We start from the raw sequence: 532302 nt of genomic DNA, 5'->3' as shown, positions 1-532302 counted from the left end.
ATGCAGGTATCACTCGTGACTTTTGAAACACGTATGATAAACACTGAATGAATTCTGCAATTTTCTTCATCTTTTCAGCAAGGTATTTCATGTTATTTACTCATCAGGAAAGACTGAAACTCACCAGAGAGAAGGTATCTCACCTAAATCCTTAGCACTCTCTTTGCTCTATGAATGTGTCCTTTCCTCCTCAGTCACTAGTAGAGGGAGCCTGCACGACTTGCTCAGCATTGTGCCTTGGGCAGCACAAGGCTTTCTTCAGAAGACACTCTCAGCAGCTTCTTTCCTTCCTTATGTCAATGGAAGAAGAGATGACATGTAACAGTAGTCAACTTTTTAAAACACCAACATAGAAAGAGAGAGAGTTACACATTGGGTCTATTTTATGACTAAATTAATGAGATCCAAACCTACTTTGTAGAAGAGAGTCCAGGACAGGGTGGGAGACGAGATCTGGTCCCTCCCCTCATGACTGATCCCATATTTTATCCACAAGCAAGCCACACAAAATACATAAAAGGGGGATCATAGCCTAATTTTTAGGTATCTGGGTCTCTTGTTAGATTTTGACTTGAGATCCAGAGGAGACTTTTTCAGGCAATCATGCAATTACCATTTACTTGTCTAAATTTAATCTAGACTTCCAGGTCAACTAGGCTACTTCTGTGATCAGTGTATGATCAAACTATGGTGTAGCCAACTACTCATCCTACTTATTTCACCTCCTTCTCTGAAGGGAGTGAGCAGCCTGAAAGCCTATCAACAGGGTGAATTGCCCTCTGGGGGAGTCCCATCTTTTTCCATTAATCAAAAAAGCAGCTGAGGTGTTTAATTCTGAATGTAAGTGATCAGTGGAGAAATCTAAAGCTCAGTGAAATCTATCCCACAGAGATTGTACCCATTTTTATGTGCAATGTTTGGTCTTACAGTTGAAACTACCTGACCATCCTGCTGACCTTAAAATTAACAACTTACACAAAGCAAACAAACAAGAAAAGTTTTTTTGAGCTCTCTGGATGTGCAATACAGAGAGCAATATTGCTTTATTGCTTTTCCCAGTCTTTCTTGTGCATTCAGATGCTGAATTTTTAAAGGAGTCTCTCGTCATGTGTTTGTCAAATACTCAGAGCATGGGACCTGTCAAGGTCCGTCTGGCAGGTCAGTGCTAAAACTGTCAAGGACATACCTGGTTTTTGAGGCTCAGACACACTTCTTGAATCTTGAACTTCCAAACACTCTAGCACTGCAGGAGTCTGGATTTAACTCTCAAGGATGCCATCACAACCTAGGTTTGTCCCTATAAAGGTATCTTCATGTCTAGCTTTCAGCTCTTTCATGATCTTCCCTAAGTGATATCTGCAATACGTAATTTCTCCTTAGAGAAGATATGCAACCAAAGGAAATGTATGTGACCAGCTCACTGCATTGGCACGGTAGTGAGAGGTGTCTGCAGACATCTGGGAAGAGAAAAAATAACCCTTGTCCCTCCACAGAAAAGAAACATTATTGTTCCACACTTGCATGTGGCACAGAAAAGCCACTCATCCCTCAGACCTGAGAGGTCATGTCAGGACCTGCTACTGCAAACATTTGCTACTTTGACTATTAGGAACTGAACAAACAACTGAGTCTTCAGCTAATATTTTTCAGATTGAACACAAAGGACATAATTAAAGTGTCCTCGTGGGAGGCTTTAAATAGGCAAACAGAGGTCTGGTCTCCCACAGCAACATGCATGAAATGAGTATGCTTACAGTCCTTTATGGCCCCATTTATGGCAAATCCTGTCTGCTTTATTAAGACAAAGGAAAAGAGAAAGGAGACTTGGGGATATTCTGTGTCTGTAGGACACTGGAAAGATCATTGTTGAACTTCAGTCTAAAAGGAACACAGATATCAAACTGCTTGTAGTCATTTTTGAGTCAGTCCCCTCTCTCATCCCATCATTCATGCAGTTGTATATAATGTAGGGCATGGGCAGGGCGGACACAGTCCTGGTCTTTCTGGCTGACATGTCCATTGGGCGGACACAAAGTTTGCTGATACCAGCAACCCATGTTAGATAGCCTGAAATGCAGGGGCTCATTGCTCTGGTTAGTTGTTTTTCAGAAGTTGTTTCATGGTTGGGTGGCTGAAAGAGAATGCATGACTTTTTAATACCCAGTCATGAAACTCCACCCATCCTAAATTAAAGTCTTTAACTGATGGAGAATCTATCAGAATTGAAGTAGAATTTTATATTTGGTTGTTTATATATGCTGATGAAACAAAATTAAAAAAAGTAAAATTTTAGTAGTCCCTGTTTTCCTGGCTGACCACATAACAGACAAGGTGTCCTCTTTTGGAAAATAACAAATAGGAGACTAAGAATATTGTAATGATGGCTCTTTATCTAGTTGAAAAGAAAGGGATCATGTGAAAGATCAAGAAAAAGAATTTATAAAGTATTTCAGTAATTATCTTTCTGTTTTTTTCTTAATCAGTTTTGAGTGATCACAAACATTTTGTTCTGCTTGGTTGTGCATGAAATTGCTACATGCAGTGTTTGAGGAGAAGGAGGGAATGGCTTGTGGAAGTGTCTTTTAATTTGTAGGGTTCCAGTGGCGGGGTAGTGATGAGGGCTCTCACTGTCAGGTCTGTGAGACCTCATGGATACGTGCTGGAATGCTTGGTTTATTCTGTACCTAGAAAGTACATCAAGGATTAAACTTTTATACAAACCCTGTTGTGTTGGAAGACATTGCAGGCAAAAGGCAGATACATTTCTCATAGTTTACTGCTCCTATAAGTAGATGTCATCTACCTAGAGCAACTCCTGCAACACCTTTAACTCCTGCAACACCTTTAGTCCTACTTCTGTGAATTGAGCTGGTTAAGATTCAGTCTTCGAGACTTTCACCAGTCCAAGGTTGTTTATTTTCCTCACTGAAGATCTGATGTGTATTTGAAAAAGAAATCATAACAGTGGTTCTCAAAGCATGCACACTTGGAGCAAAATGACACACAATTGTACAAACCACTTCCTGGAGGATTTCTATTGATACTATTACCAATGGCACATGCTTACAAGACAAGTTTCACAGAATCACAGAATTTCTAGGTTGGAAGAGACCTCCAAGATCACCGAGTCCAACTTCTGACCTAACGCTAACAGTCCCCACTAAACCATATCCCTAAGCTCTACATCTAAACGTCTTTTAAAGACCTCCCGGGATGGTGACTCCATCACTTCCCTGGGCAGCCTGTTCCAATGTCTAACAACCCTTTCGGTAAAGAAGTTCTTCCTAACATCCAGCGTAAAACTCCCCTGGCACAACTTTAGCCCATTCCCCCTCGTCAAGTCAACAGGCATGTGGGAGAACAGACCAACCCCCAACTCGCTACAGCCTCCTTTAAGGTATCTGTAAAGAGCAATAAGGTCGCCCCTGAGCCTCCTCTTCTCCAGGCTGAACAAGCCCAGCTCCCTCAGACGCTCCTCGTAGGACTTGTTCTCCAGACCCCTCACCAGCTTTGTCGCCCTTCTCTGGGCCCGCTCAAGCACCTCGATGTCCTTCTTGTAGCGAGGGGCCCAAAACTGAACACAGTACTCGAGGTGCGGCCTCACCAGAGCCGAGTACAGGAGGACGATCACTTCCCTAGCCCTGCTGGCCACACTGTTTCTTATGCAAGCCAGGATGCCGTTGGCTTTCTTGGCCACCTGAGCACACTGCTGGCTCATATTCAGCCAACTATCAACCATCACTCCCAGGTCCTTCTCCACCAGGCAGCTCTCCAACCACTCATCTCCCAGCCTGTAGCTCTGCTTGGGGTTATTGCACCCCAGGTGCAGGACCCGGCACTTGGCCTTGTTAAACTTCATGCAGTTGACCTCAGCCCATCGGTGCAGCCTATCCAGATCCTCCTGCAGAGCCTTCCTACCCTCAAGCAGATCAACACACACGCATAGCTTGGTGTCATCTGTGAACTTACTGAGGGTGCACCCAATGCCCTCATCCAGATCATCGATGAAGATATTAAAGAGGACCGGCCCCAGCACCGAGCCCTGGGGAATGCCACTAGTGACTGGCCTCCAACTGGACTTGGCTCCATTCACCACGACTCTTTGGGCCCAGCTATACAGCCAGTTTCTAACCCAACGAAGCGTGCACCAGTCCAAGTCAAGAGCAGCCAGTTTCTTGAGGAGAATGCTGTGGGAGACGGTGTCAAAAGCCTTGCTGAAGTCAAGGTAGACCACATCCACAGCCTTTCCCTCATCTACCCAGCGTGTCACTTTGTCACAGAAGGAGATCAGGTTTGTCAAGCAGGACCTGCCTTTCATAAACCCATGCTGACTGGGCCCGATCGCCTGCTTGCCCTGCAAGTGCTGCGTGATGACTCTCAAGAGGATCTGCTCCATGAGCTTCCCTGGCACTGAGGTCAAACTGACAGGCCTGTAGTTTCCCAGGTCTGCCCTCCGGCCCTTCTTGTAGATGGGCGTCATTTGCTAGCCGCCAGTCAACTGGGACCTCTCCCAATAGCCAGGACTGCTGATAAATGATGGATAGTGGCTTGGCCAGCTCCTCTGCCAGTTCTCTCAGTACTCTTGGGTGGATCCCATCCGGCCCCATCGACTTGCGCACATCCAAGTGCCATAGCAGGTCACCAACCAGTTCTTCATGGATAGTGAGGGCCATATCCTGCTCCCCATCCCCTTCCGCCAGCTCAGGGTACAGGGTATCCAGAGAACAACCGGTATTGCCGCTAAAGACTGAGGCAAAGAAGGCATTAAGCACCTCTGCCTTTTCCTCATCTCTTTTAACTAAGTTTCCCCCCGCATCCAGTAAAGGATGGAGATTCTCCTTAGTCCTCCTTTTTGTGTTGATGTATTTATAAAAATGTTTTTTTGTTATCTTTAACAGCAGTAGCCAGATTGAGCTCTAGATGAGCTTTGGCCTTCCTAATTTTGTCCCTGCACAGCCTCGCTACATCCTTATAGTCCTCCCTAGTGGCCTGCCCACTTTTCCAAAGATTATAAACCCTCTTTTTTCTCCTAAGCTCAAGCCACAATTCTCTGTTGAGCTAGACTGGTCTTCTTCCCCGCCAGCTCGTCTTTGGGCCCGTGGGGACAGACCGTTCCTGCGCCATTAAGATTTCCCTCTTGAAGAGCGCCCAGCCTTCCTGGACTCCTCTGCCCTTCAGAACTGCCTTCTCTCCTTCTTTATTTTCTTACTAGACAACTTCAAAGTCACCTTTCAGATTGCCTGGTTGCTATGTTTTTCAGAACATGCACAAATATTTTGAATCTTACAATGCCGCTATTAACACTTCCTTTGCATTTATCCTAGGGACAACAGCTGATAATAACAGTAATCACAAGGAATAGTTAAAGCCTTGAGGTAAGATTTTGGTACCTAAACTTGGGCAGATGAAAATTCAAAAATGTTGACCTTGGCTGGTCATGTTAGATCTTTCCATAGTCCACAGAGAAAACAGGCAGCTTTGGTGGCTTTACCCAGCTGGGCAGCTGAACTCCACCACAACTGCTCTCTCTCACTTTCCCTCCTCAAAAGGAAAGGGTGAGAAAATATGATGGAAAGGGCTCAAGTGTTGAGGTAAGGACAGGGAGATCACTCAGCAATTATATTCATGGGCAAAACAGACTCAGCATAGCGAGATTAATGAAATTTATTACCTATTACTAACAAGCTAGAGCAGTGAGAACAACAAAAATAAAAATAAAAACAAACTAAAAACACTTTTCCCCATCCACCCTCTTCTACGTCCTCCCCCTGAGTAGAGCAGGGGAATGGGAACTGTGTTCAGTCCTAACACTTAGTCTCCGCCCCTTCTTCATGGTCGCTCTCTGCCCCTGCTCCATGTGGGGTCCCTCTCACGAGATGTCCCAAACTGAGCCTGCGGGGACTGCCCACAGGCAGCAGCTCTTCAAGCACTGCTCCCACACAGCTCCATCCCAGGGGGTCCATCTATCAGGAGCAAACTGCACCAACACGGGTCCCCTGTGGGCGGCAGCTCCCCCCAGGCCTCCTGCTCCTGCATGGGCTCCTCTCCATGGGCCACAGATCTGGCCTGGGGCCTGCTCCTGCAGTGTCCTTCAGGCCAACATCCACCTGCTCCACCAGGGGCTCCTCCACAGGCTGCAGCGTGGAGATCTGCTCCATGTGGGACCCATGGGCTGCAGGGGGACAGCCTGCTCCACCAGGGGCCTCTCCACAGGCTGCAGGGGAACTGCTGCTGCATGCCTGGAGCACCTCCTGCCCTCCTGCTACCCTCACCTTGGGGGCTGCAGGGCTGGTTCTCACTTCTTGCTCTCACAGCTGCTATTGCACAGCAGTTTTTTTTCCCTTTCTTAAAACTGCTCTCACAGAGGCACAAACAACATCGGTATCCAAAGACTTCAGAGAACTTGCAGGTGACTTAAAACCTCTGTAATGCAGTGCCGTTGTGTTATACTGACTTGGAGTTTGCTGAAATAAAGCTTTAGTAAGAGGATTTATCTGTCTTTCCATATTGCACATCCTTCAATTAGCAATCTTAGAATTATAGAATCATTTAGGTTGGAAAAGACCTCTAAGGTCACCAAGTCCAACCGTTAACCTAGCACTGCCAAGTCCACCACTAAACTGTGTCCCTAAGTACTGCATCTATGCCTCTTTTAAATACTTGCAGGGATGGTGACTCAACTACTTTCCTGGGCAGCCTTTTCCAATGCTTTACAATACCTTCAGTAAAGAAATTTTCCCTAATATCCAACCTAAGCCTCCCTTGGCACAACTTGAGGTCATTTTCTCTTGTTCTATTCGTTGTTGTTTGGGAGAGGAGACCAATCCGCCACCTCACTACAACCTCCTCTGAGGTAGCTGTAGAGAGCAATAAGGTCTCCCTTGAGCCTCCTTTTCTCTGGGTTAAATTACCCAGCTTCCCTCAGCCGCTCTTCATAGGCCTTGTTCTCTAGACCCTTCACCATCCTTGTTGTCTTTCTTCGGACACACTCCAGCACCTTGATATGACTGGCCTCCAACTGGATTTAGCTCCGTTAAATCTGGATTTAACACTGCAACTGTTTGGGCCTGGCCACTCAGCCAGTTTTTTACCCAGCAAAGCGTACACCTGTCCAAACCGTGAGCAGCCAGTTTCTCCAGGAGAGGGCTGTGGGACACAGTGTCAAAAGCTTTACGAAAGTCTAGGCAGACAACATCCACAGCCTTTGCCTCATGCACTAAGTGCATCACCTTGACATAGAAGGTGATCAGGTTAGTCAGGCAGGACTTACCTTTCATAAACCCACGCTGAGTGGGTCTGATCACCTGGGTGTCCTGTATATGTTGCATGGTGGCATTTAAGAAGATGGCACTATGCTCCATAACCTTTCCCAGCACCAAAGTCAGACTGACAGGCCTGCAGTTCCTTGGGTCCTCCTTCTGGCCCTTCTTGCAGATGAGTGCCGCATTTGTTAGCCTCCGGTCAACTGTGACCTCATAATCCACATCCAAAACAATGGGGGTTTTGTACAGATTCACCCCAGATGCCACTGTGGAAGGCTTTCAACACATTAAGACTTTCCTCTTCAGCAGTTTCCTTGCAGCACATTTCACGCCATTGTTTCTCAAGCTGTATATTAAGGGGTTGAGCAGAGGAATGCCCACCGTATAGAGCACAGAAACAGTTTTATCAGTGCTCAGCAAGTGGCTGGAGCTGGGGAAGAAATACATGAACAGGATTGTGCCATGAAATGTGAAAACAGCTGTAAGGTGGGAGGCACATGTGGAGAAAGTTTTTTGCCTGCCCTTGGCAGAACGGATCTTCAGCACCGTGACAACGATGAAAAAGTAAGAAATGATGGTGATTGTAAAAGTGGTTGCCTCAAACAAGGAACCAAATACAGTAACAAGGACCTTGTTGAGATGGGTGTCACTGCAGCAGAGTTTTAGGAGAGGGAGGAGGTCACAGAAAAAGTGATCAATGACATTTGAGCCGCAAAAGGACAATTTTAGCAAGCCATGGGTGTGTATCAGTGAATTTACAATACCCCCAAAATAGGATCCAGCTATTAACAGTACACAAACCTTTTTGGTCACGGTGACAGTGTAGAGCAGAGGGTTACAAATGACCACATAGCGGTCATATGCCATTGCAGCCAAGAGAAACATTTCTGTGGTGGCAAAAAGTGCAAAGAAGCCATACTGTATAAGGCATCCACTATATGACATTCCTCTTGACACTTTTAAAAAGTTGAGCAGCATATTGGGAGTAATAGTGGAAGAATAACAGACATCTAAGAAGGACAGGTTGCTGAGGAAAAAGTACATAGGGGTATGCAGGTATGGGTCAAACCTAATGATCAGTATCATTCCTAGATTGCCCAACAAGGTCATCCCATAAATCAAAGAAAAGACAGCAAACAGTGGAAGTTGCAGGTCTGGTCTATCAGTTAATCCTGTGAAAATGAAGCTAGCCACAGTGGTATGATTCTCTTGCACCATCATTTTCATTTAAGTGTTGCCTGCTGGAGTAGAAAAGGAAAGCCACATATCAGAGCATAGGATGGATTGTCAGCATCCCTCACCACCGTCCCTGTGCCACTCATCCCCTCCAGTTTTGGCTTTTACACCTAAAATTATAACCAGTTATCTCATTTCTTTCTAGGTTCCATTGGTCCCCTTTCTTCTCTTTTATTTTCCATAATTACCTTTCTCCGACATAAGATTGAACAATCCCTGCTATTCAAGAAGACACATAGACCAGACCCATCAAAATCCATGGAGCTGAATTTTGGAGGAAGTGAAGGGAGCTCAAGAAATTTTTTAGCCTACCTCCACGCTCCATGGTAGAGTTCCACTATGCCAGTGGTATTCCTGAATTTGAAGCAGTCCTTGATGCCCCATACCAATGGAGAATTCACAGCTTCTGCAAGCGTGCCTTTTCCCCTAATGCACTTTTGAATGAGTATTTCAAAACATAATGACTAACATTTTCTAAAGTGGTTGATATTTTGAGGTGATTTTACTGGTTTGTGAAATAACTAACAGTCTGTTGGCAGACTGAATTTTAGAAGGCATCAAGCACTCACTGTTGCCCATTTCTTGGAATAACTTTGAAGAAATGGTCCCAAATTAGGGGCTTGTAAGCACACTGTTTTCATCACACACATTTGATGCATGTGACTATCTCATTTGTATAAGCTGCAGTAGCAGAAACCCAGGAACAAATGTACAGGAAAAGAAGATTAAAACAAGCAGTAAGACCTAAACCATTTTCACCAGCAAAGCAGAAAAAACTCTGAGAGACAATGAAAACTCCTAGGTACTTCTTAGCTCAGAGTGGAGAATATTGTCCTCATAAAGAGCCCAAACCATCAATAAATAAGGCTGTAAGCTGGCATCATAGCTTTCATACAATCACAGAATGGCTTGGTTTGGAAGGGACCTTAAAGACCACCTAGTTCCAAACCCCTGCCATGAGCAGGGATGCCACCCACTAGATCAGGTTGCCCAGGGCCTCATCCAACCTGGTCTTGAACACCTCCAGGGATGGGGCATCCAAAACTTTGCAGGGCAAAATCCATAGCTTTAAGTCTCTTTCATGCTTGCTCAGTATCTTTGAGACATCATATCTAAGTCAAAGCATCTTTTAAAAATCTTAATAAGTCATAATATCTTTTTAAAATGTTCTTAAAAGCTACGAAGTCATATTTTTTTCTTATTTCCAAAGCAACAGATGAAGAAGCCTCATTCATGTTGTTTATGCTTTACTCCTTAAGCAGTCATTTCCAAATTTGTGATGCTGTTTTGAGAGATTCCAGTTTAGGAAGGTACTTACGTTTGAGTGAGGTGCCTCTCTCCTGATTTCAGCTATCTGAAAGGAATGCTTCTAGTGTTAGCACTTTCCTAGGTTAGGATACGATGGTCACTTCTGTTGTAAGATAGTTGCCTAGGACAGGTGACTTGAAACAAACTTGAAGATGATCATTTCTTCTCATGGAGTACCACTGTAGCAGAGACTAAGGTGAGGTGAGAGTGCCCAGACAGATTAGCTTAGATCATTAAATGTTAGAAGATACAGACCTTACTTTATGCACCTGGAAGACCAAAATGCTCTTCCATCCATTGAGCTAGATTCATGCACAGGAAAAATTATCTTACATTAGGTGTTTATGACACAACCTAGACATCTGTAACTAGCATTATTAATAAAGAGTAAGTCTTAAATGTTTTATAGCATATCTGAAAAGTACCAGTGTTTATGTTGAAAGAATCATGGTGTGATTTACCATTGTGATGCATTTACCATGTGAGGCATTTTCATTATTTGGATATTGACAAATTCAGTCCTAAGAACCTTTTACTTCCTGCCTTTGATTCATTATGTCATTATCTGCTATGTTACCAGTCTTACATGATGGAAAACAGAAAGAAGACCATGAAAAGTTTTATAATTTCCTAAAGAAGGCTTACCACTCTGTTCCTCTCATTAAAGGTTCAAGAGAAGATTGATCTTCCAGATGCTTTTCTTAGAACAAAATACCCTGTAAGGTAAACATATTTCATGTTAGAAACAAACATTGGCATATTGTAGCAGAAAAAAAAAATCACAGAAAATAATTGTATTTTCTTTTACCTGCTTCATTTCATTCTAGGACTGGTTCTATATCTGTGTTAGAGAAAAGTTTATTGGAAAAAATACACGTATTGGAAGAGTTTGGTGTAATTTTTCTGTGGAGACACTCAGCATGAATAGGAGGAAAACAATTTTGAGAGACAGGGAGAGAGAAATGACTGATAGCATTGAAGTTTGATGCTTATTTTGGTTTTGCAAAGATAACACCTCTTGCTTCTATTCCGTCCAGTTCAGGATAAGGAATATCAGTAAACTCCAAATTATTTAATTCCATGGTCATCTGCAATTTATACTTACTGCTATAATACTTCCCTGTGTGAGAAGGGAACCAGCCCCATTGTACATGCAGAGAATCCCTCTCTCAGATGAAAAAACTTGTTGAGATGGAAATGAACTCATACTTGCATTTATATTTTTTCCATCCAGACACCTGGAACAACTAACCAGTACAAATTAATACTACTATTTCAAAACAAGCTTTCAGTATAGAGTAATTGCTCTCAGTTGAATTGTCCCATGAGAAAAGCAATTTATGTTTACAACTGCTTCTATTATTATCAAGTGACTTAAGAGTATTTCTACAGGCTGGAACTAATCAGTGCAGCCAAAGCCACTCAGAGATTGATACAACTCATTTATGAGCTACCATCATTATGTCGGCTAGTTGTCCAGTGAGTATACTGGGATCCTATACATCCTAGTCACTTATAGACACCTATATATCCCTCTCTAAATGTTTATTCTGTGAGCTGAGTCACAACAAAAAGCATGACTGTATCCTGAACAGGCATCTGCTCTGATATTCTGGCATTGCAAGTGCAACACTATTTTAGCAGAAATAGATTAATATATCTATGCAAATCTATTCCCCTTCTCTCCTTGCTTTGCTCTGTATCTCAAGCATGAGGTCTCAGCTTCTCATCTCTAATTATAGACAAGCTATTTTTTGTTTTGTTTTTGTGGATATACTCACCTCTCTTCTGCAATGCTATGCTGAGATATTTGTTTCAGATCCGACTGCCCCTAACTGTCTTTGCACTAGGGATGTACAAAGGGTAGGGTCTGGTTTTGTGTTGCATAAAGCAGGAAAGTGGACTCACCAATAACAGTATCTCCATGAAGACTTACTTTGGACAAAGTAGGGAACTGGTAGCAGAAAATTCTTACCTGGCACTCCAGTAGAAAGGTGGGCACATGCATTTCTACATGTTTAAGAAACAGTCAACCTAAAGCTTTAAAATAAAAAGAATGCCTCAAGTTGTGTCTGAAGGCAAGCATGGCATGATGGTGAGGAATATTCATTTCATGACTGATAATGCTCCTCACTGATCTTCAAGGCAACCTTATGTAGGGCTGTGATATTAATCTAGTTTGAGGGTAACTGCATGGACAAAAGCAAACACAGAGGTGTGGAAAAGCTCTGGTAAGAAGAGCTTAAGATATCTTAAGCTCTTATATATCTTAATATCTTAATATTAATATCTTAAGATTTCAAAACTCTAAAGCATTTAAACTTAAGTCATTCAGGATGGAAATCCCTGGCTTATACATGGCTTAGAACATCCTTTCTTCTTCTTTTCAAAACAGACTTTTATTATTTTCCTATTATTTCATGCTTCTGCAAAAGGAAAGTATTAGCAATGCCTCTGAAGTCCCATGTGATGGGATCAGCCCAAATGGGCCTCCACACTCACCTCGGAACTAAGTCCCGTCTCAGTTACACTCTTACACACACAGGCAACTAGATCCCACTGAACGGTATACTCCTTAAACACTTACAACTCCGACGTCTTCATTTGGATCTTCGCACGCAGAATTACAGGCAAAATACAGTGCTACAGCTTGCAAGGGAGCTCATAAAAAAAGCAAAATCTTTGCTTACCTTTATTCAGGTTCAAGATATCATTAGTCCTGACCTGACTCAAACAGGAGCCACCAAATGGTGGGGCGCCTCTCCTAGATCAAACCAGAATTCAGGAATCAAAGCCATCCCAGAAGAGCCCCCAGTTGTTATAAATGGCTCAGTCTTCAAAACAGGACTATAATCAAAGTTTAAATTTATTAAAGGAATAGAGGTAAGCAAACAGCGCTGGGTGTGCCGGGAATCTCTGCTCCACTAAGACGCACACCAGTTACATCAAGCAGCTGATTTTTATGCTCCTAGGCTAACACACATTCATTACTGCTTCTAAAACAACCAGGGTTATTACAATTAGTTTCCGGAATCCAAACCCTCCTACTGGAGCATGCGTAACAGTCTCCGGTGGTCCCTCTGGGGGGGTCTCTCATGCTGAAGGCTCATAGTCTTCCTCCCTCTTGTCCTTCTCCTTTGTCCAACTTGGCTGTATGTCAGAGACTTGTGCAGCGTCCCCTGCAAGCTTTGTCTTTTAGTCGATCTTCAGCTTTCCCCATCTCCTTAACCTCCTGGCTAGATACCAGAGACTTGCGTCGTGTCCCATGCAATAGTCATAATAGTTAGCAGCTATTCTGAACCCCCTCCAGGTATCAGAGACTTCAAGGAAAAGCCTACAAACACATTTCCCTTCAAGCTCTCTGTTGACATGAATTGCTAAAACATTCCTTTGCAAGGTACAAGAACTATGTACATTAACCACTCTGTTTTTCTGAGACTTGTGCTTATACAAGGGTCTGTAGGTCAGAAGGTCACATTCATCATACCACGTGGCCCTAGCATTGTTCCATATTGACATGAATCAGATGAACACGTTTCACAATCCCCTATCTCCTTTTTCATGGCATTGATTCGTGTTTTCCTTTCCAATCAAGTCAATACTTGCCGAATTGATACCTTGATACCAATTTTGGATCTTTTTATTATTATTATTATCATCAGGGAATGGGTTTTCTCCTTCCCTGGTTCTGTGTCAACAGGTACCGCAGATATTTGCATTCCTTGTATAACCAAGTGTATTAGTCAGGTAATACAAGGTATTAAACATGGAATTATTAACAATCCTCCACATATCCCCAATACAACCATCCTTATTTTAGCAAGCCAATCACCACCCATAAAGTCCCCTCCCATCATCCTCTTAGATCGATTCCATTTGAAAGCTGAACTGGGACATGTGCAATTTTCTTCATTTCTTTTACAGCTTTTCTTTCTGTTGTTGTTTAATCCAGCGGGCAGCTAAACAACACACGGCTGTTTGCTCACCTCCCCCCCTCCTTCTCTGGGATGGGAGGGAGAAATGGGAAAGTGAAGCTCGTGAGTTGAGATAAAGACAAAAAGATAATAATAATAATGACAATAGTGAAGATAATAGTACTACTAGTAATAATGTGTACGAAACAAGTGATGCACAATGCAATTGCTCACCACCCACTGTCCGATGCCCAGCCTAACCCTGAACATTCTGGCCCTCCTCCCAGCTCTTGCACCCCCAGCCTGCCCACTGGCAGGAGAGAGTGAGAAGCTGAAACGTCCTTGGCTTGGTGTAAGCACTGCTCTGCAACAATTAAAACATCAGCATATTATCAACACTCTTCTCATCCTAAGCCAGAACATAGCATTCTACCAGCTACTAGGAAGAAACACCCTCATCATCAATCTCTAAACAGCAATTACTAAGGTTAAATTTTCCACAGACTTCTCCTTCTCTAGTAAATAATCCAAATCTAAGCGATTTTGATACAAAGCAGTTCTCATCTTCGTATTTTGCTTTGCAATTAATCCGAGCACATCTCCAGTTTTATTTACAACTATTTCTATTACAGCTTGTAACCTAATTATTCTATTAAGTATATATATTGGGGTTCTACAGCCCCAGGATCCATCTTCTGCCCATGTAGCTGGATCATAATAAGCAAACGCCTTCAATCAAGGGGTTGGGCCCACTTTCAGGGTCGATTTGGGTTTGTGTTCCCATTCAGCCTGTCAGGGTGATCCAGCTCCTGGAAAACGAATCACAGATTTATATGGGTTTAAAAAAAAAAAGGTTCTTATGTTATTTTCTCAGGACAACCTGACCTTAGTGTGGGAGAAGTCCAGTCGAGGCCCTTTCACTCGGCAGTCGATACCCATAGGGGTTGCCATCCTTGGTAGACCATACATACCGCAGTGGAGGGTCCTGCCCTGGCCTTGCCTTCTCCCTTTCCTCCCTTTATGCTTGTCCCCTTTATTTGGCATCCTTAATTCATGCAGAGCCTCGTTGCCAGAATATTAGTTCTTCTGTAGCTTGAGTTTCAGTTCCCCAGGAGCGGACTCAACCCTCCAAGTTTCAGTAGTTACTGGTCCTTTTATTCTGGATGCGTGAGTCCAACCCCTTTCTGCTGTGAGGTAGTAAGTAAAACAAGGTACGATCCCTCCTGTCGGGGGTTCAATGATTCTTCCCTCCAGGTGTTTATTAAGACCTTGTCTCCTGGTTGTATTTTACGAATAGCAAATCCTAAAGGTGGTGTTTGAGCCATCATTCCAATTTCTCAGCTCTTGTAATCTCCTTCCAATAATAATTATACATTTCTGGATGCTATGATCCTCAACTACATTGTTCCCTAGAGGCATCCCTTGAGAAGAAGGCATACCATATAACATTTCATATGGTGATAATCCAGTCTCACTGTGTGGTTTAGTCCTTATGTTTAAAAGTGCCAATGGTAAGCATCTCGTCCACGACATTTGTGTCTCGATCATTAATTTAGCCAATTGTTGTTTTATTGTTTGATTCAGTCTTTCTGCTTTCCCTGAGCTTTGTGGGTGCCACGGAATATGGTATTCCCACTGAATACCTAATGATTGACATAATCATTTTATTATTTTAGAAGTAAAGTGTGTGCCCTGATCAGAATCAATGTACTGGATTATCCCATATCTAGGTATCAGGTATTCTAATAGAATTTTTACCACCATTTGTGCCGTAGCTCATGCTACGGAATAGGCTTCTACCCATTGTCTTAAATGATCTGCTATTACCAATAGATATTTTATCCTCCCTACTTTAGGCAATTCAGTTAAATCAACTTGTACTTTCTCAAAAGGCCTATAAGCTGTTTTTCCTCCCTCCCGTGGCTGCTTGTCGAAACACTTTCTTATTTATCTTCTGACAAGTTAAGCAACTTTGTACAATTTGCTTTGCTATTTCAAAAATCCCAATGCAACCAAATTGTTTAAGTAAATGATCACCTAACGCCTTTGTACCCCAATGTGTTTGTGCATGCAAACGTCCCAATATTTGCTTCGCATAAGCTTTTGGAGGAGTTGTAGACTCAGGTGAGGGTGGAAAGGCCTTGCAGAGAGATCTGGACAGGTTGGAGAGCTGGGCGATCACCAACTGCATGAAGTTCTATAAGAGCAAGTGCCGGGTCCTGCACCTGGGACGGGGAAACCCTGGCTGCACGTACAGACTGGGTGACAAGATGCTGGAGAGCAGCCTAGAAGAGAGGGATCTGGGGGTCGTGGTAGACAGCAAGTTGAATATGAGCCAGCAGTGTGCCCTGGCAGCCAGGAGGGCCAACCGTGTCCTGGGGTGCATCAAGCACGGCATCGCTAGTAGGTCAAGGGAGGTGATTGTCCCGCTCTACTCTGCACAGGTGCGGCCTCACCTCGAGTACTGTGTGCAGTTCTGGGCACCACAGTATAAAAAGGACATGAAACTGTTGGAGAGTGTCCAGAGGAGGGCTACGAAGATGGTGAAAGGCCTGGAGGGGAAGACGTACGAAGAACGGCTGAGGTCACTGGGCCTGTTCAGCCTGAAGAAGAGGAGGCTGAGGGGAGACCTCATCACAGTCTACAACTTCCTCGTAAGGGGGTGTCGAGAGGCAGGAGACCTTTTCTCCATTAACACCAGTGACAGGACCCGCGGGAACGGGGTTAAGCTGAGGCAGGGGAAATTTAGGCTTGACATCAGGAGGGGGTTCTTCACAGAGAGGGTGGTTGCACACTGGAACAGGCTCCCCAGGGAAGTGGTCACTGCACCAAGCCTGTCTGAATTTAAGAAGAGATTGGATTGTGCACTTAGTCACATGGTCTGAACTTTTGGGTAGACCTGTGCGGTGTCAAGAGTTGGACTTGATGATCCTTAAGGGTCCCTTCCAACTCAGGATATTCTATGATTCTATGATTCTAAGTATTTGGAAGATTGAAAAACGGGCTGTGTGAAAAAGGTGCCTCAATGTGAATGCAGATTTTGCCTTGTGGTAAGTAGAAACAGGTTGGGATGGATACTGGTGGAAAGATTGCTACTTTGACTAAGTGGAAATCGTGAGAATGTGCTGTTGTTCATCAAAGAAATACTGTTTTCACAATATGCAGGTCAAAAGCAGTATGAAGAAAGTCTGTCATATTCCCTTCAGGCCTGGGTCTCAGCTGGGGACTGCTTCCTGAACAGGTCCAGCAACTTGAAGAGAATTGAACTTCCTCCCAAGCTCTATGAAGCAGAGTCTCAGCTCTCAGGGGTAAGCGTCTTTCTGTGCAAGAAAGATGACAAACATAGAGGCGCAGCATAGAGGCGCAGCATAGAGGCGCAGCATAATTATATGTATGTTACATATGTCCTGCTAATATCAAGTATTACAGAAAATTGATGCCAAGCAGACAAAACAGAGCTCTAAAAATAACATTTTTGTCCTGAGATAATTGCATTTCTTTCTTGTTATCAGCCATTTGTGGAAAAGTACTAAATTTAGTTTATTATAAGGTGCTAAACCATGAATGCTTGTAAGGAGGGTATTGAACAAGTCCGTGTCAGCACAGAATAGAAGAACCTTATTCTCTCCAATGTCTTTCATTTTTCTGTCAATGACACTTGAGAATTCACATAAAAACTTGTGACTATGAGAAATTATTTGTACATAATGACCTTTAACTATCGCATGCATCAATTCAACAGATGAATTCAGCTAAGTGTAAAAATAAAATTGTGTTTCCCTTGGGTATAGCAATCATGCTTGCCTTGCAGGGATTCATCTATCTGTAATACCACTCTGTTCAAAGCTGCACACTGGTATTCTAAAAAGACCGTAACTCCCTTGATGATTGCTACTTCTTGTGGAAAAATAGCAGGGTGCCTGATCAAGCCAATTGAAGACATAAATTATTGGGTGAGTGGGAATCAATATTTTATTAGAAGCACAAGGTTTACTAAGATGAACCTTGCAGACATATGCCTTTCTGTTTATAGGTAAATCATTAGATTTCCTAAAATAGACAAGTCTGCTAGACAGCTGATTTTTTCAGCTTGAGGCTATGGGAACCATCATGTAGGCATAAAGGGAGAAGGTACAGAATGCAGAATGTAGCTATAAAAATCCTCCTGAAAGGAAAGGAGATGGAGGAATATACAAAATGTGACTATCAACCTATACAACCAACATGCCATTCCATGGCATCTGCTCCTTGCTTTCAGAACTTCTCTTGAACCTTACATTACTGTTGGCAGTGTGCAAAGTATTAAATCTAACATATTTTACAAGGTTGTTTTTCATGACAAGCTGATTCTGGGTGAGTCTGAGCATTCAGGTGAAGTGTGTTTGTCCAGATCCTACAAGGTATTCAAAATCCTCTTATACTTTATCCAGAAGCTTTGAAGACCAGGACCCAAGACAACATGGGGCTAACAGGAACTGAAGCTCCTGGGCTCCCAACAACAGACTTCTGAGACCTCACAGAAGTGGCCTTTTACTTTCTGCACTGAGGAAAGCAGGACATACAAGGTCTTTCTGTGAATGTTAGGAAGATTGCTGCTAAACTTGCACAAGCCCCATGGAAAACTTAACGTGTCTTGAGTCATAGTGTACTCTTCGGCCACAACACTGGTCTCTGCAGACATCCTTTAGGTGCAAATGTATTTTTGGCATATTTCCAATATATTTATCTTTCCTCAAGTCATCTACACAGGTAGGTGTGGTTATGAAGAATAACCTCACATGGCTCCAGGAGACCGTCAAGATGACCAGTCACATATTTGTACTACTAAACCCCACTATTCACTAAAATACAGCTGATGAACTCTGGTAGTTCCCATCTGCAAAAAAAATATTTAAAATAAAATGTAGTCTTAAGTGGGATGCCACAGTTAAGTGAACGTACTAGAAATTTACACCCTTACACAGAACTGAATTTTCCCTGAAATCCTCTGCAAAGGGTACATCAGGATTATTCCCTTCTCAAACCTAGTATCAACTATTACTGTAATTTGTAAGTTGAACAGAAATAAGACTAGAGAATTGATTAATGATGCCTGTAATCAGGTATGTGACTTATTTCTCTCTCTCTCATCATCTTGTCTCAGCTTGTAAAGTTTTTGCTGTTGTTTCATGGAACAGACTTCCTTCCTGAAATCAATATCAGTGTACAAAAGGCATAATCTAACTCCCATTCTGGCATGCATGTACTTATCACTGTTACAGACAAGATACGGTACCCCACATCCTGCTGCTAATGTGCGTATCACCTCACTGACTTCAGAATGACTTTTTTGGCCAGTACCTGTGGGCACTGGGAAGCCCTGTGAGTCAATCCAAAATAAATCTAGACATAGTCAGCAGTTTCATATCTGAACAGTTTGCATCATTTGTCACTCAGGCATACTATTCTGAAAGTAAAATAGCTTTGGGCCACTCCTGTGCTGCATGGCTGCTGCTTGGGCCAGGATATGCAGTGCTGTGAGCACTTCTGCCTCCTCAGCTGAATTATTTTGGTATTTGCTGGTGATTGTGGAGATACTAATTTACATGCTGCTCCTTCTGGAAAGAAATTAGCCCTGGTGTTGTGCCCTACTGTACATCCATATGTGCAACATTAACTGCACCCAGATCCATCTGCTCAGACCCATCTTCCTCCATCTGCCACCATGCTCCATGTTATCCATAGGACATTGCATCAGAATTATGAATCTTCCTCTCTAGGCTCTTGATATCTTATTGTAACAGATGGGAATAACATATATTCCATAATAATGATCCTGGATATATCTGTCCTTTGTTATATTAATGATTCAATAAGAAAAGAGCCAACTAGATGACATTACTAAATTACTGACCTTTCAGGCAAAAAGAGCTAAAGTCTAAGTCCGTGTCAGTAGCACAAGAGAAAGTATACCTCTGAAATAATGTATTTGCTTCTGGTTTGACTGGAAATCAATACGTGAGGTACAATCCAAATTCTTGTTAGTATTACTAACAGAGTAATTCCTAGAGTGCAAATCTGAAGAGCAACACTAAGGACAAAGAAATGGGATGTTCAACAGCTATGACATTTTGGTGATTCACCAGTGAGCAGAGAGATTTTAATTTATTAGTAGCAAAGAACAGGTGATCCCATAATAGAAAAGAAGCATCTCTCTGCCGCTTATTTGATATGATGAAATCTTCACTCCATGTCAATTTTTAAAGGAAGTGAATTGCTTTGTGCTGTACTGTCTGAATACTGCAGAGTACAAAGCTCCACAAAAATTATCCAGGTGCTGCACTTAACAAGGATTCTGGAACTCAGTACACTTGGTTACCCTAAAAGAAAGCTGAGAAGTTAGTTGGTCATTTTCTTGGGCATTAAGTATGTGACAGCAAGCAGCAAGGAGGCATCACAGGAGCAGGTGACTAGAAGGTGAAGTTTGACAGTCACATCTGAAAGAGGCCGGGTTTCCTTTTGACAAAGGTGTTTAAATATTGGTGAGTTCCCTACACAGCAGCACCATCACATGGAGTCTCTAAAAGGATGAAAAACAGCTTCAGAAGTCTATAATCTTTTTTTTTCCAAGAGAATATTGTGTTCAAGTCTGCTAAGTAGATGACCAGGGTAGTCTGTGCTGGCCCTTGAATCCATGAAACCTTTTTGCTTGTCTTGAATGCAAGGATTTTCCAGAGTAGCTGTGGGACCTAGGGCTACCCCTCTGCAACAGAAGTAGCACAGCAGCCTGCTATCTGCTCTGTGCCATATGAAGGGGAGAACAGCTTGTGCCTTGGAGAATTTTCATTCCTGCTGCTCCTTCAACATTGCTACTACTGCCACTACTGCAGAAATTCAGCAACCCAACACCAAGGCCAGAAACAAAATCAAAAAGAACATGAGGCTGGGTACACGCAGTGAGTGATCTGTAACTATGACTATTCATAATAGGAGATAAAAGGAGAAAGACTATTTTAAAGCTGCATGGTGTTTTTTTTTCTCATACATTATAGGCTAGCATCCAAGGACTAAGGCATCAATGCACAGGGGTCTCCAGGCCTCTCACTTCTCTGAGCTTCCATTTATCTGGCAGCTGCTGCTTGCCCTTGGGCTATCAAGGCTTGGCTTAGACTGTTTCCACTGGATGACTAGTGGTGTGTTCTGGTATCCAGATACGCACACTGAATATAGCAAATGATTCTCAGTTGTGTTGAGAAGGAACATTTCTTCAGTCACTTTGCTGATCTCTTCATTATTCATGGGATTTTCACATCAACATCCCAAAACTTTCAAAACAACCACTTACTGTATGTTTAGTTGGTTTATATAACATTTCAGTGCTGAAAGTGGCAAAGCCAAGCTGCATTTCACATAAGCAAATGATTTTTGCAGATGCTTACCCATCTACCTTTAGAGGAGTTGGACATTGGCAGATCCTCAGCATTGATCCCATATATCTATCGACGGCATCTCCATATGAATTTACATTCTTAGGTCCTTGCTTCCATGCAAATAAAAAACAGCTTGGGATGAAGTTGGTTTTGAAAACAAGTGTTAAAATATGCTTTTGCACTAAGGCTATGGTAAAAGATCAGTTAATTTATTAGTCTTCAGAAGTAACCAAAGTCATTCTAACAATTTAACAGATTTTCTTTAAAAGCTTATACTTTTTTTTCCTGTAATCTCTTATTTGCACAATTCCACAGTGGCTAATTAAGATTTACAAGAAAATCCAGAAATGAGACAAATTCTGCAGAATTAACTGATATAGCAACCATAATCCATATTTTTGCAATGAGGCTTTCTAGTAATGAATATCCATTAGACTTTTTAATTCAAAAATGTGCTTGCCATGCATTTATTTAGAGTTGTAATAATGGCTCTAAGCACTATATCATCATTAATAACTGTTATAAATGGCTCAGGATTCAAATTAGGATTAAATAAAAAAATAGGATTTATTGAAAGAATATAAAGGAATAGAGGTAAGCAAACAGCGCTGGGTGCACCAGGAGTCTCCGCTCCACCAGGACGCACACCAGTTACATCAAGCAGCTGATTTTTATGCTCCTAGACTAATACATATTCATTACTACTTCTAAAAAAAATAGATTATTAAAATTAGCTTCCGGGGTGCAGTCCCTCCTACTGGAGCATGCGCAGTCTCCTCTGGGGTCTCTTCTGGGGGTCTCTAGGGGTCTTTCATGCTGAAGGCTCATAGTCTTCCTCTCCACCTTTGTACTTACTGGGCACCATACCAAGTTTACGGAACATCTTCTTCAAGTCTTGTCTCCCAGCCGCCCTTCAGCTTCTTTCTCCTTCCTCTTTATCTCTTGGCCCCCCCTAACCAGATACCAAAGATCCACATAGCATCCCATAACAGTCACTAGTTGTTATCAGTTGTTCTGAAACTCCCAGACACACGAGTAATTAAAACATTCTTCCCCAGCCATTCACAGACACATCTATAGCAGTGTTAGAAATAGAAGTCTGGAATAACAAAAGCAAACAGGTTCATAAATTTAAGAAGTGATAAATTGACTAGAATGAGGGGGAGACTGGGACACACTGCATCTGTGGTTCAAGAATTAAATTGCCAGTGCAGGGCCCAGAGGCAGACAGGATTCAAACAGAATTGTTCTTTATGGACACGAATTGTTAAAACATTCCTCACAATAACAATAACAATTAAGTCCAGGAATCATTACAGGAATCACTTCTGCAGTAGTTCATGCAGCTCTCTCACCTGTCAAGAAATTCTTCTACCCTTACAGTGTGGCAGGTAGGGCTCTGAATGTCCCCAGGCTTTGCTATTGCTGACAACTAGCAGCATTTGCTGATTAAGCAAACCCAAGACACAGCTTTGGCTGTCCCATCACAGAAAGTGCTCAGTAGTAGGAGCCTTGGCTAGGGGGAGACTTTTTTGAGATTGCTCTGGACATTGCACAATCATGAAGATCTACCTTTTGTAAAGATACTTTCTCACCCTATAGCAAAAAGACATACATGTATGCTAGCAAGATGACATTTCTCCTGGTATTCAATATCATAATTCATCAGATAGGACACAGAAAGAACAAGACAATTTCTATGACTGATATACTAATGCAGGAAAAAAAAAAAAAGCCTTCTTTGTCACTATGTTTCCATTACATGCAGTCACTATTGTTTAAATGTATTGCACGTGTGCAGGTGGTAGGAGATAATTGATCTTCATTGAGTTCCTAGGTAATAGCTTTCAAAGTTTCCCTGGAGACAGCGCTATCATGATGGATTCATTCATTGAACAACCATGAGACACCTAAAATCCTAAAATATTTCAATAAAAAAAAAAAAAAAAGAGAGAGAGAGAGAAAAGAAAAGAAAAGAAAAGAAAAGAAAAGAAAAGAAAAGAAAAGAAAAGAAAAGAAAAGAAAAGAAAAGAAAAGAAAAGAAAAGAAAAGAAGCCTGCAGTTCTTCAGTTCTCTTGAAAAATTAAGTATCTTTTGATAGAAACAATTTTGTTATACTTACTTTATTTAGGCTTATAGTAGCAATTAAATATAGTTGATATTAACATTAAAAACATCCAAAGGGACATAATGTTGTGATGCGGAGACCAGAAAAAGTATTACCAGAGTGAAAAGTGGATAAAAAGTAGGTAATTCAAAGGGAGCTGAGGATAAAGTCACCCTGTCAGCACGTGTGAAATTCAGCTGCAGTCTGAAGACTCTCACAGCAGCAAGCACTACAAAACACTGCTACAAGTTAAAAAAAAAAAAAAAAAAAAAAAAAAAAAAAAAAAACAGTCTAAGAAAAAAAAAGAAGTAACTGTCTCCATAGATCCACATAGGCAGACATGAGATACATTCAATTATATATATATATTTTTTGCTTTTTTATAGACCCCAGCACAAATGGATCAGAATGCTGTGTGGAAAAAAATTAAACTATGGTTTCCATGAAATAGAGTTTATGCACTACAGACAGACAGATTAAGACTTCAGGACTAGAAAGACAGAAATAGAGTCATCTAGGAACCTCATTCCTTATCCACATAATGTGAGAGGCCTGCCCTGATGCTCTCAGGCAGTAGGGAGTGGAGACATCCGCCCAGGCTCGGAACTTCCATCACCATCACACTGCACTGCTGTCTCCCTGTTCCCTTGAAGAAGCAGTGAGCTGGTGACATGGTTATGGATCTATTGAAAAATTTGTGCAAAATCTGTAAACAGACCAAAGCTAACTATTCTGAAAAGGAAATAATTGCTAGATTGAATTGGAAAACAGATTGTTATAATTAATTCACTTGGATGACACTTCAGTCTGTATAAGCATTACACAATGACTCTTCATTCAGGAACACGGGTGTGTCTTTGTCTTCCAATTCTTTATCTATTCCACCATAATTAAGCATGAATAATGTGCACTCAAAGCCACATGTCACCCAAACTAATGTCATTCTGAATCAACAAACATCTATCTGCGTAGCTGAACTATTGTTGAACCTACAGACTTATGCAATTCTTGTCACTAAGAAGCCCATCAGAAGTGTATAATGACATGCAAATGAGTAAGAATTGTTCTGAACGAGAAACAGTAGACAAAAAAAAAGTGCCACAGATCAAAATATATATCTAGAAAGCTCTTCTACTTCTGATGGGGGTTCTCAGCCAGATTATTATGCAAGTCACGTCACTTACCTGTGCCTCTCTCCTTATTCCCTTCTATTTCTGTTTAGGCAGATATTTCTGACCTGTAACTTCACCAAATACATACACTTAGTGTATGTTTTGATAATGGTTAGATAATAATGCATGCAAAGGTGAACAGCACTGACTTAATAACAAGAGACTTGGTCAAAATTAATTTTACATATCTATACCAACATAAGACAGTAACAGCAGCTACAAGTCTCCCTGTCTCAGTCTGTCCCACAGCGCATGGAACAAAAATTTAAACTTCTCAGAGTGTTCCACAAAATGAATTCATCATTCCCATTTTGAAGAAGGAAAAACTACGAGAAACCAGCCAATTCACAAAAAGTCACATGGTAAATCATTTGTTTCAATAATTTTGTTCAAGCATCATATGCTTTTTAATTCCCAAGTCCCAGCTGTGTGCACAGCCCAGTGGTTTACACTGCCTTTTAATTCACGTGGTGCTTGAGCACACTCCCTCTCATATCCATACAATTTTTTTATACATCATTTTCTGTCTGTGCAGTGTGTGGATATAGATAATACTTAAGATTGGCCAGAAAACTACCATTTCATTACATGAAACATTTTGAACTTTAAAATATGTAGACAGAAAATAATTCATAACCCTAAAACCTCCTGACTATTTGTAATAAAGTAATAAATTTAGATTTATAGTAATGTTACCATACCCTCTAGCCAACAGGAAAACTAGGAAAAATAATTCCAAACTCTTTTAAACCATTTCTACTTATTGTCCTTACTAATAGGTGTTGATTATGAATTAATTATAACTAAAGCAGTACAAGGGAAAGTGCAGAGAGACAAGGCAGCCTGCTGTCAGCTTCTCTACACTAATGGCTTGGAAGATACTGTTAGTATGCTCTTACCCCTTTGCGGAAGAATCAAATTATTTCAGCTTTCATACAGACACCATTGAAGTAAATTACTGGAGGTGCCCTTTACCACTTGGTGCATTGCCAATTACCAAATGCCATTACTTTCACATACAATGAAATGTTTTGGTACCACAAGGTTAAAGAGAATACCTATTTGGAATGAATGAAAGGGCAGAAAATGTCACGTACAGAATCAGAAAGACAGATTGAATAGTTACAGCAGGAGTCAGAGGTCCAAAATGTAGATGAGCTGGTTTCCCCAATAAGATAGCTGGCTGTGAATTAAATTGAATATTCACCTGAGATTCAGGAGAATCTGCACAGTAAAGGATTTTAAAGCATATGCTACATGTTTTATGCAGGCTCCTATGAAACAAACAAAAGGTTAAGTTTTTCTTTTGGGTGACATTGTGTTTAAAACATATCAGAGGAAAAACCCTTAGTAGAATATCCTACACTGTGTCAGGTCAGCCTTTCTGCATCTAAATAATACTCTTTAAAGGTAAGGATTACTTTTTTTCTTTGTGAAGCTGCTATGGTATGTTAGATTTACAGATTTCCATTCAAATACTGCAGTTTATAAGTAAGACTTGTATTTGAGGAGAAGTCTGCCTTCCGTTAATTCATGTTTCTTATCCTAAAAGATATTTTGCAATCAAAACTCTAATTATTAGAGTAGAAGCACTCAGAAAGGCTGGAGTCAAGTTTCCATGACAAAGAATGTCCCAGGTCGAAGTGTAAATGTAAGTCGGGAGCTCAATACAACTGAGCCTGCTACAAAATGGCCACTAACTTCAACAGAATAAAATTAATACACATATGGAAAATATCAGTGGTTATGCAGGTATACATATTGCCTAAGGAACATGTATAGAAAAGGTTCCTAAATCTAAGGAGCACCAGTGACATCAGAAGAGGCTTCCCATATATGTTTTCCATGATTTCTGCGTAACTGTGAATAATTGCTAGCAAAATAGAAGTAGCAAGCATATATGTTTTATTTCTCTCGACCCACAAAAATTGTCTCTGTAGAACAGTTATGGATTTTATCTTTTTGTTATTGTCATCAGTTCAGCTGTACTAGTGACTAGTCCCCAGCACTCTCACCCTTTTGTCATTTAATCTCCCTTCAGCTAGTGATTTATTCTATTCCTTTAGGGTAATACTGTCTGATTTCAATTACTTCACTTCCTTGGAAGTCCAGTTCCTACAATGAATTGAGAATCTGTCATTTTCTTTTTCACCCTGGGTGAAATGGTGAAATAAGCACCCTGGGTGCTTATTTTAACACAAGCACCCCCTGTACCAGGACATCTCAAAAATCATCTTAATTGTACACTTTGCTCTTCTCATTCCTTTTTCTGTTTATTTTCTCCATTTTGTTTTCCTCAAGCCCCTTTAAAATTCTACTTTCCAAAGTAGCTTTTTGTGACACATAAACATATGAAAACCTTTCTATGTCAATTAAAAAGATGTTGGGACAGTAGAAATGCAGGACGTACAAACTTCACTGCACAGTGGGAGGCCCAGAAAAATACGCAGAATCACAGCATCACTAAGGTTGGAAAAGACCTCCAAGATCATCTGGTCCAACTGTCCCCATACCACTGATATTACCTAATGCCTAACCTTGTACATGGATAAGTATTCCTTACTCTTCCACACCATAAAATGTTTCCCCAAGCCCTTCCAACATCATCAGTCCTTGAATAAAATATCCACGGGCACAACTCCAACAGCAGATGGAGAAAGCAGCTGACCTTTGGGACCTTGTTAATGCTCCATGTCTTTTCACTAACAGGGAAACTGTTAGACAAAAGAAATCCAAGAGAGCAACCCCATCCTATGCAGATGTGGAGCACACCATGATGACATGGAGCACAGATTACCCAGATCCTGCCGCTTTGATCCTGAACACTAACCAAGTCTGCCATAAATGCCATAATCTGAGCTAACTTACAGCTCTCAGTTGTCAACCTGCCAAGCTATGGAGAGACTGGAACAAAAGTGCTGCCTTGTATAAAACCATCAGACATACAGGTAAAAAGGGGTTAAAACAAGAATGTACATTTCAAATGCCCACAGATTTGTGCCTTTAAATCTGGTATATGTTTTTGACAATCTCCCCCCAAAGTCTTTCCACATTTCTAGAAGCAAAACAGATTTACGCACATCTACAGCTTTGATAAATCTTTTAAGTGTGTGGGAGCAGCAAATATTTTGGAAGTGGAATTGAAGAAAAAAAACAAAATATGAAATAAGATGATTAACATCATCCCTGCCTTTATAGAGGAGAGAAAGCCAGTGAAATGTAAATGTGCATGTCAGAATTTCTTTCTACCCATGCACTGTAACCAAAGCTCTTTGTGCAAGAAGCTGGGCTTTGTCCCTCTCATACACAAATTGGTGTTGGCTGTCATAAGTGACACACTAAAGAAAGGTCTATGTGTTGAGGATCAAAGTGCAGAATGAAGCAGAAAGCAAAGGCTGCCAGTGAGATGCAGGGCTGTTGGTAAGGGCTTCGGAGCTGCTGGCCATGCCTCTGATGCCCTGCTGTCATTTCCAGCCACTCCTCCTTCCACAGGGATGTCAGTCAGGAATACTGTCCTGAAATCAGAGAAGCAGCAAGAGTCTGAAGGCTAACGTAAGGGCACGAAGAATCAGACTTGCCTTTCAAAGAGCTGTTCTGGAGAGACAGCAACCCTGAACTGCAGCAGGTAAGCTAATGAAGTACAAAACCTTCAACAACTGCACAGGGAACAAAGGAAACTACAGACAAAGCACGTTTCTCTCTTTAAAATCACCAATTTTTTAAACTTTCTTTTATATGAAAGAGATCTCCTTTTGAAGTTTGATTTTTTATATATATATATATATATTTTTTTTAAGTGAAAAGAGAACATTTTCTGCTTCTCTTTTACCAAAACCAGTTATTTGCTCCAATTGGATGTTAGCTAGTTTCAAAGTCTCCTCTACAAAAAGATTCAGAAAGGATGTGGAAAGCACCTCTAAGGGAACAAGAGCTTTGAACCAAAAATCAAAAACAGAAAATAAAACTTTTTTCCTAACAAATACAGCAATAATTAAGGGGGAAAGAGAGTTTGATTACAAGAGGACAGTTGATTTTGTTTTTACTCAAAGTTAATTTTTTCAAAGAATAAGAACTTGTCCTGCTTGCTAGATCAAAACAGACACATCCTATAATTCATCTTTTTTTTTTTTTTTTTTTTTTTTTTTTTTTTGTAGCTATTCAACACCTGAAATCCATTGGAAACAGTGCGAATTCAAGAAGAAAGGAATATAGTATAAATCCCTGAGTCTTCCTGTACTCCCTGTTGATGTCGATGGTCATTACAAATATAATAATTCTCACTAATCTTTATATAGTTTTTAAACATTTTCAGAGGGGTATCTCTTTCTATATTTTAATAGGAGAAAGATCATCATGCATGAGGAGATGTCTCTTTAGGTCACCAGGAAAGCAAATGCACGGAACTATCCATCAATCAATTGATGGAAATATGCTCTGTAAATGTTGCACAAAAAAAAAAAAAATAATAATTTCCCTTGTTTCTTTCCACCCTTAATGAGAAGGGCAGCTGAACCACCTGGAAAGCCCTTAGCTGATTCCCTTGGAAGCCCAAGCACCTAATGGTTGGTTCAGAGAGCTAGGACCATTAGGCCTTACTTTTTTTCTATGCTACATAAACCTGCAGTGCTCCTATTGCCAGATCACTTCAGCTCCCTGTGTACTATTTATTTATAGATTAATTATGAGATTAGAATGGGTGTAAAGTATCTCACAAGGGTGCATTGTAACTTAATTCATCAGTGTTTATAAAACCATCTGAGACATGCAGATGAAAGCTTATGCATTAAAAGTACAAATAATTATTATTTTCATAACCATTTGCAAGGACTGGTTTCCCACAGACCTTTTATTATGTTTGAATTTCAGCTGCTTTGCTAATGGTCCTCGGCAGATGTACTTTCAGCCTAGTTCCCATCTGTGCCAGGAGATACACTTTAATACTGGACATTTTTCCACGGCCACTAGGAGCAGTCCTTTCCTTGATGCAGCACATTACCACCATGGAGCTAGATGTTTAATGCTATTATTGCAATCTTTCTGCCAACCACTGATTGACAGTAACAAGGCTTGGGTTCAAATTTAGAGGGATCACTAACAAAACGCCAGCTGGAGCATCTGCTTAGAAATCCGGGGAATCAAAACTCAATTTTCAATTTTCTGCTTTGACTTTCTCTTTGACAAATGAATCATTTGGCTTAGTGGTATTTTATTTAAGGGAGGAAAGAAAGAAAAAAAAGGAGATAAAGACAGCACTACACAATATCTGATCCCTAAAGTACAACAATGTCAGGCAAACCTTCCCTCCTAGGTACAGGTGTTAGCCCAGCCCAGGGCTTTGCCCCTGCAGCGACACCACAATTCCATCCAGCTGTATTCACAGCTGTTCTCTTTCTGCAGCCCCAGTAAGTGTTGAGAGCTCAAGGTAAAGGCATTTTGGGGGTCATGTTTTAGGACTTCGATCTAGTTTGCCATCTTCCAGGACAAGCATAGCCTCAGGACAACTTTAACTTACTATAAAGGAGAGCCTTCTCTCTGTATCCTATTATTTTCACAACCTTTCTGCTAAGACAGACAATAAAAGTTCTAAATCTATTCCCAGTCAGTAAAATGGCACAATTCACAGGGGGAGAATTTGGTATATATTTCTCTAATGATGAGTTGAATATTGCCCTATGCCCCAAGTAATAAATATATTCATTTAAGCGCCAGGTGACAAAAAATGATGGACAGAGATATGTATACGTAATACTTGACCAGATATTTTTATTTACCCTAACTTGATTTTGATCCTGTTTAGTTTAGGTAAGCTCCTGTAGGTTGTTGACTCTTCTCTCATTCTGCCCATAAGGTGCTACAGCATCCATATTAGTATGACCAAGTTTTTTCCATATAGTACCCCAAGAATTAATTGGCCCTGATTGCTGGTCCATCCTGGCTCAAGCTGCATTTGAACCAGTGAACAAGAAGTCCATATCTTGTTTTCTAGGCATTACTAGAAACTTTTTTGAGTCATCCACCTCCTAGTTTATCATGGAAACTTTATTCATTATCAATGGAAACTGATTATTCATTATCACTACAATTGTTCTGATACAAAAACAAGGAAAAGCAATCCTAGCAGATGGTATGGGACTGTCTAGGTACAGATAAACACCACACAAAATAATGAAATTCCATGTGCTGTAACCTTTAATGCTATGAAAGAATTATTCAAAACTGTGTAATAGTCCAATAAAGAAAATGGGACTCACCTAAGTATTAATTCTGGCAGAATGAATGCATTAATAATATTGGAGAGATTCTGAAATTAATGAGAAATATTACATCTTTCTGGACTAGTATTCTTCATTATAAAAAAGCTCAGAAACCATTTCTTAACACAGCAAAAACACGTCAAGAAAAAAGATACTCTTAACAAAGGCTATCTGATGCTAATAGAAGACTTCTTAGTGCTTACAATTGCATTTTGAGCATGTTACCACTTCTTAGGGGTCTTATTTGCCTTTCTCAAGAATGACCAGGAGATATTTGCTCAAGCTTAACTACACTCATCCTAAACTTATGTATCAAGCAGAAAACCAACATAAAAATAAGAAAAGTCCAGAATTTATTAAAAGAAAAATCTCTTCAGTTGCTGAAATTCCAACCTATTTTCTTCATTTCTCTGCATAGCAGTATTGGCATCTAATACCCACAACTATGGTTTGTGGTTTATCTTTAGGCATAAAAAGCCTAATTTTCAGGAGTGCCCAGGAATCCAGCTGGATCCAACAGAGGTGCAGTATTCTTCTTTCTTACAAAGCAAGCACTCATTTGAATGAATTATGTATCATTACGTTTTGCACTTTCTGCTTTCCAAATAACCTAACCTTCATGGTTAAAGCCTGGCACCCTGAAGGTTGCACCCATATGTTACTAGAAAGGTAATTTACCCTAGTTTAGGAAAAAAAAAAGGTCTCTCATTTCACCTGTGACCCTTCTGTCAGAACATGTTAGTGTCGGCTGAGCAGGGTAGGTAATTGCACCAAGCTGCAGGCTGAGCAGGTGACTTGCAGCTGTGCTCCAGACCCTGGCCCCTGTCAACCAGCAGGGACATGGCTGGTTTCACATCAGCAAAGGAGCCTCAGCACGTTTAGCATTTTGGCTTTTTCCCTGCCATTGTGCTAAAATCTCTATCCTTAATTTCCTTTGCTTCAATCTGAATAGCTATAAAGTAGGCAGTTGAAACAGATGGGAAATCAGATACCCTTTTAACACACTCCAGTGGAAACTTGCAGGCTAGTGTTTCAGGTCTGAGTTGCATAATGAAATTAAACCGTGAGAGAAAAATAACAGCCTTAAACCCAGCCAAATATGAATAAAATTATGTCTAAGTGACCATTTCTTTTCTGCACAGTGCTACTCTTGCTTGACTGGAAGGTGGAAAATGTGCTGAAATACTTCTGATGAAAGTGAGGGGAAACCTATAAAACATGGAAGAAGGAACCACAGAGCTCTCAAGAATGTTCATGCAACTCTCAGTGCAATAAAGAGTTTTATTTACTATGGGAGACAAGTGAGGAGATGTCTGTTCACCTTTTAGGAGACCAAATATCCTCATGACAGGGCCTTCAGCATCTTTCAGAACTATTAGGTACAAGGTGAAAGAATGAACTTTTCATTACTGTAAGTATTTATCCTGCTTCAAGAGTAAGGCCAGGGTAAAAAAGCAAGTGTCTGTGTTACTTGCCATGTTTACCTGTACCTGTGCTGCCCATACCACAGGCAGCCAGTGATAGATACAGAATTAGATATCAGATCTGTTGACTTTGGTGTCACCTCCCCCCCCCCCCCAAAAAAAAAAAAAGACACCTCAGAGGTTTTCCAGTGATTTCTAACTTAATCTACTTTTCATTTCACATATGTTCTAGTTTTTCATTTCACATATGTTGTTCTTTGCAAAAGAGAGATCATGAGGAGCTTTCAAGTGTTTTAAAAAGCACACATATGAGGTTGTAAAAAAAATATAGAACTATTAAAATAATTTGAGCTACATTAATTTAACATATCTGTTTAGGCCAAACTATAAATTTCACTATTCAGTTTCACCCATGCCTAAGAACTGTTTTCAAATTCAATAAACATGAAATTGATACTATTTTACAAAAGTATTATGAAGTGGGAAGATGGAATTTCATCTAAAAACTACTTTCATGGTGAATGTTTCACCCAGCTCTCCTTTCAGAAAGCAAATGTATTGTTAAAAAGGTGTCTAAGGGGACCCAGGAAAGTGAAGGATTTTCTCTCATCTCAAAATTAGAAAATAAAAAAACAACACTATAAAATGTTGATACTTCTGCATTCAGGCATTTTTGACAAAATCATTCTTACTGCTTTAGATGCACCCCAGTGCATTATGGTGCTTTCCCACATCTCTTATCTTCATTTTCATTTTATGCAATATGCGAATATTAATGTTGCTTTTACTGATAATGCCACGAACACAGTTACTAGTTTGGTAATCTATATAAGCATCTGCAAACCTGATTATCTAACAAAAAATCATTTTACAAAGTCACCTGCTAACTTTTTCAAATTTAACATAAAACTACATCTTTTTGTCTTGTACGAAAACTTTAAACACTTTTCCTCTTTTATTCTAAAGTGATATCTTTAAAAGGTTCTTAGCTGTTACCTTGTACCATTAAAACATGATCTCATGCCTACTAAAGTTAATATATCTTACTATAGATTTCAATGAGATTTATAACTATTTATAATCATTGTTACTAGTTAAACTTCTACCAGCTCATTTAAAAGCATGAAGCACAACAAAATGATACTAAAAACTATAATTAAATGCAAAATAAACTTGATTTCCCCACTACTGCCATCAAAAAGCTCCCTGTAAACTAGCAGTCATTGCATGCAAATAATTCAGATATTCCTCTCTATCACATTCATTACCCTTAAACAGAGAAAGCAATGTCTATGATGAACTTAAGGCTTTCTACAACCCCACTGTTCCATCTGTTACACAACTGAGCTTTGTATTCTAGGCCTCCTGAAAATCCGCTGTCAAGGTCTGCTAGATATTTTGCCATGGACATGAAATGTTATCTGGAACTACATGGCTGTAGGTGGGGATGTTGTTGATGGATGCTGTCTTCAATGGAGCCCAGAAGCACTGAAGTCACGGGGAATTTGCAATCAAATTTGAGGCGGACAGCTGGGTCCTCAATGGTTTCACAGACATGCTTGCAAAAGAAGGACCTATTACAGCTTAACAAGCATAATTTACATGAAACTAATTTGTAATCATGTCACGAAATATCTTACAGTCTACTAGGCACTTCCTCCCTTACCAGGATTTTGTTGTTAATTTAAATAGGGGCAAATAGAATATTTCATTAGTTTTTTTTGGTGGTGGAGGCAGTGTTTTGTTGTTGATGATCTTTTTATTGTTGTTTGGTTTAGAGGTGGGTTTTTTTGTTTTGTTTTTAAGATGTGCTGTTTTTAGGCAAAGAAAACTGAATTTCAGACTCAGAAAATGGAGCCCTGAAAATTGAGTCATCTGACAGTTTCAGGAGAAAAAATGCTAAGCTAATGTTATGCAGCAGATTATTTGATTGACTGCTTATGTATTTGCAAGTTCCAGCCCCAGAGTAGGTATAGCGCGGCACACAGATTTAAGGATTATTCTCTTTAGAACATTGTTTTAAGAGTTCCTGTTATGTACTGCCAGGAAGTCTGCTTACGAGTAGTGCTAATTTTCACCTTCCTTCAAACCTGTTTTTCTGGCTCCTTGCATTGTTTGAAGACAAATATATTCAGAACTTGAATGAAGAAGAGGGCAGAAAAAATACAGAGTAGTGAGGGGAATTTTCATAGGAAAAAAAATTACTTGCATGTATCTATGAAAAATATATACCTGCTCTTGCTTACATTACTCAATTCCATGTCACTTGAGCTTTAAATTAAAAACATTCCAGCTTTGCCTGATGAATTTCACCATAAACAAACACTCAGTCACCATGACAACCATGTTGCTTATTGCAATGCTTTTAACTTTTAGTGATGGACACAGAAAGCTTCCATTTACCTTCTACAAGTGATTTGATCCCTCTGCTATTTGGTTTTGCAGCCAGCGAATCACATCTCTGGAGCTGTTTTCATTTTAGTCCATCTCTGCCATAATGACCCAAGTTCTAGCAGCAATTAAATTCCATCTTTTATTTTCAATGTGCAAAAACAAAGTAAAAGTGTTAGTAAGCAGGAGAAATACAGTAGGTGCATTTAGCTACTGCATACTGCTTCTGTTTTTCCGTGCTCGTAGCCTCAACGCCACAGCTTTAAGCAGTATTCCAGTACTATGGCTATGATTCAGTGGCAGCTTGCGTGGTGAGCAGCACTGGGATGGGTCACTCTTTGATGGAGCTCCAAAAACCACCTACATTCTGAAGGAAAGAGTGAGTCAGACGTCAGCAGCTTCCCCACTAAAACACTGCAAAACAAATGCCTTAGTATGATACAAGGGTGATGGACTAAAAATTAAGTAAAAACTTGAGCTAGATGATTTTGGATTACACAAGCCTATTGTGAGAGTGTAACCTGCCTACACTATAGTGTTTGGCTTGGTAGGAGGTTACTTCCAGCTAGGGATGTCCCTAAAGCCTTTTGGCCTGTTGGGATCCTCTCTGGAGGCTATTGTGTGGGCATAGTGTGCTTGGTTGTCTCACTGTGATGCAGGTGCTACTACCTGCGTGCCATCACCACATAGCACAGGGAGGAAATAAAACCTGAGGATTTTAAACTTAGTCCTAGTGGCAAATAGGTCCTAGTGGCAAATAGGCCATACCATTCCCAAGGAATAAGGTGACATTGAGTTATGAAAGCCTTGTTTTTAATCAAAGATCGTTTCACCTAATATCTCTTGCATTTCTACACAGACATGTGCCATGTGGCTGTTCATCCTAACCTCAAACCATCTGAAAACGGGTGCAGCATGTCAGTGCAAGATGTTGAGAGACAACATTTCACAGTATCCTGTGCAATTACAGATGTAGCAGAGTCATCCAACTGGACACCACTGACTCCAAAAGTGAGTGTGGTGAGAAATAATATTCATCCATTTGAAATGGTGGCTCTGATTTCAAGGGCCTTTGTGGCTAAGCATCTAGGAGGATCTGGGCCCCCTCATTCACACATTTCTGCTCACACATCATGCACACTATCGCTGTGTTTACCATAATGATTTTCTTGTGATCACTGAGGCAGAACATTTTCCCTCTCTACAGCAGTTAGTAAGAGAAAAAAAAAAGAAGAGAGAAGATCACATTTAAGAGTTTGTATCAAATAATCCAATTCTGGTTTAATGTGCTGCTTTACCTATATTTACTACTGACTAGAGACTTTTTGGTGACTTCGGACAGGCTGCATTCTTGACCCCTCCTGGCATTTTCTAACCTGTGAAAAGGTCACTGTCAGCCCACATATTCTCAAGTGAAATACTTCATATGTTGCTGCTTTTGCTTGCACTCTGTGGCAAGCTACCGTATAACTTTCATTCTACACATGGAAGGTGTAATTGGGAGAACAGGCCATGACTCCACAACTAACCTCACAGACACAGCTGTTTATTTATTGCGTTGCATATGAGCTGCAGCTTGAGAATTACCCAGTAATGAAGCTCTGTCACAGAACTGACTTGGGATGCTCTATGACCAAAGAAGAAACAGGACCCTAGGGTAGATGTATAAACATTTCACTGAAGTTTAAACACCATAGGTTACTTCCTCCATTAGGGAAATGGGAGGTCACCACAAAAATTTGCAGCAGCCTACCTACAGTTTACAACAAAACAGTATGCAAACATATCTAATCACAGTGACACCAGCTCTGACTCCACCATCCTCTCTCATTTCCATGCAAATCGAGGCTTCCAGCATGGGGCAGGTGCAAGCCTTTGGTTGGCACCAGTCCTCTGTGTCTTCCTCAGACTTTGCTCTTCTCCAGGGTTGAGGTTCTCTCAGAACAGGATTTAGGGTGTTTTTATCACCTAATCTGCTTGTTGCTCCTAACATGTCCTGCAAAGGTGCCCAGGCAGGTATTTACAGCTTTTGGTAGAGACAAAGCAACCAGTTCTTAGCTTCTAGGCAGAACAACTATCTCTTTTGTTTCAGAGAAGTTGATCCTTTTGTTACAACTCACAAACCTAATCATTAATCGATCCAAGACTGCAATCTGTTAATCAACATTTCAGGAACATAAGAAAAGTGGAATTCCTCACATTATTATTCTATTAAAACTCTGTTCCCTCCATTAAGTACAGGAACTTTTCAGTGTCATGCATGTGTATAGATAGAATCATAGAATCATAGAATCATAGAATATCCTGAGTTGGAAGGGACCCTTAAGGATCATCAAGTCCAACTCTTGACACCGCACAGGTCTACCCAAAAGTTCAGACCATGTGACTAAGTGCACAGTCCAATCTCTTCTTAAGTTCAGACAGGCTTGGTGCAGTGACCACTTCCCTGGGGAGCCTGTTCCAGTGTGCAACCACCCTCTCTGTGAAGAACCCCCTCCTGATGTCAAGCCTAAATTTCCCCTGCCTCAGCTTAACCCCGTTCCCGCGGGTCCTGTCACTGGTGTTAATGGAGAAAAGGTCTCCTGCCTCTCGACACCCCCTTACGAGGAAGTTGTAGACTGTGATGAGGTCTCCCCTCAGCCTCCTCTTCTCCAGGCTGAACAGGCCCAGTGACCTCAGCCGTTCTTCGTACGTCTTCCCCTCCAGGCCTTTCACCATCTTCGTAGCCCTCCTCTGGACACTCTCCAACAGTTTCATGTCCTTTTTATACTGTGGTGCCCAGAACTGCACACAGTACTCGAGGTGAGGCCGCACCAGTGCAGAGTAGAGCGGGACAATCACCTCCCTTGACCTACTAGCGATGCCGTGCTTGATGCACCCCAGGACACGGTTGGCCCTCCTGGCTGCCAGGGCACACTGCTGGCTCATATTCAACTTGCTGTCTACCACGACCCCCAGATCCCTCTCTTCTAGGCTGCTCTCCAGCGTCTCATCGCCCAGTCTGTACGTGCAGCCAGGGTTTCCCCGTCCCAGGTGCAGGACCCGGCACTTGCTCTTATAGAACTTCATGCAGTTGGTGATCGCCCAGCTCTCCAACCTGTCCAGATCCCTCTGCAAGGCCTTTACGCCCTCATTTGAGTCTACAACTCCTCCAAGTTTGGTGTCATCAGCAAACTTGCTCAAAATACCTTCTATTCCTACATCCAGATCGTTTATAAAAATATTGAAAAGTACCAGCCCTAAAATGGAGCCTTGAGGGACCCCACTGGTGACCGCCCGCCAGCCTGACGCAGCCCCATTTACCATAACCCTTTGGGCCCTGCCCGTTAGCCAATTGCTTCACATACATCGCCACCCCACCACCTCGCCTACCCTGCCTGTCCCTCCTGAAGAGCCTGTAACCATCTATCGCAACACCCCAGTCACAGGACTCATCCCACCAAGTTTCGCTTATGCCGATAGATCATTTTCACTGCTGGTCATCCCGTTACACTGCCTCTTCCCACATTCTCATTCACTAGTTACCACTGTAAGTCAGTCTTAAAATGGCTGCAGGGAAAATGTTTCTTCAATATCAATGTTTTTGCTGTAAGACTGTACAAAATTGATTTGGACGTGACAGTGGGAGGAGTGGATCAGAGCTAAAATGGAAAAAGCTGCACAGAAAAAAAAAAAAAGAAAAAAAAAAAAGAAAAGAAAAAAAAAAGATATCAAGTGCCTAATCTTTGTTAACAGAAATTATTAGAGTAATTCTTTTTCTACCAGTCTCTTCCATCAAGAAAAGAGGTTTAATAAAAAGACCTATACCCAAAAGAAAAGCTGCTGTGGGATCACTTAGCCACTGGTTGTGCTTTGTTTTCTGTGGTGAGAACACGCATGAACAGCTTAATGTGCCTGTCACAGACAGTTTGTGTTTAATGTACCTTTGAAACACATAGCACAATTCATTCATAAAGTCAACAAATTCGTGTGGACTTTCTTTCGGGTCTTTCATTATCTGGATCTGGTACATCTTGTCTAAACACAAATGTTGTGTGACACTTCCATTTAGAACTGAAGGTGAAACTTGTTTGCTGCGCCAAACTCACCTTGCAGTGCTGCCTCAAAAATAAACGCAGCTTTTAGTTCACTGTCTTTTGAGTTCAGGAAGTCTGCTTCATGATTTCAAAATACTGGACTCAGTTTTGGTCTTGCTGTCCACAGAATACCTTCCTATATCTGGTTGTAAAGTGGCTGACATTAAAGAGATTTCCTGTGCTTACTTTTCTCAATGATCTTTAATTCTCTTAAAGTTAATTCCTACTAGAATACTGCTCTGTCTCACAGACCATGCCATTAGGACTGTTCATCTTAATCATTCTGTCCACAGTTCAGCCTCTAAATATCGAGAGAGTACCAAACCTGTAAAGTATCATGTAAAAATGCAGAAAGAGAAAATCACCTCACACTATTATTGAGATAATAATAATAATAATAATAATAATAATAATAATAATAATAATAAAAATGGAAGCCAGAATTCAGGTTTGACAAATTAAGCAAGGGACAAACTGCTTTTTCATTGCAACCATTTGTAGATCAAAGAAAGATTCAAAGTTTCTATTGGGTTGAGTTTCCAAATCTCCATTTGCCCAGCACCCAGCAGGTACTCAAGTAACCACCTTCAAGCTGGCAGAAGCAGGATGTAAAGGCTGACTATTTCCACAAGGGACTTTTATTCTCAAAGAATTTCTTGTGTTAAGCTTCCTTTTCATCAGAATTTCTTTATCTCAGAAGTCATACAGAATTGTCATTGGTTTAGATACCAGACTGATTACTGATGACAAGGGATATGAGTGGGCTGAATGGGGACAAAACAGCCAGAATAAAACAGAATGAACTTTGCATGCCAGACTTACTTGGCAACTGTACATGTGTGCTTTTAATATTTGTTAGGAACACAGTTCAGCCTTCCACTAAATGTTGGCAGTTTGGTATGTGGAGTATCATAACAGCTTTAGTCACGACCCAGCTGCTTTAGTCATACAACAAGTTTAGATTCATGACTTCTGTTGCTCATTTTGCTTTCCTCGGACAGCAGTATAAAGAAGGTATAGAGCCCCCAAGGTATCCTTCTCCTCTTACTATCTCTACAGTTTCCTTTGTCAGGAAAGCTGCCCTCCTGTTAAAATTAAATTTAAAGGATATGTTTACATGCCCAAGAATTGTTGTTTTTCATTTGGTGTTCAATCCGCCTGCAAGAAGATGTTACTTAAAATACAGAGCTTTTTAAATTTAGGTAGTGAGGAGCCCATCATACATTGTTGTGTGTGTCCTTCAAATCAGTATTACTTTTACATGTGTCAGGGGATTAGGTGGTACAAGGTTGGCCATAAGTATTATGTCTTCTTATGTTTCAAGAATTATTGTTGCTACTAGTAGTTTACCTCTGTAAAACATAAAAAAATGTCAATTAATTGTCATATATTTTTGCACCTTAGGACATCATTAATGTGATTCCAGTTCTCTCTATGAAAGTACAAGCAAGAAAACCAAGTCTGAACAGGCAACGAAAGGCAGACAAGCATTCCACTAAAGCAAAGATGCCACCACTGTATGATGCTGAAAAGAAGACACAAGATAACTATGATTATTTATTAAAAAATCATTAATGATAATGACTTACGGCATCACACAGCCTTCAGACCAGAATAGAGTAGTTAAACTTTCACTTAGTAAAGAGGCAGCTTGATTTATAAACAAAATATTTGGTTACACCTCTTACCAATTTTTTATTTTATTTATTTATTTATTTTTTTGGGGGGGTTGGGGGGGAAACCTAAAACAGAGGCAACTGTGACAGATACATGAAATGCTGTAACTACAAGACAGGTAACAGCTCCTGGCACTGCGTATGACCTACCTCATCCAGAAGTGGCTGCATGTTAAAGGGGAAAAGAGGGTACTTTCAGTGGGTGCTAATAGGCCTCCAAATCCACAGCTTCCTGGAGAAGACACTGAACTCAGAGTTCAGGCAGTCACTGGTGGTTTAAACAAATTGCCTCCCAATAATATTTTCTCATCATGAGGCCTTCTGGTTCACACAGGCCCATGAGATGGACCCTCCATCCCTGGGGGCCTGTACCCAGTCCTCAGCAGCAGCTGCAGTGCAGCAGGGAGGTGAGCTCAGAGTGCATGTGACTGATGGTCCTTTTATTGTCTCTGTTGGAGGGAGACAGACAGCAAGATACTTCATTCAAAACAGGCAAATGAGGCATAAGCAAGTCCCAAGAAGAGCACATGATGAGAAATGTAGGGTTGGGTGAAACAGGCAGCACTAGAATGAACAGTTTTGCACCACCTGTAATCTCAAGTCCAGGTACAGGCAGTGCTTGCTAAGGCAATGTAGTTATAGCTTCCAACACCATCTAGAGTTCACTGAGTACGGAACCCAAGCTATTTTTATTCTACACTACTTTCATTCTACATTGGCATTACGTTTTTTTGGAGCTGCAATTCCATGAATCATCTAGGTTGAATGTTATAATAGCAAATCTTTTAAATTAGCACAGTTTGTTTGCACTGAAGAAGTGGGAACAGTCATGTGAAGGAAGCTACCAGCACAGTATGGGATTTTTCTTACATTCATGCCAATTTAAACAGATGTATCAGTCCTGTGCTACCTATTAACATTTTAAGTGACATAAGATGTCATTTGCTGACATACAGAGAATACATAATTAAACAGCTGACTAGTAAAAGAAACCATTTGCTGAAGAACGTGTTGAAAGTAAAGTGCTAATAAATATATTTGAAAGCATACAGCAGTATATTAACTCATTTATATGATCCTGAGGGAAGTATGATTTGCAATAATGAGATACCTTTGGGGTTTTTTTGTTTGTTTGTTTTAATTTATCTAGCATACTTTTGCAATCAGCTGGTATTAAGGAGGATTTTGATGTATAAACCAATTAAATGATGTTTAAATCATGAACTTAATCACACTTTTTTTAAAGTTCTGTCTGAAGTGCCCCAATACTGCAAGCTGGTAAGACAAAAACTTATTCCATTTCACATGGTTCCTGTTGGAAGACTTTGAATATGATAATTTGGTCTGCGGGGAGTCATGAGAATGAATTCTGAAGTTAAATCCACCCATTTATTATGAGCAGGGAAATGCAGATCATTTGTTAAGTTTGTTGGTTTTTTTTATATACAGAAGAATAACCTCATGGAAATAGCTGTACAATTTGCAGGATACCCTGTTAGAAAATCAGTGTTTTATCAGATATTTTGCTACACCTATAGGAGCTGCTGTCAAACTCTGTAAGGGCAGAGGAGCATATGATATAGGTAAGCTTTTTTTTTTTTTTATGTTCTGGAAAACTGGAAAAAAATGCTGTAGTATTTAATTCTGCAAAATATTAAGAACCTATGCTTACATTTAAAATTTGCAAACATGAAAAAAAAACCTCTGTTCAGCAATGTACTGATCTGTAAGTACTTTTGAAAGACTTTCACACATAGCTGCTTTCCTACTTCGAACACCATGTGTGTTAAACAGTAAATCAGACACCAGCTTACTGAAAAAGGAGATACACCCTGTCAATACAAAACAACTTTGGTACTGAAGAGGAAAGATCTCACCAGACAATGGAATCTAAACTTTATGTCCTGTTACAAATGCAGAATACTCATTAAAATCATAGTTGAGTACTGCTGTAATTCATAGGCAGTCAGAGCAGAAGAGTTCCACATACCTTGCATAGCCAGAGGAGTGAGATTGTGGGCACTTCCTACTTCTCATACAAATTTCACTAATATTTTTTTTGTGTGTGTGTGTGTTCAGTCTGTGTTTAAGAGTTTGCCTATGTCCGATGGTATTTTTATATCTTAGTGACATTTTATAACACAGTTCAATTCACAACTATTAATTGCAAGATATCTTATAAGCATGTTACAAGCACGAGTAGTAAGTTAAAGGTTAGAGACAGGTATTTAGAAAGTATTACAAATAATAAAGAATGTATTGGATTTCATAAGTTATCTCAATATAAAATGAGACTGAAATCTTCTTGCCTTTTTTTTTTTTTTTCTTCCTCCTTACCTCTGCTAGATATAGATGTTTTGGAATATATTCCTCTTTCCTTCATTTCTTCATTTCCTTCTAACTGTCACAGAATGAAATCCTTCAAAGAAATACAACAGGCCTGATAAAACAATGATTACTTTTCCCAAGAACATTGTCCATTCACACAGTGTGTATCCATTTTTTGTTGTATGAATTCTGAGGTTTGCGCATCGCTGCAGAAAGACAGCAAACCTAAATGTCTCTAAATGTGCTGCCTGCGTATCCAAATTCTCTGCAACTTTGCCCAATACAGGAATATTTGCAAGGACTCAAAATGAAAGCAAACCTATCAAACCAGGATTCCCCAGTGCTCTCCAGGTAGAGCTTTGAAGGGTGAGGTAGCAAATAGCCACAATTTACATGTCTATCACGTCAATAACATGGTCTGATGAAACACCAGTGTTTTGACAGGGTTAGATGAAGGATGCCTGAACAAGTCAGGGAAGATGAAATGTAGGAGAAAGTGTCAGAAGTCTTCACTGAAAAGTGAAACCCAGAGAAGACCCAATGTAAAAATGGTACTAATAAAAAATGAGGTTCAAATACATTCAGCACCACAGAACATTTGCAATCACTGCTGGGCTATAAAGTGCATGGCTCAGGTTCATCTTGTTTTGAAACCTAGTTTATCTTGTGTTTCCTGCCATTGCTGCAAATTTTATTGCTAATGCAGCAGATTGTGTTGATCTGAAGAAACCTTAAAGCATCTTGGAGTAAGTGGTCATAGCAAAGAAAGCTGTCACATGGAAGCAGATACCAAAAAAAGATTTTAAGATACGTTTTCTTCCTTCCTGTACAATCTCAGCTAATATTACCGTCATGAAAAGAAAGCAGGGGAAAAAGCTAGCACTGCTTGTTTTCAAAAAGCCTGCTGTCTGCAGATCTGGAATCCTTTGTTCAGAGAAAGAGAAAATTTAGGAACAATCTAAGCACCACCATAGTATTTATTATCAAACCAGTTCATCCATTTGAAACCTGAAGCTCTATTAAAGTACTGCAGAGAAAGGGGATTACTGAGAAAAGAACAGTGGCCAAACTATCACTGTTCAGTGATAGATGGGGAATGCAGCTCAAGAATCTGACAAGGAGCCAGCTATTGCCATAGACCACTACTTGCTTCTTTTACCTGACAGTTGAATTATTTTTAAGAAAGAAATTAAATCAGAAAGGGGCCTTCAAATACATACTTCACATTGGTTTAAGCTGTTACTTTTACCTGATTCTAGGTTTGCTTTTATCAACAGAACAAAGTTGATTTAGGACTACGACTGAAACAGCCTGGTAAAATACATCTCTGTTATGCACAAAGACCAATGGTTAATACGGCTGAGAAGCTTCATTTTTCATCTGCTGCTTCTGTCTAGGAGAAAAGTCAGGCAAGAAACTTCATAATCTTCCTTTATATCAATGTTCCATTAAAGTCACTGTTGCCTGCTAGCAGATATTCAGGACTGTTACACTGACATTTATCTTTAATGCTTTCTACATTTCTGACATTGTTCCTGCCCTTCTTTTTGTTCAGAAAAACTCAGAGCTCTGAGCTGAAAACTGCTGACTACTTATGTGAGCAACATCAGAGGAGAATGTAGCTTAAATAAATTCATATCTAATCATGTTCACAAAAACTGTAAGACTTACACATTTTAAGATCAGTATATATGGGCACACAGAATCAGGCAACCCAATAAGCACTGTGCTTTGAAGAGTAGAAAGTCTTATATTTCCAGTGTACAGGAGAGAGTGAGAATTCTCAGTTTCTACTTCTGATACAGATGAAGAATGCAGCTCACCGAAGAGTGTTTAAACTTTTACCATCAAAGTTTTTCAACAGAAAATCTGAGCTGTGGAAAAATGCAACGTGTTCGCACCATATTTACCCTTTAATTTCACAGGTTTTTAAAATATTTGCCATAAGTCAGTAACATTCTCTATTGACCTTAAGGGTGATTTTTTAGCCTCTTTAGATGTTGACTTAGATGCATCTGAAATTGTTTGCAGAAAACTAAAAATGATGAGGACTCACTAAACAGCCTCTGATTTTTCAGACCTATTTGAACAACTTTGCCTGCTATAGGTATGATTAATTTGGGACCTTTGTGACAGAAAGACAGCAAGTAATCATAGAATCGTTTAGGTTGGAAAAGACCTCTAAAATCATCTAGTCTAACCTTTAACCTAGCACTGCTAAGTCCACCATTAAACCATGTTCCTAAGCACTACACCTCATGTCCTTAAGCATTATATCTACACGTGTTTTTTTTGAAGACCTCCAGGGATGCTGATTCAACTGCTACTCCAGGCAGCCTGTTCCAATGCTTTACAGCCCAGTCCAGTTGAAGTTGTATCCTTCCCTGCAACTACATGCCAAAACTCTTAGGAAAGGAAGCAACAGACCCTGATCACAGAAATAAAAGCAATTTGTGAACTCAGCAAGTCAATACTAGAGGGTATTTCACTACCCTTTATGGTAGTTTTTGGCTCTCTCATTCTCTGCTTCCTGTTCAGGAAAAATTATCTATAGTTGCCATTGTACCCTTTAAAATTAACCTTGTGTTGGCACACTGGCTATCCAGAGCTGAGCTGGGATTAATGTTTCTTCTCCATTTTGCAATGACATCCCCCTGTTCCATGGGAGGGGAGACACAAGCCATTTCTTCTGGGTAGTGAACAGCATAACATCATAAGAAAGAGGGGGGAAAAGAGAAGAGTTTATGTAAAGAGTAGTGTGGTACAATCACCACTACTTTTTTAAGGGAAAAAAAAGAAACCATACAAGCAACATTCCTTTCAAAAGCAAGCAAAATAGAAAAAAACAAAACAAAACAAAAGAAAACAAACTAACAAAAACAAAAACAGACAAACAAACAAACAAACAAACAAAAAACTACATTTACCCATAGTTTACCCATAGAAACTACACAAAATTCAGAGGCAATTTTATTATGGTGCTTTTGACATAGCTAAAACACCATGAATGGCACAGAGCAAGAAAGATCATTGGAGGACTGCCTGTATAGTGCAGATCCTGTTGGCTGAGTTAAACAAGTGTAACCTGTATGTGATCTCTTACATCACACCACAGCTGGCTGTACCTGCTTGCTGTAAGCTTGTAAATTTATGAAAATATTATAATAACACATAATAACAAATATATGGCTTTGAAGGTATGCCACAAACACGTGCTTGTAACAGGACTTTTCAAATGAATCTTTAGAATGCAGTTCAGCTGGACTTGACCTAAGGGTAGCATATTCCTACAGTCACTCTTGTTGAATTACATTTCCCAAAGTCATTTTCATTTAAATTTTATATGACTACTGTTTAAGTACTAGGGATCCACTTCCTGAGAAATAATTACCAGCTTAGATGGACTGATGAATCATTATCTCTGCATAATAATTAATTCCCCCCAAAATCTCCTTTTTCATTATTAAATGCAGAATACATTCTCATCAAAGTAAATACAGAAATTAATAACCATTCAGGAAAGCCTTGAGGATTGGTTTTCTATCGGATTGTTTATTAACCGTAATCTTTCAACCTGATTTTTTTAATCAGAATTTGGTGAAAATTGTTGTTAATTGCTGTCATTTATGCTATGCTGTAATTTGATGAGCCCGGGAGGAAGTGATACCAAGGCCTGATTTTGGACACATTAATCCACAAAAGTATCATAAATTTTCTTTATTGTAATTTATTGTATAGATAAGAAGTGTTAATTCTGCATATATCTATTCCTGCTAGGCAGTTCAACCCCTATTTGTGTTGAAGAGTAGTTTGGAAAAAGGATGGGCAGGAGTAGGCTGCTTCTATCAAGGAAAATATCTTCTACCCACTTCCTCAGGGGCTCCTCAGATCTGGTTTATACATCAGTTTCACTGAAAGCACAGTACTATGAATCATACCCATACTGACATCCTCTTGGACAACCATGTGTTACACAAACCTCTACTTGAGGAGAGTCAAGGGGAAGTCTACTACATTTTTCACTTCATAGTGCCAGCCCCTTCCTAATACGTCCAAGAAAATTAAGACCTGTGGTAAATAAGAAATAAAATGAAAAAATCATAGCTACATTAGGCCACAGGAAATGATAAGGAGACATCAAAGCCACAGATGATGTTACAAGTCTCTAATTAAGTTGTTGTTATTATTAGCCAAGCTGTATCCTGAAGTCCCTATGCACCAAGAGATACTAAGCACATGAATGGTTCTCAGGTCAGAAAGACCTGCTCTGGGAGAAGTTCACACAAAGGAACAGACACTTGACAATAACTATCTTCATATATTTTTTCCCCACAGTCAAATTAAATCTCCTATGGCAGCACAACTTTTTTTTTTTTTTTTTTTTTTTTTTGTCTTAAACAATTATTCTCTTTCCATGATGTTTACTTCTTCATGTTCCTGAAATATACTTATGACAGCTCATTCTAACCCTCCCTCTGTCTAATTAGGCAAACAAATCAAGGTTTGCTTCAAATATCATATTCCCCAAATCATCCTAGTGTACTTCTCTGAATCTATTCCAATTTAAATCTGTTTTTTGACAGCAATATGCAATATTCTAAATCAAAGTTTACTGAATGGTAAAAGCAGGTTAACATCAGCTAAAGTGCCTTTTCAAAGATGAACCAGCTGAACATTTCTCAAGCATTGTCCAGTCAAGCCATCCACACAGACTTTTTTCCTATTCTTCTAATTGACAAGTCCACAGTTTACAGCAAAAATTGTTCTTGGTGCACTAAGTGCATGAACTGACATTTTACATTGCTCTCCAGTTGGAACTCCATCTAATTCTGCTTGTACAGGAATTTGTTCCTCCTTTTGTGGCAACAACCTCCTTACTTCATTTCATTCCTCCATTGACCAACATTGCTCTACATAAATCATATAACCACAGATTTCTCATTCTTAGTCTACTAAGAATGTTTTTGTTTGTTTGTTTGTTGATTGTTTGCCTTTTGAGAAATCTTTCTCTAGGTCTAAGAATCTCTTTTATGAAAATTCCATCCATATGGCTCTGGAAAGCCAAAGGCTATTGGGATGTAGTCTTTCATTCTAGGGAAATGGATTTCAGGGCTTTATGAGAAAAAGTGATAGTCATTGAGTTTCTGTAAGTTCAGTGTTCCTTCCAAAGAGGAAGCACTGTGGGCATCTCATGTTAGCTGTGTTCTTCCTCTCAAGAAACATTGCCAGCAAGCCTAGCATGAGTCAATCCTTCCTCTCCCTTCACCTTAGGCTAACTACTGCAGTGTTAGTCACGTGTTTTTACTGTGCCTTCAGTGCAATTTTTCATGTGCTTTGGTTTCAGGGGGCTGGCAGTTTATATGCACTATTGAGACTCCGTAGTTGAGACTGAAGCTGAGTAAACTTCATCTTCAATTCTACCCTGTTAATTCTCCATTCCAGAGAATAATGAGGCTGAATTTGCTGCAGAAAGTCTCTCAGGCAAATGTAAGGAATAACAATGTAAATTAAAAATGATTCCATACCAACAGGCTTGGGAGGGTACTTAGTTCCCTGCTTCTTGATTTTTTAACCTCTTAAGGTTTGAGAGCAATGTGGAAGGGAGCAAAGTCTCTCCAGCCCCCAACTGAGCCAGCCTTGGCAGCAGCAGATGAAATGCAAAACAAGGGAGAGACAAATATTGCAACACTTTACATATTAATAAAACATAGAACAGCCTTATTCTCCAAATTCTTGGTGACAAAGTTGAGGCTTGGGAATTATCAGAGATTTGGTAGATCTCAGTAATTTTTTCTTTCAAACTAGGATTACTAAATCCTAGTTTGGTAAATTTCAGATGACAGAGGCAAAAACATCCTTGCATTGGCATGACTTAATATCAAAACATGTTGAGGAATGGTTAAGTGAGGTGGGACATGTGAATGTGGGGCAATTGGCAGGCAATAAGCTAATAAAGTACCGTACTCAGCTTACATGGATCTGGGCAGGTACGCAGGTGGCTGAGAGCCAATCAGGATCAAGAACACGATGCCCTTAGGCGATTGGATAGACCCCCTGGGGCAGGACGGTAGCAACTGCATAGCGCGGGAAAGTGTTAGCCAATCCTAAGTTTAGTTTAAGAATGTTTACGAGTTTCGGAATAGATAAAAGGCGACTGAGCTATCCATTAAAGTTGAAGTTCACTGTTCACTCATATTGAGCGTCTGTGTCTTCCTCCCGTCGACAACAAAAACATGAAGAAAAACAGTAATTCCAGGAGACTTCATATCTATTATGAACAACTTCTTATGAGAAGACTTGGGTTGGTTTATTTGCTTTTCCTGCATCATGACATATATTTACAGGTCTCACAACTTATGAAATTTGTTTCCAAGCATAGACCCAGCTTGGTATAGATCAGCTACTTTCTATCCTAAACAGGCGGGGACACCCTGGGGAGGAAATGGGCATTGGTTCCTTTCATTTTTGTCCAGCCCATATCTGGGATCAGCACAAGCATTTCACCCTTGACAAGTAGATGTTTGGAAGTGAGTTAAGAACCATCTGGAGACTGGGAAAAACAAATCAAGATCCTTTAAAGAAGGTATTTAGTAATCAAGAGACAAAACAAACAAACAAAAATAAACCAAACTGAATGCCACAGCTACAAGTGTCCATCTGAAACAATAGGCGCATAAATTCCTTTAAACAAGTAATATGAAGAAAATGGCTGTTATTTATAGCTAACTTCAAGCATAAAAAGTGAAAACAAATACACATTGCATTTCCTTGCTTGTAATCATCATATTCAATTATAATTCATTTGCTCTCAACTAAATTTTTAAGAAAGATTGTTTCAGTACTCAAATTTCCTCCCTAATGGTTCCACAGTTCTCTTGGGAGGAGGTTGTTGTTGTTGTTTGGTTGGTTTTTACACAATTCAGCTGTACCTACTTCTAATGACATGCAAAACAGCCAAAATCTAGCTCCACTTAAGTCACATGAATTTCCCCAAATTGTGTTTCTGGCTCTTCTGGGAGTAGTCTGAAATAAATTTATTCCAAATAACCAGTAGTTTCTGTGAATTTCTATATTTCAGAAGAGGAAAAAAAATATCATTTCTATTGGTGCAAAAATTCCACTTATTTGAAAAATGTGGAGATAAAGAGTGCTTAGTAATCTGATCACTCACTGTTTTCCTTGAAGGTATCTACATTCCTAACTGTATTTTGAAACATACAAAATTAAATGTGATTTTTCTCTTCCAGATCCAAACATTCATCTTGTTTCAAAGAGCCCATTTAGTATATTGGGAGTGACTGCAATTCAGCCAATAGCTCTGTCTAGACTCCAGTTATAGTATTACCTCAATTTTCAAAACATGATCAAACATGAACATGCCAGTATTTACCATTTCAAAGAGACTGGCCTTTTTCTCTGCCTACAGCACTGAGGCTCAATCCTTCATGATTTCTAAACTCTAGTACATGGGTCATTGCAGAACAGTTATATACCATCCCCTCCAGAAAATATACACACTCAATCAAAGCCACCCACACCTTCTCTTCAAGCCTTTTGTACTGTAACTTCTCAGATATACTTTATCTGATTACAAACATCTCACACTCTTACCAACTTTATCCCTCCCCACTTATGTCCTGTGGCACACTAACCCACATACAAGGTGACCTTCCCACCACAGACACGTCACAGGCTTATCATAGTTAATGTGTGTCCTTTACATTCCACACCACTTAGCTGCAAAAAAAAAAAAAAAGGCAATGAGTTAACCCTGCCCTTCCCCTCTTTCCTTAGCTCTTTCCTTCCCCTGCACCAGCAGGCAGCCCCGTGCAATTTTGCAGAGGATGAAAGGAGGGTAGCCAGTGTTGGCAGAGCTAAATGCTGTGTAAGCGAACAAAGGTTTCCTCCTGTGTGTCTCAGAGGAAGTGCCATTGTGGTGTGCTTACAGCCGAGATGGGAGGTGCATGGATTGTGGAGGAAGCATAGCTAGGCCTTGCCCTTCTCAGCCCAACGCAAGTGCAGCAAGTCTTCATTTGCACATGTGAGCAGCATAGTGGTGATAGAAAGGTGTGCTCCAGCCTACCACGGCCATCCCTTAGTGGGCCTGGCAGCACATCCCAGCTTTGAAGAGCGTGTGCAGGAGCTGCCTGGGGCAAAGCTTTTGCCACAGCCAGTGAGGGGCCACCTAACGAGACAACCTCCCTGGATGTTTTGCTTCAGGCAGTGAGTGCTGATAAGGACACCTAGCTTTCCATGACTCCTGAAGCACTAAGCATAATAAGATCCTGTTATGGACAGTGGACACCTAGTTAGCTCAAGCAATAAGGCAATTCAGGACACTGAGATATAAGTAGGTACCTACTGACTTCTCACCTCAGGAATCATCCATAGCATGGACGTGAGCTGGTGCCCAAGCACTGACCTAAATGAAGGCTTCTAATCATAGATGTCTCAAGCCTCAAACTCAAAATGAATCTTCCTCCTTACTTTCCCTACCTTTTGGCTATTTTTATGCTCGTATACCATCTCACTCCACCCTGATGGAAATCAGAAGCATAAAAAAGCAAAGCAAAGAACGTTGCAGCAAGGCAAGGATTTGCGCCCAGATTTACCCAGTGACATGCTTAATGAGCAGCTCTGAGAATTGCCATTCTGCCGCCACAGGCTTTCCAGACTGGATTTGTAACAAAATAACCATCAGTTTTAGATATTCATGATATTCCTGTAATAGAAGTTGAAATTTCAAGTGCATTTTATTGTTTTGATATTATCTGGCTTCAAATGAGTTCACAGATAGAGAGAGCTTCTCACAGGCAAGACAATTTCCACAGAACAGCATATTTAACTACTCTCATCATTTGTTTCACTTCCCAAAGAACAAGCTGTATCTAACCGTGACAGAATTTTGAATGAAGTAAAAAAAAATAAATATATATATATGTGTGTGTGTATGTACGTATTAAAATAGATTGGGTAGGTCATTATAAAAGCGAACAAGGGAGCACGGCTTCATAATGAGTTTGTGCAAGACCCATGGAAATTTAGCCCTGCCCAAGCACGTCTATACAGACATCAAGTATGTGGCAGCTGGCTTGTGCGTTCTGCAACTCTCACCTTGAGGCACAGGTAACAAAAGCAGGGAACAACACAGCTGTGCGTACTGTGTGGACAGCTTTGCAAGCAAAGCACAGTTAAGATTTCCAGGGCCAAAGATGTTCTCCTTCTTAGCACCAATCAGTAGGTATATATAGCCCTTTTACTCTGTAGCAGCCCCCTCACCCTCATTTTGTAGGTCAGGTCCTATTTTGACTGTACTATCTGTTATGAAGCTGCCTGAGGGATGTCTACCTACCCTGAAACTGCTTCTTCCATTGCCGTATATTTATATTTAGCACTAGAAGGTTCATCATTCTTGTGTTACTTTCTGAAGTTCCAGCTCTTGCTATTTTTGGCATCAGAGTCAAAATCTTTCTTTGTTAAATCTATCAGGGAGCTCATTTATTTTAAAATGTTTACTATTATGTTTTACACTGTTGCCTTGAGCCATCTGGATGATAAGTAGTAATATAAATGATTGCTTCAATTATTAACACTGGTGACCTTTGCAGCAAGGAGGAAAAAAGCATAGTCAAGGTGTTTGCTAAAAATCAGTGAGGAGGTCTTTGTGGGAAAGGGAAGACTTGGAACTGTGCTGTCTGGTGGTCTGAACAGAGAGGTGAAGGAGAAATAGCAATCAGGAGAAAGAGGGGGATAGTTTGGTACATGTTCCACTCCTACTTCTGTATCCTATGGTACTCATGTAAAATGTGGTCACAATTACCAGGGAGTTTAGTAAGACATAAATCCATCTGGCCCAGCACAACAGTATTCATACTTGGTATGGAGAGCTAAAGCATGTTTCTAAAATGCTCCAGGTTCCTCATATAGACAACTAACTTCTCAGTAGTGTTCTGCAGGATTTATTTCCTTGAAGTCAACTTCTGGAGCCTGCACACCATTGCTAACTATTTGGGTCTTACCAAGCTTATTTCAAGGATTTGTATTGATCATGATGCTGAGGTAAGGTGCTGAGTAGGTGAGCAACCTTCTGCCCATGAGGAAGATGGCTTCAGCTTGCACAACACTCCCTCTTTTTATCTTTGCTAGCAAACTCCATGCCAAGTGGCAGGCAGGGGCACTAGTGCAGAGGAGAGAACAGCAGGCTTCCCTCCTATATTCACCTACATTCACCCACTTTGGGGGTGAATGCTATAGCTCCATCTTTAGTCTCACTCAGGAAACAGCCTGTAAAGCACCAGGGAGTGAATATTAGCAAAACAAGAGCCCATTATGGCAGGCTGTTCAGGTGGAGAAACTGCTCAGCTCCCTGGAGAACCTTGTAATTTACTATCTAGTTTTTCTCCAGTCCTTCATCAGCTTCAACCACATGGTTTTCCCAGGGGCTGCCACAGTGATTGATACTGATTTTCTCAAGTGGAGATATTGTCCTAGTGCTCAAACTGAGTGAATGAAGTCCTAAGTGCTGGTTGGAGAAAGAATGGCTTGGGTAACTCCATGTGCCCTTTAGGGAAAGCTTTGCTTCCTTGTACGTGGAGTCTTGGTAGCTCAAACACACCAGGATTTTCAACCTCTTCCTGAAGATTACTAGTACAGGATTTAGGTGCCAGATGAGCAGAGTACTGGGTGCAATACAGCAAAGAGGTTAATTGGTTTTTGACTAAAATGTGAACAACCTCTGTTCTCCTGTTGAGATGCACTGATTTTGATGCTAAGTGACGTTGCCGCTGTAAACAGCTGTGCTGGAAGCAGTTGCTTAGCCCAGGGCACTTGAGCCTCTTGCCAACCATAGTTAGTTCCCTCTCACATGCTCAGTTCCTTCCCCTGGCTCATCCCCTCTACTAGCACACAGCTCTGCCTAACCCAGAGGATACAGAGAGACACTCCATGGCCACCTGCCCCATCCTCTCCAAACTGGATGAGATGGACCTGGGCTACGCTGTATCAGACCAACTAGCCAAGCTGACAGAGTACAGTGGCTTCAGGGAGTGCAAATAGAATAGCACACCCACAGCTGGCATAGATGCCATGTGCCACTGCAGTGGGTTTGAGACACTTGATAGTAGTTGGATCTACTCTGCTGAATGTTGTGGGGCAGATTTTCAAGAAGATAGCTTTTAGGAATTCATTCTTTCTGCCTTTTAGCAGTGTAGTGGGTTTACGTGGCAAGGTTTTGGTAGCAGGGGGCCATAGGGGTGGTTTCTGTGAGAAAGATCTAGAAGCTGCCCCGTGTTTGGGAAGGGCCCCATTGTTTTCCAGAGCTGAGCCAATAAGCGATGTTGTTTTGCGCCTCTGTGAGAGCATATTTAAGACAGGGGAAAAAATGCTGCGCCACACAGCAGCTGGGAGAGTGAAGGGAGTGAGGAACAGCCTTGCAGGTGCCAAGGTCAGTGTAGAAGGAGGGGGAGAGGTGCTCCAGGCGCTGGAGCAGAAGTCCCCTGCGGCCTGTGGTGAGGACCATGGTGAAGCAGGATGTCCCCCTGCAGCCCATGGAGTACCACAGTGGAGCAGGGTTCCATGCTGCAGCCCGTGGAGGAGACCACGGTGGAGCAGGTGGCCCTGCACTGACGGAGGCTTCCGCCTGTGGAAGACCCCTGCCGGAGCAGATTCCGGGCCGGACCTGTAGCCCATGGAGAGGAGCCCACGCAGCAGCAGGTGACCTGGCAGGAGCTGCTGCCCATAGGGGAGCCAGGTTGGAGCAGTTTTCTCCTGAGGGATGGACCCCGTGGTACGGACCCATATCTGGAGCAGCTCTGGAAGAGCTGCTGCCTGTGGGAAGCCCACGCCAGATCAGTTCATCAAGGACTGCATCCTGTGGGTAGGACCCCACAGCACAGGGGACGAGAGTGACCGAGAAGGAGAGGCAGAGAAGAAGTGCCGTAGACTGACCATAACCCCCATTCCCCCATTCCCCTGCGCCACTCGGGGGGAGGAGGTGGAAGAGGGTGGATGGAGGAGGAAGGTGCTTTTGGTTTCTTTCCTTTGTTTCTCACTTCTCTGGCTTGTTAGTAATGAGCAATAAATCTTACTATCTTCTTATGCTGAGTCTGTTTTGCCCGTTACAATAATTATTGCGTGATTTTCTCGTCCTTATCTCAATCCTTGAGCCCTTTTCACATATTTTCTCCCCATTCCTCTTTGAGGAGGGGGAGTGAGAGAGTGGCTGTGGTGGAGCTCGGCTGCCCACTCGAGCGGAACCATGACAAGCAGGAAAAAGTGTGCAACCTGATTTGAAGGGCATAACCTGCTCCCTTGGTATTAGTAGTCTTTTTAACAGAACAGTTTAGGCTGTACCAGTCCCTTTGTGGGCAAATACTTGATAGACACTTGTCACTGGCAAGTCAGTCGGCTCTGAAGGATTCTGCTGAATGCCAGTAGTGCCTTGTGACACTTAGGATTTGCCTGTCAGTTTCCATGGGCTTGTGAATTAAAGGGATGATGACTGTCAGCAGCACAATGCTTTTTATTCACCAGGATGCCCACGAGTGCAGCAGGGCAGTACTCCCTCTGCTTCTAACCCCAGCAGGGTCTCTATCAGCACACAAAAAGCCCTCAACCTCCATGAGTCTGGTGATCGGTGACCTTCCCTAGGAGCAGGTGGCAGCTCTCCCTGGCCACACTTCATGCAGCACCAGGCACTGCAATTAGCTGTGTAATTAGAAGCCAGGAGCAGAACATAGGTTGTGGAGATGGTTTGGAAGCCTGAGGCAAAAGGCTTGCTGGTGGGCTAAATCATTTAGAAATCCCTAAATAAGTGATGCTGAGCTCTAGCTGGGCTTCAGATGATCAGAGAAGGAATTTCATCTCTGTCTCACCCAAGAAAACAAACAATAAAGAAAAGAGAGGTAATAAGTTCCCAGTGGCTTCTTTTAGGAGGAGTATATCATGAATAACATTAAGTAACATCAAAAGCTTGTGTATAAAAATCCACATAAACTGAAATGTGTTGAGTAGAGATTCTCCTCTGATAACAGGGGAGTGGAAGAGCTATATTAAAAGGAGATAAGTACTGTAAAAGGTAAGACCCGAGGAACAATGTCTTTGTTGATGCATTTCTGATTAGACAATGGCTGCAGCTTTCCCTGCACTGAAAAGAGACGTGCTTTTTACTGATCAGAAGAGCGTCCAATATCCTCTTCCTCCTCATCATGGGAGTCATGAGGACATGGCTTGGAAAGGGCAGGAGAGGGTCTGCAGTGGAAAGGAGCTGCCCCGGCAGGAAGAGGAAGAGCAGAAATATGGAGCAGGCATGGCATGGCTGGAGGCATAGCAGCCACCCAGGAGGCATAGCAGCCGCCCAGGGCCGCCCTCGCCAAAGGCTGGCAATAAAGCCCAGAGCCACCCCAGCACATGCAAGGGCGTATTCATGCAGAAATGATCATCTCAACTTGGTGAGCAGATTCTCCTTCCCTGCCATCTGCTAGTTGTGTATTTACTGTACAGTGAAGACTGAAACATATCAGAATAAGCAAAAGCTCAAACCATATGGTTTCCAATGGCTCTCTGAATTATCTGCAGGCTCATCAGGAATCACTCAACCATTAGCTGATCACTGAGACCTCAAGGAGGCAGTGACACTTCTGGAGGGCTGATTTCATCTCTATCCTCTTCTTGTGGGTCCCCCGAGCTTAGAAAGAAGCCAGCATTTATTCCTTCAGCATAGAGGAGTCTCACGCTTCAGAGCCACAGCTAATCACTGCCATGGAGCAGAGGGAGTACGAGCCAGCCACTTACACCACTAGGCAATGAAAAGCAGGGCAGCCACGTCATTTCATTGCTTGCCTAAAACTACTTTACCACACATGCTTTACCACACAGCATCCAGCATGTACTACAGCATTACCACAAAGGACAGCTGGTCCCAGTTGGAATGGTAAAGTCTGTGTTCACATGCGCAAGCTCATCCTATCCCCTCCCTTCTGGCTTCTTACTACCTTCAGACTTCATTTTCTGGATACTTTGGGCCCCATGACAGACAGTCAGCACCAGCCAGGCACTGTGACAGTACATCCCTCAGGAGAAAACAGCGCAAGCCCTTTTTGAAGTTAAACTTCAGTAAAAATGTATGAAGTCTCAAGAAGAGAGCGAGACAGGAAGCCTCATGGGTGTAGCTGAAAGAGACAGATGTGAATACCTTTAGCTACATATTGGAGTTTGGCTCCTCTCATTAGCCAAAGGTCTTTGCTGCCTTTATACCTGCTTTGGAGACTATAGAAATGAGTTATTGTTGTCAACTGCTCTGTAGCTGGCAGGAATCCACATTAATCACCGTACAGTGCCCGCTGATGATCTCAGAAGAAAGGGCAATGAAGAGACATCACACTTTGAACTAGTGTGACAGTTAGCAGCCATCTGTAAATTGATGCAGATAACTTCAGAAGACTATGGGTGGCTAACACGAACGTGGTAAGCAACACATAAAATGGGGGGGAAAAAAATGTAATCAATAATTCAGGAGATTTTCTGAATGAGATATTATATGATGCAGTGTTCTCCAGGCCCTCACATATCACCTATTCTCTTTCTGCTCACAGCTCACTGAAGCAAGTTAAATATCCTTTGCTCTCCTTTGTTGCGTATACAAACAGAATCTCATTGTAGCAGCATGGCAGAATAACATTTATTGATGATACTGAACATGAATAGCCTTATTTTATTTATCTATTGCCGTTGGAAAGGGTCCTCAGAGACACATTGCCACATTGAAATGAAGCCCCCGTTGTTATGAAACAACACTGTAAGTTAAGAAACAACACTGTGTAATTTTACTGGTATGTAAATCCAGTGGTGTCATTTTGGATTTATAATGTAAGAGTACAGGAGATAATTTTTACACACTACTCCAGGACCTCACTTCCTGAAAAAGAAGAAAATTCCTTTCAAATATTTCACTCTAAAAGTAGCAATGCCTATCAGTTGCCTTACTTCTTCCCCAGTCTTTATCTGTTAACCCCATTGGAATATTTTGGGAAACAGTTAAAAATCCATATTTAATTTCCAGTCCAATGACTGCAGGACATGTTCTAGCCTATGCTATGCAATAACATTCCCTCTTCCCAATTTTAATTAATCTGACTCTGACATCTGCTGTGGTTCTCCTTTAGCCTTGATGCCCATCTTTTTCTCTGCATGTTTCAGCTCATTGGCAGTAAAATGTGTTGAGTCAAAAGACACTGCAGCTGGAGTCCTGTCAAGAGCAGCAGAGATAATGCACAGATACTAGAAGTCCCAGCTTCCCTGCCAAATCCCTGTAGGTTTGGTGAGCTGTTAGTCACACCAAGCACGAAAAAGTGTCTGAAAAATCCTGTCTCTTCCGATGTTTAGATATCCTGTTTTGGGTTTCCCAGGGAGACCTCACTGCACTAGTAGATATGAAGATATAGAGATGAAGATTCATCTAGAATCAGATGCCTCTGACACTATTTTCACCCCAAAAAGTGTTGGATATGTATTGAGGACATCACTGATTACAGAGCTAATCTCAGTTGTGGGATATACCTGGAAGAAATTTTATCTATTTCCCAGAAAAGAAATATCCTTGTCTCCAGACTCAGTTTTCTAGAATGCAGCTTTTTCAGCTGCTGTTTTTGTATGATATAAATTAAATTTTTTATGAGTCAGCAAGTGAGAGCATAACCCTTTGACCTAAGAAGAGAATCTGTATTAGTTAGGAAGGAGATATAGGTCTCCACTCCAGACCAGTCCCATTCCTGCCAAGTGTCACACTTCTGCCATGCTCAGTCTTCAGCTGAGCATAGAAATGCAGCACATGTCTTTGAATATGCTGCCTCCATGTCTTTACAACTTACGGATCTACTAAATCAGAATATTTTCAGATGGAATTGAAGAATGAATTCCCATTTCTCAGTTCCTCTTTGCTCATACAGGTCCACAAATCCCTAAATTAAACTTAAGAAACTTACACAAGTAAAATTCCAAAGAGATTTACTCTTGTGCTTCTTTTGCATTGTTCATAAATGATTGCTATGCCCTGTGGTAATAGTATGCCAAAACCATTTCCTCAGTTTGAAATTGAACCAAACATATACTGTATATATATTTTGAACTGGAACATAAATCAGAACTCTTCTGTAGAGCCTTCTGTTCCATGATTAATAGTCTACTGGATACAGAAATAAAGGTTTTTCAAAATACAGCCTGTCAGAGCTGGGTGAAAATGAGATTCTCTTTCCATTTCAAATCCTTAAGTTACAATACCTGTAACAGACATTAAAAAGTTACATGACAAGTCTTCAATTTTTCTCCTGGAAATTTTACATGTGATACGTGACATATTCTATCCTCTTCATTTTAAAGAACAAGATTTTTGCACCTAGAAAGGAAGGACTGAATTGATGCATACATGACTTGTTCTCAAATGTAGCTGATAGTGTGGTACTACTCTGACAAGTTGCTCTGTAAGACTGGTAGTGGAAGTTGACCACTTTTTGTGTGTTACAAAACCATAAGAAAGCAATGTTGAAAGTAAATGTATTCTGCTACTTATTCCTGTTAAACTAGTATAATCAGTGTGGCCAAGTAAGAGGGAACTTTTTTTTTTTCCCTCTGTATTTTCCTAGAACCTCACTGAAGTCAATGGAGTGGCTCAACCATCACAGGAGTTCTGTCTGGAAGAGGTCACAACCTCCTTGAAAGTTGAAAGAGCTTTAAAAAAACAGACATTCACGTCAGCTATTGAAGTAAGAATGTCAAAGGACTCCAAGTAGTGTTCAAGATCAAGGACCTTAGAATCATAGCATGCAGGAGCCATGTAAACACAGAAGCTTTGACATAGTCAGAGAATGAATTGAGGCAGCTTTTTGGTGATTAAAAAAAAATAAACTACAAGAAAAGCACACAAAAGCAACAGAAAATGGAAAAAACAAACAAACAACAAAAAAAAACAGTAAGTTAATCAACACCCGTAAAGCACAAGATGCAGTGAAGAAAAACAAAAACAAACAAACAAACAAACAAACAAAAAAAAAACAGATTGTCTCTGTTTAGAAAAAAAAAAAAAAAAGTACAAATAGAAGGAAATAAAATGAAGTATAAGTAAGTGTGGCCATGAAGTACATTTCCAGACTCAAGAGAAAACATTGCTGCATTACTTTAAGTTTTTACTGCAGATTGCATAAGTGCAAACCAAATCCAGCTCTCATTGAGATCATAGATCTGTGATTGGAATTTATTTGGAGGAGAAAGATGCCTTCTACAGGACCTCAGTGCAATTTTTTCTTCCTTTGTAAAACAAAACAGCACATTAAGTCTATCTGAGCTTATTAAGTAACTACAATAAAGCTAGAATAAGAAAAGGAGACTGCTGCTTAAAGTTAAGTTAATGCCATAAGGGCGTGTGTTCATAAAGGACTTCTCTAGGACAGATGGATACAGCTAGGTTTAGCTGATAGGAGGGGGCTTCAGGAGAGAGAAAAACAGCTGTGAATATCAAGCTTAGAGGGAGCTGTACTGCCCAGAGAACTCTAAAATTCTCATATAGGTCCATCAGAACATCAAACATCAGAATCCCCCCTTCCTGCAGGATTTTTCCATGAGCATTTGCTCAGTGCAGGAGAGCAGCAGCAGAAGAGATGATGGAGTGCACCAAAGTGCCCCCTTCCCAGCTCCACCAATTACTGGCCAGACTGACTGGGGAGAGCACTTCTCATTCCATGCTGTAATTCTCTCTCCTGCCAGGAGCTCATGTTCTTTCCCACTTGCCAGGACAACTGTCCATCAGAATCAAGGAGAAAAGCCCCTCCGTTTTGTACCAAAACCAAGAAATCACTCAGCTTCTAGGCATCATGTTCACTAGATGGCACAAGGTGAAGAGAATTTTCACTCTCTTGGTAACATATGATATGTGAAAAAATATACATATAAAAAATAATAATAACAAAAAGTACTGCAAAATGTATTGCCCTTGGCATGGAGACAAAGTGCTGGCAAAAATAAATACATAAATAAACAAATTATCAAAGAAACTGGAAAGTCATGTAGTAGAACTCTCCGGAGTAGTTTCCTATTTCAGGATCTCTCTGGCCATCTGCTCGGTTCACCTACTCAGTTGCTTCTGTTACCTCATCAGTTCTACTGGCCCTTGTGGGACACAAAAGGATAGATATGAAAAGATGGAAGTTGTAACAGAGGTGAAGGCAGAATTTAAAGAAATGTGAGAGCTAAGTGCATTGACCATGTGGAAGGGAGTTCAACAAGTAGGCCCAAAACTGAGACATGATTTCCACCCTTGATCAAAGAGTAACTCAAAAATCTGTGAGCAGCTGTGGAACACTTTGGGAAAAAAAAAAAATAATAATAAAATAAATAAAGAAAAAAATGGCACTTTTTAATTGCAAGGTCAAAAATAAAGCTCTTTCAAAAGTTATTTCAAAAATAAAGTTGAAGAGAAAGGAACACAGACTGTGCAATTCCTTAAGCCAATCATCATATCTTTAATGTAGATGCTCGCTTTAATGTCCTTCTGAAAATATGAAACTTCATGACTTCCCGAATACTTCAGCTGGAAAGTTGCCCTTTATTTTCTTTCACCAAGCTTTTGATTAACTAGCAAACATGGTGGGTCTGTGTAGCATTTTGCATTCTATGAACACACTAGCTACTGCATATGACATCTAAAATACTGTATATGGATTTAAATTGAACTGCATGTAGGCAGCATTTTCTGAGACATCCATGGTCTTATCTATGCATGTTTCACTTTTCCCAACCCCAAAAGAAATCATCAGTGTACAATACAGCCAGGGCACTGAAAGGTTGGATATTCAGAACACATCGCTTAAAGTTCAATGTCATTCAAGGGAAATATTTGCATTGTGCTACAGTTTTTATGCTGCCTTTCCTTCTTGCAGATGGATTGCTGTCTTCAGAACTAGTGTTCTCCTTGTCCCACTGCTCCAGCATGCACAGGCATTTTTTGCCTGAAGTTCTGGGAACATGGGAAAAAGAACTTTAGGACAAATGCAATTAACTTGCTTTGGCACATAAGAGGGTGGTGTTATAATATTTTACATTTTTGGTGCCTGACCCTAAACTTAACTTCTGTTATAGAATGAAGGAAAAGGTAAGTCTCAAGTCTTATCCCTCGATCATTTTGCTCAGAATTTCATGAAAACACTTGTGCACTTTCAGGATGAGATATGGAGACCTTTCTCCTTCCTTCCTGATGAAAGCTGCCCAGATTCAAGCAACAGAAAAAAACTTACTCTTAGAAGCTGGAAAAGATTGTATTGGAATTATTCTTCCTCTCCTTAAGGAGGAGAGAGAGCTACTCCAAGGAGGTGCAGGACTTCAGGTGAATTCCCTCTTCTGACAGCAACACCCAGCTTAACAGCATAAACAGTTCCAGTGAATACAAGAGCATGCTTCCCCACATGCCCTTCTCTAGCTCAAATATGCTTTGAGTTATTTTTGTATAGGGAAGTACCACTTCTAAGAAAACAAAGCATGTGAGCCCCTCAGCTGCCAGACTGCCAGAAAGCCTATTGCCCCAGCCACTCTCCCGAGACACACGAGATAACCACCTGCAAGCAGAGAGAATGACTGAACCTGGATCACCCACTTCCAGAGGGAATCTTGTTATGCTACTATATGAAAAACATAGTGAGAAAATGGAAAAGAAAGGAACATGGCTCAATCTTTACCAAATAAATTTTGAAGAGAGATGAATATTATTTGGTCTGCAGTATGGTCTGAGGAATGAACTGAGCCACGGCTGTGCAATAAAGAGGACTGCTGCTTTCAAAAGTTGCAGAAGGTACAAGAGGTGTCTTAGCTTAGGGAATTGAATGCCATGATAGAAAACTGGATTCTTTCTTTTATGTCCACTAGGAAATGCTGAACAAGTTACAAAACCAGGATTATCAAAGGCAATGAGAATCTGTTTCACCCTCATTTTCTGAGCATTTACCTCTAGAGCTGATCAGCTGGATCCTCATAATTAATATAAGCTATGATCTCAAAGTTTGAAGTGCACTTGGAGTAAAAACTCTAAGTTCCTGACTTCTCAGACTGAACCCATAGCATTAATGGAGAGATGCTCTTTCTGCTGCATCCTTCCCTCTGTTAGAGTGGAGTACCACCACTGCCTTACCTCCTTGTAGCACCACAAAAGAGCAGTTCATACTTGTAAATCATTCCAGATATACTTGTGATTAGTGATATCAAGAAGTCCATGAGAAAACAGCAATCTGCACAGCATGGCTGGGACAGTTTGTAGTAAATAAGGCCAGGGTTTATACAGTGAACAAGAAGGAAAAGGTAAAAATACACCACTGAGCACAGTACAGAACAGATTAAATAAGACAGAAAACCCATGACAAATAAGTGGTGACATGATTTAAAGACCGTCTCATAAAGCAGGCACAAAAACGATTAAGGTGTATGGACAATCTTAATTCTGGCATTTCCTAGTGTTGTGACTGCCTGACAATAAACGTTATAAAGATTTAAAAAGCAAGAACAGTATGTGGCATGCTATCAAAGTTTAATCTAGCAGTTCACATGTGCGAAACGTTGCGTCAGTAAGAAAGTCATGGTTTAATCAAAAAGGGAAGACCAGCCTGCTATTAGAACACATAGTAAGCAATCAGAGTTGAAATCCTGATTCTGACACAGGTTTCTCTCTAATCTCAGACAGTTCGTTCCCCATGTTACGAAGTAGGAGCAATGATATTTCCTAGGTACTTGTGACAAGGATTCAATTTTTACTTTCTGGCACATGAAAGCTGGCAATGAAGTTCTCCACTGAAAGAAATAAATATTTTAAGATTAGATAAAACTTAATTATCATGTCACATACAGTTACATTTTGTCTTATACTTCCCATTTTCCAGTCTTCACAGTGTTTCATAGAAATTCTGTAACTATTGAAATGCAATCCAATACATTAAATATGAGACTGAAAAATAGTACTCAAGGAAGAAAACACCCTCTGCCCAGAACTGAAGTTAATAATCAACTAGAATTTTCTATGCTACAAAAGTAATTTAAATTATTAAGATTTAACATGTTCTCAGTTTAGTGTTGACTGCTTGGATAAAGATTGGTGCACTACATTAAACTCCTGTTGTGAAATGACTAAGTTTCCCAAACGCTAGCTTGGCCTTTTCAGTGATTTTGTCAAATGCAAAGCAGGCTTCAGTACTGCTGGGATTTGGGTGTACAAAAGGAATATATGTCTCCTCATTGAACCATACGTGCCTCCTACTGGCTGATCTTTGACTCTCATTTCAGTTGACAAACCAAATTCAGTTGAATTATACATTGGCTTATTTCACCTGGAAGTAAAAAGAAGGAACTATGTTGTTTCACTTCATAAGCCAAAATATTTTGTTAGAAGCAAGAAATGACCTCTACCCCAGAGGCAGAGTTTTCACTTTCAAGTTCATTTTAAATCGAAATGTGACATTTTCACAGAATCACAGAATCACAGAATTTCTAGGTTGGAAGAGACCTCAAGATCATTGAGTCCAACCTTTGACCTAACACTAACAAGTCCTCCACTAAACCATATCGCTAAGCTCTACATCTAAATGTCTTTCAAATACCTCCAGGGATGGTGACACAACCACTTCCCTGGGCAGCCCATTCCAATGCCTAATAACCCTTTTGGTAAAGAAGTTCTTCCTAACATCCAACCTAAAACTCCCCTGGCAAGTTTTCTCCCCTTGCTCTACATCAAAAAGATATTTCATTTAAATGTGGTTCTAGTTTTTTGTTGTTGTTGTTGTTGCTGTTTTTTAATTTCACCAAGAAGAAAACATTTTGTTTTGGCTTGACCCCCAAATTACTTCTTTGACTTCCAGGTTTTACCTTTGAACTGAAAGATCAATAATTCTAGTTTTACCAAGGTTTCATCTCTTTTCCAGCCTGTTGTTAGCCCAGTGACTGAGGCTTCCCACAGTATTTTGCTAGCCTTACACAATTTTTGTAACTAATGCTTCACTGAAAACCATATTTAAAGTCTGGTCCAAGCATGGTACACCTTAACCTAATCCATTCCCATTATCCTTTCCTAAAATGAAGAAAAACAAAGTGTCCTTATTCTTTAGCAGAGTTGTCTCTCTGTAAAATTATTCCTAGTAACTGTCAAGAAATAATGGAATTATTGTTATAATGAGAATGAACTCCTAAGACTTCGGTCTTTAAAATCCTCAGAAACAAAGCGACTATTAATGGCCTCTAAATGGAACAGACGCCAATGAAGAAGGTCTGATAACACAGTACAAGAAGAAACCCCACATGTCTACATTGCAGTGTTTCTTATTTAATGGTTAGCATTGCAATATCCCAACATCCACCTGTTTCAACACAAATAGCATGTTCAGTCTTTGCCTAGCCAAGGACGCTGACCGACCTGAGTTTATTGCTTAAAAGGGTGACATTTCAACCAATGTTTTCTGACCTTCATGGATACACTCAGTATACATATTGATTGTGACACAAGCTGTTAATGATCTTGTTAATGGACATGAAAGCCTTCTCCAAAGAGCGTGCAGCTTCTCTCTACACGCTTGTTTTACTTTCCAAAGCTCTCAGGGCTGTCAAAGCTCCCTTTCTGTTTCCATAAGCACCTGCAGAGCTTCTTTAATTTCTTAGTACAAACTGACCAGTAAACTGATGAAGTAACTAAGAAATACCAGCATATACATGTACACCCTTCTTATCAAGCTTTTCTAGTTTATCTAGCTAACACACAACACTGTTTCTTTAAAACTTCTTTCAGCACCTGAGGGAAATTCCAACATACTAATTTTCCTGTAATCTGAATGCTTGCTGGAAATTTACTGTACACATTAATAACAAATAAGTCTATCTAGATCCCTGCAGTGGCTGACACGGTCATTGCTCAAAATTAAACAGCCTCAGTATTGTGAATACAATGGCCATCGTCATATTTATAGAAAATACCTCAATTCTCTTGGCCTTCATAGCTTCCTTTCATACACACCAAAATCTTACTTCAGCAGTTGCAGTGCAGAGAGCTGAGATTAAGTTTTCTACAGGAGGACCCCTTGCTAAGGGTGTTAATGAGGAGCAGATGAGCAGGAGTAGAAAACCAATGATAGGAAAGAGAAATTGCCAAGTATAGTCTGAACCTATTTCACTGTTGCAGTAACTTGGCTTGTTCGGGAACTGCCAAATAAAAGTTAGTGAGATCAGACTGCTTCATGCAGAACTTGCAAGTGTGTATGGCTAAGTTATTAGCACTCAGTGTTAGTAAACCGTTCGTTTACATCTCTCATAAAGCTGTGAAAGGTTAAACAACTTTGTGCTATGTGTATGCATGGAATGTGTATCTGCATGGCCAGAAAGTAAAAGGTTTATTTGCCAGTTCATTTTGAAACAAGTCTAGACTTCAGGGGATTTTTCTTCTTTTCTTCCCCATGAAAAATCCAGTTGTATCCCCTCCTTCAAACAAGACAGTGCTGTTTGCTACAAGTCTTTCTCAGCAGGCAGAAGGGATTCAAGGGAAAAGGGTGACAACTGCAGCCAAGAGAATGGTTTTTGTTATTGTTTTAATCCAAAAATGTATGTTTCTTTTGTCAAAGATAGTTACATCAGAATGAGAATTGGAAATAAAACAGTGTAATTGACTTCCCAGCACAGCATGCATCCCCCTCAAGGTGGACCTGCTCTAAGAGTGAGTCTAGGCTGAAGAGCTGAGTAGACTGGTGTCTTTGAGACCCCTGGAATTGGAGGATTAAACACTTCAGTTTAAATAAGACAGCACAACATGCACATTTCTGCAGCTACTGCTCACTGTAAATCTTGTTGTTACTCAGGTAGTGTTTACTTCACTTGTAAGAAAGCACGCTGACATCATTCGCTTGTGCTTAATCCCTCAAAAGCCTGCTGCTGTACTCACGCTGTGGATGAGCATTGCTGAGCCTGCCTCCAACCTCTGGCTCTCTTCAACAAATGTGGCAACAGTTCCAGGACCTCTTGTTTTCCCTGCTGTGACATCAAGTCACCCCCAGGTCTGTAATGTGACATCACAAAACACAACCTCGTGATGTTCCTGTCGATCTTTAGTGATTCTTTGCAAAATAGGCCCAGTTTACATGTTGTGTTTTTATTATTATTATTATTTCTTTTTCAGGCTTTGCATGCCCAGCTTGTGCTCTAGAGCAGGCTGGGTACTCCCTGTCCCACAAACCCATGTAGAAAGATGAGTTTTACAGGCCAAGGTCAGCCCCCTTGGGGAATTTTCTTTCTCTGTTTCTGCAATATTCACGCAATGGGAAGCAATTAATTTGCCATTGTTAAATCTGTGTGTAGTGACACAAGAGATTAATAGCAGCTGACTTTCTCCTTGCCGGATTAGCTTTGAAAGGTTAACAGGAGCAAAATGTAGTGTGCATGTCTTCATTTTCATCAGTGCTATCTGCATAAGCATGAACACAGAAGTCCAGATTTATTCACTGGAACAGTGACTTAAGGAAGGGGATTTGGTCTTTGGTTTTGTCATTGTTTTTGTTTGTTTGCTTTTAGGAATTACAATACTCATGTTTTTCCTGCTTTTCATTAAAAGTGGAAGTTTTGGGGCCACATCAAGAACTATTCAGATTTCTGCCATAAAATCAGATTAAATTGCTCATTTAACATTGTTTTTGGTTGGTTGGGTTATTTTTTACATTGACTCTCATGATGCCATCAAGACAACATCATCAAGAAAAACACCAGCACACTGTGCCAGAAGGAAAGGAAGGGACGACTCAGGGGCACTCCTAAAGGGAGGAAGTCTACAGTGTCCTCTGTAGAAATGATCTAAAGCTTTGTCAGAAAGCAACTTGACACCTGCCAGTCCAGGCACTGTGCTGTGCAATCTGTGAGGGATCTTCCTCTGTGCACTGTTCAGATTTAGTATGTTACCTCTAAATTAATAATTTTAATATAACTGTAATGTAATATTTTTGCCAGAAGGTAACAGTTCATTTCAAAATAGCTGGTGTTATGCAAAACACCAGACTGCACTGAGAAAATCATGTTTCAGCAAGGATATTAGTGCTACACTCAGCATCCCGCATCCAGATTTTGAAGTGGGAAAAAGATGTATTTCACAACAGGTCACACATCCACCCACCCTATTGTTTTTTTCTCATTATCTTTCCCAGTCACCTCTAGGAACAATTAGTAGGTCAGCTAGATAGATCAGCTTGCTGTCCAATTCTAAAAATGAAGCAGCCTTTTGCATATCCCAGGCAGTAGGTCACCAAGTCAGAGCAAACAGCTACTGCTAGATAAGGTCATGCCCTGAAAATGGGAAATCAAGTGAACAAGCAGGTGCATAAATTAGAAAATGCAAATAATCACTTTTACAAGAGTGATATAGAGTAGCTAAAGTAGACCCAGTTAGCAGACACGTGCTCATAAGGGGAGAAATAGTATAGAAATAGGGGTGTGAGTTTTGGAGAAATATATGTTGAGTTACACGACAAATGCTCAAATAACTAGAACCAGTAAAGACTGCGTAGCATAGCAAGTATATAAAGAATAGCAAAATAATTAAAACAACAACAACACAGGGGTGTTATGTCAAGGGAAGGCTCAGCCATGAGGGGTCTCTACAGACTTTATACAGTGGTATCAACCATGCTTGCAGGAATCTTTTGTCACCCATGTTTGCTGACAACAGACCCATAGTTCAACAGGTTGCAGCATCTGTTGGTGCAAACTGCATCTGTTGGGAAACTGCAGAAGGTAAGATTAATTACAGTTCCCCCGCTCTTGCTGGATGATAGGGAAAAAAACAAAAACAAAACACAAAAACAAACAAACAAACAAACAAAAACAGGAGAAGTGTTTTCATCATTTAGAAGGTCTTTGTTGCTTTTTTTCCATCTTAGTAAAACATTACATCATATAATAAAGACAATAGCAGCAAAACTTATCAAGACGGTACAAGCACATTCTGCTTTGTACCCTGATAATGACATTTATGAAACTGTCCCTTTTCTGAAAATGCCATTCTAAAGCACCATAAAATCTTACAGAGAACGGAAGAGAAAGAGAGGCAGAGACAAGAGAGTAGATAGAATAGCTTTGTAAGTAGGTTTCTGATTGCTTATACTATGATTTGAAGTTGATCAGGAAAAAATAAATAGACCACCATCCCACCAAAATGTTTCCCCAAATTTTAGAGAAAAAGAAAATCATGGTTTATAGGCCCAGTCCACAAGGTCTAGATCAATTTGTACTAGAAAAAATGAGCCTAAAACTGCATTGGAACATTTGCCTAAACAAATTCAAATTTTTGCAAAGCTGTTATCCGGATACAAATCCTGCCTTTTTCTTATAATAGTTACTACATGACTCCAGGATCTGGAAAACTGCTAAATGGCAGTTGCTATGTTTGGCTTACATCTCACAATAGGCACTATAAACTTTCCTCTTTAAGCACCCAGTTCTCACAAGGAAAAAGAGAGTGTGGGTGAAACATATTTGGGAAACTAAAATATTCTCTTACACGCCACATATCACCTGCCTGTGATTTGCTCTCAACTTGCTCAGCCAAGAAAAGCACATCCTAATTGTCTCAAAGGGGCACTTGCTAGAGAAATGCCCTCTTTCCCCTAAAGCAGTGTAGGTATTAGTGGCAAGATTTGGCTGAGACATGACCTGTCTGCAGATATGAGGGGGCACAGAAACTGATGCCTACCTGCATGGAGTGGCAGGCACCACCACTGAATCTGTGTGCAAGAACTGGTTGCATGGGCTGCGTGAAGGCACATGCACATGTTCGCATAGCGCCTTTTTTCAGTCGGTTCCTGAGTACTCACCAGCGCTGTGGATGAGACCTGCCCTTAGATTGGGTGGTCCTGTGTGGAGCCAGGAGTTGGACTCGATGATCCTTGTGGGTCTTTTCCAACTCAGGATACTCTGTGCTTCTAGACTGACCTATTCAACCCAGCATGATCCAGCTCCCAGAGTATGTGCTGGCTTCATCAGGACAACCCCAAATTAGTTTTTGCAAACTGTTTCTTTAGAGTGTTTGATTTCATCAGTGTGAGTCAACATGGTCTAACATCATTATGTACTTGAGTTGTGCTGGCAGGCAGGAACAATTATGCTTCAAATCAGCAATGGTATTAACGAGACAACTGCTACTGGTAGGGAACAAGATGGGGACCTTGGGAAAAATTAGGCAACCTACAGGAACTTCCAAATCTGCATTTCTGTGATGATATATTTCAGGCAACTAGTTTCATACATTAATCTACAAGCTTCTATTTGAGTTCCACAGATTTGTGTTGAATTGCATTTGTGTTTTAATTGATATTTTATTGCCTAGGGAACCATTTCTGAAGCTGGGCTTATTTGTATTTAGTATTGACGTAACGCCATCTCGGTAAGTGCAAATAGCACTTCAATGCCCAAACAGCAAACCTTTACCTTAAAAAGCTTAAAAATAAGAAACTAGCTCCTCTTTACTGCACTGACTTTGATGGGAGCAGATTTTGGTCTTAGATTAAAGAAAGCATAGTTCAGAACAAACGGAGGTATGGAAAGGACTGAAGCAGTTCCCAGTCACCCTTTACGTTTGTATCTGTTTAGCAGAAGACTTCTTTTTCCAGTTTAATATACAACATTACATAAAGCTTGGTCTTTGCCTGTTATTTATTTTTAGTGGATGATGGGAAAAGTGAGACTAGCAGACATCATGCTACCTGACAACACAAGTAAGCCCCTGAGAAAACCAAAGCCGGCAAACAAACAAACAGCCCATGTACAGCATAAACACACATTCTTCAGGAAAATACAGGTTTCTTAAGGACAGGATTTTTAACACCCTGAACTCACAGACATAGTTTTGTTTATCGTGGATTACAGAGAATTTTGCAGAAAGTCTCTGGCATTGCCCATTAATGGCTTTGGAAGAAGCAGACTTCTACTAGAGACATCATAAAGCCAGACAGCAAAAGCTCAGATGGTTTATAATTTCACAGCAACAACAAAAATCAGATTTCGTTAATATAAATCACTGCTTTTTTATTTACTATTATTTCTAATAAGGTGTTTATTAGAAATAATGTTCCCTGTAAAAAAAAAGACAAAGAAATTCACAGACTGCCACATGGATGAAGTTACAAACCTTTTCAAAACCACTCATGCAAAATCTGCACAAGTTCAGTGATCATTAATGGTTCAGGAGGATCCCCAAAGGAGCATGCCAGACGTCTCCTGCACAAGACAGAAGAGAGTGGGATTGCAGAGCTGAAAGCTGTAGGAAAACAGATAGCTGAGTCTTCCTCTATGTGTGAGGGCTGTGGCTACAGAAAATCCATGTTTCCTTTGTTCTTTCAGGTCCCAATTCCCATGTCAAGTCATGTTGTGCTCAGTGCGGGATCTGAGATTTAAAGTCAGTAAGTCGCCATTTTGTCTGACTTTATTTTTTGGCTGCTGTGAAAGGTTGTAATTAAGTGCAAGGAGATTTGGATATACTTTAGACTATCTTTTGCCAAAAGTTGCAATAATGGTTGAACAGCCTCACTAGAAATAGCATCACAATTTATTTTTTTTCTAAGTAATCTAAATTCCAAAGGGTGAGAATTTTAACCACCAAAACACTTCATGTTTGAACTGAGATCCTCTCTCAAACTGCTACATAGAAGTAAAACCCAGAGATGGCCTTTGCCAGGGAGAAGCAATGTAGGACAATAAAATGTCATTTTAGTTTTCAGACATTACTGGCTGCCACCCTACACAATACACCCTTTGCACTTCCCACATTGTAATACAAATTGATGTGTATTGAGGAATTTAACAGGCAATCATATGGGAGGAAATATTTACTCCACTAGCAGACTGGCAGCTTTCTTAGCAAGATTCACAGACACACAAATGAGGGTGAAGCGGGGCAGAATGAAAAAAAAAAAAAATTTGCTTTCATGTAAAAGGTCATCCAATGCTCTGTTCTGTATCTCACTGGGAGTTTATTCAGCATCACCCTTTGGCCCTGAAACAATCATATTCCAAACCAGAAGCGGGTGAAGACACAGCTTGGTAAAATGTCAGCCATGGACTCCTGCATGGGATGGGCAGGCAGAAACCAAAGCTGGCCACAGATGCCATCAGCTAGATGCAGACAGAACTCAGAAAATTTAGAGATGAAAAATATGCCAGGACTACGTTGTCCTTCTATCACATCACAGCAAGCAGTTCTGAATTTGGCCAGCAAATATTACTTCCTCAGCCACTTTGTCCATGCTGATGTGTTTTCCATGACTTGCCCACTAACTCCTTGCTCTCACAGACAAGGCCTACAAGACAATGAGTCCAGCTTTCCCTGCAGAAATGCACTGGCTATGACTAAGCCTTATTTTTCACAGAGAGGTAACATATCTCATATATTCTTACAGCCGTCTGTGCATCTGTGCAGGACTTTTCCATTACAGGCAAGCATTTCTTGTGATGACAACTCAGTTGAGGAGCAAATAAAACTGCATGTGTGATGTTGTTTTTGGCATTTGGTAACCATGGAGAATTGTTAGCACAATCTGTATGTACTGCAGGCTTTCAGGCTCAGGTGACTTGCTTTTGTGTGCCTGATCCTTAATACAAGCAAAGTGCAGTACGGTGTAACCAGGCAGTACTTTAATTCATGGGACCCGAATCACATGTCTGAGCACTTCTGAACCTTGTCTGCAATTCAAATGCATACTCGAATTGTAGCTTTTGCTCCTAACTTTCTACTAGTCTACAGTAAAGCCCCAGATCTAAACAACAGAAAGCCTCACTATATCCAAGTGTACTTTATCCATCCTGAGTCTACTGAATGAGCACAAAAGGCTTCACTGAATTTCCAAGACTTCAGAGGACTTGCTCATGTGTGGCACTGGAGGCCCTACTTCATCCCATGCCTCCCAAAACCAGGACTGTCAGGAGGGCTTGAGGACTCCTACGTTGAACAGACCTGCTTCTCCCTGGCCTCTGCCTGCAGCCTGAGCAGGATGGGTCTGAGGCTGGCTGCAAGCTGCTGTCCATGTCATGGTGTGGCCCCCAAAGCCTCCAGCAGCAAGGGCAGCTATGGAATCAGCAGGAACCCTCCCTGGGGATGAGGCTCACTGTCCTGCCTCCAGTACACCAAAGCCAGCAGACAGCCCTGTGCCTTTAGAGATTCATTGGTGACCTAAGCAGAATGCAATTTCTGTAGGACCTTATTGAGTTAAAGTAATCCCAAATGACCTGAAATTTTTCAAACATTGTTTTTTCATCCTTAATTTTCAAATAGATAAAGGAATTAGAAAGATGATGTGATATTTCAAGTGAAGTGAATCAGCAGACAGAACATACCAAGAACTTTTCCTCTTTTGGACTAGTGATATTTGGCTTGCTCCTGCAAATGGTGCAGAGTCAATTAGATATGCAAATATGGATACTCAAAATTTGCATTTTCATTGCCATGTTTCTATTCATAGCCTTGGCAATCATATTCTGGTGACCAGTTAGATTTTGAATTGGTTCGTTGTGCATGAAATCTAAGAAGCTATCACAGAAAATGGAGCATGCATTTCTGTGTATGCAGATATGGACATGCAATTCCAGAAGTTTGTGCCCATATGGTCTGTACGTTTGACTAGCTTATGGGACTCGGTATGTCTCTGCCATCTACATCCATGCTTACTTTACCTATACGCCTACAGCTTGAATTGCAAGACTATTTAAGTTGGAGAAGGCGCAGGGGAGGCATTGCTGGTGCAATCATGTATTTCATTTCTGACATGCAAAATCTTCTATCTGCAATGGCAAACAGTAGCCTGCAGGCTGAGACTACCAAAACTAAGTGTTTTTCGTAATTCCTATTAATTATTTTGCAGCCTTTTCTTTGAATATTTACTATGAAGTCTAGGGACATTTGTGTGTCTTGTATCTATATGTGTCCAGACACCACAAATGATTTTTTAAAAATACCTACAATTTGGTAACACTTCACTTTAACCTGGAAATGCAGAGAGCTCGTGTTTAGATTTAACAAGAAAAGAGATAGCAAATGCCAAACAAAGATAATACCTGAAAAGGAAATTAAAACAAATAATTCCAAATACTTGTTTAAAAAGTTACAAAATATGACAGCATTAATGGCACTTAAAGCTATAAGCACTTAAAAGATTACCACCATATTTTTCTCAACTTCTTTTCCTAAATTTCTTTTTTTTTCTCTCTCTCTTTTTTTCTTTTTTTTTTTTAAATTTGAGATTATGACTGCAGCTCTTGTCTAAACCCAAACCCAGCAAAAGGGGCAGAGAGCCCTGAGATTCTATGGTTGCCCTGGCCCTCATTTGAATAATGTATATGCTCTTATTTCTATTTTTAAAAATTCAAATTCAGCTACAGAGAACAGCAGTATGCTGACATGCATAAGCTATAGCTTTCCTTCTGCCTTCATAGTCTTACAGCATTAAAATTGAAAGGTTTTTCAGTGGTAGAAAGTGTGAATGAGAAATTCTTTTAAAAAACAGTTGGCCCACTGTTTCATACACCTAGTCAAATACCATTAAATTAATGTTTCTCTTCTTTTAAACAACATAGCACTAGATGTTGCATTTTCTTCATAAGCGCTTTCTTGCTGTGAGTTTACATTGATGTTTCCTACAAGAGAATAAAATCCATTCGTTTCTTTTCTTTTCTTTTTTCTTTTTTTTTTTTTCTTTTTTTTTTTTTTTTCCACTGGTTAAGATAAATACCCACAGAGTTTTTTTCTTTCTTTTTTTTTTTTTTTTTAATGAAAAGAGCAATCCGACCCTTAAATATGTCTCTGTTGATTTTTCAAACCAGCATCCAGCTGGTGGCTGTGTCCATTGACATTCGTTTGGAGTTTAGAAAGATAATGCATCTGGTTCAAAAATGGAAAAAAAAAAATCCAGCTTGGATCACGTGCCAAAACATAAACTAAGCCTTACTGAATGTTTCTAGTTCACTCCAATAATTTCTCCTCTTTTTAATCACCAGGGGAAGGCTTAATGAATACATACTCCATTACAAAGATATACTCCTTTTTATCGCTTTCAAAGGCTCCTCTTACATAGCTGCCTTTTGTCTAATGTTATGCCATGGTCATATCACTCTGCTGGTATCGCTGTGGTTCAGCCTCTTCCTTTGCGTCTTGCCCTGGTAATCTTATACAGGCTGAAATTTCCATGTGCGTAGTTTTCTGTTGCCATTCTGCAGTGCTGTGTTCCTGACTTGTTTTGGCAGAGCAAGCTTGAGTCTTTATGGCACAGTGAAATATTCTTCGATGCTATATAATTCAGACTGAATAAGGAGTCTGTATAAGGCACGTGTCTCAATATATATATGTATATAAAACACTAACATTGTTAATTCAAGTCAAGCATCTTTTACATTTAATTTCTGTCTTCAAGTAATGCTTTGTTTTCATGTTCCCTTTCTTTGGTTTCAGTGGGGAGCACTCCATTCTCCAGGTCCGAGTGCTGCTGGATGCAGTTGGTCAGGACTGCAGTGCTAGAAGAGTTCTCAGAATTACACATCTTCTCTGTCTCCTCTTCCTTTTTTTCTTCATCCAAGGAGTAGTTTCGGAAGGTCTCATAAATTTTACGCACATCCTCAGGGATGGTCTTTTTGAGGTCTTTGTTTTTCCTTTTGGTCATCTTAGCAGATGATCCAAACTTGTTAATGATGTTGTCCTCAGATGCCCCTTGCCCGTGCTTGTTGAGCTGATCCGGCCCTTTAAGGCGCAGGTTGTTAGGCCTGTTGTTGATGCTTTCCTGAGATGAAGCCTTGAAGCGTCCTGTTTCCAAGGCCGTAAAGACAGACCGCTTCTCTGGAGACAGCATGTCTAAGGAGTGGGCTCTCTGGTCCAGGCCCAGGCGCCTACGCTCCATGCTCCGGATGGTGGCAGCCCTCTGAAGTTTGTCGTGGATCTCCACGCTGAGCCGCCGCCGTGTCTCTCTGAACTCAGCTGTCACATTGGCTTTCCACTCAGCTGCGTGGGCTTTTATTTCTCCAACCTTTACAACAAGAAAAATAAATTAATAAAAATAAATAAAGAAAGAACACACTCACACAAAATGAAGTGACATTCATTCCTACGAATCGTTCCCAGTAGCATAACCACCTTTTTGTCTGGCATAGATTCAGAGACCAGTCCCAGGTCCAAAGCATACATCCAGGCCAAACTTCAGCAGCAAAGTGTTTATACTCAGGAAAGGTCTAAAGATACCAACACATGACTAGTAAATAACTTATGTGGCATATCACTGGGCTACCAGTTTCACTTCTTGCCACTCCACAGATTTTATAAGCTGTGTTCCATGGCAGGAGGTCTCCATGCTAATCCTTCCATGATTAAGAATAAAATTAATGACTTAAAATATCAGCAGTAGACAGCCAGGAGTGGGCAAAATTATTTACATATATTTATACTAATTTGCCTCAGAACAGCACAGCAACCAGTGTGTAGCAATACAGCAATGTATTTTTCTGTATTGCTCATGGGCAGAGCTGTTCACTCCCATTGAACGTTGTGCTCAGTGACACAAAGCAATTAATGTTGGGAATACCTATTAGGTAACTTCAAATACTCCAAAAATCTGCTGATGCATCCAGTCTAGTGTTCCTTCTCCAGGACAGCTCTAGCTGTCTTTAATGGAGGTGCCCATTGCATAACTGTCCAAATAACACCCCCTCAAGCCAGCAATAAGCAAGCTGCTTCCTGAAGGAGGAGCTTTCAAAACACATCAACATTCTGTGTGGGCACCACAAGGATGTCCTTAAATGTCTCACTGTTCTGTTCTCTTTTACTCCTTTGCACCTGAGAGAACAATAACAACAAAGAATAAAGCACTGAAATGGCTGCTGAACAAATACTTCTTCTTGAGAGACACACAAAAAAAGACATGACCAAGCAATATCTTAGTCAACACAGGCCTTTTCTAAAGCTCATTTAAAGGAGAACAGATTCAGGAGTACAATGTTTGCAGCAGCTCACTAAGGTCAACAGTTTCCTTGGGCTGCTGGGGCCAGAACTCCATTTCTGCATCCAGTGGTCCAGGTGAACAGATGTCCTCTTAGAACTGGACTACCTGTAGTAGCAGTTATCTCACATCCACCATGAGAGCTCAAATTCCCACCTCTGGGTGCTACAGCCAAGCGCTGTCTTGCTACTGAGCAGCCTGACAGCTGATATTCTCCCCTTTCATTCGTGGAGCTGCACTGGGCCTCAGGTGGGTCAGCTGCCTTCATAAATGATAAACAGCACTGCCTCTGTCAAATTTTGGTTATTCCTGCTCTTTAGTTGACCCTGCCAGGTTAGCTTTGCTAGAAATGCAGGAGGAGATTGCATTAAAAATTGAAATTATATTAACCTCCCCCACAGCAGGCTTCAGCTTCAGAGCTACAGCAATTACCTTTCATTTTCCACTCTTATTCTGAGCACTAGCAATATTGTCTTTGAACCATGGAGGGCATGTTCTGAGTGTATTTAATCATGTTTTCCCTGATGCCACCTACTCAATTGCTTCAAGTTTTAAAAACACGGGGGCCTGAATCTAAACCCTTACTCAGAACCATATTCTTTGACACAGGGAAAAGTGGGAAAACTCAGTGTTGAAGACTGGTTTAAAGGCAAATTATTGTTTAATAAGGAACAGATCCAACTAATGTCTTAAAAATCCATGCACTTCTCATTTTGAAGAAAGAGCACTTGAAATTTTTATGACAGTTTTCAAACTTGCTTCAGAGTGAAGGCCAGTCTTGCTTATTTCATAATTGCAATCCTACTGGTGTGTTCTGTGTATTCAATAGTACTGATAGAGGTGTAACAACATAGGTTTGCTTCAGTTGCTTTTTTCCACCCTTTGTGAAAAAGGTAAAGATCAGAGCTAACAGGATAGCAAAGATAGCCAGTAGAGTAAACCATAGGCAATACTGTACATTGGTCAAGCAGAGGAGCATCCTTCATTAGACAAGCAGGAATCAGGCACTTAAAGCTCTCTTATAAAATGAAAAACCAATGAGATATTATGTCATACCTCTTCTTTTGTCTTCTTGGACAGGACTCTTAACCAGTCTCCAATCATACTCAGGACAGCAGCAAAATAGGCAAGGCCAACAAGGATCCAGAACCACACTAAGGGTTTATACCACTCCCGGTAATGAATGTCAGCATTTCCTCCTGCAATAAGCATATAATTATGCTTAGGAAGCATGAGATGCCAAAATTGATGCCAAAATATTTGAAATTCTGAGAAATTCCTTAAAATATTTTTGACTCTTGCCAACACCATTGTAGTTCTAATAAAAGATGAGAGGCTTGTCAGATGGGAGGAACAGTCTGTTCTTGATTTAAGATTCTTCAAAATTGCATATTGTTCTGCTGTTATATGACCTGCCAGAGCACCTGGTAAACTTTTTTCTTCAAATTGCTGATAGTCTGAAGCAATTCTGAAATTCCTGCTTCAATAGTACTTGCAACAGCACGAACACATTTTCAAGAAAAAAAAATATAATACAGCTAGTCTCCCTTATCCTGAACTGCCTGCAGCCTGGTAATTTGGATACTTCACAGTTCAACCCCCTCAGGTGATAGTGTTTCCAGATTCTTTGTTTTTAAATACAGGATTCAGAGACCTCTGTGTATAAGACAGAAAAATAACTTTGCCTTCCCCTCCAAATCAGAGTATCTGACAGAAAGTCAATGCTGTACAAATTCTGATAATAAGAATATACTGTCTGCTTGGATATCAGTTATATGATGCATTCTCTGGCCAATGACTTTAGAGGAGATATGGGTCAAATGAAGCAACAAATATCACAGAAACACAGAATGGCGATTCAGGCTGGAAGAGACCTCTGGTGGTCATCTGGTCCAATCACCCTGCTCAAGCAGGGTCACCCAGAGCAGGTTCCCCAGGCTTTTGAATATCTCCAAGGAGGGAGACTCCACAACATCTCCAAGCAACCTGTACCAGTGCTCAGACAAGCAGGAATCTAAGATGCTTTTCATGCAAGTCTCAGGAAGAGCTAGTAAAACAAATATGTGAGCATTTGGCAACTCCAGTGAAGGGCCTAAAACAAATACAGTAGCACCTAGGCTGCTACCTACCACAGAACAAGATAAACCTTTGTAAAAGAAAGCAGCTACAACCTCACTTTTGAGACTTCTAGACCTATCACAGTGCTACATGCACTGCAAGAAAGACTAAGTCCCCTGCCTGGGACATAGGAATGCGTATTTTCTAATCTTGGTTGTTTGAGAGCTGGACACCAACCTGTACCTCCTTATCACAACAGAGAGCTTTTAGGATTTTCCTATATTAAATTCCCCAGATGACATGGCTCAGTGTCTCCCCCTGAGAATTTTGCAATCTGAGATATTTTATAACTCTTTAATTTTACCCAGACTGAGCCTGAGTGTGCATACAGTCACTGAACATCCCCATGAAAGCTCAGACATTTGAGCACTGGCAGGAACCCAAATACTGTTTTTGATGTTAATCTCTCCCCATACACTGCATGAATCACTCTCTTTTTCCAGTCTTCAAGAGTGCAAAACAATGGTAGGTGGGGACAGCTGTTGCTATGGTACAATGAGGCTGTTCTGATCACACGCATCCCTGCATAAGTTCGCTATAAAGCAGATTGTCTAGGTCTGTCTTAAGTAGAAATCAGGCGATTGATTTCTGAAAAAGTATGAAAACATTTATTTTTTTCAGCCTATCAAATATTCGGTGATTGTTTGTTTGTTTTTCCAGAATACATCCTTAATTGTATTTCCAACAGTACTACAAAAACTCTCCCAATTTGGCAAGAGTTGGGACGCATTCTAGGTGGAATAAATCAACATCGCTCCACTGATGCTGCTTTATGACACAGCATTTTCTCTTTGATGTTGAAGGGATAGAGATACAGAGAGAATAAAGTGACAGGAAATAAAAGTGACAGACAATCTTTCTCAAAACCAGCAATAAAATCAAAATCTCCTGGTGATCACTTGCCTTAAGCTCTTAATCATGAGACCATCTTTGAAGTGTTCTTATTCAGGGTCCCCATTTGATTTTTGAAAAATCTTGGCCACTAGTAGCAACCCAGCTGTGTATTACATTCTCCCAATCATGTTGAATATAGAACAACTTAATTTATTTTTTTCAAAATATATTATTAAAGAAAACATTACCAAAGTGCCACATGCTTAAGAAGAATATTGTTAATTATTTTTACTTCATACTGTGATACCACAAAGCCAGAATAGCAGTGAGCTTCTTACTTAACACTTAAGTGGTTAAAGTGGATTTTTTCCTCAATGTTTCACTTCTTCTATACCACTATGTCAGAAAAAAAAAGGAGGATGAGAGTCTTGTCTACAAAAGACTTGTCTACAGCTCTTCAGCAAAGAAAACTTTACATATCTCTGTAGTTTCATTTGATGTTTTTAACTCATTCATATTCCACTGATGTTATAGGAAATAACAAAACAGTAGCATAATATGGCTCTTTGTAACATAGGCATCTTAATGCCTTTAACTAGGACCACTAACAGGAATGAGGAGTAGAGGTCATGCTCGAATGGGAAAAGAAATTCCACTTATTTTAACCAGCTTTTCCTTAGCAAGGCAGTAGAATGAAAAGACTGAAAAAAATTCTCTCATCTCGCTAGCCAACAATCCTGATTTCTTCTTTGGTAATTCATAAGGATGGATATTTATAGCTCCAGCTAGTACTGTATTCATCACAGAGAGCAGCCTTCCAGCACTGAGATGCATACATACCCTATTAGTCTTTCCTTTCCTTTCCTACATGAGTTCTTCTTAACAGGGTAGCTGCAATGTAGAAATTGTTGCCAAGGCTGGAGAACAAGATCCAGCCTCTGAAATGCTGCAGTTTCTGCAACAGTTTTTAGCAGCCTAGTACTGCATCAAACCAGACATTTCTCCAGCCTTATAGCTCAACCCTAACTTGTAAGAGCTTTGTCCGTTCATCATTTTGGCTACTTGCTTCAGCAATCAGCCTCATATTGAGACCTAATGGACTAATACAAATCCTGAATTCAATAGGAAAGTCATTTGACTTGTGCATAATTCATTGCACGATAAGGGATAATCAGGACTTCCCAGACTCCTGTTATCTACCCTGCTGAAAGCTTGCACTCTGCAGATGGAAAGGTACCTGGGTCTTAAATCAGCCTGGAGTTCTGCATGTTATTGCACATTAACCTCAACTGAAACACCTAGTTTAATTTCATTGGATATAATATATTGTGAAATGTCCCTTCTCCACACCAGAAAACAAATTCTAAGAGCCAAGGACCTCATGCATAGCACCTAGGCTCAATGCTGCTCACCTGCTACAAAGTCACCAAAGCCAACTGTAGTCAGAGTGACAACCACAAAGTAGATGGACTCCAAGGCTGTCCATCCCTCGATGTGTTTGAAGATAACTGCAGGAATGGTCACAAAGACAATGCAGCCAGCCAGGATGAAGAGGATGGTAGAGATCACACGGATCTTTGTTTGGCTCACCTGTTTTTTCTAGAAAATGGAAATAACAAAAGAAAAGAAAAAATGATTATCTTACTGGGACTGTATACCTTATGAGTGGCAGACAAATCATGCTGGTGTAATCTGGTATTTCTGTTCCATCCATTTGTGAGCTTATTAGGTAGAACACAATGCTCCCTCTCACTAAGTGAGAATCCTCCCTGGGAAATAGTCAACTTCTATGACTGGTCACAGAAAAATGGTGATTCCCATTTTCCATTCACTAGACAGTTACTAACCTACAAGAAATACATCCTGGAAAACCAGTATTGAGCTTCAGAAAGGCTCAGTACACTCCAGTTTGGGTTCAATATATAAGAAAAGGTGTATGTTCACAGCCCCATACATATATGTAATATGTAGTATAGGTATGTAAAGGTGTATGTACACACTGCCTTACATGTATGTAAGGCCATATTGCCTCACCAGCCCAAGCATTCAGCAGGAAGACTGAGACTAAAACAAAAATAAACCTTTCCTTAAAAAAAAAAAAAAAAAAAAAGGAGAAAGAGAGAGAGATTTTATTTACTAATAACCCATGTTGTGGGGTTTTCTAGACTTTCCTTTGACCCAGGATTTCCAGCTTTCATTCACAAAATATGAAGGTTAAATCTTCTTTTCAGAAATTGATAGCTATACTATCAGTTCACTCCAGAAATACAGGTTTTATGTCAAATTCCACATAAGCTGAGATAAAATTACATATGTAAATACATGCTGAAAAGCTCTTGAACAAATAGTACATTCATTACTGGCTGCTATAAACCAAATACAAATATAAGCAGTGTAATTGCAACATTTTACACTCCTAGATCATATAAACTCTCTATTTAGTATAAACTTGGATTTTGTTTCCAGTGATACTGTGATACTGGGTTTTGTGTCCAGTAATACTGATACAAGCCTGGATATGCACAACTGACTCTGACAGATTTATTTCAGATTTCTATGCTGTACTCAGATGAACTTGCAATTCAACAGTTTCACAAGAAGCCTGGAAACTACTGGAAATGTTACTGTGCATTAATTGCACTGACAGTGTAAATTCTGTATTTTTCCTTGAAAATGAATGCGGAGGTCACTGTAAGTCACATATTACCAAATTAGTTTTCCAAATCAAGCATCTTCCTTAATTCAGAAATGAGATTTCATTCCAGATTAGGACACTGCCTAGATAGGAAATAAGAGGCTTCAGAAGTGATCTTTATAATATATAGAAGGGATATTGTCTGAACTAGTTAATATCCAATAATTTTGTGAGCAGTATTGTTTCCACTAAATCATTTCTTTTAAAGGTACAATGTCAGATTACAGATCTGTCAGATTATTAGACACGCAGCTGGCTTTGGATGCTCTGTGCTTAGAATCCAGGTAGTAGCATAAATATATGGTATTTCAGAAAGTTTTAGTTTTGGAACTGTTTGAGATTGCCTCTACTCTTAATTTTTTATTTTCTGTATATGTGCATTGTTTTCTGTGTCTGGCTGCATGGAAATAGTTAAATAGGATTAGTAATGCAATGTTATATATAAGATTAATTAAATACAAGGCACAGAAAAAAATTGTGTTGAAGTACCAAGGAGTTAAACAACCCAAGAACATACAAACTGACTTGATTTCTTATTTCCTCTTTTCCTAGGGAGTCATTCTGAGCAGTTTTCTAAAATGCAATGAATTATCTAGCTTTTTTTAGAGTTATGGATGCACATTAACACTGGTAGGATTTCAGGCTTACTGTATATGTAGAGAAAGGAAAGTAACCGATCATAAAGATGTTATATGGTATCTTAGGTTGGTAAACTTGCTTTTTTTTCATGGAGGACAAGGATTTAACTAGGTTGTTTATTTACTTGTTTGACCACAGTGACTTGTTCACTGCTAACTGCTTCAGTTTCCCAATACGTAAAAATGAAATGGCCGACACCTAGCTACAATGTAGGTAGGTACATGCAGTGCTGCACAGTACTGGAAATGCTTCAATAAAAAGCACTTCAGACCTGCCAAACACTACTAATAAAGCAAATTGTACATAATAACCCTTCCTCTAATCCCTATGTAGCAACAATAAAGCGCATTTGAACATATATCAAGATTGTCTTGTCTCAAGATAGAAAAAAAGTGGAAGGAATGATACACAAATCAGTACCAAAGGTTCAGGATATCTGCTTGTTCATGAGTGATGAATGCAGCCAAAGGTGTCTTTTTGAATGTTATTTCATTATTATTATTTTTTTTAGTTTTGGGGGGAAAGGGGAGGTTTTTTTTTTTTGTTTTAAGTAAAAATGGTAACACTGTTAAATAGAGAATCTGCAGAAGGCCTGACTCATTGTTATTGTGCACCTCAGCCACACACACAAAAGCGAAGCAGCTGAGGATCTTTTATTTTCTTATTCTTCCACTGGTAGAACTGAATTGAGAAAGCAATGGTGAAGAAGGAATAGCATTTTTAGAGCTAATGAAAAGAGCACAAATGTAAGACTCAGAAGCATAATTACTTGCTGGACAATAACGTGATATTCAGAGTATAGATGTGTGATCTGGAGACATTCTGAGTATAAATGGTACAGATCTAAAAAACGCTAAAGCACAAATGTTATTATTCATGGAATATGTACATTGTAGTAACCACATATAAAAAAGGGTTGGTTTGCATGTTTCTCCTGTGTATGGAACTGACCTAGCTATTTCCCCACAAAGAACATTGTGCTGTGCTGCACGTTTACTCAAAAATAAGGAAACAGCTTTTCCATTCCATAGATAGTTATATCAATTTAGACAAGATTAGTCTAAGCCACTGCAGTATTACACTGTACCAACTCATTATTAAAAGAAATATATATTTTATATAAAAAGCCACTAAAGGGTGAGAAATCAGAAGAGGTTCATACCTCAGACCTTTGAATTACTGAGTCTAAAAAATTAGGCTGGTACATTCACTAGAAGAGAAGAAAAAAAAAGTTCAAAATAAGATCAGTTCTGCTAAAGAAGCTTTTTTTTTTTTTTCTTTTTTTTTTTTTCTTTTTTCCTTCAGGGCAGTATATTTCATAGGTACAACCATCTTACACCTTTTTGATACATTTGTTGTTTTTCCAGTCTGATGCTTTAATCACCATGGTATAGAAACATTTTCCCACTTGCTTGATGTTCTCATGAACTCACAACTGTATTGTTTAATATCTTCATCGATGATCTGGACGAGGGCATCGAGTGCACCCTCAGTAAGTTCGCAGATGACACCCAGTTAGGTGCGTGTGTCGATCTGCTTGAGGGTAGGAAAGCTCTGCAGGAGGATCTGGATAGGCTGCACCGATGGGCTGAGGTCAACTGCATGAAGTTTAACAAGGCCAAGTGCCGGGTCCTGCACCTGGGGCGCAATAACCCCAAGCAGAGCTACAGGCTGGGAGAGGAATGGTTGGAAAGCTGCCAGGCAGAGAAGGACCTGGGAGTGATGGTGGATAGTCGGCTGAATATGAGCCAGCAGTGTGCTCAGGTGGCCAAGAAGGCCAACGGCATCCTGGCTTGTATCAGGAACAGCGTGACCAGCAGGGCTAGGGAGGTGATCGTCCCCCTGTACTCAGCTCTGGTGAGGCCGCACCTCGAGTACTGTGTTCAGTTTTGGGCCCCTCGCTACAAGAAGGACATCGAGGTGCTTGAGCGGGTGCAGAGAAGGGCGACGAAGCTGGTGAGGGGCCTGGAGAACAAGTCCTACGAGGAGCGGCTGAGGGAGCTGGGCTTGTTCAGCCTGGAGAAGAGGAGGCTCAGGGGTGACCTTATCGCTCTCTATAGGTACCTCAAGGGAGGCTGTAGCGAGGTGGGGGTTGGCCTGTTCTCCCACGTGCCTGGTGACAGGACGAGGGGGAATGGGTTTAAGTTGAGCCAGGGGAGTTTTAGGTTAGATGTTAGGAAGAACTTCTTCACTGAAAGGGTTGTGAGGCATTGGAACAGGCTGCCCAGGGAAGTGGTGGAGTCACCATCCCTGGAAGTCTTCAAAAGACGCTTAGATGTAGAGCTTAGGGATATGGTTTAGTGGAGGGCTGTTAGCGTTAGGTTGGAGGTTGGACTCGATGACCTTGAGGTCTCTTCCAACCTAGAAAAATTCTGTGATTCTGTGATTCTGTGACTAAATAGTGATCCAACCTTAACATAAGGGAAAAGAACAGTTTGGCTCAGCATGGCCTAAAATGTACTAAAACAGGGCACTCTACAGAAATGGCATTCCTGCTTTCTTATGGCTGACCATAAGAAAAGGGGGCTATCATTATGAAAACGTCTGTCCTCCTGAACAACAGCTACATGTATTAAGGCCCTGCTTCCCAAGGTATGGCCAAACACTGCTCATTAAGGGGAAGTAGAGAATAATTGTTTTCTATGTTTCTTTGCTCCCACATAGCCCTTCCTTATTTTTTTTTTTTTTTTAATTTTTTCCCCCTTTAATTAGATTACCCTTATCTCAACCCATGAGCCTTTTTCTTTCTCACCATACTTCCCCCCTCTCTCCCTTTGAGGAGGGGAAGTGAGAGAGCAGTTGTGGAGCAGGGTGAAACCACCACACACCTGCAGATCAGGGTCAAACAACATGCTTATCTTGCACAGTCTAAGTGGGGAAAAAAAAATGTTCAGTCACTTAATCCTAGTTTCTTAAATCCAGTTTCTCAGCAGGATCTGCCTCAAGCACCAATACAGATAGTTACTTCCAGGTACAGGATTGCATGTCATACACACCCAAACTTTTGAAAGGGATGTTTTCTATTTTTTTGTTGCTATTTTATCAACCAGGTTCTCTCTACATTTATGAAACAGATGATTTGTGAGCCATTCATCAACTATAAACAAATTAGTGCTTGCTAATGAGAGAATCTTCAATTAAAATCTAACTAGAGCAAATCTGAAAAAAAATGCCTAAGAAAGAAATCTAAGAAAAGAATGAAGAGTTTTCTATGATATAACAACCTATGAGGAGTCATCTCCATTTACTGATGAAGGTGCTGATTTTACTCTTCAGGTGATTAAGTGCTAAACAGGCAGCATCACAGAATCATAGGATATCCCAAGCTGGACGGGATCCACAAGGATCATGAGTCCAACTCCTGGCTCAACCACCCCTAAATCACTGGAAAGCCTGACCCTGTGCCCAACCACCCTCTGGGTGCAGAACTTTTCCCTACACCCAGCCTGACCCTCCCCTGTCCCAGCTCCATGCCATGCCCTCGGTTCTTGTCACTGTCCCCAGAGAGCAGAGCTCAGCGCCTGCCCCTCCGCTCCCCTCGTGAGGGAGCTGCAGGCCTCCCCTCAGTCTCCAGTTCTCTAAGCTGCACGAACCTGGTAATCTCAGCCACATTTCATAGGACTCCAGACCCTTCATTATCTTTGTTGCCCTCCTTTGGACACACCCTAATACTTCTATATCCTTCTTACATTTTGGCACCCAAAACCGCACACAGTGCTTGAGGTGAGGACACACCAGTGGAGAGTAGAGTGGGATAATCACTGTGCAGGACATCATATTGTTCATATTAATTCAAAAAACTACTGTCAGCCTGCTTTAATGTCAAGAGGGGTGAGGACGGATATTCTCATAGATAGATGCTTATTAGTTCTTCAGCATTTTTTCCATCAACAATTGTTATCTCGTCTTTTCCTTGTTTTCTTTTACATACAGTGGGGTCTTATCCAATAACTTCAGAAGTTTAGAGAAAAAAGAATTAGGTTCTTAAGTTCCCAAGCTGAGGCCGCTGAGATGACACAAATTCCTTCAAAAAGGAGTAGATTTTTTTCCAAGTAGAAAACATTAATCATGGGATCAAAAGATACTACAGTCAGTTTTCAGACCAGACTAAATGCTAAATATATGGAACATTATACCATATTTCCAACATGTTTGTTCCAAGATTTTGTAGTGTCACCTCTCATTTTATAGAAACTAGACCAATATACAGCACTACTCAAGCAAAAATATCTCTGGAACATTTGCTGCCTCACAGGGAGTTCATATGGTTCCTCTGTCTTCCAAAGATTTTATTTTCTGAATTCCTGACAAATATCCCCAGGACTTCAAGCAAGTTGTTTACCTTTTTGGCTAGTTGACCAGTGTCATATTTTTAGTACTAATACACTGTGCCTTCATGGAACATGCTGTCCTCATCTCTCCACAAGGCTCTGCATTTTGGAGCACTACTCCAAAGAAAACACATTTCTTTAACATGTCTTTTGTCCTCTTTGCCTACTCCTAACTTTATGCCTTCTCCCATGCTGCCAGCTATTCTTGGAACAGATTCTCCCTTCCTGTGCTCAAATTAAGCAGCTCATCTTCTAAATCACTTCCTCCAGATCAAAATATTTTAACAAAAGGAAAACAAGTCTTTGTACTCAAAGCATAAAAGAGAATATCAGAAATATCAATCTTATTTTTTCCTCTGCCACAAACAGAGGAATACCTAAGTATGTCCATAGTAAAAACATTTTTTGGTAGGATAGCATAGACAGCACCTATAGTTCACACAGTTTGCCTTTCAGATCAGTAAAATGTAAGCCGGCCTGGGTCCAGAACCTGGTACAAACCTCAGTAAGGTGAGTAGCCCAACTCAGCAGGATATTCTGAAAGACTGGAACAATACTGGACTCACAGAGCTCCTCTGTGGTGAGCAGAGAAGCCTTATCAACATCACTGCTGCCTATACCTGTTGTTGTGTATTTCTCTCTAACTTGTCCTAGGTCCTTCACATGACATAATTTTGTGGCAAGGTTACTCTTGCAGTGCGTGACAACATTGGATCATAGAATCATAGAATGGTTTGTGTTGAAAGTGACCTTAAAGGTCATCCAGTTCCAACACCTTATTCGTCCATCGTTCCTCCCTCCCCATCATGGGCAGGGACACCCTACACTAGACCAGGTTGCTCAAAGTCCCATCCAATCTGGCCTTGAAAGAATACTTTTCTCTGGCAACCTGTTCTAGCACCTCACTACCCTCCTAGTAAAGAATTTGTTCTAAATACCTAATCTAAATCTACCATCTTTTAGCTTAAAGACACTACTCCTTGGCCTATCACTGCACCCCCCAATAAAGAGACCCTCTCCAGATTTCTTGTAGGCCTCCTTTAAGTGCTGCAAGGCCACAATGAGTTCTCTCTGGAGCTTTCTCTTCTCCAGGCTGAACAACTCCAACTCTCTCAGCGTTTATGAAGATAGGAGAGGTGTTCCAGCCCTCTGATCACCCTCACAGCCTCAACTTAGTAATTATTTATGTTATTTGGCAATAAATTAACTTAAATTTCTCAAGTTGAATATGTTTTGCCTGTGACAATACTTGGTAAGTTATTTGTCTGTCTTTATTTTAATTCATTTTTTTCCCTCTTGTTTTGCCTGTTTTCTCTGGAGGGTGAGGGGGGTAGGGTGGGGAGCAAGGGAGCGAGCAGCTGTGCAAGCAGCCAGGGCCAACTCACCACATCAAAGAAGGCAACACCCTCTGAAAGCCTAGAAGCAGAATTCCAGTAAGATATCTGAAATATATATATGACATTTCAGACACCTCCATGTGCTAAGAACAGTGGTTTGAGCCATTCCAATAGAGACAGGCTTCCCTCACTCTGCCAAAGCAGCTCTCTTGGTGTCTCTGAGCTATTTAAATTCTTGTTTTTTTTACAAAGAACACTGCTATTGCTGCAAAATAAGATGCAAAATCCATCTCCTATTTCTTAAGTGTAGTATGTAACATGGGGCAGATGGATATAAAAAGCTGTAAGCACTGCCATTTGTTACTAAGCTTGGTAGAGACAATCCTGAATACGTGCAGGGCACAGGTCAGGGAAAAGAAGGATTTATTTTTTACATATCTGTTTTTCCCCATAAAACCACACTTGTGCAGGGTGTTTGCCTGGACCCAGATGGAATATGCATCAAGCTTCTCACAAGGCAACAGCTTTCTCAAATGTTATTTTTATAAACTGCTAGGCATGGTTCCTACTGTAATCATAATGTGAGTACTGATATTGTGTTATGAAAATAACAAAACACTGGTATGGAAATTTTCAAGGCTTGATATATCCCTTTTCAATCTTCAAGCACAGATAGGACTTCCTGATATGAACCAACTAATTTCATCCAGTTGCTCATTATGCTCCTGAAGAAACAAAAATAACAATATTAAGCCCAAACTTCTGTTCTGGCTGAGCTGTATTCAGGCCAAAAAAATAAAAATAAAATAAAATAAAATAAAATAAAATAAAATAAAATAAAATAAAATAAAATAAAATAAAATAAAATAAAATAAAATAAAATAAAATAAAATAAAATAAAATAAAATAAAATAAAATAAAATAAAATAAAATAAAATAAATAAAAAGGAAAAAGAGGGATCCACTCTCTACACTTTCTATATACTTTTCCCAGACACTGGAGCAGACAGAGTACAACAGAGACTCATGGCATAGACTTATGCAAATTCAAAGGATGCATTCAGAGGTCAAATTGGGAATATTTTGCTCCTTTCCTCCTTCATTCCTTAAACTCTCTTCTGAGTCATGCCTATATTCTCCTCTTCCAGGGAGGAAGAATGGGTTAATAATGGTTGCTGTGTATCACTTCCCTTTACCTGAAAGGATTCTACCTTGCCAGTCCTGGCAACCCTTCGTTTTGATCATTGCTGAGTCAACACTTGTGTCTTATTCATCATTTCCATTCAGAGGAAAAACTTAAAAGGCAGTTATGATGAAGCAAAGAAAAGTGCCACATAACAGTAAAGATACATTTATTAGTATATGCCAAGTCTAATCAAGAAATGCCCTGAGACAAACAATTACTGTAGCTGGATCAATGAGAGATCTAGTTATCTATAGCATGATGTGGCCAAATGCAAAGACTTAGCAAGAAACTGAATATTGATGTCAGAATTATCTCTTCTTTGCAGGATGAAGACATTCAATATTTTCTTGCTAGCTCTGCTTGGACTTTGACTTTTTGCTGTGTCATGTTTTGGTATTATTCTCTTCCCCTCTAGTGGAACAAAACATCCAGATTCCTTCATACTGTTGAGTATTCAGAACATTGTCTCCATGCCACAACTCTCTCCCTGTCCCTCCCAGCTGCTACTGCTCCTGCTTAGAGTTCATATTCAAAGGTAAAAGGAGGACAGAGAGCACTGTTGAAAGGAAAGGGTTGGCACGGAGAGAAGAATGCATCAAATACTTTGTCCCATGGCTCAAAACATTTCCTATTGCCACAGGGACATATGCATATGCCAAAGGAATATATGGGCATGTAAATTACATTAGAGCAGTTAATATGATTGCCTGACAGTCCTGAAAGACAAAGACAGAATACATAAAGCAACGTCACACTACATTTGCCATCTTCATCCAGCCTGTATGTTCCTTGAAGAAGCATCTCAAGTGAGAAAGTAGCACAGCCCTCATGCCTTAGATGAGTTACTATGTAAAGGAACCCACACAAAATAAATCCTACCAATTGCTCTTCAAGAGCCATCACCACTCTCACATTCAGTCTTTGATACTTCCCCCAGGGTTACCCATTGGAGTTTTGGAGGATATTCTGAAGAATACTAACTAGAATGCTCTTCTATGTATATGTCAGTGTGGGATCAACAATCACTGTATTATCAGTGATTTTGAGCTTGCATTTCTATCTTTCTTTTCCTTTACTCCCTATCCTGCAGGATCTTTTAAGATCTTGAGCCAGAAGAGGATTTTCCTTTAGACATAAGTCAGATTTTCAGAGATGTCAAAACCAGCATCAAAACCCTAGAACATAGGATTTGGCACTTTTGCACTGTGCTGTTAACACAGAGAAGTTTCCCCCAGCAATATGACCAAAACTTGAAGCAAACAACAAAGGGAGGATATTCACCAGTAGTGCTTAGGAAACACTATAACTTTCAAGTCATTGTTTGAAAAGTTCACGTTTATTTGGCATTAACCAGCAGCTTCTATTGCAGTATCTCATTTTTTTAAGCCTAACACAGCTTATTAAAGAAACCCCAGCTGCTCAGTATACTCTTAATCATTCTTTCAGCTCCTGTTTGTCTTGTGTTTCATGAAGGAGAATTGTTTGAGACTAATGGGGTTTATTTAAAGTGCTCTTCACTGGAATTAAAAGTTATGTGACTAATACTAATTTTAGCAGGAGGCAGGCATGTGTGATTTTACCCTTTAGAATAGTGGTTCCTAGGTATTTCAAACCATAAAGGATTATTTAACTCCCTTCCTAAAGAAGAAATCAGTGATTCAGGCTCTGTATGGAAATGCATCTCCTTGCTACTGCTTATCCTTAGGTCACTCTGAATACTGACCTGGTTTCAAACCAAATGAGAGCTGGCAAGCACGAGGTTTTGATACAGAGAAAGTAATTGTGCTAATCTTTTTTTTTCACTGAAAAACAAAAACAATACAAACAAACAAGTAAAAGAAGTATACAGAGGGAACAATAGGTGGCAGAAAGACAGAAATCATATTCTGGGGAAAATCTTTGATGTATGTGATAATTAGCCTGAGTACATAAAAATTATCAGTAGGGAAAAAAAAATCTGAAAACTTAACTTTGACAATACTCTACCATGTTTATGCTCTTCTTTAAGGATGATAAAACATCATCCATATGTTTGGAAACCTTTCTACTCAGGCACACTATCATCAATTGCTAAATAACTCTCTTATCTTGCACTTACATCAGTTTTCTAGCCATTAATTGCCAACCATACTTGTCTTTGGTTTATTAATGTATTCTCTGTAAACATTCAAAAATGTGCTAAAACACAAGGCTCCACAGAAAGGTAAAATAAAGAAAGGATCTTCAGTTCATTTAGGGCCACAAAGATGATACGAGGCCTGGAGCATCTTCCCTGTGAAGAAAGGCTGAGAGACCTGGGTCCGTTCAGCCTGGAGAAGAGAAGACTGAGAGGGGACCTCCTCAATGTATATAAATATCTGAGGAGTGGGGGACAGAAGGATGTAGCCAACCTCTTCTCAGTGGTTTGTGGGGATAGGACAAGGGGCAATGGCTGCAAGTTAGAGCACAGGAGGTTACGCACTGACATGCGAAAGAACTTCACGGTGAGGGTGACGGAGCATTGGAACAGGCTGTCTAGGGAGGTTGTGGAGTCTCCTTCTCTGGAGATATTCAAGGCCTGTCTGGATGCCTACCTGGGCAGCCTGCTCTGAGAAACCTGCTTTGGCAGGGGGGTTGGACCCGATGATCTTTCGAGGTCCCTTCCAACCCCTACAGTTTGTGATTCTGTGATTCATTTACTACAGTAGTTTCAGTCTATCCACAACCAGAAACCAATGTAATGAAAATTGCTTCCCAAATGAAAAATGTGTTATTACAATTTATTGTAATACAGACAAATACGCAACAGCAACAAATAAAAGCTTTGTATTAATCATGGATTCCTCATTTGTTTTTGTAGAAGATATTGTTTTAAGAGATGTAAAATATTAGGGGCATTGCAATTTGGTGACAAAAGCATGTCTTCAGTAAGAAGAAATGTTGAAAGTTTGAACCTCTAATCATTTTAAATAATAAAGAAAAATGAAAAAGATATGTGAAATGAAAAGATATTAAAAGGCCTTAAGTAAGCAGGCAAAGCAGTACAAGATCTCTGGAGTGCCCTGTATTCACTGATCTGTATCTCTAAAGATACATTGCTCTGTGTTTAGCACTTAGAGAAAGAAGTGTTACAGTAATACCAGTGATAACTACTTTGGGGAATAAACTTCAATGCATATTGGGTTTCAGTTTTGGTGCATTGAGCTGGGTTGAGTTTCCCAGATAACGTTATACTCTAGATTTAAGCTAGTTATAAAGCCTTATTTTAGAATAGTCTTTCCTCCATTTATACTATCACCTATTCAGAGAGACTGATTTGACTCAGAAATCAGAACATATAATATATCTTCCTGAGAGATAATAAGCATAATAATCAATAAATAACATGTTCTTCCTTCTTAAAGCTTCTGCCTCTCTCTCTAGAAGCCCAGATATGTCCTTTTAACTACCACCAGGTTCAGCATCTCCTGGGGCTCTCCTCAGAGGTAGATTTACTTCAAGACCTTCATGATCCTCTCTTTGAAGTTACCTCAGGCTGATGTATTTTTCTCAAGCCCTATAGGCCTAGCAGACCAAAAGGTAGTCAAATACGTTTAAAAGGCATTCCAGAGATGTCAAGATCTACACCTAACTGTTCAGTTTTATGTTAACCCTTAAACTGGATTAATTTTGCAAGAGGTTATTGACTTGCAGGATTAAATTAAGATGTGCTCCACGGTCAGCCCCAGTAAGCTTTAGGCTCTAAACTTGGCAAAGAAATGATCTGGATAAGAACAAACCAGCAAAAGGTTTGCTTCACTTATTTTATTTTCCCTGAAGCAGATTAGCTATAAGCATCACTAACTGAATTAAATACCCAATTCGAGGAGATAAAATATCAAAAGCTGCTACTCCAAATCTTGGATCCACAGATTTTGTCATGAATTTTTGTTTCCTAGCATACTTTATCAGCACTGTGCAGAAAAGATACATATAGCAGAGTGGGAAAGTGAACTAAAGAGTAAAAACAACATATTAAAGGTTATACCACAAGTCAATGACTGAACCTAAAATAGAATCCAGAGACAAATATAGCTCTGGCGAATGAAGAGTCATTGAATGAAGAAGTCACAGTCTGCACCATTTCACCCATAGTATTATTGTTTGGCAATATCTTGTATTAAATGTACAGTCCTTGTATCAGGGACTACTAAAGCAGGTAATTTTCAAAAGCAAAATTAAAACTTCCTGCTATCTTTCCATACCCATAATTAAAGCACCAGTTAGAAACATAAAAGATGTGGCCTGCACGTTCTCAAGGGGAAAGGTATTTCAGAGACAGACATTGTAAATTTGCCACTCCTGCCTTTCATCCCCCAGTTCAACATTGTGAGAGTCAACAGTCACACTTCTGCCATTGCTGGGCATACTACAGTGAAGTGTCCAGATGGCCCTGGGTCTGGATTGCTTCACAAACTAATTAGAAGAACAACTCTTTTTAAGAAGAGCATTGAAGGAATCCAGGCAGGAAGGAGCATAAAGAGAAATACATTTGTCGAGTACAGAGAGACTAACAGTCTTCTGTATAACAAGTTACTGATGAACTAGAAGTGAATGTACCCAGAGTGTGTTCCAAACTAGAGCACTCATCTTGACAATGAAGTCCTGGATTTCAGAAGAGCTCATGCATTTTAACTGAAACAGTCGTCAGGCTATTTACTAAAAGAAGGCTTGAAACATGCCTCCTCAACATGTTCTATTGTTTTCTGCACAGTGAAACTCCTTTTCAAGAGAAAGGAGTGAAGAGTACATCCATAAAAGTGGTACACAATCCAGTGTGGTGGAAGATAGACTGTTTGAATTTTCATAGGCTGAAAAAGTCATTGTGCTGAATTCTCATTTCCCTGAGGACAGCATATAAGACATAAGTTGTTACAGACAAAAGATTCCAAAGAGCAACTTCTCTTCCTTAAAGTTTTTGTTACCAAGTTCATATGAAACGTTATTCTTGCCAGTGAAAGGGAATTAAAATGGAAGCCTACCATGCACTCCCTACATTGCTGGACTAAACACATGGTTTGAGGTAGTTGCTTTCAGAGCACTCGTCTGCTGAGGATGGCTGCAAAGTCAGTCTCAACATATGGCAAGATAAAAGAGCCAGAGCCTGTCCATCTTGTATATCAGCATCCAGCAAGGTCACCATATTATAGGAGTCCATAACAGGGACTCTTGCTTTAAAGTGGTGAAGAAACTAAAGTAGCCTCAGCCCTCATTTTATCCTATTACCTTGATGGTCACAGGACTATGCTGAGGAAGGGGTCTCTTATGAGGAAATGGTGCTTCCTTCCTACTCTCTGCCCATCCCAAGGTAAAAACTGCAGGGAAGAGCCTAACAGCAGCGCCAGGCTAGGAGGAGCAGAAAGATTAATAGAGCAGAAACAGATGGATAGTCAAAGTACACCTGGAATTATGAGGGAAACTTCCCTCTGTCATGTAGCAATTGGTTGTTTGCTTCTACTTCCCCATTCTTCTAGCAGTATCTTCACATCAGCTTTGCTGAATTCCTATCATCCCTAAACACTTCTTCAAACTCCTCAGCCTCACTTCTTTTTTAATTGCCACCTAGCTTCTTCCCTCTACAACTTTCCATCTCACAGCCAACCTGTCATTTGCTATCACATTTCCTCTGCCTATATATTTTCCTGTCCATTTAAAAACACCTTTTATAATTCACTGTTACCTCAGAGTCTTTGTACAGAGGCCCTGTTCTTGGCTGGCTTCTATGGTATCAAAGTAGTAATAACCAATAATAGAATGTAATTAGATCTACTGTATTTATTGTAACAATGATAAATTCTAACTAAATTATGAAAACATAGAGTCTGGTGGCTGATTTTTGAATTCAGACATTTTGGTTTGTGGGAAATGACCCAGGAAACTGTTAGATTTAACTCTGAACACCAGAATTTCTGCTTATACATCTTGTGCCATCCTGGAATAAGATTGCGTATGTGCACCACTAGGCTGACCTTCATGTCCCCTCCCGACAGTTCTGTCCACATACAGAATACCAGCAGATGGCAGATTGATCATTGCTCTGGCCGTTTCCCTTGTGGAAGTTCTTGAGTGTGATAAGAACAAAATAAAATAAAAAGTAGACTTTTTCCTTACAGAAAATAACAGTAAATAGCACTATATTAAAAACAAAAAGATAAAAAGATGTTAATATCCCTGGTGGGTTTTTAGCAGCTGTAGTAAAAACACACTGATGTTGGCTAGTAAGGAAATGAAATAAAACTTAAAATAAAAGAGATTATGTTGATTTCCAGTATAATATCATCAAATATCAGGAAGTAGAGATGAAACTTTTCCATCATTTTTCTATTAACTTAGTCTGCTCTGAAATGCAGGTGTCAGGTTTTAGGGACCGAGTCAGAGTGCAGGTCATTCAGCATAATGTATTCATAACTATGAACAGGCTTTTACTAGCGAACGTATCACCAAGTTTACAACACATGTAGCTATTAACTATGTGCCAAATTCAGTGACAACAATCACAAATCCAGAGTGATTTCCCCTTTTTCCTGGGGGAAGCTGTGATCTGGATTTGAATTTCTGGCTTTGAGAACAGTACCATCTGAAAGTTTGACATAGCTGCTGAAAAATGGTAAGAACTAACGCTGGTATGGGGCTTCAAGACACAGAGCACAGGGTGGTTGCTGCCTCACAGGGAGCACACAGGGGCTCTGGACTACAGCATTATGCTAGTGGAGAAGTTGAGGTGGTACTTCAAGGAAACCTCTTAGATTCATTGGACCAGCAAGCTTTACTGAGACCTCACTCACCAGTCTCACATTGATATTAGGTATAACACTACAAGTTTAATGTGAGTCAAGGGAAAGAACGGGAGGGAAGAGAGGAGAGTGAAACAAGCAAGGGTACAGATAATAGAGAAAATGGATGGGCAGAGAATCACAGAATCTCTAGGTTGGAAGAGACCTCAAGATCATCGAGTCCAACCTCTGACCTAACACTAACGAGTCCTCCACTAAACCATATCACTAAGCTCTACATCTAAACGTCTTTTAAAGACCTCCAGGGATGGTGACTCAACCACTTCCCTGGGCAGCCCGTTCCAATGCCTAACAACCCTTTCAGTAAAGTTTGAGACAAAGAAAAAAAGAATATTTGTAAATTTTCCTCCTCTGCACAGTTACTATCCTGTGCAAAGTTTCTTTCCCTAGACATTTCCCTAGACATATTTCCTCTTTAATATCTTCATCGATGATCTGGACGAGGGCATCGAGTGCACCCTCAGTAAGTTCGCAGATGACACCCAGTTAGGTGCGTGTGTCGATCTGCTTGAGGGTAGGAAAGCTCTGCAGGAGGATCTGGATAGGCTGCACCGATGGGCTGAGGTCAACTGCATGAAGTTTAACAAGGCCAAGTGCCGGGTCCTGCACCTGGGGCGCAATAACCCCAAGCAGAGCTACAGGCTGGGAGAGGAATGGTTGGAAAGCTGCCAGGCAGAGAAGGACCTGGGAGTGATGGTGGATAGTCGGCTGAATATGAGCCAGCAGTGTGCTCAGGTGGCCAAGAAGGCCAACGGCATCCTGGCTTGTATCAGGAACAGCGTGACCAGCAGGGCTAGGGAGGTGATCGTCCCCCTGTACTCAGCTCTGGTGAGGCCGCACCTCGAGTACTGTGTTCAGTTTTGGGCCCCTCGCTACAAGAAGGACATCGAGGTGCTTGAGCGGGTGCAGAGAAGGGCGACGAAGCTGGTGAGGGGTCTGGAGAACAAGTCCTACGAGGAGCGGCTGAGGGAGCTGGGCTTGTTCAGCCTGGAGAAGAGGAGGCTCAGGGGTGACCTTATCGCTCTCTATAGGTACCTCAAGGGAGGCTGTAGCGAGGTGGGGGTTGGCCTGTTCTCCCACGTGCCTGGTGACAGGACGAGGGGGAATGGGTTTAAGTTGAGCCAGGGGAGTTTTAGGTTAGATGTTAGGAAGAACTTCTTCACTGAAAGGGTTGTGAGGCACTGGAACAGGCTGCCCAGGGAAGTGGTGGAGTCACCATCCCTGGAAGTCTTCAAAAGACGCTTAGATGTAGAGCTTAGGGATATGGTTTAGTGGAGGGCTGTTAGTGTTAGGTTGGAGGTTGGACTCGATGACCTTGAGGTCTCTTCCAACCTAGGAAATTCTGTGATTCTGTGATTCTGTGATTCTGTGACATGTTTTGCATTCATTCTCAGATGAGGAATTTGTAAAAAAAATAATCCTGTCACTGTCACAGTAACAAAAGAGATCACAGCAGCCAAAAATCTCTAAAAATAATTTGAACTTCTAAAGGAAAGAGTAGCTAGGATCTATCCAAAAAGGCAAACAAAGTTTTGGGTTTTGAAAAGATAGAGCTTTAGAAGTTGCTAAAAGGCAGCTTTCCACCAGCTCAGTAGGACTCCTCTTATTCCTGTCCTGCTTCCAGCCCATCTTCTAACTATTTTTTCCTATTGTTCTTTCAAGGTTAAGATAATGCGTATTGCTATCTTTCAAGAAAAAATAAAATATCATTTTCATAAGACTTACAGGTGTCTTAAATCAAGAGCACACCGTTTGTCAGGAGGTCAACAGACAAGCAGGTTCTCTAAGCTGAAAACTGGAAAGACAGGTGACAGAAGTATGACAATTCTTATCCAGTGAAACATGATTTGTTTATAGGGGAATTGCATTTCTGAATGAAGTAGTGTATTTTCTCGATATACAAGCTTCATTGGTGAAGCCTTGCCACTATCCATGTTCTGGCTGCTTGCTCACATCCCTGTATTCCAATCCATGCCCTGCAAGCTGCGTTGCCAGACCTACTCTCAGCATCATTGCAAAGCCACAGCAGTGAAAGGAGTGATCAAGTCTAAGAACTGCTCACGGTGGTTTCACCTCAGAAGCCAGAAAATCCTGGAGTCCTCTCAGAAGCATGATGTGCCCACACTCAAAGTCTGCATCTGTACCAAATTGCAAGATGAGGGAAGATCTGTCTGGTTATGCTCATCTCATCTACTTATATCTAGAATCTAAATACTCATTACAGGGCTTGAATAAAGACTATCTGAATAGCCTATATTTAACTCATGATAATGACAGGTGCTACATTCTGTAACTGTGCACTCTGCCTATGGAGTGCTTTCCTTTCTATCTTTAGATGCTTGCAGCCTCTGTGTGTACAGGTCAAGTCAAAGCAATGGAGCTTGTTCTGCTGTTTATTATAGAAACAGTCTCAGGTCATTCATAAGCAAGATAATAGTACTGCTTTTATGGTTTTATGCCACCTTGGATAGTATATTTCATTTCTGTAGTGTCTGGAAAGCTTTGCCAGCTGAAAACTACTACAAAAATTATCATGTTTTTAATACATTTTGAGTTTTTACTTTATTTTGTCAGATGAGAGAACTGATTCATCACTGAACCCAAACACTGAAAGACCAGTGCACATACAGTGAGTCTGGTGACCCTGTACATACCCATTTTTTGGAGAATCATATTTGAATGTATGTGAAAACAGATTAGTGTTTAGTTTCTGCCCCCGATTACCGAAGATAGGATGTATAGGAATAATCAGTAGCTGAGTAGGTAGGGCTTTAACTTGTGTCTCTGACCTGGTTGATTTACATGTATGAAACAAGATAATTCCAATAGGAAAGACAGCATAAATTAGCCAGTATGTGATGTTTGGGATACCTCCTTGTAGCCCAGGCAGTGTCACTCTGCCAGTGCCTCCATTTCCCAAAGAAGGTACATGAAGTATTTTGCAATAAAATACTTCCAGCCCTGCCTAGTCACAGAGAAGAGGAAATTTGTTTTTCTGGTTATCTACACACTGAAATAGTGGCAACATTGTTTTGATCATCAACAAGATGAGCAGTGGCATGTATCCAGCTCCAGTGCTGAAATACTCTGTCAATACTGTGGAGGTAGTGTGTATTTGATAAAAGCAGACCTCTTCCCCCCTTTATGAAGTTCAAACCATTCTTAAAATCACACAGAATATGTGGGCTGATCACTGCAATAGCTAAATGTGGCATTCTTAGCTTCTAATTTGTGCTGCTACTTAACGTAGGTTTGGAGGGCTCCAGACAGGTCACGTCAGATGCAGCAGACGTGTACCAGTACAACTCCTCTGAAAGAAATCCTCCCTTTGTCTGTCTGTCTAGGCAGGGGCACGCTGTCCCTTCCACTGCGTGGGCTCCATGCTCACAGTTATACTATGGCATGGAGCAAGAGACCTGTTAAAGAAATGCATTGGGTAAAAAGGCTGCTGTGCTGACACAGAAACCTTCCACTCCTTCACAGCTGCCTGTGTATCTATACTGCCCCTATTTAGCTTTAAAAAGTATCCTAACCACAGTGCAAGACCAAGTTTTACTTTAAATGCCATCCATCTCTACAGATGATGACAAAGTTGCAAGGATTTCAGAAACTCTTGGCTGCCCCAACATCAGCCGTGTAGCATCTGTGTGGGTGTGTGGGATAAACTGAGGTGACTGAAGACCGGCAGAAGCAACGTGTTGAGGCAATGCACATGGAAACTTGATAAAGTACCCAGGACACATGCAGTTCCTTCCCATTTCCTTCCACAAGGGCACAAGCAGGATTGTCCCAAATCACCCATGAGGGACCCACTAGAGAGGTGAGGAATCACTTTAAAGCAAGTTATATGGGTAGCTAGTGACTTCCAACTTAGAGACTCAGCTATAGGGCCTGTGGGTGCAGACACTAGCGCTGTTTTTCATTTCTCTGAATTGCTTTTTGAACTGAGATGATTAGAACTGAGTGTGATGCTCATGGTGCAAGTGTACCATGGATTTGTGTAGTGGCAGAACGGTCTTTTCCATTTGGTTCTGAATCCCTTTGCTGACATTCGTCCCCTTTTTAACTGCAGGTAAATTTTGCAGTGTTATCTTCAAAGGGACATCCATAGTAATCCCAGGTCCCTTCTGGAGTAGTGAAATGAGATGCCATCCCTGTCTGAATATATTAGGATTTCTTTCCTCAAACTGAAGAAATATACATTATTTTGTATTGCCAACACTGGATTTCATTTATCGTCTTATCATCCTTTTGCAGCTTTCATTTTAGCTATTTTGAAATATCTAGAGATGTAATTTGCACACACTGTCACCTGCATATTCATCCTCTTGTCTGAATCACTTCAGACCACTTCTGTCAAAACAATAAGATTCCAACAAGGACTCCAGCTGAATCACTCCAATAATGCTAACATCTACTCCTAATCTCCATTTCTCCTTCAGAGACTTACTGATGTATGAGACCTCCTCTCTTACCTCATCACAGCTTGATTTTCTTATAGGTTTTGATGAGAAAACTCAAAAGCTTTCAGAAATTTAATACATTAAATCACTAGATAGTTATTGATACACAATCAGTGACCCTTCAGCTAACTCCAAAAGATTTATGAGGCACACCACCCAACATTTTCTTAGCTCTAATGTCTCCTTGGCCTACATTTGTTTCTCTTAGTCTCAGATTCTAACTATTCTGCTAATTTTATGTCCTCTCTTTAAAGGTTGTTGAAGGTTGCTTTACACCCACAAATATCTTGAACTTGAGTTCCACAGAGACAAAGTAGGAAACAAGATTTGCACGTTGAACCAATGAGACACAAAAGTTACGCATAGATCTAAATTTTGTTCACTGCCCAGGATTAAATCAAGAACTGTTACTCCACTTCTGGATTCTCCGATTAGATTCAAACATATTTGTGTCTGACAATGTAAGCACAATGTAATAATTTACATTAATACTAAATTTATAATGGTTATAATTTACATTAGCTAACAATATATATACATTGTGTATAACATATTAATGCTAATACATAATGACAGGTGTTATGTCATTATGTAATCATATAAAGTTAAACCACTGATAATAATACTAGCTATTAAGATGCACGCAAACTGTAGACTACATCAAGACTATTTCAAATAGCTGAACCCTATTACCAGGAATATTGAAGGAAATGATATGTAACCCTGTACATCAAATCACTAAAGAACTGAGTGAATATATCTTAGCTAAACAAGGGGACCACAGATCCCCAAATTGCTTTGGAAGCTGACAGACTACCAAGGAAGAAAAGGAATAGTTTGAATGGTTATATAAAGCAAGCAACTGCATTAACTCAAGAAAAGGAAGGAATACTTCAAGTACCAAAAGAACTCATACTATGTGCCAAAGGACTATATTCTGTATGAAATATTAATATTGGCATTCATTTGTGAATCTTAAAATGCTTCAAACAGAGCACGTATTATTTTTCTTTGTAAACCACCATGCTGATAGTTTAATATTTTCTTTTTCTTTTTTTTTTTTTTGTCCAAATCATCAAGAAAGGCAATAGTACAGCTGAGAATTAATAAAAGATTTTCCAACTCTCAGTTCATATCATAACTAAGAGGCCTGTAGTCTGCTTCTTGCGCAGAAGCAGGCTGCCAGCTTCAAAGATTCCTTTGAGGTGAAATAGGTATAATAAAAAGCTAGTTTATACCAAAATTAGTGATCTTGGATTCTTCTGTTTTCACAGGCCCAGCCTGAGCCACCTTTCAATAACCTTATTTTCAGATCGTGAAAATGTAGGCAGGCCATTTTCAAGTGTTCTCCAGTCAGGCATGTGAAAGCTTACTCACCCCTAATCACCAGTCACCTTTTCCACATGTAGTCTGAGAGACACTCCTTATGGCTAGCCTGGGACACTTCACAGTAACTTAATCAAAAGGGAAATTGCTCATACTCCAGTTTAATTCTCGATTATTTCCTTTAAAAAAACAGTTACAAGTCATTTGCCCTCATCTGTGGGAATGTTTTAAAAATAGGTGCCTATTAAACTAACCAGTTTGTACAGCTTTTCATCCACTCCATCCCTGGAAAGACTTACCTCCAGTTACGCCGCCTCCAAGGGAACCATCACACAGGTCACTTCTAGAAGTTCTGCTTCAAAGAGAGAATCCCTGAAGTGAACCATCGGCAAATTAGCAAAGTAGCATTTGCCAGGTCTGCAGCAGTGCTTGTGAAAGAATTCCTTATGGTGATACAGACCCAAAAATAGATGGTACCAGCTTCACAAAGGGAAATTACATGAGCTCCTCAACTCTAGAAAATCAATATAGAAGTCTAGTGCAGGACATTCCCATTGTACAAAGGCTGGGTAAACACCTTGAAGATAATGCCAGACATTGGTATTATGCCAGTTCTTGCAGTTGTAGATATACACCAATGCATCTGTCCCCCTGCAGTGGAAGTAACTCACTACTCAACCACCTCTCTTCCCAAGTTCATATTTACTCCAGGTGACCCTGCTTTCCAAGTCTTTTATGCTTTAGTAATACAGTCAGAACCTGCTCTGCATCCCTGTTCCTCCAGAAGTTGTACTACCTTCTTATTTTCAGTGAAGAAATGTACCTGTCAAAAGTAACCTGTGGTGTTTGTTTTTAAGGCTGTTCTAAACCAGTCCTTGTAAGGAAACTAGCTTAGTAGATACCTTCCTCAGAGATAGCCTACAATCAATGAAAAATGTTGGGTCCTCAAAAAGGAAATTCAGAGCCTAATCTATAACCCCTGCATCACCACCTAGACAAGTCTATTTCTCTCCACTGGCTACAAAGGCTCTTAAGCATCATCTCAGTTTGGTATGTAAATACTTCAGGGTGCCTAACATGTAAAAAGGACTGCGGATAACAGCAACAGAATTAAAAGCACGTTATGCAATGCAAGCAAAAAAAAATGACAGAGCTTACTCTGAACACTTTTTCCACCCTTGCAATACCCTTCCCGAAGATGGTTCCAAGTTGGTCTCCAATCCCAGCCAGCAAGAAGCCAAACAGTGGAATTCCAAAGATGGCATACAAGATGCAGAAAATCTTGCCTCCAACTGTGCTTGGGGCAATGTTTCCATACCCTGTAGAGAAAAACAATTACCAGAAACTCAGAACTTATACACACCTTTTTAGAAAAACTAATGCAGAGATGCCTTTGTTCCAAATCTAATTCCTATTTACCGGTTTCCCATGGCATGATGTCACTTCCCAGACAAGCTACCCACTGAGATTTCATTCTTTGTTTGTAGCCTCAGTTACCCGTATTTTCTATAGATTCAGATCCTACCTAAATTTGTTTTTTGATTAATTAATCTACTTTGACTTATCGTGGCACAAAAATCACTCAGTGCTGGCCTGGTGCCTGCACTCTGCTGCTCCTCTGGGGCTCTGCCAATTATGTCCTGACAAGAATGTGATTTACCTGACAACACTCATTTTCAGTGGTTAGTTCATAATTTCCTCACCCATTCTCACCCTGATTAGTGTAAAGCAAACGTGCTTGTACTGCCTCTTAAAGCCACAGGAAAGCATTTGTCAGAAAGACTGTGCAACATATAGGAAGGCAGGAGAATGCACTTAAGAACAGGAATACGGGGAATACATAGTATAGTCCTGTTTAACTTCAGGCCAGAGATGGTTTGATCTGAAGGTGATCCAGAGACAACATGATTGTAATAACCAGCTCTGTAACACTGACACTGGATACATCCCTCTATCATGGGATGGAGAAAAGGCTACACTGACACCTTCCCTCCACCCACAGTGCCTTTCATGGCTGCACCTGTGATCCCAGATTTCATCTAAAAGCCCAAGAAAATACAGGCACCACCAGCCAGTGGACTGAGGTTGACCAAGTAGTCTGCTGAGTGTCTGCACAAGAAGAACTCTAACAGGGCTCTGGTGGATAAAATAAAATCATTTTCATGCCCAGACACAATATGTAGACTTTATGCAGCCTATAAAAATCTCATTCATTGAGAACTTAAAGCAAATATGGGCAAAAATCCAAGCTCTTTTCAATAAGTTATTTAAATAGCAGATGTCAATGAATATGCCTACATAAACTATGCCTACACAGTGGCATTTATTTTAATAAGTAATTTTAAAGCTTGTCACTTGGGTCTATTGAGTAAACAAATATTTAGGGAAGGTTTCTTAAACATTTGATTCAGAAACGTTTCCTTTATCTCCACCCCCTGGTTTTATGATACCATTAAAAATACGTGGTAATGTAGCTTAGCATATCGAGGAACACACAAAGGAGTACAGTCTGTATGATCATTCTTTCACCCTCATTCTGACAACAAAGTAAAGGCACAAGACTCCACTGTTTGGGCTGATCACCACAGCAAGTCTTGCAACAGCAACAGGACATTTTGTTGTATTAGCTGTGTAAAGAACTTGAAGAATTCAGTCAGATTCTCACAATTTAATGGAGGGTTATGTCAGATAATTTGTCCATACTGTCACCAGTGTGTGCATCACAGTCAAAATACAGAAAAGCACTTTATCCTATATTTAAATCAGAAGAATACTCAAAAGCAATACAAATAAAAATCAAAAATTAGCTCATGATTTCTGAATAATGAGATCTCTTGACCTTTAACCAAGACAGCACTGAAATACTGAAATCCAGCTTAAAATTATCAAACCACTATAAAATTATCAGGAGGTTAACCTTCCCATCAATGTTATCAGTTTATCTTTTCTTTTTTTTTTTTTTTTTTTTTTTTTTTCCCTTCAGACCATCTTCTGAAATCCAAGCTCTTAAATAACCTTCAGGAGAGGAACTGCTACACAGAGGACAGGACAGAAGCCATAGCACATCTAAACTGAGCATTCAGAGATCAAGAGGCTAAGTACATTGGACACAACGTATAGGGGACACAGATGACAAGGGCCTGAATAATGAATTTACTAAAATGAGTGGCTCAAGAAAAGTAAATGGAGTTTGTCAGAACACCTTTCATGTAATAGAGACAAATGTAAAAATATTTCAAGGCCAGAAATTCTTTCAAAAAAAAAAAAAAAAATTCTACGATTCATGGAATTCTTTCCATTAAGGTATTATTAGTATGAAAGCTAGGTAGGATTTTAAAAAAGGATATGATACTTCTGTGATTACAGTTTCACTTACAATAAGTAAGGTATAAGAAGAATTGCTTATAATAAACCAGAGCATAAGCATAATTGATTTACTTAGGAAGAAGGTTACTCCTATGGGTAAATTATAATATTAGACGTCAAATTCCCAACAAGCATATACCAGTTATTTCATCTAGTGCTAATTCTTGATCTTTTCAGTGAAACTTAAGACCATCTGCATTAGCATTAAGAAAAGGGTTATAAAACCTTAGCTACATCAGTGCTACTTGTGTTCAGTTCAGCATTGCTATTCTATCCTAATTATGGAAACAGCTTCTAATATATACCCAGAGGCTCAATGCCTCTAATACACACCAGAGGCACACCTTCTGAGAACTGAGAGAAATATAGATTTAGTACAGAAATAAAGAAATCACTTTGTTTCTTTGTGATGTCTTCCTCCAATTTATTTCACCATAAATCTCTCCGTGTGACCATGTGTTTTAAAAGACAAACATAAACATACCTATTGTTGTGATGACCGTTCCAGCAAAGAAAAAGGCACTTCCAAGGTCCCAGTGACTGCTGTTGTTAGAAGAATTTCCTATGGGACTGACTCCCGCATTATCTGCATCAATAGCATGCTGCAAAGAAAAAACAACAAATCAGCCTTATACATGCCTTACCATATCCTATGCAAGTCAGTATAGGCTCCAAAAATAAAGTTATAGGACAGCTTAGATTTACTTTTTAACACGTGCTTGGAGTAATAGTAGCATCCTCTGTATGCAACATCTGAATATATGACTGAACTAAATAGATATTAAGGTGGAAGAAAGACACAATTTTTAGATAAATCACAAAAAGATACAAAGCAGTTGAGAAGCAGAAGTCCAAAACCACAAAGAGATACATAAATACTGTTCTTGCAGCAGTAACTGCAAAAGGAAAAAATTTCCCCAGTGGGAACAGCTGACGTTTGAAGCAGAAAGAAGGGTGGCAAATACAAATAATGTTCATGAAGTCAACTGAAGCTAGTTAGCCAAGGATTTTAATCCCCAGATAATTAATAATTGATGAAGTTATTTATATTTTATGCTAACTAAAGTAATATATATATATATACATATAGGCCATTTAAAATGAACAAATAGGATAGCTATGGAAACATCATGAAAAAACTTTGTGATTAGGGATTGTGGGGTGGAGAATGGAGATGAAGGGAATAGGGGACTTTTGCCAGTATGCTATGGCTGATGAGAAGGGGTCACTCATGCCCCTTCTAGCAGTGAGTTAATGTGAATTTCAAAGTCAGCTTAAACCAACATGAATCTACACCATGAAGACACAACTACACCAGCTGAAAAATACTATTTCCTTGGGCTAGGATCAGCTAATCTGCTTTGCAGTTTATTCATCACATTGCCCCACAAACACTAGTGCCATCATAGGGAAAGGAGTTGGAGAAGAGGCACATGGACAAGAACAGAGGCTAGGTGTTTGTAGGGAGATCAATACAGGATAGCCCTTTTCCACAGTCATGCTGCTACATGTCAGGCTAAGCTGATTGTGAAATTACAGCACGAGCAAACTCCAAACTGGACTGGTTACATTTCATGTGGGCAGGAAGCCAGGGCTCCTCAGTGCCTATCCATACTTCTAAGAAATATGGATATAGGGAAAGGAAGTGTTTAGGACCAAACCCTTTGAAAGGTTTTCTGTATTAGTTGCTGACATACTGCAGGCGCTGTGAAAGCAAAGATCATTTATTTGTTTACCCAGAAGAGCGTAAATCAGCATAACAGTCAGGTTGCCTGTTTAAATAGGCCATGACACGCTGTCAGCTACCCTGTCACCTTACTTCTGCCAAGGAATGCTGGTTGCCTTCCCCTTTGAGTGTGTGAATGTCATCGAGCTAATTACAACACTTTAAGCACATTTGAGTTTACACAGTTTAGCAAGTCTTTTAGGGCCAAGCACTAACTGCTCAAGTTAAGAAGTGTCCTATTGTCTTAGGTAGCTTTGAGCTTCTCAGGCTCCCTTCATCGTCCAGAACAAAACAATTTTTTCTTTAAAGCTTGACATCATTTATTTATAAATATCTAACTAAGCTAGGCACTGGCACAGGCTCTCCAGGGCAGTGGTCACAGCACTGAGCCTGCCGGGGTTCAAGAAGCTTTTGGCCAATGTCCTCAGACATACGGTCTGATTTTGGGGTGGTCCTGTGTGAAGCCAGGAGTGGAAGTCGATGATCCTTCTGGGTGACTTCCAACTTGGGATATTCTACTCCAATGCATCTGTTAAACGCGTGGTATTTTGTATATAGTGCAGGATATACTAGGAGGACAGGAAATAGGCAATAATAGCAGACTAGCCCTGCAGTTGCCAGCCCTTAAATATGCAATATGGGGTCATGTGATGATTAAAGACTGCCTTACCACCACCACCACGAGTTCACCTACACAGATGTATCCTGCTAGATGAAGAGTCACACAAAACTCAAAGACTTTCCCACTTCACATAGACCATGACATTTTACAAGTTTCCCATCTGTGGAAATTCAGACTGGTTTTGCAGCATAACCTGAAGAGCCACCTTATCCTGGAGTAGGGGAAGAACCAATTTCCAGAGTACTAACAGCTCTGTTAGCAAGCTCTCCACATTCAAGACATTTCAAACTACTTGTTTCAGGTATTTTTATAGTTTCACTATAAACTCCTAACTACAAAGAGTTTCACTCTTACTCCTTTTCTGATCCTTTCTTCCTTCTCCAGTGGAGTTACATACACAGTGCACAACATTTAAAATACTTTTTATGAATCCTTCTTTAATGAACATTTATTAGTCAGTGGTAACTTTTCTTATGAAATGCCTAGGGAATCTAGGGAAGGCATTGACATGAAATATCTAAAAGGGATGAAATTGTCTTTCTTGCTCCTTGAGTAATGGATGTGTTCTAAACCCAATTCACAGATACGAGTGAGGGAAATGACAAAATTTCCAAACAAAATCCAAGTGTTCAATTTTTATTTAAAATAATGTGTATTTTACTCTTGGCCCCTTAGGCATCAGCACACTGCAGTCCCTCAGTAACTGAAAAGGCCTGGTCTGATTAATTTACATGGGACTGAAGGCAGACCCCACAGCAAAAGCCCAGCGTAGGTGGCGATACTGAGATGACCAAGTCCTGTATTCCTAAAGAGAATTCAGTCCAGATTCCATCTCCATCTGGAACAATCAGTTCCACCTGTCAATTCAGGCAGTAATGTTTAAAGGATATGAGGCATGGGCCCACACTAGGCTGTCTAGTTCTTAATATACAGGACTCCGAGTCCAGTGAAGTTCATAGTGAACATGGTCTTTCCTCATCAATTGTCCTGAGTTCCTCCTCTGAACAGAAGATTGAAATAGTATTTCTTGTATATGGATAAATTCAAGAATATTCTCCTCATATTAACAGAAACTGCCAGGGTTTCACTGTGTCAGTCCCTGCCCTAGCAATGCTATATGAGTGCTGGGCTCCAGCCCCCCGTGGACAGGCCTGTGCCCTGCCCTGCCACAGGCTCCTCTGAGCTAGTGCTTGATCCACAGGCTGATGTGACCGCCTGGCCTGACCTCAACCACCCCCATCCCCTGGGAGGTGTCTGACAGCCTGGGCTGGGTGCTATTCCTGGCCACCCCCAGCCTGCCGCGCCTCTGGCTGGCAGTGGTGGGGTCCACGTCTACTGCCTCCTAGGGTGCAGGTGGCCCTCACTGTGCCACAATTCCCTCAGCCTCTTTGGCATGAGTGAATACATGCCAGCCTTCATTAAAGTATTAGATACCTTGATCAGTAATTAAGACAATTAACTCAAGAAAAAATCTAGAGTCATGCCCATAGGCAACAAGATAGCTGGGAGCTACTGCAGTTGATGAGGAGACAGGAATCATGCAGGCTGTTTCTGGCTTCTCTGGGAAGAAACGCTTTTATCTGGTTCATTTGTTCATGTTTCTTTAATTTCTCCAGTACACACCAAGCATGAAGAAGACAAATCTTTTCCAAATACGAGCACAAAACTATTATACTATTCTTGAGTGCTGAGCTACTCAAAAGATGCACCCCAAGTGTATCCAAGGGTAGGAATTGGGTAAGAACAGAAAAGAAAATTTGTCATCTTTTTTTTCTAGTGACATTAATTTGTCTCCACAGAGATCAGGCTAATCCAATAATGATTATATCCCTCCACAATTCTTTTCCAAGCAGATTCCTATCATGCATACAAAAGGTTGTGCCAATTGCCTTTCATGCTCAGATGTTCCTCTATTATGATTATAAAGATGCTTCTCATTACTAAACAGCTTTTAAAGACTGATTCCTTAATAACTTTTCTTTATACTCCCTACATCTCTCAGTCATCTTTCTCACTAGACCTTATACAGTGATTAAGGGATCCTCATTATAAACTCCCACACTTTTCCACAACAGAATTGTCCAAGGACTAAGGCCAGCAAATTTTTACAGGTATAATAAAAAGTAATAGGTTTTAAGAGTCCATCCCTTATATATTTCTGCCTATACTATAAAGGTCTTTAGGTAACAATCAGCCAGATAGTGATCTACATACATTTATAAAGTGATTTAATTGTCATGCATGCACTGTTCCAGAACAGTGCCAAGGATCAGTCTGAATAGCAGACCTACAGCATTCAACAAGGGACATGCACAGAGACCTAAGTTCAGAGGACTTAGCTCCCTGCAAACGCCTTAGCTAATTTCGGGAAGCAATGCAGCTACATAACAGCTACAGTGTTCTGCAGCATCCTAGGCTCAGTCTGTCTCCTATACAAGCACTACAATCTCTGGACTGAAGTCACAAACTAGGATGCCTGCACCTACTTAGACATGATGCAAGAGATCTGGATTATTTCTTTACATCACTTTAGGGTGAATGATATATAACAAAGATTAGGGTCAGAAGGGAAGTTGGGACATAGAGAAGACAGCCTCCAGAGGCAGAGGGAAAAGGTTCAATAATTCAATAATCAGATATTTACCATTGTTTTTCTTCACAGCACAGTCTTTTCCTGTCTTCAGCAATACGCAAATCTTCCCCACAGTTATCTCAAAACACTTTTTTTTTTTTTCTGCTCCATCTAGAGCTTTCTTCTAGCACATGAAATGCATTCAAATTTTCTTCATTTTACAATGCAGCAGACATTGAAGACTGAGAAGACAAGCAGGTTTATAACTCTAGTGAACCTGCTGAGCAGCTGAAAACTGCAATATCTTTGCAGGATGTTTTCTCTCTTGCTTACCTTCAGGGGAAAAGTAGTTCAGAACGCTAATCAAAAGTGCCTGCCCAAGACACAAACTCTTACTAATATAATTAGCCAGTAAAGTCTGACTCACTTATTTCCAACTCCACTTCCTTTTCAGCTTACAGACTAACTCATTGGAGTTGCTGTAGTCATTAGTGGACATGGATAATGTGACTTAGTTCCCAGGTGGGTTATTTAAAAAAAAAATAAAATAACTACAATCACTCATACTCCTAAATGAAACCCTTGAAGGAAGAAGAAAACAGGCCACCAATAACCTAACTTCTTACAGCAGCAAGTCACCCTCTCTTACATCAAGGTGAAGGGCTCATAATGAAAGTATGGCTCATTACAAAAGCTTTTACCCATACACAGTGCACAGGCTACACAGAAAAAGAATGTGAATACCCTTGTCAGGTCCATAGGAATTACTTTGCCAAAACATGTTAGTAGTCTTTCTGCATGCCTCTCCTAGTTAGAGATGACATATTATCTTACTGAGAACACATCAAACCTCCAAGTGGGCGTTATTACAAAGGCAAGGTGACTTTTTTGACCCCAGCTTGTCATAAGCATATGCCATGCCATGAGAACAAAAAAGTTTCACGGTATCATGTTAGCACCTGTAATAGTAATGTTTGTTTGTTTCTTCCAACTGTATGACCAGTCACTTGAGTCTTGCTGCCTTCAGTTATTTTTCCATATGGGTACAATACAGATACAGCTAAATTCAGTTGATGCAACTGAAGTTTCATTCTCTTTTAGCATGTTCTAGATCTCCCTTCTCTCTCACTCTTCAGAAAACTCATCTTCAAAAGTACCGAGATAAAGTACCTAATTTTATCATTTGCTTATTCTGGCATTCACCATTGTACCAAATAGTAGATCACATAAGGCATTAAATAATTAATTTGTTCCACCACAACAAAGGTCTTCAGGAGCAGAAATTAGGTTTAAAAGTGCACAGTGTAAGAACTTCCACTTCAGGTGGCTTGAGACAATGTAGACTGCACTTTATAGGCAGAGAAAAAATCTGTCATTGTGTTAACATTAGAGAGAGACCTGGACTAAGCCCAAGAGATAAATACAAATTTAAAATACCTTTGATCTAGATTTGCATCTTCCTTGGCATTTACACTGCTTTTATCCCCATATTACTTATTAAGTCTATGAATGAACTTCATTCAGACATTCATATGTCTGGACATAGCATTATCATTAGGGCTATTCACATTTGTGCAACCTGTGCCAGTATTTGCAATTGGCTATTGGAGATCAGTTTAGAAAGCAAGTCTTATCCACAATGAATTTTTCACAGCTTCATCATACACTGCCATACATCTTCCTTACAGGTTTTCCAAAGGAAAATACTTTGAAAGATTTAAATTTGGGCAAAGGGGTAAATTTTTCCTTCACTAGCCTTGCAAAGACAGTCCTTTCCTCTTCTCCTTAAAATATTCTTCCAGTCACGTCCATAATAAAGGATATAAAACAATTATAAAGTCTCCTTTTTTGCAATTTTTCCTTATTCTCCAAAGCAGAGCGCTCAATGAGCATAGTCATTCTTCTGAGTGCTATCTGTGTTCATCTAAAGGCTGTCAGGTAGTCAGATGACATTAATAACAAATAGGTCTCAGTCAGGTAATGAGTGCACACAGCACAGCAGCCAGGACCCACAGAGGTTGCCACATCTGTCTGAAATCACAGCTGTAAAGGCAGATGTCACATTTGGTGCAATGAGGTAATCTATTCTGCCAGCTAGGGAGATGTCACTTTTGAGATCTTTGACATGAAGGCATGAAAGCACAACGTTAACACCCTGACATTACCTTTGAAGGGTGGTTCACTCTTCTTCTGTGCAAATCAGTAACAATCAGAGTGTTCTGTACCAGCAAACCCAAATACATCCCTAGAGCCAGGTTCACCCCAGACCCACAGAAAAAAATCCAAAGAAAGTTGTTCTTTATTGACAAATGAAGACAAAATCACATCACTTGGCCTTAAGACATTCACATGTTAAGCTGCTGAACACATTTAATTTACCTTTGCAAAAGATTTCCAGTTACCCAGTGTAATGCCTGAGGACATAGTGAAATCTCAAGAGATGATAAGATTTGTTCAGAATACGTGCCTTCTAAAGACACAGCATGCCTGTTTATTATTTTAATATCATCACTTCTGAGGTGAAAGAAAGGAAAGATATTGTGTAAAATAAAAACTAAAAAGTGCAAACTGGTACATAGCCTAGCTTAGAGAAGAGGGGCTATTTAGAAATCTTTGTACTGCTGTCTGTTTTCAGGAGTCTATCCTCATGTTGAGGTGCTTTGCTTGCCATACCTAATGTGCATTCTGCTTTCTGCTATAAAAAGGAAGCATATTGCATATCTTTGAATAGTGACATTTCCATCAAGGAAATACAAACTTCTTCCTTTCCATATTAACAAACAACCTGTAATCAGCCAGCATACATCATACCTAAGGAGGTGAGGGAAATGCTGATCTCTGCAGAACTGCCATGAGAAATGCATGTGAGCCGATACCCCAGAAGAATTCACACTGCAAACCAAGCATGTTCACCTGTCTTTTGCAGACAGATGAAGGGTGTGATCCAAGCCAGCCCTGATTCAAAAGCTGTATAGGCACATCCGTACAATACCACTTCCTGTTGAAGCAGGTTTGGCTCAAGTACTAGACTGAACATACACAGCTTCTGCCTCAGAACTGACCTGACTTCTGTGAACACAGAGCACAAGCAGGGAGAACCCACATTTATCTGCAAAGAAACAGAAAGATTTTGTTTTGCTTAGGAGAAGCAGAAAGGCATTATTGTCTGCACACAAGGGTGAGGGAGAGGAATCAATTAAGCAACAGGGGGTTGGCTGTGGAAGACCAACTACAATGAAACAGAATTAGTATAGGCTGAAAACTAGGAGAATGTTTTTGCCATCACAGCAATGAGATACTAGAACAGCTTCCTAACAGAAATACTATGCTTATAACACCTTTTAAAATGAAGTTTGATTCACATCTAGAAAGTGTTATATAGTATGGCTGGGTGGACAGACAAAACACTCCAGGGGACAGCTCTGTGTTCTTCAAAACAGAAGCTGAAATCACAATGGAGCCCTGGTACAACACCCCAAACCGAAACAGACTGTGCTGTTGGAACCCTTGGATACAAATTCAGGTCTGAAATATGAGGCTGAAGTTCAGCTTTGGTGTTGGAAACTGTTGGAATACATTCCTTCAGTATCTCACATTTCTTATCTAATCTCCATTTTCTCCATGCTAACTGATAGGTTTCCATATGGGAACCTACTATACTGAAGACTCATGAGTGAGATCCATATTTTCCTTGTCTAGAGTTTTAATCAATGAAAGGTAACTTTATCTTTGGCAGACCTGTCTTGCATGATATTCTATCCTTCATTATCCCTACATATTGGGTATTTACTTCCTACAAAATTTATTTAAAACTTTTCATATTAAGCCAGATCTAAAAATCTGTAGTTCTTACATGCAGATTGTTTTATATTTTTAATTGTATGCATTCATCATCATTACCTAAAATTTTTAATAGAAAACCTGTAAATTAATGTTCTAGTAATTCCAAAATTCTTGGCTGAATATTTATTTCAAAAGTCTCAACTACCATTTTCTGTTGCCTCTCCTGGTTGCTGTGTTTCATCTTGGAGGAAGAATTGGACTTGATATTGTTTGGAAATGTATGGAGATAGGCAAATGTTTTGAAAATGTGTCATGTCTCACAAAAATATATTCCAGATATTAAGTTCTGATTTTCTTTGCACATGTTTTTCATTATTCTAGTGAAGACATTTAATTTCTATTTACAATATTCTGGAGACAACATTTCTGTTTCCAGTGCTTTAAAATGACTGAGAAAGGGACTGCTCTTCACTGTGCCCATTATGTGTTTTTTTCCCACTGCACTAGGCAAGGCCTGTGAACGATGTCATTTCCCTCCAACTCAGCTGCTCAACAATCTCCCCAGATGTTCACCCTAATGTCCAAGAAATACTGCCATCTCCACATCCCTACCTGGATCAGTGTCTCCAGCTCTAGCTGGGTTACACAGACGTGTTCCCGAAGAAAGTCAGCCTTCTCCAGCGCGATGGTATTCTTCTGCCTGCTCTCGAAGGGCTGCTCCAGGGCACGAAAAACGAGTCCTCCAGCCACCAGGTAAACTACAACCACGACAAAGATTGCCACCACCGTTTTCCACTTCATGACCGTCTGCAGGCCCTGCGAAGGCGCTTCCATGGTAGCGACAACTGTTGCTCGGGAGGAAACAGAGAGACGCGGGGCTGCGTAGTGCCCGTTTGGTTTGGGCTCGGGCTCACAAGCTGGCACTGGCGAGGGAACAGTCACTGAAACACAAAGCGAAAGCTTTTACTCAGAACCAAATCCCTAAGGGCATGGATTTGATCTCCATACACATTTTTCCTAAATACCATTTTCAAGTTGCATCAACCATGATATTTGCATAGATAAGACTGTTCTCACCTGAAAGGCTCCACATGCATTTTGCCCATTCATACACAAGTAACTTCATGGGGTTTTCCACCCATGGTTACCTCTAGAATGGGACAGGCCAACTGCATAAGCAAAAGCTTCAGAAAGGTGCAGAAAATGATACAACAAGAATATGAAAATTTTTACTAGTTAGGATATATGTTACACGAGGTAATGTTTGCTGGGAGACCCTGGCAAGTATTTGTGTTCCTAAATCATTCTAATAACAGTACTGATGGGCTAGGAAACAAGCCTTGATGACAGGTGATCTCTACCTAACCTGGTACTGAGAGAAACAGAAAATGCCTTGCAAATCAAACAGCTGTTTGACACACTAGAAAAAGCAGGCCTGTATTATTCACAAGGATCCACAAAAACACTACTTCTAAAAATCTCCTTAAAGCCTCAGTGCAAAACAGAGAATGGTGTACAGTGAAACAAGCACAGCAAGATGGATGGTGGAGCCACCAGCTCGGGACTTGGACACTATGTCCATGTGACCCTAGCACTATATCGGAGCTAATGAGCCCCAACCTTCAGCCACACTTATTAGCTTGACCACTGTGCCAAGCTACCAAGGCATCCAAATCAAAGCTGTCTTGCCTCCAAATAACGCAGGGGTCTCAGCATCACACTTCCATATTCTCTGTTGCCAGTGTTAGCAAAGGCAGGATAAGGCCCAGTTCCCAAGCATCCACGGGTATAATGGTACCAAACACAGGCTTTAAAGATGCTGCATTCATTTTAAACCCAATCCTTTCTATAACCTTACCACAGTGCAGATGTCACTGACCTATAATTTATTTGAAACCATGTATTTGATTTATTTCATTTCAGACCTAAATCAGATTACAGTTAAAATATAGTCACCATAGCTTCGTTCTCTGGACTTATTCCCAGAATGTCTTTGCTGTTTTGCTCAGAAATTAAAGCAAAAGGGTTTAGAGCATCTGAGCAGATTCTATATAATCTGAATATACAATGTGATTACACCTTGAGTTTGCAGCAAGCTACAACTCCTTCCCAGTAGAAATCATTTTATGGCACTTAATAATTTAAAGAACTCAGCTGTTTACTACAGTCACATTTTCCTAGAACTGATACATCTCTTAAGCATCACATTGAGGACAGAGCTTCCAGCTGAGCTGCTAACCAATAAACTGCATAAATCTATAGTTGATTTACACGTACAGCGAATATTTCTCTTCATATGTAACTTGGAGGCTTCAGATGCTAAGTGGATTAAAAAGGACCCAGGATCACAAGAAAGCCTCTGTGGTTGATCCACATTCTGTGTTACCTCAGTTTTGCAACACCTAGAATCATAGAATCGTTAAGGCTGGAAAAGATCTCCAAGATCATCTGGTCCAACCATCCCCCAAGCACCTGTTGCCACAGCTGCTCAGTTTGACTATCATGAGATTAATGGTTCCCAACACGTATCAGCCAGGATGGAGCGACATCAAACTTAAAAGGATACTTTCTCTTAGATCCACATATATCTCACATAAATTCTACAGATTTGAAGTGACAGTGAGAATGACAGTATTAGAAAGATCTTTTTTTTTTTTTTTTTTTTTGGTAAAAGAGATCAAATATTTCATTCTAGACCTCATGAAAGGAAAGGATAATTTTAATTGCTGCAACGAGCTTCAGCAGGAAATATCAGAAAATAATTCAGAAGAAAGGTAAAATGGAGAGGTTGCGTGAAGAAGAGCAGGAAATCTCCCTTCTCTATAGACAAATACCTTAAATCTGAGTTACAACATCTCCTTATGGAACTAAGATAAATTTGAATATTCCCAGAAGTGGCTTAGCTGATGTAAATCAGTGTAACACAACTTCCACTAATTCAATGGAATTAAATCAATTTACATTAGTTAAAGCTTACTACTAGTGTGTATTATTGTGACTTAACACAAAATGCCCAGATCTGAGGACTGACTTTGCACACTTGAGATTACATGGCAAAATAGTTTCAGGAACCAAGGCTTATGTGGTAAAATGAGGAAAGAATTCATATGACAGAAACAGCATGCTACAGTTTTTTGACACAGCTACCTACCTTACCATGACTGGGATAGTCTGGTGTAGGCTGGGGGCCCCTCCAGTGTGGAGAGAGGCCTGACTTTGATATCCCACAAATACTTTGTCTTTACTCATATGAAGTCAAAAGATTTTCCTTTACTTGGGAAGTCAAGAGAGTTGAAACTGCTTTTGTGAGTAGTTTTTTTTTTTTTTTCTCTCTACTAATATAAACGCTGTTTCTGATTCAAGTCATAATTCTGGCAAACTGTTAATAACAGCTTTACAGTAAAATCATGGCTTGTTTGATTCTCTCTTTAAAGGAAAATATATTGTACTTATTTAAGAAAAAGATGGGAAGTTCAGGGTAGGGAAGATAAAATGTTCTTATAAATATTATTGCATTTAAACAGCTCAATGGATTGCTGCGCTTGGCTTGCTTACCTCTAAAATAAAAGTTAACTCTTTTCAGAAGAACTGTGTTAAGGCCTTTCATTTTCTGCTATTAGTAATAGCTACCCTAAGTGTATGTAGAAATATTGATCCTAAAATATATTATCTTACATAAATTAAAACACAGGAAGACTCTATCAAAGCAGCTAGTTGAGCAACTGATGTGCAAAAAAAAAAAATGGTGTTTTTACTATGCTGACACAAAGCGCAATTGCAGTCAGCACCCCAGAGATGTTTCAGGATAGATTTAAAGCAGCAGTTAGTACTTTAAAGGAAAACCAGTGTAGATACTCTATCTAGCAGTTATCTCACTCTCTACTACAAGAGAGTGAGGTTAGCAACTTGAGCTTGTGGAAAGTCAGTTCTGAGCATCCCAAAAAGCCATAGACAGGAAAACTGCACTTAAAAGTTCAGAGTGACAGAGTATCATAAAATCACATCCTGCTAGAAATATAGCGTCATAACAAAAGGGTCAGAAATGCTTAACAGAGCTCCTCTATCTGTAATAGGTTTGGTTCACTGCTTGGAAGTAAACGAATTCATTTCCTGCATTTTGCACATTTCTCTAGCATTATGTGATTTGATTACAGGACAAACCAAGAGCACGAGAGAAGAGGATATGTTTACAATAAATGCAGAGCAATGTCTGTTTTACTAATCCATGTTTTTTTCAGAATAAGCTGTTGTCAGACAGGCTTTTCCCAGAACAGAGTCTTTTCCATGTCCATATGTTAAAATATATCAAAGGAGACTTAATCTGCCTCATTAAAACCAATGATGAATCTCCATGCATATGCACTCCCTACATTGGTAGACAGGTAGCCTCAAAGAACAGGTACCCTCACAGCAGCACACCACTGTTTTGACACAGGCCTTAACCCTGCAAGAGAAATTTTTGGGTAAGCTTCAAAATAAACCAACTGAAGATACCGTCATTACATGTCAAAAAAAAAAAAAAAAAAAAAAAAAAAAAGAGAGAGAGAGAGAGAGAAAAGAGAGAGAGAAAAAGGTTAGAATCTTTACAGTTGTTCATCTCTAAGAAGACAACACTACCTGTATTTTGTATGTGTTCTGAACAGCACAGCCAGGCTTCCCATTGGTAATATGAGGGGCTTAAATGACTGAGATTTCTGCTAATACTGACAAGAATTAAGGAATCAAAGCTCTCACTCACTGACCATCAAGAAAACTGTGGAAAAATAAAATTCTGTAGTGTAAAACATCATTGCTATTATAACAATACTCCATAAGACATTATTACAAGTTAGAAATTGCCCTTTGTTACTGCATGTACATTTCACTTTAGTCATTTCTGTGTGGCTGAGAATTAAACTTTTAAGAACCTGATTGCATGAAATAGTAGATTTTCTCATTGCACAAACAGAAACATGATACCACCAGGACACGTCATGTCTAGAAAAGAAAAAAAAATATATTATTCCCTAGGGTATATTCTGCATATTTTACAGAGATAAATCCTGTTCTAGCCTATTAGGAAATGACTCATTGATCAAGAAAGGTTTTTCTATTTCCTGAGCTGTCAATTTGCACAATTTATCAGAGGACAGTGCTAATCTGATGTTTTTTTCAAACCACAACCTTGGAAATGCCACGTAAATCCCAGCTTTCTTAGCACAGTTGAGGAGAAATACTTGTAAGTAATAATCAGAAGCTGGATGGAGGAAAAGGACTCAAGATGTATTTCTTTATAACTTACGGTGTGAATTTAAGAACTTTCCTCATGATATCTGAACAATTGCATTTGTGATTTAAAGTCATTTCTAATGTAACCAACATTCAAATGTTGCTCATACTGATGCAAGAGAGTTTGAGGTTGGCATTGCCAAGGAAGTCTCTAAATAGTGGTTTTAAAACTCTGGAATACATTGAATAAGGGGACTGATGTTTCTAAGAAAAGGTTAGACAAACGTCTGTCAGAAATAGTTAGAAGTAACTGGCCCTGCTATGCAGAGTGAGATAGATAACCTGCTACAAGTCCGCAAAAATAGTTCTAATTTAAAGGGAACATCTCCAGACAGAGAGAGTCAAAGTACAGCTGCCTCAAAAGGACAGCTTCAAACAGAAACCATGCTGCTGAGAGGATGTCCAGCTGGCTTCTGAGCATGAAAATTTACGTGTGGCTTTGCCACACTGACCAATATACATGTATATTCAGGCAACTCTATCCAATATACCAAGAATATACTAGATACTGATAAAACCTGGTTGTAAAGCTTTCTCAAGTGCTTTAAACAAAACATATTTTTTTTTATAACATACAGACCCGCTTCTGTGGTGTTCTTGTTACAATTTGTATCTATGAAAAAATGCAAGTCAGGTTTAATGGAGTGTCTTACTTAATGCTTTTGTTTTCTTCCATGTTTCTGTGTTGCATGAGCACACAGGAATGCATGTATACTTTTATGATAGCATAATGGAGTATTTTTGACACATCTGATGCAAATGTTGCCTTCATAGGATTCAGAACAGAATTAGATTGAGGCCATATGTACTTAGGCATTCATAAACCCAGCAGCTGGCTTTGAGTTTACTACATGAGTTGATCCAAAATGAAATGAGTAGAAAGCCTGCACGTTTCCAGCAGACCAGGAGGTGCACTCAGTGAACTAAAAGCAGACCCATAGCTCACAATACTTCTCTGCAGGCGGCTAACATTTCTGAGATGTACCACTGGACATTTCATTTCCCTTTTTAGTGGGTCCATCCAAGGGAGAAGAGAACAACATACTTTCAGCTCAAGTAAAAACATTTTTGATGTGCATCTTAAGGTTTCTTCAAACAACATTTACATAGTCAAGCAAATAAAATTTCCCATTAAGTCTTCCTTATCTTTGTCTTAAAACTAGAAGTTTAGTCAATCACAAAGGAATCTAATAATGTAGCCTGGTTTCAGAGAAAATTCATGAGCAAATCATCCTCCCAACAGATTTCATAAGATCCTACACCAGGTTATCAACACGTGTACATCCTTCCTTTAGCACTACTTAGTAAGCTATTATATTATATTACTCCTGAAGTAATATAGAAATATGATATTTTGCTAAGTGTATGAAGTTGCAGAACAGAGACCTTGAGCACCAAGGCTCAGAAACGTCTGTGAGGTGCTATCCAAGGGCAGTTCTGTTCCTGTGAATCAGTCACTAAAAATAGGGGGAGCTACCTTTTCTAAAATGGATTGTAAAGGACTGGGGGATGAAGGGACTCTGCTGGACATATTTATTGCAGTGTCTTAGCAGGAGCCTCATTTATTTCATTTGCAGTGGCCAGAGTATTCTGGCTGTTTGGGTTCTCCTCACTCCTCTTCTGAAATGGCCACAGGCTGACGTTGACATCAAAAACTTCCTGATGAACCTGTGTGGAGAGGCAAGAAAAAGCACAGCCCACCAGTGGATGTCATATGATCTCGTTCTCTAAGCCTCTGGCTCACCTCCAGACAGAAGTTCCTGGGGGAAAGGGGTGTCTAAGCATCAGCTTCCAATCTCACAACCTCCCCACAGTCTCCCCAAAGTGATTTCAGCTACTGGCTGATTGGATTAAGATAGCAGGGCTGTGCTTGGAAGCAAGAGCAAGAATAAGAGGTGTGCTAGAGGAAGAGCTGAGGCAATCAATGTATTAAGCTATCATCCATATGCACTTCTTATGAATGTGTTGCAAACAGAAAATGCAGGAGGGTCTATGGATAATGGGAATTTGTGTGTCAGACGGGAAATGGGTGGTTGTTATATGCATGAGTAGCAGAAGTAATGAAATGTACAAGTTTCTGGCCATGTGTAAGAAAAAAATCATTAAGCCATTACAATTTTGCATTATGAGGACATGGCTAATCATTTCCAGGCCACCTGCTTTGCTTGCTGTTTCAGCCCCTCGTCTGCCCTCCATTTCTGTCTGTTGTGTTTTTTAGCTTTTTTTTTTAAAAGTAGATAGCATCCATTCAACCAACACATGTGTAGATTTTTACACACCAGCAACTAGAAAATCTGACTCTAGTTTAGAAAATCTGGCTTTTAGAGCAAAAATCCCAGTAGACAATGATCGTGTCTGCATTTGTGTCTGTGCGGCATCTTTGCATGATGTGGGCTAATTAACAGGTGATATTCCAGCTGTGATCAAGGAATGGGAGACAAAATCCTGCCTGCAGGCTACGATTACATAGGGGGCAGAACATTAGTATCCCTGTGGCTGTTGTTCTGGACTGGGGCATAGTAATAAGCACTGCTGTCTGGGGACCACTGCATCCATACAGTCACAAGAAAACTGCTCTCTGTCAACATATTTGAAGCCAGTTTGGCCCTAGTTCCTTTGCACATCCCCAAGGATCTCAACCACAAGGCCTGAGCAGTAAGAGTCATGTCGAGCCTGCCACACAAGGGGAATTTCACCCTCCTGTTTGTACAGCATTTTGCTGAATGCTGCCATTGAAGTGAGAATTACTATTACATTTTACTGCTCATGAAAGCAAAGCTTGACATATTGTTTGCTTAGAAAATGCACAGAGTGCCTCCAAGCACATAGCTTTTCACTGCGGCGGTACCCCACTGGTTAAATTTAACATTGTTTTCCCTGAAGTGGGCTCTCTAATGCAGGATTAGAGCTGCTGACTTCAGCAACATCTCAGCAGTGTGCTGCAAATGCAGTCATCAGTGGCAAGGCATTCAACTAAGTATGGAAAGAGAGACAGGTAAAGGCAGAAAGGGCAACTGACATTAAACCGGAGAGTTTAAATGTGCTGTTAGAAATAAAGTAGCACTCATTGCTCCCGATTGCTCTTGTCCTGCAGTGGGGTAGGGAGAAGGCAGGAGGAGTACAATAGGTTATAAAACTATGTAAGTCATAAAGTTGGTGTTTCCTTCCTGATACAGTATAACACTATTAAAATACAGGGAAAGTTCTTATATTGAGTTCTCTCTGCTGGTAGGGAGAGAAATGTCAGTAATATGTACCAGAGGGAATCATGTCTAACCACTGCTTTGCCACCCCTGGCGGCAGCTTTGGGAAAATGTTATATGAAAAGGCTTCTGCAGTGTTTGTGTCATTTGTCATATAATGCCAGCCAGTGCTTGAGATCATGATTCTCAGAAGGTTTCCAAAAAAAATAAAAAATAAATAAAAATAAAAATAATAAAAAATAAAAATCTACATAATTCTGCTGTATCAGTTATAACTGAGACATGCTAATTAATAGCTGTTGGAATAGCCCAACTGCTTAATTGATTTGGAATGCAATTTTTACGAGAAACAATCACCGCTGCTTTATAATGTGGCTTGTGCTGTTCTTCTTTAGAAAACTATAGATCAGACAAAAATAATAAAAAAAAATTAAACAGCCAAAATTGTAACATGGTTGAAACTAAGTGTCTGAGTTAAGGTGTCTCTGTAGTAACAGCTTCCCAACAACCAAAGGAGTCCTCACAGAGTACTGATGCTGCTGCACGGGATTTTAAGTGTCTTCTCTCTTCCTGAGGAGTTTCTTTAGTGGCAGATGTGAAACTTAGTTATGCAGCAAGTCATCAAAATGAATCTATCACTAAAAGATGCTGTCACACCTATCTGACAGCAGTTTTATCTTGAAGAGGAGGTGGAGTGAGAGAGCGGCTGGGTGGGTGTCTGGCAGCCAGCCGAGGTCAGCCCACCATGACAGCTTGCACAAGTGCCAAGAGAGCGGAGAACAACATTCAGTCTGTATCACTCAGCTTTTTTCTCTCTAAGTCCCCTCAGTCATGGTGTGCATATGGGCTATGGTGAAAAAGTCACCAGTCCATTACCATCATGCTCCAAGAATATCAACGCATAGATCACAACTTAAACTACAGTGATGAGCAGGAGATAGTTACATAGAGAGCAAGCAGCCTTCCAACAGCAATGCCTTTATGTCATTAACTACTGGAGCTGGGTCAATACAGAACAAAAACATTCATTTGTCTTATTGACTGGATTTGATTTTTTCACTTCTTATCACCTTTCATTCTCATTTTTCCTTCCCCCACATAGGCATTATATTTTACTCATTTTCTATACACATTTAAGGAAATGGCTGTTAGCAGCACACATTTTCACGTAAAGCTAAATATCAAATTCATTAAATATTTCATGATGGCAGGAGTTGTGTACACTCCTAACTAATCTAGGAAAAGTAGCAATACAATGTGAGATCTCAGACAATTAAAAAAAAAAAATCACTATCTTTGCAGATATTAAATGACTAGAAAATGGGTGCTATGTAAACTTGACCAGCTGCAGTGTTTATTAGTCTGGCTGTGATTAGTTTAACAAGTGTGTAAAAGATTAAAGAATCTATTCAATTACTATTCCCCTGAGCTCTGCCATGTCCCTTTTTGTTGATTTCAACACATTTTGTGAGGGTGTTGGAAGACTTTCTGGTATTCTATCATTTCACTTTAGCTATTCCAAACCCAGCCTTTCTATAAAGAGATAGAAAAGAAGAATGTAAAAGCTAATTTAATTTTAGTCAAGAAAGTACAGTGTGAGAAAGGAAGGTCTGAATATCATTTTTATGCCTATTGTATTTCTGAAAGGTGCTCCTACTTCTAATTGTAATTTCTTTAAAGCACAGGAGAATGGCAGTTCAAGCACCCAGATCTCATGGACCTTTCAAAGCAGGGAAAAAAAAAAAACTCACAATGGTTGCTTAGGAAAAGAAAAAGTCTGTAGGATGAAGATCTCAGTGCCCTTAATATTTTATTTTATTTTTTTTTTAAAAAAGAAAAGAACGTCACTAAGTCAACAAATCCAATACCAAATCATTTTTGTATAGGTCCTGATTAATAATTATGTATTATAATTCTTTATTTCATAAAGAATAAACTCTTCAAAGCAGGGAACAACAGCAGTATTTAAAACCGGAGTGCCATTGTGTTGAATCTGTTCCAAATAGTAACAAGTATTACCACATACCTCTGTCTTTCAGATCATTCTGGAAAAATCATGATGCTAGACAACAGTCATTTTCCTTGATCTTACATGTGAGGAATTCAGAAGTATTTCTAGGCTCCTTCTTGTGGAGTGATTCAATTTTCATTAAGATTTGCACAGAAAACAGGATTAAGCCCAGAAAAGTCAGGTAGCTTTTTAAACATAGCACTCTGCTTCTGTTTATATGCCTATCAAGATAAAAAAAGTCTACTTAAGACCTACCAAAAAAAAAAAAAAAGGCAAACATTTGTGCTTGAATTCTTTAGCTTCATGTCCTTACACTCACAGAATCACAGAATATCCCAAGTTGGAAGGGGCCAACAAGGATAATCGAGTCCAACTCCTGGCTCCACACAGGTCTACCCAAAATTCAAACCATGTGACTAAGAACACAGTCCAAATACTTCTTAAACTCTGACAGGCTTGGTGCCATGACTACATCCCTAGGGAGCCTCTTCCTTTTTTGTCTTCAACATAAACTTTCGCAATCACGTATAATTAGCAACCAATGAAGTTGAAGATATGCTTTTCTTTCTTCAGAAAAGGGGACCAAACTTTGAATGGCAGAGAAAGGGCTTCTGTAGTCAGCATCTTTCTCTACTCTACTTATCAACAAAATATTGAACAGTGACTAAATATCAGCATGCTTCATTGTAATTGAGTGTTAAGAGTACTGGAAAATAAAAGGAAAGAATGAGTTTGCAAAGTACAGGAGGCAAACACCTCTCCACGTTTTAAGGATGGAAGAAGTATCATTGTCTTCCTTCAACCAGTATTGAATGATCTTGTATCTTGGTTTGAACAGTAAATCAAACTCCACTGCATATTCAAATATCATTTTTCCATGCAAAATGATAATCAGGCATTTTTTTCAACATCCCACTTAGATTTTCATTGCAATATTCCAAAGTATCATAGGATCATAGAATGGCCTGGGTTGAAACTGACCTTAAAGATCACGTAGTTTCAACCCCCCTGCTCTGGTCAGGGATGCCAACCACCAGAGCAGACTGCCCAGAGCTGCATCCAGCCTGGCCTTGAATGCCTCCATGGATGGGGCATCCACAACCTCTCTGGGCAACCTGTTCCAGTGCCTCACCACCCTCTGAGTGAAAAACTTTCTCCTAATTTCTAAACTAAATCTCCCCTGTCCTAGTTTAAAACCATTCCCCCTTGTCCTATCACTATCAACACATGTAAACAGGCATTCCCCCTCCTATTTATACGCTCCCTTCAAGTACTGAAAGGCAGCAATGAGGTCTCCCCCGATCATTTTAATCATCCCCCGGATCATCTTAATGTAAACGAAAATGCTGTTGAGACCGAGTGCAAAAATGTGAACTGTAGTTCACAAACAAAAATAAGATATTGACCCAACAAAAATGGTGATAAATTCTTACCTAGATCCTTTAAGAATAGGGCAACAAATAACTGATTAATCTGTTTCAATTAAGTAGGGGATTGTATACTAGGGTTGTATACTAGATGCCCATCTACAAGGATAACTAAGCACGGGAACACCTACTGAAATACCAAAATCTCCTTCACTGGGAAGTTTCTAACTTAACATTCAATCATCTGCCAAAAGTCATTTAGGTGTCTGAACGTGCCCTGCATACCCGTAGGGACTAAGAAGAAAAGCAACCAGTGAAGGGTAAATAAGAAAAACAGCCTAATGCTGTAGGCTGTATTCATCATCCAGGACATGTAAACAAACCAGTAAAATGTTAAAGATATTAAAAATAATAATAATAAAATAAAATAAAAATAATTCATCTCAATATTCTAGTCCTGACTCACACCAGGAAAAATGCTGTTGAAATTCTTTCTCTCCCCTTCTGTGTAAGATAGTCAAATGCATCTCAGATAAGATAGTCAAAATGCATCTTTTTTGTACCAGTCCTGCCAAAAGTCTCTAATAATCTTTCACGATTATATAAATATCTCAAAGCATTTTACAAATAATAGACAAATCCCTGTGACACCGGGGAAAACTGATACTGTATATATTCACAGTTTGTCTTATCTAAACACTGACACAGCTTTTAGCAAATGAATTAAATGATTTAAAGATTAATTTCAGATGTTGATTAAAACAAGGTCTTTGTTTTATATGCATCAAGCAGGTACAATTATTTGTCATCCATGTATTAGCAAGTCTTCAAGTTCTTTTAGGGGACATGTCCTTTTCCACTACACATGACACAACGATGGTCTGTCTGTTACAAGATTAATAAATTAATAATAAACAAATGAAACTCCCTTCTTTTGTTGGTCATAAAAAAAGAAAATAATAATACAATAGCCATAAGTAAGCTGCTCTTGTTGATTATTTACAAGAACTTCCAGGTGGATTCTAAGCCAGCCTGCCTACCATCAGAACTGCAGTCAGAGCCTGCCCATGAACCTAAAATGGAATGTCCAAGACTTACTCTATTGCAAACACAGCCCTAGCGCTTCTGCGTACTGAGGCTATGCAAATTGCAGGGAAATAACAGGAAGCCCAAGCATGGCTTGCACGAGTATCAGCCAGAACCTATGCACTGATATTAAAAAAAATCTCAGCAAAAGTCACAGTCATGGGATGCTGGGATACCTTCCCCTCCCTCACCCCTCTCCCAGGCACTGCACTTTTCTGAGGCATAGGTGACAGCTCACTGTTCGGAAGGGTGGGTGTACAGTGCAGGGCGTGAACTCCAGGAACAGCTGAAAGCGTCTTCTGTTTTTAATTTCTGGCTTCACTTCAGGACAACAATCCTCAGGGGGTTTCTAGCTAACACTTATTGGCATTACCATGAAGATGCACTGCTACTGACACCATTTGTAGCGCTACTTACAGAGCTGCCAAGTCCAGACGAATACGTGAGGGAGATTTGCCTTGTGCTGGAGTGAGATTGCACACTGCTGGAGAGCAGTTCGAATTTTGTTTCCCCTGCTTTGCTTTCTCTCTGTCCTGACCTCCTTTCCACCCTGCCCTCCTCCAAATCCACCCATCTGCTCTTGTCCCTCATTTCTCTCCAGTCGTGCTGGCAGTGTGGGAGGCAGCATACCTGCATCTTGCTGCTCAGCTCCTCTTCTTGGCGCCCTGTACTCATCTGCACTCTCCATTGCCTCTGACACTTGAGCCCAGAGCAAGGGGCCAAGCACATGCCCACATGTGACGGGACTCATCAATGAACTCCCTGGCAAGGTACTACAGGTATTGGAAAACAGAGTAGAAGAGCATTACAGGAGGTTTAGGAAGAGCGGAGGGGAGGCTGGAAGTGATTGGCAGGGGCAAGTCCCAAATAGGGAGCCCCTCCTGCTTCAAGAGCGGTGTTTGTTCCAGCACGCTCACTGGCAGCAGTGCTATCAGCAGGTTTATGAAGCTATTTATAGAGAAACTGAATACAGAGAAACCCATGAAAAATTCTCACCATCCCCTTTCTGACATAAGATTAAAACTAATAGATCACTGCCAAAACCTCTTTCCCTTGCATTAGATCAGTATTTCTTGGGAGCTAGTTGATGCAGATCTCTGCTCTGTCAAGAGCCAAATCGGAAGCACGTGCTTTCGGCTCAAGATTTTTGGGTATAGTGATGACTTTGTGGAAATGAGTTCCTCTCAGAAGAGATGAGCACACCGTTGTTTTTCCTTCTTAGGCAGTATTTAGAAAATGCGCTTTCTTGTCAGGATGTCACAAGCCTCAAGTACAAACACCAAGGAATAAGCAGCTGCTCGCTGGTTCTTGGCAGGCTTCATCTTTAGAGGAACAAGGCTGGTTGAAGCTGCTTATCCATGGTCTTCTCTTTAAAGACTAATCTTAAAAAATGACATTGAACTACGACATGCGATTGGTTGAAATGGGTCAACTGCATTTTCAGGGTGACAGAGCACTGGAACAGACTGCCCAGGGAGCTTGTGGAGTCTCTTTCTCGGGAGGTGCTCCTCTGGACGCCTACCTTGGCAGCGTGCTCTAGGGAACCTGCTTTGGCTGGGGGATTGGACCCTATGATCTCTGGAGGTCCCTTCCAACCCCTACAATTCTGTGATTTTCCTCTCCAGAATTCCAGTAACATTTAGGAGGATTCAGGATGTCCCACCACAAGATTTCAAGGTTTTCTCTTTCAAAGTGCTTAGGATAATGCAGGGCCAGGGTTTTAGCTGGTGTCCTGCTGCTGGAGCAGCCAGACTGGGATCTTTCAAATGTCCTGTCTCAAGGATTCACCAAAGAAATTCAGCTAATGGTCTTAAGGCCAGACCAACCAGTGAACCTAGTCTTGCAACAGTTTAACATAAGAAAGCCTGTGTGCAAAGGGAAGAACGTTCTTAGAAACCTCTGGCAAGAGAAGCAAGTGGGGGAAACAAACAACAAAACAAAGATTCAAGCTGTCCTTCCTAGGAAACTATCTAATCTGCATTTGAAATGTGATTGATGACAGCTGTCTGCCAGGGGTACAGCATCACAGCAGCGTGAAGGAATCTCTTGATCACCTCATGGTCACGTGAAGGGGAACTTTAGTGGCAACACATATACCCTATAAACTGGAACTGTAAGATAAGATGCCACTACATCACCCAGCCAGGGCAGTACAACATTTGCTGTAGAACTCCCTCAGGTTAATGGAAAGGGAACAGACCTTAGACCTTTCACGTATAAATGAGGTTAGAAAAATACATGCACAAAAAGAACAGTGTGAGCACCTTCAGAGATTTCTTGGTGCATCCTTAGGGGTGTATCAACACATTACTGACCACACCTAAGGAGCTCACACTGATGCTCCTCTGTAAAAACAAATAAAAATTCCTGCGTTTCTGCTGGTGTTTTCCTCAGTCTAGCAAATTATTTGAATTTACAGAAAAAATACTGTGAATTCATGTAAAACTTAGTAATGATGTATTACTTCAATTAAGTAAGGTTTTCTCAATTTTTCTGGGCAACAGCAATAAAAGTGAATATTTCAGCATGTGGTAATGGTCAGAAATCTTGTAAGAAGCACATCAGTTGGGCTATTTTTTAACTCACTGGAGATACACTTTTTACATATACTGAGGATCCATTCTGTTTAGACAGTCATAAGGTCCTGACACAGTAACAGGCTCTTAGCTGAAATGAATGAAGGCTTTACTGTGCTTTGAAAACCTATTCTGGAACAGGAAAAGAATACATATAAGCTAGCTATTACAGAATGGCTCTGTGCAGAAAAGACTTTTCGTAAGTGAGAGGAAGTTGCTGTTTGAAATGCACTTGTTCAGTATAGCCATTTTTATAGCCATTTTTATAGCCATTTTTCTCTATCATTCTTTATAACACACACATTTTTCTTTTCCGCTTTTGGTGTGTAAGATGCTCCAGTGAAGATGCCGCAGTCAGAATGATTTACCTGTCCCGTCTTCATGCAGGACAATTATTAGAAAATGAGAGTCAGAGAGCTCAGGTAAGCAAAAGGAAGTAGGTCAAAGAGACACCAGACTCATTATGCTGAGCACGGCAGTAAATCACAAATAGAACAGATGAGCAGTGTCACCAGTCGGGCACACAGAGCCCCAGGTCAGTGCCAGCCCCACGCTGGCTGCACAAAGCTGGCTTCAAAGCTGCTATATATTCTACACTTCAGGGTATCTTTAGGTATATTTAGGTATATTGATAAGGAGACCAGTAAAACAAATAAATTATGCAATACTTTTCTTGTCTTACACTCAATTTCTGTTCAGACAATAGCATAGAAACACAGTTGCAGTTTGAACTATGATAAAACTCCACAGCCACGTAAGAACGGCATCTGCTGATATGGTGCGGCAAGTATCTAGCATCTCATAGCACTTCACAGTGTTGCCATACTGCACCACTGACACACAGCTACATGCATTCAGAGATCAAACTTAAAAGAGACAGCTGTGGCACCCTAGTCACCTTTGCCCACAATGAAGCTTCATCTAGGCAAAAGTATGCCTGCAAAGTGTATGGCAGGTGCATACAAACTCATTCTGCACTCGGAGCTGGTGAAAACAAGTGAAATCACTACCAATAATGCCAAGCTCAGAGTAGCAACTTACAGCTTTTGGCAGAGCTGCAATAAAGTTGACTGTGTAACTCCTTGCAACCCCAAAGCCCTGACAAATTGAGAATGAATCCACCAAGAAAGAGTGGTGTCCTCTAAACCCTACCAGTAAGGAAGTACCCAAGGCCATTTGGTCTAAAGTTCAAAACATTAGCACGACTAACTTGTCAACTCTTTCACTTGCTGTGACTGAGAATACATCCCATTAGAGTCAATATGCTCAAACTAAGTCACACCCAGGTGGTATAATTCAGTTGCCCATACATACATACAATCTAGTACCAAGTGAGAGGTCCTAGGGTATTCTACTTAGCCTTAATCTGCTGCTCCAGAAGGACAGAGGTCTCCCTTAGGTCAATTAGCATATGTAGCTGTCCTATATAAACATCTCAGCTTCCTTACTGCCACTTTAATGGAAGCCAATGCTTTTTAGAAATCAAATTTTTAGAAAACCAAATCAACAAATAACATCCACTGGTGATGAGAAATCCAAGTCTCAAGTCTACATATCAGTATATCATTGCAACAAAGTAATGACCTCTGTTTCCTCAAGAAGGCAAATCAGTATGGTGGTTCTATCATCATAAAGAGGTGGCTCCGGTGTTGTTTTTTTGGCTGTCATGATTGCTGCTACCCAAGGTCTCTCTGCATGACCCTTTACTGTGCAATCCAAACTCAGCAGTCTTAACCACTAAGAAATCAGTGATGGATCTGAGTTAACCTAGAGGAATGTCTTTGAGATGTGTTAACTGCTTCTTTCATCTCAGCTAGGAGTTTCCGCAGTACCATTTCTTTTATCATTCTGTCATCACTGAGTTATTCACCTTAGTAGCTAGCGATTTCCTTTTTTCTTTAAAATGAAACACTGATATTTGAAAGTCTAAAAAACCTGGGCAAGCTGTCAGTATGTATTTGCTGTTTTCAAATCATGCTGGTTCTTTATATTACAGCATTGGATAAGAGAAGAATAATCCAAGCACCTTTTAACAACATACTGCATCTTAAGAATCTCAGTGGTACAAGTTTACAGTGCCAAAATCCCAAATACTTATCTATTAAACTCAGTAACTTGTTTCTCTCTCCTAGGGAAGAAAAGATGAGTCAGTCCTGCTGAGATATGAACATATGGCTGTAACAAATCTAGGTACTCATAGCCTGATGCTTTAAACACTGATGATCCTGTAGGATAGTGGTACCAAAATAACTTGCATTGCTTTATAAGATGTTTTTTTAGGATAGGATATTAACTTTTGTTAACTCCTAGTAGTTAAACTGTCTGTTATCTGTACATATTTTGACAACAGATTCAATCTTTCATTTAAAGACAGATTCTGGCTTTCAGTTTCACCTCTAAGATTTATCCAAACTGAAATTTGCACCATAAGCTCAAAATCTTACCAGTGAACTCCTATGCTTTTATTTTGGGACATCTGAATAACACATAGTAATACAGGTATGTGGGACAGTGCTCGCAACATTTGTCAACAATATCTTGCATAATAACATGGGAATATGTTATTAGCAGTTAAAGATTAAATCTGAATTCTTGGTCTCAGCATTCACAGGCCAAGGAAATATCCCCTAAACTCTGTGATTCATTAACACTTTAAAAAAAAATCATATAACTCTTTTGAAATATCATTTTGTTTAAATGATCCAAACTGATGTTTGATTTTAACTGTGAAAAGCAGCCCAGAAAATATGATGGGGGAATAACAGTGGACCATGGAACAAAAAGAGTTTGGTATATGATGTGTTCCATTCTCACCTGTTGCTTTATTTCCCTGGGTTATCTAGTTAAAGCTGCATGGCAGGTTATTTGTAAAAGTCAGTGGGTTCATCTTAGAGCACATTTTCCATTATAGTTAAAGTGTTTTTTATATACAAGCTGCATAGACAAATCAATGTCTCAGGAACTTGAATATGAGCAGCTGAGCAGCCTCTGAGAAAGACCAGGTTCCAGGATGTTTTCAATTTCTTACAGAAAACAAAAACCAGATGCACTCCAATAAAGTGGTCTCCAAAAGGTAGTATTTAGTATTTTCTTGAATGTCACTTTTTTTCCATACAAATGCTAAAACAAACAAACAAACCAACCAACCAAACAAAAAACTTCTCAGAAATTATGTCATTTAACTTTATTTTTTTTTTCCTATTATACTGAAATTATTACAAAAGAAAGGTTAGGCATACTGATCACACTGAACTCTATAGTATTCTGTAATATTACCCCTTTCTTTTCTTGACTTCCTCATTTCCTTCTTGTTTCACTCCACACACTTACCTGACTTACAATATAACGTCTAGGGCCCTTGTTCACCCAGTGATTCCAAGTAGTCTTTTACTTTTAACTCATAGGTACAACACAATTCTAGTACATTTAAAATGAACTAGCAGTCATTTAAAATGACAAAGCAGTCATTGGTCCCAGCCAGCATGGGTTTGTGAAGGGTAGGTCCTGCCTAACTAACCTGATTTCCTTTTATGATAAGATCACCCGTATGGTGAACCAAGGGAAACCAGCTGATGTGATTTTTTTGGACTTCAGCAAGGCTTTTGACACGGTTTCCCATACGATCCTACTGGACAAAATGTCCACCATACAGCTAAATAAAAACATCATACGATGGGTGAGCAATTGGCTAACGGGCAGGGCCCAAAGGGTTATGGTAAATGGGGCTGCGTCAGGCTGGTGGGCGGTCACCAGTGGGGTCCCTCAAGGCTCCATTTTAGGGCCGGTACTTTTCAATATTTTTATAAACGATCTGGATGTAGGAATAGAAGGTATTTTGAGCAAGTTTGCTGATGACACCAAGCTTGGAGGAGTTGTGGACTCGAATGAGGGTGGAAAGGCCTTGCAGAGGGATCTGGATAGGTTGGAGAGCTGGGCGATCACCAACCACATGAAGTTCAATAAGAGCAAGTGCCGGGTCCTGCACCTGGGACGGGGAAACCCTGGCTGCACGTACAGACTGGGCGATGAGACGCTGGAGAGCAGCCTAGAAGAGAGGGATCTGGGGGTCGTGGTAGACAGCAAGTTGAATATGAGCCAGCAGTGTGCCCTGGCAGCCAGGAGGGCCAATCGTGTCCTGGGGTGCATCAAGCACGGCATCGCTAGTAGGTCAAGGGAGGTGATTGTCCCGCTCTACACTGCGCTGGTGCGGCCTCACCTCGAGTACTGTGTGCAGTTCTGGGCACCACAGTATAAAAAGGACATGAAACTGTTGGAGAGTGTCCAGAGGAGGGCTACGAAGATGGTGAAAGGCCTGGAGGGGAAGACGTACGAAGAACAGCTGAGGTCACTGGGCCTGTTCAGCCTGGAGAAGAGGAGGCTGAGGGGAGACCTCATCACAGTCTACAACTTCCTCGTAAGGGGGTGTTGAGAGGCAGGAGACCTTTTCTCCATTAACACCAGTGACAGGACCCGCGGGAACGGGGTTAAGCTGAGGCAGGGGAAATTTAGGCTTGACATCAGGAGGGGGTTCTTTGCAGAGAGGGTGGTTGCACACTGGAACAGGCTCCCCAGGGAAGTGGTCACTGCACCGAGCCTGTCTGAATTTAAGAAGAGATTGGACTGTGCACTTAGTCACATGGTCTGAACTTTTGGGTAGACCTGTGCGGTGTCAAGAGTTGGACTTGATGATCCTTAAGGGTCCCTTCCAACTCAGGATATTCTATGATTCTATGATTCTATGAAGAATTTCATGTTGCATGCACTGAAGTGAGTAAAATTCCTAGCTCTGGGTCAAATCAAGAGAGTAAGATTTAAATTGTATCACTATATACAGTATATACACTGCTCTGTCTGAAGCTGATATAGTCTGCACTATATAGATATGAATGTCATATGAATGCTAAAAGCTAAACCAAAAAACTACTCAATTACAACTGATATCCTTTATCTTTGTCCCAAAATCAAACTCTAATTCTTCAGGTAACATCAGTTTTCAAGAGCTGCCCAAGAGACTTTTCAGTCCAAAAGCCTATTAATGGGTTACTGCTGTACATATGTGGTAAAAACAGCATAGGTGAAATTGACTCCTGAAATTGACTCCATCTTAACTTCTACAACTTCTGACAACTCCACTGCTCTCCCTGCCTGAGACTCAGAGCATTATGCTGCCTTTGGTTCTTTTAATTCCCTTTTTCTCACAGTGTAGACGGTATCTTAATAACACCCTACCATTCATCTCTCTTACCTTGACTAGAGTTGAACCTTTCCTTACTGTTACTACTATAAGAAAGTTGCTGTCCAATCTTCTACTTTGCTCCCTTTTTATTACTAATTTGACTGTTTCTACATCCTTATTTTTTCTATTTCCAGGACAACCTAGAGACAAAATTGATGAAACTAATAGTTCTCTGCTTTCTTCCTCTCCTGCTAGTTTAGTCAAATCTTCCAACTACTTAGCAGGTTCAAAGTCCACAGTATTCATCTGCCTTTACCTGCAAACTGCATAGGCTTTAGCAAAGTACAGATTTCTGCATTCTCTTATATGCCTCCCAAACTCTTCGGTTTTTTTTGTTTGTTTGTTTGTTTGTTTGTTTTCCTACCTTACTGTATTTTGCACTGTTGCACTGTGCAATACCAGGAGTGTCCTCCCGTTTGTCCAATTTCTATCCTCCTCCAAATCTCTCTTTAAAATCAACTACTTAAAGGTGTTCTGCAACCCATGCTTACACTAGGCACAGTAGAGTACTGAACATCAGAGGGGACAGTAACAAATATGATTTTGTGATGCAAATAACACGTGGTCATTACCCTGCCTTCATTTGCTAGGATCAGAGCTACCTTTTTTACACATCATAGCTTTCCAAAGCAAAGTCTTCTTACACTAAACTAAAAAGAAATGACTTATCAGTGCAGAATGAAATTAAGTAGCCTAGCCCACAGCTGCACTTCATGGTATAAACCACACCTCTTTATATAACTTGAAAAGAAAGGACAGAAATGAACACCCTCATTCTATTCATCTGTGTCTTTATAATGAAGTTTGCCTTTTGCATTGGTCTCTTTGACATTAAATGACAGAAAAAGCAGAAACTGCAGTAGTTTGTAACACTCTGTAGCCAGCATCAGTTTAACTTACAATGAGTCGTCAAAGCTGAAGATTTCTTCTAATGGCCATCAAGAGATGATCCAATCCTGCCATCTGAGATTTGAAATGAAAGACATTTGAGACTTGGCTCAGTTGCCTCACACATAGGTGCCCAGTGCCTCTTGAGGCATCTCAGGTGAGGTGAGAAATCCCATGGAAGTTGACACAAAACCCATGGAAGATTTGTGCCCCTCCAGAGTGGCAGCTGGGGAGTATCAAATGGCTCTACATACCTCTAATGGGAAATTCAATTGAGTCTTCAGTGTTTGTAAAGATGTGTAAGTATTACTAGTTTCCTCTAGTTGCAAAGTGAAGAGATAACCTTACTTCTTAAATGATGTGATCTGTGTATAAATACAGGCTGTTTTGCTCCCTCCCAGTGTCTTTAACATTTGATTGCAATGCATATATCATTTTTTTAATAGCGGATATTTGATAGCTCTAAACAAGTTAATTATATTTCTCAACAACTTTGTGTGTTAGACCAGTATTAATATTCCTATTTTGCATTTAGGGGAAAAGGGAGAGAAGGGTAAGTAACTTATTGAAGGTTAAACGGTAAGTCATTGGCAGGATCTGAAAACTCCAGACTCTCAACCACAGCTTGAATTCCTCACAGACCACTAACTCCCACACAAAATGTAAGGATGATAATAAATGCATGATTTTAGGGTTCCAAACTGTAGAGAGACACTCTATACAAAATGTGTTTGTGAAAGGACACAGCAACTTATATCAAAATTTCCAAGTTCCAAAAGGTCAGCACAGATGTAAACATCTACCTGGAAATTCAAACAGCTTTGGTAATCCATATTACTGCAATGATGGCAAAAAGCTGTAGGCACAAAGGATGGATCAAGATAGAACACCATTTTCTGCTTACTAAGAGTGTCACCAAGACAGACATCCTTCCCTTGGAAAGGACATAAACCATCACCCAGTAATACACTCATGCTTAGGGATAATTTCTGAGCATATTGGAAATGGTCTCATCTTCCTTCTTCTCTTCTACAAAGAAGTAGCAATTTTAGGCAGATGAATAATAAAAAAATATCATTGCTGTAATACCCAGATGTTTCAGTCAGGATGAGGGATGTACTTTGTATTAGGTACTGCATAAAAATACATGTCCAAAGAGTTTATAAACTAATTTCAGCACAGAAAACAGCAAGAGGAGTGTGGGAAAGATGAAGGAGAAGAGCAATTATAAGAACTAGAGCCTTCATATGCTGCTATGAACGCAATGTTACATTCTGAAATGTCTAGATGGGAAATTTGTGAGACATATGAAACCAGAAACATGATCTTTCACTAATTTCAGAGAGGATTGCATTGCTTGAATTGCACCAAATGGAAGAAGCAAAAAATCAGTGATAGGTAGAACAAATGATGATTGTCTAAATCCAGTTTGATTCCACCAGTAATACGTATGGCAGGCTTTTTTTTTTTTTCTTCTTAGTATGAGATCAGATATTGTGAGATGCTGTATCCCTACTCAGTGTGTCCAACTCTCCTTAAAATGTATATATTCTTCAGGTGCCTGCTTGGGATTTTAATCTTCTGTTACCCAATTCACTCACTGTGTATGAATACTATATAAATTCTGTTACGAGATTCTAGGACAGCTTTCACATTGGAATGTTAGGGACAAGTCCTAATGACTTTTGGGATGAAGTTTGATCTGCTTATGAATGTAATTATATAGTCTGATTGTCTGGAATAGAAAAGAACTTGACTAGGGGAACCTGTATCATATATGCTTCCAGGTTTATGAAATATTTGGTTTATCTAGAAAACACATTTACAGGAACTGCAGAAATACACCTGAGATGAGGGAAGATCATAGAATCATAGAAACATGAGGTTGGAAATGACTTACTAGATCATCTAGTCCAACCATCTTCCTATCACCAATACTGCCCACTAAGCTACCAAATCAAAGATACTATACAACAGGATAAAAGCACAGTCCAGTTGCCTCCATTCCGTATTCATTCCAGTCTAACAACTGAGAAATCAGTCCCCAGTTAGTTGTCTACAAGATACAATCCCTCATGTCAAGTCTATTCCTTTAAATCTATTCTCTCCACATAGTCTTTCTATGGGATATTGATCTTCCTTGATGTGAATTCAGAATACCAGGTTTAAGCCAGATGAAATCTACCAGCAGACTCTGTTCGTCTATCTAAATACTTTCAGTACAGTCATCATTATGGAGTCTGACCATTAATTCGTTTCAGTGACTATTATTCTGACCTGGGTTCAAACCAGCAACATAACCAGTCCCAAGCCAGCTATATTCCCACAACAAGGGCCTTGGCCTTTAGAAATACTGATAGGGAAAAAAAAATGTTTCTAGAAAATATTGCTTGGATTAATCTGATTTAAGCAAGCTTAGAGATACCACAGCTCTCACACACATCTTCAGACTGCTAGCCTGCTTGCCAGGAACATCAGTTGATATATTTCAAGCAGCTAACTGGTAGCACAAGTTAGCACAATTCATGCTAGACAGAACTGTGGAAACTGCTTGTTCTCAGTCTGACCAGAACAGAGCATTATCATACAATGCACTCTGAAATGAGCTGGGTACTTGAGTGTGAAGGTTAACTGTTCTGCTTCTAATAGTCAGGACTCTTTGTATCCGTTCACTGCAAGATTTCTCTACCTTGATCTTTGTATCTAAAAAAACGGTAATTAAAACGTAACATCATTCTTCACATGTACATGCAGAGAACAGACTACATAGGTAACATTGGACTATCCTGCACTGATTAAAGGATTGGACCTTAGACAACTTTTCCTTAGCAATTTGTTTTTGTTTTTCCATTCCACTGATTTTTATCTATTTCCTGAGTCCCTTGGAGAATTAGAAATTAACATTTTTTGCTTCCTTCCTGAGTATACATTAGCATCCTTGCTGCCTGGCTAATGAAGTCAATACACTGAGGGGAAATAACAGGTAGCATTCTGCAGCCCTTACCAGGGATTCAGCTTGGCAGAGAGGAAACCTGCTGGCTCTGAGGTCTTCAACCTGTCACAATACCAGTAGTTCTGGGCACATTAGTAGGTTGTGACCAACCACCTGTTGGATCCATATGCTTTAAAACTGATTGCCAAGCAAGGGGGCTGTATGCAGAATGCCAGCAGCACAGCTTCCTCTGTGCCTTGTCAGGGGAGAGGAGGAAAGAGCTTTTCACAGTAAAAGGCATTTTGCAATGCATAAAATGACATAAAATGAAACAACAGCAAACACAGATTCAGAAATGCACCTGGGAAGAGCAAGTTTTCACCTCAGGATAAGGAATATACTGTCACTAAAATAACCAGATCTCTGTTAGCATTACTGCCCATGTGTTCCTTGTGAAGCTGAGGGCGGAGGATGCTGATGAGTTCATTCCAGCCTTCACCTAATTAAAGATGTAGTAAGGCTTAAACTAAAGCTTAATTGTATAAAGTGTATACTATTCAAATAGCACATCAGATCTTCTCAGCAGAAAGACATCTGTTCTGCTGTATTCTTCTACACCAGGAGAAACTGTTTCTAACGTTTCATTTTGTAGACATGAGGGCACAGAGGATGACAGGCAAATTGACCACTAAAACCAAACCTGTGGAATAAAGATGAATAAAGATGAATAGCCAACACCCATGCTATCACTTCAGACTTCCAGCAAGCACTGCTGTACAGCGCCTGGCTGCCAGCAGTTCTGCTGCAAACCTAAGCATATGGCTTCAAGTTGCTTTGCTCCTGTACCAATGCACAGAAATATGACACACCAGTATACACATCACCAGTAGCTTTTTTACAGTCACTTCTTCTGTAGGATGCATATAAGCCTCCTCCCATGTCAGAAAGGGAGAGCATTTCATTACAGTTTATTTTAAAACACAACTTAGATCATTTTATTGAAAACCACTGCACTGGCGTAAATCTCCTGCCACCATCACACAAACACACTGGCCAAGACAGAGTCCAAACCTAACTATAGAGTTAATCAAACTATCCACTTGGGCTGATCAATTGTTAACATAACAGTGTAAAAAGTCAAGGGGTCCCTTTGGGCTCCACTATTTAATGTCTTTTTATATTGTCCACACTATGGGTTACACTGCAGCAGCATTTTGCTCCAGTTGCTTGCCAACAAACATTTACCATCGAGGAGCTCTGAGCAAGCTGCCACATCTGTGTCCACTCCTGTACCACCCATTTAGCAGAGACAATGATCACTAGAAACAACAAAGGAGCCACAGATAAAACAAACAATGCTCTGAGCCAGGGATCACAGCCATCCCAGGCAAGTTTGCCAGGGAAATACTCAAGAAAAAGGGAGGGAAGGAAAGGGTGACATCAAATATAGAACTGCAAAACTTACACTGAAAAGAGGCTTTACCCACGTACCCACCCAACCCCACATCTGAGGAGTGTTCCCCAGCACAGTGCTAAGACTGAGCAAGAAAGCCTGTGCAGTGCACATGGGAGGCAGACGAGCATCCAGCGTCTCCTCCCATTTGGAGTCAAATAGCCCCCTTCGAGTCACTCGACAGAAGGAGTAACAATAATAATTGTTATTATTGTAGTAACGGTAGTAAGAGAGATTCACCAACCTTGAGGATCCCAGTTCACCTGTTTTCTTGGAGTCTCGATTGGAAATTTCATCGCTTCCTTTTTGCACAGGGAGGAAAAAGAATTAAATAAATTCCCAACCTTCCTGTCTCGATGCTGCAGTCAAACAAATTAATTTCAAATTATAGGGAGCCTGCGCCGTTTGACTGAGGGGAACTGGTGGTTGCCAAGGCAAGAAATACACAAATAAATCAAAGGAGGTGGGGAAGGGCGGGGAGGGGAGGGCAGTGCTGGGGCTTGCACCGGCGAGGTGAGGAGGGGTGCGGGCACCCCGGCACAGGGAGGGGACCTGGGAGAGGGAGAGGAGCGGGATAGGGTGGGCAGGGGGTCGGGCTGCCGCTGCCTCCCGGGGATGCTGCCGGCAGCCCCCTGCAGGGGTCGGGGTGGCGGGTCCCCGCTGCAGCCCGGCCCCTTTGCTGCGCCCACCTGAGGGGGGCACGGCGCTGGGGAGCCCAGCCCAGCCCTGGGGACACCTCCCTGAGGCAGACACCCACGACCCCCGGTCGGAGCCACCCCAAAACCGAGCCCACCTCGGCTCAGCCTCGGGCAGGGTACCCACAGCCAGCCAGCGGGGCGAGCCGCAGCCGCATGGCCGGGGGAGGCTGGGCACCCCCGGCTGGGTGCAGGAGGAGGAGGAGGAGGAAGGAGCCACCCTATAGCTTTGGAGGGAATTCACCGAGCCCCTCTGTGCACTGGCTTAGGGAGGGGGTGGGCAGAGGCTGCCGGTCCCTTTGTAAGAGGCGGCGGGGGATGGAGGGGGGCTCCCGGGTGGGGATGCTCCCGCTGGTACTTACGGGGTCCCCTTCCCCGGAGGAGGATGCAGGCTTGTTTGGCGGAGTTTGCAGCCGGAGCCACGCTCGGCTAGCTACTAGCAGCAGCAGCAGCACATGGCAGGAGTACGGCAGCAGCCAGAGGCTCCTCCGCAGCGCCGGGGGAGGGGAAGGGCAGGGATGCTCGCAGCCCGCTCACACCCTGATGGGGCGGCCAGGCCCGGCCAGCCCCGCACCGTGGGGGTTCCTTTCCCCCGGCCCACCCCGCACTCTGGGCACGGACAGGCGGCTGGCAGAGCGGGGAGATGCAGCCAGGCTGCGGGGAAGGGGTGGGAGGGATGGGAGGCAGGCACAGGGGGGGCTTCGGGCCCTCCCAGGCTCTCAGGGGGCTTTGGCAAAATGGAGGATGCTTGGGTGTACCTCGTGCAATGACCAGGCGCTCGCCACTTGGCCAAGCTGCATTTTTCCACCTCTCCCACTACTCCAGGCTTAACCTCGAACCCAAAAGAAGCTGTGAACTGTCCACACCAGGAAGGTCTCTGGTTCGAGTTACAATATATGCTTCGGCCTCCCTCCCTCAGCCAGGATAAAAAAAAAACAGCCCCTCTGGGGACCTGAAGGAAGAGTGTGCAGGGTTAACCCTGTCCTGCCTCCTCTCCTTCACTGCAAAGATGAACTCATCGAGAGAAGGGGATCACTCATGGGTGATGGTTAGGGGGAGAAATCCACCTATTCACATGGGCCATAGGTCAGAGACCCGTATCAGAATCAGCGGTGAAGTCCATAGCTAGGATCTTCTGAATTTTCAGGACACAAGGCTGTAATTTAAACTTGGTGCCTAGGACACATGCTTTTTGCCCCATAATTCGTTTTACCCAGTTGACCTCTCTGTCTTGCTTTCTTATCTCTTGATTAGATGTTAGTTTACCTTGTAAGATGGAAAAGAGAAATCTACCTCGGTGAAAAATAAGACAGTCTGAAGCATGTGGCTCTCTTCAGGAAACTCTTTTTGTGGAGGTTGGCACACTCTTTTCACTTCCACATTCAGAAACTAAATAGATAGCACACATTCCTGTCTGTTCCCAGTCTTTGTTCAACCTTGACCAGGAAGGGAAAATCTGTATTTGTGAATCCACAACCAAATGAAGGTGTGCAAGGTCCTGTGAAGCAGTAGGTAGTTTGAAGGAACTAGATGCAGTAGTGAAAGTTTTCCTGGGGGGAGGTGCTGGAAGTCTGTTCTTTCTTAATCCAAGCACCCCTGCGGCTCTTGTTTTGTGTTGTACAGGAGGAGGCGGGAGAGGCTGCTCTAAGGGAGGACATGGTGAGAATTATAATGAGTCTGCGCTCAGTCAGACTTGAATTTGAGATGATTGCAATGATGACACCAGGAAAACAAGGTATTTCCTTTGCAAGCACACCACAATGCATTCTGAAGAGGCTTTGGGAATCCTGTTGATGTTACCTCTGCAAACTGAATGGGAAAAAAAAAGAGAATAGGCTTTGTTAATTGTGCATTATGATCGCTTGAGTCATGATTGGGTAATATTTTAATTATTCTAGTAACCAAGAAAGACTTCAAACAAGACTTCTGAGCCCCTAGTTCTGACGAACTACTAATGTGTAGTTCTTTATGAGTATAATATCTATATGTACACATACACATATATAATATATATATGCATGTATATAACTTTTCTTCAGCATTCAGAACAGTTACTATTTTACTGGTATCTTGTACGTTACTGAGAAAAATTGATGTTTGGACATACATTACTCAGTTGTCATTAGGAGGTCTGTCACCCTAACCCAAGCAATACTTTGTCTTTGTGCCATAACTACTAGAAGTTAACTGATGAGGTGGGTATTGTCCTGCAGACATTTGTCCACTGAGAACTCAACAGGCTCCTGCAAGGCCAACAACATTTAATACCTGCTAACATAAGCAGGAAATAAACCTATAGCCTGAAGGGGAAATCTTCAGGCAGTTTCATTACCAAAAGCTTTTGAAAAAAAAAAAAAAACAGATCCTGATTGTTACTGTCTAAAGAAGAATTTTCATATGGCCACGAGAATCTTTTAGTATTAAACTAAAACAATATCTCATTTGTTTGACTTACAGTATCATGAAAACACCAAGTTCCTAATAATGACAAAATACCATATTCCTGTCTCTTGTATCTTTTTAATGTTCCCATATTCCCCAAAAGTATCTGTAAGCTCTACACAAACATCTGCCTGGTTCCAGCTATATGGTTTAAAAATCTTGTGGCAAATAAATTGTGATCTGTCAAGTACAGAAATACACAATGTCATATAATTGTTTTGCAATTTTTTGCCGTGTTATGATCATGGAAATCTTGCTCAACTATTTCAATACCTCAGACCTGCAGTTTTATCTATTGGGCCAATTTATTTCCAAAGTAACTCATTGAAAATCAATGGGGTTACTCCAGAGATGGATTTGGCACAATAAGCGCATCTTTCACTGACAGCACAGCTGTTGCATAGAAACGTAACTATTATCTTATGCAAATAAAAGGCCTTTCACCCCTCAGTGATGTTGAATTCTCATGATAGGGAGAACTGGTGCCTTGAAGCTATAGTGTTTCAAGCTGTTACTCTGTCAACTTTTATAAGCTAAGTGGATTCAGTAATGTTTAATATTTAAATGGGAGACCACTAGGAAAAAAAAAAAAAACAAAAAAAAAACTAAATATAGCACAATCAATCTACTTTAGTACTTGCATAAAAATTTTCAGAACTTGACTTTTTATCAGTAATTTATCAAATTGGTCTGCTTAAATTCTTCCTTTTCTTTTAGGGCTCCTTGTTCAGACCTTATGGCCTCAGAGTTAGCTGAGTGTCTTAGAGGAGTGGGCCTGTGACCATCACAACACAACAGACAAGAGACTTTCTATTACAAGCAACCCCACTGGCAGAAGAATAAAATGCTAAATGCTGTTTTACTGGTCATTAGTAATATGCCATGAGTGATTAAGAAGCTGTTCTGATGCAACTGAAAGAAACCCACAGCAGAACTGATGAGTAAGTAGATCTTATACCTACTTAAATCCAGTGAACGAGAACTGAAAAATGCATTTATAGTAGATAGAAATCACCTGTAACTTGTATGTTTCCTTTCTTGGGTGCACTGAAGGGATAAGACATGGTTAGATGGAAGTCTATGGCAGTCTTTGTGTCATCACTTTGCAGTATGCACATTTGTGCATCTAACTATTCAGTTTCTGGTTAACTATATGGTTGTTTGAAATCTGGTATTTCTGACTGTGAAGATTATTCTTTGTCTGGTTTATTGTCTGAAGACTGCTGATATTTACACTCAGACCAAGAAAGCCAGAGAATAACCCAAGTGAAGTGCATTCCGTTCTTTAAGTTCTATTGACCCATCCTTCCGTACTATGAATTTGGACAGGATCCAGTGCAGGATCCTTTTATAGTTCTTTATTGTCTAGGAAGCCTTCTGTCTAGGAAGACCTTTAAAAGCCTTCTCTATAGGATGACCTTAAGACCTTTCTTCAAAAGGTTTTTAGAAGCTTTAGTGTAGGTAGGAATCACAAAGGTAACTAATTATCAGGACTACTACAAACTGTGCAAAGAAAACCAACTTGCTATTGTCTTCTACTTCATGCAGTTTCTTAGAAAGCGTTAAGTCTTAGCATGCAGTGTTGTGTCTTCATTCAGGAATGAACCCTTAGAACTGTATATTTACTTCTTATTGGCAGAAATGGTTTCAATGAAATCAGTGAGTCTACTTGAGGCTACTACACCACAGTAATAGCCTTTGCCAGAATAGGATCTGTTCAGATAGGATCTGAGTTACCACAGCTTGTATGCAAGTTCCTTTGGCCAGTGACACTAAACAGAATACTCTATGGATCCCACCTCTCATATCCTAACATATAATTCATATTTCCAGCCTCACTGTAAGCATCTACCCCTGAAATGCCTGAACTGGAGAGGGGGTATCTGGTTTGAAGTTTGTCATTATCTTCTTCATCCTCAGTTCTTTCCTGGTAACCATTTTTCATTAGCCAGACTCAAGGTTTCAGGCAACTGTTATATCAATCCCTTTGTATTGCCAGCAGGAACTCAAGTGGAATAGAATAAAAATGTGAGGTAGCTATCTGAAAAAGTGCAGTACGTGCACATTTTAGTATAATAATATAATGTAGCAATTTGTGCAGGAAAAGTTCTGCCATGTAGAAAAGCATTAACTCAAGCTGCATAGTACTGAGTCTCTGTCTGAACCCACTTACATCTGTTTCACATTAGTTTAATTTGACTTCAGTACAATTACTCCTGAATCATAGTCATGGGAGAATTACAATCTGGCCTTTAGTTTTTCCATGATGTCTCCAAAAAATCCTCATAAGATCAAAGTCTGATATGTGACAAAAATAGAAAGCTTGATTAATAAAAACAAGCCACCAAATTCATTTTAGAGCAGTACTGTTCTCTCTTGTCATTTTTCTTTAAGATTTCTTACTAGATAGCTACATGAAGCTTTACCTTAGCAGGTTGATAACTTTCCTCTATATTAAACAGGAAATTTGGGGTTAGCCTTCAGAGATACCTATGTTCCTTTGCCATTCACACCACTAGCAGAGTCACGAAGGGGAGGGTGGGTGCAGAAGACCATCAAGCCTGGCGGTGGCTTTCAGCACCCTGGACAGTTGAAGCTCCCCAGCAGCTCCTGGCCAAGGGATGGAGGCAAGAGGGAGCTGAGCGGCTCCCAGCTCCCTGCTGCATGAGCTGCCTGGCCCTGGGCGCTGATTTTCATGTCCCAGGTGACAGTCTGGCCTGCCAAGACAATGCAGTGCCAATGCAGAGGCAATGCAGATTTTCTAATGCAATGCAGGCACAGAAGAGTTGCACACAAAATATCTGGACAGGGAAAGTGGGGACTATGGATGAAGGGAAGTGCATATCGGAAAAATACTAACAGGATTTGGCATAAGTAGAAAGAGAATGGAAAAACCCAAAAGCTTGTCATGTGATTGAAGGACTGGAGAATAAGTGACATGAAAATGGCAAGGAATAGTGGGTGGGACACAGAGTCCTCAGCTTTAAAGGAGAATGGTGGATAAGTGAGAGGATGTGTTTAATGTGCCACTGAAATATATTAAATCACATCTGTGCACATAGGAGTCATTCAAGGGATAGTCTACAATTGCACTACAATTGGAGTAGATCAAGGAAAATAAAACCAAATAACATGATTTTGCATATATGCTTGTTCCTCTAATATTTATTTGTTTAATGCCTACAGATATAAGAAATACACTTATAAAGCTTTGTACTTAGATCTTGTGGGGATCTTGGGCAAGGCTTCATAATAGTCCTTACTGCTGTATAGCCTGACTATTTCCTCCCTAACCTGCAGGACTAGTAGAACTAATCCAGCCACTTGCATATACTTTGATCCACCTTCCAGTAGATATGACAGCAACCTTATCAACCAGTAGGGCAGGGGCCATACACACCAAAGAAGTTAATGCCGGTCAGAAGCGTTGTCTTACCACCCATTTTAACAAAAATTTTCACCATTTCTTAGAATCAAGCATGCCAGTAACCACAGCTGTTCCTTTCAGTGTTTTTCAATGAAGTGCATCATCCTACCAGCCTATTAAATGTGGGGATTAACGCAGCTACAGAACAGTTAAAATAGGGAGGAACAGTCTGCACAGACACCATTCATTGTGACCAGTCCTCCTACAGCTTTTGGTTGTGCCTATTTCTTTTCTACTCTGAACAGCAGGGAAAAAAAGAACCTATACTGAGCATTTAAAGAGCTGACTACAACTCTTGCATTAATTATCATCACTTTTACAGTACTCAGAAGAGCTTTACTACTTTCTAAATTAAGTAACATATTTTTCACATGGCTCATGTAGTAAGAAGCTGTTCCCAAAATATGCAAGTGATGGTATTTAGCATGGAACTGTGGAAAAGGGAATGAAATCAGGCTTTCTTTTCTGTTTCATTCCCAGAACTCTCCCCTACATTCCCCCAGCTTTGTAGCTGAGCACGTGTCATAGCCGAGCCACACCACACAGATGTAGAACTTTTGCAGTCAGTAGTTTAGCCCTTGTATGAAGGGTAACACTCAAAATTCCCTAGGGCTCTCTCTCTGCACACCACTGGCACCTTTAGTGCTGGGTCTCTTGGGAAAAAAAGACTTTGAAATAGGATGATATTTCAAGCAAAATCAAATCAATAAGTTATTATTCTGTTGTAGGAAGAGTGGGGGCTATGTTGTGAGTGCAAATTAGAAATTACTAATATTTATTACAGAAACAGTATGCCAGGCACTGTAATAATAAAGAGAAAAAATGTTTCCTGATGGAATATCTTAATATACTAGCAAGGAAAAAGATCTATTCCCACATTTCTGAAGATGCATCACCTAGCAGTAATTTGAGTTTTGAGGCATCCCAATTTGAGCGTCTCCACAAATCATACACATCTATATAGCCATGAATAAGAAGTACAAACACAAACTCATGAGTGGAATCTAGTGAACTTGGTAAAAAAAGAAAGTAATGAAACGACAAGATTCATCTGAGTATATAATGTCACTACTTACAAAAACTACCCTGATGATCATATTCGCCATTTCATTAACTCTTTCATAGTATATTGTGAGATACGATATAGTGGGATTACAACAGTTTAGATGTAACATGGCAAGAGACTGCAGTGCTATTCACACATGGCATACTCTCACCAAAGTGAGAAGCTCACTGTGAATCAACCCATAGGCAGTGGCTTCTCACAGTTAGCAGATCTGCTACAGCCCACAGACCAACAGGTGACATGCATTTCATTTTGCTACCCATGAAAAGAAATGTGTCACCCTATATAATTACAGTAAGCTTCTGGACTATGTGTGTAGTCTGGGGATATAAAGGTATGATGAGGTTATGTAAATTGGGAATTGTACTGAGGTAACATGTCTATGCTAAAGAATAGAAAAATGTATAAACTTCCTAAACTAACAACTGCAGGTTTGCTACAAGCAGCCTCTTTTGTACATTGAGATTTTGAATGCATATATTATTTACACGTTTCATGGAGTAATTCAGGAATGCATTGCTATGGCTCTAAAGCAGGTGCAGTAACTTCTGTATGTAAAATATAGAAAAAAAATCTTTGGATCTTCTTTTTAAAAGGAGACATAAACCATTACTTTTTTTTTTTTTTTTTTTTTTTTTTTTTTCATCTTTACATTGTATTTGTCCCATTTAGTAGTTCTAATTTGCTTCATTGCTATACAAACAACACAATGTGGGTAAGCTCTAGTTCAGAGATTTAACATGGTTGTTGAACAGACAGATCAAAATTACTTGTACTAAAAAATGCATGTACAACTCAGATAAGCACTCTTTCTCTTTTATTGTCACAAAGAAATAGTTTCACAAGGCTGTCTATTAAAGGAAAGATCTCCCCCTCATTTAGAACACTTCTTTGAAATACTAAAGAGTATTGGGGATTGGTGACTGCTTTATTACAGCAGCTGTCAACCAAAGCTTTCAAAAGTGACAAGTGATTTTCTATCCCCTGATGCAGATACCTTAAAAAAAAAAAAAAAAAGTTTTCATAGTGTGCTGAGTACTTATTCTGAGACAAAGATGCCCCTTTAAATCATCTCCAGTTGACCTCTCAAACTCAGGAATCCAAAACAATTATTCCTGATCCATACTTATAAATTACTAGAGCCCAGGTTGCCAGAGTTACTTAAGCAACCAACTCCAAGAGTCAATGGCAGTTGGGCACCTGAATATCTTGTGAATCTCATTTTATCTTGTGAATCTCATTTTAAGCACATAACACCTAATCCCTCAGTACTGTAAACATGCTAATGGAACTATGTTGGCAAGCATTTTGAGTAAAGAAAGAAGATGGAGCAAATGTAGACTCTGTCATCATCTTAATTAGTTATCTATAAAGACAGTGGTAAAAATTGACCCCATTGTAGAGTTCAAAAGTAGTGTAAAACTGTACATTTATGGTGCAAGCTTTCTGAATGCCAAGCCGGAACTCAGTGCAGCTATGATATAAATGTTAACAGAAATTTGATGCTACTAATATTAGATGCCGCTAAATATATAAACAGGCGTGGAAGTTTGCCATTACAGATCCCTGCTAGACAGATCAATAACTCACCTTTGCCAATACCTATACTTGATTCTTCAATGAGAAACATAATACAGCTAATTCTGTTTTCATTAGCATCTTCACACTGGTTATCTGAAAACACATCTCTAGCAAAAGTGAATCATGGAAACCTTTTAGAATAAACATTATTGTGACCATTTACAGATGAAGATATTGGTATATAGAATGTTCTAGCATCTCATTTAATTTCATTAGAATCTTGAATAGAGTGAAAAATGAAAATGAGATTTTCCAAAGCCCAAACACTTAGTCAGAAAAAGAAAGTAAATTTATGATGTAAGAACCCCAATTGGTATATTGAAAACTACTGCTAAAAACATAATATATGAATCAAGACATAATATATGACATAATATAATATATGACATGATATAAGACATAATATATCAAAATATAATATATGAATCGGTTGTTCTCTGGATACCCAGTACCCTGAGCTGGTGGAAGGGGATGGGGAGCAGGATGTGGCCCTCACTATCTACGAAGAACTGTTTGGTGACCTGCTACGGCACTTGGATGTGCACAAATCAATGGGGCCACATGGGATCCACCCAAGGGTACTGAGAGAACTGGCAGAGGAGCTGGCCAAGCCACTATCATTTATCAGCAGTCCTGGCTATTGGGGGAGGTCCCAGTCAACTGGCAGCTAGCAAATGTGAAGCCCGTCTACAAGAAGGGCCGGAGGGCAGACCCGGGAAACTACAGGTCTGTCAGTTTGACCTCAGTGCCAGGGAAGCTCATGGAGCAGATCCTCTTGAGAGTCATCACACAGCACTTGCAGGGCAAGCAGGCGATCAGGCCAAGTCAGCATGGCTTTATGAAAGGCAGATCCTGCTTGACGAACCTGATCTCCTTCTATGACAAAGTGACACGCTTGGTGGATGAGGGAAAGGCTGTGGATGTGGTCTACCTTGACTTCAGCAAGGCTTTTGACACCGTCTCCCACAGCATTCTCCTCAAGAAACTGGCTGCTCTTGACTTGGACTGGTGCACGCTTTGTTGGGTTAGAAACTGGCTGGATAGCCGGGCCCAAAGAGTCGTGGTGAATGGAGTCAAATCCAGTTGGAGGCCAGTCACTAGTGGCGTTCCCCAGGGCTCGGTGCTGGGGCCGGTCCTCTTTAATATCTTCATCGATGATCTGGATGAGGGCATTGAGTACACCCTCAGTAAGTTCACAGATGACACCAAGCTATGCACGTGTGTCGATCTGCTTGAGGGTAGGAAGGCTCTGCAGGAGGATCTGGATAGGCTGCACCGATGGGCTGAGGCCAACTGCATGAAGTTTAACAAGGCCAAGTGCCGGGTCCTGCACCTGGGGCGCAATAACCCCAAGCAGAGCTACAGGCTGGGAGAGGAATGGTTGGAGAGCTGCCAGGCAGAGAAGGACCTGGGAGTGATGGTGGATAGTCGGCTGAATATGAGCCAGCAGTGTGCTCAGGTGGCCAAGAAGGCCAACGGCATCCTGGCTTGTATCAGAAACAGTGTGACCAGCAGGGCTAGGGAGGTGATCGTCCCCCTGTACTCAGCTCTGGTGAGGCCGCACCTCGAGTACTGTGTTCAGTTTTGGGCCCCTCGCTACAAGAAGGACATCGAGGTGCTTGAGCAGGTGCAGAGAAGGGCGACGAAGCTGGTGAGGGGTCTGGAGAACAAGTCCTACGAGGAGCGGCTGAGGGAGCTGGGCTTGTTCAGCCTGGAGAAGAGGAGGCTCAGGGGCGACCTTATTGCTCTCTATAGGTACCTCAAGGGAGGCTGTAGCGAGGTGGGGGTTGGTCTGTTCTCCCACGTGCCTGGTGACAGGACAAGGGGGAATGGGCTTAAGTTGAGCCAGGGGAGTTTTAGGTTAGATGTTAGGAAGAACTTCTTTACTGAAAGGGTTGTGAGGCATTGGAACAGGCTGCCCAGGGAAGTGGTGGAGTCACCATCCCTGGAAGTCTTTAAAAGACGTTTAGATGTAGAGCTTAGGGATATGGTTTAGTGGGGACTGTTAGCGTTAGGTCAGAGGTTGGACTTGATGATCTTGAGGTCTCTTCCAACCTAGAAATTCTGTGATTATGTGAAGACATACACGTATACGTTACTAGATTTTATTTGGTAAAATACACACCCCTTCCAGCAGTTCATCTCTTGCAAAATACGCTATGCATAAAACTACCTTCTCTCTCAATTACCACAAATATCAATAAATTATGCACGCTGGCTACTTGAGCTATAAATCAGAACTCTATATTATTTTCTGGCAACATAGCATCATCCTTTAATTATAATTAATATCTCATGCTTGATTTTGTAACAGTCTAAAAGGAACAAATCATAAAAGCTCTTTAATTTTTCATATTATGTAATCACAGAAATCTATACCTGTCAATTTATCCTTGTATGTCAACTTCATTTTTCTCACTCCCATAGTTCTCTTTGTCTTTTCAATCTTTATTTCACCATCTTGAAGAGCTGTAGCCAAAACTGAAACACAGACATGCTCATTAAAAATCTACTACAACTTTTACTGCTTTCCCTTGCTTTTTCACACAGTAACATATTTGTTTCTCTCCTAACTGGTTAAAGACATGTATTCAAGGCAAACTGCAGAAAATCTGGGATCTTGTTGTCTACCCATTACTTACAGGAAACTCACTGAAGCAGTGAAATAAGTATTCAAGCACTGACAAACCCTGAAATGAAAGAAATGGTATTTGACTCCTGAATATCTTTTTTTCTGCTTCAGAGGTGTGACATCTTTATGGAAGATAGGATTTGGTTTGGCTCTGTTGCATTCTGATTTTCGATAGATATTTAAACAAGTTTGTTTTTTCTTAAAAAAAAATATTAATAAATTACAAAACAACAACCTTTAAGATGCAGCAAATATGTGCCTTCATGAAATTTTCAAAAATGAATAATATTTAAGGTTTGGCTTGAGCAATCATGTTGCTAAAGCACAGATCTATTTTTGGGCTATTTTATCCTCTACCATCACATTCATTATTCATTAATCAGGGGTTAGTAATAAAAGGCAGTCAACTTGTTTTTGTTAGCAGTTGTTTCTGATTCACACATTGCAGTAGGAGGAAATCCAGCTGTTGCAAAAAATCGGACACACAACAGTCTGACAGCCCATAGCATCTTCAGAGCTGCAGAGGCTGCCATGGGAACTGACTCACTTTTTCAGACAAAAGTAAACTGATATAGCTACATGTTTCATTATTTTGGAGAATCAAGTTTTCAGATCAGTATCACTGCAGCAGCCACAACACAAAAACACAAAAAACATGAACTCTTTACCAGTAGAGTGATCCACACAAACTTATTGAAATCCAAAAGAAATAGCCACTGAGATCTGCAAATGAAAATTACAGAAAAATAAATAAACAAAACACTCTGGTTCTATTTTCAGTAAATGAAATGGCAATCATTTTCTTTTTACACACACCCCCCAAAAAATATGAAAGGGCTGAATTATTCTCAACCCCACTTCTGATTTTTTAAATCAAAGATTTTGCTATTGCCTCAAAATTACTGAAAGGACCATCTTTTCTTCAGACAATTCCAGAGCAACAAGGAAAACATCTCCACGCTTGCTAGTCTAAAGACAACAGTCTTACACAGTCTTGTGTTCACCTCCATTTTGTTTTCAGGAGGAGTGCTTTACTTTATGTGTGTCATCTTCTTTTCTCAGGTATTTTATTCCACCTTAAAAAGTGCTGATGTTGTTAAGGCCAGGAACAACTAAGGCTATATAAAACTCGCATTAAATTTTAACAAATCAAATAACTAGTGCCTTAAACTGCTACCTCCTCAATCCCTAGACTTAGAAGAGTGATTAACAATACCACGCCTCCAGTAAATTCAATAGAAATTCCCTCTTTGTAACTTCTGCCAGAGTGAAAAGAACCTGCTAATATTTTCCAGCTTGTGTTATTTATTCATGTTATACTTACTGGGTACTTACTGAAGAGTGTGTTGTTCTGTGGCTGGCAGGTGTCTCAGATCTTTACAGATGAAGGACATTGGTCCTTGTCAATGAGACAGAAAGAGCTTAGTCCACAACAGTTTCTCCAGAAATCCTTCCAGAGTTCCAATAAAACTGAAAGATGAAAAAGAGAATTGCATGGGGAAGAGGAATATGACCAAGCTCAAGGTGAAACCAAACAACCAGAAAACTGTTAACATAGAAAAGAGGAAAACAATCCAAGTAGTGACAGGTCTGTTAGTTTGACCTCAAAGTTATTCAGGGATATACTTTAAAGAAAACAGAAACCCAGGACGCGTGGAAGTAATTAGTAAGTGAAATACGACCCAACTGGGTTTTATTAATAGTTGATCATGTCACACTACTTGAACACCTTGAAACAAATTTAATACAGTGGGCCTAATCTACCTATGTTTCAACATTATAGAGTATTATGGGAAATTGTTGCTTAAGGTGCAGAACATGAGAACGAATACAAGTACTGACAGGTTTTATTAATAGGTAAACTACAGGGATTAGAGAGAGGTTACTGGTGCTGGTCCTTGAAGACCAGCCTGGGAACATTTCTGGTATTTGCACAGTATGTTTTTTAAAAGCTAACTGTGCATATTTATAATGTATAGAATATGGGAATGACAGAAGTTGGAAAGTATTGCCAATGTTGAGAAAGAACAGATCACAATTTAGAAGGTACTCATTAGTACTGCAAACTTGTGTGGTACAAATTAGCATAAAATGTATTAGTAGCACCAACTGGAAAGGCATACATTGGAGGACAAGTATCGTTATTATGAACAGTAGATAATAAAGGAGGAAGAGATATGGGAATATTAACTGAACATGGGAAGTCTTGGAAAAGAAAATTCAGATGAATCAGATAAAGGTTTCTAGAACAGACCTTACTAGAACAGATTAGGAAAACAACATGAATTGGGGGAAGGGGAAGTCTAACTCTAGCCACTTCTCAGTGAATAGAAGAACATGAAAAATTATTTAGCATTGAGACTAATACTGGTACAAAATTAACATGCACACATAATGGATTTAAATATTTCTAGTCATCTAAGAAATTAAATATTTGAGCAAACTTTTAAATACGGCTGCAAGACTAAAAGCATAAAACTGTTCAGGCAGAGCTTGAGCAGTTTATGGAAGAGATTTATATGATGTTATTGCCTGTCATTACAGAAAACATCATAGCACATAAGACCTCTCCCTACCCTAGTCATATTTTCCTTTATTTCTATATTCTGCAACTGGTTTGCTTACTGAGAGTAATTTCAACCCCTTCTAGTCTTGTGTGGAATTGCTATACTCCATTATGATATCATTTTAACAGCCGTTGATATTCACATTTAATATTAAAAGTCATCCTTTCCTAACTGGTTTCTGTGACAGTACATTAAAAATATGTTTAATTCTATGTTTAGCACTCATACATATCATGTAATCTGCAGTTTTGATATTTGTTACTCAAAGGATAAGTGTCATTTCTGTTTCTATTGATAAAAAAGCACAGTGCAAAAAGACTCATCCCAAATATGCAGACGAGTGGGCTAACTCTTAAGCATCTCCATTTTTACTACAAGCTATGAATCACTTTAAGGTGACTTAGACTGCAACCTACTCAGGCACCCGAATCAGTGTGTACACAAGGTCACACGAGTCACTGACAGGCTGTAAACAGGCTCTGAGCATCCTGACTCTTGGGTCTGTGAAACATCCATCAAACTGAACTCCCCTTTTCTTTTTGATGCACATAACATGTTTATGGGGATGGGGACGTGTTCTTATACCAAATTCAGGTTCTGTCTCAATTGGAACATGGATATTCCTGAAGTCTTATGATGTCAGTATCAACTCACAAATTTAGTAAATAGCAGATTTTTTTCTTGGAACATAAATTTTAGTTGAAGGAAAGTCATAGACATAGACAATGTAACAGAACGTACATACTGTACTTCTTCCTAAGTTGTTTTGTTTTACTGTTAATGAAATGATTCTACAAAAAATTTACTCTTAGATGATTTCATTGCAAGAGTTAAACTTCATACCCTCCATTTTGATTCTTGCCATTTCCTTGCCCATTGCTTTCTTTCACACATAGTTACAAGCGGTTAAGGTGACAGAAACTGCTATTACTTATGAAACATGGCATGCAAGATATTTTCTCAGTCTGTCATTTTCATCTTCCAGTATGCGTAAACACACAGGCAATGTCATTACAGTGCCTTTTTAATTCAAAATAAAAAAATAAATAATAATAATTTAAAAAAAAAAAAAATTCAATTGGGAATTTCAGCCTCTTACTAGTAAAATTCTATTTCACATTCACACACAAAGTCATGTAGATACTGAAAATGTAGGAGTCCACTGTGGAAAATTAGAGTACATATGTATTGTGTTCTGTAGGCAATTCTAAAGCTACCCTTGAGAATCCCTCCTCTTGACTTTGTCAAAGCTAAAGGAACTCTCTTGAGTGCACAGGACCCCATTTGTTCAAGCACTTGCATGGATTCACATGCTGCTAGGTGAGTGCGAGCACACTGTAATGGCTGTGTAGAAGGTAGATGGGCCACACCAGATGCCACACTGACATTCATCTGTCTGCCGGCTGTAGGCTGCGTAGACATAAACAACCCATCTTGGCCTAAGCAGGAACACATCCATCAAGTTTAATACAGCTGTGTCATTTATATATGTCAAATTTGAGTCTTATTACTCTGTTATTGAGTGAAATATGAAAATAAGTTTTCATCCTTTTTCTCTTTAATTACTATGAGTAAGCATTTCCATGCGACACAATAGGTATATCTATTAGAGAATAAAACATATCTTATGGTCTAGACAACTGGGTTATGACATTTACATATTTTTTTCCCCTTAAAATTCCAATTACACTGTTAGTTACTGTAGTCTGTATTCTTTAATACCCAATGGTTCAAATAAAGTAATAAGAAAAGAGCAGCTCTCAGGCAGTCAGTACTAAAAAAGGACAGTTTTTCACGTACAAGCCTCCTGTCTGTAAACTTTCATGGGAACAACAGATAAACAGAAAATGACAGTGTAAGAATAAATATAAGCAGATCTTGAGTCACCCCTGCTACTGGTTTTTACATTACAGCCAAGAATAACATCTTCTACAATTTATATGTTTCTTCCCTGCCACATATAAAAAATATTGTTGTATCACAGGGGTAGATGCATGATAAGACTCTGTATAGAACTGAAGAGAAAGAATTGATGTACAGAGTACTTCTGCACAGCAGCTTCCTGAAGGGGCTTTGGTGGTATTGCAGGGGAGACCTTTTTTTCCAAGGTGACAAGTAGTATGGTGCTTTAACACTGCTCATAAAAACCTTAATACACCCCTCTAGTTCCTCTCATCTTCTTTGTCACATTCCCTCTTAGTTTAAGCTAGCTCCCTTATTGCATTCTAAATAACAGCATATTAAAATCTGCAGTTTTTAAGACATGGACCATCTCCTCTTAATTGTTTCAGTATCTTCATTCCCAGTAGGGCCCTAGCCTTTACAGAAATCTCTGACTACTGTTGTCATACAAGCAATAACAAAACAACTAAGTGTGATGCCATGAAGAAAGGGAGTCTCCAGCCCTGTCAGAAAATGTAATTTTTGTATTTGTATTATTTTGAAAGTAGCAAAGATACTTCAAGACTACGTGGTTTTATAATGATTTATAATGATTTAAATACCTCTAAGGACCAAGTGACCAAAACACATGCAGCACAATGGCAAACATGAGGCCAAAAAGCATTTTATTTCTTTTCAAGACATTTCATTTTTGCATTCACACCAACTGTGTGAGAGCTACTCCATTTGCCTGACACATGAATTTCCTAAGTAGGTAGCAAAAAAATCTGCTCAGACAGCCTGTTTAAAAGCATTCAGAAAGCACTGCTTCCTCTGATGTTTCAGGGAAACGTTTTCCTTTCTAGACAGTTGTAGAACCGATTGCGAGGGTAATGGTCTGAATGTGCCGGCTGGGGATTGCTGCAAATCAGCAGCTGCCTGCTGCGAGCAGCAGCCAGTGTTTTGGAAGGCTGACACACTGAGGCACAGGCGGGTGACGAAGCTGCACAGATACAGGGCACTGATGCCAAAACTAAGGATCATGGATCTAAATAAAAATTCAAGGAAACCCAGGAGACTTATTTCCATCATAAAGTACACAGTGTGATGAATTTAGGGCTTTTCTACAGGAATTTGGTATGCAGATCTGTTTTGGGGATGTCTTCTGCCTACATATGTAGGGTTACTTTGATAGACAGCTGTAAGGAAAACAGAGCATGAAAGAAAATCAGTGGTTTGAAACAAGTAAAGATTCTCCAAAAAAACTGCGGAATTCAATTCTCCAGTGTACATACAAACTATTTCTTCCAAGAAGGTCAAATCCCAGAAATGTGGAGTTCTGATGTTATGAATTGCTCTCTGTCCCAAATGAGACAGTAACTGTTTGAGGTTCTGCCTGACACACACTTTTTCAGGGGAAACCAGGCCTGTGTCTGTGCTAAATGTGCAAAATGAAGTAAGCATCATATGGACTGTTTTCTGTTTTTGACATCCTTTTCTCTAACAACTTTATTTCTTCCACAAAAATACACACTACTCTGATCTTAAGAATGCTGTTTTGTTGCTAAATACTGTTAACTGTAAATTTACTGAACAGTAGGTGTCTGTGTCAGATAATGCACTGGGTTGAGGTAGTATACAAGTAGGTAATGTTACCTATGAGGGTGACAGAGCACTGGAACAGGTTGCCCAGAAATGTTGTGGAGTTTCCTCTGAAGATATTCAAAACCTGCCTGGGTGCCATCCTGCATAATGTGCTCTGGGTGATCCTGTTCAGCAGGGGGGTTGGACTAGATGATCTTCAGAGGTCCCTTCCAACCTCAGCCATTCAGTGATTCTGTAATAGCTCTGTAAGCCCATGTCAGGATAGGGACAGGTACCCATCTATGCTTGCCAGTGTGACTCACATAACTTATTCCTGCTGCTTTCATCCTCGCCCACTTCAAAACCATGTTCTGTTGTAATGCATTCCAAGGAAAAGGGAAAATGCCCGCCTGAAAAAGACAGCCAACATCATTCAATGCTGTGTTTCCTCTTTCCAAATTAGGAAAGGACAATTTTTACAGGTTTTGTCATGCTATTTCTTTGACAATGGTTGGCTCTCTGCAGCAATTAATTTTATTTATTTCTGAACTTATTTTGATGGATCAAAGTCCATGACTGATTCCATTTCTTTTAGGGTTTATTTTTATTTAGTACACGTTGCAGGACTTAATGTGTGAAAACACAGCTATATAGCTGGGTTACCTTTTAATTACACTTACAGTATGTAAGGACTGCGAGTAAGACCAGTTACAGACACATAAAGCTCTCATATGTGTTGCCATAGGAGGTCAAAAATTTCAGAGCTGGGACATTTCTAGGATGCTGCTGATTGAGAGGGAACTAGTGGGAAATGCTACATTCCCTCAGCGTTGCCTAGAAACCAGGGGAACAGTTGTGACATGTTTCTAAAAACGCTCACATTTGGGTGTTTTAATTATCTACATGGTGGAAAGTATAGGAACAATAGGAGGGACAGTGTGAGAAATACATTATTAGGCTCAGAGAGAACAGACTACTTACTGTGTGTTGGGTACGATACACTGAGAATTCAGGAAACTGAAATTAAGAATTCAGACAGTAAAACAAAAAAAATATTAAATATAAAAATATTACTATGAGCAACTCATTTGGAGAGAGAGATGGAGAGACATGTTTTCAGTAGAAGGATCTCTGCAGCCAGTACAGCACATTAAAACTAATGGTCAGGATACCACAGAGAGGTGACCTCTCATGCACCTAACATTCTCTGTTGTATCTATCATCAGTTATCTCAACTGGAAACTGTTTTAGGACTGTCTCTACCTCCACAATCTAATGGTTTAACTATGTAAATTATTTCAAAGAAGTCTAAGCCAGAGGCACTGAAAGATGAGAACTAAGGGAACTGATTTCCAAAAACCCTTTCCCCTAATTTTACATGCAATCTGAAATCTACTTTGGGTAGGGTGGAGAGAGAGAGCAAAAATGAGAGAGCTGTTTGACTCAGGGCCTTTTGGATTTGCAGTTTGTGCACAGAGGAGTTGACAGATCAGATACTCTACATGATACTACTGCCCTACATCCAAAAGAGACATAAGAGAAAAAAAAAAAAAAAGCTATCAAAAGAATTGGTTTTGACAAAAAGGTAAGGTATTTGTGGCCTAATGGCTGACAGAAGCCGAAACACCATGAGAACAGACACCTTATGAAAAACAGTTAAGAGGGAATGGGGACCATGAGGCTTTGAAGGCATGTATTTCCTCTCCTGTCCTCTCAGATAAATTTTAAACCTACTAACTTTAGAGCTGATTATACAGAAAGTGGTATTAGATTGTCAAAATAATCACTATAATGTGGAGCACAAGAACTAAGGCCACATCCAAAGAGTACCTCACACGGCTAGCAGGAATATCTAAAATTATCACAGACAAAGTAACGAAACCTTGAAGTGAAGCCACAGGCTGCCCACCAACTGTTAGGTATTAGCAAGAAACTTCAGCTATGCACACAACATTCAAAAGTTGGCTACTGGAAAGTTTTCTAAAATATTTGGTAGAAGGTAGTGTCACACAGAAAGTATTGGGCTAGATAAACCCCAGGTTTCGTCCAGCATGAATACGTTTGCCTCCATGACTTCCTGGGAGATTTGAATAAGACAAAAATAAGGAATAAACTGTTTTAAAATGTCCTCTTCCTGTTTTTGCCATGATTGTGAACTACATTAAAACTATTTTCCTGGAGCATAAGAATGGGTAGCAAATCGCATAAACACCTGTATTTAATCTCTAATTCATAGAATATCTGAGATGGAAGGGCCCAGTTAATGATTGTAAGGGAACAATTAATAATTGTTTCCAGATCACGAAGGGGAATGACCTACAGGTATAATGCCTGTACTGTAATTAAAATGCCTTTCCTTTCAACATCTCTTCAACAACTCACATTGAAGTGTGAACAGTTAAATGAAGCACCTTCCTACTGGCAAGAAGAAAAACCTCTTAGCAGCGTTTCTTTCATCACAGCAACTTTGCGATTCTCTTTGGATAGGACTAATTACTGAGTGACAACTTCCTAGAATTACTTGTTAATTACAAAACTAAAGAGCTAAAATATCTGTAATTCCTTCGAAATGCATTCATCAGCTAATGCATGGACATTGGTTTTCCACATCTGAAAGAAATGCATAGTTCTAATTTTGTTATTAATGAAAGGCGTCACTTTCCTAAGAAACTGACACAAGTACAAAGCTTTTCTTCCTAGACCTCCTCCCTCCAGCTGGAACTAATACCTAGCCTTTTTTGTGGTGCCTGGCTGTGGAGGTGACTCTGTCTGGTCAGGGAGCTTAACTCAAAATGAAGGATTTTCTTGCAAAAACGCTCAGGAGGTTTCATGTTGGGTAAAATAGCACCCTACTTGACAAAAAATACAAACTTATCACTTCGTCAAAAATTAAAACAAACACAGCAGCATTGATACTTTCATCAGCGGTAGGATCGAATGCTACTTTCTGAAAGTTGCTGTTTATTTTGAAATTCCGTGCACCACACTAGAAATGCTGTAGGCTCTGTATTTGCCATTCTGTCCTCTAAAATATGAGTGATTTTGAGTAGCTTGGCTTAAGTCGCTCGATGACAGAGAATATTCTTTGACTTCCAGTCAAGCTGCACACAAAACAACCCGCACACCTTTCACTGAGGTGGCAAAACTTCCGCTAGACAGCAGCGTATTGCTCCAAGAGGCTTCTGGCGCTCGGGCACTCCCCTTTATCCAGAGCTAGTGCACTGCCGTACACCCACACGGCGGGGCCGGACCGGGCCGCAGCCCACGCCGGGTGAGCGCCCCCCGCCCCGGGGCCCGCCCCACGCAATGCCGGTGCTGCGCGGCCCCCGGAGGCCGCGGGCTGGGCGCCGCGCCCCTGCCGTGGCCATGGCAACCCCCGCCCCGCCCGCCCGCCCGCCGCGGGGGCAGAGCCGCGGCCGCCGCCATCGGGCCGGGGGCTGGGCCCGGCCGCGGCCATGGGCGTCGGGATGGAGAGCGGCGGCGGCAGCAGGCGGAGCCGAGGTGCGGGGCTCGGCGGCGGGGCGGGGGGCGAGGGAACGGGCGGCGGGCGGGGCCTGCCCGATCCGGGGGGCCGCGGCCTGCCCCGGGGCTGCGGGGAGTCGGGGTTTGCCCTGCCGCCGGAGGGCTCCGCTCCGGTGGCTGCCGCGGGCATATTGAAGCCGTGGGCGGCTTCAGGGGGGCTCCGTGAAGGGCGCTGTATTTCGGCACCCTGGGGGGCCACCGTGTCCCTCCTCTGAGTTGGTGCGGGTCTGAAGCCCAAACGCTGGTTTTCTGTGGGTTCTGTGTGCGCGGTACCCCTGAGGTGGCTTTCGGGTGTGGGTCCGAGGGTTGTGGCCTGGTGGGGTGTTGGAACAAACGTAGCGGAGAGATAAAGGCTTGGAAGCTGGTAGAAAGTAATTCCTTCCCCAGACTGAGCGGCTTGGCTCTTCCTGGGAATAGTCATAGGGGCATTCACCATACACGATACAACGGACATAAACGTGAGAATATATCTGTACAAGCTCTTGGAAAATACCTGAAATATTTTTAGATGGGAGCTCGATGGCACGAACGGTATAAAACTATGGGCGGAATTACTCAGCGCTGTGCAGTAATGTCAAAAGTATACACAGCTGCTGCATAAGGCCAGATCTAGAGAGATAACGCTGCTTTCAGATTGCGTCTTTGTGGTGGCAGATCAGGTCTTGAGTTAGTGACAGATGTTGCTCCAAAAGATGTCTGATAACAGACTTTTAACACGAGGTCTAATACTACATAGAACTAGGAACTCCTGGGTGAAAACTAGGATCTTGTACGTCCATATATATACATATATATAAAGTGCTATTTCAGTCCCCACAGTAGATGTTTTTTTACACAGTGTGAAAGCAATTTATTACAAATCTATCCTTTCTTTGACTTGGATTCATAGTCCTTCATATTCTTGTTTCTCAAAACATTTTTATGGACAATCAGAAAGGATGCTGATTGTCTATAAACCATAAAATCACATTAAATAGGATAAAAGATCTAAATTTTATTCAGGTTGCAGCAAGCAAACAAGAAATAATTTAGATTAGTTCAAAATAGGAAGTAACGTTTATTGGTTTAAATGGGAATCTATTGCTTGTGTGCATAGAAAGTTGCACAAAGTATTTGGCAAGTGGACAGCTTGATGTCTAGTTTCACAGCCACACATCCATACAGACAGCAGGGATAAGCACAGGCAGAGGTGTTAATTCCTTAATGTGTTAACCTAGAAATATGTGGGCCTGTGCAAAATTGGCAGGAAAGCCATTGAATTGCTTACACAGTTTATGAAAGAGGTGGCATGCATCATATTTGTGAATAACATGTGAGATAGTTGTGTCCATGCAATGTCTGTCCAGAATTAGTACAGAATAGGTGGGATATCTTATTTCTTGTACTGTTGTACTTCTTGCAGAGTTTCTTGCTCACGCCTGGGTTTGTCTTTGTAAAGGAAGAACCAAAGTTTTGTACTTGTTTTATATTGGGGATTATCTAGTGAGGCTGCTAGAGAAAAACAAAAATATTATAAGTTTATCAACAAAAATAAAAAATCATTATTAACTGTACTACTTAAGATTTGCATGTAGATCTGGTAAAAGTTCAAATAAGTTTAAGATTTTTCTCCATAAAAATATTGAAGAATTAACCCTGTTTCCCTTACTCTCGGTATAAACCTCCAAGTTATTTACTGTAGTAATTTTAGGAGTTCGTAAATGTAGTCACAGATTTGTAGTATGACCTCAAATAATCTGAATACTCTAATTCTAAACAAGCATTGTTTTTCTAATCCAGTCTTCTGCATCAGGCTGTTTAACTCCCACAACCAGTGATTGGCACATATCTGAACAGCAATGAAATCATTGCTTATTGTTAATCAGTTATGCACATTTCTGTCACTTTTACGTTATGGCGCTGGGAAAGTCATCATCATTGCTGTATGGGGGCTACTGGTATGTTTAGGCAGTTTGTGCTGGCTTCAAAGATTCCAAAACACTGTAAAAATGCTTCATATATTTACAGACACCACCATTTGATTTAGATTTTTCCTGCATTTCAGAAAATCCTTGTGCTAATCTGAATGCTCATAACACACCTGTGCCTTCTGTTTTTGGTTTGTTTTCTTTCATTTTGTTTTTGCTGTTTTTGGTTTGTTTTCTTTCATTTTGTTTTCCCCTCTGTATTCCTTTCTTTGCTATTCCAGCAAACAAATTCTTAGTCAAGCATTAGTTTGGTAATGCTATTTTGATTATTCAGAAGCTGAAGTTGCCTTTGACTAGCAAAGTAGAAAAATAATATTTATTCAAAGAAGGAAGAACATTTGGAAATTAAATTTGAACCATAACCATATATTTTAACGGAAACTGGGTAATGTTAATCACTGTCCTTAACTTTTTTCCAAACTAAAATCTCTGCTCAGCAAATCACTTAAATGTATCCTTAATTTGACTCTTGGTCAAACAGTCTACCAAGTGAGTTTTAGTCCCATATTGACTAATCCCACCTTCATTCAGCAAATAATTTAAATTGCACTAGAATTTAAGTACCTGATCAGTCCCATTTCATTGCAGATTTCTTGCATGCTTCAAAAGAAATATGTGCTGAAATAAACAGGATTCAAATCATTAAACCTACGTGCTGTTTGGTCCAGACTGTGCTCTGCAACATCCTCTGCAGCAGTGGATCAAGGTTTCCCTGATCTGCATTCTGCATGGGGCTGGCTGTGTCCTTTCAGTTAGAAATATGAGAAGGTGGAAAATGTAATGCTGATGGAAACATGGGGAGGATTCTATGTAGGCACAAATTAAAGTAACAGAAGAGATCTTTTCAATCTGTACAATACAAACTAAATAGTATAGTGTGTGTGCGTCTTTCTTTGTGTGTATATATAGATGATGTCTGCTGGTTGGTTTGGCACTAAGTCTTGAAACACCTTCAAAATGCAGGTTCGTGGGACTATATAATGTTGAGTTTCTTGAAGCAGTAGAAGCCAGTGCAAGTTCATTAAGCAGGCCTGAGTTTTGTGCAGCTCTCCTTGCTCATGCCTGAGAGTTCTGGGCAAAGCTGTGCCCGTGAGCTGGTGCTCTGCTCACCTGAGTCATGGTGCCATGACCACAGGGACATCTGTACAATACACAGTAGTGTATGCTCCTGGATTACTCCGTGACATCTTGCACAAGTGCAACTATCCAGTGAATTTTTCTCATTAGTAACTTTTCAAGTCAGACCCAAGCAAATTCTGGTGGGATTAATTTAATGGAATTTGCTTTTGCCTGCAGTTTTTATCACAAAATGTGCTGCTGACAGACGCAGCCATTTGTTTGTGCTTTGGGAGTAAAAATAGAGGAGTAACTTTCATCCAAAACTTCATTTATTGGTCAAATGAAGCCTATAGTTAGGGAAATTGTAACATTTTTCAAGAATTACTTCATCAAATAACTAATGCTCGATTGGCCTATTTTAAGTCTACTGTACACTGCTATTTCACTAGATTTCTTAAACTAGTCAGAGTTCTTGAAACTTAAATATAACTTTGGTTGAATAGTAGTTGTATTCTGCATAAATGAAAACATTATTAGTCATAAAGGACTGAGAGACCTAACTCTTGCATATTAAGAGCAGATTTAAGGAAGAGCTTTTGTGTAATCCAGCATAGGCACTATTTATACACTTACTATCTAATTAATGGCTTAGAAGATTATGTGTAGTGCGCATGTCAGGGAATGATTCATTGTATTACTTTCATAATATTTTGCCTCTCATGCAAACGATCCCATGCAAAATTCAAATGGAACATTTGGGACTTTCAAAATTTCAAAATCTGGCTGTTGTAGCTTCTTGGGACTTCATTCATCACGTTTTGGTTCCGAAAATTTAGAAGATAATGACTATATTTTCTCCTCTGGTTGGTATTCCCTCAAATCTTAATAAATCTTAAAGTTCTGTTGAAGGCAGCTTCACGTCTAAGACTTTGTACTCTCAAAATTGATGGGAGTTTTTCTGTTACTGAAACCAGAAATGGGTTTAAGAGGCTTCTGTTTAGCTTTCATGAACATGCACACAAAAATACAAATGTCATTATGAAGTTCTCAGTTCTGCCCCGTGTAATTTTTTTTCCAATAAAATGGAACCCTATCGGTATATTCAGTAACCTGCTCAATCTCAAGCTGTGTGTGAAGTTACCTCTCGTGACTGCATAGATACTGCAGAAAAGCAGCAGAGGCTTGCCATGTTTTTAGCTGTTTTCCTGAAAAAGGAGTCTGTGGGTGGGTCCCTGCTGTCTGCCAGCCTTTTCCTCTTTCCAGTCCTGAATCTGTTAGCCAGTTTCACCCGGCTGTGAGTAAGGAGTAGGAGACACAGTGGTATGAACCGCAGTGGTGGAGCGGGGAGGGCGGGGGGAGGAAAAAGAGAGCAAAAAAAAAAAACAACAACACATTAACATATATTTTTAGAGAAAGGCATTCTGTTCTGTGGCAATTCCCAGATGAGCAACTAGTCAGCCAAGGATAAGCAACTCGGTAAGTTAAACTAGGCGACCAACTGTAACATATGTAATCAGACATAAACAGAGATAAACTAGCTGACAAATTATAACATGGACAGCACTTCAACAGCCACAGCTAAGTATGTAGAGGATGATAGGGTGACGGGGAAATGACTGCAGGTAAGGAAAATAAATAAAGGAAATTGAACGGGGTTTACAGGGGAAGATATAAGCCACACTGATAGGAAATCAGGCCTTTTTATTTTTTTTTTCTAAATAATATAATTCTAATAGCATATCATTATTCTAATATTAAAGAAAAATAGAACTTTCTTATTTAAATAAATTTAAATCCAGTGTGGATTTTCCTAACAAGGTTAATCTCTTAACATATATACAGCAGTGTTTGCTCTGTATATTTGTGGTTTATTTGCATGCACAACAATTTCCTTAGCAAAAAGAGAAAATTGATACTTTGATTTAGAAATCCTCATAGTACCAAAAAGAGAGGAACCTATTTTTCAAGTCCTAATGTCATTCCTTTAAATGTGACCTTTTCAGAAGCGTTAGATTAGACGGTTGAAGGAGGTTTTATCATTACTCCTAACTTATTTAGGAGTTCACACTTCTGTTCACTCCTCTGCGTGTGTACAGTGTTATTGCTGCAGTGTACTGTAAGTGTCTACAGAGTCAGAAGTGAATTTGTAGCAGGAATCACACTGAAAAGATCTCCAGACTAGTCAGAGAAAGGGCAATAGAGCATCCTTGACTTCTGTTAAATTCCCAACACAAACCCCTCTGATTGGAGCTCCCGAATTACCCCCTTGGACAGAGATGTCTCCCTGCTCTTGATTGAGAGCATCAAGGGTTGGGAAGGAAGAGAAAAGGAGCTGGTGATGGAAGAGGCAGCACAAACCCTTTGGAAATCAGTGTAGCAGCTGGAGTACTTGCAGAGCATTTGTCTGTTTGGGTTGAATGTCTTCACTGGCCTGTGGGAGATAAATCCCTGCATGTCATAAAAACGCTGCAATTTTAATCTACCGATTTTAATACCACAGAGGCACTCCTGCAGCTCCAGCTGAGAGGCCACTCTCAGCTGGGAATGCCGGGATGCTGGGGCCCTGGAAAAATCCATCTCATGAAAGGGTTGGTGGCCATGGCCTAGTGCTTGGCAAGTTCCTCTGGGACAGCAGGGGAGACCGGACTTCTAAATCCACCAAGGGCTAGGGGCTGTTTGAGCCTCAGCTGAGAGCTATAAGGAGCTCTTAGGAAAATGCAGTGCTCACACGAATCCACGCAGCTGAGTGGAGGTTTTGTGGCTTGTAGTGCTGCGTTTAGGTCCTTGAACCCGGTATCTCACCTTAAGTACCTGTATTTTTTATGCTTTATCTTTGAAATAACAAGGCTTGGTTACAAGGGTAGCCTGATTGAAGTTTTCCAGTGTTTTTGATTTGCGGTATCTGAAGTATAAATATAGCAAGTCTAATAGTCGTGTTTAAACTCCTTCCTATGAGAGCGTTATAATGAAAGCCTGGGCTTCTCTCCAGTACAAATTAATGTTCCAAATCTGAAATGGCTTTGTAGAAACATAACTTCCATGAATTCTGCCTATCTACTAACAATTAGGCAACAAAGTAACAGAAACCACCACTTTCCATCCTTTTTAGGACTGTAAAATTATAAATAAAGATAGAATGCATATTAAATGAAAATATAATTTGGACAATATATATCATCAGTCTCTTTAGAATAATGTAATTATTACTTATCTTAGATACCAGCTGGAAAAAAAATATTCACAAAACTGTGTTTTGTTGTTTTGTTTTGGTTTGTTTTTTTCCCTTCATTGTATAGTACCACACTTGCAGGGAAAGCCTACAAGAAAAGCAAATAGAAGCACTAACAAGGAATTAATTAGGACTTTATAATAAGGTCCTAATAATACTAAGGAACCAAACAAAAAACAACAATTTTTTACTATTTTTTTTTCTCTCAGTACTTAGGCAAACACGCAGCATAAGAACTCTGGTGTTATATTTCCTCAGTTAAACCTATGAGGAAATGTATGTTTAGATGCGTGGTATATTGAAGGCACAAGTCCATTATACTTCTCAGTTTCTCAGGAATAAATCTCAGAAAATAATTTCTTGAACTGGAAATGATCTTAAAGAGTTTCCATTCCAGTTCTGGAAATCTATTTATGTAGATTCCCACTTTGTGACTGGAAATTTTATTATTATTATTATTTTAAGAAGTAGAAAATGTGCATTTCAGTCAGGAAACTATTATTGCAAAAGCTGCTGTAGTACTTACTGCAAGTACTGGGTTCAGTTCTGCTAAGCCTGCTGCAGACACTTCCCACAGAAGTTATTATTTTAGAAATAAATTCCCTCAAAAGCAGTAGAAGAGTTTTCACTGAAAAAAATCTCACATGCACAAATAGGTTTGGAAGAAAAGGAGGTGAAGTAGACAAAATGCATACTGCTTTCACTCTGTTCTCGGTCCAGGTCCTCATTATAATGTTTTGCTGTTTTTTTATCAGGTTTATATTTGGTAACTATGCAATTTGCTGAAAATCCCACCTTCTCCTTCAAAATTCTCTTCTTTAAGCCTTCGGTTTAGGTTTAGTTGTTGCAATTGTGCAAATAACATTGAAAACACAAATTGAATCTAAACAAATACCTGCTCAAGTCAGCAGGCAGCCTGAAAATATATCAGTGAAACATTTGAATGCTGACGCCTTCTATCTCACTTGTACTGTTTCAAACAAACAGTAAAATAAAGCAGGTCTCCCCCATGTACCAAGTCCTCCAGTTTCTCCTCTGCCATTAGCAACTTACATTTTCAATGAGAATATATAAAAAGGTGTTTTGAGTTTCAGACTGCAGACTTAGGGTGTATCATGTCAGTGGGATATAATGTAGAAATGATAAATTTGATGAAATATCTACATGAAACAGCCTCGGCCCTAAGAAAACAAAGGCTTACGTAGTAATCTTCACTCCTTTTTCCAATAGCACTAAGCATTATTTCAGCGAAATTGTTATCTTTGTGGCCTTTGTGATAAGTTGAGTACCAGTTTTGTGGAAACAGGTGGTTCACAGAGAAGGGAGCCTCCAAAGCCCACACTGATGCAAAGGTTACAGAAATATCTCAGCGGCACAAGGGACAGAGTGTGGAACAAGGCCCACAGGATACCATGCAGGGACTACAGGAAGCCTTTTTCACAAATTCTGCTGTTTATGGAAATGTTTTAAAATGCAAGATTTGTCTGTTCTATTTGAAGCTTTAATAAAATATACGGTTTGCCAGGTTTGCGAGAGGACCCAGAATCCAGCTGGATATTTTCAAAAGTTGTTCAGCGTCAGCTGTTGCCCAGTAAGGCAGGGTTCTAAACTGGAAGAAAACATCCGTTGTTACTGGTGCTAATGGCTGTCAGCGTGTCCAGGTGCTAGCAGGGCCGTGAGCTGTGCGTTTCAGGGACACTTTTACTCCAGGACCTGCAATAAATGGGTCAGTGCCCAGCTAGTTCTTAGTGGGTTTCAGAGATACCTTTAAAAGGACCTCTTTAGCAGTGGTGGCTTGTTTCTTCTGGCTTTGGGGCTTCTGCAAACTGGGGATTTGGGAGTGATCTCTGCTCTTCCCAAGCATCCATAATCAAAAAACGTGGAGGAATCTGTAGAATATTTCTCCCTTCTGACCCTTTCCAAGAGCTTTTCTTGCCTATGAAGTAATGATGGAGAATGGTGGGGGAGGAGAGAATTTTTGTTTTATATGCTTTCCCCCCAAGTCTGATACAGATTAATTGCAAAGGGCAAAAAGAGCAGATGCAATAGTTCTTTCAATACGGTTTATCCGTGTGCCATCTGCTGGTGATGCAAAGCAAGTGAACGTTTCAGAATCGCCTGATTTTTCTTGTAGTGCTGAAGAGAGAGACCTCCAGCTGAAGACAATACAGGCAACAGCTTTCTGAGCCCCTCCGATGATCTTCAGCTGAGGGCCAAGGCATTTAGCTTACCTGGAGACAATCAACTGTAGTTATAAGAATGTCTCTGCACTTTTTTCAGATGCCCCTGCTTACCCCTCCATGTTTATTTCACATAAAAATTAGTTGGAGTTGCTTTTATAACTGTTTATCCAATAGTATTAGGTCTCCTTCTAGAATTATGATTCTGAAATATGAGCTCTGAAATATGGAAAATTTAGGTTACTTTGAGCATCTGTGAATGAAAACCTTCATATTCTTTGATGTCCACTATAATGTAGAGTATTGGCTTATTTCTGGTTTACACATTTATTTATTTTTTTATCATTAGGATAAATTTTTATATATTAAAATGTTATATTTTAACAGTTTAGTTAACATTAGTCATCCCAAAGACTTACGTTCTTTAGAAATGAGGGTGTTGTAACTTCAGACATCATGATTTTCAGGATGGTTTTCCAGCTGCACTATGTACCATTTCAGTAGTATTATGGTAGAGAAATACAATACTAAAACAAGGAAGCAAGCCATTAGTGACAAAGGTTTGCAATCATTACAGAGGCAATCATTCTAAATCTAATAAATTCTTGATGTATGTTTGGGATTTTATTACTTTTTTTAAAAAATAGTATTGGTTGTCCTTATGCATGTTCAAATTACAAATGGGGATGAGAAGGAATTGTGCCACAAGGGGCATTTAAAAAGAGCCATTGTAAGGGACAGAGAAGAGCAGGAATGTTGTCCTTTGGCTTTAAAGAAAAGGTCATAAAGAAAAAACAGTTGCAGGGTAGGGCTGAAAAAACCTATGGTAGTGCTTTTCCTTTCTGATCCCCTCACTATTGCTGGTCTGGCACCCTCCCAGCTATGAGAGATGGGGGAATAATTCTTGCAGACACGGCCCCTACCATGCAAAGCCTTAGAAGCCCCTGCTGTATAAAGGCAGTTTTTTCTAAGTGCAAAGTCCTCAGGCTAATTCAAAAATGCCTTGATATTTGTTGTGCCTCGTAAGAGTGGGGATCGAGCGTATCGATCCAGACTTAGCGTTATTTCACAACACAGTCCCAGTAAAATACTCTGCAAATTTCCACATACGCTAAGCATTTTCACTTTGTTTATTTTCTCAAGGTACTTTTTGTTGCTTTCCAAACAAATCCTAGTCCTAGGCCTTTGAGGGAATTATATAAATAAATAAAACATTATTATATAAACATACTGTAAGTAAACGTTATGTAAATAAGTCACTGTTAAAGAAACCATTTATTTTGACACAATCTCTGCTAACAGTCTGGCACCATGTTAACCATCACGTGCAACATGCTGTTGCCCTTAAGGTATAGAGCTGCAGAACGTAGTAGTCACATCTGCAGGTGTAACAGTACCACAATAGTTATTATATAATGGTAGGAAATTTGGAGGGGAGACGGATGTTGGACATGCAAAAAGTAAAACACCTGGAGAAGTGGAATTAAGGGTTTTTTCAGGCGCATGTGGTGTAAGCATGGCTCTGTCCTTTGGTGTTAGTTGCACTGGTCAGTTTGTAAGAGTGTGCCTTTGCTGAGCCAGCTGGAGGCCGCAGTGAAGAGATCCCCCACACTTTTTGGGTGGGTGCAAGCTGCTGCTTCATGTGAGGAAGGGCACTCGGGGCTTTGCCTCCAGCAGTGGGAGGCTGAAGGTGGCCAGCGAGCGGAGCGCCGTGGTGCCTCCCCTTCCCAGCATGTGCGGACGTGGCGGCTGTGGCCTACCAAATCAACAGAGGAGAAGTAGGAAGGGAAGGGAAAGATCATCATCATAGTAATGTATTCATTGGAATTGCTTGTACAGTTCTACAGTTGGTTTTATGCATGTGTGGTATATTTATTCTCTTAAAGAAATCTTGTTTTGCTTGATATTTTGAGCATGGCTTTGAACACCTTAAAGGAATGCTTTGTGTGCGCTAGTATTTGAAATAATAATATACCCCCTGTTAAAATTTGTTCCAGTAATGCTGTAGATTCTTAATAAAATTGGCTGTGGATTGGTAAATCAAAGGTCACATCACAGACAGTAGTTGTGAGCCTAACAGTACCATGCTTTTTTTCCAGGAAGGAGATAGGACTTTTAGCTCACATCTTTCATTTCTCAGAACAACGGAATGTTTGGGTTTAGTCAGCTTCTGCACTAGTCTGCAGAGTTACAACTCTGCAAACTTACAGAAGATCAAATGGCAAGTGAAATTATTCTTAAATTAACAATAGTTTTTTAAGATTGTGTGTTCTCACTGGTAGGATGATTTCTCAAACAAGCATAATTTATTTCTTTCAATCTATTAAACTCCTTAGTATGGTTCTAACCACAATCATTCCCTACACACAGAATATTTTTCACATTAGTCATTTGATGTCATGATAAAATTCCATCAGTAAACCTTTAAAATAAATTGGAGTTTAGCATAGGTACAATAATTTGACCATGTCTCTGTGCAGTTTAATGAGCATCGTAAAGTTCAGATTAATCTAGTGATCTCTTCTGCTGTTTAAGCCCCTGAACCAATAAAAGTACTACCATCATCTGTTACATTTAGATTTAGTTGCTTAACTAAACTGTTATGTTTTAGTAGTAGTATAACATTAAATAGCACTTCTCCTCTATGAAAAATGTACACTACAATCATTGAAGAGTTCTTTGAAGAAACATATATTTATATATTATTATTATTATTTGCTTTATCTTGTCTTTCAAAATATGTATTTTCTCTGTTCTGTTTGACATTTCGTTAAAGTGGATGAATACCCAGCTGTGGTCATTCCCAGATGTGGTCCAGCAAGTCCATTTAAAGGACAGTTAAGCACTAAGAGTAATGGTGAGTAACGCACTTGCTTTCACTAGAAAGTTGGCATGGTTCCTTCTATGTGAATTAATTGTTTTCATTATTAAAATATTTATATAATAAAAATCTTTGCATTGTTCTATATTGGTGAAGTTTAATAGTACTTTCATTTAGTATGCATTACTGAAAATAGTTTTGGGGAGTGAGTTTTGCTTTGTCTGTTATGCTAGCTAACAGCTGTTAGCAAGGTATCTATATATATGTGGAAAGAGATGTTTTATCTATATTAACTGGAATATATGAGTTTCTGCTTTAAGAAACCCTTGAAGTTAAAGCTATTCCTCTACAGTCAGTAGTTGAAATAGGCAAGTATATGGCTCTGTGCCTTAGTGCCACCTCCGACACTTCTTTCAGAAGAATATAGAATGGAGAAACAAGAAGTTTCCATGCTGACATTTTCATAGTCCAACTTCAGCTACGTCCATAACTATTTTTTGAGCTAATGTAATGGTTCAGTGGGGATTAAAAATAAATAAATAAATAACAAGTAGATAAAATGATACCATGTGATAGTAGCTGAAATAAAAAGAAAAATCATTTCCATTGAGCAAAGAAGCACGTTAATTCTAAGTTTGTGGTTTCCTTGGAGTTAGATAGTGAGATTGCACAAGGCAGAAGCTATGTGTCCCAGAAACAAAGCTAGATTTAAACTGGTGCCACAGGTTTGAAATCGTGCATTTTTGCACACATGAAAATGTTTCAGAGGCATGATGTTGGAACTGGGTCTCATGAAAGCAGAGTGTTATTTTAGTACTTGTTATATTCACTGCTGGCAGGATAAATGTTAAGAGCAAAACCATTTTCAGGTTCTTTTGGCTTTCATTTTTCTATTAGTGACTGACATCTGTACAGCTATTATTTGGAAATAGTGAATTTTAGATTTGAATTGCAGTTAATAGCTATTTAAAATTTTAATATTGTGCCTTTATAATGTTCAAATATGTTTTGATCTTACAGCTTTCTGTATTGATTCCACACGAAGTCTTACTAACCAGTACCTGATCAGAGATCACATGATGTTTCATTATAACAGAATCCTTTCAGCCAAAGGTAAAAATGTTCATATAGGAATGAACTTTGTACTAGGTTTAGCTATTTTATTTTTTTTTTTTCAGAATAGGCACATACCAAGAGGGAGTGAATTGGATTGTTAGAAGCCTAATTTCCTTCCTGTTTCATGCTTGGACCAATGTCAGCAAGGAGATACAGCTGTTACTTAAGACTTTTGTATTATTGGGTTTGAAAGTTTTGTATGAAAACGTTTTGCTTCAAGTGCTACCAAAATTATGACTTTAATTTTAGGGTACTTTGTGCTGTATTGTTTTCATTCTGCTGTAGAGCTGCTGTGAAATAATATGGTGAGATAAAAAACATGGAGCAAATATACAGAATTTATTTAAGGAATGATTCCAGAACATTTTCAGTTAAACCCAGACCACTGTGCCATTATTTTAATTTTCAGAAATGTTGTTTATATTTTGTTCATATTAAACTCAGTGGCATTAATGAGTTTTAAGGACTTAGAAAATTGCTTCATGTTTGCAAATGAGAAAATCACGTTACTAATCTATGTTATTGAGCGCTAAAAATGCATATGAATTTTTGCATATATTTTAATGTTAGAAGGTGCGTATATTTGTCAAAAGGCAAATGTGAAAACTGGAACTTAGGACCCTGTTGAACTAGCATATGTTTGTATGTTTCTTAATTAGGATGAGATCCCAATCAATTTTTTTTTTTCAGATATAGAAATGTGTGGTTATTCCCTTCTAAAATGACAATACCCCATTGTCAGTGCTACAGCTGTAAACAGTTATAGCTGAAGTTGGTATTTTTTTAAGGTCATATAAGAAGTAAGAATTACTGTTCAAGTTAATATCATGCACAGGCCTAACAAAAGTCTGTAGATAGCTGTTAATATTGTTTACAGTACACAGCCTATTTTCACTTTTCATTGCATAAACTTCTCTTGGGGATTTCAGTCCTAGAGGTATAAATGCTAAGGCTTGGCAGGGTGTCCTGAGTATCTAAATTAAATGCTTAGAAGGTTGCAGGGTCTGGATTATGAGATAAATGATTTTTAAATGCCTCCCAAAGCATTATATGCTCTCTTTCTAGTTATTTTCAGAAATAGTGTTTTGGAGGTGGTTATATTGGTTTTCCTCATCATCCCTCCCTTTCTTAAATTTGCTTTAAAGAGAAGTACATTGAGGCTTTCGATTCTGCCAAAGTCCATGCTCAGAACAAAAGTACTGTCATTTCTCTACCATGTAACATACTCAGTATGTTTGCAGTTAAATGCAGTCAGCACAAAATGTACAGAAACATTTTGTAAAGAACCTTCATTTAAATGATGATTCTTCCTTCAAATATGTATTTTGTTCAACATTGTTATCTCTAAAATTATCTGACTGTATCAATTTCAATTTAAATACACAGTAACTTTAAATACACAGCAACTAACATTTTAAAGTAGTGGGGAGAAAAAGTCTGTGTTCTAATTAATTAGTGTGTGTTTTGTTGTTTTATTAATGCATTTTTTTCTAGCCATGACAAATATTAAGTAAACACTCAACTGCTCACATCTATTTTTCCTTGTTTTCAGCAGCTGTAGACTGTTCAGCACCCAGAAGTAGGCTGACCAGCATCAAACGTAAGTATCTGCAATGCATTAATTCTGCAAAAGGTTCTGTAAAACTAATTCAACAAAAAAGCCAGAGGAATAGAAGAGTAACAACAAATTATGACCCTTAATCAAGCATATGTGTGTCTGCTTGCTTCTCAGCTTTTCTTATCCTGCTTCAGCTATTTGTAAGAATCTGCAGTGAATGTAATGCTAGTGAGATGGACCTAGTTTGTCAGTGATTAATTGTGCTTAGGATCACAATTAATTTTGCTTAGAATCTTTTTCATCAACATGGTGAAAGGAACAGAAAATGAGAATTTTAAGCATTATTCTCTCTATTTTCTTGTGATACGATGTGAGCTTGAACTGTCAAGAAGAGAGCTTAACTAGTGCAAGGTTAAGACAAATTTTAGGAATGTGGGCACCTGGGAAGCAGGACTGAAACTTACTGTTTCATTTCACAGAAAGCATAGCCAGTCATAAATGCACAGCCCCACAGCCTGGATTAACCTGCAGTTACTTCTCCTGGGAGTTGTCTCATTTCTTAACACTGTTTAGAGGTGTCAGTACTGTAGCCTTTCTTTATAATGGTAGCTGAAGAAAAATACTTTCACATCATTGACTTAAGGAATACTAAATGAATTATTAATCAAAGGGGATAAATAGCAGCTGTTTGTTAAAACAACAAACATATTTCTGTTATTTGATGTCTTTAATTCAGTTACAGAAAGTTCTTTATCTCGAATTCAATGTTCAGTTAGAACTGCTGAGATACTGGAAATACTTAAGGCATTCATTTAGATAAATCTTCTGAGTACAGAATGCTTTGTGGTTAGTCTCATATCCAGTCAAACAGGAGTGATACTGTATTGTAAAATGATTAGAGTAACTAGAGTTGATGCAGGAAATCACTCATCCATTACACAGAAAGACGTCAGCATTTTGTTACAGTTTTTTTCAGAGCTTGTGCATAATGGATTGTGAGTGAATTAAGGCAACAAGGTGCACCAGGATCAAAGATACTTTATGCAGACATGTCTTTTGCTTTCAAAAGGTATAGCACAATTAGGAACAGTATTGCAAAGATTTCTGTAGTCTGCAGATGGAGGTTTGGATTTTCAGATCACCTGTTCTACAGACGCATCTGAAAAAAATCTTCCTTTCTGTAATTTGGCTGTACAAGATTTGCTTTGAAACAAGCATGAAAACACAAAGTTGATATAAGAAGAAAATGTACACCTACATATTTGTGTAATAAAAGCCTCCTGTAGTTTGTTTTTTTTTTTTTTTTTCTTTCTCCACCTGCTGGAATCTTTCCTAGAATCTCTAATGAACAATTATTTTCCCATATGTTTTCAGGTCTTTCCAAACACCAGCAAATGCCCATTCATTTTAGTTTTCTGTTTTTACAGATAAAATTCTCCTGAGCTCAGAGCTTGCGTGTTTCACACGAGAATGAGTTTCCCTGAATAATATGTTCATTTTGAAAGACATCTACGCTGCCTTGGCCCTCACAGATAATTGTCATGACACTAGCAGGTGTGCTCTGTAGTGAGGAATTTTTCATTTTAGATAGCAGGTCTTTGTGCAATCTGTTTCTCTTTCAGTTCATCTTACTCAAACCAGTGTCTGACTATGTAACTCTGGCCTAATCACAGACAGACATTAATCTCCTATACAGAGTGTGACAGAAACATTTCACCTTTGTATCTGCTCTTGCTTTAACCCATCTCTTTGATTAAATTTGTACACTAAATCTCGCTAAATTGCTCTTTCACCTATTTTCAGGCTGGACTGGAAAAAGCTGCTGCTTTTTTTTATCTTGTTAGAACATGTATATAACCAACTCAGTGCTAGTAGTCTCCTTTTTACAAATGAAAACAACTTAAAGCTAGGGAAAAAAAAAAGACCCTCAATATTTCAAGTTTCCTACTGTTGTTCTATCCTAAGACTTGAGAGTGCTAATTGTTAATGAGTTGAAATTTTCTGTATTCTCCTGAAGTAGAGCTAGACCATAAAGTGAAGCTGAGAATCATAGTTCAGGTATTGGGATCCTAGTCAGTAACACAGGATTCATTTGGAATAAATTTCTCCATCTCCTTGATCTGAGTATCCAGTGTGGTTACAGCTTTTTATCCTTAAATTTAGCTTAGTTCTTCTAACATATGTTTTGTTTGCTTGATGTTTCTCATCGACAGGAGTTGTGCAATTAGAAGGTGACAATGAATTTGCCATTTTTTATAATCTGTTTAACAAATCAATAAATACTGTATTTTCACCTGAGACTGGCTTCTAAAGACAATGTTACATCTCTACCCTAGTTTTCAGGTTTTATTTGTGAGGTGCTTTGTGTTCTCTAATAAAAATGAGAGTGGCAAGTGAAAGACAGAAAGCAACGTAATAAAGAAAACTTAAGTATACAGTATCTTTTAATCAGAATATTCATTTAGTCAGTATTTTTACTATACAATGCTGAAAAAGGTTCCCAATTACATTTTCTTCTTAAGTACTCTGGATAAAATCCTATAACCACTTATTTGTCTTGTTCAAGGAGATTTTTTTTCTTTCCTGTGAGAGGAAGAGAGTATTTTACCATCTGATTTCACTGGAGTTTAGAGCTCTTACCACTTGCCGGACACAAGACTAAAAGTTGTATAGCTTCCTTGCTGGTTTTGTTAGCATTTCAAAAGAAGATCTTTCACCAGATAGAGATGAACACAGGTTCTTAGATTTACTCTCTATACTCAACCAGTATGCATTGTAATCTCTCCTAATGTTTCAGAGGTTTAACTTCTGTCCTATACCTGCTTTCATAGAATCAAAGATATGCTGGTTGTAAGGGACCTGAGGGGCTCATTTAGTCCTTATTGACCAACCTGTTCAAAATGGGACTTTGGTTAACAGGTGATCAGTCAGCCAAGTCTTCAAAACCTCCAGAGATGGAAATTCTGCAACCCTAGTAACTTATTTACTTAGCAAAAAGACTTTTTCATGATGTCCAGTTTGGACAGTCAGGTTTAGAACTGAATTTACTGGAAACCGTTTATCCTGGGAATTCCAGTTTTAAAAAGCAAATTTTAGATGGTGGAATATAAGGTTTTCAGGTGCCATAGATGAAATTGTTGCTTCATAATGGTCAATGCAAAACTGTCTCAACCTGAAGTACAGGATGCATTTGTACGAGATACTCAAGATTATCCCTTCCTAATAAAGATGTTTGAGGATTAATGTCTTAAATATGTGAATGTAATGGACATTTTTTCTGACCTGCTTTTTAAATGTTTTGTCACCTGACTGTGATCATTTTATAAACAGATAAGAAACTACCACACAGGTTTAAATTTGTGTGGACTTAGCAAAGGGATAATTCTGTGGGGCACATGTACTTTCAACTTCTTTATTACTGTTCTCATAGCCTTCAAGGTATTTAAGGTTAAGATACTCAGATCTCCCTTGTCCAGTGTCTACCCTGCACTTACACACTCTTAGAATGCTTAGGTGCTCAGAATGAAACTGAAAATTATTTAAATTAGTTTCAAACCTAAAAATAGAGTAGTTGTAGTGTTTTTTTTCCTACTGTTCTAAGTGTTATTTACAAAGAACTATAGACTTCAATACTGCAATAATAGTTCAACGAAGTATTACATATTCAAATACTAAGCTCAATGCTAGATATCATTTGTGTCAGGTAATCCACCAAAAAGTTTTATTTATTTGTCTTTTGTAAAACAGAATATGTGTAGATGACAGCTAGTAGCTCAGGCAGTAAGAACATTGAAAATGTGCTCAGAAATAAAGTAGTAAAAAGAATTTTTGGAATATTTTCAAACCAGTTTCTTTTATCTTGCTAGAGGTGGGAAACACAATGTTTAAAGGCACAGGTGCAACATCAGTATGACTGAATGTCAAGGAATTTCTACGGTGTCGCTGAGGTCAAGGAGTTTAGAGCTTTCTTCTTTCAGTAGTTCTGTGCCTGTCATTTCCTCGAGCGAAGCATATTGCTGCTTTTCATGTTCAAAAACCAGATTTGTAAAGGGGGTTAAATTTTCAGTTTGAAACCCTGAGATTTATTAATAACATAGAGTTACAAAACAAAATTCCTGAAGATAGTGTTAAAAAACATACCCTAAATATCTGCTTCATGTACAGCTAAAATAGCAGGTGAGTATTTCCCTTTGGGGTTGTTGCCATGAATCAGTCATTAGTGTTTAAGAACTAAACATGATACTGTAGTTGGCATGCTCCCTGGACAACTGAATGTGTTCTGTCCTTAAAGTGGATTTAGTTTCCACTGTTCTTTTCCTGGTATCTTAGCTGGCAGCAAAGTAGGCAAGCTGCCATGCCACTGGGCTAGCAGTGAACATGTTCCTGTGTATTAGATCAGCCTTGCTGACTTAAAATAGTTGTTAAAATGTGAAACTTCTTGAAATGTGAAACTTCTATGTTCAGAATTAGTCCAAGCATGTTGATTGATACCGGTGGCCATTAGAAGTCTGTGGTTGTGGAATTTGTGCCAGAAAACTTGACAAAAGCTGTGCCAAGTAAGACAGCTGCTGCTACACATGCCTGGTTTCTAACAGTACTAACTTTTCAACCCATATGTTTAGAGGTTTTTCCACAGAGCATATTGATAGTACAGCCTGAACCCAGTGATTAGTGTGCTTTGGAATGCAGGTCTCTTTGATACTGAAGGAAAAAAAAAAAAAAAAAGGAAAAGTATTCTGAGAAGGTACCCACCAGAAACCTATTTTAGCACTGACAGAACCTGACTACTTGCAGGGAGCAGGGGGTGAGAAAACAGTTCTGTCAGATCAGTAATGTTGGTTGTTGTTTTACTTTTTGGGGGGTCAGGGATTACGTTCAAGTAGAAAGATCAAGAAATGTATATTCTTATATAATTCTATATTAAACTTTAAATTTTCATGTGATCACATACATATTTTGCATCATCTTTGTCTACTGTTTATGTTATAGAAAGCCTGCATCTATGGAAAGCTCAGTATCCTGTTACTGTTTTACAGAAAGCTTTCACTAAAATTCTCACTTTTCTGTTAAGTTTTGTCCTTATGAACACATTTCTGAAAATGAAAGTTACAAGCAACTAAAATAAGTCCTTTAAAATGAAACAATTCTAACACTTAAGTTTTCAGAGTTCATATGTGTCTTTAGGAAGGTATCTTAGCATATTTATCAAGTCTAAATTCTGAGGGGAGCAGGAAAACCCACCATGTATAAGTATTTAGCAATTTATACTTTCAACTGTAATACTTTTAATTTATTTTTACAAAAGTTATTTAGTTGTTTACTTTTGTTTCTTCTACTGATTTTTTTTTAATGAGTGCTAATTCATTTTAAGATGTATAGTCATTACATCAAAAATACACTTTTCTCATAGTTTGTGGTTGCAAAATGACATGACATTGGTCTGACATCATGAGTTAAGCAAACTAAAAACTTTATCCAGCTGTGCTAATATTGAACTCAGCAACCATAATGAATATAGTTAATAAAGCACACAAACAAGAGAGGCCTGCAGACTTGACCTGTAAAAGCCAATAAATAGGTAAAATATCATTTCCTTTTGTAGTTGTTTCAGTCATTAATCATCATCATTATTTTTGAAAATGTGTTCCTGATTTTTAACAGAATTTACCTGGCTTGAATACCTATCTGTTGTTAGGAGGTGAGGAGAGATGGAGGGCTTGTTGTTGTTAGACTTTTTTCTGCTATTAAAGAGGAACACAAATAGTCATGGCATGCCAGAAAGCTAGAATAAAATTATGATTTGCACCTATGCACCACATTAGCTTGGTACAATATGTCTAAAATGTTTTTTGGGGGCTGCACCATTGGTATTCTGAGACAAATCTATTGCCCAAGCCCATGTGGAAGCAAGTTGGACCTCTCTCTAGAGTACATGAATGGAGGTTTACCTTAGCAGGCTCAGAAGTTGGCTTCAGGCTTCAGTGTTGGTGCAGCAGTTTCACAATTTCAGTGTAGTAGGCTGTGCGCAGTCTGCTGTATTATTCATACTGCTGGCAGAAACGTCTATGAGATGCCATATGAGGACCCCATATGGATCAGAGGTGGATGGATTTGGGACAATGCTGTGCTTCTAGCCTCTCCTGAAATTCCTTTGAAGGATTCACGTCTCACTGTTAGGCTTTACTTCCAATCTTTAGCAATGGCCAAATTCTGCCATTGGTAGCTTTGCTAAGCAGTATCACTTTTCTTAAGTAGATGCCCTGATACAAACATTACTTCTCTGGGTAACATTCCATTTGATACAAGCAAGGCTGGGGGTATTAAGCCCTTAATAAATCCTTTGCCACCTTTCCTCATCGTGATTTCTCCTTTATTTGACAAAACATTGTTACTGATCTTGGATATGAAGTACTGCAGAATCATGTCTTACAGTTATGAAAACTAAACTCTGTGTTTAAAAAATTTAAAAGCATACTTATGAGAAATTAGAACATCATACCAATAGCAAAGTGCAATTTGAATTTGATGAGAGCTCACCCCAGCTGCTTAAATCATAGTGCACTGGAGATTTGTGCTGAGCTAGGAGCTGATAGTGAAAGCTGTTACGGAAGGAAGAGCTCTTACGGAAGGAAGAGCTTGCTTGCAGTAGTAATACCACCTACTGCTATGCTGTACATTTTAATTACGGTCACTTCAAGCTCAGCAGAACTGAGGTTGATGCAAATTTGCACTGGTAATCAGGGAAAATTCATAAGGGAAAATATTAACCAGAAGTGTGTTAATGTAAAAATAATTAATATAAAAACACATTAGAGAAATGCACAGTGCTGGGTAATTCTTTTTAGTTACGTTGTTCTACAAGCTGAACTCGATTTAAATCTAACATATTTCGTTGTGTGCCATGGCTTATTTACATCAATAATGAAATGGCTTGAAGGTTAAATCTGCCAAGTGTGCTGTAATGTGGCATATGATAAATTTAGAGATCAGAGATTCAGAACAAAGGACAACCACTGTCATTCTGAACCATACTGTCCTTTAGCACAGAGCTTGCAAGCTGCTTAGGAGTGTGATAGGTATGATTATTTTGTTTTCTGCCAGGTTTATGACATGGTTTTATAATTCGAAGTGTGTCTTAATAACACTGCTGCAGTCTAGTCTTAAGGAAAAAAGAATCGAGCCTGTAGAGGGAGTATTCTAACAAAGAAATGTAACAACACAATCTCCGCCTCAGAATTGGGGTGTAAACTTTGTGAAAAGGGTATTTTGCCCCCGCAAAAGTGTTACTTCTGTGAGAGACTGATCAGTGGTTTGTATTTAGCTCTCTATGGAGAATGCTACAGTTTAACCTCTTAAAATTTATGGGTTTTCTTATGCTTCCTCTCATTGCTAACAGATTTAAGAGAACAGATTTAAGAGAACAGATTCATGGAGTGGGTGGAATAAATTAGGGAATTTACTTAGTTTCACAGACTGAATATATCTGATATACAAAAATTACTGCTTTGTTTATGATGTAATACACTGTTGCTTGGCTGTAAATTTTTGTTGTGGCTTTGAGCAGAACAGTTAATGAGATACGTTACTCTCAAAGTCTATACTAAGGCTAAAAAAGAGACATTATTTGGATCTAGCAACTGTATTTTTTTTTATTTAGTTTATCCTTTTTAAATAGATGAAAACACTCCATTTTTCTTTTATTTGTTACAAGATACTTACTGTCTTGAACTTTTTCCATATTTACAAATATTACACCTTTCTGGTGCCAATGTACAGTAAATTATATTTGCAGTGAAACTATTAAGTACGTAATAACAAATTTCAGTTAACAAATGACTAAATCAAAATTTGACAAGAGTGCCCTTGGCATACTGTGGTGGACTAGTAGGAAGAAAACATCAACTGAATTTGTTAACAGGTACTCAATACCTCACTGAAAACTAAAGAAGCTTTATCTTTAGTTAATTTGAAGCAGCAGATATCTGGAACAGAGTGGAATCTTTTCAATTAAGAGATAAATCTCCCTTTCAAAACTGCATGTTTCTTGCTGAATGCTCTTCTCATTCTTTCTGTGAGAATGCCCAGAAGTAAATGCACAGCTGCAGGACAAGCGATTGTATATGGCTGCCCTGAGGATCTTCAGCTCCCATCAGTTGTAATGTTATTTGCAATTAGTGCTTCAAAGGCTCAGGCCATTTTTAGGATGCCATTTTCTGTCTGGCTGAAGCCAAACAGAAAGACTGGATTCTCCAGTCCCTGCTTGAGGAAACGATGTGTGAAGTAAGAGTAAATTAGCAGCATGCTTTTTTTGTGTCTATACCCTTGTCTTTGTTGCTTGCTGACTGCCTCAGGGCTGTCCTAATTTACATCTAGTTGTCTGTTTATGTCTACATTAATTCTATTCAAGAGGGATTTCTTTATCTCTGAATCTGCTGGTTTTACAGTTCCTAGCTTTTACAGCAGATCTAGCCTGAGAGTTCCCTAAGGTGGGGACAAGGCAGGTACACCGCAAGGATTTTCTGCCATTCTGTTTTGCATGTGTCTGCTCTGCCTTGTGGTATGCATGAATGACTTTATAGCTTTTGGAACACACTTAATGGATTATCTGAGCTAAGCTCAATATATCATTGATGTGAGGCAAGGGCTTTACATTTCCCATGTAGGTGACAGTAGTCCTGATGGGTCATTCTAACAACCTAAAATAGCCTTAGCATCCTGGCGTGCTTAATGTTACTTTCTTTCTTTACTCTTTACTTGGGCATAGGCCATATTTTGGCAGAGAAGAGTCATAGCACACAGTCCTGGAGGAGATCTGTGGAAGTTGGCTTATTTTTTGAACTCCAGTTGTAAAGACCAAGTCATTTAAAAATGCATGTTAAATCTCAAATTTCATCTGGTAAAGAGTGGAATAGGGACAACAGAAGTACTAATTTTTTCATTAATATTCACACTGCTTTACACTTTGCTCAGAAACTCCTGGTAAGCAATGTTGTGAAGGCTGAACAAGGAGTAAGGGGTTTGCCTCTGTTTTCAGAGATGAACTCACTTTCTACCAAAGCATTTGAGTATAAGGACATTTCTCTTTCAGCCACGTACTCCTGCTTACAAAATAAGACACCTCTAATTCTGTATGATTTGCATTCTTGATTTCACACAGAATCACAGAATTGTCTAGGTTGGAAGAGACCTCACGATCATCGAGTCCAACCTCTACCTAATGCTAACAATCCCCACTAAACCATATCCCTAAGCTCTACGTCTAAACGTCTTTTAAAGACTTCCAGGGATGGTGACTCCACCACTTCCCTGGGCAGCCTGTTCCAATGCCTCACAACCCTTTCGGTAAAGAAGTTCTTCCTAACATCTAACCTAAAACTCCCCTGGCGCAACTTAAGCCCATTCCCCCTCGTCCTGTCACCAGGCACGTGGGAGAACAGACCAACCCCCACCTCGCTAAAGCCTCCTTTAAGGTACCTGTAGAGAGCAATAAGGTCGCCCCTGAGCGTCCTTTTCTCCAGGAAAGAGCTTTGTAGAGCTCTATCACTCATTCATTGTTTCCTTAGGTACTTATTCAATACTCATACAGCATTTTACCTGAGCAGTTAGGCAAGACTTGAATTTTTGCAGCTTCCATTCATGTCCACACACAGCCACACTCTGTTGAACCACCATAATTATTTAATTCAAGCATATAAAACTTGTGACTTGTAGCTAATTTTTGAGTACCCTTCTGTAACTTTTTAGTCAAACATAATTAGAAATAAAAAATAATTTAGAATAACCACATAATAATTCAGAGTAGAAAGACAAATACTGAGTTTTAATTATTTAATGGTATGGTATATTTTTTCCTCCTTTTATAAGTCATATTTTAATTCAGTTTTGTAGAATTTAGTATATATTAACTTCAGCTAATGCCTTTCCAGGAGTAAAATCAACTTTATATTGTAAGTACTCTAATGGAATATACTGAATAAATCAGCAGCTGTAAAAGAAATTACTTTGTATTTTACATATCAATTATAAGAAGTGAAAGACAGAAAGGGATTTCTCTGAGGAATGAGAGCAGGGATTTTGCATCTGAAGGAATTGCTTCTAGTTTAAAAGAGGACTAAAATGTTCAATAAAATTAATACACATGCTTAATTGAGTCCTAGAGATTATCATGTCTCTTGATTCTGGTAGACACAGTTGCGTGTATGCTAGAGGTTGATTAAATGTCCCCAGATTGCTGTAGTTCTCAGCTGTCTAGAAGAATGTACCACATCAATCCACAAAGTTATTTACATTTCCATGCATTAAGTATTATAAGCTGTGTGAAGGTTGGGGTCTACCAGAGCATGATATAAATACATTTTGAAACTGAAGAAGGAACTTGTGAAGGCCTTTCTGTCTGTGTGTGTGTCTCAAACTATTCGTACGCTAGAGTCTGTGAATTAGGTGAATGAGAATTGTAATCAAGAGTTAAATGTTTCATTGTGTATAGACTTCAAAAGTATGCATGCTTACATGAAGCCTCTTCATTTCTGTTTGGAAATTATTAACGTTTTTGATCAGTCTTATTTGGATTTTTCAACTTTGTCTACTTTTTAACTTTTTTTCAATTTTTTTCAACTTTGTCTATCTGTGGAACCTGGGTGTTCGTAATATACAAAGACTTACTGTGTTCTATGCAAGATACTGGATAAACGTGACTGACAGCAAACATGGGCACAGAAAACTTACCTGTATTTCTTTTGGGCTTCTCTTTATCTGGTGGCATCTGACTCATCTGTGTTACAGGGACACTGTGAATGAGGTCTTACACTGCAGACCAGTGCAGACTGATAAAAATTTTCCCTCCTGATCTGGCAGGGGCCCTTTCACAGAGTTTGCCTGCATCGTTTATGTTCTTGGCTTGAACATGCTGTTTCACAACGGATTTCTGTACATAGGAGACTATTTTTACATGGTTTGAGCAGATTTTGCATATGACAAATTTACTAACAATAAACATGTTGTTTCTTGGTAACACATTGGATGAGAGTACAGTTAGAGGAATTCTGTCCATAAAGTTTGAGAATGAACTTGTTAGTTTTCAGTCAAGGTGCTCCGTTAGCATTACTGATCTTGGAATTTCCACACAGTACTGTATTGCTTGTGGGATCTGAGAATACCTAAAGGAAACTAAGGTACAGCTTCAGCTACCAAGATATTCTGACATTTTCTTCAAAAAAGTAGACATAATTTTTCATAATTGCCAAGTGAAGTAGAACCATCTCTGTGGTCTCACTTCTGCTGAGTGACTGGAACCCCTGTGACATTTTCAAATCACTTAGGACAAAATAAGAGTAAAATTTCAGATTGGATCTGACAAACTTTATCTCTTTCCTAAGTTGCTGACCAGCAGAGAAGAGAGAGACTGAGAAAGAAGATAGCCAGGTGTGAAAAAGAAATGAGTGTGGGCAAAAATGCCTCACGATCCAGCTCAAGAGAGAGTGGAAGGCTGCTGTCAACCTCTTTTGGACAGGTAGATATTTTAATTTTGCTTAGTAGATTTCATAGTCTGCTTGCCTACCCTGATAACAGCTGATCACCAATGTGGCATTAGTTCTAGAGGGAGGGCTAGCATATTTCAAACAACAGAAAATAGACAATGGTCTCCCTGACATGTGCCCAACACTGTGTCAACCTTCTGATGGAGATGGCAGGTATGAAGAGTGCCTGTGGGAAAGACAAATTCTAGTTACTCTGAAGTTCTCTCTCTCATCTCAGCTTGAATCCCCATGTTTCTCTCTCTTCGTTGAAAGTAGAAATTAGTGTTTAAGCCATCAAAATGAGTGGAGATTGTGCTTTTCTGTCTATATGTATAAGTTCACTCATTTTGACTGGCATTTCATCCAGATATATGACATACATTTCCAAATAGTATATAAATAGCTTAATAAAATACAGAATCATTTTAATCACTGTAGAGGATCAATTCAAAACTTAAAAAAGAATGCTATCTTAACTTTGATTTTAATACCAAATGCTTCATATATTGTTTTAAGCATATGTAGAGCTTGAGTAAATTTCCAAGTAGATCAGAAAACTCATCAGTGGTTTTTCTCTTTTATTGCAGTAAGCAATCTGAGTATGACCTTATTGTAATGTGGGGAAATAATGCTTTGAAATTCACTTCATGGCTCATAGTTAGGGATGAAATCACAGGCATGCATTAGAAAAAGTAGAAAATGTCATATTTAAAATCCAAATTTTGTTTTTCACAATGAAACCAACTAAAGTGTGCTTAAAATCTTTAATTACTGTATAAATTCTCAGTTCTACAATGAAGGGCTGTAAGTGTGGTATTTAATATAGCATTATAAGAGATTGTCATTCTTCTTTGTTTTAATCCCTCCCAAAACAAGGTCCTTCTAAAATAATATCTCCAGTTCTTTTAATGATTTATAGATGCCTTCCATCAAAAGATGTCCTGAAAGTATAGTTTTTATCATGGCAAGAGAAATTGCAGTTTTCCTGATGTTTGTTTCCTTATGCCTCAGAGTGTAACTGTAGTTACATAAACTGTAGTTTTTGGATGTAATGCCTTTTATGCTTTTACAAGTTTTAGTTGTTATTGTTTTTGTTTTCACTTTACATATTCAAAGAGTAATCTTTGCCACTTGCCGAGGCGATTGGCTCCGGGGCAGACACGTTCTGCAGCGGAGCAGGGGATCAGACAGGCAGGGCTAATTTTTCCGGCACTGAGGGAACCGCCAGGACCCAGCAGACGTCACGAGGGAGGTGAACGAGGCAGGAAGGAGGTGTAGGCAGAGCCAGCAGCGCCCTGCCCTCTCCCCAGCCGTTCAAAAGCTGCCCCTAGAGGCGAGCAGGAGTGTGGCGAAGAGGGAGTGGCGCGGCAGTTAGGGCGTGGCGTGGCGTGGCAGTTAGGGTGTGGCGCAGCAGTTGGCGCAGCAGTTCACGCAGGCAGGGTGAGCAGGAAGGGCAGAGCGCTCCCCCCCGCCCATACGAACACCTCCTCTAACGACGGTCTACCGCTAGCTCAGCTGCAATGGTGTACACCAGGCACAGCGCTCTCTCCAGGAAGTATGTTCACACCCAGACCGACTGCCCGATCAAAACTGCGGCAGTTCAGGTCTCCAGGTGCAGTGAGTGCCTGAGCCTGTTGCTACCACCTGCAGGGGGCAGAGAGACTGTGTGCGTGAGGTGCGAGCAGGTGGATGACCTGGTCCGCCTCGTGGCAGAACTCGAGGAGGTCGAGAGGTCGAGGGATATCAGGGAGTGTGAACGGGAGATAGACTTGTGGAGCGACTCCCTGCACAGCCTGAAGGGCAGGCACCAGGGTGAGACACCCCAAATGGGGGTGGAGCCCCTGCCCTGTTGCTGTCGGGCAGAGGCAGGAGACCTGGGAGTTGAGGAGGAATGGAGACAGGTCTCTGCTCGGCATCGTAGGCGATGCCCCACCTCCCACCAGCCCCACCTTCCCAGGTGCCCTTACGCAACAGGTCTGAGGCCCTGGAGCTTGAGAGACAGGTAGCTGATGAGGAGACGGATGAGGAGTTCTATAGGCAGCTGACAAAAGTTGTGAAATCATCAGTGCTTGTTCTTGTGGGGGACTTCAACTTCTCAGATACCTCCTGGAAGCACAACACAGCCCAGTTAAAGCAGTCTAGGAGGTTTCTGGAGAGCGTGGAAGATAGCTTCCTGACACAGTTGGTTAGTGAGCCTACCAGGGGAGGTGCCCCGCTAGACCTTCTTTCACAAACAGAGAAGGACTGGTGGGAGATGTGGTGGTTGGAAACTGTCTCGGGCAGAGTGACCATGAAATGGTAGAGTTCCCCATTCTTGGCAAAGCCAGGAAGGGGACCAGTAAAACCGCTTTATTAGACTTCCAGAGGGCCAACTTTGAACTGTTCAGGACACTGGTTGGCAGGGTCCCTTGGCAGGCGGTTCTGAAGCGCAGAGGAGTCCAGGAAGGCTGGGTGCTCTTCAAGAAGGAAATCTTAATGGCGCAGGAGCGGTCTGTCCCCACGTGCCCAAAGACGAGCCGGTGGGGAAGAAGACTGGCCTGGCTGAACAGAAAGTTGTGGCTTGAGCTTAGGAGAAAAAAGAGGGTTTACAATCTTTGGAAAAGAGGGTGGGCCACTCGGGAGAACTAGAAGGATGTTGCGAGGCAGTGCAGGGACAAAATTAGAAAGGCCAAAGCTCATCTGGAGCTCAGTCTGGCTACTGCCATCAAAGACAACAAAAATGTTTTTACAAATACATTAATGCAAAACGGAGGACTAAGGAGAATCTCCAGCCTTTACTGGATGCAGGGGGGGGAACTTAGTTACGAAAGATGAGGAAAAGGCAGAGGTGCTTAATGCCTTCTTTGCCTCACTCCTTAGCGGCAAAACCAGTTGCTCTCTGGATACCCAGTACCCTGAACTGGTGGAAGGGGATGGGGAGCAGAATGTGCCCTCACTATCCATGAGGAAATGGTTGGCAACCTGCTACAGCACTTGGATGTACGCAAGTCAGTGGGGCCAGATTGGATCCACCTGAGGATACTGAGAGACCTGGCAGAGGAGCTGGCCAAGCCGCTCTCCATCATTGTCGTGGTTCCGCTCGAGTGGGCAGCCGAGCTCCACCACAGCCGCTCTCTCACTCCCCCTCCTCAAAGAGGAGTAGGGAGAAAATATGTGAAAAGGGCTCAAGGATTGAGATAAGGACGAGAAAATCACGCAATAATTATTGTAACGGGCAAAACAGACTCGGCATAAGGAGATAGTAAGATTTATTGCCTACAACTAACAAGCGAGAGAAGTGAGAAAACAAAGGAAAAAGCAAACCAAAAGCACCTTCCCCCTCATCCACCCTCTTCCACCTCCTCCCCCCGAGCGGCGCAGGGGAATGGGGGAATGGGGGTTATGGTCAGTCTACAGCGCTTTTTCTCTGCCGCTCCTTCTCGGTCACTCTCGTCCCCTGTGCTGTGGGGTCCCACCCATGGGATGCAGTCCTTGATGAACTGATCTGGCGTGAGCTTCCCACAGGCAGCAGCTCTTCCAGAACTGCTCCACATATGGGTCCGTACCACACGGTCCATCCCTCAGGAGAAAACTGCTCCAACCTGGCTCCCCTACGGGCAGCAGCTCCTGCCAGGTCACCTGCTCCTGCGTGGGCTCCTCTCCACGGGCTACAGGTCCGGCCCGGAATCTGCTCCGGCAGGGGTCTTCCACAGGCGGCAGCCTCCGTCGGTGCAGGGCCACCTGCTCCACCGTGGTCTCCTCCATGGGCTGCAGCATGGAACCCTGCTCCACCGTGGTACTCCATGGGCTGCAGGGGGACATCCTGCTTCACCATGGTCCTCACCACAGGCCACAGGGGACTTCTGCTCCGGCGCCTGGAGCACCTCTCCCCCTCCTTCTACACTGACCTTGGCACCTGCAGGCTGTTCCTCACTCCCGGCTGCTGTGTGGCGCAGCATTTTTTCCCTGTCTTAAATACGCTCTCACAGAGGCGCAAACAACATCGCTTATTGGCTCAGATCTGGAAAACAATGGGGCCCTTCCCAAACATGGGGCAGCTTCTAGATCTTTCTCACAGAAACCACCCCTATAGCCCCCTGCTACCAAAACCTTGCCACGTAAACCCGCTACAGGCTTACAGGTCTCCATCATTTATCGACAGTCCTGACTATTGGGGGAGGTCCCAGTCGACTGGCAGCTAGCAAATGTGAAGCCCGTCTACAAGAAGGGCCGGAGGGCAGACCCGGGAAACTATAGGCCTGTCAGTTTGACCTCAGTGCCAGGGAAGCTCATGGAGCAGATTATCCTGAGTGTCATCATGCAGCACTTACAGGGCAACCAGGTGATCAGGCCCAGTCAGCATGGGCTTATGAACGGCAGGTCCTGCTTGACAAACCTGATCTCCTTCTATGACAAAGTGACACGCTTGGTGGATGAGGGAAAGGCTGTGGATGTGGTCTACCTTGACTTCAGCAAGGCTTTTGACACCGTCTCCCACAGCATTCTCCTCAAGAAACTGCCTGCTCGTGGCTTGGACTGGCGTACACTTCATTGGGTTAGAAACTGGCTGGATAGCCGGGCCCAAAGAGTCATGGTGAATGGAGTCAAATCCAGCTGGAGGCCAGTCACTAGTGGCGTTCCCCAGGGCTCGGTGCTGGGGCCGGTCCTCTTTAATATCTTCATCGATGATCTGGATGAGGGCATTGAGTGCACCCTCAGTAAGTTCACAGATGACACCAAGCTATGCACGTGTGTCGATCTGCTTGAGGATAGGAAGGCTCTGCAGGAGGATCTGGATAGGCTGCACCAATGGGCTGAGGTCAACTGCATGAAGTTTAACAAGGCCAAGTGCCGGGTCCTGCACCTGGGGTGCAATAACCCCAAGCAGAGCTACAGACTGGGAGATGAGCGGTTGGACAGCTGCCTGGTGGAGAAGGACCTGAGAGTATTGGTGGATAGTCGGCTGAATATGAGCCAGCAGTGTGCTCAGGTGGCCAAGAAGGCCAACGGCATCCTGGCTTGTATAAGAAGCAGTGTGGCCAGCAGGGCTAGGGAAGTGATTGTCCCCCTGTACTTGGCTCTGGTGAGGCCACACCTTGAGTGCTATGTTCAGTTTTGGGCCCCTCTCTACAAGAAGGACATCGAGGTGCTCAGGCAAGTCTAGGGAAGGGAGACGAAGCTGGTGAGGGGTCTGGAGAACAAGTCCTACGAGGAGCGGCTGAGGGAGTTGGGTTTGTTCAGTCTGAAGAAAAGGACGCTCAGGGGCGACCTTATCACTCTATAAGTATATTAAAGGAGGCTGTAGCGAGGTGGGGGTTGGTCTATTCTCCCATGTGCCTGGTGACAGGACGAGGGGGAATGGGCTAAAGTTGCGCCAGGGGAGTTTTAGGTTGGATCTTAGGAAGAACTTCTTTACTGAGAGGGTTGTGAGGCATTGGAATGGGCTGCCCAGGGAAGTGGTGGAGTCACCATCCCTGGAGGTCTTTAAAAGACGTTTAGATGTTGAACTTAGTGTTATGGTTTAGTGGAGGACTTGTTAGTGTTAGGTCAGAGGTTGCACTCGATGATCTTGAGGTCTCTTCCAACCTAGACAATTCTGTGATTCTGTGATCTTCAGTAAAGTACAATTTGGCACTTTGTTAGTCAAATCATTGATGGTTATATTGCTGGTTTTACAAGATGTTTTTCACTGGAGTATAAATCAGAGCACCTGCAAGTTAATAAAGTTCTACAAATGAGCCTTCTGGCAGAAGGGTGAGCAGTGGAAGTAATTGGAGGTAGTGACAAAAGTAGAATGTGGTCCTGTTCTTCATAAGCATCTTATAACAGGAGGATTATAAGAATAAAAGACAAGTAGAGTTCTGCTCGCTTTGCCAACACTAAATTTAGATATAAGAATACTAAAGCTAAAGACATGACTTTCATAATGCATAATTTCTTGAGTAATAAGATGTTGCTCTTGTAATATGTATATCAAGAGTAACATATACAGTAATAACCATTGTAATTCTGACAAGGTCAATGTCTGAATAGATTATAGGCTAAATATGTGCTAACCAGCTTTGATTTATGCACCTGACTTTTTATTTTTAAAAGGCTTAATTCATTAGCATTCACTTTTTATGCTATCTCATAAGTCTGGTGCTTTTATTTCATCATTCTTCATTTTTTCATCTTCATTTTTTCAACAGCCGCTTTTATTATTATTTAATGCTGCAACAGAGCACAGAAACTGTTTTCCATTGAGCCTGTGCTTTGTGCATCATAAAAACAAAAAGAACTAAAAATAATTCTTCTGAAAGATATAATTATGTTACATATTTCTTATAATCTCTGTCATTTAGTCAACATATTTTATTATACAGTGAGCTGAGTATGAAACTATAATGTCTTGAACATGACTAGCCTCCTCTTTCACTGTTTTGTGTGAGGCTTTGAATGCACAAGAACCATAAATTATTCATGTGTAATATCTATTTATAAATATAAAGTTACTGTAATGTAAGAATCTACTATGATATGAAGCGAACCGAGAAAGCTATTTCTGTTGTGGCTACCTAGATTTCATAACAGATTTTCATTAAAAGGAGAGTGTTTTCATCACTAAGATGTAAGTATTCCACATTAACGTGTGGGTGAAGATGCAATAGATGTTTATTGTGCATCGTGCATGAGAAGACCTAAGTGTGAAAAGCTAAGGAGCAGCCTGATTTTCAATGGGTGCAATGGAGCAGTCTTCTGATGGGATCACTAGCAACTAAATTACTTCAGGGACAGCAGTTTCTGTCAGTGTCAACCAGAGGGGCAGGGACTGTGTAAGATGTGCAGTGGACAGCTTTACTACTTTTTCCACGCAACATAATGATGATGATTGACACCATGTGTGAAGGTTTATCAAAATGGGGTGATGAACTACAGATACGGATGCTGAAAGGGCTGCTAACTTGAGTGTGTCTTTACTAATAGGTAATTTTAAGTGAGTATTTAGTCTTACTTAGACTGAAAAGCGTGAGGGTGAATAAGCAGCACGTCTGTGAGTATCCAATCATTTATCTATCACCAAATTAAGTGTACGTACTCTGTCTTAAATCAATTACTTGAAGGCATTTTCTTACAACAGAAGGGCTGTTTGATGCAGCCTGGAAAATACTGTGTCATTTATGCAAAGAATACCACCTACCATATAGTCTTTCTAACTATTGTAGTTATATCCCTAGACTTTATCTTTTTTATTTTTCTGTACAAAGCTGATCTGTGTTTTTAAACACTCTTCTGAGTGAAGCTTGGTGAGTGAAACTGCATAAAGCTCAATATGACTTAATTATGAAGCAAGGAAATCTGAACAGAGCTGGCCATGAGTAAAATCTCTGATTTGAGTAAGACTTGCTATTTCATATCTCCTGCTCAGGTAATCCTATTGACAGGCATTTCTGACAGCTGAAGATTTTTTTTAAAAGAAATAAATCTGTGCCAAAAGTCAGTTGAAAGGATCTAAGCCATTTTAAGCATAATTGTCATTGCTTTTGGAGTGCAAAGAACTGCTTCGTATTTCAAGATCTGTTTCAGTCTGATTTTTGAGACATTTGGATTTCTTAAGGATAGTTATGACCTTTCTTATGCTTGCACTTATGAAATACAGATTAGGAAACACCATTAACTGTTTCTAATCTGTTGTTAATTCTGTATGCGGTGCACACGTATGGCTATGTGAAATACCTACTCAAACACTTTGTGTTTAAAGATTTATTATACGGTTAAGATATTAAGAGTCTGAAGATGTATTATGCTTGAATTAGTTTTGTCAGAATGAGATATGTGAACAACTGAAAGAGAACAGAAGAACCTTCAGAACACCAAAGAAATCTGTTTTCATCAGGAATGCTCTGTACAGATTTCCTTGCTGGCTTCATAACAACAGTCATCTCTCATGCTGGTTGTTTTAATACATTTCTTCATGCACATTCAGTAATATCCTTCTTAATAGTATCAGGCTCCTTGATGAAACTAGGGATGTATCACGTTATACAACAGAATAACACACACATTATTGTTGACAGTATGCGAACTGATTATATTCATTCAGGTCTTACTTGTTCACAGGTTTGTGTGAATAGTCTGTCTCACGTTTCTCAATTTTTAAGTAAATATCAAAGTATATAACAAAATGAACATGTGACATACAAAGGGTTGTGGGATCAGCAAATGTAAAGCCCAATTGCTTACCAAATTAGACCTCTGCTCTGTCCAAGCAGCAGAGGGCAGGAATTCAGTTGACTTACAGCAACATTAGTGGCTTTTTAATTGAGCTATGTTGAGTTAAAAGAATGAGATGTTCATTTATTACAAAATCACAGCTTCTGCATCTTGGCAGTATGGTTCATAAAGTGTCTCTATGAGCTTGTTTTACAATGGTAAATGAAGTATTATGAAGTATATATAACGTCAAGACCTAAACTCATCAGTGGCCCCAGTGAGAGGTGCATTTGGACTTTTTACATGGAGATAGATTTAGCAAGCTTTCCTTTGTAACTTTTTTTTTTTTTTTTAAATGTTTTGTTAGCAGTTGATACATCAGTGTCTTTTGAGCTAAGAAAGTAAACCTTTCTTAGGAAGTAAAAGTAACTTAAAGAAAAATCTGGATTCTTGCTTTCTGTTATTTCTCTTGCCCATCACACCAGAGCCTTATGCTTTGATTTGTTTTGACTGAACTTCCACAGACTCCGTGAAAATTCAGGGTTCCTCTCAATACGAGCTTGCTGCAAGTAATATTACATTTACCACAGAGTTGTGATAATAAATAGATAAATAAGTATTTAATTTAGTAAATCTTTACTAAGATTTAAGTAAGGGGTAATTATTGCCGAAATATATCATTGGGCAATTTTTTTGTCTTTCAAAACAAATTACAGTTGGTTGAATCAACAGAATAGGAATATACATTGGAAAGTAAGAGAAGTGTCACTGTAAGTCACGTAATTTGGAGTCACAAACATAATTTGGAGTCACAAACAGTTTGTGCTAGTGCTAATGTCCAAATCTATGGTACCATCACTGGATAAATTTTTTTGAATTGTGTCAGAAGAATAGAGTGAAAAATCCAGTTAGTGTGTTACTGCATATTTGTAGGTCTGTTTCGTCTCTTTTTTCCAGGTAAAAATCTGATGCTTTTACAGATATAGATTAGAGAAGAAAATTGACATACTAGCTTACAGTTGATTTGCCTATACCAAAAGAGACATGCAAGTAATTTTCTGAAACATCAATGACAAATTGCAAACAAACATTATCTTGCATTCCTTAAAGTCTTCTTTGAAATCAGCAAGATAGTTCCTTGTTCCTGATACTGTTTGTATATCCAAAGGCTTTACTCCCTGCCTGTTTCTGTTTGGGCATTAAAGGTTTAGCCTAGGAAAAGGGGTTCAAAGACATCCTTCTCAGTACTCGAATGAATGCATCTCAAGGTTGACACAAATCTGGCTGTGGTTTGTGGTTCTACCAGCTAGTCAATACCTTGGGTACTGTTCTACTTATAATGTGTTTGAGAAGAAAAAAAATTAATGTCCTAAGCTTCCTCAAAAATGAGGAAAGCTTTAATTTAGAATATTGTCATTTTTACCATATCCTTTTGTTTTGTTTTAGAATCAGCTCAACTGAATCCAAGAAACAGAACATGTGGCTTTCATGAGTAGTTGGCACATTAACATCTCTTGGTTTATTTTCTTTGTTGTTGTTTGTATATTGTGAGGCACCAGTCATCATCCTATGTTTGATGCTTCTACAATCTGATTTATTTTGCAGCACCGCAAACTATTTTAATCACTGAGAGTAAAAAGTACACAACAAAAACTAAGCTGTTTATAATACCTACTGAAGAGTGTGGAATTAGCTTTTGAAAACACCTATCTAGGTAGATTCTGAAACTTTCCAGTCTTATCTGTTTTCTGTAGTGTTGAGCTGCCACTGCAACTATTTTATATGCAAACAATCACACTGGTAAGCCTTATTACGCTGCTTGCTAACACAGGCATTTGTTTGGCATTGTTGCTGCATGTTATCAGTTCAGCATTTAATTGTGCTGTAGTAGTAAAATTAAGTTTGCTAATGTGAGACACCATCAAGAAAGGCTTATTTTGGCTCAGCTAACTAAAAAAAGATTGCCTCTTTGCATCAGCAGCTGTGCACATTTTGGGGTACTGGAACAGCACGGATAGATAATAACGATTTGGGAGGAAATTGTGTGGAATTGTGAAGGAAATATACAGCATGACAGCAGTGTGTTCTGTGATTTCATTTTGATGGTAAACTAACTGCATTTTTTAATATTCCTCTTAAACAGCATTTACTGCATACTGCAAAATGGATATTATTTATTTTGAGTTTTAATTTAAAATCCAAGCAGTTCTGAAAGGAGAAAAAATAGAATAGTGTAGATTCAAAGCAATAGCAGTTGCAGTTTATGAGATGATGCAACATTTACACAGTGAAAATCGTTGCTCAGAACTTTTAACACATTGTTTAGAAATTGAATGGTAGAATAGAAGATCTGTGCGTATTTACAAGCTATACTATGTATTACATAGTTTAATATATATTACCAGCTTACTAGTAATATATAATTATACTACACTGTATATTATTAGGCTACAGTGTCATGAATTTTCAACAAATGTACAAGGACTTCCAAGTGTCTCTACTTTTCCTGCAGCACACCTACGTCCCCCAAGTGGGAGGCTTCAGAAGTCTCACAGAGCTATTGATTACCTTGCAAAGTTCTTATTATTTGCTGAGATGGTGGAGGCATATCTACAAGTTAATTTCTGTGGTAGAAGTTGAATTTTCTTATGAAACACCTCTATTTGTATACATCCATTCAAATCTTACAGCATTTGGTGAAGCAGTTGCCCTGGAGCTATGTGAACTGAATGTAAGGAACAGTAAAATCATTGTTTTAAGAGGTCTGACTATTTAATTAGACATGAACTGATTTGATTTGGGTTTGTAGCTGTTGATTTTGAATTGGGCTATGTCAGATGTTATTTTATTTTAGCTGTTATTTAGTCTTGTGTTATACTGCTTGCATGGTGTGGCCATGAGATTTGTCCCACTCTCCTCTGCACTGATGTGGCCTCACCTTGAGTACTGTGTGCAGTTTTGGGCATCACAATATAAGAAGGACATAAAATTGTTAGAGAACATCCAAAGGAGGACTACAAAGATGGTGAATGGTTTAGAGATGTATGAGCAAGACGTATGAGGAGCAGCTGAGGTTCCTTGGTTTGCTCAGCTCAGAGCAGAGCAGGCTGAGGGGAGGCCTCATGGTGGCCTGCAGCTCCCTCACAAGGGTAGTGGAGGGGCAGACGCTGAGCTCTGCTCTCTGGGGACAGTGACAGGACCCAAGGGAACGGCATGGAGCTGGGACAGGGGAGGGTCAGGCTGGGTGTTAGGGAAAGGTTCTGCACCCAGAGGGAGGGTGGGCACTGGGACAGGCTCCCCAGGGAAGTGATCATGGCACTGAACCTGCTGGAGTTAAGAAACATCTGGACAACACTCTTGGGTGTATGGTTTAATGTTTTCTTGCTTTTAGGCTTCTGGTTTAATTTCCTAACTCTGCAATATGGCCATCCTTGGAGGTCATAAAATATCATGCATAACCTTCACTGATAACATTTTCAATGCATGGTTTTATGTTAGGTAGGAAAAGTATACACAACAGTTGTATTGCTAAGATGTTTCCTAACTGTTCAGACACATTGTAAAGCACATTTACTAGCACACATACACTGCCCATGTATTTAAATTTTTAACGTGGAAATTTTTCAAAATTCTCTTAGGATAGAAATCAAATTTCTTTCTATTGAATTGTTCCTTCTCATCTTACCAAAAAAAAAAAGTCTTCAAATCCCAGTTAGATTTAGCTATGTTTCTGTCTTAGCTTTGGCACAGTGTCATAATACAGTACAGGAATATTGATGAATTTTTAAGCATTAAGATTTTCTTTTTTTTTCAGAAAGCAGAAAGAAGTAATACGATCTTTCCAAATAATTCATTCTTTAACACTTCTCAATGACCTACTTAGTTTTCAAATTTTGATTTCAGGTTATTAGTTCTTTTCTTATCACTGTCGTTAGCATGGTGTTACTCAATGCTTAGCCTTACTAAAATTGAAATAATTGGAAAAAAATTTACAGCCCTACCAAAGATGTGAATCTTCCACCTATAGGCAAAATAAGAGAGTTACATGAGGAACAAACAGCTAGCTACAAATTTTCTCACTCTGTGTCTTAAGCCACATTACAGTAGTTTCCATGTTGGTCTAAGATGAGTCGGTGAGTGGTGCCCCTTACCAAATGTACATCTTATAAAGATAGCTGGCATTTGATAAAGTTAATAGGATTTGGAGAGAAAGGCAACAACTCCACACTTGAAGAAAATCTAGATAATATGAACGAGTCAGCAGGATAATTGTGGATAATGTCTATTTACCTTCCTTTGCCCAGGCAGTGCAAACAGAGCATACCCATATAAAATAACGTGCCTCAATTCAACAATTATTAGTTCCTTGACTTTTAAAAATGTATTGTGCTTTTGGACTAAAATGATTGAACCTCCTGGTTTGATGTAGCCATTGCTATTCTATAAGAAAGCACCAATCTTTCCACATAAAGGTGTTAAGACTTGTTAGCACTGGAGCTGCTCAGAAACCAGTTGGATTTTAGAAAACTGGATTTTTTTTTTTTCACAGAAAATGCCTCCAAGTTGGTAGCAATAATAATTGCAAGTGCCAACATGAACAAAGCTGGTAAGTTGCAAACCAATCAAATCATGTTTTATTTTTCCTAGAGTCCTTTGGAAGCAGAAGACAAAGACAGTCTGTTCCCCTCTGTTCGGCATGCACAGTACCTGTCAAGAGCACTGTCACCTTATGGAGAGCATGGCTTGGTTCACTCCAGTCCAGTAAAACATACCAGAAAACACTCTCAGAATACATCTAACACGTCTAACTCAAACTCAAGTGTCAGTACGTCAAGTACACCAAGAAAACACTCTGGAGTTTCAAGCAGTTGCTCTTTTAATAGTTCTGTGAGCATCGGTCATTCCCAGAGGCATCAGGATAGGAACCCCAAAGTATACAGTGGGGATCTTCTAGACAGGCACTCTGAATTATTTACTGGAAGCCGAAAACCTTTTACTCCACGCACGTTAATATCAGATGCTAAATCCGTCCTGTCAGGTTACAGGTATTACACTCCTGCTCGAAGGAAAAAGAAAAATCGCTGCAAGCGGCATGTGGAAGCTGAAACACAGACTGATGCGATCAGGTACAGAACTTAAGTCTTTATTTTGAAACCATGGCATTTAGCTGTTATAACTGTATAATAAAAGCAACCAATTCTGTTCTCATTTACATATGTATAGAGGCAGAATAATTACTCTGATATTATTTTAGATACATTATCTAACATATCTCTAAATTTTGTAGCTTTCCAACTACAGACGAAGCATCTGGGAGAAAAGTTATGACTGAACAGCAGAAGATGACAGTTAAGGTAATGAAATCATCTATCTATCAGTCAGGATACTTTTCCAACACCCTTCACCATCATTTTGGGGTATATACTTCATCTCTGACATACAATTGAATTAAGTTTCATTTTCTTTATTGTCATGAGATGAATTAGTTATGTGGAGGTAAGTGAGAGTTTCAGAAGAATGAGCAGAAACAGCAGGAAAGAAATATTTAGATGTGTCAGGAGAGTGTAGAACATTACAAAATTTTTGAAAGGTACCCTGTCCCCCCAGTTTTACAAGTGCACCAGTGTGCTTAATTATCTGTTAAGGACATAGATAATTGGTACATAATTTTTCAGCAGAATAAAGTGTGTCTGTTACAACAAGTTTTTTCTCTATTTTTACATTGGATAACATATACATAAAGCCTTTGATGAAAGAATTGGAACCAAGGAATCCCTTCCTCTGAGTAAAGAACCAAACCAGTAAGCGAGGATATTTTCCTTGCTATTGCTTGCTTTCTGTGTTGCTTAATATGTCTGAATTTTGTAATGAGCAATCATACCACTTCAAATTCTACCTGCTTGTAGTATTTTGTATTACAGTCAAAGATACGTTTGGACTTTCTTCTGGAATAAGGGCTACAAGATCAGACTCTGTGTCTCTGCCTTAATAAGACAATTAATTATGGATGAGATGAGAGAAAATGTTTTTATAGCTTTACTGAAAATGGAAGAGTAGCTACACCTGAATTGATCTACATCTGCAGTTGACCTCATTGAGAAACACAAATGATTATTCAGAAGGCTTCACACCAGTTCCATGAAGAACTTTTGATTTACTTTCCAAACTGTTACATCTGCTTTTTTTCTTTGGCCATTGTAAGTCACAGCAGTAAGTCCTGGAGCTTTACAGTAGCTTTTTCAGAGTACTATAATTTAAAATGCATGCAGTCAGCAACTTCACTTTCCATCAATTTTGTGCATGCAGCTCAAGGGATGTGATCTAGACTGCCATTTCCTGCTTTTGCGTACTGTATTTTTGTTACTCTACTTTTTTCAGAGGATTCATTTTTGCCATTTCAAGGGAGAAATCTCTTACATCCCCTGACTAAAATTTTAGATGTCAAAGCTGATGACTCATTGCTGCCATGTGTTTCAGTTTACACAAAGTTTCTTAGAAAAGACATAAAATTTGGAGGACTGCTTGGTCACTGATATTTATTAGGTTCATTTTAGTGGTAGAATTTGCTGTGTATTTACATTGATAAGAAAGATTTTATTTCTGTGTTGTAGGCTGGAGATAACAAATACGATGTGGATGAGCCTGAGAGAGGAACAGCTGCTTTTCCATACTCCTTTCTAAGGTGTGTGATTTACAGAAGGAATAAATATTTGAAGCATTTCTTCTTTTTTTTTATTGGTTTTTTGTTTGTTTGTTTGTTTTTATACAGCTTCTTAAGGCAGTGAGCCACTCCAATCATTTCTAAGTTTCTTCTCACAGAACTTGTTTGTTGGTTTGTTTTAGATCAGTGGCCTTTCCCAACTTTAGAATTGTTTTCTTATGAAGTTCCACTGCAAAGCCAATTAAGAAAGAGAGCTCTGAAATACAGGATTTTTTTTATCATTATTATTATTTTGGTTGGGAGTGAGACTGATAAGAAGTTAATACAGCTGTTAGATATGAACGTAAATCTGAGCTTACAGCCTATATATGTCATATACAGTGCTACACCTAAATATGGTTTTGGTATACCTTTCAGGAAAAAGGGTCTGCAGACATCCAGACTTCTGGATCTAAGGTATGCCAGAGTTGCAGACCAGAGGCCTTTACCACATCTTTTTCTGAAGCTGTAACACTGAGCATTAGAACATTCTCTAAAATACAAGAACAGTGTTGAAAATCAGGTCTGAACCTTATTGCTGGCCTCAGAATCACACTTCACTTGCTGCTTAGCTCTCCATGGAAGTTCTCCTTTCCATGGGAACCTGTAGAGCATGCTTGGAGGTAAATGACTTGGGCATTCTCCTGCAGTCTCCTGGAACTTCCATGTTGAAGAAGAGAATTGAATTTGAGGAGCCAGCAAAATCTTGGTTCCTAAAGGAACAATATAAATATATAAGAGAAGGAAGGTGCATCAAGAGATATCCCAGGTTCATGGAGGTGCATTAGTGCAGTCCCAAATTAAGGAAGTCCTAACTCCAGATATCTGCTTTCAGGCATAAACCTGTACCTGGCATTCCTCAGGGTTTAGGTTTCTCACTATCAGTGTAACAGCAGCTATTTTAAAAATAATAATAAAAATCTCCGGTGCTTTTAATCCTTTGTTCTGTGAGGCACTCAGGTGCTAAGTTACTTAGATCTATAAGCTGCATTCTTTCAGTTGCAGACCTGCAAACTCCATATGGTGTATTTAAGATAGATTTGTCACAGTTCCTCTATAGACCTGGTCCCAAGATTAGCACTTGGGCTTTCATCCTCCCTTTTTCTGCTTTGTACAGACCTGTCTTCTTCATTTGTACATCAGCACCCTGTGATACTGTTTTTATCCAGTACAATTTGTATGTTACGAGCTCTATCCCTTTGTGTACTTGTGTTTGATATTTTGTACAGTAGAGCAGTAGTCACAAGCTACTCCTGAAAATCTGTTGTGTGTCAAAGAACATAGGGAGTCTTATCTGATTAAGTATCAAATCATGTTACACTAAAATCACTTTTTATGGGTAATGGACTTCTATATAGCATCTGAAGTAACACAGGTCTTTCTGAGTTACCAGCACACTGCATATAGTGAGGTATCAAAATACTCTTGAACTATTGTCTTCAGACTTCAATGTAGGCAGTGGATTTTACTATTGGAGTAGGATTTAGCAGCTTTTTCGTTTTTTTTTTTTTTTTTTTTTTTTTTTTTTTTTTTTTTTTTTTCTTCCAAGAAGTATAGTGGGGATAATGGCACAAGATGGCTCCAGAAGAGAGTCATATGCAAAGTACTACAAAGGGTTTACATAATGTTGCTTTCTGCTATTTCTTATCCTTTGATTTTCTGATTAGAGAGACATTGCTGTATTCTGAGCAGCCATCAGCAAGGACAAATATCGAGGCTGAGTAAGTATACTTGCACCATTCTCCTGCTAGTTTGCAACAATAAACTAGAAACCCTTCCTCAAAACTGTTGAACTTGAAACAGTGAATAAGCACTCAGAATAAGCTGTTTTTCGCAATATACAGTAACACTGATGTGGATATGAATTGCTATAAAATAGTTAATGAAAGATCTAGACTGTTATTATCCAGTGGCTACACTGTAAATGTTTCCAGTTCTTTTTTGGACTAAAAGCTGTCTGAAGCGGATGTTAGTAAGATAAAAAGTCAACTTGAGGGGCATTCTTACTAAATTTCTGCTCTGAAACTTGATGACAATTTGAAGAGGTTTGAGTTGTATTCAGAAACTGCCAATGCTTTCTCACTTTGACCTTGGGAAAGGTGTTTAATTTCTTTATGCTTTATATAGGCTTGTTCTTGCCTATCTTTAAGGATGTATTACAGGTCATCTATAGTTACATTTCTTCTTTGACTATAGAAGGGACCAAAATTACAATCTTCAGACTAGATGACAGCTTTTGCCTAATCATGTATCCCATTTTTATAGTTTCTGTTTATTAAGTCTGGTTCTGTTTATTAAGAATGATTCTGTAGAGCTTGTTTGGACAGATATGTCAGGATATTTAGAAAGATGCTATGAAAGAGAAACAATATTGAAATCTTTTATTTTCCTTTTTTTTCTGAGGGGGAGGAAAAGGGAGTGGATTGTTTTCTAAACAGAACTTAAAAGTTTTGAAGTGTCCCATTCAGATCGGTTGATTAAAAAAAAAAAAAAAAAAAGAAATACAATCACAGTGGTGAAAGCCACCTCTAACAAGGATTTGGAACATCAAAGAATTGTTGTTTGAAAGGACTGGAGGCTGTCAATAAGCACCTATTTTTCTGAGCTCCCACTGAGTACTAGACATTTTAAGTTGCAGTTAGATTCTCTAGAAGCTCCTTTGGAAGCCTTTTACTTAGATCACCAGGCTGCCATATTACACTTTCTTCCTCGTTTGTGTGCCTTTCTTCTTGAGTGCAAAGCAGATTGTAAATACTTTCCAAGATTTGGCTGTTTCCTCACTGAAGCTCCCATTACTAGTTTATACCACAACAGGAAGATAACAGAAACGTGAAACACTGCAGTGATCTTTCCACTATTGTGACATTGTACATGTTTCTGTTTAAATTATTTTTAAAAGTAAATGAAGGGCTAAGTTTGTCTGGGTAGAATGATCTTTTTGAAAAATGACTGTTGGTGCTAAGATCTATATGATGTTCTTAATAATATTGCCTATAAAGGTAATCATATGTACTGCATCGTCTGATAGGTGTCTGTATATTTAAACATTTAACATTGTTTCTTTTCTGTTCGTCCTCCAGAGAAGATGACCTTTTATATTTAACTTTCATTGAAGATGTAACAAATGAAATTCTTAACCTCGGACTGTTTTCTAACAGGTAGGTTATGGTTGTTTTCAAGTTTATGTCAGGAATATGTGGAACTCTGTAAGAAAGGGAAGTAGTCTTTAGTAATCATTGAGTTGCCTTTAAGAATATATAAATACCCAGCTACCCTTTGCTCTTTCTTTATTTCCTTTTCTTTTTTGCTTTGTTAAAAGAGGACTGGGAAAGTTCTGTGGGTTATTTCCTTCAGTCTGCTGTGATGTACCATAAATTGCAGACTCTATTAGAAACTAACCTGAAAGCCTATGTATAATAATGCTAAGAAGAAATAATTTTACTCTGCAAGATGTAAAATAAACCAAATTACTAATCTGTCACACAATATATCCTCCATTCCCTTCTGTCCTTGTTCCTGTACCAGTATGAATCCAACCTTCAACATAGGTTGTACGGATTACATACTGTTCCAGACAAGGGTTCACCAGTTACTAAATGATGATATTTTTTTTTTTAAATAATTAAACAGTAAGCTGTTATACAATTCGTGGATTTGAGTAGTAGTCACAAATTCTTTACTTAATCTGTTGGTTCTGATAAAGAAGCCTCTATCAAATTCTGAGAAATTACAAGAGCATCCTCTCTCTGGTTTTCTTTTTACAGTAATGTCTTCTCTTAAAATTATTTTTACATTTACTCCTTTTTTTTTTTTTTTAAATAATTTCTAATGTAAGCTAGATTAAATTCACCTGACCTTCTAGAAATCTGTTCCTGTGACTGTGTACCTTAGTTGCCACAGGACACTTCCTTCTTGTTGAAATTTTCTCTTATCCTGTCACCATTTCATAAGCAATGGAAGAAGGTTCTCAGGGCTGAGGACTTGTCTCTGGATTTTTTCTGAATCTGGATTTTATTCCTTCCCTTTACTTACATTTCTATCAGCCACTGTGGGTGCTTCAGCATGACAGCAGAACCTCCACTGGACTATTGGTTTCTCCCACTGTGTAGTTTCAACAGAGCAAAACTACCCAGAGCTGTGCTACCAGTTGCCCCATGGTTAGTGTCAGCTGTCCAAAGGCTCCAGGTAGCCCTCTTTGTGGCAGAGCATAATTGAAACAATCTTATTGGTTCCACTCAGTTAAGAAATGAAAATCAAGAACTAGGGTCATTAGTTCATATAGACTTCTGAAAAGATGCTTTCTTTCCTGTTAAGCGGTTTAATTTTTATTTGTAGAGTTCTGGAACAATTGTTTGAGTGTTATATAGAAGAAAACAAGAGCCGGTTGGATGAGGTAGGTACTGCCTCTGTAACATTCTCACTTTCTGTATGTGACTTTAGTGATGCTTACAAAACACAAAGAAAAGCTGCTAGTACATGTAACCAGAATGCTCAGTGGGGAGCATCTTTCTCTGTCAATGAGAGATTTGCAGACTCCTGATCTACCACGACCCATGAGTCAGGCACAGTCACAAAACAGTGACAACAGTCAACCCCATTTAGTGCCTGTTGCTGTATAACCATTTGCAAGCAGCTTCCATCTCTTTATGTTAGAATGGAGCCCTGAGTTCTGGGCAGATGGAGAGGAGTCACCCCTTGTTCCTTCACACCCTAGAACAAGATGCGGCACCTGTTGGATGTGCTTAAAGCAGACCTCAGTTGCAGCACTGAGGAAAGCCACACGGACTGGGAAGCTGTGGACTCACTGGACCTGGAAGAGTTTAATATGGCAGAAGAGCCTGAGTTGACTAGTAAAAGTCAGAGGCAAAAGAAAGCTACAAAAAGTGAAGAATTCCTTACGACCATGGATTTATTATTAAAGGAACCAAGCACATGTGAATCACCAGTTTGCAGTGAAAACTCAAAGGAGACACAGAGTAAAGATGACTTTTCAGAAGATGTTGCTGAAATGAAGAACACTGAGGCAGAGTCTCACTCTTACGTGAAATCTGAAGACCCAGACACTTCACCCTCATGTGAGGCAACTTTAAACTTGACTTGTGACAGTGATTTGGAAGCCACCAAGGTACTTGATGATCTTGAGGAGAACTTTGCAGAGGTCCTTCAGATCTCACGTGACTACTCATAACAGTAGCCAAAATTTAGCTGTTAAATAGGGATAAAGCTAGTTTTGTAGAGAACTGCCATTTGTTAGAGTAAATTGGTTATCTTCAGTATTTCTGTTAAAACACAGATAAAGTCTCTCTAGCAGAGTATCAGTTACTAATTAATGAGCATTAGTCTCTGTACTAATGTAGACTGTAAAGGGTAAAAAGTGTCAGCTACAAAAATTTTGTATATTTTGCCTATAATTGTACAACCCAGAACTAACTTTTGAGAATGTTGAGATGAGATGTATATTTTTAGAAAGCTGTAAGAGTAAGTTATGAAATATTTATTGTTTTTATTTATAACAAATAAATTAACTGATGATAGTTCTATTGCAAGTGTGGTCCATTCTATAAGGATCCAAAATTTTTGCAGTTTGCAAGAATTCAATTTACCCACATCAAAAAATGGCAATACTACGTACCTGCGGGGCAGAGAGAGAACTGTTAGTCCATGCTGGAAGAAGGCAGCATTTTTCTTCTCTTAGTGCTCAGCCCATTGTTTAATGAAAATCCCACTGGTACATGAAATTCTTATACTTTTTTTTTCCTTTTACAATACCTGTAGAACATGAGAAACATGCTATTTCCTTGTATTACCTGGGGTGAAATAAGGCATGAGTGTGAGTAGGCAGTGTCCCAAACAAGGATTTCTTTCCGATGCTGCTGGATGATGATTCCTTCTTCCTCCGTCCACTATGAGCTGAATTGCCTTATTTCTTGTACTAACCAGCATGTAGAAAAAAACACTTTGCAGTATTAGCTGCTGTCATTGTTTGCTTAACCCCCTGTCAGATTTCCTGCCAGAAAAGGACATTTATGTCTAGCTACTGCATATGGCAGCTTTTAAGCCATTTAATATGCAGCTTGCTTGTTTGTGTTACACACAGCTCTTGAGCTACTTAATCCTCATCCCTGATTCAGCTCGTATTTCTCGAAAATGAAGATTTAACCATTGTGACACTGCAGAGAACTAAAATGCACAGTTAAATTTTGTGCATTGATGGCAACCTTGGCATAGCATTCTGCAGTGAGCTTTTGAAAAAAGATGGAGTTGGACTTTGACAACTAGGATTATCTAGTAGAAGAGGCCTATCAGGCATCTTGTACAGCAAACAGAGGAAAATTGAAATTAACACATGCATTGCACAACATTAGCTGAGAGTTCTTTGTCTAACCAGAGTGCAGTTATTACCTGGCACTCACATTACTGCAGAATGAGCTCAGTAAGTCCTGAGGAGGGGCCAGGAAATAAACTGTCTTGCTGCATTTCAGGAACTGTAAGAAGCCTTAGGAACTGGATAAAGCCTCTCCCCAAATATGTCTTAATCGTGGTCTTAATCTGCTCTTCCAAGGACAAACCCAAATGGTCAGAGTTCGTCCACTTATACGTACAGCTGTTACCACCTGCCTCTCTTGTGGCTCAAGAGGGTCTCAAAAAGACAAGTAATCTAAGTCACTGATTGCTGTGTGCTGCAGCACACTGTTAAGTAGCTCCAATAATCATAAAACACTGATTTACGTTTGAAGCACAAACTTTTGAGGAAAAAAAAAACAACTCCTAAGAACCTTCAACAAAAGCCTATCAAACAAAAGCTTCTGCCACTGGCACCAGCCTTGCAGTACAGTGCATGATTTAAAAAAAAATGAAAATACACTTTCCTGGCTGTCTTGGCCATGATAATAAATTACAGTTGTTGACAATGACAGCAGAGTGTGTTTTAGTTCAGCCATGTACTTGTGGCTGAGCAGATGGGCACTAGCCTTTCATCTGCCGCGCTCAGCTGGCTATCTTGTAAATCTGGCCTGCAGCTTGAGTGCCCCAGCTCCCTGAAAAGTGGGAAAAATACTGTGAGGATTTTGCATCCGTCCATCACAGCTTGTCTCATTGAAAATATTTGCAGCCAGAGGACTGACTCAGTATAGTGCAGGGAGGGTTTCTCCCTCATCACAAGTGACTGAAACCCTTCTGCTATCCCCAGGGCAGCTCCTGTCATCTTGCCCCACAGAACTGAAGGGGGGATGCACATAGGGAACTGCTGTTTGTACTGGAGAGAAAAAAAAAATAACACAGGGTGACTGGCTAGGTCTGGCAGCTGTACATACAAACAACTACAGAACTAAAGAGTGCAGTTAGACATCTCCAAATATAAAGCCTCTTTGCTCCTCTGCCACAACTTCACTGGCTCCTTGGGCCCTCCATTCTTAGCATTGCTCAATAATGGAATTAATTTTTTTCCTATCACTCAGCAAACTTTGGCTTGTGGTCAACATAAGTCTGATTAAAGATTAATAAGATTTTCACATTACAAGTCTGAAAATTAAAAAACAAACAACACAGCAGTGAAAGCGCTGATGACTTCAACATACAAAAAGGCGCGAATAAGGACAGTTATTTCCTGGAGTATGAGTAACATGAATATAAAAACAGTTCCTTGACCACGTTTTCCTGTGATGAGATGTCTGTCTGAATGCCAGTGATGTTTTATCTGGGTAGGTGGTAGGTAAAAGAGTAAATAAATTCATTAAAACTGAACTTTTACGAAGAAAGCATCTGCCTGCACCAACCATAAGGATGGACATGTCTCAGATACCGTGTGGAGACCCACAAAGAGCCCCAAGGTCGCACACCCGACACCCTGGCAGCTGGCGCAGTCAGCACAGGAAGGGACAGAGTTTGTGGTTGTACAGCCACTCCCACCAGTTAGCAGGGAAAAACATTCTAGATAAGTGTTATCAATACAAAATCAATTAGCTTATCTAGCCCATAGAGCCAGAAGTAAATCAGGCTACCCAGGGCTTAAAACCTTCTCCTTTTTATACACATTTACTTTAGGTGGTGCTTCAAACATAAGCTGTTTAAGCAATTTGATACGCGAGCCAGACCCACATCAGTAAGATTAATCAACAGTGCGAGCTTTGTTTTCTATCTGAGATTTTGGGTTAGTTAAAAAAACAATTGGGGACTGGGGGAAAATTTTTTTGTTGTTTTAGTCTCATCACCTTGAGTTTCCTTTCACTTGATGCTACACTCAGGTCTTGGCACAAGCCCTAGCAGAACAAGGCAGTGGCACCACCACTACAGTCTGTTAGTAGCAGTCAGTGGCTGTGATCTACTTAGTTCTGCCCAGACATATGTGGGCGATAAACACCTGCATAACATCAAAGTTTTCTTCAGATGACCAAAAGCTCACTATTGTTACTCTGCTCTTTCACACAACAGTCTCTTATCTGTAAAGCCCACAGTTTTGTCATCAGTGTGCTTGTTTTCAAAGGTAGGATTCTGCTTATTTACAAAGCAAAGCGGCGCTTTGGTCATCTGAAATAAAGATTGATGAAAGAAAAAGGTGCTTAGATGTCTTAGTGTTTTCTACAAAACAAAAAAAAAAAAACACGCTGCAAGCAAAACCCAAATGGAAATGAAGCTTTAGTTAAACTATCTTTAATGAAAATGGTAAGAACTATCGATCAGGTAGAAGTGGATGAAATATACAAAGTTGGAGAACTCACTAACACCGACCACTCAAACACATTTTAGAGCTACCACAATTTTTCCTCCTCTGTATTGTTGCATTTGTCCACTGCAGCAAAAGCATTTGAGACCTAAACAATATAATGAATAAAGGGAACAAACACACGACTGTAACCCAGGGTGTACTTCAGGAAGCATCTGGCTATGGGAAGCTGGAGTCCCCCTTTAGTTTCCGACCATCAAAGGCAGGAGTGTCTGCTGATAAGCAAGCACTGCAGTTACATGCTGGCTCTAGAGCCAAACTGTGCTTCCTGGCCCTTCCCCAGCACTTAACCTGCTCCTCCTATGGACAGGCCTGCTGTCAGGAGCTGCCACCTGGTATTGATGCAGATCACGAGGTACAGAACAGCAACCAGTGATTTAAATAACAATTTCTCACTCCAAAACAACCGTGCTAAATACTCACTGGCAGTCTAACCTTCCTGTTTTCTTTGTCAATAGTGAAACCTGCTTCATTCAGAAACAATCCACGGTTTCCATTCCAAGCAGCAAAGCAATTGATATGCAAACAGGTGAGTGGTAAATTAATCCACTGCAGCAGCAGCCCTTGCACTCTGCATGGGTCACAACCAGTCAGGGGATCCAGTTTCAAAGCTTGTAAGTGGGTCCTGGGCCAGCGGAAGCTGAACATGTCCTGGGGAGAATGCATCAGGAAGGGAAAGCAGCAGCAACAGCTCTCACTTCCATGGCAATTCATCACTCGAGCCACAGAGGGGTTGTAGCTCATCTCCACCTTGGCCACCTGGATGAAAACCTATGAGGACTTCAGGATGTCAGGCAGCCCATGAGCAGCAACAAGATAAGTTAATTCAAGTGAAGGGAACTAAAATTAAGAATGCCATGTCCACTGGGCACAGGATTGTTCTCTGTAGAAAGCTTCCAAAGTGGCTGGGCTCTCTCTTCATGCCTCATAAAAGAACTCCTCTCTTTAACCCACCCACCTCACTAATTTTGGCAGAGAGCAAAGGGCAGGAGGTGTGTGGGACACCAAGGAGAGCACACACACAAGTTTCAGTTGTTCTCATCTTTTAGCCTGTTAGACTGACCTGCAAAAGCTGAGGGATGCTGGAGAGACAGGACACACAGCCCCTCTGGGAGTGAGCACAGGTTACTTCATGCAGTTGTTTGTGATGCAGGCTGTAGTACACACAGCCTCCCGCACGGTCCTTCCAGCCCTATTGCACTGGTGGCATGAAATTAGACCTTGAGAAGGGCAAGTAAAGGCTACATAAATGGAGCAGGGAGGCATCTGAAACTTGAGAAACTCACACACCACCTCGGCCTGGCAGGCCGCAGAGCTATGCTGCCCCATTCTCACAGGGGACAGGCAGCGTGATCTGTAGCACGAGGTGCAGAGCTCTTCGCAGTTATCCCAAGAATTCGGCGAGCCTGTAGGACTCCCCTTACAGTATCTGTGCGAGGGCTGCAGCATACCTTACATCTCGCAGCAGCCAGCAGCCAATTCCAGGAGATGAATAACAGAACTATGAGGTGACCCCCAACTCTTCCCAGCTATCTGTTTCTCTCATGAGAATGTTCGCATGCCAAACAAGAAACTAAGCAATGTGTCAAAGGCCATCAGCTCTCCTGTCAGCCTAGGAATTCCTCACAGGACCTCCAAGGAGTAGCCTCTACAACCAGAAATTCAGCTTGGAGGCATTTGGCACCCTGCATTTTCCTGATGTTTAGCACAAGCAAGACCAGAGACGACACAGGCAGCTTAGGTTTGGGAGCTGACTATGGGGCTTCCCAAGCGCTGGACACAACCATCTCAGGCAAGAATTATAAAAGAAAGATTGCAGAACTAATCAAGCTCTGATCTGCTTTCCTTTCCTCAGAAACAAATGTGGATGGTGTGTCCTCCCCTCCCAACTTTACAATCTCCCAGCCTTGCACAAGGGCTTTCAACTCACATGTAGCCTTCTGATGGTCCCCACTGTGACTTTCTATGGCATGCATTTTCTTCAGGACTCTTCAATATTTGAACTCCTCAGAGCCTGTTTTGTTCACCTCATAGCACAATCAGATCTCCCCAAAGGGTTCTTGGGCACATCCCCTTCACGTCCAGCTCCCTGTGGTCAGAGCCTTTACCCAAAGAAGAATCAGACAGGTGAGAGACCAGCCCCTGCCACAATGAAGCACCCCCAGACACCATGCTCCAGTCACAAAGCTATGGGACGGGTCAGAAACAGGCCAGGCTATCTCACAGTCAAAGTCACCTTCACAGGGATTGAGGCAATTCACCTGGTAATATTGGTGCAGTATTTCCAGTTTCCTTCAACAATGTAAATTAGCCTCAGTTCTGCTTATTTGACATTATTCAAATACCACCGTCATGCAGAGGGATAAGGCTGACCTTTTGTCCTGAAAACACGCTCAAACGAAGCACCTTACTTCCAGCTTGATGGCATAAATGCACTGAAAGTGCTAAAATCACCTTGGCAGCCCTCCTAACACCAGGGCACTAAGGATAAATTTTGCTCCCAGTGCAGGGAGAGCACAGTCAGCAATGCTCCTCATCTTGGGCAGATTGCTTCTTAGCAGTGCACCAGAGCTACCCCCTCATACCTGCTGCTTGCCCTCCTATAGCTCTTCTGATTAGGGTGGCTGTGCACCAGCTCCTTCTGTCCTTTAAAGCTGAAGAGCAACTTGGGAAGAAGGCAAACCCTTCATCAACCATCTAAGTTTGTTTCTATTTTTGATGAACAACTATTTTCTTCCTCTTTCCTAATTACATTTTGATTTTGGCTGCTAATGCAGTGTTTCCCTTCTTCTTATGAAGAAGAAAACAGACATCTCATTTTGGTCAGGGCGCTGCTACTTCTCTTTTTCAAGCCAGAAGTAATCCCCAAAGAAATAATGCTCAAATTTGCTGATTATTGTAGCTGGCCTACCTCTTCAAGAGAGCTTTCAGGACTACTCAAATCAGGAAATAAAAATAACCTTGTATTTATAGTATGTCAGTGAAAGGATGGGTCGTCCTTAAACAGGAAAACTGAAGCAGTACAATTCCCTAAGATTTATAGTTTCAAATTAAATTGCCTCCCAAAATTCAGGGAGAGAAGTGAATATTTGGTGACTGATTGAACGTAAAGTGATGGAGACCTACAGCTCCTGGCTTTCCAGAGACAACCCATATTTTTGAAATACAGGGTTAGCACCAGCTACTTACAAAGACTCAGAGATGGTCAACTGAGAGCAAATGAAATTATTTTTATATTGTTATGGTGCAGGAAACTCAGATAAATCCTGATAAATCTGTTATAATAATATCTTAAACATTATCAAACAAAAAACAAACTGTCTTCAACCTTCCTGAAGTTTTTTGCTAAAGGTTTTGACAATGGAAAGACATTTTCAGCTTCAGTCAGTCATGAATAGCATGGTATGTAGGCAGAAGACATCAGATACACATATGCACACACTGAAGTATGCAGTTCCCTCAAATCACTGATTATCAGCATTAACCAGGCTTGACAGGGGCTTTCTTCATAGGTACTTAACACCAGTGAAAATTCTTCATCTGCCTCTGGGTATGACAATTCCAGGTCTGTTCGTGGAAGGATTTGATGTCCTTCTAAATTTACGTAAGGCACATGATTGTCATTTTAGAAATGGCTAATAATAATAATATTAATAAACTGAACTAACGATCTTAAATTAAGAAACCTCATCTGCAAGCCCTCCAAATCTTTTCTGGTTATTTCATTTATTACAGCGGATACCTAAAATCCACAGAAAAAGTAAGGCAGTATTGGTTGGTATGTTGGGGATGGCAAATGTTTGGCTAAAATGTAGGTATCTGTCTGCAGGACTGTCACACAGATCTTCAGATCACTGCTACGAGGCTGTAAAAGCAAAAGGGGTTTTGTGATAAAACAGTCCCAGGGCCACCTATTTCCTACTTACTCTTGGTTTTTCTTTGAATTAACAAGGCTACTTCAAAGCAATTGCAGTAGTGACAGAACTAGCCTTTCACTATCACAACAAGCATTTCCCTAAGCACTACGTTCCCCTGAAACCACAGCACTGCCATCATGTACATGCAAGTGTTGACCACAGAAGGTTCACCTTGCCCAAGAGCCAAGAGAAATTACAGCAACACAGGGTACCTGCTTCGTTCAGAGCTGATGAACATCCATCCTTCATCCAGGTCTCACTCACCTCCAACTCTCCTGCAACAGCTTCCCCTTTGGTACCTGTGTCAGTGACATCATACTTGTGAATTGTGACCCTCTGCCAGCAGTTCCCTGGCTGCTGGAGGTAAACTGGCAACAACTTTGTGGTGCTGTGCAGCTTCTGTCTTCATGAAGAATCCAGCCTTCCGGGGATGATCGTGGCAATATTGGAAGAGAGAAAACACAAATTTATATGTTGTCATTGACAACTCAGGGAAAAGGAATGCATTTAAAAAACAAACCAAAGCCATATCCTGTCACACACAGAACTTCCAGCTAGTACCTAGCACTGCTGAGTTTCACACAAACTGCATCTATCTACAGCCATGCTACATTTAAACAGCCCTAACAGCAGAATGAGAGCTACTTCAGCTCTCCTGAGTCTCACCTGGTTGAGGAACTTCTCCTATTAGCTCCCTGTAGTTCCTCTTGTACCAAGTCCTCGAGCTCCCACCCAAGAAACATGCCAGCTGCTTGTGCCAGACCCCAGAATTGCTATCAGCCAGCTCTGGCCACCACGAGGCTCCACTGGCAATTTTACAGTGGCTGGAAAATAACAGCTGCAGCCCAAAAGATTAGAGTAATTTTAGGGGAAATTTTGGTTTCTGAGAGACCTTTCCCTCACGTCCAAAACCAGTACAAATAATAGCTTTGATCAGAATGGCTGAGTGTTTTTACCATATGCCTAGGACCCTGAGAAGTCACACTTTCCTCTTGATTTTGAATTCATGCCAAATAAGAGCATTTTGCACATGCTGAACATTGCACAGGACATTCCCCAGGACTTGGGAATTGATCAGACAAGTACACAGATGGTTGGTAAGTTATTATCTTACCTTTAGTAGGTTAATGCCATCAAATTGAGCATGCCTGGAAGACAAAGTTTTATTAACATACTAGTAGTTCCTGAAATAGGTAAGTAGGCAGCATATTTGAAGTTTAGCAAAGACAATGGGTATACAATTGTCCAGTGTGCAATTGCAGTGTCCAGTATACAATTCACCCATCATATTGTGCCTTTTGTATCGCCTCCCTTTTTGACTAAATATCAATAACAAAATGAAGAAAACTTCACTATTAAGTATTGCTAGGAGCTCCAATGATACTTAGTATGCAGTAGATTATTTCTTTTGTCACCTACTTTTAGAATGAGTTTTTCAACTTCTGAAACATTTTTATCCTTCCTCTGCTTAAAGGTAAAAGAGAAATTAATGTTTAGTACTAAAAAAGTCCCTGAAAATGCAAAAATATCTAAAATGATGATAGGGTGTCAGTCACAAAACTTTCCTGCTGTAAAGATGAGAACCATTAGTATCTGACAGTGTAAGTTTTATCTTCATATTAAAACACAGGACAGCACTTGCAAAGCTTTGACAGAGGGATGACATCTTTGTGCATGGAAGGTGAAGTCCCAGGCTAAGGTTGCACATTAAAATTAAGTTCACTGATTTTTCTTTTAATAATGGAACAATAAAAACTCATAGTTGCTTCAAATATTTATTTTCATGGCAAAAATAGACTATTATATATTCATTTCACATATATTACATTCAGTAATACAAGCTTTTCTGTCTATGAAACACAATTTGTACACTGTTTTACAAACCAATTTCAGTTTTACAAGAATTAAAGCTGTTTTGATTATACATTTTTACAGTATTGGTGGCAAGACAGCAAAAATAGATGTGTTAACCACTAGCTTAGTACTAGAAAATAATACTTGAAAATTCATGTTGTTACTTTTAAATAAAGTTCCATTTAAATCCTTGCATATTGACTCGAACAAAAATGGAAGAAAACAGAGCCAGATCCTGTATTGCTCTGATAGCAAGGACTCAGTCCTACACAGCTGCTGAAAGGACTTCAAACACAGCTTGCTTTAGGTGAAAGAAGAGATTTCAGCAATGTGCAGGAGTGTACATACTGATCTGCAAGTTCAAGTTTCTAAAATTTCCACCTAAGTCTCCCCAGATCATCCATAAAGAGGACACAGGGATCTGGGGTATTTCAAAGCAACTTCAGGAAGTATTTTTGCAAAGAGACAGCATGTACACCTTGTCTGCCAGAATTATTCAGGATTAGCAATGTGACAGACTGGAGGATTTTACATGTTATTTTCCTATCAAGCCTCCTATCATTTTACAAATGAACAGCGTTTGCGAAGTCTTTAAATACTTCAAAATCCCCTATTTTTTTTTCTTAAATATTTCCATATGGAAAAACAGCGTTTAAATTCCCTTTTTAAAGGTGAGGCGCCTTCTGAAACTGTGCTTGTAAAAGTAACAATTTGGTAGTACTGATTGCCACCTATCTGAAACAAAACAACATTACGGTGTCTACAGACTTGCTCTCTAACTTGCCACACGCTGGATCTGTTGTAAACTCTGTTAAATCTTTGCACTTTATTTCTGCCTTCGTTCCCCAGTTAGAGCTGAAGAATGGACTTCTAAAGAGCAAATACACTGGAGGTTATTCTTAACCACTAAATGCAGCATCATGTGGAAAACAGCAAAGAACAGAATCAAAGGTCATTTAGCAACTGTTTTTTGAAATGCTCATAGAAATTAAGATTTATTTTTTTTACAGTCCTTGTAGACCTTAAGGTAACGTATGTGATGCCAGCAAAACACACCAAGTTAGCTGGTCCCCAATAGGATCTTATTAAGAATCTTTTTTACAGACATATTTGCAAAAGCTGTTGAAAGTTTAAGATATTTTCCCATATCCTAGCACAATATTAGAGATTCTCTGAAGTTTTCATATCAGTGTATGGCAAACACTGCACTGCAACATATTTGTAAGCACATGTTAAAATTCCACATTTCAAGGATCTGATTCTCAACCCAACCATAACCTGGTGTAATTCACACCTGCAGTAAACATCTAGCTGCATTCACAAAATTACTTAAGCTTCCAGTCTAACCTGTATCCATTAGAAGTTATTGGTGCAAATTTGCATGTATGCTTATTCACCCTGCAGTTTGCACATGGAAAACCAGAGACCACAGTTCGAAAATCTGACCTTTAATGAGTAAACAGAAACTGAGCTGACAGATTGCATTGCATCCATTTGGAAAAGAATATGTTTAAAAATAACACAGCTTCTGAAAAAAAATATTTGGAGTTTCAAAAATCACATTTTAAAAAGCCTGTAAAAATAACACCTATGACTACATGCTCACTTACCCTACTATGCCATGAAAAACATACCATATGAATCAAACCCTTCTAGCAGTTCTGCTGTGGATACATGTTCCAAATCCTCCTCCAAATGCCTTCAGTCATTCCTCAGATCCATGCTCTCTGGTTCCAACATTTTGTACTTTCAAAAGAGAATTTCTTCCAAGCTATCTCAGCTACTTTTCCTTTTAATGCTCTAGTTTCATGTATGCACATTCCTGCTGCATTCTTTTGGTTAATTCTTGTAATCTGTATTTAAATTTAAAGTAGACGTGAATATTCATGATTTAAAGGCTCAAACTTTCACTGGCAATAAGCATTTTTTAATTCCCACAGTATCAGGAAGAACTTAGGGAATTTTGTGTCTTGCAGGACTGAGCTCTGTCTTTGCATGAGTTTTAAATATTGGGGAAAAAAAAAACAACAAAACAACTACCTAAAGCATGGAATTATTAGCAATTGAACTGTTGTTCCTTTTAAATTAGTAATTTGAGCTAACTATTGCAGTATAGTAATGAGTTCACTATTTTAATTCCAGGGTTTTAGTAACACTACTGGTATTAAAACCGAGGTCCCATTACACAGCTAACTTGTATGATAAACAACCCTGCAGTTCCCGAGTTTGGTCCAAAGGCCATTGAAATCTATGAGCCACTCAACTTTAACAGCTGCTCCAACAAGAAAAATGTACCAGCAGCCTCTGGTAGCCTTAGTTATTGGATTTAAGAAGCTATTTTTGGAGAAAAGTGCTCCAAATGTCATTCACTTAAAAAAAAAAAAAAAAAAAAAGATAAAAAGATGCACAAGATTACAAGAGGAGCCAAAAAATACATACTTTCTCAAAATGCCAAGAATTTTTCCATTTTAACACTCATTTTACTCTTATTTATTATTAATTTACTTTTATATATATATATATATATATAAACATTCATGATAATTTAGAGCAACTTTTCATCATCCACAGAAGTTACAGGAATTCTGCCTTGCTCACCTGCTTTTAGTTACATTTACAAATCTAAACCATAGTGGCCTGCAGTTGTAGTTTTCACCATTCAGTTGTGCACAATGAGAGTAATGCTAAGGCATAAAAGTTGTGCTGCTCATGGGGACCACATTCCTACGTGCAGCAGAAAAAGGACAGCACTGTTCTGCAGGCTGCAGCAACACTATGCAGAACTCCAACATGCTGCTCCAACTCTGTCACAGGACGAGTGAGACGTGCTTTGCAGCCTACAGCAAAGCCTGCTAAGTCAGCGTCACCTTCGCAGTCAACAGGGCTTTGAATTTTGTTTTTAGAGAAGAGCTGCGAGCCCAAGAATACAAAGATTCATTGGCCAAACAATCTCTCCTCATTGCAAACAAGGCAGAAATCAAAGGTCAGAAGCCCTTACTACAATTCGTAGCTTCTTCTCTTGACTCTTCATAGAATTTGATTCTAAAAAGCATTTTCCACCTAGCACACAAGACAGTCAACTCTGTCTCCTGGCAGTACTATAGCACCTGTATTTATCCCTGAGAACTTTGGCTTTCCTAGAGACCTACATCTTGCTCTTCATCATGTACCTCAGGAATAGCTTCACGCAATTTTTCCACTAAAAAAAGTCAACTCAAATCTCACGTGATAATTATCTGGTTTCTTCCCCATCCAAACAGAAGCACGTTTGGCAAAAATGGATAGGTGTATAGGGGAATTTTAAGCTTTTGACAGACAGATCCACATGCAGTTCAGGCTGTGACTAGGTTTGGGCAATTAATTTTCTTAGAAAGTCCAACACTTTACAATGTATCCAGCGCAACTAGGTGTAAAAAGCATCCCTTTCAAGGCTCAGAACAGCTAAAAACTGAATGTTCTTTTAGAAGTTATCTAAGAATCTAAACAATGCTTTTAAATTAATTTTGTTACAGGAGGTTGTGGAGTTTCATTTCTTTTGGTGTCTTCAGAAGAAAAACTGCTCATTTTTAAAGCTCACTTGGAGACATATGCTTATATATAAAAACAATCCTGCTATCTTCAGTAGGAAAATTCACATGAAGTCAAGTCTATTGATGCAGAAATGCACTGCTGATGGAAAGATCTGAAAGCTGAAGTGGAGGAGGTAGCAGTGTTATTGCTTAAAAATATCAAGACTGACTACCAGATTAGAGAGTGACCACCTCTAAAAGAGAACTCAGTTCCTATCAGCAAGACAAAAAAGGTAACCAAAACAAAAGACTTACTCCCTCACCCACCTCAGAAGCCACCACAGAAGTTTGGAATTAAATTGCTTATTTTGATTGCTCTTTTTAATGCTTTATATCTGATGTAACTTCTGAATTGATAAAAAGTGTCGCTTGAAGTTGTGGCCATATATAATTTCATAGAAAGCTGCAGGTATCGTGTTATGATCACAGTTCAAACTTCAGAAATGGTACCAGCTACATTCTAGAGTATACCTTTCCACTCACAAATATTTCTGAAGACTTAGGTGAACTGTGGTAAAAAAGTAAAGAAAAAAACACAGTGTTTTTAAACACAGGGCACAGTACAAACATCTTTGTTTCTTTCACTGATACTTAACACAGATGCATCAAATTGGTTTGCTTGCAAGACTATATATAAGAATCAGTCTTCAGTAGCTGGTGTTCTCTGGTATAAGGCAGTGTTCCTTCCAGTTTTACATCTGGTAGTTAATACTTGCTAGGCACTTCATAGTTACAGAAAGAATATTTTCCCCCATCTACAATATTCAATCTTACTGCTACTGAAAGTAGAACAATTTGGACTGTCCAAAAGACGACTAAATGCACTAGCTGAATGCTACAGTGTATTTTAAACCAGTATATTTCTATAGAACAACATATTAGCACAAAGTCATTTGAACCTTGTGCTTATCTATATACATGTAGCTTATTACAAAGGAAATTGAGGCAACCTATTTATGACTATTTTAATTATTACTTTGAGAGGACAATCATTGTTTTGAAGGGGGGGGTGTGGTGGGGTAATTATTCATGATAGTTTCCAAGCCCTTGAGGCAGGTCAGAGAAAAATAACATCACTTCACCGGTGAAAAAAATCACTATCGGTCTCATTTCGTTTCGTTAAGCAGGTATCATGAGAAATAAATATTTAAACACACCTGTAGACTGGTCTGCTATAAGTTTTTTTGCAGTTGTACCAGATATCTAAGAACAAATAGCTCACTTTTGTATAGGGATTTTCAACTCAGCATCTCAAAACACTTGAAAAGGCAGGTAAAACCACACTGTCCCCATTTTAAAAACACAGACAAAAGAGTATTCAGGGATACCATCATTAGACCAGACCTGCACTAGTCAGGGACAATATAACCAGCAGAGGCAGGACATCTTCAGATCCACACCACAAGCACTGACTGCCAGCTGTACAGTTACCAAAATACCCACATCTCCAGTGTTACCTCAAAGAGTTCTTACATTCTGCAGGCATTCTCAAACAGCTCCTGTGAACATTCTTCATTGCAACACTGCCCACCACTAGCAAAACCTGTTCTAGCACTAACAAAATAGGCTGAAGGATTCTACAGAAACTTCCAGTGCTTTAAAGGCTCTCCTGACTGGGAACATGAACATTTTGAATGGTCATCTTTGCACTGTGCAAACCAGCAATCACAGCTGCCACGCCTCCTCCATTATGTGTTACACGATCATTCCCACTGCGCCACTATGCACCTTCTTACTCCAATTTTGGTTCTCTCACTTCATGAACTTTAAAGGCTCTTCCTAAAATAACAGGTTAGTAATGGCATATTACCATATGAAACAATACATGATTATAGTTTCTATGTTTAACTACATAAATAACAGAGCAAAAAAAGTGCTTAAAACATTTGCATCCACTTTGATTTCAGCCAGTAAAATCAAACTGTCCTCTAAATATATGAATAATACTGAATATGTACTTTCTCTCATCCATTTCCTTCCAGGACATTTGTAGATAATTACAGTATTTTTCCCCTGCTTGTTGCCTACAATCCCATAGGTAAACTTGCTTCTACTCAAATGGAAATTCTCAACAGTTAACTTGATCGTTCACCTGTAAGTTCTATTACACAGCACTCTACAACTACCTATTACCCTAGTACTTTCTGCACAATTTTTCAGTTCAAGCATTGTCAATCCTCTCCTCTGAAAATAATATATTGTTTAAAAAGTTGGTTTAAAAAAAATACAAAAATAACTGCCCTTAAAGCAACCACTTAAAGTATGTAAGAACTGCTAATTCTGCAAAGTAAACCAGAGGAAACCAAAAGTTCATTTTAAAAAATACAGGTGCTCTAAATATAAAACTGAAAGCAGAATGAAACTGTGTAAGACCTTGACATTCCCAAGGAGCAGGTTTCTCTCCCCATGTGCATCCACAGATTTTAGCTTTTGCACAGTTAATTACATTAAAAAAAAAAAAAAAAAAAAAAAAGTTAGTACAATTGTGCCATGTACTTCCATTCTGTAAGATATTTATTTTGCCCAATGTAACACCACTCTAAAAAAGTTTCCAAGTACTCCAGACCAGTACAAGTAAAATCATTCCCTAATATGGCTGCAGCTGAACATGGGAAGAATTTAGTCCAGCGAAGATCCTGCTTTGCAAGGACTGTTACATTGACTTGCATTTAACAGTCACATACCAGCCCTAAAAGGTAACTGTGTGATTCATCATACAAAGAAAAAAACAGTGAGAGCAGGTCTGCCTGGACAACTGTAATTTTCTTTCTGTAAACTCTTGCAGTGTCCCTTAGGAAGTGGGAGGGATTATATAAGTCTTGAGCTTTTGAGAAATTGAATGAGAACTCCATAGACAAAAGTGTACTGAGAAAGAGTCTGCACCATCATCATTCTCTGCTGCCTCAACATGTCCAGCACTCGTGGGATGTCCAGCATCTGGAGGAAGAGAACAAATGATTACAAGTAACTGGTAAGCAAGGAGACTCACTTGTCCTTTCTCAGCAGATGATTCAAGACAGTACCAGTGATCTGGGGACTGAATCAGCTGCTCTAATTTCAGCTCTGATAATTCAGCCCATACCTACAGTATGGGCGTCATTACACTGCTGACCATGCCTACCTCAGCTTCCTCATCTGTGAAATATTTGCCTATCTTATGGGCTATGTGAGTCCTCACAAATCTAATAGCTGCAAAAGTCTGTTGCACTGTTAGGATAAGGAAACAATAGATGGAACAATCAATTTGTTGAGTTTCAGGCAGCACATAATGTTACCAATTGCTTTACAACTGCTCACTTCTAGCTAAAGGCTGATAGGACTAGGTTTTATTTTATTAAACTACCACTTTGTCCTCCACTGAGACTTGTACTGCAAGTACTATTACACTAAGGAAGAAAAACATTTAATAACAAGCACAAGAGACTGACTACAAACATGTTCTTGAACATTAATTATTAAAACTAAGGCATGAAGTGGTAAAGCCAAGGCAACATCCTGAAACGTGCTCAGTAGCCCAGAGCATACCTTGTTCCACTCAGTGATTCAACATCCTAACTGAGCGTTCCAAGTGTGTAAGTAGGCAACCATAGAAGATTATTAACTTCTGTTAAATTGCCAAGAGCGCTTTCAACCATAATTGTAAGGGCTCTTCCAAAGACCATGTCTTAGGAAAGCTCAGATGAACAGCCATAAAATACTTATTAGGCAGATTACTTACTCTTCCACTACCTAACATTATTGAAAACATGAGGAAAAAAAGGAGATCACCTCATTGTGTTCCAAGCAGGCAATCATGATCTCTGACAGTATGACCACTCCTGTTCGTCCTACACCTGCACTGCAATGCACCAGCACAGGAGGATTAGAGTTCTTAGGATCTGCAGTGCTGTTTGTATGGCGCCGCACTGACTGGATCTCTTCCAAGTATGCTATTGAGTTGAACAACATAAGAATGACAAATTTAGGAAATAAAAATTCCATAAGCCGTGCTATTACACTGCACAACCACTGGAAAAGCAGTAATTTAACAAACGACATCCCACAGAAAAATTATACGTTATATACATCACAAATCATAACCCAACCAGAGCAATACAGATATACAAAAATCATCCAACTTTTCTATGGATTCCCTTGTTTTCCTACCCCCCACCAAAACCAGCTTGTGGCCATCTTGCTATTGCTGGCACATATTCAAATATGTGACATTTAGTATAATTATGTTTTAACCTAGATGAATTTTAGTAAATTATGTATTTTGCTTTAGATTGAAATAGTTACTTAAACAAACTGGCAGGTGTACTCCTATCAGAAACACAATTCAGCATATCTTACTAGTGTAAAGACACCTTTTGCAGTAGAGTGCTTGGCATAGCTATCAAAAGCTAATTAATGTTTAGCAGACATATTAGGTGGTATAAAAACAACAACAACAAGCTATTAAATAAAACTTACAGAGAAATCCCTTTAAATCCTCTGGACAGCCATGTTCTGGCCAGTCAGTGTACTGCAAATGCCAAACTGTTCTCTCCTGTCCTGTGAGAAGATGTTTGATCTTCAAACCCGTAGTTGCATAGCAGCCTGAATCAGTACGGAATCGTGTGGTAATCTTAAATCTTCCATATGTTACAGTGTTGTGCCTTGAGCCAAGACGTGGCCAATATCTGAAGCTTTTTTCTCTCCCACTTTCCTTAAAAGCAAAACAATTCCTTTACAATAAACATGAAAACATTCATACAACAAACATTCCTTTAACTGTATTTCCCCTCTATTAAGTGCTACTGCAGTGTACTGGCTTTTCACTGAATAAACCAATTTTCCATAGGAAAGAGTTTGCAAGTGTAGAGCTTTCTGCCAAGAAAAACAATACAGAGTGGCAAAGGGGTCACCAGAAAATTATCTTTAATCTATTTGTTGGAGGAAAGATCCTTTTACTCTAATGGATCAGAACAAAATCATTGCATAAGTTTCAGGAATAGACCTGACTGGGTCTGTACTCACTTCCTCTGCTGTCACCATAGCTATGATGGCAATTCCTTGTTCCCAGATCATCTGCCAGAAATCCTGACATGTATTCTGCAAAGGGCCCTGTGTAGCAATGTAATCCCACTCCATGCCACCAACCGAAATCTGTAAAAAGAGATAAATTTGATTACTAATTATGTAAAACCCTTTCCCAGTTCCTACGCCAGCCATTTCAAGATGCACAAACTGAAACAAACAGCAACAGTGCAGAAGTAAGACACTGTGATTTATACCTTCCTCCAATTTTTTACTTGCACCTTGCCACATCAGATCAAGAGAAACAATGTTTAAAATTATGTAAGCACATAGCTAAATAAATGTATTTTACATTATAAGCATAAATTATCTTTACTTATTTGTACATTATATTTCTTTTTTTGTGAATTCAAGGTATTCTGGCCAATTCAGGTTTAAAGAAGCTTTCATACTCTGATAAGGCAAATGCTATTATGCGCACCAGAAGAAGTCAGTATTAGTTGATGTTTCCTCAAAATATTATTTAATTCAGAAAGGTCAGAAGAGTTACTCCAAATTTGGAAATGAGTTGAAATATAGAAACTATGGTACTACACCAGGAAAGAATCAGATTTAAAATAAGACAATAAAACAACTGCAACAACTACTCAAGTAATAAAAACTCTCTAAGTTGCACTTTAGTAAGTAGATTGAAAATGAATGAACTGCCTCAAAGGTTCTTGAGGTCACCCTGCAAACTTTTTTTTCTGCAAACTGTTTTTAATAGAGTTTAAAGAACTAAGTCTGGGGAAAAGGGTCATCCAAAAATTATGAAAAAGCGGAATTCCCTCTAGCACCATCCGTTTCCCTCTAACCATCAAAAAAAAAAAAACATACTTAAGCAGGGAGCCAGACTACTACCTGTTGTGGACCTGTGGACCTAGCCTGAGAGTGCAGAAGAGGATGAAATAATTAGTATTGTCACTGCAGTTCTAAAATTTCATTATTGCAAAGAATCCCAATTTATTTAAAAGTTACCTTCCTTCTTAACTATGGGAAGAATGGACATGCCTTCTGTTAGTACCAATCAGGAGAGAGATCGAAGAGATGGGAGAGACATGATCAATAAAAAAGACCTCTCCAGTATAGAAATGAAAGCCAAAAGACCTCTCCAGTAATTAATTAACCCTTTACTATTCTTCTAAGCAGTGGGGAAAAACAGGTTCCCTCTTTCCCCCCAGAAACCTCTGGAGAGGGAGGGAAGGATTCTTAGCCATCTGACAAAACCAAAATTAATATCCACATCCATTTTTATTCACCATATAAACTGGAAAAAAAAAAGCTCCAACAGTCTTTCTCTTACCTTGATATGAGATGCATTGATGTAACCCGTGTTATTTTCTTTGGTTGGGACTAGTTCTACTCTGGTATCATCATAAGGAAGGACGTCCTGGAAGCGGTTTCTCTCAGCATTTTCAGGAAGCCGAGCTATTGAGCACTCACCATCTATAAGCCTTTTCTTCTGAATGCGCTCATATTCAGTAAACACCATTCCCTGTTCTAACCGTTGTTCCAGAACTTTACACTAAAAGACAGAACAAAGATAACTACATGAAGTCACGTTCTGATACAAGTCTATTTTAACACAGAATTCACGAAGGATAAAGTGTATGTGTTTTCCTCTCCTATATACTTTTGTAATGCTTTTCAAGCTACTATGTTTGTACAAACATACCAGAACAAATTAGAAGCAATTTTAACTAGCAGGATTTTTTTTTTTCAAGTGAAAACAGTATAAGTACCCTGTTATCCTTCACTAAGTCACAAAGACTACGGATATTAATAGTATAAAACAAAAACTACTTAGTTTCTATAAAGACAACCTAGCTGGAAAATAAATATTGGATCAAACCAGGTGGTTTATGCTACAGTACAAACTGCCTCAAATACTTTTGAGCAAGACATACTCATTAATCATCCTTCTCAATATAGCACATTGGATTAAATCATTTGAAAAATCTCATTTAACCATATAGTCCAAAAAAAAAAAAAAAAAAGTCACATTTATTGTTCAGATGGAGAAAGAACTCCATAAATGTAAAACAAAATGTTTGCCTCATTCAATGAATTTATCATTCACCTCTAGTATTCCACATTTTCTTAGGCTGAAGATATTAAAAGTTGAAGACAGCAGTAAATCCTTCTTAGAACCTCCTGCTGCAGCTCAGATATAAAACAAGGATTTTTTTCTACTAGTACAATTCAATCTGTTTTATTTAATTAGCCCACCAAAAGATTTATTCTTTCAAAACCAAGTTCTTTCTAAATCATAAGACACTTCTGGAATTTCAACATCTCTTTGCCAACAATAATTAGAGGAAAAATATGTAAGATTTCAGCCAGAAAATTTCATCTATGTCACATGTCCCCAGCCTCTCTCAGCAACTGCTCTGCGGTATCAGATCAGAAAAGTATCCTGTATCAAATAACTCTGATGCCAAATGCTGCAGAGGAAGGTGTAAAATCTCCATCATATGCAATTTACACTTCAGTACATTAATTGTCCGAACTCCTTTAAATCTTTAGGCTAGGTTTCCTCATTTAAACTAATAGCAACATGAAGCTGAGCAATGAAAGAGGCATCGAAACAACTATAAAGTCTTTGTCTTCTAAAAATATCTGTAGTCTGGACTTTCTTTCATGTCACGTCTAATTTGTATTGCCTCTTCTCCACAGCTTTAGGAATCACTCCCATTTCATGACATCTATTCTTCCTGTACATGACTGCCTGAAGCAAAGGTGTAGTGACTTCCATTCTCCTCATAACTTCAATTTACAGTTTCTGCTTTTCCCTTAGCACTTTGGGAAAAACTAGCTGAATAGTAACATGGCTGAATTAAATGAAGGTAAATCAAGGAAGTGATGATAGATACAAGCAAGAGGAAATAACTAACATAAGTACTAAATGTAGAAGAGTATTTGAATAACACAACGTTAACTTCTGTCCTCCCCTACCATCTTTAAGGAGTATATGTAGTTCAAAAAGTCGTTTCAACATAGCTGAAGTTAACAGTCAAATCTCTCTCCTATAGACCTAAGTTCAAGCCTTCAAAACCCAAGACTGAATTTCTACTATGTAATTTGAAACTAATTTTCTTGGCCTGTTCCTTAAACTGCAGCTGGTGAGAGCGTGACCATTCCCTTCAGGTTCTAATCTTGCTCCGTGAATGTCAGCAAATTGAGGTAGATGGAGGTCTGCAGCTGAGGATGCCCGACCATGTTCAGAACCAGATTCCAGAGAGACCACTGGCTGCAATATATATACAATAATCATCGCAGACCTCGGTGTCTCTAGTTGCTCCCCAGTTTGATGTGTGATGACAGCATTATTCTGAATAGCCCTTCACAGACTGGATATTGACCATGTTTCACACTTTTCTGCATCCATTTATTGGTATATGAGGCAGGCTGAAGTATGCTTATTGACATTGGTTACCCTGACACAAGAAAATGAAGTCTTGTATTTCTGAAAGTATGATCCTGTTCTAGAACCTGATGTCCTCTCAGTGATCTGAGATAATTTAGTGGATTTAAAATTTCAGCAGATCACACAAGTTCCATCTATACTTTCAGGAAGTCACCTGAGGAAAACATAAATGCAATCTGTGCAGGCTGTACCCTGGGAATGCAATATAACCGCACAATTTGTTGTAAAAACTGTATAAATAACTAGTCATTACAATCGAGTTCATGCTCACACTCATAATTTTAAGTTTAATCTGTTTTCATTCTGGCAAACAACCCAAAAATTAAAAGAGAAAACAGAAAGATTTGGCATAAAGACGTGTCAGTAGATGTTAGTTGATCTGCTCTGCGTGCAAAGGGTGAACTCTAACTAGAATCACTGTCATCTTAAATCTTAAAGAAAAATCTGAGTTATACCCAATACTTCTGGCAATGACTTAGCAAGCAAAAGTTTGTCTGTTTTGTTTCTATTCTCACTATTTGAGTTACTCTGAATCAGTTTGAAGTTGACATAAAGCACCATTCATATGCAATTCATTTTGAAAAATTACATGTGTTAAAGAGAAATCAAGCATGAAAATCTTCACCATACCCTTTCATCATTCGTTCCTCTTGTTGATTCTTCCTTCCCCTCATCTGGTAGAGGCATTCTAGTCAAAGTTAGTCCATTCAGGGCAGCTAGCTTTAGAGGCCCTATTTTTTTTGCATCAGTTTTATTCTTTTTCATACCCTGCAAAAGAAAAGCTAGAACTTACAAATATTCTTAAACAACTGATGAAGTTACCAAGCAGAACCCTGATGAGTTCCATTTAGCAAAGGATACTTCTTTGACCCCTTCTGCAAACAGCTCTGACCCTTCTTTTGATAAGCACTGCAGTGAGAGATTAGGGTGGTGGGACTACATTCCTCCAAGGACACAACACAAGTCTGTCTTCATTCCACACAGGTTAATGAAACTGCATGAGAATGACAAATATTGTTCTCTACAAAGCTCACAACTGAGGGTGTGAGGCAGCTACTCTGGATAAGTAACATTCTTGGACAGAACTAGAATCACTATCCAACCAATAAATACACTAATGGTTCTTTACTGGACTACACAATTTGCAGACACTCTTCTTCCCTACGAGTGGACACTAAAGTGAGACTAAACCTTTAAGATATCTGGATATAATAAAATGTTTCACTACATTTACAACAAGTTGTACATACAAAACATGAACACAGGACTACAGGCAGATCTGAACCCTGAAGCAGACTATGAATCTAAACTACTGTAGTGACCACTCTTTATTTGAGAGAAATATAAATGGGAGATTTCTATGAAATAATAAATTCAGATGATTCTTTTAGAAAGCATAAGTGGAAAAAAAATATCATTCTTGCAGTTGCTTAGTTTGGTTGTTAAAAAAAAAAAAAAAAAAAAGAAAAAGAAAACACAACACTGAATATATGGGTGAATATGCTGCCTGAACAGTGATAAATGCTTCTGAAAGCCGAATGGAGTAAGGAATACAAAGACAAAGCTAAGAGGATGAGACTGCATTTTAAAGTGAACACAAACACAACACTAAGAGTTCATTGGAAAGCAAAATGCATAAAGAGTGGTAGGAGACACTTTTTTTTTTTTTTTTACCAGGTAATTCATCTCAATAGTGAATACAAAATGGCAATTTTCTATCCTGCAAGAGTACTCTTAAACATTACTGAAATAGAAAGTGATTTACTGAACAATTACAGTGAAAAAGTTTTAATATCAACTTTGTATCAAAAGATGTATATTTACATAGCTATCAGAAGGAAAAGGCAGGGTATGATTTTGGTAGACTCAGTGTCTGAAAATAAATCTTTTAGAGAAAAAAAATACAGAGTATATCTAAATGTGAATACAAGAAGCCATCACCTCTTTTTTCCCTATATCCACATAACACAGGAGGAAGGAGATTTAAGAAAACATAAATAAATTTTAAATGAATCAAAGCTGATGAATGTTAATTTCACAGTGTTTAGCTCCATATATATAAGAAGTCTGACACACACAAAAAATGAAAGTACAGTAACTATTGATATACATAATTTACGTTAGCATTTGAAGCATCAGCTCTGGCCTTTACTACAGCAGCACACATTGTATAGTAGGTCCACTGCAGTCCAATTTGTGCAGAAAACTATTTGACACTCTCAGGCAGGCAAAGTTAGCAACAATTAAATTTTTACAAAGGCAAAATAATAATAAAAATGGTCTTTCTCTATTAGGGTGTGAAATATGAGAGGGTCTGCATAAAACTAAGGAAAGTGAGTAGTAAAGACTGAGTGAAATCATACAGTCCCAAAGAAGCCTTGGGGTTCCTACAAAGTAGGAATTATAGAAAAAGTAAAACTTGCAGTTGTCCGATTTATTTCTTTTAATGTATTCATAAGGTTGTAGTAGAATAAAGGGGCATTGCAAGCAAGAAGTAACTTCAGTGAGATAAAACCAGCTTAAGGGCAAGGCAAAAGGGAAAGGATATGAAAAGAGGAAGGAATGAAGGAAAGAAAAGAAGAGAGTATCAGGGAAGAATTTACTGCCTAATGTGTCAGATTACACTCTTAGGTCAGAATAAGAGGGTAAACGAATCAAAAATGTAAACACTGAGCTACATCTGATTTTTCAGTTCTAATATTAGAAAGCTGGTAGCAGAATGCAAACAGTTGGTTTTGTTCCAGATAAGCATAGGTAGGGCAGAATTTGGGATCTAGAACTGACTTTAAAATAGCTAATTCTCCAGTTGCTAGATAGTTTAAGTGTGTCAGATTAAGGGAGGCTGCACAGTTGGATTTGTGTGGGAGGACTCTACCAAACAGAATTCAGACATGGCAGAGAAGGAGAAAGAGAAAAGATAACTAAACAAAGTTAATGAGAGAAAATAGAAAAATAAAGTAGCTTTAATTCACACATTTTAAAAGCATCTCTCAGATTGATTAAAAAACAACAACAAAAACACTTAAACAAAAACCCCACACAACTCTGGTCACAGAACAATCTGAAACAACACAAACCAAGAGAAATAATATCCACTTACACCTAGTGGGGGAAGGCCTTCCACAATATTCTTCTTCCCAGACAAAAGATCAGACACAGGTCTCTTCTTTATCGAATCCTTCCTTACTCTGTATCTCCCTGACATTGTAAGGTCAGATTCTGACATAGATGGCATAAGCAGTCCTTCTCCTCTTCTCTGTACCTGGCTTTCTACTAATAAATGAACCGGGCTCATATCTTTTATTCTCTTTTCTGTCTCTGTAATATGTAATTTAGGCTCAAGAATATGCAGAGGGCCAGCAGATGAAGCAACAGAGCTATAGGGGTAGTTGAGTACAGGATCATGAGAATAACCACCCATTATGGATGAAAGTTGGGTTCGATCTTCAGGGAGAGGAGAGAGACTAGTACTAGCTTTGTTTTCTTCTTCAAATTCTTCTTCTTCTTCACTACTGTGAATTAGCATAGTGGCATCTGAAAGGGTTTTCTTATGATCACAGCTCACACCTTCATCTTGTTCATTTTCTTTTTGTTTGGTTCTCTCCATCAGAATGTTGGGCTGTGACCCTTCCGAGATAACTCTTGGAAGAGCCACATCTGCTGCAGATGCTGACATGGTCCTCTCTTTTATTCTTATTCCTTCAAAGCTGGGAGTCAAGCCTGCTATTTCAATACTGTTCCTTTTCTGCAGCTGAGCATGGCGTGCCGATGTTAGAGGTTCACTGACTTCCTGTAGAGAATGTGCCACAGGCAGGCTGTCTTCCTGAAATGTCTGGACAGAATGATGCACTCGCCTCGTGATAAGATCCGGGTTGCTGCTGCTAATGTAGATATGTCGGGAAAGGTCCGGAGTACTATTTGCAGGTCTTGGATATGGGTATGGGGGAGGAGGTCGATAGACTTGGGTCTTCATTATATTTGGTGCTGGATAATCCTGAGCCTGGAGCTGCACATTTGTCAGCTCAGGCACACTGACTGCCCCGACAACCGGGCGCTTTTCAGCGGGATAGGGGTAGGGGGACTGACTATGGAAACTGTAGTTCAGGTTAAATGGGTAATGGTTAGACTGAGGGGAAGTGAAGTGTGCATGTTCTCTTATTTCAGGTTGACTGTAAACCAAGGCATCAGGCCGGCTGTAGGCATACGTATTGCTGATGTTGAGATTTCTCATTGAATGACTCTGCCTATCTGTGTGTACCATTCCCCTTTTGAGCTGTCTCATCACAGTTTCATAGTCTGGTGTGGGCCGATAAGAAGGTGGTATTAGCGCGCTGTGTCTGTGTGATGGGACATAATCAGTCCTGAGGACATCGCTTCCAGTAATGCTTGGGTTAGAGGACATTGGGGATGGCTGCAAGTAATGCTGTGGATTATTCAGGGAGTTTGTGCTATGTGCACTATAGACACTACCATTGCGGATTCGACCACCGTAGTCATGAGGGGCTCTATCCAAGCTAGTCTGAGAGTGACAGTAGTATCCATTCTGATTGCTCACAAAGAGGTTATCTGAAAGTAAAGTTTAAGAACAAGCTTTATGTTCAAGACCTTGAACAACAAAGATATTCTCTATTAAGATGTAGCTAACTGAAGCTTGAGACTTTCAAAATCTCAGTTGTTCTTAACTATGTCTTGAATTGGGAAAAGAAAAAAGCAGAGTTTTTGGTGTTGTTGACACCTGAGGTATACACAACAGAATGACCTGGTATGTTCATTTAGATGATGCAACCTCCTACTGGAAAGCATTATCTCAGTTTACGAATGGCTTTCTTCAGTTTAGGATAGGAGTGTTAAGTTTAATTCTAAGTTAAACAAATCTATATCAAATTGTAAACCATTCTATTTGAAAGAAAGAACAGACGTTTACACCAAGGTTTGTACTAACCTAATGAGATCAGCTTAGATTGCAAGAAAACAAACACACAAACAAACACACAAACACCCCCTCTTCTCTTCAAAACACTCTCAGGTCTTAAGTAGATATAGACCTTTAGTATTTATTAGCCCAAGACCTTTAAAAAAATCAATTTAACATTTCTGCAGAAAATTTGGACACAGTTTAAACAACAACTATGTATTGTTTGCACGTTAACATATACCCACTCTGGTGGGTAAAGAAAATGTTTTAATAGTTTATGCACAATATACATTTAATAGTTCAACAACTACTTCATTGGATGTACAATTTGCCAAGCTTCATAAAAGAACAATTAAGTCATTTTTTAGATGCCTCTCATGATCTAACACCAAGTTCATCATTGCACACTTATGTTACTAAATTGCATAACAACCAAAAACTCTTCTCTTTGTTAAAAATAACATTCAAAAGTAGCACGATATAAAGTGCGATAGCATTCACTGTGTCCAGCAATGATTCCAATGCCTTATTGGAAATAATTCAGGTCCATTATGAATCTACATATCTGTACCTTTATGAATATTCATGCAACTATTTACATTGAAAATGTGCTCATTCCCTTACCAATGAGTTATTATGAGTATTTTTTTGATTTAGCTGACTTGTAGGACTGGAAGGTCCCAATCAAAACTGAGGACTCTTTGCAAAAGATCAGATTAACCTCTCTAGGGAAGCAGCTTTGTAAATTAGACATTATTTGTAACCATCAAAAAAGCAGAGAAAGCAGCCATGACTCCACACTGAAACTGCTTAGGAGTGTGCATTCCTTGATACTTTTTTTTTTCCTTTTTTTTTAAACAAATGTTTACAGTTCTCAGCCTTTCAATTCCCGACCACTATGTAGTCTAGCAAACTCAGAGAGAAACTCAACTCATCCTACATCCTGTTTTTACGCAGCTATTAAGATCAATATTGACAAGGATCTCAGAATGCCATACCATACCAGCTTGGTACATAAACCAAAAAAACTGGTCAGTTAAATTCATGCAAGGGACCACAATCAACAGTTGCTGTATTTGCTGTCATAACTACTTTTTCTCATATCCCACTTTTCATGTCAGCCCACACGCAGCCTAGCAGCAAGCACTTCAATGAGAGTTGCCATGCAAACCTAACCCATGGTCAGCCTGTAAATTTTGTCCAGCTCTAGCTAAATAGCTAAAACTACAAATTACAGCATTCACCCTCTAAAGTGGTGGGCTTCATGAAATTTAAATCACAAGATCTGTCTGTTTTCCACCTTGTTTAAAATTATTCAAGAATTGGAAATTTTCAAATCTGCTACAAATTACCTTGGGAGGATGCATATGGTTCAGTATAATGACCGTTGTAATGCAGCTGAGGTGGTGGAGGCATCATGTAAGCTTGAGGCTTGGGCTAAGAGAGAATTTTATTATTATTTAAAGAATTCATGATTTATTTTAAATATGGAATTCTTGAAATTTACATGCATGCACAGAAACAGAGTCTAAGACTTAAAACATTTCTCTAAATCTGCAAGTAAGTTTCTCCTGAGAGGCCAAACAAGAAATGTATTTGAAAAAAACACAAAACCAAACAACCCAAGATTATACCTTGCTATCTGAGATATAGGAGAGTCCCTAAAAGACAGAGCAGTCACACTAAAAATAGAATTGTTTAAAATATTTTTTACTGTAATTATTTTAATTCCATTATTCAGATGTTTTATAGCAGCTTTTTCTACAAGTCAGAAAGAGTTATTCACATAGTAGATACTCGTCTTTTTCACTGCTCATCTTACTTCACTGAAGGAAAGTAATATCTGTTTCATAGTCAATTTAAATCACTAAAAATGTGAATATGAAACTATTTGCTTTCCTTACCATGGACATCCTGGAAGAAGATCGCCTTCTAACAGGATTCACTGTAACGGGCTGGGTTTGCCTACAGAAGAAATATTATGGTGAGAAATCATTCTTACAACACCAAGACTTATTTCAAACCTTGGGAAGTGCTTGCAACGTCAGTTAAAATCACCCTGCATTTCTTGGAGCTTTGTTAAACAGTCCTTCCTACAGCCTGAAAAGGGAAGAGCTTGGTGCATAAACCACCATTGCTACTAGCAGAATCCTTTATATGAAGCATACAAAGAAGGTGGCCCTGAAGCTGTGCAACAGGGCCGAAGGGGATGCGTTGCAAATTTGAATCCCATAGAAAATCTCATACTAAAAGTTCCCTGTTCTACAAGACAATACATAAAGTCATTTACAAGTGGTCCTTAATATTTGCAACATTAGAGGAACTAAAAAACATGACTACAGTGCAATTTTTATGCTCTAGTTTAGCTAATGTTAATAACTTTTCATAATTTTTGTAGTGCCTTCATGATGGACTGTTCCGAAACCGTAAGCTCCTTTTTCCTCACCCTATAATGCATCCTGCAGCAAGACAGAGGTCAAAAAAATGGCAGAGAACAAATGCAGGAACTGACAGATTTCAGAAAGAAATGATTTTTCAGCTCACCCTTTGGGAAGTGAAGGACGAGAAAGGATTGGAAAGCGTGGAAGGGAAAGAATGAGGGAAGATTTCTGAGAGCCCTCCTCAGGTGGAGAGTCCAGGGAATCTCTAAAGACAAGGTACATACAGATAAAGAAAAAAAAAAAGCCTGAACTTAATACAGGTATGCATAAGACAGTTTTCAGCAGCAGGACCAGATGATAGGAAGTAATAGAACAGAGATTATCAGAAAGGTTTTTTTTTGAGGACTTTTCCTATTAATAAAACCATGTTGTGGTTAAAGTGTCAAAAGTAGAGAGTCATCCTAAAGATTGACATTCAATACAGAACTCTATGGAACTGACATTCAGAATGCAACACACAAGTCCCACAAATGCACTACTTCTACCAACACTTCTCAATCCTCTCAAAAGGTAGCCAAGCTTACAAGTTTAGAGATACAGAGGCTATTTTACTCGAAATTAATCTTCTTCTTCTAAGATGAGCTAACATGAACATGCTAGGGAGTCATCTGTTGTGGAAAATATTCCATTATCTTTCCAGTGGCCACAGAAAATTTTGCATCAGCACCTCTATAGATAGGTTGTTGGAGGTATATGTACAAGGAGGAGGAATGGTACATTTGGAAAATACTTTTTTCTTTTTATGTTAAGCTGTTCAGTGGATCTAATTCTCTATTTTTGGCTGAAGTAACTTAACTGAGGGAAATCTGTACCAGTGGAGAGGAGTAGCTCAAATTCCACCCCTTGATTTACAAGTTGGAGACCAGCCCATTTAAATTTAATTTGATGAATTGTATTAAATTTACTTTGCACTAGTGCTACTTGAGCTATACAAATTCCATGGATATCCAAAGGACCACATACCTCTCAGCTGTCAATCCAGCACATTTCAGGAGTGCTTCACATACACTTCCCGCCCTTTTAAAGGCCTTCAGAGTGTCCTTTCAGAGCAGTTCACCCAAACACAGGTTAAACCCAATCCCAGTGATTCCAACAAACATTCTAGCACTAGTAGCCTCCAAGGCAACTAATGTCTGTCACTGCACTGAGATCCAGCAGCAGGGGCCAAACATTACTACTTTTGGTAAGATTTTCAGTGTTTAATATTGTCCTCCACTATGAACCACACTAAAGCGTAAGTTTGATAAATTGGTAACAAAAAAATTCTCAAAAACAATTAGGGAAAAAATACAAGTCATTAATTAGTATAATCTAAAAAGGACAGTACGGACATTACAGAGATTATAATACACTTCACTTCCCCATGGAAGTTTCAAGGGCACCAAGAGTTCTGCTAAGGTATTCTACTTACAGGCTGCATTTATTTAGTCTGTAAAATTTGTGTCTAGCTACGCACATCCTCCACACATATTTTGCTGTTTCCATATCTTCCTGCCAAAAAAATAAAAATAAAATAAAATGTGCACATTAGGCAAAATATGTACATCCATCACTTGCTCTCATAGAAGCCACTGAATTTTTTTAGATTAAATTGGTATCATCTGATTTTGTTTAAATTAACTTCATTGAAGCCATCAGATTTTCTCTAAAATCGTACGTTGCAGGCCTAAACATACACTTTAGCCTGACAATTTTATTAGATTTATGAAAGCTGAAAGAAACCTTCTCTTGTAAATATCTACTATAGCACAAGCACATTTTGTAGTTTTTACATACGGTGCCATCAGATACAACAGCTGCCTTCTTCAAAGGCAAGTGCTAGATGCTAGATGAACATGATTCTGCAAAGCACATTGTGGCCCATTCCAGCATAGCTCTAAGAACATGCTCATCTTTAAATGCCACCGACCTCACATTTTAAGAAAATATGCTATAAATTTTACTGGAATGGATGAAAATATTTATGAGCACGTGAACAAACCTTGTCAATGCACTCCACATAAAAGGTCAGATTTAATGCCTTCTCCTTTCTGGAGCACTGTCCCTTAGAAAGCTAACCAGAGGCTAGATTATTGCATTTGACTCATTCACATAATTCAAAGCTGCTAAAGATATACAAATAATTCATAGGACAAAAATTAGCAGTTAATTTGTGGCTTTATTTACTGATGTCTTAGTGAAAAAAAATCAAAACAGAAATTCACTCACAGTTTGGAATTGAATTGTCTCTTCTTTGTTTGCCAGCTCTAATGCGAAAAAGGATTTGTTGTGAGACATGTTGGCAATGTCATGCCACCTGCAGACAAAAGTGACAGACCATGACTGGCAAACCCTGATTTTCAAACCATGCAAACTGAAACTGAATTACAGAAGCTGTCTCTACAGTTTAGCTGGCACAACATTAAGTAACAGACTAACTAAAACAATGTATGAATTCAAAATACTGACACAAATTTTATCATGTAACTCTTCTCTATTTCTTTTATATATAATATTTGAAAGGAATTTGGATATTTTCCCAAGTGAATATTGTTAAGTAAACTGATGTTTACTTAAGACATCTTAGGACTTAAGACATTCTGCGTTCATAGTTGCTCCTTCTTGACTCAATAAGTGTTTTGCAATGGACTGCATATTACACACTCATCTCTTAGAATTACTCCAGTTTAAAGGGATTTATCCTACAGCCAATACACGGAAAAATTTCAATGAAATTCAGTATTAATCGCACTAACAGGACTACAGGACTATGCCCAGGTTTATCAAATGAATAAGCACACATCATATCTAAGAAACATCCATGATAGTGAGGCACATACACAAAATGTTATTTATAAAATATTATAAGTATATTTTAATAAAGAACAATACCAACCTAAATACAACAGGCGGCCGGCCATTTTTATGTTTCACAAAGATACCATCGAGACATGCTCCAATGAATATGTCACTTCCTTGGCTGTCCTGTAAGAAGTTGCAAAAAAAAATACACACAAATGGAAATAAAGTCTTTGAGAGCAAAGCTGCATGAGAATCAACTAGTTCTACAGTTTTTGAGGATAGGAAGCATGTGTGTTTTGTTTTGGTGGGGACGTGGAGGACAGGCTTACTGTTTGTTTATTTGCTTTTATTTTTGTCAGTAAGTAACCCTTTTTACATAGGGAAGAAAAGCAACTGAGACAAAAATCAGCACCCCATTTACCTTTGCAGGATAGGTCTCTTCACCATAGCCATCCATTCTCTCTACTTCTTGCATATATAACATTTCTGCATCAGGAGGAGTAAGGCCTCTATGAAAACGAAAACAATGATAACATGATCAGCTAGTTCAGTCAATAATCAAAAATCATGATTGTTTTACTCTGAATGTCACTGTTAAAGCTTCAAAAACACCCCCAGAACACCCAGGCAACCATCTAGACAAACTGTTTCCATCTGTACCAATGGCTGATGTACTTGTCTTAGCCTTTTGATCTTAAAGAAGACATTATCTCTACCTGAAAAATCGTGTCATTCATTCTTATGTTCTCAATGCTTTTTCAGTCATAATTCTCTCTATTCCTTCACTTAATGAATTCCTTCTCTTAATGTTATGCAGACTGTTTTTCCTTTGCTAAACCTTAACTGTTTAATGTGGGTGCCAAAACATTTCAGAGATAAATGGATTTCAAATTCTCAAACCTCTGTTTTAAAATAATGCCCCACCCCCCAAAAAACAACAAAACAAAACAAAACAAACAAACAAAAAAATCAGTATTACTAACATAGACACAAACACTTCTCACTGATAAGTTGACAATTAGAACTTAACTTTCCTTTGTCTTAGACCACTGCATTTAGATGCCTTTTACTTAGACCATGCATTCTGGCATGGTGACTGTCTCTACACTTCTGTTGCTCAAAGTACCTGTCAACATTGTTCATCAAGAAACCTCCTTACTGGGGTCAGCAGCTTCATGTTGTAAACAAGTTTCATAAACATTATACAGGTTAAGTCACAAAATTTACTTCTATCCCATATTTTTAATTTTCAAGTATAAACTTCTCCTTCATTTTAGCAGTTGTTTGTTCCATTCTCTTTTCACTTTCATTCAGCAAAAATTTGTATATTAACAAAACTGTATCAGTGCAAAGCTCATTTAAAAGAGAGGTGAAATTAGTTCAACTGCCTTCTGAGATACCCAACTTACAGAGCAACCATGTTAAGAAATTGAGGAGAGTGAATGCCAAATTGAGGAGAGTTTAAGAAATCTTACCTATATTTCTGATGTAGCAAGGCAACTTTTTGTGTCGCTTCTTCCAATATTTTTTCTTCTTGTAGCCAACCCTTAATATAAGATAGCATTTATAGAATGAACTACAAAATATTCTATGAAATAAAGAAACTGGAGCCATTTTAGACAGAGAAACCAACCCTTCACTCTAATTTTGGAGCTTAGATGCTGGATATTAACACAAACAATGCCAAAAAGTATAAACTGTTTTGAAGTGGTTTTACTCACTTCCCTGTATCTACCTCAACCTTCTTTTCAGTATAATATATAATAAAACTGAAAAGATCTTGCAACATCTTTGCTTCTGTGCAATATACTTTATCACACCTCACTCCAGCCTCAGAGAAAACTTTTTCTGAATTTGACTATCTTGGAAGCAGTAAACTAGATGGATCACAGCATCTTTAATAATGATTTGTATTTATCAATCTTGTATTTGTCTTCAGTACAAAGGAGGGCTCTTCATAACACAGTGTAATTGTGTTCAGTAATGCCAAAAAGAGAATTTAAAGAAAGTACTTACAACTGGAAACAAAGCAAATCTTTGAAGAAACTCCTGAGATTCATACTGATCATAGTCTCCAAAATCAGCTAGGAAAAAAAAAAAAGTCCTGGATTCAAACATTTGTAACAAAATACAATACCCAATTAATTGCAGAAGGATTTCCAAGTAGCAAATCCCCACCCTATTGAACTATGATCTGAATGTAAAGCAATGGAATACACTAAGTATCTTTAAATAACGTTTATGAAAAGTAAAATCACACTCCATCTTTTTACCAGAAAAATTGATGAGACTCCGTGTGGATATGAAAGGAGAGGAAATGATAAAACGAATACTGCTGCTTCAAGTTCCTTAGTTTCTTGGGTTTATATTTGCTTGTTTTTTAAATGCAGAGCAGTTGAGGTTGGAAAGGGCCTCTGGAGACTACTCTCTCCCCCTGCTCAAGTAAGTCAGCTCCAGCAGACTGTCTTAGGGCCTTCTCCAGTCAGATTTTGAATACAGAAGATGAAGACTTCACAGCTTCTCTGGGCAACCTGTTCCCATGTCTCACCACTCTTACAGCAGAAAACATTATGTTTAGATGAAATTCCCTGTAGTTCAATTTGTGCCCATTGCCTCTTACCCTGTCCCTGAGTGCCACTGAAAAGAGCCTGGCTCGATCTTCCTTACTCCCTCCTGTCTGATACTAGATTATACACAACTGCACTTGCAGCATAGAGTGACAAACTGTTCTCACCACTAGGTCCTGAGTGGCTTGAGCACCCTGGACACCAAAGTTCCTGCTCACCAGCCTTCAACAGCTCCCTGCACAAAGACATGTGGAAAGTGGGACATAGAAGCCTTGACTTTCCTGATTCAAAGGTATGCTCAGAAAGGATGTACTAAAAGCGTTGATTTTGTGTCATGCCAAAGGGCATTCCAAAGAATTTGTTTTGTTATGCTTCCAAGAAAAAAGAAGCCAACGTTTCAAAGAAATAAAGTAGTTTAAATCAGAAAAGTTATGTACAGTCTCAAAAGAGAAACTATTCTAAGGAATAACAGTCTGCAGGGAACAATTTTTCCAAACCATATAAACATGATTTCCAAGTACACGGATCTTATTTACATTATCACAGATTCTCACCTATAATGGTATAACTATAGTGACATTTAGGAATCTGATTTTTATTGAGCATTAATGATTACTATGCAAGTTACTCGTGATTAAAGGGGAGAACTTGTGACACACCAGATCAACTAAGCACTTGAGATAAAGCAATGCTTAGAAGCAGCCTATTGTAACTATTTCAAACAGAAATCATTCCTGAAATCAGTTCACTCAAAACAGCAAACTGCTTCTGTTAGTTCACTAGCTAAAATTAACTGACCTACCTTGTATAAGCTACTTCAGTCATTGGAGTGCATTAATTTAGAACCTGCACTTTTTCTAAGTTGTTTTTTTCATCATGTTATCAACACATGCAGTTCTCTACCCAAGACCGAAAGAGGAATGTGTAAGCTAAAAGGATAAATATTTTCCATCTGGAAAGAAGATTATATTGAAAGATTTCTGTAAACAACTTACTGAGCAGAGAGACGTTTACACTGTCCAAAGATATGAAAATAATGAAGTAAGATTTTGCCAGTTGAAGACTATTAAATCCTGGCTTGGATTAAACAAATTCACTGTTATATAAACAAGGCACTAACATTATTAATCCTACTCCACTGGTAACTATATTCTCAGAGAAACATACTCACAATCTTTAACATGACACTACCAAAACACATAATTAAAACACAACACAACAACAAAAACACCACTAAGTTACATGTACTGGCAGTGACTAAGCCCTTCTCAATTTTGGCAGTTTTACAATTGCTGCTAGATATACTCCAGTCACATCCACATCGCGTCCACTGGAGTGAAGCAATATACAAACTCAACAAAAGCTGTTGCCATTAAAACCTGTTAACATGAGAGATTTCAGATTGAACAAGCAGGTTAGCAGGGAACATCAGATCAGAACATGATCAGAAGCCACAGGCTGAGGACAGCTGATTTTTTTTTAAGTACTTTATCCCCTTTGACCCTAATGAGGAAAAGCATCCAATTTCATGGACGTATCAGAGAAAGGGATCTTCAGGAAAGATTTGAACATAGAAATTGTTAACAGCCTTGTATACTAACTTGGAATAATCTTTGGCGTTCAGATATTTGGGACAAGAAGCGGAGATACAAGCACTACTCTACATTCACATTTGCTTATTTATTAAAATACGTCCCTTTCTCTTGAGACAATGTCAGAATAAAGAGTCTTCAGTGACACAGACAAGAGTTCTGCTGGTGTTAGCAGCCAGGTAGAGCCCTTGCTCCCAAAGGAATTCAGATGTTCAGGTTAACCCCAACTCCTGAAAATACATGTCAGATACCTGGGTATACTTCTGAGGGCTGCGCAGAAATACCAGCAAGTGCTGGGCCACTGATCCCACTGTCCTCCTCCCCAGCCCATGCTTTGGGTGATGAAGTTCTAAGGAGCAAACCTTTCTTACCCTACTGAATGGAACTGCTGCTGTGTTTGTGAGGCTGCCAACTGAAAACAAAAATGTGCTTCACAGAAATGGAACATATACTGGAAAGCAACTACCTCTTGCATTTTTATTACAGCAAGGAAATGGCTCTACAAGCAATAAACAGAAAACATGCGATAGAAAATACATCATTGTATTTCCAAAGTAACAGTAGCTAATAGGCATAATTGCCTTACTTACCTTGAACAGCTAAACCAGCCAAATGTATTGCTTGTTCTAGTGTACAAGGAATGTTACCCTCCAAGATATCCTTCTTTAATTGCAAATAATACTGATACCTACATGAAAAAAAAAAAGAAAAAAAAAAAAAAGAAAAAAAAGGAAAAAGCTAACATCAGCTTCTTAATTTTAAGAGACTACAGATTAGCATGCCTTCATTTCCAGTTCCTCTCTGCATTCACTAGTAACTGTGGAGGATTGTCTTCCTCATCATTCAGACCCAGTATTTTATGGTCTTTATCAACTTTTCCCTTCACTTATCTGCTGCAGAATCCAAGCCTGCTCTGTCTTAAGTCAAAGAGTGTCCACAATTTCTGTCTAATACCATACCCTCAAAATCATGCATTTTTGTCTTCCCTCCTTAATATTCTTACCATCTCTTCTTTACAATGTCCAGTGCACTGCTGCTGCATTTCTGCATTCCCTTCCCATAAATCAAATATGCACATCCCTTCCATCACATTAGTTACTTCCATTTCTGCATTACAACTCCTGGGTACTCACTTGGCAGGCACCACACTTTTTTTCCTTTAATCTGACCTTTCCTGGGCCATCTCTTCAACATGCAAGCACTACTAGGTGTACCATTTGTCCACAGCCTGAACCACTATGTTCTTTAATTCTTCTGGCCCTTTCAGCCAACCATGGTGCGCCCTATCTTAGCTAATATACGTTACCCCCAAGCACCTCAAGACTCACAAATGCCAGTATAGCCACACAGATTTGGCCAAGAAGGACATTTGTCTTCTGTAGGTCTAGTTTCAAAAGTTTCTTAACTTCCTCATATTGTATGTTAACTGTTGTGAAGTAAGGCTTTAACACTGAGAACACAGAAGCACAGGCTACTCACATGTCAAAAGACAGATCTCTTCACTAAACTGTTAAATTCTGTGACATTTTATAAATATTGTTTAGACTTTTCCTGGCTCCTACTTAAAAAAGCACTATGCCACATGACACCAGATAATATCCTTATAAACACACAAAAATAGGTGGAACTAAACCCGGGCCTTAAAAAAAAAGTCACAGCACATTGAGGCACTTGGGAAAAGAAAACTTCAACAGGCAAAATATAGAACATAGGCTCTTTCCATAGAACAGCTACCGAAAGCAGACATACAGACAAAGGGTCTTGAAACTACCTGACAAGAGGGCAAATACCATCTCTTTTGTTTGTGATGCTTCCTCTTCCTGGTACGCACTGAATGTACCATTTGCTTAAAGATGCTCAATTTCATTTGTATTGAAAATGCCTGGAAAAAATCCCCCAACACAAGGATTTCTCTGAAACTAATCCAGACTCTCACAATTTTAAATTGAAGCAAGTGCCACCCTCTAGGATGAGTGCAAGACTGCCACACAATTTCTTACAAAAACACTGCAAGATTGCTGTTAAAGCTCCAGCATAACAATCACATTCTTTGAATAAATGCCAGAAAAAAAATAATAAAGGTTTTTCAGGCAATGTATGTAATCTAGTTACTGGTTTAATACTCACTTGTCTGTTAAAAATAATAATGAAATCAGAACAACTGCGGACTTTAAGACACTAGAAGTCCATGTGTAGGCCCATAGGACTATTTGGCCAGTACACATGCTCAGCTTGATGCTTCCTCTGCAGTTAGCACCATTTGTGTGATGTTCTTCAGATTCATAGTACAAATGGACACATGATAGCAAAGCTAATATACATCTTTGTTGCCCAGTGAAAGTCAAAAATCATAAATTCAGGCTTAGCCAGATGTCTGCCAATACAGTTGGTAGGTACCAGAAAGTACTGAGAGCAAAATAAGGAAAAGCATAAGATCTGCACGTCCTTTCCATGGGATGGACTTCCCCCAAAGCAATGTATTGCTCTTCAAAACAAAGTAAGAGACAGACTGATATGAAGGGACTAAAACAGTTAAAAATCTGACCGTGCCAGTATTCCTATTATCAAGAACAGGTTTGAATAGATTCCTCAGATCACTGAAAAGTTCATTCTTTGCTTAGTTTATAACATTTTAAATATTCAAAAGGGAAATAAATATACAATTGGAACATAAATTCTACCTAAAGTAATAATTTCTGTATGTAGAAAGGTTGGGGAGGGGAAGCAGACAATTTGTACGTGAACTATACATTTTAGAATGCTACAAACAAGATTACAGGCACGTGTAAGAAGTTTACCTGGTAATCTCCTGCTGAAGCTGAGAGACAGTAGGCACATAGAACACTACTCCAAAATACACAGTGGGCTCCAAGGCATATTTGTCCAGCTGCTTTTTCAGAGGCTTGTCCAAATCTACCCATCTGCGCTGGTTCTGCTTGTTGTAATACCACAGACTGAAATACGTAATCTGAAAGGGAGGCATATCAGTGATGAAACAAAGTTAATGTTAGATAAAATACATTGCTACCTAGAAATTAAAACACTAAGGTTGTAGGTCACTGAAAACTTAAGAGAACCGGCGAGACATTTAATATCAAAACCAGGTGTTACTTCCAGATAAACAATCCATGTATGCACAGGCCCATCCCTGAAATACTACCAAAACTGGTCTTTCATTTGCAAGCAGTCCCTGCCCCAGCTGGGGCAGCTCACAGATGTTAGCAGTAAGCATTCATGTGGAACAGGGAAATCGAGGGAAGTGAGGAAGACAAACAGAATAAACACACGGGACCAGGGAGAGCAGAGCATGGCTTGTCTGACGAACCAGATGCTGAAGGAGAAAAGGGCACAGGACAAGCGGTCAGTCAAAGACAAGGTCATTAAAGCACATGTATGGGTATGGTTCATCCCACTGAGCAAGAAAATGAGCAGCTAAAGCAGCAATCTACCTTGCTCGAGCAGACAACTCTTGCCCACACAAAGACATGGACACAAATTGCAGCATGTGCTGGAACAGGCTGCCTGGAGCAGCTGAGGGATGTCCTTCCCCGAGATGTGAGCAGGCAGCTTCCTGAACACCACAATCTACATTTGATTGGACAACACAATCTGCTTTGAAAGGGCATTGGACCTGACTATTTAAGTGATTTTTGTTTTCTCTATGCTTAAAAAAAAATAAATTAAAATGATAATTACAGTCTAATTGCAGAATCAATATGAAAAGATTAAAATAATAATAATAATAAATTAGAATGGAGGCTCCTGTGTAACCTTAGTTGAGATTCCTTCTGCAAGTTGTAAGACAGCTCTGGTCCCACTTGATAAAAACGCAGGCCGTAATACAAGCACTGAGTGAAGAACTGTTCATAGAAGAAAAGCAGTTTTTCAGTCCAGTGAAAGATGTGTGGAGCAAAGGTAGTTTGATAGATGGGAAAACAGCTTCATGGTTAGGAAAGTTTAAAAACCTCCACAGAGCAGCAGATTCCAGTCCCATGTCAGAAACAGTTCTCTGGTAAAGCAGATTCCTTAAGATCCCTTAAGATGTTAAAATTGTAACAGTAGTGCCACAGAAACTCCGCTCCAGAAAGGAATGCTTGTAAAAAAGGTGTATTTCTCTTTCATTACAAGACTTCTCACACTGCAGACACACACAGGAGCCAAAGTGAGGCTGCAATTCTGATGCTGTGTGACCCCCGAGTGCTAAGGGTATAATTTAAATGCAAAGCAAGAGGGTCAGTGAACAAGAGGACCACCAGTAAAACCAGCTAAAGCTGAACCATCCACCACGAGCTACTGGATCCCTGGCTACAAAGAGCTGAAAAAAAGCAAGCCCACTGCATGGACCCAGTCAGCAGGTAACCGAGTGCCAGACCCAAAACCTCGACTGCAGCCTCTGGGTGCGAGCAGAAGCCTAGCAAACACTGAAAGCTAACGGTACCAGGACCTACAGAAACACGCCGTCAAAGCTGAAAGACCTCTGTAAAAGCTACCAGGTAAACACTCCTGGAAACCAGCTACACATTTCCAAGCAACCCTCGGAGTAAGTTTCAGCTGCAGCCCTGGTGTATTTAAGCCTCAAAGAAACACCGAGTTGTAACAGAAAGGAAGAGAGAGAATGAGCACAAAGGCTGCTAACAGCACGGCTGTTTCATACTCTCTGAATTAAGATACTCCTGCTTCTACAACCTTAAGTCTAAACTGAATGTACAACTTATTTTAAAGCCATGATGATCACTTGTGCTGGTCCATTTCTGTAAAATACTGACCTTACCTACACGCAGAACTGAGTTGTTACTGGCACTGGACTAAGGAAAATGTTTCCGCATTTTAAATCACACCCTGGAATCCAGCGTATCTTTAAACAAGATTTTTATGTCATGGTATTTTCCCTTAAAAACTCCTCCAGTTTGGATTATCAAAAATAAATAAAATAAAAGCCAAGGTAAATACCGTGGCCCAAAACCCGTCCTATGACTTGTATGCAAACCTTTCATTTGACTTCAAGGGCAGAACTTGATCCTGTGAGTTTTCAGAGGAACTCAGGCATGCTGGAATACTTGCACTGATTAAAATAGAATCCATTTTTATTCATTGGTAAAACATTTTATTAGTAGTAGCACAGGACAACACCCAATTCTAGCAAAGAATGTAATGACACAATTCCTAAAATATGTTAAGCTGTTAAGATTAGCACTATTTTGAGGTTCATTTATTTTAGCAACTTATTCATCATCCTTTGAAGAAAGTCAAATATAAATAAAAGGGACATTTCTGCCATTGCTTTCTATCTAGCTGCCTTCTGCCACTACAGACAACAACATTAAGCCTTTTTGTATATTTCAGGAGTTACCTAGAATGCAGAACTAAGAGAAGCCCAACATGCTGGCACAGTGGGGAAGGGCTGTGGGTGGGGGAGAGGTGCCCCCATGGGCTACGAGCAGCTCTATCAGCCATGCTGCCACACAACTGCACCACTGCAGGAGACCGTTCGGTCTTTCTGAAGCCTGAGGAATAGGGCTAATGAGTCTCCAGAAGAGACTAGGGTAAAATCTTACTGTTATCTCCAATGGCCAGATCACAGGGTAGAGGGGAGGCAGAGCCAGGCTCTTCTGGGAAAGGGCTTCCAGCGAAGGGCACTGCGGTGGTGGGATGCAGCGGGCACAAGGTGCAGTGTGGGACATCCCCATCAGATCAGGGAAGAAATTTCACAGTAAGATAGCCAAGCACTGCAAGAGGTAGCCCAAAGAGGCATCCAATCTCAGCACTCAAACTCGCCCTGAGCCACCCAGTCCAAGCCGGCCCCTCTGTGAGCAGAGGGTGGGACAAGCCATTATGGGATTCTGTCAGTACAAGAACCGGTGCTGAGGAAGGAACAACCTACTGAACATGTCTTGCACATAAACAACATATTTCTTTAAAATTGTGTGTTACCCTTCAGCAACACTTACAAAAAAGAGCTTTAGATCTTTGCATGCTCATGTTTTCACATCAGTATTGAGCATGCTTTGTTACTGCTCAACCATTTTATAATTTGAAATGGAATCAGTGGCAGAGCCCTTCTTCCCTGTACCGACAGCCTGGTATTAGTTAGCTATAATTAGCTGTTGTATTTCATTTTATTTTCCTTAAAATGGACTGGTCTCATCCCTAACGTAATTCCGCCCTGTTTGGCTCTAATCTAAACACCATTTATACCTATCAGTTATTCTGTTCAACACCTTGACAAAGTTTTAATAAAGAATCTCAGTGTCTATTTTGGTCACAACTTACAATATCTAGAAAAGAAATCTGAATGACAAATGGGTATGTCAGATATCAAGTGTGGAATAATCTCACTTGAACTTAACAGCACCTGTTATCATCCCCAGATTTGATTGTGCCTCTGGTTTGCAGCAGCACAACACATCAGGAAAAGTTATATTCTCTGGGATTTTGAGACAACACTACTACTACAAATGGGTATGTCAGATATCAAGTGTGGAATAATCTCACTTGAACTTAACAGCACCTGTTATCATCCCCAGATTTGATTGTGCCTCTGGTTTGCAGCAGCACAACACATCAGGAAAAGTTATATTCTCTGGGATTTTGAGACAACACTACTACTGCCATCTTTTACACAATTATTCTCTATAGATCCTCAGATTAAGAAAAAAAAAAACTTTTGTAGTTGGTTTTTTTTTTCCTTCTTTACTTTGGTACAAACAAATAAAACAAGCCCTAGGACTTTCCTGAAGAGAATGCTGAAAACACCATCTCATTGTTGAACATAAGCACTGCAGCCAGAGATAAAAATCCCAGTTAGCCCACAGACTCCACCGTGTCTCACTTTATCGTATGCTTGGATACAAAACAGCTCCTGCCATCAGAGTATCGCAGTTTAAATGAACCGCTTTCAGAAGAGCTGGGTCAATAATCTTGTACTATGCACCATGGCCAGATGCCAAGTGAGAGCTTTACTCTATGTCCAATGTTAAGACCTACAGAAAGAGACAAAAGGCCCTAAAAAATTTCCAGAAACTTTCCTCTTATCACAGCAGGCAAACCCCTCCATAAATCTTCCCAATCCTTAGTGGAGAAAATTTTGGAGCACCCTGCACTGGCCAGCGCACAAGATCCAAGACTTCTTGGAAGCAGTGGAAAAAGAAACATGCAAGTCTTGCCACGTACCTGCCACCGAACGGAAAGTTGCACCCCTTACATACCTGCTCACTGGCCTCACTAGAAAAAAAAACAAAAAAAAAAAACAAAAAACCAACATACAATAAACTTTTTCCCATCTTGAAGCTACTCACTTCAGGGCACTTTAGCTTATCCTATCTTTGTTGTTCTGATGGGATTTTCAACTGGAGCTGCCCATAGGGAGGATTCAGCAGGTAGCTAGCAGAACACAGGGAGAGGGAAAGTCCATCTGAAGCCTTTGCTTTTTCACACAGCAAACCTCTTCTCCAGTACAGCCTGCCCCAGCCCTCGCAACGACTTGCTCCCGACTGCTCCAAACTGTACAGGAGTAGTCAGGATAAAATCACAAATGCTATTTAAACAAAGCAGCTGCCAACTACAGCTTACATCAGTATTGCAGGGATAAGAAATTAAGAAAAAAAAAATCATTTTGATTTGAAAAAATCATCACTGATTTTTTAAAATCAATACTTTGCAAAGCAATCTGACATTCTAATTTACTCAAATTAAAACACTGCAAAGATCACAGTACAATGTGTTTTTACCCCCTTCAAATATCCTGAATAAACGGATTTCCTCTGACAGGCAAGGCAGATTTTACTCATCAGTATGTTAGACAAAAATAAATTGGCTAATCTACAAGCTAAAGAGCAGTACCTACCTACACCAGACATTATATCCCATCAAGACACATTTTCATCTCTTGCAGAAACAGGTCAGCTTTCAATCAACGTAGTCCGGAAACTTAGAAATGTACTTATTTTATTTTTTTTTCCCCTTTTTTCTTTTTTTTTTTTTTTTTCTTTTTCTGTAAGTCATGTTATTTTTCCCACCTCTGCCCAAGGCTCAGAAGGCTGGACTCACATACCTGCTTTAGACTCACACCTCATACAGCATTGATGTTAAAGCAAGTATTGCATTCCCGTGCACTGGATTCTGAAATCCTAATTACCTTACAAGTGGGAAAATTTCAAAGTAGTCTAAAAATACTAAACAATAAATTAACATGCCTGCTTCAGAAATAACAAAAACCTTTACTATCAAAATTAGTATAAAACTATACTGCTAATCACAGGGATTCAGATGGGGAAAAAATACAGTTAAGTGGTATACTCAAATTCTGACCCTGATTTATTAAAAAAGCTACAGAAGTCAGGGGTAACATTTCCTAATTGCCACTAAGGCTTTAATGGAAAAAACAAATACTTTTGTGGTGCTCAAAGTAGTAAGCTAGACTGAACGTAAATGTTATAACTTAATGTATGAATTTCTTTCCTTCAGAAAAAGGAAGAACTAAAGTAATTGGACTGAAGGCAAGTGCTGTTTTTTTTTGTTTGTTTGTTTGTTTGTAGTAATCTGACTGCTCATCCTTCTTGGCCCCTACATTATTATTTCAGCACACTTAAAATTAACATGTTTTAGATGGAGTCAATTTTGTTTTTCAAGGAATTTGTGTTTTTTATATTAATGAGATTACACACTGAAGGTTTGTGTTTTATCTGCATTCCTCCATGATCGTTTCTCTTTCTTTCCAACCGCTAAGCAAAATTTCATTCCGAGAGGCAGCCACTAACAGTGCAACGATCAGCCCTTCTTGCTTTATTTCTCTAAGCATTAGCCAAAATCTTGTCAGCCTTCGATACAAGGCATAAACGTTATTATGTCAGTGACCCCTCTGTCGCTACTTGGCCCAACTTTTATTTGCTAGTCAATATGCTTACTAATACATACACATGCAAGAGTGTTTATGGCTGCATTTGGTTTTACTTTGAAAACGCTGTTTGCCTAAGTAACCACACATTTAATAAACCACCACACTGAATTAAAGGTATTTTCATGTGTTTTCTCCAAACAAGAGCTGATACTTTGGACTTCAGAGCAAAGTATTAGAGAACACTGAAGCACTGTTTCAGAACTTCCAAGTTATTCGGCGTCTGGATAACCTTGATTCAGGCTTTGCCATTCATGTCCAAAACAAACACGGGAATTTGCATAGACACTACACATACTTCACAAAGAAATTCCCTATCTTCTTTTTGTATCATTAATTCTTGTACTACTCTCTACCCAATCTCTAATTAATTCTTGTACTCTCTACCACACATCTGCACTTAAATCAGGTTCTGCTTCCACGCACTAGCAGGATTTGCTCCTTCAGTCTGGTATAGAAGTGTTATTAGAAAACAGAATTAAAAGAAGATCCAGCAAGAGACGTAAATCAGTTGTAACATCTCCTGTCAAGTATCTACAGATGCCTACCTATATTAACATTTAAAAAACATTTTTATATTTTCAAGTACCTGATTTGTATACTCATGCCCTAAACGGAACTTGAAAAGTATGTATGACACTGCATAAGTTGGTTAACAATCAGAGCTCTCAGCACTTTTTCAAAACCTGCACTTCCAGAACGGTTTTCTGCAACAAATACGCTGCTTTTTGTATCAATCAAATTTGGTTGTGGTCCTCTCACAGGATAAAAGACGGGCTGGGCTACAAAGGGTCAGTAACTTATGTTCCCTCACCCTCTGTCTTCTTTCCCCAGTTCCTCAGTTTGAGAGGGCTGGATTACATACCCTTTGCTGATGAGTCACATTCTGGGAATACCAGATATTCTTATTAGTTTAATGCACTCATTTCACTTTTTTGCAAAGCTTGCCATTCAGTAACAAAATTGAGAACATACTTAGACTTTCTGAACTTGGAAATCAAGAGGTATTAATTAGAAAACAGAAAGAAAAAAGTGTTATGCTAAACACAGCATAATTTGAAGGCTACTATTTAAAATAAAGTGAGATCTCTTAAAACAAATATCTTAAAAGGTAGCACAGCACTAGGAATAAGCCATTCAATTCACCACCTAGTCAGTGACTACAGACTACACCAGAGAGAAAGAGAGTTTGGTAAATTTTACTGTTCAATGTCTAAATAGGTACAGACTCCAGGCATACCTCCTGCAATAAACTGTTCTGAGGGTGCATGGGGACCACATGTCAGAACTGCAGAGCCCATATACAGTAATCTGAAACTGATGCCTTGATTTTCTTAACTGAGTTAAATCTCGGTGCTTAAATGAACAGTCATATTCTCTTGTTTACCACTTTCAAGTGGCATGTTAAAAAGTGCGTAGTGCATTAACAATACAGAGCATTTTATAGAAAGCACTTTGTATTTCACAGCATCGATAATACTGCTTTTGAAGTTAGAAGCAAATCCTAAGCAATTTTTTCTTCCTGAAAACTTCGTACTAAGCAAGTGGTCAGAAATGCTCCTGGTATCTGCTTGGCAAATCCAACTAAAGGCAAAACAACATTTCTTGAATGCAAGCTATGGAAAGTAATTTATATCCCTACTTTCCATTCCCTTTTATTGCAACACATTTTCCTGCCAAAATAATCCATGCAAGAATGCATGACCAAAAGAATCTGCTCAGAGTTCAGTAGTGTAGTGTCAACTCCCTTAGTCTGATATATGACCCTTAATTGAGAGAACTGCCAGCCTCTTTTTTTTTTTTCTTTTTTTTTAAATCAGATTTTAGGAGTAGCTCCAGAGAAAGAGATAATGAAGAACTGTTGAAAAAAGCATGCATCTCCAATGCTTTGTAAATAGTTCAGTAAAAGCTGGCAGTCATTGTTCAGGAAGACAAAGCCTTCGCATTTTGCAAACCAAATATAGTCAAGGTCTTTACCTTCTGTTGACTTAACCAGCGATGTCCAAAAATCGATAGATAAAATTGACATACTCCATTCAAACGCAACTACTGAATTCTAGATACATGATATCTGATGCATTCTAAGTAAATGCTAAGGCTATGAGATTAGTTAGATTTTCCCTTTTCTAGAAAGAACAAGAAAACAGAAGTGAAGTCACGCTGCCCTACAGAACTTTTCCTCAATAATTGTACAATTAAAGAATATTTGGACAATCTAGAAGAAAGCATACTAGAACTGAGAACAAACACAGTAAACAAACAGAGATGAATGGATTCACACCTTTTTCATTTATTTATTATTCTCCAAACAGGAAAAAAAAATCTGAAAACAACTGACTGTACAGAGCATTTCCTACAGAGGAATTTTACAGTAACACATGCTGTGTAGAGTAATAAATGCTTGCAAAATAATCACCGAATGTGTGGGAGAAGAGTAAATTTCAGTTGCAAAAGCATCCTTCAAAATACCTAGCAAGAAATTGGATGGGGGGAAGCTGTCATATAGATACATACAGATACAGATAGTGCAGACCACGTTTCTCCATGGGGACAGACATCAGTAAGTTACTATATGCTTGCTCAAAGGCACGGCCTGCAAACAAGTTTGTGGTAGGTACATGAACAAACACCACAAGTTGTTTGTCACTGGTACACATTTCACATTTGTGCTTCAGGTTCTATTCACAGTACTAATCTGTCAGAAATATATGCACACAAATAGCAGTCTCTTTCATATCCTAATCTAAAAGTTGTCTCAAGTCTCTCAGTAATTCTTAGCCATGCTCCTTAGGCAGAAATTAGGTGCTGATATTTTATTTTTTTAAATGACATTTTCAGCATTGTCAGGTTGAAAAACAGCCACCACTGTGGCTTTGTTTATCTTTCTAAACTGTTCACTGCCACTTCTCACATGCCGTTCCTTTGGGACCTACTCTAGCTCTGTAACATAAGTTTTGCAACTGTTCTGGACCAATCCATGTCCCTCTCAAGACAAGCATGTGAAGAAACAAGGGGTACAAGGAATAGCTGTTCCAGTAAACAAACGGATTGCCCCAAACTGTAAGGATTCACCACACAGGTCATCTAACACCAGAGACAAAAGTATACATTAACTTGACAGTTTTCTTACCTCCCGCAATTCAAGCCTCTGAGCCACTGCTTCGAGACTTTCCTGGCCTGTGCTTTCCACAGATAGCGTGAACTCCACAAATTCATTGTTGAGCAGCTGGATCCGAGCCACCAAGCAACTCTTGCTGGATACTGTATAACGTCGAGTTCGTTTCAATTTTAACCCAAAAGGTAGAGGCATCTTCTTTTTCCACACCGATGGTTAGAGACAAAAAGCTACCACCACCACGGACTTGTAAGAGGAAAAGTAGCGATCTCCTCTCAAAAAGTAAGGAGCTGTAAAGTCTCCAAAAATCAACCAGCAGCAGCAGTATCCATTAAAGACAAGCAAGTTTTCCACCACAGTAAAAGTAGAGGGGGCATCCACTGGAATCCTAGTAAGGAGCAAAGGAAAAAGAAAGCATACGTGAATCAGAAAAAGAAATTGACTGAAAATGGAATGGAAACAAGAGAAAATAACATGCGTTTATGTTTTTTAAATCTAAATAGTCAGTCTACTTCTCCAAAATGCAGAGCTGTTATGTATTCAAATAATCAAATAAGCACCAGAGTTTCTGGTTTTTCCACAGACAGCAGCTGTCTTTGGCAAGTTTTGTTTTGTTTTGAACTTGCAAGTAAATAATGAGTGTCGATTAAATGCGGATTAAATACCTTAAAATGGGAAGTATTTTTAAGCGGAATTGATATTTAAATGAAAGACCTCTAGAAAGTCCAAGTTGCCAAAGGTACTAGTAATGTTGAAGAAAAAAAACAGCAGCCCAGCATTATTTTCTGAGGAGCATGTAACCTCAGCCCCTATCTGTTGGATTAAGCACAAAACCAAGCCCCATAAATGATTACAGGGGAAAGAAAAAAAAAAAAAAAAAAGAGAGAGAGAGAAGAAAGGCAGGAAGAGAGGTATTAAACCTCACACCTTAGCCATTTCCTACCAGACAATTAAAATCCAATTCCTCTAATTTTCCCTGAATTACAGCCAGTTGAACCATTATTGCTTATGCTAAACTGCTGTGCCACGTCTGAGGTTACGGTTTGCCTCACCAGCAGAGTACGCCAACTCTGAAAACAATTTATTTTCTAGTTTTTCCCTAAACAAACAAACAGACAATGCACTCCTTCCAAGGGGAAAGGTTCCCCACCTCTTGCAAACACCCTGGCACCTGCTCTCGTGTCAGCTCCGCGCTGTGCAGAGACCTCGCCTTTCCCCTCTCCCAAGCGTTTCCTGCCTGCTTGCACCCCCGCCTAAGAAACACGTCGCTCTTACAGGGTTACACACCACGTGCACAAGAAAAACACGGGCTAAAAACAGCTTTTTCCTCAGAAGTAGGTACGGTCAGGGCGGCTGCCCCCACACCGCGCCAAGGCACTCCAGCCAGGCGGGGGGAGCCACGGCCGCCTTGGGGGGGTAGGGGAAAAAGCTCCGACAATGACGAGCCCCGGGGCTTGGGGCGATGGCCCCCTCGGGAAGATGGCCCACCGAGCCCCAGCCACCGGCACCCAGCGGTTTTCAGCCCCGGCAGCCTCGCCCGGTGCCGGGCTGGGGCCGGGGCCGGGCTGAGGGCGCCCCCGCCGCGCATTGCCACGGCTCCGTGGCGTGAGGGCCGCCTCTGGTGGCAGCGCCGCCTCGGAGATAAAAGCCGTCGTAATGGGAAAAAATACACAAAACAAAACGCTCTTTTTCAGGCTGGTATGTTCGTAACGCATTTTGAAGGGCGTAGTTTGATTTCTGAGGACTTTCCTCAGGTAAGAATAGCGTGCATATGTCCAGTTGTTTGGGGTGGGAGGTTCACTAATCTTCCTAGTGCACCTGGTTTTAAACTCATAGGTATAAACAACTAGATAGCCCCACAACGTTTGCATATTTATGTGCATACCTAGAAATGTAATGGTGTTCAACATGACCGCAGACTCTCTGCGTTGAAACTTTCTTTCCAGACCCCATCCTCCCTTCTTTCAAGCACCACGGCCAAGAGGAAGGCGCTGGCGGCTGGAGGAGGAGGCAGCATGGCATTTGTCCTCTGTGACACCTTTGCAGCTCTGCTTCAGAGGATGACCAGAAGCAGACTTCATGACAATGCTTCTAACAATCTGGAGGCAGTTTACCACTGCACACAGTCCCCAACCTCAACAGATACCATCTAAAATCTTAATTACAACCGATTGAATAATAATAATAATAATAAATAAAAAAAAACACCGCCTGATTTATTTTGGGGTGAGGCTACAGAACAAGTAACAACTGACAGCAACAAGTTTCTCTGAAAAAATTAGGGATATACAAGTCTCCTCGCTTGATTACTTGCTCTGCACGTTGATCCTCCAAATCCAGCCCCCGAGAGCAGCACGCAGGGAATGCTCTACAGACAGAAGCTTTTAGTTTCCTGCCCACTGCCAGCAGAATCTCACACAGGGTTTATTCCTGGCAGTGAAACTTTTGGCTGACTGACCTTAGCTCACTTCCCCAGGGCCCATTTTCCAATACATTCTGTGCACAATTACGCACATTTTCTTTGGTGCTACAGCGATGTGAGAAATCAACTTATTCATCTTTTTGAAGGCTGCAATCACAAGTGCAGTGGTGTTTTAACCTCAACTTTTCGTACTGTACATGAAAGACTTTGAAACTGTTATATCCCTACCAGGCCCTTAGAAAAGTACCCTAAGACCATGGAAAAAATATCAGGAAGCAGCGCTGACCTGACAGGTGAAATTCACAAGCCACCTAAACACTGACTTTAGGCAATCTGAGACTTCCAGTTATTTCTCTGGGCACACAGGTAGCAATGCAAGCATAGGGAGAAAGTTTAGATCAGAATTTTCAGAACATGCCAAGCGTGCTCGGCAATGCTAGGTGTTCTCGTACTTGCGTTCTGTAATATTTTAAGGATACATCTGCATTGTTATAAAGCTACTTTAGCAAACAGGAACTACAATCTGCCAGAAGTTGCAAGCCCAGTTGATTCTGTCTAAAATAACAAGCCTTTATTTAGAAAGCCTGGAATTTTCATGCAACAAGTAAAAATGTCTTTAATGGCCAAACTCTGTACATTTATATTTCAACACAAACAGAGTAGTTTAAAAAACGTTATATTAGAATTTCAGCAACATGCTCATGACTGAAGCAGAATTAGTGAGCACTGTGGTATCTTTCCCCTTTTCCTACATCTCCCACTTCCCATTTTCCCCTCAGTAATTGGCATTTTACTCTACAATAATTTTCACACAGCCTCACAGCCTGCATGAATGACAGCATGTGAAAGAAAACTGCAACATATGATGGTAAAATAGTGTTCCTATTATTTCAATTGCTCAAAATACGTATATTTAGTTCAGAGATATTTGAGGAGACAAAAAAAAAAAAAAATCAGAATACTCCACCCTCCCCTTGTTTTACCAGTTAATCTTTGACATGACTTTTGGACTAGAAGAGCAGCAATAAGTGCAGTAGATCTCAAACTTCCCCTGCCTTCAGAAGCGCAGAGCTCTACAGCCTTCACTTTCCCAAAAGAAAACACTTGAAACCCCTCGATCTTACAGTACACAGCACAGAAGATAGCCCGATATGTTTTACTGTGCCTGCTGTTTTCCCATTACCTTTTGCTGCGATCCAAAGACACCGAGTCTCCTTTCACATACGTGTAGCTGAAGAAAAAACACAGCACTCTGAGACTTTTTCTGGCGGAGCCATCTCATCTGTATTCCTTGGAGACTGACTTATTGTGTTCCTCTCGTACAAAACAGCTGCTATCTCGGCTAACCCACCTTCTTCTCAGATCACTCATAGTGAAAACATTCCTCACTTCCTGTCTCAAAAAACTTGCTCTGGATATCATTCCACTGGGTAAAGAGCTGGGGGTGGAAGAAAATATTGCAACAAAATAAACCTGTGCCAGCCAGCTCCTCCGACAGCCTCTTTCATGCGATGCTGTGCTGCGGGAGCACAAAATCGCGTTCTCTGGAATATTTTCAAATCGCCTGTCTCTGTGTGCCTGTGTGTGTGTGCATTTAATTTCTTTTCCTGGAGGCGTTCCCCTCGCTCTATCCATGCGGAAGGATACGCTGAAAGAATTAAAGCGAAGGCCCGTATGCTTGCAGCCCATTACCTCAGAGAGTTGGAATGCCTGGCAGGGAGAATGTCAGCAATGAACAGCTGCTTCGCTGGCTACAGGGGCATTACAGAAATAGGGGTTACAACAAATAGCAGGCAATCCTTGCTTTTTTAATCATATGATCATTTATTTTAAGCCTTTCCAATTAAGGCAAATCTCTTCCAAAAAAATAATAATCCATTAGTCTTTTGTTGTTGTTGTTATTTGTTTGTGTTTTGTTCTATGGTGTTTTTTGTTTTTGTTTTTGTTTTACATAGCTTGGAAATATTTTCAGGGTTTAATCCACATGTGCCATACTAAGTGACCTATGCACATACGTTTATGTCTGCAGCTAAAAACAGAAGTCCTTGCAAAGTTTCAGCTGTTTGCAATATACACAGCAAGAATATGCAGACTAAAAGGCTAATCTCTCAGCTCTTGCTCAGACACAAAAACTCCCAAAGGCGCCAGTAGAAATTATTAATCATAACTGCATTATCAAGCACTAAGTGCATATTAATTCAGTAATATTTATAGTGTTTAACAAATGGAATCATCATGTAGGGGGCTGGACCCTAGTCCTACAAATCTCTGTGGACCTGACAAAAAAAATCAGCAATTGTTGTATGCTATCTAGAATTTTAAGCTTCTCCACTTTGTGTGAGCCAGGCAGAAGTATATACAAATTTGAAACAGGTGAGGGATGAAGGAAAAAGATAAAGTGAGTATGTGAATGCTGATTCACGACTGTAAAACTTAGAAAGTATTTTGGTAATGTAAAGTGAACAAACATGCTACTCTCTGAGCAAGTCTAACTTGCAGATCTACTATGCAAACTATGTTACTACTATGTTACTTAGGAGGACACTAATCTGAGCTGAAATATGTAGGCAATTTTGTACTATGATGAATTCTTCCGAGTTATTTCTCTTAGATACAGCAGTTTTCTCTTAGAGATGACTCTGACCAGGGAAATAGTTCTTTTTCCTCCCATACACAAACCATAGTTACAGTGAACAGTCCAAGCCAAAAGAACTCATTCAGAGGAATCTTATATTGAGTAAAAGAAACTAACTTTGAGCTAAACTAAATGGATACCCTTTTCTAAATTTATCCACTACAGACCAGAACTGTAGCTATTTGCCTGAGAAAACTGGCCAGTACAATGCATAATAAATTCAAGCCATGAAAATTCAAGGTAACAGAGGCGTCTCCTATTTCTAAACAATTCACACTGGAAACAATGTCTCAATGCTCTTATCTGTTCCATTTCCTATTCTAAATCTTGATCACACCCATTTCCTGCCTGTTTCTCTGCCTGGAAGTTACATTTATTAGAGTTTTCTAACTTGGCTTAGTTACTTCTTGCTGTATTTTCTCTTTTGCATTTACGTTGAAGACACACTGTCTTAAAGACAGGTAGGATATTGCCAATATGTTTCTCTAGAGCTTACATTTTCTACTTTTGAAGCGCATCAAAAGTTTATTCCTGAGCTCCATTTTTAAATTCTGCTTTCTATAACCCCAATTTGTATCCTAACTTTGTGTTTTTCTGTACTTTCTCCATTTTGCCCTTCGTGTCTCATGTTTTGCCCCATCAGCTCTCCATTACCTGCTTTGCTCCACCTTTGGAGACAAATGTGTCTACAAAAACACGATGATCTTTTATAGACACACATCAATGAGACAGAGACTGATGTCTCAGGGCACTATACTTCTGCTTCTCCCCTTCAATCCCTCGTCAACTTTCATGACGTGCATGGCTAGAAACACCCACATTCTTTGCTGTACTCATTCCTTTGCTCTCTTGTTGAACCTATGGGAGAAAGAGACATAGTGTCCTACAGATGAGTATTGCAGCCCTTGTTCTAAAAGAAGACGGAAAAGTTTCTGCCTATTGGATTGAATAACACCTGCCCATAGTGGAACAGGGATAATCCTAGTTTGATCTTATTGACATCTTCCCTTTTGGACAGTTCTGATTTTTTTCCATTCTGGTTCGAAGCCGTGATTGCAGTTGAGCATATCAGTCAACAGGGTGAAGGTTGATGCAAATATTCACCTTGGTCTGATTCTGGGAACTTTGCCCTAACTTAAAAGAAAGAAACTTGGAAGCGAGCCCAATAGGAAGCAGCATCAGCTACTCTCCAGGCAGAAAAGTGGTGTGCATGTATATTTTCCTCAGCCTAGTGGAGAATTATCCATTTGTGATAAAAATACAAGATAGTCCAGAAATGGTTCCCAGGAGCTAAACTATTCCCAAGGGCTATTCCCAGGATGCTAAAACAATGAAGAATTAATGTAGAAAAATAATCTTTATTTACTCACTGGCCATGCAAAACAGTGACTTCATGAACTGAAAAGACAGAATACATCTGACTCTACATGCGATTCTTAAAGCTATTCTCTAAACAAATTCACTTTATTTATCACTTCTATGTTTTGGCTCTGTGAAACTTCCCTGTTTTTCATCATTTATTATTTGTAAAAAAGTGGAGAGCTTGGCCTTAATACATCATTACATGCTTCTTGAAGGTAAAAATAAACGAGGTAGAACTAATAGAAGGTTCTAGAAAGATAAGCATACAACAGGTCTACTACATGCTTGAAGCCTGAAATTTCATGCTTGCAAGGTTTATTTTTACATATAAGGCACTGTAAAATGTTCTACCAAATAACTAATAAAAATGGATGGTTTTCTTACACATTATACAGTGCTGAACTTAAAGTAGTGAGCTTCTGTTATTAGTCAGAAAATATGATTTTTTTGAACATATTTTTGTCAATTTATAAATCTATTAATTAGTTGATGAATAGATATAATTCATATTTATGTCATTCAGTAATTTTCCATTCCAATAATAAATTAATGCAACATATTTGAAATCTTAACAAAGCAAAATGTATCTGTTAAAGGTTAAAATGGAATGTTATAATTAAGCTATTCCGTTACTTGTTGTATCTCACTGTAGTACCAGTATGTTTTAAGTATGGTCAAGCAAACAGCTTAGATCATTAGCATTAATTAGTATAGGCTGTCCCTGTATTATGCTTGGTTTGTATTGGGAGCAGTGATGCAGAAAGATATTAATACAGTTGTTGCCACTGGGTAAAATAAGCTCCATGCATTGGTACTGTTTTAAAAGATCCTGTATATGTGCATGCTGGGCTTTCTGTAATGGTGCTGCCCACTAAATCTGTGCTCCTGGATGAAGTGACGCTGCAACAGTAGTGCAGGAGATAAAGGATGTGACTTGAACATGACTTCTTTCCTATTTACTGTGACCTGCTTTGCAGGGTTTCCTCTCCTCCCTCAGCAAGTGATCCCTCATGTAAAGAAGACTAGGAGATGATGAAGCCTCTTTGTGTTTAAGGCAGAAACTTTACTTTTGTCAGTGAAGCTGTGAAGAATGCGCGTTATTTTAAGGCTTCTTATCAATGATTACAATACATTACATAAACATTCATTGATCATTAGAATCACAGAATTGTTAAGGTTGGAAAAGACCTCCAAGATCACCCTGTCCAACCATCACCCTACTACCAATGTCACCCACTAACCCATGTCCCTGAGAACCACGTCCAACCTTTCCTTGAACACCCCCAGGGATGGTGACTCCACCACCTCCTTGGGCAACCCATTCCAATGCCTGACTGCTATTTCTGAGCAGAAATGTCTCCTCATTTCCAACCTGAACCTCCCCTGGTGCAACTTGAGGCCATTCCCTCTAGTCCTATCACTAGTTATCTGCAAAAAGGGGCCAACCTACAGCTCCCCACACCTTCCTTTCAGGTAGCTGTAGACAGCAATGAGGTCTCCCCCAAGCCTCTTCTCCAGACCAAACACCCCCAGCTCCCTCAGCCGCTCCCCACAGGACTTGTGCTCCAGGCCCTTCGCCAGCTTCGTAGCCCTTCCCTGGACACACTCCAGGGCCTCCTGTGGTGAGGGCCCGGAGCTGACCCCACCACACTGCAAAGCAGGAGGGGGGCGCAGGCCTCCCCCGGGCAGTGGCAGAGGAAGGCGACGCGGACAGGCGGGAGGCGAGCGGGGCCCCTCTGCCCGCGGCTCGGCGCAGCCCGGGGCTCGCCGCCCTCTCGGGGCCGGGCCGTGCGGTGCGAGGGGAGGCGGCGCGGAGGCCGGGCCGCGTCCCGCCAGGGGGCGCCGCAGGCGGAGGCCGGGCGCTGTGCGGCGCTGCCGGGGCCTGGGCGGGAGGCGAGCGGGGAGGCCGCGGCCATGGAGATCGGCACAGAGATCAGCCGCAAGATCCGGGTGAGAGGCGCCGCGGCGAGGGGCCGGGATCCCCCCGGCGGGGCGAGCGCGGACGGGGTAACGGGGGGCTGCGGGAGGCAGGCGGGAGGGTGGCCGCTGCCGCTCTGCCTGCAGCTCCCCCTGCCCCTGCCCGCTGGGAGGCTCGGGCCGCAATGCCCCAGGGCAGGGGCTGCCAGCCGCTGCCTCTGGGCGCTCACACGCCGCAGACCCCGGCAGGGTGCCGGTGCCGAGCCGGGGATGACCATTTCCGAACCTTCCGGGGCTGTTCTCATCTATTACTGGCGTAATTCGTCGGCCTCTGCGCGCCCCGTGAGACCGGGTGGTCCCTGCTGAGGGAGGGGGGCCGGGGGCGGTGTGGGGGTGGAAGCGGGGCGGGGGGCGAGGCTGCCGCGGGCCTCAGCGCCCCGCTGCCGGCAGCTGCCGCGACCTGCGGGCGGGAACCGGGCCTCGGCCAGGGCAAAGCCTTCGGTGGGCAGCGAGGAAAACTTCATCGAGAGAGCGTCGCGCTGGTCTGCAGTTCAAAGCACTTTGTTGTTCCGTCCCTCACACGCTGTTTCGTTGCCTTTTAGGGGGCTATAAAAGGAAAGTTGCAGGAGCTGGGGGCTTATGTTGGTAAGTTTTACTTCGTGGTCAGCCCATGTTTGTTGTCGTTCAACAGGAAACCAGGAGCTGGTTAATGCGATTCGCTGGATCAGCGAATTTACCCATAATTAATTGTGTTACTGCATACAGAAACCTCAAGCGTGAGGTCGATTACCTGAAGTGCTGGACTAATGTGGAAAAAAAAAGGACTTCACAAAATGTGTAGTCTTATGCATAAGAGGACACTGTATGTGGACACTGGTGAATGAAGAGCTAAAAGGAAATCAGCTAACAGTCTCTCCCCCTTCAGTAAGATACAGATGCAAGGGATTTGAAAGAAACAAACAAAGAACGATGTGTCTTTGTGAATATTTAAGGGAAGTTCTATGAGGTGCAAGAAGAAACATTACATGAAGTAAAATGTTTGCATATGATGGCAGTTACCTGTGGCCACTCTGAGATGGAGTTAGTCTTTCTTAGTTGTCTTTTCAACAGCATTTTGGATTTCAAGTATTTGTCAGAATTAGGAGAAAGGATATTACAGTGAGACAGTCAGGTTGACTGTTTTAGGAGTTGGAAGGGCCATGTCAGAAACAGTATGTAGCACGACTCTATGAAACATAAGAACTTGACTGTTAAGGAGAAAACCAAGACCTACCTTACGCTGATGTTGATGAAATAACATGTTATGAAATCATAGAGATAGGATCAAGGTTTTGTTTTGAATGGGACGTGTATGGGCAGTGTGGATTGCCTTGAGTTGATTTTTTGAATGACAGTGAAGTGCAGGTACAATGTATGAATGTTGCTTCTATGCTCTAGGAGATATAGAATACATGAGATATAGAGTAAATGCAATTCCTTTGATTTATATTTTGATTTCTATTTAAGATTTTTAATTTTTAGGTCTTTATAACGTGTGCAGATTTAACTTGATTAATTGAGTACAAGTATATTAGGGCTTTAGTGCAAGTTCACTATTTGAAGTGGATTTCCAACTGTTCTAACGTTCTGTTCTTAGGTTCATGCCATGGAGCGGTATTGCAGAGCATGAGGTGTTTGATTAAATAAATTAAAATATGTGCTCAAGAAGCATATCTAAGGCCCTCAAGCAACAATTGTCTGTTCAGTCTTTCAGAATAGACCAGAACTAGGGTAAATAAGAAGCCAAATACCAACATTCCCAAACCTTTATTGTGTTAGACTCCCAACACTTTCCTACCAATTCTGGTTGGTAGTGGAACCCTGTTTCCATCAATGGAAATAGATTTCACGTGTTGTGTGAAACTGCATACAGGGGAAAGATAGAGAATCAGACTTGCAGGGTTGCTGTGTTTGTTTTGTTTTGTTATTTTTAATGACCTGATGCTCAGCGTTTTTGTAGATGGAAAATCTGGAAGTTGCTATGGTTTTGATTTGTTCAAAGCACAGATCAGAAAGGAGTATTTATTAGTTTGGTCTTTCATAAGGGTAAGGTGCTGCGTTTGGCAATATTTGAAGTAGTGAAAATCGTAGATGCTTGTTAGCGTTCCAGTAAAAGGATTCGAGCAACAGAGTGGCTTTCTTTTATCTTGTCCTTTTTGTTTTATTTACTTACTTTTTAAATGCTTTGATCTTATTTTCAGCTTCTGCTCTACTGAAGTTGACGATCTTTTATTTTTCACTTGTGACTGAAAGTCCTATTAAACCTTCAGATGAAGTGGAAGCCTTGTTAATTTCCTTATCTAACAATCTGCCTACAGAGGCCTTGTAGAAAAACTGGAAAAAAAGCTCTGATAACTTGTTTAAGGATCTATTTAATCTGTTATGCTTTCTTATACTTCATAACATATTTCTCTTTCTATTAGATGAAGAACTCCCTGATTACATTATGGTTATGGTGGCCAATAAGAAGAGCCAGGAGCAGATGACAGAGGACCTTTCTCTTTTCCTTGGAAACAATACTGTCAGGTTTACTGTATGGTATGTTTGTAAGCTACTTGTCACACTTCTTACCAGTAATTGGGACTCTTTTCTATAAATGAGCTGTGAGAATATAAACAGTTAGTTATCCCCCCATTGTGCAATTTACATTAATAAAACCTTTTTACTTTAATAAATAATTTTTATTCTGTCAGTTGTTAGGCTACTGCAGTGATTATTAAGTGTCACAGGAGGCTGGAGGGCTTATATTCTTTATTCGCTCATAAGCGCGGTCACATTTTTGAAGTTTGAAATGCTCAGATAAGTGAGGGCCAAATGTTGACTGAAAAAAAAAATAATCCTACAAAGCCCACTCTGAGCGTGGGAGCTCTGTATTCTGCAGTAAGTTCTTTAAAGGTAGTTCTTTAAAAAACAGCTTACTTGCTTTTATGCTAATAGTGCTTCAGATTGCTGTAGTACAGAGGAATTAGAGGACAGATGAGCAGTGACTCTAATTCTGTATACCGTCTTTGACAAGGCTTAGCACCAAATGTTTAGGTATTCCCACCTCTCAGGCTATTTATTTATCGCCATCACCCAGCTATACAAAACAAAAGTAGAACCCCAGAATTGTTGTGAAGAGGACAAATGAGCAACAGATGAACTTTTTTCCCCCCCTAAACTCCTGACAGTTGTGTATTAATTCTAATGCATGAGAACTTTAGCCAGTACAGTATTTCTCATGCATTTTCTACTACTTTAACCTCCATGTTTCAAAGTAGCCAGACAGACTCTTCAAACAGATGTTGCTCCAGAGATTTTATTTTGGCTTTCAGAGCTGTGTATTTTTTCAAGTTAATCTCATTTTTTGAGTCTTTAATCTAATATAGTTGTAAGGAACATTACTTTGATTTGTACAGATGAGAGAAGTATTGCATTTTTCTTGCTTTTTCTGATTGCTTTCTTCATATTTTTCATACTGAGTAATTACATTCATTTTCAGTATGTCTGTGTGATTAGTCAGGTTCTCCTTTATTTGGTTAGGAGCTTTTATGCAATTAAACAGCAAAGAGGAAACATTGTAGAAGTTGGGTATGTTATTAAGCCATAAACATTGACAAAGAGTAAAAATTAGTTCCAGTTATAACAATTAACAGTATTAATTACTTAAACCAATGTATTTCTATGTGACATGGGTATAATTTAAGTTTGCTTTCAAAGTTTTCATTTTTTTTTTTTGGCATTTGTCAAAAATACAGGAAAGGTGAGTGCAATTAACGATGTACCCCCTTTTTTTTCAATTTAAAGTTACAGTGTATATACCTGCTTTTTTTCCCTTTTTTGACCTACCTAGATAACATTTTTGGCATTTACTGTGGCAGTAAGTCATGCAGTTGTAGGAATGTTGGGAATCAGTTAGACAAATTAACAGACTGATGAGTTTAGTACTAGGGTTTTCTCTGAATCTCTGCATGCGAAGAAATAACACGATAATATGTAGCAGAACACAGTTATGGCTTTGTAGATTAAACTAGATTAATAGATTAATAGTAGATTAATAATGACATAAAATGAATTTTGACAGAAGAGAGAAATCAAAATATTTTTTTTTGTATTTGGAAATGGATATCAACTATATGTAGATGTTATACCTTCCACTGGTTTTGATGATTGCTGTTTAAATTCCCCATGTAATGAGTCTTGTCATTCAGTTCAGTATCTACATTTGTTACTAAATACAAGTTCTATTTCAGAATGCTTTCTCAGATAATGAAGTAGGTATTGGTTAAAAGAAAGAAAGGAGAACAAGATAAATGTATGCAGTAAGATATATAAGGACTGGTGGAGAAAAAAGTTACATAGTGGTATAGTTGGGAGCTTTCTACAGTTTTGTTTGTTTTTGTTTATTCATTTGGTTTGTTTTTCCTTTTAAAAGCAAGACAGAAGTATTACATTCTTAAGCGCTGAGTCCCTGGCTAAGTTAAATACTCAACAAGGTCTTCCTTCCTTGGTAGCTCTCTGTAGTTGGTAATTCTGGGTCATCTAGCAAAAGTTTCACAGCAGCTCTTTGGCAGAGCTGGCATTCCTGCTGGTTGGCCAGCACTTCATACTCTGAACCAAGTGTCAGGTCAGATATCCATAGATCAGCGTGAAAGCTGATACACCATGGTCACATCAGCAGAGTTCAGCTGACAACATTTTTAACAGGCTTCTAATGAAAAGCCTTCCATATATTGCTATGCAGTTTTACTTTTCCCAGTTTTCAATATGATATTGTTCCTTGACACCCTTCTAATACTCAGCCTAAATTATGGAGATGCCCAGGATCAGATTTGAACTCTAACTAGGATATGCACTTAAATGTGTGTGTCTGTTTTTATTTTTTTTCTCTCTGTAATGAGTGTATTTTTAAAGGACTATTTTGTAGCCTTCCGATTTTCTATATTGCTTCAGCGTGGTGCCTTTTTCACAGGCAAACAGCAAATTTGGTACCTCGCTGAAAAGTATTGCTCAGCAATATGTCTCAAAGAATATTGTTGATATAAACAAAGCATGTTGGAAGAATCCTGAGTAAATTAAGTACTTTAAATTGTGTATTTTTTAGGTTTCTATTTAGAGTTATCTTTAACTTTGCTGTGTAATTGAAGTTTCATATATGAAGTAAAATTCTAGCCTATACCCTAGGATTCTAACTTAGTTTGAGTTAGTCCTTTTGAAGACATTTAATTCACATTGTTGATTGTAGTGGAACAGTAGAAAGTACTGGCTTTAATTTGGTAAATGAACAAAGTGCCAAAAGTAGCTGATGTGATGAATACCTTACCTGCATCTATGAAGTTCACTCACTTATTTAAGCTCTTCCTTAAACCCAACATTATCAGTTAATGGCAAGTGAAGCCGTGGATAAATGAGATGCTTATTATAGGGTGGGGAAAGGTTGTTTCTGAAAGATTATCATTCTGAATTAAAGTTCTTCTGTTTCTCCTTTTTTCTTTTGCTTCCTTCTCTGCCTGCTGTCTATTTCAGGCTCCACGGTGTTTTGGATAAGCTGCGGTCTGTGACTACTGGTAAGTAAGAAAATGAATTTTGAGTGAAACCAGGTTTATCTTTTAATGTAGTGTTGCACGTCTAGTTAGTTTCCACTAAGATTTTAGCTGACTGTTTTGTTAGTTTTAAATCCCAGTGGTATTTTTGGGTCCTGACTTTTTAGAAGATGGGTTTTTATTTTTGTTTTGAGACAAAGAATTTATTTCCAAGTCCAAAATTTAATCCTGAGCATTTCTTCCTGATGTTTTGAACTGAAAACTCCTTAGATTGTTCTGTTTACATCTGGGCAATGTCCTGTTTGTTACATTTACCTTGATACATTTATTGCAAAATCCCTATTGCTGTGCTTGGATATAAAATGAAAGGTACCTGTTTTTGCAGAACCAACAAGCGTAAAATCTTCAGAATCTAACATCTTTGAGAGCAACCTTCCTTCCAGCAAAAGTAGTTCATGTGCGAGTGATGAGAGGAGGCGTGAGGATGCCTTGCCACCTCTTGCGGTTTCCAGCACACGGACAGAAAGAAATGACTCCAGAGTTTCCACCAGTTCACAGGAACAAAGAAACGCTGCTTCACGGTAAAACCACTGATTGCTTCCTGACACAGGTTAAGACTTTAGGAGTTGTGTGACTGTGGTAGTCATTGTGAAGCATTCCTATAATTGGTTAAATAAAAACATTAAATCAGGAACTCAGTTCTATTTCTTTAAGTAACAGATGTGCTTAGATTAATTAACCAAACTAAAAATAGGGATCAGTGTGTTAGATATGCATGAGAAATAATACCTTCATGATTCTTCCCATCTGGCTTTGTTTAAAAAGCCAGAATTTTCCAGAGCTTTACTTGAAGAGGTATTATTTGGCAATTTCTTATTTTAACAGGCAGTCTTCTGAAGATGGTTCTGCATCCCGCTTAATGTCTACAGTCAAGCCTTTGAGGGAGCTGTCACCTTCTGAAGCTGTAATTGACATTAAACCTGAACCAGATGATCTAATTGATGAAGACCTAAACTTTGTGCAGGAGAATCCTTTGTCCCGGAAAAAACCTACTGTAACTGTAACTTACGGTTCTTCTCGTCCTACTGCTGAAATCTACCGGCCACCAGGCAGCAGGAGTGCAGATGGCAGTGCGCACGTGCACAGATTGTCCCAGCAGGGCACCTTGCAGGGGAGTCGGCAGTTAGACACGCAAAGCTGCAGGTCCTTGGAAACGGTCCAGCTGTGCAATCCAGAAGCATTTGGCAGCTTAGCAGAGAGCTACAGGCCCACCTCCAAATTTAGTGCTGATAAAGTAGGCAGCGAGGTTAGTATGATCTAAACTGTTGCTGTATTTCATGCTTGCTAGGAGCCTAAATTTCTGTGTACACTCTTCCCATAAAGTCTTCACCTCAGAGAAATCAGAAGATTTCTGTTACTGGTACGAGGAGGTTTGGGATTTCATTCTCTAGGTCCAGTGTTAAGTAGAGATTGCATAGCTTAGTGTCATCGCTTCACTGATTGCTGTAGAGCTGAGTTAATTAGCTTGTATATCTTCATGCCATATTGGGCTGGACTAATGAGCTGGCATGTTGTTACGATGCGTGTGACGAATCAGAAGGAATCATTTTGATCTCTGGATCATTGAAGTAAATCTGTATTTTTTGGGGTGCTGTTTATTTGTAACTATGCTAGGTACATCTCAGTCTCTAACAGCCAGATGTATTGCTTTTTAGTATTGTTTTACAACTTAGAGCCATGGCATTTAAGCACTTTTCGGGGCGGGTTTTGTACAACCATAAACTAAACGCTGATTGCTGCCTTACTCACTTGAGAAGCCAGACTGACCCAGGCAGAATGACAGTCCCAGCTGATGGTTTTAAGACTACCCATATGAAACAGCTAAGAGCCCTTCTGTAAGTGGAATGAAGATTGTTACGGCTGCTAATTTTGTGATGATGCAGAAATTTGACTTACATTATATTCCAGCTGCATCTGTGTTTCTACTGTGTATATTGTTCTCTGCTGCTACTTACATAGCTCTTCAAAAAAGAACAGTGTTTTTTATTCAGAAATGTAGAATGCAGAGATGTGTGCAGATGTCCTTACTTTTTAAGCTGTAGAAGTGAGAATGAGAATACAATGACTCATTTAAGGCTGTACATACATTCTCCACAAACGAGAGTCACATCTCCCCTTGACAATGTTAGAAAAAGGTCTGTGACAATTTTCTTCAGTCACTATTTCATTAATAATGCCCCGAAGAGGGCTCTTTCAGAAGTGTTTCGTGGAACTGTGACCTTTTATGTACTCTGCTGACTCCTCAGACAAGTGCTTGTGATTTGGAAAGTTTTTCTTTAAAAAGGTCTTTTATTTTATTTTATTTTATTTTAATTGCATATATCTTATGTGTCAGTATAGTCCAGGTCTATTCCTTAGGATGTTTTTTCCTCTTTGGAGGATACATGATCAGTTAAAGGATACCATCTGCATACCTATCAGCCAGGTGTCTCATTGTGCTCCTGTGTAGATCAGTGCTGAGTGATGGTTCTTTTAGGAAGCATTGTTAGGTGTTTGCTCCAATGCTTTTGCATGGGCTAGCATTCAAATTTGTCACTATTACATGCTTTGTAGTGGTGGTGAGTAACTCTCAGAAAAGGGAACTTGCACTTCCTGAGCTGGACCACACTGGCTCCTCCGCAAGGCAGCTACCATCCTTTGGAATGTGTCAGCTTGCTAGAAGTTAATCTTTATACCAATCTAAGAATTAGAGCTACTACAGAGGAGAAAGTCATTCTCAGCTATTTCATTTTTCTCCATAAAACTTTTAATAGTTGCATCTTTAAGGCTGTTGTGAGTTGCATTGGAAAACCCTCCTCTTTCTTTAGATGTTTGATAAATTGTCTTTAGTCTTTCTTCTCCTTCTCTAAGTGTTACTTTACTTTCACATTTTACTGTCACATTTTTAATGAGATTTCAGTGTAAGTGTAGCTGATTTTCACGCTCTAAGTGCTGTCACTTGTTTCTGCACGTTCTCTATTAGTCTTAGATTCATGCAATTTGAATGGAAGTTCTCCATCTTCTGGTTGTAAGTAGAATAGCATAGTTTTCTTTGCTCTCTTACTAATGTTTTATGCTAAATGAAGTATTTTGGCTCTTCTGTTTGTTGTAGGAAGAAAGCTCCAGGAAGAGAAGGTTGCCTGTTGTGAGCTCAGTAGTCAAAGTGAAAAAATTCTGTAATGATGGCGAGGAGGAGGAGGAAGAAGAAGAATATGGGTCACGAACAGGAAGCATCTCTAGCAGTGTGTCTGTACCTGCAAAGCCAGAAAGAAGGTACTTAAGATTTCAGGGATGATGCTGTTTCCAGAAAAAAATAGTGAACAAAATCTTTGAAAGATAAAGTTGATGAAAATTGTCTGTGGTTTTGAAAATTGACAGAAAAAAATCAGTAAGCCATTGTTAAATTTCATACTGTCTCACACCTCTGTGGGTGAGATGTCTCATTATACTACCTTTTTTCCACTAACTTTAAAACCTGTTTTTATTGTTCTGCATAAACTGTGAAATTTGAGTGTGAAATTTTACGCTGTTTGGGAAAAGTTTACTGTTAAAAGAATGTTAATGTTGGCAAGTTTCAGACCAGGTATTTAACATGGTATCATAATTTTCCTAGGAGTTTTGGTTATTTTCTTTTACTTCAGGAATAGTTTTCAAACCAAATAGCTCTGATCAGACAAATCTGATTCTCTTGTACACTAAGCCTTTTGACATGGTTCCAGTCTCTGTTACTTTAAAACAAAAACAACAAAGAAGTGAGATTTGTGAATACATTTCAGTGACATTTCTTTCTTTATGTTGCTCTGTTCTTTAAGATTATTTTATCTTTTCCAAAAAATTAAGTTTTTTTTTTTTTCTTCTTTTTCCCCCTTTCCAATTCTGTCTGAATGTCAGGTGTCAGTCAAGGTCCATTAGTGGTGTTTGTCTGACAACAGTAAGAGGAAGAATGTTTAAGCTAGGAAAGAGTTGGTTCTACTGATCTGCAAGGCTAGCTTGTAGAAGATTTGTTTGAAGCTGATACACTTTATTGAATTTATCTTCAACACCGCAGCATGTCTGTTTGATTTGAACTTACTATTGTCAGTATTCAAAAAGAAACAGAAAGCCTTTTTTTTTTACAATTAACGTGTTTTTGATAGTTACTTTTCCTCCAGATCCTGCTGCATAACGTGGCTGTGCAATTAATTAGTGCCAACACAGACTTGGTAACAGGAATGTGGGGGGCAGAGGCAGAAGTTGTGCCTTTCAGATGTTGCATGTTTATACAGCAGCTTACATGTGAGATAAAATCAGGCCTCTGGACTTCCATTTTTGAGAGCATTTTGTATATCCCTGTCCATTCAGAGAATAGATTAACAAGTTGAAAACAAACATCCAAACAGTGAAGTTTTAAATGCTGATTTCTGTATTATGTGTAACTTGTTAACGTGTTGAAATGTTTGTGTTTAGCACGGATACAGTTGCTGTTGCAATTCAGTTACGGTTACTTTGTTTCATCTCCCTTAGACCTTCACTTCCACCCTCCAAACAAGCCAATAAGAACTTAATACTGAAAGCAATCTCTGAAGCACAGGAATCAGTTACAAAAACAACTAATTATTCCACAGGTAATTAGCATCGTTTTTGTTTGTGCTGAGCTTTAATACTTCCAAGCTCCGTTTTATGAATCCAAGCTAAACATAGCACTTAGAGATCAAACACAATGTTAAATAGTGCATGTCAGTGATACACGTAAAGCATTTTCCGTGTCCTGTGTACATTGCAGTAATGTTCAGTGATGAATTATGAAAGCATGAATAAGGGAGGAAAGAGATTTTTAAAATACATTAATCAAGATAATGAATCTGTAAAGTGCAGAGAGACAAATAGGAAGCACCAGAAGTTTTCTAAAATGTGAATAGATGCTGAGGAGAAAGTGCTCGGTGTTAGCCATGTTATTGGAGCTAATTGTTTGCTGTTGTTTCTCTTTCTTCCTGAGAGGGGAGGAGAAAAAAGCCAAACAGCAAAAAATCAAAATACACTGGGTATAGGTAATTAAAATAACTACTGAATGATATGTCAGCCTTTATGCCAGCTCTTTAAGCCAGGAGGTTGCAGTTTTAGTTCAGTGGTTTTAGATACAGAGTTGCACTTGGTACAGCAACTGAGCAGTTAGCTGCCTGTGTGATGGCATTCAGCTTCAAATGAAGAAGGGCAAATCTAGGTGATAACCTCGTGTGCTGTCATTTCATGGGATGTTAATAAATCTAGTGCTGTCAGCATGAAGCATTGCATGTTGGCAGCAAAGGAGCATTCACTGAACTACCCAAACCATGACTTTGTGCTGTCTTAAGCAAGTCTGAGTGCTGTCCAAAATCTCTGGCCTGCTCTCTCTCAAAACCTACAAACTAACTGTAAGAAACATTTATCTTCCTTCCACGTTAACAAATTGACAAAATGCCATTGTGAACTTGTTGCTTGTTTTATTGTAGTTACTTGTATTTTCAAGGTTGTGTGAGTACTGGTAAGTTGTTTTAGAGGCATGAGATATGTGATAGAGTTATCGATGTTCAAAAGTTCTTGAATTGCAAGAGATGTCAGTGCATGTTACACACTTGATATTGTGAGTTGGTTTTAAATCAGAGTAAATTGTATAGATTAGTAGTAAAGATTGTTGCCAAACATAGAACTGAAGAAAAATTAACAAAGGATTGTTCTAATAAATGTGATTTAATGTTGAGATATTTCATATCTGTTTATTTTGAATGGAATATAGAAATTAACTAATTTGCAATCTGTGGGGAAAACAAAGCAGTAAGATCATAAATGATAAACCCAGTGCTGAGCAATACCTTAATTATATGTGTCAGAGGTTATGATATGATATTCAGCCAAGAAAAAAATATGCTTAGCTTTTTACAACCAGTTCTAACAATCTTGGCAGAAGCCAGGCAAAGATGCCAACCTGTCATCCTGTCATACCCCCAAATTCCATGCTACTGTCATCAGGTTTTATATTGTGTTTGCAAGCAACTTAGCACAGGGTTTCTGGGACTGTGAGAAGTACATCTTGATAATCCAAGATTGCTCATACGGAAGAAGGTGGAATAAAAAGTGGTTTCAGTACCAGAAGAAAGTTTTTAGCAAAATAGTCCTGTGTAGTGATGAATGAATAGGTGAGGTCACTCTAATCCTTCTCAGGCTGCATCTCAGCTTTTGGTAGCAGATTCAGTTTTGTCTCACAACTAGGCATTCAACTACATGAGCTACAGCTCACTGAGTGTTCTGTGCACATCCATGCATGTGCTTTCACGGTGAGGATCTTACAGGTAGCTAAAGATCTTTTTTGTCTAAACAGATGCTTGAGGGTTTTTTTTTGTGTAACTTAGAGTGATTTTATTGTCATAGGTAAAAATAGTGCTGTTGGTGATTGGGTTATATATAAATGATTTACCTTTATTTAAAGTTCCACAGAAACAAACTGTTCCAGTTGCACCAAGAGCTCGAATTAGCCCAGAAGAATCTCAGTTAGAAGTAATCCATGTGCAGAGCAGGATCCCCACTCTGAGTTCTCAGCTTCAAGTAGAAGAGCCAAAGGAACAGACAGCGGAAGGCATACAAGGTCATCTGATAATATTCTTTAAAAGTTTATACCAGCAAATGTCACTTTACAGCAGGCTGAGAAGAGAAAAGAAATGCTTTTAATTTTTAAGTCAGCATCAAGAGTTGTGTGTGGAAATGGCCTGAAAACCAGTAAACTTTCTGAAGTGTGGCTGCAGGTGTATCTATATGCATGGATAACCTCAGATGAATTACTCAGTGAGCAAAGGGTGATACAACATTCTGGCATATTGCTGAAGAATAATTTTGCAATAAGTGAATTTATCTATTTATATTGGGGTGACTTATCTTTTCTCAGTCCTTTGTGCTTTTTCCTTGATACGTTGTAGGAGTAATGCTGTCACAAAGCTTGTGGGAGACAGTTAAGATACTGTATGTTTGGAACAATTTGTAGCATTTGAAATATCAAAAGATTCTTTCCAAAGTGGTGTTATCACACAATTAGCTTGTTTTACTTTGTTGTGTTGGTATTAGAGCACTGTAGTTGCTGTTACAGGATGGCTGTTATCAGGGTAACTGTGTGAACAGTAAGCTATATTTTACTTCTGTTGTGAAACTCCTGGAAGGAAAATGGCATAATATATGAAAGTAATCAAAGTATCTTTTCAGCATGAAAGAAATCTCTGCGTGGGTGTTAACAAGGAATTGTAGAAGTAAAGTGGTAGGAAAAGGCTTCTGTAAGGAGTTAGTTTACTCTTACTGAGTATTTAGATTGTTGAGCAGAATTTGGTTTAAGAGCTTTGTTATATCAACTCTCATAAACATTCCTTATTGAAACAAAAGGACCTATTTTTTTAGTCTCTTATTTTTTGTATGGATGTATGTGGAATCTTTCTGCCAACATAAAATATTTGGAATTGTATCTGTAAAATACGTAAGAAGCTTTCTCAGTTTTTGAATTAACATATAGAAAATATTTAGCATAAATACTTTGGCTCTTTTCCAACTGAAATGGAAACGGAAGCTTACTTAAGAAACTTAGAGAAAGCAAAATATTTTTCTCAAACCATCAGTCAAATGTAGGATGTTCCCGTTATGATTTGTTTCTCCTCTTATGAGAAGACCATAAAGTAGTCCCTTGTAGTTAGCTGATTTCCTATGTGTGTTCTCTGAATGGTCAGCACCTTCACAAAGGAGGAGGAAAGAACTTGGCCTTTGTAAGTTCCATATCCACAGACCAAATTTGCACTGAGTCATAATAGTGGGAAAGAATCGTTCAGTATTGGGATTTTGCCATGCCATCTGTCTGGAGAAAACTTGTTATTTCTGAAACACAATGGAGAGGGGTTCTTAACTATGAGAATGGTGGACTTTTTGTGGGAGTTGTAAACGTGTTTTGATCTTTCTTAATCAGAAGAACTAGGGGAGCATATGTTTCAGTTCTATAGTTTCATTTATAGTGTTATTCATTAGTCTAGAGTTTCATTTTGACATGTAGTAAAATATGTTCCTAATTTCTGTTTATTTTAGGAGCTGAACAAAAGGAACTCTCTTCTCGGCTCCAGGTTGATCCTGTGATTGAGGATACCTTGCAAGTAACTCCAGGTTAAGTCTTGTGATCTTTTTATTCCTAAAGAAAAATAGCTCCTTCTCAGATTGAATGCCAATGGTCTGGCAATGCTAAAATGAAATTTTGTTTTCAGTTAATTTTACTGTTTTCAGTGTTTTCCCAGTCTCTGTGTCTAAGGAAAATAAGTGTTACATCAGTATGTGTTCAAAGCCTGGGAGGTGTTGTGTGTATGGGTCTTTAGTGCTGTTTCAGCACAGCACAGTACCAAGTTTCCTGATCAGGCCTAATATGGGCTATGGCTCCTGCTTTTGTGGAATAAGCAAGGAAGTAAAAATGTTTTCTGGAAGTTGCTGCTAAGAATTTTAAACAAAAGAGAATTAGCTCATTGGCATGTAAACCTTTAATTTACATACTTTGGTTTTTAATTATGCCAAAAGGTAGAGTACAATTACATGATTATTGTTATCTGTCTTATTTTCTATGTAATTTTTCTCCCATTTCAGACTACTATGATGCAGAATCTATGGTCCATACAGATACTAGGTCATTTATCCTGAAGAAGCCCAAATTATCTGAGGAAATACTGCCACAGAATCAGCAATTAGGAAAGAGGGCTACCGAGGCAATACGAGTACTCTCAGGGCGTCTAATACAGACACGGTAAAACATTTTAATTTTTTTTAGGACTCTTACTAGTCAGAATGTTTGCTTGAGATTTAGTGGAATAATTAATCCATTCCTGTGATTTATATGTTAGGTCAAGATCTGGGTAATCATGGAAAATGGATTGACAGTGAATAGTGGGGTGAGGGGAATCAGGGGCAAAGCCCCAAAAATGCTTTTAAACTGAAAAGAATTCCCATGGCCAGCTGTACTGTGAGCTTGTCTTTGGTTTTCAAGAAAACAGAAGAAAGAACTGAATAGGCTTCTGCTTCTGTGTTTTTGTCATAGCTGTTCAGATTCGTGAAATCTTAAGTATGTAGTTGTTTTGCATAAATAACTTTTAGTTTACATCTGTTCCATCTTGAGATTACCTTTCTTCATGAAGCCCCTTTCTGGGGGAAAACAGCACATTCTCTGCATAGCTCAGTACCATAAGCAAAGAAACAAGTAGTATGGGGACAGGTGTTTTAAGGCATGTTACAATTTCAGCCAAGAGAAGTTTAAAGTTCTCTTCAGTTGCAAAGGATGTGTTGTGGATGTCTTTTCATTTACTCTAAAAAATGAACAGTGCGTACTTTTCTAATTCATTAAAGGACCTGGTATTCCTGCTTCCAAGTAGTTTTATCTGTGTTTGTGTGCACCTTACCTGTTAAGTGAAAACCACCCAGAGCAACATGAGGTACATCACTGTGGACTGCTGTGCTCTCTCACTGTGTTAGACAAACTTACGCTTCGTTCCTGTGGTTGGCTTTAAACAGCCTGTGTTAACTAAAAATTAAAACAATGATGAACAAACCAAAAGGATAACTAACAGTTGGCAGCTGGGACTTCGTGCTACAAGACAGAAGTGAATTTTTGCTTCTGAACAGAACTGTTTCTGACTGTTTAACATCAGAGTTCTGACTAGTCATGCTGTTAGTGTTGCTTTTCTCTCTTTTTAGAGGCATTATAGACTGTAGTTGCTTTTAGCCTGATTTCATGGATAAGCAAGGTTTATAGTTACCAAATATGTAGAATCATCCCATTCAGGAAATCACTTGGGTGAAATGTATGGGACAGTGGAAGAGTGGAAAAAACATGTGTACATCTCCTGTTTTTTTTTGTTTTGTTTTGTTTTACTCTTTATCCCCTTTGACTGCTGTCAGATACAGGGTGTAACTGGCTAGATTGATCTTTTGATCAGGCTGAGCATTAAAGTTCTTAGTGTCAGTATTTCAAGACTCTTTTCACCCAAAAAACTTTTATGTCCATTGTTTCTGTGTTTTTGAGGAGACACCTGGTTTTTGTGTTAAAAAGTTCATGATTGCAGGAATGTTTTTACCCTCACTTTTTTGGTCTCAAAAGTGTAAATTCCTGAAAAGGCTAATCACTTTCCTTTATTCAAGTGTGTCAGTAAATGAGCTTTTTGATCAAGCTGTTAAACAGAATGCAACAAACAGAAATGTTGCAATGCCAAAGTCTCTGTTGTGTGCCACTGTATTCTGTGTTACTTCCCAGTGCTTCAGAGACACCAGAAGGCACACTTTTAATCCAATTCATTTATTGTTAGTCTTAAAAGAAAGTTTTGTTACTGTGTTACTCTCTAGCTTGTACTGCTAGTTGTTAGTACAACTCACTTTTTGGCTAAGGAGGCTTGAATAAAAATCTGTTTCTTTGTTTGATAGAGACCAGCTTGCACAGCCAGAGAAACCTGCTAGTCCCAAGTTCATCGTGACACTGGATGGTGTGCCCAGTCCACCAGGATACCTTTCAGATCAAGAAGAGGAAGATATGTGCATAACTGAAGGATTAAAGCCAGTTACCCAAAATATTTGTGCAGGCAAAGGATTAAAAGGCCTTCGAGCACAGCAGATGCAGATTGTAACCAGGCAGCTAGAGAGCTCTGATGGTAATTACTGGTTCCAGCAGGATATGGTACTAATGTGGTGGTTTGATTGTGGGTAGAACTCCTGGGCATTATCATTCATGAAAAATCAAAGTGATGGTATTTATTTTTTGTATGAGAACATCCTTTAGGCAAATGGTTGTAGTTCAGTGGCCTCACATCGTTAGAGGCCTTTGTCCTTGATAAAGGAGAACAGTCCTGCACATAGGTAACTCTCCACACTGGTCAGTACTGGTAATTTTTGTTTTCCTTTAAAAATGTAGTTTTCCTTCACTGACAGAAATCTGCACTTCTGGGTAGCCCAGTATCATTTGTCCCCATGCCGATGGACAGATTTTATGTTTTGCTGTGCCTTGAACTTTAACAGATATGTCAGTTGGCATTAACCTTAATGCTTCTGTCTGGATTCGTGATACCAAGAGCTGCCTTTCAAGTGTAAGGTGTTGGCAGAGTTCAGTTGCTGGAATCTCTAAAAGTAGAACTGAAGCAGTACATGATTTTATCTGAACGCTGTTTATTTGGGATATCTTTTGAATACTGTGGGAAATCATTGGCTGAAGCATGGATTTCAATTGCTTAGAACTCTGTTTTGAAACCGTGATGAAAAATATAGAGGATATTGTTTTACTGTACACCTGTTGTATACTTGCCCTAAGGTTATGCTTGGATTCAGGTTTTTAGTTTTCTTATGAAGACCTTTATTTTCCACAGTAGCACTGCATCCAACATTTCTGAACTAAATTAAGAGTAATTGATACTCTGTAGAGAACTCTACAGCTGGATCCAGGTATCTTCAAATCTGTAACACAATTGTGGGAGACCTATGGGGGAGATTAAGTACTGTAGGAGTTTTAAGTTCGTGTCCCTTCCATTCCACTGGCTTGAAGAAAGGAAGCAGGGCTCTGTTAACACATGGCTCAGCAGAACAGCGTAACTGAAGTTCAGCTGAAGAATGTTTTTCTTAGTCTTGTCTTACTGAGACCTGGTCTCTTTGACTCGTACCTATGTTTGGATTTGTGAGTAAATTGAATTAAGACTTATCAACAATTGAGCTAAAGGGGGAGAGCAGGAAATATTTTTAATTCTAATTATGCTACACTGTGTAAGTCAAAATGTATGTGCAACCACAAAGGTCTCAGATTGACCATTTTATTCTTTCTTTTGTAGTGGAAATGGAACAATTGAACATGCTGCAAAAACAGGAGAAGGTGCTTGAGCGCTGCAAGTACTGGCCTGCTTGTAAAAATGGAGACGAGTGCGTGTACCATCACCCCACACTACCTTGCAAGTGAGTAGTACAAAGTTCATCCACTTGACGTTGTGTTATTCTTTTTACTTCAGTGCTCCAAATTTCCCTTCTTTGTTAGTAAACATTCCAAGGCAGTGTGAATCTGTTACAGTAGTGACAGCAACCAGGTAACGGGCACTCTTCTGCTAGACCTCACGATGCTTTTCAGTGTGTTAGGGTTCCATTATTTGGTGATGCAGTAATTTTCGGTTTGAAAGCAAAGGTTAACTTGGGAATGTGCACTGTGCATTGGACTTCTCTTCCACAAGCTGCAACAGCCTAGAAAAATAATTTTTGTTTTGAGATAAGCGTTACCAGCTTGGGTGGCTTCATTTACTCAAAAATTAGAATTTTCCTTTAAAATCCAACATACCTAAATTTATTAACATTTTCTCTTCATGAATGAGCCCTATTACCCTGGGATTCTGTGCCCTCTTCTCTCCCCATGCAAATGTCTGAATTCACAGTGCCTTTGCTGCTCTGCCCTACACAGTAAATCTTAGCTCGCAACAGGCAGCTTGCCACCAAACTCCACTGAGTGTGAAGTAGTTCACTTATTTACTGCATGTAAGAAGTTTATACAAGGGAAGTGAATGCAGGTCAGGTAGTGTATGTCACATGTCCACATATTACTGTGGAAGTAACCAACATGCACATGCAAGCTCTGCTGTAGTTTTCAACGTTGTGCGATGTTCTGGCCTTCGCGTGGAACAGCTGCTTGATTTTCCTCTGAGTATGAGCTGACGTCTGAATTTCTTTTCCCTCAGAGTTTTTCCTAACTGCAAGTTTGCTGATAAATGCTTGTTCATCCATCCGAATTGTAAATACGATGCAAAGTGCACCAAGCCAGACTGCCCTTACACTCACGCCAGTCGAAGGAACCCTCTCCCGCCTCCCAAACCAGGTGAGACAAACCACCTCTTGTTTGCCTGAGCCTTGCTGAATGTGCTGACGGGAGAATAGCGTGCTGGAAGCAGGAACTGACATCAGTGAAAAAAATATTTTTTTGCTTGATTTCACTTAATTTTCTTGAAAGTATTAATGTTAGATGAATCCGGTGTTACAGCAAAACCTGTGTTTGCATTCAGAAACCCCCTGAATGCTTGTTAGGCAAGAGTCTGTATGGAATCTTACCCTCTGTGCAAGCACAAGTAGTCCCTTTTGATGGAGGGGCTAGCCAGCGTTGCAGTTCTGTTCAAATTTCTTTCTCAGACTGGATTCATGTGTTATCAAGAGCTTATGACACAAAGAGGAAGTTTCTGCCTTTGAACTATATAAACATTTTTTTTCTTTAATCACACTCTAGGAGTTAACTTTATGTAATGATGAGATGACTTTCAGAGAGTGAGGTTGCCCAGTGAATGCAATTGCTGTGCTTGAAATGTTGGTTGGTATTCCTGAACTCCTGAGCAGTGCCAAGGCAGAGGGCCTCTACGCCACTGAAGTTGTGATCTTTTGGAAGTGGTGTAGCCCTGACTCACAGTATGGCACGGTTTTGTTACGGGGCCAGAAGGCAGAGCACAATGTGCTTATCTCCTGTGTCAGTTCCAGCAGCTCCTGTGTATTCCTGGAAAGTGTGCTGCTTGCACTTTTCACTCCTGTTAGCTTTAGCCAGCCGGAAGCCTGCTAGTTTAATTCAACACAGGAATTATTCTGCCTACCAGAACCACCACATAATTTGTTGGAAGCTTTGCCCATGACCACGGCACCTCTGTTGTGCAATGGTGAAGAGCCGAGGCTAACAATTACCTGATAGCCCTGTTGTACCACAGGATGAGATCCACTTAGTATGCTGTGACAGAGGCTCCCCATGTTTTTTGCGGAGCTTTGTTGTATTATAAAATGTGATTTCTTGTGAAATGGTTGAGATACTTCATTTTTTTCTGGAATCGTATTTAAAAAAAAAAACAACAGTTTATTCTGATTCAGGTCCTGTTCTTTTCTTTTCTGTTAGTATCGCTACCCACACAGTCTCCATCCTCCAGTAGTCCGCTGTGCAAGTTCTTTCCTGCCTGTAAAAAAATGGAATGCCCATTTTACCACCCAAAAGTAAGAATTCTCTCTTATGTCTTTCCTTCTTTTCTATGAAAATACTTGCAATATGCTACTTTGAGTCAGGAAATATCATTAGCATGACTTCTTGCTTTTACTTTTCACAATTTAACTCAGGTAATTTTATACAGGACAATTGTGCCTGTACGTATTTTTTTTATACCAGTAAATTTAGTGCTTTTATTTATTTATTTTTTAATCTCTAACGGTGCTGAATTGGGACTGGGTGCCCAGGGCTCTGTTCATGGATGTTAGCCAGATAGCTTTTCCACAGCATTATCTGAAAGAGAGAGGAGCGCTCATGTGCATGGGTCAATTGACACTGCTTTGTAAACTCCTAAAGCAAGGCAGTTTCACCTGTCATTTCAGCTGGGGGTATGGAGCATTTAACTCACAGTTAATATCTGTGGAAAAGGATTTCCTCCTGACACTGGGTTGAACTGATAGCAGTAGCCTACGAAGCTATTGATTCAATTATCAGAGAGATCATACAGTAAAACAGATTTTCATGTAACTTTTGAGGTTAGCTTGTTTGGGAGTGCAGAAGGCAACTTTGAGTAACCTCTTCTAAAATGCTTTCATTTTTAGCATTGTAGGTTTAATACCCAGTGCACAAGGCCAGACTGCACTTTCTACCATCCAACTATTACTGTACCTCCACGCCATGCCTTGAAATGGACTCGAACCCAAACCAGGTAAGTGTTGTTGGTTTTTTTTATTCTTCTTAGTTAAGTCTAGGGGCTCCAGCCTTACAGATACTTATGTCACAAATGTAATCTTAGAGAAGTAAAGTGTGGGTGATCAATAGCCAAGACTGTGTGAAGGAAGGTACCTGTTATAGCCCTTTCGTTTAAGAGAGCTTTGTACTGGCTGTTTTTAGTATCTCAAACGTTTTCAAACATTTCTTAATGTTATGCAATGCTGGAAAACAAGCGCCGTGAAGTTAGGATTTGGCAGAGGTATTAGAATCCTGACCTAGACATGTAATGCATACCACAAGTTTTAGTGGAATAAAGCTGAAAATCCAACACCAATTATTCTGTACTATGGTTTTATCTTCTGTCCAACCTGTCTTTACCACAAAATGTTCTAAGGCTTCTCTGCAGTGTTTGTGAACAGGGCAGTTCTCCGTTTAGGCCAGGAGGTTTTCTTCCTGTAATCTATCCACAATTTCATAAATAAGCATCAAAATTCCCAAATCTGCAGTCATTGGCCTATCTTAAAGATACTCAGATTGCCTGAGTCTCTTACTCCACCTAATCTCATTTGAAAAGGTCTTAATTGCCACAGGGGTAACAGTTCTCAAATCACCTTTACGGAATCAGAGGGTGGTTACTTACGGGAATTGTTTCTCTCTTTCCCCTCAGTGAATGATGAGGATACAACTGGGGACTGAACTTTGCTTCCTTCGGCCGGTAGCAGAAAAGACAATTAACTGCCAGGGGCACAGGATGTAAGAAAAATTCATGCATTTTGAACTTTTAATATACATTGTTTTCATAAAACAAAGTTGATTGCATACTTGAAATGTCTCTAATTTTCCAAGTTTGTAAGTTTGAGCAGTTTTACATTTTTTTTACACTGTAAGATGTCTGTGTAAGAATAGATTTACTTTAAATTCCATTAAAAACTTTCAAAGCACAGCCTGTGTTCTATTTGAGTAATGTTTCTCATTTAAGATTAAGTGTGTTGAAATTGTTAGGAAGTTTATTCCTGTATTCAGGTCATACTAGAATTTTTTTTCTTATTTTTTAATCAGCTGCTTGGTATGATGTATACAACTGTCCTGGCAAACATTGATTGAACTCCTTAGCTGTCTTTTCCTTGTGAATGAGTAATGGGGTATCATTTCCATGTAATGGTCATCATACCTCTGCTACTTTCTTAAACAGGGGCAAGCAAGGGCACAAAAACGTTTCGTAAGTGAGAACAATGAAACAGTGATGGTGTGCTCAGTTCAGAAACCCTAGGAAATTAAATAACACTTTACTTGAAAGTAAATGGTTTCAGGTATCTTCATTTATAATTGCAAGACAAAGTCTCTCTCCGAATCTGTTTCTGAACATTTTTTTTTCCTTCCAACACTTCTTCCTACTGGACACACTTTGTAAACAACTCATATGAAGAAGCTTCTGTGAAAATTGCCCGTGGGTTACCATATGTATATTAACGGCTATTTGTAATAATGGAAAATATTGAGCGGTAAGATGAACGCACTTTTTTATTAAATGTTTTCTATCTTTTGGGGAACTACATTTTCACAAAAATATACAAAAGAATTTATTTTTACAAATATTTACATTATATATCAGGAAACAATAAGAGCTACATATTTTTAAATTAAATTTGACAAATATAGTCTTGAATTCTGAAACTTAATGCTCCAGGAAAGCATTTTTAAAATTGTTCATGAAATAAAGTACTCAAGGCTTATATTCAAATTTAAAAAAATCTTAATGCAAAAATCTGACATTTAATTATATATATATATATATATATAATATATATATATACCTTAAATAAACATACAACATTGTTACAGGGGATAGATGTTCATGGTGGAAACCAAAATGGAGTACACTTAAAACCATGATCCTTATTACAGTAATACATGACCATACCTTTGGACTAGTTCAAAATATATATATATTTTTTTGGTTAAAGCAAAAGGGACTCTCTGACACACTCCATAATGAAACACAACAAATCTAAACAGACAACTGGATTTTAAGCTTAAAGTACTACAGTAAAATATTTTCCTAAGGTGACTTGATGGGAGTAGAGTAGCAGAGGACAGGCTCTTGCTTCGTAAGGAATAATGCTGAAATATTTTTTTTTTGTTGTGTTGTTTTCTGTAGAATTTTCCAATGCCTTCATTAGCTGCCCTTGCAGAAATAGCTGCCACCATGAAGCTATTTTTCCTTCTCAGTGTGAGATGAGAAGACAATTTGTAAGGGCAGCAGTGAACTACTGCTACCTCCATTGCTGAATTTCAACAGCTTTGATGTCTTACAACCTATTGTACAATGTTTAGCATAAGGCAAGCTGCTGACTTTTCTCTGAAAAAAAAAAAGATGATTAAACCCACCCACAAAGCTAAAAGTGTATATATATTTTTAAAGGGAATACGTCTAATGTATTTACTTAGATTATTACATTATTTTAAGTGATCATTGTGGTCTTGTGTGTTCTTACATGAAATTTTACATTATAAACGCATTAACTTTCTTCAAAAATCAGTAATGCAGCATTTTCATTACTTATTATAATATGCTGTATACCCATAACTGAACTAAAAAGCATAAACCAAACTCATAATATACCAGAAATGTTGTTGGTTGTTTTGTTTTTTTAAAAAGAGACCAGCTAGTTTGAGCCTGAAAACACAATACAACACGAGGTAGCAACAAGTAAAGAGAAAAAACAGACCAGAAATATGGAAGGTACTACCCAAGAGCACCACCATTTCACAAAAGTACAGAAAACCTTTTTTTTTTTTTTATGCAATTTGTGCCAGTTTTCATGCCTGGAGTTTCTTTAGAAAGTATGTTTATTATATTCCCAAAGAACATTATATAGTGCATGTCCCAGGCCTGACTAGTGCTTGGAAAACTCATAGAACTAATGGAAGGACCATTTACAGCTCCAGAGCTGAGTATTACGTGTTCAGATGGTTAAGTAATGTGCTGGAAGAAGATACTTAATTGCTCTGTTTCTTGGGAAGAATAAATGCCCTCTTTTTATCTGGTGGGCATGAAAAGATGCTCCCCTCCAAGCTCACGAATTTGCAACTAAATACATTAATGTAAAATTCATTTTCAGCAGCATAATGCTTTGTATTACATGTCACTGTAGTAAGAGCATGGCTGTGGTTAGAGTTGACTGACCTCTCACAGCCATTACATATGAAGAAATATTTATTTGGGAGTTTTGGCGGGTGGGGGGAGTGGAAGTTGGCTCCTGGGGGAGGAAAAAAAAAAATCAAGAATAATGGCAAAAACTACCAAATAAATTTTTGGATATTACATGGGAAACTCTGCCCCCTGAACAGCTTATAACTGTACAGAGGACTCAACATAAATACACCCTTACCAAATCCCTTTTTCAGAACCCACCAATGCAATACTTACTTCAGTAGTCTACATCTTTATCCTTAATCATTCACCTCCCGCCTCAGGCCCGCTGTGGGAACACCTGATGCTGGCACTAGCCTTATGAAATTTGCAGTTACATGAAATAACTGGGATATTTGTCCCCTGTGAAAGAATTCACGTTATGAAAAACAGGTAAAGCATAAGCAATGTTAATCCTCTAGTTTAAAATACCAGTTGTTAGGCCCAAGTGGAAGTTAGGTGGGTACAACAAGCTTTTAAGAATGGAGTAAAGTCAGAGTAGACATTGTATCCTGGGCAAGTTGTAGGGACTGCAGTGCCATGGTGTTCCTATCAGTATTTGAGCACAAAGAATAGCATACTATGGTGTGAGTCAGACACATCTTTAAAACAATGGAACTAAAACAGTAATATTTTTTTTTTTGCTATTACAAAAAAAAAAAAGAAAAGCCAAGTTTGGTTTTTGATTCTTGTTCCTCTTCAAGTAAGCCTCTACATGACATCTATGCCCAAAGCAAGAGAGACAACCACAAGTAAATAAAAGGCAAAATTACTTTGCAGGGTCTTGAGGTTATCCCACACCAAGCAATAGAAACAGAAAACTCTGCATTTTGGCTTTTGGAAGATGAACCCAAACACATACAAACACACACTCCAGCTGTCACATCCCAAACTCAGCTGTCCTCTAGCAGGTACCCAGGAAGCAGTTCAGAGACCTGTGCACAGATGTTGTGCTTCTTACCAAGAGTCACTACCCATAAAAGTCAAGTTTAGTCATTTAAGCAGCACCTGTAATGAGTTCAGATTTTTAATGTAAAGTTTTCCTTAACTTAGTATTTCCTTACTTTGCAATGATTTACTTCACCGATTTCTACTGCTGTGCATTCATAGGCCTGTATTACATTCCTCTCCCCTGACTTAACAACACATGCATTTGGAGGCCTGAGACAAGGAACCACTGCAGGAAAACTCAGCCCACATCTATCTGACATTGCCCCCTGCAGATACATGGCCATCCCTATCAGCTGGCCACACCCAGAGCTCAGGGACGGACCAAAGACGGCTGTAGCCATGTCCATCATCTGCAGAGCTGCACATGGCCAGGAACAGAACCAAGAACTGGTGAATAAAGTCTCAATAGCCAAGAAATGGAAGAGGCAGTAAATGAAGGAGGCCGGCTGTGAAGAGGCTTCCAAAGTATAACGTTTCTTTGGTTTAATACTTGTTTGTTTAAAGAAAGCATTTAAGCCCATTTGCACAGGAAACTAAAATAAGGATAACAAGCAGAAAAGGCCTATTAAAACAAATCCATGCTTGGTTTATGGGGGAAAGACAAGTAGCATTAAAAAAAAAAAAAAAAAAAACACCTTTAAATTCTTTTAGGTGAGCTCTCAAAGTTACATAGCATTTTTCTGTTTACCCTGTTCTCTCTGTTACCAAACATGCATGCACTGCAACAGCAGCTGATGGTGTTAGCTGCTGTACTCCAGCACTAAGTGGCTGCCCCATCGGCATGGAAGTGGAAAGAGCAACACAGGGGAGCACCTGCACCTTCCCAAGAACGAGCCAACAACACTGCCTGCAGCCTTTCCTCGAGCACTGTGACCAACAAGCTACTGCTCACCAGTCCTTACCACCACAAGCAGCCACTGAAGAGCCTCCATCTGCAGGGAGATATTTGCCTTTTGCTGCCAAGTGACATGACTCCCCACCCACCACCAACACCAGTCCTTTAACCTTGCCTTTGCCTATTTATGAGCTCTCCTTCCTCTGTTTACCTTGTTTTTCTCTTTCTCGTCTTCTCTGGGTTTGTATTTCTTGGTTTTCTATCCCTGTTTCCTCCATCCTGTCTTCCATTGTTTAAAAGGTAGCAGATGTTACAACTGCCTATTGTCACCATGCTCAGACCTTTTTTTTTTTTCCCCCTCCACATCGTGAGGGAAAAGAACACTGTCTTTTTTTTCTTAAGGTGATTTGGATGGATTACTCATTTAACAGAGTTAACAAAAAATAGATTAAGATCATGGCTGTAATGCTGCAGGTAATCTAAGAAAGGGACAGTGAGCTATGACCTGTCCTAGCATCTGGGAAAAAATCAGAACCACCAAACCCACCCACTAGTTTTTACTTATGAATGATTTTGGCAAGGTAACCTTATTGTGGCTCTTGCACATATTACACACCTAAAACTATTATTTTTTTCTGAAATGAGTTTTAAGTCTGACATCAAAGTTAGTTGAAGATCAGCAGCTGGAGACAACCAAAGAAACAGGCTGGGTCTGACCATGCCACAGTGACTGGTACAGAAAACGCATAGCGGGCTTTGGCAAGCTGACGTATCTAGCTACATAAGCAAAAATTGAATGGTGCCAGAAACTTCAGGAAAACAGAGCAGATTGCAAAGAAGAATAAGAAAGCCCATGAGAACATGGGTATGGAAATGCAAAGCAGTTACTGGTGCTAAAATCACTGATGTGGCAATTTGTGTTGTGACTTGCAATCTACTTCCCTTTCTGCGGAGCCTCCAGGATGATTCACTTAGTCCAAAATACTGAAAAGACATAATTTGTCTAGAGCTTACACTAACAGAATAAAAACAATCTGTAAAGATTAAGGCTTGTCACATCTGGCACTGATAACAGAACAGGGAAGTACATCACACCTCGCCTGGGTAAGAACTGTCTTTGAAACCGAGATCCTTGGCTTGTCCCACTACTGCACCCCAGGGAGCGAGGAGTAATGGCAGGACTCCCCATTCTAGAGCCAGGAGGTAACTTATCTTTGCTTCTGATGGTGCAGTCAGTTCCAAGTCAGCATTAACCTGACTTGGATAAAGTTCAGAGCATCTCTGAAATGAGCATCTTGCTAAAACTGAAACCCCAACATTGAGCAAAATTGAAAGTACTCTGAATGCGTGCTTTCCTTCAAGTGTCAAAACCAATCATGTGAAATGTTTTCTTGTATCTTTCATTTTATACTATCTCTTGCCCTCCCTATCAAAATTTGAAAGGTATACAATGAATACCTCCTTAAGAATGAGAAATTTAAGATTTCAAGTCTAAATGATTCAATACATTTGGCTTACTAGTTCTCTCTAACCTAAACAGTGTTCCTTAGTTCCTAAACAATCACAATTTTCAGTTCTAAATGTGTTTATTTTAAATTGTTTGTTTGTTCTTAGGAGCTGGATTTTCTTTCACTCATTTTTTCTTTCCTAAGCATATTTAAGTAGTTTTCAAGAGCACATTTATTTTTAAAGTGAAATGACATTTTGCTTTTCTTGAATCAGTTCTCCATTTCTTTTTCTTTTCAGTGGGTATTTGCATGATGCCCTCAATAACGTGCTTGAACTTCTGGTTAGCCCTGAAGCAGTCAGGCTGTTGGACCAGATGATCTTTGGAAGTCCCTTCCAACTAAGCTGTTCTCTTCTATTCTTATTACAAAAAAAAAAAAACATTGCTGACTTTTAAGAACCCAAAGATATGTTTGCTACTCACCAGGAAGAGAAAAACAATTCAACTAGAAAGTAAAATCATCCATTATGAGTAAAGAAATTATGCAAAGAACTTCAGCTTCCACCTCAGCACTGCGTAATCACAAAAAAGGCCAGTTTGAGCCTTTCAGCCCACATTTTTCTGCAAGGCTTCCAAACACGAGGCTGTCACCAGTCCCTCCACATTCCAGATTTTTCCCCACCCCGTCATACCGGGTCACGGCAGGCAGCCCGTTCCACTCCACACACACTTCAAGCACTGATCCGGGTGGCCACAATGAACAGGTTACTGCAGTAGCACTTAATGTAAACAGCGAATGAGGCACAATGACAAGCACCACAGACAAAAAGACCACAACGCTGCCATCTCGAACTGCGGCTGCAGCCAGCTGCTCTCTTCAGCAGAAAATCCCAACTTGTCACCCAAAACACGCTCCGAGTGGTCCTCAGAAAGAAAGCTGCACCTGAGGCTGCTCGCATTTCACCTGGCAAACCACCAAGCAGTTTGTCATGGAAAATACCATCTGCCCAACTGGCCACAACAGGAGGAACAAGGCTGATAGTTCTGTTTCTAAGCGCTCCTCAGCTTCCAGCTCCCACCCCAGCCCTTTACAGCTGCAGTGAGGTTTAGGAGAACGACGCAGCACGGAGAGCTGGCAGCTCAGACTCACACCATCGCCATCAGGCTCGCCCTGCTGCAGCTTGCCCGTCAGCCTCTCACTGGTACTCCACCACCAATGTGGCATTCGAGATTCTTCAGGAAAAAAGCACCAATGACAAATTATCAATGGACAGGCACAATTAGATCAACATAATTAATAAAGAGGTCGGGGTGCACGACCAGCAATGATACTACAGGGAGAGGGAACAAACCTCTTGTTAGCCCGCATATCTGTAACACTGGATGAAGGTCTACAGAAGATCAGGAAGCTGGGAGATATCAAGCCTAGGATTTGAGGGGAAAACGTGAAAAGGCAGAAAAAGGACTCTGATCTGGCAGTCTGCGTAGGACAAACTAGGAAGAAGCAAGTAACAGCCATCCATCTTGAACTGATGAAGGGCAACCTTAAAATAGAGGCAGGAAAAATTTAACTTCATGTCAAGAAGCCCTACACAGATGTATTTAACAGGGGATAGAATCACAGCTATAGAAAAGCACACTACTGCGGATTTCTCTGGCCAAGATTTAAATGTCAGTTACTACTTTTCACATAAAACAGGCCGGCAGGCAATAAGGTCATGAAAAAGATCAGATCTGTTTGTAATTCTCAGACGCAATTCCGTTAAAATCAAAACCATTACTGCTAAGATTTCCCTGTACACTCAAGAACCAAATCCACAGATCCACAAATCCTGTAGAATAGCAGCAGCATGACTGGCAAGATTTTGCTAAAAAACATGCCAAGAAAACTGATAATAGTCTAGTTCATCAATTTCTTTAAAATAAATATTTGTTATAGCTTGATATATAAAATATATTATCTAAGACTGTGGGGTAACTATCCTTTTAGAGTACATAATAAGCATTTTTGGACCTAGAAGAGCACAGAAGTCTGGCTGATTAACTTTTTTCACCCTCCTATAAGCAAACCCTCCCATTCCCTCTATAACCACCATGCACACAAGATGCTTACAAGAACGGATGAGATTTATTTCATTTTTACTTTTATCTGGCATAAGAGAATGCAAGAGGTGAATAATATCAAGTCTACTGACTGACCTAAACAAATGGCATCGTTAAAGTAATGCTGACTTACATAGACAGAGATCTTTATGTTCACAGCAGAATGTCATTGTGAGTAGCGCTGATAATTTGTTACTTTTGTTCCCTTCTATGTTGAATGAAAGATAACTGCACAGATTAAAAACAAGTTCAGTCTGTAATGCATTTCTATGACATGATTTAGACAAATAGCTGATGAAACCTTCCTCACTAATATCCAAAACAGTTTTGTTCAGGTTTTCACCATCACTGAAATGTTTTTTCAACTCAGTTATGGTGCAGGATGAGATAAATGCACTTATGCTAGAGGTGACAGCAGGTCCATATAAAGAAGCGTTATGATTGGACGTTTTTATTTTTATTTTTATTTTTTACAATCAGGAGAGAAATCTGAGTAGACACCTCTCCCAGCTAGTCCCAACTCTGTTAAAAAGTTCAAATGTACAAAATATAATGTTTGGAAAGTTTATATTCTCTCTGAATTCCCCCTATGATGCTGAGAAAATAAATCAATTCATATTGCTATGAAATTGTATTTTTGCAACTGGTGACATTCCAAGCCTTATCAGTTATGAAGACTATAAAATCCTCACCTTAGTCCACTATTCCAGCATAGAGGCTATCAGCCCATTCAAGTAACACAGCAATAATCTCTCTTCCACTGAGAATAACTTTTATTCAAAAGGCAAAAATTGGAGTTAGACTTTTAGGTTGTGGGCAAGGCACTCGCAAAGTGAGCAAATCTATTTTTGCTCACTGAACTAATTTAATGTTTAAGTGCAACAAAAACACTAAATTAGCCATGAAGATCATGCGTATCCAGCAGCTTTCACCAGACATGATTGTGACCCAGGCCTCTAAATACAGAAATATTTAAGTCCTAAGGAACCAGCTGTCTTATTTTCTGCTTCACCAGAAGGAAGTTCTGTTTCCTTTTGATCAATCATAGAAATATCATTTGCCATTATAATAAACATTTATTAAAATACTATATTTTTATGAGTTAATATATGGTTTCTTTCAGTAATAAAATATGGAATACTCTTTTTTCAATGATATTCAGACCCCAAAACTTAAAGAAGAAACATTCATGCTCAAAATAGATCAATGTACAGCACTAGGTCAGAAATAACATCTCTTGATTAAAAACCCAGGATCTTACTGTGAAACTGTACATTGACCAACAATTCCCTTTTCCCTTTTATCCATGTATTTCATTTTCAACATCTGGCAGTGAGTGAAATACAAACCCGGATTACTGAAGCAAATCTAATGGCCTCAGCGTATTTGTTACAGTCTATCCTTCCGACAGACTCTAGATACTTGTCTTTCAGAGACGGATCGCTCCGTGTCTTGGATCAGCACCATTTCTTAAGCATGCAGGGCACAGTAGAATATCACATTGCAATCCTGGGTATTTCATGCCTGGTACTTCATGCAGCATCCTCTTTGCAAGTCTCCATGTCTCCCTCAGTGAGGCATATGCACACACTTCCAAACAAACAAGCTGTATTTTCCAGAAGGTTAAAAAATGAGATGTAAAATGACAATACGGTTAAAAGAAAGAGCTAATACAGTCAAAAGAAAAATATCAGTTAAATATATGATACACTCTGAATACAGAAATATACTTTTTTTAATTTAGTAAATCTTAACTGTTCGTATTAACATCTGAACTATTTGTTTTGTTGCAAATAACCACTTTTACATACAAACAGAAAAACAGAGATAAAATGTTTGAGCTTTATACTGCTATGAATTGCAGTATATGTACTTTCGGACAATAACAGAAAGGAAACGTACCTGCAGTCATCCCCTCCTGCACTAACCACGTATCTATCTCCACTTGTAAATCGAATATTAGTTAAGTGGGCAGAGTGACCTAAGAATCGTTTGTGTTTTGCCTGGAAAAAAAACAAACAAAAAAAAACACACAATAAAATGACAGAATGTAAATAATCTATGTCCTTGTAAATCAGACCAAGTATGCATGTTTATCTACTTTTTTATTCTTTCTTATATTTACATCATTCAGAATGTTACACAGGTTTTCAGATGTGAAAGATGTGAAGAACTCCCACTGAGCTGCAATAAAGATTAAATTGTCTCCAAATGAGACAGTATCTGCAAATTGGGAACAATGCTCAAGCTAACACAACAATTCAAAATATATTTTGTCACACAATTAATGTCTAGAAACTTTGTATAAAATCCCTAACACTGAAAATATGATTTTCATTAGATGTGTGCAAACTGATTATGCAGTATAGTCTCAAATTGTGAAAATTAACCATGCCAGTATTAGTGAATTATTTTTTTTTTTTTAGTAACTATGCAAAAAACAAGTTCTTACAAATTTTTCGGGACATGGGAAGTCAAACAGTTTGACCATGCCAAAATCATCGCCTGTTACAAGATTGATTCCCGAGTGAGAGACACAGGCACAGTTAACATCAGCTTTTTCAGCATGCCTGGACCAGATTCCAATTACTTCATCCCCTAGAACACTGAAACAGAAGAGCAAGAGATTATTTTGAAAACTTCAGGAAAACAGTGAACAGCTTTTACTAATGTAACAGGTTTAAAAAAAAATGTCATTTTTACATTTTATTCTTAGACATAAAAATCTCTTTTTTTGTAACTAATGTTTATAATATTCTATAATTGCTTCTGAAATTTATTCAGTCTTACAATTCCAAGAATATTGTGGTCCATGACCACACTAACCAGTCAAAGAAGTATTAATAGTACTAACAACAGTGCGGAGTGACATTTGCCAAAAATGAAGAAAGACAAAAAAAGAATGCCATAGCACAAGAGTTGGATGAATAAGGTTTAACTATGAGAGAATAATAATAAAAAATAGAATTAACAGGAACATAAGGAGAATATAACATTTTCATATCAATTAGATGAAAAGGTTGCCTAAGTCCAATTCATTAATATGGGGGGGAGGGGACAGAGGAAGAAAATAAAGAATTGTTCTAAACAGAATTATCTTATGATTCCCAAACAGACATTTATAGAAAACTTCATTTGCAAAACCTTTTCCAAAGTTGCTTTTTATTCAGCTGTGCTTACAATGTATGGGCTGCCTTACAAGAATGCACAGAAATGTGCATTCTATCACTTGTTAGGAGGTGTATAATTTGACATTTTTTCTGTGATTTTTTCCCACAGATCAGAGCACAGTATATTATACTCAAGAAAGAATTTTCTACTTCAAACATAACGAATTGGGTCAAAAACCATACATTTCTTGTTTTCATATCAAAGAGGTGACAAAAATGGATTACTGGGGGGGGGGGGGGGGGGGGGGGGGCAGGAGGGGAACAAAAAAAACCAGCAAAATGGTTCAGAGCCCTCTGAAAAATTCATAGTTCTAGCAACAAAATATTCAGAATTAATACTGTTTAAACTGATCCATACATGTATGGATCTCAAATTTTGCCTGAGACATTATTGCTTTGCCTGCAAGCAATAATTGAAAGCAGGCAAGGAGCCGAAAATTAGGGAAAGGAAATTAGATTTGCATAAAGTGTAAAATAATAAATATAAAATGTATATATTTAAATATATAATAAAATATAATACGCTTTCATTCTTCACAAAATTTCTAAATCCATTTTAATTAACTGTAGTAACTTTAAGGTATTTTGAGGTACTTTTGTACAACTTTTGAAAACATATTAACATATTTTCATATCATTTTCATAATTTCATATTATTTTCATATTAACATATGAAAATGTTAATAGCAGTTTTAGTATACACATAGCATTAATGATATAATAATAAAACTCAAATTATCAGTCTTGTGCTATCTTTTCTTGTTTTTAATTATTCTAGTTTTCCCTGCACTCCAATCGTTATTTTGCATTATGTTGCACCCCAAATCATTATTTTGGGGCAAAAACTGCAATTAGTCCAGGCAACTTGCACAGCAGAATTAAAAAATACTGAGGCTGCTATAGATATGATCAAAGGAAACTAGAGATACATAATGAATAGAAAGGCACACTTAAGAGAGATCAGTTTTTATCTGATACTTTGACCAGTCAAGCAGCTCATGTTCTACCAAGAGAACATGCTATGCACTTTGTTTTGCTGTAGAGTACCTACCTGATATGTTGCCAGAGTATATGGATGCATTTAAAGAAGGTATTTGACTGGATGAAGGGATGAAATATACTTTTAAACAGTAGGTGCTTCTGGAAGTTGCAAGCATTTTAACAGGTGTCAACCCGTGAATTGCTTACCTTGTCCATGTAGCCCATGTTATTCTGTCAATGACAGCCTGGTCCACAAGCTGTTTTCCTGAAGGCACTTCATAGACTTGCCTTTTGTAAGACCCAGTAGAGACCTTTGAAATGCGCACATACAACAGTTCATAAGAATTTAAAATAAATGAATTTATTTTAAATGATGAGGTTATAATTTTAAAGGGTTTTGAAAAGCATTTTCTTGATATTGTCTATTCATAAATCATCTTGCTCAGTGAGTTGAAAATCCTCCAAAATCTACGCAAGTATAAAGCATCAGCAAGAAAGAGTAAGACATATTCAATTTTAAAATGTCTAATCGATAAAATGTAATTGAAACATCTCACATTCTGCCCATAATATTAATTCTGTCTATACATTGTGCATTTTGTCATGTATATGTGAACATAAATAAATAAAAAAGGCACAAGGCTGGAAATTCTAACACCATAGTTTTGATGCTGCTCTGCGAAGGCTAGAACTGAAAAGAAGTGCAATGCTACCATTCTTGTCAGGGATATGAAGTATTCACAGTTCCCTGAGACATAATGAATGATAGATTGTACTCCTTCCTTGTTTAAGATAACCCATCTGCATCTGGGAAATAGAAAGGCAGGGGAAACCCATTACAGTGATTTTGAAATCTGTTTCTTCTTTCTATGCTTATTTCTTGTACTTAGTTTTCACAGAGACTATTTATGTCATCCACTTACCACTAAAATAAAGTAACAGTCTAGTGACAGTAACCTACTACTCTGACACTTCATTACAAAATTGAGTAGTTGTCAAAGGAGAGTAGTTACACAGTATCTGTCATGAGTACATTTGCTATTCAGTATCTTGAACAACGAATGACTGATACCTGGAGATAACAGCTATCTGCAGAGAAGTCCATCTGGATCACGAAACTTGGGATATCTTTGCAATAGCTGACTCGATTTAGTGTGGGACCCAACGTCAGATCATAAAAATCCACTGCATTTTCACTGGAACCGACTGCTAAGTAACGAGAATCTGGGCTAAACCTGAACAGATGAATGACTTTATGAATATATATACTTGCAGTAAATTGTAATACAGGTTGGCACTTACAATAGGTGTAATATAGGATTTGAGAAACACAGGTTAATTTGTGTTTCAAGTTTATGCTAACCAGAACTGAAGAGAAAGGTGGAGCATTCATGATTCATTTATCTAACAGAAGGAACAGTCTTTTCCTCCTTTAAGTAAGCTTTTACATGACTCAGGAAATGGAAGCAAAGTTTTCCTTCTGCTGAATAAATTCCTTCTAATAAACCATAACTAAGAGCAAGCTGACAGAAGAGGCATTTCCATTGCTTCTGTGATGACATCCAGTCACTTTCTGTAAACCTCTGATCTCACTTTACCTCCTACACATCATCTTACCCTGTTCCTTTTTATGCCTACTGATACGCCCCCTGATTAGGATGGTCTCTTCCTATTTTTCCATTTACTTTCCCTTCCCTTTTCATTTTATCTAACCCTTGTCAGTATCACCTGAGACTCCACCTGCTGTAGAGGGCCTGTTTTTTGACTGATGGCTATTTCTTAACTTCATGTAGTTCATCCTTTCTTTTTATTCCTGGTAGAGGAATAATCAAACTCTGTAATTCACTCACTAATTCCAGCTCTGAAATGTCATTGCAATGCTCCTCAGAAATACACAATGAAACTGTATTTTTCAAAATCAAAAGAATACGAATTTCTAGAATACTATGAACATACAAAGCCATTAAGTTTTCTGACCTGATATCTTGGATAGCTGATCTTCTGTCCCTTTTTTTCCCCCAAATTTTCAAAGATGTCACAAGCAAGATAATAAATTCTCCATTTTTCATGCCAATGGCTACCATATCACCTTCTGGGCTGTAACAAACAGTACGAGCTGCATGCCCTAAGCTGACTTTGTTCAGCATCTTCTGTGAAGAAATAAGAATCCAGAAAAGTAAATGTCTCTATCTGTTCATATTTCAAAAGTACATTATGCTTTATAGTATCAGATGAATTATTTTCAGAATACATTAAAAAGCAAGCTTTGAATCCTCAACACCACCACACGTTTAGGATATTTTTTTCTTTTTTACAAAACAAGAACTGTTCTTCAGCACCTACCTTTTCAGCAATATCCCAGAGTCTTACTGTGCCATCTTCTGCAGCAGAAAGGAAAAAATCTCTGGAAGGATGTGTTGCTAGGCCCCAGATTGGTCCATCCATATGACCATTAATTAGAATGTTACATGCAGCATTTTTCTCTCCAACTTCAATTATTTCAGCATTTCTTGTGCCAACAAGAATTTTTCCCTTGAACAACAGTGGAAGAATTATCTATGATATAATACATTGGCTACTCATGACTATAAAAATAAAAACCAAAGCTATAGTTAAGTCAAGGTTTGCTTAAATCAAATCAAAACTAATTTACTTCTTAAAATCATCTATGATCTCCTAGAGTACAAAGAGGTAGATAAATCATGCACCAGTGGAATTATTGCTTGCAAGTCAGATATTTGAAATGTGGAAAAGAATAGAAAATAGAAAAGAAATCCTTAGTCCTTAATCAAATATGTAAAGAATATTAACCTAATTAAGACTAAGACCTCCTAAAACTTTTAATTCTTAAAAGTCACATGTAGACACCTTGCAGCCTAACATTTAATGTCAAATACTAAGAGAAAAAGAAAGCAAATAGTTTGTCATATTTTTAATGCCATAGATCAACCCATGGATTATAAAAAAAAAAAGTTTAAGTCATGATGATTCCTTTACCTTGCCTCTACAAACAGAGCGAACACAGTCCGTCATTTGTCCTGTCTCCAGTCTGAAGGCACGACAGCGTTTCAGTTCTTGATCCCATAGTTTAACTGCTCCTCCTTCCTTTGATCTATTAAGAAACCAGGAACAACAACAAATATAACAGCTGGCACAAAAAACTCAATGAATACACGAAAGAGCTATATAATTTAACGTAATTTATTGTAACTGAGGCATTTAAATCTGTTTTAAATCATTAAAGAACCATTAGTTTTTATTGAACAGGTGATGAGCCTCCTAGCTAAGCAAGAACTACTGATTCAAAGTCCTCACTGTACTACTTTACAGAACAAGCTCTAAGATGGTCACTGCTAAGCTTAGTCTGAATTAGTATCTCCTAGGGAATTTGTCTAGTCAAAGGAGCAGTGAAGTATGTGAACAAATTGCCATCTTATTATTAGGACAGGCAGCAATTATCAAAATATAGTTGAAGGAAACAGGATATATATATGTCTTTTAACACATTTGCTGTGAAATAAATTGCAAAAGATACTAGAGGAAAATCATGTCTCTTCTAGTCAATGGAAAAAAAATAAGTACAAGCAGCTCATGTGGGATGACTTGCACTTTGGCTACTATTCAGCGATCCAAAGGTGACTCCTCACAGCTTTGACATCTCAGTCAACTACTCCACATTAAAAAGTATGAACCAAAATCATTTTTAGAGAATACATGTGCTTGCAGAAGCAATAAATAAATAAATAAATAAATAAGACTCACGGCCTTTCCTTGCCTCCTGTAACAATCAAGCCATCTCTTAATGTGGTATACATTGTGAAAACTGGTCCGTTGTGAGCTTTGGCCACAATTCGTATCAAGACATGATCTTTCCAAACACAAACATCTCCACTGATAGTACCCGTAAATGTCAAGTTATTCTGAAAAGAGGAAAAATATACTAATCAACTGATTCTGAGTAAGGCAGGAGAAAAACATTCAGAAACAAAGATCATCACCATTTGCTTTTAGTCTAGATTGCTTTTTTGTATGCCTATGTAGGAGAATTAAGACACGTAGGGTCAGAACAAGCTGCTATTGCTTTGTTCAAGTCTGAAACACATGGTTTCTTATAGCTAATAGGCTCTACATTGCAGAAAAAAAAATGCAGTGACTTAAAATTCAGCTATAGTGTTATCTGTTTTCAGCTTATTAGGTGTGCACAAATGTTGTTAAAGATGAAGACCAGGAACAGTTTTGACATTCCACACAAACAGGTAATTTGTACCATCTTGCTATATGTATTATGATTACAGTAACTAGTAGTTTATGAAGAAAACAGCCTGCTATTAACTCATACTGTAATTATCTGATTTCCTTTTTCTCTGCCTCCTATTTTTGGAAGGTAATAAAAATAACAACCTCGTGTATTTAAAGATAACTTATTAGTATACACTGAAAACCATCAGAAACTAAGGAAGAATCCTCAAATTCAGTGTCCTGTATAGTATTTTATATAATATGCATGTGTTTGACAAGAACACTTTCCTTGAACTGGGTGACGCTGATGTTCTACATCCTTATTTAAAGGGGGTGGTGGTGGTGGTGCCCCTGATGAACGAGTAAGTAAAAGAGCACTGGAGATAAACATGGGGGCAGATCCTCTGACCATCCTCACGACATAACTGTTGGGCTGTTTTTAACCTGTTTTAGAGCACCTGAACCAGCTCCTCCTGAGACAAAAGTCAAGGAATAGCAGCACTTCCAGAACTGTTCCCTACAAGCAGTATGGAAAACGCACCAGGTGTCACTTCATTCAGGTTGCGTATCTTTTTTACAAAATGCTTCCAAGTTTTGCATCCTCAGACAACCTCATATCATGCTCCAGGACATTCAGCACAAAGCCCAATTTATATGCTAAGAAGCATCCCTCCATAATAAAGTTCACTGAGGGTTCCAAAACACCAACTAATGCCTGGGCTGTGCATCACTAGCACCTAGCATTTGGAAGATAACTTCTCACTTTGTAGGAAGCCATGAAGCTCTGAAATCTCCTAGATTAGATGATAAGAAGAAATTATTTACTCAGAGGGTGGTGAGGCACTAGAACAGGTTGCCCAGAGAAGCTGTGGATGCCCCATCCCTGGAGATGTTCAAGGCCAGGCTGGACTGGGCTTTGGGCAACCTGGTCTGGTGGGAGGTGTCCCTGCCCATGGCAGGGGATTGGAATCAGATGCTCTTTAAGCTCCCTTCCAACCCAAACCACGCTATGAAATCAAAGGTACCTAAAGAGACACCACTGTGGAAAACAGGTAGTCTTATAAAAAAAATAAAACCTCCAGCCATTTACAGTTTCAGAAGTCTAAATCAATAGTACAAATTAAGTCTGGACCCAATAGGCAGGTCAGAAAGCACACATGCAATAAAAGAGAAGGACCACTTCAAAAGAAAGCTATGGCCATTTGCCCAGCTGAAGAAATGAATACTGCTCATTCAAAACAAGCCCTGAAATGGCAAGGATGTGGAACTTAGCAACAAGGCCTACATCTGTCAAAAACAAAAAGCAAAACAAAACCCTACTGAGGTCATCTAACTGTCATAGATGTTAATGAATGCCCCAGGTCAGTGCTGCTCTCAGATCACTCATGAGTAATAACGCATGCAGAATAGAATATAATCACCCCTAGGTTGGCATAAAATTAGCCTCAGTTCTACTGTTGGGTTCCCACAGCCTACATAGTCAGCTTTGTTGCGTTTGGATTAAATATCAACCAGTGTCTTATCAACCCAAAGCACCTATAGCTTGTTTCTTCTGAAAACAAAATTATGTAAGAATTTCTATTAGTTGATGTTAGTTCTAACTAAAAGTATTAGAAATGCTAAACTGATTTTATAAAACAACTGACATACTTATTAAGAGGTTAAAAAAAATCACAGTTAAAACTAATAAAGGCAGAGAAAAGTCAAGAAATTTTTGTATGTATAAAGTAGTTCATTAAGGTACATACAGCTCCAAAAGCTACAGACAGCATTGTTTGCATTCGTGCATCTTCTATGGAACTCAGCAGCCCTTTTTTACTAAGAAGAGCTCTTCCAGCCAGTGTCCAGAACCTCACGTGTTTTACTCCCACAGAAACAAACTGGGTATCTGAGTCTGGTCTGAATTCTGCTACAAATATACGCTGGTTATGACCAGCTCGGCTGGCAATTTTGGCACCTGGCAAAAAAAGAAAATGGACTTCTTAATGCACAAGGAAAAATATACATTTATAGCAACATTTATTTGTTTATTCATTCTAGAGAATGATGTATCATACAAGAGCACAGAGGAAGGAAAAGTAAAAACTGTTCCTAAATTATGATGTAAATGTTAAAAAGTAATTTAATAAGAGCCAGTAGCAAGGTGTAGCACCTAATGAAGGTGCCATCTACATACAATTTTCCTACTTAAATTTTTCTACTTTTTAATTTTTTTACAATTACTTATAAGAGGATTAGGAGCTCAGATCCAAGTAAATATTCATCTCCTCTTAAATTCCTAGGAATCCTTCAAAAATCACATACTCTGAACAAATTACAAGAGACTAATGAATGACTTCTCTGGAAATTTTGTCTGAAGATACTTCATTTCTTTCTATAGAAAATGCAGAAAATGACTGTGTTACGTATGGTCTTAGATTCAAAGGTAATGCTCTTCCAGTCTTTCCAGAGTTATTAAAATCAGACATTTTGATCCATAAATATCAAGGTTTCTCAATAATTGTATTACCTGAAAAAGACATTATATTACCTGACCTCCTGTGCTATTTAGCCCTTTCTAGGGAATACACATCTTAGCTGCCATGCTCAAGCTGTATCAGCTTTTAATGATGAGTACAGGTATATTCTGACTGAAATGGCAGTGAATTGCTGCACAGGCTTTTGCCTCACATTTTCACATGAGCTAAGACTGCATAAATGCACAATTTGATCCTGAATCCAGCTACACAAGCTGTAAAGGATCATTTAAATTGATTTGGTAGCTTATTTATAAACTTCCGAGAGATACTAGTCAATCAACAGAAATCTCAAAAGAGACAGCAAATAAACCAGTAAGACTAAAGAATCAATATTAAAATCTGGGTATGGCTTTGACAGATAGGAAGGAGACAACCAAATTGCTTTATCCTAAATCCTGAACTTGGATCAAAGCCAACCTGAATAACTGTAGTATAACTTAATACAGAAATAACATAGTGGCACAGATGAGCTATACTGGCATCACATTTCTGCAATTTGCAACTTTGGCGGGATTATTTTAGTAGTAAAACAAGTTATCAGACTTCAGAAGATAAAAGAACAGAAAATAACAGAACAATTTATCTGTGAGCAATAAAGACATTTATAAAGGGTTTTTAACAAGCAATAAATAAATAGCTGAAAGATTTATATATTTTAGAGGAAGAATACATTTTTCCTTCATTATTCTAATTATAAATCAGAGAACTATCTTCGTCTTTATGTAACAGTTCCAAAGGAGGTATATTTAGCAATTATTAAAACAGATAAGTACATTTAGCTTACCTCTTCTTGCACAGTGCATAGTGCACACCATTTATTGTAATGATTTTCTATCTGCTGATACATATACGTTGTAACTGTCTTTGACTCAGTCCAATACACTTCTAACAACATAAATCCATTCTACAAAAAACAATCACTTTCCTACCTTCCTGCCACTTCCAAATGGTAATGGTATGTTCGGGATCCAGCCCTACAGAGAGCAGCAGTTTGCCAGTGGCACTGAAACTGACTGAGCAAACTCCCTTTGAATGGTAGCACCGCAGTACTGATAATGTCTGTTTGTTCATTGCATCCCACACATGAATAGAAGGAGCTGTAGCTACACAAATATATATTAAAAGAAAAGTTAATTAGCATATGTATTGAAAGTGTCTAATGATTTGCTTACTGAAGCGATTATTATTTTTTATTAATAGGACAAAATTATTCTGGTCAGATGAAAAGAAAGAAAAGAAAGGAGATTTTGGCCTCTGTTTGGCAACCAGTTTCCTGCAAACAGGATCATTAAGCCAGAACTAAGAATTTGGCCTCATTATACTACTGGAGATGTAAATGTTGCTTAATGTGTAACTGGTTTTCTGAAGCACAGCAAACGCTATGAAACATGGCAAAAGCTCTAAAAGCAAGCTGTTTTCTCCTGTTTGCTTTTTTGTTTGTTTGTTTTTTTTTCTTGAGTAAAAGGTGTCTCAACATGCTAAATCAAACCTCTACAAACAGTGAGTAGACCATCAAGAACATAATTTCTATGTGGGGCTTTTGGACAGCTGATAGCTTCTGTGAAATCAGGTTACAGTACAAGACCAGAATCTCCTTTTCTATTAAATGGCCATCTGTCTGAAATGTATGCTCTCCTAGGAGAACGTCAGTTGAATAATCAGCTTGCTTACTAGTGTAGGAGAACTAGAGTATTTAATTTAGTTTGTATTGTTTGGACTGTAAGCTGAACCACCTTTCTCTGCTATTAATGTATGCTATTATTCCTATTATGGTGACAGCTAGGGTCATTGCATTTTCCAAATGCAATACCTTCTCCAAAGATCTTACAATCCAAGTATAGTTTGCAATTTCTGAGCAGCACCCAGGACAGTAATAGTCTCCCTCAAACGTCTTTCCCTCTAACCTCAAGTAAATCTCACTGCCGAGTCAGGAGGTTACCGGTTGCAGTCTTAGACCCAGATTCACATAAATTAAAATCCATTTCAGCTGCATGCTTTATTTCTAATTAGCTAAATCTAACCCTTCAAAAGGACCCATACAATGGGAAACAGTACGCACAGGGACTTAGATAAAATTTTAGCCACATGAAACTAAATTTTCAAGCATAATTCCACAACTGTTGCTAAACAGTTTTCAGAATGATCTCTTAATTTCTTCTGTTCCCCACAATTTTCTCACATGGCACTAACATTTCTTGATCATTGCTATTTGAGAGGTACCACAGCATAGTATATATATGCCATTAAAACAGAAAGGGTTGTCAATTAGTGGTACGCCTCAAAACTTTCGACAAACTCCCTGCTGTTCTCACAGAACATTGAGGGAATGGAGAGCTTTGAACTGTTTGTTCTTCTCTTTGGTAAAATGCTGTGTGGCCCCTGGACTGTGTACCTCCCATATAACCTCAACTGAACATTTTCTCTTGGGTGACAGACAGAAACCTTCATCTAGGTATAACTAAGGAATAATAACTGAGCAAATTTTTCAGATTAAGACTTAAAGGACAGAGAGCACTGATTCTTGAGTCCTCCTGCTTGACTGTGCTCTTCTGAAAGTCTCTGTCTTGACCTTGTGTCCTGCTGGTGGAATACCAAAGCTGCTGAACATCTCTCCAAAGAGAGATTTTCTAAGACATTTTCCCATTGGGAGAAGTGAAATAAAGCTACCATGGGCTCACATCACAAAAAATATCTTCAGTAAGATGAAGCAAATCTATACCAAGTCATTATGAAATTTAATTTCCCATTCCAGCCTATGACCAATATCACTGTTTCAAGAACCTGTGCATCACTGCAGAAAACAGAAAATGGTAACTAAAAAAGTAAGAGCTATTGGTAAAAGGGGTGCCAAATATCCATCAATAAATTTAAAGTGAAACTATCTGCATCTTTATAATGAAGGCAGGCAGCAGCTTGGATTCCAGACTAATGGTTCCACAAAGACGAAAAAATAAAAAGTGCTGATTTCAGGAAGTGACAACAGAATTTAGTAATGCACAAAGGCTAAAACTAAAGTTGCAATCAGAAAAGGGCAAGTGAAACAGGGAAAGTCTCCAGGCATTATATACAGCAATAGTGATTTTTTTTAATATATAAATAAACAACCATATAATCACTGATTCTTTTACATAGTTGGTGCGGGAAGGGGTACCTATATTCTTCCTCCCATCCTTATAGCAAGCACAATTTGGCATATTTGAAAGAAGTCAACACACATCAAAATGCCATTATACATCTGTTCTTCACAGAACAATCTTTTGATGCATATGAAGATCGTTATATTTTCTCGGTATACATGAACACGCATTTATGCATCTCTGGAGATGTGTCACAAGACAATTATGGCTGCCCAACAATGAACTCAGTCACACATGATGGTGATGAAATTTTTAGATTAGTTGAAAAAAGACATATTAATAAAAATAGCTCAATCAAGACTGTCAAACTGTCAAAGACCCAAAATGATACATAAAAAATTAAACTGACACCACAACAAGCATTTTAGATCGGTGGTAATAACTGCATGACAATCATACATAAATGTGGAAGTGCTTTATTCACTCAGTCACCTAGGCCTCCTCAATGGAATATACTTTGAAAATGCATATTTAAAAACTATTTTCAATTAAGTATCTAAAACAATTGTTAATTGTCAGCCCCAATACATCTATAAAACCTGCAAGCATACAGAGCAATACTACAGTCATAGTATGTATTAGAACTCACTAGTGACTGGGCAGCAAGGGAGTATGTTACAACAGAAGAGTTTTTAAGTGTATTTTAACATTTTAATTGCTTCTATGTTTAAGATTTGCTGAGCTATTGTGGTTTATATTCAGTGCTAAAAGTAATAGGACTGATCCCAGGTTTGAATATACTAAAAATGAATTCATATCACTTATTGTTCTATAAAGTCGTGATGGCTACTAGATAGGCTAACTTCACCTGAAGATGTTAAAATTTTATTTCCCTTACCTGACATATCTGCTGAGTCTCCTGTAATGGAAAAGCAGCAGAAAAATAATTAGACCAGAAATAATATAAATGCTAAAGAAAATATATGCCACATTTAGTGTAATTTCTTAACACACACCTTGATGTCATCTCCTTGCATTGCAGCGGCACCAATACTGCATTTAGTGCTAAATATGATCAATTACTGAAAAATGGTGATCGCATCAGAACTATGAATTACTATAATTAATATATTCTGATTTCCATTTTGAGTTACAACATAAAACTTTCATTTTGGTGTATGTTAGGTCTCTCTGCCCAACTCTAAACAATAAAAAAAAAATTAACATGTTACTGATGTCTTAACAAATTAAGTAGAAAAAATGCCATTTGTTATTCTCCTGAGAAATAATGTTTGAATCTGATTCTGGAAAGTAGCAAATACACTCAATGATCCTCTACAGGAGTGATAAGAAATCAGGATTATAGTTTCAGCTATTGGGAAATATTACTGAGACTCTATGAAAGAGCATTGTAGTTTAAAAAAATACTTGAAGCTAATATTTCTGTAAATCTTTTGAAAATTTGAGTTATGGTAATGAAGATGCATTTGTGCAAGTCATATTAGTAGGACAAATAGAATCAGTTTAGTATGTTCTTTACGAAGTATTTGCTTGTTAATGTCTGTTTGGAATCTAACAACCAAATGTTGTTCAAAGATATTTTGATTCCAGTTCGGTTTTTAGATGTAATTCTTTCCTTATAAAGTGTTTTGCAGTTCAATTTTTAAGTGTCATCTGCTCCTGATTTGTATCCCTTAATCCACATTACAAAAGAATTTAAATTGTTCTACTGCTAGTTGCTGTAGAAATGATTATGAAATTAAAAAGAATTAAGGGTCCTGTGTTTCTTCATGAGTAAACTGAACACTGAAGAAAACGATCCATGCAAAGGACAGATTTCTACATTATGAGTACATTCTTCCCATATATTCTGTCTTATTAAGAAATTAATCCAGACTAAGAAATATGCTGCAAAAGCAAATAATTTCCTATAACAATAAAAGGCATGTATTCCTGCAAATATTCTTTGCAATGAAACCATAGGTAAAAATCTGCAGATAATTTTTTCTGTTTAAATTATTTCTATTTCTTTAAATTGATGTGAGGCAGGAAACTCACAAAGAAATTCAGCTAGTCTAGCTAAGTAGTTACTACTATTGATAAGTCAGTTTTAATGAAACATGCACTTAAAAATCCAAAAGAAACAGGAAAGTAGGTAATAAACTCTGACCATATTTAGATGAAATACTGAAAAAAAAATCTACAAAAAAGTTATTCTGGCTAAAACAAACAATGATTTTCTTTGTGTTCTATGCACTAAGGAAAACAATGTATGCTTCAATCTGCTAAGAAACAACTGGAAGTATGAAAACTGCTGTTGGGTTGTAGGACTATAAAAAAAATTACGTTCATCTGAGAAATTTAGAAACAGTAGTACTCAAGCTATGCAGATACACAGTGGTGTTTTTTATTATTATTAATTTGGTGAGTTCATAGTTCAATTGTAATGTTCCTATGAAACATCTGTTTTTTTCCCCAGAAATCTATATTTATCTGTAGGAAAACACCCTTAGGGTTTGGGTTCTGTCTAGAATCTTACAGCTACATATTAACAAAACACTAAGTAGGATTTTAAACCTGCCTGATGAGACAGAACTACATCAAGTGACAACTATTTAAAGTATTCTGATTCTAAAAAAAAAAAAAAAAAACCAACTAGCTTAGTTAAGTCTCTTTGGAAGGCCTAACACAAGCTGTTAGTTAAATCAACACAGACTAATTTCATGGGGCTTAAAATTTCTTTAAAAATAATTTTTCATAACTATGCAAACAAAAGATAAGCTTTCTTTCATACCTGAATGTTTTTGTTGTTGTTTTTGTTTGTTTTTAAACTTCATTAAATTACATTCATATAAACATATAAAGAGGACAGGTAACTGAGTAACACTCATACAAACGGAGATAGCATAATCAAATACTTTTGTGATTTACCATGAACTCACAAGGCCCTAATTGCATGCTCTTATGTTAATGTCTTTTTACAAAAATACAAACATACCTACTTGGCCAGTTGCCACTATGTTGGTAAACTTGGGGTGCTGATTTACAGTGAGGCACAAAATATCATCATTGTGTTCTTGGTAAAAAGACTGAGAACCTAAGATAAAAAACATAAAAATCCAACTTTAATTAAAACATACACAGACACGCTTATAAACTTGTAAGACATGTATATAAACTTTATAATATTTGTTAGAGAAAAATATTATGGTGGTGTTACAGTTTGGAGCTTAAAACCAGCAAACTGAAATCCCTATTTTTTTTTTTATCTTGATTTTAACACATAGTACTCAATAACTCTGAACTGTTCCCTAAACAAAGTTTTACATTTACATTTCATTTTAGCAGGCAAGTTCCAGAAAGCTATTGCCAAAATAATCAAATCTTTACTTCCTTCAAAATTCAGTTAGCAGAAAGACTTAAATATATAGAGCTTGCTTATGCAGATATTAGGAATTATCTCCACAGACTGCATCTTCAGCAACAGCAAATAAAACTATTACTTTTCCCATCTAATTTTATTAGATTTAAAGCATACCAGTAACTTCATAAACTGTTACTCCATATATGATAAGAAACATTTTCCTCAAGTAGGTTTTCTCTTACCTGTTGCCACGTTATACAAGATCCCAATAGATGCAGTATGATATATTACATCGGCACCATCGTTCAAATAGTGCACGTTGTTTCTGCAGTCCTTGCCTCGGTACCCAAATACTAGCTCCAAAATTAGGTCCTAAGAAAGATATTTAAATCTATTAGATAATGAAAAACTTAAGGGAATTATGAATTTTGTGGTCTTTTCCAGGATTTTATTTTTCAAATATGTCCTCATGAAAGAGGAGTTTAATGATGTCTCAAACCAACAGAAACTGAGATCTTGCCTATATTGTCAGCTTAGAAACCCTGGCCCACAATCTAATTCCACTTGGCAATTAGGAATGTTGAATTACCACTTAAAAAGTCTGGAATATTGGTGACAAAAGATCATTTTTTTATCCTAAAAGAAGCATTTTGTTAAGTCATAAAAAATATTTTAGTTTATATAAAGAACTGCATTTTTCAAGGTGAGGTGAAATTTCCACTTCAGATTAATCACAAGTGAGTACATTTACTTGAATTTACTAGGAGCCAAAAACATTATGAATATATATACATGTGCATATATATATAACTATTTAAACATAACTGTTAATAATGAATTTAAAAATTTTTAAAGAAACTTCAATAATTTTTAAATAAGAGATTTTTTATTAGTGACAATACACCCACTAAGAATAAACGGTTATCTGAACAAGACATACTGTTTTCTACATATTGCATTTGAAGGGCTTTATTCTTAATAAGAATGAAGCCATGCTCCATTTAGTTTGTGGGAGATGAAATATTATTTTTAGGATTTACCAAAATGAAAAAAAATCCTCTCCCACTTTTTTATTTACTATTTCCATCTTCAATAAATTTTAAATGAAACAATCATTTAGCATGTCCACAAACGTGTTAATTTCTGTCAAAAAAAAAAAATTAAAAGGAGAGGGAGGAGAGATCAGTGTGCCTTTTCTTACCTCTATAGGTCTCTTTTTTTTCCCAACATTATTTGTCTGAAGTTTCTCAGGCTGTGGCAATGCCCTACTAACTGGTGGTCTGAAATAAAGAACTGTGAATAAGAGAAGGCTGTCCGTCACCCATTCCATACTAACACAGTACCTTCTAACCTGCTACTGTACAAGAAAAACTCCTAGCACCAGCCTGCTTAACTGATATTTGCATCTATCTTTAAAAGAAATGCCTTTGTCAAGGGAAAAATAAACAAACAACAAAACAAAACCCTTTGATTTCAGAAATGTTAAATATACTAAGTTTTTTGACAAATCTTCCAACAATCCACGAGGTTAATGAAAAAGCTTGTTTTTCAATGAATTACAATTGATCTAATGTTCTTAGTTTTTAATGCTGTATTCTTAAGGTATTTCTTTCTTTTCTGTACCTGATTACTCTAAATACTTGAGATCATACCTGCTTCCCACAATGCTCCAGTAGACTCTACATTTTCCTGTTGTAACACTTGGTAAAGAATTCCAGGTACACCTATCCATTCATTCTTACATCAGTAGAAGCAAGTTATTGAAGAACATTTGTTTGGAAACAAAGCATTATCAACCAAATGCATGATTATTAGCCATAACTTATGTTCCACTGTTCTGAATACTCCAGATTTAAGAAATCTCAAATAGATATGCCTGATAAATCCCTGTAGCATTTTTCAGATATGTTCAACAGTTTACATAGAAAGAAACATAGAAACAAATTTTATTGATCAAAATTAGGCAATTATTCCTAGTAATCTGCAGGAGCAAATTGATTCTACATATACAACATATGTGGCCATGGGAAAAAAAAAACTGTAAGAAAAACACTTAAAAGGAATAATTCATTTAAAATTAAAATCTATACATAGATGCAGTGAAATCCAGATGACTTAATCAAGGAGGTAGTGATACAAACTAATATACATAAATCAACACATCAGCTCTCTTTCATATTCCCTTTTAGTGTGAAGTAATTTACCTTTTAATTAGATCTTTGTTCAAGCGATGACTTTGATGCAATTAAGCACCATGCTATTTCTAAGAACAATAGATGATGATTTGCTTATACACTATGTTTTGAACTACAGTTATTTCAGTTATTCACATAAAGCTCATTTTCTGAGCCTTATTATATTCTTCTCATTTTCTGAGCTTTATTGAATTCTTCCACTTTCCTTGTCCAATTTGAATACAATTCACAGGTTTATCTCATATGACAAATAAAAAACATCTGTATGTATTATAATGCAAATTATATCGCAAATATAAATTGTGCTCTGAGATACTTCAGTTACTTCCTCTATACTTGAAAGCCTATAAATACTCATGAAAAAACGTACAAAAGAAAACCACATGTTTACAAATTTCTGTCTGCTAAAAAAAGTCTGATTGCCCGATCACCCAAACATGATTGAGTTTAATAAAACTGTCTGTGTAAGACATAGCCAGAAATAGGTCCTTGAAATATTTAATTCAGCAACATAAATCCAGATTCTATAAAATGTAAAATCTTAACATTAGAAAACAAATCCAGATGTAAAAATAAATATTTTACATTGGATAGTTAACACAAGGCATCTTTTCACAGGGAAGAAATATAAGGTGTATGAAACACATAAAAATCAGTTTAAAAGGATGAAATAATTAAAGATAAAAAGACTGAAAATTCAGGTCATGAAAGAAAATAACTAAAGCTCATGTTTCATATTTAATTTTGTATTTCATATTTATAAATATGTACAAATTTTATTAAGAATAGCAAACAGAACACTAATTGAAGAGATTCATAGAGAAATACTTGTATAATTTCAAATAGAAGGATAGGCTAACATTTTTTTATTTTTTTTATTTTGCTACTCCAAAATTCTTATTCTTAGAGAACAGACTTGTAAGATAAACTTGCAGTCAAGGCTAAAGCTAGACTATAAGAACACAGGTATGAAAACAAGTCCAGTGTGGACATGTACAAAAGGTCTCCTCACTTGGAAACAGATACTAAGAGGTGACAATTATATTCATTCTTTCTCTTCTGCTTTAAATATGTTTCGTGAGAATGTAAGCACAGACTTCATTCTCAGAGATCCTTGGTTAAAGATCTGTTTTTCCTCTCTGAAGATGCCAGTTAGAGGGAATTTATATACATGAATCATATTCACAATATTCTTATACAGAGATCAATGGGGCTGAACAAACCAAGGGAACTCAGTCTCTACTCATATGTCTTGCCCTCCAGACCCTTCACCATCTTTGTAGCCCTCCTTTGGACACTATCTAATAGTTTTTTATATGCTTCTTTCAAAACCCGCATGCAGTATTCGAGGTGAGGCCGCACCAGCGCAGAGCAGAGCAGGACAATCCCTTCCCTTGACCAGCTAGCCATGCCGTGCTTGATGTACCCCAAGATACGGTTGGCCCTTTTGGCTGCCAGGGCACACTGTTGACTCACATTCAATTTCTGTCCACCACAAACCCAGATCCCCTTCTGTGGGGCTGCTCTCCATCCTCTCCTCCCCTAGTCTACACATCACCCCGTCCCAGGTGCAGAATCCAGCACTTTTTCTTGTTAAACTTCACATTGTTGGTGATTGTCCAAACCTCTAATGTGTCAAGATCTCTCTGCAAGGCCTAGAGAGGGCACTCAAGGGCATCAACAACTCATCTCAACTTAGTATTGTCTGCAAAATAACTCAGTAGACCTTTAGGTCCTACATCCAAGTCATTTACGAAAATATTAAAGAGAACTGAACTTAAAATGGAGCCCTGCAGAAACCCACTACATGGCCACCACCCTGACGTAACCCATTTACTATAACCCTTTGAGCCTGAACCATCAGCCCACTGCAATATGCAACCGTTCACCCACTGCAATATGCATTTATCTAGCTATATGCTGGACATTTTGTCCAGAAGGATATACTGCGAGGAACAGTATTGAAAGCCTTGCTGAAATCCAAAAAGATCACATCAACCTGCTTCCATTCTCTCAACTTTCAGGGATGAGGGAAAAAAAAGCAAAACTACTCATGTACTGGGCTACATCTACATAAGATTGTTGGCCAGTGCAAAAACTAAGGAACATATCCGATTTCTGTCAGTAATCTCAACGTACAATTTTCACGAACACTCTTGAATCATTACTGGCTCTTGAACATCTCTTTTCATTTTACTTGATGTGAAATTCCCAGCCTTCCCAGCTATTTCTCAGATTCTTTCTCCTGTTCTGTCTTACCACCACTCCTAGGATCCTTTCTTCAAGTCTGTCATAGTACAACAGTATTACCACTATGTGTGATCAAAATTCTCACTTTTTATTTTTTTAAATAAAGAAACTACATTTTTATTTATAAGTTTCTAAATCATCTATAGAAAGCATTCTCAACAGGTCATAATGTCTATCATATTAAGCAAATACAGAAATAGGTCATCAGGAAAAATATTTGATCATATCACAGTAGATGAGCAATTTCACTTGCAAATACTCTGATCAAGATATCCCACACAATACAGATCTCCTAGTGCCACATGGAAGCCCTCTTATTGCTGTGCACTAATGAAATCCAGTAACTATCCAATTAAATAAAACCACTGAAGTGCATGAACAAAAATTCAAGGACACATTCTTTATGGAGAATGGGTTCTCCGAAAGCACTTCAGTGATACAGAAAATAAAAATTTGCCCTTATTCATTCAAGTAAATGAAGATAGAGAGAGGGAAAAAAAGAGGAACTAATTAAAATTAAATTTTAGGTCCAATTAAAAAGCTAACTAAATCTAACAGCTTCATTAAACCTCTTCTTTAAAAGAGGTAAATTTGCATTAAAGTTCCCCTTTCTTTCATAAAAAACTCCTCTTTTTTTTTTTTTTTTTTTTTAATATATATGTTTGGAAATGTCACTGTGTTTAATATAGAATATATATATATCCCAGAATATTATCAAGTAACTATTTTTTTTTTTTTTAAAACGGATGTATGTAAGAAGTACTGCTTAACACTGAACAAACCCTAGTGTCTACAATCATTGAAGCCAAACGGAAAAATAATAAATAGTTCTCTGGATATCAAAAGTATTTAAAAATGCACAGAGTTAAAAAGTTAAATGAATTGCACGTACCCATTATTATATTTATCTTGTTATTTTACAGCTAGGAATTCTATTTAATGAAGTATACCTAATGATTACTTACTGAAGTATATCTAATCAAAAAGGTTTCTAGCAAAAGACAAATCCAGCTGTCAAAGACATATCAAGGACTAAAGAAAATCATACTGCCACCTTATTCCACTGTGAAGTATAAATATCCAAGCCCACAAAAACACCAGCACAAATGTTTGGGCAAAAATCCAAACAGTACTGAAGAAAGGAAAGTAGAAAAAGATACACTACTCTTGCAGTTCCAGAAAGTCTTCATAGCTGAGAGAGAAGCATAATTTCTAATACTTGTCAGACAGCAAGGAAATCTTTAGATGCAGCTTCCTTTAGATTACATTTCAGGCAGTACATGGAACAAGAATGTCAGATTCTAGATCTAAGTCATCTTGCAGAAATTTCTCTTATTACCTTGAACAGCAGACTAAAAGAAGCATATCATTAACTAAAATCACTTTTAAAATTATTAAAAATTTAGTAGCAAGAAAGCAAATTAAGATTTCAGATCAAAGACAAGAGACAGCCTTACCATCAAAAAAAAAAAAAAAAAAAAAAAAAGATCTGAAGCAAGAAGTTCAAATTCTAGAGAACTGAGTCCTATTCTCTTAGGACAATTCCTAACCATCTAGCTATAAAAACAGTTTTATTCCCATCTCTGTTTAGACCTACCAAAAAGAAAAAACACTAATTCACAGAAACACTATTTTTTTAGGAGGAACTATGCACATCCTTCATTTGTCAGAGGTCAGTGCTATTTGACTACTCTTGCAAAGGAATATAAATATCAGACTAAGAAAGGACTTCACAGGTCTGGAGAGATTCAAGGAAATGGAAAGGATGCAGCTAGAACAGCAGAGGAAATCCCTGTAATGAAGTGCTTTTGAAATAAAGAAAATGAAAAGTAGGTTCAACGGGTTTTCCCCCCCAAAAAAAACAAAATAAACCAAGCCTAATAGTAACAGGGAAGTTGATGACCATATGTCATCAGACAGCACTGCAGTAAACCTGAGTGATGAGACTGCTGCTGAGCAGGCACGCTCCATGCGAAGGCTGTGTGTAACCTCTATCATTGGAGGTCAGTGCAGTTTCACAGATGGGGAAAAGGAAGATGGAGCAAAACTGACCAATCCATTTCCTGCTCACTCTAGCACACCCCCAAATATTCTATGTTTTTGACTGATGATTGGCAACCCAGCAAGACAGTCTTATTACTATTACTGTTGTTCTAGGAATTCATAAAAAAAAAAGCATAAGGAGACCTTCAACTCATCACCCTAACGTTTGACAAAGAGCACTCAAGCCTCACTTACTTCCCATCCTTTTTTTCCCCTCTTTTTAATTTCCTTTTCCCTTCATTTATGACCCTGCAAGACAGGGGAAAGTGAAAAAGCAGAAAAATAAAATACAGTAGAAAAGCATAAGAGTAAGAAAAAGTGTTACAAATTTCCCCCCCACCCTCCAATAAAGCAGTAGAAACTGAAAATACATGATTCAGGCACGAGTTTATGTTACTGGAACCAAAAGTTCCAGTAACAAAAGTGAAGATTTCTCTCCTGCATGGATCTAGAACATGGCCTTTTTCTAACATTGCTGTCTGCTAATTCCTTTTGATGGAATGGGAGAAGGAAATCATCCTTGTGTTATGCAACTGCTTGTAAAGAACATCTGTACTTAAAGTCTGTACAGATGGACAGACACACATACAGGTTGATACCTATCCTTAGCCAATCATTAGCGTTGACACATTATCATACAGAAGAATGAAATAAATAAAGTTGCTAAGAGGACTTGACAATTTACACTCAGTTACATATATAATTTTTTAGATGTGAGATAAGTACCTATCTACAAAACACTAACTATAGTGATTCAGAGCAGTGGAACTAGAATGCTAACTACAAACACATATGTATTTTTTCTCCAATTAAGTTTCAGGGTGCCAACTTGGGCATTTAAAAGCAGGAATGTTGAAGAACACCAGAATATATTTTCCAAGTGCTTTTCTAAAGTTTCAAAAGATGAAGGTATTTTTAACCTGCTAGTTATATGCAGAAACATGACTAATACAGCACACGGTGGTCATATATTTGCAAGTACAAGATTGGCTGCATGCTCAAGAATACGTGCAAAAGATGGTTGGGAGAACACGAATAACATTTTGGGGGTGAAGGCACTCATGAATGGGGTCAGTTTGAACATGTGGAAGAAGGGGTCTAGCCATCTATCACAAGGGAAACAAATACCTCAGTAATGGCACTTCACTTTCAACATGACAATAGAATCAGTATTTATACATTATTTCTTGTTAGGAGACCATGAAAAAAAAGAATAATAGAAGCAATTTGAAGTAGCTTATGAACAAGAAAAAATCCGTTTTTCATGCTTTTTGAAACAATTTCAATATTATCAATATTGCTACCCACTTAACTTGTATGGTGATATTGCACTTCACTGCCTGCATTCATTATTGATATCAAGTTTCTAACGTCATTAACTGAACAAAGGATGGTCATCTGAATTTTCCTTTTCTGAGGTTAACAAACTACCACTGGTTCTTTGAGTTCTGTGACAACTCATGATAATGTCAATTACAAAATGTATTCCTGTCTTGAAAGTTAATGTTACTGTGAGCATGATTTCCTAAAGCAAATTGCAGTTGCTAGTACAAATGAAAAGCCCCTTCTTGTGAGGGTCACCAGAGACACACTTTGTACATTGGGCAGCTTGCATAGAACTTAACAATTGATTTTGCACTAGTCTTCAGCATACAGTGACTTTCACTGTCCTCCCCAAAAGGTGCCAACAAGTATGAAGTAGAGAATGAATTTAAAAAGCAAGGAGCTTTTGCATTTACTCTTGGTAATATTTTCAAAGTCACTTTTGAAACTTTAGACATCTGATTTCCATTAGAAAATAATGAAACCTGGTAGTTTTAAAATAAGGTCCCTAACAATGATTAGTCGTCATGATTTCCACGTGCCCCGTGAGTAGGAAGTTGCATTTTGTATACAGTAGTGCACATGCAGGTAATTTAATACTTCAACACTTAAGTGACACATACACCTTGACATGTCAGGTGAACCTGTTGAAACAAGTGTAAAACCATCCACACTTGAGGTGGGAAGCCATCAGCTACGAACTGGACCGAGTGCTAATTTATACTGTGCTAAATAGTATTACAAATTATTATTTGTAAAACTTAGACATATTTAATGGTCCCTGTAGTTAATTTTATATTGGTAGGTAAAGAAATACCTAGCTTAATATATTGAACAGAACTATAACACATAAATACACAGTTTGTAAGTAGCACAGTAATATTCTGAAGAGTAATAGGTACACGGTATAGTGCCCAACATGACAGATGGCTTTTCAAGGAAAATGAAAAGATGACAGTAAAATATGGAGCAGAGAGCAAAATAAGAGCATTACCTGGAACCTCTTTTCAGCGGCAGGTAAGAAAGAGAAAAGGATTAGTTATACAAGCCTGTGTGAAAGCTAAGTGTCAGTGAATTATTCATAGAAAGAATTATTATTATTAACCTTCAAATTTGTTTACTTCTTTCTAAACATGGGAATTATAAATTCATAGGCAGTGTAGATCTATTATGAGTACAGATAACTCCAATTTATTTAAATTGGAATTATGAACAGGTACTGGCATAAGAATATAATTCTAGTAATAGTTCCTACTGTAAACAGAAAAAGAAAGCAGAAATAGACCCCAAAAGATGTCCTTCCTATAGTGAGGGGCCCAAAACTGAACACAGTATTTGAGGTGTGGCCTCACCAGAGCTGAGTACAGAGGAACTATCACTTCCCTAGTCCTGCTGGGAATTTCCAATACAATCCAGGATGCTATTGGCCTTCTTGGCCACCTGAGCACACTGCTGGCTCATATTCAGCCAGCTATTGACCACTACCCATTTTTGCACGCATTCTTCATATACAAAAAAAGACCTGAAGACAAAAAATAAAAATTGGAAGTAATTTTGCCACAAAGCCTGGTTTTGAATTGCACGTGGGAGTAGATGCAGAGCATCTAAAGAAATTTCAGCAGATGTATAATACACAGGGATCTTCCCATACAAGAGATCTTAGCCCATGTACTGAGTAATAACACCTATTAAGAATACATGATAGGAATAACTATGAGAGAGAAATGCTTTCAAAGGTTTTAGTTGCTTGCCAATCTGTAGTACAGTAAATTTGTTTTGAAAAATTAAACTGGAATTCTCTGTTGGCACAGCTGTTCCTATATAAGGTATATTAATCATAGTATCCTCCCATTAACAGTGACAAATAGTGAACACTTCAGGGAGTATGAGAGCATGCTAAGAATGCAGTGTTATCCTCCAGATTAATTTCCCAAGCTCCAGAGGTTTGCAGTTCAGGGAGCAGCTGAGCCAGAAGTGTTTTCAGAATTAACCATCCATGATGGATTTTTCTTCTGAGCAATTTAATCAGCATAAAAACATACTAGAACGGAACGTTAAGTAAAGGACAGAGATGGTTTTCTGACTTATTTTGTGATGTTGAATATCCATAAGGCTATTACATAACTTTATACATACACTAAGCATCTTTCCACATAAAAATGCATCTTCTAATATTCATTCAGCAAATATAAATAATTCGAATTACAGACATATATAATTGCTGCCTCAAAGCCCACACAATTCTGTGCATTTGATAAAAGTTAAAACAAGTATTCCCATGTCAGTGATATATTATGATAATTCTATTTCACGAGGGAATGATATATCATTACTAAAGAAAAAGGAATTGACATTGGTTTTGCCCACCTGATGACGTGTTTTTGTATTTTGGATACACTAAATGGCCTAAAAATCTGATTTTTATATGCCATACCACTACTTACAACTAGGACATTACATAAAAGGTGAGATGGTGAGATCACTTTAACTTCTCTTAAAAATCAAACTAATTCTACTGAATCAATTTTTGGTAGCCTGTGGTATCATTTATGACTCAGAATTCAGGCTATGGTCCTGAAGTACAGGACCTGGCCACACAGATGTGCTTTTGTAAGAAGCAGGAGACTGGGGAGATTTCAGGTATGCATCTTCCTTTAGCATTCTATTGTTTGACTTAACTAATTTAATACCCTGGATACTAAAAATCAGTCATAGCACTCCTTCCTGCAGTCTTCTTTCTATACAGAGGGAACTTCACTATTCACCAGAGTTTATGAATTCACTTCAGCTATCAGAAATCTCAAAACTAGGTGCAACAATCCTAACTACTAACTACACTTCTGGTATTAGAGATCAATTACCTGGTAGCATTTACCCTTACCCCCACAGAGAATTAAACTTTTCCTACACTCAACAGTAAGAAAAAAAAATTCAGATACTTTCTAAGAAGTACTTGAAAGACATTCTCAGAAGCACATGCTACAGTGGCATATACCTGTGTTTCTAAGAATACTAGGACCTAAATAGTGCTATTTAGAGATTTGATGACCTCCTCCCAATTATTCTATCTTACCTACTCAGACTGGGCTCTCTTTCTATTTAATAGAAAAAGTGTGAAAGCTTTCATTTCTGTTTCAAAGTATAAGTATTTCTGTTTCAAAGTATAAGTAACTTGGAAAAATATAGTTATTAAAATGTGTTTGATCCTGCACTTTGTGTAAATGAACTTACCTCACTACCCCCTGCCTTCATAGGAAGCAAAAGGGAAAGGAAATAAAGTAAAATAAAAATTAGCATTTATGAAAATAGACCTACTAAAAGATTTACCAATCTTAAACAATGTTAACTTCCTAAGTTAAAATGCATGCAGTTAACACACTGTGTTTCTGTTCTTCACAGAAAGTTCTCATTCCCTCCATTTGAAGTTTTAGGACCCAAAACTTTTGAACACAGAAGGCAATTGAATCCTTTCATCAACTTTGACACAATTTGAATTGGAGCCTAATTACCTTACTACAGAATTAATTTTCTTTAATATTCTATTTGAAAATGAAAACCACAACTCCATCAGTTTCAAGAAATTTGTTGAATGAAATACAAGAGTTTCCTTAAAAAAAAAATAAAATAAAATAAAAAAATAAAAAAAAACTGATCACAGCTTCCAAAGGAAAGAGTATATATATAAATCCAAAATATTTATACCATGCCCATTTTTTCTTTTGTATTTCATAGAATCAAAGAATTTCCATACCAAATGTGTCCAATTAATCAACAGAAAGACAATTTTCACTTTAAACACAAGACTGGGAAACACAGCTTTATACGTGTATGCATGCATTCTTTCCATACTGCAGGGAAAAGATGACACTAAAATCCCCACAGACAACAGACTCAATGAGGGCACCACAGATCTTCCAGCTTCACTGAGGAAAGTAGGCACACACTAACTTCACATTCTTGCAATAAGTTTCTGATCTGCTACTTCTTTATACCCTTCCTCCTAGTTAAACTGTGTTGTGTTTTCCTCACTTCTCTCTTTAGTACTAGTGTTCCTTAATCACTTTATTTCACATCTACTTTATCTGCTGGTCTAATTCTACTCTGTTCCCCAACATCTCCTCTCTTCTAAAGCATATGCCAGTGAACCAGGAAATACAACTAACTCCCAATCATGCAAAGAAATCAACTTCATTTTTGAAGGCTCATGAATAGAAACTGCAGAACCACTGTGGGCAGAATTTTAAAAGGGAAGAAGTTATCTGGAGACAGAAACCATGCACAGAGCAATTAGACAAATTTGTCAAATCAGTTTGTTAGAAAAAAACAATTGTAAGCTGTCTTACAATATGCAGTTGTGTGGGTTCATATCTACAGTGACACCACTAGCTATTTGTTGGTGCGTAAAAAGTTTCAAAAGAAGTAGATTATTAAAGAGCAGCAAATATCTCAAGAAACTCCCCGAACATAGTAAAATACATACATCATTTGGAGTCTCTTGTTCTCTCTGAATAAGAGGTACAGCCTAGTCCTTAATCATGACAACTGATAAGCGTTTTTTTCCTATAAAATATTTCCACTCTTTTTATATATCATTTTTAGATGTATATGCACATCAATATAATTATATTTTACTGTTAATCATCTTTTCGGATTGCTTTCTTGGCTAGAACTGTAATTTAGCAGTTACCTTTCATCTAAGGTTGGCTCCTTTTGTTGCAGATGAGGCTTAATTCCAAACATTGGTCTAATGTTTGTTGATAAGGCTTTGATGGTATAATTAATTTCATTTTCCCTTGTCACATCGCTGTCATAACCTAAAACAAAAAATCAAAGCAAGTAGTATCAAAACAAGATAAGATACAAAAAAAGGAATCATAATTTGTGCAGCTTTCAGTGAAGTACTGGACTACAAGAACAACTATGATATATCAATAACAAATGCACAAACAAGAGAAAGTAGCTGGGAATCATGAATATTCGTAATTAGAACTTTCTAAGAAATAAAACTCCCTAAAACATACATGGGGAAAGAATTATTAACAAAGATTCAAGGGACATTCAAAGCTACTCTGTTTCTGCTTGCTTGCCATTAACTCAGGGTCACGCCAAAGCATCTTGCTACATGACACCTGCTCTTAAATTCTGGAAGATTTAGCACCAGGCTGTCCTCTACTTGAGGATCCATTCATGAGGCTCTATCAAATAGTGTCCAAATCTAAACTGCTATAAATTTACTTTTCTATGTAGATTTTTTTAAAGTTAACTACAATAAAAACATTTTTCATTTTAAGGATGTCAAGAGACTTTTTATGAACTCTGTCTCAAAAGAGGAAATCAAATAGTTCATTATCATTTTCTTCACAACAGCTTATCAGTCTTTTCCTCAAAGAGAAGTTTTACTTAGTGTATTTACAGTGTCTTCACTATTTAAGATTACAGTAATTACATAAAATTGCTAATTAATCAAGTTTTATATAAGTAATAAACAGTTTTCTTGAAACAGCGTAATCCAGCCAATTTTATCAATTATTACTGACCTCCATCTTCTTCAGAATCTAGATCAGACTCTTCACTGTCACATTGCCTGGTATCCCGATGTCCTTCCATCTCATAAGTCCACAGCATTAAAGAGGTGTCTGCTCCTCCAACAGTGACCAACAAACTGTCATCATAGGTCCAACGAACATTTGTTACATGGGTACTGTGAGCAACATATCTCTTAAATTTTCCAAACTTTCCCTAGGGGAGAAGAAAGGGCACTGATCAAAAATTAACCAATCTTCTTGATAAAACAAAACTGAGTTGCAAGTACACCTCTGTCCAGTAACACAGTCTTAACTTTTTTTAGTTTATGCTTCATCTATTTTGCATTTGTATGTATCCCATGATTTACTGAGTTCCTCTTCTATAGAAAAGCTACTAAGTCTAACCAAGTTTCTACACCAAGCATGCAAGAATTTGTTTTGTAAAAAGAATCCAGCAATAAACACTGCATCGTGTTTCCAAGGAGAGAATATAATCTAGCAGATTAAGACTAAAATGCACAGGGAATATACTATATAATATAATATACTATATTATATAATTCTTATACTGTCCCTTACACATTTGCCACTGTCAGTGACAGGACACTATGCGAGCTGTCTCTTTAGTCTGACCTCGAATGGTCATTCTCAGTAATAATTTACAGTTTAATGCACTGCAAATTTGTAATATTGAATGCCTTCCTTCAGTCATAAGGACAAAAGTTTAAAAGTACTATTTAGTTCTTAATGATCAATTTGTACACGTTTACAAATAGTTTGGAAAGGCAGCTTTATTAACCATTCTTCAACATGCACAGCTGAGGACTACTTACTTTAGCAGGGTATCGAAATAGCTTCACAAATCCAAAATCATCTCCTGTGGCTAATACTTTACTATCACTAGTGAGGCATGAAGCAGTTACATCTGTGACTTCACCAATTATTGGCCAGATTCCTTCACAGCAAGAGCCCAGAACACTTGTCCATGATGCCCAGCCAATCTTTTCTACCTAAAAAAACAACCTGTTTGAGTCAGAGCATGCTTCTTCCTATGCAGTTTCCTTCCATATCTGATTTCAAGAAAAAATACTTGCACTGAAAAATATGCCATCTAAAAGATAATAATTTGATATTAACTGCTAATTTTCTTCAGGATTTCATGTGAGAGCCATAACTTTATTTCTACTAACTTCCACAATCACTAGACACATATAAAACGTACCTGTCCTTTCAGACTAGAGAAAACAAGTTACATTTTTCAATGCTGCTTTTCAATCTCATAGAAACTATTATTTTGAAAATTATTAATTTTCATTCTCTACCCTCTAATAATGCTCTATGTCTGAGAAAACAAACAAATATTATAGCTGTATGCACTATAATATATAGTGCATACTACACTTGTCCATGCATATTATGCATACTATACTACATTGTTACATAAAGACAGACATGATATCTTCCAAAGCAAGGTTAAGGGCTAAGAAACCTGCAGTAGGTTTTCTGAGGTGGTTAGGTACCAGAAGAAGCACACAGAAGTCCAGTGAGATTTTCACATGAGCACAAGTCAGAAACACGTATATTTCCCAAGAGAAGTGACAAATGCAACACCCCCTATGTAATTTCTCATTCCAATCACATTACCTAATTGTGTGAAAAAGGGCAACGGACAGCAAATACTTCAATAAAAGTTTTTTTCAATAGAACAGTTGTGGTTTTATACGTCATTCTCCCTTACGTGTCATAGACTGCTGCATCAAAATTCCAAGTTGCAAACAAGGTAAGAAGACATTCTATTTCCTCACCTCCAAAGTAGGAATTGTCTGTTTTTTTCCACGAGGAGCTTCAAAAAACAGCTGCTCTTTAGCACCAGTGTTAACTTGCAAGAGCTTCCCTATAAAAATAAATTACATATTGTACATTAATGTTCATTAGAACATTCCATTTATATATATTATAATTTATATATATATCTAATATCATTACACAATTATTTGTTTCTGTTCCTAAACTGGATGCATAAAAGACTGGAACTAGTAGAATGGTCTTCTGAAGATCCAAGTCAGTCCACCCCTTATATGCATGGCCACTCTGAAAACTGCACTAATACATCACTTTACCCAATACTTTATGGTTATCCCATCAGATGGCAGACAAAATGAATTGGGTATAACACAGAGCTCATTTGTGACAAATGGCTGACTATTATGCATGTGCTTCATGGGCTTGAGGAACACACAAGCTGCTTGGCCGGCCAATGGCTGTTTCCAAGCAGCTGACTTCTGCTGGTCCTTATACTTCTTTTTTGAGGGAAATTCTCAGCAATGTTCCTGTCTTCCTTCTGTTTTCACAAATCTCAAAAGATGCTAACTTCTACCACTTTTCCAAATTAATTTTAAATTGGACAGTTACAAAGGTTATGTGGTGGAATAGAAGCAGGGACTAAGAGACTATATGATTGCACTGCTATGTTTCTGTATGAAATGGAACTGAAATTCGTACTTAAATTAATACTATATTAAGATCCAGGAATAAAGTAGAAACAACAGTCTTTATGTCATTTTGGACAATATTCAAGAACACATATTCCTGAGCTACATATGTATTTTGCAGTGCACTATTCAAGAGGCAAAGTCAAACAATAAATACAGAAGATGTAATAAATAAATAAAATCTTTAGAGATAATCCGTATTACTTCAAGTTGCACAACTTCTAAATAGTAGTAAAAATAGTGGTTTTGTATTTATTCACATGCTTTATCTTCATAAACTGAAGAATCAAATCTGTCAGTGACATAAATTCATGCTGTTGATGCAATTTACCATTTTAGTCTGTAATATAATCCACTTTCCAGGACGTTTTTACAATTCAGATGAATGCTACTTACCTCTTATGTCCCAGTCCATGTGCGTTATGTAACTGGAAGCTCCCTTGCAGATTCCTACTCGTTTACTGCTCATTACATTGTAAATATCTACAAAGTTGTCACAGGATGCCACAGCTAAGTACTTTCCAGCCCCTAAAACACACCAGTAGAAACATGAGAAATAAGAAACTTAACTGGTCTGAATATTAAAAACAACTGCTTTCTGGAATTCAGCTATATTCACCTCAAATTTCTTTCAAGTAAATTTGCTGACTTATGCATCATTCCCAAGAGACTAATGTTGGTATCACAATCAAAATTTCAGTATAAAGTATATAACCATGACATTGGTACATCTGTAAACAATAAACTATTGGATGAAATTTTAAACATTTCTTGCACTCAAAGAGAGGAAAGGCTGAAGTAACCAGAAGGCAATATTGCATAAGAACTTGTATCTGTTATTTCCATCAAATTTTACCTACAGAATAATATTTTCACTGAAACAGTATTAATAGTTTAGGTCATAAATTTCAGTGCCTAAATATGAGCTGTACTGTTTGAAAAAACAAAACAAAACAAAACAAAAGGCTTCACTGGGATTGTTAAGGGAGGAAAAAGGGCTAGGGATGGAGAAAATTGCACCACAATTTTCCAACATATCAGTTTCGAGCCCCTTGATTAGCTAAAAGTAACCTAAGTGTAGAGCCAAATTTACACAGCTTAAAGTAGAATTCTTTTTTCAGTCCCTAGGGTGGCTGCTGGATGCTCATGATTTAAAATCTGACTGTTACATTTAGGAGGTTCCTATGAGCGAACCTATTCCATTAATCTCATCCTTAAATGATACTAATGTTTTTGTCAAAACATTAACATTAGTTGTCCTTACTTTTATTTGTTACACGTAAAAGAGTACTGTAGATCTCTACTTCCTTTAAAGGTTATAAAGCTTGTTTGAAGAATTTGTACATCAAAATCCCCATTTAAAGTCACTTACCAGGAGAAAAACGGATCTCTGAAATAACATCTTTCCTGTGCTGGAAGGAGACAAGATCCTCCAGGGTATCTGCATTAACTATTAAAAAACTTCCATCGTTGAGACCAACGGCTAATGCTTTTCCATCAGGAGAAAAGCAGCAACATCTACCTCCTGTGGTGAACACAGACATGTCATTCAGGTATGTGAATAATCCCTCTTTTTATTTTTCCAGTAATAAAGAAAAGCTGTTCTTCTAGTATATAGTCTAATGAAATATTATAGATGCTGCCAAGATCATTTCCAAGCTCTACTCCTGTAACAGTACATAGAAGCCATTGGTAAACAAGCACACGACTTCAGAATCTCCCATTAGATTTATTTGCATATTGATCAACATTTAACCTAAATAATAAGATTAACCACTGTCATCTATATATATATATATATATTTAATTTTGCTCTCATTCTCAAGAGATCTGATGCCAGTTGTCTGTTACCATTTGCTCTACTAAGCAGAACACAGCTGGAAAAGACCTCCTGGACTCACAAAATCCAGTTGTTTGCTTCCACAGTCACTATGTCATATAATCCTTTCACTAAACATGTCTACATTCATTTGACAAATAGTTCAATTTCCAATCTAAATGCATTTATGATCAGCTTATTATATATTTGTTTCCATGCCAGAATCTTCCATTGGCATAAATATTTTTCCCTTCTCCCCATGGAAAAACTTGTTGGTAATCTTTTGTTTAGCTAAACTGACTATCAGACAAAGCTTCATATTCACTACCCTGTGGCTCCTCTTTGTCCAAGCTCAGCTTTCAGTTCAGTTCAACTCATCTGAACACAGATGAGAGGTGTACATCAAAAATACTCTGATTAGTCTCCTGTAAATTACATGGATACTTCAATATGTCCTGAAAAAAATATCTATTACAAATAGATTTCATCCTGTGTTCAGCTAGAACATTCTGAATCTTCCAAACCTCAGTTACTCCTCAGCTAAACAGACATCTTTCTTACAGTCATCAAGTCTTGCTTTTTAATTACGAAACAATATGCAATTTCTATTACTGTAGTCTGCAATAGTATCCAGCTCTTTCTCTACAGTAAACAGGTGCTTTTTAAGATTGCCAAAACATTTCAAAATTTGTTTTTATCATCAAATTAGGTCACCACAGTCCTTACTTTTCTGCCAAAACTACTATTAAAAATATTAAGATTATTGGCTTTATAAGTCCAGCAGACTCCATCAACTTGAAACTTTTTTTTTCTAATCATTACCACCCCTGCTTGTGCCAGTTTATAGATTTTCTTACAATTAGTTCATCGATCCAGATCATTTTCAGCTAAGCTCCCCAGAAGGTGTGGTTCAAAATGCTTTACTGAACTGAAAACAGATGAAGCCTCTGTCTAGCAAAGCATACATATTCAAACCTGGATAAGGACAGTGTGGTCTAATGCTAAAAAGAGTCTCTATAGTCATTTACAGAAGATTTTTCATCCAAAATAAAATTGTATTATATGGTATACAATAAGAATTTTATGACTGCTTTTCTCTTTCCTTGTCATTCCAGACTCTTCTAACATTCACAAAGAAGAACATGACTTCTGAAATTTCTTTCAAAATGAGAATTCTTAAAATGTCCCAATATGCTTGCAATATTACTGACAATATGGCAGATTCAAGTCACTGGCTCAACTTTTATTGTAAATTTATTGCCTTAAAGCTTATTTGCAATTGTAATGTATTAAGAATAGTATTAGAAAGAAATCTCTTATACAGATTCATTAGCTTAAGGGCTATATAACTTGTGAATACAGCAGCAATAAAGTAATCAAAGAAAAGAATATACTTGGTCTTGCTTTTACAAGAATCATAACACTAGTAAATAACAACTGAATTCAGTTAGATCTTTCTTCATACTAAGCATCTTACCCTTCTTCAATTTGCGAACAGCTAACATACAATGGCTAGGAGATAAATCCCATATTCTTAAGGTTTTGTCATCACTTACAGTGGCACAAATGGGTAAATGAGGATGAGTAGCTAGACCCCAAACTTCCCCCTCCATGTGACCCTGAAAAATACACAGTGAATCAGATGATTTTATATTTAAAACTGAAATAAGAAACAAAAGATTTAAGAGGTTAAAAAAAAACAACAAACAACAGAATGAGAACATGCATTTACAGGATAATAAAGAAATGTCTAAATAGAACAGAACACCTGAAAAAAACTCCACCTTCCTACTTAAGTGCAAATTATAGTAGTCATTTATACATGTGAAAACCTTTCTCTGAGAAATTATCTACACACACACACACACCCCTAGAATTTTCCTTTTCCTAAATTACAGCATCAGGTTCTAATACATTCTGTAAAAGCTCCAATTGTTTACATATTGCATTGACCACTCACAAACTTGAAGATACAGAGACTTACATTTAAGTATGAAAGGAAATCGTATGATGACATATTTTGTAAAACAAAACAAAACAACCTGTTTTGTAGACAGGTTTAAGAAATGCTGTCTGCTTGGTATAGCAAAGAGAATTTTTTTTTTTAATGTAATTACAATGAGAAACTAAAAATAAACCTCAAAAGAGACAAAGAAGTAATTAATAGTCAAAACAAGTTAGTAAGAAATTTGGTGGAGGATCCATTGACTTACTTTATTTTTAGACTAAAACTATATTTCAGTTTATTTGACAGAATGAACTTGATGAACAAATTTCAACATGACATTCTGTGATCTGTTTTGCTCATGAAAAAGTCACAGTGCTTTATCGTAGCCTTAACAATGTATGAAATGACAGTAACTTGTTAACTTTAATAGTTACTAAAATGCTTGTTATTTCACAACAGTCTTTATCTGAAAAAATAAAACAGTATTTGTGATATGGAGTATCTAACTGATATCTAACACGTACCTGAACCAGAAGAGTTATTGGTCCACTTTTATCCACCTCCAATATCTCACCGTTCTTTGTGCCTACTAAAATATGACCATGTCCTAAAGATATGGCACGTATAGAAGGATTATCTTCTAAGAGGAGACCTAGAACATTAAAATATTATAAGACAGAAAATTTTCTTTTATGCCTTAAAGAGGATTTTTCACATGTACACATTACATTCTGATTGTAGTAAAGGATACTCAGTAGAAAACAAGCAAGAATGTAGTCCTGCATAGAAGAATTTATATGTTTGGACTCATTTAGGAGTATTTAGCAATTGCCCAACCAATGAAAGAACACACACTAGTCATTCTTTCAAACTTCTAGTTTGAGATTTTTTTCCATAATAAAACCACTATATAAAGCAAATGCCACTAATCTTTCTTCTCAGGGTATTTCTGAAGTTTCATCAGCCTCACTCACTGACTGAAAAAACTTATCTTACTGAAAAAATATGCATGTGAAATATCAGCTATATCACTATCTTTACATCCAGCATTTATGGTACTTTTAGACATAGCATTTCATTGAACAGATAGGAGAATGAGAAAAGCAGTAACAGAATGTTTTAGTTAATGGGTGTTCCACTCATGATTTCTGAAAATTAAATCATATATTTTAAAACACAGAAAATATAAATTTAATAGATTAGTGGAGGACGGACATGGGACACACAACAGGACATGACCTTATTTCCAGAACATCAAATAGGGAAAACCATAAATCAACACTAAGAGCAAGAACAAGTTAAAGGAATAGGAATTAAAGAATTCTTAAATCATTTCAACACACATATGCAATTACAGAAAATTAAGTCATAAAATTCATAAAACATACTAATCCCTTACCAAACTAACCACAATTCTAAATTCCATTCCTTTTGTAGACTCCTCCAAAACAAAAAAGATCAGAAAAGGTTACTTCATAATTAGAAACATAATAACATAATAGGCTTTATGGTCATCACTTTAAAAAAATCAGCTGGGAGGTAACAGACTCAAAGTTAAATCAATTAATTCACACAGATAGTAGGGTAAATAGGACATAAGGAAGTAGACTTTAGACATGAGGAAATGGTCTCAAGTTACTCCAGTGGAGATTTAGATTGGATATCATGAAGGTCTTCACAGAAATGTTAGTTAGGCATTGGAACGGGCTGCCCTGGGAACTGATTAAGACACCATTCCTGGAGGTTTTTAAGAGATATGTGGATATGGTGCTTAGAGACATGGTTTAGTGGGGGACTTGGTATAGTTAGGTTGATGGTTGGAAGTCATGGTCTTAAGTTTTTTCCAACCTAAATGATTCTATTGTTCTAAATATTAAGATCCGTCCCCACCAAATGTGCAAACAAACACTACAGCATGCCATGCCTCAACAACAGAAATATGACTTATTCAGAATCAGAAAAGCTTTAAAAATATTAATTTTTAGTATTTGTTATGTTAAATGTGGATCTTACCTGACTGGGTAAAGCAATTCCACAGAAAAAAAAGTTTTCTAAAAAAAGTATTTTAAATAAAATCAAAATGAGGAAAAAGTCTGCTGTGTTACCTTTAGACCCAGGAGCCAAAGCAGCCCTTTTGATGGCATATGTTTTGAGACAGCGTTCAAAGGTATCGTCCCAGAGAGCTACTACCCCGTCCTTTCCTCCAGTGACAAATCCCTGGAAAAAAAAAAAAATCCACAAGTTAGAATCACTGATCATCTTTCCTTAATATTTCAGAACCAACAGATTACTACAGCATACAAACTCACGTTGTTATGCAAGTTCTGAAGGTTTCATTGTAAACAAGTTTCATGATTTTCTAGTTAGTCTCACTCTTCTGAGTTACCAACTGAGCATAAGACAACTAAGTCTCTAAACTTCTGCTATGCAAACTTAACTTCATGCAAATCATCACATAATAACAAATATGGCAGGTCAACATAGTCTGACAGAACAATCCTCCCTACATTCAGATGGTGAACTTGTAATTCTTTCTGGCTTGACAAAGAGGTAGCTGGAACAGGAAAATGAAATTATATCATAGCAAAACACTTTTATTTGGGTCTACATTAGTTATGTTGTATCCTAGCAGTTAACTTACTTTTTCTAATGCATGCATGCTGAACACAGGACCATCATGTGCCTTGACAGTTTTTATCAGAAACACATCTCTCCAGATACAGACATCCCCTGTGGAAGTTCCAGAGAATGCCATCTCTTCAGTCCAGCCATATACTGCACACATCATTGTATCAGTTCTTCCCATTGCACCTATGCAGCCCTTTCTCCCAATTAGTCCTCCCCCTGGTTTAAAAGAAAAACAAGTCATCAAGAGTTTGCTTGTTATTTTATTTCCCCAAAGCTATGTAACTTTACCCAGAGCAACAGATCTTTCTCATCTAGGTAACCATATCCTCTATAAAGCAAGCCTAACAAAATAGACTTTTTGTTCTATTTGATAAAATGTTACTTCTAACTTACTACTTGAATCTAGTTTTGAATATGTACATACATGAACACAGACATAGAACAAAGAGAAAGTACATTTGGAAACCTCACCTATAAACATAAAAAAATAGTAACTACCACAGTTCAAAGAACTCCCTCATAAAATGCACTTGAAAAAATTGTTTACACCTTGACATCTCATCCTTTTCATGATATGTTTTCGGGAATTTTAATTTTAAGGTTTGATGTATTGACCTCTGTATGATTGAAACATTGCAGTTATATGAACTTTAAAATTCTATAAAATACCATTATCTCAAGTAATGATAGGTATGATACCTAGTAACTTCTGGCTAGAAGGCTGGATTCAGATTTTCATAAGCCTTCAAGAAACTTCATGTAGTATAAAAACAGAAGCTGCTCAGGATATGATGCTTTGTACCATTCTCATGCTTACAGAGGCAAGGTCTCAAACTCTTTGCTATCACTTGGCACTGATGAAAGCATAAGTCCTAAGTATACAATTTGGTGTCATTTCTCATATCAAGTGCACCTGTTATAGTGCAGACTTCACAGACTTTGCATTTGTTAAGGTGCACTGATCCTCTATTCCACACATTAATGCTGTTAAGTGTGTTTCACAGTGACTACCTTGCCAATGGTTCACAGAGATGGGTGGCACTACTCAAGAAATTTGTTTCCTGCTGACTGAGCAATGCCCTAAAACCAAGTGGGCATTTTAATTAATTTTTTTTTTATTCAAAAGAACCATCTCTGCTTTTATTATCTCAATTAAGGTTTCTTTCTGCAAGAATTATAGTAATATAACACGTTAATATATAGTAATTTGCCCAGTAAATATTCTCTTATACACTTTGTTCTCTATTTAGCAAGCACTAGTCTTAAAATTAGTAATTTATATAGACTTCAACAGCTTGCTCTCAGACAATGGTGACTAATTTATCTTGGAGTCAGAACTGAGAAAACTAGTATAATTTTTCTTATCACAGACTTTTATCTCTAAAATTAAGCTTTAGCAGGGACTCAGGTGAGTCGATGAGATTGTTTGAATAGTCAGAGGGTTCCTAGCATGTAAGCTAGTCTTTAGTCCATGCGTGTACATACGCCTTTTGAGGTTCAGTACAACAATGTTCACACTAACATTAGGGAATGGCTTTTTTCACTGTCCAAAGTTTTTCAAGCACATAAAGAAATCTGCTTATCTTGTTTTTTAATTGTCAAGCTCAATAGAGGTATCTAAATAAAGAGGTCTCAACTACCAGGTGTGTCCACTTCAAATACTTTGTCTGAAGTTTTGTATGTGGTTTTTATCACCTTAGATTTATTTTTGTGTATCTTTGTGAGATACATGCTCAAACTGTCCTTCTTCCAAAAACTGTTCTATTATTTTAGAGCTCTGCACTATTTTGAGATTTGATATATTATTATTGGATATAAAATCAGTCAGTAGAATATCCTTTTTTTTTTTTTCTCTACTTGTGTAGCTCTAGCAACATGGAAAATTGATCTTATATAGAATCACTATTGTGCCAATTAGCGTTATTTCTACAAAGAGTAGGACAAGGCTAACTTAGAGATAAACAAAGAAGATATCTCCCTTTCATGCAAGAAACACACGTTAAGAGAGTGTATTTATATTTCAAATCACAGAAACTACTGTAAGAAAAAAAAAAGTTACATTACCTGCTCTACGCCAGAATTTCAAGTGTTTAATTCCAACTGTAATCAACTTTTCAGGCATATAAGGATTAATCTTAACAACAAAAATCTTATCTTTGCTTCCCCTGAAATATAAAGCAAAATATTTTCCTGTTTTAAATTGAAATATAGCTCTTCATCATATTCAAAAATATTTTTGTATTGTATACTTTCTTTATCTTGCTAGCATTTACTTCCAAATCACTTACAATTATTTTATTATAAGGATGAAAGCCAAGGAATGAACATACTGAGTCCTGCTCTATTTGCCATTAGCCTTCACTTTCCAAATGTGAGTGATTACATTACTTCGGAAATCCACGAGGTGGCCTTTTCTTTACAAAGTAATATACTGAAAATTGATGCAGATATATATATATACATATACATATATACACACACACACACACACACACATATATATATGGCATTTAGACCTCAGACAGCTTATCATGAAGTTTAAAGATGTACAGTTGTATATCTTATTTATATCCATCTTTTAGTCTGAAAATAAATTGCCATTCTTATCCACTAATTCTCATTAGTTGATTTTTCTGTTTTTCTTGTTAGTTTCTTGTTAGAATTAAAAATATATTGCCCTATCAATTTTACGTGGAAATTTAATTTTGCTTTTAGAAGCACTGAAACCTGTTGCGTGTTTTAGACCTCTTACTATGCTCCTAAATACATAAAGCCCATGCTTTGCTTCAGTCCCAGAGTTTGAAAGACAGCTGTCGACTATTTTTGCTATCTATGCAAGAAGTGCTCACTAATATTTATTTCTTTAAAACACAGAAGAGCCACTAACTTTTTCTCTCTGGACAACAGCAGCAAAACTCTTACCTTCTGTGTTTTTTAAACCACTGAATGAACCCATAGCAAAGAGCTACCAGTTCCTTTCCAAATTCATGCTGTACTCCGCAAAGTACAGATGCTGTTCTCAAAAATTCTATTCCATTCCTCTGAGTAGGTAGGATGAAAAACAACCCAGAAATGAAATCCAATCTAAACTGATTAAAGTTCGATTAGAAAAACTGAGATTTGTGGGTCCAGGGAGTAGAGGGATTAAAAAAAAAAAAAAAAAAAAAAAAAAAAAAAGAAGAAATATTCCAAAAGGCCTATGTGAAAGGTCATGTGAAAGGCAAAAAAAAAATGAAAGGACAAAAACAGCATTGCCACAGAAGTCAAACTAACTGGACTTCTAGTAAATAACTAGAAGGGGAGTACTCTCCTTTCTCTTCATCATCTCCTCAGTTTCATTCACATGAAACTCAAATCATGTTCAAAATAAAAAAAGTAAGTGAAACTGTCACTGAAGAGCAATAAAGAAGTTAATGGATAAACATGAAGCTGATACACTTTTAATTGTATCAGGAGAGAGTAATAAATCCTTTTCAAACAGGATGCATACTGAAAACAGAGCGGGGAAAAGTACTCACATTATTGCTCTGTTAAAAATAATACTTAGACATAGCAAATTCAAAGGTTTAAAAAAAAAAGTGAAACTTTAGAGGACTATTATTCTTTAATTAATATATGTTGCTCACTGTCATGTGAGACTAAACCTGGGTATAAATTTTAAAATGAAGTTAAATTCCTACCTTACTGCTGAAAGCTTTTCTCCTTTCTTCCAGTCCCAGAGTACAATAGTGTGATTGTCATCTATTCCAACAGAAGCCAAACGTTTCCCATCCGCTAGAAAAATACATTTATAATTGAGAGAGTAGATAGATAACCTTATGCTGCAATAATAAGAAACTACACTAAAGAACACTGTACCTTCAGAAATATCATAAGAACATAGAAACAGGTAAATAAGCATAAAATAAGCACAGCTATGGTATACTTAGAGGTACATTTGACATCAGTATGTTTTTAAGCTTGAGTAGTAAATTGGATGGAGTTTAGGACTAAGTTAGGAACTTTACATTTGATTTAACAATTAAGAATTTTGAACTCAACAAAACACAGACTTCATGGTTAAAAATTACAACCACAGTCCTTAGTTTTTAAAATTACTCTGTCTAAAACCTGCACTTAGATATCATGTGTTTGCACCATTCCTTTGCTCTGTTAGTTGCTGATGTAGCTGCCAAAAACCTTCATCACAAACTGCATAGTATTTCCTGTTTACTCTGAAAATCCCGGTTCATTTTTAAACTTTTCTGTTAATTTCACTAAAGCAAAATTAGGAAATTCGTGAAACATTCCTAAGCATACTCCTGGTGTCAAGTCTTTCAGCAACTCTGACACATATTCCACATTAACTCCTAAGAAAAAAGTTATTTATGCTTATTCAAAATCAACATATTGCTAACGTGTACCCATCTTTGAAATTGCTAAGCATACACACAATAATGTGAAATGAGATTCATGGCTTGAAAAAGGAGAAAATTCATTTTTTTTAAAATGAATTATCACTCTAAAATAGCCTCTCTCTTTTGACATTTATCACTGGAGAGCATTTTTCATACAAAACCTTCAATGTAAAGGAATTACCAATAGTTCATTAGGATTAATTAGCTTGCATTTTCATACCGAAGGAAAGTTGTATGTAAATAAATTAACAAATACTTATTACCTGAAAAATCAACAGCACAAACACCGTACTGGTGATAGCCCTTTAATACTGAGAGTGGTTTTATTGTTTCTGTATCCCAAATGTGTATTGAGGAATCTCGACCAACCTGAAAATAAAACATATTTATAACCATTTTTCATTTCTCTTTCATGTCAGTTATTTGACATAGTTGTCTGAAAGCATAATATTGACAAATACCTCAAAAAGTATTTGAAATAATTCAGAGTGATAAAATTTTCCTGGTATTACTTGAGTCTGGCTTACAAAATATTACTCCTTCAGCATCACAACTACTATTCTCACATCTAGCTCTCTAAAGTCCTCCAAAGAACCTGGACATATTAATCGCTATTAACCAACCTTACAATAGACTCCTCTTCTGGGGAAGGAGAAAAAAAAAACACAGCAAAAACAAACAAAATCCCTTAATAGATTGCATTGTGGCATATTTATTCCATCAATTACTACTCTTTCAATCATTCCCTGTCTAAAAATAATGGGTTATTTTTATGGCTAGTATGTAAACTACTTTATGTTTGAGAAATCAAGGTGACTTCTATTACTTTCTGAGGTCACTACAAGTAATAAAGTACCCTACGAGTCAGGTTCTATTGCACTGATACCTGTGGGGTAACCCTCACTTTGTTCATAAGGTCCATTTTCAGGAAAATCTGAACCAATCCTGCATGGGTAATTTGATTACTGTATAACCTAATTTCTGTAGGTAATTTAGTATATAATACGTCTATATAAAATACTGATATAAGGTAGTATATAATGTAGCTTATCACTTAGTTGCTAACAAGGTATTTTAAAATAAAGTAATTCCAGGCATATTTTTATTTACTCTTTAATACTCAAAAGTGAGACAGAATTAATTTCCACATTTTGGTATTTAATCTCTAAGCTGACCTGCAAATTCATGTTCCTCTCAAGCTTTTTTTTTTTTTCTTTTACACAAATTAAGGGCATCATAAGCAAAACTTCATTAACTTCTGTTAAACTTCTGTTATTGAAGTTTGACAATATAATAATGATAGCAGCAATAGAGCCTGAAATGTTTGGTGAACAAAACTTTATGGGAAGAGATCTTTTTTAGAAAACAAGTGAAAAGATTCACCTAAAATTACTATCTAGAGAAAGCTAAAATGAACTGTGTTGTAGGTACAAAGAATGGCTTGATTAGAAGTGATAACCAAAACCATAATGCATGAAATTGAGAGGCCAGAATATAGCAACTGCTTCTCATAGTTAATTTCACAACAAAGATATAAAAGAAAACATTAATTGGACATTTCCTTCACTTGTTATCATGCAGAAGCAACATAAAATAATGTTGGAAAAAAAAAAATAATATATATATTCATTAAAAAAAAAAAAAGGTTAAAAAAATGAATAATCTATTGTCAGAATTAGTACAAAGAACTGGGGGGGAGGGGGGGAAATACACCTATGGTGCAGTTTTTAACGTTAATTAATTGTCAAGAGAAATGTTGTCTGCCACCTGGATAAATGTAGGCTGGACCTCCTTTCTCCAAAATAGGCTTTCAGTGGTAACAACTTCAGTCTTATTGCTGATAAACACGCTTCCTACCTGGCCTGTTGCGACATAGTCCTTTAAGGGATGAATAGCAAGGCAAAGAATGTCATCATCATGACCTAGATAAAAGCGCTGTGTGTTTTGCTGTCGATTGTACACCACTCCCACCGCTGCAACATGGTATACAATTTCACCAGTCTGAGTGTAAAATAAATTGCTTCGACAGTCGTAACCTCTGTAACTAAAGAAAAAATGTTTGTGCATCAAGGTCATAACCATACATATTGAAACTTTATGACATAAAATTATGCAAAATACATTTCATAAATGTGAAAGTTCAGATTACTTACCAATTAATATTTTGGTGTGTTAAGATTAACTTTTTTCCCACCAAAGGAACATCAATTTATCAATTTCATCTACTATGCACACATCAGTACCACTAGTATTAGTTTGAAAGTGGCTGCTATTTAACAGCCACAGCAAAAGAGAAAGTTATCATAGCTAATAATTTCTCCAAACCACATGCAACAAAATTAAATGAAATAGCCAAAACTAGTTCTCTGGACACTTTCTCTCTCTTAATGCTCAGAAATCAAACAGCAGAACTTTCTGCAAGAATGTGGACAAGGTAGACACCATAAAATGTAAAGTTTATTGAAATACTGAAACTTTCTAGCTATAAATAATTTTTTTTTATTTATTTATTTATTTAAAGGAAAACCTGTCTCCTTTTAGTACTGACACCACAAGTGGCATGACTGGGACCAGCTCCCAGTGGACATATACTGTGGTCGACATATTTCTTCCTAGGTGTGATTCAATATTCCATAACAACAAAAAAAAAAGCATTTTCAAAATGGTTATAGACCTACTTTCAAAAACAATGTATGAGGCTCAGAAACCTAAAAAACATTAATCAAACAAGCAAGTTTTAAAGTAATTTTTTTAATAATGCTATCCTTGTGGTGAATGGAAGAAACATTTACAAACACCAACTTAAAGCAATTCCTTTCTTTCTTCTGATATAAACAACAGCTGATCAATTCCTGTTTTTACACTCTTAATTCCTTGGTTAATCTGTTTCTGTTCCTGCTCCAGTTCCTATAGATCCCACTAAATCAACTTTCCAATTATTTTAGAAAGATACATTTCTGCTTACATTTCTATACCTGTAGTTAAATTTATAGGAAGGATATGATGCTTGAATGTGATTGAATTGGCAATGAATTATTTTGATTTAGAGATCATTAAACTCTAGCCAAGTATTTTTTCAGCCAACTTCTAACTGAAATAGTTAAGTTCTAAAATGATGAGGAAATCATTCACAGCAAAGGAAACAACTCAGTGTTCACCATCAGTAGCTACAAAATAACAGAAATCTTTAGTATTTATGTTATACTTTACATGCTGTTATTTTCTTTGTGTAATTAAAAGCAAATATCAACAGAACAAATTACACTATTTTTAAGCAGAAAAAAACACAGGATGTTTTTCTAATAGTGAGTCTTTAAAGCGTCACATAAGACAAAGATGCATCCATACACATACCAATATGGTATACACAACATGAATGGGATAGTATTTAATACAACTACTAGATGCAAGACACTTAAAAAGTTTAAATGACAGAAATTACACAGCCAGGGTAGAATAGCCTTTCATAAATTTATATTTATATAAATATATACACTTTTTCTTGCTTGTATGGTGTAAGAATATGCATTGGTCAAGTAATAAATCTTTAAGCTGGTTGACCAATTTAGAGCTTAATGCACACTATTCTGAGAACTCCAGTCATGGATCCATTTTCATCATGCCAAATCAGTACCTTACTGGATAATGGTTTAAACACAGATGTACTAACTTATCTAACCAGGACCATGGTGAATTAGCAAATAAGAAACAGACCAACATAAAGGATAACACTTCACAGAAAATTTCTCACAGTACTTACTACTCTAGTCTCAAAGAGTGAAAGAGCTGGTGATTATTTGAAAATGTGTTTGCTTATTTGCAGCCTATTTGCACAAACTAAGTGGTAGGAAAATACAAAAGCAGTCATTCCCAAAGGAATTTACACACTCAACAGCAGGCCACAGACCTTCTGAAATATCAGCTGAGGAATTTTCACTGAAAGATTTCTATGATTTCTATGCTTCTTGCAGTGTTCCCAGAGATGTTGATAAGTGGTAGTCACAGATTAGCTATGGAAGAGCATACCATTTTATGTTCATTATGTGGAAACACACTGTTGTTTCAATAGTCTGGAGAATTCTCATCTAAACTGTCATTGGCTTTTTTTTTTTTTTTTTACCTAAACAGTTAAATACAGAGTGCGATTCCCAAGCTTCAAATCCCCTTCTATCCTTTGTCTTATCCATGTATTTTGGGTTTAGGACAGTACATCCCCCTCCCAGTTAGAAGAGTTTCAACAAAAGGTACAAGTAACAGGATTCCAAGTCAGCTATCTTAAGGCAGAGATCTGCCTGAGCCGAACAAAACCATTAAAATATTGAGAGTAAATGGTTGGGATTGAAAGGGTCCTCTTGAGATCACTAACTTGTGTCCAACTCCCCTGCTCAAGCAGGTTAGCTAGAACCTTGTCTTGTTGGGCTTTCAGTACCTCCACTCTACAGCCTATCTCAGAAACCTGTTCCAGTGCTTGACAGCCCTCATAGTAAAAACAAATTTTCTGGTGTTCAGAAAGTTTCTGGTGTTCAGAAAATTTGGTGCAAATCTCCTTCTTAATTTGCAACTATTGTGTCTTGTCCTGTCAACAAACAGTACTAGGCAACAAAAATGGTGAAGGATCTAGAAGGCAAGACACATGAGGAGTGGCTGAGGTCCCTTGGTTTGTTCAGCCCTGAGCAGAGCAGGCTGAGGGGAGGCCTCATGGCGGCCTACAGCTCCCTCATGAGGGGAGCGGAGGGGCAGGCGCTGAGCTCTGCTCTCTGGGGACAGCGACAGGACCCGAGGGAACAGCATGGAGCTGGGACAGGGGAGGGTCAGGCTGGGGGTTAGAGGAAGGTTCTGCACCAAGAGGGTGGTTGGACACTGGAACATGCTCCCCAGGGAAGTCGGCACTGCACCAAGCCTGTCAAGAGTTCAAGAAGCATTTGGAAAATACTCTCAGACGTATGGTTTGATTTTTGGGTTCTGATAACCGTTGTGGGTCCTTCCAGCTAAGGACAGTCTGTAATTCTGTGATTCTATTGAGAAGATTCTGGCCTCCTCATCTTTGTTCTCTCTCTTCAGGTATTTATACACACTGATAAGATCCCCCCACAACCTTCTCTTCTCCAGCCTGAACAGTCACAGCTCTATCAGCCTTTCTTGATAACAGAGATGCTCAAGTTTCTTCACCATCCTAGCGGCCCTGCTTGTTCCAGTATGTCCATGTCTCTCCTGTACTGGGAGCCCAGAACGCGACACAGTGCTCCACCAGTCCTGAGTAGAAGGGAAGCATCACCTCCCTTGAGTTGCTGGCAAAGCACTTCCTAATTCAGCACAGGATATTGCAGGCCTTTTTTGCCACAAGGGTGCATTGCTAAATCATGGTCAGGTTGCTGTCTACCAGGACCTCAAGGTCCTTCTCTACAGAGCTACTTTCCAGCCATGGTCCCCAGCCCCCCAGGATGTACTGCAGCATGGGGTTATTCCTCCTTAGATGCTGAACTTTGCATTTCCCCATTTTCAAGTTCATGAGATTCCTCTCTGCCCTGTTCTCTGCCTGTCCAGGTCCATCTGAATGGCAGTAAAGCCATCTGGTGTGCCAGCCACACCTCACAGTTTTGTATCATCTGTGATACTGTGAACTCTCAAGCTGGGTTTCATTAAACTACAAACACAGTGAGCTTCTGAAAACAGCAAAAATGTGGTAGTACAGAAATAAAAGCTTGTAAACAAGTCTTCTTCCTACCCACTGTTTAGATTAGTACTCACAGGCAAATTTCTAACTTCAGGGTTTCTCCCATATCAGCAGCCTTTCAGTGTCTCCTGAGTTACTGCCCCTTCAAGGTCTCTAGAAAAATTTGTTTCCATCAGCTCTGAGGCTGTTTTTTGTCTGCTCCTTGTTCTTGTCAATGTGACCTATTTAGACTTACAATATAGACTTACTATATAGACTTACAAGTTTTCAGCCAGGCTTCAGTCTCCCTCCACCCATACCCTTCACTAAAAAATTCCCCCAACAGCAATGTGTGGTTATTTAGAAGTGGAATGATTTCTGCCTGACCCAAAGCACAACAGTCAGTCGAGACAAGCAGGCACATTTCTCTGATGTCCACACCATATACAATTACCTACCTAACTATGAAGAAATTAAACAAAAATAACCTATCACACTATGCAACAAAACCAGCTTAAGGACACGGCAATATTCAGTGAGGGGCAGGGATTATGGTGGTGGGCACAGTGCCAAAGAAGACATCTGGACCTATTCTTGCTCAGACATCATATTCCTGTGCTTCACTGTGCACTCAGCTTTGTTAAAAATCTTCTTTGCAAGCACAGAATAATAAAACCTGTGATGAAAATACAACCTATATAAGACTATTTTAAAAAGCAGCTATGAAAGAAAGAAATACAATTTTTCCTCAGCTCTTGTTAAAACAATTGCCTATATACCCTTAAGTTAAACATAGTGAAACTAAAAACATGAATGTTATATATCACAGGAGTACCCAAAACATCCAAAATATATCTAGGATGCATAAAAACAGTTTTTTATATTTTTAACTTACTCTAATCAGAAGTTTGGGTTTTAGTTCACTTCTTCCATTTACTTTTTTAAAAAACATTCAATCATTTACAATTAAAATAAAGCATTATTTTGCCAAAACATTGAGAAGCACTAAGAAATTTTGTAACCCAGTTAAACACATCTGATTCTTCTTACATGCCAGTTTACTGTATCCCTGACTACATATGCACTTTTCACTGGAAGGATAAATTGGTGGCCTCAGGCAGTCCAAGCCGATGTGAAAAAGATCACGCCCTCAGAATATGCTACACAGTTCCAAAATACTTACATCTACGTATTAGAACTCAGATTATTAACTAAACTCAGAGAAAGCACAGAGAGAAACAATTTCTTCACATGCAGAAAGCAAACCACAGAAGTCATTTACAAGACATGTCAGTTAGTGACTAGAAACTAAACAGTAATGAAAGAAAACTCTGGATCATGTTTGTTGGATAATGTATAACAAGGCACAATAAACACAGTATTGCATTCTGTGGTAGTTGATGTTTTCAGGTAGTCTTCAGTAACATCTAATCAAGTCATCCAGGATTGATTCAAGTTATCGTGATATAGCTATCTTTTCTGAAAGTTACTATCAATAATATTCAGGGGAAAAAAGAAAAAAAAAAGGGAAAAAAAAACACCTTTTGCCATTATCAAAGTCACAAATAGCCAGGACTTAATTCAGATTGAGATTTAACCTAACTATGCTTACATGTCTTAGATATATTAACAGATACATATTTTGACCAACAGTGTTCAGTCAATGGAGCCTGAACAGCTACTCAGGTGACCAGAAGTCAACAGTCAGTTTCACTGCCTAAGCTCCACTAACTACTGAATTGATCTCCACTGACTGTAACTAAAGTTGAGATACACAGATAAGAACATCTACTTTTAGCAAGTAATTGTAAATTCCTTTAGTCTGAAGCTGGATCCCACCCACAATTTCAAGTTCCACATCTATAGCCAAATCAGGGACTACTTCATAAGTAGTGTGATACCTGGGAAAGAAGTAAATTCTCTGATGCTGTAAATGTTTCAAAATTTGTACATTATTCTTTGAAATATTTATGGGAAAAATTTAGAATACAATACAACACTCCCCTGAAAACCTCCAAAAGAGCTGAATGTCAAAATAGACATGCCTGAGACAATTCTTCAGCACAAAGGTAGCGGGAAAAGAAGGGGAAAAGGAGGGTGGGAAACATTGCCTTATGTCAGTAATCATTTTCTCAGAAGGAATCACTTACAGTCTTCTCCCTTCAGATGCTATTTGTAGCTATTTGCTTTGGCAGGAATCCATGCAAGGTGTCACAAGACTCATTTCTGAACATGAGAAATCTCATGCCATCTTCAAACCGTAACCAAATTTCACCTTATAATCAGGGCAGTTTAATGAATATACTGAAACAAACTAAATCTTGCTTAAAGCCTTTGAACCATTTTATTTATTTTAAATCTTGTTCTTGTTAGATCGGCAACATAGCTTTAAGATAACACAGGACACAAGTATTATACCTGCATCCTTACTCCTAATACCAAAAAGAAAGCATTATGAATGTTGGGTCCGTGAAAAGGTTCTTCTGAATATCTCAAAAGATGTATCCTTTCTATGTTTCTGAACCGCCACTGTCACACATGGTGGAAGGAAAATAGAGGATTACTTAAGAGGCCAAACTAGTTAGCATACCATTTTAATAACCTGATGATGATTGCATCAGATCTCTTAGAGAAGGATGCAATTAAAGACTAACAGTTAATAGAAGTTGCCTTTTCATCTGTATTAGTCAGTGGCCAGGTAAGAATTATTGTTTTTATCCCTTTCCAAAATAGGAAGTAACAAGAGGTTTAAAAGATTTCTTATAGGATATTAAAATATTTTAAAAGTTCTTTCAAGGCAGTTGACAAGTTCAAAACACAAAAACACCTCAAAAACAAAGAAAAGAAAAAGAGCTTCCTAGTTCCTTAGTTTGAAAAAGCACCACTTTTTACACTCTCAAGGAAAATCTAAGACATTTCCATTGCATCTAAAGAAAGGTGAAGCAAAGCAGACTTCCTGAATCAGAGAATATGCCTATTACTCACTTGGATGTGGGTCACTTTAAAGTTAACAGCCTGGACATTGAGAAAAATCTGTTGTTCAGCATGGATTCTTCATTAGTTTCCTTGATGCACATTGGGTAACCAGACAGAACTCAACTGGACATTCTACTTCTGGTCATTCCTGGATATTCTGGTCAAGCTTCACTTCTGTTGTGAAGGAAATAACAATAATCCCAAAGATCCAGGGCCCTTGCTCGTACTACATCTTCCTCAGGATCATTTGGTTTGATTTCTTAGATCAACTTTTAAAGACTATATACAGCTACCCACCTTAATGCATTTCCTACACGATATAAAAATCTTCAACTAAGAATGCTGGGCCACCAAAAAATGGAAATTAAAAACAAAACAAAAAAATAACTTTGTACTAAGTTTCTTATTTGTCATTATTTCCCAAACTGTTCCTTAAACTTCACGTCTGCTACAGACAGAATCACTGAGTTGAATGATTAACTATTCTTAGCCAATTATTCATTGAGCATTCCATGTGGAGACCTTTTAATATTAAGAGTCATTATAGACAGTAAAGATAGACAGCATCAGAACTTATTGTTCACTTAGTTACCTCTAAGAAGTAACTTCCATTCCTGCAACAAGGTATCTTTTGAAAAGAAAACACAGTATTACCCAACTTCCAATGCCTTAATTTAACAAAGGCTTTGGTTTTGCTTTGTATAAAGTGAATTTATGTTTCTGTGCATTATTCTAATGTAGTAACATCTATCAGTTTGCTTTAAAACACCACATCTTTGTTCTGATGAAAAAATCTTCAGTTATGAAAAGTTATGGAAAACTACCAATCCTAAAGATGAAATCATAGGATTTCAAGGATGCATCAGAAAGTTATTTTGTTACTCAATTATTAACACCAAAAAGAGAATGAAACTGCATTCAAACACACTTACAGGATCTAGTAAGAAATTAAATTTAATTCCTAAACTAACAGAGGTATTTTTAAATTCTTTCAGATTAAGTATAGAAATGTGAGTTTTGAAATATGTATTTAATAAAATACTGAAAAAACACGTATTATAAAACCCAGGAGTCTTCAACTAAACAAAATTCCTATAGTAGCTGCCATACCAAAACAGAACTATTACTTTTCAAGGACTGAAAAATATGGGTGATAGTCAAATATTTTATTTAGTCACCTCTATTCAAATAACAAAACATCAGCTAAATTTTCAGTGTAAATTCACTTCAGAATTCACATTCAGAACAATTCTAGCTTAGCTTTAAATGCTACCATTAATTTAATGCAAATTTACTTTTAGAGAAATAAATAAAAACACTAAATTGCAAAACTTTCAGTATGTTTTTAAACCACAAATACCAATCTCAAAAACAGTAGTCTGCTTGTATATTTTAAAGAAACCTATTTTTCATACCCATGAACAAAATGTAATCTTATACTGTTCCCTGGAGCTCTCTCTCGTCGCTTAGAAGCTGCACTTTTTCTTTTTTCTTTGCATTGCTCTTTAAGTTGAGGTAGATCTTCTTTGTAAACCTTTAAGAAAAAGTACACTTGTAAATTAAGAGATTTATAAGAAAAGTGTGTTTCTGAGAATTCACCCACAATCATCACCCACAAAAATGTTATACAGGCACTTTTGAAAAAAAGTCTCTAGTAACTGCAGTTGGTGATTTTACATTGCAACTTGGTTTTAAGCTACAACCAAAATTCTTAAACAACATGCTAGGAATAAGTGAAATCACTTTCTGTGTGTGTTTGACTTAATATTTTGAATGCATCAGATAGTAATAGTTCTCATGATCTTGCTCAATTTCTGCAGAGTTCTCACAGCCCTAATTTCTCTGATTTCAGTAGGTCCTGATAAAAGACCTACTTAAACCCTAAGAAGCATTCCAACTCCCATCAAAACTAAAATCGTTACCTGTCGACGATAGGTGATCTGTGTCTCTTGTTCGATTTCAGAGTCCAGCTCTGGAACATCAGACTGATCTGAATCTGATTCATCACTATTAGAATCAACCAGACTCTCTGTCACCAAGAAAACAGAAAATGAAGCAACCTAAATTACAAAACAGGAAATGTTTGAAGTAGCTGCTTAATGTTTCTGATTTGATAATCAATAAAAGTATTAAAAATATGAATATAGTTGATTAATGTTGATGATATAACTCAACATGACTCCAGTGCTCCGGACAATTGCAAATGTATTTTACTTCATACACTGTGAATAATGTACAAGATACAAACACCAATTTACAGACCAGAGATCTTAATAACAGCTGTATCAGTCAGTGGTAGAAACATGTTTTTTTTTTCCCAAATATTAAATGCCTATAGACTGTATTTTTAAAACAAACCAACAAACCCTAACAATTACAATTTTTAAATTATCATCTAAATACTTCCAAATTTTGATCAGATGACAGAACTTTTAAATTTTCCCATTGCACAAGGAACACAATAGTGGTGTGTGTGTGGGTTTTTTTTTTAAACAATGTTTAAAGACTTTAATAAGACTGATCATACATGTAAGGGTATGTGCAAGTATGAGGTCATGCAATCAAGTACTTCAGGCAGCTGCAAAGTTTAAAGAATAACAATTTCATTCAATGGCAATTTTGAATAGCTGTTTCTATAATGGCATTAAACAATTTTATGTAACATCCCCTACATTATAAATTACTTACCCTGGGGTGCTATATGAAGAGAATCCTTCAACTTCCGATCAGGGACAAATTTCCACTGAAAGACAGAATGATCAGCTCCCCCAATGGAAACAACCCACTGGTGATCGTGCGACCATCTGACATTTGTCACATGAGCAGAATGACCAAGATATTTTTTAAACTTTGCTCCTAGAACAAGAACAAAAATCCCTTCCAATACACATGGAATAAATGTTTCAGAAGCACAACAGAAAAAAAAAAAAAAAGAAACACATAAGGCACAACTATAAAAAGCAAGAGATTAGTTATGACACTAATTACTAGTAATTAAGCTAATAATAACAATGCTGATTAACAGCAGTAAAATTTTGTCTTTTTTTTTTTCTTTTTGAAAACTTGGATTCCATAATATGTGTTTAACTTGTTAGAGAGAGAGAGAAAATACAATAGCCCTGTATGAGGTATACTAAGGAAGATTTTTTCATTTTATGCAATTTATTAGTGTTATTCATTTACCCCACTAACCAAGATTTTGCCAGTTACCATTTCTACACTGAAAAGATGTCGTTATTTAAATCTTTAAATTTAAATGTTAATATTATATCATTTATATATAGCTTAGTGAAAATACCCCAATCTGTGCTCACAGTACTGGTTCCTGCTTCTATTATTGTGGCATTTGAGTGCTAAGCACTTCTAGCAATTTGTATCATCACACCTTTAGTGGCTTTAGTAATAGTAGTATAACTAGTATAACTGTATCACATTAACTTTTTCACTGGCTCCTGCATAATTACAACACAATGATTAGATCAGTTAGTAAAAAGAACGTGCTAACAGCACTGTTCAGATTTATAACTCTAGTACAAAATAGGGGATAAAAAGGGAACAAATTCAATTTCCTTATTATTGACAGGTTTTGTTTGTTTGTTTGTTTTTAAGAACATGCTTTTGTATTATCTCAGGTACTGCCTTAGCAGTCTCAGGTTTAAAAATAAGATTGGAAAGATTTAAATTATTGTTATCACCTTTTACACATAGAGTTGAGAAAATTATGGAGGAATATCAGTTGCTTAAAAAAAATCTTTAATAGCACATATTGCTTAAAGACATATCCTAAGACCCAGCAAGATCATCACATGGCTGTAGTCAGCATTAAACATGCAATGCTGCAACTATAATACTCATTTCCTCTTTCAAAAGATAGATATTTGAACTAGTCCCCAGGCAAACTTTTTTTTTTGGTTAAGAAAACACTTATTAAAAACTAAGGCTTGAAGACAGAGATCTACCTCTGGGATCAATGCTTTGTTTTAGTTCAATTCTAATAGTGTCTAGAATGGAGTTCTTCAAACAGCTCTAAAAAAAACGAAGTCCTTCTCATCAAACATATGTCATAAAAGATACACTTTTCTCTCTTTTCACTTAGTCATGAGTAGTATAAATTAAAAATGATAGACCTTGCTTTAGGCTTTAGTTATAAAAATTTCACTTGAGATCTGTCATTACCTTTCTTAAAATTTTGAAGGAAAATGTGATTTAAACTTCAAATAACACACTGGAACAGTCTGATAACAGACTAAATAGTCTGATCTTCATAGATCCCTTCCAACTGAACTGTTCTGTTTTATTCTAAAACTACTTGAAGACCAAGGCAAAAATACTTAAAAATATAGATCTTATAAAAAAGGTGGATATTCTATCACCTCAAAAATTCTATCAAAAAAAGAACCATTTTGCAAAATAAAAGATGCAAAAAACTTTTGATTATTCTATGCAAAATAAAATAAAACACTGTTATAGTTACTATTGCAGTTGCCAATACACCATCCTGTCACTGTTTGTCACCTTTGAGCTCAAACTAAACTACTAAGAATAAATTGGCCATTTATACAATTTCTTATAATATAAATCCAGTTTTCTAAAACTTTTTCTTGAGTAACCAAAATTCATAAATACACATTTAGGAACTAAAAGTATTACCTTTTCTTAGACATGGGTATCGAAAGAGCTTTACTATTCCATAATCGTCAGCTGTAACCATAACTTGCCCAATAAAATTTGCATCCACAGAATTTATATCATTTATATCTGAATATTTGGGCCAAATTCCATTAACTTCAACACCAGAAACACAGGTCCATGATGCCCACTGAACACCTTTCAATTCCTCCTTACTTGTTACTTCCTTTCCACCTAAGAGCAAAATAAAAATGGTGAGTTACTTACAGTTTTAAAGAATGTAAAATTCTGAAAAAAATATTTGAAATAAAATCCAACAGAGTTAAAACCTGGCATTCTAATACTGTCCTGATCTAACCCTATTATGACCAACATTAGTTGTAAAAGCTGCTTGTCAAAGCTACTTAGCAGAAAATCATGGTCGTGGTACTTAGTTTTTATTATTTCTTGGTATCTGCTTGATACTGTGTGACTTTCAAATGTTTACTAAAAATAATACATGTAGCCATTCTAAGATAAAGTATAGAAAAGTAGTGTCCTTGAACTATTCTACAAGCCTAGATTATTTGGAGCAAACACTGAAGAACTCATTTAGATTTGGCCCCAGTAAGTTACTGGCAACAACTTGTCCATGCAAACCTCGTGATGTTCAACAAGGCCAAGTGCAAGGTGCTGCACCCAGGTCAGAACAATCCCAAGAACAAATAAAAGCTGGGTAGAGAATGGAGCGAGAGCAGCCCAGAGGAGAAAGACCTGGAGTGTTGGTTGATGAGAAGCTCAACATGAGCCAGCAATGTGCGCTTGCAGCCCAGAAACCAACTGTATCCTGTGCTGCATCAAAAGCAGCATGGTCAGCAGGGTGACGGAGGTGATTCTCCCCTTCTACTGTGCTCTTGTGACCCCACCTGGAGTGCTGCGTCCAGCTCTGGGGCCCCCAGCACAAGAAGAACATGGACCTATTGGAGCAAGTCAAGGAAGGTCATGAGGATGATCGTGGGGGCTGGAGTACCTCTCCTGTGACAATAGGAGGAGGGAGTTGGGGTTGTTCTGCCTGGAGAAGAGAAAGCTCCAGGGAGACCTCGCTGTGGCCTTCCAGTACTTCAATGGGGCCTACAAGAAACATGGGGAGGGACTACACTCCAGTGTAGTGATAGGACAAGGCATTTCTTCTATAAGGAAGAAATTCTTCACTATGAGCATGGTGAGGCACTGGAACTGGTTGTTCAGAGAAGCTGTGGATGCCTCATCCCTGGAGGTGTTCAAGGCCAGGCTGGATGGGGCTTTGAGCAACCTGGTCTGGTGGGAGGTGTCCCTGCCCATGGCAGAGAGGTTGGAATTATATTATCTTTAAGGCCCCTTCTAACCCAAACTATTCTACAATAATAACAATTTTATGTGTATATCCTTGTTATTTTACATTATCTGTCTGTAAGATTGTTTCAATCCCACAGAGTTTCATGCAGGAGCATTAGTACTGAGTCAGACCAAAGGCTCATTGTAGTGGGTTTACATGGCAAGGTTGTGGTAGCAGGGGGCCATAGGGGTGGTTTCTGTGAGAAGGATCTAGAAGCTGCCCCATGTTTGGTAAGGGCCCCACTGCTGACCAGAGCCGAGCCAATAAGCGATGTTGTTTTGCACCTCTGTGAGAGCATATTTAAGACAGGGAAAAAAACGCTGCGCCACACAGCAGCTGGGAGAGTGAGAGGAGTGAGGAACAGCCTTGCAGGCTCCAAGGTCAGTGAAGAAGGAGGGGGAGAGGTGCTCCAGGCGCCAGAGCAGAAGTCCCCTGCTTCATGTGGTGAAGTAGGCTGTCCCCCTGCAGTCCATGGAGGAGACAACAGTGGAGCAGGTGGACCTGCACCGACGGAGGCTGCCGCCTGTGGAAGACCCCTGCCGGAGCAGATTCCGGGCCGGACCTGTAGCCCGTGGAGAGGAGCCCACGCAGGAGCAGGTGACCTGGCAGGAGCTGCTGCCCGTAGGGGAGCCAGGTTGGAGCAGTTTTCTCCTGAGGGATGGACCGTGTGGTATGGACCCATATCTGGAGCAGTTCTGGAAGAGCTGGTGCCTGTGGGAAGCCCACGCTGGATCAGTTCATCAAGGACTGTATCCCGTGGGTGGGACCCCACAGCACAGGGGACGAGAGTGACCAAGAAGGAGCAGCAGAGAAGTGCTGTAGACTGACCATAACCCCCATTCCCCCGTTCCCCAGCGCTGCTCAGGGGGAGGAGGTGGAAGAGGGTGGATGGGGTGGAAGGTGCTTTTGGTTTCTTTCCTTTGTTTCTCACTGCTCTAGCTTGTTAGTAATAAGCAATAAATCTTACTATCTCCCTATGCCACGTCTGTTTTGCCCATTACAATTACTGTGTGATCTTCTTGTCCTTATCTCAACCTTTGAGCCCTTTTCATCATATTTTCTCCCAGTTCCTTTTTGAGGAGGGGGAGTGAGAGAGCGGCTGTGGTGGAGCTCGGCTGCCCACTCAAGCAGAACCACTACACTCATTTAATAATGCTATCTTAAAAGAGAAGAGGAGGAGAAAGAGAGGAAAAAAATAGGAAAATTTCAGCTGCTACATGCTCCTCCAGAAACTGGACATCTCCAGCACACCTTCTTTGAACATTCTTCAGCTCTAATGAAATAACTGCACTCTTTGACAAGGTTTACCTTGTAAGCTCTTCCCATTACTAATCCATGTAAATGATGACTATTAATACTGGTTATACCCATGATTAGGTCCTATAGATCTCGTATTAGGCAACTCTAAATTCCTTACTCATTTACAATGGAATTTCTTGTGTTACAGGATTCTGATCATTATTTAAAAATATTTAGGAAATTCTTCTAAACCCCCCCCCAAGCCAAAATATTTTATCTATTTACATAAACAGGCTTTCACAAGCACATGTTCTAATTATATCAAGAAATTTCAGGCTGAAAGCTGCCTGTATAACTCCAATTTGTTCCTCCCGTATGTACATATTTGATACAGTCTAATTAAGTTCTCACTTACTATCCTTTCATGTTAGCTTTCTGTCTCATTCAGTATTCAATGCACAAAATATAAGTTGCATATAGAATGAATTAGATGCTTCAACAAAGAATCAGAAAAGACTCCATGGAACTATGAATAATGTACAGTGCAAAGTAAATATTGTATAACAAATGGAGGGGCAATGCAGTAAGTAATGGTAATAAAAATCACAAATTATTAAATACAAAAAGCATGAGTGGGGAAAATATAGAATGGAATTACGGAAGTGTATACACACAGAAAAAAAAAGCACAACACAACAAAAAAAACAACAAATCAAACCTTGTGGCAAACACTGCCCTTGGCTTATTACAACTATTATCTACTTAAATTTGAAGATTTAAGACATGTACTACGTGCATGTCCTCTGCAGAAGAAATTGTCTTAATCAAAACTGTTTCAAGTTCAGACAATGTTGTATTGAAAATACTTACAATAGTGGTGTTGTTACATATTTTGAATCTGAAAACTATTATTTTAATATACTATTTAACATTGCAATTTTCTTTAATAGTCCCCTGCCATGAAACAGAAAAAAAAAAAACATTTGAACTTTCATGATCAGAAGACTACCCAGCTAAATATCACTGAGATTATTTTATTCATTTTGAAGGCTATATGATTGAATTGTACATGTATCACAGCTTTGGTATTTCTTTTGTTTCCGGAGAAGAATTCCTATCATTGCAGTATCGTTACAATAGGTACTCTTATTTTCTTCAGAGTAACTTACTCCTGTTATGTTTCCAAGTTAATTTGCATTTGGTTCCTACCTACTACAAATTTTCCACTGCAGAAGCTGTGGTAAACTACATTCCACAACTCTACCACAGATATAGTCCTGGAAAACCAGATTACTCTTCGGAGACACCATATATTGATTTTTCCATATATTTTAAAAAACATACAGTGCAAGCAAAAGATAATCCATTTAATACGTAAGTTCAATAAGTGCAATGGTATTAACTTAAGCAAAATTTAATTTGAACGTAAGACTTCTTTATTTTTCTAAGAAAGTGAGAGCAAAGATTTACTTTGGAGAAATAAAATGAATTTTAAGTCAGCATCTTTACCATGCAGCATCAATAAAAAAAGAGTAAACGTTTAAGGATAAAAATATTTAAGTAACTTTGGCAGAAAATGCTATCCTTATTCAAATAAAGCAAATCCTTGTACAGATTTACCAAAAAAAATCTTAATAATCCAATGCTTTGAACCAGGATTAAGCTTTTTTTTTTTTTTTTAATCAAACTACTATACATTCTGATATTTGCAACAAATATCATAAAGGCAACTTGAAATCTTACTTGGCATCCTATAAAAAAGTCTCTTCCCATTGCCATCATTGGTCTGTAAGTATTTACTGTCTGAAGACCAATCCATATGAGTGATGAAACTTAAAGATCCAATACATTCTCCAATTTTCTTGTATCGCTGAACAACACCATATATATCCACAGAGCTGTCATTGGAACCAACAGCTAGGAAATTCCCATCTGGTGAATATTTCAGTTCATGAATAGCTTCTTTCCTGTCTTTGATATGAACAACCTCAGTCATATCTCTGTAGTATGAAAGAAAGCATGTCATAAGTATAGAAAAGCCTTAATACTGTCAAGATCCCAGTTGTAAAAAAATAAAATAAAATAAAATAATTAGAACAATTAAGTGAGCTATCATATGTGCAAACACAGCACTAAAAAAACTTCGTAGAACACTGCCATTCTTTCTAAAATACCAGTGTACTCTTGCAAATGTGTTGTTACAGAAAGCCTCTGCCATATTTTTACGTATAAATTTAAGTAATCTGAGCATTCTTAGTAATTTTAAAACAAATTTAAGTTTCCTTGGGTGTGTCTGCTACATGGTAAAAACATATACAATTTATAAAAGCAGTTAGATAACATGCTTGAAAGAGTTAAGATATCTATTCTCAATTTTTGTAACCTACCTGACTCGAAGCACGGTGAAAGAGCCATCCTTCATTCCAAGAGCAAGATGGATTCCATCAGTACTAACTGCTGCACACCGAATGGGTTCCTCCATGTTGCACCGGGCAATCAGAGCATGATCTATTAAACTCCAGATTCTAAAATAATGATTACAAATACAAAGAGTGGTTTGTAACTGTGTGATAGATAGCATGAAGCCTGCAATTTCAGAACACTGGACACGGTAGTGTCCCATTTTATAAATATATACATTAATAAATATCCACAAGGAACACCTAAGACAGATGAATGAGTTTTGCATATAAAAAAGAATAATCTTACATGTAATGGTGAGAGATTCTACATGTATAATTATGAAATGCAGAAACAGGTTAATTTTGTCATTCTGAATATAAAAGTAATGATGTCATATGTTAAGACATACTTGTAGATGATTTTGAAAGTTCAACTATTTTGTTAATTATTTTAGCTAAAAAAGATAAAGAACAGTTAAAGACTTCACAGACTAAACATAGCCTTTCTTATTAGCAAAGCATCACTTGTAAGTCCCTACATATACCTAGGTAATATTATAAAATCAAAGTTGTTATTACAAAGTATGCTACATCTACCATTGACAACATATATCTGGCACCCTAGAGTAGAATTTTAGTATTCCTGATTCAACTATTATTTTGATTAACCATGCTAAATTTAAATACTTAATAAAAATACCACAAAATTTAATTTCTAAGAAAGAAGGAAAAAAGGCATTTTTGACAAAAAAGGTGAACTTGTAAATGAGTAATTAATTTACTGTGTGTTTTTTTTTTTTTCCCAGAAAATGGATTCTATTTAATATGTATGTATAAGCTTAATGCAACCCTCAAGCTAAAAGTTAATTCTCATCATTTTAAGAGTGAAAATTATAAGTCTCTACTGTAGTTTTTCATCCAAGTGTAACTTATGAATGCCTAACATAATTCCTGGGGGAAAAAAAACAAAACAACACAATGGGATGCTTGTGTACAACGAAGAGTACATTACATTAAATTAAACGGAATTTGTTAAACTTCTGTACGTTTCATAATTTTTGTTAACTATAAATTTTGATTTTATTATTATTAGAGAGCTCTAATGTCATGCTCTATAACTTCACTGGTTTAGATGCACTTTAGGTGCCAATGATATTAAAATGCATCACAATTACATTATCTAGAAAATGAATGGTTTGTACCAAACCGCATGCAGATAAAAAAAAAAAAAAAATTCAACCTGACTGATCGATCATCGCTTCCAGTCATTGCTAATGGTTTTGTAGGATGGACAGCCAAAGCCCACAGCTCTCCTTCACAGTGCCCCTGCATTATCAGGAAGGGCTTATTACGCTCATGCACCACAATTTCAAAAATCTCACTGTCTTGTGTCCCAACAAGTATATGGTCTCCTCTCCAGCAAACACTTCTTACAGACAGACCTGTAAAAGTAAGAGATTGTTTCTGAGAGGAATGTCCTGTGATTCTGTGAAAATAGGTAACATAACACAATAAAACATGGAGAAACATAAAATCAAGAAAATGCCATGAAGCACCCATACATCTCTTACTCCCCCATTTATTCCCTGTACCTATTCCACATCATATACCACTGCTGCTGGAACATTAACTTTTCAAAACTAGTATTTAAGAATAGTCAATCATAAGCCTTTTTTAATAAAGTAAACATAACCACTTCTTGTATACCAAGTTCTCTGACAGAGGAAGACAATACTGACCTTTGCATCTCAAAGTCTGAATGTAACGCCATTAAATTTCAAAAATAGGTAACAATAGGTAACAAAAATAGAAATTACAATTTCTGATCAACTCTTGGGTCCATATAACTACCTGAATGAATTTCAATTATGTAAGTGCAAAAGCATCAGTGTATCATATATTAGATATGATAGCCAAAGAGTCTGATACTTTCCAGCTTGTTTCTAAGATGCTACCCCTAAAGCAAATCCTTGTAATATCTTAGTATCTGATTTCCGACACCCCTCACACCAAAATAATAAAAACAGAACTCAATGGAAAAATATATAATAGTGTTGAAAAAGGGTTTATGATGGAATTTAACATGCATTTTTGAATAACTGAATTACTTTCCAGGTTTACAGTGGAGCTGAGTACTCACAAACTGCACTTATTGTGGATAAGGTTGTGAATAATAAAATGAAAGTTAGGATAGCAGTATGTGGAGAACTCAATCTTAGACCCCCCAATATGCACCTTTTAAAGCAGGTTGTAACTATTACAATCTGATAGTGTAAGTCAATTTTGCCAATTCCAGCTCTAGATAAATAGATGGAAGAGAGAATTACATTAGGCATTGCTACCAAAACACTGACTTTTGTGAAGGGCAGGTCAAGAATGACCTTTGATAAATTACTGTGGAGTAAAAGGGAGAGAAAATTATACCTATCAAATGAGAGAAGTGAATACTGTATGAGTTGATGTCTGAAAAAAATATTTTTGACTGTGCAAAGGTAAAAGAAGAACCTTATGTTTTTAAAATTACGTAGAAGAAAAATTGCAAGGCTCAGAAACAGAGTTCAAATGAATGTTTGGTTCAGCAGCCCAGTCTGTTTTAACTGCATTGGTGTTTTAATTCTGACAAAGTAAAGGCTCCTGACTGTGCCTACTTACCATGCTTTGCATCACAGGACAGCCATCAAATACACAGTAAGAGTACTTCCATATGAAACAGAACTGAAAGATGCTCAAGGTTTTGTAGGATGGACAGCCTCAGTACACTCCAACTGATATGTTGTCCATAATGTCCACTGAATCAGACTAGAGATAATGCCCTTCAAACACTCACTGAAATGATATTATGCTAATCAAGGCCTCTGCACCAACTGTTTTGGTTTACAGACTTGTTCATATTGTGCTGCACTGGTGAGTATAGCACCCTACCATTCAGCCCTAAGATCTAAACATTTTATATTGACATTTTATTTCTATATTGCTCTACAGTGTTTAAAAAAAATCAAGAATGAAATAACCAGAATCTTTGATGAAGAATGATTAAGAGATCTGTTTTACTAATCTGGAACTTTTTAGTGGAAGGAGATATTTTGAAATACAATTTGACTATTTGGAGATATATTTAGAGTCAATTAATTACTATGAGCCATTCAGAGAGATATGGAATGTGAGGAACTTGAATTTCATTCACAGATGAAATTACCAACAGATAAGAGTATAGAAGCAGCCGAAAATGCAAGGAAGAAAATGTGTAGGATGACAGATCATAAAGGCAGTCCTCAAAATAATATAAGAAAGAAAAATCATATATGCAAAAGACCAAAGGAAAAGAAAATGGAAATTATGAAAGATATGATTTTAGAACAAGTCATTAGCTGTGCTATGTACATTTCACAAGTCAAGAAAAATGAAAGTGGAGTTCTTATAATTGATGAATCAAAGGAATCAAAAGAGTTCATAGCAAATGACTGTTCCATAGAAAGCAGAAGAAATGATGTGGAGTGGAGAACAAGTTTGAAAGAATGAAATGAAATGTAACTTTCAACTACATGCAATAGATCTGAGAAACAGCAGCTGAGCAAGTTTAAAAGCCAAAATTTCTTATGTATGTGAACAGGTCTGTCTTTCTCTTCCTCCTGCTCCAATAGTATTTTCCCAAATTTTTGGCTTCGTGATAATTTCCTTGGCAAATATCAAGTTACTGATATGTTTTATGGTTCCTCAAATTACAGGAAATTTTATGCATGCAAAGGTTCACAAGTGTACTGCCAGACTTATCACTGAAGATACACTTTTAGAGAATTGAAAACTTTTTAACAAAAGTTTCATGATTTCCTAATAGCAGTCACTGCTATACTAGGTATTTATACCTGTTGTTAAAATAAACAGATACCTGGTTTTGTTATGGACCTAAAGGAGTTACAGTTAAATAAAACACTAAGAGAGAGAAAGTATCTACAAACAGATTGTTTTGAAGGGAAAATATAAATTAAATATAAATTAAAAAAATAAATTAAAAATAACAGAAATGAGAGATGCATCTATATTAGTATCATTTTGAATATGAGACACAAAAGCAGAAAAGTTTCATTTCAAAATGTATTCAATAATGTACAAATTCACTTAGGAGATACTCCAGATCTGTTAAGTTGATTTTAAGAACGTTAAATTAATTGGGTGATAGAGTACTGAAAGACAGAAATGCAGGTGAAGGCAAACATTTTTCCTTTACTTTTGACAAATGCATTCATGTACTAAATATATTATAAACTAGATTACTCTGTCAAATTCAAAGGGGTGAGCCAATTTATAAATGTTACTGAGAAACATTAGACTTTAACAGAAACTTAATACAATAAAAACAACAAATTCCGATTTACTTTTTTGAAATAAGTCTGTCAGACTAGACAGAAACTGTAATGATTATCCAAAATTGTCAGTTAAGCACTGATTTAAAAAAAATATTGCACAGAAAAAAATAAATGTATCTTTCTAAAGTAAGAGAAGAATAAATGAACACATTTGTCTTTTGATTTGAGACTGAAGAGATTATTTCTCTTAAATTGTCTCAGTCATGACAAAGTCACGGTACCCGAGGGCATTTAAAATGGAATGTACTTCATCTTGCTGGAAGATTTCACAATCTCAGTGGGAATGTCAAATGAGTTACAGAATACACATATTTAACTCTGCTTGTAATCAGTTATTTATTGCCAATGATGTATCTGATTGTCATGAGACATTCTACTGCATCGTCAAATACTCAGCAAGATGTTAGAAAACAGAAAAGTGACTGGGGGAAAAGAAACCAAATGCCTATGTAAGCAGTATTATACATGACAGTAATGCTTCAGAGCAAGCAATTCCCAAGCTAAAAGTTAATTATATTGTTTTTCTGCTTACTAGAGCACTGATATCTAGAACACCACTAACAAAACATGCCTTGGACTGCTAGATATGAAATTTTAGCATGACATAAACTCTAAATTGAAGTTAGAGGTCATTGAAGTTAGCAGAGTTCTAAGTACTACAAAGCTGTAGATTACTTCCAAATAGGTGTTGTTTTTTTTTTTTTTCCTGAAAATATGGATAAATAGACAATTTCTGCATTCTGCTGTTTTTCATTGCAGCATCTTTTCTAAATTTTCTTGCTTCATTACTCTTCCTTGTTAAAATTGCTGTGCTATAGAACGGATATGCATTTTATTGGCTTACATGTATTTACAACTTCTTAGTACATAGCATGCTGTAGAGTAACTTTGAAGGGCTACGTGATCTCCATATTAATAGGCTTCATCAAAACAAAGCATTTCTTATCTTGAAAACTGTACATAAAAGCATCTATGATCCCTCCATTTATTTATTTATTTTTTTTAAATAAAGTCTTTTCTTGTTCAAAACACTGGAAAATTTCCAACCTATGGAACACTGAAAGTGACAACATTCTTCTTACCCTTATATCCCTGGTCTGTTTCCCTGAGATCAATCACAGTAATTGGTTTAAAATTTAAATCCCACAAGCGAACACAGCCATCCCTGCCACCAGTGGCAAACCCCTCTTCACACGCATTCATGCTGAAAATTCCTGCCTGAAGAGAGAAGAAAATTATTTGTAATATATACAGATCAGAGAGACCAATATGGAAAGTGGAACTCTTCTCCTATTGTCCTCCTACCTGTTATGCTATTGAAAATTGCCTAAGAAATGCAACTAATACAAGTTTTAAATAGGAAAGAGACAGAATTGGAAATACAAACCTTAAAAGAATTTTTAATAGCACGGGTTTTCATGAAAGCTGCGAAGGAACTAAAAATAACACAAAGGAATTCAAAAGGTTCTGATTCATGGCAACTGAAGTAACCATTTTTGTCTTTCTATTCAAGACAGTAAGTAAGGAACCTATACAAAACAAAACACACTCTCAGATTACATTAATTCAGCTGAGGGTTGAACAGATGCTAACGTACTATCAGAAACTGAGCTACTTGCCAAAATGAGCGCTCTAACACAAGGGAAAAATACACTAGTTTAACTGTACATCCAGAATTAAACTGAAGGAAAGCAGTTCAAAAGTCTGACAGTTTGCAAATTTATCTTAATTTCTTTTTGTCATAAGCTAGGTAATTAAATACAGTCAATAATAAGAAAAATTAGGTATCTGTACAGAAATCTGATAGTTTAAACATCATATCCTTTTTCTTTAAAAATTGATAACCTATTTTCATAGACTGGACTTCACAAACATTATCATGATTCACCACTACAAACTCCTACAACAACCATGTACTACTTCAAGTTAATTCCTTTTACGGTAAATCTGTGCAAGTTTACCATGCACACAAGTGCTTTACTTTTGAAGATACAGACTACAGTACTGAACTGATCAAGTACTTTTTGTCCACCTAACTCAAAACCCACACAATTTTTGGTTTGCAACAAACAGTACATTAAGAAAATTGTTTCAATACTGCTTTCATTCTGATAATGACGACAGCGATGATCGTAGTGATGTTGCGTATCTCTAGGAAGTTTAGCTTCATTCCTCTTTTCTTTAAGGCAGGATCCAACTCCCTCAAATGTCAGATTTCCAATCTCCGTTAGGAAACAACATTTTTCCTAACACATTCTCCTAAGCTTACTTTGATAAATGTTTTTTTCAGCAAAGAAGGAGTCAGGAACATGTATTCCACATATTATTAAAATAAAGTTACCATATTCCATACATCCACTAATAACAAACATACTGCAACGTATTATCCAAATATCAAATACACATATATTTTTTTGTTCATGTACATAAACAATTCACCACCAGGCAAACTTATTTTTGTAAGTATTTAATGCATTGCATTAAGCAAGATTACTGCTAGGACAACTTTGGCTAATAAACCTATAAAAAGTTTTAAAATAGTTCTGCATTTATTGAAAGTATTTTATATTCAGCTACGACAAATGCGAATAGGAAAGCACTGAAAATTATGGAAGGAAAATCTGTCTCCATAACTACTGTCCAAAAGAAGATAAAACAACTAATAATAGACATAAATTCTCTATAATATAGTTCTGAACTTTCAATTCTGTAAAGGAATAAAAGCAAACTTCCAATAGCTTCCTTGGTTGGGGTTTACATTTTACAGCAGTGAGTACAGCATCCTCAGAAGTGAAAGCAATTTTCAAAGGAGAGACGCTTTTGAAGCCAAGCAAAGTGAAACAAAACTAATTAGAATCCAGTGTTGCGGCTTCTGACAACTTCCAGGTTCCTGTAACTACTCTCTCCTACCAACCTGTGCTTTCTTCACCAATTATAATTAAACAAAATACCAGAATGTGCCATAGTGAAATATGGACTGTGTTTGCTTCTCTAGCATTAGGTAATAACGATATGACTGTTTCAGAAGTTGAGAAAAACTGAAAATATAGATCTTTCTCAGCTTTCGCAAGGAAAGCATATTATTGCTAAAATGTTAAATGACAATCAAAACTGAGAGACCTAGGTGACAGAACTCAGTTTTCTGACATGTAACATCCACCCTCAAGATACTGACTTCTAAGACAAGATGTATTTTCAGTAGTATGTGCCTAAAGAGAAATGTAGTGCAATTTTTAAGTCATAAGCAGATTAGAAGGCTAACTCCCATATCTCTAACATTCTGTAAATCCTCTTTCTTTCTTTAGAAGCCTAAAGATTTTTCAAAATACAACCCAAACTCTATTTGTTTCTCTGTGTCTCTGTTTTACTGCATTAACCTTTTAGCGTCATTGAGCAAATATAAGGGTGGAGGAATTTGGGCTTATTTTGTACCGTATAATCAATTTTGCCCACGTTTTGGCATATATAAATCTTTTAAAGCTCTTTTTGGAATGCAATCTTGATAATAGAATTATTCTTTTTTTCTAATTAACTCCTTCTAAAATCCATGGCTTAATTAGTCCATCTTAAAAAAAGAATCAGACATTTGGCAATGTGGGAAGCTGGCTAAATGTTCTGAAGATAAGATCAAGTGGATCCAGGATTAATCTGTTTTCCATTTCACAGAATATCCTTATCTTGAAAAGGACATACTGGTTGCCAAGGAGATTTGGCAGATGTTGTGCTTGCTCAATCTCTTGAAATGCAATAGGACATCCTCATTTCAGTGTATGTGCCACTGGAATAGTAGAATTTGATGAAAACTAGAAAAAAGGTCCCTTATTGTGGTAACTGTAAATATCTAATGGAGGAAGCTGAGCTTAGCTACTTAGCTATTTAATTGTTAGGCCCATTCTTAGGGGAGAAAAGACAGATTCTTTATTCTGGTAGCTCAGCTAGTCATCATTCTTCCACTATATCTTTCCTTTTAGGAACTGTCAGGATTATTAATGTAAAGCAACTTTGGAGTCTTCAAGTTTCTCTTAATCTTTCAGTCTGTAACTGTCATTAATGTAATTTGGGTCTTGATGGTCACTAGTCTCCCAGCAGTAATGAGGCAAACAATTGCACTGACTTTGTTTGTTCTTAGTAAATACTGTGAGCAAATAGGATTGCTTGTGCATCTGAATCAAAATAGAAGTCGCCCATCTTAAAAAATTACAAAGTTTGCCATAAGGATCATCCTCTTCTGTTACTGATTTTTCATTACACTTCCTAATGAATGGGAAAATTCTGGAAATAAATTAATCAGCAGTCTTCTCAGAATGCAAAATATTTCCAACTGTTCCAGCATAACCTGCTGGTATTACATCTGTGTTCCCTCAAATTGGAAAAGAGAAATTAATAAGAGCAAACAAAAAAATAAATCCCCAGATAGACCAGAAATGATACTTGAGAGATGGAGAAGTACAAGCACTTGTAACAAATTTGATCTCTACTGCATGAATATTTTCCCACTGCTTGTATCCAAGAAATTCGCAACGGTGAGGTACCCTCAGGCTTCCTACTGCTTTTGGACCTGTCTTGCCTCCAACGAACAAAAATCAATTGTTAATTTATATAAATTCAGACATTTATATAAAATCCACCACACTAGTTCTAACTACACAATTCCTGAACACGTGTAACTGCAGTTAGCTGTAATTAGGACCAAGCATTCATATGGAAAAAAAGTGATTAGTACAAGCAATCACGTGGAAACTTCAAGCATGCTCAAAAAGCAATTGGCTTCTGAGCAATACAGAGAACAGAAACATTTTGCCTGCTTGGCACTTCCTTTTTAGTCCTAAATACAATTCAGGATGCATACACTAACATATAAAGCAGGATATATATTGGGCACTTACTCTAAGACATAGTCTCTCCTACTATATACTGCACAGTAAGTGGATGGATTGCAAATATTTTAAGTTGGCATTTACAAAGGAGAGCCATTACTGGAATGGAATCTTCATATCTAACAAATTATCCATACCATAGTTGAAGAATGGGCATATTACTCTAAGAAAAAATAAATAGTTGTCTATATGCCTTTCATTAGCTGAAATAAGTGGACAGTTACATTCAAATTCATGACCAGCCTAAACAGTAGGGGAAAAATACTGCATGACTTAATGTATTGGTACATGATACCAGCTTAAAACCATTCATTTAAGTTCATTATATTGTTTCCATCTATATTTAATCAGTGTTCAGCCAGCTGACATAGGTGTGCAATAGTTCTAACAGGGTGCCTGTTATTTAACCTCAAGCCTGTTATTTAACCTCAGTTTCTGACATCAATCCACACAACTTTAATGTGTACCTCTGAAACACTATCTCAAAATAAATTATTCAGCTGCTGAGAAAGCATCTTATGTACATTTACTATGCTAGGCAAAAGTATAGCACACAAGAAACTGTAAAGCATGCAGTGTTTTTAAACAAGCATAATATTTTGTTTTAATACTTGTGTAACTTCTTGTGTTTATATTTCAGGTACTTAATAATCATGGACTACCCTGAATTTAGAACCTCTAAAATGAATTAAAAATAGCTGATTCTATAGTCTGTTGGTTACATTGGTACAAAATATAACATCTGATAAAAGATTTTAAGCCAGAATATATATCGTTAATTTTTCAGAATCAGATGGACTGTCTACAAATAACCTCCTGTAGTCCCAAATGGCACACTAATGCCAATGAATTTTCATATATTTTCATGTTACCTTGTTTTTTCACTCCCTTTTAAAACTTTCACTATTATTAATATTTAGGGGAGATCTGCAAAACAACAATTCCACAATTTCCCACTGTGATACAGTACTCCCCACACATACATTTTGTGCCTCTTCAGCCCTGCTCAATTCCATCTTTTCCTACCTTTCACTCCTACTTCTATATTCAGTGAACTCTGCAGTCCTTTTCCAACTAATTCTGCAGTCATTCAAACACGTCCTTTGCACGTTAGAGTTCTTAGTATTGCTGTAACAGAAGACAGATAATCTGTCTTAGCTGTGAGCTCTTATTTTGCCTGCTAAAGTTGCTATCTATTTCCTCAGTTGCTTTTACTGGAACACCCTGAACTGCTCTTAAAATTGTCTGTTCAACTAGGGTAACTATAACAAAGTCAGTCAAACTGATTAGTACCTGTTTGCTATATTAATGCAGACCACTGCCAGCTGGATGGATTGCGTCCCCACATCAGTAATATTCTTTAGAAAATATTTTCCTGTATCCAAGATACCTACCATTTATGTTGCAAGACAGGAATACACAGTACTTTATGCAAGTAATGAGACATGTTTCCCTTGAATACATTTTCAGTCTAATTCAAGCCTGTTGAGCAATGATGAGGCATGATAAACAAGAACACAGGGATAACAATTCCAATAATAGCTCACTGAATGTAATCATATATAGATTCCCTACTATGTACACTCTGTGCTTTTAACAGCATATGCCCATCACAAATGTTATCATTTACACCTGCATTTTCTTTTTAAGAGAACGGACAAATTAGTCATGAGTTTAACTGTAAAATATGATGGTTATAGTTTGGTATGTCTGAAGAGGCATTCTTATTCCGAGCTGCTATACTTTGTGCTTACAATAATCTAACAATTATCCCTTTAACTAATATTTTATTGAGAAACAAGGTTTCATTTTGTTGGAAAGTAAGCTTCCAGAAAAGATTTTACTGTTTTTTTTTTTTTTTTCCCTGAAATTGGTGAGATTTGTAGTGACTCTAATCTCTGGTGAAAATGAATTCCAAAGCCATGGCCTAGTGAACCTACTTAATTTTCAGCACTGCAAACGACAATTCCATTGAGCTGAAACGACACAGCCAAAAATAGAAGGTTAGATAAGACTTACTCCAAGGTCACCTGAGCTCTGCCCGCTGACTCTACTGAAGATAAGGAGCACAGCACTTCAAATTTAATCTTGCGTTCAACAAAGAACTGATGCAGCACATATGGTAATGGAGCAACAAGCTCTCATCATCTTGTGTTTATCAGTTGGGTCATTTCAAATGTGATCCCACATTCATATTCTTCATAGCCAGATTTTTATTCATAATCAGATACACTATCATATTATAGAGCTGATTGAAAAAAGTAGTCCAAACCCTTGCAAATTTTAACTATATTCAACAAGCTGCAACCATTTCTAAACATACATTTCTCAATCATCAGTAAACCAAAAGTCTCCTTACTACTGACTCATTGCGACCTTTTCCATGCACGTAAAGTCCATCACTTTTTGTCCCCGCCATTCTACCTAATAAAGTTATGTAGCAGTTGTAATTTCAGTCATATGCATCATCCCATCCACTCGAAAGCAAGCACTTTCTCACAAGAAAGAATAATTATCTGTTATGCATTTTTATCCAGAATTTCAAAGCAGGAATATAGGAAAACGTATATTTGTACTTTCACATTATTTAAAATCATTAATAAGTGAACTACTTCAAATATTATCTAGAATGCACAATACTTTCCAAAACAAAAATCTACTTCCAACTAGTAAATAATATAGCTTCACAAAGCTACTTTAGCAGTTTCACATCTCATAGGTTAAAACAACCAGAAACTGATTACCTTTCTTTTTCATGATACTTTGACGTGTTAGAAGTTGAATCTTCCATTAAATATTACTAAATAAACATGAGACGAAATGAGGACTCTCATAGTTTGACATACACAAATGAAACTGCAAAATCCTGATATTGTTTTTGCTGCATGCCTTTATCACAAAACCATATACTTTGAAAGAATACTGAAAATATATGAACGAATACTTATGCAACAAAAGCACAATCAGTTCATAGCTGCATTAAACTTTTGGATTAAGAGAAAATCTTACCATGCACTTCTGGAAAAACAAAACAAAACAAAAAAAACTTTGTGAGATGTCTTTATTTTTAAAAGCTGTATACTGTTCTAAAAAGCTGAAGCAATACGGTAAAAAGAGAGCAACATAGGACAAGAATGATTGACTCAAGCTAAAATGACTAAGCATGTGTCTAGACAAAAAAGGTACATGTTTGGGCTTAAGTAGTCTGTAGAATCAATGGACTTTAGAGAGCTATCACTTAATTAGCCAGTAGGACTCAATTCACAAGATCACAGAATAGCTGATGTTGGCCAGAAACTCTGGAGGGCATCCAGTCCAAACTCTGCTCAAAGCAGGGTCAGCTAATAGCAGATTGCCCAGGGCTGCATCCAGTCGTATTTGGATTATCGCCAATGGAGATACGTGGATAGAGACTCCACAAGCTCTCTGGGTACCCATTTCTTTGTTTCATCACCCATTGACTAAACATAGGAGTCCAGGCCACCTGATATGCTTCTGAATAAATTAGATATCCACAAAATACAGTTAGATGATGTAGACTTATACTCAATACTGGTATCTAAAAACGTCACTAGACACATGAGCAAATGAACAGAGCAGTAGGTGTCTATTTAAGGGAAAATATAAATACATTGTTTACAGACTAAATCCCCATCGACTACAACGGGAAAAAAACACAAATGGGCAGCTAAACGCATTTCTCAATCTAATGCTCCCTTTCTACCGCCACAGAAATCTTAAGCCAGGGAAAGAAAAAGTGAAGAAGAAAGATTAGACATCATTAGTCTCTACCATGGGGAATTGCTTAGGAGCATAGACCAGGTGATCTTGCACCATCCTTTCTGGCTCTCCAGAAATCTGTTTATAATTTTATATTAATTTAAGGAGATATACTTACAGCATGTGCTCCCTGTATTGTCCGTACAAGGTTTATTCCTTTCCAAACATAAATATCACCATTCAGTGCGCCAGAATACGTCACTTCATCTCTTGCACAAGCTAGGCACAATATAGTTTGGAGATCACCAGTTTTGCCAAAAACACCACGTTTTGGTGTCAACGAATTGCCACACAAGCTCCAGAACTGCAAGATAAAGTAATTTAGAGAGATGGATATTTTGCTAATCTCCTATAATTTAACATGTTCTTCTGAGAGAGAGAGAGACTTTACTTCCAAAGTACATCATCCATCTCCTTTTCCCTGCTTTAGTTCGCCACTTGTTTAACATTTTCGCTGCTTTAGTTCGCCACTTGTTTAACAACTTTTTATTTATTTAACAGAGTTTACCTTTCCACATCTGCACTGTGGAGTACATAGGAAGGAAGGAGTTTCTGGGTATCAGTATTAAAAATCAAATTGGAATTCTTTGACCAAATTATAATTTGCACATCAGCTGTATTTTCAGTCATTTTGGAAAATGGTTTCATAATAGAATTATCTGATCTTTCTCTAATGCAAGACACAAGCAATGCATTTTCACTTTGTAAATGCTGCATTTATACTTTACACATTTAAAGATATGATTTGATCATAGAAATTTCTGATACAGTTGCAACTTGCTCTGTTTATAACTGGCTGGTCTTATTACAGACTTAATCACTTCTGATCATATAAAGTAGTTGTCTTTCATATTCCCATCAAACCCTGATGTTCAAACACACAAACGTGCACTGTAAAGTCAACAAGCTGCTGGACAGAATTTCAAATCCAGTGCTAAATGGAAAAAAAATCCAGTGCTAAATGTGAAAGTATTTATTTAATCACTGCTGACAGGTTACACTTACATTGTCTCAGACTGTTCTGCGTATGCATGTTTACTGAACTATATTTCACAGCAAGTTTCTGTTACCAACAATCTTTTCAAAATTCTAAGCATAGAATTCAATTAATACAGGATAATATAAAAAGTTGCAACAAACAGATTTTTGTACCAGCAATAACATAATGAAGAAATAACCATACACCGACCAGACAAATCCCTGTGTCTTAACTACTATTTCTTTAACCAAAGTACACGGTCATAAATTATGTTGTTACTTGAGAAGTAACCGTACAATTACTGCATGAATTAAACATTAGCCCCAACATGGAAGAAAGTAACTTATCTAAAAGAAGTAATTCCTTAGTAACACTTTATTTGGAATTCCCTATTTAACTTGATTTTGTGAATTAAAGAATGCAATAACAACTTTATTTTGTGAATCAAAGAATGCAATAATATTACTAGCAGGAAAATAATTAATTACTGATATCAAAGATAACACAAAGAATTTAAGAAAAGAGAAAAAACCTCTGCCTGCTCAAAAGGTCTCTACACCATTAGGATTGATTTTTATCTAAAAGTTTTTCTCTAAGGAAACATCAATTATTTTTAAAATGCCTTTTTTAATTAAAAAAAAAAGGCTTTGTAGATGCTTTAAAAAAGCTTAAAGTTGCTCAAATAAACTTTTCTTATATAAATAGATAGGTTTTGACATAAAGCCACTGTAAATATACTAAATCGCAGCTGGCAAATGTTAGCATATTATTGACATAACAGTCCTTTTAGATCTTGAATCAGAAAAAAAATGTATCAAGCTCTTGGAAATCTGTAAATGACACACTAAACACTATGCTCAAAGAGGTATGCAATCTAGCCAAGATACCGTAGACTTTTTCCAATAAGCCATCAATCTATATTAATCTAAAAGTTCCTTTTAAGAAAAAGGCAATATTTTTCCCCCCACCATAGGTCCCTACACATTAAGAGCAATACAGAACTTTTAAACTGCCATCTACTGCTGTTACATGGTAACACAGAAGGCAGTGCATAGGATAAGAGAGTGACTTCCTTTAGGAAACATACCTAATGGCAGCCAAGCATTGATAATCCTGCTGACACAATTAAGTCTGAAAAAGCAGCTGTTTCTGCATGTCAGTTGGTACACGCATCAAACAAAGCAGAGTGTTTTTACAGAACACTGTTTGAAGAAGACACGACCTGCCCAAATCATGAATCGTGCCATTTTGAACACTCCTTGCCCATTACAAAAGCAGGAATAGCATGCAGAGAAAAAGGAATTAAAAGAAAAATCATTTTCCTTTCCCTTTCCACTGTATTTCTGTATTCTCTCAAAATAAGAAATGCATTCTCAACTCATTTCACCTCATAATGCAACAATTGTTTAAGAATAAGAAACTTGAGTATGAGGACTGACTTTAAATGTGAGTACTTTGTCTCACGCTACTTGAGATTCCACGTGCATTTTAGACTACCTAAATTTTAAATTATGACGGGATCATCCCATGTGATACTACTGACAACTCTTATTCTTTCTGTATTTTTGTCTACAAGGCCACAAACTCTTTTCAGCAGAGACTGTCTGCTTTTCCACTGTATATATTGTAACATGCCTAGTGCAGTCATATATGACCCATGGCTGCAGTCCTTAAGTAACAGTAGTAATCATACGAAGGACCTTTCATATTATATTCCTTTCAGATACGTACTACTTTTAGATTCCATTTTTGCCGTATCTTACAAAATATAAATAATTATTTTATAATTATCATTTCTTTCATTACCTTGATGTGTTTTACGCCACAGCTGACAAGCTTGTTTGGCTGGTACAAGTCCCAAGAAATATCAAATATCTGCATTAAAACAAAACAAAAACAAAAACAAAACAAAAAAAAATATATCAGCAGAGATGGTCTTCCCAAGGGATAGTGAAAACAGTATAAACCTGTACCAAATTAACAGACCGTCTAAAATGCTTTAAATAGAGCTACCAGAATGACTTATTTATCCCTTCATTCAACAGTGAAGTTGAAAAAATGTAATTCATATTCTTTGTTGGTGTTTTTTTTTCTCCTACAGTAATCACAACACATGAAAATAACAAGATTCATTTAAGAAAATCTAAGAGACTAGAGAAATCTAAGAGATAACTTGCATTTTGATTTTACATACTGGGATTAAGGTCTAAGAAGTGCTTTAATTTTGCAATTCCTTTGCATGCTCACAGTCTCAACAAAGCGTACACAAATATACGAGCTACACATTTTATTTCAGAAATAAATTTATGTATCTTTCATATCTTTACATATCTTAACACACATCCACATTTTATGCAAATTCAGTTTCTATAATGTAAAATTTTTTTTTGTTTAGACAAAGCTCTAGTACGTATACAGAGACATGGTTTAACAAATTAAGACTACATTGACACTCAAATTCGTAGTAATACTTACTCTGTCTGTATGACCAGGAGCCATTGATAACAATTTTCCTTTTCTCCAGTCCCATACACAAACTGTGTTTTTTGAATCCAAACCAACTGAGACCAACCGCTAAAAATAGCCAAATTAAATAAATAAATAAAAATAACTCAATATATTAGTGAAGGCTAGAGAAAGAGTAACTTCAAAGAACAAAGTCACAACAAAGTTGAGTAAGAAATATCTACACTTTGATGTAGAAGAAAAAATATACCATCTTATTCCGAATGAAAGCTTTCTCTCTTCAATCATGACATCATGATCATAAAGGTCTTCTCAGATAACAACATATTTTTTGATTCATAATACATCATTGTATATAACATACATGGCAAACAGTAAGAGACATTTGCAAAAACAAATAACCTCTCAAAAGTTAATGAAATTACTTGCATTTACTTTGAATTTCATCTAACTTGCAGAATTCAAGTTATTTATTTAAAAAGTTCAAGAGATACAAAGAAACAAAAAAGATTTTCTTCAAACTTCTTAGAAACAAGAGATTAAGAACAGTTACAAGCAAAAGCAAACCCCAATTGTAAACTTTTTTTTTCCCCCCAAATACAGAAACTTATTTCCAATAACATCATTTCTTTTCTGTCTCTAAAGCTCCAAAATTAAGGGAAGAAAAAAAAAAAAAAAAAAAGAAAGTTAAATATAAGTGATCTTCATGCTCCTTAATTATTAATGCCAACTTCAATCTTTTAGATACTCTTAAATACATTATTGGAAGGAACATCATTTTCAGTTTCAGCTACACTTCTAACAAGGTCAATTCCAGACCTACTGCACAAAGAGAAGCGTAAAAGTAGACTAGCTTTACAAACGACATGCAGCCAGCACACACACACAAACAACAAAAAAACAGCTGATGCCTTACCAGATATGAACTGATATATTTATCTTTCAAAGGCATTTGAAAGATTTATTAAATGATGCTTTCAGTTCTCTTAAGAACCAGAAAATCTTGTTACCAACCTGCGTATCTCCATGGTAAAAGGAGAGTTCAAAGGAGAAGGTCAAAAAACACAACACCAACTAATGATCTCACAGAAGAATATATTGTAAAGAAAGCTGGACGCATCTCAACAGTAGGGAAACTGTAGAATAACCTTGGCTTTAGATGAAACAGCTGCACCAGCATATCACCAAATTGTGTGAATCAAATAACAAAGAATTGTCTTCCTGAGCTAAGCAGACAAGCAGGGGTGGAGTGTATATATTGCCCAACAAAAGTACAAAAACTGAACCACTAATAAAACAAACTCTGAAGAAAGCAACAGGCTTGAGCTGGCTTCAATCCATTTATTCCTTCCTGGGAACTGGGGATGCCCAGAAATGCGATGGTGAGCATTTAAGACTGACTACAGGAGTCATGTTTTCAATGCAATTCATCTGTACACTGCAATTGCTACATAATGCTTATTTTGCAATTTCAATACATTTCTGTACCACTCCAATAAATCAAAATCCCATGTAATGTCAAATATTTCAAGTAATTAAAATCACTATCAAACATTAGACTCTCCTCGTGGGGAGTATTTAGAAGAACCTCATCAGAGAGAACTGCAGTCTGACAAGTCTGGATGTAAAAGGATAGGAAAGATGCAAACAAACATATTTTGCACATGGAGACACTTCCAGAGGGAGACAATTCTGGAGATACAGATCTCAAAAAACCTGTATCCAGCTTCCCTTTCAGGCCATAAGATTTAAAGAAGTGCCCAAAAAAAAAAAGTGATCATATGGAAACACGGAGAAAATCAGAGTCTGAATTCTGGCCATTTATGGCTTTTAACATAAAAATCAGTTCTGAACATTCCTAGAACAAATCACAGATTTGTTCAATTTTTTTGAGAGATTCAAATCTCTCAAATCCACACAGGGAATGCATAACTGCACACTAAAAAAAAAAAGTTAGAGTACTCCAACAAAACAATCTGGTAAATTCTGATCTTAAATTATTAATGTTGCCCAAGTGAGGAATTGACACACGAGTTTACACCGACAAGAACAACACAGAGAAAAGACATCACTGTCAACTACAAAGCATGTTGTAGAAAGCAGCTGACTCTGGAAAGCTGCAAACAGCGAGAAATTAAAATGATAAAATCTGTAGATCAATCTGACAAACTCAAAGCCTCCCTACAATAATTTCAGTATGTTTTAACAGAAACAAGTTACAACTAGGCTTTCCTCCATTCATGTTCAGTAGAGCCCCATCTGGCATCAATCATCTTAATAAGGACAGCCACCAATCTCTCCAGCAATACAAGAGCTCTCACAGATGCAGAGTTTCTTAAAGTGTTTGAAAAGAATTACATACCTGACCATCTAAATCAAAAGCCAAGCAAGCTATACCGTGTGTGTGAACATCTTTCAGAACGGATACAGTTTGCACAGTGTACGAGTCCCACACACAGATATACGGTTCTTTTCCGACTTGACCTGTTGCCACCAGCACACGTTCAGGATGCAAAGCAAGGCTGCCAAAAAAAGAAAGATATAAAATATTTTTGCATAAAACTTCTACATTTGCCTAAGTTGTTTGCATTAGTGTTTTTTGATAGAAATTATTTTATAACATTTTACCATTTATAGTAGATTTTATATCTTTTTGAATCAAATTCCATAATTGCTGTAATATTTAATACGGTTCATGCCCCCAAATTTCTTCAATTTGGGCCTTCAAGCATTTCTCCAATTAAAGATATGGGTTTTGTTTTGTTTATGGCAGTAAGTTGCAAGGGAAGATGTGATATCTGTCAATTCATAGTTCATAAAATAAAAAAGAACACACTGCAATAGAGAACCAACTATGTTACTTGATGAGATTCTACACAGAGTAGATAAAACAGGCCAAAGTGATCTAAAAAAATCATGAGTCAGGGAGATAAACTTTCAAAAGCCAGCTACTTAGTTTGGCTAAAATTTTTCCTCCCCCTACTAATCAGAGGAATGATCTGTGGAGACTGGTGGGCAGAACCACCGCCAACATATACTTAACATATTTATCTTCTCAACATTACTTAGAAAGGAGAAAGGTTGAGCACTTCGCAGCGATAAGATCTTACACCCAAACTTTGATTTTGATGAATGAAGTTCAAAGGGTGGAGACCAAGGGAGTATATATGTGTATATATAAATATATATAAAAATGCACCAAGGAAATGACCAGAAGATTAAATTCTTAAGATATATATATCTCTTATGTGTAAAAAAAAAAAGTAGAGAATCATGTTAGAAGCTGCTTATATTTCATGAGGCCATGCTGCACCATGCTTTATCCTTTTGTACTTTTTCTCTTATCATATAGCATTTCAGAGAGTTGTCAGATTTCACAAGCACAATGCTAAGAGAGGAACCATTTAATCTTCAAAGTTTCCACAAAAGATAAAAAAGACTGTGGGCCTTGCAAAGTTTCTTCGGGAATTCCTCTTTCTCTCTATTCTGCATTATCCTCAGTACAAGGGTCAAGCAACCAACATTTCCCCACTTTGCTTGTCCTCTACTCCATAGATATTTCTTTGGTTCTCTGCTTTCTTCTTTATTTGACAGAGCAACCTCATAATCAAAAAGCAATGCATGAAGGAACTGGCAAGCAAAACTTATCACATTTCACTTCAGTTCTGCCACCTAATCCTGACCAACACCTGCACATCTCCCAGAGCACACAGGCAGATGGTGTATGCATGGGGAAATAAGAAAAGCATGTGGAGGGCGAGAAAATGTTGCATTCGAAATGATCTAATTTTTACAAAGACACTGTGAAGAGGGAGAGAGAAGACCAGATGGACAATAAAGAATTTCAAGAAGGGAAAGGAACTGAGAAGACTGACTTTTTTTTTTGTGCTTGGAGACAAACTAAGAAGAAAAAGTAAAAATACAGCAGTCTTATGACTGATTCATGAAACATGACGTCAGGACTTTTCAATCCCATACTTAGCTCTGCTACTTGCGCTTGGTGCAATTTAAGGCAAGTGAATCACTGGAACACAGAAATACACGGAGGGGCAATCAGACGAGGGGCACCACTCCACAACTGCAATTCTGATAGCCCCTATGCTTGAAAAACACTCAGGCGTTGCTCTGGACATGCAGACACTTGCAGGAACAGCCCCACACCACACCTTGCATTAACACTGCCTGCACACCAACATTGGCTTACTCTGTCCTGACCAAAAGCAACAAGTGAAACAAGGGATCGATTCGGGGACAGTTCTGTTCAATAGTTTTGTCAATGATCTGGGTGCAGGACTTGATGGCACAGAGCTGCGGCAGAGGAGGGTCAGACTGGGCATTAGGGACAATGCCTTGACCATAAGGGTGGTCAGACAGTGGGACAGGCTTCCTAGAGAGATGGTTGGTGCCCCGTGCCTGGCAGTGTTCAAGAAGCATTTGGACAGTGCCCTCAGTAATGTGCTTGAGCTTTTGGTTAGCCCTGGAGTGGTCAGGCTGTTGGACTGGATGATCCTTGAAGGTGTCTTCCTGTTCTATTCTAACTCAACTCTATTCTACATAAAATACTGGCTTAAACAGAAAGCTCACATGTAGGATCATGGAGAAGAAATTAAGATCCAAAGCCTGTCTTTTAATCACAACAGGCACTACCACAGAATTAACTGCCCTTTATCTATTATTTCAGTCTCTACACTAAAATTGCTAACCACCTTTTTAGATAGTCACTGAAAGTAAAAGAAAATAAATACGCCATAAATATTTTAAATTAGCAAGCTTTTCTGAAAAAAATCCACTGTAGAGGGATTTCAAGAAAACTGAATAGCAGAGGTGTAGGCAGCAACTGAAGAGGTGGTTACCTGCAAGTACCTTTCCTTGCTATTTCTTCTAACACAAGGAGTGAAGGATTGGTTAAAGTACTACTACCAACTTTTTTAGCTCTGGCTTTTCAGGACAGGTTGAAGAGGGAAGCGGGGAATGAGTCAAGGGACTGCTACTTCTATTACCTACACTGAGAAAAAGAAAATTGCTACAATTATTTATGTGACTTTCCTATGAGCTACAAATGATATGATGCTATTTCTTCAATATTCAAGTCTTGACTGCTTTTACACAGCACGTTCCAGGTCTGAAATTTTGAGCTCTGACCAAAGCTGAAGAATCAGACTCCAGTTTTCAGAGACCTGAAGATCATTACCAGGTCTTTTGTTGGACTATGAGTGACTGAGCAATCCTTACAGGCTTCACAATAAATACCAGATACATGTGTATGGTATCTTGTTCTAACCTCCTGAGTAAAAGCATAGCTACAATTCACACATTCAGGCATTTTCATTATTAAAGCAGCCCTGAGCAATGTACTGCATGCAACTTATTAATGCAGAAAGAAAAAAAAAATCTAACTCAAATGGGTGCCTGGCATGGAAAAACACTTGCAATCCAGAGACTACTTCACTCACACACATGATGCATTCAACAGAAACAAACAAGCACAACAAGATCTCTCTGAATATCCCCAGAGGAGATATCGCAGACAGCCCTGCAGAGGTGTCCAACTACAACACTCCAGCTGCTGGTGTTGTTGCTTACTGCCCATGGTCAGTCCCTGCGGAAAGGCAGAAAACCATGACTGGGGCTCAGCTCTCAAGACAGCCGCCAGTGCTGTTGGTGTAGGCTCCACAGATTTCAGTATGCTGATCTCTCACAAGGATTTTCTTGTGATTTTTTTCTCCCTCCTCTGTAGGGGTAGGAGAATGCTTAGTGCAAATGAGAAGCTCTGCACCTGGAAAGAAAGAACTCATGTTCCTTTTACTGTTTTGATAATGAAAGCTGGGATGACCTCTCCAGGTTAGGCTGCGGAAACTGTGCTTGCAGCTAGCCTACATAGACAGGCTGGAAAATTGTCCCTGATATTTTTTGCTCTTTTCTGAGGGATGACTAACCTGAGGAATGAGATACCACTGCTTGTCCAAAAAAGGAAACAAATATTCCTCACAAGACATGTTTTTCAGGCTTTCCTGCTTACCTCTGGCCTGTCTGACCTGGACTTTTCCAGAGCAAAATGATAGTTCTAACACAGTGTCTCCAAAGAGGCAGATCTGAGGGAAAATGTCCAAAAAGGCATATATGACCACGAAATAAAGCAGGAATTAGACTAACAAATTGCTTAGTCAAATTAATTTTGAAATTGGATATAAAATTCGATACTTCTGAGAAGAGTTAAGAGGTAGAAAATCCAAGACTCTGCCTCTCACTACTGCAACCAAATAGCCAGAATCTGCAGAGAACAGAGATCTGCTGATATCTCTGACTGGCATGCCTTTTTCCAGATGGATCTTCCAAGCTGACTGAAATACGGTATTACAATTTTAACAGTGTACTGAAAAGGGATATGCCTCTCAACTCATTGCATTCAAGCTCCTCGCTTACAGTCCTAACAAAAGGCTCTCCCTCCCTTCCAGAATTGCACACAAGCATTCCCCACCACTCCGACCAGACCCACACACTGTACAATCCCCAGGGTAGATTAATGATGTCAATGATTAATGCCAGCCTCTTGAAGAAACAAAAATTGCCCATAGTATGAGTTTGGGATGACACCAGAGACACAGTTGTGACCCTCCAATTTCTGTGAGTTTTGTGGTGGGAAGGGATCCTGAAGGAGAATAGTCTGCAAAAACTCTACTTTATTATAAAACAAATCAAGATTTTTTCTATCTTCCCTTGTTTTGTTCTGAGCATTAGCAGGCATTGATTAATACAGACAAGCTGCAGACAAGGATACAGTATTAAAGATGATGTTTCCTTAGCAACAATATTGGATGAAAATCCAAGAATATACTCACGTGACTACTCCTGAGCTTCATAAAACTAGGACACCAGTAAAAATGCACAAAAAGTACTGCTGCAAAATAACACACTCAGATATCTATTAATGAAGAGTCAATTTCAAGTGTCAAATTGTTTCTATGAGTAAAAAGAGAAAAATATTTTCATTGTAAGTTTAGAGATATTTTATGTATAGTTGTAGATAATCTCTTATTTGCTGACACTTACCCATATTTCTCCAGGAAAAAAAAATAATAGGAGAAACTACATTTATGTCATACTGCCTCAATTGCCATAGCAGGAAGAGCTGTAAGCAGCAAACATTTCTCGTAAAAGTTTATGTAGATCAAATCTGGGCAGGCTTATTTCCCATAGACAAAACAAACCACTACTCTTCATGAAGCATCATTACTAGGTCTTCCACATAGCTGCTGTCATAGCACCAAGATCATGTAAAGCTTTTTTCAGATTCCTTAAATTGTGCAGGCATAAAACTTCAAACTAAGAGAGTCTGTAATGGGGACCAGGCAATAGGATAGTATAACATTATAATAACAGTGATTATTCCCAGATGCAGTTTCTCTTATTATTGTTCTCTATTCTCAGACAGATGCGTATGTTTTTAGATTAACAAGAAGTAAGAGTTGAAGCTAACATAAAACTTATCGAAAGAGACTAGTAAATCCTTCATCAACAGACTCTACTTGTCATTCACTGAAAAACACATTATCATTAGGCGTAAGAAATGACATATCAGAATTTCTGTTGTTGAAGTTTATTCTTAAAATAATTTTACAAGGTTAGTAAACTACAGTTCAAATAATTTGTACTTTCCGTTCTCATCTAAAAACAAAAGTCTCCAAGTAAGAAACCTTGATGATGCATTCTTGCTCAGACAAACTGAGAATAATACACAGAAGATCCAAGACAGACAACTGGAAAGCTGGCAAGAATCTTGTAAAATTCACCATTGCAAAGCCCTAAGTTTTAATTTTCTTTCATTCTTTTTGTAAAAAGGTGTCAGATTTCTTATTTGTTGTTGTTGTTATATTTTATTTCAATATGGACACTATTGAAACATCCAGCTCCAACAAACACTGTGCAAGGTGATATTAGCCATACTCAGAAAATGTTTTGCAAAGGAATTCTCTTCTGTCCCATTTCTAATTGCTTTCAAAATACTGGTTATGGCTGCCCAGTCATTTCCAGAACATCCAAACAAGCAATGCAACGGAACTCAAAAGCCTAGACTCATGACAATAAGAATTATACTGTAAGAGTAGTAAGGAAAAGCATCTAAGATGCTCTAGATGAGCATCTAGAAACTGATCTGTGCTATCATTTATAGGCTCATCTAGACATCATCATACCTTAACAAAGCCAGGGGAACGAAATTTCATTTCCTTTATCTAAAGGCTTGTTTGTAAGAGATTCTGAATGAGAACCTTTTAGTCTTTTCCCTGTTACAAAACTCAGGAGAAGAGAACAAAAAGACAAGATCTTCAAAGAGGAAAGGGTTAGAGAGTGAGCGCAGTAACACTAATGCAAAGTTTCCAACTGGACAGATATGAAAACTGAAGAAAAATGTTCTTGGAGCTATATGCCATTTCATGCAGGTAGGTGTCTGGTTTTGCCTCTTGTAGACACCTTCTCCACTGCTGAGGGTGCAGTTGGTTTAAGCATTCTAGTAAGGGAGTTAACACCTCCAGAAAACAGATTAAAATTTTTCCCTTCCTTTCAAATATAAATGATTTTGCCAGTGTCAATAGGAACCCTCTTCATTTCTAATTAAATACAGGGAGAAAATGAAACAATGTCAAAAAATCCCATTACACTGTTTGCAGAATTAGAAATATAAAGAATGAAAGATTTAAGGTCAAAGTGTTTACTCCAAAATTTTGAGCCAGGAAAATAGCAAAAAAATTCTTTCCAGAAAAAGATTATTTTTGATGTCCCTAACTTCACAAGCTAACTAAATAGGCTTCTGTGATGTACAAAATATACTTATTTGTAAATCTTTCACTATTATGGTAAAAGTCTTGAAACAACGTTTTCTTGGAGTATCTCTGTAACAAGACTTACAAATTTCATCCAGTCATTACCATTTGCTTCTTCTCCAGTGCAGACTTAAAACACTTTTTAAGTTACTAGATTAATCTTCCCTCTCTGGTTTTTGAAATTTATACAAGATGTTTCAGTATTATATAGAGGAAAAAACAAACCACAGATTATACAATTTTATTTCATATGTCTGAGTAAGTCATGTAGATTAAACAGAAATTCATTCTTCTCTCCTAGGGGACATATTATGAATAACTTATCAGAATATGTGAGAACCTATCATTTGAATATGCAAGAATGGAGTCATGGAATAATTAGTGACAATTTTTGAAAGGTTTTTCTTTTGTACAGAAAGGTCACTGTGTTAAAATTAGCGATTAGCTTAAAATAAGGAATGGTGGGAAGAAAGCAGTGACAGAGCTGCTAGAGAAGCTGAGACAAGCACAATATCCTGTGCTTCAATGGACTCTGTTTCATTACAAACCAAAAAAGGGTTAGAGTAGAAGGGAACACAAAGACAACCTGCATTTTGCCAACCCTGGAGACCAAAGATCTGCTAGATATCCTCGTGAGCTCCTGAGAGCACCGGGTGTTCTGCAGGTGTTAGTCACATGTGTTTTCCTACAGAAAAGTAAAGCCAAGGACATTTATCATCCCAGCATCTCACTTCACACCCAGAATGGTGAGATGAGCAAGGGCACCACTTAAAATTGAGACAACACCTGAAGCATCATTTAGGAACATCATACAAATGTGATAGAGGCCTGGAATGCTCTAAAGAAAGTACCTGAAATTCTCGTTTTGCTTGCTGTCTTGATAACCACTTAAGCAACAGCATAGACATATAACAGGAATATTTGCATGAAATACTGTCTGCTAAAACAAACAAATCCCCATGTGTAACAGAAGCATAAAAGAACAGGAAGGCATTCGAAAATGTAATACTGAAAGGACTCCAAGGTCAATGGGCATTTGGTAGGCAATGAAAACTGTTGTAAATCTGAATTCACAAACTTCATTATTAAAAACCACTACAAAGGACAAGATAGATAAATAACATTCATGAACAATACTTCCAAGAAAATACAAGTATTCTGTTCTAAAATTATGTTTATCTCAAGGATAAGGATCCAGTTGTGTATTACCAATAAGGTAACAAAATATATTCTCATTAGCATTAGCAAACACTGTAACCTGCAAGGGATAAAAATCAGTTATTTATAAATGAACTTACTGCTGAATAATGTCTCATAGGTTATTCATTTTTATAGCATTAATTTCTATGACAGAAGCAGCAATTAATAAAGCACAAAGTAAAAAAGGAACCTGTGCCAAAAAATACACATATCTAAAAATGCAACCTCAATCAAAAAAGCAAAAATACAACAAAAAAATAATAATTAAAAAAAACAACAAACCAAACATTTACCACTTCCTTACATTTTCTCTGTTATTTCTCTAAGTACTCTGGAAGAAAGAAATTAGCTTCAAATGTCACATTCACCACAATAAATCCTCAGGCAACCACGAGATGCTGTCAGATGCCTTGTCCTGATCTAAGATAAAGCATCATTCACCTTGCTTGCTCTTGTGGAGGGACTATAAGCAGGGAACGAGGATTAACACAGTTCTAAAAGTCAGGAGCAGGTTTATACAGTTGTCAGATAACCAAAACACAGAACTAATCCACTCATTCTGTATGCATACTGCCTAGATAAAATGGAGACATCTCACCACCACTCGCCCTCGAACAACAAAAATGCATATAGCTTTCTATGTGACTTCTACCCCTAATCATATTTTTCCCCAATAATTTTAGAAAACTATATAGGGGTGTGTGTAATGTTTGCACGCATCTACATAACAGTGATATTTTAGGAGCTTTTTTTATTAAAACATTACCCTGTAATTCAGAGAACTGAAGAATTGCTATTTTTATAACATATCCAACTAGATCTAGTCACAAAGTGTTCCACGTAAATAGAAAGAGGCAAAGCAGTAAAAATTCTTTTCCATCTAGTCTTTTAGAGCATCATTATAAGACTGTCATATCCACAAACTTTGTTCTCCAATTCCACTAAAGAAAAATTCAATACGCAATCAAGACTGAAAAGTATGAGCTGGAGATGAGAACACAATGACTTTACTAGAACTATGGGCACTTGATAAACACCATTTTCAGCCTGGACACATCTGCTTTACTATTAAGTCTCATCCTTTGCCTCAGTTTTGCTTCTCTTCTCTTTAGTTGAATCCTTCACAAGAACTGTACATTTCATTTATGTATAGTTTTATGTCAAATATCCAATACAACATATCTTGTACAAAGACAGTTTAAGTCATACATGCCCTATAGACAACACAACATTAATGGAAAAAAATCCCTGCATGTCATCTGTCACCGACCTGGCTAAACCGCCAGTAGTACCACTTGTGGTATCTGTGAAGTTAATCAATTTGTTGAAATAACATTATTCTCTGCAAAGTTATGGCACTTACTCTTTGGACACAGTTCCCCTGTTTCTTGGGAGCAGGAGGGAATTTCATACAAGTGTGCTGATATGAAATAAATTTTAAGTACTGTTCACAGAAGAAATCTAATATGGCATATTTTCGTCCTAAAGTGAATACCATTGCTAACAAAGTTATCTTCACTGAGATGTATTTAGACACGTGCATAAGCATTCTAAAATTCATGTTAGCTTGACATTACTGTCATGCAAATTCAGCAATGTAAACATCAACTTTGCATGTTCCTAGCAAACACGGGTGTATAATACCTTAGCAATCAGACTAATTTTTCTTTATTTTGATAATTTTAACTAATTTCACAGTATTGTGAATAAACCTCTTCCTTCCCATTTAAATCCTGGTTTAGTTTAGTTTAGTTTTGTTTTCTCTCCAAAGGTTACCACAACACTAAAATGCAATATAAAGCACTTATCAAGATAACCAAGTCTTCTGTAAGAGACTAGTTGTTTGTTTTTTTGTTTGTTTGTTTTGTTTTTTTTGTTTGCTTTTTTTTAATGTCAAATTGATCCTGACTGAAGATCACAAGAATGTAATAGAGCTGGAATTTCTGAGTGTGAGATCCTGGGTCTGAGACTGGATATGAAACCCAACAGTGTTAGCTGAATCGAACATAGAAATCTCTTTAATCTAAAGTGTATGTTTGTTTCCTTTACTTCTACAATCCTATCTTAAATTCTAGTAGTTTTGTTAATATTTGGACTGTCTAAAGTAAATAAACATCAACAAAAAGGCTCACCTCTGTTCAGAAAAAGAGGCACTTCAATTCCCAACTGAGGAGGAGTTATTACTGCTTTTGTATGAATCCATTACTCTTAAGCATGGGAATATCACTCTGATGGAAAAACAATGCTGAGAGGTGAGCCCCCCAAAATATCTATCAAAGATGACCCTATGATTATTCAAGCAATGTAAAGCTGGACATCATTGTTGGGACGGGAGTTAAAATAAGAGATTTCTTGACTTAAATGAGAGGAAGTAATGTGTGTGTTTTAAGGCAAAAGAACCAGACTGATCAGGGGTATACAGATACAGATTTTGATCCATCCTTTGTGCAGACCAAAGCAATAGGCACTGTAAAGAAAAACTCCCGTGAGAAGAGCAAGCAGTGACATGAAATTCAGAAAAATGTCTGGAAAGATTGTCCCCTGTATCTTCGGAAGTAGTATCTGAATACCCAGGGCTTTGATAGGAGGACAGGCATCAGGCACCACCTTACAGGTCCTATTAGAACAAAAAGGAGTCTACCTCTCAACAGCGACAAGGACTTCCAGTCAACAGAAAGTCTTTTTCAACTAAGCCCAGGAAAGTTACTCTGCACAAGACATCTAACATTTCTCTGAAGATTTAATAATACAGACATCTCTAGCAGCTAGGTAAAATGCCAAGAAAAAAGCACTTTTCTAATGGAAATGGTCAAAGACGTCTTGCTTTAAATGCACTGTAGCAGTGCAATATCTCACCTATTGCCAAAATAATAGATGTGTCAGCATGTGATCCTCAAAAGATGTAATTCCTTCATGTTCACAGGCTGATGACAATGTCTCTAAGAGTGATTGATTCAAAGTATGTATCAGTTACTACTGAAAAATACTTGTCCTCTGTAATGCTGCGATCGCTTTTGCTATTTTCATGACCAAACAGTAAATTGAAGCAAAAATACAAACAGCTTCAAATGAAAGTAAAGGTAGTAGACAGGGAAAAAAGTTCCAGGGATTTATTATCAGATTGTAATTCTTTGTGGGTTCTTTCTTCTGCAATATATGACTGATAGGTGTCAAAAGCTTGGCTTAAAAATTCAATCTTATCTTTTGCTACAAAGTCCTAAGGTAACTTGTGCCTGTTTCTCATCTTGGTGCAAATCAAGCACTGTATTTTGAAGAGTAATGTCTCCTTCTATTGTAGCAGCTACAACAGCAATCCAAATAGTAATACTGATGTAGAAATGAAAGTCTTTTTAGTCACTAGAGTAACCAGAGTGATCTGAGCCCCAACACAAGGAAGTTATACACACCTGTAACTTTCTGGAAGGTATTTATTTCGCTGGTATACCAGGGGAAATTCAGCCTAAACCAGATTCTGGTGTGAGTGCTGCCTTACCATGCAGAAAATCCTGACTGTATTTATTTTGATGAGAATTTGACAGCATCTGGGTTAAGCATTCAGATGAATTATTAAACTGGCCTGGAGAACTTTTACACTCTGCCACATCACTTGAAAAGAAAATTAAAATTCTATTCTGAAATTACTTGAAATTATTTCAAGTGCTCAGTAACTCTGTTTACCACATGAAAGTACCAAAAGCAAAAGATTATTCCAAGCTAAATAAATATCTTATTAATGAAACAATTTCACTGATATTACTGTAACAGCATCATAATTCTAAACGTATCTTGAGATATCTACATTTTAAACTGAGCATATGACTGATCCTTATCAATGCAAACTAGACAGCTTTGCCATGTTTCTGAGTAGTACTTTACTTCTCTTATCTGGCATCAAGGAAATTAAAAAAGTGCTGTCCTAACTCAAAAACTTAACTCTGTCTGTAAGTGATGTAATAGTAATTTACCAAATTGTGATTTTATTTTACTTCAAAATACAGTTTACACAAACACCTAGAGATACTACAAAATGTTAAACTAAATTCTCCAGCTTTTTAGCTTCATGTCATTATAAGCTTAAGCTTTAAAAACATCAAAGAAAGATAATGTAAAACAAGATTAAAAAAATATTTTTATATAGTTTTGGGGACATTTTATAATAATTTCTTTTCTGTTTCAAGCTATGTACATTTCAAAAAAAAGTACAGTGATTAGGTTAATAATTACAGTAAAATCTAACCTCAGTTTTTGATATGTCAGATAAAATAGCATGCTATGTTTTATTAATCTAAAACTCAGAAAAAAATATGAAAACTTTTAAAGCTGAAGTTTATTTCATTGCTTAACTGAAGCTTTAAGTTTTTCATAAAAACATAAATTTTCACTTCAGAGAAACCCTTCGAAAGAATTATTTTATTCAAACATACGAAGTGACTGCCTACTGCTGTGTATGCTATCATAATAACATTGTAAACGCAATAATAAGATAACTTCATAATGCCGTTATGAAATCAGCCAGGTACATAATCTACTTTCCTATCTATATCAAGAGGATAACTAGTGAATTAAACATCTAAAAAGCAGGTAAGCAGAATTATAATTGCTTTGATTGCAATTTGGAAAAATGAAAAGAATAGGGCAGACCCCAACATTTCTGCATGCAATTCTTTTAATTTTTTAACCATCAAATGCTATTAAGCCATTGGTTCTATTTCCTATCCTTCCGTGACATGTTGTCCTAGAGCCTCACGTTGTCACATTAGTTTGGAGAAAAACAGCCAACTACCAATTCAAGAAAAGCATTTCCTACAGCGCTAAGATGTTTTCTCATTTAAGTATTGACCTGATCTGCCCCTGCCTCGCACGCTGACAGAATCAGACCAGAAGGTGATGTGACTGCTGGCTACAAAAAGCGCGATGCATGAAGGCAAGCTTGCAAGCCCATAGCCCCTTGCTGTGTAGGTCTACTTGAATTAACTTCTGGTGTGTTTTAGATGTTCACTTCTGGTTGGATGTTTTTTGCATTTGCATTTATGCAGTTTTAACTAGAAAAAAAAAGTTGCTTAATATGCATGCATACCACAAACAACGTGCACATTCTAGTCCCATTCAAAATTGAACAGGAAGTGTTTTATTATATTTTCCTAAAATATTTTAATTTCATCAGATTAATCCACACAGAAGATACTTCAAAAAGATAACACAAAGCTCTAGGCAAAAAATAATCTTGAAACAAGGATTCAACAACAACCCTCTCAGCCAACATCTACCAGCCTGGTACAACACAGACATCTCCTCACAGCACTTGAACCACTCAGAAAACTTGCTCTTCTCAAGGAAAAAACAGATCATTCTCTCTCACTCCTTTAAGACACGAAAACAAGTCTGGAGTTTTACACACCTGATTGTCTGAGAGCACTTACCATGAAAAGCTGGACAGAGCATAACTGGGACTTTGGCAGTTACTTCTGCTGTAGGCATTGCCATTTTGACTGACAGACAGTCAAAAGATACTTGAGCTAGAGGCTCAGAGGAGGACTGATTAGTATAATTATGACATAATTTAGGCTCCATTAAGTCAGGAGTTCTTTAATGGAGGGAAATAAACTGATTATGCCTTTAAAGAACATCTGGAGATAAAAAAGTGAGAGGAGCTGGATTTCTCGTTCCTATAAACACAACAAACATGGCAGCGCATAGGCCTAAGAATTAGTTAAGAAGAAGACTTGATTTTAAGGTGAAAATCCAAACTTCCTGGAAAAAAAATCAGTCTCTCAAAATATTGTATTTAAAAGTGCGAAAACTATATTGACAAACGGTCTCGGTGAATTAACCTTGCCAAGTGATTTGGGTTGCTGTAGTGGAATTGCACACGTTGCATGATTCCACCATTACCTTGCATCATTTGAAGCAAGAACATGATTTCCTCACCGAGTTCCTCATCAAACGAACCCCACTTACAATGTCAGAGCAGGGACTGGCTGACGTTGGAAGAGACCCCCTGGAAGTCATCTTGCCCAACCTCCCCCACTTAAGCAGGGCTACCTACAGCCAGTTGCCCAGCATGATGTCCAGGCAGCTTCCAAATGTCTCCAAGGATGGAGGCGCCACAGCCTCTCTGTTCCAGTGTTTGACAACCCTCACAGTAAAAATTGCTTCCTGACACTCAGACGGAGGATCCTGTGCCCACTGTCTCTTGTCCTGGCCCCGAGTGCCACTGAAAAGTGCCTTACTCCAGTTTCTTTACATTTCCCCTTCAGGTATTTTTATATATCGATGAGATCCACCTCTGAGGCTTCTCCTTCTGGGCTATGAAGTCCTGGCTCTCTCAGCCTTTCCTTACAGCAGGTGTGCTCGAGTGCCTTCACCACCACTGGCCCTCCACTGGACTCTCCAGTACATCCTCATCTCTTGTGTTCTGGGGGTCACAGGACTGGATGCATTGCTCCAGTCCTGCTGAATCAAGCGGATGGATCACCTCTCTTGACCTGCAGGCAGTACCTTGCCTGATGCAGCCAAGAACACTGCTCGCCTTCTCTGCAGCAAGGGCACGCTGCTGACTTAGGTTCAATGTGGTGTCCACCAGAACCCCCGGGGCCTCTTCTGCAAAGCTGTTTTCCAGCCACTCAGCCCCAGCATATACTGGTGGTGGGGGGGTTATTCTTACAAAATACTTTCTTTGGGACTGCCTGTCCAAGACAACCCCAGTAAATCGGGATGTATGCACCTCATGATTTTCCTTTCTATTATATAAGCAACATTTTGAGGTGTTGCTACATGTGAGCCAATGCAGATTTGAGGTTCAGGTTGGAAATGAGGAGATGTTTCTTCTCAGAAAGAGTGGCCAGGCATTGGAGTCACCATCCCTGGGGGTGTTCCAGAAAAGGTTGGACGTGGTGCTTAGGGACATGGGTTAGTGGGTGATATTGGTAGTAGGGTGATGGTTGGATCAGATGATCTTGGACGTCTTTTCCAACCCTAATGATTCTGTGATAACCGTAATATGGATTTTACTCCTGTTTTCTTCCAGTAATGTTATTCAAGGATACAAAGCGGGATAACCAGACTTCTTCAAAAACTATGACTGTTGAAATAATTTAGGGTTTCTATTTCCACAAATAAATAAACAACAGAGATCCCTTCTAGAAAGGAAGTTCTGGACTACCCAGAGCTCAGCTGTGTCCAAAGAATTCTTCACCAGGACACGCTGAAGCACAATTTTCCTCTATCACATTGGTAATGCAAAAGAACAGAAGAGGTTGCACATGTAATGGATAACTAAGAAAAGTTCTCCTGGTGCCACAGCGGTGGTATTCATTCAGTTACATTCCACGGCATCCAAAACATACAACCAGTTGTGAAATTCCTGGTAAAAATGCATAGATCTCCTGCCAAACCAACCGACAGAATTCTATATGATAATTTTTGTAGCTGCACATAGTATCTGCTGCTCAACATTTGTGCTTGATTGTTATCTGGGGCTAGGTCAGAGCTACATAACATTTATTCCAGGCAGGAACAAGACAATAAGCCTGATAGCAAATACCCTAGCTTTCAATTACTTCAATTATTTACTGAGGTTTTTGAGAACTAGGACAGATCTTAGGGTGTCAGTCTACTGGAAGATTAGAAATGAAGGAAATAAAATAACTTCCCTCTGCATTACAAACCCTCTAGCGGCAGGTGTCCCTGTCCATGGCAGGAGCCCTGGATACAGGTGATCTCTGAGGTCCCTCTAACTCAAACCACTCTATGATTCTGGGATACACTGTTATGTTTTGTAAGAAAAAGAGCAAAAAAGTTTCCATTTCTCCTTTCATAGGGTTTTCTCGTGATATGCATCAAATGAAAAGGGCGCAAACAGGGGCAGAACAATACAAGGAGGCAGTGGAAATACACAGCATCTTCACAGAAATCCAACAGATAGGTATCCAAAGTGATAACAATGCATAATTAACAAAAAGAGGATGAAGAAAAGACCTGAGGCATCATTCAAAACTAGAACGTGACTAATCACTGCGCTGATAGGATTTCTGTCTGCAAACCACAGCTGAGAGCCATGGAGGAAGCCTGGACCTGGCTCCAGGAGGGCATTTACTGGTAGCAGACCAAGACAGCAGCTGCCAGAACCCACCTTCTTAGGCAGTGACAGCTGGACTAACTTTGAGAGCAACAATAGATGGAAAAATCTGCTTCAAACTGAGCTGGTGGACAGCACCAACACCAGGGAGCAGACGTGATTGCTGAGGTTTTGATTCCCACCAGAACTTCAGAAATGTTGATATTAGAGGAAAAATAAATAAATATAAAAGGTTATTTTGCCTTGGAATCCAAGGGTAAGGTGACAGAATCTCAAGCAGGATAATCTTCTGTAGATTGAGGCAAATTATTAAATATAAGAAGGTGACAGTGTTCCCAGAAAGACCACGTTTCAGAGTGGCCAGAGTTCTGGTTACTTCTTGTTCTTTAGGAAACGGAGTCCAAGAGAATTCCTACAATAGCTCACAGCAACAAATAAGAAAAACTGTATTAACAAAAGCTGTGGTTTGGAAACTTAACTATTTTGTTAAAAAAAAAAAAAAAAACAGAAAAACACAGTGAAATTCCCTCTCTTTCTGTCAGAACACAGAGAAGAGCTTGCCGTTCATTCAGCCTGTCTTAGGTATACATCTGCTTTGTGTAAGCATGCAACCCCTATGGTCTTGAACACAAAGAGCCATGGGGGGGGGGGGGCAAAAACAGATATTTTTAACCAAACCAAAAAGACAGTGCTGAAGATAGTGCCAATTACCTTCTCCTCCGTCTCTAACAGAGAATCTGGTAGTTTCTGGTAACAGAACTTGTTGTAGCAAAAAATTTCAGCATTTTTTAGAGATCAGCACAAATTCAAGAGGTTTTTTTTGCATGAGATGTGCTGGCATTAGTAAAAAAAAAAATCCAAATGTAACACAGGCATCTAAATGAAGTCTCAGTTTACTAGTGACAGAAGTTCTAGGAAGAATGTACAACGGCACTACTATTTGCCAGTTAACTGATGTGATGGATGTTACACAAGGAAGAGAGAGGTATCTCTTCCTCAGTCCTCCTAATTTATGCCTCTGTTTTGTCAGAAATGCTGTTCCTTTTCTTCCTTCAAAATTGTACAACCTGGATGTTTGCAGAGATGTTTTGCAACAGTGTAGAGATAACAACATGAAAGGATAGACTCACAGAGCAGTGCTTTGTTCAAAGTGAACAACAGATGCCATGGAAAGCAAAATCTGCATTTTGTTAAGCCTATTAAAAGCCTCCAAAAGAAATACTGACTTGATCTTAGGCTTTGCTTTTTCTTTTAATCAATTCCAAGTAAAAAGTTAACTCCCGGTAAAATTCCAATACCACAAAGCTCACAAAAATGTCACAGTCATAAAGGGAAGAAAAGAAAAAGGAAGAAGAGGAAGAGTCTAAAAGTTTGCTTGGAGCACACCAGCATACAGAGTAGCCCTGGTAATATCAAAGACTCTTGCCAGCAGACAGTCATTTAAAAAGGTGGATGAGTTCAGAATTCCCAATTTTCTCACCTTCCATGAGAGAAAGCAAAGTACAGAAACACACTTCAGCTATCCCAGACAACTGAGGAGCCTCAACATGAGCATCACGTTACACTATGCCCCAAGGGGACATCTTCTGAAATCCTTATACAGATCAGGATTAAGTATGATCCCTCTAGATTCTTGCAGACGAGGGAAGGATGATGCATGTGAAATAACTTGTTATTCTCTAAATGACTACAGTTATGAAGAGAGAACAAAGATCTAACTTGAAGACATTGTTTCTTGCTCCTCTACTGTAAAGCACACCAACGTACAACTCACAAGCTAGCTTTGTTGTTTATGAAATCCTACAGAAGACATTGTTTAAATCAGTAACTTTGCAGGGGTTATTCCCGTGCCTTCCAAGATGACGATCTCCTCCATACACACAGCCCAGGCTGGAGAGGAGATCTCATCCTCTGCAAACACAGTAGACATTCATCAGGTTATGCTGCAGGCAATGGACAGCGCTATCAAAGTAAGGCAGCTGAGATTTCATGGAGACAATTTACTCCCTCATGTAAAAAGCCTTCAGGAAAGTCTCAGCTACCAGCATTCTCTAAAGGTGCAAACCTCCAGAGTACGTCTACAGCTGGGTGACGTCTTCCACAAGTGTCCACACATATGCAAGAATCAACAACAAAAAGAAGTGCTGATGCACAAGAGAAGGGATAGAAATAAAAAAAAAAAAAAAAAAAAAAAGACTCATAAGAGATAAAAACGAAAAGATCACCAGAAGCAAGAAAAGTTCTCTTAGAAATAGGTCGCAGCTGAATGACTGAGATTGTTCAATTCAAATAAAACCAGAAAAACAGACAAGGCCCTAAATGATCCTAATTCCTCTCTTCTAATACAAAAGACTGTTCAATAGAACTAAAACACAAAACACGGAAAGAAAGCTCTCCTCTTCAAGGTACACAGTGAACTCACAGGGTTAAACCAAAGCTAGAGGTGAAATTGTAATCGAAATTGAGATGAGACATTTATACTGGAAATAAATTACATCTAAACATCTAATCAAAAATCTTACACCAGGTTTATAGATTTTTGTTTAATAAAAATACTTTAAAGTCCTCAGCAGATAGAAGCCAATCTAACTGCCAGAGCTAGACAGAAATTTTCCCCAGAACAATATTGTCTAGCTGTCCATTCATCTAATATGACTGTCTACTATTAAAGATAAGGACTGGTCTCTGGCTTAAGAATTGCAATTCCTCTCTTCCTGACTGCTGCTTAAAATTAGAATGTCATTCAGTGCATGCTAATGATACAGAAGTTCTCATAACGAGGAGTACTAATAATACCACCATGAAGCATGCAATCTATCCTGCTCTGTCTTCGTAGCTACACAGCTATGCTCACTGAAGTTTGATTCTCTAAATACCCAAGTTTTTCAGACATCAGACCTGCTTTCACAAATGCGATTCTACACTTGCAAAAAGACTATCAAACCTCCAGTCGCTTCTGCTAAAACAGCAGAAGTGTCTCAGCATTATGACGGTACTTGCTGAGCACATTAAAACACGACACATTATTTTTTTCTGATATGATAATTGAATTTAAGTAATGTTGATTGTTGTATTATATAATCCCACTTTTGTATCCATTTTATGGTATTTTAAAAAAAGCAATACTTTTCTGCAACAATTGTTTCAAAGATTGAGAACTAATGTGTTTTGGTACCCAAGTTTAGGCAAGAAAAGTACGCGATGTTGACATTTAAGTGGTACAATGTTGCTTTTAGATAAAGTCAAGAGAAACACACTTCACTGACTGCAAGGCTAATCTTACTATCAGAATTAGCCACGCAGCTTTTAAACTGAATATTCTTCTTTAAGCACACAAACATTTCTGCAGAGCTTTTGCATTTATGAGTTGTGCAATTCTAACCGCATAAAACAACTTCAACATATTTACAATTATTTTTCAACTTCAGTACAAGTCAAAGCAGGAGAAACTCCAGCATGCTGGATTCCATACAAACCAAAGTACATCCCCTAAAAGCATCAGATAAGGTCATCATAACGTTCTCTCTGATTTTCTCTCTCTTGACAGATTTTCTTAGTTTTAGTACTAATCTGAGTAACGAGCTCGGTCACATTTTTGGCCAGATATGGCATGCTGCATCAAAATGCAGGGAGACGAGGTGGCAGGGAGGGAGGGAAAAACTGTTACCAGAGGATACCAGTCCCTTCTTGGGGCTGAAACCACACCAGTCTCACAGCAAGTCCTGCTGAAATAACCAGGACTACCCAGAGGCGCCTTGGAGACACAGAATTAAAATATTACACCACGGCAACCTCGGATCTTAGATTATAGCTGCTACTCCCTCAGCACGATGGAAGTCGTGCCCCTGGATTTCCCATACCTGACACCACAAATGGCTAACAGCACTTTAGAAATACATTTTCCTGGATTAAGAGAACATTGAAGCATTAAAAGATGCAAACAGCACTGATTCAAACTCCTGATTCAACACCCAACACTCAAGCAGAGCTGTCTGTGATGGTGCACTGTCTTCCCAGCTTTTTCTTCTCATTTTTAAAAAGCACCGAGAAGAAATGCACTATAGACTTGACAGCCCTGTAGGGGACATTCACAGCCATACTTCAAAAGTACTTAAAGTCCTTCGCGAGGGTTTAAAACAAGAAAAAAGCGGCTGTGATGGCCGATTTCTGGTGTGCACTGGACGAAGGACCCGGCATCTGCTCTGCCCTCTGCGCGCCGTACCTGTTACTTATGAGTGACACACAGAGAAGGCACGGCTCGGAGCGCTGAGCCCCGAAAAAAAACAAATTCCGTGCTGTAAGTGACTGACCAAATCCCAAATCGGCTGCTTCCAACTCTCCCGCACAGGACAAGCAGAGACCCGAACTGGCGATCCCCCCGCACTGACACCTACCGGGGGCAGCGCCCGCATGACTCAGGCTCGCAGCCGCCCTTCACGCTCCCGGGCAGCCCCCGCCGACCCCTTGGCACCATTGGGGCCACGACGCGCTCCGGGACCCACGGGAAGAGACCCCGGGGGGCTTCTCTCGGCTTCATCCTGCCGTCGTTCTGATGCCCTTTAGCTAACCAACTTCGGCAGCCGGTCCCTCTGCCTCGCACGGCCGGGCCCCCCCTCACCTCTTTCCTCCTCCTCCTCCTCCTCGCCCCCCCGCCGCCCCGGGAGCCCCGGCCGGGCGGTACCTGATGATGTCGTCCTGGTGCCCCAGGTAGAATTTCTGCCGGTGCTCGCGGGGGCTGTAGACGACGCCGACCCCCGCCACGAAGTAGACGATCTCCTTGGCCGCCGTGTAGTACAGGTTGTTGCGGCACTGGTGGCCCCGGTAACCGTAGACCCACTCCAGCCGCAGGTGGCAGCCGGGCGCGCTGCGGTCAGCCATGGCCCCGCCGGGCACGCCCCGGCGCCCCCCCGGGCTCGGCTCGCCTCGGCCGTCCCTGCCTTAATCCCTGGCGGCCGACATGGAGGCCCGCCGCCGCCGCTCGTCCGCAGCCGCCGCCTCACAGAGGGCGCCGCCGCCGCCCGAGCCCGCCCCGCCGCCTGCCGCCGCCTGACATGGCTGCAGCGCGGCACGCGCCCACGGGGCGCCGCGCGAGCCGGCCCCCCCCGCCGCGACCCGGCCTCGCAGTGCGCCTGCGCGGGGACAGCGCCGCCAGGCGGCAGAGAGGCGAGGGGAGGGTGGGGAGGGGGTGGGGAGGGGGGGGGGAGGGAGGGGGCAGTGCCTGAGGAGATGGCGGCCTGAGGAGAGGCTGAGCGGCTGCCGGGCAGGGGGAGGAACGAAGGCGCTTCCCCATCGCACCTTCTTGGTTCTTTTTTATCTTTTCCTAAGCTTTCTATCTAGTTTTATTTATTTTATTTTATTTTTTTTTTCTGACTTGGTGCCCCTCAGCCTACCACAGCTACCTCATCATGTTCCCGCCACTCACCCAGCACACTGGCTGAATACTTAGAAAAGGTCAACCATAATATTTAAGGGCAAATGTTTAACCCCTTAACCCCATGCCTCATGCACCACGCAGAAGTCACACCCGCATCTGTGTACATTCCCGCCAAGTCACATTCTGCCTTCTGTGAAAGAAGAGCACCCAACTTTTCAGCCTTGGCTCTCAAAGTCACAGGAAGGTTATAAAGCCATTCTTTACACAGGAAAATTGCCATTTTTTACATGGGAAAGTTGCCATTTTTTACACAGGAAAGCTGCCATTTCCCAACGTTACAGATGGGAGCAACTTCTTGGTGTCGCATCAGGCACTCGTGAGGGAACCCCCTCACCACTTCCAAAATGTTGGTCAGGAGAACATGCTCCCTCACAGCTTTGTCAGCCAGTAGGGATCTTAGCTACCTAAATGTGCTTTACATGAGAATACACAAAATTTTGCACTCTAAAGTTGGATACCAGTTCTAAAAATTCCCAGATAACCAGCCTGGTTTGACAATGGAAAACAAACCCAATCATTTTCCTGTTACTTTCAGCATAGATTTGACTTCCCAGGTGTTTACCAGTTGTCTGGATTTATTTCTAAATCTCCATTTCTTCTACTTCTATTCCTCTTGTATTATTTCATTAGTCATATCGACATTTCTTCCACAAAAATTTCTGACTAGTTACTGCATGTTGGAGACATTTTTCTGTCCTACATTATTTCTGGTTTAATTAGCAGGAGTTTTTCTAACCTTTTATTTTTTTAATCTTTTTGAGTAAATCTAATATTCTTTTCATTGTTTAAAAAAAAAAAAATGTAAAAATATGCATGTAAGCATTCTAATCACTTAGCTAACATATTTTCAGCCTAGACCACCAAGAGCACTGACAATGAGGATTATGACACCAGGATCAGATGCAGCTTTCAATCCCACATGTTCACTGAAATCAACACAACATATATATAACAGAAGTCTGCAGAAAGATTCGTGCAAAACCTAAAACAACTCAAACATACAGCCAAGAAAACTCCCCCTTCCATGAAAAGTTTACATCTTTTAAAAGAAAGAGGCTTTTATTTCTAATCAAGACAAAAAGCCATATGCATTCACCAACAGATAAAGCAAATGTTACTTCCACAAAAGCAGTCCTTTTCCCTTCTATTTGCCATCCAGACAGAGTGCCATGGAACTTGGGTAGCCCCAGTTTCACAGGATTCCCCAAGATGGGGGACTAGGCAGGGAAACAGGCTGGAAAATTCCCAACTAGCTCCTCTCAGAAGTAAAAAAATGTACTGTTATTTCTAATCTGATGCTAACTTTGTGCAGCTGTTCTGTATTGCTGCCCCAGCTCTCTTGATGGGAGAGGTGGTTACAGAAAAAGTCCATAACAACCAGGGTTTGTCTCTTTCTGAAAATAACATGGAAAATAAATGAACACAGGCTTTAAATAATAATAATAATAATAAATTGTTGCATTGTTTCCCCTTAAATTCCACAGAATGTTTTGAATGTCAATACACACTCAGTCAAATTTCTATTAAGATTTTGTGCAGTTCTATAAGGTTACAAGTAAATGGAGGTTAAAAAAGTAAGAAATTGCAACCACAAGACTACTTCATTCATAAGGTGAAGCTGATGAGAAAGTAAGTTTGAAAAGTACAGAGCACACATGGTGACTGAAACAACTTGTTACAAGCTTTTAAATGTTAATTGGTTTCATTATAAGCAGACAAAGGCATCTGATGTATATTTGACTTCTGCATTTGCAAGTGGGAGTATTTTCATGCTGTGAATTGAGAATATATTAATTTTCTCCTTCCTGCTGGCTGATTGCATATTTAAATGTGAATGGACAAAAATATGTACGTATTGTCTCTATACTTTCTGCTATTTTATATAAATATAAACTTTTGGTGGCTTATTAAAGTGAAACTGTAGACCGCTTGAGATCAATACTAATTGTGTGGTATTAACTTCAGTGGAGCTAACATTTTAATCTTTGTGTCTTATTCATGACTCAAATTGGAGCAAGAGAATATCTGGTTATTTAGTGAAAGTGAAAAGGCTGCTTTCAGCCACACATTGCAAAACACTGTTACTGACTGAAATCAAAAAGAGAAAACAGCAATCAGGAAGAAACTTTAATATTTAATGGCAATGGCTACTAACTGTTGGCTTTAATATATAATGGTAGTGGCTACTAACTGTTACCTAAAAACAAAGTTGGAAAAACTTGCATGGAAGGAAGATGGGAGCAGCTGATGTCAAACACCACATAAACAGCCAATATTTCCATCTGGTTATTGCAGAGCTGGCTACCAGCTCTTAGATAAGGAAATGTCTGAGAGAAAATTCCCAGAGATAAACTATTCTTGGTCATAGTTTGCTAACCTCATGCCTGCACGTAAGGGATGTGAGTGCAATTTTACACACCCACCGTCTGGTTTCGCCAGGAACAAGCAGCAGCATAGCCTCCCGAGTCCTTCCTCTCGCTGAGCTCTGCCTAGCTCACCTCCAGCACAGCCAGTCCCCGGGGCACCCAGCAGCCTGCCCATCTCGCCCCGGTCCCCCCGGTGTTGTCCGCGGTGCTGAGCGGCGCTGTCCGCGGTGCTGAGCCGGGCCCGCCGCCGGGGGCACAGGTTCCAGCCGGCACAGGGGGAACCGAATGACTTCTGGGGCAAAGAAGGCATTTTATGTTTCCATCAAGGTATTTTGTAAGCGAAACAAAGTGTGTAGCTTCCTCTGACTGGTGTCATCTCTTTCCTACGATGTCAGACAAATCACAGCACATTCCATTTTTTAAGTAACAACAAAATGACACACAAACATGTACACACAATGTATATACAGCTGTATGTATACAGTGACACAAGTGCATCACTTCTCCAAATAAAATTAATAACTGGCATTTCAACATCTCACAACACCTATTTATACAAAGATGTACTTCTTAGCACAGTGTAAACATATTTACAATGTATCTCATTCCACTAAATGGAACAAGGTTTAAAGAAGTGATTTCTTAAACAAATGTTCTTGGAACAGCTAATTCCAGAGTACACAAAATTAGGGATTATTCTCTGTTAAGCCCTAAGTAATACAGAGTAGCTGGTTCAAGTAGTAATTATAAAATATGAGACAGATGAGAAACAGTGACAACATTAATTTCAACATCCTTGGGGATAAAATGGTCTCCGTCTGTTATGGAAACACAAAATAAGATTTTGCAAAACTAAGGAACCTGTTTAAGAGGAAAAGTCCTTAAGAACTCCGATGAGAATTACCTGCTACCACTTAATAGTACTGAGGCATAAACTAAGGATCACTAAGGTCTGTTTACTACTGGATATAAGTAATAAGGCAAGAAAAAAGGCAAGAAAAAAAGGCAGTATGGTGAAGGTTAAAAAAAATGAATTAACTCTCCTCCAGAAAATGGAAAATTTAACATGAGACTTTATACCATATACTTATACATAAGATGCAAGTTTTTAGAGACTTTTAAAGGATTAAGGCATATTATTAAATTAACAAGACATATGATACATGTATATATATATATATGGAGCAGAAAGCCTTGAAAATGATCAGCAGGTGCATCATCATGAAGCAAAGCAACCAATTAAGGATAAGAAAATGGCACAGAAAAATAGTGATTGATTTCTTCACATATCTCCTCAACACAGAAGATTCTAGGCAATACAGGCTGGGAGCAAATACAAGGAATAGTCACAGATGGAGATACTATTACAACAATGTGCTGGAAAATGGCAAACTGAAGAGCAACAAGTCCTGAGTATGTAATACTGTGCCTCTAAGAACTCTATCAATTTCAAAATGTTGTAGGTGACCTGCTCCAAAGAGAAAAACCCAGTTGCTCTTTAAAACCATGTCCTATATTGAAGCATTATCCAACACTGTAGCCATTTTCAAGGCGAGTTCTATTATAAAGTTGGTAACTCTGAATGTATGTGTTTTCTTTTGGTACTGACTGATCAAACAGATACAATGGCTGGAATGAAAAGAGAACAGTTACATGTGTATGAAAGTAAATATTATGGACATTAATTTTTCTTGTTTCTGCAAAGGTAAATTGCATTTTGATAACCATAGGAACTCTGTTCATTTAGTAGACATCCATTCCAGGCACTGGAACAAATAGACACTCTACTGAAAAGACAATGAGCATGTAATTATCACTACACAGACAGCAACCAGGGTTGCATTACATTTATTCACGGAAATTTGATTTAGAAATGACCTCACATAATGGTTTCCTAGGATAGGGCAGCTAAAGGGAGAGGCAAGATACAAGCATCATTGAAATTAAATTCATCCATCATTAGGATAGAAGGCAACAACTTCTTCTGGACATTCTACAGCATAAATAAATCTGTTTAGGACAGGAAGTGACGCAAATACAATAACAATCAGTAAACAACACCATCTGAAACTGCCAAGGAAACATGACTGTTGAAAACTGTGCCAGCTCCCTTAGCCTTGACATTAGTACAAGATTTGTTTTAGGGCTGGGCCTCTCCCGTAATCTGAAGATGAAATCCCCGCTCTTCTGAAAGAAAGACAGAAAGAAAAAAGGGTTTCTACCATGACTTAAATGGCAGAAATCTCAGCCTAAGATTTTCCATCATGACATGTGTTTTTTTTTTCCCCACATAAAATGCAAACTGCTACATTTATTTACAGATTTTAAGTTTTTTTCAGTGAAATGATGTTTAATATTAGCCTCAGAAGTTAGGCATCATCACTTGTATTCTTTCTTAAAATATCTATCACAAACTTTAAAAACTGCCCCCAAAATCTATGGCAGCACATGGGATCAGCTCACCCCAAAAATTCCTTTTTAGTCTATAAACAATGAAGAAAGTACTATGTTTCAGACTGCCAAAAATCTGACGCCAGAATGCATTCTGAAGCCACTCAGTGGAGCACTCAGTTTTTTTCAGCGATGACATTGTGTTTTCACAATATGGCTCTACACACCACACACATTTGGATTTAAATAGTTTTTTCAGCTTGCATTTTATGCACAATCATATACGTACTGAAGCAATTCATCTAGGTGATTTGAAGAACTTGTATCAGGCACCAGCACTTGATAATAACAGATGACAACCTAAACAGGCTTAAATTAAGTGCATAAAGAGAGGCTGACTAAATCCCAATGCGTTTTCTATCAATAGGCTTCTGATGGAAATCTGTTTCTGAACTCTCAGCATGAATTGATTTCAACTGTTGACTAAACTAAGTATAGAATGCATTTCATTTTAAATTCTACTTATGTGACAGCCATCTCTGGCTGCATCTTATATGATCTAAAACAATGGGAAGAAAAACCTTGCTTGCTTGCAGCACTAATTTTTCTACCCCTTTTTAGTTTATTTCTTTACACTTAGGATGGAGTAAGGTGATCAACCCCATAGTATGTGGTTAATATTTTGTGGGGGAAGGATCAATATTTCAGCTGGCTGATGCAAAGTATTAGATTAAAAACTGTCAGGCCAAAATGACATCTTCTTACACAACAGTTGACAAGGTTTTGAAAAAATAATGCCTATTTTGCAAAAGCTCTCAAAATGCTTAGCTCTCAAGGGAATCATGAAAGAGCTTTGTTTTAAATCAAAATCAACATACAATAATTAAGAGTTATCAAATATGACACAATTTACCACAGAGCATATAAATATTCAAAAGAAGAGAAGGAAGTGAAATATTTAACCATTAGAAAATGGCAGTGTTAACTTTTGTAAAGCTGAGAAACTTATAAAATAGTGTAGCACTATTAATCCAGTACTGGAATGCAAACCCTGAAGTAACTCATTTCATTGTACGACTCCACACTATCAGATTTGACTAAGCACTCGAACAGACTGGTTAAAGACTGGAACAGGTGGCCCAAAGAGGCTGTGAATTCCCCATCCTCAGAGCTTCTCTCATCTTGGCTTGACAAGGCCTTGAGCAACCTCATGCAACTGTGAGGTTAAGCCTGTTTTGAACTAGACAGCTCCCAAAGACCCATTCCAACTTAAACCATACTGTGATTCAGATGCTAAGTCCTGTAGGTTGGTTCCCTGCAGTCATACCACCTGACTGAAGTAAAGTAAGCTTATTTTAAGGACAGCAAATACTTCATTTTAAAGTGATTCTAATTGTAAAAGAAAATATATGAGAGAGATTACTACATGACATAGCTTTTTACTCTAACTTACTGTGCACAAGCTGCTATATATAAAATACCCCACCTATTTGCCACATTTTCCTCTAAAAAGGATAAATAAATAACAAAAAAGACTAACACTCCTAAAAGGAAGAAATTGGATTCATAGGGTACATACATCATTTTTTATAGGAACAAACAAGTATATAACAAATGCTGCTGCTGGAATGGTGTTGTGATTAATACAGCAGACCAAGTGCTACCTTTTATATATACATACATGTATGTACATGTATATGTATGAGCAAACCCATTTACATCAAGCTTCTCAGATAAGACTATTAACTCATTACTCCAAGGGCTCCTACTTTGATCTTCAGGATTCACTGTAAATAGGATTGTACTGTAGGTGCTCACGTTTTAAACCTGAAAAGAAAGGAGTCAAGCCTAGTTATTTTTAAGCTGAGCATCCCGTCATCAGAGGATCCTTTGCAAATTTTGCAACCTATATTTAAATGCAAATGACATAGCAGCCTTTTTCATAGGCCACTGTTTCTTTTTCTTTTTTTATAGTTGTGTATATATATATATATATGTATACATATATACATATAAGTATATATATGTTTCATTTTTTTCTTTTTTTTATAGCTGCATTGATTCCTGCTAGTTGTGGTGAACAACAATCTATATTCAGCAGAGCATACAGAGTGTCTGCCTCAAACAAGAAATAGTGCCTCACATGAAACACTAAAGATAAAAAGGAAGGTAACTGTCTTGCTTGAAAAGCATCCTGTTCCTGCTGTACACTAAAGGCTGTGCAGATTTGATCACAGAGATTGTATTCAGTCCACGCATAAGTAGAACAGAGTAGATCTAAGGTCACATGAAGGTTAATGGCTTGGGACCTGAACAGTGCTGCCACCTAAATTCTGTTATCAGCTGCTGGATGATCTCTATTCAGCTAGACCATGGTAACCATGGTTATGATATCATGTATGATCAGCAGGAAGCAGCAGTATTCTTACCAATGACAGCAAGAGCTGCTATTGATGGATAATGTTGTACTGGCTGGTCACAGAACGGAACCTCTCACTGCTACTGCAAATTACTTCCCCTGATGCTGAATCTGAGCCTCAGCACAGAGCTCTGCTCTTCACATAACTTCATTTGCAGGACCTCTCGCCAGTTCCTAGGATCCGTAACACATGGGTACTACAAGCAAGCATTATATGAACTCGAATTCAGGTGGCAAGGTCCTTGCTGAAAAGAGCACTTGAAGAAGGAACTTCCTTTCTGCTCTTCTGCCACAAGTACATAACTTCCCATAAAGCAGGCCTCATCTATAATCCTGTTTGGGTTTACTCAAAGCACACAGGGCAAAACTTGCTCTCTACAACCTGTTGCTCTCAATTCTTCCAGTACCCAATGTATCCGAATCATTAGAATGAACCCTTTTCGCATGTATTCTTTCGTGATGCCAACTCTTATTTGAAGGCAAGTCAGATTGTTCCTAGCTGAGGCAATCTGCAGGCAGATGTGTGGTGACATCAATGTTCCTTCTCAAACCCTTGTTAATTGTACTGAACTGCCAATTACATATTTCTTCTGTATTCTTATGTCTGGAGAGAAATGAGTAATTGTAAGAAGCCAAAGACTGAACCTGTATGACTTAGCTATTGTCTGAGGGATACAGGATGCTTCACCACAGAGTTTCACTAGAAACCAACAGAATTTTGGAAACAACATTTTTCCTGCTTTTATCATAAGAATGTGAATTCATGATGAGTTACTAGACCTGAGAATTAGCATTAGAAACAAATATGACTGCTTGGTGCACAGAAGACTTGGAAAGGCAAAGTCACTCTATAGCTTCCATGTTTTTAGAATGAAATGGATCTTAGCTATTGGTGGGCCCTGTTCTACTCTTCTATATGCACTTTCTAAGAGGCTATTTCATGTACCTCGTATTCCTAGTTTAGAATGTTAAGAGACTTATGCAGAACAATCATAAGAACATTTTCAAAATACAAAGCATTTGGGGCATACCAATAGCTTATTCTGTAGGAGTATATAAAGGACAAAAACATTAAATTCATCTATCCTTTCAGAGCAGGTTTTCAGTATCAGTTTAAAGAGCAGCTGTTCGAAGGAAGAAAAAAAAATGTATTAAAATAAAAAGGGGAAAATAGGAGGCACATTTGAACCTCCAAGCAACGTTTGATTTTGACAAGTAATTGAAAAATAAATTGAAACATAACTGAAATCCAGTACACAAAATATATAGGTCAAAAAAACCTAAGTTTTCTAAAAAGCAATTAAAAAAGTTCATGTGTTTTATGAATAAAGATGAATAATAACAGATTCCTGATATTTAGTAGAGATTCCTAATATTTTCATTTAGAAATTATTACAATAATATTTTTTATTGTAGCCTGTTTCAGGGACATCCAGTGTTCAAGTAAAAAATAACCCATAGACAGAAGGGGAATTAAACTGTCCCTTACCTCTGATTCCTGAATTTTCTGTTCTTTGACACGGTTCAAATAAGTGAAGCCAAGGTTCAAATAAGCATTGCAAATAAAATCTGCCAACAAATTACAAAACAATAATAACATCTCAGTAAGCTATAAATAAAGCAAAGCTGCACTACTGAATCTCCTGTCCTTTCACAGAAGATGAGAACAGTCTCTCAAAATGTACTCGCTGAGGTCAAGTCACTTCCAGTACAAAAAAGGCACACAGTTATACAAGACAAGCACATGACATTTTAAATAAATCTTGGATTTCTATAGTTTTATCACGTATCTGTCATTGTCCCAAGACAGCATCTGCATCAACACAATGACCATGGAGTGGTTCATTACAGCTGGAGTATTAGAACCACCTTACACACTCCTACTTGAAGTAACTGAAGGGACTAACCACTAGACTACAAAACTTTAGAAAAACGAATGCAGACAGACCTATATGCTGCCCAATCCAAACAACTTCCACCTTTCATAATGTTACAAATAAGCATGACTCGTAATTTTCAAATGGTGAAATCCATCTTGCACCTAGACAATCTCTCTGTTGATGTTGCTAAATTACCAATTTATTTCCATCAATGTTAAACAGTACATTTGTAATTTGTTTTTCTCCCACAAATCAAGTATATCTGCAATATAATTCCCCAAACCTATTTTGTCCAAGTTTCCACAGGACAAATTTTCCCCATTTTGGGGGAAGAGAGTGTAAAAGCAGCAGATAGCTCTAGCAAGTTACCGAAGCAATGTATTAACCCTTAGCTATAGGAAGGAAACTAAGCAGCTTCCAAACACATGCAAAAGTGTTTTTTCCACGTGGTATGCACGGGTCTGCTAAAAGTGATCATTCCTGAAGTATAATACAGAGATTTATGCACTACTAATTTTACTGAAGCCAAACACTAATTTTCCATAAGCCACTGGACAGCTATTTTGTGGTAACACTTCCCGCTCTCAAATGGGATGGCAGGAATATATTTGAATAAATGGCATCACAGAGGAAATGCTCCAGACCTGAAAACTCCTCCTTAATACCCTGTAGATATTAATGCCAGAGACTGAAATACACCATATTAAAGCTTTGTAAAGGAGGCCCAAACGTTCAGTCTCCCAGGCTGTGAGCATGTGTTTCTACAACAACAACTGCAATCCATTTTTTTGTGACTGAGAGTTATTTCATGCACTGTAGCCTGTGTGAGGAAACTCTTGAGAAGCAGAGCACACTCTCCAGGCTTCTGTCAGCCCAATGAAGAATACAATTTGATGGCAGAGCAATCTTATTTGTAGGCCAGTTGTGCAGCGTATCTACATACAGGGGACATAGGGGCACCTACTTGCTGGCCCATTAGTTGAATTCTTTTCAGATCTAGCATATACAGTTTAAATTATCAACTTTAAAGTCACCAGTGGCTCACTTCATGCATAGAAAGATGTATGCACAAAGGACTGGTGTCCAGCAGCATGTTGGGACATTTGGCCTCAGCTAGTAGCAGCAGCAGCTTGTGACAGACGGAACACTTTTTTATGCCTGCAGAGAAGGTAGGACTGGCACTCAGCACCCAAATAGAGACTACACAAGGAACTGACCTTACCTGAAATGTAGGACAGGTTGAATAATGTGTAATTTTGCCTAAGTGCTCTGCTCATGCAGAAATCTTTCAATATTGGATTGAGTTTTCCTTGCAATGTTTCTCCAGGATCAGGACATCCTTTTTCCACAGTCAGACATTCCAACACTGGAGCCAGCCAATGAGTAAAGCCACTCGATTTCTCCCTCGTGTGAAAATACCTCCTTTTGTTTTCAAGAATAAAACAGTGCCACAGCTTAGAGCCGATACTCCCAAAGCTTTATGGAGGACAATATTTATTTTATGTCATGTCTGGCCAATATTCACAATCTCTCTGAACAGCACATCATGCTATGTCTAAGCATGAAATACATGCTGAAGGATTTGCCACCTTAAAAGAATTTATAGCAAAATTGGATCCTTAGGCCCCAATAGTCACTCAACCACAGTACTACAACTGTGTAGCAGTATCACAGCAGATGGTCTGACAAGAAGAAAAATACTGCTCACCCTCCTGACTGACCCGAGGTATAGCGCAAGTATCCTTGTGCAAGTCTCCTACATATTTTACAGGAATGCAGCACATACTGTCTCCCACAACAACTTAAAAATAGAGAAGGGACAGACACTGTTGTGCTGCTTCCTTTCCACTTTTCACTGGGAATGTCACAGGTCCCAGGAAAGACTTCACTCAGAACACTGCTTCCCAGTGCACTGTCCATCGGACAACCAAAAGCCAGCTGTCCTTAGCTGCTACTTCAGTTCAAGTCATTTGTTCCCATATTAGAACAAACAATAATGATGGACTGGCACTTCTATTTCTGCATCTTCCACTTCACGTTGATCTTACTAGCCCAGACATCCATTTCAAGCAGCTTCAATCTTAGACAAACTGATAGTTTAGGTGAGATAAGGATTAAAATCAGAACAATGTGTTAAATCACCAACATGATTTTAGCTATCACATTAGTTTTTGTCCATCAGAGATTTTCATGTCAAAAGTTCATTTTATTTTTTAGTCGTTTCTTCAAGCATCCCTAGAGATTTTTTCTTCCTTGGGCTGATGGTTGCAATCAGAATCTTACAATACAAAGTACAAGTTGTGTTCTAGCTTTTTTCTCTTATAAACATCTGTCTTATTTTGCCTTTGCAGAAACTAATGAAGGAACCAATGGAGTCTGCAAGACTTATTCACAGCAGTCTGTGCCCTTTTCATGCAAGACTCCCATAGCTCTATAGGACATTTTACTCAAATGAGGATTAAGGAACTATATTCTTCTTGTTTTGGCATATATTTCAATTCCAAATGGATCTTAGTAATTTACATTTTGGAAACTATAGCAGCAAGCAGTAGGACACAATTTTAGAGCACTGGGTTTATTTGAAGTCTGCTGATCTCAGCACAACAGATTTAACTCCTCTTTCAGCCATCAATAATGAGCCTAACCCTTCTTTCTTTGAAGGCAATATGAAATCTAGCTCTGACTTCAGTAAGAATCAGCTTTAAGCCCTGGTTAAATTCATAGGAGTTTTACTGATTTACACAGTGAAAAGTCTCTTCGGTACTGACTTAACTCCAGCAGCTTCTCCAGCGGCCTGTGAGGAGCTTTGCGCTCAGACACTGGAACAGCACAAAATACACGCTGAAAATAGGTCAACGAGTGAACCCAAGGCTAAAGCCGCATTCCTGGAAACCCGCAGGCTTAACTTCATCTGTGGCCACCTACAGGGACTGGACTACCCCCCGGTTTTTGGGGTACCCCCGAGAGGGGAGGGCACAGGGGCTGAGCGGACCCATCCGCAGGTCGCCATGGCGGCGCGCAGGCCCGGGGGCCCGAGGCGGAGCCTGCCATTTCCGTAGCCGCGGCCCGGCTCCCCCTCCAGCCCGGCTCCCCCTCCTGCTCCGCCCCGGCCCGGCCGAGCGGCGGGATGGGGCCCGACATGGAGCCGCTGCTGCGGGCCTGGAGCTGCTTCAGGCGGAGGAAATTCCGGCAGTGCGCCGAGCTCTGCTCGCAGCTGCTGGAGGCGGCGCCCGGCGAGCAGGTAGCGGGGCCGGGCCGGGCGGGGAGGCCGGGCTGGGGGCGCCGAGGGGCCGAGGGGCCGAGCCGGGCCGGGCCGGACCGGACCGGACCGGACCGGGCCGGGGTGGGGGTTCCTCGGCGGTGCCCCTCGCTGTGCTCGCAGGTGCTGCTGGAGAGACCCGCTGCGAGCCCTATTAGCGGGCCGGGGCCTGGCCGGGGCGGCACCGAGCTGCCCTGCCCCTACCCCTGCCCCGCCCCGGCCCGCCGGGTGAGGGGAGCGCAGCCCCGACAGCAGCGGGGAGCCACCGCTGCTCGCCCTCCCTGAACACTTGGAGCTGCCGAAGGAGGAAAAGCCAAGGCCCTAATCAGTCCTGTTTGCGGGTGTTGCTGTTGATTTTACACTGATGTTCGGTGTCACGGTGACTGAAACCCTTTTACCTCAGCCTGGCTCCCAGCACTACCACAGAATAGCCCTCTCTGTTAGCTTTCCACAGTTGCAAAGTTGCAAACATTGGACATCTGTTTTATACCTACGTATTTTTTCACTGTTCTGTAAATGGAAGGATATGGGAACATTACATCTGAATTAATATTTCTCTGTGTGACAAAGTTTTTACTGCTAGATTTGGAAAGCAGCAATCAAATTGATCGTCTTCATCACAGTTACTTTATAGTAAATCATGTCTCCCAAAGCATTTTATAGGCACAGTTTTTAAGAATCTTGAAGGCAATTCTTTTTAACACAGGGTAAAAGTATCTTTAAAGAAAGCTGTGCAATCACATGACTGTGTAAATATATAGCACAATAAGTGTTTACATTGGTTTAGGATAGATATTTAAAAAGTGCTTTTGTTTATGGTTTATACTCTAAGGCACCAACAAAGAGCCATGAGCAGAAAAACTCTTACTAAAGAAGAAATTCCAAGAAAATTCATCCTGAACACTAAATGGAATTGAGCATCACTTCTGTGCGCGTCAAAAGCTTTAAAACGCAGTGTGTGCATTTCAGCAGTGTATTTCCAACCTACCTGAAAATTTAGAAGGAAATGTCTTTTGCTTTCTGTAGAGATAAACTTGAAATATAGTTTGTTTTGCTGTTGCTCGATGTAATTTTCTTGAGGAATCCTTATCAAGAGCTCTGCTTAAGCAGGAATTAATGATTTAAAAAATACTTTAAAATGAATCACCTACATTAGAAAAATTGGAGTATTGGCTAAGTCATTTTCAAGAATGCAACTTGAACCAGACTTGCCAACTCAGCATACAAAATCTTGCTCTTGAAATCTGTTTAGGTGAAACATTTTCTAATTATCTAAGTTAAAATATGGCTTCAACGTTCATGGCAGAGTTAACATAGAATGGAATTTCTCTATCACAGAATCACAGAATTTTCTAGGTTGGAAGAGACCTCAAGGTCATCGAGTCCAACCTCTGACCTAACGCTAACAGTCCCCACTAAACCATTTCCCTAAGCTCTACATCTAAACGTCTTTAAAGACCTCCAGGGATGGTGACTCCACCACTTCCCTGGGCAGCCTGTTCCAGTGCCTCAAAACCCTTTCAGTGAAGAAGTTCTTCCTAACATCTAACCTAAAACACCCCTGGCTCAACTTAAGCCCATTCCCCCTCGTCCTGTCACCAGGCACGTGGGAGAACAGGCCAACCCCCACCTCGCTACAGCCTCCCTTGAGGTACCTATAAAGAGCGATAAGGTCACCCCTGAGCCTCCTCTTCTCCAGGCTGAACAAGCCCAGCTCCCTCAGCCGCTTCTCGTAGGACTTGTTCTCCAGGCCCCTCACCAGCTTCGTCGCCCTTCTCTGGACCCGCTCAAGCACCTCGATGTCCTTCTTGTAGTGAGGGGCCCAAAACTGAACACAGTACTCGAGGTGCGGCCTCACCAGAGCTGAGTACAGGGGGACGATCACCTCCCTAGCCCGGCTGGTCACACTGTTCCTGATACAAGCCAGGATGCTGTTGGCCTTCTTGGCCACCTGAGCACACCGCTGGCTCATATTCAGCCAACTATCCACCATCACTCCCAGGTCCTTCTCTGCCTGGCAGCTCTCCAACCATTCCTCTCCCAGCCTGTAGCTCTGCTTGGGGTTATTGCGCCCCAGGTGCAGGACCCGGCACTTGGCCTTGTTGAACTTCATACAGTTGGCCTCAGCCCATCGGTCCAGCCTATCCAGATCCTCCTGCAGAGCCTTCCTACCCTCAAGCAGATCGACACACGCACCTAACTTGGTGTCATCTGCGAACTTACTGAGGGTGCACTCGATGCCCTCGTCCAGATCATCGATGAAGATATTAAAGAGGACCGGCCCCAGCACCGAGCCCTGGGGGACGCCACTAGTGACTGGCCTCCAACTGGACTTGGCTCCATTCAACACGACTCTTTGGGCCCGGCTATCCAGCCAGTTTCTAACCCAACGAAGCGTGCGCCAGTCCAAGCCAAGAGCAGCCAGTTTCTTGAGGAGAATGCTGTGGGAGACGGTGTCAAAAGCCTTGCTGAAGTCAAGGTAGACCACATCCACAGCCTTTCCCTCATCCACCCAGTGCGTCACTCTGTCATAGAAGGAGATCAGGTTCGTCAGGCATGACCTGCCTTTCATAAAGCCATGCTGACTGGGCCTGATCGCCTGCTTCCCCTGCAAGTGCTGCATGATGAAACTCAGGAGGATCTGCTCCATGAGCTTTCCTGGCACTGAGGTCAAACTGACAGGCCTGTAGTTTCCCGGGTCTGCCCTCTGGCCCTTCTTATAGATGGGCGTCACATTTGCTAGCCGCCAGTCGATTGGGACCTCCCCCGATAGCCAGGACTGCTGATAAAAGCATGTAAGTCAATTGTTCTCATTATGTTTCAGATGTAGAATTTTGTTGTAACAACACAAAATCTTAATATCGGTTATCTGTCCATGTACACTTGTATTTTATTACTCCGCTTCTCATACTTAAAGCCTGGCAGGTCTTTTCCCTAGCTGTGTCTTTTCCTAGCTGTGGTCTTTTCCCTAACTTACAGCTCCTTACCTTCTAATGCCTGTTGCTTTCAGGTACCAATCTGTCACATGTTTACCCTGCCTGACTTCAGGCCTAGAGAAAAGGAAATAGTAATATGTCTCACAAATGTATTTTATATGTAGTTGAAACCTTACAAGCTATTTTGAACCTACTTAATACAACATAATGAAAAAACAAAACAAAACAAAACAACAACAACAACAACAAAAAACAACAAAAAACATATGTTCATGTACTGCAGTGTGTTTACTTTGCATTTAATAGAATTGTTACTTTTAGAAATCTTTGAAAAATACTAAACTCTAACGTTGAGGCAATTAAAAATCAGTTTTGTTGCTGTGATTGTGAATACTATAAAAGTGATTTAAGATTGCTTTTTTTTTTTTTTTAATAAAAAAAAGTTAATTAAGAATCCAGGACCATTCTCAAGCAGATTGACTCTTGATTCCTGAAGTTTGTTTTACTTTTGAAAGTGGGGTTAATGAAATTATGAAATTGATAGTTGCTACACATTTTGATCCAACTTTATTTCTGTCCTCTGTAAGTGCCTACCAGGAAAATGGTGCTGTTGTCTGCTCATGTGAACTAAATTATTATTTTAGTATAACCTGGAGAAACATCTAAAACTGGGTATGTATTATCATTTCCAGTGCCTAACCTGAAATATCCATTTTATTGTGCTTAAAAAGCACATAGGGTTTGACCATCAAATGTTTTAGAACTGCTGTCTTCCTTAATAGGGGCATTTTTGCAAATCAGGACCATGATATGTCATGCTGGACACCAGGAAAGCAAACAGACAAATGACAACACTCATGGAAAGTTTGGATTAAGTGAGCTGCTGTGTACCACAAGGCAGTACTCAACTGCTGTAATCACAGTGCCATCTGTTCTCATCCTGTTGTCCCATATTTCACTAAGCACATGCCTCCCAACCTCTGCAACCAGTTGACAGAAGGAGCAGTAGCTTCTCTCACTGTGCATAGATTCATTTCTTTGGACAGCCTTAGAGGAGATAGTACAGACCAAGCCATAGGAGATTGTATCCTTTAAAGAGATGCCCAGGAATGGTTGAGTTTAACTGAGACTGTTACAGACCAGAACTTTTTCAAGCTCAGGCAACTAGCTTTCTCCCTTGTAAGGCATGATTTAATGATAGTAAGTAAAAGAAGAGACTAACAGAACATAATCCGAGTGTTGTCATGCCTAAGAGAGAAGACTGTATGCCTGACAACCTGTTTTTCCCAGCTGTGTCAGCTGGTCTGCTAAATGGTATCACCACTTCTGTTCCATTGCAACAGCAACGCTGTCACAAAGCTAGAAGCAGTTGAAATCAGCTTTTTACAATACCCTAGGAAGTACGTATTTTTGCCAGTCACACTTATAAATGAAATACATTTTCTTGGCTAGTACATCCTGATATGTGTATGGAGAGTGGTAAATTAAGAAATATAACTTAGTATTCCGAATGTGTCTTCTGTAGAACACAGTAAGATGATTTGAAGATCTGAAAAATAGGTATACTGATGATCTAATACTTACATTATGTACATTTACAAGCTATCTTAATTGGTGTAGAACTCTCTTTGAACTTGGTCATCAGATGTGGCAGGCATCAGAAGCTTTTAGAGGTATGGTGGTGACCTTTTAGCCAACTGAGCTAAAATCAGGAATTTTCTTATGCAGTGGTATCAAATCAATTATAAAGTTGCATGCTTATAAAACACATCAGTGAAATCAAAACGTTTAAAAATCAGTTACGTATTCCTAAAGAGTTCTTGAATAAAATATGATTAATGTTGTGATAGAATGATAATCAACTCCTGCTGAGTTCTATTTTGTGGAAGACAAATATTTTTTTATATAAAATGTTTTGTGCACTTCTTCATTTAAAAATAGGAATATTATGTTTATTGATGAAGTTTACTTCTGTGATAATAATCTTATCTGAAGATAGATAAAACTGCATGGTCTATAACCAGCATTTGGGCATACAAACACACAGAGCACTGATGTTCAGTTCAGTTATTCCCTATTGTAACCAAGCAGACATTGTCTTCTATGTTTATAGTAATAGAATGACCTAGAGGAAATACAATCCATGGCTGTCTCTGTTGATCATCCTGATTAGTTACCTAATCTGATTACTCTTCTTTGTGTTCCATATGTCAGATTTAAGGCAGTAAACCAGCACCAATGTACAAGGCCTGCTGTAGTTTAACAAAAAATAAATAAATTGCCTAATGTAATTAGTGGACATAACGTGGATGTCCTGCCTTTAACTTGATTAACTGTCTGCTGTGAGAATTTGCTCTTGTTCATTTGTCCTTTTTTTCTCCCAGGGTATGCTTTCAACTACTATTACTTACATACAGTTTTTTTTGTAAGATCGTAATAAAAGTATCACGTATATGTTCACGTACATGGAACTTGATATGAAAAAGCTGGGATCAGCTATTGGTTCAAAAGTCTGTAATTAATAAATTTATGCATAACATTGATACATACAGTAATGTCACTGTTCCTGGGTAATGTTTTTTGTATTTCTGCTCCTCTTGAAGAGCATTTTCATATATACTGATTTTAATATTCTGCTTGTATTAAATCACACTCAACTGAAATAAATTGTAAAATGAAGCTTTTTTAGAATATAGGGTATGTATTCTTGTTTCATTTCCTTTTCTAAGCTATAAGCATCAGAAAACTTTGTTTTTCTAAATATTTTTGTTCTTAAAATTAACCGACTCTATACATTAATTTTAAAATGCCCTCAGTGGATTTAGAGATTTGGGTTAAATCCTTCCTTCGTTGCTTTTACAATCTTATTAATTTCAAAGAAGATTTATATGTGTAAATGAAGAATAAATTTGACCTTTTGTTTTGAGGTACAAGCTTACAGGGCAATGCTATTTGTTAATCCTCTCAAAGAAATCTTTACTCTGAACCTAGTTCCAGTGGATTACTTGCACAAGTAACAGCTACTGGATCCACCTATGTTAAAACACATTTTAATTTTAGTTTCTGTTTTTTCTATCTTGTTTTCAATGAGAGCGTTCTATCCCCTGCTTGAGTTTCTTAAGTTAGTTCTTGTCAAAAACTGAAAAACTATGTTAGGATGTACACCAAATATTAACATCTACAATTAAGACAGAATATTGTTTTTAGTAAGTATAATTTATCAACTTTATTTTTTTCTAAGTGATGAGGGGTGTCACTTTCTGAATATTATTAGCAGTATGAATGCTCCTACATAGGCGAATTTGGTTCATTTCTATTTATTTATTTATTTAAACTAATGAATAGTGCCTGAAGTGAGATACACAGCTGTAACATCAAGGCATTTCTGAGTTAGTGTTGACGTGGTATTCTTAACCTTGCCCTCATTAGTTACTGTAGCACATATGGTATGGAAGATCACCTACTGCTCTTAAACCGTTTTCTAGTACACCGTATGTGCTGTAACACTCGGACACAATGGGGTGAGTAAAATACAAGCCCAAATATCGCAATGTCCTTTCCTTTATTGCTTAGGTAGATCAGCTTGTTTTGTAGAGAACAAACACTATAAATAAAATTACATATGAAATGAACTCCATACTCTTTTAATAAGATGTGATTAAAATGTAAAGGTGATTTAAGTGCCTTGCTCAAGCACAAGTATATCTCAGACAGCTCAGATTAATCCCTCCATTAAAGTTTAGTTCCATGTACTCAATTCATAAGCTCTTTTATGCACTCAGCACTGATGAACAACTTTATGATTCCAAATATGATGCTTAAAAGGACATAGGATTTGCTGCGTGCTACAGAAGGAAGATGAAGGCATCACTAGTGTTCCAGGTACCTGCTGTCCTGGAATTTACTGAATAAAAATGGGAATCTCAAACTGGGAGATGTAGACCATGTGTCATACTATGCAGGAAAGGAAAGAGCCTGCCCTCTCCAATCTCTTGGTGAAGCATGAAACAGTGGTGTGCCCTGCTTGCAAAAGAAGCTAACCGCATGCTGGGTACTATTTAAGAGGAATGTAACCAGTAGACTGAGTGAAGTGATTCAACTTATGTATTTACTAGAGTCCATCTAGAATACATCCAAGTTTGAGCTCCCCATTAAGAGTTGTTGCCAATTGGAGCAGAGAACCACTGAGGTGGACAGGGGATGGAGCAAGGAGAGGCTGAGGGAACTGAAGTTGTTCAGCTTGGAGAAGACGTTGATGTGACCTGATAACGGCCTTCTAGTACTACTCAGAGGGTGTGAAGAAGACAGAGCTAGGCTCTTTGCAGCAGTGGTGCATGGGGAGAGAGACCACAGACATCAACTGAAATGAAAGAGGTTTTGACTTGATATAAGGAAAAACGTTTCTCTGATCCAGGCAGAGGAACAGGTCGCACAGAGGCACTGTGCAATCTCCATCCTTGGAATGTTTCAAGACCTGACAGGACAAAGCTCTAAGCAACCTCACGTGACCTCACAGCAGAGATTGCTTTGAGCAGGGCTTTGGACTAAAGAGCTCCTGAAGTGTCTTTCTGCTCTGAATTATCCTGTGATTCTATATTGAATTGAACATAGCTGGCTTAACTGTGGTAGATTTACACAAGGCCAGATACATAAGAAATTTACCAATGCCTCTAGGATCAGAAAAGAAATAATCAGACTCTACAGAAGATTCATGGTGATGTAGAGAAAGTAATGTCTGTCTCCCACCTTCCCTATATTTCCCCCTAAAGCTCAGTTAATATGCTGGGGTCCCTGCAATTGAACAGCAGAAGCACTGAAGAATCATTAAATACTATATAAATGTGGTAATTGCGCAATAAATTATGATAGAGCCATGTTTCCTGTTGTTATTATTTACTCAATTTCACCTCAATTTTTCAAGTGTATGGAAATTCCAGCTGTTTGAGGTAAACTTAATTAGGCTGCTGTTTTTAGTTCATTAATGCATTACTGTCTGGTATGCAATAAATATGTCACTTCTATCATAAAGGTACAAAAAAAAGAGCTTTTGTCATGTGAAGAAAATTTCCTTTATGTACTTGTGTGATATCGGTGTCAGCACCGCCAGCAACCAACAAGGGATTTTATTATGCAGGGATTGTGAAGTGTGTGGCTTAATCATCTAGTTAACTTTTGAGAAATTTGCTTACATTTTCCTTTCCTTTCCTCTCCTCTCCTCTCCTCTCCTCTGAAAATAGACCATCTTTCACTTTAGTAATTCTGTAATGTTAATCTAAGTTTGGGCCAGCATGATTCCACAGCAGCAAAAAAACAAACAGTGTCTGAAAAAAGTACTTACTGTAAATCTGCTTTTGTTCTGTAACATATTGATGAACTCAGAAATGTCTGTAAATTGAGAAAATGCAATAAAATGGAAATTTGGATATATGTGTCAGAAAATGTTTCTGCAAGATAAGGAGGTCACAAAGTATTTTGATTTAATTTCATAATTCTTTGGGTGTTCTTCTTTACTTTTCGTTGCTTCTCCATTCTTCAGTTTCTCTTCTTTTCTTTTCAGGAGCCTGATACTGGATACTCCGTGCTTGAGGTAAAATTCTTTCCCTAAATATAATCATCGATGCAATAATTGGGAAGTATTTCTAATATGCTGAATAATACTTGTTTCATTGTTAAATCCTTAATGGCATAAACTTGTTTTTCATCACTGGTGAGGCACTATTTTGATAACAGTTATTTTAAATAGGCAGTTTTTATACAAAATAAACATATATTTCTCTCACATATTTTTCAGGTTTATTCAGCAGTTCAGTAGCTCAGTGCCTTGTGAAAGCTACAGTGAATCTATCTTGAACAAAATGACCTCCATCAGCTAGCGAGATTAGGAAAAAAACAGTGTGTATTTCACAGATCGAACAACCTTTATGTTCTCAGGGCTTTTTCATGTTTCATCTAATCCAGTGTAATGGTGGGCTATTACCCATGCCCTTCCTGCTCCTGCAGCTCTTTCTCCCTGCCTACCTTGTGTAGAGTGTGGAATCTTGAAGCTGCGTGATGATCCCTTGCTGTGCTAATGGAAGACTGAGAGTAATGCATTGTTCGTTCTGTCCATGTTACTACTAGATTACAGCAATGGGAAGGAGAGTAATGTGCAAGTCTTGGCTTCTTTTAGCCCTAGCCCACAGTTAGAAACATATTCTACAAGTCTCCTATTAGTTCCAGTGAAGTCGTGTAAGTTGTTTGCATACAAAATGATTTCAGGGAAATACTGATGGATATCTTCTTGATTTTAAAGATCATGTTTCAAGGTAGTTATTGCAGTCTGTTCTTTAAGGCTCTGTGTTGTACGGAATAAAATTTGTGGCATGTCCCTTTGGAGATGGCTGGAACTGGACCTTATCTAACACATGGCAGCTTGTGGACTTTTCTCACAGAGGCCACACCTGCAGCTCCCCGCTACCAAAATCTTGCCATGTAAACCCAATACAACCCTGCACAGGGGGAGCAGATGATACAAATGGAATCTGAGACAACAGTTCAAGTAGACAAACTTGTGCAAAGTAGAGGTCTCAATATCCATATGTGGTTACTCAGAAATGCATGAATTTATTTTCTTGGCTTTTTGTGATCATAAGTCAGCTTTCCTCTTGCTGTTGGCAATGTGGCTCTTCCAGTTTAGTGCTGTTCTTACTCATCTTAATTGACGTTTTTCAGCTTCTGCATTAGTTTCAGATTAAAATGTTACAGGTTTTCACAGAGCAAAAACTGTGCATTGTACTACAGTAAACTACTAAAGCTAACTAAATGTTACTTTTGTTTTAAATGGGTCTTGTTAGTAGTAGTTAAGAATTTTGAAGTAGTAAAAAATTTTCTTGTCTCCTAAGGTAAAGGTCATCTTTCTGTAGCTGAAGTAACGAATTTGACATTCTTTTTCTTGCTGTTCTAATCAGAAATTGTATAACAAGCATTGCTACGGGCAATACTATCATCTACAGACTGATGTCTAATTAACGAATAACACATGATATTCAAGATTATTGTTGGCTGTGAAGCCCCAGACTAGGAGCTTAAGACTGGAAGAGCAGCCCAAAGAACCTATTGTTCATGGCAGATACATCTGATAATCATAAAGAAATGTATGGCTTTAAAAACACATTCTCTGATATTTGTTATTGGAAAAAATCAGAGCAATATGTCTATGTTAAGAACTGTTCTGTTTTAGCAATTAGCTTAGAGAAGTTGTTACTTTCAATTGCCAGAAAAAGATCGTTACTATGGGCAGCTTTTCTTATAACCGTTAGGAAATTATTAGCCTGTGTTTGAGTATACTGAGAGCTCTAATTGCAACATGTTCTCAATATAGACTCGGTTATGTTGACTTCAGACATACATGTCTTTGAAAAAAGCAGACTTCCTTCAAGTTGTTAAAAAAATCAACAAACTAACTACTTGTCTAGAATAATGAAAGATGGTTAAGGATATTGAACATCTAACTGTAAATATCAATGCTAATTAATGGTTGTCACCCTACTACAGAGGAAGAAATTAAAAGATAATAAACAAATCTAGATTTCGTCTGTCTGGCCTAGATTCAAATCACCCTGCTTTGCTACTTTCTCTTCTTGAACAAAGGTTTCTAATTGTGGCAGAACTGGCTGCCTAAATGCCTCCTGTATTTCTGCTTGGAAGAAAATTAATGTTAAATATCTCAACATATTTAGGTATACTTTCTTTTTGTTAGGCAGTTATCAAGTTGCATAGAAATATTATATCAGGTAAGGTTAGAGGAAGGCATGGTCTGAGAACTGATGAACAAGAAATGTCTCATTACATAACGACTTAAATTATGAAATCTTCTCTCTTTTATTTAAAGAACAGATGTTGCCATGTGTTGGGCCTTCAGTTCCATTAAGAGTAGCATAATTCTGTTTCTATTCTGAAATGTTTCCTTAGCAAATATTAGTGATGCTTAGATTAGCTGCCCCTAGAGAGTGTGAGTGACCAGGAGCGCGGCGACCAGGAGGGCGGCGAACAGGATGGGCAAACAGGGCGTGGCATGTCAGAAGGGCGTGGCGTGGCAGTTAAGGCATGGCATGGCAGAAGGGCGGGGCGTGGCAGTTAGGGCGTGGTGTGGCAGTTGGCGTGGCAGTTAGCGCAGGAAGGGCAGAGCGCTACCCCCCACCCATACGAACATGTCCTTTAATGGCGGTCTACCGCTAGCTCAGCTGCAATGGTGTACACCAGGCACAGTGCTCTCTCCAGGAAGTCTCCAGGCGATGCCTCCCCCCCACCAGCCCCACCTTCCCAGGTGCCCCTACGCAACAGGTTTGAGGCCCTGGAGCTTGAGAGACAGGTAGCTGAGGAAGAGGTAGAAAGTCTACCCAGGAGGATGCCTAGGGCAAGGAAGTCGACTCCACGCCTCAGGACTGCCTCCACCAGGACAGAAAGAAGGGTGATTGTTGTGGGCGACTCCCTTCCTGTAGGGAAGTCTGTTACCTCCCTGGGGCCAGGGTCAGGGACATTGCCAGAAAGCTTCCCAACCTGGTTCGCCCCTCTGACTATTATCCTCTTTTAATAGTCCAGGCTGGCAGTGATGACATCGAAGAGAGAAGCCTGAAGACCATCAAACAATTACTATAGGGGACTGGGATGGTTAGTGGATGGAGCGGGAGTACAGGTGGTGTTTTTGTCCATCCTTATGGTGGCAGGGAGGGGTACAGAGAGGACACGGAAAGCCCACCTGATAAACATGTGGCTCAGAGGCTGCTGCCAACACAGAAATTTTGTGTTTTTTTTGACCATGGGGTGCTTTATTCAGCACCTGGCCTGATGGCCACAGATGGGTCCCTATCTCTAAGGGGAAAGCGGATCCTGGGCCAGGAGCTGGCGGGGCTCATTGAGAGGGCTTTAAACTAGGTGAGAAGGGGAACGGGGCTGAAACAAGGCTTGTTAGAGCTGTGCCAGGGATAACAATGGCAAGGCTGGGAGAGAAGGCAATGGCCCAGCTGAATTGCATCTACACTAATGCACGCAGCATGGGTAACAAACAGGAGGAGCTGGAAGCCACTGTGCGGCAGGCAGGCTACGACTTGGTTGCCATCACGGAAACGTGGTAGGTCCACTCTCATGACTGGAGTGCTGCAATGTCTGGCTATAGGCTCTTCAGAAGGGACAGGCAGCATGGAAGGGGTGGTGGTGTGGCTCTCTATATCAGAGAGAGTTTCGATGTCTTGGAACTTGAGGCTGGGAATGAAAAGGTTGAGTCCCTGTGGGTTAGGATCAGCAGGAAGGCCAACAAGGGAAGCATCCTGGTGGGGGTTTGTTATGGACCACCGAACCAGGATGAGGAGACTGATGAGGAGTTCTACAGGCAGCTGACAAAAGTTGCGAGATCATCAGCGCTTGTTCTTGTGGGGCACTTCAACTTCTCAGATATATCCTGGAAGTACAACACATCCCAGAGAAAGCAGTCTAGGAGGTTTCTGGAGAGTGTGGAAGATAGCTTCATGACACAGCTGGTTAGTGAGCCTACCAGGGGAGGTGCCCACACTAGACCTTCTTTCACAAACAGAGAAGGACTGGTGGGAGATGTGGTGGTTGGAAACTGTTTTGGGCAGAGTGACCATGAAATGGTAGAGTTCTCCATTCTTGGAGAAGCCAGGAAGGGGACCAGTAAAACCGTTGTATTGGACTTCCAGAGGGCTGACTTTGAGCTGCTCAGGACACTGGTTGGTAGAGTCCCTTGGGAGGCGGTTCTGATGGGCAGAGGAGTCCAGGAAGGCTGGGCACTCTTCAAGAAGGAAATCTTAATGGTGCAGGAGCGATCTGTCCCCACGTGCCCAAAGATGAGCCGCAGTGGAAGAAGACCGGCCTGGCTGAACAGAGAGTTGTGGCTTGAGCTTAGGAGAAAAAAGAGGATTTACAATCTTTGGAAAAGAGGGTGGGCCACTCGGGAGGACTATAAGGATACCCAGTACCCTGAATTGGTGGAAGGGGATGGGGAGCAGAATGTGGCCCTCACTATCCATGAGGAAATGGTTGGCGACCTGCTACGGCACTTGGATGTATGCAAGTCAATGGGGCCAGATGGGATCCACCCAAGGATACTGAGAGAACTAGCAGAGGAGCTGGCCAAGCCGCTCTCCATCATTTATCAACAGTCCTGGCTATCGGGGGAGGTCCCAGTCGACTGGTGGCTAGCAAACATGACGCCCATCTACAAGAAGGGCCGGAGGGCAGACCCGGGAAACTATAGGCCTGTCAGTTTGACCTCAGTGCCAGGGTAACTCATGGAGCAGATTATCCTGAGTGTCATCACACGGCACTTACAGGGCAACCAGGTGATCAGGCCCAGTCAGCATGGGTTTATAAAACGCAGGTTCTGCTTGACAAACCTGATCTCCTATGACAAAGTGACGCGCTTGGTGGATGAGGGAAAGGCTGTGGATGTGGTCTACCTTGACTTCAGCAAGGCTTTTGACACCGTTTCCCACAGCATTCTCCTCAAGAAACTGCCTGCTTGTGGCTTGGACTGGCGCACGCTTCATTGGATTAAAAACTGGCTGGATAGCTGGGCCCAAAGAGTCGTGGTGAATGGAGTCAAGTCCAGCTGGAGGCCGGTCGCTAGTGGCGTTCCCCAGGGCTCAGTACTGGGGCCAGTCCTCTTTAATATCTTTATTGATGATCTGGATGAGGGGATCGAGTGCACCCTCAGTAAGTTCGCAGGTGACATCAAGTTGGGTGCGTGTGTCGATCTGCTCGAGGGTAGGAAGGCTCTGCAGGAGGATCTGGATAGGCTGGACCGATGGGCTGAGGCCAACTGTATGAAGTTCAACAAGGCCAAGTGCCGGGTCCTGCACCTGGGGCACAATAACCCCAAGCAGAGCTACAGGCTGGGAGATGAGTGGTTGGAGAGCTGCCAGATGGAGAAGGACCTGGGAGTATTGGTGGATAGTCGGCTGAATATGAGCCAGCAGTGTGCTCAGGTGGCCAAGAAGGCCAACAGCCTCCTGGGTTGTATAAGAAGCAGTGTGTCCAGCAGGGCTAGGGAAGTGATGGTCCCCATGTACTTGGCTCTGGTGAGGCCTCACCTTGAGTACTGTGTTCAGTTTTGGACTCCTCGCTACAAGAAGGACGTGGAGGTGCTCGAAGCAGTCCAGAGAAGGGCAACGAAGCTGGTGAGGGGCCTGGAGAACAAGTCCTATGAGGAGCGGCTGAGGGAGCTGGGCTTGTTCGGCCTGAAGAAAAGGAGGCTCAGGGGCAACCTTATCACTCTTTATAAGTACCTTAAAGGAGGCTGTAGCGAGGTGGGGGTTGGTCTATTCTCCCATGTGCCTGGTGACAGGACGAGGGGGAACGGGCTAAAGTTGTGCCAGGGACGTTTTAGGTTGGATATTAGGAAGAACTTCTTTACTGAGAGGGTTGTGAGGCATTGGAATGGGCTGCCCAGGGAAGTGGTGGAGTCACCATCCCTGGAGGTCTTTAAACGACATTTAGATGTTGAACTTAGTGATATGGTTTAGTGGAGGACTTGTTAGTGTTAGGTCAGAGGTTGGACTCGATGATCTTGAAGTCTCTTCCAACCTAGACAATTCTGTGATTCTGTGATTCTGTATTTCAGTACCGACTGGTGTTTGTTTTCTCCCCATTGATTTGCTATCTCTATAGTCTACATGGTCAGGTAGTCTAAGGTTATGTTTGCCTTTCCACACTACTCACATCGCTCCACAGGACATTTAACATAGCAGTTTATCATTTCAGGTATCTATTAAGTACTTCAATAATCTCACAGACTGAGATGCTTATACATTTACACGCTTTTACAGTTTATGCTCTGAATTTGAGATGATCTTTTTAAAGACTATCACTTCTGGATACTTAATGCTATAGTAATGTATCTTGAACCTCTGGTTATGAGATCTTCCTTCTTTCTTTACAGATGCCTGTGAAGGGAATTGCTTTGCATTATAGTGGCTTTACTTAGCTTGCTCTCCCATCCCAATTTAAACAAGGTGTCCATCAGCAATGGGTTTTGAATGGCACTTGTAGCTGAGTATTTCTTCAGGAGCAGAAGATCTCAGTTGCCTGTGACATAAATTAGTCCTAACTTTGATCAGGCGTGAAATTCTGTCCTCCAAACTCAGGGACTTTACCTGTTCCACTCCAAAAGAGTGGTCTAAGTTCTGGTCCCCTCTCCACCTCTGTCAGGCAACTGTATGGCTGGACCAGGAGGGAACTGCCAGCACGTTGCCTTGATTGACAGGACAAGCAATGAATGAGCCTGCTTGAACACATGGGCTCCCTGTGTGCTTTCCCAAACATGCTGGCGCCATGCTTGAAGCTGCACTTGTGACCTGCATGTCAGGCAATGGATTTTAAGAGCAGCATTAGGTCCACCTATAGCGTATGTTCAGATACACCCGGTTGTTCCAATCAATAGCTTATTCAAGCTTATTAAAACTGTGAAAGGAACAATAAAATATTTTTTTTTAAAAAATGCTGTTTAGATGATTTAATTGGTGTCCTGAAGATACTTGTCTTTTTGTACTTTATCCTTATTCAGGCTGCCTGGAGCCTGAAAACACGAGCTTTGACAGAAATGGTGTATGTGGATGAAATCGATATGGATCAAGAAGGAATTGCAGAGATGATGCTAGATGAAAATGCCATTGCTCAAGTCGCAAGTAAGAATGACTTTCTCTTAAGTACACTGATGCAACAGGAGCTGTTTTGGCCAGGATTGTCATCTATCATAAAATAGTACACACTGGAGTGGTCTGTTACGGCTTTTAGCTATTGTTACAAGAAGAGCTTTCAATTGTTTTCTGATTGCATTGACCACATGATCTTGATATACTGCTTAGGCCTGTCTTCCAGGGATTTGGATGAAAAGTGTTTTGTCAGCTTTTCCTCTACATTTCTGTACTAGCTGTCTCTTTTCCATCAGTGCATTGATTTCTGGCTTCTTCTCTAGTGGGAAACAAAAGAAAAATACTCCCTTGGTGTACTAAGTATCCCATCCCTATGCCTGTACTGTAGACAACAGTCAGGCCAAATCTGACATCACTGATTCGTTGCATTTCCTACAAACATTTTCTAAACTGCTTTTGCTTTCTTCTGCTTTTCTCTTCTTTTTCCTCTCTTGCTTTCCAGGGCACTTCTTCAGCACTGTCATTGTTTCCTGCATGAAGCTCTTTTCAGTTTCATGAGATCCTATCTAAGCGGGCAGTCATTATAGTCGTCCATTACTTCTGTACTTTTTGACATTATTTCTATTTGCTGTGTTTCTCTATTATGGTCCATATGGGAATTTTTATGCATCTTATTAGATACGACTCTCAACCACCCACCATGTAAGAGAATTTAAGGGAAGAATTGGACATAGATTAGAATTAATTTTTGAATCATTAAAAGCTTTTCTTATCTGGATAGAAGTAGGCAACTGTATATTTTTATCCATCTGATTGCATTTTTTAAAATTGTCATTACATGCTTGGTCACATATAAACAGTCAAGCAGTACTCAAGTTGTGTTTATACATTTTGATAATTTAATTATATGTATTTGTCTCAAAACAGCATAGTAATCTTACTTAAACTTTTTGCACCCTGTGGTAAAGACCATCTGCCAAGAAAAATCATTTGAGGAATATTATTGAGAAATGGAGCATTCAGGAAAAATACTTTCATACTAAACTGAAAAAGAGGTGACTTTTTGGATAGAATGTCACAAATTTCAAAGACAAGGAAAATTTTTATGGTAGTATAACCTGCACTCCAGAATCACTGAGATAAATAAGATAAATAATGTTGTTCATGCTTTAAATCTACCACACGTGCCTGAGATAGCGTGTAGTTTATTGGAAAGTATAAAAACTTTCAGAGAGAAAGACTGCAGTCTTTGTTAAATTACTAAATTTGCTTGTATCAATGTATGCCATATCCCTAGTGGGAATTATCAACTGTGGCTTCAGCTGTTGCTTCTTTGTGTACTTTTTATGCCTGATATGAAGTCTTTATTTTCAAAGGTATATTTTTATATCTTTTAATATACCTTTTATATATATGTATAGTCTTTATATTCAAAGGTATATAGAGTAAATAGCTAAAACTGTGCTTAAGTCATTCAGTGATCTTTTCTTTGATGAACCAAATGAACGTTTCATTTTGAGGTTTATATTTTAATTGTTGAATTGAGTCTTGAAATTCTCATCTTGTCTCTTTCCAATTTATCCACGTCCTTTTTCTGTTGCAGTCACCAAACCAACAGTCCACTGGCACCATATAGAAAACCATGTACAAAACATGGTTTTCTTCTACAGCTTAATTTTACTTTCTGCATAACAATGAAGTACTTTTCTGTTAAACTTTTTATATAAAAGTTAAGCACAGGTATCACTTCCACTTCTACATGTGACAATAAGAACAGATGCTTGCTGGATGTCGGCTTTTTCTGTTGCTGTTAAAAAGTGTTAGCTGTAGTTGGTCTTGACTTGGGGTCTTTTACTGAGGCAAACTTATCAGGATATCGTCCCCCGCTCTTGTTATAGCTTACAACATTTTAAGATTTTTAGATGTGTAGTTACACCAACTGTAGTACAACTCCTATTATCTGTAGTTTGCTTACTCAGCAGTTCAAATTCTTTTACATCAGTTACACATGCACTGGAATTTTTCATCTGTCCCTATCTTAGTTTCCCGACAGAACTATCTTAATAACAATTTATCTCTCTCTCGCATCATTAAATAATTAATCATATAGAGTCCACTAGAAACAACTACTTTTCTGTGGCTCCTCTTCATGCATATATACTGAAATTTGTATTTTACCCATTTTGAAAATTCTTGTTGTTTTGATGTGTTAGTTTTCCAGCATTCTTGTTTATTAATGAAAATACCCTGTAGCATCATTTTACAGAAAGTTCCTAGTCTGTTACTTTTGAACTCAACACCATCAATTTTATCAGCTAAGGTTGTAGTCTTGTTAAAATATGTTACCTTGACAACATATTTTTCAGAAACTCATACTAATTGGCATTATGGATAATCACAGCTATTTTATTAACTAGGGAGTTAAAGGAGTCATCTGCAGCCATCACTGACTGCTGAAATTAAGCTCTTAAATTCTGCAGCAGCTTCTAATGAGCACATGAATTGCTGTTTTCTCTTGATGCCTATTCATAGCTAGTTCAGTTGCAATTGTCAAAGTAGGGCTCAGAACTGAGTTGCTTAGGGTGAGATCAAGGGAAATAAATCCTGTAAGCATTCTCCAAGTACATGAAAGCACAAAACAAAAATGTCTGGAAAGGGATTAAAATGCCCTGTCTTTTTTATTTTATTGTGATATTTTTAAAAAGATGCTGAGAAAGTAAAAGACTGGTTCATTGTTTGCTAGCCTGAAAAGTTGAAAGCCCTTCGTCCATTTCTCAGAAGAAAGAAAGATGCCCTAGATACCACCTTAGAAACTCTGCTTGGTGGACTGTCCACCCTTTCTGCTGTGGAGTGAAAAATTCAAGGTTCATAGTACTTCAAAGAGCACATAATCAACAGAGAACCTAAGTGTGGCTAGCCAGAAGAGAGAGAATCCTGAGTTCTGGTCCTTATTTCAGCATCATGTACATATTGACTAGGATTTACCAAGGAGATCATGGTTAATATCTTTTTTGTATTCGTATTCTTACTTAAATAGTGGAATGGTAGCGCCTCAGAGATAATTACATCTTGAGGGTGGAAGTATGAGAGAAGGCTGAAGAAAGGGCAAACATGGGGGGTTATACTGTGGGGAAAATAAGGAGGCAGGAAACTGCCTAGCTATCAATATATAACTCCAGTTCTTGGAAGTCTTTGCAATAAGAGCTGTTCATAGGTACCTAGAAAATAAGTATGTGAGCAACAGAGATTTGTCAAGAGCTACCTTTTTCAACTTAAATCTCATTTCCTTCTGTACGTGGTAGCAAGCGGTGGACAGACAGGCTGATGTAGATGTCATATTTTACTTTTAAACAAATTTTTAAAACCTTATCTTAGACGTTCTCATAGAAGGCTAGGAAAAATTATTATAATTAAATGTCAGTAAAAGTGATATATTCAGGAACTAGTAATTCTTAATGATCCACTATCAAAGCAGAAAATTGTGAAAAGGGGAACCCTCTGTTTGTTTGCTTGGGTCCAAACCAATTCGGTATTTACATTGATTACCTTTGGATATAAATGAGTTTGAAATTTACTATGCTCTAAATTGTGGATGGGGGTCCTACATGATCTAGTGACAGGAGATAGCTGTCCTGTGGCTAAAGATTGTGGTTTACTTGATCAAACCTGGATAGTATTTGAATCCCAGGTAGAAAATATACCATTTTAAATTAGTTTGATCTCATTATTCCAATAGCCTTTCTTACTTAAACACTATCCTAAGATGTTCTTGAGAAGACAGTCTGTTGTAGAACGTGCGCAAAGGCAATATTGCTTGCCTTCAGTGAAGAGAAGGACTCAAATGATAATTTAAAATCCAGTGAAATGGATGTTGTACAGGTACTAGTGTACAGGTACTAGACATACTTGAAATCTGTAGGATATATGAGGGGGAAAAGGAAGGAGAAGCAGCACATCCTTACCATCTACAGAGAAAGGGTGAAGAGAGAAACAGAACTAGAGGAATAATCTACAGAAGATTACTTTTTCCCATGTTAATGATGACATCTTTCTTGCAGTGATCTGACAATTTACCAGTAGTACAATGCAGTTTTCTTTCTTCTTGTCTTCTTTCTCTAGTGCTATCTCTCTCCAGTTTGAACCAAGAAATTTCCAGTTTATTGTAAGACACAGGCATTTTTAAAGCCCCTTGGACAAGGGTGTAGTATCTCAAGATGAAGTGAACAATGCTCTTATTTTATAGGACCAGGAACATCTTTGAAAGTCCCTGGAACTAGCCAAGATGCAGGCCCCAGCCCAGCTGTTAGGTACGTGATAATTTATTTTTTAAAAATGTGACTTGTTGCACATAAGCAAATCCTAAATTTACATCATAAAAATGAAACTTCCAATATAAGTTATGTTTAAACTCTCTATGAGTAAATATCATTTGATGTGAGGTTAATATGCTTACCATCTTCAGGCCAGTAACTCAATCAGGAAGACCTATTACAGGATTTGTGAGACCCAGCACACAAAGTGGACGGCCGAGTACTATGGAACAGGCTATAAAAACACCTCGAACAGCTCTCACAGCTCGTCCAGTTACTAGTGCTTCTGGGAGATCCGTCAGGATAGGAACGGTAAGTTGCTTGACTCTGTTCTTAGAAAGCATCTTGATCATAGCACAATGACATTGTACTTAACTTAAAAGCTGCATCTAAACTCAAGTTTGAGGGAGGTCAGTATTTTTAATATTTTGTTTAAATTGTTTCCAAAGTCAAGTTTGAAAATACTACCTCATTAGTTTGCTAGTCTATTCATGGATACAATGTACATATGTACAGAATTTCACAAAAATTCATACAAGTTTTACAAATTCACAAGTTTTTTGAGACTGATTTTTATTCACTGAAGACCATGAAAAGACTATGACATGATTTCACCATAAGTATGCCGGAGTCTGTAAGATTTTCAGTTTGCTACAAAGCAATTACTAATCTTTCAGTCTCTATTACTTCAGAAGATAAAGAAAATAAGATGTACTAGTTTTATTCTGATCTATTCTCAAAATTAACACACTACAACAGGCATGAACATGTAATACAGATTAGTAGCATGTTACTGGCAAGTTCTTAATATCACGGGTACAAACGGATCTCCCTAAATATTTCTTGAAGATCTTTTATGTATCCCACCTGCCTTCAGTCCATCTAACAGCGTAAGCTGCATGCTTAGGCACATTATGAAAGAAGTGGAGAGAGGGAAGAAAGAGGTAGTTCCAGGAGGTAGTTCATGCAACCTCTTTCAGGGATTGTATGGGAGTAGGATAGATTCCTCACTTTCAGAAAAGATGAAATTAAGATGAATCCTTATTGTGAAGCAGAGGAATGCATCTAAAACTGTATTGTTGTGTTGTTTCTTTTTTCTTTTCTTTTTTTTTTTTGGCATACTGCTACTATTTTGAAAATTTTCACTAAAAGTGTAGGGGATCTTCCCACTTAAAAACTTGTTTCTCCCCTTCAGGCTTCAATGATAACAAATCCAGATGGCCCTTTCATAAATCTGTCTCGACTGAATTTAGGAAACTATGCTGAAAAACCGAAACTGGCAAAGGTATGTAATTATTTTGGTTACAATTGTGATATCTGTTTCTAATTTTCTAGCATCATTCTAATGATACATGAGATTGGGGATGGAAACAACGATGAACTGTGTTCAAGATATAAATTTCATATAAATAGTGTGTTACATATCTTTCGTCCACTAACGGGTTATCAGACTTGGAATTGAAAATATGTGTGATGCAGTCATTTTGAAACTATAAGGTAGCAAAAACCTACGTATATACTAAAATACTCTAATAGTAAATTGCCTTGAACTCTCTGTATAGGAGTGATGAAGGGCAACTAAAAAAAAAAGGGGGGGAGGGGAACAGCAGAACCTTTCTGGTTGGCCAGAAATACAAACAGATGGCAATCCTGACCTAAAAAATTTCAACTGGTTTGGATTTTTCTCTTTGATTTTATGTCATGAATTTATGTCAATCTTTTTTATACAAATTTTTTTCATCTTTTTTGTTTGGAATTCATTTCATTTTCAATTAAGATCTTGTGATTGACAGCCATTGAAACTGAGGCCATCTGCCCAACTTGTGGTTTCAGCTCTGAGTGGAAGGGACCTAAAAATTGTGTAATGATTTCCCTGTGTGGCCTTTCAGTTGAGTCTTCACCAATATAACCAGTTATGTGTAGATGAATATGTTTTCTGTGCATATGTTGGTCACAGAAAATTAATGTTGGATTATGACCAACAACTCATTTTTCATGAGGTATCAAACCACTATTGGATAGATTTCTCAGGAGTTTTGTTTAATTGGCAACACAGAAGTGATAGAACCCCTGTGTATTTAGTCTGTTTTGAGAAATGTAGCAATGAATGCTTTTAGAAGACTGCTAGTACCTAATCTTCTGCTGGTGAAAGTTATCTCCCCAGTCTAAAACTTTAGTTAATAACTTTCCACAAATGATTAGCAAATTCCTTTGTGTTTTTTTTTTTTTTTTTCAAGATGCTTTTTAAAACCTGATTGGGACTTATGCATTGCTTTTCAATGTGGTTTTCAAAGAAAATAAGTTTTGTGTGATTGCACTTCATTCCTTACTCACTTCTTACATTTCTGTCCCTTGGCCTCTTAACCAAACTAGACAAAAGAATAGATAATCAAATACAGTAAGTTCAAGCCTGGCTAGATAATGAAGGACTACCATCTCCACTGAGGGCAGTTACAAGTCAGTTCTAGAAAAAAGCTGCACGCCTTTTGTCCAGTTATGTTCTTATCACCAGTAAGTCAGCACACAACTATGCTAAACCAATTAGAGCTTATAAAATAGAGAGAATGTAAGAAACCCTAGGAGGATTAAGGAACAAGACACATTCGTATGAAACCAGGCTTAGCTCTTCTCCTTCAAGACAGCTAGCTTTCAATTCTTCTTTTGATAACTCTGTATAGTTTTTAAATAGGTAGGGTTGCTTTCAGGTGAAATATTTATTCTTAGCAACAGCTATCAGAAATGCAGACATAGATATTTTTAACTTTTTTTTTTTTTTTTAAATTAGAGTTTTCAGGGAAGACAGAGTAGCTCTGTCCTTCAATTTCATATAAAAGAGACTTAAGCCAAAAATTATAAATCAACAGTCCTCATGGAAAACATCCATAGGCAGAAAGTATACTTGTCAGTATTATGAAGCTAATACGATATGACATTAATGTTTCATACAGAATATAAGTTCTAAGTTTAAATTTAGCGCTGCATGGATTTATAACTTTTTTTTTCTTTCTTCTTTTTTGTAAAACAAGATAGTATTAAGGCTAAAGCCAAAGCAGGAGTTGAAAATGCAGACTGTACTTTGGGTTGAGAATCACTGATTAAAGTTTTAAAACTCTTTGAGCTGTCACCTGTCTTAGACACAAGATGATAAATCTTGCAACTATTAAACTCACATAATTAGCCTTTGTATTCATGTTGGTACATAATCTTCCTACCTATTTCTTCCTTATGTTTGAAAAATATGTTTATCACGTCTTCTTTTACATTAGATTATCTATTTTTTCATTGTTTGACCATGTCTTCCTTGAAGTATGAAGGAATGGACAAAATAAGTTTGCTAAGTCGCTAGTCTGTGACTGAAGCATCAGCCGTGTTAAGGACTACTGCAGGAAGCACCATAGCAGACATAAGAGATATCACCTGTCCCCAGAGATAGCCTCTATTAAATCTCAGTTGGCAACTGGTTTATGCTATGAAACAGGAAATTTTATCTTCTTCAGCTTGTGGATTTTTAATAGAGTTATTAAGATAATTCTAGATATTTTTATCCAAGTGAATGTTCAGTAATTTTTGAAGGTCAGGGCCTATAGATAGCCACAGTAAATTCCTCATGCCAGCCATCCAAGAAGATATCTTTTTTATCACTTATAGATTTACTCACTTTTACTGAATGTTTCCTTGTTATTGCACTAGAGGAGAAGTTGTACTGCCACTTTTTTATTTTCTGTTATTTTGTTATTTTCACTTCTAAACACCCAATAAATAAATGTCTAGTTCTAATCTTCCTATAAACACATTTTTATTAATCATTCCTTACTTTCTTTTAATACTCTCTGGACATTCTTTTCTGAAAAACAGTAGAAGAAAAGTAGGTTGTGGTTTACTTCCTCACCAAGAGTGACAATTAATTAGTAATTTTCTATTTTTCTTAAGGTAAATCTTTTAAGAATTTGCTTGAGAAATGCTGGCAGAGGAGTCATGGAAGCTTTACAGGATTGCTGTCTTATCCTTCTTTCCTTCCTTCCTCCCTTCCTCCCTTCCTTACCTCCTTCCTTCCTTTATGGGCCAAAGTTTTCATCTGGGGATGTTTAGTTTTTATTAAAAATGAATACTATGAATTAGGAAAAAAAAACAACAACGTTCTTTTGCAGCAATTTAAACCTGGAATATGGTTGCTCAAAAAGTTAGTAATGCTTTTTGTTACTAACACCCTTATCCAGTTCTGGGGATAGAGGCTTCCAGTCTCCCTTTAAATATGTACTATCTTTCAGCATCATTATATTCACTTCAAATGCTACCTCCATTAGCAGTTATGTACCCTTCTGTATTCCAGTTTAGAACAGTTAGAAGGTGGTATTACTTGCTTAGCTTTATAAAGGAATAATAAGAGACTTGAAATCTTGAACCTTTTGTATAATTATGGTTTGTTATTGGTATTATTATAGTGTGGAATTTCAGGAATGTGATATTGTTAGCACTTACCATTTATAAATAAAAAGGCAATTCCTCCATTACAGATCCCAAAATTATGTAGGGTTTAGAAAGTTTTGTTTTCTTTTCCCTAAGACAGAATTTGCTCAGCTTACATGCCTAATAAATGTATGTTTACTCTAATTAGACTTAGCTCTACATTAGCACCTATCTACACATTGCAAAAACTCTTTGTTAGATAACTTGTTGATTTTACAGTTGGGAAGTCATGAAAATGGTACTGGGTTTTCAAATTTACATTCACTTTCAAATTATAGCTCTCTGTTTTTTTAAGGTGACTTTAAAGACCAATGATTAAAGACAATTCCATTAATCTCTTGCAGCAAATTAAGAATTAAAATGCTTTCCTGTAATGACAATATAACAATGTATAGTTTTTGTCTATTGGGGTCTTAATGAAATGTTAATGTCAGTAGTTCTGATGTGCAAATGTGATTGCTTGCACAAAGAATTAGTCTCTGCCTAATGTAATCAAGATTCTGAAGTTCTGTAAGATAATATTTACTAATTTTTATCTTTAAATATGACATTGTTTTAAATATTCTTCTGACAGGCATTGTTCGAATATATTTTTCACCATGAAAATGAAATAAAAATTGTGAGTAATTCATACTTTCCATTATCAGTTTTTATTAAGTATCAGTCTGTTATTTCTGTTAATATTCTGCTGAACTAAGGATCCAAGTAGTACATCACATTTCAGTTCAGAAGTGAAGCATTAGAAATTGTATAAGAGAAAGAAACCCTTTCTACAGGTAAGGTAATGTGCACATACCTATATGTTCCTTATTTCTATCTTTTTTGAGAGGCAAAGCATTATAACATTATTAAGTTAGATCTCTCATCTATCAACATGGTAAGGTGAAATATTTAATTATTTCACCTTAACAGAATTTACTGGAGTCTGAGCAGCACTATATACCAGTTAGTTGAGCTGTCTTGAAAGTTCAGAGTACCTGAGGCCTAATACAAAGTGATACGTTTGAAAAGATTGTCCATTATGAGAAGAAGGTGAAAATACCTTGCAAAATAATTAGTGTTTGACATGATCGTAATTTGGCGTTTGAACCCTCTGAGATGATGCTTATGTATTTGAGTGAATAGAAATGAAATGTATTTGGTGAAACTACAAAAAATTTGGTGAAAACTAAAATGCCAGTAGGAGTTGGACAGTTTTGCTAGAAATTTACTTCTGTAGAGCTGAGGTGTTTTGTGGCCTTAAGGGAAAGAGTGTGTTGTCCCTAATAATTTTCCTAATTATATAGTTTCCCTCTTACCCTGTCTGAAACTTTGCTGATCTTTATATGATGTTGCACTGAATGGGCAAGATCAAATTTGTGTAAGTATTATTCAAGCTCTCAGAAATAAATAAAGGTTGCAGGATTTTTTTTGGCAGCTTACCAAGGGAAATAATTAGCTTACTGAATGAATAAAGAGTCAACGTATTTCATTACTATGTTAGATACATGCAGCCAGTCGAAATGGAATCAAAATTTCTGCTTGAAGTTTGTATGAGAGTAGTATCAATAGTAGTAGTGTCAATAGTGCATAGCTGATTAAACAGTTACTTAACTTTCTCCTGCACTACTAACTGGTGTGTGATTAGATCTGAAGTTACGCTCTCAAGCTGCTTATTTGATACCATCATTTTCAGCCAGTTAATAACACACAAGAAGATTTTGTTGTTGACAATATAGATCAGAACCATTTCCAAATGTACTGCTATGTGAAGCTTTTAATATAGTATCAAATGATTATAGTTGTACACTGTCAATTTATTGCATAGCATTTTTCTAAGAGGATTGAATTGCAATGCATTGTTAATACAAAATGTGGTTGAACCAGCAAGTGCAAGTGTCAAACACGTCAGAGAGAAATAGCAACTATTATTTACATATTCTGATACTGAACATGAACGGCTTGTTTTTTATGTCTCTAATAACTAGAATGTATGTTGTTTGTTACTGAGAGCTCAGTTCACAAGGAATAGGTCACAGTATGCTATCTACACTGGGAGGATATGCAGGATCCCCAGACTGGACAGATCATTACATAAAATGCAAGCAAATTTCCAAGCACTCCAGCAAAAAAAAATTGTAAAACACTCTTGCCCTATACTGCATGTTCTTTGAAATCCCTGCTGGAGAATTCAGGATCACTGTCTTACAGGAAATTTTTGCCTATGGTTTTCTGTGCACCCTAGTCACCTGAATAAATCTCTAAGCAAAGAAGTGTCAGCTTAGTCACCACTGTTTATTGAGTAATGAGAGGGAGATCTACATTTTTGGTTAAAGGTAGTATCCTGTAAAAAAAAAAAAAAAAAAAGTCACAGTTCGCAGTGCAAGGTGCCTTTATGTTGTAATGTGTTTCTCTGAAGAGAGATTTTTTGACTGTTCAGTATTTTTCTCTTGATTGTGTTTATTCCTCTTTTCTTCTGCAATTCCTTCTCCACCATTTTCAATATATTGCTGTTCTCCAAACTGACCTTCTTCCTTTTGAGTCTCATCTGCATTAATTTTTCTTAAACAACAAAAAAAGAAATAATTTAGTTTTTGCTTAAACTTGGCTGTGTCAAACCTGTGTATTCACTAAAGACATTTCACTGATTCATTTTCTTCCTTCTCCCTGAAAAGATTTCAGATGATTTGGATTCAGCAGAGATGTTAACAGTTTAAAAGTTGATTTGGATCTCTCTTGATCATCCAACATTCCGTGACATCTATTCCGTCTTTGTACGAAACACTTTTCTGTGCAAGATGAGATGAAAGAGCTTGGAAGTTATTAGATCAAAGCCTGGGAAATTGACTTAAAGTGACTGTGTAGATGGAAAAGTCTCTACTTGCAGGCTTTCTTCATGGGTAGAATTGGAAGACCAGTTCCTGCAGTTTCATAAATAAAACACAAAAGTAGCAGTGAGCATATTGTTCCTTTGTCAATGTGCAGATCTGGAACAGTCTGTACTGTTCTCATCTGCATTATTATTTAAAAAGCAAAGGCAGTTTTATTATTTTGCTTCTTCTTAGTATTCAGCCAGTCTATAGAAAAAAAAAAAAAAAAAGCCTTAGCAATTTCAGTTGAGGAATATCATTAATCAGTATGCGTTCAGCTGCACAAACAATGCAAGGAACTCAGTTAAAATTAAAAGTAAATATATCTATAATCTATCAATTTTCAGAAACTTGGAGACAGAAGAAGAAAAGAGAAGCACTGAGCTTATTCAGCATTTGAAAATGCATTCAAAATTCTTTCATCTTACTTAATGAAAAATTAAACACTTCTCTGAAGAAATTCCTATTACCCTATCCATTATTGTTCTTGACTTGTTCTCTTTTGAAGGCATACACTTAATAACTGACTTTCTATGTTCCTTGACTATTTCTAAATGCTGTTTTACAGGCTATGTGCTATAAGAGCAGAGCAGTGTAAAAGACTTGTCCAGAAATAGTTCAGCTTCTACTTATTTCAGCAGTAGGCTGTGACATTGTATTCTGCCATTATTCATAGGTGGGTAATGATGACAACACACTTTGTCCTGAGAAAGAGCAAAGAATGTACAATATATACTTGGATTAAGAAATCATGACCGTAGTTCTTTGTAATACTCTGAACTTTATACTCTCTGATAGATATCTATTTATAATGGAATTATGTTAGATTTACAAACTATAGAAGTCCAGAAGACATTCACCAAAATAAATTGGCTGATGTTATTTATTCAGCTGTTTTATAAACTAGCCAATGTCAGTTTGTCTACAAACAAGAATTTAGTCAATAACAATTGCTGGGAGAATTTGATTTTGCAAAACCACGGTAAATTACCACAGCCCTATAAGCTGTTCTATACATACTGAGTTCTATACATACTGACAGTAGATGATTTGGAAGTCTTAATTTATAGCACAATTTATCCAAGGAGAGTAATAGTAAAAATAAATAAATAAAAACAGCTCACAATCATGCTAAATACAGGTTTGATAAATTCTTTGTGAAAGAAGATTTTTATTATCACTGTAGTTTTTTTTTTTTTTTGCACAAATATGCACAAGCTTGGAAAGTAGGCCCATGTGAACCTTACAAATTCAACAAGTTCAAATGCAAAATGCTGCACTTGGGTTAGGGCAATCCCAGACATGAGCACAGACTGGGAGCAGGACACATTGAGTGTAGCCCTGCCATGAGAGACGTGGAGTTTTGGTGGACAGAGACCTCGACACGAGCCAGCTTTTCATGCTTGCAGCCCAGAAGGCCAACTGCAACCTGGGCAGCATCAACAGAGGGGTGACCAGCAGGGCGAGGGAGGTGATGCAGGATAGTTGGAACAGTCGTGGACAGTGACAGTCAAGGGAATGCAGAACAGCTGGAACACTTATTACTGTTACTCCTGGTTGTTTTTCAATTAACATGCTCTGCAGATTGAACATTGATTTGTACCTAAACTGTGCAATTAAAAAAAAACCTTGCACCAAACTGATCTTTAAATATGCTAGCAGTTGGTATTGACATGGCATGGTGAAGGCTTTGACTTTTAAAGGTCTGTTTTAATCAAGTTACTAACATTTCAAAGGCCACATTGTCAGAAGATTTGTTGTAATGCCAGCAGAAAGTCTGACGTGCAGAAATCTGACACTGATATGCACAAAGCCTTTTCAGGCAAACACCTTTTAGAAATGTTGATAACGTTTGTAGTGTTTGTGGACTAAAAATTTGTATTGCATGTAAGCATCAGAAACAGGATGTTCCTATTCCTTTCCTATTGCCTTAACAGAAAAGTATTAAACCAGGATTTACTTAATTTCAGAAATTAATTTCAAAATTAAGTTACATTTTGTTTCTTGATGCTAGTAATAACATCCCAGTAAGATTTCAGGATCTGCACCAACAGCAAAAGTGCTGATGTTAGTCTACAAAGCCTGAAGCAGTCTTAGTTCCCACTCTCTAAGAGCAGCCAGAATTGTTAGCCTTACATAAAATAGTTTTCATAAATAATTAGGGTACCAGAAAGAAAGCTGAGTGTATAACTACAGAAGGGATGGCTGTTTGAAATTCAGTCCTTCTCCTTGAATACTTGTCATCAGAGCACTCTAAGGAGGGCTCTTTAAAGTACATAATTTGCAGTAGGATCCTTACTCATTTTCCATGACTACTTGTGCCCCATTAGAAACAAGTGTGGTATTTGGCAGATGCACACATTCTTTACAAATTTGAAAATGCAAACAATTTTGAAAACACAACAAAAGTAAGTGATACTTCAATTTCAGCTGTTTTTCAGAGTTTTCCCAGTGAACTCTAGTGGGACAAAATTGTGTATATACTTTCAGGTGAAAGTGTTTGGAAGGGAAATGTAATTTCTATCTTGAAGTGAGCTTTTTCTGCATGACAGTTGTGGTGTCCAGGGGACTGGCTGTGCAATTTGCAAAGGTATTAAGAAACAAAAGGCTGCCCAAATAAGCTCTGCCATCTGAGGATTTCAAGGATACCACACACCTGAATCAGATAGTGACTTCAGAGTTGTAAATCTTCCTTGGTTTTCTCTCTCCTGTCATGGAAGCTGGGATTGCCAGTTGTCTCTTTCTTTTGAGGACACCAACAATGCAACTCCTTACACTGAATTGGTATAGAAAAAATACTCTTTTTCACAGAGCCAAAAGAGAACAACTTTTGTAAGTTGTTGTAGCTCCGCTGACTTTGCTGTGCTATATCAAATAATCAAATATATCAAAGTAACCTGTCGATTACTTGCAGCCTCATTTTGCTATCAGGAAGAGATGGAATCAAGCCCAGAGGTACATATCACTAAATTGAGCTCTTTGACATATTTCAAGTATTACATATTTGTATGTATTACATTACATACAATTTTTTCCTGGAAACTATTAAATCCTATGCCACAGAGTGGCCAGCACACAGAACTCTTCTATACTGTTCCCAATAGACATATTTTCTGATTTCTGTGGTCAGCAAAATGTTCATGAAAATAAAGAAAATGAGTTCTTTGTTATAAAAAATTCTGCTTTAAAGACTTTAAGACTATTTATGGTGATATCCCTAAAATAGAAGTAACATGTAGTATGACTGATATATTCTGGGAGAAACTGGTACTTTCAAAACGTAAACACTAACAATTGCCTCTTTGGTAGGTTTTGGTACAGAAAACACATCAATTTGTTTTAATAGGAATTTAGAAATTACAGGGAAAGCATGAAAAGCCATAGATTATGTCTGCAATAGCCAATGGCAGCACATTGATTAGCATGCCTACTTTTCTGATATACCAGATAGAAGAGGTTGTAGACTTCCACTCTCTTAACTATTTCTTAGAATATTTATCTATTTTTACTATCTATTGTAGAATAATTTTTATGTCAGGCTTTTAAAGGAAGAAGTATTTCCAACTGTACACATCTGAGAGTCCCCAGAAGTAGAGGCAGCCTGATGCTAGCAATGAGATGACAATTCAGTATCTCAAACTGGCTGATTTGTTTATTTTAGTATAGTTCTGCATGTTTTCAACAATTTTTATTGAACAAGGAAGGGTGGCTTGAAAAAAGTATGTTGGCACACACAAATACTCGGAATATTCTGAAGCCACAATTTATAAATCTAATCAAATTAATTTTGTGTTTTCTCTTTTTGTTACTATAAACTATAAGGATTACATTATTTTTCAACTGTAAAAATAGTAACCATAAAGCAGCGCACCCTCCTCAAGTTTACCAGGACTGTTTATTCAAAATTTTCTCTTTACAAAAGTCTTTGCATAATAAAAAGTTTTTTGCATAAATGTTGAAGGCACTAATGTTAAGGTGATGGCTTTGTTTTGGAAGGCTCTAGATTTGGCAGCCCTTGCCACCGAGCATGCACAATTCAAGGACTGGTGGTGGAAAGTCCAAATTGGGAAGTGCTGCTATAGGTAAGCCATTGTTCATTTCTTCTATGAACAGTGAGAAAAAGTGCAGGACCTGAACTGATGTGTGTACTGTGCAATGCTGAAGAGTGAAAAATAATTCAGAATGTATTTAGTTGGAGAGGACTGTGATTACAGTTAAATCTCCTTTAATACAAGGAGATTATGGTCAGATACTGGAGGTAAAGGCACCAGTATTGAGTACCTTTAAGTAACTAACTTAGTTGCATATTCACTTTTATTAAACTTTATTAAACTTTATTAAACTACCGGTAAAACAGACCACACAAAATGAACAGTAGAATATTGGCTTGAGAAATTGACTGGAAATGAGAGACTTAAGACTGAGCCGTGGTGTAGTTTACAGTACAGATTTTTTTTCAACATACAGTTAAATATTTTTAATGTTAGCAACAGATGTTTTGCTATTTCTGAGATCAGGCTAAGAGAAAGTGTTTTCTGCTGATGAGGAACTGTGAAAGTAAGGGAACAACCAGGGCAAAGACTCTGCAGTGTCCAGAAGACAAACTGACAAATGTTGTGAAAGGAAAATGGAAAGCTTGAGGGGAGCAAGTGTAGATGAGCAATCGTGGATGATGAAGGAAAAGAATGATAAGCGGGGCTACTTTGGGCTGGGCAGGGAGGCCTAACAAGTAGAAATGCAGCATTACAATGAGATATTGTAGCTTAGAGAGACAGGACTGGGCCTCTGTCATGTCTGTTCCTGAAGATGAAAACCAGAAGCAGTGTTGGGCCAGCCAGAATACATTCCTATCTGGAGACTTGAACAGTGCCCAGAAATTCATACCTTCCCCTCCAAACCTATGTGAAAACAGCTAACAATGTCCTATTGTCATTTCGAACTATAATTTAACCAGAATGGCAGAGGCTTCTGCTACTGTATATAAAGCAGCAGTTTTCATGTGGAGCCATGGATTACTAATTTACAGAAGTAACTAAGAAGAGAAACCTATTGTTAGTAATCTTAAACACGTTAAGCAGGGTTCTGTGTCTACACAGGGAAACATATGCGGACCGCGGATGAACAAAGACTGAAAATGCTCTTATGTTAGCAATATCCATTTTCTTGGCAGGATTTTTTATGGCTTTGTTTTTATGTTTTCAAGAAAGAGTAACAAATAGTTAATACTAAAAGAATGTTAAAATTATATGGTCAGTCAAGGAGATTTTTTACAGTCAGTCAGGGTGCAACTCTGTTAGACAACCAGAATTGCTTATTGTTGTTTATGTAGAATTCCAATTTAATGAATTTGATTTTTTCATAATTTTAAATGCTTGTCTTTATAATAATATATTCATGGTTTTTGTTCACATGCACACAAATAAATGATGTTAAAGTATGCTTTTGGACAGTTCCTCTTTGGTTTAGCGTGCCCTGCTTCATTACTTAATAAGCTTTATTTAAAAAAAAAATCCAGAAAACAAGCTTCTACATCTATCTGTTGTCTCTTTAGGTTAGGATTATATCGTGAAGCTGAAAAACAATTCAAGTCAGCTCTCAAGCAACAGGACATGGTTGATACAATCTTGTATTTGGCAAAAGTAAGTCACCAATTTGCTTATTTCAGAATGAAGTGAAATTCCAGCCTTTCCCAGTGAAGTTCATACACCAGAATAGTTGAGTATTGAGCTTGATAAGCTCTTGAGTTTAATAGTGTGTCATCTTTACGTGGACCTGAAACAATACTTACTTACAGTTGAAATTGAAGTGTATAGTTTAAAAAAAGATTCTGGAGTTTGCTTATTTCATGAAAAACCCTTCTGCTACCTCAGGATATTCTTTGGTCTAAGTTCCAGTGAGTATTACACAGCTAAAGAATTATTGGAGTTTCAGCAGGAAGAACAGTGTAGCTATCTGTGGTCCCCTAGGAAACTAGTGCAATAAATCAGTAAGTGAAGAGTGAAGCTCAAAATCCTAGTTTCACAAGCAAAATCAAAACAAAGTAAGTTAAAGGAAGGAGTCAGAGACCTTGAAGCAGAGAATGTTCTGTCAAAATAAAGGCATTAAAAGCTTTAAAAAAACAAGTGGTACAGGTAAGCCTCAGAATTACTTGTTTGCAGAGATTTGTATCAGACTGAACATTTTCAAAGATATTCAAAAAGATGTTGCCTATGAGAAACTAAAACTGCATTTTCGTTCTTCTCATCCTAGGAAGAGATGAAATCAGTTGCTCTTTGTCAGCTACCTTGAAGCCACCTGATTCTAGTCAATCCAAAATATATTCATATTATAATACTTGCTGTACCTTTGCATTCCTTGAGCTGTTTACTTATAGTTATTTAAATTACCACCATTGATATCTGAAGGCTTGTCTTCAGTACAGCACTTTGAGTTAGTTTATTCAATTCAGCTTAGTCATTTTAGATTTCTTTCACTAGCAGGAGTCATTCTGCAAAATTCATGAGCTACAGGGTGATTAAATTGGCAGAGTAATTGGATTAACAGTGATTTTGCTCTCCCTCCCCCCTTAGAAGCTTCCCCCACTTAGTAGCACAAGTAGGAGCTGTATTTGAACTTCCACCTCCCACTCCATAGCCCAGCTAGCTCAAGTATAAGGCATCACACAACATAATTTAGTGACTGTTGGCTGACAGGCAATATGGTAGGGCACTGAGTTCTAGCACAATCTGACAATACTGAAAAGTCTAGAGTTAAGCAGCCAATAAAAAATAATAGATGTGCATCAAGTTCTGTGCAAACTGACTGATACCAGACTACCAATTAGTTTTCTGGTTATATTCTGTATAACAACTGTTATCAGAATCTTGTTTTTTTTTTTAATATATTTTCCTCAAAACTAACTCTCCCTTGAAATGTAATTTATGAAAGGATAAAAGATTGAAAGAAAACTAAAAAAAAATATACAGAATATTGCCAAGGAGTTACAAAATATTTCATGACCCAGCAGGGCTGGAAATGGGATTTTTATACCACAGGTAGAGAGAAAACATACCTCATAAACAAAGATAAAAAGATTTTTAAAAGGAACAGATCTCGTGGAGTTCCTTCACCTCCATTTTTTACCCTTTTGCCCTAAGAATATGAAGATAGCTATTCTTCATAGTTAGATCAGGTTGAAAAACAAACAAGAAAACAAAAAACCAGCTTATTAAAATTCTCAGTTCAAAAAAGAAAAAAATTATTTGAAGGTATGTTGGTATGCACTAGCTTATAAAGCAGATTTAGACTTTTATGCAAGTTACTCACGCTGGTGTTACTTAGGAGTAAAATGATCAGCCAAGGTTCTTCATAATTAAGACGTTATACCCAAATATAATTTATTCTCTTTCGTCTGACTCTGTAAAGAGTAATTTCATAGTAGTAAACTATTGCTAAAAGAATATAAAACTTCAAGTCTTGATTAAAGAACGGTGAATGGAGCATGATAGTCACAATGGAGATGTTTATTTGAAGTTTAAAATTCAATGCAGACATTAAATTCATCAGCAGCTGCTGCATAGCTTATAAATGAAAAACTATAGCAAATGATTTGAAGTCTGTTTTAGATACCCAGATATAAAATTCATTAGGAATAGATTGATGACTTAGGGCATATTAATTGATGATGTCATTGGAGTCCAAGTCCAAGTCTACCAAGTACTCCCTCCACATCAAAAAAATAAATATCTCTGAGGCTTGAGAGCAGAAACAGAAAATGCATTTTGAGGTTTCTTGGGTGTTCTGTTAACATTGATATTTTCCTAAATTTCATCATAAGTTTTTTTTTTTTTTTTTTTTTTCCCCACAAAGATACCAGTCACAGATTGTTTCCACTTTTCACTCATATTAAGTATTTTTATTTAATGTAATATTTCTCTAACAGTAACACTCAAAACACTTTTCCACTCAGTGGGGGACAGATTAATCACTGTAGTCAACTCCTTTCCCAAAGTAGGTGTGTGGGGTTTTTCCCTTTGCTGTAGCTGTTGTTAGCATACCCCACAACAGGAGGGCTTTAGAGTTGTACTCTCAGACAGCTGTACAGGTGGTCTCTGTCAACACGTTGATGCCCTCTCTCCAGTTCTCACACAAAATTATCTACATCATGTGTTGTCATAATCAACACAGAAGCCAAAATCACAGGGACCAAACTGCCTTCTTACCACTAAGGGATTTTATGATTTAGGACAGCGAAAGTTGTCAGAGCACTAAGGAGATTTGAAAGCATCAGTGCCTGGTGCAGTGCAGTCTTATTTAACTAAGTAAAATATTTTGTTATTCCAGCACTATCAACCAGAAGATCCAGTTCTTTCAAGCCCAAATGTATAGTTTAAAAAATATATTAAACAGGAAAATATTCAAGGTAAAACCTTCACCTTAGTGTTAAGGTATATTTTTGATACGATAATAGATAACTTCTTTAGTTTATTAGTAATGTCCAGATGAATTAATAATGTCTAGATGACATGCATGCAAATTTAATTATCTTATTTAGCCTATTTTCTCTACATTACAGAGATTTTTTTTCAGTATTAACTCCATTATTTTCATAATTCACCATCTCTGCTAATGTTTTACTGCATAAAGTGAGGTGTCATTCCTTCCATTTAACCTGCCTTGTCAAACAGCAGTATGAATATAAAGACATTTGAAATTTATGTACACTTTTTATTTGCATAGGTGTATATGCGCTTGGACCAGCCTGTAACAGCATTAAACCTTTTTAAGCAAGGATTAGAACGATTTCCTGGAGAAGTGACTCTTCTTTGTGGAATTGCCAGAATCTATGAGGTATGCATGCACTATGCAATTGTAGCCAAGGTTAGCTGCTCGAGCAAGAAAAAGAGCCAATATTTGAATATAAATTTAAGGGCATCAAAAATTAACTACAGTGATTTCTGGTATCACTAATGCAAAACAGGTAACATTATCTAAGATACCAAAGTAATGTCGGGGGAGTTTTGCATGCTTGTTTGTTTAAATGGTTAATCACACCCACAAGACCTTGTTCAGACATGCAGAAGCATGACCACATTTAGTCAGGCGGTCCAGATATTGTCCGTGTAGCTTGGTCAAGTTCATATATTTTTCATCGGACTAAAACTGCTCAAGTCACCAACAGCCCGCTGGCAGGATTAAACAGCAAGATAGTCAACAGATCAATGCTGTCTTTATTGTGCTGTAAGCCACTTTGTTGATTTCTTAAGCCAGTGAGAACAGTTGGAATGTGAGTGTTTCTTGGTTTTGAAGTAGATGTTATTTTAAGTAGGATTAGTCTTAAAGTAGTCATTTCGTTTTAGCTTGGTAACCATGTATTTTGCATTTTAAAAGTGTATTTTCATGTCAGTGGACTTAATATTGTGCTACACTAAAAGTTGGTAATGATGCTGTTCCAAAACCAATGTTTTAAACATCATGTTTTTTTTTGTCTACATTGATACTTGGCATTCTTTCCTGTTCTCATCATTCTCATCTAGCCCCTAAGCATTAATCCATTTTCATATTAAATCCTTTTTGTCCTTCAGCAAGGAAGAAAACAGCTGCATAATTTTTGAAGGCTTTTCTTCCTGAATTGCTAAACAGTTTTTAATATGGATATGATTTTGCAGAACCATACATAACATTGCATAACCCTTTAAGGAATTACAAAAGGCTGCATATACTTGACAGAATATACTTTTGCACTGACACCTGAGTGCAGGATTATAGCTTTATTAGCAAAGATTTGTACTGCAGCACAGGGCTGTTCTTATTACATACACTCACAAGTGGAATGTGCGCATCAGGCATCTTAATCAGAGCTTTCATTCTCTGTCACTACCTTTTGGCTATGGGAAGAGTTGTAGGCCTTACTCGGTTTAAAATAATAATAATAATATATCTACATGTATATATGTAAAGGGACTGCTTTAATACTGTTTTACTTAATTGAAAAAAAAAAAACAACACACGTTTGCATGGCTAAATGTGCTACATAGGTTAAAAAAAAAAAAAAAAAAAAAAAAGCTTGTTCTTTAGTCAGGTTAAGAGTACAGTACATTGTACTGGGTCTGGCTGGGATGTTAACTTTACCTACAGCAGCCCATACAGTGCTGTGCTCTGCACTTGTAGCTAGAACAGCAGTGGTATCGCACCAGTGTTGTGTCTGCTGCTGAGCAGTGCTGACACAGCATCGGGACTCTCTCTAACCCTCCTAGGGGGTGGGCAAAAAAGTGAGAAGAGAAACATCACCAGGGCAGTTGACCTAAACCAACCGAAGGTATATTCCATACCATTTGATGTCACACTCAGCAATAAAAGGTGGAAACAGGAAGAAGAGGGGAGGGGTGGGCTCTCATTGGGAAAATGTCGGTCCTCCTCCTGAACACCAGCTACGTGCATTGAGGCCCTGCTTCAAGGACGTGGTCAAGCATCGCTCGTTTGTGGGAAATAGAGAGTAATTTATTTCCTCTGCACTTCCACATAGCCTTTATTTGTTTTGCTTTGTTTTGTTTTGTTTTCTTGCCTTTCCCCCTCCCTTTTCCCCTTTCCCTTTTTTTTTTCCCTTTAGTTAAATTGTTTACTTAATACTAATCTTTCCTTAATAATAATTATTTTTTTTTTTTACTTTAATTAAATTATCCTTATCTCAACCCATGAGTTGTTCTTTACTTTACTTCTTCCCCTCCTCATCTAAGGAGGGGGAGTGAGAGAGCAGTTGTGATATTTAGCTGCCTAGCACGGTAAAACCACCACATACATCTACAGCACATAGGTAGAAATTATTCCTCTCTAACCACAGAAGTGTGTTTTAACCATTGTAGTTTATTTTCTTCTAATATGGGGCAGAGTCCTGTGGTGACTTGCACTTCTCAGAAACAGTGTGACATTTACAGCAAGGAGTCCACCCTAATTCATCTTCCAACTAGCATACATCCAAGCATATTTTTTGATAAAATATAGCTCTCTTAACTGGCGTATCCTACCCAGTACAAGTTATGGTAGTAAATCCATGCTTTCTGTTTTCAAAGGCACATAATAATTCTTGGTATGCCATTATATTGTCGTTTATGTTCAGAGAAATTCAGACATTGATTTACAAAGCATTGAAAGTAATTGAGACATTGACTGGGGAAATAAATCTTCTGTATGTTACCATACTGGGAAATCAGCTGTACAGTACTCTATATCACAAGGCATTGTGCAAAACGTAGCAAATACCCATTGCACATACTAAGCTTGTGACCAATCTTTTTTCCTTAAAAACCAAACCAAACCAAACCAAACAACAACAACAACAAAAACCACCCTTTTTTATTACCAATTGCATTGTGTTATGACAGGTACAGCTGGCACTGATAAATGAATATGCCTTCTTCTTGTCCATGTGTGTGATACTTGTGAAGTTGCCAATTAGTGATGTTGCATTGTACAATTAGAGAACTGTAAGGGCATACATAATTCATCTCAGTTAAGTACTGTACAAGGCAGAGATAAAGCACTCAATAGGTTGACATTTTAGAAAGTTTTATTATAAAAATTGGTGATAAAAAGTAGAACTAAATTTATTTTTTTTCTCATTGTATAGGAAATGAACAATATTTCCTCAGCTACAGAGTACTATAAAGAAGTCTTAAAACAAGACAATACTCACGTGGAAGCTATTGCATGCATTGGCAGCAACCGTTTTTATTCAGACCAGCCTGAGATAGCTCTGCGGTTTTATAGGTATATGCACTTGTGGGGAGGAAGGAGGAACTGGACACATGGAATGGTAATAGGGTTGATTTTTGTAATGCTGGTAGCAAAACAAGAGCATTGGGAAACTGACATGGGAGGTTGATCAAGCTTTTGGAGAAATATCAGCATAAAATCAGCGCAACAACTCACCAATGTACGTATCTTCTCTGCCAGTGATAAGTACATCTCTTCTACAGATTTGTCATCATTGTGCTTGAAGCTTATATCAGCAGATTATCAAAACAGTTGATTGTTCGGTTAATAAACAAGAAATTATCTTTCACAACATGAGGAGGTTTAAGAGTGCCAAGCCTTACTCTCAGCTTCATTTGCCTTCAGGAAGCAAATGGACTTCCTATTCAGCCCTCTGGAAAGGAGTAGTTTTTGAAAAACTCCACCTGAAGCCATAGGCAGTTGTGACCACAAAACCTCTTACTTGAATGTGAGCTGGGGTTCCCCTATGTTTTACTGAAAGAAATAAAAAGACAGTATTAAAGGATGCTACTTGCATTTTATTTTGAGACAGGTTGCAAATGAGTCTGACTCAATATCAATTTGAATCAAAATTTGACTTATGTTTCAAATGTAAGATCAATGTAAATTCATACGCTAGATATACTAGCACTGATCAGAGCAGTGCTGCAGGACAGGAATCAAGTAAAAATTTGAAGCCTGAAGAGTTATGAACATTAACTGCAGCAATTACAGCATGGTTGAGGTTGAAGGATTGGAAAGAAGAAATGGAGAAATTCTGTGTACAGCTCTGTCTGACCATAAAGTCAGATCATGTAACAGTCAAAATGCCAGGAGTCATCTAATTTACACAAAGACTGTGTTGCACAGCTCTGATTCTACTAATCAGAAATGCTCTGCACTGCCCTTCATGAAACCTTTACCAAGTGTAAAACTGTAACAAAATTGTCTGAGTTCAAAATAAAGTTAAGGTACATGGCTATTACATTCTTGGTACAGGGAGGAAGGAGGAGAAAATTTTGTCATTTAGAATTGAATTCAGATTTGAAATTAATATAAAAAATAAGAAATATTTTCTTTCAATCTAGGCGGCTTCTGCAGATGGGTGTCTATAACTGCCAGCTTTTTAACAATCTGGGCCTCTGTTGCTTCTATGCCCAGCAATATGATATGACACTAACTTCATTTGAACGTGCACTGTTTTTGGCTGCAAATGAGGAAGAGACGGCAGATGTGTGGTATAACTTGGGACACGTGGCTGTGGTATGAAAAATATTAACAATCCTTCTGAATGAGTGCGATTTTACAGAAACCGGAAAAAGAATAGCCAGGAAGGAATCATTGTCCTACTTTGAAATATGAAACCTGCTAGTGTATTGGATAAAGTATAGTACAGACTTAATTAAGGGTTTATTTGCACTTCAGAGAGAGGAAGAGGAAAAGAAAAAAGCTCTATACATCATCACAGAATGTGGTTTACTCCTGCTAAAAGATTCTCCCTTTCTAACAGTCTTTAACCTTCCCTTATTTCTGAAAATTTGTAACACGTACCAGCCCTTGAGGGCCTTTGCAGCAATACAAGCTAATCTGACATAAAATTGAATTCAAGATGTTTTTTCTCTGAGCTTTTATTTATATGACATGGAGCATTAGATTAATTTTGTTGTCAAAAGTGCCTATTGAGCATCGTGGAACAGACACTAAAATACCTAGTCTTCTGTTTTGTAGGCAGCAACAGAGATATTGTTTAATTGTGTCATCAAATTTGTTAAATTCGTACACTAATTTTCATCCATTGCCCATTTTTGAAGATGTTATTCCAGAAGTTATGTTAGATTTCTGTTTATCTGTCCAGAATAAAGTTATCAAATAATGTTTTGCTAGCTTTCTCGCATGGGTTCTGTCCAAATGCTGATTGCTATTTAACTTAAGTCAGAGAGAAACTGAACTGTTCATCTTGATTGTGTATCAACTAGGATAACATGTTGATTTATACTACCTAAAACACTGAAATTTGAACTGATATGCATATATTCTTCAGCATTTTTCACTTTTAAGGTTTAACCTGATGCTGTGTCAATGTTGGTCATAAAACTAGAACATTAACATGTAGACAATGTCTCCATACAAAGAGATTAATCTCCCTTTGTTTTTGTCTTCTAATAAGTAGGCTTATATGTGTTTGCTTTCTTTTTGAATCCATTTAAAGACAGAGAAGCAAGATAACTTTTCCCCTGGAGACATCTCTGTTTTTCTTACCCTACTAAAAGGGTAGCGTATAGCATGGTCAGTATAGATGGCACTTTAGCCATCTAAGCATTCAGTTAGATGAAGAATCTCACTTAAAGCATGTAAATTTGTGCTGGAGAGGAACAATTCTGTCTCAGTAAAGAATGAGAAGCAAATGAGATGGTCTGGGAAAAAAGCACATATGGTTCTGATCAGCATGTTTTTATTGTAATTTGCATTTCATGATAGTACATATGGATGAAAAGATAGCCAAGACAACAAAACAGATGCATGTTGTTTCCAATCTTTTCACAAATTAAAATACGATCTTTCTTTTAGGGAATAGGAGACCTGAATCTGGCTTACCAGTGTTTCAAGCTGACATTAGTCAACAATAATGACCATGCAGAAGCTTACAATAACTTGGCTGTACTGGAAATGCAAAAAGGTCACATCGAGCAGGTTGGTATTAACCTCAGCCTAAGCAGAATGCTTTCTTTGGCCTGTTTGTACTTGAAGGTTACTACTATAGGCACAAAAAATGATGAATTTTACGAATGGTTCAGTGTAACCTCCACATTATCATGCTGTCTCCCATTAAACTGCTTATTCTTAGGCATATCCAAATGATTCGTCCAAGATGAACAAGGTTTGCAGTGACTTCGAAGTTGTTGAGATCTTTTTTTCTAAATTGATGCCTATAACAAAACCTATCATACTATAGTCATCACTTAAATTACAACTTTGACTATATATTCAATTTAAAGTGTAGATAATATACTTTTGTTGGGCAACAGAAAACAACAATCAGATCACCTCTTAAAAGATTTTTTCAACAAGGAGACTGCTTTCAAGTTTAGTCCCAAAGCAGCAGATTCTTGTGAAACATTTTCATATCAGTAACCTTGGTGGTTCATTTTACCTACTGTGAGTACACTGTGTTGTGTTGCAATTAGCTATATAATTGACATGCATAGTGGATTGAAAGTAGTAATTTTTATACACATGAAATGAAAGTTATTATCTATTTGTTGGTCCGTTAGAACTACTCTGGACTGTTTTAATCTTTCTCTATGGGAGCTATGGAAGCAATGGGAGCAAGACTATTGTGATGGGTTTGTGTAGACTTCAAAAAGCTGCAATATTATATAAAGACTTTTTTGAAAATCTTTTTGAAGAGCAAATAATTCTTATAAGATAACTTTATTCAGGTGGGCTGGCAATTGTCATGGAAACATTGAAATGAACCCAACACTGGATGTTTTCAGTGACAAATGAAGTTCGGTTTTGGTTTCAGTTTGGTTTCAGGCATACTACTGATATTTAAAACCCATCTGGAATGTCTATCCAATTTCTATGGAGGTTGTCACTGATAATAGTCAGGATTCCAGAGTCTTTCCATTATAATGAAATGTTTTATGTCCATTTTATTTTTCAGCTTTAAAATTTCAAATTTCTTCTTGTATCACATGAATAATAAAAATTCAGGATCACAGCAATAAATGCATGTATAGGACAATAAAAAATATGAAGATATTTTGCTTATCTTTGGTTTTATTTTATTTTACAATGTTAGTACATGCATTTACTCAACTTTGTCAAATTAAGGGATTTTTATTAAATTCTTTGCTCTGCCTTTCAAAAAAGTTAGTAGATACCATTGCTATTAAAAGATCTGATATATTTATATATTTTCAAAACTCTCCATTTTTTTGTGAAAGCATTCACAAGTTGACCTGATTGTTTAATTGAAATTATGGCACAAGAATTCACCTTTTGATTCTTAATTTTTTAATTAATTTTTAATACTAGTGTTTTGCTGATTGTAAAAAAGATCGAATCCAGCAAGTAGACTGTTTAATTTTTAATGTATTGAGTAATGTCAAGCTTTACAACTTCATATTCCCTCAGTGATTTGTTTCAAAGTCCACCTCAGCCCCAAGGATCTTTTTCTTTTCTTTCTTTCTTTTTTTTTTTTTCTTTCTTTCATGGAGGGATCATTTTACTGTATTTCTCCAAAAGTCTGGGCAGCTTAGGCTGAGCAAGACAACATGTGTGGTCATTTGAGAGAATGTATGGTCACACACATCTGTCCATCCCTTCAACTCTCCCTTCATCCCTAAAGAGAAAGTGATAAAAGCTCTACTATCTAAGTTCTGAGGAAAGCACAACTTGGCCATTTCAATTCCACACACAAACAAAGCTGCAGGGACAATAACAGAGGGGCATTATATTAGTTATTAACCTGGTTCTGGATGCCTTATAAACCACCTTGATCTCATGTTCTTTTGTTTGTTTGTTTTCTTTTCTTTTTATGCTAATAGGAAGTGTGAAAATAGCATTGAAGGCTTTTATGCAAAATGTTGAATGTGTGAACTGTTTCATTTTTATGATAAAGTTTAGATTTCTGGGGATGCTTAAGACTGAATCACTGTTACACAGTGCCGTCAGGGACAATGGATACCTTCAGTGGGACTTTAACTGCCTTTTTTTAAATGACTATATTCAGTATATAGAGCTGAATTGCCTAATTAAATACGGTCCCAACACAGCCTTTCTAACTCCATCAAGAGTCTTGTTCATTTCATTACTTTTAAACTGTATTATGCCTAGATTTACTATTGGTGTAGCTTATATGTAGTGTAACCCATATGTAGTGTGGCATTATTAGCAAAGGCCTAGTAAAGAGAACCCAAAATGGTTTCTTTCAAGAAAGATGAAAATTGCTTTAGATTCTTGTTACCCTCCCTCGCAGATTTCACTACTTTTTTTTTTCTTTCTCTACACAGGCAAGAGCTTTGCTGCAGACTGCTTCATATTTAGCACCTCATATGTATGAGCCCCATTTTAATTTTGCAATACTCTCAGAGAAGGTAATGTACTGTCCTATTTTAAAATCTTAAAAATTGAGCCTTGGTATGGGGGCAGTCGAGTTTTTATTGTTATTACTCAGAGTTCTAAACAGCTAAGACAAAACAATACTTAGGTTGGATATTAGGAGAAATTTCTTTACTGAAAGGGTTGCGTGGCATTGGAATATGCTGCCCAGGGAAGTGGTTGAGTCACCATCCCTGAAGGTCTTCAAGAAAACTGTATATTTGAAATTTAGTAGCATGGTTTAGTTGTGGACTTCAGTACTAGTTTAAAGGTTGGACTATATGATCTTAGAGGTCTTTTCCAACTTGAATGATTCTATGATTCTATGAGTATGTACTGCGCAAACTCAAGATAGAAGTGAAGTTACATTTTAATACCCAGAATATGTATAAAAGTTGCCATTTGAATGTTTGGTTTTGAGAATGTGAGGCCAACTAGCCATAGAGTAACTTTGCAATTCTCCAAATGCACTGAAGATGGACAGTCCATTAATAATTCCATCTACACTCTTTACAGTCATCGGCTTTTTCAGAATGTGAACTGAAATAGTATCAAATGATTTATCAGTGATTATATAATATATATATAAATATGGAATCCCAATCATTCATCCCATGGTTTTAGTAATCTCAAAAGTAATATCTCTTCTTCAGCTTTATGACCACTGAATTTTGTGTGTTAGTATTTTTTTCATAATGAGTGTCTCAGACACTGAATTAACAGCGTGTCTGACATTACTATTAATAAGGAGAAACTTGTCCAAGTCCCCATATTTTTACAAGAAAAATAGTATTTCTTGGCTTGTGCCTATATCTTCAAGATTCTTTTATGAGTCTGTGTTGTGTGGGCAGCCCAACTCCTACAGATTGCATCAAGGAGTGAACAACCCATTACTTTGTAAGCATATCCTCTTCATTGTGAAACAGAATATGGTTTGGAATAATTGCATTATATACTTACTGATTAATGACTAAATCCTAGTCTGCAAATGGTTAGTTATGTAGCTTTTGCACAGAGGAACTGCACAGGCTGTGGAAGAAGACAAATGGCAAGGTCAACTAACTGTTTATGCAGTGTGATAATGCAATTCTTAGATTCAGTGTAATGTCATGGTTTATAGGACGTAACTTCTCTGACCAGGACCCTGGTTTTCTTCTCCTCCAGAGAATTTTTGCTGTACTGAACCTCTGTGTTGACAGACACACAGGCAACAAAGGTCACCTGCTGCCACTTTCTGCTGCTTCTCCCTTTCCATCCAGAAGCTATCACTTTTTCTAGATGGGGTTTCAAACTTTTGGGTTCTTTTTTTCTGAACCCACTTTCTGAGGTGCTCTCCTTACATCACTTCCCTCTTCAAAGAAATGATGTCTATTTGCTCCCAACTTTACTTTTTCCTAATGTGGAAACATACTTCAAAAAACAATAGAGGAGCAATATACATCTCATCAGCTCTGTGTGCTATCCTGCATCTCTGTGAGGTTGCAGATCACATGGAGTTGTGACCTTTGCAGAGGCCTGATTGGCTCTCTCTTTTCTATGAGACAACATTTATGGGATTTAAAACCAAGTCTTCCATTTTTTATTCCTCCTAACTTTAAGCACTGAGCGTAGGGTACCTTGTCCTTTCTCCAAGAAGTCAGGTAAGATATAAAGTTACTGTCTTGATGCATCCCTCCCATTAAAAAAGAAAACACACACTTATTTTTATTCTCACCCCTTAAAGTAAGAGGGAAAAAATCCTGAGTCTGAAAAATTGCATACTGTCTGTTTTATTTGTTGTGTCTGAGGACCAGCTATGTTTAAACATTTGTGAGTGTCAGAACTGTACTTTACAGAATATATGATGCAAATACTGTAGTGCTTGCATTTACAAAACTAGTTTGTGTGTTTCTTATAGGTTGGAGATCTTCAGAGGAGTTACACAGCTGCTCAAAAGTCAGCGGAAGCATTCCCAGGCCATGTTGATACACAACAGCTCATCAAAAGATTAAAAGAGCGCTTTGCTATGCTCTGATGACATATTTTTAACATGTAAAAAAAAAAATAAAGTTAGCCAGAGTTAATATCCCATATATTTTATTGTAAGTAGATAAACAATACTTAATTCCTCTTGCAAAACCTGTGCTGCTTAGAGTAGCAGAAAAGGTTCAAGAGTCCTAATTAGTGTGTGTCATCTTAAAACTCATGACTTATCAAAATGAAGCTAGAACATGTTACAACTACATACAGCTGAGAATACAAGGGTGGCAGGATATTGCCAATATGCAATTTTCAAATGGTTGTCTGATATATTAACAAGTAAGTCCTCATTTAAGATTAATGAGCATTTTAAAAGATTTTTTTCTGACTTTTCTGCAGAAAAAAAAAAAAAAGTTTTAAAATATTTCTGTGTGACAATCTGTCAAGCAACACAGAGTAAGAATACTTCCTAACTGGTCTTCAAACATAGCTTTTGATAGTGTACTTTCTTACAGAATGTTAAATTTTAAAATTAAAGTAACCAAAAATGCATTTAAAAACATAGATGCAAAACAGAAGTTCTTATATTCCTTGTTGTACTTTATGAGTGAAATAAATTCCAGTTTGTATGGTTTGTCTTGTTTACTTATATAAATTAAAATTGCATCCTTACTGCCTTGAAAATAAGAGTCAGAGGCCATAAAGTATTTGGAAAGACTCAGCAGAAGTGGTACTAAATCGCAGAAATACATGTGCTCCTTTTTACTGAGAGAGCTTAATCTTCATTTCACTGAGGGAAAAGGATATGTCAGTAAAAAGCTTGCAGAGTTAACTACTAATGACTGAGAATGAAACAGTGACTGGGTGGTTATCTGTGCTACCAGGTAAGCACTGTTGCTAAATAGTTGTTAGGATCATCCTAACTACATGAATGCTACTAATAAGAAGCAAAGACTTTGTCACTTACCTTTGTGTTGTAACTAAAAGTGATAAATTGGCATGATTTCCCAACTTGACCTTTAAGAAATGTGGGATGTTAAGGCATTCTAACATCCTTTAAAAATCTTTACATGCTTAATGATTGTCTTGGCTTAGGAGCAACCCTAAACACACTTATGAATATTATATCTTCCTTTTTACTATCCATTATTTCCAAACCCTTGTATTTGTATGATCGTTGTGGCTGATGAAGGTAGGTGCTGGGGATCTTCGAGAAGTCAGAAAGCAGTCTGGAGGTGACAGTTAGCAATACAATAACAAACAGGTGTCACAACGTGTTGTGAAATGCAAAAGCATTGTCTGTTGAAGAAATGCAGCACCTTTAGTGGAAATCTCATTTTTTCTATGTTGAACTTTATATTGTCAAAATTTTGTCACAAGCTAATGATGACAGAACCTTAGTTATCAGTCATTTTCATTACCTAACTTAGATTTTACTTTCTGCTATAGAGGAAGAATTTATAAGGAACTTTCCTCCTTTGATCTACTCCACTTACGTCGTTTCAGTTGACAGTGCTAAACTTACCAAGCCAAGCTATCAGAAAAGAAAATGTCTTAGCAGTTTAAATACACCTGTTGAGAATTTGTGAAGGTCATATTATTAATTCAAAGTATTTTTAAGATTGCATAGTAAATAAAATTCTTACCACATGGGCCAAAACTGAAAATCCTAATAGAAATTAAGTTTTTAATCCACTGTGTGGCAGCTCAGTTGTTCCTTAGAGGTGTTTTTATAAGATCCCACCTACTGTGATCACTACTCAAGTTGATGAGCTGAATAACTTTTTATTTTTAGGAAATCGTACTTCTTAGAACATAGATCTAACATGATAATTCATTTAATATTGGGATATGTGTGGACTTTGAAAGGGAAAAGGCCCATGTATGATAAGGAATCCTTTATACAATATTCTGGTGTAAATTGATTTAAAACACACACACCTCTAAGTAAGGATTAAAACCTTTTTAGCTCCTTAATTTAAAGCAAGCCATTCCAAATTAATCCTACACAGTGTGTTTTGATTGCCCCAAAAGGCAGCAGCTACTTGCTTTGTTGACCTTTCACGCCCCAAAGCAAGGGTATGATGGAATTTTTTATTTTTTTCCATGAGTAGTACACGTACAAATTAAATCAAATGTGGTAATGAGAACAGCACCGCAGTGAAACAACAGATGAATGAGCAGGCGGTTTGTCGTGGAAGAATCTTTCGATTTTGTTTTATGTTGATTTGGGGCGAGCTCCAGTGAACAGATGAATTGGCACCCCCTGGGGCAAACCGCCTTCAGTTAATTCAGTACGACACGGCGTAACACAGTGCATCACAATCTGTATTCATCTCTGTGGTGGAATCATGTTAGGACAGAGTGACCTTAATATTGCAGGCAGCATTTCTGTAACACAGAAATCATTTTTCCTCTAACCTGTAGCACAGCTCCAGCGCTGTCCAGCCAGCATTCATAAAGCCCTTTGGGAGAAAAATAAAATATAATAAAAAAAAACAACATGCAGAATTTTTCAATCTACAGGGAGACAGTGTCCACAACAATGTTGTCTGGAATTAAACTCAAAGCAGATTGCTGGGAGGTCTTGCAGTTTCTGCCTCCCTACAGGAAAGGACTATGGTTTATGGCTGTTAGCAGCAATGCCAGGCAGTCTTCACACCAGCCCTGTTCCTGGGATCTTTCTGATGGCTGAGTCCATTTAAAAGTTGATAGGGAAGGTTTATTACTGGATTTGGGTTGTTTTGCAAGGTGTCAGAGCCAAAACACCAGTCACAAAACTGGCTGAAATTCATCAGAATTCACAAGTAATGTTTGTGGGTCGTTTTAGCTGCAAAAACCAACCTCAGAGGTCACTTGGACAGGGTAAGAGCAGTTTGCCAGTCAGCACCAGTTCTGTCACTCTAAAACTTTGGATAACAATCCCATTTTCTTTGTCTTTCTTTCTTTTTCCCTTTGATTGGTTCCTGTCTTTGCAGGCTAGAGATTTTGAGGTCAATCAGATCTCTGATATCGTGTGGGCCAAACCTTTTAAGACAGTTGCTCTTTTTGATGAACCCAGTTTGTACTTCACAATTGATTACCTGCCAGAGCAACTCAAAAGGTAAAAAAGCTACAGTATTTTCTGTGAAAGATTTTATGTGTAAGCACTCTCACTATCTTCTGCTTGTCATCCTTCTAATAGGTGATTGCAAGTTCACTCATGTCCTCCCCTTCACCTGCCCCTCTCCCAGTGGCTACCCATTGCACTCCCACACCAGTGGGACCGTGGCCGTTCTGCCTCCTCCGATACCCACTTTGTCACCAGGGATGCTAGAGGGTGTGAATGGCATCCGTGGCAGTTGCTTTTGACCAAACTAACTGTTTCTCAGTCATAGGTGGCAAGAAGTCCAGAGCTTAGAAGAATGTCTCACACCAACCTACTTGCCAAAACTAGGACATGCATCTTCCCCCCAAACATCAAGGAAAAGCTGCTGAGGAAGCTTATCGTCAGGCTATGTCTCTTGAGCAGGGGCAGAATTGGACAGTCTAAAACGTGGGTCAAAAATCAGTTGAGGATAACTCTAGCTGCCTGCCAGGACACCAAACAAGCTGAGTAAAAGACCCGGTAAGATGCCATCCTGTTCTGCCCCACCCCAGGGAGTTCTCCAAATTGCCATTTACCCTGTTTTCAGATGAGACTGCCCAAATGCACTGCAATACGCAACATGGGGCACAAAGTTACCGTGGAGTCACAGAAAGGGTGAGCTTTCATCAGAAAGATGTTGTGAGAGACAGCTCACAGTTTTCTCCACTTTCTGGAATTTATTAAAAGTGTAGGGCTGCTGCAAATTTACAAGGAGAGTTGTTTCTGTCTTGGAGTACCCTGTCCCTCGTGTCATATCATCACCTGTAACTTCATGTCATGTTAACTTGGTGGACCCTACTGTGCTGCAAAATACATCAGTGATGCAATGTCAACTAACATAGCTGATAAGCAAATCCCTTTCTGGCAAAGTACCTTTCATTTCTGGATGAGTGGAAAGTATTTCAGGCACAAGTCTCTTGAACAAAGAAGAGCACAAGAAAACCCACAACATATTATTTAGACAGGAAACAATATTGCCCTCTGATACTGAGGCACCTCTGGGTCTCAGAGATTTTCACCTAGCAACATAGCAGGCTTTGCTAAGACAGAGTTCTGCTGCAGCACGACGACATGTTTATCACCATAGGCCAGCAGGCAAGTGTTACCCATACAAATCTATCCAAGCACCCCGAGGAAACATAACCACTCTTGTTACATGGGACTCTAAGATGTACGTACTATAAACAAATTCTCCTTCCCCCTTTAGAAGCCCCATTTGAGCTGTGGTTTAAAACACCACAGCATGTATTTTAACAGTCCTCGAATTGTTTGTGGTGGACCATAAATCTGCTGGACTCTAAGGGCTTTGCAGAGCACAGGCAAATGTCATGTTGCCACCTTCCTGGGAATGGCATGGTTCCTCTCGCCACAGCTGTGCATGTTGAAAGCCTGTGCTAGACACGGTCATGTCATAATCTCTTTCTGCTGCTTCATCCTATCAGCATGCACACTAAATATAGCAATTCTGTGTTTAAGGATAACAAAGGAGCTATTTACAGGAAAGATAAATGCTTTTTTTCACTCTTTTCTCCCCTCATACATATCCACCGCAGGTAGACAGAGATGTTTGTCCCATTAGTTGATTATACCTGTAGTAGAATAACTATTCCCCCCCCCCCTCCTATTTCAGGCTGGTTTTTTTTGTTTTGTTGTTTATCTATTTTTGTCTCTACTTATGTGATGAAACTGCTAGCAGCAGAGGAACAGCAGAGGTGATAGTCCCTCATAGTTGCTGAGAAATGAGAGCACTCACGCTGAACACTTCTCAGTGGGCAAAGAGAAACCACCCTGTGGTACTCCCAGCTATGCTCAGAGCTGCTCTCTTACACGGACAAGCTTCAGTATGAATATAACGTCTCCAGTGAGGCTTTAGCTAAGCTTTGTCAGCTAAATATACTCTTGATAAAAAGCACAATGAACCAAAAACAGTCCAGGCAGTTATTTTAAGACTTGTCTTACCTTTCAAAGAAAGTTGTTAAGAAGATCTTGGTGCCCCAGGGCTTTTCCTGGCTCCTGGAGGCTCAGGAGGCTGCTTTCTGCCTCCCTTTGCTGGCACGTGGGATGCCCAGGTGCTGGCAGTGCTACCAGTGAGGTTATGACAAGGAGCACCAGCCCCTTCCTGCGAGTTACAGCTGGGATGCATAGCTGGAGCAGGCTGGCATATGGCAGCTGAAGTAGGAAATACCTTTAGCTTCTAGAATAAGAGTTTTTTGTTTGTTTGTTTGTTTTTTGTTTTCTTAAAAACAGGCTAGAAATAGAAGTCATTTTTGATCTGTGTTACAATGCAATCTAAGAATCACTAACAAATAGCAAGTGTGGTTTCTCCTCCTTGCTCAGTTTGATGACCTAATTTCGTCTTTTCTCTCATGATGTGTTCATCCTGCCACACTGTTTGTATGCTCAGTGACTTTTGTCCATGGGACCTCAAAAGCATTTATTTGCCCGTACAGCTGTTGATGGTATCAGCCTGCCTGTTCCCAAAGAAATGCATTCCTCAGATGAACTTCAACTCCATTCAGGCCAGCTTTGCTACAAAGCTCCCAGAAACCCTGGATATGGTTCAGCCTTTCCATTTGCTTGAAGAGAAATAGTCAGTCCATTTTGGTGGGGCTTGTCAGCTGGATGCTTTGGACTTGTCCCAGTGCACACATTTGGAAAATAAATTACCTTCCATTTAATTGATCACACTGACAGTGGCAAGAATTTCATCCTTTTCCAGCCTGATAACTTGTATTTAACCCAATGTCCTTTTTCTATGCTCTGGAGGTTTAGGTACAACAGTAGACACACGCAGCATTTAATTTTATCTATCTCCACCACCTCTTGCTTTAATACACTGGAATCTCTTGAATGTCTCAAGTCTCTGTGTGATTTCTAAAATTTATGGTGGCAGCAGAGATAATATTCACTGAGATGCTCAAGCAGCTCACAGCAGCCAAATCACCCCTTCTAAGCAAGAGATGTATTTGGACACTTTCCAGTCCCATTTCCCCTACAGTGCATGTTCGCTGTGCATTTACAGCACATGGTTTTCTACTTTGTGACCCTACATGTAACAAACAGAAGGCTGGATTTGTTGGTGGACACAAGTAGCATGGGAGGGCCCTGAACAGCCACAAGATTGTGTATTTGTACTGTGCAGGGGTGCTTATGGTGCCTCAAGGGACCCTGTGCTCATATAGCACGAGCTCATGCTGCCTTCCTGGGTCCTGCTGCCCTGGACCCAATGCAAAGGGACTCAAAGAAAGCAGAAAGTCTGCACAGGCTGGATCCCAGCAGCAAGATCTTTGCTTGTGTAGCCCTGTAAGACAGCAGACAGTCAATACAGGCCAGCTGGTGGCTAGGGTGTGCCTGACACCTACAAGCAGCTAAGAACCATTTGGGAAGGTGCTCTGGAGAGAAGGCATTATCGTCTTAAATGGTACCATGCTGCAGAGGTGCTGGGGGACCAAGGCAATAAGCGGTACCAGAAATGACTGAGAATAAAATGAAAGAATTGTATTGAAAATAGGATCTAGCACTGCCGAGTTCACTGATACTGTGTTGATAACCATGGTAGGTGTCATTGCCACAAGTCATTTCCATGCTCTATCAAATATTCATTTCACTAAGGGAAATCACAAACACACAAACAGGTACTCTGGGCTCCTGCTGGAGCAGTAGGAATTGCTGGAGGCCATGTGTGAATGAGCTCCTCTGGAAGGAGGGAGCAGGACGGAGCATGAAAGGGGCCAAGTGTGCTGTGAGCAGTTACACAAGGGCCAAGTTCACAGCTGACTGCACAGTGCAGGTGAGAAGAAAGCACAAACTGCAGTGTCTGAACTCATAGGTGAACTCATAGGTTGGTGAAAGGCAAACCAGCAGGCAGATCTGAATCAAAGTTAGCTGATACCAACCTTGCTGCAACAAATATCTCTTGGATCAGAGAGAGGACCAGAAAGTTTCTTTCCAATTTCAAATATGAAAGAATATGTGCTGAATAGCACTGAAGTGGTGCTAATTTAAGTACTATCTGTGGGAAGTGTGCCCCTCAAGAGCACTAATGAGGGCACAGCGAACACAAGAGTCCTTGCTGATCCACCTGAAAATCAGAAGCCTCCCCTCCCCATCACCTGCACACCCTTCCTAGCTGACAAAAAGCAAAGGGGAATAGGAAGCCCTGAAGAGATTACTGAAGACAGATCATCACTGTGCGGCTTCCTGATTTAGCCATGCATTCTATCCCTGAATGCAGATGTTGTCTTGCTGCTGAAGCTGCCCTTTACTCTGGGCTGGCCGTCCCCTGGCATAGGACATAGCAGGAGGGATGATGGAGCAGACTACACATACCCTGGTGACTGGGGCTTTAACCTGCCCTTCAGCCTTTGCAGCTCTGGGGTGGTATTTTTTCATGATTCAAATTTATATTTGTGATTTACATAAAAATGTAGCATTGTCCGGGCTTCTTCCTTGGCTCTGGTGAAGCCACAGCACTTCATAGCACTTCTCCTCTGGGCCACAGCATCTTCCCTGTCCTGGTGTCACCTCCTGCTCCTGCCACGAGTCCCTGGGACTTCTGTGGGGGGGAGGCTGGCGTGTGCCTCAGAAGGGAGAGGAGGGCACTTGTTTGCACAGTGAGGTAAGGCCAAGGCCGCGAGTGGCAAGCCTTGGCCTTTCTTATTACATTGGGCCGGAGGTCCTCGCCATTCTGTGTATGCACAGGCCCTGAACAAAGAGCTGCCGAGACAGAGACATTTAGAGACAGCAAACATGGGGAGACCACTCACCATGGGCTCCAGGTGCAAACAGTGGAGAAAGAAGAAAATGTCAAATCTGCATAAATGCTGGATGGCTCCCTGGTGGTATTAAATGCCTCTTTTGCATGCCGTCTTCTAACTACAAAAAAGTTGAGTTAACCCTTTCTTTTCCTTTTTTTTTTTCTTTCTTTTTTTTTTTTTCCAGAAAATCTGATTTTGGAAAATCTAATTCTAGTCCTAATGTCATTTTTACTAGGTAAAAATGCAATCAAAAGCCAAACCTGTACATAATTCTGTTGTTCAGATCTTTCATTCTTTTTGTTAATTCACAAAAACATAAATGTTTCCTGGCCATATCTTTCTTATTAAATATACAATAAATTATCTTTTGTTCACTCTGCAAATGTGCAGTGCACAATGGCAAAACAATTGCTGGTAGAGATAGAAAACTCCTGATGTATAATTACTAATGATGAATTCTGATATCTAACAGTAAACAAGACTCTTGCTACAAAAGAAGAAATGAAGATAACAGAAAACCAGATTGCCCTGGAAGCAAACTGTGCTGCTTCAGGAGCTCCACTGTCACAGGGTTACAAGATTTTTGTCAAGATACAAAACAGCTTTATGTCAAATAAATTATTCATAGGGCCATTTTTCATCACAGGTTTCCTGTCTTCATTCTCTTTCAAATACAGAGAGAAGAGTATGCTGTTCACCGGGTTATTACAAATATCACAGCAGTCATTAAATCTTCACATAGCCCATTTTATAAGGCAGTCCCTGTAGTACACTTATGCTCTAAAGCAGTGGCAAGAATTACCAAGGTATTTCCCATGAAAAGGATGGTGCCTTGGGGAAGGAAATCTCATGTTTAGTGCAGCTAAAACTCATGGTAACCTCCGTGAGAAACAGCTCGTTTATCCATTTGTCAGCAGCTGGAGTCCTGACAGTCTTTCTGCCATGACACAAATAAAAAATTACCTGTTTTCATAGTTCAGACATTGCCTTCTGGAGGAGGCCTGCTGATCTTCAGAGAACATGGCCATCCCTTTCCCTGACACTCCCTGGGTCTTTCAGAAGAGCATTTACCAGGCCCAGTACTGGAGCCACTTGCAGACACTTCTTGCCAGATGCCAACCCTACAAGCAAGAGCTTAAATTTAAAGCAAAATGAGAAGGAAGCAACAGTAATTTGCCAGGAGCTTTATTTTCAGAGCTGTGACATGGGATGAGTTCTTCCTACTTATCTCTCTACCAAAGAGAGCCTACTGATTTCTGGGGAAGTGTTTTAAATGCAGAATTTCATAGTAGTTCTAAAACATGACTAGATAAAGCACACAATGTTAGGAAGAGCAAGAAGAGAGAAGCTTTTAAAGTACAGAACCAAAAATAGTATTTTCTGCCTGCAGGACCTCACTGCTGCTCCCTGTGTGATGCAGTGAGCAGGTGCAGACAGAACCCACCTCAGTGTGCCTTAATCTGGAGCAAAATGACAACTTAAGAAGATATCATTTTGTTTCACAGAAAATTTGTCATTTCCAGATGAGGAACACGGTCACAGGACACCGCACGTACAGTGCAATTTGACTCAGTTGCTGACAAGAAGTAAAATAAGGATGAAAGCTGTGAAAAAGAAACATCTGCCATTTGCAAAGCCAAGCATCGCAGCGGAAACAAGGGCAAGTCACGCTCTCCTGGGTGAGCACAACTCAGACTCTTTTGCCGTGCTGTTTCCTGAAATACTGCTTCCCACAGCACTCTGCAGCCCAGCCTACAAAAGTGGAAATAATCCGAGCTGCACAGTTGACTTAAGCTCTGATAAAACACTCTGCTGTGTTACTGTCAGTATTCCAGTAAATGTCATTTCTTTTTTCTGGAATATACCACATTAGAAAATCTTCTGGCATAGGGCTTTAATTTCCTCTCTGAGCTCAGCAGCAGGTGAAATCTTCTTGCCCCTCCTGGGTGCAGCTGGCATGGCAGCTCCCAGTCTTAGCGCTTTCTGTCCGTCTATCCATGAGTTAAAGCAGTGCCTGTGCATTGGGGGGGCTGTTTTATTCCCTGTCCTGTGCAGCATTACAGTTTCTCAGACTTCACCAAGAGTAAGTGACATGACGCAAGACCTCAGTGCACTGTCACGGCATTGCACTGTGAGACATCTTTTTGGCAATTCGGGATTTCGTGGTGAAGGGGCGGAACAGCCCACATCCCGTGCAGTTACTGGTACTGGGCTAGTGCGGGCAAGGCCTAAGACACACAGGTCAGGCTCCAGCCAAATGCAGGACAGACAGATGGTCCCAGCTCCACAAGCTTGGAATATGGGAAACAAATAGGGATGCCTGCCCACGTTATTTACCTGACAGAGTGCCCTTTGGGAAAAACCCACTGGTGCTGCTCAAGGGGAGTCTGAGTTACCTTAAACACTTCAATTCCTGATATCTCAGCTCTTTGCTCATAAAAACAACGTGGTATAGTTACTTCACCCACCTGGTGTTCTTAAATTAATTATGAATGGCTTTGAGTTCATTATGTGACAGGAGCTATAGAAGTGTGCCTATTATTTTTAATAATGCACAAGTAATAATTTATTTAACATTTCTCTGTATTCCTCATCAGGTTCCTGATCCCACTTTCCTGCTCTGTCTGCAAGTTCTCTCATGAAAGTTGATGATAAGCTGTGAAGTTTTTTGGTTTTGTTTTTATTTTTTTTCTTTTTTTTGAGACTAATGAGATACTGTTTCTCAGTCATTAAAGTTGTGGCATCTGTTCTGTTAAAAAATAGGATGTCAAGTTTAAATGGAATAGGATGTGACATGAAATGAAAAGAATGAAACAGCTTCTTCATAAACATAATCTGTTAAATCCAGTTACCAGAATTAGTCATAATTCTCTGCAATGAGTTTATTCCATGGTGTAACACATTCATTTCAAGGCCATGGTGTTTGGGTAGAGCTCAATAGGCAGCTTAAACATTGAATGCTATGTGCTGCACTGTCTGCAGAATCAACTTGTGCTTCAGAATGACAGAAAGACAGCAAGCATTCATTTAGATGACATTGAACTACATGAAAGGAAAATATTTTTCCAGGCAGAAAAGAAACAAGTAACAATGTGTGCTGTGTATAATCTGCACTGCAAAGACACATATACGTCTGGAGCGGAGACTAATGCTCAAGAGGCTGAGGCATGAGGCTGGTGGCTTCTGCCAAGTCAAATGCAGAAAGCCTGGGGTCAGTCCCACCTCCACAATCAGGCAACTGTAAAAATAACACACTTGGGATCTATTCTTGTAGATAGGGCTTTCTGTATCAGCAACATTCTGTTGGTTTGTTTTCAAGTGAAATCTGTGCTTTTAGTAGAGGGTAAATGACAGATCCAAGGGGAAAACAAGGCACCACCAGCCTGTGGCACCAGTGCTTGATGTGCCCAGCACAAGAGTAGAGAAAGTGAGGAAAAGCACGGGTGCCCTTCCCTGGGTTTAACTTTCATCATGAAGTTGCACTCTTTATATTATACGAGCAATCCTGGAAAAAAATAAAAATAAAAATGCTGCGACATGCTTGTTGCTGTTATCCTTCCTGCATCCAGGCCTCTCAGATAGAGGCAGCTGAGGTGTTCTCAAGGGGCACAGAGTCATTTCCCTTACATCTCCACAGAGCAATGAGGCCAGCTCTTCCTTCTCAGCAGTGTTGCAGGTACAGGTGGAAAAAAGGGCATCAAGGCATCAACCCTCAGCACCACCTGAAGGGGGTGCCAAATTCGCTGCAGCTCAGCAGCCTGGTGCAGCAGAAAGACAGCTGCCTCAGCCCAGTTTTTGATTTTGTAAATGGGATGGGTGCAGATAAGCAAAGTAATGGTTCAGGAGTGGTGGTGATAGAGGCCACCTGAGTATGCACAGGATACCAGTCTCAAGGTAATGGGGGAAAAAAAAAAAAAAAAAAAAAGAAAGAAAGATCGTTGTTGATTATAATACTGAATCACAGTACACACATGCACAATACATTTATACTTATTCATATGTATGTCTATATGCCGTATGAACGATATGTCCTTTCCAGGTTCCCATAACCTAGAACACATGGCTGGGGGATTGGTGAGCTCCCATTAACCGAACCGATGTAACTGAGTGCTGTGGTATACATATCCAACAAATACTTGCTGTTAGAGGGTGGACTGCCCCCTTATTTGTTGAATGCTTACTTCTCATCTGCTCAGATTAACCACTTAGCACATCAGTGACAGAGAGACATCTCTCATCTTTTCCAGACCCAAATATTAGCTCCTATGGAGATCTGGGCCAGCCAGGCTGCCTGCCTGGCGATGCCACAGCTTTTCTCCCACACCAGGATGTTGCTCACCGGCACAGCTGGTCCCAGCAGCCTGCAGGGAGGAGGTGAATCAGGCACATGGACTCTCTCAGTGACAGAGACCTCGCTGCAGCATGTGTGAGGCCAGCAGCACCGACAGCAGGCACTGGAGCCAAAGGAGCAAAGCTCGTGCCAACACACACACTATGGCATTTCTATACAGGAGGGACCTCTCAGGCTGTGCGATTTATTTCCTTCTGAAGAAGAACACAGTGAAACACAGATACTTGAATGCTCCCAAAGAAGTGCTGAACATTACAAATTATCTTAAGCAACTTAATGTTTCTTCATTTGATAATTTCCATTGGAAGAATAATGCTATTGCCTTTTTGACATTTAAAGAACCCTTCTGCAGTGTGACTACACCTGATGCAACATCTTTTAGAGCACATCATCCTTTATTATTTTGCACTTAAATAACATGGACATTGTAAGAGGGAGAAAGACATGGTGGAATGTAAAGTTAAGAGCTGGAAAAGAGGAGGAAAGTTGAGGCAGATGTAATAAAATGGCATGATCTGAAAGAAAAAAAAAAAAGAAAAAAAAAGAAAAAAAAAGCTGTTATATCACAAACAAATTATGTGAAAAGATAACACATTTGAAAATGTTTTCTTAGCAAGACCTTGAAGTTTATAAATTGTTTAGGGTGCAACTGCAGTGGGAGAATGATGTGCTGAAAATATGAGAAGCAAAGCAGCGTCTAGAGCAGTGGAGGTTGTGCTAGAGCTCATTGGAAAGAAAAAGCAATGGGCAGTATCCTCTGCAGCCTTTGAGTGGGGAGAGATTTTCCTTCTGCAACCTGGAATCAGAGCAGGCTGCCTGGGAAACAGCTATTGCTGTCTTGAAGTCTCCAGCCAGTCCAAACCATGGACTGGCTGCTCCTGCCTCCTCCCAAAAGGCCTGCAGCCACCACCCTCTGTTTCCATCCTCTTCGTTGCCCTCATCTGTAACAGGGACTGCCTGTGCAGCTCAGGGAGTGCTATGCTGCATGGCTACAAGGGACGAAGCCTTTCACAGATGGTTCATGAGCAGCTGTACAAAGACAAATAAGAGAAAGAAAAATAAATAAATAAATAAATAAAAAGATCACACACAGCAAAGAAGAGGAAGAACAGCTTAGAAAACAAATGCAAACAAAAAGAAAATGTCAGCTGCAGCCTTAGGAGTATTCTCCTGCCATGTAAGTGTAATCAGAGCTGTAACGCAGGGTTTCCTTTCAGCCTCTAGCCCACGGTAACTAAATCTACGTGTACAGCCCCACTACTGCTCTGGCCAGGGGAGCGGAGTAGTGCTAACGAGGACCATAAGCGCAGTGCTAATGAGGGCCAGGAGCGTGGCAGTGGCTGTGGTGGTGCAGGCAGGCGGAGGGGAGCGTCTCCATGGCATGGGCTTGGACAGTCCCTGCAGGCCGCATGGGCCTGGCGGGGCAAGTAGTGGGCGCTGCGGCCCCACAGCTGGGCACGGTGCCCAGGCTGGCGTCTGCATGGGGACGGGAGGGCAGCGGAGGAGGATTGTGATAAATTAGTGGGGGGTTTGTTCATTGTCTTTGAGGAATTTGGAGAAACTGCTGAAGAGATAAGGTTGTACAAATTAACGGCCTTGGTAAAGGGGAGGATTAAAGCAAGCAGATAACAGGAGGGAGTATTGGATACACATCCTTGAGTGAAACCAGACATCCTGTCTGCCGCTTCATTACCCCCACCTGAATACGAGCACAAGGTGTGAACACCAGCAGAGGAACAACGACCCCCCCCTCTCAACAATAAACTGCGCAGCCTCAGCCAGTTCAATAGGTCTCGATAAGCTGGAACTCGACTGCTATAAAATAGCTACCCTGGAAAGGGAAGGTGCGTGCTGTTGCGGAGCGGAGACTCCCCAGCCGCCCAGCGCTGTTTTGCTTGTGTCTGCTTACTTGATTAATAAAATAATTACAATAGACCTGTAAATTGTGTGGTCTAATCTATAACAATTTGGTGCCGTGACTCGGATGAAGGCAAATCTGATTGAAAGACCTTCGGAGGGGGCGCCCCGCTGATTTCAGCGGCCTTCGCTAGGACTACTTTCATTCAAACCCTTCACCGACGAACCCAAAATTAGACACAAGCAAATAAAACCGGTAAACCCCAGGCAACCTTTGTGCACGAAGCCCGAACGAAGACCCACGGGGTGGGTAAGTATAGGCCGGTGTTCCGTTCGGTTGGGGTTGGGTATCCCGGAGCACGACATTTGAGACGTCCAAGTGCGGACGAAGCGAGTGCGGACCCCTCGGTAGTGCGGTTCCCACCTCCCGCGAGGGACTGGGCCACGAAAAGGGGGAAGCGCTGTGTGTGTGTGTGTGAAGGTGCTCCGGAAGATGGGACAGAAGAAAAGTAAGCCTTCTGGCCCCATGAGGGAGGGATCCAATGCTGTAGGGATACCCTCTGTTCCTTCTGATAGTCCGTTAGGACAAATGATTAAGAATTGGGATGATTCCCCTTTTAGGCGGGGAAGGAATAAAGTAAAAATGATACATTATTGTGTTGAAGTTTGGGGTGGTAAACAGATTCGAGGAGACCACCTTTACTGGCCTGTATTTGGGTCTTTTGAAGATTGGGTTTGTCAGGCCTAAATATTTATGTAAACTCAAAGGAACCCTTTAGTCTAGAAGAAAGTGAGTATGTGCACCTCTGGATAAATTTGGATGTGAGGATGCATCTATATCCTCTAAAAGAAAAAGGAGGGTGGGATAAAAAGAGAAAAGACTTAGAAGTCCCGACACCACCCCCGCCCTATATTCCACCGCCCGCACCAACGGCTCCCGTCCTTAATGGACTCCCCGAATTAGCTAATCCAGGAGAATCGGAATCGGATCATGAAACACAGGGGCCGGTAACCAGAAGCAGGGCAAGAAATCAGAAATCTGCTTTAAGGGAGGGATTATATCCTCTACGAGAAATAGCGATGGGGGGACCCCAGCCAGGAATGGAATATGTGGCCATCCCCATTAACTCTGGGGATGTCCGAGATTTTAAGAAAAGGACAGGAGGACGGTAAGCAAGCTTTAATGGCAACTGGCATGATGTTTGCAGCTGCTGAGGAATAATTCTAACTGGAATAATAACTGTACATTGTATATTGTATATATAAAAGCCCGGGCATTTTTGTTAAAGTATTCTTTTATTCATATGTTAATATGTAAATATGTAAATATAAGAACTGCCATTGAGGTGTATGTCTAAGGGAACAAAATTTGCCCAGGCATATTATCGGCTCATCAGGTTTAAATGTCCTCAGTGTAATCGTCAACAGGCAGTTAATTTACAGTGGTTTGATTTTATTTGTGTATCTATATATTGTGAATTTTGGAGGGATTGGGATTGACTAGTAAAGAGCTTCTAGGAAAACAGTGGAATATTAACCACTGTAGATAACAATAGGAAATGTTCAAAGCAAAGAAACCCCGAGGAAAAGCTCCCTAGGATGTATACTAACACATTGGAGGGATATAGTGGGGTGAGAGGGTACAAAAAGTAAAAGAACTCTTATCAAATATTGTAATCAATGGTGGCCACTTTATAAACTAGAGGATGGAGCGGAGTGGCCCCTAAATGGAACTATTAATTATAACACCATATTACAGTTAATGTTGTTTTTGTGGAAAGAAGGAAAATGGGATGAAATATGGTATATTGATTGATATGTTGTTTCAGTATCTTGGAGGGAAAAGGTATGGAATTAAGTTGGACTCTGACTGAGCCTATTAGAAAAGTACGGGCTTGAGAAAGATAAAGGAAGTGTTAAAAGGGTTGCTGAAGGTGTTAAAGGTGTGGCATGTAGTATTTAACAGAGCTGTTTGAAATTGAATGAGCAGGGAAAGGTGATGTAGGCATTATCTAAGTAACAGTCTAGAAGTTTTGGTATATTTGCATATTTGCTGTGATGTTTGTTCAGTTTCCCAAGCATCGGGGAGGGGGGGAACAGCCTGCTCCACCAGGGGCCTCTCCAGCAGCCGCAGGGGGGCTTCAGCTCCAGCGCCTGGAGCGCCTCCTGCCCCTCCTTCTGCACTGACTTTGGTGTCTGCGGGGGGGGTTCTCGCTCTCCCAACTGCTGTTGAGCAGCAGGGTTTTGTTCGTTTCTTTGTCTGTTTGTTTTCGTGGATGTGCTGTCACAGAGGCACGGACTGTGTTGCTCATGGCTTGGCTCTGGGCAGCAGTGGTCCTCTTTGGGGCCAGATGAAATTGTCCCTTACCTACCACGGGGAGGTTTCTGGGTTTTTCTCACGGGGGCTGCCACTGCAGTTTCCCACTCCCACACACACACCCCCCCCCGAACCTTACCAGCAAACCCAATACACTGGGGCAGCTAAGTCATTACTGACTTGTAAAGCTTCAGGGATTAAATTAACTAATGAAACCCTAAATGTGATGGGGGTAGAAGGTACTGGGATAACAGTGCCACTTTTGGGGAATACTAAGCTGAGACCAGGGGATAAAATGATCACTGGGCAATTATTGTATGTATCCAAGGCGGAAACTAACTTGTTGGGAAGGGATTTGATGATTAAATTGGGCATTCAAATAGTAAATTGTTAGACTGGAATAACAGTGTTATTAATGGAGTGCTCTCAGGCCCTGAGAGCAAACGTATATTCACCTCTGACTGGAAAGACTCTGAAATGGGGGTGGAAGCAACAATATAGGTGGACAATTTTACCTCAGGGGTTTACAGGGCCACCTATCTATTTGGGTAAATTCTAAAAAAGGTTTTGGAGCAATTACAACCTCCCAAGGAGGTATTAATGTTACAAATATGTGGATCATTTTAAGGAAAATGGATACTCCCCAATGGGAGAGAAATGCTGAATAAAGTGATAATGAGGCAAATATTAACTGTTTTACATCAGAAGAGTCATTGGGAGGTGCAAGCAATGTGTGATGTTGTTCTAAGAAAGCATGTCTGTGTAGGAATATATACTTTAGGGAAGCACACATGCAGAGGATGTACTATATGTCAAAGGGTAAATAAAAAAGGTCTTCTGTATCCTATCTAGAGGGGGACGGGAGCCAGGGCTTTGACCTTTCCAAAGTATACAGGTAGACTTTACTGAGTTACTTGTTTGTCCTAATTGACCATGTGACTGAATGAGTGTAAAGTTTTACTGCAAGGATTAAAGCAGGCCTTAGAGATTGAGTGGGATTTTCACAGCCCCTGGCACCCCTCCTTTTCTGGAAAGGTAGAGCGAATGAATGGTGAAATTAAGAAACAACTAACAAAACTTATGCTGGAAATTAAGGCTTCTTGGGTAAAATGCTTCCCCCTTGCACTGTTAAACATATGGATGCAGCCCAGAACTGATGTAGGAATTTCTCCTTTTGAAATGCTATATGGTATGCCCTATGACTTGGAATTGCCACTTGATCACCCTCAATTCTAATGAAGACTTTGAAAGAGACTCTTTTTAACACCACGATGGGGAAGGCCCCTATGTTGTTTTGCTTACTACAGAAACAGCCGTTTGGACTGCGGAGAAAGGATGGACACATGCCAGCCGTGTTAAAGGACCCACCTGTGACAAGATGTGGGAGATTGTTCCAGGAAACAAAGACCTGAAGCTCACATTGTGACGAACTCGATAGGTACCGTGGGTTAAGGTAGAGGCTCTCCCCTGAAGAACACTACTGCTGCCGAGAAGAACTAAAACCTCGTAGTTGGCTGCAACCCAACTGACGAGTGAGGCAGAGGAGTGAATAAGTGGGGAAAGACATGGGCCTCAGCCATTCCTATCGGTATTTGGGGGTTCTCGCAGTGATTTCATCCTGCATAGCGACTCAACACCACCCCCACCAACCTTTTAAATGGACTTTAAGTCGATTCGAAGATCAACAGGTTATTGCAACCCAGATAACATCGGGGGGGGCTCGAGGCCCCGATGCTGGGAATATGTGGGATTTTATTTCTGCCCAAGTTCTAACCTGGGAAGGGGGTACTGTAAATGCCTGAACGTGTATTATTGTGCATACCGGGGGTGTGAAACCATTGCTACAGACTGCACACTTGGGGCTGGTCGGGATAAATTCTTACAAGTGGGATATGGGCTGCAAAGTTGTAACCGACAATTGGATCCCCGTTACAGGTGGTGAGGGCATGGTATAGGGTATACAGGAACCTTCCACGGAAATAAAGAAATTTGCAAGGTTCTATATATATAAATATAACAAACTCGGACGATACTAGCTGGGTACTAGGAAAAATGTCAGATTTTACGAACACGGAACAGATAGGGGAGGACTCATCCTAATAAAGAAGGAAAAACCCGAGATATCCAAGGTAGTAGGGCCTAATAAAGAGTTATTAGGGGAAGGTTTGGTTGCCCAGACTGTAAAGATACCTGGGACTGCACAACCTACTACAGTGTTTTCTAATAAGACGACAAAGTTATCCTTTCCCACACTGCTTCCAAGCATTGTGAAAAAAAAAAAGAAAGGGGTTGTACCCGAGGAGATAACTGAAGGGTACTGGCTATGTGTAAGTGTTAAGCCCCCATATTCAAATTCTTCCAAGTGCAGTTGGGGTCAGGAAATTGGGATAACTTTGACCCAAGTTACGGGAAAAGGTAGATGTATCGGCACAGTTCCAAGAGATAAAAATGATCTGTGCCATGCCACTGAAAAAAATAAAAATAAGAATGGACCAAACACATAAATGGTTAATTCCTGCAAATAACACTAGGTGGGTATGTTCATTGTTGGGAGTCACTCCTTGCCTATCTTTAAAATTGTTTAACACATCTCATGATTTTTGTGTACAGGTGGTCATTATACCAAGGATTCTATACCACACTGAAGAGTATATGTATACCCATCACACAGTGGCTGAATACCATCTGGTAAAGATCATACTGGGGTGGTAAGAGATACAATGACTAAATTGCGGGAAGGATTAGAAAAACACAAAAGGGAAAATGAGGCTCGTCAGAATTGGTATGAATCCTGGTTTAATTACTCACCTTGGCTTACTACCCTGCTATCAACCATAGCAGGGCCCCCTTGTTGTTACTTATATTAACACTGACTTTTGGACCATGTATATTCAATCAAGTAATCGCAATTGTTAAAAGTCGATTAGAAGCTGCTCATCTTATGCTTGTGCGTGCTAACTATGAATCTCTTGAGCAGGAGGAGGACAACGCAGAAACTTTAATGCTCAGCAAGCAAATATTGCAAAAATTCAATGAACAAAATATGTTAGAAAAAGAAAAAGGAGGGATTGTGATAAATTAGTGGGGGGTTTGTTCATTGTCTTTGAGGAATTTGGAGAAACTGCTGAAGAGATAAGGTTGTACAAATTAACGGCCTTGGTAAAGGGGAGGATTAAAGCAAGCAGATAACAGGAGGGAGTATTGGATACACATCCTTGAGTGAAACCAGACATCCTGTCTGCCGCTTCATTACCCCCACCTGAATACGAGCACAAGGTGTGAACACCAGCAGAGGAACAACGACCCCCCCCCTCAACAATAAACTGCGCAGCCTCAGCCAGTTCAATAGGTCTCGATAAGCTGGAACTCGACTGCTATAAAATAGCTACCCTGGAAAGGGAAGGTGCGTGCTGTTGCGGAGCGGAGACTCCCCAGCCGCCCAGCGCTGTTTTGCTTGTGTCTGCTTACTTGATTAATAAAATAATTACAATAGACCTGTAAATTGTGTGGTCTAATCTATAACAAGGATCAAGGGCTGTGGAGGCAGGAGACTGAGCTGATGCAGGCAGGTGTTAGGCTTGGCAGGGCCAAGCAGGAAGCAAAAGGCCTGCCTGGTCTCACAGGGCTGGGAAAAGGTCAGTAGCGGAGATCATCCTAACAGCATCCTGAAGTGGTTGGTCTTTGTGAGCAATTATTTTGGAAAGAGAGCATCAGGCAGGGGAGTCAGCAGCATGCTAGCTGCTGGGACATGAGAGGGGAATCACTGCTCACTGCTGTGACCAGAGGGAAGCACCCCACAGCAACCTGAACATCTGGTTAAAAGCTAAGGGCAAACACAGGCACTAGGCCCAGAGGGTCTGCAGCAACCATCTGTAGTTGCTCCCTGCTCTGCTCCTGCAGCACTTTCCTTGCACATAAAGAAGCGACAAGAAGAGGTTTTGACATAAGTAGCCATGATGGGAGGATGAAGACAACACCCATTTGGAAAGGCATGCCCTTCTGTAACGAGAGAGCAGAGGGACGTCTGGTTTTCTTCCACCCTGGGTTGTACACTCCCTTACATCCAGACAAACCTGGTGCAAACTCCAACTGCCCCCTTGTTGCACAGACTTCATGTTTTTACTCCGGTATGAAAGACTTACAGAAGAAAGAGTCTCCACTCTGTTGGAATGAATTTCCTTCTCATCTGTGGCTTTTTCTTTTTCTGTGGTAATAAATAATTCTTCCTATTAATAACAGAGGGGCATTGGAAAGCAGAATCTCCATTAGCTACTTCTAAGAGAAGAAAAGGGAGATTATGATCGACCTGATTGATCTGAGTGTTATTGCTGCATAGTGAACAGGCGCCATCAGAGCGTAATTGCCTTCACTGTGGAAGAGCCCTTGACTCAGCGGAGACTGGTACTCACTGTGCTGGGTACAGACGTCTATTAAGAGGCAGTCCTTGTCCCCGTGAGTCATCTAAGTGGATGAAACACATTAAAAAATGCAGGGAACAAGACTAGGGAACCATAACAAGGCAGAACTGATTTCCCAAGGATATTTTGCCTGAGATGATTGTTTTTGTACATTATACGGTATAAACATGGAATTTTTATTTGTGATTGGGATGTATAAAGCAACTTTACCTCTTGAATCCCCTGCTGTCTAACGGTACATAAGTTTCCAACCCTGGTTCCTTCTCTGTCAGCCTCCTCTGGAGAATCACCTCTAGAGAATTTAGGAGAATTGGGAAAGGACTGTCTCTTTTAGACCGTTACCTCTACCAAATGTCACTGAAGCTGGAAGGCGTACAGAGAGACATGCAGACAGCACAATCATGCCAAACCTCATTCCCACAGGAATATAACAGATTTCAGGTAGTTTCAGGTAGAACAGAAAGCAAGCGGCTGGAAATATCAAAAGGCTTTTTTTTTTTTTTTTTTTTGATATATTTTATATTTATATTTATATTTATATTTATATTTATATTTATATTTATATTTGCTTGCCTGTTTGCTTTATCATTTAAATCCTTTTGTGACTTGATGTGGCATTGCCTCTTAGTAGAAGCCGCCAGTAAAACATCTAAGAGACCGGAGACCTGGTCTGTATAATGTCATGAAAATAAGCCTTTAAAAAGCCTTACACCTCATTGCATAGATATCAGTGTAGTCTTCAGACTGGATGTCCAGGAACAAAAGGCAGGATACTAAACTCTTTCAGGCATATATCAGTAAACCTGAAGGAAAAATGAATTAAAAAGAAAAAAACTTTCAAATCCAACTCTATTCTACTCTGAAGAAACTATCATCATCTGGAAAGTGAGCTGTTAGTCATTACTTTGTCCCAGTCCGGGAGAATAATTGTAGAGTTGCTGAGGGTGCAGAAAATACAAAACCAGACTAAGCCAGAAGGACTGGCAGCTGGAAGTTAATAGCTAGGTGCACGCTTGGTCATTTCTATGGGCTTCTTTTACAGGAGGGATGTGGGCTGTACCTGCACAACAGAACCACTCCCATGATATATTTTGTAATTTGTTTCTAGTACTCCATACCAGGCTGTATTTAGTACTTATGCATTTAGTACTTATGTACCATGTAGTCTAATGGTTGAAAACATATTTGTGGTTTGTGTTACCACTGAACATCACTGTGATGGGCATTTCAGTTTTGAGATCAGGTTTGGTGTTCAGAAGATTCTCCATTACCACAGAAAGCACTGTACAAGTGCTTAAAATAAGTTCAGGAATCTAGATGAAAGAAGAGAAGAATAAAGGTCTTTGACTTAACTACAGCAGCACTTTGCAGACCTGTTTGCTAAAGCAAGCACAAGCTTTTAGCACACGCTGGCAATGCTGCACAGTGATCCAGCAAATCCAGCAGGGTGGATGGATGATAAAATTTTCTAAGAAGCTTTGGGAAACTAACAATGAAACCCCTAAAGACTGGAGCGAATATTCCACACAGCAGAGAAAACCACTGTGGTCTTCTACAAATGTAGCATTCATGGTGAGAGTTAGGATAGAGTATAATATATAGCAGGGTGAGCGCACAGTAAATTTTCTTGGCCATTACTACATATCTAAACATGAAGAACATCTGATTTGAGATTTTTTTACACCAGGAAGGTGCCTTTCTTTTCTTAAGACCTTTTGAGTTTTTTCCACAATGAAAATAATTAAATATCTCTTCCTGGATATTATAATAACCAAAGGCACAGCCATTAGTTCACCGGTCCCATGACCTTAAAGTCTTAGTGACCTTTTGCATATCTCAATTTCTTGGTCTGTGAAACAGCACTAAAATGTTTGTTTCTTTTTGGAGACTTACTGTCTTAAAAGTGTAAGCACATGGAGATTTTTCAGGCAAGCTTGAAGTATGAAATTTTAGTAAAATGAAATAAACCAAATCCTCAGCTTCCTTTTGTCAACACATCAAGTTTAAGCATCAGAAGCGTTTTGCCACACTTAACATAACAATGTGTTTATTAATTTATCCAGTGGGTTAGCTCGTGTTCTCACTGAGGAATACATAAATCCTCAGATATTATTTAGAACCTTTCATCCACAGATGTCAAAACACATCGCAAGTTCTGTAGTACCTCTTGTCAGCGCAAAGCTTTCATTAACGTCAGGGGAAGGAGGATTAAGCCCAATATGTTTCCTGGAAATAAATATTTATTAAGAAATTACCTTGTTTGTTCCACCTCACTGTCTCTCAATTGTGAGTGTCATTGCAGCGCTCGCTGTCCCCCAGGGGCAGTGACTCACGCCTGCTTTGAAGGAGGGCTGGCAGGCCAGCAGTCACCTCCGTCAGGGGACAGTTCGCTGTGGAAGTGACTTGCCGCATTACGCTGCCCATCCCCACCGAGCACAGCGTTCAGAGCAAGCAAAAGCCCAGACAAGAATTAATCGCACAATTGCATTAGTGCCCTCTGAACCAGCACACTCAGCTAGTCCTCCAGTGAACCCTGCTGTACTGAGAAGACCTCCGGATGGATTATGCTGAACCAGAAGCCTTGGTGCTGCCTGCAGAACGTGCCCCGCTCCCTCCCACGCAGACGCCTGTTACTGTAAGATCACCGCAAAGCCCTGGCTGTGATGGCAGCGTCTGTGAATGATTGGCCATGAAGCAGTGTGTGTTACCTATGGCTTCTTTCAGATCACATTGGATAGCCAAAAGGGAGCCTGGTGTCCAGGCTGTGATGCTGAGCAGCAAACCCAATCCTCTTCCCCAAAGCATCTCTGCTCTGCTGTCACTCTGTGCTGCTCCTTCTGCCCAGAGGTGAAAATGCACCTCCTAGCCTCATGTAGCACCGAGGATTATCCTCTTGACCTCTCAGTGTCAGGGTGAGGGCAGCTGGCACTCAGGCACTCTGTCAGGAAACTCCACCTAACATTTTTGCTGCCAGATGATCCATTGTCCCCGTCCTCTGGGGGCAGGGCCTGGCTGGCCCTGTGTAGACGGGCTCTGCTGAGGTACACTGGGGCAATGACCGACCTCCAGATAGAGTTTCTGTCCGACAGCAGGCTGGAGAGGGCAGCTCTGAAACAGAAATGTTGACAATAGCTGTCAGAAATCATGTTTCCAACCCCGAATGCAGGCGTTTCTCTGTAACATGAGACCAGTGCCTGTGTAAGGCTGGTGCTTATAGCTCAGCACCCACTCCAGACTTAAACATCTGAGCCTTCTCTTTCAGATAAAGCACAGGCTTCATTATACATCCATCATTACAGTCTCTTGAAAAAGTGGATGCTGCCTTCCCATTCTTCCCTCACCAACAGCATTACTGCTTTGAAATGAAATCACTTTGAAATTTTGCCCTGAATTCAGGACAGTAGTTTTCTGTGCTATGCCCAAATACTCTTACATGGGGCGTGGAAGATTAATGGGAAGAGATTCGGATTTCTAACCTAAGTGTGGATGTGCAGTAAGTGTGGAGATGCCCTGCCAAGCAATAAGGAAACTATTTTAGGCACAGTGTGAACTTAGGGATTCACAACTTTTTGAATGTGTAGGACATAGGCAATGGTTCTGGGACTGTGCTCTTGAACCTAAACACTACCTTCATTCCTTCATGGGTCCGGGCCTCAGGCAGTAGCTCAGTAGAGAAGTTCAGCTCAGGTGTGAAACATTGGTCTGCTGCTCTGGGCCAGACCAAAGCTGCTCTGTAGGCTTATTTGATGGATCAAGGAACCTGATGAACAACCACATGAAAGGAAGGATCTTCTCCTCCTTCCTCCAGTGACTGGGATGTCTGGTGTCAGCCCCAGAGGAGTAAGATTTCATTAAATTCTTAAACTTTCTTTGCACTGCTGATGTGGGAGGTGCAGTACACAAGTAGATCCTGTATCAGTCTGTTTATGCAAATGCTTTAAATCCCCATTTCAGTGCAGTTTCAGCTCAAATAAATATTGATCTAAGAAAGGTGGCTTATCTCAGCAGCACTCTAATAGATAAATTAACAACTAGGGTAAGCAGACGTAACTCCAGGGGGACAGACACCATTGATTGTACCCCTGATAGTCAGCGTGGCCTCTGAAAGATTTCAAAGCAATCAGTGTAAGCGGGTCCCTGGAGCGTGCCAGCTCTTATTAACCTTGATAAGCAGGCAGGCGGGCAGGCAGAACTAAGAGGCCCTCATGATTCAACGTGGCAGAGGCTGACCTCTGTGTTTGCCTCCTGTGCAAGCTCAAGCAGAACAAATTAATGCTTAAACACTGCCATCTCCACCAGAGACATGGAAATCCAAACACAGCCAAGTCCGTCGGAGCTATTCTGAAGCCAGCCTGGGACCATAACTGCTAAAAACACACAGCGCACTTGAACCAGAGTCCCTGGATCTGTGTGAAACTTGAGGTCACTGAAAAATGATTGATTCCACTGGGAAAGCCTGAATGGATCTGGAAGTGATGGGAATTTATTATGCTGACACAGAGAAGCGGGTGGGAGAAGCTACTGCCTGTCCCCAGGCCAGTGTCGGGTCTTGGATGGGGCAGAACCTGTGAGACAGCAGATCCCAAGCATCTCCAGAGGGCAAAACCAAGTCCAAATCAAGTCTGGCTGTCATGCCGCCTTCCCACTCCCTGTGCACATCTCACCTCTCTGCCCACCCTTCTCCAAGGGCAGGAGAGAGAGCTGCAGCAGGATGCGGAGCCTTTTGGCAGCCCCAGCTCCCTCCCAGTGGCTCCTCACCTCCCTCCCTTGCAGGAGGTCAGGGGGACACAAGCCAGGCATCAGCATTGCCACTGCAAGACACCCGGAGGAGTCTCACGAAATGGCGGGTGTCCGGGAATGAGCACTGGTGGCATTTAAGGAGCATGAATTATTTAGGAGGTCTGGTTAAGCACGCTGACTCCCCCTGACTGCTGCGGTGCCTGATGCCTTAGACTTTGGGGCTGGGACTGGGTTATGCAAGAAGGGGAAATAATCAGCGAGCAGCAGCGGCAGCGAGCAGACAGGAGTCCTGCAGGTCCTGGCAGTGGTCCAGAAAGAAGTGAAGTAAAATAAGATAAAAAGTGACTCCCTGATTCAGTCCTTGGCTTGCCCTAAAATAAACTGTTCTCTGAGGTTCCTAATTATGCTTATGCAAAGCCACCCCCCAACAGAAAAAATAGGCACATATTTGTCTTTCCCGAATTCTCTGCAATGCTTTTAACAGCTAAAAGCTGTTGTATATTTTCACATACATATTTTCGTAGTCTTTCCTTTGTGAACAGTAAGTCCCTCTCTAAAAATATATATAAGCATGGAACAGGCAGCACATCTTAGAAAAGGCTTTTTATTTTCTGTTATTGACATGTTTTGCATTGTATTTCATGTTAGTATCATCCTAAATTCGGTCTTCTATGAAACTGTGACATTTCGTATGTACCTCTAGGGCATGCCTGCTTATTTTATGTCAACAATATTGTATTTTAGTTTTTAATGTTAAGCTGGGAGCTAAGGTTTGCTTTGATCAACTGAATTTTCTGACTGAGCACATTAGTGCTCCAGATTGACCTGAAGATTAAGAACAAATATGTAACTGTAATTATTTCTGGAACTGTGAAACTTCTTTGCTCTTTGCATATTTTTTTTTTATACTGAAATGCATAAAAATGTGTTATTTTCTAGTGAAGCCTTTTATTTACTTTATTTGTTTATTTTATTAAATTGATTTAAATATCCAGAATGTGAGAGATCTGATCTTAGGATATGAACAGAGAGAGACACAATCTTGTTTCTCCTAAATCAAGAACATATTTAACGGCATTTATACAACAGTGATGCAAGGATTCCACACTCGTATTTGGTAATACAAGATGCTGTACACACGACAAGGTAGAATCACTCTATGGAGAGACATGGGTTTTTAAAAAGAGATCTTATAAGAAACAGGAGGGACAGGGAATGATTTTACAAACCCTGACCTTACCACATCTGCCATGACCCACTTTTTACATCACTAGCACATGACTGTGACTCCCTACCAGCTCAGGTTTGTGGGGAATAACACCTGTACTGGAAGTCTCTGCAAATGGAGGAATATGTGTAGGAAACATACACAGTCACAGCTAAAAATTGGGACGAGCTGGTTAATGTATTCACCATCTGTGATACAAATAGAAAAGGCTGAAGACCACACCTAAATTTTCTGCCTGAAAATGACTGTGGGCGAGCATTTGGCTTGCATTTAAATGCGATAACATGATTTTTCTTTCTCTTCCTCCTCAGGTAGAAGCTATCAGCCTGTGCCTGCTGGTTATCATTTGCCCTGCCCACATGTATTAAGCAGTGACCTGCATTTTATCATGATGTCCTTCACTGTTCATCACAAGCTGGCATCTCAGCTCCCATCCTCACAGGCAGCCAGGGAAGGTGATGCTGGTGGGCTAGAGATGGGCAGACCCCAGGCTCTGTGTCCTGGTGGGGACCAGCACTGCATGAAGGAAGGAGCACTGTTCTCATTGCAGCCCAGTCACTACAGCCACAGACAAAAACACAGTGAGATCTTCCCAAAACAAATCCATCCTTGAAGGGAAGAGGACCTTGTGTTTACAAAGCAGCCACAAACACAGAGATGATGGTGGCTGCTATACACGAATGGTAAGCAAGAGCATCTCTGAGTACACAGATGCATTCCTGCCATCTGCAGCACTGCCAGCAAGGTTGGAGAAGTCTCCTACTCTTGTACAGAGCTTGAGAACAGGGGTTTCTCCTGGGACTCTCCAGGCAACCAGAGTGGTAATCACAGAATTGTAGGGGTTGGAAGGGACCTCCAGAGATTTGGCAGGGTCCAACCCCTCTGCCAAAGCAGGTTCCCTAGAGCAGGCTGCCCAGGTAGGTGTCCAGACAGGCCTTGAACATCTCCAGAGAAGGAGACTCCACAACCTCCCTGGGCACCCTGCTCCAGTGCTCCGTCACCCTCGCCATTAAGAAGTTCTTTTATGTATTGGTGCTGAACTTCCTGTGCTCCATTTTCTGGCCATTGCCCCTTGTCCTGTCAGACACCTCCTTCTGCTCTGAGCAGAGATGAGGATCCAGCCCCTTTCCTCTCGTGGGCCATGTGTTAAGAGACAGATCCAATGTGAGTGTGATCCCCTCTTCATTTGCTTGCCCGCATCAGGACTTCCTCTTCCCTTTGGCACCCTGAGGTGGTGTCGCCTAATGAGGATGGGGACAGCTAAGATTTTGCTCTCCCAGAGCCATCCTGCGCCTGCCTTTCACTTCACTGCCGGTGCTCCCAGGGCAAGAGCCCAAAGAGGGACATCAAAATGGTCCCATGAGCCCTGCATAGGGGCTGCTCTCTGGAAGTCCCACTCTGCTGAGGTGGACAGCATGGTTAGGGGTGCCATGTTCTTCATCCCACAGCCCTGGTTCATTGGCACCATGGTGAGCCTCAGAGCCCTCCCCGACATCTCTACTCATATCAGTGCAGCTGCCCAGAAGAGGTGGATATTTAATAGGAATGGGTTTAATGGATTTAACAGGAATAGGAAGAGTCAGTGATGGGGAGGCCTCCACGTTCCCTCACAGCTTCTGTCCCTCGGCAACAGGGAACATTTTCCATCGGACACCTGCTTTCCTGGTGCCCAACCCTGGATCTTGAGGGTGGTGCTGAACGTGGAGACCTGCACACTGCTGTTAGGAGACAGATGGCAGTGCCTGGGGTCCTCTCAGTGACCCTGCAGGCAAGCCCCATTGGTGGCGCAGCTTCTTCTCACGAATGTGCATCTCCAGGAACTCCCGCACGTCCTCATGCAGGAACAGAGCCTCCGCTGAGCAGAAGTAGGAGGGGGCAGGATGGGAGTGCAGCGGTGTGGGAGTTGTGTGGCGTGCCATCCTGTATGTGTACCTCCTGTGGGAGTGCTGCACCATGGTGGGGAGGGCTCCCAGCTTGGTCTCTATGGACTTCCTCAGGGTGTGCATGCGCAGCAGCTTCCAGAAGCCCAGTCCTTGCTCCAGCCTTTTCATGGGATGAGGATCCGCACCAGCGGGCAGGTTGCCGTCCTTGTCAGCTGTGTCAGAGCCTGTAATGGGGGGCGAGCCAGCCTCGTGGTGCCTGGGAGCCATCTTGGCAAGCTCCTCAGCCCATCTGAGAGACCCAGCATCGCAGGGGAGTGTGGTTGCCCCATGGATTTTCAGTGCTGTTTGGGGCATCGCTGCACACTGGGGAAAGGGTCTCCTCTGCTTTCTGTTCCGCAACACTGGCTGCCACCAGGATCTGATGGATGTTAGCTTGGCAGGGCAGAATGAGCTGCCCGTGGCCCTGTGCTGACAGGAGCTGCTGGAGTCTGAAGAGGAGTGTGGACAGCAGGAGGCTCCGGCCTGCCTGGCAAGAAGCCGCTGCTGCCTCTCCCTGACAGCCTGGCTGCAGCGTTCACAGTTGAGATCGTAACACAGAAGCTGGCCTAAGGGTCTGCTGCCGATCCAGATCAGGCTGCTCCTACAGCCATGAGTGCTTGACTCAGCATCTGCAAGAGATGGGGGACGTGGAGTGCCGTGAGCAAGTGTCTGCTGGGATGGGCCCTGCGCCTGGTCCAGGTGGCCAGTGGCCTCTGAAGGTGGGGCCTGGCTGCCGCCAGCTGGGACATGGCCCAGCCCTGGGCAGCAGCAGGGCCCTGGGGGACTCCAGCACATGCAGGAGCCAGTGCCAGGGCCGAGGAGAGCTCTACCTGTTTCATGGACCGTCCTGTGCTTTTCCCTGCCTCGGCTCCCAGCACAGACCTGCTGGCAGAGAGCAGAACCACAGTGAGCCTGGCCCCAGCTGAGCCCACCGAGAGGCCTAGTGTCCCATCCCACGGTGCAGGGGGAACACCCAAGTCCCCAGCCTCCCTGCACTGCCAGGCTTCCCGAGGAGGGCTGGCCTGGTGCCTCCCTCCTACCTGGTGGCGTTTGCCTGAGGTGCTGCGGCAGCAGCGCAGGGTGGCCCAGGCCACCAGGAGCAGGACGAGGCCGGGGCCAAGGCAGAGGCAGCTGTGCAGTGCCAGCCCCAGGACATCCAGCATGCTGGGACCAGAGACAAGTGTCTGTGCCATCCTCTGGAGATGCTTCTCCGTGTGACACTGGCCTCTGTGGCTGCTGTCACCAGGGGATAAGGGCAGGAGTGAGACTGTGAGGTCGCTGCCAGCTCTGTGACACCAGTGAGTGCATCAGAGAGCCTGGGTGGAGGGCGCAGATGTGGGACACGAGAGGGGCACCTAGCAGGGCCAGGGGCTGGGGGCTCTGCAGGGAGGCCCTGGGCAGGAGGCTGGGGTTGGCCAGGCCCTGCTGTCTGGGGAGGGCCACTCGTAGCTGTCAGGAGAGGGCAGTAGATGAGGAGGCAGTGGGTTACACCGACCTGAAGGTTCCTGGAGCCTCAAGGCAGTAGTTTAAAATACTTCCTCAAACTGAAGCACCTCTCTGCCTGGTAATACCTACTCCTGACTTTGATAGTGCTGCTTTTCCTGGCCACGGCTGGTGAGTTTATAGCAGTTGCTTGACCAGTGGCTTATTGCTATAGTTTTGCCTTTGCCTTTTTGGCTGTGGTTGACGATGCTGAAGGATTTCTTTGGAAAGGGTTGTGGTGGTGTGAATCTTGGGGAACAACATCCTCAGTGTGCAAGGACCTTCCCAGCTGCATTCCAGGTCTTTGGAAGGCTTGTTTCTGCCTGTTTATTTCCCACCTTTATTTTTGTTTACTGTTTTATATTGTTGTTATTTTTATTTTGTTTATTTTGTATAGTTTTTTGTTTGTTTGTTTGTTTGTTTATTTCCCATGCTATGCATATTGGTATACAGGCACTTTAGGGAAGCAGCAGGTGCAGTTGCCCCTAGAGGGACACAAGAAGATTCTGGGTGGGATATCAGGATCATTACCTTCTCTGAGGAGCCCTCAGACAACCCTATGGGACAACTCGGAGGTTTTTCCCTATTATCTTCAACAGTGACAGCAGTGACAACATCCCCCAGCCCTTCTCTGTCATAAATAACTCCCTTTTCCTGTCGAACCTAGTTTAAAGTCCTGGTAATCAATCCAGAGAGCTTGCTCCCCAATGCACTTGTGCCCCACTTGCTGAGTCGGAGTCCATCAGAAGCCCACATAACCGGCTTCTCAAAGGCCTGCCCAAGATCAAAATACTCAAAGCCTAGGTCTAGACACTACCCCCTCAGCCATTTACCTGTCCCATTCTCCTCCTCTTTCTGGGTCCCAGTCACCCATTGGGAGGACAGAGGAGAACACCACCTGCAATGATGGAGCAATGTCAGCCAGCATTTAGACTTGCAGTGAGCACCTGAGAGATGAAGGACATTGACACACAAGAACAAAGGACTTGCAAACCATGCAAAACAGCAGGACTGGAAGTGCAACGGGAAGCTATATAATCAAAAATGTGACCACTAGCATTTAGATTTGCATGTTGACTATACATACCAATTCAGGGCAGCTGGAGCATATGCAGGGGGTTGGCAGATATGATAGGACCTCTGGGAGACTCTCAATACTTGTGACAGTGACTAGAGGCAAGGCAGATCTCTCTGGGCATGGCTGACACCAGATTCATGTCCTAGGGCAACTGAGTCCAACACCATCTTCAAAACTGCTGTGTAATGTCCTGCTTTTTCTTATTCAGACACCATATTTTAACCAGAGATGGCTGCAGCCTCATACTGGATGGACCAACTTCCAACACCTCTTACAGAAGAGCCAAATCCTTCTTGCTCATTTAATTGCAAACATTACAATGCATCACTTCGCAAATGGGTCTAATCCTACAAGGCAGAAAGCACCGACTGCGCTGGGAACGAGCGATGAGTACTCAGCAGATCCTTGGCTCGGGCCCAGCACCTGAGTCACTCTATCTGTATCTCTGTTTAATCAGTCTCCAGTTTCCACAGAAACAGTTGTTAGAAATATTTGTTTATTGATTATTCTCTTATTTATCTGACATTCTAAGCACCTTGTAATTATCTCATGATCTGTCTATTTATTTATTACATTTCACTTTAGTTTAAGTGTAATTAGCAGCAAAGCTGCTAGCAACACCTGAACATTTCTGCAGATATTTGAAAGAATAAAATACTCTCATTTTCTAAAGAAATGCTGGTTGTGATGTATCTGCTACTACAGATGGCAATATATAACTTGCCAAGAGCATGAGTAACTTTTTTTTTTTTTTTTTTTTTTTTTTTTAATTAGTAATTCTAGTGTGGGTCAGAGCTGTTGTGCCTGATAGGTAGATTGCCCATCTAGTAGTTGCCCATTGCTTCCTGTCAGATGGCAAGACTGAGATTCTGGTGTTTATGAGGGAGTCTATTTTATGTCTGCCCAAAACTTTTCTTATCTGGGCTTTGAAGCAACCAGTCTGCAAGAGCATTCAAGGATTCAGATATACAATGGCTTGTGTGCAGTGGTAAAAATAGAATTGGAGTTGGGAAATCTGGTCTACAATGATTAAATGAGTATTTCAGACCTAACAGCATCTCTATATAAAGTTGCACCAAAAATGCAAATAATTTCAAGAAGAGTTACGGCACTTTGCATAATAATTACATCTGCACACTGAGGAATAAGGGCATGTTTTCCACTGATAACTTTTCAGCAGCACCCGAAATTTACGATTACTGTAAATTTCCCCAACGGAGGATCCAGTCAGGTGGAGACAGAGATCACAGCTGATATTTCTTAGAGCACCTTTTCTGAACTAAGCTGTTACCCTGAATAGGATCCAGCTGTTGTTGTGAGGACCAGATAACTATCATGGAGCACATTCAATTATTCCCTTGAGCGGACACATGCCCACGCTCCCAGTTACCATCTTGGAGCACCAGCTGGGGGGGCTGGGCCCAGCTGGTTCCCAGAAGCTCATATTGTTCATACCAATGTACTCGTGGGTTCAGCAGAGCCCTCAGGGTCCCTTGTTTCTCTAGGTGTGTTTTTAAGCCTGTAGTTGTCTGCATATAGCAGGCCCTGCCTTCTCAGGTGTGGTTGGATTTATAGGCTGTGGTGGATGCTGATGTGTGCCAGTGGTACTGAACAGATTCAGCAGCCTTTTTATGTCCTGAGTTTGTGATTTCTTGTGGATTCAACAGTATTGTAAGTCTCTGGAGCTTATCAGCTATTGGGAGCCTTTCACATGTTACCTCTCAGCGTGAACTTGCTTCTTTTCAGCCTCTTGTTTTCTGGAAACTATTTCTCCATCATTTGCACAGGCACCAGAGAGGCCATTCCCACAGACTCCTGGAGAAGTGGCTTCTAGGACATGATAAAGAAAGCAAGGACCCTAAATTAGAAACCCTTGGTTTCTCCCTCTTGTATGTGTGCTGAAGTCTTGAACCAGACATCCTTGTCTGGAGGAGGAAATCCAGCTAACCCAGCCTCAGTGGGTGCCTTGGTTCTAGCTCAGCCAGAACTGCAGTTACAAAGCTTTGGGGCCAGAGGCTAGCTGATGTTTGCACATCTGCATCCGTCAGACAGCAGAACACAGACAGCAAAAGAGTGAAATTCCTGGATGGTCTGCAAGCTCATTACAACACAAGGGTAACATCTCTGGTTTGGTTTTGACAAATGAGCAAATTTAAATTGCAGGCTTCATCTGCACCTGTATATGTGCAGGTGGCACACATACCCAGTGGCAGCAAAGGGCAGTGCTTAGAGCCTCTGAATGAAAGTTTACCAGGGGAACCTAACCCTTCGCTGTGATCCAGACTGTCGTATGTAATTGTTCCTTTCCATTAGAGGGGTAGCTGATCCACAGTGTGAATTAGTCCTGGTGAGGACCTCTGTGCACCTGTCTATAAAGCCCTAGTACTTTCGGATGCTAGGCAAATGAAGACTGACATAATCCAGACATATGAGGAATTGCAGATCTTTCCCAGGGAATATGAGAGAGTAAGGGCACAATTCCTGCTGTAACTCTGTATTTCCTTGCTTTTGCCTGCCTAAAACCCTGTCCTCCTCTTCTCCTAATCGAAGGAGTGTGTTTTGGCAGGGAATATAAATTGCATTTTTTAGCTCTTTGGCTGGACAGTCTTAAAATATCTGTCAGCCTTAGTTCTGTCAGAGACTGGATAGTGTGGATATTTATAGTAAAACGGATTTGATGGGTTAAGACTAAAAAATTAGAATTTATATTACATTTCAAAATATTACTGTACGATTTGGAGATGCTGCCATGGAGACTGCAGTATCACCCTGCTTTACATGCGCATTCAGTCACTAGGTCTCCCCAAGCTTTCAGAGCAATTCAATATCCTGATGGTTTTTTCCCCTTCTTGTTGCAACTTGTCTGTCTGGTGGCTCAAATATTTGCTAATCCCTGTCAGGGGAGCACAGACCTAGACACTTTCTGAGCCCTGGCACTACCAGTCCAATCCCAGGTGCTGCTATCGTGGTTGTTGGTGGCAAGATGGAAAGGGGTCTGGCCTCACATGTCCCCTCTGACTCCAGGAGGAATCGTGGACATTCAGTTACTTAAAAAAACACTGATAAGAACAGCCAGTTCACAAATTTAATAGAGGAGACATTGCACCTGGGGCTTCACCTTAATCTTCATTTAAGCCCTCTGGCTTGGCTCCCAGTTACCCACAGAAGGATGCTTATACCCAGCTGTCAGCCCATAACCTCCAAGCCAGGCACGTTGGTTCACTTCTGTCTCTCTCTGGCCACAATCCACTTCCACTTTCCAACTATAATACTCCAATTTGCTTTTCAGTGCAAAATAGTCACTAAAACTGATAAAGTAGCCCAACAGTATCTCTTCCATTCAATTCTCTTCATTCATTCTTCACAGAATGGCTCTCTGCCTCTGCTTTCTCTGTGCTCCACACCTGGTGGATGAGGCTCATGATTAGGATAACACTGGCATATTTTCATCCCATCCAGGGCACAAAACCTGGGCTGGGAGCAGGGAGCTGCACCACAAGTCATGCACAGGGCCTGAGGACAGCAAGAGCAACCTTTTTGTATGTTCTGACATAGCCCACTTTTACCCATGCTACAACTCTGTCCCCTGGTCTGCACCCACCTGGCAGGATGGGTCTTCCTCAGGGGATGTGGGAGAGTTAGGACACAGCAATAGACCATTTCTAGCAAAGGGCTAAATACCGTGAGGAAATATGCAGTCTATGGCCCAGTAAAAGATGCGTCTGTGCTTTCCACCTTGAATTTCATTTGACTACTGTAATGTACTTCCTTTTGTTCATTTATTGCCTAAGTCATCATTACAGCAGAATATTATTGATGCAGTTATTCATAAAGTAGCCTCATGAAATATGTGTGTTGTTGTCATGCTGGTCCCAGTGGGCAGCAGCCATACAATCTCCTCTCCCATATGCTTCCGAGCAGTTCAAAGCATGTAAAGCAAGACTTGCAATTGAAGCTGTCAGGTAACTACACTGAGCGGGCTCTGTTTGAGCTGAGATGACAACATCAAGACTTTCGAAAAAATAAAGGAATAAAAATGTCTGAACCAAGTAACTAAGGGGTTTAATTCAGTGAGCAGGTTTGGGAAGACCATTAGCTTGACCTCATAATACTCATAATATCTGATGTTTGCTACTCCTCATGTATTTGCTTCCTCTGTAACTTAAAAGATATCCACAAAATAGCTAAAGCTAGACATATTTTTATTCTTAAATGAAATAAAACAATGGCAACAATTGCAAACTAGCATCTTTGCTTGAAATCCACTAACATTGATGAAGTCAAAAAGGATTTGGATCAGGCCCTGGTATTTTTCCCACTTCAACATCCATATTATGACCAGAGAATAATAAATTCTGCAGTCTGGAGATACCTTCAGGAACGGTGTGACCAGCAGGGCTAGGGAGGTGATCGTCCCCCTGTACTCAGCTCTGGTGAGGCTGCACCTCGAGTACTGTGTTCAGTTTTGGGCCCCTCACTACAAGAAGGACATCGAGGTGCTTGAGCGGGTGCAGAGAAGGGCGACAAAGCTGGTGAGGGGCCTGGAGAACAAGTCCTACGAGGAGCGGCTGAGGGAGCTGGGCTTGTTCAGCCTGGAGAAGAGGAGGCTCAGGGGCGACCTTATCGCTCTTTATAGGTACCTCAAGGGAGGCTGTAGTGAGGTGGGGGTTGGCCTGTTCTCCCACGTGCCTGGTGACAGGACGAGGGGGAATGGGCTTAAGTTGAGCCAGGGGAGTTTTAGGTTAGATGTTAGGAAGAACTTCACTGAAAGGGTTGTGAGGCACTGGAACAGGCTGCCCAGGGAAGTGGTGGAGTCACCATCCCTGGAGGTCTTTAAAAGACATTTAGATGTAGAGCTTAGGGAAATGGTTTAGTGGGGACTGTTAGCGTTAGGTCAGAGGTTGGACTCGATGACCTTGAGGTCTCTTCCAACCTAGAAATTCTGTGATTCTGTGATTCTGTGATTCTATTTAAACAGCATTTACCCTTGATTTCTGGCAATGTTATGCATACCATCAGACAAGAACAAGGTATAACAGAAAAAAACATACAGTCTAAAAGGCATTGAACTACAAAATTGTATTTGACAATAATCTAAGTCAATGGGAGCATGGCTGTTATTATTGTTATAAAGCTGGTGACCTCAAGGTTGATTATGTTAATCACCTGATGTTCTTTATTCCACACAGTTTCACAACCTTTCTGGTTTTGAAAGGTGCTCACTTAGCAGAGATGTTCACAAAATGTAACTCCTGCAATGGTTTAACATTACAGTTTAACAAGTTAGCACAAAATTCTCAGTGTCTGTGGATAGCCGTGAGGCTTCTGCTTTTATATTTGCCATTTGGATATTCCTGTGGAGGATTATGACTGCCTAATGCAGTGGGGAGGGCCTGCACATGATCTAGTAGGCTCAGACCTCCCACGCTCACCACTGTGTTTTCTCTAAAGCACTCCTCCAAGTGGCAACCATCAGCAGACAGCCCAGCACAAGTTTCCAGTGATGGCAACAGAGATGCCCTGTAAGAAAACCCATTCCCCTTGCTACAAAGAGAACAATTTGCTATCATATGTAAACGCTTCAGAGGGTGGGGCACTTGCCTACCTGCAGGTAACAGGGACAATTTAATATTGCAGCAGTTGCTGCCCAAGCATCCTGCATACCTCAGTGCAACAGGGAGAAACAATGCTGTGTCAGTTGCTCTCCAGTTACATCACATCGTGTCATGCAGCAGACACTGATGTGACCTTATGCAGTAGGTAATGGGATGTGAGCCAAGTTTCTGAATAGAAGGAAAATAGCCTTTATCTTACAGACCATTTTAACACATTGGGTGCTGCTGTCATGTTGAACATATTTCTGAAGGCTTTTGTGGCCAAATTATGCATGCCTTCTATATACATGTGCTTCATTTCAACAACAACAACAACAACAAAATAGAGAGAGAGAGAGGAATATCTAGCAGTTACCACCATCACACATTCACCTGCATTCATAAGGTCAGATGCCCAAGGGCCAATATTTATAGTTCTGCCTGGAATCCTTAGATCAGAGCTGTGCCTCCAGGAAAGACCTCATGAATCACCACAGGTGAACCACAAGGCAGAGAGAGCTGTAATGAGACAACCCCATAATAATCTCTTCTTTCTTGATCCTTAGGCTGTGTATTGGTTGGAGACATGAGATAGGAGTCCCAGAATATTCAACTGCATTTTGTGGATGAAAATCTCAGAGGAACCATCTGCTAGAGCACAGCCAGGGGATGGAAGCTCTCACTGTCTGTATGACCCACATACACATCTTGCTTTTGAGCTTGGACTGTAGAACAGACACCTGTAATGTCCTTGAAAAGGTAAATGTGGTATTACATCCTACGTGCTTGCTAATACTTTATTTCTTATCTGGAATACAGATGGATTCTGGGGAGCACAGAGTACCTGGGCTTCCAGCATTTGGGAAGCTGTTCCACCACTGAACCATGCTGGCACTGTATGCACATTATCTCACTGACACTGAGCAACTTCTTTGCTCCACTGCAACATGATTAATAAACCATTTTCAGTAACTGTCCATGTAGTAGAAACAAAGCCACTACATGAGGAAAAAGATTGCTTCTGTCCGGCTGTAGGCAGGAGTATTCAGAGTGTGAATACGATGTGGTCACGTTCCAAATGCAGCCACATGCACCCTGACATGCTAAATGTGTAGCGCAGTTCCCAGACTTTTGGCTTTGACCCCTTTTGAACACAGACAGCAAAAAGGGAACAGCTCCTGTCCCCAGACATACAAGAAAAAGAACAACTTCTGCTTCGATGAAGTCCATTGAAGTGATGAAATTGTTGCTTCCAGCACAGTAACTCCAGGGGGTCTCCTCAACTGCCAAGACACTCTTAGCACTTTAAGCAGTTCACAGACTCAGCAAATCTCACAAGAAATCAGGTCCAGAGCAGCTGCATTTCCTCCCAGAAGACTCTGGCCCAACATCCCTCCTAGCTGCCTAGATGCATTAATTTGTTCCCAAACCCTGAGGCCAGAGTGGGAGGGCATCGATGTGGACAGTGCTGCTTCTATGCTGATCCCACAGCACAAGCACTGTGCCTCGTGTTGATGTAGATCCCATCAAATCAATTCAAGCAAAAAAAAAAGCATATCTTTCCAGATAAGGTACACGGCCCATCCCTCATCACAGAGATTACTCACTGCATGCAGGTGCTTCCAGAAATTATACATATTTACTTAGGCAGATGAATGATTATGGATTCACTGCAACACAGCATTGCTACTGATAAATATCAGAAGAATATACATCCTAGATATGGCATGGGTAGACAATTTATCCCCAGTATTTCCTTAAATTCTATCAGGCATATGGACATAGTTGTTACTTCTTCCCTTGGACTGTGTGCAAGGTCAGGGAAATCGCCAAAAACAGGGAGCTCAGGACATGACACCTTTCTTGATTTCCAGCTCAAAATAAAGCTCTAAGGCATCTAGAGCTCCTGCTCCTGCTAAGCTTTTGCTGCTGTTCTCAGAGAGTCCAAAACATTCTTTGTAGCTTTGAATTATAATCATCAGGAATAAAGCACTGCCTAAAGCTGCAGCTTTATGATGATCGGTACTGGTGATGTACAGAAGTGTTTTCTGCTTGCTTCAAGAAATACATTAAAGCTCACATTCTCTTCTGAGCAAAGTATAAAGAACATTCAATATTTATTACTGGAATATCTGTCTACATCAATGCTTTTTTCCAACTATCACCAAAGAGATACAAAGAGGCTTTCAAAATATGTAGAAAACGTCAATGTTTTCAGTGGCATAGTCAATAATAAGTACTGTTACCTCCTTCCCCTACGTCAGAGACATGCCATGGAGCCTGACAACAGCTTCAGTCACCGACTTAAAACTGAGACTCTCAAAATCAATATAACAGCCAGAAAATCCCAATAATACAGCTATTGCTTGGCATATATCCAAGATCATATTTACCACTAGGAGTACATCCAAACTACATCTGTTTTCAACATTGGTAGTCTGTGATACACAGCAGAAAGACAAATGCAGTTACAAATGCAGTATTTTTTGGTATCATTTGTAGAGACGGCTATGGGAGCAAGTATAGCCATGTTAATTGTTGACCTCCAGGAAGGAGACAAATAGCGTTTAGATGATCATTTTCTGATGCCTTTATTCATGCTAAATACCATCATACTTCATCTGGGTTCACCTGAAGTTTATTTGTGCAGTGATACTTGCAAAGGGAAGTGGAAGCTTTACTGTAGGCATCCCGCAGACCAGCCCAACATATGTATATTATTGTGCAAGTCTCATACATTCAGGATGAACAAGACATTTTCTCCCTGATGATTAGACAACAGCCAACCAGCTCAAATTTTCCTGGTGAAAACGAGGACCTCTCATAGGACATTCAGGCTAATGGTACATATACAAGCTGGTAAGGATTCTCTAGGCTGGCACATCATGCTCACAGTCCCTGCAAAGCTGGGCAAAGCCACAGTCCCCACTGCCAAGTGCTCCTTTCCCTAGAGAGCAACAGGACTGAAAAATGCATGTGTCCAGCTATAAATGCAGCTAACTCTCTGCTTCATCCTTCTTTTGGGACAGTTTTCCTTGAAACAGCGAAGACTGGACTCTACAACCGAGACAGTCATGAAATAGCATCATGAGACAGTCTCATGAGACAGTCTTTGAAATAGCAAAGATATTTTTCTGAGTGTGATTGCATAACGTCGTCATGACTGTAATATTTTCTACAGCGAATAAAGGTTAGATATTAAAGTGGATGCTGTGCTCGCTTTTCTTTCCTTCTTCTCCCAAAGGTAGGAATGTGCACAGTACAAAAAGCAGAAGGGATTTGCTGCTTTTCTGGATTTTCAGAAACACAGTGCTCAAAAAGACCTTTCTGGTCATGTAGTCTCACTTCCTCCTCCTACAGATACCTACAACATTACAGCTTTTTCGGTGCTGCAAGGATGGAAGGAAAGGCAATATCAAAGAAATGTATTAAGCACATACAGCTTTCAGAGGGATGTCTAATTCCTAGCAGAATTAATCCCTTATCGCCAGGACTCACATTTAGAAATGTGCACATGCAATACAGGCTTACTGGGGCACTACGATTCTTACGCAATGCCCATGGCCATCGAAATACTGCCAAAAACACTAGCCACCAAGTTGCCATGATGTTTAGCTCTCTATCCTGGATCAAGTCTGTTGTCACAAAGATATAAATTAATGCCAGCTTTTCCCTAGTTTCTTCCTTCACCTTTCTGACAAGTCATTTTGGTATCAACTACTCAAATAGCAGTAATAACTGACTTTCAAAAATCAACACACAGGGCCTAGCTTTCATAAACTAGGCCATTTCATAATCCTACCATAGGTTCTGATTTGCTAAAGTAAGCTTATGCAGGGGTGGTTTCAGGCATACAGGCATACTTTTAAATATTTAAAACATTTTTATCTATGATTCATCCTACGTGCCTTGCAAAGTTTGTTTTTTTTTTTTTTTTCTTTTTTTTCTTTTTTTTTGCCAGAGGGCATAGTTTAAGTTTGTTGCATTACTCATCCATAATGTTAGCTGACACTGCTTCAAGACAGGTAAGTAAAGGATAAGAACTAACTAGAATGTGAACCATAATGCTTAATCAGGATCATTTCTGTATTGGGAGCAGTAAGAGATGACATAAGCAGTACGCTGTATGTCTGAGTGTCCCTCACTTACAGGGATCTGCATGACATTCTTAGCATGTCCTGTGTTTAAAGACAAAAAGATTATTTTATATGTTTGCCTATTATGCATTTCCTACCCAGTCATTCAGTATCTGTTAATAGTTCTATAGTTCCCTTCCATGACATCTCAGGATGACAAACAGAGCAGAAAATGTGATTTTCAATGTGTGTAGTGCTGGTTGTGACGACAAACAGTGAATAAGCACTTTCTGACAGACAAAGATTTGGTCCAGACACCAGAGAGCATGTATCTCTTCAAGAAACAGAAAAAATAGCTGTTTGGGTTTCCCAACCAGTCCTTTACAAGTCAGATTGTGTTTCTCCTAAATCAAATAACAGTTACATCCAGAACAGGGATTAAACCAATTCAGATCTTGTTTACTGCCTACAATTTCATAGAATGGAAATTACACAGGATGATATCAAATTTTCTTTCTCCTCCCTGGTACCTTGCAAAAAGCTGCTTCCTGTAGGCAACAACAGAAAAGCTATCGGTCCAATTTTAATGGCATGTCAATGCTCTTGCTGTCCCTGGACAATCACATGCCCCCATGAACACCACATATGACAATTTTGCAAACTATGAAGTTTCATCTGGGGTTGCCAGACCTGTACTCCTCCTAATTTCTTAATTTGACTCACACCTTACAATTTCAGGTGTGGTTCCAGTAAGACTCTTTTCATTGTCCTTGATATTTCAGAATAATTTCATAGGATGCCACTTCAAAGTTTCTTCTTTTTTTTTTTTTTTTTTTTTTTTTTTTTTCCAATACCTTCATCAGGGCCCATCCTCATGGTCTCTAGTATGTATAGCTGTTCTCCATATACTGTATCTAAAGCATTGGATTTAGTTGCCTGAACATCTACAAGCTGTGGGAAACATGCACCATGTCTGCAGTGAAAAATGAAGGACCGTTAGCATGTCTTAAAAAAATTAAATGGCATTAGAAATCTAAATTTAGGGAACTGAGTCCTACCCACAGACATATAGATCCTGACAAGGCACTTGCTGTAAAGTTTCCTCTATTTATATGTGACAGGTAGGCTGCACCACCTCTTTGGCAGCAGTTAAAGTTTGAGAAGACAAAAACCCAAACGGAAAGTCTTTGAATAGATTAGAAATCTGTAGATGAAATGGATGCCCTGACAGTTCTACCTAATTTATTTCTATTTATGCATATGTCACATCCACATTAGCGCAGTTATAGGAGCACATAATTGAATAATGAGACTGAAATCTCCACAGGAATGATACTTCATTATAAAATTGTGAGGTTTCCTTTATATTATTTTTTTTAAACAAGAAAAATATTTCCCAAATCATTTTTCCAGTGGGTGAGGTGGGGCAATAACTGGCTTTTAATTTCTAAAAAAAAATAATTAAAAAAAAAAAAGTAAATAAATGGAAAAGTTATTGTCAGATATACTCAGATAGAAGCAGAAGACCCATCAGAGAGGATGGAGAAAAGCTGAAAGTGGAATCAAAGAGACATGGTGCAAGTCTGTGTGAGAGACAAGCCTGTCTCAAATGTGATACTTCTCAAAAACTAGCAATGACTAAAAGATTCAATGATTCTTATTTTATTTTTATGACAGAATAACATCAATTACTTCAATTTAAGTGAGAATAGAGTTGAACAGTTATTGTCAGGACTAAACCAAACATCAACTTTCCATAAATTAGCTGAGAATTTGGCTCATGATCTGGTCTATTCAAGCGAAATAGTCTCAAGCTCTAATTTTATCCTCAATCCTATAAGTGTATCTGCCATTAGCTCCCAGTAGAAAAAGAAATTGTAGATTTTCATGTAGAAAAAGAAATCTTAGCCCAGAAATAATCTGCAGTGCAACAACACTTGTCAACATGTCTATTGCCAATCAGCGTGAATGGGAAAATCTCCTGCCTGAATGTTGATTTTGATACAGAAGGTTTCTTTCTTTCATACGCATTGGGTTGGCAGGTGTCCTCTTAATTACAGGATAATAGTACTGAGTCTCCACTGGTGAGAAACCCACCTCAATGAAATCGTCTCTGCAGGAATCCTTCTGGAGAAACGGTGACCTTATTAGCATCATTTGAGCTGCAGTTTTTACTTGTCTGGAGCAAAACACAAATGCCAAGAACACAAGTCTTAGCACCGGCTCCAGCTCTACGGCTCAATGTGCAGATGGCTTGATCCTTCGCACCTTCCACTTGCTTCAGTAGGAAACTCGGATAATTAAGAGGAAAGTCTTAAAAAGAGCAGTAGGTGCAATCTGAAGAATCCTCACTTGGCCTCTAGCCCAGGGTGGTGAGGCTCAGCTACAGCCGGTGCTGCCCAGAAACCCCGAGGATCGCTGCTGGCAGACAGCCAGGAGAGATCACCCGGAGATGGTGCTGAGACACAGTCAGGGTGCATGCCCAGGCACGGCAGCTTGGAAACACTTGAGTCCATCATCTGAGAATGAGCAGCAGTGTTTCAGCCTCTTTGAGTTGTTTACTCTAGCACTTAGTGATGTACAGACTGGGTAAGATAAGACCCCATGACCTGACCCTGTTGGCATGCTTGCCTTCTCCCCATACATACTGGCCTGGATTCTCCAGCTGAGTATGGTTGCTGCCCTGACTCCATCTTACTGTAAAACTGTTCCTTAGAAAATCAGCCCAGGATAAAACAATCTCTTGATAACACAGAGATAATTACTTTTATGCCCCTTCCTTTCTCTCACTTCCCTACCCATCCATACTGAAGGGGGAAGGGCATGGCTATTTCAGGGGGCTAGGACTGTCAGGTATCAGCACAAGGCAGAGAAGGTTTCACCCTGTCTAGAGCTGGGATTACCAGCAGTCTGGGAGCTGACCCACAGCTGCTTCACAAGTTTTCAGCTACAAGAAAACCTGGAGAGTGAATTTCCATGCCCTAATTTACAGCTCCCGGACCTGTGAGTCAGGTCAAGGCCTTAATGCTAGTGGGACATAGCATGAACAGTAATTCTTTAAGGTGGCTGGGGTTGTCTGTGGTCTCAGCACAAAACTGGCAGGAGGATGTGCTGGCATCCTCTTCAGGCTTCAGCAAGTGAGCAGGTGGCACGGCCCCCTTGCTCCTCAGCTTCCCTCCTTATTCCCTTATTGTCAGAGTAACTGACAACATCACATACCTTGCAGGTATATTATGAGGGTTCAACACCTCCTTTTCATAAAACAGTTTGAAATCCTGTGCTGTTGGATACTAACAAGCCCTCATATATGACAACATACTTAATTTAAATCAGAAGAGATACTCTGCCTTTGCAGAACTCTCACAGCAACATCATTCATTAGAATACCTAATTAAAGACATGCATTTTTTATTATGCCAAGTGTCTGAAGTACTTTTTTTTTTTTCAGTTATGCTATGAAGTGAAATAGTCAATAACTGGTACTGCATCCTCATTTTCAATTTATGATAGGTTGTAGGGAGATGAAGGGAATAGAAATTCGTCATCATTAAAGGCCTTGTGACTAATAAGTCTTAACTGTAAGAATACTTTTCTCAGTATTCCTTCTCCTTCCAGGGTTGGCACTAAATGCCTTCCCAAGAGTGTGCCTTGCCTATTAGGGGATTCCTATTAGACAAAAGTACAGATGTTTCCACATCAGGAGTTCATTAGGTAAGAAACATCTGGTGAACCCGAACTACTATCACAGAACACTTTGCAAATGCTGCTAAAACTGCAAATGATTAGTTGGGGCCAAACTGCCCTAAACTTGAACCATCAGTCATCAGGCATTACTTCACTTCTCCCCCAAAGTTACTTAGATATGGGCGAGGATGTCCAGTATCAGAAGGAATCAGACCCATGGCTTTTCAAAATTAAGGGTCTTTTAAAACAGAATCCACAAAGTACAGATGGACAAGTAACACTTTGCACCCTCACAACTGAAACTTGACCCTCATGGGCTTGGCTTTCCCATGACACGTTTCAACCTATAGCAATTTTTCATGGCTGAGGTATGAAGCCCAGAAGAGTTGGCAGAACCTTCTCTGTGCAGCAGCACCACTGCAGCCAACTACAACCCAGTTGTAAGAGACGGGGCTCCCCTTTCTCTGCCCTTTTTTTTACTTCCAACACAGAAGCTAAGAAGTGGTCTGACAAGCAGAGCTGCTGAGTCCGTTTGCCCTCTTTGCTCTTTCTCCAGGTACAGGGCACAGAGTGGCATGGATGAGGGCTGGGTCCAAGGGCTGGTGAACTGGGGAGAGCTGCAAGAGGAACATCCCTTGTTTCCTCACCTCAAGGCATTCTGAGATGGAGATATATCATTTACTGAAATGCATAATTTTCAATGATTCCTCTGAGATCTGGGTTTTGGTTTTGGCCTCAGGCAATGCAGTTTCAGTTTTACTTGGACTGTCTCAAGGATGTTGGAATATCAGTATATCACAGAAAAGTTCTAGTACCAAATGTTTCCATCCCCGAGAAGCACAGCACAGGCATATGACAAGCCCTTGGTTGTGTCCGTCAATGCCGTGACCTTACCACTTGCCGAGGCGATTGGCTCTGGGGCAGACGCGTTCTGCAGCGGAGCGGGGGATTGGACAGGCAGGGCTAACTTTTCCGGCACAGAGTCCACGCGAGGGAGACGCCAGGACCCCGCGAGGGAGGTGAACAAGGTGAGAACGAGGCATAGGCGGAGCCAGCAGTGCCCCCTCCCCGGTTGTTCAAAACCTGCCCCCAGGGAGCATGAGAAACCAGGAGCGCAGTGAGCACAATGGGTGAGCAGGGCGTGGCGCGGCAGTTGACGCGGCAGTTGGCACAGGCAGGGTGAGCAGGAAGGGCAGAGCGCCCCCCCCCCCACCCATACGAACACCTCCTCTAATGGCGGTCTACCGCTAGCTCAGCTGCAATGGTCTCCACCGGGCACAGCGCTCTCTCCAGGAAGTCTGTACACACCCAGACCGACTGCCTGATCAAAACTGCGGCAGTTCAGGTCTCCGGGTGCAGGCAGTGCCTGAGCCTGTTGCTACCACCTGCGGGGAGCAAAGAGACTGTGTGCATGAGGTGCGAGCAGGTGGATGACCTTGTCCACCTTGTGGCAGAACTCAAGGAGGAGGTCGAGAGGTCGAGGGATATCAGGGAGTGTGAGCGGGAGATAGACTTGTGGAGCGACTCCCTGCGCGGCCTGAAGGGCAGGCACCGGGGTGAGACACCCCAAATGGGGGTGGACCCCCTGCCCTGTTGCTGTTGGGCAGAGGCAGGAGACCTAGGAGTTGAGGAGGAATGGAACAATGGCAAGGTGGGGAGAGAAGGCAATGGCCCAACTGAAGTGCATCTACACTAATGCACGCAGCATGGGTAACAAACAGGAGGAGCTGGAAGCCATTGTGCGGCAGGCAGGCTACGACTTGGTTGCCGTCACGGAGACGTGGTAGGACCAGTCTCATGACTGGAGTGCTGCAATGTCTGGCTGTAGGCTCTTCAGAAGGGACAGGCAGCATGGAAGGGGTGGTGGTGTGGCTCTCTATATCAGAGAGAGTTTCGATGTCTTGGAACTTGAGGCTGGGAATGATAAGGTTGAGTCCCTATGGGTTAGGATCAGCAGGAAGGCCAACAAGGGAAGCATCCTGGTGGGGGTCTGTTACAGACTGCCAGACCAGTATGAGGAGACTGAGGAGGAGTTCTACAGACAGCTGACAAGAGTTGCGAGATCATCAGCGCTTGTTCTTGTGGGGGACTTCAACTTCTCAGATACATCCTGGAAGCACAACACATCCCAGAGAAAGCAGTCTAGGAGGTTTCTGGAGAGCATGGAAGATAGCTTCCTGACACAGTTGGTTAGTGAGCCTACTAGGGGAGGTGCCCGCACTAGACCTTCTCTTCACAAACAGAGAAGGACTGGTGGGAGATGTGATGGATGGAAACTGTTTTGGGCAGAGTGACCATGAAATGGTAGAGTTCTCCATTCTTGGAGAAGCCAGGAAAGGGACCAGTAAAAGAACTGGTGGAGGAGCTGGCCAAGCCGCTTACCATCATTTATCAACAGTCCTGGCTATCGGGGGAGGTCCCAGTCGACTGGCGGCTAGCAAACGTGACGCCCATCTGCAAGAAGGGCCGGAGGGCAGACCCAGGAAACTATAGGCCTGTCAGTTTGACCTCAGTGCCAGGGTAATTCATGGAGCAGATTATCTTGTTTCATCACACGGCACTTACAGGGCAACCAGGTGATCAGGCTCAGTCAGCATGGGTTTATGAAAGGCAGGTTCTGCTTGACGAACCCGATCTCCTTCTATGACAAAGTGACATGCTAGTGGATGAGGGAAAGGCTGTGGATGTGGTCTACCCTGACTGCAGCAAGGCTTTTGAAACCGTTTCCCACAGCATTCTCCTCAAGAAACTGCCTGCTTGTGGCTTGGACTGGCGCACGCTTCGTTGGGTTAAAAACTGGCTGGATAGCCGGGCCCGAATCCAGTTGGAGGCTGGTCGCTAGTGGCGTTCCCCAGGGCTCGGTACTGGGGCCAGTCCTCTTTAATATCTTTATCGATGATCTGGATGAGGGGATCGAGTGCACCCTCAGTAAGTTCGCAGGTGACATCAAGTTGGGTGCGTGTGTCGATCTGCTCGAGGGTAGGAAGGCTCTGCAGGAGGATCTGGATAGGCTGGACCGATGGGCTGAGGCCAACTGTATGAAGTTCAACAAGGCCAAGTGCCAGGTCCTGCACCTGGGGCACAATAACCCCAAGCAGAGCTCCAGGCTGGGAGATGAGTGGTTGGAGAGCTGCCAGATGGAGAAGGACCTGGGAGTATTGGTGGATAGTCGGCTGAATATGAGCCAGCAGTGTGCTCAGGTGGCCAAGAAGGCCAACAGCCTCCTGGCTTGTATAAGAAGCAGTGTGTCCAGCAGGTCTAGGGAAGTGATTGTCCCCCGGTACTTGGCTCTGGTGAGGCTTCACCTTGAGTACTGTGTTCAGTTTTGGGCCCCTTGCTACAAGAAGGACACGGAGGTGCTCGAAGCAGTCCAGAGAAGGGCAACGAAGCTGGTGAGGGGCCTGGAGAACAAGTCCTATGAGGAGCGGCTGAGGGAGCTGGGATTGTTCAGCCTGGAGAAGAGGAGGCTCAGGGGTGACCTTACCGCTCTTTATAAGTACATTAAAGGAAGCTGTAGTGAGTTGGGGCTTGGTCTATTCTCCCATGTGCCTGGTGACAGGACGAGAGGGAATGGGCTAAAGTTGCACCAGGGGAGTTTTAGGTTGGATCTTAGGAAGAACTTCTTTATTGAAAGGGTTGTTAGACATTGGAACGGGCTGCCCAGGGAAGTGGTTGAGTCACCATCCCTGGAGGTCTTTAAAAGACATTTAGATGTTGAACTCAGTGATATGGTTTAGTGGAGGACTTGTTAGTGTTAGGTTAGAGGTTGGACTCGATCTTGAGGTCTCTTCCAACCTAGACAATTCTGTGATTCTGTGACCTCAAGACATGGGGCTTTCTAAGATGGGTGGGTAAACTGCAGAAGAGCTGACTGGTGCCATACAGAGAGGGCAATTTAAGCAAGGAAGGTGAGTGGTAGATGATATGACTCTTCCTTATGTCTGAAAATGTCCTGGCCGTCTCACCTTTCTCATCCTCCCCCCCATGCTCTGAGGATGCTGGCTGTCATTCAGAGGACTGTTCTAGGTAGCAATTTGTCTGATGAGGAGAATTTTTGTTGACAAGAGAAGTTATACTGCAATCCCTTTATAGACGTTTTGAAGACATGAAGAAGCCTGAGGCATAAGGGGGTTGTCATGCAAGTAAGGTAAAAAGGACAAGTCAGAAATAGATTTAAAAAAAAAAAAAAAAAAGTGGGGGGGAAATCCTAGGCTTTTGACTGTTTGTCTCCCCACAATCATAAGTCCATTGGCACAGAGGGCTTCCTTAATTCCTATTCAGTAGAAAAGATAAAAAAAATTGCTTATTATTCCTCTTATATTGTCTTAGACCAGTTTCTACCTCTGGAAGAAGAAAAAACAAATCCTTAAAATGCCAAGGGGATGAGAAGAGCTTCTGAAAATTGTGTAACTACTGCTGCTTGATAAAGACAACATGGAGGACAGGGCTCAAAAACTATACAGCACATGAGCATTCAGATATCCACAGTGGCCTAAAGGGTGCCAAACTCACTCAAAATCTAGGTGGCAGTAGAATGTTGGGATGTCTGCCTTTGAGCAGACACCTTTGAGGGAAGGTAATTTGTACCCACACTCCTATTTTAATATTTACCCTTATCCTATGAGATAGGATAAATCCATTGCCACACTTCACACCACACTGGCTAGAGTAATGTCAGATTAGACATTTAGAGAAGAAACTCGACCTTTCTTTTCTGTGTGCTGGTTTCCTGCTACAATGCAGTCAAAAGTAGACTTCTTCAGCCAGTATTTTTTTCCCTTGGACTGTATGCATAAAATGATGCATCTACGTCTGTGCTTCTCTGAATTCCCCACTGGCTTCTGTGCAGTGCAACAATACACAGAGGATTTCTGAAGCCTGTTGTCTGTAGTGGTTTTCCCTCTGTGTCATCTTCTGACACAAGACCTTCAGCAGAAAAGATGGACCATAGTGAATATGAAGGTTTCCCTTGTTATTGGTGCCATTGAGTTAAAAAAAATCTCACAGAATATAATTAGCAGCAAATATAGTTTTTTTCAACAGCAATAGAATAAACTAATAAGTAATATCTCTGCAATGAAAATAAACTCATAGTCAAATCATACAAATGAAGCCACTAAGTATTACTGGGCTTGTGCAGATTTCCAGCTGATCCCAGAACATTTTGCTTATTACAAACATAGCTCCACTCACTAGGAAATGGTCAGAATTAACACTCAAAGATCAATAATCCTAATTATTTATCACTTAGAGAACTGGTGAGTTTTGAATATAAATACCAGATTCTAGAAAACTCACAGGTACTTTTGATCAAGACTACTCAAAGTTTTTTGGGGCAGACTGTAGTGGGTTTACGTGGCAAGGTTTTGGTAGCAGGGAGCCATAGGGGTGGTTTCTGTGAGAAAGATCTAGAAGCTGCCCCATGTTTGGGAAGGGCCCCATTGTTTTCCAGATCCGAGCCAATAAGCGATGTTGTTTTGCGCCTCTGTGAGAGCATATTTAAGACAGGGAAAAAACGCTGCGCCACACAGCAGCCGGGAGAGTCAAGGGAGTGGGAGAACAGCCTTGCACCAAGGTCAGTGTAGAAGGAGGGGGAGAGGTGCTCCAGGCGCCGGAGCAGAAGTCCCCTGCGGCCTGTGGTGAGGACCATGGTGAAGCAGGATGTCCCCCTGCAGCCCATGGAGTACCACGGTGGAGCAGGGTTCCACGCTGCAGCCCGTGGAGGAGACCACGGTGGAGCAGGTGGCCCTGCACCGACGGAGGCTGCCGCCTGTGGAAGACCCCTGCCGGAGCAGATTCCGGGCCGGACCTGTAGCCCGTGGAGAGGAGCCCACGCAGGAGCAGGTGATCTGGCAGGAGCTGCTGCCCGTAGGGGAGCCAGGTTGGAGCAGTTTTCTCCTGAGGGATGGACCCCGTGGTACGGACCCATATCTGGAGCAGTTCTGGAAGAGCTGCTGCCTGTGGGAAGCCCACGCCGGATCAGTTCATCAAGGACTGCATCCCGTGGGTGGGACCCCACAGCACAGGGGACGAGAGTGACCGAGAAGGAGCGGCAGAGAAGAAGTGCTGTAGACTGACCATAACCCCCATTCCCCGTTCCCCTGCGCCGCTCGGGGGGAGGAGGTGAAAAAGGGTGGATGGGGGGGGAAGGTGCTTTTGGTTTTTTTTTCCTTTGTTTTCTCACTTCTCTCGCTTGTTAGTTGTAGGCAATAAATCTTACTATCTCCTTATGCCGAGTCTGTTTTGCCCGTTACAATAATTATTGCGTGATTTTCTCGTCCTTATCTCAATCCTTGAGCCCTTTTCACATATTTTCTCCCCATTCCTCTTTGAGGAGGGGGAGTGAGAGAGCAGCTGTGGTGGAGCTCGGCTGCCCACTCGAGCGGAACCACGACACAGACTGCATAAGCACTGAATGTACATGTGTGTGATTGATAATTCTATAGCATACACCAGCTATGCAAATGCCACATTTTTTTGCTGCACCCTATTAAGGCTCCATATTGTGGAAACCATGGCCCAAATACTCCATAGTTTTCTGAGATCTTGCATTCCTCAAAATACTTCCATACGTTGTCCATTTTTAACTGTAACTGTAGATGAGGAGCAGAAATATTTCAGTTTTATTATTATTTCTGCAAGCCAAAATTAGTCCGTAGCTCATTCAAATCCATCTGGCAATCTGAAAATTTGCATTTGTTACAGGAAGGAGTGATTGTGATTTGTTCCAAATAGCTGCTATTTGAATTAACTGAGATCACAGAAAAACACAGATTTCCTCTACTTCATAGTCCTTAGGGGAGGTTTAAAGTACAGTGGCTGTTTTTGGAGATAGTTCTTCTATACTTAGCACAGAAGGTGCAGTCTTCTAATGGATAGACACCACAAATACTTATTGCTAATTCAGCATCAGCCCAAGGATGTACGTACATTAGTGTCTAAGTCTGGATCAGGAGGGCACTCTGGAAATGCACTCTCTGTACCGCTCACTTTACTGTGCTTTGGATTGCACCAGAACGCTGTCCTGGCACACACAACCTGGGTTCTTTTCAAGTGAAACTAAACTGGAAGATCATTGGATGAACCGGTAATGGAAACCCAGTTCTCAGGACCAAACTAGTAATAGTCTGGAGTGAAACCCCTTGAAAGGTTCACAGTGTGGACAACTGATTTGTAGCATCTGCAGTTCTGTTCTAGCCATCCATTCTCATCATACTGCACTATTTGGTAATGTAGACTTAGTTTAAGGCAATCATTTCCTAAAATCCTGTAATGCTAGGTCATTGTCATTTAAAAAAAAAAAAAAAAAAAAAAGACTATTCTGGCAGCTGATTTGCTTACCAATTCCTGTTTCCCCCTACCATGATCTCCAAGACAATTCTACTTACAAATGTTATAGGTAAAGGTTATTTATTATGTTACAATCAAATATATTTGAGAAAAAAGGGATTTTGACCACGGTGGTTCTTGACTGCTTTAACTGTAAATGTTACTTTACAAAGCCACCAGCTAAGGACAAAACTATCCCTCACACTTTAAAACCTTTACTCAAATTATTCAGGAATTAGTGAGGCAAAGAAGAGGACTGATCTCATTGGGCTGGATTTCAGCCCAAATCACCCTCTGCCCCATTGGTTTTCTTTCTATATCCAACAGAGTCGTATGAGTGTTCAGCAGGATTCACCTTCATTTATACCTTTTCCCAGTACAAAAAGGCAAAAAGGACAGGGATCTCCTGGAAAGAGTCCAGCAGAGGGCCACAAAGACGATATGGGGCCTGGAGCATCTTCCCTATGAGGAAAGGCTGAGAGACCTGGGTCTGTTCAGCCTTGAGAAAAGAAGACTGAGAGGGGATCTCATCAATGTGTATAAATACCTGAGGTGTGGGAGACAGAGGGATTTGGCCAACCTCTTTTCAGTGGTTTGTGGGGACAGGACAAGGGGCAATGGCCACAAGATGGAGCACAGGAAGTTCTGCACCAACATGTGAAAGAACTTCTTCACAGTGAGGGTGACAGAGCACTGGGACAGGCTTCCCAGGGAGGTTGTGGAGTCTCGTTCTCTGGAGATATTCAAGGCCCGTCTGGACGCCTACCTGGGCAACCTGCTCTAAGGAACATGCTTTGGCAGGGGGGTTGGACCCGATGATCTCTGGAGGTCCCTTCCAACCCCTACAATTCTGTGATTCTGTGATTCATCTCTGCAGCACTACACTGAGTTAGGCAGATGGTGGCTCTGGCTCCAGCCTTGCAGGCTTGAGTCTGTGACTGAGTTCCCCGCCACGCTGGTGTAGGCAGTGTGGCACTGAGACTTAAGCAAGGCGGATGTAGTAGGGCAGCTCCTCTGTTTTCCCTGAGGGAAAATAATTCATTCTTAAGTCACAAAGTACTACTTGCAGGGCTGGTGGGTTTTATCAAAGGACACCTTCTCCACAAGGTGCTTGTAACCTGAACAAGCAGCTTCCTTTTCAAAGGCACAGCCCTGTCACTATTGATTACCTGCAAAGCACTGCCAGGACAGGCAAAAGTACTTGAGGTGCTAAAAGTGGCTCGGTTTTATATGATCTCCCATTATCTCCTTACAATGAATTAATAAAACAATAACTTGTACCAAGTAGGGTGTTATATCAGTGATTGCTCTTGATACACTATTCTTTTAAGTAGCAGTGTGATGGTCCAGGTTACAAGCAGGCTTCAGAAAAGGGGCTGCAGCCTGCTGAGAAGCGTGTACCATGAGTAAAATTAATGTTACATGTACTGTGAGTTTTACATCCAGATACCTGGACACAATTCCCTTGCTTCCCAGAATGTAGGCTTGGCCCCACAAAACTCAAAAGGCAATTTACCACAGTCCAAGAAAGGATTATGGGATTGCCGATTGCTTTCCCTCTCTTTACTTTGTTGTTTCTCTCAGTTTGCCCTGTGAGGAGCTTTGATTTAGCTGCAGAAAGGCAAGTGGTTACCTTGGGAAGTGTGTAGGTGGGGTAGGCTTTGTCCCCTTAGCAATGCTAAGCATTGCTGCAGGAGCTGGTGCTGACACAGAGCTACTGCAACCTCTGAGCACTGGGCTTGAAAAACTCAGCCTCACACCCTGATGGAGAGATAATTTGTGCCACTTCAACAGCATCATCCTTCACCGCTCCCACTGCAGGGACTGAGACGAGCGTTTCCATGGTGCAGAGCAGCACTGCGCACGCCTCAGCGAAATGGGAAACAAAACCCTCTTCTCGCTACTGGGTAAGTCCCACTATGTAGCTGTGGCTGATGATCCATTAGGATATCACCTCAGATCTCACTTGCAATTTTTCAGACATTACTCCTAAGGTGCGTCTCTTTTTTTCTTTGCAGAACAGATAGTAATACACATTACTAACTGTAATATATTTAATATGTAACTTGGTATAACTAAGTAAACTGTAATCAGTATAACTAGTTATACTGATAGGGAAAGTGATAGTGATGGAGAGACTAAAACAAATGAGAAATGTTTGTATCACTGGAAGACTTCCTATTAACAAACATGACAGGTCTCCCAAATTGACACAAGGACAATATGAGCTTCCTGGATAGTAGTAAACACTTCATCATCACCTCTGTTTCAATAAGCTCTTAGCAACAGCTTCTATAGTATTTCCAGAGGGAAATACACAGCAAAAGCAAAAACAACCCAAAAAGCTATTGGAATCTATGCAACCTAGTCTTGTAGTTTCAACAAAAAAGAAACTACGTTTGGAAACTAAAACACAATAGTTCGATCAAGTGAGCATGAGTAAACATTTCTTCTTCACCATAGCAAACAAGCAGTATTTTCCCATTGCTTACTATCAACAGCAAATGTTTTCTGCTCAGCCGTACCTAGAGGTGGACAGAGGTCAGATACATACTCATCGTTTCTGCATGAGCTTCTCAGAAAGCCTAATATAGGGTTGGAGATAGCCATACAACTCAGCAAAGACTGGACAACTGGCAGCATGATACTTGACATAATCGTGTAGTATTTGATTCTGGAAACACATTTTTTGCTTAGATTCTACCCAAGATTACTTTGACAGCTCTACATAAAAGCCCAAGGACATGGCATTTTCATGGCTGTAAAGAGGGTAAAGAGAAAAATATGTGTGTGTGTGTACAGATTGGGAAGTCACCTCCTCCACTAATCCATAAGAGAACACAGAGAGAAAAAAGAAATCCTTTAGCAAGAAACCTTAAAGACAAGGTTGCTATGCTTCTTCCCTACCAGTCTGTCTAAAAAAAGAATTCATCAAGGAACAGAGCGGTGTGTCAGGCAGATTATGCCTTCAGGAGCCAGGTTGTAGATGGATGTGTTTTTTCTGGCCCTACTCTGTGTAATATTAGCTTACCAAGTGGTAAAATAACGTCTTGCCTGCGTAACACCCATACCATCATCACTGCTGGTGAATCAGCCTCACTAGGAGAATTATTTATTTATTTATCTATCTATCTATCTATTTATTTATTTATTTTGAGAACTGCCAGCAAAAATGCAGCTTTAATGTATTGAAGCCTATCACTGTGTAGAGGAGAAATCATTTTAAATGAGGAAATTTTACTGTGAATCGCACTCCTTGGGTGGGAGAGTCAAACAAAGATTAAATAAAGGTTTGAGGCATTTTTCTCCACAGTGTTGCACCTGGCAAATTTCCAGAGAGAAATAATCCCCAAGATCTAGGAGACAGACTGAAAGCTTCTCAAAGACAAAATGAAAAGCTACTTTTGGCTCCATTAAAAAAAATTATACCAATTTAGAAGAAATGCAGAATACAAATCTAGTTGGAATGGAGTTAGGGCCTCACTAAAAGCAAAATTTCTCTTGTAGATCTTGTGGCTCTGTATTTATATTACCATATTTGATATACAGCATAAACATAGAAAATATAGTCTTTCATGCCAGACCTAAAAACGATTTAAAGCTATTCCCTCATTGAGCAATGCATTCCCAGCACTCTCTATATACACACAGTATTTGCAGAATATTTTAAACACTGTCCATTAGACATACAGTTCCACGAACTGTTCTGTTTTTCAGACAGACCAACAATTCAGCTGCATAGCAAAACCTTGTAATTTAGCATTTCTAGTGGAAGGATCTCTTTTTTTTTTATCACAATGAAGTCAGAGATTAGTGATGGTGGCTATTTCTTCTCCACCTCTGTTATCTAAGATTTTGTTGTATGTGGTTAGTTTCATTCTTTCATCCTCTGCTTTCAAAATTAACTCAGCCTTGGATGAAGATATATATCCTATTAGCACTATCCCTTTGGGGGATGCCTACAACAGCTGCAGCTGCCATTTCATTTCTCCTTAATACCCTTGTGTCCTAGAATACAAATAAAACAAATGTCGGTATCTTGTCCACTGCACACCCTGCATCATACTATTTTAAACATCCTGTATAGCTACCTAAAATTCCCCTGATAAGACATTGTTAGTCACTTTCAAAGAAGCCATTAGAATATCAGTTTATGCCTCCATAATCCATGCAGGAATAATGAAATTCCACACTGAATACTGATAAATGATCCAAGATTTCATAAGCCTTCTTAACTCTGAACAGTGAAATACTAAAATCCCGCAGAAACCATGATAGCTGACAGGTGGAGTCATTAGAAACATGCATGCAAATCCAGCAGCAAATGACTCTGCATAAAATAAAGGGGGTTACATTTAATGACTTGTACTGGTGCACTGTCCCATGTTCTGAAAAGAAAGCATCTAACAATTATATTGATGACAGGTAAAACAGCAATGTGTTTAAATTCAGATATCTTTTGTCCTGCACTGGGCTCAAACTTGGGTGACAAGGCTTAAAAAAAATAAAGCAGAGATCTCAGATCTTGCTTATACTTACATTTTGACATGTCAGCTTATGTATTTAAAATTCAGCTAAGGATAAAAACCCAGATTATCATCAGCTTTGAATTTCCATCTGCAAGATACTGTTGCTGACTAAAATAAGACTTTTGAGTAGCAAAAAACTCAACACATTTTTGGATCTTTGTCTGATATTGTCTCACATATTTTTAACTTCCCTCAAATCGTGGCACAATATGGCAAAGGAGGAGCAGATGATACCTAGTCTATTGGTAGGGATGTACTGGCACACTTCATGAAGTAGTTTTGAAACGTGACTGCAGGAATGGAGTTCATGATGCTAAATTTCCTCTCCTGCAAATGGGGATAAGGACCAGGACCTAAGGCCAGGATTCACAACCAAGCACTGACAAAGACAGGGATGGGAGGAAGAACAGCCAAACCTACTCATCCTGAACCATGGCTTGCCTAAGGCTGCACAAAACTTCTGATGTACATTCTCTGCTCTATGCAAGAACAGAAGGTGTGGATCCTGATGAAATTAACTTGGTCTGTGTGAAAAGCCTCCCAGCTGAGGGTTTCACATGTTAAGAGTTCTGTTTCCTCTAACTTCTCCAAAGAACTTAAACTCACTATCACAGCCTTCAAAATGAGTGAGGTTAATATTAGCAATGGAGGTATGGCCACAAAGGGTACTACATTCATTGAGCAACCTCTAGTATCTGGTTATTTATGGGCTCTCAAAGGGCATGGCTTCATAAATAGTGCCCCTAAAGATGGTCTGAAATCTGGCTTTCCGGCATGTCACAGCTGTTTCCGTAACTGCCTTCATGATTTCCCTTTTGGTGTAGTTTATGCATGGTGTTTTGCCCCGCTTTCACTGGGGATTAAGCACCTGTCATGTTATTACAGGAGATTTGTGCCCACATAGGTAGTTACTGAGGACTAAGTTTTCCACTCTAAGACCCCCTGCAGTTTGCCTCATGGTAACTTAATCATGCAGCCAAACCTCTGAAAGTTTTACTAAATCAATGGAAAATTCAAGGGGATTGGAATTGAAAACACGTCTGCCCTTTGAGGATGACATTCCCTGTTAGACAGACAATGAGATGGATTGAAAACTGGCTGAATCACCGAGCCCAGAGGGTGGTGCAAAAGGAGGCCAGCAACTAGCAGTTAGATCTTTTTTTTTTTTTTTTTCCTGAAGTGCAAATATTTATCCTCTGACAAAACTAGGAGTAGGGGCAGTTGTTTCAATTCCCAGTTTTAAAGCTTCATCAAATGTATTGTACCTATTCCAAAGCACAGCACAGTGGCTTAAAAGGAAGAGACAAGCAGAGGTCTATTCAATTAGCATTCTCCAAAAAGGTAGTCATACTCAGATTATATGGGATTTCAGGATCAAAGTAAAACTGATCCAGAAACCCAGCCACTTTTAATTGCTTTGAAACTGTATTTTTAATTATAACACTCTTTCTCCAAGTATTTCTTCATTTTCCTTGAGCCTGATTTTAAAATTATACAAGGTAATTTTAGCAGACAGGGATTCTAAAGTCAACGTTTTGATTAACAGAAAGCCCATTCAAAACTGCAAAGTAAGACTCATTAACATTTCTTTCATCTATTCAGTAATTTGTACCATGCCAACAGGCAGCATCTGCAGTGTCACCAACGATTTCAAACACAGGTACCTCCCTGCTCACAACAATCTGGACAAATTATCTATAAAGGAGAGTTTGCTGTGACTTAAGATATCCAGATACTAAATAGTCTCAGAGAACTGTTCTCCCTGAGATTCCACTAAAGGTCATCTCAATATATACACACACACACACACACACAAATACATATAAAATAAACTGTAATAAACACATTCTTTCAGGGTTTTATGGCTTGGGCAATTTTCTAGCCATCTTAAATTAATGTGCAAGAAGTGGTACCGGAGGTAGTGCTGGTTTCTGCAAGGACTACACCTGCTGACGAGGCAATAAGAGCTGTATACTTCCACAGGTCACTGTCAGCCCTTGGCCATGGCATTCACTTATGGCTGACTGGGAAGCAGAAGCTGGCAGCAAGGGCATCAGAAAGGCTGATGACTGAAAGGGGAAATCAGGAGAGGGTGCCATGCTCACGGCAGGTCCCTACAGAACGTGGGAGAATAACCACACGGGGTTGGTTTTGCTACTTTTGCCACTGTGCCATGAAGCAGCTATGTAATCTCATGGTAGCTGGCATCTCTGACTTCTCATTCATGTCCTTCAGAGTTCTTCCTTCACTGTATGTTAGCAACTGTTCACAAAATTCAGCTGACTCCTTCACATAAGAAAAGTAATACAGAGAAATACCACACATGAGGTGTGCAACCAAATTAATAATAGTTTGGGGTCTTCCAGCTGTCTTAATATCATTCGTATCTTTTAGAGTACAGTTTCCAAGGCAAAGATTAGTGTAACTGCACGACACTTTCAGTTATTCTGCAGGCTGCTTGTACATCCACAGTGAATTTGCTGGACTGTTTTGGCTGGATTTCCATGGCTAGAGTCACAGCACTGCCAGGAGGTTAATGCTGGTGATGATAGGAGACTTTCTTGCCATGGACCCAGACTGTATGAAGCACATTTTACCCTGGAGAAAGCATCTTGATTCTCAGTTCCAGGAGCTTGTTAATTATTTATGCAAAATTAAATGGTATCAGCCTGAAACAGTGACACCAGTTTTCCCTAGAAGGCTGACCAGCACAGGGAGGAGGAAAAACAGAAAACACGGGATCAATCCCTCTGAGAAGGACAGAACTGAATCTGTGTCCTGTGTCCTTAGAGAAAATCCTCACCATTCTGTTAGCACCTAAAGGTCTTCTGCCTCCAAGTTTTCCACTCTAGCTCACCCCCTTTTTTACTGTCACATACCAACAAAGTATATCTTATTGCAGAGGCAATGAAAACCCTATGCAGGAATATGACTTTGATTTCCCTGTGAAACTTCCTTTAAAAAATATCTTTGTCCTCGTCACTGTCCTGTTTGTTTGACACAGGTCCATTTTCAAGAATTTCTCTGGTGATCAAGAAGTAAATAATCACTTTGTTTTTCATAATGTAATAAGCCTACAATTAAACCAAAAATATTTCTTAAAGAGGAATTCTGCAAGAGGAATAAATATAAGGTAAAAAACAACAACAACAACAAAAACACACCATAACTGTTATCTCCATATAACATACAGAAGACACCAGACACCTGCAAGTGGAGATCAGAGAAAAATGACTATTTTCAGTATTTTTTTTTTTTTTTTTAAATCTAATAATGGAAGAGATGTACTGTTCCTTGGTTTTGCAGGGTTCCTCTGGGTGTCTTATTTACAGATCAATCTTACAAATATGACCTCCTGTCTTACACAACATGAAGATACGGCATTATTTCTGCTCTGGTTGTGCTGATAGCATCCATAACCAACAAAATGATTTCCAAAGAGAACAGAAGGCAGCGAGCTTGCAATGAGAAACGTGTAGAATCCACATATAAAAACAAGAAGCGGATGGGCAATGTGTGTGGCAAAATATGCTTGGGTCTCAAGCAAAGATGTATCATGTACTTGAGAAGTGACATATGGCACTTGCCTACAACCCTGGCTGGCTAAATGCCCAGTGCAATGTGTAATTGCTTCACACCAGTGAAAAGTCCCTTCTGCACATTATAAACATATTCATATCAACTCCTTAGTTATGAGATAGAAGATAGTGACAACGCAAAGTAATTTTAGAAAGGAATGAAGTCAGGCAGTACAATTACAAAGGCACAGCAACGTTTTATGCAATGTCCAAGAATTATCCAAATCTTAACAGTTTCTAATCATGTGCTTTCCATATAAATAGATATTATGAAATAAACAAAATTCCGTTCTATCTATTGTGTAGAAGTTTGTGACTCTTAAAATGTTTCTTATTGGATACAGGACTAGATCCCCTAAGCACCTACTACATTGGCAGGCCCATAGACCAGACCTCCTCAAATTTTGTGCAGTGTGAGAAGACAAAAATAGACAACTAGTTTATTAATCTAATTCAGAGCCACTGCAGAAAAAATAATAACAATTAAATAAATGTTGCTTCCTTCTTATTGATTTATATTTAATTTCCAAAGTAATCTATTCAGATCTACTTACATGGCTGCAGCCATCTGCCAGCCTTGAGCTGTGATCAGAGGACTTCTGTCCATATCATCCAAGCTAACTGTGGGCCAGACACACTTGAACTCCATTTTAGGCTACATCCTCTTGTTTATGATATGCTCATTGTATATTCTTACATTTTGAAGAGTTCCTTCAGTGACTTCTTGGGACACTGCAGTGTTTCAACAGCAGCAGGATGCATTCTCCCAGCTCTGCGTGTTTGCTAAAAAAACCTTCCATCATCTCCTTACACCACCACTTCCTTACCTATAATTATGTTATTCAGTTCTTACTACCAAGTGCTAGAATTATAGAAACAGCTCATTTGAAATGTGCAGACTGCTTGCTTGTAAAACATTTGGCTCTGCCCTTACAGGAATAAAGCTGTTTTATGCTGTAAATAAGGAGTAGGTTGCAATGCCACATGGCTGCTCATTATCATTGCATGAAACTAACTGCAGAAAAAACACATGGCCTATGAGTTCACTCCTAAGTAGATTGGGCTCAATTTCACGGACTCCTCCATTCCCACAGCTCAACATGTGTGATTGTGAGACACCCAGCAAGACAGCCGGAGGGGTAAGACAGATGTCTGCCACTCGACTACAGGAACCAATCGCAGGAAGATCACTGGATTTTCATCCATATTTCTTAATGAAATTGCCTTCATGAACTGTACCCTCTGACTTTCATTATATATTCACTAACAGCCTTTGCTGCTTGTCTGCTGCTCCTGTTATATGTCTGGGTGTTGTCAGGGTCCATAAATCTGTCTGAGTGCTGTCAAGTGTTACCCATACGAATTCCAAAACACCATTAGATTTAGATGTATCAGAACAAGAATCTCATCCTATTTCCAGAAACATCTATCTGATTTTTGTCATGGGTATCAAAGGGAACAGATCATATCGAGAAGCCAGCAATCTTCCTGTAAACATGCATTTGAAGCTCTGGCTTTTGCTGCTGGTTGGTGTTTGTTTGTTTTCTCCAAAGGATGTCTCAGTTCCTTAGTTTTATTTTAGTGTGGCTTTAAAACAAAAACAGAGCAATGATTACTGATTTGCATCTTTGTTACACTGGGTAGGTATGGACCAAACTGAGTTCTCACTGCTTTGTTGGGAAGCTGTTATTCCTTAATCGCATTTTGCAAACAAAGAAACTGAGGGACAAAACTGACCAACTTTCTCATGCTTTGTTAAATTTGACAAGATTTGTTCATTCATTACATTCTTGAGACTTTATCCCTTTGTTAAATCTTGTTTCTTTTTTTTTTTTCCAAAACCCTCAAAAATATTCCAAGGTTTTAAATTCTTTCTTGAACTGAAATAATCTCACAAATGCAACAATGCCCCTACATATGATTAATCCCTTTCCAAAATGTCCATGAGCAGCAGGCATTAAACAAGTGACAATAAACCTTTCCACTGATAGACCAAATTTAGTTGAAATCTTAAAGCACTTTACAAATATGGACACACGAAATGTTCCTATTTTAGAGATGGGGAAACTGAGGTACAAACAGATTTAAAAATGAGATGAGCAAGCAGCAATATGTGGAAAACAGTCCAAATTTCCTGATTTTCATCCCATTACTCATTCAGTACACTAAATCAGAACAGCCAGACTGAATTCTGATCTGGCTCTTACATGCTTATGCATATGCAGAAGCATTTGAAATTTTAAGGGCCTTTTAAATAAATTTGAATAAACAAGTAGTGTATAAAAAGCTGCCCTTTATAATGATACAGCTAATGCTGCTCTCTATTACAGATTACATTTGAGAATTTCTATGAGTACTATGTCAGATGAACAAACAGTAAGAGGAACATTTTAAGTAGTGCACTCTATGCTGTGAAGCTTTTAAACTGTGATTTACCTTTCTTCTTCACAGTCCAAAATTAATATTCCCAGTATTGAGAGATGTTGGCAAATGTTTAATCATCTGCATGTATAAGATATTGAAGATTCAACACACACATGCACACACATGCAAAACCCACAGCTTTGCCAGTTTCCAGATGAAGAATTATCAGTTCAGTGAAGACTCACACTAATACAAAAGCTGCATGTGCCTTTGATGCTTCCAAATACCCGGGCTCAATAAATATATTAACCGGGTCTTTCACAATGCCATTTTATTTTTATTTTCCCATTGAATGTGGAGAACAGAACAAACGGTTTAGACAAGTGACTGCTGCTGACTCTGCCTTCACTTGCCAATGAAAGACCCAGCTGTCTGAGCTTTGTGCAAGGACTGGGAGAAACATGGATGCCTGCTTCCTTGTGTGATGGGCTTGTTGGTCCCAGTTTGTATCAGACTGATGAATACTTGCTTGTTGACTGCTTTCATTAATTCTGTGAACATCTGCCATCTTGGGAAACAACATAATATACAAGTCAATACTGAGAGATATGAATCACAGACACTACAAATGTCCATAGCATGACTTGGGGTAGAGGAGACAGTGACAGCCCTACTGCAGAAAGTAAGCCAGACATCTGGAGTAAAACTTAGCTGCATGAACAGCACAAGCCATCTTGGTAAGAGTGAAAGGACCTAAAAAATCCAGACACCTCTTTCATCTAAAACTCCGCATGGACCAGACCTATGATATGCTATTTTAAATGTCAGCCAAATTCAGCCTTTTCCCCACCGTCTATTATGGAAAAAAAAAAATAATAAAATTACTTTCCTGCTAGCTCTGAGTAATTTTTGACATTGCCAAAGCTCTGGGTTGAAACTGTTATTTCTTGCAGAAAAGCAGAAGGAAGAAAAGCCATAGCTGATCTACAAACAGCACATGATCCTGTGTTTAAGCTGCTTTTTCTTTAGTTTAAGTTTAGTGCAATTTCTAGCTGTGTCTGTGTACAAAATTGTACTAGATTGACACAAATTAAAACAAATAAAAAAGAATTACTTTAAAGTATTTTAACAGAGATTGTAGGATCTTAGATTATGTATGTATATAAAAATAGCATGATTGTTTGTGTATAAGCTTCACTGAAAATTAGCAAAGAAAATTCTGCCAAGTCAGGTGATATCATTTTCTCTGTGTCCTTGTAAACTATGACTGAGTAGGAGATATCTTCTGACTACTTATTTTTTACACTTAGAGTTGAATATCATCAAAATAAGGAGTCTAAATCAAAAAGCCATTGCTGAACTTCAGTTCCAGATGCCCACAAAATTTTGGGGTGCTCAAGACCAGGACTCAGATATTGGGAATGCAGATTCACCAGACTCAACATGCCCAGCAAGAGCTGAGCTAGCAGGGTCTAACATCACACTTTCTAACTTCAGAGAAGCAGAAAAGTCTCATCAGAAAATTTCCAGGCAGCAAAATCAGCTCTCATCTATCAACTTGTCAGCTATCTAGCAGGCATGGATGGCCTCCCAAATGGCCAGCCAAAGATCAGGATAGGCAATAACTCCAGCTGTTTCCTGGCTGTCAGCAACAGCCCGTTGTGTCTCACTGAAGGGTGTCCTTGGTCATTAAAAGCTCAGACTTTCACAGATGGCATAAATTAAGGGAAAACTTAGTATAAATTAAAGAGTGATAGAGTGAAAACTATGTGGAGGAGCCAGCTGGGCTGTGGGTGTCACCATGTGGATGAACTCAGAGTGAGAACCTGACATGAGCCATTCATTTATTTTATGCAGAAATGCGAGCTAAGACTGGTCTCAGCCCTAAAGGACAAGCTGTTTTTTGTTTTGTTGTGTTTTGTCCTATACAGAGGTCTGTCTGCATATAAGACATGAACGATCATTCCCAAATAAGCTTTCCATTGACCTTGCTGGTAAAACAAACAAACAACAGGTTGTGTTTCACATTTCATTACTGGATGTGGGCCTGCGGGTGGGCCTGGCTTGGCAGGGCCCATGGCAGGGCTGTGCTGGGCTGTGGGGGGATGGAGCCCAGCCCTAATGCAGCCTCACTGGGGAAGGGGCTGACAGCCCCACTGTGACCTGGGAGCCTGGGCAGGATGAAGGAGGCCCCAAGGGTGTGGTTTGGGGCCTGTAAGGGCTGACAGCATCCTCAGGGCCCCGACAAGAACTGCTCATCCATGTCTATCTGTTGCTAAAACCAGCAGCATGGGGCAGTTTGTGTTTAACTGAGGATTGAGGATTCAGAAGCCTGAATCTGGGTCATTGAGAGCTTTATCCAAACAGCTCCTGTATTAGGCAAACATGCAGTTTAAGTTAAAATCATAACAATGATGAAAGCAACTGAACGGGGATGTCAAAAATTCACCGTAGTAGTCAAAATGAGATTTAAGGAGACAACTACTAAATACGTAGTTATTATGTAATGTCTATCATACAGATTGCTTCCTTCCTCATGGCAAGGAGCTTTCCACTTCACCATTACCCTTGTCCAAGGCCAGGATAGACCTAGTGCTCTGTAGCTAGTGGATAATTTAAAATTTCATGACTTTAAAATTTGGTCAACCACATACTTTTTCACCACAACAATTGTTTTCCACATATTATTTATTAATAAAATATGTATCTAATCCTGACTCTTCACTTCCTATTTAATCTAGCAAATAGATCCTCTGTTCTGCACAGGCAGCCCTGTCACCGTGCCTTAAGTCTGGGGACGTGCAGAAACCTTTGCACAGTAATTATGGAAAGTTAGTGGGGTAGAAGGAAATGTTATCAGCCATTATCTCTTGCTCCAGAGGATGTGAGGAGAATATAAATAAATCCAGACACCGCAAATGCTTTGCTGCAAGCTAGGCGATTAAAGTATTTCAGATTCCTACAAGTCTATTTAAAGCAACTTAAATCTTTTTGATGGCCAGTAGTTCACTACAGCATAACTGCTTGCACAGGCTAAGCCTCCCTAACAGGCTGCACAAAGTCTGCAGGAATATAGCTTCAGCTCCTGAGGAATATTAATATAGATAAGACCTTAGGTTAAAGATATGTCCTCAGAAAATGTTGTAGGCTACTTTTGTTTATTTTAGAGATACATAAGATCCCCTATGAGGCTTAATACTTTTTCTTAGGCTCATATACTTAAACCTTTATTGGCATTGGTAAGACTTCCCCATTCAGAGCCACAGCAGGTCAGAAACTGTATTTACAACAGCCTGTAGAGCTGGGGAGCAGCTTAACACTCTCTTTCCCAGTTAGGAAGTACTGCATGGATGGCATTTGCTGGCAATCCTGAAAGTACCAGCTTTCCCTAAGCTTGATGGGTCAGCACATTGTGCAGGCTATTTGGAAGGCTGTGTAGTGCTTTCACTGACTGAGCGGCTGAAGGTCTTTTCCAACCTGAATGATTCTACGACTTCAGTAAGTTGTAAAAATATTGATAGTGTTTGAGAACTTTACATTCCCAAAGGATTCTGGAGCACTGTATAAATTCAGGTGTAGTTTCACCTATCTAGCAAGTTATTCCCAGAAAGATGGAAGGCAACAGCCAGTTTAATAGCCTGCTCTGGGCCATTAGCTCACAACAGCCCCCATTTGCTTAGGGATAGCTAACAGGAACCCAGGCCTAGTCCACTTCAAGCCTGCTGAAGGAAAGTTGGAAAAGCCAGGTAAACACTTGTTATTTTGATAAGGATACTGCAAACTCTTTATATTGATTTACAAAGAGGAAAAAAAAAAAAATAATATTTGATTCTTTTTTCAAATGTGTAAGTTAAGCATGAAGGACAGAATATCATGGAATAATATTTTCCCACCACAAAAATGAGGTATTAGATATTATTACCACCTTCAACATATCAAAATGACAAGTACTATCTGTCCCCACTGGGGGAAGTTTTTTCAGCACTCCCTTCATACGAAAGAACATTTGGCCTTTAACAATGAGAACAGACATTAGACCTCTATTTCTCAGCTACTTTTTTTTTTTTTTTTTTAAACAGGGCAAGCAAGTCCTCCTCTTTCAGTTCTTCAGATTTATTTCCTTGATCCTTTTGATTAAAAAACAGAAAAAGCATAGCAGAAAAAAAAAAAATCTAAGCTATAAACAAGTGTGGTTTTTTTGTTTGTTTGTTTTTTTCCTTTTCTTTTGTGTCAAAAAGAACTTAAGGAAAGAAACCTTTCCATATTACTATTTCATGTCTCTTTAAATGATCTGCCAAAGTTATTGCTGCTTGTGCTGCAAAGAGAACCTAAGGAACAAATTTTTGTACTGCACTCATCATTTTCCTCCCTTTCAACTAGCATTCTTATCAGCTTCTGTTATACATTAAAAAGAAACAAAAACTTGAAGACGTGCTCTGTGGTGAAAAATCTCACAGTGCCTTCCAACATGATCAAAGCACATCAGCTAATAACAGCTACAAAATAAAACATCAGCTCTAGACATTCTGAACTGAGGGAGAAGCAACCAAGTCAGACAACCCTTAGAAGAGGTCCAGTTCTTTTCAAGTAACAAAATACATTTCAAGTTTTTTTATTTTCTCTGCCTGGGAAATTTAGTGATGAAATGTCTAAGGGGAGATAGGGTAGGCATACAAATCATGAAGGTTATTTTGGAGGTCAGTAACTATTTCTTGTTACCTTTATCTAACTATTTCTTGTTACCTTTCCACAGGTGGAAAGGGAATCTGTCACCAAGCTGTGTAGCAGCAGCAGCAGCAAATTTACAATTCATTATGTGTACCTTTTTAAGTGGAAGCAGATTTTGAAGTTTCTGAGATACAAAGTAGTACATTACACTCACAAAATTAATGGTTAATAGTTCATGGTTTCATTGCATACAGGGGGGCACAGCATGGGGGACATTATCCTGAAGAGCTACAGCTGTGATGAGCAATATAGATTTATGGAGACCTAATGGGCTCCAGTAAGGCAGAGACAGAACCCACATTGCTCATGTTTCTTACAGCTGATTTTCAATGGCCAGTAGACACTGATACTCCAATGTTTTTATTAGAAGTATTATTAGGTGGCATATTCTGCCCATTGCATTTAATCAAACCATATCCAAGGCCCTTGTGTTCACTTTGCCAACCTAGGGAAATCACAGTGCCATCACAAATAGCTGAAACTGCTGAGCCACCAGGGAGTGGAGGCTGTTTGGAGCTTGGCAAGAGCATTTCAGTGTCAGCACAAGGCAGTTTTTGACAGAGGCATGCTAACAATTTGACAGCATTTCACTAAACAGTATTTGCTGCCATAGCTAAACTCTTCTCAAAAATGAACTAGCATAACTACAGGCAAAGTCAGCAACCTACAAAAGCAAAGATTGCTCAAGAGTGGTGAGATCTTCTGTTACTGAAACCAAGGCTGAGCAGAACCAGCAGAACCAGATGACTCTGACCACCTTCAGCATAAGTTCTAGACAATGAGCTAAGACAAAGTTTAGGCACAATGATTGTTTCCACTAATGTGCTATATTCAAAGTTCATGTCGATATCCTTTTTCTTTCCCTTGGTGCCTTACTTTTTATTCCCAAACTTCTTGCACGTGAACCCCCAGTTTGGCTTTGCTTTCACAATGTGTAACCCTGGCAAGCAGACAGAATGTTTCAGCACGAAGCCTTAGCATTTGTCTTAGCCCCTTACAGTATAACTTTTATATCTTCTGCACAAGACAAATATTTTAACACATGGTAGGGTTGGAGTGCAGTGTGAGAAAAAAGAAGTGATTTGAAGTAGCTCAGAAAAGCAAATATTTCAGTCAGATAAATGCGAGAGAATTCAGATTTCTTGCTGTATTTATTTTTTAACTTGATCTTTCAAGCTTTTTCTGATTAGCTGCAAGAATTATTTCAATTGAGATGCCAGCTGTTTTAAGAAACTCATCTGTGTTCCATCTGGCCTAAAATATAAAACAGTCTGATATTCTCAGCTGCTTTGAGCTGTGAGCTAAGACACAGCTGGTTTGAAATTCAGGGCTAAGACACACCAGACCATGTGCTGTGTCGAATGTCAGCCTGCCTCAAGTGCATTTGTAAAGCACAAGGCAAAGCTGAGTGTCTGAATAAAAAAATGCCTTCAGAAGTGACAACATCTATCATAACGTGAGTCCTGGGATGCCTTCTAATTGCAAGAACTTTGCTATGTACTGACCTCCTCAACAAGCTAGCTGAGAAGGTCTTTTCCCTCCTAATTTTGTGTTTTCAGAGGTACAAACCACAGTGTATAAACCTGTCTGAGAATTAGCGGAGTTGCGGCTCACACCTCAGCTGTACAAGAACTTTCACTTGTTAAGGAAGGCTCATTCTAACAAATGCTAACAACATAATATTTTTCTTGTGAAGTGTGTTGCGCATTTTGGAAGTATTTATTTTTTTTAATCAAACAACTGACTCCATGACTGATGACAGTCTGGGCTATCTGCATAAACCAGTATCCTCAGTCTGACTTGACTCTCCATACAGCTATAGCCTTAGTTGTGTCTGATACTCTATAATTCCAATTACATCAGAAGAGCTGAGCCTTTGGTTCATGGGCTGAGTACAGCCTATAAGGAAAACTAACCCAACTGAGCCTGCACGGTGTGGTCTGTTCACTCCTGCCCCGGGCCCTTGACACCATCCCACCCAGGACAAGTGCACGTTTGTAACTGTTTTCTTCTGTCACCTCCAGAACTGTGGCAGTGTCAGCAGCGTGAGCCATGGCATTCACCTCTCCCCAGCCACCAGACTGAGCCATGGGGGCTGCTCTTCCAGGAGGGCTGGATCCAGCTGTATCACATCATTCAATTAGAAGAGCTGAACACTGTGCCTCCGTGTCTGCTGTAAAGTCTAAGGAGACTTAAGGACTGTTGACGACAGCATAACTTTGCCAGAGCAGAATGAAGACAGCCTGGCAAACACTGCTGGTTTGCTAATGATGCTTATCTGCTCTAGCAATCACAGAGAATTGGAAGTGGCAGAGGAGAGAGAAGAAAATCCTTAGGGAAATCAGTGTGAAATAAACTTCTGGAGTTGCTCAGAGTGGGAAGACTCTGTGAAAGACCCCTATTACAATCAAAAGCCCTCTCAAATAAAAGACGCCTAAAATTAGAGGTGATTGTTGCAGTTTTTGTTGTTCTTTAAAGGGCTGCCTTTAGAGCTGTGCATCTCAAGCACTATATCTACTAACAAAGTGGTTTGAATTTAAATGAGCTTTCACAAAGATGTGCAAAACATGAAGCTTTTCTAAGTCTTTGAAAGATGCAATTATTAATTATGAGTGTCTGTGGGGATGGAGGTGGTCTGCAGGAGGATGGATCTCCTGAAGCTACCTGGGGAGTCAGCTCTGCTCTTGGGGCTGGGGGCAGCTGGACTGTGGGGCTCCCATGCACCTAGTGGGTCTAAGCTTTCCTGTTTCCAGAAAAGTTTTTCACTATTTTGATGGTTTTCATTGACTGATATGTTCCTAGTTGGACTTTCTTCACCTGAGAAAATTCACCACTTAGCTAGAAACAAACAAACAAAAAACAGTTGTCCAGGAAAAGGGTAGGCAGTTCTATAAAACGGACCTGGCAGATTATCAGAGATAACTAGGGCATATAGAAAAGGTTTTTACAGTTCTGCCATCTGGTACCACAGCCCTAGTGGTCTGCATTGCCCATGGAAATGGCCGTAGGGCAGAATGCTTGTTCCTTGATACAGATCTTCCACATGCACTTTTATCCTGCAGAAGGCAAGAAGGGCTTTCTTTGCCAGACCTCTACTGCCAGTAAGTCTGTAAAAGCATTGCCGTAACAGAGTATTATCTGATGTTCTTGCCATGTTAGATACAGTCAGACCAGTTTTATTTCCTCTTTTCTCCTGTTCCTGTGGTTGTTGTCCACTTTTGAAATACTATTATTAAAATAGTTTGCTGAAAAAAGTTACATGAAATCATATTTTACTCTGTCAAAATCAACGTTCTTCTGAAATGGGATTGTTTTTCTATGCTTTATTTATTTTTAAGGGAATAAAAATGGAAAAAGTTGAGGCTGTTGAAACGTCCTTTTGACATTTTTGGAGTAGAATACTGTGGTGGTGTATTTTGAAACAATAGCAGGTTATTCCTCTGCAGAGGAAAGATAAGTATTGCAAATGATCAATATCAAGAACATCAAGAGCTTGCTAATGACCTAAAAATCAAAAATGAATAGTTTAAAAATGGAAACATGGACACTGACTGAACATAAGTTAAAGTGGTTTACAGATAACATCAGAAAATCTGAGACATAAAATGAGCTGCAACCGGCAAAGGACATAAAAGACAGTAAGAAAAGCTTTCAGAAATATATTTGGGATAAAAGAGAGTATTGCTTTGGTCTTAAGCAGGAACGATGAAAAATGGTAGAAAGAACATAAAAAAATGTAGAACGTTCACTGCCTGAGCCTTCATTTAAAAAAAAAAAAAGAGTAGCTGTAACCATATTCTTAGCAAATTTAAGTGGTTTGGAGCAGTGCTAGAATTAGGAGAGAGCAGATAGTAAATACTTAGATGAGACATGCACGGCAGGGGAGTCTGCTGAAATTCACCTTAGAAGATTTAGGAGTAATTGAAACAAACTGAACTACTTTAAGACACAAAGAGAAGTGACAAGGACAACTATAGTGCTGTGCTACAGAAAGGGAAAAGGAGGAGCTGGAAAATTGTAGGCTAGTCAGCTCGAGTTTAATACCTGTAACAAAACTTGAAACAATCTGCAGCTAGGCATCCAGAGACATAAAGATGATAAGAAACAGCCAGGCTGTATTTATCAAAATAAAGAGTATTAAACCAGGCTAGTTTCTTTCCAAGTGAGTAACTTGGCATTTCAGAATAGCTCAGCTTTTTGGGTGGAGGGAGGTAGGAGAAGTGGATGTTCAGTTTACTGAGGCTGTTGTGGTATCAGACAATCTTCTCCACAAGCAGACTCAGGGAAAGCGGCCTCAGCTATGTCACCCACCATAAAATAAGCCTGTCAGCTGTGGAAAAGACATGCTCAAAGAATAGTCAATAATTTTCTCATTCCTGCTTGAAATTGTGCCAACCTCTGAAATACGCAAATCCTTCACAGCATGGAGCTCCTATTCTCAGTGCCCCTGTAATTAAAAGGAGCAATTCCTGGTCAGCAGAGAGAACACCTTACAGAAGGGGAAGTGTGCCAGCCCATACCTGCACTTACCATCACACCACACAACGAACTGATGGAGACTGAGGCAGATGGCTAGTCTGGAAGCACTAAAACACATCTGCAGGGAGCAGCCACCTAGCCAGTGGTCTGCCCGTGCAGCATGACTGGCAGTGTCGGGACAGGGGTAAGTGGCCACAGGGTCTGTCACGACTGATTTCCAGCAGCCCTAACACTTCGGTTGTCAGTGACTGTCACAGTGATGAAGTGTTTTATCTCCAGCCAAAGTATTCCTAGGAAATGATGGTTAGTATTGCACTACAGCACTGTGATATGTGCCTGTGCTCCAGTTTCTCTTCCCTGGCACCCTTTGCCCCAAAGATCCTCTGACTTTGGCAGACAGAAAATATGTGTGTCTCAGAGGGCACCTCAACAAGCACCTTGTTCAGCGTGTCAGGAGGAAGCAAGGAGACAAATACTGGTCTTGTGTTCTTAAGGTAAAGCAGACAAATTCAACTTGGTTGTACTACCCCTCGATGAAATTCTTGCTAACACTTAGCCCCAGATGGGAAAGGCACATGCTCACGTAAATTAATCCAGCCGGTCTTTACTGTTTAAAATTTAAAGCACCTACAGCTTTATCAAAATATTCACTGATTCAATATATAGGTCAATACTAATTCACAGTGACCACATTGATAACTATGAGTCATCTGATATATATGAAATTTTTATAAAATAGATAATGTAGGAAGAATTAATGGATTTTTTCAATACAAAAATGCACTATTTTGCATATGTACATTTGTTATAAGGAGTACCAGTAAATACTATATTCCTAAGTTACTGATCTTGATCAACTGTGATACATTAACTGAGCAATTAAATGAGCAATTGAGGCATACATCTAGTCCCCTATGGTAACTTCAGCTGATGGGCTGCCATAGGTAATTGGATCATATTGGATTGGATTACATGTGTCTAAACTTTATGTCTGGATGTGGTCCACTATGTTTTTTTCCAACTTTACTAAAGTTTTCTTGGCTTCTTTAATAATAGATAATATTGTCCCTCACTAATAGAAGCAGGTAAGACTGTTTCTTTTCTTGTCTTTAAAAACAGAAGATCAAGTAATAGTTTCTATTCTTACCATGAAGTAAAATAAATGTTTAATAATAAATATTATGTGACTAAAATGCTTCTGTTTCTATCAGCTTTTCTTAGGGTCATTTTATTTCAATAAGCAAGGTCAGGGACAACTACTAGACCATGCAAGACTAATCTCTCCCCCAGGAAAGTGTTAAATTATAACTTACCTTATCTGATTTAAGTTCAAGTAGAAACTGATCTACAGTTTCAGCTTCTGGCCTTTGAGGTGCACAGAAATGAGGTTATTAGCAAAAGTCACATAAGGGCTTTTCTACAGGGGATGCTCAAAAAAAGGGGCAAGATTTAATCCAAAGGCAAACAGTACAAAGGCAGAATGCCTGTAACTAACAAACAATTAAGACAGGAGTGTAATGGCAGGTCATTGCCCCATGTCAAAAAACAAGTGTCATGACATCTTTGGCTTCTTATGTTCCTGCTCTCAGCTTGATGAGGGTGGAGAGCAGAGAAGGGAGAAGTCTTCATCACCAGACCAAACAACCACTCATACTTGTATCCCTGAACTGACGGCAAGGCATCTTACCAAATGTGCTTGGCCAGCCCCATCAAAGCTTTACCAATCTTCATTAGCAAAATAACCTTACATAAAATAACTTTTTTTTTTTTCCTGTGGTGGTCGGAGGGAAGAAGAGTAATGACAGGAGTCTTAAACTGCTGTGCCAAGTTACCATCCAGCCAAAACCATTCCTAGCAAGAAAGGAACAGTGGTAGAAGAGACTGTAGCTCAGCAGAGCTCAGAAGATCAGAAAGCAGTCAAGAGGTCAAGGAGAAAAGGAATGAGAAGCCTCTGGTTTTGTTCACTGCCAGAATTTTGAAGAAATCTTCTCTTTTGTCTCCTGCCCCAACCATTGGTAGCAGTGATGGAAAAGCTAATGTAAATTGAGTTTGCATGTGTTTGTACTATGGGATAAGTTGGTAAAGGGAATGAGTAGCTGCTTTCCTGCTGTGCTGTGTACTTAATGAATGTCAAGGTGGTAAAGAGATGCAGCCCCTGAAGCACTATGCAGTTTGCTATCACTGACACCTCATTAGGGATGACTTGTGGCTCAGAAATTTGCTAGTGTGAATGTGTGCCTAATCTCTGGATCCAACAAACTCATCAGTAGTTCCTCCGAAGCACTCATTTTTCTTTGTCCTCAGCTGCCTATATTCAGATGAATACATACTTTCATCAACTTTTGGACAAGAGGACTCTGGTCTACTCTACAATATTGATGGTCCTGACATTTGCCAGTTTCTGTGGAGCAAGCTAAGCTAGAATTTGAGTTTGAAATATAGGCTATTAGGAATTTAATTATAATGACCTCAAGGACAGTGTTTTGAATAGTTCTCCCGAACTAATTAGTCAACTGGCTTTTTAAAGTTTAATTGTTAATAATTTTATTGTCACAGATAATAATTTAGAGAGCAGCTAACAATCAGTGTGATTACATCCTTCACTCATTTTTCAATAGCTGAGCTTTATAAAGATAATAGCTCTGGTCATCCTTTGCATTAGCTGGCACAATGCATTGTTATTGTGCTTTGGAAGCCTCCAGAAAAAGCAAAACCTTGTTTGGGCAAACATCTCCTAGTGTCTGTAAGGTTTCCTTTGCCGTTTTCTCACCACCACTCTCTGTCACAAAACTCTTTTGTGCTAACTCCAACACATCAAAAACTTGTACTTCTTTCAGGACAAAAACCACTAACTAGCATTAGAAAACACCCTGTTAGGATATATAATAAAATTGGCTGAATTTCACGTTGTAGGGTCAGAAAAGGGATGTATTGAAAGGCTTTGAGGGATTGTTCTCTTGTTTGTTTGTTTTGGACACACCCCAAAATTAGACAAAGTGGAGAGGCAGTAGCAAGTGAAGTAGGAATAGCTGTGACTGGGAAGATAATGAACATATTAATTAAGAACCATACCGTAATCTGAATTTCCTCAGAAATCATCAGTTTAAATGATCAAATAAATTCTATTATATATTGTTAGCAGTCCAAAAAATTTAGAAGTTGCCTGCATCTTTGACAAAACCACCTTAGAAATTTAAGGCATGTGAGAACCAAAGAGGAGCACTCTGGCTACAGCAGAACTCAGTAACTTTCCACTCTGGTGCTCCAGGCTACAAAATGGTGACCTTTAACTTACCCTTAAAAGTCAAGTGTGTGCAGGTGTAACTGCTGGCCTCAGCCTTGCAGTTCACCAATGTTCAGTGTCAGTACAGTTCCTTCTATACATACACTTTTTACAAAGGGACAGACAAACTCTAACGCTGACAGTCAAATGCCAAAGTCCTTACTTTGCATCCAGCCCACACTTCCTTGGGATGGATCACTGGGAGTTTTGAGGCAGGTGTGAGTAAAATATTAAGGATGCTGCCACAGGGCACTGAGTATAAGTGAATTGACATTGCTTTCATTGTAACAAACTACACTCAAGCAAGAAGCACAGCTGAATGAAGAAGGTCTTAAAGTCTAACAACTCGGTTCCCCTGGACTTTAATTTTACCTACTTGGTTACATGATTTTATTTCAATTGCACCATTAAATAACTGATGCTGATGTCATTTTTGACTTAAGCTAACGTCACAAGTTTTATGAGGCAAAACAATATAGATGTCACCATTGACTTATTTTAGGATTTTATTTTCAACTTAAACTCTGTAGACCTTGGTGGGCGTAGACCTTGGTGGGCAAATAGAAGTTTGATGATTGTTGATAGCAGGAGAAATAAACTTGGTTCAGGAGGATTTATTAAAAAACAAACAAACAAACAAAAAAAACACAAACACAACAGCCTTAGTAAATCATTTACCACAGCACTGAGTATTAAGCAAATGACACAGAGGGAGCCCACATCACCTGCAATTCTGATATTTATAGTGGTCTCTGTACTGCCCAGACCTGCATTACATCTTCACCCAGCTTCTCTTTCTTAGCCAAAAGGAAAATTGGAAGGAAGCAGAAATACTGGAATAGTGGGATAAAAATGTCTTGTGGGGAAAAAAAAAAAAAAAATCACAGGAAAAATATCTATTTTTAGGGGAGCATTAAAAAAAAAAAAGATTGAACTTGTCTGTGAGCGTGCATTGAAAAAGCATATCTCAAGGCTTTTGTGATGGCATAAAGGAACAAAGAGATATAAATTAAAGACCGGCTTTTAAAAAGCAGATTAGAACAGTCAGAGCTAAATGCAAATGAAGGGGTGAAGCAGCATGAAGCCAGGAGAGCAAGGATGTGTGGAAAGCCCAGGGGAGGATGGAGGAATGGAGAAAAGACATACTGGATCAGAGGCTTGAGCTGTTACTGCAGCATCACCAAGGGCTGGGTGAGATCCGGGCTCCTGTCAGCGGTGGTTTAGGGGTATCAGGTTTGCCTAACCAGTCTGACATTTCCTCAGATGTGTTTATCAGCTTTGTTTGAGGGCAGCTGGCCCCTGGCACTTTGCAGCTCTGAGGGGAGGAGCAAGAATTGATTCTTCATGATTGATGGTGCTGTGCTTGAATGCAGCCCCTAATGACCCTGCCCAGCTGCACAACAGGTTCCCCTCATCCCCTGAGCGCAGCTGGAACACAGCCTGCCAGGACTGGGTGTGCTGTAACAACCCCATCTGTGGTGGACACCTCCAATGCTTTACTCATCTGATTTTTCATCAGCTGGCTAGAGAACTCAGCAGATAGGCTGCTGTGCTGAGCAAACTATGCAAAGTGGGGCAGAGAGGTGAAAATCAAGGTGAAGACAAAGAAGTAAGGAATCCTGATCGTAACATCCAGGTTTATCTGCATCATTTCTATCAGATTCAGCCTTGGTCCTGTGTTGAAATTACTTCTCTGCTGCTCAGGCCTTGGAATGTAGACTATTTGTGTTGGCACTTTAATTATAATAACCTCACAGGCAATGTTTTGAAAAGCTTCACTGAACTAATTGGCTGACTGACATTCATAAGCTAAACAAGCAGCCATGGTGTTGTAGCACATCCCAGTTAGTGCTTTCTCTCAAGCTACATCTCTGTTGCTGTGCTTGCTCAGGATTTGAGCTCTCCACTAACACAGTCTCCTTCATTATCCATAACCTCCTTTACCACCCACATTTGGGGCGTCTCCCTAGCTCAAATCTAGAGCAAGCAATCTGCTTCACCAAGTGGGAACACAAGCCCAGAAGGACCAGCTCAGGCTCACATGCTGCTTGATGGACTCGGTGAGCTCAAGCCTCCAAAGCCTGGCCTGAAGTTAGGGTTAGAGGCAGAGCACAAATGGCTCATTACAGACTGGAAAAGCCAGCCCATAGTGCTGGGCAGTTAGGTGTTGAACTCCTGAACTCATGCTGGCTGCATTCTCCCAGATGTTGCTACCTAATTGTGCAGGTAGCAGATACACCGGTCGGGCCAGCAGCAATGTTTTCAAGGAGTGAGGAGGTGACTGTAAAATAGTGATGATAGTGCTTTCCAGTTCTGCTTCCACTGTTCTGGTGGGACAGTGGAAATATTTAAAATTAAATTTGTGAATCCTATTCAAAATAAAGTCTCTTTATTGCATAGCTCAACTGTATGGCTCTTCAATGCTGTATTTTATCAATTTTAAAAAATATTAGCACATTGGTAGTGACAGCTGTCTCTATACAGCTGCTACACACAGTGAGAAATACTCGTCTGTGTGGTTTTGCTCTTTATTAATTTCCATTACAAATGGTTTTTGGTGTGGATTACAATTCTTGCAGTGGCAAAGCGATCAGCAGTAGCAGTGCTCTGAAGGGAACAAGCAGACATACTCATACCTCTTGTCAGGACTGTATCGTGATTTGAGGCTGTTTACACACACAGGCTCCACGGTCATTAGCAAATCTCACGTATACAGCAGGGGGATTGCAAGCAACAGCATTCTTGTCCAAAAATCATCTGTAACTTGGTGACCAGAAGGAACAGCTCCTCTGTTTATCTCCAAAAGGAATGAAAGTGCTTTCCTTGTGAGCAGCCAGCACATAGGGTCTGTCTGAGGGATAATCAGATGCAGGCAGACAGGCAGACAGACACATGCAGACTGCCTGCTCTGATGTCAGCAAAGCAGCCTCTCTGATCTGAATAGAGATTAGCACAGTTGCTACCAGCCTTATTTTATGGTCCTCCATTTACAGACTCCTGATTCATTTATGTTCATATTAAGATAAGCTGAACTGGATAAATCTAGAAAACCAGTCCTAGAGAAGCAGGCAAGGGAGTTAAATTATCTTTTTATTTTCTCTAATACTTTAGGTTCATATTTCTAAATTTCATTTAAGCTTTACCTTGACCTTAAGACTAGTTCTATTTGCAAACTAATTTTGGTCATCTGAAAGCCAGAAATATAGTAACAATCTGAAGAGACCACTGAGTTTAGTGATGACAGCAGGAAATTGTTGTATACATGTATACATAAGATGCATGGCTTCTGAATGAATGGTGTTTCATCCTTTCTAAAGTCAACTTTTTTCACCTATTCTCAAGCCCCAATAAATCACACACACACATGAGATTTTTAAAGGACTCTCCTCCCTACTGCCCTATGCATTTCATTATATTCAGACCTACTGTAATTGTGCATGGATCCTGTACTGTCCCACCATTAAATTACAAACTGTATGGGAAAAGGCCATGTTTTATCTTTAGCAACATCACTCTACAAAACCTATAGACAGACACATATACTGAAATGCAAGCAAGGTGAGGATCATATATTGCACAGCTGGCTAAATATCTTGGGGAGCTGCAATAAGACATTTCTGTTTGCTTTTCTTCTGTTCTTTGAGGTGCTGTACCAGTAACACCTCAAAAATATATGTGCTTATGTGCCTGTAAGTAAATAGTTATAAGTATATACATGTATCTGCTTTACTAACAGTAATATGTAGCAATGTGTGTAAGGACAAGATTCCTTAACAATATAGAAAACATTAGTTTTCTTTAAAACACAGCAGTAACTCTCCTGGCAAACACTGAAGGATTTAATTCATCTGTACTTTCTCATTATCAAAGAAGCCCCTGCTCTTTTTAAACATCTTTATTCCCATGCTAACATTGCAGTAAATAACATCCATACCAGAAGCCGAATGGGTTCGTTAGTTGTCCCTCCATCCATAGCTAACTGGCTCAGAAATATGATCTTTTGCCAAGAATACCAGTAAGCACAGATTTTTCTACTGTTACTCCTCTGTGAAGATTGCCTTGCATCATCATTCAAAGTCCTAATGCATTGAGTTCTCACTGTGTCTGGGGATGCATTTGGCCTGCGTCTGGCCTTGAACAGCAATGTTTTAATTACTTTGTTTTAAAAGGGAGAGATTTCTTGACAGAGGAAAGGGAGCAAGGAGACAGCTAGCTCTAGAGGTCAGAATACACCGGACTGAGTCAGTATTACAGCTGGTGGTTGTGTTCAGACGTCTAGATCATGTTCCTTTCTATGCAGTTTCAAACAATGCTTGTGAATTTGTTAATGCCACCCTCTGACAGAGTAACAGGACCACTGAACTTGTAAAAATACGTGGTTAGACTTTAAGGTGTGGAACATCCTGGAAGAACCTGACTAGGTGGACGATGGCTTTGACATACATGAAGAATTTTGTATTGTTTCAGCAACCAGAAGAACAGAATTAAAGGACAGTATATGACTAAAAGTATCTTTAGCAGACAAACACGTTTTTTTATTTTTGGTACTACCAATAACACCTTTGATTATTGCAAGTAAACATTTTTACTATTCATTTGAGACGTTCTTGATGGCTGCATTCACATCAGGTGAGGAAACAAAATGTCTCAACTTTTACTTCTTGTCTTTACCTCACTGGCACAAACCTGAAGTCATCAAGCTTTGAGTATTTAGGGACAAATCCAGAAACACAAG

The 532302-nt window shown here is 39.3% G+C and overlaps 7 protein-coding genes and 1 long non-coding RNA gene across 18 annotated transcripts; 4 read left to right on the top strand and 4 right to left on the bottom strand.

The window, feature by feature from the left end:
• Positions 1-7541: 7541 nt before the first annotated feature.
• On the bottom strand, positions 7542-8480 carry LOC309879248 (olfactory receptor 5J3-like; the record flags this gene model as incomplete). The annotated part of the gene is made up of 1 exon (XM_082762784.1): positions 7542-8480. The coding sequence occupies one exon, from the start codon at positions 8478-8480 to the stop codon at positions 7542-7544; it is 939 nt and encodes a 312-aa protein (XP_082618910.1).
• A 66500-nt stretch (positions 8481-74980) lies between these two features.
• KCNK10 (potassium two pore domain channel subfamily K member 10) lies at positions 74981-140696 on the bottom strand (the record flags this gene model as incomplete). Its single annotated transcript, XM_082760614.1, has 7 exons — positions 74981-75604; positions 77627-77769; positions 80935-81121; positions 103470-103630; positions 106162-106279; positions 114993-115321; positions 140645-140696. The coding sequence occupies 7 exons, from the start codon at positions 140694-140696 to the stop codon at positions 74981-74983; spliced, it is 1614 nt and encodes a 537-aa protein (XP_082616740.1).
• Positions 140697-161612: 20916 nt separating this feature from the next.
• Positions 161613-207596, top strand: SPATA7 (spermatogenesis associated 7). Of its 5 annotated transcripts, none has more exons than XM_082762725.1 (13): positions 161613-161776; positions 173009-173089; positions 174074-174166; positions 175725-175769; positions 199965-200021; positions 200454-200541; positions 200703-200769; positions 202027-202097; positions 202494-202532; positions 203783-203836; positions 205196-205273; positions 206451-206508; positions 206830-207596. In XM_082762725.1, exons 1-13 carry the CDS (start codon positions 161731-161733, stop codon positions 207301-207303), a joined length of 1251 nt encoding a protein of 416 aa, XP_082618851.1. In that variant the 5' UTR covers positions 161613-161730; the 3' UTR covers positions 207304-207596. The 5 variants fall into 5 exon arrangements, with proteins under 5 accessions (XP_082618851.1, XP_082618848.1, XP_082618850.1 ...); XM_082762722.1 differs by lacking the exon at positions 199965-200021 and adding an exon at positions 187103-187236 and having other exon boundaries at positions 200063-200541; XM_082762724.1 differs by having other exon boundaries at positions 175722-175769.
• Positions 207597-216515: 8919 nt separating this feature from the next.
• Positions 216516-258987, bottom strand: PTPN21 (protein tyrosine phosphatase non-receptor type 21). 3 transcript variants are annotated; one of them, XM_082762049.1, is made up of 20 exons: positions 258554-258987; positions 254964-255336; positions 245739-245908; positions 243531-243628; positions 240798-240865; positions 240257-240327; positions 239203-239290; positions 238876-238964; positions 238209-238296; positions 237412-237491; positions 236104-236205; positions 235464-235524; positions 234912-234996; positions 231745-233210; positions 229275-229412; positions 226521-226742; positions 225179-225307; positions 224633-224867; positions 223946-224106; positions 216516-223114 (listed from the first exon to the last, which is right to left on the bottom strand). In XM_082762049.1, exons 2-20 carry the CDS (start codon positions 255141-255143, stop codon positions 222986-222988), a joined length of 3660 nt encoding a protein of 1219 aa, XP_082618175.1. In that variant the 5' UTR covers positions 255144-255336; positions 258554-258987; the 3' UTR covers positions 216516-222985. The 3 variants fall into 3 exon arrangements, with proteins under 3 accessions (XP_082618175.1, XP_082618176.1, XP_082618177.1); XM_082762050.1 differs by lacking the exon at positions 258554-258987 and adding an exon at positions 256834-256969; XM_082762051.1 differs by lacking the exon at positions 236104-236205.
• Positions 256294-257030, top strand: LOC309878917. The gene is made up of 3 exons (XR_014317634.1): positions 256294-256364; positions 256643-256702; positions 256895-257030. It is a non-coding gene; the product is annotated as an uncharacterized lncRNA (long non-coding RNA).
• Positions 258988-263128: 4141 nt separating the features above from the next.
• Positions 263129-284522, top strand: ZC3H14 (zinc finger CCCH-type containing 14). 3 transcript variants are annotated; one of them, XM_082761625.1, is made up of 17 exons: positions 263129-263317; positions 263887-263929; positions 265747-265861; positions 268829-268869; positions 269231-269426; positions 269731-270151; positions 271997-272157; positions 273388-273488; positions 275327-275482; positions 276952-277026; positions 277495-277651; positions 279319-279542; positions 280707-280827; positions 281595-281731; positions 282782-282876; positions 283468-283574; positions 284247-284522. In XM_082761625.1, exons 1-17 carry the CDS (start codon positions 263282-263284, stop codon positions 284251-284253), a joined length of 2193 nt encoding a protein of 730 aa, XP_082617751.1. In that variant the 5' UTR covers positions 263129-263281; the 3' UTR covers positions 284254-284522. The 3 variants fall into 3 exon arrangements, with proteins under 3 accessions (XP_082617751.1, XP_082617752.1, XP_082617750.1); XM_082761624.1 differs by lacking the exon at positions 263129-263317 and adding an exon at positions 263452-263626; XM_082761626.1 differs by lacking the exons at positions 263129-263317; positions 275327-275482 and adding an exon at positions 263449-263626.
• A 7621-nt stretch (positions 284523-292143) lies between these two features.
• Positions 292144-393924, bottom strand: EML5 (EMAP like 5). 3 transcript variants are annotated; one of them, XM_082761622.1, is made up of 42 exons: positions 393575-393924; positions 373160-373319; positions 370807-370905; positions 370138-370206; positions 367471-367656; positions 359778-359913; positions 355572-355773; positions 354317-354454; positions 353673-353929; positions 349358-349570; positions 347396-347563; positions 346630-346736; positions 346123-346241; positions 337936-338122; positions 336342-336447; positions 335362-335455; positions 333746-333846; positions 331695-331897; positions 331159-331270; positions 329578-329705; positions 328583-328724; positions 326659-326811; positions 325683-325814; positions 324600-324688; positions 323628-323804; positions 322807-323008; positions 321957-322083; positions 310660-310738; positions 309701-309830; positions 309093-309191; positions 306993-307013; positions 303947-304120; positions 302247-302455; positions 300022-300179; positions 299257-299371; positions 298603-298791; positions 298237-298409; positions 297332-297494; positions 296467-296570; positions 294561-294714; positions 294011-294111; positions 292144-293714 (listed from the first exon to the last, which is right to left on the bottom strand). In XM_082761622.1, exons 1-42 carry the CDS (start codon positions 393769-393771, stop codon positions 293678-293680), a joined length of 5910 nt encoding a protein of 1969 aa, XP_082617748.1. In that variant the 5' UTR covers positions 393772-393924; the 3' UTR covers positions 292144-293677. The 3 variants fall into 3 exon arrangements, 2 of the variants coding, with proteins under 2 accessions (XP_082617748.1, XP_082617749.1); XM_082761623.1 differs by lacking the exons at positions 292144-293714; positions 294011-294111; positions 294561-294714; ... (5 more) ...; positions 300022-300179; positions 302247-302455 and having other exon boundaries at positions 303987-304120; positions 309097-309191; XR_014317616.1 differs by lacking the exons at positions 292144-293714; positions 294011-294111; positions 294561-294714; ... (8 more) ...; positions 306993-307013; positions 309093-309191 and having other exon boundaries at positions 309797-309830; positions 310660-310751.
• Positions 393925-406480: 12556 nt separating this feature from the next.
• Positions 406481-454005, top strand: TTC8 (tetratricopeptide repeat domain 8). Its single transcript, XM_082761527.1, has 15 exons — positions 406481-406624; positions 415136-415165; positions 422138-422258; positions 426469-426532; positions 426688-426847; positions 427731-427820; positions 431577-431621; positions 437848-437933; positions 439403-439490; positions 442570-442680; positions 445457-445596; positions 446670-446844; positions 448150-448272; positions 450600-450683; positions 452585-454005. Exons 1-15 carry the CDS (start codon positions 406511-406513, stop codon positions 452699-452701), a joined length of 1548 nt encoding a protein of 515 aa, XP_082617653.1. The 5' UTR covers positions 406481-406510; the 3' UTR covers positions 452702-454005.
• Positions 454006-532302: the final 78297 nt, after the last annotated feature.

Source organism: Aythya marila, assembly GCF_965140915.1.
Source record: "Aythya marila genome assembly, chromosome: 5".
Lineage (NCBI taxonomy): Eukaryota > Metazoa > Chordata > Aves > Anseriformes > Anatidae > Aythya > Aythya marila.
This window is presented reverse-complemented; position numbering and strand designations above follow the sequence as displayed.

Excerpts from the sequence above, each read along its gene's own strand:
- SPATA7 (XM_082762721.1), top strand. The coding sequence starts at position 161,731 with ATGGGCGTCGGGATGGAGAGCGGCGGCGGCAGCAGGCGGAGCCGAG. Across the intron at positions 174,167-175,721 it reads CAGAATCCTTTCAGCCAAAG|CAGCTGTAGACTGTTCAGCA; the intron begins GTAAAAATGTTC and ends CCTTGTTTTCAG. Across the intron at positions 187,237-200,062 it reads TGTCAACCTCTTTTGGACAG|AGTCCTTTGGAAGCAGAAGA; the intron begins GTAGATATTTTA and ends TATTTTTCCTAG.
- TTC8 (XM_082761527.1), top strand. The coding sequence starts at position 406,511 with ATGGGGCCCGACATGGAGCCGCTGCTGCGGGCCTGGAGCTGCTTCAGG. Across the intron at positions 437,934-439,402 it reads ATTGGGAAGTGCTGCTATAG|GTTAGGATTATATCGTGAAG; the intron begins GTAAGCCATTGT and ends TTGTCTCTTTAG. Across the intron at positions 439,491-442,569 it reads CAATCTTGTATTTGGCAAAA|GTGTATATGCGCTTGGACCA; the intron begins GTAAGTCACCAA and ends TTATTTGCATAG.
- PTPN21 (XM_082762049.1), bottom strand. The coding sequence starts at position 255,143 with ATGCCTCTACCTTTTGGGTTAAAATTGAAACGAACTCGACGTTATACA. Across the intron at positions 243,629-245,738 it reads CTTCAGCAGGAGATTACCAG|GTATCAGTATTATTTGCAAT; the intron begins GTAAACTTCTTA and ends TTTTTCATGTAG. Across the intron at positions 238,297-238,875 it reads CGGCCGCCTGTTGTATTTAG|GTGGCATGACATTGCCAACA; the intron begins GTTGGTATTGTT and ends TTTTGTCTGCAG.
- EML5 (XM_082761622.1), bottom strand. The coding sequence starts at position 393,771 with ATGGCTGACCGCAGCGCGCCCGGCTGCCACCTGCGGCTGGAGTGGGTC. Across the intron at positions 370,207-370,806 it reads CTCCTGGTCATACAGACAGA|ATATTTGATATTTCTTGGGA; the intron begins GTAAGTATTACT and ends GTTTTAATGCAG. Across the intron at positions 346,242-346,629 it reads AGATCACCTATCGTCGACAG|GTTTACAAAGAAGATCTACC; the intron begins GTAACGATTTTA and ends TTTTTCTTAAAG.
- ZC3H14 (XM_082761624.1), top strand. The coding sequence starts at position 263,555 with ATGACCATTTCCGAACCTTCCGGGGCTGTTCTCATCTATTACTGGCGT. Across the intron at positions 263,627-263,886 it reads CGTCGGCCTCTGCGCGCCCC|GGGGCTATAAAAGGAAAGTT; the intron begins GTGAGACCGGGT and ends GTTGCCTTTTAG. Across the intron at positions 277,027-277,494 it reads TACCTTGCAAGTAACTCCAG|ACTACTATGATGCAGAATCT; the intron begins GTTAAGTCTTGT and ends CTCCCATTTCAG.